Source organism: Ambystoma mexicanum, chromosome 1p, assembly GCF_040938575.1.
Source record: "Ambystoma mexicanum isolate Mex_15411 chromosome 1p, UKY_AmexF1_1, whole genome shotgun sequence".
Classification (NCBI taxonomy): domain Eukaryota; kingdom Metazoa; phylum Chordata; class Amphibia; order Caudata; family Ambystomatidae; genus Ambystoma; species Ambystoma mexicanum.
In genome coordinates this window covers 251,296,149-251,820,056 of record NC_090921.1, presented here as the reverse complement: position 1 = coordinate 251,820,056, position 523,908 = coordinate 251,296,149, and the positions used below count along the sequence as shown (strand labels likewise).

General features: G+C 45.7%; 1 protein-coding gene across 7 annotated transcripts; it reads left to right on the top strand.

Moving 5' to 3' along the window:
* Window positions 1-41,725: 41,725 nt before the first annotated feature.
* Window positions 41,726-376,049, top strand: LOC138568696 (P2R1A-PPP2R2A-interacting phosphatase regulator 1-like). Of its 7 annotated transcripts, none has more exons than XM_069646483.1 (10): window positions 41,744-41,986; window positions 136,448-136,529; window positions 153,993-154,055; window positions 154,142-154,185; window positions 160,601-160,655; window positions 160,949-161,016; window positions 360,645-360,700; window positions 361,338-361,434; window positions 373,973-374,058; window positions 374,633-376,049. In XM_069646483.1, exons 1-10 carry the CDS (start codon window positions 41,895-41,897, stop codon window positions 374,644-374,646), a joined length of 657 nt encoding a protein of 218 aa, XP_069502584.1. In that variant the 5' UTR covers window positions 41,744-41,894; the 3' UTR covers window positions 374,647-376,049. The 7 variants fall into 7 exon arrangements, 6 of the variants coding, with proteins under 6 accessions (XP_069502581.1, XP_069502584.1, XP_069502582.1 ...); XM_069646481.1 differs by having other exon boundaries at window positions 373,970-374,058; XM_069646478.1 differs by having other exon boundaries at window positions 41,746-41,986; window positions 373,973-374,032.
* The last annotated feature ends 147,859 nt before the right edge of the window (window positions 376,050-523,908 follow it).

The following is a 523,908-nucleotide window of genomic DNA, read 5'->3' as shown; positions in this document are numbered from 1 at the left end:
TTGATCTCAGTATTCCCAGCAAAGATGAATTAAATAACAATTGTGCTCTCTAGGAAGGTTGCAACATTCGAAGCCACCTAAGAGGTGCCATCCAATGGCAGAGAAGTATTCTTATCACTCTCAGTATGAAGTGTGCCAACCAATCATATCGCATGGTAGAGATGTAAGTGTAATGACGAATATGTTTGAGGGATTGGACCTGGGTGGGGTTGTAGATAATGGACTAGCTAATTGTAGACTACAATGTATAGGGATCTATAGGAGACCTGATTAGTGTAGCCAATTATTATGTTAGAAAATGTCATATGTTCTATTTTTGTAATTATGCAAATTGCGCGGTTTCGACCTTGTAATCCTCGGCCCGATGTGGGCTCTTTGAGTTATTTTGTATTGTTGGGACAAACTCCCAGGTATGCCAGAGGGCCACAAGGAGTTTGCAGACTCTCTGAAGACCCAATACCTTCCACAGGACAAACAGAGAACTCAGTCAATGACAAGTTCAAACTGCGGTTTATTACAGACAAAACCAACAGGAACAGCACAGGGACAGAAGATATCCATGGATGTCTCCACTTCTCCTGGCTCACAGGCCAGTTTTAATACAAAATTGCGTCACTGCTCCATCATTAGGCTTCTCTCCAAAAACCTATCAACATGTGGGTTTGGCCGTCAGGAGCCTAATAACATATATGGCCACCTATATGTGTCATTCTACTGCTCTTCCATGTCAGGTGGCTGGCCTGGTCCATCCCCAAGTCACTATCTATAACAATGTTGCATGTGAGGGTCTTGCCATTGGTTCTTGCATGTTGCTACCCACCGCTAGGATACTGAACTGTGATTGGCTAGAGCCGACAGCCCCAGACCTGGGATCTGAAAAGGTTCTCAGCTCTTGGTGTACCTTTTCAAGGTAATAAGAATGACTATGTGTCTGCATTGTAACTTGTGTGTACCACCTTAGTCTATGAGAGTACTCTTTTTGCTCGGGCAACACTTGTCTCATATTGTAGTATTTTTGTTGCAGTCTTCTGTCTGGTAGCCTGAGATCGGCTCCCTTTCCCAGCACTAGTCGTTGTCCATTGTCTGCGTCGCCCGGGTCACGTGTTCGGAGACCATGATTTTGAGCTGTGCAGCTCTGAATTATGAGGAATTATTCGTATTTACTGCAACTGGTGCTTTTGTTGTTTAGGGAATGGAATGTCTTGTGGCCTTGGCAGCGGGTCCCGTCTCACACATTTTGCTCTTTGTCCAACCTCAATTCAGCTCGCTCGGCTCGCTCGGCTCTGGCTGCGAGGCCTGTGGCTTGCTGTAATTTTCCTAAACCATTATAATGCTGTTTCTACAGTGTTCCTGCTATACTACATTCGCCATAGGTTAATCACACTTGGTTCTTTTAGGTCCCATAGGTGCTCCTGCAGTTCCATAAGGTGATTCTCATGTAAAGATCTGCAAGCTTTGCTCAGGATCTCTTGCTTCTTGCGGTTTCTGCGTTGCTGCGTTTGGCTAATAATAAAAATAATAAAAGGAGTGACACTGTGTATATGTGTCTGTCCTCTAACTATAAAACTGTACACTCATGTTCTTCATGTATTCAAGTGTGTGTTTATGTCCCGGAGTGCGGATGACACGTGTGCTTCATGTCTAACGCTGCTAAATCGTGGTCTCTGTAACAACGTCAGCAACATGGCTTCTTGGCACTTCAATCGGGACTGTCGATTGAGGTGTCTTTAGTTCTAGCCTGGGGCTCCTCATCCACTCACAGTACTGCAAGTATTGTGTTGTAGAATGACAAGTGACACAGCAGTTGTCAGAAACGGCGCTCTGCCGGTGTTAGGTCAGAGCGTATCTTATATAGAATGGCAAGTTTCCATGATGTTTATAGACATTTGGTAATACTAGTAAGCATACATTTGTGAAGAAGTCTTGCGATTACATGCAGGGTACATTGTGTAGCAAGATCAGTAAGCACCTTTGGCATAAACAACTGAATACTACTTATACAGTGGTATTTGTACACAGCTATGGAAAGGTACTGGGAGCTGGTGTGTGTCATGGCTCCCTGAGGGCACGGGAAGCATTACATTGTGGCCTGCCAAGCCAAGGCGGGGTGTGGGCATGACAGGAGAGCCGGGTGTAGCAAGAGGCCTCTGGCTAAGACAAGGCTAAGACATGGTGAAGGATCTGGGGCCTAAAACGGGGGAGGGTGATTGCTAGGAGGAATAGTATGAGGACAATCCTGCCACATCAGTACTTACCTTGACTCGTGAATTGGATATTGCAAAACCAAGAAAGAGACGCACACAACCAGAGAGTTGGCAAGCAACCTGAGAGACCGGTGTGTGTGTTAAAATTTGAAGTAGCAACATTATATTGCAAGTGAAGGCTGTACGCACGTGGATGAGATGCAAGGAAAGGCAGACTTGTGAATGAACTTTGAAGTAAAAGACAGCTGCAAAATCCACGGTACTAAGTAATGGAGTGGTCAGGCGAAAGGAAGTTGCCAACTTGAAAGTCTCTGTGAAAGGTACATTGTTTAAAGCTATAAAGCGATTTTTACTTTTGCATACGTTTCTCCTTTTTACACTTTTTGTACAAGATATAGGGCAGGCATTAGGATGCGTTATCATAAGCCATTTTTATTTGACAGACTCCACTAGGACTGCGTTATTGTTTGATGGTCGAGACTGCTCCCATCTTAGTTACAGGGCAAAGTAAGAGTTTCTCCAGCCCCAACAATTTCAATAAAGGTTTTACAAATTGTACCTGTTGTGTCAGTATCATACTTGTGATACCATGCCTGCCCTAATAAAACAATAAAGGATTCCTGTGTAAATGGCAAACAACAAAGGGGAAGGGAACGGTGAATGTATCAGTACAAAGAAAAAGTGGTACACAATTTGCTGTATTACAGAAAGGTCCAGGAGTATCACAGTACGTTCAGTGGCCAAATGTTGATAAGGACAACCTAATGAATAGTTTACCAACACAGCAGGAGCAGGTGAATGAATATATGAGGTGGAAAACAGACCACAGGGGTTACGTTAGCCGGTGGTGAATTGAAGAGTTTTTTTGCTTTACTATTTGGAGAGAAAGCAGACGATCTCTGGAAGAGGGCAGGGTACCCAGGAGTGGCATTGAATAGAAATCCACATGACAAAGTGCCTTTTAAATGTTGTCAAACACGAGTATGGAAAGCATTAAGGGTAAAATACCCAGACACATCGAACATAAGCACTATCATGACACGAAACAAATGAAAGTGGGTGAAGATGCCGCAAAATACGTACAGGAATTGCAAGAAACATGGTATTTTGAATCAAGGGAAACCTGGGATAAAAACATTCCAATAGTTTATCACATTTTGAGTAGGGGCCTACAATTTGATGTCCAATTGGAATTGAGGACAATAGTAGGTATAGAAATGAAAAAATGGGCCAAAATACAAGCTAAAATAAGCAAACGTTATAATGGAAGCAGCAGTAATTACAAATCCTGTGCAAGGTCATTTTGAACAGAATTGGTCAGAAACAGGGCCAACAGGCTATATAGCTGTAAAGAGTGAGGGAATGTACTAGCCCAGAGGATGAGGAGGCTTTCAGACGGGGAGGGGAGGATTTGGAAGTGGATTTAGAGGTGGATTTGGAAACAGATTTGGCAGAAGATTTGATGGTGGAGGTGAAGGAGCAGGGCCTAGATTTGGAGTGTTTGGAGGATTTGGAGCACAGTGGTGTAAATTGGGAAAGACTGGGCACTATGCACAAACATGTAGAAGTGGGGGACAGTACCTTATGGTTCAGGTTCAGGTCCCTATGGAGTAGGGGGAGTACCAGCACACAATACATTCCAATATAATCCATAGTTTCAAGTATGACACAACCCTGACCAGCTACAAAAGGCACAGCCCTTTCCAAATACAAAGAATACAAGTCAGCCCTTTCCAAATACACAGAGTACAATGCAGCCCTTTCCAAATACACTGAGTACAATGAAGCTGCAACAGATGCCACATCCAATGGCAAATTACATGAAAATAATGCAATCACAGCAAGCACAATTCACTGCTATAACACAGCATTACATCAACAAACACCCAACCCACTGCAAGCACACACTCAGAACCGTTCACAGCAGTGGAACAAGAACCTGATACTGCACGGTGCTATACCACATTTTGGAGGAGTAAGTGTGGGAGGAGAGAACCTGTTTATATCCTTAAGCACCAGTACATATACACAATAAGACAGACCAAAGAAGAGTCTGATGTGCCCGATACTCTCCATAACCCTAGACCCAGAAGAGCAACCACGGGTAGGAGCGAAGATAGGCAAAAGGACTTTTTCATTCCTGGCTGACTCAGGAGCAATCAAATCCTGTATCAAGGAAGAAGGGTTTCCTTCATCGGACATCGTAATGGATGAGCTGGGAGTTTCTGGGGCTATGATGACGGTTACTTTCACAGAAGACCTACCGATAGAAGTAGGACTACCAGAGATAAAAGCACCTTTATTATATTCAGGAAACATGCCAGTGAATATATTGGGGAAGGCCCATCAAAATCGAATTAAACACGAATGTCTCATTTATTGAAAATGGAACAGTGTGTTCCACTCCAGGTAGACATTATGCATGAACAAAGGCATTATTACAGCCATATTGTGGCCACGGCATTCTATGAGGAGTGCCACTAGACCCCGTGTTATCCTTTAGGGAGTATAGGTAATATTGGGATGGATGCTTAAAATAGAGGACAAAGTTTTACACTTATCTACAGAATTTTTATTCAGACGAGCAGTTCCCAGAGAGAATTCACATGGAACAATTATTACAGTATAATTGGAAGCAGTGATAACAAAGAAAGCAGCAGTAATATAACATGGAGTAGATGAGCTGGGTATTGAATGGCGCTCAGTCTTGTGCATTGATCCAACACTACGTTTGACTGATTTAACTGATGCACAACTGTTCCAAGATAATGACGAGGAAGGAGAGGCATTATTTGAAGTGTGTATACCATACCAGCTAACAGTGGAACATAGGCAGGTACCCCAGAAGGTATTGTTAGCAAAAACGTGTTTACCACATTTTTAGGCAAATTTGGAGACACAGTACCTAAAGAATTATGGACCAGCAACCCACATGATGTGGCATTATTGAAAGGAGTGGGGGCAGTAAGAATAACACTAAAACAAGGAGCTTTATTAACCTGAGTGAAGCAGTACCAAATGTCCAGAGAAGCGGATGGGGGAATATATGATACAATTGCAGCATTAGTGGAGCAAGGTATTAAAGAACCATCAGAATCCGGATGTAACACGGCTGTGTGCGGAGGAGCTTGGAGATTTATACCAGATTTATGCCCCCTGAATAACATAGTGGAAGCAAAATTCCCAATAGTTCCAAATCCAGCAACAGTTTTATGCAACATACCCACAAATGCAATGTACTTTACAGTAATAGATCTAAAAAATTCTTTCTTCTCCATACCATTGCACTCAGACTCACAATATATGACCACGTTTACTTACCGCGACTAAGGACTGCAACATACCCATTTACCTCAGGGGAACTGTGAATCACCAAGTGTTTTTAACAGAGTGCTGCAAATGGACCAAGGGAATATACAGACACAGTGAAGTAATACAATGTGGGTCATTACAAGTTTGCCGGTATATTCTGGTGCGCTACCGGCAAACTGACCTACCGTTTCCACTGCTTGATATCCAAGTATTACTCAGATATTACAGGTGGCGGAATGGGAAATAAATACTCCAAGGGATTGCTGGTATTTTCAGCATCGGTAATACAGTGTCAGAACTACTGACTGTTTTTTACAGGTGGGGGCCTGATTACCTCCCGCTTTTTGCTGGTGTTACATCAGTGACCCTCACTAGAAAACCTCTATTTTGCCAGTCCGGGAAAATTGCCAGTCATGGAATTACCTGCAATTTTACTGCCAATTAACCCGGACCAGCAAACCTATAATGATGTGGTGCTGCACATCTTGGTGCGCAGCACCACATAAGATGAATGTAGGAAAGATTCAGTGATGCTCCTGATATTACTAGCAGAGAAAGGGTAAAAAGAGAAACTGCAATATTGTCAAAAGGAAGTGATATATTTGGGCCATATAATATTATCAGATGGAAGAAGAGTGCCACCAGAGAGAGTGGAAGTAATACACAATACACCCCAACCAGTTACAGTAAAAGAAATGCAACAGTTTCTAAGATTGTGCAATTATTTGTGATCATGGATATTAGATTATACCTCATACACCAGGCCCCTTTTACAGGGATTAAAAGAAGCATAGAAGGAGGGAAGAGTTATTGTTTTGTCAGCAAACATGACCAAACCATTCAATGGGCCTCATTACACGTTGTGCGCTAAAAATCGACATTTATCGGCAAGGCGCTATTAACATGTCCGCCTTGGCAAGAGGCCGCTAATAGCATACCATTAGGAGTGTGCGGACACGAGCATAGCGCCATGCCGGTAATGGCCCTACCACCATGCCGCTAAAGACCCCAAAAAGACCCTTAGCGCACCGATGAAAACGCTGATACTACTTCCGACCTCCCGCAACATGCAAACAGCGGTCACCGCTAATAGCGGCCATCGCAATTAGCGGTCACCGCAATTAGCGGTCACCGTTAAATAGCAGAACCGGAAATAGCGTCATCGCACAGGAACGGGAAAGAGCAGGGTGGCCATCTTTAAAAACACAATCCATTGCCATCCTCTGCCCCCTGGACCTGTTTCGTGAACTGTGCCATTCCACAGCCACAAGGATTCCCTCGCCATGCCTAAGGCTATAAAAAAAACAACTGACCACCAGCGCAAGGAGAAGTTCACCAACGAGGAGCTAACAATGCTCACTGAGACCCTTGCAGCGAGTGCTGATGTGGTATTTTCAAACGACATGCGGCGGGAGACCCTAATCCGGAAGAAGGCTATCTGGGCAGAGGCTGCCCTGAAAGTGAGTGCGGTGGGCACCACCAACCGCACTGTCCGGGAGTGCAGAAAGGGGTGGGACGATCTCCCTGCGAACCGCAACATGGCCATGGCCATAGGAGGTGGAGCTGATTCGCCAATAAAATTGAAGGAGTGGGAGGAGACCTGCGCCAACACGATTGGTGTTGAATCAATTGAGGGAGTCGGGAGCATGGAGCATGGTGTGGCCAGTAGATCAGATGGAGGTGAGTGTACACATGAAACTATGCACTGTGAATGTTGAGGTCCCCCCAAATGTGAGCCCAGATACACCTCATGGATGCGCCAACATCCATACATGCATACAACCCTGGCCATGTCAGTGTCAAACCCAAACACACACACATGCACACATCACCACAGACAAGTACCACACAGAACCATGCATGGATGACCCACTCAACAGACCCATCACCTGCATACCTACCAATTAAGTCCCAATGCACACAACAGCATGATTAACGTATTCTGCAGGAAGTACATTGAACCGTCACCAATGCCATCCCCCTCTTTGTCCCCCACAGGCTCACATACAGACAGTGAAGAACCTGGCACTGCGACTCAGGCACCTCCTGCCAAGAAAAAAGCAAGGCCACAGGACACAGGGGACACCCCCACTACATCAAGGGGCAAAGGGAGAAGTGTTCCCATTCAGAGTGCCAAACATCGTCGGAGCGCCACTGCTACCATACCGCAGTCCACACCAGCAACAACTGCCACACCGTCAGATGTGAACCCCCACCAAAGATTCCAGCCATGGAGGGCCCACCCTCCGCTGCCACAAGTTCCACAGGTGAGGCGGCAGCCACAGTGCCGCTCTCAGATGTGGAGGACCCGATGGAGTTCTCCATGGAAATGCACACCCCAACCCCCCCAGGAACCCCAGAGGCAACTCCACAGCAAACACCAGGGTCCAGTGTCCATGGCCAGTCTGGCGAGGACAAAACGGGAGGGTGCAGTAGCCCACCAGGCAGCAGCCCACCAGCAGCTTCACCAGATGTCCTGGTTGCAGAGGAAGGCGCAGCAGCCACGCCACAAGCACGCCACAGTGCCCTTGACCTGGCCAGCATCAGGCAGCACCAAGAGGACATAACTGTGCTGGTTGGGCAGCATGTGGAAGAGGCTGCCCGTCTCAGGGGGGAGATAACAGAGACTGCCAGGCACTCAAGGGAGGCGATTGAAGCCTGTACCAACAGGCTGTGTGTGGAGATTGGCCAACTCAGGCAGGTCCTCACGCATATAGCGGACGCAATGGACCGCCAGTTCCCACCACCACCACCACAGGGACAGACAGCCACATCATCATCCGCTAGTTCAAGGCAGACAAGCCCCCTTCGCTGCTCCACGCGCACCACGAGGCGCACATCAACCCAGCCTCCTAATGCTGGCGGTGGCAATGGGGAATAGGGACTGCAGGGTCAACCTTCCACGTGTGCAGCAGCACAACAACATTGTGCCAGACACATAAGGGGTTGTTGTCGGGGGGAGGGGGTAAAAGGTGTTTCGGGACTGTTGTGGGCGGAGGGGGGAAGGGTGTTTCAGGACTGTTGTGGGGGGAGGGGGGAAGGGTGTTTCGGGACTGTTGTGGGGGGAGGGGTGAAGGGTGTTTCGGGACTGTTGTGGGGGGAGGGGGAAGGGTGGTGGGATAGTTGGGGACATGCACTTTTACATCTTAAAATTCCTTAATACAATGGTGATTAATCAAAACACAGGCTTGGACTTCTTCATTGTGTATGTGTACTTTATTGGTGACAGGGTCCATTGTGCGCTTCAACACAGACACCAGTGCATTACTACCCATATCCATCCTACAGAGTGAAACCATATTACTCAGAATATTTGGTTGATCAGATGCTGTCTCACATCATGTCCCTACTGCCCATTGCCTCTTGCATGACCTGCATCCCCATCACCTCCGTCCTCCTCACCATCATCATCCTCATCAGGTGCTTGTATTTCAACGTCAGGGGGCAGTGGCACATTCCGCCTGATATACATATTGTGCAGCATGACACATGCCATGGTGATCTTGGCCACCTTCTCATGGCCATACAGGAGAGCGCCACCAGACCTGCTAATGCACCTAAACCGTGTCTTCAAAAGGCCAAACGTCTGCTCAATCACGATGCGGGTATGGGTATGTGCACGATTGTAGTCCTCTTCGTGCCTGTTCTGTGGGTTCCGTACAGGGGTAAGGAGACACCTCTTCAGGGGATAGCCGGCATCACCTGTATGGGGGGAAGAATGGGGACCTGTTACTGTTCACCTCAAGAGCGGCCTGTACATATCACACAAATCGACTTTGCATTGTGATTGAAATCCACGATTACCAGCATGCATGCAGACGATCTGTGTGACTGCAATGTGCAAAGGTGAGCTCGACCCTGCAAGTGGACATGCCCCATTCATGCCTCTGACAGTAATTGACATGTCCTGGGTGAGGCCAGGTCTTAGGTGTCCCTGGGCCCAGGCAAAATTGGTACCACACTGCTAGTGTACTGCCATTCCGACATCGATGTTGCCATGCTGTGAAGCATCACTTCAGTGGTGATATAGGTGCGTGGTTCAATGCTATGGCTAGGGGTGATGCATTCAAGGGCACATTGCTTTATTGATGTTGTGCTGCGCTAATTCTGTATAACTATCTTGACGCCATGTTGCAGATTTGTGTATTATGTGGTGTGGCATGATGTGCGATGTGGATGGATGTGTGATATTTGGAAACCTGGATTGTTCTCAATTTGTGCTGCTTCAGATTGTATGTGGGTTCTTCTCAAGTACATTGTGGCCTTCCCTGATGGACATTGGCGTACATATGTATGTCCATTTGTCCTACGGACCGCTGTCTACACCAAGTTGGAGTATGTATCCCCCCCAATCACACCCAGTTGGAGTATGTATCTCCCCCACCCAATCACACCCAGTTGGAGTATGTATCTCTCCCCCCCAATCACACCCAGTTGGAGTATGTATCCCCCCCCAATCACACCCAGTTGGAGTATGTATCTCTCCCCCTGAAATCACACTGCCATGTGCTTGCCCTGCTACTCACCAAGTAGCCACGAACGTTGACCGGCTTGTCGCTCCATGTAGCGTGGTATGGTTGAGTTCCGCAGGACCATTGAATCATGGGTTGATCCGGGAAATCGGGCACAACAATGTGTGATTATCTTGTTTGCGTCACATACCATTTGGACATTGATAGAGTGGAATTGCTTTCTGTTTCGGTAGACTACTTCATTGTGATGTGGGAACATCAATTCCACATGTGTACAGTCGATGGCCCCGATGCAACTTGGGATGCCTGCCAGTGAATAGTAGCCAACTTTGGTGTTTGCGATCTCCTGGGCAGTCCGTGGCAGGAATATGTGTTCACGTGCATGCTTCAGAAGGGCATCGAGTACCTGGTTCAGCATGCGTGAGAATACTGGTTGTGAGATGCCATGCATCTGCCCCACTGTATGCTGGTAGGTGCCTGTGGCCAGGAAGTGGAGCACGGTCACCACCTTCAGTAGAGGGGGGATGGCAGTTCTGATGTCTATGAGGCTCACAATGTCGTCATGTATCATGTCACGATGCTGGTGATGGTATCCCGGTCCAGACGGTACAGGGTGTGTATCTGCTCAGAGGTTAGGTTAAATGGACTGGCTCGGATTCTGGGGATTGGTGGCTGCCTCTATGGTATTATTAGGTGCCCTGGTGGTGCTTGCTGCGCCTGTCTTGCCCTCCTCCTCTTCCTCCTCCTGCGTCTCCTCTGTGCTGCCTGTTGTTGTTGCTGCTGCACTGCAATCATATCCTCAGCCCATGTAATGCTGCTAGTATTGGAACCATCTTGGTGTGGGAAGGGGTGTGGTGTGCTCCTTTTGTGCTGGCACAGTCTCCATTGCCTCCACCTGTGCTGATTGTGTCCACCTGTGGCAGGTGGGAACACTGCTCACTTCTCTTAATGGGTGGTTCGTGATGCCGGTATTAGCGCCATGCCGGTAAGGGGTTTTTGGGGCTTTACCATGCCGCTATTTGCATGCCCGCATGGCTTGTGATGGTGTGCTATTAGCGACATGCTGCTATTTACGGGATGTAGGGTTGCGCGCCCGCGGACTAGCCGCTATTAGTGGCACCGTACTTAGCGGTGCCGCTAATAGCGGTAACCCGGGTCGTAATTGGGGTTTGGATTTAACGAAACTGGTATTACATTATCGGTAACGTTAATCCCTTAACGCACAACGTGTAATGAGGCCCAATGTATTGAAACATATGATTAGCACAGCCACAGTGCTAGCAACACCAGATGACAAATATATTATTGATAACGGCTGTCCTCACCCTTGTAACTATAATGGGGCACAAACCTCTAGCATTTTACAGTGGTCATTTAGACTCAGTAATGCAAGGACACTTCCCATGCAAGCAAGCATTGGCAGCGACTGCCTTTGCGATTAAAAAATCATCCACAATAACTATGGGTTGCTTAGTGACTATTTATGTAGAACATGCACTGTTCAAAATGTTTGAAAAAACCAAATCCACACTCACAACACAGCGTACCTAAGGCTATGAGGTAATACTGTCAAATTTCTTGATTAACATTGTGAGTTGCTGCATTATCAACCCAGCTACTTTTGTCACAGAGCATGCAGATAAGGGAGATGTGAATGATTGTTCGACATACACCGGTATCTATGACGGTTTACCACATAATGAGGAAAATGCGCTTGAGGGGGAGACATATTGTTCATTGATGGGTCATCAACGATAAATCAGAGTACTGGTTTAAGGCACACAGGAGCAGCAGTTCTAAAATGGAAAGACGAGGGGCCTCATTCCGACTAGGCCGGTAAGGGATACCGGGCACCGGTAAGGAGACTGTGCCGGTAAACCCTTACCGCCCAATTCCAAGGTCCCTTAACGGGAATCGCAAAGGACGTGTGGTCGGACCACACGTTCTTTACGGGTCCCGCTAAGGGACCAGGGCGCTAATAACAGGCCTGCTTTTATCAGGCTCGTTATTAGCGCCTTCCCCATTCCCATTGAGTCCTATGTGGGCTCAAATGGGAATGGGGAATGGTTGGATGAATGGGGATTTACCGGGTCCTCCAAGGTCAGAATGCCCAGTAAAACCCCATACAACCAGACCGGACCCGGACACGATTTTGGAGGCAGCCATGGCGCTAATAGCACCATGGCTGCCTCCAAACTCGGAATGAGGCCCGAGGAGTTTAAAATAATGGTTCAGAAAGGATTGCCTGCACATTATTCTGTGCAAGTGGCAAAATTAATATCCCTGATTTTGGCACTAGAAAAGTATCCAGATATCCCCATAAAAATGTTAAAAGACTCTGCGTACGTCACCTCCACAGTACATTCGGGGTGATCCCACGGAAAAAAAGAGGTTTTAGAACATTTGTTCAGCGGTGCAACATGCCTAATTATTATCCAGATTAATTGAAACACTGTTGGGCCCTGCAGCAGTAGAGGTGGAAAAATGTGCTGCCCACACTAATGGAGCAGACATGATAGCATGCTGTAATAATGTAGCAGATTCCACTGCAAAAGAAGAAACTTACATGCCTGCGATATTGGAAATGGTAGTGCTACCCCCAAAAGTAAGTAAAGATAAAAGAATCAAAATTTATGATGAATCCAATGGAGACATCACGGATTCCCCGGCAGTGACCTCCTCCCATGTGGCCAGGGGACGGCAGCTTCTACCTAATCCTGACCCTGGGGGCAGCTATATGAGGGTGGAGACAACTACCAGGGAGATGTCATCGCTTCATTGGACGAGATGCTGTATCCCCCCTTTCCCATGAGGAAGACCCTCTAATGCCCACAACCTTAGTGCCTATTCTCAACTGTTCGTTCCCCCTTGTAGAGGAAGTAAGGAAACCTCTTCCCCATATTCTTTAGGTCCAAAACCCATTTAGGACCTAGGCACACAAAGGTCCAACAAAACCCTTTTTGCTTCTGATATACCGTTATGGGAATGAGGTCTCTCCTATAAAAACACTGAGAAAAATGTGCAAAAATCCTATATGTCCGATGACATCCATGGACTCCAACTCCCATAATCACAGCAGTAATGAAATGAGCAAGATGAAGGTGTTGGTCATAGGTAATAGGAGTTTAAAGCTTAATGTGCAGACTAGTTGTTTGACTGAATCACCTGTGCATGGGACATTTAAAGATAGCAACCGTACTGCTGAGCGTGGTAGTGCCATAGAAGATGTTGGCTCCTATACAGAGGCTTCTGAACGTGAGAAACACGTACCAGTGTGATGGAGAAGAGGAGTCCTTTGAGGCAGAAGAAGAAACACGGTGCGTGAGCAGGAAGAGCCGTGGAGATGCCGGGAGCCTTGAGAGAGGAAAGGAAAGGAAGCAAGCATGTGACCGTTGAGCCACGAAGGAAGCTGAAAGGACATCTGCACGATCCACAGTGGGAAGCAAGCGGCAGAGGCACCCTGCTGAAGCACGAGCAGGACCGGAGATGCTAGAGAGAACTGGTGAGTCAGCCCAAAGCAAGTGGGGACTATGGGGCATTCCAGCGACTGTGCCAATTTATTAAAAAGCATATACAGCATGAAAGAGATTACTATCCAACCTGCAGATAAAGGAGGGGCCCTTGTTACTCTGAATACCACTGATTATGATACAGAATGTATGAGAAAATTGGGGGACTCTAACATCTATGTTCCTCTTGACGGAGATCCTACAGTTATGATCAAACAGAACTTAGAAGTATTTCTCAATAAAGCAGAAGATCTGAGCTGGATTAATCACCACACACATACATTTCTGTTTAACCCACATCCAAGGATTCCCAACTTCTACACATTGCCCACAATCCTCAAAGATGCCCACAAACCACCTGGCAGACCCATCATAGCCGGCATGAACAGCATACTGCAACCATTGGGAAAATACATGGATTACTTTTTGCAACCGCTCATACAGAAAACGCACACGTACATAAGAGATACTACACACTTCTTACAACTTTTGAGATCCACCAAATTTGATCGGAACTTCATTTTGTTCACAATTGATGTTAAAAGTCTTCATATATCCATACCACATGACCTCAGGCTCGAATCCATTGAATGGGTGCTTCTTAGTGAACCAGAGATACAAGCACAGAAGAATTCATCCTGGTGTTGTTAAAATGTATTGCTGAAAACTTGCACTTCCAATACAAAGACACATTTTACCTACAGGTTTCCGAAACCTCCATGGGGGCCACAATGGCAACTACGTATGCTAACTGTTTTATGTTTAAATTTGAACCAGACCACATTTTGTCACACAACACCTGGAAAAGAAACATACACCTATGGATCAGGTATATAGATGACGTTTTTGGAATCTGGTCCCGCACAGAAATAGATCTTAAGGGTTTTTTTGTCTACCAGGATCCAAATTACCCATGAAATCTCCAACACTGAGATACACTTCTGTGACATGAAAATCTGAATTTATAATGATTGATATAAAACCAATCTATATAGGAAGGGCAACGATAGGAACAATTTGCTTCACTGTCTGAGTTTCTACCAGCCAAGTTTGATCCAGAATTTGCCTTTCAATCAACTCCTCCTTGTCAAACGGATAGTGAGCAATCCTGATGATTACATAAGAGCACACTCAGAAATGTGCAAGAAATTCTTAGCACGTGGATACAAGAATACTGACATTGAGAAAGCTACCGCCAGGATAAATCTCATAGATCATGAAACTTTGTTATCTCAAACAAAGGAAGTCAAGAGCACTCTCCCACTGGTCTATGTTTCCAATTTTTGCTGCAAAGCCATTGCATCAAGAGTATTATCAATAAGAACTGGCAAATACTCACCTGTGATGCTAGAGTATAACATCTATTCAAAGAACCACTGATATTTGCTTATCAGAGAAGTATAAACCTCAGAGATGCATTAGTCGCAACAAATCCACCAATCAAGGGACCCATCACTAAACAAACTGGTACGTTTCCGTGTCTACATTGTTCGAATTGTGGTTCTGTTAATAAAGGTGACACAGGTGAAAAGATTCAACTTAAAAGTTATGGAACATGCAATAGCAGCAACATCATCTACGTGATTAAATGCCCCTGTGCCCTACATCACATAGGAAAATCTAAACGCATGGCCAAAAACAGATGGAACTAGCATAGATTGTGCATCAGAATTCAAACATGAACTCTGAAGTGGCAAGAAAAATGGGCTGAAAAGAGACATAATTAGTCTCAAATAAGGTTCCAAATTCTGGAAGTGGTCAGTATGAACAATCCCCATGAGGACATCAACCTCAAACTCGACAGGAGAGAGACTTATTGGATAGATCGGTTGGGGCCCTTGAGCCCTCATGGCATGAACGAAGAAATCTATTTCTTGTATTACATTTGATCCATCAACATAAGAGGTCTCCACACTTAGATGTGCAGCCTGCATATTGTACTGTTACAGTAACAGTTTACATTTTGTTGTCTCTAGAATGGGGTTTTACTTAAAGCATTAACATATGAGGTTTCCACACTAAGATGTGCAGTCTACATATTGTACTGTTAGTTACTGTTTATATTCTGTTGTCTCCAGAATGGGTTTTTTGCCTAAAAGCTGCAACATTAGTCATTGTATCCTAATTCTACATGTGCACAGTTGACAGTTCCACAACAAAATTAAAAATCTAAAATAGGAAACATATACCTAGTGATAACAGACTGCTTACATATGTTTAAGTTATCAGGTTGACTTAGTTTCGCCTATAGGCTCAATTGCTGTAAAGTTTAACATCAGCCAAATGGGTTCTGTCCCACATTAGCATTGACGTCACGGCTGTCAATTTCAATTACAGTCACCATGGCATGGTCAGCGTTGTCAAGGATGCTACTGCACTTAATCTCAAGAGTGCAGGCCCCTCAAAGCAGTCTGCTGTAGTTTGCTGAATCACACAGAAATCATTAGGTTTCGGTTTGTACGCTTACCCGCATGAGTCGGTAATGGATTAGGGGCATACCAGTTGTTTTCTTCCATAGATTGTTGTACTAGTGGCGCTCTGCACATTTCTGCTGAGGTCAGGACGCGAGGCTTGCTAGGCTTGGACACAAGCACCGGGGGGTGGAGCCTGGGCGTCTTCACAGACACCATGGCAACAACTTAAAACAAGCTGATAGCACGCCTGGGCACATGCTCTCCATTTCAGAATTGCCGCTGCACGGAGAAGAGAGAGGTAAGCAATAGGAAAGGTGAAGGTGAGAACAGCATCCAGGATTTATAATAAAAAGTGACTCAATCGATTACCCATCTCTTACAGACCCCTTTAACAGTCTCACTGGGGAAACAATCTGAGTTTGTTAGTCTGCATAGCATGTAACACCAGCAAGGACTGTGCAGGTAAGCGTGTTTCTCAAGCACAGTTGATTTACACACTTGGTTGCAATGACCACATGGCATGTTGACACACTCATATTTGTATGATTTTTAGAAAGTTGGAACACAGAAATAAACAACATTTGTCATAAAAAAAACATTTGACCGGCTGGTCACAAGATAGAGGTACCATCTTGACTTTGATTTAATAGATATTTAGGCCATAATGATACACGTGGTTACATGACTACATCATTTTGTCTTTGTTTCTTTTTGTCTTAACCTACATTTCTTTACATTTGGCTGCACATTTGAACTGTGGTATGTATATGCTTCCATTGTTACTGATTTGACATTAATTATGCTATTATTATATGAACTGGTCATATTACTGTTTGATGAATTGATGTTATAATTTATTGTGATTACAGAGAGGGCTCAGCCCTGACGAAGGAGTATATAACGCCATAATGCATTGGCACATGAGCTCTTGATATATTGAGGCTACAGCTGGCCTTCTCTTCTATTCAAGAATTAAAAAACGTATTTGATTGAGCATGTTTAGGAGTTCATCTTTACTTTAAACAACAATGTAGCCAGTAGTCACTGGAACTTTTTTGTACAATAATTTTTTGAACTTGTTTTGAAGATTACAGCAACCTCATCTGGGGTGCAATGTATGAGCGACTGATTATCTGAGTGGATTTGCACTCAGTTTTCTTCCTGTGGCAGTAATAGAGATATTGCCATCCATTTCGAATCCAGTACAAGTGAACCACTCTATGGGTCCAAGGTCTTTCACCTTGGAGAACATTTTTGTGGAGCTATTCAAATCTTTAGTTGTGAACACTTTTTTTGCCAATATCAGGTTGAAGACATTTTCTTGCACCCTTTGTTGTTGTGTTTGTAGTGTGAGGTTCAGGATAGAACGTGTTGGACACAATAAATGGTTTTTCAGTTATTGACATCCTGACATAGACAGATCCTTAGTTTTTTGGTTTTTAGGTAGGGAAACTCCTCTTTAGCACAGGGTCAGAGATGTATTGGTCCAACTCATTTTAATTTAAATAAATGTCTTTAACCAGAAACATGACAACTTTGTGTCAATCTTTCATTTCTGACCCCTCACAAATGCCCTACCCATAATACAAATAATCAAGTTACAGGGACATGTCCCCCAACATGACTAGGAACTGTTTACTAGGGGAGGGTGCTTTAAATCACCCCCTGACCTTCAGAGGAGATAAACTATTACAGGGAAACCCGTCATGTCACAGAAGCTACTGATAGTTGCCCTCAAGCAGCTGCATTTTCTTGCACGCATATCAGAAGAATATGTAGCAGCAGATTTGAGTGAGGAGTGGTTTCTTCCTAATTTAAAAGAAAGGGTGTCAGAATGTATTTATAACAATCTGAGCAGTGTGTCTACAATATACTCCAAAACACACACTAAAACAGTAAATTAAACCTTGCCTAACCCATCAGGGTCTTTTCGTCATTTGCACATCATCTATGTTGATACGGGAAATATGTGTAAGGATTATTGCTTTATGATCGTTGTGGTCTGCCCGTTCTCCCATTTACTTGAAGTGGGTCTGTGTATCCATTGTGATGCAAAATCAGCAGCAGAACTCCTTGTATGTGAGGTATTCACCCACTAGGGTATCTGTGAGGTACTGAGATCAGATTGTGGCCTACATTTTTTCAATGATTTGTTTAAGGAAATTACATCTCTTTTGGGCATAACCCACAAGCTGTGTTTGGTTTATCACCCACAAGCCAGCAGGTTTGTGGAGCGCCAAACTGTCTGCTCAAAGAGCACCTTGGGAAACTGTGCATTACTGTGAACACAAATTGTCTGCACTGCTTGCCAATTTCCCTCTATGCACTGCAGATTGAACCATGCTCTAACACATATCTCACACTGCATTAATTAGTAACTGGCAGAAAAATGTATGTTCCAGTAACACCTGCATGTGAATGTTTCAATACTGAAAATGCTGTGATTGTACTAGGAAATGAATTTCCTAAATATCTTAGGGCTATGACCGATTCTCTTCAGTTAATTTCATGCCAGATAACACAGAACAAAGGCTGGCCACAGCTACCAGAGAAGAAGAAACACCACAAGATGCCTCGGTGCTGCTACCACCACCACTGCAGCTCAGGAACCGTGTATTTATTAGGAACTTTGTGAGGAAGTGGAATGGCCTGCACTTTGTGGGACCTTTCGTGGTGGAGTACACCACAGCAACTGCAGTAAAACTGAAAGGACGAAAACAATGGGTCAAGAGAGACAAGAGCAAAGCCCCACTTTACAAACATAAGGCGGGTGGTGAAAGGGAAGTGTCGTAAGATTCAACATCATTGTGTCAAATTCTATGCATCTTTTGGGGACTCAGAAAGTACTATTACACAGCACTGGAGATGCAAATAATTAATGGAAACTGTGTCTTGCATAGCATTTATTGTTGTTCTTTTTTGTTTCTCTCTTTCTTTTCTTTGGAGGGAATACAAATTGTTGGTGGAACAAAAAGGGGTTAATAATTTGAATATTTTTGAAAACAAAATGGAAGCATGACCAGGACAAGGAGAGATGTTTATGACCATGAAAGATTTGAAGGAGGCACAAATGATGGATTTTCTATTAAGATTGAAAATATGTGGGATGGACATATTCAGGTAATGGGAAGAGAGAGATCGAATGTGACTTGTTATGTCTTCTCTCTCATTCCCCGTGCCATAGGCTCTCCCAGACTGTTTATACCACAGGAAGTAAAACTAGAAACACCACACTGCTTAGGTAATCTTGCCCTATGCAAGATGGGAGGGTTATTCCAGGGACACAGGGAACATGTGAAATTGGAAGAAAATGTAGGATTTGTTAACGACTTTATACAAATAAAGAAAATTGCAGATAAACAAAGAAACAGTATTCCTGATAAATTATAAGTGTAGCATTGAGCAGGGGTTCTGCCTTTTTGCAGCAAAAGCCTTATGTGAATTTGGCCACTGTGTTATTTTAGGACTGCCACAACGTAGTGCTTAGATTTGTTCAACTTTTATGAAAAGCCCTTTCTCATCTGGAGGTATGAAGCAGTGAATGTTACAGTAGAAGTATAAGATCGTGCTCGACTGAGCGTCAAGGAGATATCATTCCCATGACACAAGAACAGATATGTAGCAATTATTTCTGGTCCAAACTGTAAGTGAATAAACACATAGAAGCTTTGATCACCAGGTGCATGGTGCCCCAAGACGAAATATTGTCAAAACACCAAACTAAGTTGTATACAAAGTGTCCCCTATGACCAAGCAGTGCCACTACACCTTGGAATTAATAAAGTAATATAGAAGAAAATATCCCCGGCAGCCAGAGCCCCATAGAGACTATTATTCATCCCATGGCCCAATTAAAAGACTATACACCTGCGTTGGCAGTGAGTATCGAGATCACAGTTACAAACTAGAATGTTCAAGGTTAGCGACGTTGTCTGGAACAAATGTTGCCCTGGCATGGGAAATTAGATGGGAGTATCTTTTGTTCATGGAACCGGGGGATGATCTCTCTATTCTCAGCTACAGTAAATCAAATAATTGGACTGTGTACAATATTTGCAACATTTGAGGCCACCTTAAGAGGTGCTGTCCAATCGCAGAGAAGTAGTCTCATTATTGTCAGCATGATGTGTGCCAAGCAACCAGATCGTTTGCTAGGGATATTAGTGTAATGAGGACTATGTTTGAGGGGTTGGACCTGGGTGGGGTTGTAGATAATGGACTAGCCATTGGTAAACTCCAATGCATAGGGATCTATAGGGGTCCTCATTAGCTTAGTCAATTATTACGTTAGAAAATGTCACGTGTTATTTTTGTAATTATGCAAATTGTGCAGTTTCACACCTTAAAGTATTCTGCCCGATGTGGGCTTGATGAGTTTTTTTTGTATCTTGCTTACCTCCCAGCCAACACTTTGTTAATAAAGTGAATAAAGCAGGTTTATTTTGCACTTGGCACACTTTCTTATTTTTGTTAATGGACTTATTCTGCGTGCATTATTACTCCTACATAGAGGTTTAAAAACATGACTGCCCAAATAGATGGAGGTATCCAGTGCACGGGCGTGATCCCAGCAACGCATGCAGCACTGAGTGGATTGTGTTATTTCGGAAGCACGAGCCATAACTGCCCGCTTAGGTCGCTGACACATCTCTGGAAAGATCTGTGTCATCTATGTTCTCTGCCAAACCTCCTTGTGGCTTTCTGGTATCCGTTATCGTGATGAATGCTGAGGACTATGGTTCAGCAGAAACTGGATGACATACCAAAAGATATACTCTACTACCAATGGAAAACCATCTGCAAAAACCGTACTACCATATTATTTTCAACTACACACATCACAGCCAAATGATGGTATGAAATAGAGAAGTGACTTGTGATGTTTCTATTACAGTATTGTCTAATTTACAAGCCTAGAGGGAACACAAATGACACTAAGGCCACACCAATTTTAGTCTTGCTTTGCTCTTTCCTGTGGGACAGAAGACATAACAACTGACATCAAAGGATGGAATATTCCTGAATGTGAGATTTTCGATTATGATTAGACTTTTGTTAGAGTCAGAGCAATCAGTGTTTTTAGACATGGCACCTTTTTCAATATTGTATGATATTGGGCCTCATTACAAGTTAGAACTTGCGAATTATTCCGGCGCCTGGCAATGGGGAAATACAGGGGCTTTACAGCCCTGGCAGACCTTGTATTTCCCCATTGCCGGGTGCCGGTAATAATTAATCCCCGTTCCCATTTGAACTCCATAGGGCTCAATGGGGATGGGGAGGCCGAATGCACCAGCATCATTCCGCAATGGTGCCGGTGCATCAGAAATGGTCTGCTCTCGGGTGCCGGTCCGCCTGGCAGGTCAGTCTTGGTGGGCGGAAAGGCACCCGCAAGCAGAATTTGTAGTTTGCCGGTCCGGTAACAACGGTACCGGCAAGCTTACCAGTGCCATTGTTACCGGACCAGCAAACATGTAATGAGGCCCATTGACTCTCCCAGACCTCCTGTATGCCGGGAGAGACCAAGGCAGTTTGATCTCTTCCCATAACCCAGCAGAACGAGCTGAGTCATAAGGCATTCAGAACCCATACACATGCCTTGCCCTTGCACGGATTTGACATGAAGTGGCAAAAATAAAAGACACCAAGTTCAATGGCAACATACAGAGTCAGAGACGTGCAGCAACTATAATATAGAAGAGACACAAGTGTCTCTGTTTCTTTTACATCAGTGGATTTCTAATGTTTTTAATTAGTTTATTTGCATTTATTAAAGTTTATATTTTTCCATAACCTTGATTGGATTGTCTTTTATTTTGGATCCATTGTACTAAATCTGTGCCGGTTTCTACTGTCATCAGCCTACATCCCTACTGTAGACAGAGTCTGACCATGGCCCACATTACCAAACGAGGTGAAGGAGATATACTTTTGGGCTGTGCCTGTTTCGCCTTTGTGATTCGAAAGACTGCTCGTTTAGTATTAGTGTGGGGCTGAGTAGGCAACATAACCACTACTCATCCCTGTACTCCTGCAGAGCAGTAGTAATTTTGTGTCACGGCGGTGCGATAGTCGCTATGGCATGGATGGTAGGTAGAGAAGACCGAGGATGTGCCACTATGTTTATTCAGGTGTTTAGTACGTCGGTCTAGTTTATTTCCAAGATGGTGCCATGGTCTGTATGGGTCTTATGCAGCACGCGAAGGCATTGTGCTACGTTGCAACCCTCTGGATTCTGTCTTTGGGGTGAGACGCTTGTTTGTCTCCTCTCCGCTGCTCTCTCTCTCTCTCACTCTCTCTCTCCTGGACTCATTCTGCTTCCTGCTTCCCATTTCTACTCTCCTTTTCGCTCTCCCCTTGTGCCGCGCTACCTCTTGTCACTTCGGCATCTCTCCGCTGTGACTTATTTCCTGCTTGGAAATTCCTCAGGATACTCTGCACTGCCCGTTCCTAATTAGGATCCTATCTGGAGTCAGCTGGGATTTTTCTGCTTGCCTTGGCCGTTTCTCCATTTTTGAGCCATTCATTTTCCCACCTCATTGTCTTCCCCATTTCCTTAGGGAGACCCAGTGGCGGCAGGTCAGGACCGACCTTACCTCTACAAGGAACGCTTGAGAGACAAGAAGAAGGAAAGGACCAATCCGTCATCACGACTGACTTCTTCTCAGGAAACTGCCACCATACATTTTGTCACATGTATGCCATAGTGGTGTTCACAACCAGTCCATCCTTGGTCACTTGAAGTGCTTTGGCTTGTTTTCCTTACCATTCTCAAGGTAAAGCCGATTGATTTAGCATTCACAACAACTCTGTGAATGGAGATCATTTACCATGTCCAGAATGGTTCGTTCTTCAGACTGATTCTGGGGACAGGCATGTTTTTTTTGTCTTTGGCCTCTTGGGGCTATGGGGGATTAGCCAAGACTCCTTTTTCTGGAATATAAATTCTCCAAACTCTTGCTTGTCTCTGTGGAACTTGCACTTGCTTTATTTGTGCGCGATGCCTTGATCTCTCAGCCTTTGCAGCCCTGCATGATGATACTCGAGCATTCTCTTTGCGTATACTAGGTTCTCATCACCCACTTTGATTGGCCCAGGCAGGCCGGGTATGACACCCCTGATCGTGCTCTGAAACACTTTGGCTGAAAGGGGACAATTGGCCTCATTACTTGTCCGGCGGTAACCCTGCCGGTGCTACCGGTGGGTTGCCGCCGCATCCGTTATAATTTACCGGCACTTGACTTCCTGGTGTCACCGGGCTATTACAAGGCGCCAGTAAATAGTAAATACCCATTCCCATAGAGTCCCACAGGACTCTATGGGAGTGGGGACACGGAAGCACCGGCACCGTTGCCAACAGTGCCGGTGCTTCCGTGAAGGGTTTGCCTACCGTGAGCCCTGCTTCCGGCAGGTTCAGACCTGTCACGCATACCGGCCACGGCAGGCAAACACATAGTTTGCTGGTCCGGAAACAAGGGTGCCAGTGAGCTTACCGGCACCCTTGTTTCTGGGTCGGCAAACTTAGAATGAGCCCCAAATACGTTTAAACGATTATAGTAGTGTCAGCCAACGTGATATGAAAACGTAATTTTGTAGTGGGAGTCTCAGTGTAATGGGATCTGGTGGTTTCCAGTGTTCAGGCCTAATTTGGAATAGTGCGTGGCCTCCTGTATGCTCGCTAGCAAGTCCTTAAGAGTGGGCCCGGGTGCTTCTCTCGCTTCATCAGCCTGTTTGGTAAGCACACGTCAATACACATGCACACATGGTCTGCTCGTTTGGCTTTGTGTGCCATCGTTATTGGCGATACCAAGGGCGTTGGCCCTTCCACTTTCTCGATAATTCCAGCTTCCTCCAGTTTGGGCAGGTACTCCTCTACCTGGGACTGCAGATGGAAGGGAACAGGCAAGTGCTTGAGGGCCACTGGTTGTATGGATTCTTCAATGGAGAGGTGCACCGTGTGTGATCATAAGCATCCGAAATAACACACATCTACTCAGTGCTATGTACTTTTCTGAAGTCCCACCCGGGCCGGGAAAACCTCCCTTTATTTGCGCAGTGACGTCTAAAAGCGTGCAAGTATGCATGTTTGGGTGTGCGTGTGTGTGGGAAAGTCAACGACTAAACACCTACTTGCTTCAAAAGTATGTGGATTTTAAATGAGACAGTATTGCTTACTGTTCCGCCCCTTGAGTGGTGAGCGATGGTTAAGTGAGCATCCATGAACTTGTTTGTCTGAAATGAAACCCCCATCGCCACTCTTCGTGGGTTACCAGCTTTGTTCCGGGCTATGCTTGTCCGCGGTTTGGGCTCGTTGCAGTGCCCTTTCCAGGAGCTCACAGCTCTGGCAGCGACATGATGCTGCCCACGAAACATCACCCCATGGGCTTCTTTAGACGGTCAAAATGAGTTGTCAATCGATAGGTATATGTAGTGTGCTTGTTGATGTATGAGGCTGCATGGAATGTCCGTGTGAATGAGTAGGATGTATGGGTTTGATTGAATGCTAGAATGAGAATGCTGCAGTGCAGGGTGACTGTTGAAGTGAGACTGGTGAGAGGAGGATGCCCACCTGCTGATGGCCATTATAACTGACACGTAAATACAATTCTCTTACCTGATGCCTGCCTCCGCCAGATACTTCACTTTGGTGACGAGGGCTCATTAACACAAATCCACAACCTGTCTGGAACATCTTCTGCACTGTTGATGCCCTCCGCGCTGTTCCCCAGTTTCATCTCTGCTGGCAAGATCCCAATAAGGGTCCTTCAACTACAATAAGAAGCAGTGATCCGTCATTGTGGATATTTTAAACTTTAAATACATAGAGCTACGGTCAGTGGCGTAGACAGGGTAGGGCCTGAACGGGCAAGGCCCACCCAAAATCTGGAAAATGCCACTCAGCAGCGCTGTGTGGGCATTTACAGATGTTAATGTCACTGCGGTGGGCCCAACTACATTAGTTCAGGCCCCACTTGTTAGGCAATCATGGCTATGCCTCTGGTTAAGTTATTGCCATTATGAAGATCGGGTTTGAGCACTCAGTCCCCCTGAGCATTAGAGGAAGGGACCTGCGTGCATCGCCAAGCTTCCCATTGTTGTTACCATTGACAAGCAACCATCCTACGGCCCTGTCACGCATACACAGCTGTGCTTTTCGCTGTTGTTGCCCTTCAGCGTGGCAACTTAGAAACAAAAGGATTGCACTGTACGCTAGAATGAGGATCATGACTGCAACGATATAAAGAAGCGGCAAGCAATATTTGTATGCTATTGTTGGGCACATCATCAATTTTATCACTATTAGTGGCATAAAAAGAACCCCAAAGTTACGAATACAAATAATACCTGTTGCACTGTACTGAAGAAGGATACTTGTCTTGGGAGGATAGCCCAGGGGAAACGTGCTCGCCTTGGAAGCAAGACGACAAGAAGCAACAAAGGGTCGAACCCCGGGTCCGCGTTTAGAACCCTCTGGGTATTAAGCGCGTTATAAATAACCTTTCATATCATAAAGCAACACAGAGGAATAAAGAATTACTATACAACTATAGCATTCTGTAACTAGGGCAATTACAATTACTGTGAAGGTCACTGTGGAAGGCTACTTACAGGGGTAGTTTGAAAAGTAATTAACGGATTGCTTCAGGGGGTCATAACGTTGTAGAATTTATGTAAAATATCGGTCCCCCTCTCACATTCCTTCCATGTCCGCCAATGCCTTGGAAGAGATCGAAGAAGTCCTTCGAACATTATGCTGCTGCTGTTTTGGGACGAATTTCAGAAAGGAGGAAATCACTCTTAATGCATTGCCATGGGATGGGGCACCTGGCAAAGAAAAATACGATAATTTGCTAGAACTTCGAGATAAAGAAGCCAATGGGCTCACTGAATATGCGAAATGCTAGACAACCAATATGAAACAAAGTATAATATTGAAATGCTACAAGTTTGGAAAAAGATTGCAAAAGGAAGAGGAAACTGCAGAAGCTATTATCACAGCCCTGAGAGGGCTAGCAAGGGCATGTAACTTTGGTCAACAGACTGAAGAACTTTTGAGAAACCAATTCATGCTGGAATGTCAGAGAGGGGTTGTGGGAGAAGGGGGACAACTTCCTTAGAAGAAGTGTTATGAATAGCAAAGGAAGTGGAACATACCACCAAATGGGTGAAGACTCTTCAGACGACGGTTCAGCAAAGCGAGCAGGGGGAGGGAGTGGCTGGGAATGCTGCGGCCGTCACTGACTGTAAACCTACTGTCAAACCCAAAGTAGTCACTCACACTCCCAAACAATCAAAGACTCCTTCTCAGAAGCGTTTTTACAGATGTGATGCAGTATGCCAACATTCCCTGTCCAGCAAGGGATGTCAAATGCACCAAGTGCAAACGGAAGGGTCATCTTGCGAAGTGCTGTAAATCTCACACGATAAATATAGGGACAAGTGGTATGATCAAACAGAAGAAGCAGTCTTTGCAGTGGATGATGAAAATGAGGATGATTTATAAGGAACTAAGTATCTGGTGTGTATTAATGGTCGACAAACATGAATATGTTGATAGATTCAGGAGAGGAATACACTCTAATGTCTAAAACTGTCTTTGATTAAATGTTTACAAACATAACATTGAGATATGTCGACTTAAACCCCCAGGCTTATGGTGGAGTGAATATCAAAGTGCTGGGGTGGTTCGTGGTGAATGTTCAGTTAAAAAGGAGATCCAGAAAGGTGTATGCCACTGAAACAGGAAGGATCCTGTCACTGAGTTGGCTACAAAAAATCGATTGAGCATCAGACTGAACCCCAATGATGAATGTAAATTGCACCCAGGACTCTTCAGTAACAAAATATGATGCCAGAACGGTTTTGTACATAGAATACGACTGGTACGAGCTTAAGGCCTATTGTGCATAAGGTGAAGGCCATTTCTATGACTCTTAGAGAACAAGTTAAAAATGATTTGTTGAAACTGGAGCAGGATGGAATGATATGATGTGGCATTTATAATGCACCTGTACCCAAGTATTTCGAGGCGCAACAAGACAAGGAGGGGGAATCAAAGGGAGGACAAAATAACGATCTTACTAGGCCTTATGTCATTCAGATCGTGCAAGTGCCGAGAGAAGGGACTGTAGGGTTGCAGATACAGACCCTTACATTCTCAGGAGCCTGGAGGCAGTGCAACGGCAAATGGACATGGAGGACCCTGGGCTTGTGCTCAGAGGGTGACCAGGTGACCAGTGTGTGGAGTCAGGTGCATCAGCAGGGGAGCGTAACAGAGAAAGCGGAAGCGAAAAGGAAGGTCTTGAGCTACTTCCGGAACAGGAAGTGGTTATGCTCATGTTTGAGAGAGGCAGGGAGGCTGTTCCAGAGGGAGGACCCAGCCAAGGAGATAGATCTGCCCCCAACTCTCTGCTTGGAAAAGCGTCTCACCCCAAAAGAGTTGGAGCTGGATGAGCAGAGAGCTCAAGAAGGAAGATGTTTTGGAAGAGAAAGTCCCCAGAAAGCCTTGTGAATGATGCAGATGGTCTTGAAATTGATCCTTGCAGCCACGGGGAGCTAATGAAGAGACTTCAGAGTTGTAGAGATACGATCCCTGGGCTTGAGGCCAAGGAAATGTCTTGCAGCCCTGTACCAGTCCAGCCTAGAGAGGACCAGAGCTCCGGAGACAGTAACCTTCTGGGGGAAAGTGAGAAAAGGAAGAATACCTCTGAGGAGGTGCAGCAGATAGTTTGACTTCTTAAGAGATGTCAGAAATGTGAGGAGAGAAGGAGAGGGTGGAGTCGAAGATGACACCAAGGTTCTTAGCCTCACAGGAAGGAGCAGGAAAAGGGCCCAGAGTGGGCGGCCAGAAAGAGAGAGAGGAAAGGAGGGGGCGGGTGTCCCAATCAGTTTTACTGGCATCAAGGCAGAGATCATTGGTGGCACACCATTCATAAATTGCGGTCAGACAGTCTGGTATGAGAGAAGAAGCAGAGGTGGCTGAGGGGAGCCTGAAAGAGAGCTGTCATCCGCATAACATTGAAAATTGGAGCAGAAAGTAGCGATGCGGTGGGCAGATGTTCCAGGTAGTGGTTGAAAAGCCAGGGAGAGGGGTTAGACCCCTGGGGCACACCACAAGTAGAGAGAGAGATAGAAGAGAGGAAAACCTCAGTTGGACCGGAGAGAGTCGGTAGGTGAGAAAGGAGATCAACCAGGCCAGGGCCTGATCAGTAATACCAAGGTTGTCATGGAGACAATTGAGCAGGATGGCATAGTTGACAGTGTCAAAACCAGAGGGTAGATCAAGGAGAATGAGGACAGAAGGGAGGTTAGAGTCAAGATTGGAGAGCATGTCGTCACGCTTGTTCGGGAGAGCAATTTCCATTCTTCTGGCATCTCTGAAGCCAGACTGGTTGTCATAGAGGCAACCAACAGATTCAGTATGTAGATTAAGCTGGGAGATGGCCAGCTTTTCCAAGTGTTTGCCCAGGAAATGAGTGATGGAGATCGGGCGATAGTTAGCCGGAGAGGAAGGATCGGCCGAGGGCTTCTTTGAAAGGGGGTGTACAAGCAAGTGCTTAAGGGGGAGGGGAAAGTTCCAGTGGCAAAGGAGTGATTGCAGAAATCGGCCAAGGCTGGAGCAAGGGTGTTGATGTAGTCCTTGATTGTTCTGGATGAGCAGGGGAGAACCTGCTTTGACGAGACTTTTATAGATCAGACTTGTCTAGAAACATCATCATGGTTGAACAGGGTAAAGGAGGAGAGATGGCCTCAGATGGGCCAGGAGTGGTAGAGGAGGAGTAAGAGGAGGTAGAGGAAGAGAGGGTGACAGGATGTCCTAAGATTTAGAAGTGAAATGAGATGCCAAGGCTGTGCATAGGGCCTGGGAGGGAACAGGAGAGGTAAAGACTGCAGCAGGATTGCCCAGCTCCTTGTAGATTTTTAAAAGTTCTGCCAAGTTGTTAGATGCCGCAGAGATGCAGGCTTGGATGTAGGCTCTCTTCTTAGAAAGGACAGAGAGTCTGTACTGCTGTTGGAGCAGACGGCAGGCCAGATTGTCAGGAGGTGCTCCAGATGCCCTCCACTTCCTCTCTGCTGCCCTACATTTGCATTTAAGGGCGGCAAGGTCAGAATCGTGCCAAGAGTTTCAATTTGGGTTTCAGACGGATCCTCATGACAGGGGCAAGGACATCCAGCATGTTAGAAATAGAGAGATGAAGGTTAGAGAGAGCTGTGTCAAGGTGTGAGTCAGCCAAAAGTAGCAGTGAAAGCCTTAACTGACGGAAAGCTTCAGGGGTCGGATGGACAAGAAGGTAAGTGGCAGTGTTGGAGTTGGCTTGACCTGCGGGGAAGAGAGAGAGAGGTGGGAATAAAGTAGAAAGTGATCACTCCAAGAGAGAGGAGTGGTGAGAGGGCTTGAGAAGGGGAGGTCTGAGGAGATCAGAACATCCAGGGTGTGCCCTACAGAGTGAGTCGTACCAGAGGGAAGAATAGACAGAGAGAATCGCAGAGAGAACGGAATCATCAGAGTGGGTATCTTCGCTGATGGTAGTTGCAAAGCCCAATGGCAAGCTGAGACTCTGTGTTGATCTTAGATCATTGAATAGATGTGTTATTCCGGATGGCTACCCACTCCCGAATTTAGTGGAAACACATTCAACATTAGGAGAGGCACCTGTGTTTTCCACATGAGACCTTACATTGGCATACCAACAAATAAAACTGCATCATGAATCCAAACAATGAAATGCATTTATCACTCCAATGGTCCTTTTGCAGTTTGTGAGGATACCCTTTAGTCTAGTGTTGGCAGCATTCATTTTTCAAAGGATGATACATAAAATATTCAAGGATGAGCAAGTGGTGATATGCTTCCAGGACGATGTGTTAGTATTTGGTCCTGATCAAGAAATACACAATCGGAGGTTGAAAAGATTTATGGCTGTGATGATTGAGAGGCCTCCCACACTGAGTCAAGAAAAATGCAAACTTCATCAGGAAGAAATTTTGTATCTTGGCCACACAGTCTCAGCTAAAGGGGTGAATGTAAAAAGGAAACTGGTGGACAATATGAGGAGGGTGGCGGAACCGAGTAATAAGGAACAACTATTCTCTTTTCTTGGTATGGCTGATTTCTACTCCAAGTTCATACCAAACTTTGCAGACAAAAATGTTAATATGAGATCACTATTAAAGAACAAAGCCCCTTTTGAATGGTCTGTACAATGTGCCTCCGAATTTGAAAGTATCAAAGCAGCCTTGGAGAACACTCCTTCTTTACAGAACTTTAAAATAGGCAGGAAAACCATCCTCTCAAATGATGCAAGGATGTCTCACAAACCATTAATAGAAACTTTACAAATTAAGATCTAGATGGAGTGTCATTGAGGATAAGAAGATAGGTTGGGGCACTCCAAGAATATTGTTTTGAACATCTCACAAGCCCATTATTAACACATGAATTAGTCAATGAACTTTCGGCATGTACCCGCACAATGAAACGTGGCAATACCTTATGTAACCAAAGGCCCAATCCATGGGCACCCACCTACGTGTATGAGAAGCACCTTGCCTCACAGTCTAATAATTAATTATGTCCATTAGCTTTCACTCAGTCTGGACTTGGTAAAGGCATAACATATCACATTACTGGGATATAATTCAAATATCGAGTCCCATGTTTTTATGTATATAATGTTCAAACATGTAATAACAAGACTGCAAATAACTGTAGACTGTGCTGTTTCTCTTCTTGTTTTCTTTCTCCCTGTTTTTGTTTTGGTTTGGTCCTTGCTTTTAATTGCTCATGTTTAACATTGATGTGACTTGCTTTCCACTTATTTCTTGCATTTTATTTATTACTTATCCTTTGTTTTGATTTATGATTGTTTAATAACACAACTGTTAAGCACATTCCTGAGGAAGAGTGGTTACTCAAAACACGTGTCGGTTTGGCACTATCATTTGACTATTGATTAGGCTTAACATATGCCTTTCTTCATGTTATGATTTGTCCATTTAATTCAATTTACTTTGGTCAACTCTAAGTTAATCTGTGTATCATTGATTTAAAATTATTATTTGAGATTGTTACACAGTGCAGCCAACCTACACCTGTGGTTGGTGTTACATAGATAAACAAACAACTCAGACCACCTTTTGAACTCCAGTTGCATATTTGTTATATTTTTGTGAGGCGTCAGGTGCAGCAGTGTGTTTGCACAAACCCTTGTCTACAGGTGTGTTAGGGAGACACACCCTCACTGCCCCCAGAGCGACTTGTTACGTTGCCATTTACTCCCCCACTTGCAGTGCAGTAAACTTGTACACTCCCTATTTTTCTTCTTGATGGGCATGATATGATGATATGGCATTTATAATGTGCCTATTTTTTTTTTATTTATTTATTTCCATTTATAAAGCGCAAATCTACCCTAGGGCATCGTGGCGCTGTTACATCATATTCACTTGGGTGCAGGCAAACGCAGTGTACAGTTCAGTTCTCTGTTCAGGGTCATACATATTAGGCGATAAACAGTTCCTTGGTTACAGTGGAACAAACAGTTATTTGAATAATATGGTTTTCAGAGCCTTTCTAAAGGTTAGGAGTGATGTTTCCTTCCTGAGTTTGGGGGGTAGTAAGTTCCAGGATTTTGGTGCCAATACTTCAAAGCTAGTACCGCCTGCTTTGGCTCTGTTAAAGACAGGGACCGCGAGTTGGTCAGAGTAGAGTTCTTGCTTGGGTCTGAGTGATTGTGCAGGGTGTATCCGGTCAGCTAGGTATCGGGGCGCTGATTGGGAAAGACATCTGTGTGTGATTGTGAGCGCCTTGAACAATATGCGTTCTTTGATAGGGAGCCAGTGGGCATCTTGTCTGGCCTGCGAGATATGCTCTCTCCTGGGGATACTGAGAGCAGCACGGAGAGCATTATTTTGCGCAATTTGTATCCTGATAATGTTCTTGGCAGATGTACCTAGCAGAAGGGCATTGCAATAGTCCAGTTTGGCTTCTATGGTGGCTCTGGCAATGTTGAGACAGTTCTTGGCGGAGAGGTAGGTTTTTACTGCATTGATGATTTTAGTAGTGTGAGCTGCTGATAAGAAGATGTAGCTAACTTGTCTATTCATCGAGAGGGTGGAGTCAAGAAAGACTCAGAGTGTTTTCACTGCAGCTGAGACTGGGATGACAGTGTTTTCAATGCTGAAATTGCTGTATTTGGTGTCCAGTTTTTTTAAGGTTTCCTTGGGGCCTACAATTAGGAGTTCTGTTTTATCCCCGTTAAGGCATAGGCCGTTTGCTGCCATCCAGGCCTGGATGATTGCATATGTCTGCTGTAGTGTTCTGAGGTCTTTCTCGTAGTCACCAGATAGAGGGAGAAGGATTTGTGTGTCGTCCGCATAATTGGTGAACGTTATGCCGAGAGATTCCAGGCCATTCAATAATGGTAGGGTGAAGAGGTTATAGAGGGTTGGCGAGGTGCATGAGTCTTGAGGCACTCCACAGCTGATGGGCGAGGGAGTGGCTGATGCCTGGTCTGAGAAGACCCTCATGGCACGCCCCTCTAAGAAGGAAATTATCCATGTAGTGGCTTCGTGAGAGAAGTGGGCAGAGTTAATGAGGTGGTGTCCTAGTGTTTTGTGGTCGACCAAGTCGAACGCTGCTGATAGGTCAAGGAGCAGGAGAAGCATGGCTTTGCCTTTATCCATGTTTTCTAGGAGCTGATTTTTTAAATCTAGCAAGGCTGATTCTGTGCCGTGCCGTGGGCGAAATACCCGATTGTCTCTTGCCCAGGATGTTGTGCAATTCCAAGTAGGCTTGTATCTGTAGGTAGGCTGCTTTATCAAGAATTTTCAGAAGGAATGGCACGGTGGTGATCGGTCTGTAATTGTTGGAGGAGTCTGGATCAAGTGTGGGCTTTTTTAGCAGTGGTCAAACCCATGCTTCCTTAAGGGAAGAGGGTACAGTGCCCGAGGTAAGTGACGCATTAATAAAGGCTGTAAAGAAAGGTGCTAGGGATGCAGCACAGTCCTTGATGATATTAGCAGGGCAAATATCGCCTTTGCATAGCGAAGGTTTGAGGTGCTTAACGATTTGTATGACTTCAGGGATGGTTACTTCTCTGAAGGTAAAGGGTGTGGGGAGATTCAGGTCTGCGGCGGGGGAGGTTTGTGGCTTGGTGTCAGTCTGAGTTGGTGGTGAGGTTATGGGTAGGCTGTTGAGGTTGGTTTTAATTTTCTCTTGGAGTAAGTTGATTTTGCCTAGCATGGCGTGTTGGATGTTGTTACACCATTTTTCATCCTTTACGGTCTGATGTGTAGACGTGGGGGGAACAGTGTGGGATGTTTTTACCCATGCATCCGAGCCCTACCTCAAAAACTGTGCAGTACTGGCATTGAAAACATCATGATGGCCAGAGCTTCCCAGAAAATGCCCAGGTAAAGGCATGAAGAATAGGCTGCCACCCATTTTTGCCGATGTTATGAGCACAGAAGGGCACTGCTTAAAACCACCATTGGACTACCCACATAGTAGCCTGAAACCATTGGGAATGGCAATGCTGATTGCCAAAAGCAACCTAGAATTGTGGGGAATTCATTTTCTTAAATCCCAAAAAGGGTGCATTACCAGTACTCACCACTATCAGAAAGCCGGCGTTTTAAAACAACACCAGACATTTGTGTAAACTGAATAAATGAACCCAAAGCAGGCCAAAGAAAGACTTACTGAGGGGTGGATACAATGTAAAGTTATATTCTGAAGTGACTTGAAGGTTTATAACAAGACTGGCTGAGCTGTGGATTTCAGCAGTTTAAGTAAATTTGGACTGAAAGACACTAAAAATCTAAATGTTTAAAAGAAATGAGTGACCTACTTTGAGTGTCACATAGGTTGCAATTGTTTAAATGTCATAGTTTTAAACTTAGAATCAGCATTCTAGCTGCATATGTAAAAATTGTTAGTTTTATTTGAATGCAGAAAACTAGGTAACTAAAAGTGACATTAGCTGGGGCCTGGCTTAAGGAGCTGAATTCTGCCCACCAGCTACCCCCGACAGGAGTTGAGACTTGCACAACAGCTGTGTTCGCAGGCCTAGCTGCCTTTTGCTGTTCCCACCAAAAGGGATATGACACTTCTCTGATTGAATTACCTGGGCTCTGCAGGAAATTGAACAAAGCCCTGTCCTGACTCAGGCAAATGTTTTATTGGTGGGAGTCGTAAATGTGGCTTCCTCCTGGAAGGAAAGGGGAGGAGCACTGCACGTGAGAGCAAGCTGGCTTGGCAGAACTGGAAAAACCAGAAATTCAACCTTGTGCTGGGGGGAAACCACACCCCTTTGGGGCCAGAACATAACTCTAAAAAGATGGATCATTCATAGAGCAGACTTGTGAAAATTTTATAAATGATACCATAATTCTTGTGATTTTTCTGCCCACATTTTAAGAGGTTTTTAGAACCGGTGGTATGATCTGGGGGCGAGCTAGCAGTTAAGAGGGTATTACTTAAAATGTATGCATGTTATAAATCTGACACTTCATCAATTAATGTCCATACTCCTTGCGCACATGTGTGTAAATTTGGGTTAATGTCTGATATTGCAAAACCAGTTAAAAAGTGCAAATGTTGCCATTTCTGAATGCAAGCCCCCAGGAAGAGCAGATTTGGACAGGGTATACCTCCTGTGATATGTGATGGGTGCATGTAATTTTAAACAAATGTGTACCTGTGCAAATATGTCTTTTGGGTCAAAATATAGATTGTGTGTACTTTGACAGGGGTGGGTTCTCTGTATCATAAACAGACCTCATCATGATGACACTTCATTTCATTCCCCCAATCAAGGGGAAGAGGATGAAGTGGCCAATGACAAGTGGAGAGGGGTAGGGTCTAGAAAGCTAGCCTCTCCACCCACTTTCCAAACACATAAAAGCAGACAGTCAGGACAGATAGGGACATTCAATTCCATTTGCTGCAACGCGCTCTGCCGGACCACACAACATCCAGAAGATACTAGATTCAACACTTAGACTTTAAAACTCCAAAGAACTTGATTCAGAACTCAAAGCAAGGGCCTAAACCCACAAACTGAGAACTCTTCTCAGTGGGCCTCAGCATCCAGCAAACCTAACAGCGATAGCAGCATCCAGGAGCCGTGCAGATCAGCGCTGGGTCCAGAGAAAGCTGTGCAGAAAGATCCAGAAGCAGTGCTGTACCCAGAGAAAGCAGAGCAGTATCCAGAACCAGAGGCAGAGCAGAGCTGACCCAGACCGCTGTTCGCAGAACCAGAGAGCTGACCCAGACCGCTGTGCGCAGAGACCGTCCGTGGCGAGTGAAGAAAACCTGACCAGATCCATGGCGAGGCCCATTCTATTTCTAAATATATTGTGAGTACCTAGCAGAACTGTGCAGAACCAATCTCTTAGTTAAAATAATATAATTCAATCTATTTTAATCTAACCAGAACTGTCTCCTGTCACCTGTCATTTGCAAAGCTGTCACCTGCCATTTCTAGTTGCTAGCTGTAACTTGTCACTTTGAACTTTTAAAATTTCAAATCTGAAAAACAACCTTTACCATATCGCTCATATCTCCGTGACCGTTTGTCTTAGAGACTTGCAGTAACTTTCCTCTGAAAGCTGGGAATCTTGGCTTTTCAACGAACCTAGAACCGCATTCCTATTCCCTATACTTTCGCCGCAATTGCGAAAAATGCACTCGCGAATTTTACCGCGATTTGCAAATTTCTCCACGTGTGAAAACAGCAGCTTCCTTGCTTTCATTTGCCAAAAATTCGTTTAACCTGCCAATCATTCCTAGAACATTGCTAAAGTAAGCCTGAACTTATTTAAACCAACTAATCCTCAACCTGAACCTCCAGAGGGAATTAAAATCATTTTAGCACATTTTCCAATATATTGCTATCACATTTTAAAGCATTTTGAGCCTGTGTAAAACTCATATCTATTCTCCTCTAAGCTTGCTGGGAAACTGGAACTCTGTATTACATTGTGATTGTATACCTGAACTGTGTGCTCTTCCTTCCATCTCCTTACATTGTATAGGGGGGGGTGAATTGCCACAAAGGGAAAGTGATTACCTTGTCTTTTGTGAAACCATATCAGTTTATCTTCTATACTGCATTTCATTCAACCTTGCATTTCCTTGAACCCTATAAAGCATTCTCTACCACATTATTCTTCTGTCCCTATTTACCAGTGTGCTACCTTATCCATTTCATGTCAACTTCTTAGTGATTATAAAGAAGTGGGCTAGTGCCAGATTCTCCGTTGTTAATCTTTATCATATCAGATTAAGTGTGATATTCAATTATTAATTTATTATAAAGTGTGATATATATATATATATATATTGTTTAAATTCTCAAATAAACCTTTTAACTTGCAAAACAGAACTACTTCTTGGCTCAGTGGGGTCAGGGGGATTCCAAGAGAGGGGTGTTATATAGGGGTAGCCATCCAGAACGCATGAACTGGACATAAAGATATATCAATAAGGGTTTCCATTCAGTATCCCAGACTAGGCATTGACTTAGTGTTGAATTGAATCCTCTTACAACAGTTAGTTCATTGAAAATGGCAAATAATTCCTTGGATTGGGATTTAGCATTGTTAATTCTGGAATTGTAGGAAGTGGCTTTGGCTGTGGCATTTTTGTACTGTTTGGCGATTGATAGATATGACTCTCTAGCGAGGGTGGAGGGGCTGGATTGCCAGTTCTTCAGGGCTTGTCTTTTTTGAGCTTTTAAGTCAAGTAGGTCTTGATTGTACCAAGAGTTTGAGTGCTTGGTATTTTTGGCTCTTTTACTTTCTAGTGGGGCTATGCTGTCATCTACCTCTTTGATGACTGAGTTTTAGAGATTAACCAGTTCTGCGGGATAATTGGGTAGAGGTTGTGCAAGGGCTGATGCTTCAAGAAGGGGGAGGATTCTTTCTTTGGTGAGCATTTTTTTGGATCTAGCTAGAGTGACAGGCATAGGGTTTAGTTGTATAGGTATTTTAGCCGGTATGAGGAAGTGTAGAAGGTGGTGGTCGGTCCAGGGGCAAGGAGTGTTGGAGCTGATGTCCGCACCACAGTTGTGATCAGATAGCCAGTCTAGTATGCAACCTTTGATGTGGGTTGGGCTGTCAACTTTTTGGATGAGACCCAGGTCAAGAAGAGATTTGGCGAAGGCTTTGCCTATTTTATCATTGGGATCCTGGAAGCCAAGGTTGAAATCTCCTAGAAGGATGGCGCTAGAGCTGGTTTTAAGGTTGCTACCAATGAGGTGTAGGATAGTGGCTTGGAAGTCCAGCAGAGGGCCGGGGCGATGGTAGACTATGTGTAATGTGATGGTGTCATTAGGGGAGAAGGAGATTTTTACCGAGAGTGCATCAAAGTGGTCTGAGGTGGCGGATTTGATTTGTCTAGCTTTGAGTGATTCTTTAACAATAAGGGCCACCCCCCTCCTTTGTTGGTAGGTCTATCCTGACGGAGGATGGTGTATCCTAGTGGTAGGGATTGGCAGATGGTGGGTCTGGAGGCTTCATGCAACCAAGTTTCTGTGATGGCTAAGGCATCAAGCTCTAGGTTAGTGATGAGGTTGTGAATTTCTGTGGCGTGGGCTTGCATAGATCTAGCGTTGATGTGAGCGAATTGAGTTTGTGGGGTTGGATTGTGGCTACATTTGGGTTTGGTTGTGATAGTGACAGGTATGGTGGTAGGCTTAGGAGTGCTGGGTGTGGAGGAGGTGGTGTGAGGGGACCCTGGCGGGGTTGTGTTCAGGCATTTTTCCATTACGGTGGAGATCTTGTGGGAGCGGGATCCGAGTCTTTGGTTCATTAGGGGTACGGCAGGAGGGATAGAGTGGGCCTGAGCTGTTTGTGTGGACAGTGGCGTGGCTGTGCTTGGGGGCTGGGCTAAGGAGATCTTAGTGGGGGCATGGTATGGCTGGCCAATAATGAGTGCGGGGAGGAATGCCGTTGGAGGAATGCTTTGTGAGCATGGTGGGATGAGTGTACCAGTGGACAAGTTTGAGGCCACGTTGGGGTGGTGCCTTGATGTGGGATGGTGTAGGCGGGCAATCGACCTAGTGTGTTAAGTATTGTGGGTGGGCCGGAACACAGGTGTGCAGGCAATCAATAGTACACAGGGTGCAGGCAATCAATAGTTTGCAGGGCGCAGGCAATCAATAGTAAGTGAGTCATGGGTGGTACTATGGTATGACAGAAATAGGTAGATATAACAGGAATAGGTAGAGTATTACAATCGGGGAGCATCTGCGTTAATTGTTCGAAGGGATTTACACAAATATGCAGTAGTTCATGGCAGCGTTGTACATTGTCATACTTTCTTGTCCTGTGGGCTGCTCGGCTGGAGCGTGGGTGGAGGTGATCCTTGCAGGTGGGGGAGGCGAGAAGGTGGTGAGGTGCGAACGGCAACGGCCACTAGGCCACGCACAGACAGGCCTGTGCCTTTGCCGGGTGCCTTCGCAGGAAGGGCCGGCTCACGCCTTCTGGCGTTCCTCTGTGCTGGTTGCTGGAGCGGCTGGCCAATCAGTGGCAAGGCCTGGCTGCTGCTAAGCAACCGGCATAAACAGAAAATGCGTCCGCCATTTTGGAGGCTCCTCGTGTTAGGACGGGGATGTCGGCAGTGCGGAGGGGCACAGTGGAGCTCACCCAAGGGGTATGGCAATGCGGCAGAGGTGGATGGCCCACAGGGGAGGTGGGGTGTGTATGAGGGGTGCTGGCGGTGCACGGCTCATTACCTGGGCGAGATGCTGCTTTGTTCGTGCTGTGGGTCACGGCGTTTGCTTCCTGTACTATAGACAAGTGTTTCAAGGCACGAGACTTGATAACTGAGACTTAAATAAATACTGTTGTCTTGCCTGATGCCTGCCTCCGCTTGATACTTAATTAGTACCTTGCGACGGTCAGTGAGCTTTAACAAGCGAGCTCATTGGCCCTCACCGGGGCATTACCCGGCCGCCAAGGACTTACCTGATGAGGGACAAATAGCCTCCGAATAGCCTTCTTGTTTTTTTTTTTTACCCCAGTCATACTTCGTGATCTCATTGAGCAGTACGATGAGTAACAGTATCAGTGGGTTTAAACATGATGCTAAAAGACGGAAGATACATTCCTATTTTAGTCCACATTTGCACCCACAAAACTCTACTTCTGTGACAGATACAGAACCCAGCCTTCAATCATCGTCTACAGCAGGATCATTAAATAACCCTGGTTCTTATACGCCCAGGATGCCAGATGTTGCAACTTCAAATGCAGAGCATATGCACAAGTTGGGACTGGGTCATTACGTAGACACATCTGGCCACAACAGCATTTCAAGTTCACTTTCAGATGACTTACGCTACCAAAACGCATACTCTTGTTGGGCACCAGATGAGTCCTATATATTCCCTGCGGTTCAACCATTGAGAATGTACCAACCATGGGTTGCTTATGGTGCAAAGCTGGAAGGTGCCCTATGTAAGATGTGTGTGCTGTTTGCACATAAAGTTGCTGGGAATGGAGCACATCAAGCTGTGGGAGAATTGGTGCTAACACCACTTACTAAGTGGCAACATGCCTAAGACGAGTGCCTTTCCCATGGTATGTGAACATCTCACAAAAACAGCGTGGCTGCGGTATCTGACTTCTCTATTTTTGGAGGGAAGTATGTTGATGCTGTGTGCACGCTGGAGAGCAACTGGAGAAAAACTGTTCTATAAAACTGACAAAGACTGATGCCCATAATAGAGGCCACGGTGCACTATGCTAAACAGGGTGTCACACTTAGAGGGCATGGTGACTGTGGACATCCAATAACCTTGGAAGAACAGGAGGAGAATGACAGTAATTTCCGTGCGGCTCTCAGAATTCGTCTTCAGGCTGGTGAGGAGGTGCTTGCTTGACAATTTACAACCTGTCCTGTAAATGCAATTTACAAGTTGGAAAATACAGAATGAAATAATCTCTGCATGCTGCACAATAATGAGGAATAGGGTGATTTAACATGCAAATTAGTCTAAATGTTATGCTGTACTTGCAGACGCAACAACAGATGGTGCATCAATTGAGCAGCTGGCATAAATTGTTCGTTTTGTTGAAGGCACAGCATTACATGAACAATTCCTTGGGTTTGAAGAATTACAGGATGGCACAGGAGTTGGTATTGGGAATAAAATTATGAAATCTTTTGAAATGTATGGCCGAATCTAGACTATTTGCATTGGCAAGCATACAATTGTTGTGCTGCCATGAATAGCAGTGATAAAGGTGCACAGGCAATAGTACTTGAGAGAGCTCCCCAGGCTGTCTATGTCCGCTGTTGAAACCATACATTAAAACTTGTGATTGCACATGCATTTGATGTATGTGAAATACGGAACTGCTTCTTAGTACTTAAAGAAGTGTCCAATGTTGTGCCTGGTCCAGCAAAACGTTTTCCTCTCTTGAAAAGGAACATTTATTTTTTGCCAGAACACAAGAAAAAGTTGCCTAATGGTTTATGAGAGACCTGGTGTGCTGAAAGAAACGCATCAGTAGTTCGCTTTCTTGATTTGTATCCTGCTCTGATTGAAGCACTGCTAGAGATCTTTACCTGGCAAGATCACACTGCTTCTTCAACAGCTGAACAGTTTCTTGCCACCATTCAGTCCCATACTGTCCTTGTGGCGCTGTACACGCTTGCAAAATATTCTGCCTTTCTTCTCCCTGTTTAAGCTGCACTCCAAAGCCCTAACACAGACATGGTGGGGAGTGCCTGCAATAAATAGAAAGCATTACAGGTGTAATCCAGGGCAATAGAGAAGAGGCTGACACAGTATTTCATGAGATTTTTTATAAAGGCGCAAGAAACGGCAGGATAACCTGACTATGCCACGTCTGAAGACAGACCCAACATGCTAATTATGAAACCAGAGAGCCTGACACTTTCTATAGACTTACAATCTTTCTACCCTTTGTTGATCATTTTTTGACTGAACCGGCAGAGCGGTTTAGCCAGCATGTGAAAATGGCTCGCACTATGCAATACCTGGTGGTAAAGTTTATAATATTATGGATGCTTTCATGCATGCAAAAGTGAAAGTTTACCCAGATCTGCATCACTTGCTAAAAAGCTTTGCCACAATGCCTGTGACAAGAGCCTCTCCAGATAGGTGCTTTAGTTGTCTTCATTGACCTATAACCTACCGACGGCCTACAATGGGACAGGGGCGCCTTTCTGGACTAGCCAGGATAAATATCTCATGCTCACTTTGCCCCCCCACAGAAGACATTGAACTGGCAAAAAAGGGGCGTCAGCTTGAAATTGCTTTGTGCAAGTAATAAAGTTTTGATGTAAAAGTGATAGGAAGTACAATCTACTTTGTTTTTTTCTCAAGACTATTTTTCCAAAGTTTCTGTTCATGGCATATAAAAATCATCAAAGCAACTAAATACGTACTTCGTCTTTAAATCCAATAACAATTTCATTCTTTAAAATGTACCATTAGATACTTGGTCCCCCCACAAGATGATCTTTAGGGGTGGAACAGAGAGAGCGGAGCTTCCAAATTAGCCCCGCCCGGTTTTTGAAGTGGCCACTACTATCAACAGTTACTCCCCACCCTACTCTTCACTTCCCTGCTACTATTTGCATGTTTTTGTTTTTTTAAAAAAAGGACCTGAGAGCACGCCATGCCGCTGATCCCTCGCCCACGACTGCCAATTCATATCATTTTCAACATGCGTTTATGCTGTGAAGCGAGGGACCAGCTGCACCCTCCAATAGAGGCTGGTCATCTAACTGTACATCTCTTCAATACAAACTATCAGAACAATTGCACATGCGCAAATCGCAGGTAATTCGCGCATGCGCAGCTCGTCTCCGACCCGTAGGCGGCGCTGCACTCGGTACTTTATTCAGTAAAGTAGACGGTCTGGGCCCTCGCAGCCTCTGCCACGTAAGCTTCGAAGGACCGAACAACCGACGTGCATGGACCGCTCTCCACGGGACGTGCCATGGAGCGCATGGAGGTTGAGCAGTGCGCAGGCGCGGAAGGCAGGGCGGCTCTGCGCAGGTCCAACAGCGCCCCCTTGATCTCTAGCCTGAGGTAAGGATTACAGAGAAACGGGGAGGGGGTTTAGAAGGCATGAGGCGAGACGAGCAGAACTGCCACCGGATGAGGAGGCCGTAATGAGGACGGAAGAAAAGTTCGGAACAGCTATGTTTGAAACCCAGAAAGCATGACACTACAGAAGGGATAGACAGACCTCCTTTTTGGAACTGAAGTACTTTTGTTAAACGTCTAGTTGGCTCATAGAACGGAGCGATAGACGGACCTAAAAGTTTACACTAAGGCTCGTAAATAGAAAGATGACTCTTTGTAGAGTTGCCAACATCCCCACATGTCACACGTGACACTACCTACCAAAATCCCCACATGTCACGTGACAATACCGGTTGTAGTTTTTAGCTAATCCATACTTTGCATCATGGGGCTTGTAGTTTTTTGTTTCTTCTCATTTACGTTATATTCCTACACAGTGCTGGAAATGGAAAATATTTTCTGTGGGAAACCCTCCCCTTCCGAGGGGCGGAAGGTGGTATTGGGCAGGATGATAGTGGGGCCGAGTGCTTGGTGTAGATATGTTTAATTACCATTATGCCCAGTAATACTCTTCCTCGTTGCAGTACTTGCATTTGAAGCTCTGCCTCACCAGCGGGAACCAACTTTTCTTCAGACTGTGCCCCTCCTTACATATACGTATAATACCTACCTGTTCCCACAATCCCCTGGTTACTGTTTCTCCAGCCGTATTGTTGACCCATCGGCTCCCAGTGCGGGTGTGGAGTGATATAGTACTGTGGGATGGAAGAGTAGGACCCGGACTAATGATGATTGATTACTGGTAAATTATCCCATTCATTCTTTCTTGTCCCAATACTTACCTTTTGTGACTTAACCAAGCGTACGTCATGTGGAAGAGTCGGTGATACATACATCGTCCACATTGCATTGCTGCTTGCTTTCACCACTTTATTACTGTCGCCATAATAACAGATTATGCCTGCGCAAGTGGCTGCCTTTCCCCTAGTCAACTTGCCTTGTATATGTCCTGGCAGAGGCAACACAGGGGCCTCATGCCATTGAGAGGACTAGTTTGATCCCTCAACTAACTGTCACTACTGAGGCATTCCTACCAGCCCACTATGCCTCAAAGGTCACTAAAAGACTGCCTGATTTACTGAAGTCTTCAGGCCACTGCCCACATTCCATAACTGTTCTCCTTACGTATATGCATTGCAATGGCTCTTCATCTAGAGATTTGAACTGCTGCAAACCTAGAGTGATCCCAATCATAAAGTTAAAACAGGCACCGCTAAGAAGTATACCCCTTTGCCTTTTGTGGTAATGTGGGGCGAGGGAAGGCTATACACTCAGTGGGTGTGAGTGTGATTTAGTAGCAACCCAAAGAGTAATGGTACAACAGTCCAAAATAAAGAGAATGCTCAATCAAGGTTCTATAAAAATAATCTACTTTTAACAAAACACACCATCAGCAAAAATAATGAAATAGAAAACACTTATCACAACCCACCCCTGAGGAAAGAGCGTAGAATATGTAGAGATAGGAAGATGTAGCATTCTGGGTCTTGAATCTGGGGCAAGGCAAGTAAAAACCGCTATTTCTTTTACAGGATCTATTCAGGTGTAAAAGGTATTAAGAGCAAGAGGCTGTTAGCAGTCAATAATACCAATGTGGTTCTTGACGGTTTGACATCAAACCAGGCTTCTTGGCGCTGTTTGTTCGGTTTGAGTGTAGTGGTCATGTTTTTGTGGACTGGGAACCGTATCGAGGCTTGCTCAAGTTCAGATTCAGATTTTGAGGGCCATCCGAGTCAGTTTGACAGTTGGTACGACTGTGAAGATGCTGGTGACTGGATGCCTGGTTCTTACTGGATCGGTTCGATGAAATGTTGAGGCTGAGGATCATGAGGGCCAGCAGGATCACTTTGCAGCTGATCTGACAAAGAGGCCAGAGACTGGATGTGCAGTTTGGTTCAATTGCTTTCATACACCATTCGAACTCTGGGCTTGATGATCCACCAGAGTCGGTTTGACTAGCGATGAAGTTTGGCAGCAAAGATGCTGTTGGCTCAAACGATGGCCGATGCAATAAAGAGCTTGTAGTTTGAGCCGTCAATGACTTGCTCAGCTCGCACAATGCGGCATGCAGGTTTGATCGTGCGGTTCATGTACAGCAGTCTCTTTGTTTTAGACAGGGATTGGATGTCAAGAGAGGTTTAACAGGAGCCTGTGCGGTTTGCAGGTGATGGTTGTAAAGCTGCAGATTGTGAGGGCAAGCCACGTCGTTTGGGCAGCAAAGGGGCTGTTCACTTGATGTGTAGTTTGAGTCGAGAGGCCTCAGGTGCGAAGGTCGCGGTTCAATGGATCCCCCAGTCTAGTCCACTGTAGATTAATATCGGCAGGCAGTTCAAGGAGGTAGGTGCAATGATGAGCTTCAAGTTTGAGCCAAAGGAACAATACACTCAGCTAATGCGGTGTGGTGGCAAACAGGTTTGAATTTGCAGTTCTAAGAGCAGATGAGTGCCAGAGGCAACTCCAGATGGTCCTGATTGTTCAATACATTTGAAGGGGCTCAAACCAAGTTTCGATGGTGAAAACATGGTGAACCTGGAAAACTTGAGACTTGGTTGCTTAGAGTCTCAATCCAGGGATTCAAGAATATGTTTTAATTCTCTTGCTCCCACACAAAACAGAGACTGTCCTACAACTTCAGGTGTCCCTCGACACAGTGAGGTCCTGGGTACCGTTGTGGCTGGCAGAGAGACAGGTCTTGTCCCACAAGCATTTCACTCCCAATGGTCCCTGGGGATGGTTGGGGGACAAAGGTCGGTTCTGCCTTGGACACTGAGTCTTAACCTCTTGCAGAGGACTTTGGAGAGATCAAACCTCCCAACAGCGGTGCAATTAATTCTTCCTCAGGTTTTTGTTCTTGAGTGAATTCAAGGAGTGGGACCTTTCTTTAAAGACAAAAACCCACAGCTTATTAGACTAAAGCTAGCCTGCTTTAGGGGTCCAATCTCTGTTCTTAGAGCAAGGGGACTTTGTCTTCAGATATCGCACCCAAAATGCTTTGTGCTGGAGGAAGTGGACAGGACAAGAAGGGAAGATGAAGGCACAGAGAAACAAGATGGTGCAGCCTTCCTCCAGGTGTAAATGGCTCCCTCTACACTAAACCGCCACCTTCGTTTCTCAATAGTATCACAGGTCTCTTTGGTGTGCAGCACCCCAGTCTGAGGCAAAGCCTTTGGTGTATGGGTATGCCCAGCCTATCAGTTAACGTGCGTATCTTGCCCTTTTACGCATGTAAATATGGCAAATACGGATCATTTCATTTTGTACTGTGTACACTTTGATTTATTCATTAAGAAAACCTACTTTCCACCACTAGATGGCACTGTAGCATTTCTTTTGTCAGCAGCATAGCATTCTTATGCATGATGGTGAATTTCCAACTGAAGGACCAAATCTGTGACAGCTAAGTGAGCAACACAGTAAAGCATGCACCCTTTTAAATTGTGTTCATACCCATAACGTATGTGTTGGATAAGTTTTACTCTCTTGCAGAGGAGAAAACTCATTTTTACTCTCTTGAAATTGCATTTACGCTCTAATTTGAAAAATCATGCGTAAAATACTCCCACCTCAAAATCTTATCTGGAGCACTGGGTATGCCCTATGATTTTTGTTACGAGAACAGCTTCCAGTAGAGTGGCTGTCTCTCCGGAAAGGGTGTTCCTGCCCTCACAAAGGAACAAAGTGAGCAACCCCAAGGCTGCTGCCTTGCCAGCAGTAGCAAGGACAGCCTGTCTGCGAGAGAATACACAAAACTCTTCCACAGCTGAAGTAAATTGTATTTGTAATGGGTTATTTATAACGCGCTTAATACCCAGAGGTTTCTAAGCGTGGACCCGGGTTCGAACCAGTGTTGCTCAGCGTCGTCTTGCTTCCAAGGTGAGTGAGTTGCCCCTCCGCTATCCTTCCGAGACAAGGGCTGACACGTGTCAGCCCTGTGAGCCTCCCTTGGGCTTACAGGGCATACAAGTGTGATACCAAATTGATGTGGCTTGGATAACTATGAGGGATGTTGGCCACCATACCTAAACTAATTTATGGCTTATATAGATTTTTATTCTTTTGTCAAATGGATACCCGTCACCTCTGAACCTGCTTTGTGCCACTGGAGAGCAGTTGCTGCAGATCAGGCTACTGATGCAGCAGGGCACATGTGTACACTTTGCTTTTGGCATGGAGCTTATGAAGGAGGAATCTTATTGGCAGATTATCCTTTCAGATCTGGAATTACACATATTTTATTAATTTAATAAAAACCAAAAGCCAGGGCTTCTATGCCTTTGGCAAATGGCAAGCCATCACATTTTACCATTGTATTATGCAAGCCTGTCTGCTCCCTGCCCTCCCTGCAGAGAACAGAGCCACTTTGAGGCCCCCACACCACCTGCCCCTGTAACTACTGTGTCAAACCAACCCCTCCTTAACCAGTATAGTACGACCAACATCACAGTGGCTCTACTATCACTTTGGGAGTAATGGGAATGGGACGGAATGTATAGACTAACCCCTGAGCCCCTTCTATGGACATTGCGTCCACCCTCCCCACATCCCATTCAGCCTCTGAAACCAAAGGAGATCCACCTTTGCTGACCCTAGAGAGTCCTATATGTCCACCCTGTGGACACTGAAACTCTGGCATATTTCCTGCTGACAGGGCTTCCTCCTGTGAGCTTAGAAATACCCTGTTGAGCTTTTGCCTGAACATTCTCCACTCTCCGAACGTAAGCTGCCATCAGGGACCTAGGAATATGGGTGAAACGTCATCCAATTTCCTGAGCTAGGGCCTCCAACACCCGCTATCTCATTCCTCCTTGGTGACTTACATATGCCAATGCTGTGGCATTGCCTATCCTCACCAGGAAAGATTGGTGTTTGAATTCCTGCTCAAAAACTCCAAAGGATATGCCGATCACTGCAAGCTCCTTTCAGTTTGCTAGCTCTTCCTGATCCCATCTCTGTTGGTAAGTCTCTCTCAAGGTAAGAGCCCCATCCGAGACTGATGGCATCTGTGGTAGGAGTGCTATTTAAAGAAGTATCCAACCCTACTCCTTGAGATTTTCCATATTCAACCCCCTCTGTAGAGAAACCACCGGAGGGGGGTGCTCTGTACTTCCCCTCTTTATATGGTAGAGGAGAGGCACAGAGGACCCCTGCCAAGATTCTCTATTATTGGTACATGGTCGAGCACTCAAGATCTAGCTTCTCAGGAGGTGATGCAGGCTGGTTCTTAAGTACAGTGTAGTCCCCAAGCACCCACAAAGGAATGTCCACACACTGTATTGGTTAAAACACAGTCTTTTATTGGTTAAAACACAGTCTTTTATTGGTTAAAACACAGTCTTTATATAATTAATATTCAAGGTCATGTACACTATCACAATAACTCACGTTGTACTCTGAAATCAACAATGGTAAATATATACAGTTCTACAGTGGTACCACAAACGTTATCAGATCTCATTAAAGTGCATATGGTCAGAATGACACACAGATCAAATAAAGGAAACCAGCAATAGAAAGAGGAAGGAAAGCAAGATGGTTGAACAATTGGCAGAATACTGGTCACTACCGTTAAACACAGCTCTGTGTGGAGATCTCCTCCCCCACCCCCCCCAACCTTGGCAACCTTTAGAAGAAAGATACAAGCCCAGTCCTTATATTCACACTAGACTTTCCAATAGTTCTGCAACCCCAAAGTACCTGGCATTGTAGCGTTTCTCGTCGGGGAATCGACGGCCCTTCGTGAGTGTCCTCCCTTTCAGGCAGGAATCACGGGTCGTCGAACGTCCGACAGAGAACAGGTCGAGCAATGACGGTGAAGTGGCCGTGTCGTTCCTAGCGGTGCTCGTTGACTGGGAAGCGTAAACGTCCTGCAAGGAAGAGGCGTGCGGGGCACCTCGGTGTCGATGGTTCTGGACCACAAAGAGTTTGAAGAAGTTGTCGGCGTCTCTGTGGTCTTTGGGTGGCAGGAAACCCACTGGCGGATGCTCCTCGGCACGTCGACGGTCAGGTCTTCTCCAGCAGGATACAGCGGCGACGATGCGGATGAGTGCGTCCTTGGAATCGAAAGTTCTTACACAAACGGGAGCACAGCGGCTCCAGTCGGTGACTTTGGTCGTCGACAGTGGCGGACAACAGTTCAGGCGCTTCTCCTTGGAGTTCCGCAGCAGTCCCCATATCGGGTCGGCAGCCTGTCGAAGGTCTGTCTACCAGGGAGCTTTGGCAAATATCAGCTGGTGCACGATGGTCCCTCGTAGCTCTGGAAGAGGGCGCCTTACCAGGTCCTCTCTGGGTCAGTCCTTGGAGGCACAGCAGCTTTCAGATTGTGAAGGAGAGCAACAGCAATTCTTGTCCAGCAGGGCTTCAAGGTCAAGCTTCAGTTACTCGTCATAGTGGACTTAGCTTCTGAACACGATTCCTAGCAGTGAGAGGTCCCCAGATATACTGTTGATCTCCCATTCATTCCGCTGGGTCACACTCAAGCATCCAATCACGACTAAGGGCAGCCAGGCAGGCAGGCAGCCAAGCAGGCACATGGTGCATTCAGGCCATTCTCTTTTCTTCAGACACTCACAACAAGTTATGTGTATTGGGACAAGTACCAAGCCATTCAACACTCCACACTACATTCATACCGGTTTTGGGCAGGGTAGTCTCAGTCATTGTGTCAAACGCCAGATACTAGACACCCACAACATAGAATGCGTATTCCTCACCATTCACCCAGGTCCCACCCACAGGCGTACCCACAACATACAGTCGTTGAGAAGGCTCCAGCCAGTCTGGTCGGCACTTCCCCACACTACCATATATGGAACTTCCACCCAACAGCCAGTCAGTGGGAAGGGACAGAGTCAGGGCTTCCCGGGACTTCGGGAAGATCAAGGTAACAGGTGATGGAAGGCAAGAGGCCATGGGGGCCATTTTGTCTCCATCGGGAATCTACCGATTCCAATGGCAGGGCATGGGCATCCAAAAATGGCGGATGCTCAGGGCACCAGTCATTTCAGCACAGAGCTGCCACCAGCCCGTATCCTGCTCTGTGGGTCACACACAGGTGCCCAAAAACATACACTAGGGGCACAGGGTTGTACCCCCACTCATGGGTGCCATAAGGGTATCCCTTGGGTCCGTTCACCAAAACAAGAGAGCTGCACCGCCAGGAGTCCCACACAAACTCCTGCACGGAAAACATGACAGAACACACGATAAAAAGCAGTAAAGGACAAGGATACGGAGGCCCTGCACCTCTGATGCATTTCCAGCAACACCCCCCCCCAGGTCCTCTGTAAAACCTAGGGATATGGGGATCAAAGTCTGGTTGCCAGTGTCTGTGGGACAATAGAGGCCTGAGATCTAGTTTTGCCAATGGTACCAGGAACACACAAGAAGCCATGTCCCCTTGTACCATCTGGAGCATCCTGCCAGATACCCATTCTTTTTCCGTGTTCCTTCTTCCCTTCCCAGGTAAGCTCATTGAGAAAGCAGTAGTCATGCAACTCCTCCAACACATTGATGCCAACAGCCTCCTTCAGTCCTACCAATCTGGATTCAGATGCAGCATAGAAATGGCTACCATTAAGGTGACCAATGGTCTTTATATCCTTGATGATGGTCATCCTTGCCTCCTAGTTCTCCTTGATCTCTCAGCAGAATTTCACATGGTAGACAACCGGACACTCACCGTCAATCTACATCTGCATGGGAATCAGCGAGATCGTCCTCGGCTGGTCCAAATCCTGCCTTGCTAATTAACAACAATTCATACATCTGGATTCTTCCAGATCACCAACTCTGCTGATCACCTGTGGCGTCCCGGAATAATCCATACTGTCCCCTGTGACCTTCAATCTTTACATGTAACTGCTCTGAACCCTCTCTTCACACAACATCCACCAATTTGCAAATGACACACAGATCTATCTCAATATATTCTCCATCAAACAAATCTACAGGCTCACAGCCTGATTCAGCCCTAAATGTCCAGTGCTAACCTGAAGCTCAACCCCTCCAAGACTGAACTCCTACTGCTGTCCAACAACACTGAACACCCCAACATCCAGACCTGACTCTCCACTATAAATCTTGAGGTCTTCCATCTGCTCACATGTCCATACCTGGGTTTTCTTGGAAGGACTGGTGTTAACGCGGCCCAGGAAAGTCTCAAATTACCCAGAGGACTTAGTCAATCCAAACCAGACTAAAAAAACGGAGGAGACAAAATCCAGCTTTATTATCATATAACAAAAGCAGAGACAGCATACAAGCATTGGAATCTTGAGGCCCTCAAAGGATACATAGAAAACAATTGATTAAATACTACATATTCGTCATTTCATTGCTAACGTCCTAACATCTTAGTTTCGAAAACCTTCGGGATAGGTTAGTGGTGGTGACTATATATAGACTCTGTGTAAAACATTTAATTGGGTTACAACAATCTGATGGTTCCACCTCTAAATTGATAAAGGTAAAAATACATCATCCCTACACGAAGTGATTGGTTGCCAAGCTATTTCATGGGCAGCATACCATTGAAGGTTTTGATTGGCTGGTTTCTTACAAGCCAACCATGGGTACTTAACAGGTCGGCAAGATATGAGCCAGACAGCGGGTACGGGGAGAGGGACCCATGGACTGTTCATTAAAGAAGTTACCATACCTCATCCCTAGGCATTTAGCCAGGGTGATCTCTTTCTATTTTCTACGTGGTGTCTCGTGTCTGGGTGCACGTGTAGGGTGTACAGCAGATGTCCTATCTTTGTTCATTTTTAATGATTAGGCAGTGTTACTTAATTATGGCTCGCATGCTGATGTACTGTGTATTGAATAGGTTAAATCCCAATAAATAGGAATGAATTCTGATATAAATGTGTTTGCTGTTTTCCTGTTGCCACCAGGGACACTCTTGAGTTATCTTTCCAGGTGTCTTTTGGATTACGGTATCCTGCACCTGGCTAACAAAGACCGGTTGTGCTCTTAATTAATCTTGAGCGTATATGGCTTGTGTCTTTGGAATCGTCATCTTGTTCTTTCTCTCTGCTGTTCCTAGCCTCTCCTATTTCTGGTAACCTTGACTTGGGTTGCTAGCTACTGTGTGAGCTGTGCATTGATATATATATTTTTTGGGATTCAGCGTTGTATGTTCTCGCACAGTCTTGGGGCCTTTCTATTAATTAAAAGCACGCTGCAACTTCCATTTTAAGAAGGTGGCTGTCCAATTATGCACTTGTTTCTATATTAGTGAATTATATTTGCTTGTAATTTTATCTTGCAATCGCCCTATACATTAGGCATATTTGTATTTTTCATGTCTTGTGGATGCAATGTTAATATTCTTCATGTATAAATGCTTATTTTTCCTAGTGTCTGTGTTTCTTCATGTTGAGTGCACATTTGCTTTGTGCCTAATGCATGCACATGTATTGTTGCAACAGTAGTTTGACAGCTTTTGCCATCTACAACCTAAATGGTCTCTGTTGTGCTGTACCTGCCTGGGATAAGGGTGGTATGGTTGCCTCAGTGAGTACATTTTCTCACCTGTGCGGTATTGGGCCGGGGAGGGGCAGAAGCTATGGATGACGTAGTCATCTGCCTTTTAGCATTCCCACTCTGGTTGAGTCCTCAACCACACTCTTCCTTCTACTCTCCCCCACGTAGGGCTCTGTGGGTATCCATTTTTTAGTCACCCTCATCAAAATACCCCCACGTTTCTCTTGTTCATCTGGACCTCAGGTCATGTATGAGCACTCCCCATTGGAATCACAATATACCCAGTGCTCTGTGTAATTGAAGGGTCCTGAGGAAATATATATTTTGACCATGGAGGTGCGATGGGGCCTCACCATTGTGTGGCAATATGGGAAGTCATGCGTTTGTGTATACTCATGCACATGAGTATCCATGTTTATTACTATTTTCCCCCCTACTGCCTTCTTAGCAGTCTTTTTGCATTGGCTTATTTCTATTCTTAGAACACAGAAGGCTAATATTACTAGTACCAATATGGCCACTAGTATTTTGAATGTGTTGGCCGTCCAGGTGGGTATCCATGAGAAGAGGTAGTCATAACTTGCAATATCTTCCACCATGTTTGTGTGCGTTTCTGTCAAAGTGGCTATGGCCTCTGCAAGGGTCCCATTTTCCTCATTGTGGGCTGGTGAATACATGCAGCAAGAAGGTCCAATTTCTGCACACACGCCCCCCTCCATGGGTTTTCTTAGATCGACCTTTGTATTTTGATGGGTCATTTACCATATTGCGCTAAGATCTTCCCTTTATGACATTAATGCCCCTTAGAGTTGTGTTTCTAGCCTGTAATAGCTCCAATCAGGTTTTTTTCAACCATTTGCCATCAGTGTTGACTTGCAACCCGGGAGTATAAAAGGTGGTAAAGAACATTTCTGTTCTACTAAATAATTTATTCTTATCTATACTTTTGTCATATGCCTTTGCCATTGTTTGTCAAATCATAGTTCTCCCCTTTTGTGTGCTTAAAGGGACCTCCTATGTCTTGTGTGTGTTCATCCTGGGGAAATCGCCAATCTGCACTTCACTTTGGGGAACTAATAAGGCTGGTTCACGTATTGCCACCAGAGAGCACAGGGTCCACAATTTGGGGAAGTTGCATTTAGGCCTTTGAACCACAGTCCAAATGGTGCTCCATTAAGTGCCTACTTTCATGCCTGATATGTCAAAAATACACCTGCACTTTGTGTTCAAACATGCACTGTGCCATTATTTCTGAAGTACAGGGTGGCATCTTTTAATGGTATTATAGGTGCTGGTCCTCTTTCATCTTCTACCCAGGTGAGCAATTTCATATGCTTAGGTCATTCCTTAAGACCTACATTATTTGCATTTTACACATCGTGCCTTTATATGTGACCGTCCTCTTTTCCAACACCCAGGCAGTGCTCCAGATAAGATTTTGAGGTAGAAGTATTTTACTCCTTACCTTTAAACTTTGACAGTAAATGTGATTTCAAGAGAGTAAAAATGAGTTTTCTCCTTTGCAAGAGAGTAACCAGTATGCAACATCCAGCCGACGTGTGGAAAGAGTTAAAACTTCATGGAAATCATTCATGCAGCAGCTTTCCGCATTGTGACATAAAAGCAGGTTTCTCTCACAATTACAAAGCACACAGTGAATTGGCATTAAAACCCGCTCACAAATGGAACAAATGAGCACTGACACTCCGAGTTTCCCTTGCATGTAAAGAGGGTGTAGAAGAGCAGTATAAGCTTTTTAACACTCCGCTCACACAGGTCAAGATCGGCTTGAGTTAGAATGTGTAGGCATCCCTCATGCAAACAGAAAAGGTGAATCAGGGCAATCGCAATGCAAGCTTTAATCATCTAAAACAGGTGGAGGGGGACAGTGCAGGGTGTAAAGCAAGGGCAGAAGATTCCCACACAGGGAAATGATCAGGAATGTGTCCCCACAGTAGAAGCGCCTCTCATATAGAACAGGTGTAACATAGCTTTCAGTAGTGCACATGCCACTCCCAAAATAGAAATGGCGTACCATGCATCTCAGTAGACCATGCTTTCCTCACATAGAACAGGAATGTTGTGAGTCTCAACAATGCACGATTAACACACTTGGAGTAGATACATTGTGGGTTACAATAGTATAAGTTCAACTTGGATGGAGACGGAGCTGCATGGTATGGAGCAGTGCAAGCACTCCCACACTGAAGAGCTAAATTAAGGGCCTCACCATAGCCGTGCAAGCTACACTCACATATAGCTGGAACATCCATCGTATGCCTCTGCAGTCCAAATTACTGTCATGTCATGCCTAGCACGTGCCTCGCCAATACAGCAGTGGGAGAACCAACCCACATAGAACAGGAACAATTATTTTCCTCAGCAGTCCAAGATCCTCAAAGATCAAACTAATGTAATATTGATGGCGAGTAGTCCAAAATATGTACATTAACTAGAATTGGAAAAGCTTTGCATAATAGGAATTTAGTAAACTATGCGATGAATCCGCCATGTCATCACTGAACCCCACCCTAACGTCTCCTCCCATATGGCCTGGAGAAGGCAGATTCTACCTGATCCTAACCCTGAGGTTGGCAATGAGGGTCAAAAGGGCCATTGAAGGGAATATGTGGTCTAGTTGTTTTAAGGCAAGGCACCTGAGTGGGACATTTAAACTTCCAGATTGGCCACAGCTGGGTGGAAGAGGAAGAAGCAGGAGAGACACTCTCCCAAGCTGTGGCTTGGTGGGGGCGGGGGGCTCAGAGCATGTGCAGAAAGATGAGAATGCAGATTGCATTGTCTATGAGGAGGATGGGAGATCAGGAGAGCTGGTGTCGATGAAAGTGGAGCACCAGAGGCTCCCAGAGAGAGACAGAGACCCAGACGACGAGAGAACCGAAGAGGCACCCGAGATGCTGAGACAACGAAGAGAAGGCACTGCAGTGCCGTGCAGCACAAGAGGACGGCGCTGAACCTGCCAACAGTAAACGGTGAGCCTCATAAGAGATACAGGGCACCGGGACGCTTTGTAGCATTTACGGCTCCCGCAATTAAGCCATAGGGAGTCAGAGAGCAAAGGGAAATGAGAATGGGGAGGCAAAGAGAGTTAAACGATGCATAATTAAACTCCTTAACTGGTGAAATATAGAAGGCTAAAAGGATGCAATTTCCTCATTCATGAGATGTCAACTTGGGAACCTCTCTCCCATTGCCAAACAGCCAAGACACTATCCAGAAAAAGTAAGCGTTCAAAGAGGGCACAATTCTCCATTTATGAAACAACAACTATCTTTAACCCACATTGCAACCAGCACAGAGACTATAACAGAGATAAAAGGGCAAGAATGGTGCAATCTCTGAGATACCAGTTTGGGGAATTCTGTAACCTATATTGCCACTAGCAGAAGGGACCAACTGTTGTAATAGGAGTTTTCTTCCTGGGAGGAGAGTGAAGCAGGAAAGGGACCACTAGTAAGAAGTTGGTCCTGGAAGGCGAGCAGACCAGGAATAAAACAGTTTATTTGAGGAAGTGTGGTTGTGGTAAAAAGGTGCTGTGGAAAGACATTGGTAATTATATCTTTTTGACAAACTGTGGCATCAGCAAAGAAGATGTTGGCCTATCCTGACAAAAGCATTGCATTGGAAGAATTATTGTGAGATGCTAACATTTGCTTTGAATCCTGAGAAAGACATTGTGTGGAGAAAAACTGTCTTGGATTGTGAACTAGTGTTTTGGTGAAGACACATTTGCCTTATCGGGAAGGATACTGTGGAGGACAACAAATGTTTTGGTTTGTGAACACGTGTTTGTGAAAGAGACATTTACTTTACCAAGTGGCAGAACGCAGTGAATGTAAAATACTTTGTATTGAACTGAACAGAACTTTGTTGAATCAGAACTTTTCCAAGGGTATTCATGAATTGATCCAGGGGACAGGAGTCCAACCATGGTCACAGGGAGTACTTTAAAAAAACTTGAAGTTTTAAACTTTAGCATTTTTGTGTTGAACTGCAGATAGCCAACTTTGCCTTGTACATTTCTGTTATTAGCGTTAGGGTTAGATGATTTTTGGACACCAGGTCCTCTTTCTCTAGTCTGTTTTCTCAGTAGGGTCCTTTTCATTAGAATAGGGAAAGATAGGTGTTTATCTCACACCTTTTTATTTAAATAAATTGCAAACATTGATAAAAGTAAACCTTTGTGTCCATCTCTCATTTCTGACCCCACCCAACTATAATTAGTAGGAATTCAGCCTTAGAAAAACAAATTATTTTTATACCAATTCCTAGTCACTCTACAGCTGGTTCACATGTTTCAGAAGTGGATGTTAATATAATACTTCCTACTCTTGTTGTAACCTACTTAATTTGTAATTGAATTGTGTAACTGTACTGCCTTAAGAGCTTTAACAGCTGCCTCAGGACCGGGAGCGCTCTACAAATAAAGTACAAAAAAATAAATACAAATACCAGGGAATAAGCCTCTCCTTTTGTTATTTCTCCAAGGTCTGGCCAATATACCCTGTCTGCATATATTGCAAAAACCTGGCCAATTACACAGTAAAGCAAGCATAAATTGTAGTGTTTGTTTTGAGGTTTGAAAGTAGACTTGTCTTTTGATGTTTTTAAGTCCCCCTTTCCTGGAATAGCACTACCAAATGGTATGTCAATGTTATAATATAACAGTGCAGAGAGGTAAGTGCTAAATGCTAAATTCTATATCTAAACTCATGGTCATATTTTGCTGGAAAGAGTTAATGATTTGTTGGTTATACAGCGCTTTTGCCAAAGTGCTGTACATAGAACATATTTACATACAATTATCGGCCAACTGGGATTTTAACTTGTGACCTGCAGATCACGCACAAATCACAGCAGCAAGAGCTCAACCCGTGAGCTATCTTACTGGCTAACAACCGGTCAGTGAACTGTCTATCGGCTGAGGTGTAATAATCATAGTGCTTAGAAGTTGGAGGAACCATGCATGTAGTGCTATATAAAGTAAAATATTTATCTGGAATATCACTACAGGGACATGTTTTGCTATTTCAATTATACATTTTTAAAGAGGGCTTGTCCTTCCTGAAGAGTCAGGTTTAGAATGTATTAATTGCGGTCTTGAAGATTTGAAAGAGGCTGTTACCCCTGCGATAGGTGTACATGACAGTCCGGCACCCTTGAGCAAGGACTCAGCTGTCACTGGCCATTTATATTAATGTACCACATTGACTGTAAGTTAATGGCTGTAAACTAGTGTACAAAGTATGCAATAGGCAACGAAAACATGACAAAAGTTGAAAAAGAATGGAATCCAAAACAGTTGATAAGTAAATATGTCCGGTTTCAAACAATTTATTATATTTGTGGAAAACCTTCTACACAATGTGTATGAACACCATATAAATGCATCATGATAAATTCACACAGCACAAGAACTCTTAAAAATACTTTTGTGCAATACAGGTTTGCTTTCTATGGGGGGAAAAACATAATTTGTTACAAAATATAATTTCAATTTGAACTCCATTTTCCATCTTGCTAATGATATGCTCTTAACATTTTAGGAAAATAAATATGTACAATGGTTCTATTTGCAGTATGAGCAGGTAGATCCACAACACAGCAGCAGCGTAACAGAAACCTATCCTTATATCATTGTGTGTGCTTTTATTCTGAAAGGTTTTGGTGGCTTTTCTACATAGCCTTCAATTTCTTCCATGCAGATAAAAAATAAAGGAAGCGTTCTGGTCTCTGTCAAGTATCCTGACCTTTACACTGCCCTCTGCTCTAAACTGATGTGTACGATTACGCAGGATAATAATAAAGCTGTATTATTTACAAGAATTTAATGCATAAAAAGGACTGGTGCGACGCTTATCAGGAGGTCTGCACCCAGGTATCGCTTATCTTTGTGCATCATTCCATTGCAGCATTTTGTGATCTTCTATTTTAATCCCACCCCATTAATGTCTACTTGTAGGTATTTTACTACTTTGGTTGTGTTTTATCATTGTGTTCTTTTGTTTTATCAAAAAATCCTTATGTGGGGAATTTGCTTTTTTCACCCACTCTATGGAGGCTGTCTGACCCTGGGATTGTCCGTGGGTTCTACATAGTGCACGGTGTGTTAGGCAATGTGGTGAATTCAGTCGTACTTCTGTGGCTATAAACATTCTGAAGGCACTCGTAGGGGATGAGGGAACACACAAAACAACTATCAGACATCTCTCTTCCCACCTTGTTCATGTGTTTGTACCACATGTTGTTAGTGACACAGACCGACTCATCAATATACTTGGTCCGATGCATGAGTCGCCCACACCTCTTTTCAATCTTTAATCTGTGTGCTTACTATAGGTAATTCTTCTGTTGCCATTTCATTTGTCATTGTAACAATAGTTATGCTTCGTTTACTTTTGTAACTACATTATAAATGACCAGTTCTCTTAATGTCTTAAGTATAATAAAATAAAGGCTACAAAATATTTAAATTGTTGCTATATGCATTATGGCTAACATGTTTACCTTTTGCGAATAACCAGGGGCATTATTCCTTCTGTGTGCTAAAACGGAATATCAAATTTTGAACAATCCCATTCTTCCCACAGAAGAGAATCGTCTTTGGTTTCTTTAGAGAACAAGTACACACATGAAAAACTGAAAATTGAAAGGAAATTTCTTTCTAAAATAACAACACAGTGAGACATATATTCCAAATTCCTAGAAAAGGATAAGTTTTCACAAATTATGATATGATATGGCATTTATAACGCGCCTATACACAAGTGTTTCAAGGCGCGACGCGGCTAGGGGGGGAACAAAGGGAGGACAGACAATGATTCTATTAGGCCAGGTGTAATTCAGATCGCGCAAGTGCATGGGAAGGGGGGAAAGGAAAAGTGCAAGGGGGGAAGGGAGAGGGGAAAGTGCAGTACATGGGAAGTGGAATAAATAAAACACATAAAAACAGGCAAGTGCAAGGAAGTGCGGACAAAGTGCTGGAAAGGGGTCGGCAGAGGGTTTCCTGATGAAACCCATGATGAAACCAAGAAGGACCGGATGGCTCTGGGGAACATTTGCTGTTTCTTCTATTACTTTAAATGTGTCGTGCTTTATTTTTGGACAAATGTCCTTTAAAGAGGTTGGGCCAGTAGTTCTTGTAGGTAAAGACTCAATGTTTTTTTTTTTTCTTCTTCTTATTGCTGATTGGCTCTCGTCATCTATCTTGTTTGGGGTCTGCGCCCCTCATTGTTCTTGTTTGGGGTAGTCTTCACATTCAGTCTCAGTAATTGCAGACGCGCGGGTTGGGGTTTCCTCTGTAGGGTTTGCCTTCCCTGATGTGGAGCCATGCATGCCTTCCTTCTACTTTCACGGCAGACGTCCTCCATGAGATATAGGCACTGGAAGCGTGGTGTGTGCTACTTCCTTGTAACATTGCAACGCAAGTCTGTCACCTGGATACAAAAAAAACTGTTTTAATAGACTATCAGAGATCATTGGTTCTTTATCTTCATCTGTGTTCTTTGAGCTCCCCTTCTGTGGTTGCACCTGGTGAGACATAAATTTAAGAAATTCTGTCACAGCTGTCAAATCGTGCATTTGCTTCCCCAATACAGCAGCAGCATTCTCTGCGTCTGTGTGAGCCCAAGTGTGAGGAGCAATGGGCGAATGCATTCGGAAGTCCCGTCACCAGCTCATGTGGAGTCCGGTGATTGCAAGAGCATTGTTCATTATGTAATGCGTATAGGGCTAGATGGAGGCAATGTAGCCACTCCTTTTTAGCTTGCCAATTCTTCCTTTCAGGAGGCTGTGGCGTGCTCACAAATAGCATTTGCTTGTGGGTGGTAAGCTGATGAGGATGTATGCTTTACACCCAAAAGGATAGTGATGTGCTCGAACACCTCATTTACAAAGTGCGATCCGTTGTCCAAAAGTAACACATCGGACACTCCCCATCTTGGAAATACCTCACGTATGAGGAACCTTGCAGCACATGTGACATCTGTATGTGTGCATGGACCGGCTTAGGTCCATCGGGAAAAGGGACATACGACCGCTAGTTTATACCTGTATTTGTTACAAATTTGGAGCATATCTACATAGTCGATATGCAAATGCTGAAAAGGTCCTATAGAACAGGGTAGTGCTCTTCTCACTTTTCCCAGAGTATGCCCCGCTGCATATTTCTGACCTATCAAACAATTGATAATAAGCAATGCCTCTTCCATTTGAATACCAAACATCCGCCGGCAGGCAGAAGAGCCGGCGCTGAAGGCCAGCTAAAGGCCCTGTTGGCCCCTGCTGCACATCACTATCCTTCTTGCAGGAGACCAACTCCACCAGAGACCTCCTGCGACCCCCCCCTCGGCCCCAACAGCGCAGCCTGCACCTGCTGGGACTACAACACCCTCTCCGACAAAGAATGCTGCCTACCTGGCCGAGAAGCGACCAGCGACCCCTTTTTGCAGCAGCATCCAGTGTCACCGTGTTGATACTGCAACCCCCAGCCCCAGGAGCAGCTCCGTGCACTGCGCCAACATTCAAAAGCAAAATAAAATGTTGGGTGCGGCACGAAAACGAGGCTGAGCTTCCAGAGGGTTGCTAAGCAACGCCTCTTCCATTACAATACCACATCCGCCGGCAGGCAAAAGCGGCGGTGCTGAAGGCCAGCTAAAGGCCCTGTTGGCTCCTGTTCGCACCAGGGGCACATAGGGACTCTCCCTATTAATACCCTCATCGACCCCCCCCCGTACAAAACTGAACATCCATCTCCAAAACTGCCTGAACCTTTTGAAGTACCTGGGTGTAACGCGCGTGAGTGCCCTCTCCCGCCTAATTGGGCACCACTTTGAAAATATATATGTATTGTACATATGTATTGCACAGACTAACGTTCAGTACTTGCTGAAACCTGTCTCCATCCCAACACTGTATTTTGTGCTCTTTCATTTATCCTGTATATATGGAACCCACATGGTGTGCCAGCTTGTTATTGGTTCTTAGCACTGTAATACCACTGCATGTCCATCCCAGCTAACCCCTCGTTGATTGCATTGTACTAAGCATTTAGCTCATACTATCCTCGACCCAGCCTATTCTGTTTCCTAGCTAACAGAGTGATTCCACGGTAGTCTAGCCACCTATTTGTCATAGATTCAATTAGTCTGAAATAGTTCAAACCAGTACCCTCCCACTTTAGAATGACGTGAACCCATACTAACTAGGAGTATGTACCAATACATGCTCAGCGTGATCTAGAGCAGCCTACTTTGTATACAATGACCATATGATTGTCTGCCTAGCCTATTACTAGACCTATTGAACTCTGAACGGACTAGCGCAGCTTTTATACTATTACAGTGAGTGCTGTCCACTTCACTCTGTTTAGCCTATTCTAAACCTACTCCGTATTAACCGGCCACCGTCCTTGCTCACCATCACTGCTGAGCCCTGCCCACAGTGCCCTCACATGCACTTGGTGTCCCACACTCTCACACACCGTAACTCTCAGACTACCGGCTCTCATACTTCCCGCCCATTGGCTCATTTTGTTTGAATCACAGCCAAACCATATCATGCTCCCTCCCAACAATAAATACCACAGAATTAAGGCCACCTCATTCTTACCAGCACTAAACGCCCCCATCTTAGATGCCAGAATCAAACCCGCTAGCTTCCTACCCAAAGAATTTACAAACATTCCGAATACCAATAAAGAGTTGACTCCGAAGCTCACTAATGACAGAAGCACCATAAATACCTCCACTAACTTGCAAACCACACACCCAAATACTAAATTCAGAAACACCAGACTTCACTCCAGGTTACTCCCACACCATCAGCCTGTCCTTAACAGCAACCTTACCAGATACCATCCCAATACTACAGCTAATCTTAAGGGGCTCCGGCCCTTAAACCTTGCCAACACTAGTAAGCGGGTATCTACTCAACAAGCCAAAATTTATACTACTGTGCCAGGCAACCAAACAACTCCTACACTAAGTAAAATGCTCAATATAGAACTAGTCAAGCCTATGCAGCCTCTCAAAGGAATCTTAATCATTACAAGGTCTCTAGTGGCTCACGCTACAGATGTAGCTGATACCACCCTTTCCAACAATTTAGATTTCCTAGCTGTAATGGAATCCTGGCTGCTATTACTAGCCATCCCAGATAACTGTTCCATCATTAGAGTTGACGGACCCACCTCCAAAGGAGGAGGCATTGTCCTTATTTTCAGGAACACACTCGATATGAGATTAGTACGCTCACCTTCATTATAGTTCACATAAAAGTACCACATCTGTTCACCTCATTTATAGACCTCCTGGACCATCAGACACCTTTGAAGAAGACATAATGAACCTACTATCTGATAATATCAAAACAACTTCACAAACCCTAATATAAGGAGACTTAACTTGGGTTACAATGACCCTAACCGCATCCCTGCAACCTCTCTAGCCAACACTCTGGTTGAACATGGATTCACTCAAATAATCAAACTACCCACCCACAAGAAAGGAAGGACCCTCGATTGGGTAGCAACTTAAACTGCAACATCGCAGTAAAGGGTATTACACCTCAAACCTGGTCAGACCACTTCCTTATCGAGTTTGAGCTCATTATGGCCTCAGCCCACAACACAACATGTCCCTTAGCATCTTCATGCCCCACGAGAAACAAAAGAAATATTACAGTAGAGGCAATTATGCACCTTGTAATCCCGATCCTCAACGCACTACCGTACACAAGTGACCCTAGCGTCCTGGTAGATGCATATAATTCCTCATGGTTCACCCCTGAGCTGAAAATGATCTGCACTGAAAAAAGAAAACTAGAAAATCTTTGGAAACTCGCACCCTCCCAGGAGAACAAAACAAACTTAATCTCCATTTCCACCAAATACAAAAATTAGGTTATCCACACAACGCGAGACCTACAACAATAGAATAAAACCAGCGCAGGTTCTAGCACTAAAGAACTCCTCACTATCCTGCGAGAAATGGAGACACCCAACCCTCCTACAGACACGTGCCTCTGGTGTACTAAGATTCAAAGTGCGCTCACCAACAAAATTACAAATCTACAGACCAAAATAGCGGACAAACGCAGACTACCTACCGCACAAGCAGCTACTAAAACCACCCCCACAGATGATCCAACCCCCCACCCCCTCCGTCTTCAAATTCTCCAATGTATCTGTACATGATGTACAACAAATCATTGCCTCACTGAAACCATCAAATTGCAAGGGTGATAGTTGTCCAGCCCAGATTAACAAGGATGCGGCTAGAGACCTGGCCCCATTCATCACCAAACTCGTCAACTCCTCCTTCTCCAGTGGGGTAGTACCTAGTAACCTAAAGGAATCCTGGGTACTTCCACTACTCAAAAAACAGAGACCCCACCATTCCCTATCAGTACTGTCCCTTTCCTGCTAAAGATTCTAGATAGAGTTGCATATTTGCAAATCCAGGGTTACCTTGAAGCCAACAAACTCTTGGGTTCTCAACAATCTGGCTTTAGACCTCAACATGGGACAGAAACTGCCCTTGTTGACTTAAAGAGCTAAATTGACGACCTGAAAGATAAAGGTGGCTTTGCCGTCTTGCTCCTGCTTGACTTGTCAGCGGCATTTGGCTTGGTCGACCATAAGGTACTCTGTGAACACTTAGCCAATCTGGGGAAGAAGGTTCTATCACATGGATACAAACGTTCCTAAACAAAAGGACCATGCAAGTCTTCTCACCAACTGCAGCAGCCGACTCCATACCGATCACCTGTGGTGTGCCCCAAGGGTCCTACGTCTCTCCCATTTTGTATAACATCTTTACAAAGCCATTGTTTGACAAACCGGCTCATCTGGGTGTCACCTACACCAACTATGCAGATGACACCCAGATACTCCTACCCCTTACAGGCTCTTATGACATAGATGTACTTAGGATAGAATATATCATCATTCAGCCATGGATTGCCACCCCTGGCCTGTGCCTGAATGATGATAAAACAGAACTAGTGTTAGTTGGCACCACAATTGACCGAAATACAACATATTTAACATATGCAGGAACAACATCCCAATTGCCAAAGTAGTAAAAACGCTTGGATTCTACCTAGATGCCACTTCCAACCTTAACAAACAAGTAAATATGACCTCCTCGGCTACCCCTTACACAGGCAAACTGATAAGAGCTTGCAGATCAATGCTATCCTCTGAAAGCTGTCTCAAATTAGCCATAGCTCTCTTAGGCTCTAAATTGGACTATTGTAATGGGCTATACTTGGGCACCAATAAAACCGTAATCAACAAACTGTAGACTGTACAGAATAATGCTCTTAGAGCTGACCTAAATACAAGACGAAATGAACATATCTCAGCAACTAGGATGCAACACAAGTTGCTCTCCATAAATGAAAAAATGAAACTCAAATCCCTGTGTCTTACCTTTAAAAGCACTGCTTCACACCCCCCCCCCTCTCACAGAAAAATTCACTTAGAGATCCTCCACATGTATCACCAGATCCACAGATACGTTCTGCCTGACAGTTCGTAGGTTTAACCTTAAAAGATCCAGCGGATATAGCTTCCCGGTCATGGCCTCCTAACTCTGGAGTTCCCTCCCAGCTAACATTAGGACCATTCAATCATTTGAAAACTTCAGGAGAAGTGTCATAGCCTGGTTACTCCGTACTCAGTGAGAACGAACTACTACTGTTATCGCACTTGTGTGTAAACAAATTAACCCATGTATTTGTCTATTACTGATGCATGTACCTACCGCTCTTGCTCTTCTCCACTTCTGATGCATGTACTGAACTCTGCCAATGTGTTATATTCCTATGACTGTATGTATTACACCCTCTGTCTAAGGGACTGCCATTATTATGTAACTGTACTTCGAAGTGCCCAGATACCTCTGGGCCAGGTGCGCTATATAAATATAATGAACAGTCCCCTGAAATCAGTACTGAAAGACACTCTAAGTGTGTGGTGCGTAGTGTAGCTGCTCTAACGCTACTGTAAGCAGCCCTAGGGTCCTCACAGGTTTCCTAATGCTGTCCTGCCACAATGCATCTGTGGGGGACAAAAGGCTCCCCCTTCTTTTCCATAGCTCCTGCTCTTCTGGAGGTGCTCTTCCCTGTCATTCTAGAATTTGTGTTATGGGTAACGTATTAACACCTTTCTTCATCACCATATTGTGTGCACGTGTATATTTGTTTGGTGCAATCGCAATGTCAGATACTTATGGGAAATATGCTGCTCTTTTGGCTTCTAGGTCTGCCATCTCATTGTCATGCAAAATCAAATCCGCACCTCTGGTGTGTGCTGCAAACTTCACCACGGTATTAGCCGATGGACGTTGAAGTGCTTCTGTGAGCCTGTCTAATAATGGTGCATGCCGCAGGGGTGGGCCGTCTGCACCCAGGCAACCCCTCTTTTTCCATCGTGACAGTCCTGCATGTACTGTTGATGTCACGTAGGTGGCATCAGAATACACTGTTACTGCCTCCTCTTCATGCGTTTCAAGCACAATATCAAACTCTACCAAATCTGCTGCTTGTGCTGAGGAATGCGCTGACAGTCTCAAAGCTGCCATTCCCTCCTGCCTTCAGCCCTGAGGTGCCACTGTGCCTTTCACCCATTCTCTGGTCTATTGACAACCCATGAATGAAGAATGTTATTCTCCCACCTAGGGCATTTACTTTGATACGGGGTATCCCTTAATGGTATTCAGTGTAGTTAGTACAATTGTGCACGTAATCTCCCTCCTTATCTGGTTCTGCTATGAATCTGGCTGGTTTTATCACTCAACACCTGACAATTCTGATTAATGGATTTGATAAAATTACCTTGTAGCTTGATGCTTTCTGTGTAGTTAATGGACTCTTGAGCTTTTCAATGATAGCAAATAAAGCATTCTCAACATATGTTAGTGGACAACCCATCGTTATGCTGGTTTACTTCTCAATTGCAAAGGCCGCTGCAACCAATGCTTGCTCACATGGGCAGTGGGCTCTCCTTACTGGATCTAATATCCCACTGTAAATTGCTAATAGTTTGTGTCCCATGGTAGTTTTCTGTGCAAGGACAGCCATCATGCCTATTCCATTTGAATGAGAAAATAAAAATAATTATTCATTGTAATCGGGGATCCATAATACTGGAGCTGTTCTAATTGCTAAATTCAGCTCATCAAAGTCACCTATTATTTCACCTGACCAGGCTATAGCACTGTTATCTCTATGCTTCCTTGAGTCCTTTTTAAAAGCGGCCGTATGTGCTGTAACCAAAGACCCATGCCTTACAGCAATTTCAAGCCCTTTTTTTTCCTCCGGTGTTGCCTTCCTCCCTCCCTTCCTTCAATATCAGCTGACCTATGTACAGGACCTCTTCCTGGTGGTATTTTCTCGGTGTCTACTGTCTACCCCTTTTCTGCCAATTCTATCATTAGTTTCACTGTCTCTCCTGCACGCGCCTTCCATGGTGCTACATACCAAAATGTCGTCCACATATTGGATGACTGTACTGTCCACATGTACGGTCCCCAATTCCACCTGCAGCACTAGATTGAAGACCAAGGGCCATTCACAATACCCCTAGGGTTAACGAGTATGTTTCAACTTAATTCCACAATAAGTGAACAAGGCCAAAAACTGGCACTCTTCATGCACAGGGATTGAAAAGAAAGGATTCTTTAAATCTGTGGTCTTGCCCCTTGAAGTGTCTCATGGGCTAGATGGAATTATCAATAACGATCTCTGACCCAAATAACCAGACAGACCCAAAGAATATGACAAAGTACTATGTTATTATCAGCATAAAATAAGGTAGGATAATCTGGTAAACAACAAGCTGAAGTCCACACACACTCGCTCGATTTATACGAAGGCTTTATACCTCAATGTACTTCAGCTATGATATCCTACTTGGCAAACTGTAAAATGTATTGAAGGGAGTGATTGGTTAAGGGAACTCATGTACCTATAGTATGTATAAGTGTTTGGCTGCCACTTATCTGTTAGACACGCCTCAAACCACCTAAATACGTAGAATACTGATTATAGCAGAGAAATGGCTCAGGTTGGTCTTTGCAACGCTTTATAGCATGCTGCTACATAAACCCTCTGTTTGGTTGGCATACTTTCCCAACCTTGGACTTTTGACTTGTTAGCAGCACGTAAGCAACATAGACCCCAGGTGCCGAGAGTAACATCATACTACTCCCCATTTCCAAATTAGTCCATCCTCTATCATCGGTACGGCCCTAAACCAAGGTAGTTGACATTGCAATGTGTTCTTTATTCTGGGACTTTTAAGGGCGTGTAGGTAAACCATTATCTTTGTGTAGAGCTTAATAAATAGCCCTTGTTTTCGACTTCCGAATCATGTATCCATTTCTACATTTACTTATTGCCATTTGATTTAATTGTACTGGGTGTTATTACTCCACTCTACCTCTAGAGACTTGCTCACTCCACCTTGCATCGGCTTTTTGCATCTTCAATTGTCCAATACTTGACTCTTGCAGATGTTTCCTTCTTTGCTTAATCTAAGAGCAATATGTCTTGCATACATGGCTTATCATTTCGACTCCCCTTGTGCCTTGCAATTATTCCTTGAAGTAGCATACGTGATACTGGACCAATAGACTCGTCTTATTCCTCACATGAAGTTGTTTTTCCAGCATCTCCTGACTCAGCAGCCCTGGTCTGTCTCAGAGGTAGCTTGATTGGTTTTAATACAAGTCCGACGTCTTGATCATGTGGAAACAGAAGGGTGGCACAAAACTGGCAGGGACTTGGGGCAATGCAAATAAATTATATTAAAGGGTGTCCTGCCTGGGATAGATCCAACATGCATGAATCCTGCATGGTTGTAAATCTTGTGATTTCTGAGGTAATTGAATGCCTGTTCACCTTCATAGATTGACAATATGGTTATTTAAAAAAAAGGAATACATAAAAATTCTGTTCCTTTTTGAGGTAGTTTCTAATTGGCCTTATTTTATTGCTTTCTAGATGCACATGTACAGCATCTCCTTAGATATTTGCTATGGGTGATGTCCTTTTATGTCAGAGTGTAGTGAATAGGTCAACATTTGTGCATGAACCTAACATAGACCGCATTAGTGCATCTTGGTAGACCACAATGTGAGCAAAACCGAATCACAAAAACAAATAATTAATAGTTCATTTTTTTTCTATCAAAAATACACATCCTGGGTGCCAGGATGTCTGGTGTGCTGGGATGTCTGGGACCACTGTGGTCCGTGATTGGTCCACTTCTGGCATAGCTGAATGTGAGCAGATCTCCCATTAGTTTCTCTTCATTTTGTCGTAAATGAGACTTTGAATAAGAGAAGGCACACTACACCCATTCCAAATCGATCTTCTGAGTTCACACCAAACTTAGCAAAGGAGCCAAGTATCCTGAATCGAAGAAGCAGAACGGTGGAACCACTGGAAGGTTTTGCACACTGAACCCACTGTTGTCAGAGCCCCTGTTTCTTATCGATCAGACTGCCTGCAAGGGTGCTTTGACCCCTTGGAGTAGTGGGACTGGCTACTCTCGGCACCTCCTGCTTAATCTGCAAACAAGCCCCTTTGGAAGTGTTCCTGGACTGCCCAGTGAACTGACCAGCTCGTACAGGACCCTTGCCTTGGAACCGCTGCTGTCTAGAGTTTTGTCTTGAGACCTTGGGAACCGTAAGCTCTTGGTAGGCACTCTCCCGCTGAGTTTCGTACACCTTGCATTCGTAGGTCTGGAATTGGGAGAGTCCTCCTGAACCCGAACCTATGCAGTACCTGTCTCCCCCGCTGTGGTGACGAGCTTCGTGGGTGCCTTGCTGTGCCCCTATACCCTAAGACCAGCTGCAGTGGAACTGGCCCAATTGCCTTTCCCAGAAGCGCAGAAAACGCCACTGGCCCGGTAAAGACTGAGGTCCCGGAACGCAGCCCCTGACGCTGGAGAGACGTGCAACTGCTGGACTGGACCCTGAAAGCGAACTGGAAGACTGGCATGGTTTGGTCTGAACTGTGTCGAGTCGGTGAGTACTTGCAACCCTTACTGGTGGCCCCTGGCGCATCCATAGACCTTTACGCACAATTGTCCCATAAAGGCCAGTCACGTTTGTAGGGATAGGCTGAACTACCATCGCATTCCCAATTCCTGGAAATTGCTCTGTGCCCTTGTGGAGACCCTCCTCGAATAGTGGAACTCTATTCTTCATCGCCTTACCCCCACTCCCCTTCCGGCGACACTACAGCCCCTTGAAGATACCCCTTTTGTACTTTAACATATGATCGAGTGCTGCCGTGCTGAACGTATTCAGCACAAGACTCCACACTTCATAAGGATTGGACTGCCTATTAGTTAGGGTTGAGACTCCTGAAGAATTTCCTGAAGTATATTTGCATTGTCCACCCACATCAGCGAGACCTATGCTCAAAAAACATACCCGCATGTAGAGTGCACTCGGCGCAGGCATACAACCCATCTGGAAAAAAGAAAAAATGTTGGGTTTGGTAAAACAAGCGTACCTGAATACCCATGCATTATACAAATACTAGAATGGAGTGGCAAGTAATATCTATAACTGCTGGCAGTGCAGCAACTAAACAGCGGGTCAAAAAAGAAATGGCCTAAAAAACCAAATGGCTGCTATTGCCCAGAATAGGGAAACGCTCCCTGTAGTGTGGTACATAACGACGATACTAACCCCTTACCTAATTGTTTGCAACTCCACAGATTCATTGAGTCCCTTAGTGTCACTCTTGGTAAGGACGATCAATTCTTGTTCATGTTAAATAATGTATATTCTATGCCTTGTAGATTTGACTCCTTGATGGTTTGTAGCACGGGCCACTCCAAATCTTCCCAGCCATGTTTTCTGGCCACAAAATATTTGACCATAGGTGCTTGTTTGATCTTATTTTTTCGACAGCTCCTGTGCGCTATGATCCTGGTCTTAATGTTCCTATTGTTTTTTCCAAGGTACTTGAGGCCGCACAGGCATGTGATTAAATAAATTACACGATCTGTGTTGCAGTTCGAGGAACAATTCTGTTTCCATGGTTTGTCACTGCCAATATCAACATACTTGGATTTATTTTGTGAGTTTACATACTTTGCAGGTATCACAAGGGTAGTGTCCCACTATAGGATCCAAACCACAGGTGGACAGACCTAGCCCGGACCTAGGGGAGGCACATTGGGTGTCTTGTTCTGGAGTTTGCTTTTACTAACACAGTTGCCTATCGAAGCACTCTTCTTATAGTCAAAAAGTGGTCACTCCAGGCAGTGATCCGATTGTGCAAACACCTTCCAGTGTTTATTAATGATGTTTCATATGGTCAAGCAGTCGTTAGAGAAAGTGGAACACACACCAACCGATTCTCTGTGGTCTTGGGTGGTTTAGTCTCTAATAGCGCTTCTCTAGGATTGTTAAAGCTCTCTTTGTGTTTTTCTTGACCAGTTTCATATGATAGACACGCTTGTGTAGATTATTGGACCAAATAGCGGCCCCCTTCTCAAAAGCCTCTTTTTTTGCTGCTGTTTTTTACATCAAAGGAATTGTCCCAAGGGCAGGTTGTCCCACAGATGTTTTATATGATGGCTTGTGTAGTCCAAAAGTGAATAGCAATCAGTGGGTTTGTGCTGGGGTTGACCAATAGATGACCATCTTCATGGAAAATGTCGAGGAAGTTGGAAAAGTCATTTCTTTCAAGTGGCGATTCTGGATATTAAGCCACTCAAACAACATTTTCTGCCAAGCCTTCCCAGATTATCAAAATATCGTTAATATAACGAGTCCACAATTTGATATGGTATCTAAAAGGATTGGAATCGGTGTATATTATGCCCTTTTCAAAGGTCTTGACATAGTAGGCCCCATGGCTGTTCCCTCGATCCGCTCATGCATGGTTCTGTTAAAAAGTATTCACCTAAATGTTACAAAAGCAGACCAAAGAGGGTCTATAAGCAAACAGGAAGCAGCATTTCTAGTCTTTGTCTGACGAGCATAGATACATGCTCCAAGATGGCCACCCTAGTGCGCCCACATGCTAGTCTACTTGTGCAGCTATAGCATATCCATAGCAATCTAACAATACGCAGAAATGACGCGACAGTCGCGACTGCAATGAGCGATTTACAGCTACACAGTGAGCCACCTCGCAATCCCCCATTTCTGATTCCCATTCCAGATGGGGGGTGTTTATGTTACAGGGAGAACCGCACATGAGATTTCCATTCTTCTGTTCTTGCGCGTTACTGTAAGACTTGAATCTGCTCACACCATGGTTGCTTGGCAACCATGAGCAGCATCTTGTATTAAATACAGTTTCCTTGCTTGGCCACCTTTTTATGATTTTGCCACCTTTATGATTTTGCTAGATCAGGAGGGGCTTATGTCATGAGGATCGGCTTGCAGATGCACCAGCCAAGCCTTACAGTTTTTTTTTTTTATCTCCTCCCCCTCGCCAGCATTCCACTTAGGAGAACTGAATTGTGGTTGAACCAGCGTGTGCCAAGGGTTACCACAAGGGTGCCTGAATACGGCACGGATATTGAGGTGCAGATTTAGCACTTGAACTCAGCACAGGTAGCCTCCATCATCCCTCGTGAGGTAAGAAGAGTTTTTTTTAAAGTCTGGTAAAATTTGTTTTGGTGTACTGCTTATTAGGCTCACAGCACTTATACCTGCACTCCATGTTTGATGTCTTAGTTCATCTGAGACTATTTAGAAGTGGTGCATCTTGAGGGGAGACCTCCTAGGGAGACCTTTAAGAACGTCACAAGGTGAGTCCTTTTCACCTTGGTGTGTTGACATAAATGATCTTTTTAATCTGTTTACCAATTTTCTACTTATTGTACTGTGATGAGTATCTAAGGACACATAGTCCATAGACTAAATCTGTATATCTTTTCATTGTACATTGTTTGGTAGTTCTTAAATGTACTTGTGTGTTTCCACAGATTTGTCATGGTCTTTGTATAACTACAGATGTCCTTCCTGTCAAACATTTATACCACTAGTCCACCACCCACCAGAGGTAGTTTTTGGCTTATATATTTTGAGTTCCATCCGGTAAGGATTGAGGGTTTTATTAATTAATCCCCTACATTTTTAATGGCACTAATGGCTATTTTTTGTTTCCTTTGTTGGCATCCTGTAGTGTGGGAGATGTCAAGCGTCTGCAAGAAACACAAGCTCGCAGTTACTTCCAGAGTGAATTAAGGGTTTTGTATGTTTTAGTTTCCATGCATTATAAGTGACATAACTAGACAGCTCCTAATGTTCACCACCTTTGGGGATTATGAATAGAAACATGTTAAGCTTTGGCATCTGCTAAATTGCAATGGCAGATATAAAACTTAGCGGCATTACATGGACTCATAACTCCTGAAGATCTCAAATTATAGACTTTATTTCAACTGTTCAGGATTTGTATATTACAGCCTCTTCCCACCTCGTGAGTTACTTTTTGTATATCTTGCACATCTCTCTGATTGTTTAGACTGTATTCTTACTGTGACTGTTTAGTGTCTGTGTCTTTATTCTTCTACTTTGTATATTTGTATTTTTGTATGTACTACTGCCATCTTTTGCTTTTTAATATTTAAGCATTAAAGAATTTGACTTTTTTCAGCATTTATGTACAACGTTACAGTTATAGTTCTTGCCACACTAGAGATTGCCTTCTTTCCTAACTCTGTTGCTCTTTCTACTAGCAATAGGTGTACTGTGAAGGCATTGTTAAACAAGACACAGACAACAAACTTACATTTCAAACTAAATCACTTTTTATTAAATCAAATGTCAGAATGGTTCAAGGCCTACGTTGCACTATGGTAAGGTAGGACTTCACTATCGGAATACAACTAAGCAAAGTCTGAGTCAAATAGTTTCACTTGAAGTCTGTCTGTGTCCACAACCTACACTTGCCCTCACCATTTAGACTTAACAATGTATAGGGAAGTTAATAACCAAAGAATCTAAGTTAAGTGCTTCTTCCAGCTCTCAGCACCCTTTCCCCAAGTATAAGATATTTTCCCAAAAGTCTGAAGATTATCTCTCTTGAGCTCCAGGCAACATAGTTCAAGAAAATCCTTTTGGGTTCCCTAGTCTCATGCAACACAGTTCCAAACAAAAAGGGGTCTTGAGACCTCGCTCTCAAGACAACGTGAACATGTTTTTCAGTCTCAGGGCTCCCTTCCCCAAGACTTCAACTTCACCTTTTGTACTTGTTTGAGTTTGTTTCACCAGTTGGTTTTCCCAATTTTCTGGGTCTTCAGTATTCAGGGTTCACTGGTTTAGGTGCAGTTGTCATTCCACATGGTCCACTCATTACAGGTCATGCAACTAGGATCCCTGGGCTCTTCAGCCCCCTGCTGTTTCCTTGGCACTTGCTCACCATGGACTTCCTTGGCACTTGCTCCTGTCACCACAGTGTTTCTTGGCACTTCACTCCTGTGCGCCAAGGTGTTCCTGCCAATTGTCTTTAGGTCGGCCTCCTGGGCTTATGTACAAAGTTCCCCTCTTTTTTTTTTTTTTTTTGCTTCCCCCTGTCAGCCTCTTGGGTTGTACTTTAATGTTCTTGTGCTTCTTTAGGTCGGCCTCCTAGCCTTGTGTACAAAGTTCCACTCTTGTTCTTGTAGTTCAAATGTATGAAATGCACTCTTGTAGTTCAAATATAAGTTTGCTTTCAGTTCGGTATTCAAAATGCACTGACAGGCACTTGCCTGTAATCCGCTTCGGTGCTCCACAGTGCCTGTATGACCTTCCAACATTCACCAGCGGTCTGCTGCTTCTCCCGGCAGCTCTTTTTTTTTTTTTTTTTTTTTTTTTTATTTTTCCCCTCTGCTTTCGGAGCCAGGAAACACAGCCGTCGGGAGCCCTGCTCACCTGCTGGATCCTTCTCTTTGCTCCAGTTCTTCTTCTGATTTTCCAATAGACGTGAGCATCATCCATGATTCAATTTCCAGTCCCATCCAGGCTGCCTCCTCGTAGAGCGGGTCCCCTTGCTGGTCTCTGCTACCCCGGCCTCACTTCTTCTGTCTCCAATGTTCCCAGTCTCTCATTTTATGTACGTGCAGGCTTCTAACAGGCCGCAAGAGTGCCTAGTGAATTAGATCTGCCTGACCATATTAGGAAGACATGCCTGACCTTCCCAATGCTTGGGAGGCAGCTTACCCATCCCAGTACCTAGGTGGTAAAAAAAGAGCCCTCACCCAGGTGATCTTCCCACACTGCACCACCCCCAGGAACTGGATCCAAACGCAATGGCTATGTCCTGGCCCCCAGGATGACAAGCCCCTGAGGACTAGCGGGTGAGACGCCCATTGGTTTCTCACACACAGCAGTGAACCATTAGCCTGAAGGAGAGAGCCTTCGAAAGAGTGCAAGATCTTTATACATAGTTTGACAGTACTTATCTTCAAAGACCTGACTATCGTATTTAAACAAGTCTCCAACAAAACTATCAGGGTTTCGGTGGCCAAGTTGAGCAGAGATTTCAGACCACCTCTTTCAATCCTGCTCAAATAGTCAAGATGGTTACAAGCCCAGATTTCTGCCCCGTATAAAGTAATGGGCCTTATTTTGATTTTATACAAGTTGACCAAGCTAATCAATGAAAGGCCTGCGTATCGCCTGACAAATTGTTCCAGCCCAGCTATAATCCCTTGGATCCAATCCAAGTGGAGGTCCCATATTAAGTGACCATCCAATAGGAGGCCTAAATGGTCATAAGAGCATACTTGTTCTACAGATAAGGATCCCAGCCTGAGGGTCAGGGGTTGTCTTTGTTTTTCTAACTCCTTTGTACTAAAAAGCATGGACCTGGGTTTACCTATGTTAATAGTAAAGCCCTTTTCATTGCAATAACACATCAGGGAGTCAAGCGCAATCTACAGACTTGGGGGTGTCGGATCTAATAAAACCAAATGATCAACATTGCTGAGCCAAGGTATTTTAGTTCTCTCCATCCTAGGGGGCACAATAGTGTTAATGTTTAACACAGCTGGAAGATTGCTTAAATAAAGTTTAAACTGCAGCAGTGTCAATATACAACCTTGTTTAAGGGCCACATAGGTGTTGATGGAATCCGCAGTGTCCCCAAAATTGTTAACACTGACTTTAACCGAGGTGTTTATATAGAACGGCAAGTATCTTGAGTCCCAAGGGGATACCCCAATGTGCAAGTTTTCTCCAAGGTTTTACACGACTCAAGGAGTCTAATGCTGCACTAAGGTCAACAAATACAGCATAAACCTTAAGGTTCCGACACATGCCAAGATTAGACAGTGACAGAAGATTTGTGAGCATGCCAGCTCCTTTAACAAACCCTGTTTGAAACGTAGGGAGGATGTTTGCCACTGTAGCATAATTTGAGAGTTCCAGCAGGATTACTCTTGCAAACATTTTAGAGTGCATCTAACATCGCAAGTAGGCAATAGTTTTTTGAAGCATGCCTAGATCCCTTCTTTCGTGACGGGACAATTCTCCTCTACCACCATGTTTCAGAGTGGCTGTTAACAGAGATACATCTGAATAACCTATGTAGCAACCCACCCCACCACTCAGGGTTAAGTTTTCAGAGTGGTAATAATGCTACATATGTCCTGAACAGACACATTTTACTCACAGGATACTGCAGTAAGAACTAACTGAAATACATCATTGCTGGACTTACCTGTATTATTGTCCAGATAAGCTTCCCATTCTGCATTAACAAGGTTGGCAAGGCAAGGTGCCAGTGGGCCCTTATATGAAACCAAATTCCAGAATGTCTTAGTTGTCTAATATGGCAGTAGTTAACAGATTCCAGTAATCGAGCTTCTGTTTCTCATGATAAGATTTCAACCAAGTTTGGTAACAGTTCGCTATAGTGCAACTCCCAAGATTGACTGCAAAGGTTGATCTTGGGTTCCTTACTGTGTTCTCTCTTAGCATGTCTAATATTTTCATCAAAGCGTCTTATTCAATACCTAACATGATGAAATACTAGGTTTTAACTTGTATATAGGTTCCAGTACACCGGCCAAGATGATAATCTAGTCTATAGTGATGAATTTACAAGACCGCTCATAAATCTCATTCACCGAAAGCACATCAAGAGTCACGATTATATTGCGGTGCCTGGTTTTCGTAGTCACATGGTGTGCTTTGTTTAAGTTAGTCGGGTTCCAAGTAATCCAATTTTTACACTCATTTACTGATAACGGCTGGCCATGATCATATTGTAGAAAGGGTAGATCAAGGATGAGCATGACAAACAAATGGAAGTGATCGCTCTCCTCTGTCGATAGTTTCAGAAGGTCAGCACCCGCCTGAAAGAGAGGTAGTGTCACAAATACATAATCGAGGGTACTCGCAGATTTAACAGACTTCTGAGGGGTCAGAAATGCTAGGCGGATAACTTGGTAAAGGTTTTTCAGAAGGAGCCATTTGATTAACTCATAAGGGTGTGGCAAACTGCTTGATATCCCTAACCTACAGAGGATGTCCCTGCCTATCACAATAAGACTAAAGGAAGACACTGGGCCTCATTACGAGTCCGGCAGTAACCGAGCCGGAAAAACTGGCAGGTTACCAACAGACCCGTATTACCATTCCGCCTCCGTGATTCCCGGAATTACGGGGGCATTATGACCCCGGTGACCTGGGAATTTCGGAGGCGGAATTGTGTAAGTCCCCATTCCCATGGAGCCCCATGGGACTCCATGGGGATGGGGACAATGGAAACACTGGTTCCGTCCATGACAGAGCCAGTGTTTCCATGTCTGCCTGCATGCGGGAGGTGTTAAAACTGCCAGGTCAGACCTGTCCCTCACACTTATACATACATCAAACTCATAAAGGTAGTATATGGCAATTCAGGTTTAAAAAAAATAAGTTATACTCCACATAAACCTAGTAACTGTGTATCCTTGTTACCTGGGCCGGGTCCACTTCCCCGGATCCAAAGCAAGATTTTCAATCAAAGGTTCAAATAAGAAAGTTCCTTTTTTGTAGCCAAGTTCCAGTCCTAAAGTTCTTTTTACTCAGTCTTTCACTTGGCTTTTAACAAAGGTACAACCAAACGAAAAAGTCTCTCCACAAGTTCAGCACAACGTCTTCTTCTTAAGACAAATACTTTCACAATTCTTCTGTATCAACAACATGATTATTTCACCACAATTAATAACGCACATTAGTGGCCTTGTCACTTCCTCTTCTCCACAGCCTACAACCACAATTCAGTACATTAATGATTTCTTCCTGGTCCAGTAACTAACCAAAAGTTTGCTTTCCTGGTATACTTGCCACCCAGGTCAAAAACTCCTAAAACTACTATAAGTACTCTGTGGTGAGGCCTGCTTCAAACCTTTTGTAGAGTCGTTATTTTCAACATCGAAATTCACAACTTCTTCTGAGAAGGCATGATACACATTGGTGCTGTTTGTTCCACTGTTGTATTTGCCACATGCAATGCAGGTTTTGCTCCTCTCTTCCTTGATAGGTTCTACCAGGAGAGCTTCTCTCCTGCCACTCTTGCTTTCCCGCTTTCACATCAAATAACTGCTGACAATGTTTCATTCTTACACTTGCTCCTCTTTGTCTTAGGCAAATCTTTTTAATGTCTTGCTTAACTATTGCCTCTTCCTCTCTCTGGGAATAATGGTTACAATCCTTCTGCAATAGAGTTCTCTTGTTGTTTTGCCAATGCGGGTTATATGCTTTCTGAAGTATTGCCCCCTCTTTACTTTGGCAATGGTGGTTATAGTTAGTTTGCTTCAATATTGACCCCTCTTTGTCTTGGCAATAGTTTTGGCTTTGATAATAATTATTATAACTTTTCTTTTCTTATCCCTTGCAAAGTTCTTATTCTATCAATGTGAGTTCCTTACATTAGTTCAGTATTCAAAATGATCATCGGTCGACTACAGAGCGTTCCGCGGTTACCCAACAAAGGTAAACTCACTGGTTTCTGTATACGTGTCCATTCAATCCACTAGCAGTGCTCGCCCTGCTTCTTCTGATGCGTTCTGCATTGGCAGACAGCTTCCGTCTTTTTCCCACATCCCACGTGGAGCAAGCTTTCCTCCTAGTGCACTGCGGTGCTCGCCAGCCTCTGGGACACAGCACACAATAAGGAGAGCCCCTCTCTCCAAGGGGCAAGCCTGCTAAAACACTTCTTCCCGCTGAGTGACATCTGCACTTCAGGTAATTAATCTCAAAGACCCTCTCAGGACCGACATCCGCTTCAAAGACAGCAGCAGCACTGGCTGATCTGTTTCTCTGCTTCTGCAACTGTGGCTGGCAACTCCTGCTACTACTCCACATTCTTGTTCTAATGGCCTTCACCTAAGGGGGCCTTAAATATTCAAATGTCTCACTTGGGTGTGGGTCATTAGAACCACCTGACTGCATCCATCAGTTCAGTGCCTCCGAGTCCCTCTTCCTCGTCCAATTACTATAGGCATTGTGGTACTTGAAGTCCCCAATGGTCTGTATCTTTTGACCTTGCGGGTCCTGTCTTGCTCTCTGTCCAGGCTGAACCATCTCAACTCGTCCCTTGCTCAGTGGTCTGAGGCCTGCTGTCATTTTCCTAAACCTTTATAATGCGGTTTCGAGGTTGTCCACACTATACTATATTCTCCATAGTTTAGTCACACTTGGCTCTGTCAGGTCCCATAGGTGCTACTGCAGTTCCATAGGGTTACTTGCGCTTGAGCATCTGCAAGCTTTGCTCAGGATCGTATGTGCCTTGCGGTTTCTGCACTGCAGCATTTGGCTGATGACAAAAAATAATAAAAGCAATGACCGTATGTTTATGTATCTGTTCCCTAACTATAGAACGGTACCTGCGTGTTCTTCATGTATTTGAGTGTGTGTTTGTGTCCTGAAGTGTGGATTGCATGTGTGCCGCATGTCTAATGCTGCTATGTCGTGGCGACTCCGACGACAGCAACATGACTTCTTGGTGCTTAGTCCAGGCTGTCCATATAGGTGTCTCTGACATCCTGTCCTCTCTTCTTCTCCTACCTCTATTCCCTGCTCTGCCTCTGGCCCTTCTTCGGCCACCTCTCCTCTCCTTCTCTGCCTTTCCCCTGTTCCTCCCAGACCAGGTTTGTAGACAAGTCCGATCTATGAACCATCAAGGACCACCTTAACTCCCTGGCTCCTGCTCTGGCTGATTTCTGCAACCACTCCTTCGCCACCGGTGTCTTCCCTTCCTCCCTTCCCCCCCTTGTGCACCATGCCGAACCATCCTGCCCAGCTAACTACCGGCCAATCTCCATCACTCCTTTCCTGGGCAAGCTTCTGGAAAAGCTGGCCATCTCCCAGTTAAAATTCACACTGAATCTGTTGGTTGTCTTCATGACCATAAGTCTGGCTTCAGAGCTGCCAGAAGCACGGAAACTGCTCTCCTGAACATATGTGAGGATCTGCTCTCCAACCTTCATTCCAACCCCCCTGTGTCCTCATCATACTTTAACTCTCTTCTCCCTTTGACACGGTCAACCATGCCATCCTGCTCAACAGTCTCTGTGATAACCTGGATATCACCGGTCAGGCCCTGGCTTAGCTGATTTCTTTCCTCTCTGATCTTCCACCTTGGGTCCTTCCTCTCCTCACTCTCTATCTCCATCTCTACCTGTGGTGTTCCCCAGGGGTCTAACCTGTGCCCCTGGCTGCTCAACCAATACCTGGCACTTCTTGCCCACTGCATTGCTGCGTTCTGCCCCAACTTTTAGTGCTATGCGGATGACACTCTGCTCATTTTCAGGCTTCCTTAAGCCATCTTTTCTCCCTCTCTTATTTCCGACTGTCTGTCTGCTATCCAGGAGTGGTGTTCTGCCAATGATCTGTGCCTTAATGCCAGTAAGACTGATATTCTCCTCATCGGCACACCCATTCCCCCCATTCCTGTCACTCTGGCCGGCCTCTCTTGGCCCTCTTCCTGCTGCCACGTTTGAGGCTTAAATCCTCGGGGTCATCTTCGACTCCACTCTCCTTCTCTCCCCACATCTCTTAGAAGTCACGCTACCAGCTTCACCTCCTCGGAGGTATTCTTCCTTTTCTCTCCTCCCCCCCCCCCCCCCAGAAGCTCACCGTCTCCAGAGTTCTGGTTCTCTCTAGGCTGGACTACTGCAACAGCCTCTTTCTAAATCTGCCTGCTTCTACTCCCCGGCCTCTGCAACTCATCCAGAACAGGACTGCAAGATTTGTCCTTGGCCTCAAGCCAAGGGATCATATTTCTCCAGGACTGAAATCTCTGCACTGGCTCCCAGTGGCTTCTAGGATTAAGTTCAAAACACTGCATGTCTGCAAGACCTTCTGGGGCCTGGAGCCTAAATACCTTCAACTCTATCTTCCTAAATATCTTCCTTCTCGACCTCTTCGCTCATCCGCCTCCAACTCCCTCAGGTTCAGTCGCTTCTCTAGTTGGTGGTAGATCTTTCTTCGGCTGGGGCCTCCCTCTAGAACGGCCTCCCTGATACATCAGGAGAACCATCTCTGGTTAGAGTAGCACTTCAACATCTGCCTCCTTGCTTCTGCTTTATTCTTTCCTCTCCCCTGCTGAACTCCTGGCTGAAACTGAAAGTGCACTGGTTACCTGGCCACCCTTTAATCTCTGGCCCAGGTCCCTTCCCTCACCAGTTTTACACCTGCACTGCCTCCCTGGCAACCCCCGCACTTGGTGTCTGTTTTGTATATCCCTACAGTCCTCTACCAGCACTTGACACCTGATGTCTACACTTACCTTGCTTTTACCTAGCCGCACTTTAGTTATTGCTTTTATTCTATTTATTTTTTTCTACTATCGCTCCCATGTACTGCGCTGTCCCATCCCCTACTGCCTGGGAAGCCTGATGCCATATGGTGACGGCCATTTTCCCCCCTAATATGGCTGCCACTACTGCTGGTTTATGCTATTGTAGCAGTCTTGCCTTTCGGGCACTACCGGTGTGTCATCATTTAAGTGCTGACTAACAGAGCTACCGCGCGTCTCAATGTTCGGTTGTTGGTGGTCTGGGGCCTGCTGTAATTTTTCAAAACCTTATAATGCGGTTTCTACATTGTCCATGCTGTACTATATTCTCCATAGGTTAGTCACACTGGTCAAGTCCCATAGGTGCTCCTGCAGTTCCATAGGGTTACCCGCGTTTAAGCATCTGCAAGCTTTGCGAAGGATCTCTTGTGCCTTGCGGTTTCTACCTTGCTGCATTTGGCTAATGGCAAAAAATGAAAGCAATGACAGTATGTATATGTATCTGTCCCCTAACTATAGACCGGTACGGTCGTTGTCATCGATTTGAGTGTGTGCTTGTGTCCCGAAGTGTGTATAGCACGTGCGCTTCATGTCCAACGCTGCTATGTTGTGGTGTCTCCAACGCTGTTGGCAACATGGCTTCTTGGTGCTTAGTCTAGGCTGTCCAGATAGGTATCTCTGACCATGGCCTGTGGCTCTTCAGTCACACATGCAAGGTCGGGAAGGCTGGCTGAGGGGGTACCATGTATTTTTCGATCATTGGTGCATTTGGGATATTCTTCTGAAATAGAATGGGTGATTGCAGTGTTTTTTGGCTTCCGTCTTGTCATGAACTTGAAGGGAGTTGGGGGTGGGTGGTTGTGGCAAGATTCCGACTCACTCTTCAGTGTTCTGGTATGTCTTATGATCAAGTCCTTCAAAAGAAAGTATCTGCCATGAATCCAAAATAATGAATAAAACCTTTAACATGGGGGAAGGGGCTTGTGCAATTTTTTAAAAAGTGATCTAATGGGACCAGACTATTCCATATGTGGGCAGTAACTGGGAACAAATTCTTGTGTAAAACAATGTGCTCAAAATATGGTTAATCATACATGGCTTTTTTGGCAAAAACAAAAAATATTCCCCAAAAAACATATAGAACCCCACCAAATCAATTCCAAGGGCTTAGCCACCCCACAATTCCGTATATTCCAATCTAGTGCCCCCCCCCAACTCATCACTTCAACATAACATGCAACAAATATCAAAGATTTTCTCCTCAAACGCTACTCCAATTTAGAATTTCTTCAACTGGTGTTTGTTGGATGGACCTAAAACTGAGCTCCTCTAGTCAAATACCAATATTACTAATATGGCTAAAAAATGAAATTTAAAATGAAGTCTGATAGTTCTACACTACTTTTTCCATAAGAGTGGTACTCCGCCCCGGCTAACTTAAAGCTCTATATTCAAAATACAAACTATTCAAAACACACTATCAAAATTATTCTAATCTCTATTAATAATGTTGATCCAAGATCACTCTATTACTATATACAGCATTCTGGCACCTCTTCTTTTCTGCTTGTATTTTAATGGCCTCTATAAACACCTCCTAAGCTCTTCTCCTGACGTACCATGGATAGGTGGTCGATCTCTGCTGGTCCTTGTATATGCGGATGACTCTGTTCTGATGGTGCATACTCTGAGCTCTGCAGTCCCTTATTTCTTACTATTCTTTTTTTATGGACGTGTTAGACTTGGTGGTAAATGCAGCAAAGAGGGTGGTGATGGCTTGTTGGAAGGGAAGGCGCATGGTCAAATTAAGGGCCATGCATTGTAAGAGCAGTGTGATCCCCAGGGTCGATTATTTCAACTATTTAAGGTCCGATTTTCTGCCAGTTTATGTGCCACCGACCACAAAAAAAACATCTGTGCGGTTCAAGCAGGCTCTGCGTGGGGTTACCAGGGCTATGACCATGTTTAGAGCCAGACCAATTCACTTACTGCTTAAATTGTATAAAGCCAAGGTGGCCTTGGTTGCCAGATCTGGGATGGAGTTTTGGAATTACTCTGTCACTGCTGTTCAAATGGAGAATCATTTCTTTAGGAAACTGTTGGTTCTGCTGTTGTAGGCTCCAAATTGTGGAGTGTACATGGAACTGAGCTGTAGGCCAATTGGGGATGTGGTCTCTTTGCAGCCCGCCCTGCATTTGCTTAGTCTTTGGTGCAATGAAAGAGCTATTCCTGCACATCAACTGATATCTTCTCCGATTTGCTAAAGATTCAAGGGGAATGCCAATCGGTCATGCCTGCTGTGTGATGCGCCACATGAGCACCTTGCACATTTGGTATTCTTCTGTCCCACATATGCAAAAGTGAGAGGTTCTGTTCTACGGCCCTTATTGCATGAAATGGGTTTTGTGCAACATGGCCTGCTCTTATATACTTATAATGGGCCGACTCGCGTCGCATGGGTTTGTCCTTGCTTAGATACTTAAAAATCAGCATTTTATCTGAGGAAACGTGCTTAGAAGTGTGACTGAAATGAGATTTTGTATGATTATTAACTTGTTAGGGTGTGCATTTGTATGGGTTTTTCAGAGATGAGTTTCTTTTTTCATATTAACACATTTGAAATGTATATTTTTATGGAATGTTATGTGCATTTCAGAAATAAACATGATGAAGATATACAGAATATTATTTTATCCGAAAAAAGTTACATATTTAAAAAAAATCTCTTTATTCTCAATCTACACTAATTCTATGCATGCCCACATATATATATCACTAGCCCTACTCATTCATATTCATTTTAATCATCTATTCATAAAAGAAATTCTGTCTCGGATCACACCTTTTAAGATATTCACCGGGGAAAAAATGTAACCCTTTTTCTTCACAGAATCAGTTACACACCAACCACTTCCTACCTCATTAGAAATCCCATACCTACTTATACATGTCATTTTCATAATAAATATTTTTCCCCAAACCATTGTTTCAAACGTGCGGTCTCTTCATGTCCATATCAACCCATAACTGCTACTATAAAGCAAATTGCATTTTTCTGCGCATTGTTCTACAGCATAAATGTCATAGCTCCTCAATTCAAAGCACTTTACCTACATATTTCTATTATTGGCAAACCGACCAACATTTCCTTCTATGTCATACTTGCAACACAGCTCAACCCATCTTCCTAATAAAATCCAAATATTTCTCATCATTGCTCCAAACCTCTACATAAATATTCATCTGACATTTATCCCAGCCTTACCATTATTTCTAACGTAACATTTTTGGCATTTTAAATGCATATTACTGCATTCAGTGTGGGGAACGAAGCGGTTCTGTACTTTAACCAGTGGATCTACTTTGAGTTCAGTTCTTTCTGTGTGCCCCCTCCTTCTTGCCTCTGACAAAGACTTATTAGCTGTTATCGGTTTTCTGCGAGAGCCCATTTGTTTGAAGTCTGCGCTACGATACTATATATTTTTTTTTCTATGTTTGCCTGTTTTTCTAGCTGGCTATCATAAAACTCCATATGGCAACGCACTATTATTTCTTAAAGTCTTTCGTTTGTAGCTTAAGCTAAATACTGCAAATAGTAACTGTCTGCTGTGCGGCACTTCTATCTATAGTCTTGGAATGACGCCAGGAAATGTTGCTCTGCCCATAGCAAAAACACTGTATGTACATCTTCTAAAGCCTTTTGGTTCTTACTAACATTTGTTTTATTTACTATGTACATGTTTAAGCCTAGATAAAATACGGATTCTACAAATTAACCTTTTACTCGGAGCTATGATGAAAAAAGGACACTATAGTCTTCTATTTCCTGTAAGCAAAGCCTTTTGAGGTTTTGCATTTATTAAACTGTCTTCACTGTTTGAAATATATCATCAGCCTGTGCTATCTCTTGTTTGGCATGAACATAAAACTGTGCGTACTTTAACTAAAATGTTTGCATAACAAACCATTGTGTCTTTTCTTGAGACCAAAATGCAGGCCACATATCTTGTCATGGGGTGGGGTGGGGGGGGGGGGGGGGGGGAATAGGGCTCTATTTCTTATGAAAATTACAATTGGAAAACTAATTTATTTTGCCAAAAACTTGTCATAAAAAAAAATCTTTTCCCTATAAAAAACAACAAATAACATTGTGTATATCCCTCAAATAATATACATTAACTACTATGAGCATACAATAAAGCATATAACACAACAAACATTCCAAACTTCAAAATAAATGTGCACTTCCCCTTTCCTTATTTCTGTCTCTCGCACAAATCCATAAATCTACATGAATGCTGACTTCAGCATGGCGTCTGGCATGGATTCACATGCTCATGAATATTCCCTGTCGTCAGGCTGGGCATCCTCGGTAAAAGAAAAAAAATCAGTTTCAGTTTCGTTTCTAAACTGTCTTTCTCCGAATAACCAATGACTGGTCTCTGGGTCATACTGCCCCCAGCCAATGACTGCCATCTACCTAAGCCTCTCCCCAGGCAGCCATCTTCAGATTTTTACCACACGTTCAAGTGTTGGGAGTCCTCGTGCTTTAGCTCTCGAGCGTTCTGGGCCTTTAGGTCCTTTCTCCTGTCCCTCAAGGGCAAAGTGGTACGGGTCTTCACCGACAACACCACCACGATGTTCTCCATCCGGAAGCAGGGGGGCACCAGATCCCCAGCTCTATCCAATGAAGCGCAGGACCTGTGGCACTGGGTTGTCGCCCAGGGGCTGTTCCTGCTACCCTTCCACCTGACAGGAGTAAAGAACACCGTCACCAACTCCCACAGCAGGGAGCTGCGTTCGTGCCACAAGTGGATCTCCTATTCCGACGATGGGGCAGTCCCCAGATGGATCTGTTCGCGAGGGCGATGAACTCGAAGTGCTAGAGGTTCGCCAGCAGGTTTCCCCAGCCGGGGAGCATGGGCGATGCATTCTCCTTCCCCTGGGACGGCCTGTTCCTCTATGCGTTCCCACCGTTGCCGTTGCTTCTGCGACTCATCAGTCAACTCGGACGGTCCCGGTGCAGGATGATCCTCGTTGCACCAGCATGGCCGAGGCAGATATGGTTCCCGGACCTTCTGGACATGTCAGCATCCCCACCAGTCAAGCTACTGACGGACGCTGATCTTTTCGCCAGGGAAGGAGGTGCGATCCTGCATCACGACCCAGGATCGCTGAACCTGAAGGCCTGGCTCCTGCAGCACTAGAGTTCGGAAGCTACGATATCCCGGCAGACTGCAAGGAGGTACTTGCCAAGGTGTCCTCGACTCTTAAGTGCTATGGACATAAATGGAAGAATGGAAGAGGTTCTCTGTTTGGTGCGATGCACAGAAGCCCTCTATGGATCATGGCCCCTCAAGTGCTGCCATACTTGCTGTCGATGGCCAAAGCGGGGCTGGCGCATGCATCCATCAAAATTCATCTGGCGGCTATCTCCCGCTACACCAGAACGCCGGGTGGTCGTCGCTGTGGTCGCACCGCCTAGTGAAGGAGTTCATGAAAGGACTGTTCTGCTCGTTCCCGCCTGTGAAGGCTCCGGCCCCGGCGTGGGAGCTCAATGTGGTGCTGACCAGGCTCATGGGCCCTCCATTTGAGCCTTTGTATTCAGCGCCGCTGAAGTTCCTATCGTGGAAGACGCTGTTTCTTGTGGCCATCCCCTCCGCACGACGAGTGGGAGAGATCCAGGCCCTTACCTGTAAACCTCCATATCTGACTTTCCATGAGACCAGGGTAGTGCTGAGAACGCACCCGTCCTTCATGCCCAAGGTGCCGTCGGACTTCCATCTCATCGAGCCCTTGGTGTTACCTGTTTTATTCCCGTTGCCGGCTGAGAGGACTTTGCACTCGCTGGATGTAGCTAGAGCGCTCAAGTTCTATGTGGACCGCACAAAGAGTTTTTGGAAGACATCACAGCTGTTTGTGAACTTTGGCGCTGTGAAGCAAGGGAAGGCCCTCTCCAAGGCTTCCATTTCCAGATGGCTGTCTGGCTGCATCATGCACTGTCACTGGTTGGCAAACCGACCGTTGCCTGCTGTCTGAGAGCCCATTCAACCAGAGCAATCACTGCTACTATGGCGTTCCTGTCTGGTGTGCCCCTGCTGTACATCTGCAGGGCTGCTACGTGGAGGTCGACGCACACCTTCACGAGATTCTACTGCGTCAACCGGGATTCTAGGGAGGAGTCCAGAGCCGACCAGAAAGTGCTGCGCAACCTGTTCGCTTGAAGGTGAGCGTGGTGAGGAGGTAAGAGATGCTTAATGTTGAGTCCTGCCACCTCCCGTGGTTGTGCATGTGTGTATTGCTTTGTATTCTTGTATTCATGAGCATGTGAATCCATGCCAGACCCCATGCTGGAGAAGGAACAAGTTACTTACCTGTAACTGTTGTTCTCCAGCATGGATCTGGCATGGATTCACATGTGAACCCTCCCGCCTTCCCCTCTGCGGCTCTTCTCTTGGTCCTACTGCCACTTTACGTGCTATCATATCTGAAGATGACTGCCTGGGGAGGGGCTTAGGTAGAGGGCAGTCATTGGCTGGGGGAAGTATGACCCAGAGACCAGTGATTGGTTATTAGGAGAAAGACAGTTCAGAAACGAAACTGATTTTTTCTTTTACCGAGGATTCCCAGCCTGACGATGGTGAATATTCATGAGCATGTGAATCCATGCCAGACCCATGCTGGAGAACTACAGTTACAGGTAATTAACTTGTTCCTTCATCTTGGTCACGCTGCAGGGCACTTGGCAGAGGCTCTTGAAGAATCGGGTTAACTGCGGTTTTTCTTTTTTCTCTTCTATCCTTCCATCACTCCTCTGCAAACTCCATGTGCCCTTCAGTGTTTCAAATGATCTTGCATGAGCACTTGCCCTTGAAATCTATCAAAGATTGAAAGCCTCACAGAGGGCACCAAATGAATAAATGATCTCCACACGGCATCGCTGCCCAAATTCATCCTGGACGCACTTCATTGTGCAGAACCGCTTCTGTTTCACATTCAGCCGCTTGGTTCCAACAATCTGATACAACCATTCTAAAGCCAGCTGGCTGTAACAATTGCAAAATGGCTGATTCCTTTGCGGCTCATCAGGTTTTACACCTCTGCTCCTTCTTTTTTGTTGCTACCTGGCCACTGAGCTATACTAAGAGCCAATAGCAACGCCGGTAGGTGTAAGCCGACCCTGATGTCTAAGGCCCCGTTTAGAAGGCCCCTGGCTGTGCCCGTCTGTGACTGGAGAGACTACCTACCCTACCCACCGTCACCAAATGACCTCTTCTCTCACTACACCTCAGTAAAATTCCTCTGACTATTCTAGACAGCTCCCAGACCGTTGCACACCAAATACCTACTTTTGACTTAACTCATTAACCTGCAACATAGTCTATCTTACTTGTGATCTCCTGCACAAGTGATCCCACATCGTCGTAACAAGCCAACCCGAGCCATCGTGCTCCTAGCAGCACACTCAACCTCGTCGAACATTCATAATCTGATCACCTTTTTATAAAACATTTTGACTCCCTTTCACATGCTGTGGCGTAGCGCCCATACGTAGCAGTTTACTTATGGATCTTTCCCATACAACTGCTTTTTGCTTTACTGTCTAATTGCTAGTACTGCACTCAAAAAGCACTTGTATGTTATTTTAAATGTGCATTAGTCCACCATCATATGTAGCGGCAGTATACTCGTGGATATGCCCCAAATTACAGTTTTTTTGCTTTACCGCTGAATCGCTAGCACTTTGTGCCAGTTACTATACGCTATTCTAAATTGTGAGCTAGCCTTCCAGCACATGTAGTGCTGTCTGTGTTCTATACTAGAGATACCCCTATGCTCCGAAATGCACTAGGCCACCTCATCATACTGCATAGCCAATATAGCATTGTTAGTATTCCATACAAGTGATGCCCTAGGCTCCTAAATAGGTACTAAGCCACCACATAAAGTTCTGCTAGCGCTACTCACCCAAAGGTAACCAAGCATCCATGCTATTTGTCCCCAAGTCACCACTCTCCTCTGTGACACAGCTCTACCGTGTATGTGCCTCACAGTTAGTCTCAATATGCCTATCTAGCCTGCTGCTTCAAGGCAACACATTGCCTGGGACTAATACAGGCTACCACCATCAGGATTTGGGCACCCAAAGCCCACTACTCTCCTAGCATTCCCTCATCAACATAACTAACCCCACTTCAAACACTCAATGACCCTAAAAATGGCAATCAGCCTGCCAGACTCAAGCACCATTCCACCCACTTGCTTCCTGCCACATACTCTCCTCCCCAGCAGTTACTGATCCAAAGCTCATGTCCTGTCTTTGCCAACTCAAGCCCCTGGTCCAACAGATCTCTAAAGTCAAACCAACGACTAATGGCACTAGCTTTCCATACCCACTAGCCACGTGGAAGTCCAAAAGAATATCTCAAACAGCCCCACTTCAACAGCATACCACTATCCCATCACTTACATGGAGAAAAGCACACCTCAACTCTAGAGCCTCACACCCCACCACCAGGAGACTACACAAACTACCGCTCCTAGGGACCCTCCGCAATCAGAGGATTACCACCCGGGACTCGTACTCTATCACCTGACCATAATGACGCCACACCTAATGCCATCAACACCAATAACGCCCTTGCTTCCCCCACTACTGCAAGTACCATACATTCACCTACGGTGATGCCGCCCACAAGTAGTGCGCTGAATCAACCCCACAAAACATCACCATCCTAGAAGCCTCCACTCTCAAGGGGGCACTTATCAATGCAAGGTCACTCCACGCACATGCCTTGGCTATCGCTGATCTTATCACAAATAACCTTGACTTCATAGCCATTAATGAAACTTCATGTTGCTGCCGGTCCCTCACTATCCTTTGCCATCTGGCCATCCCCGAAAACTACACAATCTTCAGAACAGACAAACAGGGTACTAAAGGAGGAGGAGTAGCAATCATCGCCAAAAAGCAGCTCCTCATAAGGGAAATCCCCAACCAATTATTCCACTTGGGGGGGAGGGGTGAGGGGAGAGGTGCAGAGGGGGGAGTAATTACATTATTTTCCATCAAAATCTGCTTAACACATTGAAGTACCTTGACCCTCCACATCATATACAGACCCCCAAGTCCAGTTCTCTCCTTCGAAGAGGATGTGGCCCAACTATCAGCTAACACCAAGCCGTCCCCCCAAATCATCCTAATGGGTGACCTAAACATGGGTCTTAATGATCCAAATGATGACAATGCCTCTACCCTCGCTAACACAATCAAAGCGCTAGGCTTCCCACACTGCATCACCAACCCTACCCATAACAAAGGTCAAATACTCGACTGGCTGGTAGTTCTTAACTGCCATACAAAGATTCTCTCTAACGCATATGTCCGTGGTCTGACCACCACCTCCTCTCATTCACCATACCTAAAAACAAGATTACACACACCACTTTCCCAAGCCACAGCGGCCCGATCTAGTAATTCCTACAATACTACATGAGAAATGACTTCCTTTTGATGCTTTCAATCATAGAAAACCAAAACTATGCAAGCAACAACCCATCTACGCTGGTGGAGCTATATAATCAAACCCTCCTCTCAGCCATTGACACAGTAGCACCACTGAGTTTGCACAAACTAAACCACTTGATCATCTAAACTCATGGTACACCCCTAACCTTAAAACTCTACGATGCACGATGAGAATAGCTGAAACTAATTGGAAAGAATCCCCAACCACTTCAAACAAAGACGTCTTTGCTAGCATCCAAATTAAAAGTACCACTTACAATGAAAGAATCACTAAAGCCAACTCTGGCACTAAAGAACTATTCACTATACTACCTGAGCTTGAGTCGCCTGTGCTGCCCCAAGAATATTGTTTTAAACACATCACCTGGTGCTCTGACCTACAAAAAGCGCTCTTAGACAAAATTGCCCTACTTCAATCAAAAATTGAACAATAAAAGCTAAACCTTTCTCCCTCCCACTCCACACAGATCCCCATACACACAGTCCAGAACCCCAACACACACTTTGACTTTTCCCCATTCTCTACAATCAAAGTGGGGGGAAATGTTCCCAAGCCTCAAACCTTCTAGATGCCAAGGCGACATATACCCAGCCTCCTTCGTTAAAGAAAGTGCCACTGAACTTAACCCTTTTATCACTTCTCTAATCAATGCCTCCTTTGAATCTAGCTCTGTCCCTACCAACCTCAAAGACACATGTATTCTCTCCCTACTGAAGAAACCTATATTAGACCCCAACATACCTACAAACTGCCGCCGTATAACAACAGTACCATTATTCCTCAAAATATTGGACCGGGAAGCCTTTCTGCAAATCCAAAATCACCTGGAAACTAAACTTTCTAGGCCTCCACCAATCCGGTTTCCGACCAGGACAGGGCACCACTAGATCTAAAAATATAAATGGATGAGATCAAAAATGATGGCAATCTAGCCCTCCTCCTCCTGCTCGACCTCTCCGCAGCCTTTGATTTAGTCAACCATAGCATACTATGCAAAGAAAACACCTTGCTTCTGCTGCTCACTTCTCAACCAAGGCCATACATTGGATACAATCCTTTCTAACCAACTGAACCGAGCGTCTTTTCACCTATAGCAGCAGTACCACCTGCTCCTGTCGCCTGCGGAGATCCGCAAGGTTCTTGTGTATCCCCCACTCTCTACAATATTTTAACACAGCTTCTATTCAACCTTCTTGATGACTTGGGCGTCACCTTCACCAACAACGCAGATGACACCCAAATCATCATACCTATATCTGGCATCTACAACCACAACGCTAAAATATTAAATGAAATGTACCAAACGATCCAGGCATGGATGGCCCAACATGGCCTTTGCCTGAACGATGAAAAGACGGAACATTTCCTCATCTGCTAACAATGCAGCCTAAACAAACTTGATGACACCTTCAAATCCTTCATGATTGATGCCATCACCATCAATGTCTCTAAGGAAGTAAAAATCTTGGCCATTTTCCTTGGTTGTGCACTCATTCTAACCAGACAAGTCAATGCGACAGCGGCAGCTTACATCTCTAAGCTTAACAATGCTTGTAGACCATGTCTGTCCTCGGTCAGTTGCATCACCCTGGCGAGAGTACTCCTCTTCTCCAGACTAGACTACTGTAATGCCCTGTATACTGGCACCAACAGACGCACTATAAACTAACTACAGGTTATGCAAAATAACGCCCTCAGAGAAGCACTAAACATCCCATAAAAACAACCACTTTAGCGAGGCAAGAAGGAAAGGCCATTGGCTGCCGGTCCATGATTGTATCCTTTTCAAAACCTCTCCCTGACACACAAATGCTTATCAAATTCAGCTCCTTACTTGTCCAACAAATTTGCAAAGAACAATTCTAACAGACCCACCCGTCTACCCTACACTCACCTACTCCCTGTCCAAGATACACATTTCAGAAAGCAGGCGGAGGGGTGGGGCAGCTTCCAAGTGCTTGTGGCTAAACCCTGTACACACTACAAACCTTAAGAGCTGAATCCTCCTTCTGGGTCTTCGTAAAAGTTTGAAAACATGGTCATTCACACAAGATCAATCGAACTAAGCTCAACTTTGCTTCTACCAATCTGTATATCTATGCTGACCACTTCCACACATGTATTTGCCCCCGTTCGTAATCAAACTGCTGTCAGACCTGTTAAGCATGTCAGCTTATTTTATATTGTACCACCAATTTGAACTGTAACATCAACCATTAAGTGAGAAGTCATCATACTGTGTGTACTATCAAAGAAAAACTAGCACCCAGATGCCACAGGGTTAGGGGCGCACTATAAATGTCAAAATAAATAAAATAGACAGGGGTCCTTCGCTCAGCCATACCCTCGTCCAGCCATATACATGGGCATTTACATATTTGTGTGGGACAGAGAGACAAGGCAGCCAGGTGTCATGATCTCTGCTTCCAAAAGGTCAGGGTTTTCCCAACTCCCTTGGAAGCAGATCCATAACCCAGGTTCCGAGTGCCAACCAGTCCCAATTGGGACCTTTTGGACCCAGTACTGGCGCCAGTGGCACCAGGCTCATAAATATGCCCAGTCCCAGCGCTGGAAGCGCCGGGCTCATAATGCTTGGGTGGACTTACCTGCAGCAGACCATGCTGCTTACTTGCCTGCCAGTTGAATCTCTGATCCTCTTCTGTTTGGAACTACTTTTCCTGTTGGGTGGGGCAGGAGCCACTCCCTAGATTCAGAACACTGGAACTCTTCTGGAAAGCAGGAACTCTTTTCTTACCTAGGCGTGGCTGTGGAAGGAGACACCAAACACTACAGGAGGCTATTTAAACCACACCCGATGGATGAATCTTGCTTTGCGTTATTCTGCATCCTCAGCAGCAGAACGCTCATCGTGTCTTCTGCATCTGATCCTGGGCCTAAGGAAAAAGGCTTACCATTCTGAATCCAGTCTTCAGCAACACCTATAAAGACAAGAAAGAACAGGTTAGCATTACGGTCTTCAGTGACAGCTCTTCACTTACCTGGTCCATCGGCTGTCACCAACGCCTCGCGCTGCATTCCGGCATCTGAAAGACAAAAGCTTACCAACTCTTCGCACGCTCCGGAGGCCTTCGGCGCTGCATCCCGCATCTGAAAGACAAAACAAGGTGCGTTTAAAGACATTGGGGAACTTTAATACTCACGTGCCATTACTCCTTTCCACATCCAACCCAGTGGGTATTCCGGCACCCTGCAGCCGCCCCGAACTTGTACCTGCAAAATAAAAAGACAGTTAGAGCGCATCGTGAAGCAGGCAACAAGCGCTTACTTTCGTGCTTCCAGGCGCTTCTATTCATCACACGGGCTCCATCTTCAACTCACTTCAGCCCGCCATCCGCCATCGCCGGAACCCTGCAAAACAAGATACATCATTACTAAAGACTTTAAAGACATTAGAATTACTTGAAACTTACCGTTCGTGCAGTAAACGACGGACAGCAGTCCTCTGAAGTCAAGAGGCCTGCTCCCCTTATCCAGTGAAGAAACTGGTTACAGCACCCTGCCTCGAGGCAGATGGAGAGCACAGCGTTCACTTACCTAAGGTGAGAGCGTTAACCTTTGGGGTTCTACAGGAGAAGAGAAAGGGAAGAAGAGAGAGACATTCAATAACCCAGTTCATTAATCCCACATTTTCTATCTGCAGACATCTTACCCTTCGAGCCAGACATACAGTGCACAGAGGTCCAGCCCAAAGAGCCAGCCGTGTGTTACACATCACCTTTGAAGATACGGTATACGCCCAGTCAAGACCGGCGCCTCTACAGGAATCAGGTGAGCGTTACACCAGCTCGAAGTCAAATGTGTCTTTAATAATCAAAGCACACACTTTCTCAATACATTTTTGCATTCATCCTACATTTATAGATTTCTCAGTATTACGCAACAGTTTTATGCAAATCTGCACCTTGAATTTTAACACATTTGAAGAGGGATGGACAAATTTGCACCCTCCTCCGCCTCCTATAAGATTCATGATCCGGAATAAGGGCAGGAGATGCTGTGAACACCCATACTATTTCTGACCAATTCCTAGTGTTCTAATGATAGACAAGTATGCTGAGAGGTGCACCCTCAGCCAGCCCTACAGACCAGGTGCGATTACAAGTCGACCCCAGAGTGGACGAGTAACCCTATGCTGCACCAAGTCACTGACGTCATTGGAGACACCACGACGTAGCAACAGTCGACATGAAGCACACGTGCCATCCAGACACAAAAAATGCACTCTAATACACCATAAACACGAGCGTACAGTTCTGTAGCTAGAGGACAGACACATATACATACTGTCATTGCTTTATTATTTTGCCATTAGCCAAACGCAGAAACCGCAAGAAGCAAGCGATCCTGAGAAAAGCTTGCAGATGCTTATATGTAAATAACCTCATGGAACTGCAGGAACACCTATGGGACCTGACAACGTATGGGGAATATAGAATAGCATGGACACTGTAGGAACTGCATGATGGTTTAGGGAAATTACAGCAGGCCACAAGCCTCGAAGCCGGAGATGGGCTGAGTTGAATTCAGGCTGGACAAGAGAAAACGTGTGAGACGGGACCCACGGCCAAGGCCACCAGCCACTGATGACATTCTATTCCCTGAATGACCGTAACACCAGCTGCAATAAATGCAAATAATTCTTCCTAGTTCAGAGCTACAGAGCTCTGAAACACGTGACCTGCCCAGCTCTGAAACACGTGACCTGCCCGACTCAGACAATGGACAGGAGCCAACGCTGGGAAAGGGAGCCGATATCACGCCACCAAACAGAAGCTGGGAACAAATATGTTACAATGTGAGACAAGTGTTGCACAAGATGAACAAGCACTCTCATAGACTAATGTGGTACACACAAGTTACAATGCGGACACATAGTTGTTCTCATTACCTTGAGAAGGTACACCAGGAGCTGAGAATCTTTGTGGACCCCAGGCCCGGGGACGTCCGCTCTAGCCAACCATAGTTCAGTATCCTAGGGGTGGGTAGCAACTGGCAAGAACCAATGGTAAGACCCCCCCCCCCCACACTGCAACGTTGTTAGAGATGGTAACTTTGAGATAGACCAGGCCAGCCACCTGAAATGCAAGGGTCAGTAGAATAACACATATATTGGTGATTTTATGATACAGTATGATGTGGCATTTGTAGGGTGCCTATACACTATTGTTTCAAGGCGCGATGAGGCAAGGAAGGAGGAACATGGGGCGGACGGACAACAATCTTACTAGGCCAGGTGGCATTGAGATTGTGCAAGTGCAGGGGAGAAAGAAGGGAGGGAAAAAGGGGCAAGGGGGCAGTGCTGTACATGGGATCAAAGTAATAACAATAAGTGCAGTCAGCCAGTGGCAGGTGCAAGGATAAGTGCAGACAGCTGCTGTCCAAAAGTGCAGGTAGGGGGACTAGGGTTAAAGATAAAGATACAGATCCAAGTGCAAGGGTTGCCGGGAGACAGTACGGGTGTGCAACTGGGCAGGCAGGGACCTGGGCCCGAAAACGGAGGGTAGCCTGGTGACTAGTGCTGCTGACAACCAATCCAGAGGCCAATAGGTATTCTGGAGAGGGGCCCAGATTGTGACGTCACTCAGATGCAATTTAAGGTCAAAACCGGCCATCAAGCCAGGAGATGTTAGGACGTCCATGGATTTCTTCTATCCTTGTACTGATCTCTGTTAGTTTTTGCTGTGTATAAACTGCATTTTGAACTTTATTTGACTCAGGCTGTTGTTCCTCCTGTGGAAGGTGTTTGGCCTTTCGAGAGTCTGTGAACTCCTAGTGGCCCTCTGGCATACCTGTGAGTTTGTCCCACCAAGTTGGTAGACCAGAGGATGGTTGTCTGCACCAGGTCGACTCCTTCGCCGCCGAACATGAGAGGTTGCGGGACCCTAACATATTTTGAGTAGACGGGAAAACGTGTGCCCATTTATTGGTCGTCAGGAGCCCCTTGTGAATAATCCTGCCTGAGGTCTGCGAGTTGTTCAGGCAGAACAGGATGGGGCGGTGAGTGCCTTGACAGTGAGCCGGCAACCGACCAGCGCTAGCACAACATAGACCGTAAGTTTTGAGTCAGTCCGAAGGCAACTGTGGGTATGAGGGTGGGTACCGAGTATTATGGAGTTTTGTTTAGTAGTGTTTTAGCATTGTTTAGTATTGTTTATAGTGAGTAGGGAGCGGAGGTAGCAGTCCCTTTTCTATGTTTAGGGCACATTCGGTCTTCGAGGTAAAAGGTTCTGGCGAATAACCTAGACTATTGACTCAAGGGCTTGGATGACAAAGTTTATGTAAATAAGGTATTCCTGTAGGTTGTGCGTTTTAACTTGGGTCATAGATGATGGTATCCCGTGAGGGTTCGCAAGGGAGCTAGCCTAGATTATGGAAGGTGAGTTGACTGGTTAAGTCTCCTGGAGTGAGGCGTTTCACACATTGGGCGATGCAACCGGTGCAGTTCGATCACAAGAGAATATTGGGATACTCTGCCTGGAGCACAAGAAGACAGCGGTGGGTTTTTGTTTGGTTTTGGGAGTAACGGGCTATTGCAGTGTGCGTGCGATATTTAATTTACCTATATTATTGTGGTAGCTTGGTGACTTCACCCTTAGGTTTGTGTATAGGACATGGAGAATTTGAGACGGTGAGGAGCTAGCATTGGAAACTTGGGATTGCCAGACGAGGAGAACCAGTGGCAGTGCACTGAATGCGCATGCTCCAGGATTGTTGTAGTGTGCCTGAGGAGGCGGTGATTGTGAAGGAACGCTGGTGCACGGAGCACACCTGATAAGTTATAGAGCCAGAGTGGCTCGTAGAGACTGGAAAGTATTATTGCATTGTGACTTTTAGCCCTACACAGCAGATTATCGAAACCCTGAGGTCAAGTAAAAGGTATGGATATGTATCAAGGTAACAATGTGGGGACTACCCCCCGTTAAGCACTTGTGTAAGACACTTCCATCATATGAGGAAAAGATATGCAAATATAGCATAGAATGGTACAGAATGTAAATTAACAAAACCATTGCCACCTTCTGGAAGTTTCTACAAAGACGTGCAGCAATCGCTATTGACACAGGGTGCCTACAATGGGTAGAAATTGACCAAACGCATGGCCATATTTGAGACGTGCCTTATGTTTCTGGAGGGAGAGGGGATGCCGCAAGGCATCAGTGGATGCTAAGCCAGCAGGAGGTGAAGGACCAAGGGACCCATGCCTCTGCACGTTTCCCTGCCCCTCTCAGTGTAGTATCTGATGATCCAGACGATGAACAGGGAATGTATCCAATGAGGGAACTAAGGGCAGCAGAGGGGTATTCAAATCTGACATATAAGCCACCACTATACACTAAAGAGGACAAGTAGACAGGCGCAGGACAGCCAGCTAGTGATGCAGGGGTGAGCAGTGTGGCGCAGCAAAGCGTGAAGGAGGAGTTTGGCATAAGCCCGAACGAATGGATAGCAGCGCAGGTACTTTTTGAAGCTTCAAGGGAAGACGCATGGAGAGGCAGAAGGGCGACCGAGGCGATGGAAACGGACAGCGACAGAATGGGCAGAACTGATGGATGAGGAGGATAGAAGGGAGAAAGACAGGGAAGTGAGATTAGAGCGCGAGGACGAAGAAAGGAGGAGACGAGAGAAGAGAAACTGTAGCGGGAGCGACAACGGTAAGAAGAGAATGAACATTTGGAAAGGGATTGAGAAGAAAGAAAAGGGAGGGACCTCAAGGAGAGGAAGAGAGCGGAAAGGGAGATGAGGGAACTGGAGATGGCGGAGAGACAAGAGGGCTGGCAGAGCAAGAAAAATGCAAATGAGCAGAGAGGGAGCAGAGAAAGTCGTAGTTGGCCAGATTGGAAAGGGAACTAGCGCGTAGGGAGGACGACGAGCGGGCAATAAGGGCAGTGAGGATGCAGGAAGTGCTGGATAGGGAAAAGAATAGGCGTGTGGAGGACAATCTAGCTGAGCCAGATAGCACAAACTCACAAGGAAGGAGCGCGACAGAGAAAGGAGCAAGCCTAGGGGCCTGTGCAGGAGGTAGCAAGTATGATTTAGTGGACATCGATCTTCGCATGAAACCTAACATAGACTTGTCATTGAGGAGACTACGTTTTGCCGATGATTTTTGTAGCAACATGGACCCAGGATCTGACGATGACGAGAAATTTAGCGGGGACAGGGGGGGGGGAGCAGGGCCGATCAGTCCACAGGGACAGACCAGTGGGCGTCATGGGCATTCAGGACCACAGACCAGGAGAAGGAGGGGCCGATTCAGAAGAGCAGGCACAGCAGACAAAAGACCTTTGCACCACAAACAACACATCTGTTAATAGACTAAGGGATCTCCCAGGACGAAGGAGGGGGGAGACGGCCATGTCTTGTTTGAGAGGACGATTGTCTAGGTCTTATGATAACAGGAGAATGCCTACCCTGGAACCAGTAGATATATGCACATACATTGAGGGCCTCAACTAATTAGGTTGACTAGGAGATCACTTGTGGAGACTGATGCTGATGCCTTTATTGAAGAGAGGTGGGGTGAGACCTCTAGTATGTGCCATGGAAGCACACAGACTAGGAGAATGTGAAGTGTAGGTTACCATGATTGAGCGCGGAAGCTGGTCACAGACTAGCAGTGGGTAACGTAAAGGGACTGTTAGTATCAATATTAGGGGAGGCCGCTGATGACGTATGGAAGAGGGTATGGTTCCCAGGGGTGATGACACAGAACACAACGCACAATGGGGCACCATTTGCAAACTGCAGGGCAGCAGTATGGCAAGCATTACGAACACAATACCCAGACATTTCAGACATTGGGACGATTGCGCCACATAAGATGAGGGAAAATGGAGATTGTGTGCAGTACATTCAGGAGATTCAAGAGCTTTGGCGCCTAGAAACCCAAGAGCCTTGGGACAAAACAATAGCAATATTTTATCACATGTTAGTGCAGGCACTACCAGAGCCAGTACAGAAGAGTTTGAAGAAACTGGTGGGGATGGAAGCAAAGGGATGGCCAGAAATACAGCTCACAATAGTGAATCATTGTAGACTGTGGCAGGAGACGGTTAAAAGCGGAAGATAAGAAGGCAGATGAGTCCAAACTAGTACAGCGAAAGCTATCAAAGTATGCAATGGAAGGGGCGGTTATAACGAGCACCACCCCACAGACATAGCAGCAGCATCAACAGCCACAACAGTTTGCACCGCCCATGGGGGGGGAGGGTACCTGGGGTAGGGTGGCCCATAGCAAGGGTTTCGAGGAAGGGGAGGATTACAAAGGGGGCGGGCTTCAGGCCACAGATGCAACCCAATCAAGGTTTTTTTTTTTTTTGGGAGGGTTTCGGGGATATTGACAATGGATAAAGCAGAACTCAGGAGAGTTTCAGGGGTTTTCTAGTACACTGGAGGGAGTCACCACAGTGCTGGACTTGCGGCCAGCTAAACAAATTTCAAGGGTATGTCATTTTAGAGGGACACAACAGAATTGAGGAGAGAGAGCCAGCAACCACATCAAGGAGGCCAATAAAATTATTATGTACAGATTCAACCACCACAAGGGCAGATGCAAGGTGCATATCAACAGATGCCCCAGTACATGCACCCTTTTACTCCTGGGTCTGGAGCGCTATATATATAAATAAACAAACAAACAAACAAACACAAGCGCAATCCTAAGCACAGATGCAGGTACCACAGATGTCGGCACTGATACCACAGTATTTACAAGCGTCACAGATTATAGGGAGCACACAGCAACTACCACACATACAGAAGGATGACGCTTCAACACACGTGGACACAGTGGCAACAGCACCCATCCGATGACTGGGAGGCGGTCACAATGGTAGGGGACAACCCCTTTACAGGGAGTGGGTTATCCATGTACCCGCAATAGGACAGCCCACAAACGAACTTGATGTGTCCCATCCTGTCGATCACACCCAACGTGGTGGAGGAACCTCCCATAGGGATGACGATAGGCGACAAAACGTTTTCCTTTCTTGACACTGGCGACTAGGTCATGTATTGGGGAAGGAACATTTAAGTTGTCAGGTGATGCCATGAACTCAAGGATTCTCTGGGGCTCGAAGTGGTTCCTTTTACTGATAATATCTCACTATCATTAGCAGATCACAACTTATGGCTATCTTTTTGCTTTACTCTCGACAGACACCTGTAAATATATTGGGACGAGACATTATGAGCAGACTAAACATGACCATCTCATTCACAGACAAAGACGTAGTGTGCTCAACACCAGGCATACACAAGTTAAATGTAAAGCAGATCGTCCAAGCATATTGTGGACGCACGGTACAGATGGGGAGGTGCCAGTGGACCCAAAGATGTTTCAGTATGGGACTGACATTGCCATTTCATTGATGCCAGGCATCGCATGGAAGGTGTGGCGAGTACCAAATGAGGATCTGTTCAGGCCAGAGACACCATTGAACGAGCCAGAAGGAACAATAGTGTCCTTAGAAATAGAGGCAGTATTGGCAAGGGAGGAATGGATTGCAGTGCACGGAGTGCATGAAACTGGGAGGGCACGGAGAGCTATAATTGCAGTTGCCGAGGGTTGCAGGCTGACCGCAGTAACAGATGAACTATTTCAGGAAGAGACAGGAATTGGAGATGGTGTTCGAAATGAGTAACCTACTGGTTACAGATACATTACAGGGAGTTGCCACAGAGGTTGGCTAAGGCGCTGGAGGCACCACCCTCATTCTGGGAGGAGGACATGGCCAAAGTACCCAGTAGTTTATGGACCACAAGTGCTTATGAGGTGGGATGCACAAAGAGCATAGGAGGGGTGAAGATTAAACTGAAACCAGGAGCGATTTTACCAAGAGTAAAGCAATGCCCCCTAACCAAGGAGCCAAATGAGGGCATCTGAGACAATTACAGCTTTGATTGACGGAGGCATTCTGGTACCATTAGAATCTCCATGCAATACAGCAGTGTACCCTGTGCACAAGGCCAACGGGGGCGGGGTGAGAGGCCATGGTGTTTTATTCATGATTTAAGACCTCTTAACCATACTGTAGAAGCAGAGTATCCTCTAGCAGCAAACCCAGCAACAATTTTGTGCGGCATTCCAGCGAAAGCTGCCTGTTTCAGTCATTGATTTGAAGACTGCATTCTTTTCAGTGCCACTACACCCAGACTTGCAAGACTTGACCAGCTTTATTTACCGAAACTAGAAGTGGAAACGTAGTCGTTTGCTACATGTGCACTGTAAGTCACCATCTCTCTTTGACAGCTGGATTTGAGTAACATACATACAGAAAGCACGGTTTTACAATATGTAGACAACATTTTGATTTGCAGTGAGACAGAAGACCAGTGCAGGACAGGCTCCGTGCACATGCTAACAGTGTTACCTGACAAGGGGTACAAAGTGGTCAAAGACAAACTGCAGCATTGCCAGGAGGAGGTGCTGTACATTGGACAGATGATATCCAAGGATGGCCGACAGATTGCCCCAAAGAGAGCAGAGACAATACGTGAAACACCCCCACCCACGACAGTAAGGGAAATGTAACAAATCTTGGGGTTGTGCAATTACTGCAGAGCATGGGTCTTTGATTACAGCACATACATAAGGCCACTACTGGGCTCTCTGAAAGAGGCAAAGAGTGGACCGAAGACACTGACATGGACCACAGAGATCACTGAGGCCTTTGTGGAACTCAAGGAGCCCATAAGCACTGCTCCAGTGTTGGGGACCCCATACCATGAAAAGAAATTCTTCTTATTCTCACACACTGATGGTGTAGTGATGAAAGTGGTAATGACACAGAAGACCAGCATAAGCCAATTTCCTACTACTTTGGACAACTTGACCCAGTAATGACGGGACATTATCCATGCATGCAATCATTGGCAGCTGCGGCCTTCGCCGTAGAGGAGTCATCAGCAGTGACAATGGGGTGCACCTCCACCTTGTACGTGAAGCACGCCCTCTTTGCTGTATTGTATAAGCCAAAGAGCAACCTGACCACACACAGAGCATCAGGATATATGGTGGTACTATCAAATGTAGGACTGAAGATGGTAAGATTTAAGACTGTAAACCCAGCAATATGTTCAGCAGATGTTCTCAAGGCAGGAGACTTTGCCATGAAGAACATAGAGCAGTTCAGTGAGACACGCATAGTGGAGGAGGGCGCACTTGAGTGGGGGAAAGGTGCTATACATTGACAGGCCGGCAGCAATTGACCAAACTGAAGGAGGGCGGGAAAAGCCAGGTGGTTGTGAGTGCGCGACTACCATCCCATTATTCAGCGTCGGCAGCAGAACTAGTGGCTCTCATACTGGAACTAGAAAACAATTTAGAGGAGGTGACAATTTATTCCGACTCTGCCTACGTGACGTCAACAGTACACCCGGGACTAGCGCAGTGGCTCAGGAGAGCAGACAGGAACCCAGTGCAGCATGCGCTATTATTGAGCAAATTGATCGATGTGATTGCATATCCAAAACAGGTAGCACTAGTGAAGTGCCAGGCCCACACGAAAGGGGAAGACCCTATCTCAAGAGGAAATGAAGCAGCAGATTATGAGGCAAAATGTGCAGTGTATTTTGGGCAATTGTGGGAAATGGAGAGACAAAAGACTCAGCGAGGATTGGGGAACATGGTGATCAGGGAAGGTTACATTCTCCAGCATGGGGTCTGGCATGGATTCACATGCTCATGAATATTCCCCGTCGTCAGGCTGGGAATCCTCGGTAAAGAAAAAACCAGTATCAGTTTCGTTTCTGATCTGTCTTTCGTAGTAATAACCAATCACTGGTCTCTGCGTCATACTGACCACAGCCAATGACTGCCCTCTACCTAAGCACCGCCTCTGGCAGCCATCTTCAGATTTTTACCGCACGTTCATGTGTTGGGATCCTCGTGCTATTGCTCTCGAGCGTTAGTGCTATTTTTCGCGCTTTTTCACAAAAAACTTCGATTCTTTCGGTCAAAAGAGCCTCAAGCTCCACCGATCCTACATCCGATCAACGGGGACCCGTGTCGGATTCATCTGTGCCCCTCAAGGGTGAAGATTTCGTCGAGCTACGCTTCGGAGGACTCCAGAAGCTTCTCAGGCCCGGTCTCGGAGATGGCCCAGGAGAAGGGAAGCTCGACGCCCGGAAAGCTGTTCAGGGTCTGCCCTGGATGCCAGCTGCAGAACGTCTTCAAGGAGGACGAACACTCTTTCTGCCTTTACTGCCTTCATGAGGACAAGACGCACGTGGAGAAGGACTGTGCGTTTTGCGGCAACATGTCGGAACGGACCATGAAGGACCGCCATCAACGTCTCGCCAACTGGCTGGAGGGTAAGAGCCCGTCTGGCGAGAAGAAGAAATCCGAGCGGTCTTCTAAGACCTTTGAGGGCGCCCCGGCGACGGGGGCCCAACATAAGGCCAAGCACCGCGAGTCCGCTGGCACCGGGAGCGCCGAACGGTCGGGCTCTACGGGCGCCAGGCAGGGCGCAGCCTCCCCGGCACCATCAACCACGAGCCAACGCTCTGGGTCGGGTAAGAGGAAGGCCGAGCACCCGGCGAAGCTCCTGGAGAGGCCCCAGTCGAGCTCTAAGGCAGAGGAGGAGCGTGGCAGTGCCCCCTCCCTCAAGGATAAGGCGGTGAGCGCACCTAAGGTGGTGAAGGCCTTGATCCATCCGACCAAGCCCTCTATCGAAACGGTCGCGGCGGCCCTGGCTCAGCCTGTGGTGGCTACACCAGTGGTGGCGACCTCAGGGCCCAGAATCTCCCTGCCTCCGCGGAGGGAGTCTTCCTTTGTGCCCATCGATAGGACCCCCGTGAAACCCTCCGTGGGGAAGAAGAAGGGGGGGCAGGGCGTCGTCGTAGATTCGGCCTCAACCTCAGAAGAGGAGCTGATCGAGGTCTTAAGCCACGGCCTAGGCGTGGAAGAAGGCCAGCCCGTCGGAATGGACCCCGACGCAGGTGACGACGACGACATCGTCGAGGATACCGACGGGGCCCCTGCTCGCCCGTCGGATTCCCCTCTGCCAGCGCCGCAAGACAACTCGGCGGCCATTTTGTTGGCCATACAGTCCTTATGCTCCGAGATAAGGACGAAGCTACCGTTACCGACGGAGGAACCTCTCCCGTCGGGGGATCCAGAACCCGGACCTTCTGGTGTTCCCCCCCACCAAGAAAAGAAGGATCCATCCACCACCTCCTTTTCAACCGTCGCGCCCCGTCCAGCCCTCCTCCCCGTCCACCCGAGGGGATGATACGGGGACTGACACGGCAGCGACGGGTACGGACGACGAGGCATACGACGAGGATTTTCCGTCGTCGCCTCCCACCAGGGCTTCTCCGCCCGACGAGATCGGATCTTTCCACTCCATGATCTCCAGGGCTTCCGAGCTTTTCCAATTCTGCCCTGAGGAGGAGAAAAAGGAAGGCTTCCTTTATCAGCGGCGCGAGGCCAAGAGGAAGACGGTCCTCGCAGTGCCTCTGTTGGACGACATTTGGGATGAGGGCCTTTCCCTCCTCAAGAACCCTTCCACGACGCCAGCTAGAAGAGACCGGTACGAGAAAAAGTACCGGGTCCCGGACACGGCCCCCCTATGCCTCCGGGCGCAGCCTACCCCGGACTCCGTCGTCTCCGCGGCAGCCAGGAAGAAAGCGGGTGGGGTGCGGCCTCCACATCAACTTCCCCGCCGGACGGCGAGGGAAAGAAATTGGATGCTATGGGACGTAGAGTCATCTCGTCGGCAGCGACGACGATTAAAGCGGCCAACGCCTTGGCTATCGTGGCCCGCTACGACAGGGAGCTCTGGTACAAGATAGCTCCCCTGCTGGATTTTCTGCCGGACGACAAGAGGGCGGAGGCCCTTGAGATCCTGCAGGAAGGTGAGGTGGCGTCGGACCACGCCATCACCGTGGCGACGGACATCGCCGACACTGGGTTCCGCCAGCTGGGCAACGGCGTTTGCCTTCGACGTCGTGGATGGCTCAAAGCTACAGACTTTCGGCAGGACGTCCAGACCAGAGTCCTGGACATGCCCTTCGACGGGAACAACCTGTTTGGGAAGACAGTGGACGATTCCCTTCAGGCCATCAAGGCGGATACCGAGACGGCCAGGGCCCTTGGAGTCCTGCAGCAACGACGAACGCCCTTTCGGAGCGGCGGAGGCAAGGGCGCCTCCAAAGGTTCCAGCGGCGGTTTCGCTTCCTACCGTCAAGCGGCCCGCTCGTCGTCGCAAGAGGCCTACAGAGGACGAGGCAAGTCTAGCGGACCCCGCCGTCGTCGCCAAGGAGGTCAAGGCGGCAAGGCCGCGTCCAAGCAGGATTGAACCGGCCGTGGGGTCGGGCCCCCACCGAAGCACCCCGGTGGGAGGCCGGCTGGCGGGCTTCGTCAGCGTGTGGGAGTCCATCTCCACCGACCGTTGGGTGCTGGACGCCCTGGCCCGGGGCCACGCGCTCGAGTTTCAAAGAAGGTGCCCGCGCGTCCCCCCCGTGGCCAGGAAAGAACTTCACGTCCCTCAACTTCTCCTGGAGGTAAAGGCGATGCTCAGAAAGGGCGCCATCGAACTCGTCCCAAAGAGGCTTCGGGGCTCCGGAGTCTACTCGCGATACTTCCTCGTGAAGAAGAAGACGGGAGGATGGCGCCCCATCCTAGACCTGCGACGTCTGAACAAGTTCATCAAGGCGCAGAAGTTCCGGATGGTCACCCTCCAGCACGTCCTGGGTCAGCTGGAGGAAGGAGACTTCTTATCGTCGTTGGATTTGGAGGATGCCTACTTCCACATTCCCATCCTAAAGGGGCACCGAAAATTCCTCAGATTCGTGGTCCAAGGGCGTCATTACCAGTTCAAAGCCCTCCCCTTCGGACTACGGTCGGCACCCAGGGTATTCACCAAGTGCCTCGCACCGGTGGCGGCGCAGCTGCGCCGCGAGGGGATTCACGTCTACCCCTACCTGGACGACTGGCTCATCCGCGCCAAGACGAGGGAGCTCGCCGTGGTCCACACGGCAAGGACCGTCCAACTCCTTACGGACCTGGGATTCTCCGTGAACTACGCCAAATCCCACCTGGAGCCCGCGCAAGTCGCACTGTTTCTGGGAGCGAGGCTCGACACAGTGTCCCTTCTGGCCTCCCCGTCGGAGGAGAGGACCAGGACCATCTTGGGCAAGGTGCAACGGATGTTGGTGGCCGACGCGGCCAAGGTGAGGTCCATCAAGTCCCTCCTCGGGATGATGTCTTCCTGCATCTACCTCATTCCCATGTGCAGGCTCCGGATGCGCCCGTTGCAAGAATTCCTGGATGCGCGCTGGATCCAGACGACAGGCAGCTTCGAGGAAAGGATCAAGCTCGACGAGAGTTTCCGACGAGCGATACGGTGGTGGGGCACCCGCGCGCATCTGACGGCGGGCATGGACTTCCAGACCCCAGCCCACCAGGAGACTGTGACCACGGATGCCTCCCTGGAAGGGTGGGGAGCGCACACCGAAAATCTGCACGCAAGGGGACTCTGGCTCCCGACGGAGAAGTCCCTGCATATCAACGTCCTGGAGCTCCGTGCAGTGTTTTGGGCCCTCAGGTCCTTCCTTCCGTCCCTCAAGGGCAAGGTGGTGAGGATCTTCACCGACAACACCACCACCATGTTTTACATCAGGAAACAGGGCGGAACCAGGTCCCCAGCGCTGTCCAAGGAGGCGCAGGACCTGTGGCATTGGGCCGTCGCCCAAGGGATTTTTCTGGTACCGTTTCATCTGGCAGGGATAAAAAACACCATCGCCGACTCACTCAGCAGGGAGCTGCGCTCGTGCCACGAGTGGGAACTACGGCAGGATCTGGTGGATCGCCTCTTCCGACGGTGGGGCACACCCCAGATCGACCTGTTCGCTACAGCAACGAACACCAAGTGCCGGAGGTTCGCCAGCAGGTTTCCCCAGACGAGGAGCATGGGCGATGCTTTCTCGTTCCCCTGGGAGGGCCTGTTCCTCTACGCGTTCCCTCCCTTGCCTCTGCTAATCCGGCTCGTCAACCAGCTCAAGAGGTCACGGTGCAGGATGATCCTCGTCGCACCTGCGTGGCCGAGGCAGATATGGTTCCCGGACCTTCTGGACTTGTCAGCGTCCCCGCCGATCAAGCTGCCGGCGGACGCGGATCTACTCTCCAGGGAAGGAGGCGCCATCCTCCACCACGACCCGAAGTCGCTGAACTTGCAGGCCTGGCTCCTGCAGCGCTAGAGTTTGGAGGATACGACATACCGGCCGATTGCAGAGAGGTTCTTGCAAAGGCCAGGGCGTCCTCGACTCTTAAATGCTACGGACACAAATGGAAGAGGTTCTCTGTCTGGTGCCACGCACAGAAGATTAACCCTCTACGGATTACGGCTCCCCAAGTACTGCCGTACCTGCTGACGCTGGCCAAAGCTGGTCTGGCACACGCGTCCATCAAGATTCATCTTGCTGCGATCTCCCGATACACCAGAACCACGGGGCGGACGTCCTTGTGGTCTCATCGTCTGGTGAAAGAGTTCATGAAGGGACTGTTCAGATCGTTCCCGCCGGTGAAGGCTCCGGCCCCGGCGTGGGAGCTCAACGTGGTGCTGACCAAGCTCATGGGACCTCCGTTCGAGCCTCTGCACTCGGCCCCGTTGAAGTTTCTATCGTGGAAAACAGCTTTTCTTGTGGCCATCACCTCCGCACGACGAGTGGGAGAGATCCAGGCCCTTTCCTGCAAGGCCCCGTACTTGACTTTCCACGACACGAGGGTAGTGCTCAGGACGCACCCCTCCTTCATGCCCAAGGTGCCGTCGGACTTCCATCTCAACGAACCCTTGGTGTTGCCTGTGTTCTTCCCGTCGCCTTCGTCGCCGGCTGAGAGGACTTTGCACTCGCTGGATGTGGCTAGAGCGCTGAAGTTCTACGTAGACCGCACAAAGTGTTTTCGGAAGACGTCACAACTCTTTGTGAACTTTGGACCTGTCAATCAGGGGAAGGCTCTCTCGAAGGCTTCCATTTCCAGATGGCTCTCCGGCTGTATCATGTACTGTCATCGGTTGGCAAACCGACCGCTGCCTGGCCGTCCGAGAGCCCATTCCACCAGAGCGATCGCAGCTACCACGGCGTTCCTATCTGGTGTGCCCCTGCTGGACATATGCAGGGCTGCTACGTGGAGGTCGACGCACACCTTCACGAAATTCTACTGCGTCGACCGGGATTCCAGGGAGGAGTCCAGGGTCGGCCAAGCAGTGCTGCGCAACCTGTTCGCCTGAGGTGAGCCTGGTGAGGAGGTAAGATGCTTAATGTTGAGTTTATGTGATGCTTAATGTTGAGCCTTTGCCACCTCCCGTGGTTGTGCATGTGTGTACTGCTATGTATTCTTTATTCATGAGCATGTGAATCCATGCCAGACCCCATGCTGGAGAAGGAACAAGTTACTTACCTGTAACTGTTGTTCTCCAGCATGGGTCTGGCATGGATTGACATGCGAACCCTCCCGCCTACCCCTCTGCGGCTCTTCACTTGGTCATACTGCCACTTCACGTGCTTCCAAATCTGAAGATGGCTGCCAGAGGCGGTGCTTAGGTAGAGGGCAGTCATTGGCTGTGGTCAGTATGACGCAGAGACCAGTGATTGGTTATTACTACGAAAGACAGATCAGAAACGAAACTGATACTGGTTTTTTCTTTACCGAGGATTCCCAGCCTGACGACGGGGAATATTCATGAGCATGTGAATCCATGCCAGACCCATGCTGGAGAACAACAGTTACAGGTAAGTAACTTGTTCCATGTACTACCAGAGACACAGATTATGGAGCTGCAGGGAGCTGCGCCACAAGAGAAGGGGCTATGGATAGAGAGGATGCTCCATGTATCCAACAGATGCCTTATGGCGACAGGCCAACAACACAGGGACTGTTGCCATGCCACTAGCATTGCTAAAGAGGGCATTGGCACATTTACACTGTCCAACACACACAGGATAGGAGGTCAGTGCTACATACACTGGTGAAACATTTCTAAGTAACTGCTTGGCCTGCCAGCATTTATGGCAGGGCATGCTTTGAGAGTTGAGAGGAGCCTTACCAAACCCTGTAGGCCCCATTCTTGCATCTCCATGTGGACATGATTCAAGTTTGTCAAGGATACCGCTACATGATAGTGGTTGTTTGCCCATTCTCTAGATGGATAGAAGCCGGGCCCTGTTCACATGCGGACTCCCTTGGAGCAGCCAGGTTTCCGGTCATCAAAGTTTTCCCTAGTTGGGGCATGTGAGTTCTTGCGGTCTGACATCGGCCATCACTTTGCCATTGAACTATTCCAGCACATCACAACCCTGCTAGCCATCAAACATAAATATGCCTGTGCGTATCCCCCACAAGCAAATGGAGTGTTTGAACACTTGAATGAACACCAAAGGAGTGCATAGCCGAAACTCAGCACAGCACCAAGAAAAACTGGGTGCATTGTTTAGCTTTCTTTGAATTGCACAACAAGCCACGGTCCGACCACCATTTAACGCCCCATGAGGTGGTGATAGGACGGCGCATGCATCTACCCTTGCTCCTCCTACAAGAGCACTGAAGGACTGAGAATAGTGCATGCGTGTTTGGACAAGAGATGTACGACTGCATTACTTTTTTTCGGTTTCTAGTGTTTCTTTCATCTCTCACCAGATACAGCAGATCCAGGAGCGCCCAGAAGGCGGCGAAGAGATAGACTGCAATGACACACCACAAGACAATGAACTAAAGCATTCTCTGAAAGTGGGAGGTAATGTTGTCCTGTGTAATTTTATGAGGTGCTGGAATGCTCCTCAGTTCACTGGACCTCACGTGGTTAAGGCTGTAGCAGGCAGAGCTGTTAAGCTAGTTGGAAAGACTGTATGGCATCGCCTCCAAGATGTCAAGCCCTACAAAGCAGTGGCTTCACCTGGTGGCTGGGTCTGCGTGACACAGGAACAACGTTCAGGACCTTGAACTACATGTGCGTGCGGATCTCACCGAGTTAGGGAGACCCGGTCATCCCATGGTTAAATGATCTCAAGCAGCTTTGACTGATACACTGTGTTATTTTCCTTTTCGCACATGCAGGTCTACCTAAATGTCGGGATTTTTTAACAAAAAATGTTTTAAACAAATTTTTTATTTTAGTTTCTTACAAAACTTTTAAAAATAGACCATTTTCCAACCAAAGATTCATATTTCCATCCTTACCTTATTGCTCAGATCACAGAGTATTTCTAGCAATTATTTTGATTATCTTTCCCATTGTACAAGTTTTTTATCAATTTCTTTCTGGAATGATATTAACGCAAAAGTTATTTTGTTATTAGAGCCATCATAGAAGGCGCTCCTCCTCTTTGCTTCTGCTTTCTCTCCTCCCCTACCTTGCTGAACTCCTGACTGAAATTGCACTGGTTACTTGGCCACCCTTCTGATCACTGGCCCAGGCCCTGTCAACTGCCCACCTGCACTGCCTCCCTGGGAACCCTGCACTTGGGGACTGTTTCTGTATCCCTTCAGTCCCCTTTCCAGCACTTTGTCCGCACTTCCTGCACTTGCCTGTTTTTTTTAATGTGTATTTTTTATCTTATTTATTCCACTTCCCATGTACTGCACTTTCCCCTCTCCCTTTCCCCCTTGCACTCTTCCTTTCCCCCCTTCCCATGCACTTGCGCAATCTGAATGACACCTGGCCTAGTAAGATCGTTGTTTGTTCTCCCTTTGTTCCCCCCTTGCCTCGTCGCGCCTTGAAACACTTGTGTATAGGCGTGGTATAGATGCCATATCATATATCATTCTTCAGACTGCCATGTTGTTCGTTTCAGTATCTCTGTTTCTAGGATTTTCTGTCTCTCTCCTTCCAAGTATGAGCAATACAGAACAAGATGCTTGAGTGTTTCAGTCTGAAGGTGACACAGCCTGCAGACTATGTCACTTTGGGTTGTTTTGTTTATTATATTATTGATTTCCTTTGTTTGGAATTGATTCATTCTGGACTGTAAAAATACTTTCAGTAAAAATCTACATGGAAATTTTAACAAGTATTTTGGTAGTTTGTTGAAGGCCTTGGCCTCAAAAGGCACTATTTGCATACATCTGTGGCGAGATCTTTGTTGTTCTGTTTCCCACCAGGCCATCTGCCAGAGTTTCTTTTTAATTTTGTTGGGGTTTGTCCATATCTCTTTGGTAGTGTTTAAAGTCTGCAGTATGTTTTCACATTTCGACTCCCACATCTCTTGAATTGATTCACTTCCTATTTCTGAGTCCTTCTTTAATACTTTGAATTGAGGTAGACCGTTTGTAGCAGATATTTTAATGTATAACGTCAAAGTGTTCCATGTAACTTTTGCAGTTATGGATATGAGACTCGGCTTGTATCTAATGCAGGCAAGAGGCGTTCCAATAGGTAACTGCAAGATCTTTCTCCAAAATAGATATTCACATGATTCCCATGTACCATATGAGCATCCAAAGGAGGCTTCGCTTTCATATATTAATGCCGGCATGACTTGTGTATTATGAAAGTCCCAAACAGGTTTTAGACTGAACTTTACATATTTTTTATTTTGAAGCTTGTGCTAATAATTGACTACTTCTCTGTTTTATAGCTCTTACATTTGGTTTGTCATTAATGATTGAATTTATTATCACTCCCAGATATCTCGTCTGAGTTACATTCCTTAATAATTCCTTTCTAATCTTCCAATGAAATTTTTTTTGGTCATTATTCCACTTCCTTTCAAGTTCTTGAATTCAAAGGTTTCTGTCTTCGAGATGTTAATTTGGAGACCATTCATTGACATGTAGTCCTCCAATGCCTTCAATTTATGCTGAAGACCAATAGGCGTGAAATCCAAGAGCACCATATCGTCAGCATAAAGGATCCAGTCGCTCGAGTTTCCATTAATTTCTGGTGTCTATCAGGTGTTTGCCTATGTTATTGATGAAAAAGTTGAATGGCACAGCACCAAGTGGGCAACCCTGTTTGACATCTCGTTCGGTCTTAATTGATTTCAACAGTGACCCTTTTTTATCAAGCCAGATTTTGATGGATGTACCCGAGTAGAGCTCTTTTATCGCTCTTGCAAGTCCTTCAGGGCAGTTCTGGGATCTCATTTTTCTCCACAACATGTTTCGATCCACTGCGTCGAAAGCGTGGGCCAAGTCGATGAAGGCAAGGTATATTACCTTTTTCTTCCTAATTGCCTCCATTTTTAGTAAATTAAGAAGGAATAAATTAGGATTGCAGCCTATGCTCTTTACGAAACCTGTTTGATGGAGATCAAAGGAGTCTGATTGCTGTATCCTTGTTGTTAATTGGCTTTGTTATTGCGTTGCAAAGATCTTCCCTACAACGTCTAAAAGCGATATAGGCCTATAGATGCTGGGCTCAGATCTTCTCCCTTTTTTAAAAATAGGGACTATTATAGCGCTTTTGCATGACTGAGGAATGGTTTGTTCTCGTATTATGTTTTTAAATAGAGTATAACTAAATTCAGTCCATTCCTTTAGGATTTTCCTTTAATGTAAAGTTTGTCAGTCCGTCTGGACCGGGTGCTCTAGATGAACTTAGCTTTTTGATGTTTACAGCTATGTTTCCTTTTGGAATAATGATGTTCTAGGTCTCATGTTTCTCATCGGTTTCTTGCATAGACAATGTCTGGGGCTTATAGAGTGTAGTGAGTGTTTAATCCACTGTTCCTCACTTACCATATTGGTAATGAGCGCTGCATGGTTTGACTCAGTTTTGTTCAGAATAGCCCAACATTCTCTGGTTGTTTTATTGTGCAAGGTTTGCATAATTTCTTCCCCACCTTTTGTTGCATTAGGGCCCTGTGGGCCTTTATCCAGTTGTTGTATTTTGTTTTAGTTTTTTTTCCCTTGTTTTTGCTTTTGGCCATTCTCGTATTTTAGTGCCTGAATAGTTCTTCATAGTTCACGTTTCTTCTCTACCACCAATTGATTGTAACTGTGGCAGTGGCGGAAGTGACTTTTCCCATTGATGTTGGGCATCTCCTTAAATTGTTCCGGCAGTGGAATGTAATCCGGCTCTAAATTATTTTGAATACATGCCGTCATAGTTTTTATTTTCATGCTGTTTAGCCTTAATCTATTATGACCAGATGCAACAGTAATGTCATTTTGCCAATTTACTAAATTATCGGATCTCCTTTCATGTTTGACTCCAATTGTGACAAAGTTATGGTCACTCTGATCCATATTTAGTACTTTCAAGAACACAACTGCGTCAGCGATTATCTCTGATACAACAAAATAATCGATCACTGAATTTAGACCCCCATTTTTCCAGGTTGGGTTGGAAGGTATATCTCCTGGTGTGTACCCGTTGAGTATTCTGAGTTCCCTAACGGATATATCATTAAGTAGATGTTGAATCAGTACCTCTGTTTTGAGGCATATACGACCAGAGCCTTTTGATCCCGATAAGTTGTTGAGATCCAAATTCCAATCACCACATATTATCAGGTTTGCATTTGTCTCTTGTGACCTGATTTCATCTATTGCTTCACATAACTGATTCAAAAAGGCCCAAGTCCCTGTCGATTTTTGTTGCTGATATATGTTAATTATTTGTGTTGGATTTTTTTTTTTACCAGCCTTTTTCGACATCCATACCAATTTTTACAGTTTGAATGTATGGGTTTACATTTCTTGTGTCCAGGATTCTGAAACCACTGCATATTTTTACCAAAGTAATTAAGCCGGTCATAGGTCTCCCCCTTTTTTGAGTGATGGCTGGGTTGATTGCTATCTCATACCCAGGTACCAGGGGTGGATCTACCAACCACGTTTCCTGTAAACGCAGGATCTCCAATTTTTGTAAAGCAGCAGGAGGGTCTTGAAAGAGATGCACATGCACTCTTGTGTTCCAGTATCCTACTTGAAGGATGTCGGTGTGTTTTATCTAATAGCGCTATCTTAATTTATTTTGATTTAGTCAGCCAGCTTGCCAACTCCAATCATCCCTGAGTTCAGTTGTTTGCGTTTTTGCTTGTTCATTTTGGCTCCTGTTTATTTTGTCAAGCACTGGAATTGTGATCTTTATTTTCTTTTTTTCATTTGTTTTATCAGGTAGTACTGATATGAGTTGCAGTCAGACTTCTGACTTGTTTGTGAAGCTCATTATTCCGGAAAGTAGCCGAGCTTTGGTCTAGATCTCCGTTAGTATTTCCAGTTGGCTCAATTTGGTCCTTTCTCGAGTTTCTTAACTGATTCAGTTGTTCATTGCTGAGTTTTTATTTCAAAGTCGAGGTTTCTTAGGACATTAGTTTGATCCATAATTAGGCCCCTTATGTGTCTTTCATGAATATGTAATAGGACCCGGTCAGTCTGTAATTCATTTACAAATTCAACTATTTTTATATCTCTTGTTGACAAGGTTTTCAATTGTGCTGTATGTTTTAGTAAAGTTAACACATTTCTTCTATTCAATATGAGCTCATCGTTTGCCTTATAGGCTCTTTCTAGTAGAAGGCAAAAGTTAGGGTTGGATTTTTTCCCCGTTTGTAATACTTGTACCTTCTCCTGTGGAGAAACATTTGCACCTGCCATCAAGAAGGACCTCCTTGCAAGATCTTCTTGCTTTAGTATCCCCTGTTGACCATTTAGAAGGGTTTTCAGTAGTATCTCGGATTCACGTTGATGACTCTTCTGAGAGCTAGATTGTACAGACTCTTGATTTGTTAGTGGATTTACCCTGTCTTGCTTTGGATGAATAAGATTCCTTCTGTCTTCAATAGTTAGGAACCTTTCTACCGTGTCTGTTATTGTCTCCGGTAGTTTGTTCTCTCTCTCGCTCGTCACTTTCAGTAGGGTCCATTATACATACTCGTTCCTCATTATTTCCTTTTGAGATTGGATTCCTCTGGGATTTGTTCACATGAAGTGATGTCGTTATTTTTCTTGGCATTCCATTTGGTATATTTCCAGGTTCTTCAAAATCTGCTTCATCAGTGTCATAGTAGCCATCTACTATCTCATATGTTGATACATTTATTAGTTCATCAATTGAGTTTTCCTCATCAGTAGAGTGTTTCCCGTGTACAGTGTAGGTTTTATCCAAGTCTTTAACTAATTCATCATTTGTGAGGCCTTGTTTCTTTTCGCTTCCTGCTGTGTGTGCTGAGAGATTCAAGGGTTTAAGATTTCTTACAAATTTTAATGATCCTCTCTTTGAGCCTTGTGTTTGTTCTATTATGGTCTTATTTTTTTTTTTTTTTAGCTTTACCTACTGTAGCACCAGATTTATTCGACACTGCTGTTACTTTACTTTGTTTGTCAAATATTGAGTATGTCCGTATCTTAACCTGGGCTTCTGTAAGTTTTTGAGTTTTAGTTTCACTTGTTTTTGCATTCTGCATGTTATCTTTTTCTTGTTGGGGTTGGCAAGTGACTAATACAGCTTTTTCAATAACTGTTTGAGTTACGTAACTCGAGGTGGTAGGAGCATCCTTATCTTTCAATTTGGGTACTTGTTCCTATTGGGTCTTTATCCGCCTTATCACAAGGATCTATGGAGTCATTAATAGCCGTTTTAGGTCTCATAACTGAAAGCTGCCCTAAGGTAGGTGTCTGCTTTTCTGAGTTTTTAATAGCCTTCAAGGTTATACAGATCTCCACTTCATCATGTTGAGACCTGGGTGTGAATGGCTGGATGTCTCCCTTGTCATTTTTTGAGGGCAAATTACTCTCCATCTCTCCATTGTGTGATGTAGAGCGTTGAGGTGAACTCAAGTCAAAAACAGTTTTACACGCTTTCTTAGAGAGCCTTGTTTCTGATGTTTCTTGTGATTTCATATTATCAGCGTGAGTTCTTTTCAAGATCTGTAGGGCTTCTCGGGCAACTTCCACTAGCAATCTCTTGTCTCCTGCATTGCATACCATTTGGTCCTTAAGAAGAGCACTAGACATTTCCAGGGACTGTACGTTGTTATGAGATTGGATTTTCATTTCTCTCATCTCAGATTCGATGTTTGTCATCTTTGAATTTAGGAGGGCAATTAATGTATTCTGATCTTTATAATGGTCATTAAATTGCTTATACATATTTGTGAAGGGTGCTTTGGCAGTAGTAATTGCCGATGATATTTTTGGCATTAGTTCAGAGCATAGATTTTCAATTGATGGCCCTTTCCCATCTCGATGTAGGTTCTGTGTTCTTTGCTTCCAAAAAGTTGACCTTCTGATTTTGGGAAAAGGTCTTTCAGCAAGAGATGAATCAGAAGAGGAAGTTTCTTCTGATGAGGAATTAACAATTTCCTCACCCTCATTCAAATTTTGTGCAGTAGAAGTGAGCCCTTGCGTTGATTGGATTTCACGTTCACATAAGTCTTTTCTGAGATCTATATATTTCTTTTTCCGTGCTGGAATCAATTCTTCTTTTGTTTGTCCTTTCGTTGATTGTCTTCAAACTCTGAGTATTGTGGTTACATTGAGATGGAATGTTACCAGGGGTTTGATCATTGACATTTGTGATGGCTGATATTTGTCTTGATTCACAATTTGTTAAATCAACCTGGGCGTTTGATTGTATTTGTTCATTGATGCAGAGCAGGTCTTTTGATAATTGGTTGGCAACCGCTAAGGAACTTCGTCTTGCAGTTGATTCACAGAGAGTTGCATCAGAATTAAGGTGCAAAATTTGTAGTCCAGTTTGAAACATTTCTTCCTTTGTCATCTGTTCGTTAATAGATGTGTTAGAGTTACATGGGGCTAAATTTATTTGAAAAGGAACGTCAGAGCCAAAAGCATCATTTACACACAATAGGTCTGCTCTTGCGTGTACCTTGGCCTCAAGAGTACTACAGCAGTTTGTTTTCTCACTTGTACTCATTTGGCAGCTTGTTGTTTATTTAGTTCTGTCAGCCATGTTTATGTCACAAGGCACGTTTTCGTCTATCGTACACATTACGTTCGGTGAGTTTGGTGCATTCACTATATGTTGGCTGTGTAGGCTAAGCATACAGGAGACACTGTCTGCTGCAACTGGACCAGTAGACGATTTATCCAGCTTTGCAAAACCTTGGTCCGCTGTCATGAAGAAGCGGCTCCGGAAGGAATCCCCACAGCATGCAGCCAAGCTGGGAGAGAGCCAGTCGCCAATCCCAGGAACCGACCCGAGAGAGGCACACCTCGGCCGGCTGAGGCCAATCAGTCGGGAGGCGGCTCCTCCCACGCCACAGCAGCACAGCCCACAGCCCCTGGCAAAATCGGCGCTGCATCCAGCCGCACATCGTCCCCAGTGGGGCGCAGCACGGAATCCAACCAAGGGCCCCGACCCCCACCAGGAACCCGGGGGGGGCAAAGAGCACCCCACAGCGGCCATATCCAGCGAGCAGATCGACAGACCCAGCGGGAACAATGGGACCGCGGGTCGCGCCGGCCACAGGTAAAGGGAGGTGGGCTGATTGTAATTGCGGTGTTACGGTTTTATCGTTGCTGGTTTTTTTTGCCAAGTAGTGGGGATTTTATACATTTTATTTTTTTTCAAATTTATTATTCTTTTTTTTTCTTTCTGGTGCTACCTCCCACCCATCACCCCGAATCTTTCTCTAACCAACTTGTGCACTATATAAGGAGTTCCAGACGATTCAGAGCACGATCCCCTGCAGTATATTATCTTGTCTTTATAGAGTACCTGGCCCAAACATATCCACAACTGGAGCATAGTGAATTCCTAGTGTTGGCTACATTGAGAGACCCCTCATTAAGAAAAGTCTGGGAGGAGGTCTTTGCCTTAGCAATTAGTGATTATTTGGGTCACAGTGCTTGAGGGTACTGACAAATACTAACACAGTAATGCCTTCTTTTGAGAATTTCAGGCTGGCAACTTTATCACCAGGCTGCAAGGATCAAGCAGCGTAAGGGGTATGAAAGAAGCAATAAAAAACATTATCATTCATGTTTATTAATTCACAGTGGCATGATGGGGTTAGTATTTTGGCAATTATGTTGTTACCACTACCGCTGTACCCTATTATAACATTCACCCAACCCACGCAGGAGGGACGACCATGGATTCTGGGAAAGGCAACAAATATTAGTGTATGGACGAGTGTACACCAGTGATGGATGGCACGATGGAATGGTGGGAAGCAAGGCACTGACACTAGCCCAGTCGTCCATGAACAAGGTACAGTAAGAAAATGACAAGTGCCTGAAGGAATGGGATGCAAGTGCAAAGTTTCTGACATGGGTACAAAATGAAGCTGGACTGATGCCAATAATTCCCCTGAAGACGCCAACCCTCTATCAGAACAATGGCGACGTTGAAGTTGGCAAGAACGTAGGATGCAAGACAGTTAAACAACTCGCAGAAAAGGCAGTGCAGATGGATCACTACTGGGCGTGTGGATCGAAGGCGTATGAGAAGCTGCCGCTCTTTGGTACACATCAACATGCCTTCATTGGTTGTACCCAAGAAGGATGTGAAGCTCGATGACTTCCCAAAGATGGAAAAACAACAAAAGAAGGTAGAGATCGGTCAAGGTGCCACCAACTGTCCAGGTAGAGCAGGTGGAGAACCGGATTGAGCAGAGTGAAAAGAGGGGGGAATTATTTCTTAGAGGCATCATAAACGGCACAGAACACAGACTGTTTAGCAGAACACAAATGTTCATACCAGGAATACAGATGTACACAAATGCTAAGTGGTTACAGATCACTCGTTGGGAGCGGATGGCAACAACTCTATGGTGAATGGGTTCAATGCTATAAAGGAAGAGCTCAGAGCAATCTGGTTGGTGGCACTCGCGGCTATGGAAGGAGGAGTTTGCGCAAAGATAGGGAGTTCCTGCTGCACAAGTATACAAGCTAACAACAAAGATAACGGAACTCTCCGATGCAGTAGCACAGTTGGTACAGATGCATGCAAAAATGGAAGCTGAAGCACGAGGAACAGGGAAGGACAAGAGCTTGATAGCGTATACATGGTCATGGATGCCATCATGGCTGTCAGACGGACTGAAGGTGATAGCAGGAACCCTCGTGCTGGGAGCAGCATCAGTGTGTGGGATCAAAACCTGCATGGTAAAATGTAAGAAAACAGCAGAAGAGGCTATCTGAATACAGAGCCGGATGGATGTGAACATAGGAGGAACAAAAGATGAGATTGTTGCAGAGTGAGACAAGCTCAGATCGAAGATTGTGCATTGTGAATTATTTCCAGCAGGGACCATAAAGCTGGACAATCCACATGATCCAAAGTTCTATGAAGGGACTTGGGTTTGGTGCAACCCTGAAGGAGTATGCTGTTACATGTGCTGGTCATTCAACGACCACACAAACTTTTATGGACATCTTGGAGGAATAGCAAAGCTATGGCAGCCCAGAGCAAAAGGAACGTTATGTAAGGATGTGGTCGACAGGTCGACCAGAGGGGGGACTAAAGAAGGATGGGGGAATTTGTCCCCTCCTCTTCTGACTATAAAATACATGACGCAGAAAAGGCCAGAAAATACTGTGAGCGCCCATACTATTTCAGACCAAATCCTAGTGCTCCAATGATGTACAAATATGTTGCAAGGTACCCCCTCAGCCAGCCCTATGGACTAGGTGTGAGACCAGTCTACCCCAGAGTGGATAAGGACCCCCGGGCTGCAACTTAAGATACCTCAATTGACTATATTGATTAAAGTGCCACAAAGCAAAGTAACTGACATCGTTGGATGCACCACGACATAGCAGCTTAGACATGACGAACACGTGCCATCAGGGCACAAAACACTCACTCCAATACACTAAGCAGACCCTCCAGCTTATAGCTATTTTGCAATCCCGCAAACGGCTGCAAAAACGGCTGTTTTGTGCAAAAACAGCACCTTTTTAATAAACTTATATTTTTTAAAATTGATCTGCAAAAAATACTTTAAAAAAAAAATACTCAGGGTGCCAGGTTCTCAACTGTTTTCCGCATTAAATGAATTGCGCCAACACATCTCATCACTTGCACCCAAAAAAAGAGCAGCCCAATCCGCAAGGGACATTTGAATGGTCCATTTTATATGCGCCCCCATTCAGATGGCCTTTTTCACCTCCTTGATCAAATAAAGTGACGTTTCTGCCAATTTAAAATAGTATCACTCATTTCCAAGCAAGATGCACTTTTAAATGTGCAGAAATTGTAGGCAACACTTACGCGCAAGGGATGTGGGGGTGCCACTACATGACAGGGTCTTTCCTGACCCTATCATGCATTTCTTTTAAGGTATGATCCGTTGCTGTGTCGCTTGCATTTCTGTTCCTTAAACAGGATAACAATGCATTTTTTGGGTCGCATTTTACAGTGGCAGGCCCCTGAAAGGCTTGTACCTGTGAAAGGTGCTGGGAGCCTGCAAAACACTGTCGGGAGAGCAATTCTACTCAAGGTACTACCCATTTTGATGACAAAAATCGATTGGTACAATTTGACATATTTCGTCCAGTACTATTCGATCGATTTTTATAAATACAGAACATGTGTTGCGGGGGTGTCACCCGCTCCCCAAGTTCAGTATTATTTGGGTTAGGGGGTTGCAGGGGTGTTCCCCACTTCCTCAAAAATGGAGACGGGGACCGAAAAAAAAGAAAATTATGAAAAAGGGACCCTGCAGAGTCTGATCCGGCCTGCGTTAGAGGGGCGGATTTGACAATGCAGGGTTGCAGGGGAAGCAGCAGCGACCAAGCAGTTAAGTAGGGGAGAGGGTGGTGGTGAAAGGTACATTTTGGGTATTTTGGCTGAAGTGCAAATCAATTTGCAGCGAAATGGACTACGGTCAATTCAGCCACAAATAATTACACTTCGGTCAAACAACCCAGAACTCCATTCAAGGCAGCTGACCAGTGCACAATTTGCGCTACAGCTCAAGCCTGGCTCTATTTTTAAATGCCCCATTTTTTTGAGGATCTGGGTCAAACTCTACATTTAAATTTTTTTTTTTTTTTAATTGTTACACTATAAGAGGGAAAGGAGAGCGAGGGGGAGAGTGATGGGTGTGAAGTGATAGGCAGGAAAGTCGAGGGAGAGCAGTGGGTCAGAGGAGGAAGCGGTGCACAAGAGAGCAGAGGAAGCAGTGATGTGGTGGGCCCGAAATCTGAGAGCGAGCGAAGCTACAGAAAGTAGAGTGAGCGTGAGGTCAGTGAGTCAGAAAGCAGAGGACGCGGTTGGCCGGAAAGAGGCAGTGAGCTGCAGATTGGGGAGAAAGGTTGAGGGAAGAGTGCGATAGAATGGGAGAAAGGATGCAAGATGCAGAAGCAGCACAAAAGAATGAAGGACTGTATATTGCAGGAGGAATTGAGTGTAAGGTGTGAGTTGGAGTGTGGACGGGGATGTGCAGTGCAAATTGTGACTTGACAGTGTGACATAGCATGTGGGTATTTGTAGGACAGAGTGAGAGGTTCAGGAATGCAAGTTGTGATGGGGAGTTGGTGAGATGTGTGATGTGTGTTGGTGAGAGAGGTGTGTGGGTGTTTGGGGGATTGGAGAACATGGAAGAGGACTATTTTCAGCATTACAGCTGATAATAATCAATTTAGTTCATACTATTAAATAGGCATGCACATTAAACCAAAAATATAGCCAAATCAAACACTGTTCTGCCAAGCTAGATACATCTGGGACTCTTCCTATTAAATTAATACAAAAGATACATAGCCTTGCACTCTGCCTATTTCCTGCAATGTGGCAATCTCACACCCTCCAGTTAATACAAAATGTCCTGCAAAAATGCTGCAATAAATAAAGGATTGTGCCGCATAATTTGCCATTTCATGCCGCAAAATCCTGGAAGGTCGGACTAAGAACACAAGCATACAGTTCTATAGCTAGAGGACAAATACATATACATATACTGTCATTGCTTTATTATTTTGTCATTCGCCAAACACAGCAACGCAGAAAAGGCAAGATGCAAGATATCCTGTGTAACGCTTGCAGATGCTTATATGCAAATAAACTCATGGAATTGCAGGAGGAGTTATGGGACATGACATAGCTAAGTGTGACTAACGTGCGGGGAATATAGAATAGCATGGACACTGTGGGAACTGCATAATGGTTTAGGAAAATTACAGCAGGTCACAAGCCTCTCAGCCAGAGCTGGGCTGAGTTGCACTCAGGCTGAACAAGCACAATCGTGTGAGACGGGACCTGTTGCTGCCAAGGCCACCAGAAACTGATGACCTTCCATTCTCTGAATGACAGTAACACCAGCTGCAATAAATGTGAAGAATTCTTCATAATTCAGAGCTTTAGATCTCCAAATCATGGTCTCCAAACACGTGACCTGGCCGACTCGGACAATGGAGAGGAGCCAGCACTGGGAAAGGGAGCCGATCTCACAGTCGTTCTTATTAACTTGAAGGTACACCAAGAGCTCAGAACCTTTGCAGATCCCAGGCCTGTTGACGTAGGCTCTAGCCTCCTATGGGTGGGTAGCAACAGGAAAGAACTAATGGTAAGGTCCCCACACTGCAACATTTTAGAGATAGTAACTTGGGGATGGACCAGGCCTGCCACCTGAAATGCGAGAGCCAGTAGAACAACGCATCTAGGCGATTGTATAGGTTAAGCTCTTGGCGACCAATCCAGTAGGCCAATAGGTTTTCTGGAGAGAGGCCCAGGTTGTGACGTCACTCAGACACAATTTTAGGTCCGAACTGGCCTGCGAGCCAGAAGATATTGAGACTGATCCCTGTTGGTTTTTGCTGGAATAAACTGCAGTTTGACATTGCCGTTTGAGTCTTCTGTTTGAGTCATATGTTCCTCCTGTGGAAGGTGTTGGGCCTTCCGAGAGTCCACAAACTCCTAATGGCCCTCTGGCATACCTGGAAGTTTGTCCCAACACGTTGTAATTGGTCATCTTACTAAAAGGTCAAACTATCATTGACTCTCCATTGGACAAAACACTTCCTGTTTGGGATGATTTGAAATTTCCTGGATGACCAGCAATTTGTAATAACTAGAAAATGACAGTTATGAAATACATGACTCCTTATGTAAATTAGTAAATCTATGTAGTTTCCCAAATTTCACTTAAACATTCATTGTGTTGTAAATCTGAGAATTACGCATTTGTTCCAGATTGCTTTAGCACATAATATTCAGAACATAGACTGTCTGGCAAGCAAGCTTCTCATTTCTGAATATAAGCCAATTTGTTTCATGAACCCACACCACTGAAAAAAACGCATATTCTAACTGTTTGAATACAGATTTCTTCTGGACCTGTTTTTCAGCTGATCTCTGTCAACCTTGAATCTCTGCACACAGCACTTTCCCTGTGGTTGCTAAATACTTTTCAACTCCCATCAGACGTAAAGCCTTCTTATGTGCATTTTAAAAAGATGAATGTTTACCGAATGTGAATAACCTTCATATTAAAATACAGTGTGGCCTAATGTCTTATGTTATGCATGTTTGTACAAAATATTTGTGCATACTTTTTAAATATTGGCCCTGCGTATCTGAGCTGCTTCTGTGAAGATGGCTGAATGAATAACTTTATGGGACACCTTTACAGCTGTGAAACAGTGTGCACCTTTGGCACACAGTATTTGTTCTCACCCTTCTATGGCTTCTGGTATCCTTTCACAGGTTTCTTGATGCACTTGCGCATTCAGATTTACTTTTCACCGTTTTAACTTCTCTGATATATTTCATGCTTGCACCTTTTGGGCGGCTACAGACCTGTGAAATGTGGTTCTGGGGACGGAAATTGGTGCTTGCTTCAAAGCATCATTTTAGTGCCAACCGGAGGAACTCTGCGCTTGACTTAAGCAAAGGCATGCGTCTAATGTTGTAAAATCATTTTTAACATTTACGTTTTGGATGGGAAAACCTATTTTTTGCAGCGGTTTAAAAAATGCATGTCATGCATTTGAATATAAAAGTGATTCCTGAATACTGTATGTGTATTGATTAGAAAGAACTCCAAAGATAATGTGAAGCGGCACCAATAAACCCAATGAGGTTTTGGCTGTTTTGCATATTAAAGAGCATTATGGGACGATAAGAATGACCAAAGAGCTTTATCTGTCATGTCTGTGAGAATTGTATGACTGAATCACTAAATACTTAATGCATGCTGGAATGACTGCTAACAGGCAAGACCAATCTTCACAATTTATTAAACAATTGTGTCAAGACTAGGACAACAACAAGAACTCCCTCTTGCCGTTAGCATCCGTAGAAATACTAATGGATTGCCTCAAGGGCTTGGTAACACTTTGCAAAAACGTAGACCCCAGGTGTGGCGGGAGGGAGGGGTTAATCATATTTCCCAGATCTACCTTCATAGGGACAGGTGTAATATTTTATTTTATATATTAAATATTTATAAGGCGCACTATACAGCAAAAGTGTTTTCCGGCACCACAAGGCAAAAAATGGAGGAGGGAACAGGAGATATAAACCACAAATAACCGTCGTCCTACGCCTTATGACATTCGGATTGTGCAAGTTCCATAAGGGACAGGGAGGTTAGTGATGGTCCGGGAAGGGGAGTAAGTGCAGAGGCATACAAGGAGGGGGGTGGAGAGGAAGGAGGAGTAAGGGCCCAGGGACTAGGCAAGTGCTAGGGGGAGCTGAAGCGACGGGGAGAGTGCAAGAGGATGATGGGGGTGGACCGACAACTAAGTGCGAGGAACAGGGGGTGAACCAGACTTGCGAGGGATGTCTCTGGAAGGGCAGTGCTAGTTAGGGGTGTGATGGTAGACTGGTCATGGAGGGCCTGGTACTCTGTGAGACTCGTTGGTGATTAGGCCGCCAGTTGGTGTGGCAGGTGGGGGTGTTGGCAAGGGAGGGGGGAAGGGAAGGAGGTAGAGAAGAGCAGGGTCTTAAGAAGCTTCCAGAACTAAGTCTGAGAGGGGCATGGAGGCTATTCCAGAGGGAGGCACCTGCTAAAGAGAAATCTCTCCCCCTGTTCTCTGCTTGGAAAAGGATCTTATCTGCAGAGAATTGGAGCTAGATGAGGGAAGGGCTTTAGCAGGGAGGTATTGGGGAGAGGGAGTTGGATGTAGTGAAATCCCAGTCCCCAGAAGGCCTTGTGGATGATGCAGAGGGTCTTGAATTTGATCCTTGCAGCCACTGTGAGCAAGTGGAGAGATTTAAGAGCTGGAGAGATGCGGTCCTTGGGCTTGAGGCCATTCTATTCTGCATTAGTTGAAGGGGCGAAGAGAGGAAAGGAGCAGATTAAGGAAGAGGCTATTGCAGTAGTTAAGCCTAGAGAGGACCAGAGCTCTGGAGAAGTTTCTAGGGGATGGTAAGAAAGTGGAGAATGCTTCTGAGGATGTGAAGCTGAAATTGGGACTTCTCTGCAAGTTCCATGATGTGAAGGAAGGAGAGCGAGGAGTCAAAGATGACACTGAGGTTTTTTTGCCTCACAGTATGGTGAAGGGCGGGGACCCAAGGAGGGAGACCAGAGGGTGGGAGGGAAGCAGGGAGCAGGGCTCCCAATGAGAAGGATCTTGGTCATACTGGCAGTAAGACGGAGATCAGTATATTTGCACCATGCGTGACTAGCAGTCGGGCAGTCAAGGATCAAGGAGGACGACGAGGAAAGCTTGATGGAGAGCTGTGTCATCAGCATAACACTGAAAATAAGGGGAGGAGAAGATCAGGTGGGCCAGAGGGACAAGGTAGATATTGAAGAGCCAGAGCTCTAGGATAGAGCCCTGAGGTATGCCACTGGTAGAGAGTGAGATGGAGGAGAGGTAAGTGCCAAGTTGGACCTGCAAAGGTCGATTAGGAAGGAGGACCTCCAATCTTGGAGCTGTTTTATGAGGGTGGCATGATTGACCGTGTCAAAGGTAGAGGACAAATCCAGGAGGATGAGGGCAGAAGGAGATTTAGAATTGAGGTTTGCAAGCAGGTCATCGAAGGTGTTCAGTAGAGCAGTTTCTGTGCCTCCTAGATGCTCTGAATACTAAATGCATAGCCTAATCTGCAGCAATAAATCCACCTCACAAGCTTGGATTAGGTCTACAGTAGAATCTCTATATAAATGTCCAAATATAGTGGCCGAATCATGACCATCAGGAATTTTGACTAATCTGATGTCTCTAGAAGAGATGACACAGAGTTGGGGCACGTAATTACACAGATCTAAAAACATTGACCTATTCAAAGTAAGGGAATCCGGCCTATGAAACCGACTTTGGATTTGTATTCTATTTAAATTTGGATTCAAGCTGACTTGACGCCCCGTCTTGGCCAATCTTGGCTTACTTGAATTTATTTGAGGTGAATCAACGAGCAACATATCACCATTTTCCACAATATATGTAGTTGGCCGTTCTTTTGTTTTAAGCAACTGTTTTAAGGTAACAACTGGTTGGCAATGACCTTTACTGTTGAGAGGTTGCTTTTCAATAGTGATGGCGCCAATGACATGGTAGGCAATTAAAAACATGTCTGGTTCGAATAAATGTTGCATATCTTCTAAAATGATACTCATCAGCTTCGATCTGAATTATATAGTTTTATTTTTACCAACTGTACTTTTGAGGTTTAAATATGACACTGGAGCCCATAGCAAAAATAGTGTCAAACAATGTACAGATGTCTTTGTGCAGAGCTTTTATGGCTTGGACCTCCATTAGCCCACATTTGTGTTCTCTTTTTCTTGTTTTTGCCCTCGCCATGATCCGAGGGTTTATTGCCAGCCAACGGAGTCACAATTTTGGCAAAATCTACAACCTGCGAGTATTCCAGCATGGTAGGTATTTGTTCGGTTGCACCCAACCCTGGCACAACCCCTTTTCTTTTTTTTGCTAACCTTTTTAAAAAAATGTTTACATGTGTTTTTATTATTTTTTTTTAATTTTTTTTTTACGTTTTCGGGGATTCAAGGAGCCAGCATCGGTGACGGGACGAGATGCAGGCTCATAGCGAGGGACTTCCAGGACCAACAGGACATTTTCGCTACTCAAATTGGATGTCTGGAAATCAGATTGGCAAATGACGACACTCATTTTCTTGTGCCTCACTAGTTTTGAGCACTGAAATAGAAACCACATTCATGTTGGTGTATAGTCGCTCGATAGACGGATCTTGAGTGTGAGCTACGTTAGTGAGAGGGTGAGCAGGTGTAAACGATTCCAGCAATTCAGAGAATTTTAGTGTTTCATAGTGATGTCAATTGCATTACTTGTTTTAAATAATACTTTAGTAGCTGTTCTAGAGCATGAAATTGCGTGCACGAGGACATAGAGGTTGAGCAGTCAATTGACTGATGTAAAGCCTGTAGTTCAGTGCGGCTGAGAGATGCATGCAAAATATTTTCCTCTAGGGTTAAATTCCTTAGTGGCGCCCCAGGGCTGCATAAACCGCTTTTGACTAGCAGCAACTACAATGTTATTGCGTAGTACGATTTCTTCTCTGGTTAATGACTGCGGTATCTTGGAAGGAAAACGGCCCTCCGAACGTTCAATTGTTCCATCATATTCTGTGTTGTAGCAAAGCATACGAAAGCGCAAGTTTTCTATTAACAGAGGAGGTAGTAGTACTTTTTGAAGGATCAATGGAGGCAGTACAATGCAATCCCAAATTGTATTTATTTATTTTCAGAAGGCATCACAACACCAGATAGTGACGAACTCAGCTCGGCCTAGTCGTGCGTCGCTTTCATGCCGCTGAAGCATCGCGTCAGTGTTTAAGGTGGTTTTTGTAGGCGGTTCAAAGAACTCTTGTTCAACAGTCTCACCCCTCGCAGATCAGGTAGGCAAATGACCAGACGTCGTTGAGCCCTCCTTCAAAGTAAATTCTTAGCAGCAGAAATTGAAGCCTGGTAAAAGGAGAAAGATTTGCATCCTTCTTTAAATATGGCTAGCCAGATGCCCACTTCCAAAGGGGGGGCCTAGTTAATTTTCTCGCCTCACTCTCAGCAACTGTATCCCCGTTTGTTTCCCCTCCACTATCATGGCAGATATCCTAGACATGCTCTCCTTCTCCTGCATGATTCTGCAATCGTCTTTTGAAAGGCCAAAAGAACTCCGTCAATATGGACGTCCATTTTTCTTGGGGCAGGACTGAATATATTGAAAGGCAGTCACTTGCCATCCCGATCATCTAGGGCACTTCTACTTATAAACGTCTGGTCTATCCACAGCTGCCTAACTCATTCCATCCCTGCTTCAAACCAAACTTTGTGTTTCCTGACATTTCCTTTTGCTGATAGAGAAGCTAAGATACAACTCATGAAGGAGGGCAAGGTAGATAGGCTAGTGCCGCTCCTCGTGATCACCAGACAAGCAATAGAGATCTCAGGATTGGGTGATTTTTCACTGCTCAAGATATAGCTGACTTCAGCACCCATAACCATTCCCCAACCATTACCAGGTGTGGTACTGCATTCTCTATATGAACCCATTGTTTCAAAGAGGAGGTCCTAATGTTCTTGTAGTGCCCTCGGGTGAGGAGCAATGCAATACTCCTGGAAACCTGAGCGAGAAACGCCCCCCTTCTCTGGGGGGGTTCAATCAAATTATTATAAGAAATCATCAGTCTCCTCCCAGCCCACAGGAACCTTAAGAGCCTAGATTTGACCTCTGAGAAAAAAACGGTCCGGAAAGTAATATCTAAAGGGCCGAGAAAAAACACAGCCTAGGTAGTTTATTTGTTCTTATAGCTGACAATCAATCCATCCACGACAACCTTGGCTTATCCCAATGCCACAAGTCCATGTTTAAGCCCTCGCAGGCGTCGGGAACATTACATTGATATAACTTTTGTCAGCTGGTAGCTGAAGCACAGGGTACTTCATTCTACCACTACATGCCTTTAAAAGTTAGATGACCTGGCCCAGATCGCCACCCCAGTCCCTGTCCAAGGCAAGAATCATGAACTTATTAACATTTGCTTTAAACCCTGATATATTGCCTAAATAGTCTAGCTCCTCGATCATGGCCTGAAGAGAGTAGTACGGGCAAGTAACGTACAGTAAGACTTCATTCGCCTATAGACTCATATTCCACCTCTTGAACCCTTTGATCTCCGGATTACTTCTAATCACAGCTGCAAGTGGTTCAATAAAAAGGGCAAAAGGTAAAGGTCACAAAGGGCCGTCTTGTAGTATGCCTCTCCCCAAATCCACTACCCTAGACAAGAAACCATGAACACCGGCTCTAGCACATCGGGCAGCATAGATCGGTTGAAACCACTTCATCCAATTATCCCTGAAACGAAATCTGCTCAACTATGGTTTTTAATTCGGGGATTGGGCATGAAAAGTCGAATGGATGTCCTTACCTGTCTCAAACAATGCAATGTAAAAAAACATAGAATACAAGCTGTATAAATAGTGCACAACAATGAACCCCGACAATGGCAGTATCCTATTTCAACGCTTTGCTCCTCTGTCTCCATGCCCTTAGTTTATAGCGTACAGTTGCATAAATAAAAGTCCACACAATGGGCACCTTGCAGGAGCATTGTCTATCCAAGATGCAGTAAAAGCTGCCTCAGGTAATATTCTAAGCGGTTATACAATGATCTCTCTAGAGGCGCGGACACTTAAATAGACCTTTAAAACCATGCTCCATTCTGAACTCTAGATAATCCGGGCCCAGTTTGAAATTTGCAGCATCCGCTATGCAATTCTCGAGAGCTCTTGAGTACTTACTTGCCTTAAGCTGCCTATTTTTCTGCGTAGACAAGACCCACAGATTTTCCCAAAGATTAGGCGTGTGTAGATTCAGGAGGGTTGCTTTAACATGGACGAACCTTTTGAGGTTCTTTCCTCCACTTGGACTCAAGATGTGCGCTAATCCTAAACAGTACTTTTCTAACCCCTTGGTATTCCATACACTATAAAACAGGTTTAAAGAAAACCTGGTGTGCTACCGGTATGTGATTAAGCTCTAAGTGGAGCAATGTAGAGGGTGCACTAACTGGAAGAAGCAGCAGCTTTTTTAAGGAATTTATTTTCACCAGAACTTAGCTTATTGGGATTTGAGAAACCCCAGAGTTCAGCACCATATAGTGTGGCTGGCAAGGATTGTTTATGAAGCAGCTCCCGGGCTGGGGAAATGGCCCCACTGTCATGTTTGTGAAAAAAGACAAAATGCCACCGCTATTCTTCTCGATTGTGACCACTGTTTTATAAGACTGCGCTCCCCACCCACCATTATCTTGAAGTGTACACCAAGATAATCAGTGGGCCACTTGTTCAAATACGGAGTCGCTAGCATATAAAGCTATTGATATGCCTTTTAAAAAAAGGGGCTTAAACACCATCACCTTTGATTTGTCAGAGTTCAGATTTAAACAGAGATTTACACTTGCTCTGGAAGATAAAGATTTCTTAAGATCTGTGGGGGTAGTAGCAAGTAACATGGCATCATCCGTGTAAAAAAAAGAGCAGGGTATTTATCACAAGCTAGTTTCTGGTGTCCTGGCATCCTTCTGCCAATGCGTCAATTTCCTGAACGTAGATGTTAAATAGGAGAGGTGCCAGGACACAACCCTGCTGCACACCCAGATCGAAGTCAACCTCTTGTCTTCTCGCCGCCCCCCCCCCCCCAAGTCTGTATCGGACTCTAGCTTTATCAGAATAGAGGGGGGAGATGATGGATACTAGGTCAATAGGAGCATGGCACGATAACATGATTTGCCACTGGGCATCTCTTGAGACTTAATGAAATGCAGTCCTTAGATCTAGAAAGGCTGCATAGAGGTACTTTTTATTTAGCACTGTATTTACCAGTTTCATTAAGTAATTGTTAATGTCCAGATTTGGTAAGATCGAAGCAGACTGCATAATGTTCTGCCGTATTATGGTTTGTTAATGTGCTTTCACATTGCATAGTTCTTGGCAGTATTTAGCTGCATTGAGATGAAAGCAAAGATTCTATACTGTACTAAGACACTACCGTAGTAGGTTCGGAGTTCAAAGGGTTGCAAAGAAGATGGCGTATTCTGCTCCCACACAGCTTTTTCAGACCTTATTCTGTAGATGAAATGGACCATTGGGGAATGATTAGGGGTGTGGTAAAAGAGGGTGTGGGTATGGTAAAACAAGGGGGCAGTTGGATTACAAAGGTGTCATGTTTTGTGTTGGTTTGAGTGCATGCACATCCATTTGCCAGGTTTATAGGCCAAGTGTGTGCCCCAGGCATGTGTGCAAGGGGAAGTCATTGTTGGCAAAAGGGAGAGCAAGAACCATTCCAGGCTGGATGACCAACATCCCAGTTTTTGTTGAAGGTCTGACACTCTTAAGACTGAGCTATTGTAGTGATTAAGTAGATCAAGAAATCCAGTAAATGTGGTGACTTAAAGTCAAGCATTAATGGAAATGGTCTCTGATATGTACTAGACTCTCTAAAGAAGTGATTGGTTTCTGATTCAGCTGGTACTGATCCCCACTTGAAGAGAAAAGCTACTTTGAGGAAGATATTATTAGATAAGTTAGTTAAGAGTCTAGGAGTAATAACTCCAATGAAAGATACAAATCAAAAGCAGATGCAAGACTACAAATCCAATTTCGTGTTACTGAATATTTGTGAAGAGACCTTTTTATTAGGGATTAGCAACTTGACGTCCTACACATGCCCAAGATCAGTGTCCCAATTGCTTTGGTTGAGCGGAAGTGCCACAAACCGTTTTGATATATCGTCTTGGTAGTGAAAACGCTGTGTAGGTCAACTGGTATTTTAGATGACAGAAAGCCAGTGGATATGTATCTGTGAAATTCCTGAACAACCCTTGTGAAAAGGGGGCTTATTCTTTCTCATGCAGTATTCAAATTTAACATACCCCAGCCCGTAAGCTACATGTAAAACAAAAGAAATTAGGAAGTGTACGAATTCCCTGTGCCTATCGTCTCCAATTTAAATGTCCAGTTCTTAGCCGTTGATAAAGGCAGATATCCGTCTTTCTTGCAGCAGAGTCAATTCAGATACAAATTATGAAACCTCTAATTTGAGGAACAGGTTGCAATTATGTTCAAGAACTATGCAGTGTACATTTCAGTGAAAACATTTTGTTTAAAAATACAATTCTACAGAGTGAATGTAAGGAGGTTCCGGTGGTCCAGCTGGGACCATGACAGAATCTAGAGATGGTTGGTGGTCGTACCGTCTCAATGGTCAGGGAGAATGTGCTAAGACTGGTCAGAGAAGGGTTGCCCTAGGGATCAAGACCTCTGAGCAGGGAGCAGTCCAGTAGACGGAAAGCCTTTGGAGCCCACCTCTGAGACCGATGACCACAAGGTCAGAGGTGCATGGGTACAGTCACCACTTAGACCTTCTGGAGGAGTTTTTTTTCAATGTCCCCGAGCCCAGAATGGCTTAGCATTGGAAGCCTGAACAGCATTCTCCATGGACAAGGGTCTGGTAAACCTGCAACACTGAGACCAGGGTCATAGATTGGACATTCAAGAATGAGTGTATCGAGGCAACCCAGTGGTCCTTTGTAAGAGAATGTTATATTTTGACTTTCCCTGAGAGACTGTTTGGTACATCCAAGAAGGATCAGAGAGTTATTCTCTGTTGAATGTAAGTTTCGAATGGATTGTGTCCTACCACGTATTCCTCATAGGGTGCTATGCATCGATGGCGTCAAGTCGATGTCCCTCGAAGGCCTCTGTCAAAGGGTATATATAGCTTGCTCAGCGCCCGTTGGCCTCAGTCCCGTTTTTCTGCAAATATCTGTTGCTTTGTCTGAAATTTGCTGCGCCTCATCTGTGACATACTGTTACTTCATCGAGAAATTATTTCGTCTTCCACACAGACGATGCCAAAGTCCGGTTTTAAGAAATGCTGAGATTGCGGGTCAAAGATGTCTCTAACTGACCCGCATCGTATCGGTCTCTGGTACCTCGGGGAGAACCACACCACTGATTCTTCCAAGTGCCAATCCATGATGGGGAAAGCTTTGAGGGAAACGAAGGGGAAACTTAAGGTAGGAAAAATCTCCAAATCACCGAAGCCCCGACCCACTAGGCTTTCGACTGACGAGTCGAGAGGTGACCCTCCTCGGAGGAATAAGGCCAAGCGTTCTAGATCCAGGAGTGGTTCCCACCACTCGTCGTCCTCCTAGGAGAAATCGAAGAACACGGACCGAAGGTTGCCTTCGTCGACTTCATCGGATGTTTCCCCTGAAAGGGTTCCATGCCCTACAAAGAAATCAACACTGACTGAATGGGAAGCCTTCAGGGTGGAAATGTTGAACATTTTCAACAAGCAAATGCCATGCTCCGACCGAGCCTTCGAAAGAAGCCGGAAAGTAGAGGGCTCAACCGAAAACCCTTGCGCCTTGGTAAAAGCATTGATCCTCATCGAGAGGCCTCAATCTAAAAAAAAATGAAAGGATCATTGGAGACCTGGTGAGAAGTCGAGGCCATCGACGCCCGCTACTCCCTTAACGCCTATCAAGCCCTTGACATTGACATTTGCGCCAAAGTCTTTGCCAGCTGCGCCACATTCGCCAGCTAAGCCACCAGAGATAAGTGCCCCTTCAAAATCCGTGCCGGCAAAGAACATTTCCACAACTTTGACGCTGAGGCCTCTGGGTACAAAACCTGAAAAAATATATGCTGCACTCCCAAAGAAAGAGTTCAAGTATCTTACTTATATATTTGAAGAGGAAGAGCAATCTAACAATGATGGCGCCTCATTTGGCTTGCAGTATAGTACACCCAATGTACCAGAGAGCTTTACTTCGGCGGAAAGTACAATGCACGACCTATATGAAAATTTGAAACAGCAAGTGGGGTTGAGACCTCCCCTGAACTTGAATTCAGAAAGCCATAACCTGGGGTACTGGCAGACTCTTCTTATGTCAAAAGTGGTTGATTATTTGGGTTGGAGCAGGCCACCTTTGCCCTATGACCAAGACGACCTCAGATATTCTGGAGAAGGTCCACAAACTGATCCCATGTTGCCTTTTAATGTGGCATTGCAAAAAAAGGTGGCTAGGAACTGGGAGACTCGGGAATCTAATCCGACAGTCGACAAGAACTTGACTAGGGAGCAGGCATTAAAATCTGCAAACTCCACTTGTGCCCTCGCCAAGTTTTCATATACTCTATGGGACTTTATCTCCATGGAAGCAGAGCATATGCCTGAAGGGGATGAAAGGGACGGCTTCAGCAAAGATGACATTTGAGTCCCTTCAATCTGGATTGGATTCTGCAGATAGCATCAGCAGTTCCTTGGATACCAGCACCATGATGCGCAGATGTGCGTGGTCGCAGAAGTCAGGTTTTGCACCGGATGTGCAAGCTAGGCTTCTCAACATGCCTTTCGACTGGTCTCCCCTTTTTTGGCATGGCAACAAGGCTGACGAGAGGCTTGAGAAGTTGCTGACCTCAAAGGCGGCTGCCAAATCTTTATGCGCTGCTATTGGTCAACCTCTGCCTTTTTGTCCTAGTGGGCAGTCTTGGAGGGGTAGATCTTTTTGCTACTACTCCTCAGTTGGAAGGGCGAGAGGAATAGCCATTCAGAGGCCAGAGAAGATTTCCTCATGGAGGACGAGGTAGAGGTGCGAAGCCAGCTCAAGGAGCAGCCTCCTTACCATCAGCCTCTGCAACAGCCGCCACAAAACCACACTGGGGTCTTGAGTCACAGTTCACCAGTAGGGGAGGGGGCAGACTGTCTCAGCATCTAGAAGAATGGTGAGACAATACTTAGGATGCTTGGGCTCGGGAAACCGTAGCCCACGGTTACTGCCTTCCTTTTATAAGAAGACCTCAGACAATCCACCGGGGAACCAGTCTTTAGATTCCGGATCCGCTCCTTCTGCAGGAAATTTTAACCCTGCTAGAGAAAGGTGCTTTAGAACCAGTACCTGTAGCGGAGAAGAACAAGGGTTGGTACTCCCCATATTTAGTGATCACCAAAAAGGACAGAGGACTCTGATCCATCTTGGACTTGAGATACTTTAACAAGTTCCTCAGGTAGGACCAGCTCAAGATGGTCACACTTTCTCAGATCCTCCAGGCCCTCCAACTCGAGGATTGGTTGGTGTCATTGGACCTTCAGGATGCTTATTTTTATGTGCCAATCCATTTCAAGCACAGAAAATACCTGAGGTTCGCAGTTGGCGGTTCTCATTATCAATTGCGATTCGGGCTGACCTCCGCCCTGAGGGTTTTGACCAAACTGATGGCGGTAGTGGCAGCGAGACTCAGAGGGGGGGGATTAAAGTCTACCCTTACCTGGATGATTGGCTGATCAGGGCGTATTCTCCCGAACAAGCCCTAGATCATCTCAGTCACCTGCCACGCTCTTCACAGACTGGGCTTCTCCCTCAATTACCAGAAGTTCCATATGACACCTTCCCAAAAGCTCCAGTACGTCGGAGCTGTGCTAGATGCATCCTTGGGGAAAGAGCTCGCCACCCGAGGTGAGGGCTCAAGCCATTCTTCAGATGGTGACCAAATTTCAGAGTGCCCAGAGTCTCCAGGCCTTTTATTTATTATTATTTTTTTTATTATTATTATTTTTCATTATTTTTTGAGGTTGCTCAGCCTTTGGCATCCTGCATTTTTCTGGTGCCAGAGGCCAGCCTGAGAAGGAGATCCCTTCAATGGACTCTCAGAACACAATGGTCCCAGTTCTCAGGAAAGATGTCGGATCAACTTCAGATTCCAACCAAAGTTTCAAAGGATCTTCTTTGGTGGGCCTGTGAGGAAAATATTCTGAAGGGAAAACCTTGTTGGCAACCATGGGCGGAGATTACAGTAGTGCGGATGGCTCACTCACGGGGTGGGGTGCCCACTTTAACGATCTGACAATCGGCAGTCGTTGGTCTCCATCGGAGTCCAAACTATGCATCAATCTTTTGGAGCTGAGAGCAATCAGACTAGCGCTGAAGGCTTTTCTGCCCTCTGTTGGGGGAAAGAATGTCCTGAAAATGATGTAAACAGTACTACCTCAACAAGAGAGGTGGTGTAGGGTCACTACCATTGTGTAGAGAGGCAATGCAGCTCTGGTGCTGGTCAATTCAAGAAGGAATCTCCCTATCGGCAGTTCATCTAGCCGCAGAGGAGAATACTGCGGCGGACACTCTGAGCAGGCAGAGCAGTCTCCCACGAGCGGGAACTTGCTCAGGAAGTCCTTCAAGAGATCTTCACCCTTTGGGGATCCCTTCGGGTATATCCATTTGCGACCAGAACTGAACAGAACTGCTGCCAAAGGGCACTGCGCGAGCTATATATACCCTTCAATGACATCGCCCTAGACGGAGGCCTTTAAGGGACATGCCATCGACGCACAGCGCAATCTGCCGAAAAAAGAAATTCCAAAGCAGCTGAAGCTGGACATTACATGTCAAAGATGAGGAATACGTGGGAGGAACATCCAGTTGAAAGAAAGATACCAGGGGGAAGTAACTTGTTCTTCTTATTTATTATACTTTTCCAACAGATGAATCCTGTACACTACCTTACCGAACGAGTTATTCCCTGTAAGGACCCAATATAGCACTTAAACACGACACTGGCTTAGTCTTGTCTTGTGTTCCCTCGCAGTGTTCTCGGTGACAAACTGTTTTCATTGGGGACTGCCATGTATTTTCTACTGTTCCTCCATCTGATATTCACCTTGTACTGCCTGCTTGGATGGGACCTGTGTTTGTTTGTCCAACTTGCGGAGGACTGATCACTTCTCTCTATTTTTCACCTGTCTCTGCAGTGAATCGTCAGTGATTTTCCAGGCATGTGGAAGCCGTTGCCGCCGTAGCAGCATGTCCATGAATTTTGGCTGTCCTGGTCTGGTGAGTGTTGATGCCACATCTTCCACGGTTCATGGCTCTGCTAGTTTCCGAACTCTTGTGTGATGTATTTCTCTGGTACTTTACCCTCCATTTTGACCCATTATTAAGGAGATTACAGCAATGTGTACGATCTACAACTGCTCCTCATGAAGCACCTCATACTTTGGGCACCTCAAATATTCAATGGACCTACCTATTCTATCACAGGGAGCCCCCCAAATAAATTCTCTGGCCTTCTCCACCCTAGTGTGCCCCCCAAAAAGTTCAGATGGGCCTTCTCTTCTTCGTGCACGCCAAATGTTCTAGTTACAGACAGCCTCCCTGCAACAAACACATCATCTGTTCTTCTCAGATGGGTTGCCTCTTACCTAGAATCATTCAATAATTCCTCCACAGATCACTACTACGTCATTCTGTCAGATCCGGTCTACTCCACTATCTCTGCAAAGTGTGTGTCCATAGTCTACTCGGGGTCTTCTCCAGTGTGTCTGGCAATGCAGGTCCAGAAATCATCCTTTTACTCTGCATGTGTTTCCAGACTCTGACCGAAGAGCTAAAGAAATCATAAAACAAAATGGCACAAAAATCGATGATGCCTTCTGTAAATCGACCCACAAACACTATAATGAATCTATCCATGAACCTATGAAACTGCATTATGCCCGTCGCATTGAGGATTCGGGAAGTTTCTCCTATGAGCTGTTTAAAACAGTGAAAAGTGGCTGATAAATCCTTTCCTCCAAAATGCACTATTTGCTCTTTTTGCACAGCCGCACACCTTTGTAAAAGCAGTGGTGTAACAATCTGAAATATTATTCTATTCTATAATAATGATCCATTTGGTATGCTACCAGTGATCCTGCGCAGGCTTCCAAATGTAGCATCAGACTAACAAACCCTCAGGCTGACAACTATCAATGGGATTAAGCCTATGATCAATGTCAATATCGGACAGTTTGGTCTTTACCTGAACTCAGTAGATAAAACCATTGACAAATGTTTGAATCACAGCATCCATATGCACACAGCATCCTCACATATGCAAATGTTTTTGGCCACTAGGGTGCTAGTATCTCTGCCATTACCAAAACAATGCATTAAGAGGAAGGGCGTTGAGAAGCTGGATATTTGGTTGGCATGGCAACTTGTGAAAGAGGTGGAATCCTATTCGCGAAGTGCAGGCACTATGTTCTCTTCTAGGTGCAAAAGGCCACAGCCGCCACAAATTGGCAAAGGCATGAATTGATAATTGATGTATGCAGGTCCTGTCCTGGTTGGTGAACCCATTTGCATGTGAAGGGCAAGTGGGTATACGCCACCTCAAACGGTGTGTAGGGGATGCACCACTGCCATCCTCCCCATTTTTGTAGCTCTGCCAGGTGGTGCAGCCCCAGTTCGGCTGAGGTAGGGATTGTGCTACCTAGTGCAAGAGGAGGGAACAGGTCGATTCCAGTATCTAGGGGCTGAGAGAGGAGGATTGATGAAGTATCCTAGAGCTGGTATCCATCCCGCAAATGTTTGAATATATTTCTGAGCTGTGCAGGAGAAGACCCCATTAACAGAATATTGTGAAATTCACCTGCAGCCATGGGAGGATGTTACCTTGACCTTTAGGGACAGCATGAGAAGTGATTTTAAATGTGTTCCCTGCACCTGCTACCCAGGCAGAGGAGGGACTCCCTGTGACGTTCTCAGGACTCCTGTTTCCTCGCCTCCAACCGGGCCATCCGTGCATGTCATTTAAGTGGGAGTTAGGGCGGCAGGACTCTGAACCATGGACTAAAAGCCCACACCTAGGTTAGAGGTTCTTCTGTGTGGTGGGCAGGCAAGCAAGACGAGGTTTGCAAAGCACGGCTGGAACACCCCTCCAACTTCACCCCAGCATCTACTATAGCATTGATGCCCCTCAGCGAGACCATGGTCAAGTGTCGTCCTTCCTACAATACAGCTAGCCATAGGCCAGATTGCAATGAGCCCCTGCTTTAAACGTACTTACAGGGCCAGATTTACCATGGGTCAAAAGGCTCAACTGCGTCAGCACCCTCAGGCCACAAAGGGCCCTCAGATACGTTTCACATTTTTGCATTTTGTTTTTGTTTGCAGGCGCACTTTCGTTTGTTAGAATCAGGCCTTTATGGTAAGCGCTGAGCTGCCTGAAGTTTTTAGAATATACTGTGAATATGAGGCTTTAAGAACAAGAGTAAAATCGCCAGAATGTTCTAAATTACACTAGGCAATAATGCATTGCTTTACATCACAAATCTGAAAGAGCACATTGTGCTTTGCATGTGAACTTTGATGCTAAAAAAGGTAGACCACAAACCTAAAGGTCTACTTCCTAGCATCCTGCACCATGCTTTTTTCATGCAGGCTATCTGGTTGCCAGTCAGACCTATGCTGCAACGTTCCCAGCATTATTGGCAAAGCCTGTCTCTACCATTAATATTTTCTCTCAGCAAAGGACAGTTATTTTAGATGTTCAATGATGAGCATTCAATCCATTGCGTTTTTGAGGCAGTGTAAGTAAATACAGGTCATGTTTAATTCATGAACTGCCTAATAGTGTTATAGTAGTGACTACTTTAACCAGCCATAAAGTCAGATGTGGTTTACAATAGTGCAAAAACAAGCTAATGGGGCAGGCCTCTTGGAGGAAAGCCCGCAGAACGAAACACTAGAATGTACCCCTCTGCTGTAAGCCTGACACTGCAACCCCTCCCCAACAATGTAAAACCATTGCAATATAAACAAGAGCTTTTTTCAAAGGCAAATTGGATATCTCTGCAGCTAGCGTGCCTAGAAATGTTTCTCCAAAACTGGAAGCTTGCGCATTCTGTGCTATATAAATCGGGTATTATTATTATTATTATTATTATTATTATTATTGGAATGGCCAGCATATGATTAAAATACTTCAAAATAATAAGTGGCGCAGCAAAGTAGACAATGTTGCAAAAAATATTATCTCACATATTTGTTCATTGTCTAAAGCTTAATCCCCTATATATCTCCTATATTCTGCTGCTGCAAAATCGTTAATTGCTGCTGCAGACCCTATTGTTGTGTTCATTATGCACTCCTTTGAATGCACAGCTTCTCCAACATTGGATCTTTCATAGATTCACATGCTATGATTATTTCCCGTTGTCGGACAGGGAATCCTCTGTAACATAGATCAGTTTACACTTAAACTGAAACTTTCACTCAATTTTAAGCTCCATTAGTCATTTTTGAGTCATACTGCTCACAGCCTATAGGAACTCCTCACTTAGCTTCTCTCTTCAGCCTTTTTTTACCGCACGTTCGTATTAGGAGTCCTCAAAAATCCTCTTCAACTTTTCTACAAAAATATTAAAACATTAACATCTTCACAAAAAATATATACTTTTCGACATCTACTCAACGGCCGGCTTTAGCAGTGACAGCGCTGCTACCGTTGACCGTCCAACTGCCAGTATCCTTTGACAAAACTTGGTCTGCGTAGTTGGGCTTACCTCATGGCGGAATCCATGAGGAAAAGCCTGTTCTGGCCTGTGCCCGCTGTGGACTGAGGAATGTCTACATGGAGGTTCACCACGACGACTGCCTCTACTGCCTTCATCCATACCATGTCATCCAGGACTGCGAAATTTGCCAGTTGTTCTCCAACAAGACACTGAGGGATCGTCACCGCCGTCTCGTCGCTTGGCTTGTGGATGCCGCAGGGCCTCTGACTCTGCTTCAGTACGGAGTCATATTTAGTTAGGCCAGGGCAGGTCGGCCCAGTGAACCACATCTAGCAAGAGGTCTAGGTCACACGAAGTCCAGGCCTCCAAGAAGAGGCACAAGAATTCCTCAACCGACAAGCCTGTATCTTCGCACAAGGACCGGTCTTCGACAAAGGTCCGTGCAGAAGGGGTATCCACAGGAGATCAGAGCGAAAGCTCCTTCATGGCCCAAGGACGTAATGGCCCCTAAGTCCATGTCCAAATCTCGGGGTCACTCTTCATTTTTAAGGTTGAAGATGAGCTCCTCATAAATCTGCGACGAAGACGGCATCGTCGAGGACAAAGTCTCACTCCAGGGTCTACCCAGAGGCCTTCGAGATCGACCATGACTGGCTTGCGGCAACTGTCAACGAAACCGTCTACGGCCACGAATACCTCATCGCAACCATCAACTAAGCTGTCGACTGTTGAGGAGAAGTTGGACCCCCACCAGGGCTTCTGGTGGTCCCAGCTATGGGAGGCCCCAACACCTCCCATTTTGCCCAAAGAAATGCAGCAGAGTACCAAGCAAGCAGCAACATGTTCCAAACTGCGTTTATTTCTGGGCAGCAAAAAAACAGGGCTTTGTGCACAGCGAAAATCCAGGCACGGTCTCCCCCGGGGCTGGCTTGCAAGCCAGCTTTGTAACACACTGCAGGCTGACATTACAGAATTGGACCTGCTCCCAGAAACCTTTCTCATCCTGAGATTGGCTGCTAAGCTGATAGGTAGCAGATAGTGCCCTTATAGGACGTCTGGTCATTGGACCTCTGGACTTTGGTGTCAGTGGGCTGGTTTAACTGCGCCTCCCCCATTACCTAATTCTAAAATTGTTGCATTGTGAATTTGTTCCCATTAGTTTTAGCTTGAACAGGCTTTTCGCCCCTGGGCCCTCGGCGTTCATTGGCCAGAGCTGAGCCATTCTTGTTACAATTATGTTTCAAAAGATGTGTGGATCTTGCAAAAATGTCTTTCGTTACCAGAGAAAAAACACTGGACCCTGGATGTTCTGCTCTGACTTGCTCGTAATTGTGAAGAATTAAAAATGCTTGTCTGCCAGAGTTCACGTTCAAGGAAAGGAATATTATTTTACTGTAAGACCTTGGGCTGCTGCTGGGTTTGCAAGGCGCATTGCTGAAGTTAGCACAAATCTCCACTGCGGCTGGTGTTCAGTGAGACAAGTGTACATGGCTATAATTTTCCTAAAACATGGCTTTACACTGTGCCATTAGATTAGGTTAATTCATATAAGCATCTGCAAGCCTTTAAACAGGAATTCTTGTGTTTTGTAGATTCTGGTATTGCTGTATTGAGGCTAATGTAGCATGTAGATTGCAATGTTGGTGAAGTGGGTGTCTTTCAGCATATTTGTCACCCATGGGCGTACTGGATACTGGTGCAAATGATGAGTGCGCTCCTTATTCTTCCTGCTGTTCTGTCTGTTGATGTGCCTGGGGTGAGGGGGCAGGAGTTTAATCTCGATTTTTCCCTCTTCACGACTACCTCATCAGGACAGTCAGTGTAGCCATCAGTGACCACGACTACCTCGTCAGCTAAGCAGCAATCGGCTAAGACTACCCCAAAGACCACGAGAATCTTGATGATATCTCCGTCCACGGCTGTCACACACTCGTCGACGACAACCTCACCGACTGACAAAAATGACCACCACGCCATTGTAACCACGGCCATTGTCACTGCCGTTTCAGACACCAGTACAGTGTCTGCATTGACTGCTTGTCTAAGAGCATCTTTCCCTAACCTTGGGGGTAGCCTTGCTGCTGGGTGGCATCATTGTGTCGGAGCCAGCTCTCACAATCGGAGACGAAGGAGGAAGAGGCCATCCTATCACTACTGTCCTCTCCAGAGCAGAGGTCATTGCCTACCAGAATGCGGGGGGAGGCAAGCCGAATTAGGCAACCACATTTACCCCCTCTGCATTCAGATCAAGCCATCACTACTCCTACACAAAGAAACACGTCTTTAGATATTTTATCTACTCTCACCACTCTAGTGGCAACCCTGTAGCAACGTCTGCCAGCACTGGCCCAGGTTACAGCACTGGTCTGACAACCTTGCACCGATAACCCAGGCCCTTCCAGGGAGATGAACGACCCCAAGCCCCAAAACAGAAACACCAACGGGGTAAGCATCAGTGCCACAGAGACTGCCGGATACTGGGACGGACACAGACCCCGTTGACAGAGCCTCCACACACACGACCCAGACAGAAGAATTTGACGATTTCATTGCAGCTGATTGGGAGGCAGATGACGTTCCTCTCAGACTCATCCGCTGATGAGGTAGGAGCCTTCCAAGCTCTCATGTCCATGGCGGCGACGATGTTCGCCCTTGCGCCGCAGGAACAGCGAAAAGAAAGTGTTCTCTACTAGTGCAGGAAATCCATCATTTCTATCCTGCTGTTAGAAGATGTCTGGGACGATGGCCTAATCACCTTGGCACATCCTGCAACTGACCCGGCTAAAAAGACTGGTTCGACCAAAAATACAGAGCCCCAGAGAGCGCTGCCTTCGTACTCAACCCACACCAGACACTGTTGTCTCGGCTGCAGCCAGAAAAAGGTTGGCTAATCCATCCTCATCCTGCTCTGTTCCCCGCAGACCAGGAAGGAAAACGCCTTGACACCTTTGCTAAAAAAGTTACCACCGCAGACACAGCTATCAGGGTGGCAAATGTAATGGCCATATTTGCACGCTACGATTGCAAGCTGTGGCACAAGTTGGGTCTTTTGCTGGAGTTCTTACCAGACGACAAAAAGCAAGAAGCCTTAGACATCTGCCATGAAGGCGAGTTGGCTTCCGACCATGCCATTACGGTCTCTTTGGACATCAGACACATTTGTTTTGCCAGCTGGGGAACGGAGTGGTCCTGCGCTGGCAGGGTTGGTTTAAGGCGACCGATTATTCACCAGACGTCCAGTCCAGGGTCGTAGATATACCCTTCGGTGGATCTGCCCTCTTTGGGATAAAAGGTGGACATGCCCTGCAGTCCATAAAAACAGACATGGAAACCACTTGCTCCTTGGGCACACTTCAGCAAAGGCTCCAGGACTTTTGTTCAGGAAAAGGTAGCTATGGCTGGACTCTGTGGGATAACCGCACCATGTACCAGTCTTCCTCCTCCTACAAGACCCCCTATTCATCAGGGGACCAGTACAGGAAAGGTTCCCCATTTTACAGGAGTTCACAGCGATGCTGTGGCGCATGCCAATCAAGGCACAGTCCGGCAAGCATGACCAGCCAGGGTCAGGCCCTCCCACTTCAGCACCCCAGTGGGAGGACGCCTGTCCAAGTTCGTTGAATGGACACCAATCACAACTGACGAATGGGTGTTATCCTTCCTCTAGCTGGGCCACTCGCTGGAATTTGTGTACTATCCACCAGACGTTCCTATCAAGCGCAAACCAGAAAGCTACAACACCTCTTGCTTCAGGAAGTGCCGGCTCTACAGCAGATGGGTGCAGTGGAGAAGGTTCTGAGAAGCGAGCGAAGCACAGTAGTTTACTCCCGCTATGGAAAAGGGCATGCACAGCAAGCCAGGGGGATGGAGACTCATCTTAGACTGAAGGGTGCTCAACAGGTTCCTAAAATCACAAACATTCTGCATGGTCATGCTACAGCAGGTGTCGCAGCTACAACAGGGAGATTTTTTGGCATCCCTTGACCTCGAGGATGCCTACTCCCACATCCCGATTCGCTGCTCACACCGGCGATATCTACGTGATGTCAGGAGTACATTTTCAGTTTAAAGCTCTTCCATTCGCCTGCGGTCTGCTCCGTGGTGATGGGGCCTCCACGTCTACCCTTACCTGGATGACTGGTTAGTAAGGGCCACCTCTTTTCTACTGGCAGAAACCAACACCGTCCTCACCATCCGATGTCTACAGCAATTGGGGTTTTCCATCAACTTCCCAAAGTCATTACTGGTTCCATCGCAGCAGGTGCTCTATCTCGGAGCAACAAAACCCAGACCTGCACACCCAGACCCTCAGACGAAAGGGTGGCAGTTCTTTTACACAACGTGTGCTACCTCAACAGCGCGCGAGTGACTCCAGTCTGCAACTACAAATCCCTGCTGGGGATTACACATGAGACCAGTTCAGGAATTCCTCGATGTCCGCTGGGTCCAGTTCTCTGGTTCCTGGGATGACCAAATTACCCTACCACCAGCTTTCAGACAAAGCCTTTGCTGGTGGTCAGGAAGGGAACACCTGGTGCAGGGCTCCCTCTTCTGACTGCCGGACTACCAGACAACTGTCACGATGGATGATTCATTGGAGTGCTGAGGCTCCCACTGTCAAGGCCAACACACCAGAGGTCTTTGTTCAGAAGAGGAACAGAGCCAGAATATCAATCTGCTGGAGCTACGAGCAATCTTATGGGCCCTGAAGTTTTTTCTCCACCTCTCGAAGGGGAAGGTGGTGTGCATTTACACAGACAACACAACATCAAGGTTTTATGTCCGCAAGGAGGAAGAAGGTCCCCACAGCTTTACAAGGAGCCCAAAACCCTATGGCACTGGGCCCAACAGCAGGGCACGTTTCTCATTCCCCTACATCTGTTAGGGATTCATAACACTCTGGTGGACTCCCTCAGCCGGGAGTTGCGCTCCTGCCACCAGTGGGAACTGCACAACGACCAGCTACACCTGTTTCAGGAGATCAAACTCTTTGCCACCCACGAGGACAGCTGCTGCAAGACTTGCCAGCCTCTTTCCCCATCTGAATTGCTTGGGAGGGGTAAAGGGGGGTGCCTTTACAATTCCGTGGGAGGGGAAGTTTCTTTGAGTCCCCCCCCCATTCCTCTGGTGTCTCGAGTTCTACACATCATCAGACTGTATTGGTGCAAACTGATATTAGTGGCCCCTGCATGGCCGAGACAGTTTGGTACTCAGTCCTCCTTGCCCTCTCGTCTGCCCCACGGAGCAAGCTGCTTCCTCACCAAGCGCTCCTGTCCAGGAATCAAGGAGCAGTACCTCTGTTTGATGGCCTGGGTTCTGTTTTCTTAGGGTTTGGGGCACTGTCCACCTTGAAATGTTACAAGAGCAAGTGGAAACGTTTTCAAGTGTGGTGCAGAAGCCAGTGACTGCAACCTCAAATCATCCGACCGGGTGACCTATTGCCATATGGGGTGAAACGGACAAATGGGTGGAACGGACGAATGGGAGGAACGGACGAGTAAGTGGAGCGGACGAATACATGGAGCGGATCAGTACCTAGAGCGGATGAATTCATAGAACGGATGAATGAGGGGAGCGGACGAATGTAAGAAACCGACAAATACGTAGAGCGGTCGAGTAATATATCAAGCAGACGAGTAGTATGTTGTGCCGATAAGTGGATAGACCAGATGAGTGTGTGGGTCCGATGAGCATGCGGATTGAACGAGGGTGTGGAAGGGTATGGAGCGGACGACTATGTAGCGGACGAATGTATGTAGAGCGGACGAGAACATGTGGTGCGGATGCCGGTGTGGAGCGGATAGCTGTGTGGTGCGGATGCCTGTGTAGAGCGGATGCCTGTGTAGAGCGGATGCCTGCGTGGAGCCGATGCCTGTGTAGAGCAGACCGGATGAGCGTGCAGACCGGATGAGCGCATAGGCAGACTGGAGTGCTTGCGCGGGGAGGACGGGATTGCATGCATATGGAATACATGAGAGCATGCATGAAGCACACTGAAAATGAGGGATAGACTAGAGCACGCAAGACGAACTATGAATGCGCGAGTGTGTACCTGATCGCATAAATTGCGTGACGTACATAATATGCATTGGTATGCGGGAACATTTGAAAGAACATATATCATACCACACCCCACGCCTACTCTCCTCTTTACACCACCACTCAAATAGGACACAGGGATACTATGACACCATTCGGTATAACTGTTCTCATATCAACATCTCCCGCTCACTCCCCATCACTCTAAGTAACCACCGCCGGTTTAAAACCCCCAGCCAGGCGTTTCTCCTCAGGCCTAACGCAGCCACACTCGAGCTGGATAAATTCTGCCAGAGCGAACACATTCTCCTGACCGCTCAACCACCACACCTACCGCTAAGAACCAGCTACCACATTAACTCCGCACCAGCTGCACACATACCTTGTGCGCACACGCACCTTTTGACTCTCTTCACCCTCTCTACTGACCCGAACTTCGGTTCCCAAGGGCGTTCAACCTACCAGCGCCTTCAGACCATACCAATGGTATATAAGGCGCTATATAAATGCAAAATAACAATAACAATATCTACTGTCCCTGGCTCAATCTTGGTTAACACATTCCTCCATAAAGGTGCACCTAGCAGTGATTTCTAGGTACAACCACCTGGCAGGAGTGCCTTCCCCTGTGGTCTGACTGGCTGGTGAAGGAGTTTTTACGGGGGCTCCAACAGTCTTTTCCACCAGTCTGCCGCCCGGCACTAGCGTGAGAGCTTAATGTGCTACTCTCAAGACTCATGAAGCCACCTTTGGAGCCCATGTACCAAGCATCTATTTAGCGCCTTTCCTGGAAAACTGGATTCTTGGTGGCCCTACCTTCAGCCAGACGAGTTAGTGAACTCCAGGCATTTTCTGAGAAACGCCCTTTTTAACGTTTCATAAGGACACGGCAGGTCTACGTACCAACCCAACATTTGTGCCGAAGGTGCCATCTTCTTTCCACCTAAACAAGCAGGTGGTTTTGCCGGTATTGTTTGGTACACCCATGTCTCCAGCGAAACATGCTCTGCACACGCTGGATGTGGTGTGCGCCCTCAAGTACTACGTGGCACGTACTAAATCTTTCTGCACAACAAATCATTTGTTCAATTTGGGCCATCTTGTCCTGGAAAGGCTATCTCGAGGTCCTCCTTTACAAGATGGATTGCTACCTGTATCTTGTTCTGCCATCTGCGAACCATCGGATCTCTTCCCAACAGGCCCAAGCTTATTCTACCAGAGCCGTGGCAGAAACCACAGCTTTTCTCTCCGGATTTCCGCTGCCTGACATCTGCCACGGAGCCACCTGGAGATCAGTGCATACGTTCACCAGGTTCTATTGTGTTGACAGACTTTCTGCAGAGGAATCTAGAGTCGGCCAATCGGTTCTGCAGAACCTTTTTCGATGGGATGGGTAAGTCTCAAATGTAAGGTATGCTGGGAGCTTGCTTCCATCCATGGGTGTTGTAATACTGCTTTGTAATCTTTTCACAGCATGTGAATCTATGGAAGATCCAATGCTGGAGAAGGAATGTTACTTACCTGGAACTCCTGTTCTTCAGCATTAGTATCTTTTATAGATTTACATGCAACCCTTCCACCAACCCCGCATGGCTCATCTTTTGGCTCTTCTCCAGCATGGGGTCTGGCATGGATTCACATGCTCATGAATATTCCCCGTCGTCAGGCTGGAAATCCTCGGTAAAGAAAAAAATCAGTATCAGTTTCGTTTCTGATCTGTCTTTCTCAGTAGTAACCATTCACTGGTCTCTGGGTCAAACAGTCCCCAGCCAATGACTGCCCTCTCCCTAAGCCCTGCCCCTGGCAGCCATCCTCAGATTGTTACCGCATGTTCAAGTGTTGGGAGCCTTCGTGCTATAGCTCACAAGCTTTTACTGCATTTTGCGTTTTTTGCAAGGAGTTTTCTCTAATTTTTTCGGTCAATCGAGCCTCAAGCTCCACCGTTTCTACTTCCGATCAACGGGGACCCGTTTCAGAATTTTCTATGCCCCTCAAGGGTGAAGTTTTTGTCGAGTTACGCTTCTTGGATGATTCCAGAAGATCTGAGGCCTACCTCGTGGACATGGCCCAGGACAAAGGAAGCTCGACACCCGGATCCAAGCTGTTCAGGAACAGACCTGGATGCGGATTACAGAATGTTTTCAAGGAGGATGAGCATTCGAGATGTCTCTACTGCCTTCACGAAGACAAAACGCACGTGGAGAAGGACTTTGCGTTTTGCAAGAACTTGTCGGAACGGACTATGAGAGATCGTCGGATCCGCCTCGCCAGCTGGCTGGAGAAGGGCCCAGCAGGTGAGAAGAAGTCCGAGCGGTCTTCTAAGTCCTGTGAGGGCGCCCAGGGGACGCGGGCCCAACAGAAGGCAAAGCACTGCGAGTCCACGGGCACCGCGAGCACCGAAGGGTCGGGCTCTTCGGCTGCCAGGCAGGGTGCACTTTCGCCGATGCCATCAACCACGTACCAATGCTCTGGCTCGGAAAAGAGAAAATCCGAGAACCCGGCTAAGCTTCTGAAGAGGCCCGGTCGATCTCGAAGGGATCAGCCGAGGGGGAGCGAAGCGGTGACCCCTCCCCCAAGGTGAAGCCTCAAGCGCGCCCAAGGTGGTGAAGGCCTTGATTCACCAGGAGAAGGCCTCTATCGAGGGAGTTGCAGCGGCCCTGGCAAAGCCTGTGGAGGCTAACCCGGTGGAGGTGACCACGGGGCCCAGAGTTTCCCTGCTGCCACGGAGGCAATCCTCTTTTCAGCCCATCAATAAGACCCCCGTGAAGACCCCGGTGGAAAAAGGGGGGGGTGGCCATCACAGACACGGATACAGCCTCTGAGGAGGAGCTGGTTGAAGTCGTGCAGGGCCTCAACAAGAGGTTCGAGGAGGTCCAGTGCCATGGGGGGAACCCCGAGGAGGCAGACGAAGAGAGCAACAGCGGCGCCGACAAGACTCCCGTGGAGGAGGAGCAACCTTTGCGCCTGTCGCAGCTGGGGCCCGAGCCTCAGGACAATTTGATGGCCATTTTGACGGCAAACCTTATGCACGGAGATGAGGACGAGATTTATCCTCACCCCAACGGGTGACCCAACAGAGCCGGGCCCGTCGGGAAGCCTTCCGAACAAGCGGAGGAGAGTTCACCCTCCCACCTTTCCAGCCCTCGCAGCCCGCTCAGCCTTAATCTCCTTCCCCTGTCCCGGGGGGTGACACGGGAACGCAGACGGCCACAACGGGGACGGATGACGATGGTGGTGACGACGGCACCCAGGGTGTTTTCCAAGTGCTAAGCACCAGTGGCAGCACGGCTGCACATTTGGAGAATTCACATCTACCCCTACCTGGACGATTGGCTCATCCGTGCAAGGACAAGAGAACTTGCCGTCGAACACACAGCGGAGACCGTCTGACTTCTCACGGACCTGGGATTCTCCATCAACTACTCGAAATCCCACCTGGTCCCGTCGCAAGTCGCACTGTTTCTGGGAGCCAAGCTCGATACGGTGGCGCGATTGGCCTCGCCGTCGGAGGAAAGGACGAAGGCCATCTTGGGCAAGGTGCAGCTCCTACTGGCCGCGGACGTGGCCATGGTGAGATCCATAAAGTCCCTGCCCGGAATGATGTCCTCATGCATCTACCTGATGCGCCTGTGCAGGCTACGGATGCGTCCTCTACAAGAGTTCCTTGACGCCCGTTGGATACAAGCGACGGACAGCTTTGAGGACAGGATCCCACTCAACAAGGCTTTCTGCAAAGCGATCCGATGGTGGGGCACCTGCGCGCATCTCGCGGCGGGCAAGGACTTCCAGACCCCGGTACATCAGGAGACGGTGACGACGGACGCCTGCCTGGAGGGATGGGGAGTGCACATCGGAGATCTGCACGCGAGAGGCCTTTGGCTCCCGGAGAAGAGGTAACTCCACATCAACATCCTGGAGCTGCGAGCAGTGTTCTGGGCCCTCAGGTCGTTTCTCCCGTCCCTCATTAGCAAGGTGGTGAGGGTCTTCACCGACAACACCACCACAATGTTCTACATCCGGAAGCAGGGAGGCACCAGATCCCCAGCCCTGCCCAAGGAGGCCCAGGATCTGTGGCACTGGCGCGTTGCCCAGGGGATGTTTCTGGTGCCCTTCCATCTAGCAGGAATAAATAACGTCATCGCCGACTCATTCAGCAGGGAGCTGCACTCGTGCCACGAGTGGGAGCTGCGTCGGGATCAAGTGGATCGGCTTTTCCAACGATGGGGCAAACCCCAGATTGACCTGTTCGCGACGGCAACGATCTCCAAGTGCCAGAGGTTCGCCAGCAGGTTTCCCCTGCCGAGGAGCAAGGGCGATGCTTTCTCGTTCCCCTGGGATGGCCTGTTCCTGTATGCGTTCCCTCCGTTGCCGTTGCTGCTCGGACTCCTCAACCAAATCAAGAGGTCCCCGTGGCCGATACAGATTTGGTTCGCAGATCTTCTGGACTTGTCAGCATCCCCCGCCCCCCCCCCCAGTCAGACTGTTGATGGACGCATATCTTCTCTCCAGAGAAGGAGGCGCCATCCTCCATCACAACCCGGAGTCACTGAATTTGCAGGCCTCCACTAGAGTTTGGAGGCTACGATATCCCGGTGGACTGCAAGGAGGTGCTTGCAAAGGCCAGGGCATCCTCAACTCTGAAGTGCTACGGACACAAGTGGAAGAGGTTCTCTGTCTGGTGCCGTGTACAGAAGATTAACCCTCTGTGAATTACGGCCCCTCAAGCGCTGCCGTACCTGCTGTCACTGGCCAAGGCGGGCCTAGCTTACGCTTCCATCAAGATCCATCTTGCAGCGATTTCCCGTTACACCAGAACTACGGGACGGTCATCCCTGTGGTCTCATTGCCTGGTGAAGGAGTTTATGAAGGGACTGTTCTGATCGTTCCCACCGGTGAAGGCTCTGGCCCCGGCGTGGGAGCTCAACGTGGTGCTGACCAGGCTCATGGGGCCACCATTCAAGCCTCTGCATTCGGCACAGTTGAAATTTCTGTCGTGGAAAACAGCATTCCTTGTGACCATCACCTCCACACGACGAGTGGGAGAGATCCAGACCCTATCCTGCAAGCCTCCATACTTCACTTTCCACGAGACGAGGGTGGTGCTGAGGACGCACCCATCCTTCATGCCCAAGGTGCCGTTGGACTTCCACCTCAACGAGCCCTTGGTGTTAGCAGTTTTCTTCCCGTCGCCTTCGTCTACAGCTGAGGACTTTGCACTCGCTGGATGTAGCTAGAGCGCTGAAGTTCTACGTGGCCTGCACAAAGAGTTTTCGGAAGACATCACAGCTTTTTGTGAACTTTGTTGTCTGCCTCTCAGATTGTGAGTGTTTTAAAGGCCCAATCCTGGTTTACAAGGAACTTTGTGGCCAAGTAACCTTATCCTTGTAACAGAAATAAACGCAGTTCAGGTCCATCAGAAAGCTGCTGTATAAGGAAAGATAAATGCCATCAATTCCGAGGTTGAATCAGGCCAGAACCCTGGGGAAATCCTTCAGTCTTCTGGCAGCTAGATTTTGGAACTCTTTCGGAAGACATTCAACTTACAGTCTAAGGGCATTAAAGATGCCAATTCAAAATCTAAATCTTTCTGATCGTGATGATTGTGATTCTGATTAACAATGCTTACTTACTTTTGGGCCATTAACACTTTGGAAATACAAAAGAACAGCTACTGGTGGCTAATTGCATGCCAGTGAATAGCTCTGCCCTCCCAACATTACCCGAGGAAGTTAAAAAGTTAAAATGTAAAAGACAAATTCACAGAATGGAAGCACTGGCTGCCAAGTGCTAGAAATACATTATAGGCAACACCCTTCGGCCTATCGTCCTCTGTGTACCCCATGGACTGACATGGCAATAGGGAAGATGGGAGTGCAAAGGCAGGCCATGGAGCTGGCAAAAAGTACAAGAGAAGCGATTTTACATCATGGCATGGAGCGGGAGTCAGTGGAGCAGCGGCTCAGGCAAGTCGGTGTGTATGTGAGAGTGCAAACGAGGGTAACTTCGATATAATGAGAAATGCTTCCATTTGCTGCACTTTTGAAAAATAGCGCTACACAAAACAAATGTATTATTAAAAAGCACTTTGTAGATTTGTAGTTTCATGGAAAGATGGAGTTTCTGTTTTCACATTATTATATTGTGGTGGCTAAACATCAATTCTAGGATGATTTGCCTGTTTTGTAGTAGTACAATCCAACATTTCGGTTTCTTAGGTGAGACAGGGTAGTTGTACCAGGGGTAGCTCTCCTGCTGAGAAGGTCCGAGATCTCAGAATCTGCTCTACTTATTCTATCCAGGGAGCTTGACCGAGTCTACTTCAGCATGCCTTCCCACGCTCTGCGTACTTTGTTTAAGCTTGTTTGTTCAGTGTCTTCTCCACTGTTTGCTCACTTATCCCAGTGTTTGCCTAAAGCCCACTCCAGCATATTCCCTCACTGCCTGCTCCAGCTCCTGTGCGTGGCCATAGATTGACAGTCTGCTGCTGTTAGCCTGCCCAGGGACTACCCTAGCATGACTGCCTGATTTCTGCAGTATTTCCTCTGTATGCTCATAATATACTATGCTTTTATATCTGCTTCTTTCTATAATGCACTTGGTGAAACACATTCATTCTGGAGAGATAATTAGTTCTAACATCATAACCAATATATAACTGGTCTTGGGTATCACGTGCTTAGTTGTGCTTTCAATATGTATGGCAAGAATAATTTTAAATGTATATACACACATTTCATAATGCCCTTGCACTTTATATGCTTAGGTCATTATATGTTTATGTATTGTCTGCAACTGTGGAAATAAGTAACCTTGTAAAGAATTTCTGTATATTGTGTTTTGGTTTTATGTTTACATTCGAGTGCAATTGCTTACTTTATTGTTTTGTATATTCTTTGATAAGTGATGTGCCCATTGTGGTTTATATTTTTACTTTTATGGCGTTAAGCCGAAATAAAGTATAATATCCTCTGTGCTTTTATATCTACTCATGTCAACGTAGTGACTCTCCTGTTTCTATATTGCACATTAATTCTGGCAAGCATTGGTTGGATGGTCCTGTCCAGATAAAGACCTTGAATAGTACACTGGAACCAACGTGGAATAGGCGTGCTGTTCTTGATAAACCTATGCCAACTATTTCAGGTCCAGAGGGAAAGGTGCCCACTATGTCCATATCCAGTCTGTCAGGGGTATTTTACCTGTAGATCTCCATTAAACAGGTGTCTGCCAGGCCGACACTAAGATGGGCAGGTAACCTTGGGCACTACATCACAATCTGATACAGTTGAAAAACGTACGATGATAATGTAACATGAACAAAAGGAAAGTTGCATTCCATCTGCAGATCCATATGGAAACAGTCCATCCATCACTAGAGCCACAACCGCTGGTACCCAACATCTCCTGATCTACAGAGAAGGAGCCTTTCAACTCTAGATCCAGAGAGGCAGGAGCATTCTATCTTCAGACTTATAGGAACATGTAACAGTTATCTCGATATCATAGGAACTGGTGTCCAATGTCACGTCCTCCAGGAACGGTACCGGCTATTCCCAGACCTTCCGCTGCAGGTGCCTAAATGTTACTATCAGCAGGGTGGGGTCTGTCATAAACAGATCTGCTAGGGCTAGTGTATGCCTTCTCCTGATCTCCAGGGAAGGTTATTTGCCTTTTTCGGATGCACAAGGACAGTTACCTACTATTTCCGATCCAGAAGGAATGTTCCACTTTAACCAGTTCTATATGGAGATGTTGCCCTCTTCTTATAATCTGCAGGGAACTGTACCAATGGTCCATAGGAAGAAGCATTCACCATCTCCCTATGCCTGCATGATTAGTCCTCTGCATTCTCCAGATCCGCAGGAACACATTCCTGCCATCCTCAGTCCTGCATGCAAAGGATCCTGCCACCTCCCGATCGCAGAGAAAGTTGCTGGTGTTCTTGCTGCTCTGAACGGGTGTTTTCTTGCTATTTCAGCCCTTACCGGTCTCCCCAGTGCGGACACATTGCCTTCACTGCCAGACAGGCACCCGGCAGCAGGTTAGATTTCTTTTCTATTAATGATTTGCCTTCTTTCTGAATGCCCCTCTGGTCCTAACTCTCTTGTTTTACTTTGTGCCCCACAGGCAGTCTTCGCAGGGGCCCAGCGCAGAGGAACCAGTCAAAGCAGGTAAGTAGACCATACTTCTCAAGGCTTGACTATTGAAATGCCCTCCTCTTAGGGACCTCGTGCAAAAACCTAGCCAAACTCCAACTGGTGCAGAACAACGCCCTCAGGGCCGCCACAGACACCTCCAGGAATATCTCTGAGGTATGGAGACAGGCCCCCTGGCTCCCAGTTAAAGAGTGAATCATCTTTAAGACACTCGTGCTTACACTTAAATCCCTACATGACCTGGCACCCCGCTACCTTGCCCAAAGAATCATCAAGCACTCCTCCACAAGACCCCTCGGAAAGGGTTATGCGAACACTATCATCACTCCTAAATCGCTGAAAGTCCGCGCTGGGGGTTCTAGCTTCCCCACACTGGCCGTATCGCAATGGAACTCTCTTCCTCCCCACTTAAGAATGATTGTGTCCCACCAAGCATTTCGGAAGGCCATCAAAACCAAGCTCTTTGTATAACTGCCGCCCAACCCCTTCACTTGTTATTGCTGCTGAGTTACTGCTTACCCACTTGATTGTTTTTTCTTTATTAAGTCACCCAACTGTCATGTACTTAATAACATACCTGTATTCACTTGTACCCAAGAGACCGATTTTGGTCACCTGTAACCCGCTCAAATCACATTTTCTTGTAAGGTTTCATATAACAGCGCCTCGAAGCCCCAGGGCTGTAAGAGCGCTATACAAATATAAATAAATAAACCATTGCCATGGACAAGCATACAAAAGTGTTACAAACAAACATTGCAGACCTGCAGGTATTAGAGCACCACACACATAGCCGACGAACGACGCCCTCCAAAGTGAGACCGATACTAGCAACAAACTGGCTCTGCATTCATCCATCTTTAAACCAAAAGCAAAGATGGTACAGTGGCCTGTTCCCACTCTCGGAGAAAAGAAAATCAAGGGCATTGGGGTTTTGCTAACTGTCTGCTCACCATCCTTAATAAAGCGGGATCATTATTCATGTATTACAACTATAGTGCCCGTGGTGGAGAGCAGATAATCTTGCTAGGCACGGCTTTTGTGCCCGCTACCAGGCAGTGTTCTAGCACATAGCTGCCAATAGAGAGATTTTCCTCACCTGGCAGCAGAGGCCTAGAGTCTGCTGCACTCTTCAGGATGTGATGAGGAAGGCAAGGTACAGTATAAAATATCAATTCAGTCGTACGCACATCAGACATTTTACCCATTTATTAATTAAAACAAGCTATTGACATCAGTTTGACTGTGAGCAGTGTCATTTGGACATTAATCTGAGATAAATCGCTTTCAATTGAAGCCAAAAAGAAGTTCCTTTGATACAAATTCCATCTCCTTTAACCAGAATATTGAAATGTAAATCAATCGTAGTAAACTCGCCACACCTGGGCAATGGTTGGTGCCTTCCTAGGTCATGTGAAAAAAAGTGCTGATGGCAAGCAGCCACAGCTCAATGCAGCTTATTCACAGTGGACGTCAAGAGGTGCGAGCCGTGAGTACGGTTAGGTCCTGTACTCTTCATCCGAGAGTCGAGTTTCTGAAACAGGTTGACGAATGGGGTGAAGAGGCGACAAGGTGCATCTTAAAAGGACCCAGTTCATTCCGTGCTTCCAATGCCTCGAGTCCGCCTTGCAGTATCTGTCAGGTCGATGTTGCTATTGATTTGCCTCAACAGTCTTGGGAAGTGCAGAAAAAAAGCTTCCATAATTGGATGCCCTAGTGAACGACATCTACAACAAGTAGTGCTTAGAAATGGCTTCTGGCTTCTGGCTTCTTAGTAGTTCGCCAGATCTGCATTTGTGATAGGAGACAGGTGTGTCACAGAACCCCAGGCTTGAGCTCATCAGGTAGGGACCTACATCTTTATCCTCCAGGGGAAAATGTAATATGGTATCCAGGTGCTTGTGTTGTAATTTGTGCTTTATGGGATGTCCCCGTAAATTACGCAGAGGGGACTCGTTACGGTTGCCCCTTGACATATACAGTTTTTCGCGGCACAGTGCAAAGCTGCAGTGTAAAAAGGTGTCCTGCTAGTTTGTACGCCACCCTTTACACTCGCTGTACAAAATGAGTAAATACTGTCTGTCATGTGTACATGGCAGGCAGCGCTTACAACTGAGTCCTATGGAATACATCTGCTTTTTGTTGGTGTAAAAAGCAGGTAGATTCCATAGGCATCCACTGCATTTGCGCCAGCATGAAAATGTGTACTGGTGCAAATACTGGTGTATTTTCCTGGCAGAGAGGAATGGCGAGACAAGATTCGTAACTTAAAATCCTCCCCCTTCACCATGCAAATTGTCTAAAAAGAGCCACATCATTAATTGAATGCATATAGTTTTTACGCACAGCTTTTACGCATTCAATTAACGGTATGGCTCGATGAAAATGAGCCCCATACTGATCTCGAGCAGGTAACCAAGACTCTAAGCAGCTAGGCTCCTCTACCCTAAACTAGTGTGTCTGCTTCAAGGCTGGTGGGTTTCTATAGCTCTGGGGATTGCCAGGGGACAAAGCATCAGGGTCCTTCAGCTGGTGATGGACACTTCCGAGTTCTACTGGGAAACCTACAGAGTCCTTTGCAAGAGGTGGAGCCAGAGGCCTTGCTGGCGAAGGGGTTAAGGGGGCTATAGCCCCGGGTCTTTTGGTCGTAGCCCCGGATAGAAGCTCAGGCGCTACAACCAAAAGGCTAGCTAGCCCCGAGTCCTGACAGGCCAGACATTAACGTAGCCCAGATTTTTTTTCCCAGACCTACCAACACCCCTTGTTGCAGCACAAATCGTAGGAAGTTAGTTTTAGTTGCCTTCAGCCCCTGGCACATTTCTGGACAATGATTGTATTTGCAGTTCCTCAAGGCGCACTCTGGGGCCAATGGAAACCCTATATGGGGATTTTAATTATTTTTGAGGGGCTAACCTTTGACCTATTACTGATACTGACCCATGCAATGGCCAAGTCGCACGTTATTTCCTTCTTTAATTCATGAATTATCCATGATGCGTGTGGAAGCTGCTCTTCTCCCACCATTACAGGTTTGTGTCTCTGAATGCCTTTTGATGCACGAGCGATAGAATCATTGTTGGGTCATTCCAGGCTAGCGGACAAAAGGTTGTAAATTCTATAGAAAGGATTTTCGATCCCAGCCCAAGAGGGTTCCTAAGAAAATCTGCCTTTTGGCGCAGAGTTGTTCATTACAAGCACTCTTTGCACAATGGTGGCATAATTTGACAGCCGGTGGAAAAATTCAGAAGCTCTACACCAGGAGTTTCTGGCTTTATTGTCTAGGTTGGGTGGACTTCCTGGTGGGAATGTGACCACCTCTAAAACAGCTTGTATAAGCTCCATTCATACCAATTTTGACAAGGAGGTAAACCTAAACAGATGCCAGCCAAGAATATATTAGGAAACTAATTAAATTCCCTGATGTGACGTGGGCAGGGAAAGGGAAAAGAAAAACACTCCCAACAACAATACAGAACTTGGTGTAAGCATCACAGAGTTAAAAAATATACTGGTAGGAACCCTGAATTACAAAGATTATCAGGAAAGACACCCGATCCATCTGGTGGACTCTAAATAATAAAAGTGAAATTCAATCTCATGGGCAATCTTGCTGTGTATCAGAACAGGTCTGGGCAGACTTCTTCAAAAATAAATTAAACTGAAACAATGTGAATTGAGTTTTTTTTTTTAACTGAAGGTTTCTGCTATAGTGCTGTATGGATGTGAGCTGATGGATTTAAAAAAAATAAAACTTTTTGGGACGCACTAGAAGGTAAAATTCGGAAGCAAGTTCTAGGCCTCCCGATCTTTGTTCCCGACAGTGTCCTCAGATTAGAACTTGGCTTGGTCTCTTGGTGGTCACAGTATATTAGAAGGATTCTCTTGTTACTTCGACTTTTGCGAGGTAAAAAGTCCAGTCATGCGTCCTATTTGAATACACTTCTTTCAAAGCACTCCAATCCATATCTGAGAAAATACAACCAGAGATCTGAATTATTTAGCTCTGCGCTTGAGCTCACTGGTTTTTAATCTGATGCCGCCATGAAAGCAAAGGTAAAACGATGGGATAGATTAGTAGATACTTAGAATCTGGGAAGGCTGAAGCCTTTTTAAAAGGAAAGAATTCCTGTACCTCCCTTGGAAGGAAATAAGAATTTCTGTTCACTAACTTTCGTGACTGGCATCTCAGGTTTAGACTTGATTGTCTACCTGCTATTGAGGTTATTGGCCCGAAATTAGGTATTCCAACTATGTAGATTATGCAGCCAATCATTATTACATCTAGTTTTACATTGTCTGCTGTTATTAAATCATAAGATACAGACCGTTGAGCCTTTTGTCCATTCAACCGCTGTGGTTTTTGTGAACAATTTATGGCAGAGGCTAATGACTGTTCTCAACTTTCTCTCATTATAGCTTTAGTCAAAATGTTGATGGACGTTTTTTCTGAAATGAATGGGGTGACGGTTCAGGGTGATCTTGATGTAGGGGCGGAATGATAGCTTGGGGGCAACGCGTTTTATTTTTGGTAGCAAGACAACGCAGTACTACATGGGTTTGAATCCTGATCCAATATAATGTTTTAAGTGGGGAGATAGGAGCATTAGTCAGAGAGCTTTTTCTTTAATGATTTAATCAGAGGTGTGTACATTTTAAAGAGATGTTTTAAAGTTAGAGCTTGTTTTCCGTTTTTCCTTTCTCTCTTTTTGACTTCCGTATGTTTTATCTGTGTGGATATAGTAAACTGTAATTGTATACAATGTGAACTGAACACATACACACACCAAAAAATTATTACAAGCACCCTGCTCACGCCTCATCCCTGGAGGCAACTGTGTTCATGTAGTCAGCACCTCTCCTCGGTCAGACACTGAAATTGACAAATTCTTACTCTGGGTGACAATGTGACTGAGTTTGGCTTCAGGGTTCGATTTGCAGATGTATAGTTTATCCGAAGTTTTTTACTCTAAATTACCATAGTCTGGATGTACCAGCACATAACACAACCTTAGACTGGTGAGCTGCCCTTTGAAAGTTGTTAAAGAAATTTAACTCCAATAAAGGCAAGCTAGCCGTCACATACTGGGCAGTGCAACTGACAGGCTTTTAGGCTGTCGTCACCATACGATTCGGCTAGTAATGCAGAGTTGCTTCCAGCCACACATAAGTGATAAATGCTGCATACTTGTAAAACCTATCAAAACTATCACTTGATGAGAGATTTGAGGGATAATTGTATGCACGGAAGGAGGGTTGAGTCTGATTGGCCATCCCTCTTTCTAATTTATGTGAGGTTTTATTCTGATAAATTTTGGCCACATCTTCCCTCCCTCTTTCACAAGGGGTTGGGGTGGTAGTGTAGAGGGAAGAAAAATAGCCCCATTGGAGATGTATGCAGGTAGGCTGGCACCCACTGCTGACATGAGTTATTCTGTGTAATTTAGGTTTATTTTATTTGTGGTACTGGTACTTTTATTTCCCTTTCATCTCCTCTTCTTTTTTTTTTCTGGTCGGTCTGTGTGAATGCGACCTCTGTAGGGGCACATATTTGCGTTCGTTGAGGTCAGTTTGGGCACATTGGGTTCTGGAGAGCTTGAAGGGCTGCATTCTGCAGGCTTGTGTGTGTGTGTGATGTGTGTAACCAGACTTTGGTATGCTCTCAGCCTATGCACACAATGCTGGCATTGGTTGAGGCTGCATACGAGCTGCCACCACAGAGGGTTCTCATTTATGAATGGCCTTCATGCCCTTATCTAGGTCTACTGGACACACTGGCATGTGGTCTAGTTATTACTCCATCTCCGGGAGCTTTTAGCTGCAACAGCCTCAATTTAGAGGAACTGTTTTTCGTTGGCTGGGTTTAAAGGGCTACAATTACCTATTAAATCATCTAATGGGTAAAGGTGATTCGCTTATGGGGCCAGTGAGATGTCTCAAGGCAAAATAAATAGAAAGTCTCACAGACGGTCTCATGGGCAGTAAAGAAAGACGTATGCGTCCGGTGTCTAGGTTCTCAGTATAGACGGAGCGTTAGCAGCAGAGATAATCTGCTGGCTCACAGGGGTGCTCTATGTGGCAAACTGGTTTTAAATGAGAGAGAAGCAGGCATGCACAATGCAGCATGAGGACCGAGAAGCGGCTTGCACCCACCGCAGACTAGAAGTGGGGTGCTGCTCCACATCCGCACTTCTAGCGGACAGTTGGTTGTGACCAAACACGCACAGCCTTCTCGCATCCTTGCCTGCTCACAACTGCCCAGAGAGACGTTTTGGGAATTAAGAATAGTGTCCGTTAATGAGACACAGAGAAAATACAAACCTAGCACGTTGCCAGTTTCCACACTCAATTGCCCTTTCTCCATGCATCACCTACTGAATATTCCATTTGAAGCATTTGCTGTTGGTTCTTATTGTGTACTTTATATCCACAGTGAGGCCCCACCAACCCTACAGCCGAGCACCAGCTGGCAGACCATGTACGATCTGGTGAGTCCCATATCCAAACCCATGTATAAAAGGGGTGTCTAACCCCTGCTTGTTTGAGGGATTTTGTGAGTAGAAGTGATGCGAGAACTAGGGTGGATGGTGTGATATCCTTGGGCAGGGGGATATACTTAAACAGCTTCTCTTTATTTCTCCACCTTTCCCCTGTATTGTGTATTCGCTCAATCCAGCCATCTTCCCATTCTCTGGGTTCTCCATGGCTTTCTCCTTTCTTTCTCACAACTTTTTGCATCTCTCCCTCTTCATTCTTCAGATATATATTTTTTCCTTAACAGCCTCGGAGTCCTTATTCCAGTGGAAGGAACCCTACATCCTCACATCTTCTTACTCCTTTCTCCAACAGGTGAGATCGCATGCACCTTTTACATTCCTTAGCGGGATCTAATCTGTCCTGGCTGTGTTCTTTGTTTCTTACCTTATTGACTCCTGGCCCTTCCTTAAACCTGAACCTCGAGTCTGTCAGCCCAAGAGCCTCCTAGAACCTACGACTTGGCATACCATCCACACCAAGACATTATCAGTCTGCCTAAAACCTGCAGTTAGTACTAAATAGATTCATCCAGGGGCGTTGCTAGGGGGGGGGGGCTAAAGGGGCTATAGCCCCTGATCTTTTGGTTGTAGCCCCGGATAGAATCTCAGGAGCTACAGCCAAAAGACTAGCTAGCCCCCAGTCCCAACAGTACCGACATCAGCTTAGCCCCGGGTCTTTCCCAGACCTACCAACTCCCCTGGATTCATCTTATGTTATTTTAATGGAGTGTTGTGGAATTTGGTAAAATAGTCATGATAAAGTGATTGCCACTGATTTGCTTCAACACTATTCTGCACCTAATATTTGGTTGTAGTCTGCCTTGCACAAAATGTCAAGAATTTTGGTGTACATTATATAAATAAGCAATTAACCTAGGTAGCCTGCAATCACACCGTTCTCAGATGACCAGCGCACTTGCAGCGTGATCATGAGTGCATTCCCATGCATTTTGGGAACTGAAGTGGGTTGGTGTGACCCTTGCCATGCCGAAATGGATCACTGAGTCCAGAGACCACTCCTGGAACTCTACATGATGCATGTGATATTCTAGACCGATGTCTCCTGGTTTGTCCTGCTTTCCTGAATACAACAAATAAGGCTCACCTAATTTGTCCATTCGCTCTTCAAGTCTTTCCCCTTTGAACTTCATGTGTGTTTGGTCATAAAGACCTTTCCTTTTTATCTTTAATGTATGTACAATCTGTCACTTGGAAGATCGAAACACCTTGTGAAGGCAGTGGTACTGTCTCTGTATAGTGTAGCAGTTTATCTAAATGGTTCTAAGGCATGGTAGTAGGTTGGCAAGCTGTCAAAAAAGGCTATAAGAAAAATGTTAGCCTCAAGAAATACAAACTAGTGTGTGTCCAAAGTAAGGCTTGCTGCTGGTTACCTGTGAATCTCCAAATTCTGGCAAGGCATATTAACTTGGTCTGGAAAATTGTTTATGGTTCTGCACATTATTTGTGTAGTCTGGTTGTGTTGTGAGTCTTCCCATCCCCCTGAAGCACTCTCTTGTGCACCCTCTTCTTTAGAAACCCTCTGCCGACCCCTCCTGTCCGGCTAACTATCGCCCAATCTCCATCACTCCCTTCCTGGGCAACCTCCTGGAGAAACTGGCCATCTCCCAGCTCAATCTCCACACTGAATCTGTGGGTTGTCTTCATGACCATCAGTCTGGCTTCAGAGCTGCCAGAAGCACAGAAACTGCTCTACTGAACATCTGTCAAGACCTGCTTTCCAACCTTGACTCCAACACCCCGTGTATCCTCATCTTGCTTGATCTCTCTTCTGCCTTTGATACTGTCAACCATGCTATCCTGCTCAACCGTCTCCGTGATAACATGGGTATCACTGGTCAGGCTCTGGCGTGGCTGACCTCTTTCCTCTCTGACCGACCCTCTCAGGTCCAACTTGGGTCCTTCCTCTTTAATATCTTTCTCTCTACCTGTGGTGTCCCCCAGGGATCTAACCTTTCTCCCTGGCTGTTCAACCAATATCTGGCACTCCTTCCCACCGCATCGCCGCTCTCTGCCCCAATTTTCAGTGCTATGCGGATGATACCCAGTTCATTTTCAGGCTACCCTCGGCCTCCTCCTCACCTTCCCTCATCTCTGACTGTCTGTCTGTTATCCAGGATTGGTGTGCCGCCAAGGACCTCTGCCTTAATGCCAGTAAGACTGCGATTCTACTCATTGGCACACCCACTCCCTCCTTCCCTGCAGCTCTCAGGCCGGCCTCTCTTGGCCCTCTTCCTGCTCCCACTTGCAAGGCTAAAAACTTTGGGGTCATCTTCGATTCCACACTCTCCTTCTCCCCTCACATCTCTGAAGTCTCTAGGAAGTCACATTACCAGGTATTCTTCCTTTCCTCTCCTTCCCCCCAGAAGCTCACCATCTCCAGAGCCCTGGTTCTCCCTAAACTGGACTATTGTAACAGCCTCTATCTAAATCTGCCTGCCTCTACTCTCCTCCCTCTTCAACTTATCCAGAACGGGACCGCGAGACTTGTTCTTGGCCTCAAGCCCAGGGATCGTATCTCTCCAGGACTGAAATCTCTGCACTGGCTCCCAGTGGCTGCGAGGATCAAGTTCAAAACCCTCTGCATTGTCCACAAGGCCTTCTGGGGACTGGAGCCGCAATACCTTCAGCTCTCTCTTCCGAAATATCTCCCTTCTCTAGCTCTTCGCTCATTCTCCTCCAACTCCCTCAGGGTCAGTTGCTTCTACAAGCAACGAGTTGGTGGTAGATCTCTCTCTTCGGCAGGGGCCTCCCTCTGGAACAGCCTTCCCGCCTCCCTGAAACTTGAGGAGAACCATCTCCGATTCCGGAAGCACCTCAAAACCCTCCTCTTTGCTTCTGCCTTCTCTCCCCCTGCCCCCTGTTGAATTCCTGGCTGAAACTGCACTGGCTACCTGGTCACCCTTTCTGATCTCGGGCCCAGGCCCTGCCAATTGCACACCTGCACTGCCTCCCTGGCATCCCCCTCACCTGGGGACTGTTATTCTGTATCCCTACAGTCCCCCTACCATCACTTTTGTCTGCTCTTACCTTGCACTTGCCACCAGCTGGCCGTTTTATTGATCTTATTCTACTATCCCATGTATTGCACTCCCCTCCCCCCCTTCCCCCATGCACTTTTCCCTTTCCCCCTTCCCATGCACTTGCGTGATCTGAATGACACCTGGCCTAGTAGGATTGCTGTCTGTCTTCCCCCTTTTAACCCTCCCTTGCCTTGTCGCGCCTTGAAACACTTGTGTATAGGCGCGGTGTAAATGCCATATCATATATCATATATTTCCTCTCAGACTTCTATGATCTTGGGTGGAACTTAAAATAGAATCTTTCCCAGTGGCAGGCTCCCTTGCCTGAGTGGCTGGCAGCACAGTCCATCCGTTAGTTTTATTTGCAAGGGGGCCTGTTGCTGCCTGCCGCTACGCATATTATCTCTCTCGTTTGATGCAGAGCCCTTTGGGCACCGCAATAAAAGAAGTGAAAAATGGAAGGCAGCAGAAGCCTGGCCCCCTGCCTCTCATTATAGTGCTAACAGTGTAAAACCGTTGACTGACCAGAGAGAAATCCTCTCCTGTCAGTCAGCATGCTCACATTGCAAAGCGAGCCATCCAGTCCTCCTTGGCAGTGGCACGTGTCGGGGTTGCAAGCATGTACGATAAGTATTTTTGCTGCATCTGCATGTCTATGTTGGTGTGTTTGTTTTCATGAATGCATTCGTGCAAGGAGTTGTTTGAAGTGTGTGTGTGTGGGTGAAAGTGGTTGTGTGTGCATCAAATATAAAGCAAATGCAAGTGTTATGTGACTAGACCGGATTACATTGGTGGCTCCAGTCTGGCTGCATATATTCTTTGTTTGACATGGCTTTTTTGTACTATCAATCAAGGGTAAAAGCAAACAGAAGTCTGGTTATGGGGTACCCTGGTCTACCTTGGTATAGCCAGTCTGTATCTACTTTCTTTCTGTGGCTTTATTTACTGGCTGGGAGTCATTTATATGGTAAATGGGGCATATATTGGTGCAGTCTGCATGGACATGTTTGGGCATAGCCAGCATGAAAATGTTTTCTATACTGTCCTATGTTTGGGGCAAAGGCATCATGAAAATGTTTTGTAAAATGGACCTGTGTACTGTTGGCTTTTTACCAATTTTTTCACAGAGTCCTGTAAATTTCACTATTTTAACCTATTATTTTAAAAATCTCAGGTTACAATCCCCAAAACCCCTCCTGTTTGGTTTGGGCTCCTACATATTAGGTGCCTGCATATACACTCCTCCAGGTCAAACATTTCCCAGCCGCCACTGATCCTTCAAATGTAACAAGTCGGTTAGGGTGGAACGTCTCCATAACTTGGCAAGAAGATTTGCGTGTCATGGAACTGGTCTGTTGGTTGGAACCACCATAAACACTTTACTTTGGGAAGAGATCATCTTTGCACAGTTGGGTTTAGTTGTTTGTGTTGGGGGCAGAAGTAGGCTTTTGAGACATGACCGTGACAGGCCTTTTTAGTTTTGGACATTCTGACAGTTTCACTTGTTTTCTTTGAGGCAGGGAAACCCCTCTTAGCTTTAGGAATAGAGTATTTTTTCCACCTCTTTCTTGGTCTATAAAAGTGTATACCCAAAAATATAGCACCATAGTGTCCGAGCCTTACTTATGCACCATGCCACTCCCCAGAACACGAGGAGGGGATCACTGCTGGGGGTCCCATCAGACATGACACTTGGAGCAATCCTGAGGTGCTGCTTCAGTGTCCTGTCTGCTTCTTATAAACTGAGGTGTCTGAACAACATTTTCTAAAGCTTGCAGTTTGAAGTGTCAGTCTGAGTAATTCCACAGCCCTAAGTCTAGTCTAAAATCTGCTGCTGGCTAAGAACCCAGCGTCGCAACATTGTTGTGGAGTTGAGCACCACCTGTAAGTCGAGCAAAGCCACATACAAATCACCCATGGTTGTATGGTGATGCCTTCAACAGTGGGAAAAATAAAGGGTAGCCAGAACTGGCCTCAAATGATGCACTTGTGTGTGACATAGATGGGAGATTGCAGGGATGCCCTCAGCGGCTCATACATTGAAATGCCAAGACCTGGACGACATCTTTAGGGAGAGCCCTACCTTTCACTAGAAGTTAGTTTGGAAATTCCGTTATGATCCAGTTAGCGCTCCAAATTGCTCATAATATATCTGTATACTTACCATGGCAGGAGCCAGTTCCTGCCAACTCCTTTTGAGACTTGCAGCAGCTGCAAGCTTCTCAAGTCACTTGAAGTGGCTGGTAGGACCAGAGGATGACACACTAACAGTTTCCACCTGTTGCAGACTGTAATGCTGTGCTGGGACACTGCATGGGGCTGGGTTGCACTCTCATGTAGCCATACCTAGAAACCGCAGGTGGAAGATGTCGACTTAATTTGTATTTTTGTAAATTATTTTGTATTTATTGAAGCGCCAACGCGCGCTTTACAAATATTAACACAATTAAAACCGTGCAATTTCATAATGTCAGGATTGAAAAAGATGATCCTTCCTTAAGAGCTGAACGAAAGAGTGTATAAGAAGACAAGAGGAAGGGCATTCCAATGTAAAGCTGCAAGTAAAAAAAAAGATTGAAATGGTGACTGAGCACAAGGTGGGCGATGAACAGAAAGAAGAAAAAGGGTTTGGGAACAAAGCTACCAAGAAGGAATGTAAAAAGACACCAAAGACGAGAAAGATCCAGACCGCAGAGAGATTTGAAAACCCTACAAAGAAAGTTGAATTTAAGATGGGAATGTAGGGATGACCACCCGGGTTACCATAATGACAAGAAATAGTCATGAGGTGAAAGCGAACATAGAAGACGAATAGGAACATTTAGATTTAAGAGTAGTCCGAGGCGGGCAAGCCAAAAAGAGTGCAAGAGCAATAGAACAGATGCGAAAAGATTAGATAAAATTGAGCTTAGCCGCCTTAAAATTGAGACATGGCACACGTTGCAAATGTTGAAAAGGTGATTATAACATGAACATAAAAGTAATAAGATCTGAATCAAGGAGATTTTATTATCAAGATAAGGACCCAAATTGTGGGCTGAAGAAGAGATTGATTTAAGTGGACCAACTTTCCAATATCCTTTTGCAGGACACTTTAAACATTCTTGCGACCATACATAAGAAATCTCTCTTTAGGGATATATGTACAGATTACTGCTTGGCGTCAATATTATTCTCTTTTGCTCACGTAGGCATGCCAACATCAATACTTTAACAAGGTTAAAGGCTATGTTTGTTGACTCAATCACAAGTAATCTAATCCTGAACATGGGCCTTAATTGTCCAATCTGTATATCCAAATGATCTGTGACATGCCCACTGAGGAGTTGTCATTAATTTGAACTTCCCTATTAAAGCAGCAGTATTTTAATTGAATAATAAACTAAGCTGTCCTGCAATACAACACAAACCAAGGAACGCCGAGACTTAATTTTTTCCCTCCCTCCACAACAATATTCCTTTTCGGTTCAATCTAGTCCTATCTATGACTCATATAGTACCACATCTGTCCCTCGCCCCTGTCAGATAATCCAAGAAGCAGGCAGGTGTATGGAAAGAATATGTTTATTAAAGAATAGGAACATTAATATTTGTACAAAATCACAAGTCCCACCACCTCACTCATGGCCTAAATGTGTTTATTTCCTAATAATTTGTTTTTTCCACCAATTGAAAACACTATTCGGTTCAGGATAACCCGAATCACATACTCTTTAGCCCCACAACATGTACAATCAAAACACTTTGCTTGGGGTTTATTTCTAATAGCATGTAGCACCTTGAAACGTGACAAGATCATAAACTAGACACTTTACTTTAAATGAAGTTTAATTTAATATGCAACACTTTTCGATGGGCACACACAATTTCACACACGGAGCGCTCTTTTTAATCTACCTGTGCACTTTGAAATGTTAGAAGTTTTGTTTAAATTAATCACATGTAAAAATAATATTGACAGGTGGTGTGCTCTTAGCAATGCTGGTAATCTTATAGCACAGCAAACCTTTCACAACAAACACTTTTGATTTATATGTGAAACTCTTTTTCTTTCATCACTATGCAAGGCAAAATCTCCCTCCTTTTCGGAGCCACTTTCTCATTTTCAGTAGTACGTGTATGTTTAAATAAGTGACTACACTCTTTGAGTGAAGACACTGTTCTGTCCCAGCATACAAAACATCAGGTGTTGAGTTGATTATTTGGAACCCCTCTGCTTTAAAGCAGGGCTTAGGGGAATGGAAAGCAGTAGGGAATGTTGTTGTTAATGCACCCCCCTTCAGGTCCTGTTGGAGTTGGCATAAATAGAGTACCTAATATTTGTATCCACACTGGGAGTAATGTTACAAAATCACCCTGTGTTTGGCTATGTGGGAATTAATACAATTATTGTTCAATAAAATGCTAAGGATTTATTTTAATCGCCCCCCCCAATCAATAAAGGGAAAATTACATCACATAGATGCCCATACGATTTGGTTTGGCTGGACAAGGTAACTTACATAATTATCTCTGGGTTTGTGCTTGAGGTAAAGGACATCAAGGCTCTGGTCATCTTTCATGTACAGGACAGCTATCATCAGAATCCAACATCAGTCATGGATATTCTCCAGGCTCAATCCCTTTATTTAGCCTCTCCTTGGTCATAGATCCCATCCTCTGACCCCTCTCCTGGTTTCCTCCAGCAATCTTATAAGCAGTTCCAACCCAGGCAATTGCAGGCAGTTCCCCGATCTCCATTGTGCGTCTCCATATAACACCTCAAACATCCCCTCCCCAAAATGTCTGAATTATGAGATGGCAGCTTATTGGCTCTTGATGGGGATTGGACAGCTTTTTGGTTTTTTTCCTTCCCCCGTACCCAAGGCCGGACCTCATTTCTTTGGTTGGCCCGTCCAGTTACTAAACCCAAATTATGGGAGGGATAAGGACACCCAATTGAATTTACATTTTTACACATTTCGGTTAAGTTGCCCTACCAAAAACCTGTGCAGTTCACTAAAAATAATTTCAACCTCCCCTTTATGGTTCCAATTAAAAAAGAAAACCCCCTGAAATTCGACAGTTTATGGTAACCTAAGCCCCCAAACCTGCCACTGCCCCTGTGCACTGCTAACACTAACACCCAGACCATGAAAGATGTCATCTCAAATGTCACTGATGACATCACTGACAACATCACATGTTTAGTCCCTGAGCGCTGAGCGTGTGGACTAATTTGCGCAGTTTGTGTGCTTCCTCAACAGTCCAGAAGAACACAAGGCAAAGTATTGTAGAGGGTAAACGTCCCAGACAATACCTGACCTGAGGACTTGGTGTGTAAAATTTTATCGCAGATTGAGGTGCACTGCCTTTACTGCTGTAGTGACCAAAAGAAAACTAATCGGTATAGCTGCTGTTGGTTAATTAGCCTCTACAACACCCCCAAACCCACTACCACCACCACCACCTCCCCAAGGGCCTGCAGAGAGATATATGGGTGAGGATGTAGAGCGCGAGGAAGAAGAGGAGGAAGAGAATGAAGCGGAGGAACTCAGCACTAGGAGCACTCGCCGGGTGTCGTGGGTGTGGAGGTTGTTTATGGGAACGTACCAAAAGCACGTGTGAACCTGGTGAAGTATAACCAGTGCGAGGTGGTGCTGAGTCGCGGAAGACTTGGTTTGTACAGCATTGGTACGACAACCATAAAGCGACACCTCACTTCGTTCCACACTGCGGACATTCGCAAGTTGGTGCCATGTGAAGAGCATAGTCGATTGAGTTCCTCCACAGCATCCTCCGTGTCTGATCCTCCCACCACAAGAGCCTCCCACCAGCTTCCTCACAACCCATTCGCAATGCTGTTGACCCTTACCTTTCAAAGGTGACAATAGTGTGTACGTATTGTGACGCAGTTCTCTGCAGGGGGGAGAGTTTTCAAAGTGCTTTTGAGGCTACGGTCACAGAGCACCAGAAGATCTGCTCCTTACCAAAATAAAGCTCATATTATATCTTTCTCTGTTCACCTGCCCTTTCTTATCCCTGTGGCTGGTGTCCCTGCCTTACCCTCCTTTGGCCTCTTCTCCTAGTGTGTTGTGTGAAGCAATAAACGTGAAAACAACAAAAATTACAGAAAAGGCTCTTTTCAGAGCCGCCTTTCTCAGTTTAAAGATAGAACTATGAAGTGACGGTCGTAGACCCCCGCGGAGTGGTGGAAAAGTTTGCGGACAGTCGTAGGAGGGAAAAAAGAGAGGGGGCAAGCGGAGCAAACACAATGAAGTGTATGCTGGGAGTAAGTGGTGGCTCTGAAAAGAGCCTTTGGGTGGTGTGCTGTGTGGGTCAAAAACTGGATTGGAGAAAATGGATTGTCAGATAGGTTAAAGTGAATTCAAAAGAGGTAAATGAAAGAGCTGCGAAACAAAATGTTTTCATTGTGGAAGGAGGACATTCCAACATCTCTTAAAAAGGCACAAACAGCCTTATTCACGTTGCGTTTGGCTTTCTCCGTTTGTGGGCCAAAAGCAGAAGAACACAGCCATATTTGTCTTTGTGCAAAATGGGAAAAAAGTATTTGACAATTTGGAAACATGTCCATGAGCTTCGAAAGTCCTTCCTTCATTGCAAATTGCAAAGAAATTCCAGAGACATGGCCTAAACTGTTTCCTCCGCAATGAATGATAAGTATATCCGGAGGACGCTCTGTCAGTAAAGTAACCCAGAGAGGCACTAAGTCCAGCCACCTCATGCCACGCACACCATGTCAGTGCATTTCCACATGAGGAAATCCGAGATCTGCAGATAAACTGCAGCTTTCTGCATGTACCTTCAACCAATGTATCCATGAGTCTCCCAAAATCCAGATAATCTGTTTTTGAGCATGGAAAGCCATGGCTGTGTGGTCTCCTGTCAGGGAGAAGACGGTCTTACTAAAGTGCGCCGTTCAGAACAAACCTACTGAACTTTATGGACCAATCCCTAACTACGCTCATTCTCATTTGCATGTGTCTCCACCCCTGAATCTCCATAGGTGATATGCGCTGGCTGCATAGTACTGCCATGTTTGCGGACATGTATAGGATCAGAGCGTGACAACGGTACATTAAAGTGTTATTCCCCTTTAAGGTGGGCTCTGAAAAGAGCCGTTTTTTTTTTAAATTTTTGGTCCGATACCGTACAGACATCTGTTATTTTTTATTTTATTTTTATTTTTGGTCCTTGCTTTACTCCTACAACCATTACAGAACCTTCTCTAAAGCAAGCCTTACGTACCTAAAGAAGATAGCGCAACACCATCTGCTTCAAAATAATCTGCATTACTTGAAGCATTGTTATCGTGGCTTCAGAAAAACATACCAGCTCGTAACATGAATGCACGCATGCCGCGATTGATGATACACCTCCCTATACTTTGATCTGGACATAAAACAGAATTGTTGTCCCATTTTACTCTAGGGAGTAAAGCAGAAAAAATGGTTTTGGAAAGATGGGAAGATGGTCATGAGTGCTTCAACCAACTGTGCCAAATCTGCCAACAAAGTACGTGAACTTGCGTATCCCAAATGGGAAGCACCGTAGTGGTCATTGTACGCATGTCTCTGCAAACTTGCAGAATAGCCGCAGCATTGGCATCAGTGTCAGCGCTCCACACCATTTCCACTCCTCTCACATCAAAATGGTGTGCCACCTGCCTACTCTCGGCATAGTGTTGTAAGCCATGCACAAAAATGTCTCCAAGCACCAAAACCCTGACCCCCTCCACCTCTGCCATCTTCAGTGTACGCACCGTCTTTTGACACAAAAGAGTAATATGAACATCTGGTAGGGTGATGCCTACAGTCCCCTTTCCATGCAGGATTTGCTGTAGAAACCCGTATGTGACACGCCCTACCTGTGGACAAGCGTTGCCTATGTGCGGCACTTAACTCTTACCCAGTCCTTCCACCCTTTCCACAGCGGTAGCAAGTCGAGTCCCTCATTGGACAAAATTAAGCAGTCACACAACCATCCACCAATCACATTGAAAATCGCTAATTCTAACTCTGTCATCAACACTGCGCACTTCAAAATTACTGTCGATGATTCTGAATGGAAGTCGCATATCATTGCAAAGCACCTACTTCACAAGCTACTGTGCAAGTATTGCGAATTTCTATGTACAGCTCCATGCATGAGTATAGAATACAGGTATGTATATTGTAATCAGAGAACATGTGCAACCCTTATGATTTAATTTAGACAAATTAATGCCACTAATATGTGCATAGGCAATACATACCAACGCTCACCCTTTTAAGTGCAAGATGTCCGATTTATCATTGACAAATCGCACGACTGCTTACTGTCTTCCACATAACCTATACACACGTTGCAAGCATGCCTATTTAGGGCGGAACTCAATTTTGTATGTGACAATGTCGGAGTTGTGTACTGTGTACAGCCTACAGTAATGCTACTTGCAATGTAATTGTATGAGAAAAGTCAGCGCTCCCGGTTACTGTGGTAACCTCTCCCTCTGCGGGTATCCCGATTTCTCTGCACGGTCTTTTTATTTTGCAAGTAGAACATTTTTCCTCATCTACTACTATGACCTATCGCTTACAAACCTCTCTCCTATACATAGAACACTGTGTAAAAAACAAGGCTTTTCCATAAACTTAAAATTGTTAGCAATATTGAAGGACTTTCAAGTACCATATTGCATGGTATTTGCAAAGACTGCACAGAGTGAAGTGAATGCACACATGCAGTGGGTTGAAATATGAAAGTAGAATGCTGTGACGAAAAAAGCACAATTAATGTGTGCAGTATCATCACTGCTGTAAACACACAAAGTAATTGATTTAGTTTTTTTGCACCGCAGTGAAGACTACTCTCCTGAGAATCAACAGCATCTACACTGCAGACGAAATATCCAAAGAAACCTGGTTATTTTGAAAAAAAAAAGTAAGTACAGTACTACCTTTATATTGTAACTACTCCTCAAAGAGGCTCTGTGGGTTATTTGTTTAATTTGGGCGCCAAAGCAAACATTGATTTCTAAACCATTCTACCTACAAATATCCATTTATTGAACAAAGAATAACAGGCAGAATGGCTCACAAATCTGTGTGTGTTTGGAACTCAAATAACATACGTTATCCTTAGAAGGTTAGATTTAGAAAATAAGTTGCTGTTGCAAGTTTATGGCATTTCGTTTATTAATAATGGTTCTCGAGCCCACTTTGTACTCTCATCTGAAGCACGTTGTATTAGTATACAAATAGTAAAGTAGCCTTAATAAATCATTGCAAGAGTCCAATGCACGTTGACACACCATGACAAAGAGCATCCCCATCAGACTCATGCACACAGCAAACATACATTGGACAACAGTATACCTTTTTTTTCAACAGACACCAAAAAATGCCTACCAAAAAGCAACCTCGTAGAAAGGAACGCAAAAGTAGAGCAAATAAAAATAAAAGTGCCCAATGTTAAGCATCCACCTGCTGTAGAGTTTGTAGAGAATGTTGGAACAAACCAGCTAATGTAGTTGGTTAGCAAAACAAAGGAAGTCTCAATTACCGAAACTTTACCTCCTCCATCAAAATGTGTCACAAAACACAAACCTGTTTTAAAAAAACCACTACCAGTACAGCGAACAATGCTCCTAATAATCCTGATATTGTAACAAGAACGCATAGTAAAAAAAGTATTATATCAAAAATGTTTCACCACAGAGTCCTTCAGAATCTACTAAGAGGAGGACTGAAATCATCCTCACCCCTTAAAACCTGCCGTAGAAAGTTAATCCTACAAGCTCTCGTGGACAGTGCAATCCTTCTCAAAAGGAAGTTGTTTATATTAGTGTTAAATAGAATGAAAGCACTAACAAAACTAAGTACTAAACTACAAAAGAAACTCAGCAATAAACGGAATGTGAACAAAAATAATTTCTTACATGTTTGTGGTGGTGAATGGAGCATACAAACAAAATCAAACAAGCACAATTCCCATCCCTAGCAGTGGACAATGGTATGAGAAAATCAATACTACCATCATGGAACAAGAAACACAGCTTACAAATGTATTCCCTGAAAACTCAGAATTACCTCTCTATTCAGCAGAACCACACCGTCCAGCATACAAATGGCCGTGCACGTCAATGTGTACCATTCCAAACAAAGCGTTCAAATATTTACGTCAGTTCCTCAATCAATATGTAAAAGGTAAAGACAAAAGTAAAATGAAAGTGCTGCAAAATATGGATATTTGTCCAGTGCGGAAATGCACAGGACTAAAAGGACATTCATTAGCCTGCATTTCTGGGCCTATTTGCAAAAGCACCTTCCATGACATCAAAAGGATATCAATATATCATTCCAATTTAAGAAATCTAGTGCATAAAACATACTATGCAAAAAGTCCAGCTTCAGAATTAGGCAACTTAAATACCACTCTTCTGCATGGTACACCCAAATACTTACAAGAAGAAATTGACCGTATTCAGAGAAAGTATTTTAGAAGTGAGAGCCACTTACAAAATGCAACAATTTTAGAACATAGTAGCAACAATTCACCACATAGCAACCTTCTATTACACATATATACAGAAAAGAAATAGTAACATTTAAAAGGTCATCGGCTGAAGTACCAAACCATGTGTGTGTGTTGCCGCAGAACGTTTTTACAAAAGGAACACAAAAAATGTGGACATACATACAAAATAGAAGACGATGAAGATTCTAAATGGTTTGAATTAGCTCTCTACCTTTTAGCAGAAAACAAATATGAACTAACTGAATGCCTAATATGTTGCAGTTACTGTACTACAAAATTAGACAACAAACACACTCCTTCACGTGCTATTACAAATAATCTGGAATTGTTTCCATTACAGGCAGCTCAATTTCTATGAGAGCATAATAATTCAAACAGTTCACCCATTTCAAGCAATTATACGCCTTCATCCAAAAACGGCAAAATGACCTTCCTCTGAATTGATGAAAGGCATTTGTGGCAAAGTAGTTTATTTGCCATTAGATCTAACCGAAAATGTACACACTTTAGGAGTGGAACGTTCAATAGAGCATTCTTTAATAGTCTTGGAATATGGAGTACCAACAAAGGAAAGAAATGTGGCAACAATTAGTGGACTTACACAAAGTTAGATAAGCATTGCAACATCTAAAAGACAATAATGAGTACTACAAGGAAATAAATATTGATGAAAGCTTAAGGGAAACAACTGAAATAATTCAAGAGCCATCAGAAACTTGACAATTTGAACTTCTGGATCCTGCTACTGTATCCACTCTTTTGGACCATTACACAAGTCATCCATTGCATTCCAATGAAAGCATAGATGATGCACTGGAAACTTACCAAATGCAGCAAACCAAAGGGTCACCAATGAGTGTATGGGGAAAAAAGTATAGAAGCACGTGCTTTTCCACTGCTATTTCCTACTGGCAAAGGTGGAAGATACGATCATGGACCCACTCAGATTGGGGCATCAGAAAACCGTTCATTACGAATGTATTCGCAAGATCCCAGATTTAGACAAAATGTGGAGTACATATTCCACCTACTCTAAGAAAGTGAATTAGCAACACTATGTTGCGGAGTTGCACAAATTCTTAAATCTGGTACCCACTTTCAAAATATGTCAGCTACGCAGTTAATACAAAAAGTACAGGAAAAAGATGAGGTTTTACAATCAAGTATAACAGATTTGTTTGCAAACATGCGTGGTACAAAGGAATACTGGTTCTGACGGCTCGGAGACGTGCGTTGTATGGTCAAAACATTGGACCACCAACTTAGTTTGTTACGCTAAGTTGTGCCGAATATGCATGGGAAGATTTACATGAGTTCCTACGCATAGCAAACAGCAACAAAAACAACATAGATATATTAACACCTGGAGAACTTTGCTCTCTAGATCTAGTTAATGTGTCAAGATATTTCTATCATCGTTTCATTGCCATGTTACACTTTATTTGCAATAAAACTGTTCCTCCCATTGGAGAAGTGCAACACTCCTTTTGGAGAAATGAATATCAAGCGAGCGGAGCATCACATATTCACATGATATTATGGATCAAAGGAGCACCGAAATTTGGGCACGACAGTGACCGCACTGTTTTGCAGTTTATCCAAAAATATGTTCCTTGTGAAATCCCTTCTCAACAGCCACATAGTGAGCTGCATGGGCAGATTTTACAATTTCAAAGACACAAATGTGGCAAATATTGTTGCCGCAAATACAAAAACAAAGCTAAATACTACACCAAATGTCGCTTTGGTTTCTCTAGACCAGTTACAGAAACAGGTGAAATAAACAACTTCATGTCTTCCGTTCGAGATGGTGTTAAAGGTAAATCACCTAAGAACACGTATTACATAAAAGAAGGGAAGAATCAAAATATATCAATGATTACAGTGCAATCATTGCCCTCTTATGGAATGCAAACATAGATGTGCAGTACATTGCAGACAATTCAACTGCTGTTGCACGATATGTTACAGCCTACTTAACAAAAACAGAAAAAACAGAGCTTCAAGACCTCTGGGATGACCTAGCATCAGACAAAAAACATTATCACAGAAATTGTACAGCCTAGGCATAAAAATGCTCTCTCATAGAGAATGTGGTGCATATGAAGCAGCAATTTGTTTCACCGGTACTGCTTTGTATGGAAAATCAGACAACCTAGTATGGCTCAGTCTTGGTCCTGCAAAATCTAGAAAAAAAAGTGCTAAAATCATATGAGGACATAGAAACAATTGCCAGAAATGATCCCAACAGCCAAGACATTCTAAAAAACAATTTACTGGACACATACTATCCGAACAGGAGTAGCTCTCTGGAAGGCATGTGTCTATACCACATAGCTCAAAACTTTGCATACAAAAATAATGTAAAACCTGATGAAAGCAAACGTAGATATAGAGTGACTGATTGTGAAGGGAGCTTAGTAAAACTTATGAAACAAAGCTTAATTAATCATGTAAAATTGTCATTAAAAACTCCTCAACAGAAAAAACTATATTACATGTCTCTGTTACAACTTTTCAAGCCATGGAGAAGAGAGGAAGCCATACTAGAAAACTATGACTGCTATGCAGATGCTTTCTAAGCAAATGAAAGCGCTATCACCGATGTGAACTTTACGCAGTGCAAAACAATGTTAAACAATGAGCAGGAACAGGAAGAATAACTTCAGGCCCAACTAGATAAGGACTCTTCAGACAGTAGTCAACCTTCTGTAACAGGAAGTCAAGAATCACTAGGACAACTGCTAATAGCAAATGAGACTGAAGTAACTGTGGCAGAAGTAGAAAACGTAACGATCAGTGCACCATTTTTGAAGACTTAACAAAACAAATTGTACATGGTGTACAACACGAAAATGAAGAATGTCACTGCCAAAATTACAAACCTATACTGTTGTACGTCAGTGGTGAAGCTGGATCAGGGAAAACATTCTTAATCAAAATCATCAGCAAGTTCCTTCATTAATTGACAAACAACAAACCGTCAGCTGTTGTAACGGCCCCCACAGGTTTAGCTGCCTACAACATAGGCGGTGTCACTTTACACCGATTACTACTGCTTCCAGTAGAGCATCAAAATAAATTGGACTACTACAAACTTTCTGCAGAAGCTGCAATGGAATTACGTAGAGTATTGAAACAAATGAAAATGCTACTAATAGATTAAGGGAGCATGGTCTCCAACCTAATGTTGGTTTTGATTCATCTCAGATTGCAAGAAGTACTTAAAAGTAACAACGAAGAACTCTTTGCAGGGAAACACATTATCGTTTTCGGAGATCTTCTACAATTGACACCAGTGAAAGGTGAACCTATTTTTATAAACTTAGGCAACAAACTCTGCCGGAAAACTGCTGGTAGCATAGGTAATATTAAACTTTGGCAACATTTTCAATATAGAGAATTAACTGAGAACATGCGCCAATCTGCAGTTCTCACTTATGCCAACTTCTTAAAAAGTATCGCAAGAAGCACAAGTTGTATTGAAAAACCGGCACATACATGCACTTCATGGCGACAATGCATGTACAACTGATGTTCTGGAACAAATGGCACACAAAAAAGTCAATTTTATGGCCTTAATGCCAACTCTTTCAAGCTGTTTCAAATTCAAAGAAACCATGTTAAATAAAGAAAAGCAACCAATGCTGGAAATTAGCGCCACAAACAAACTAGACGTACATGGTATGACAGTACCCATGTGTGAGCAAGCCACAACAAGACTAAATAGTTTAGAAAATTCAATCTCCAACACAGCTGGGTTGAAAAAAATATTGAAATTATCCTTAAATTAGTAATGCTTAAATGTAATCTTGACTTAGAGCAAGGGCTAGTTAATGGAGCACTGGGCACAGTTGTTGGCTTTCAATCATACCCACGTGATAGCAACATTCGGTTTGTCGATATTTGCTTTGATAAAGTTTCAGAAGTGAAAAGGATAGGGCGATCAATTGCATGATTCCTTCTCTTAAAAGACATGTATGTACGTAGAGAGCAATTTTCTCTAACTATGCAGTTACCATTCATAAATCCCAAGGTCTTACCCTAGACAAAGCATTTATAGATATAGGAAACAGTCTTTAAGGAAGGCATGAGCTACATAGCTGTAACATTTCGGGTCTGTAACTCACCGATAGCTGAACAGGCTGGGGCGTTGCTCGACCTCCATGCACAGATGAGAGGGAGCTGCTCCGGATCATAGATCAGCCCAAGCTGTGGTGTTTTTCCCAAAAGGGAATACACCCAGAACCAGGCCACCTCAACTTGAGGAACTCTTTTTAGCATATACCCTTCTGCTGTGTAGGCTGACAGACAGAATGGTGGTTTACTCAAGAGTGGAGATACCCACACCGCTACGCCAAGACTGTAAGGAAAAAACGACAACAGTTTAGCGAGATGAAAAGGAACTACCTTCAGAACAATTGGGGTTGGATGTTGATCTACCTGTATCCCCCTAAACAGACTTGGGATTCAATAGGAATGGATCTCTACCAAATAGCCAACAACTGGAAAAAGGGAGAAAAAAACAAGAAGGAACCAGTTAACCCTTTAGGTGATAGGATAATGCCTAAATAAGTACCCTATTGAGTTCTTACCCTTGGTGAGGCAGGAAGGGCAAAGTGGTTGAGAAACAACTACAGGAGAAAATAACAAATAGGAAGGTTAGTAGCGGGAAGTACCCCGGACGACGAGCAGAACGCAAACTAGAGGCGGGATGGTGCACTAACAGGATAGCGTCCACAGTGCACAAGGGTTCCAAGGCGTAAAGTTCCACACAGAAAGAGTCACTACTAGGCGATGATATCAAAGGTCCACTTGGAAGCAGGCGAGTTGATTTCAAAAAGAGTGTCAAGGAACAAAGGCAATCCACCCTTTTGTTTGCTAAGGGGTAGTATGAATGTATTGCAGGGGTAATACAGGGGGTAATACAGCATTGACAAAACAGGAATGAGATCTCACCTTGAGGCTGACAGGGCTGTGTCATGAATTCCAGGAGAGAAGTATTGGAGGTGATGTTAGGTTGCCTGTTGCCGCGGGAGGTGAGAATGAATGAAGCGTACTGACGCTCCGAGCAGAACTTTTCAACAGCGGAATAAGCAGCATGCAAAAATGGAAAGTCCTGAACACTGCAGTAGGCAGTGAAGACTTAAGGAGGAATTACCTCCAAAAGACCGGTACGGAAACCGGAACCAGTTCGACAAATCCAAGGGAGTAGACAATCAGCAAGGTGGGGTCGAGGTCTGAAGTCTGGTAAACCGGAATCGAGGTTTGGTTTAGACAAAGTGAGGAACGCTAATTAGAAGCAGCGTTCTGATGCATGGTTGGCGTTTATGAATGCCTTGCTGGAGGGGCGCGGCCTCGGTGTGTCGCCGTCAGCTGACTTGCACGTGACTCTGCGCCGAGGTGAGCGAGGCGAGCCCTGCGTCTCCACAGCAACCTCCAATGTTGGAGGAATGGAGATGCACACCACCTGAATGTATTTAAACGAGCCGTGTGCCTACAGCACGGGCCCGAAATGTTACAGTAGCATTATTACGCTTAGGTACATTTGACGGTCTATTTCTAATTAACTTTGATGCTAGTAAAATGAAAGCTGATATTCCTTGCATTCTAGAATACAATAGATTGCGTTCACTGTACACCCCTCATCTGAAGCAATACCCTGTTCCAGATAAAGTAAAACGTGGTAAAAGAAAACTAAATGAAACAGAAATGTAACAGAATCCAACAGCAAATTCCGGAAAGAAAAGAAAAGCTAAAGTTTCATCAATTACCGCAAACATAGAAGAACCTATTGTAAGAACGATGTAAATCGGGGACGTCGGCAAAGAAGCGACAGAAATTCTGAAAAATGCACTGGGATACAGAACTTGCTGGACCATTCAAATTTGCAAATTGAAAGTGAGGTAAGTTGCTATGCAAATGTAGCAATGAATATTCTATTTCAATTGCCCCCAATTGTTAACAATATTTACCTGCACAGTACAGACCAATTGTATTTGCAAATGTTAGTGCTGCATAGAAATGCAACAAGCAATCCTGACAACACATACAGTGTTCATGGAGTAAGGCAACAATTGGACGATTGTGCTGGAATGGTGAGATTCACTATGAACTCAAAAGAAGATTTCTAATGTACATACTATTAGTATTGGAAAACAAAAGCATACCTGCAAATGAAATCTTCCAGATTTCGTACATGTGGAAACATACATGCACTCTCTGTAGCAAAGTGATACAGGAAGAAATCCCAAATGAGCGATTTGTGTATGTTTCCATACCAAATTGTGAGAGCACTCCATTTCAGCAACTTGTACAAAATGCAAACCATGGCAGATTATGTACTATTTGCAATTCAGACAATCGCTCCACCTTACTGATACAATCACATAGTGCCTACATAATACTTATGCTTCCACGTTATAATGCTGATGGCACCAAAAACACCTGCAAACTGACTGGATTCACACACGGTCAAGTGTCACTTGGAAAGAAAACCTTTACAACAGTAGGTATAATCTACCATGTAGGAGCTACAAACAATGCAGGTCACTACACTGCATACATTAAAAAGAATTGTGGATGGTTCGAATGTAATGATAGCACCATTACTCTAAAGCAGAGATTGCCAGCTAATCTTACAAATGCGTATTTAATGTTCCTAAAGCCAAATTTACGAAATAATGTGTACTTCAAGATTTTTAAGAAAATGTATGTGAAAAACTACAAACAGAATACGCCAACAGGTATCGAACTACCCAAGAGGATGTAAGAATGACACAAATAAATGAATATCACAGATCGTTGGGAACAAATGCACAGGTAGAATATGCCTACAGGTATCTAACTGTTGGTAAAAATCGTCAGGAAGGCAACAAACATAACATTAATCAGAACGCTGAAGGAAACACGCAAAGGAAACTAGGAAGTAGTTAGTACCATAGTAAATGAAGGTTTTTTTTAATCCGACAAGGATTTTTTTCTCCAGACCGAAGGATTAGAAAAGCAAACGCAGAAACTGAGCGCAATGCACAGTACACTGGTTTGTAAAATAAATATGAGGGTAAAAAAAAGGTAAACTGTCTATTAAGCAATGTAGTACATTTTCTAAAAATGCAAAGACTAACATACCTGTTTCTTTATCACAGAAATGGAAAAAGGGATACTTCCGCCAAGTACGATAAGCAATTAAAAATTGTATGTGGATTCTGAACAAAGTAAGGAGTAAGTATATTGGCAGTCATTTTCTACACATGCAAATCTACACGTCTAATCTATGGTACTAATATGCTGCAGTGCCTGTAGGCAGGCCCTTGCATCTTCGGTGTGTAACCTACCACATACGCCTTACGACCAACGTACAAGGAGTATAGTTCCTATCCACAACCATCGCTGCATATCAAAAACATGTTCCTTTTAAATTAGCTACTTATAAATTTACTTTTCGGACCATCATCTGCAGCCATGCATGCAAGGCACTAGGGCGTCCACACAACTAGCCCATTACACCACACCCATATTCACTGCTCATGACTTCAGTCTTGGGTGCGTGGGCTTTGGGCATGCAGTCAAGAGTCTGGGTCCTGGCCAGAAACACCACAGCATATCGGGAACATTGTGCCTTGTCATTTTACTATGTACAAACTTGGTTTTCCGAGCATGGCCTTTGGCCATGCTCCCAAAATGCTACGCCCTCCCCACAATCATCTCAATGATGTTGCATAGTACAAGTGTACCAATAGCTATGATATGGTACAGTAGTTTGTAGCCACAGGCTACAGAGGTGAGTTTGAGGCCATAGCATTATGAATGTATGGGTATACAGTATTTAAAATGCATAGTTACTTACAACTGCAGTGCTTATTACTTTGTTCAAATACTCTGCATCCTGGCCACTACTATCACACCATATGACATCCATTTTGGTACATAGTACACTACGAACAAATGTACTTTTGGGGGCATGGCCTTTGGCCATGCACCCATGATTGCAGCATCTCCCCACAGCCGCCAGAGTGATGCACTACCACACCATATCTTACCCATTGTGCCTTGTAAGTACACTACATATAACTGTGCTGTTGGGTGCATGCACTCATGACTGCAGGCTCTCCCCACAGCCACCTGACTGATGTTCAATACTAGGGGTGTCTCTGTAGCTCTGAAATGCTGCACTGTTTGTGCGTAGGTCCTAAAAGTTTAGGTGTATGGCCACACATTTCAATATATGGTTGTGAAGTCTCTTATAACTCCAATCCTTATACATTTCCTGTTGGGTGCATGCTTGGGTGTATGGCATGCAGCGTGCAACCATGCACCCAAAAGTACACATCTTGTCCACAACCACCGCACTACATGAAACGCATGTGGGCTTGTAAGTGAAGAGGTTATAGCTTTGTTGTTGGGGGCATGGCCTTCAGCCTTGCACCCAAGAGTACACACACACACTCCCCACAACCAGACAATTGATATGCATTAGTAAGAGGGTATCCATGGGTGTGACATGCTGAAGTGTTGGTGGCCAGGGCTTAGAGTTTTGGAAGTAAGGCCTTTGGCCTTTTGCTGACGGCCATGCATCCAAGACTCTAGGCCCTGGCCACAACCACCCCCCATGGCGGTGTACTGATGAATACAATAACCATAGGAAAAAGTATTGCAATTATGGCATGGTGTCAATTTCAGTGTTCCCTAACACCACACGTGTCCTTACAACTGTTACAAGTTCCACGTGCACTGCACAGACTGAAATACTGCCCTTATTGGACCCCTCCTTTTCTGTGGTACAAGGAGGCCATAGAAAATACATCATGAAGAAGGTATAAGTGTGTTCTTGGTGGCATGGCCTCTGGTTTACAGTCTTGGAAGTAAGGCCTTCGGCCGACGTCCATGCATTCAAGACTCTAGGCCGTGGCCACAACCACTGTAGCATGCGATGCCCATGGCGGCGTACTAATGAAAATAATAATAGCCTTAGGAAATAGTAATGCAATCACGGCATGCTGTCAATTTTAATGTTGGCTGCCACTACACGTGTCCTTACAACAGTTACAAGTTCCCTGTGCACTGGACGGACTGAAATACTGCCTTTATTGGACCCCCTCATTTCCTGTGCGTACAAGGTGGGCATAGGAAATACATCATGAAGAGATTATAACTGTGTTATTGGGTGCATGGCCTCTCCACAACCACCTCAGTGATGTGTGGTATTGGGGGGTTTTCTATAGGTGTGGTATCCTTCAGTGCTTCTTGCCAGAGGCTTCACTCCTAGCTGTACGTCCATAGATCTTACATGGGATGGGTGTGCAGTGGCTTCCACGTCTAGTACTTATAACTTTGTTTTTGGGTGCATGGCCTTTGGCAATGCACTCAAGACTGCACGCACTCCCCACAACTTGCCAATCGAAACGCAATACTAAGGGTGTATCCATGGGTGTGACATGCTGCGGTGGTTGTGGCTGGAGCAACAACCAGCGTACACATGCTTTTTTCATGAAACTATTTTGCTGTCACAGAGCATTGGGAAAGGTTCAGACAGTAAGACATGGGTGATCAATGCATTTGCTTCTTCGGTCGTCATGATGTCATTTCTATGGACAACTTGTATGCACAGTAAATGTGGGGTGTAATAACGATAGCACTTCAGTCCATGTAGTGGGCAGGACATTTTTAACTGTTGAAAGCACACGCGTATTGGTAGGCAACATTGAAATTGACAACATGCCGTGAATGCATTATTTTTTCCAATGGCTATTATTATATTCATTAGTACGCCGCCATGGGTGGCACATGCTACGGTGGTTGTGGCCAGGGCCTAGAGTCTTGGATGCATGTCCGTCGGCCGAAGGCTGAAGGCCTTACTTCCAAGACTGTAGGCCCTGGCCACAACCACCGCTGCATGTGCCACCCATGCATACACCCGTAGTGTTGCATTTTGATTGGCAAGTTGTGGGGAGTGCGTGCAGTGTTGGGTGCATGGCCAAAGGCCATGCACCCAAGAACAAAGTGGTAAGTATTAGACGTGGAAGACACTGCACACCCATACCATGTAAGATCCACAGACATACAGCTACGATTGAAGCCTCCGGGCAGACGCACTGAAGGATAACACACCTACAGAATAACCCCCACTACCACACATCACTGAGGTGGTTGTGGGGAGACCCTGCACCCAATAATATACTTATACCTACTTAATGACGTATGTCCTATGGCCTCCTTGTACGCACAGAAAATGAGGGGTCCAATAAGGCCAGTATTTCAGCCCGTGCAGTGCACGGGGGAGTTGTTACATTTGTAAGGACATGTGTGGTGTTAGGGAACATTGAAATTGACAACATGCCGTGAATGCATTATTTTTTTAAATGGCTATTATATTTATTAGTACGCCGCCATGGGTGGCGCATGCTACGGTGGTTGTGGCCAGGGCCTAGAGTCTTGGATGCATGGCTGTCGGCCGAAGGCCTTACTTCCAAGACTGTAGGCCCTGGCCACAACCAGTGCCGCATGTGCCACCCATGCATACACCCGTAGTGTTGCGTTTTGAATGGCAAGTTGTTGGGAGTGCGTGCAGTCTTGGGTGCATGCCCAAAGGCCATGCAACCAAGAACAAAGTGGTAAGTACTAGATTTGGAAGACAATGCACACCCATCCCATGTAAGATCTACAGACCTACAGCTAGGAGGGAAGCCTCTGGGCAGAGGTACTGAAGGATAACGCACCTATAGAATAACCCCCACTACCACACATCACCGAGGTAGTTGTGGGGAGACCCTGCACTCTTGGGTGCATGGCTAAAGCCCATGCACGCAAGACTGAAGTCATAAGCAGTGGAGTTACAAGTCAATATGGGTGTGGTGGAATGTGCTAGTTGTGTTGATGCCCTAGTGTCTTAACTTCATGGCTGCAGACGATGGTCCGAAAAGTAAATTTATAAGCAGCTAATTTACAAGGACCATGGTTTCCATATGGAGCGATGGTTGTGGATAGGAACTATACTCCTTGTACCTTGGTTGTAAGGCGTAGGTGGTACGTTACTTACCGAAGATGGAAGGGCAGCCTACAGGCACTGCAGCATATTAGTACCATAGATAAGACGTGTAGATTCCCATGTGTAGAAAATGCCTGCCAATAAACGTACTCCTTACTTTGTTAAGAATCCAAATACTTTTTTTTTTTTTAATTGGCTATCGTACTTGGCGGAAGTGTCACTTTTTCCATTTCTGTGATGAAAGAAAAAGGTGTGTTAGTGTTTGCATTTTTTGAAATTTTACTATATTGCATATTCAACAGTTTTTTTTTTACCCTCATATTTAGTTTACAAACCAGAGTACTATGCATTGCGCTCAGTTTCTGTGTTTGCTTTTCTAATCCTTGGGTCTGGGGGGGAAAAAAATCCTTGTCGGATTTAAAAAAACCCTTTATTTCCTATGGTACAAAGTACTTAATTATTTCCTTTCAGTGTTTTCTTCATCTTTCTGATCAATGTTATGTTTGTTGCCTTCCTGCCCATTTTTAACAACAGTTAGATACCTGTAGGGGTATTCTAACTGCATTTGTTCCTACAGATTTGTGATACTCATTAATTTGTGTTGTTGTTATATCCTGTTTCCTTCATCTTTCCCATTAATGTTTTCTTTGTTGCCTTCCTGCCGATTTCTAACAACAGTTAGATACCTATAGGCGTATTCTACCTGTGCTTTTGTTTCCAACGATCAGTGATAATCATTTATTTGTGTCATTCTTCCACCCTGTTGGGTAGTTGGATACCTGTGGGCGTATTCTAACTGTTTGTAGTCTTTCACATACTTTGTTGACAATCTTGAAGTACACATTATTTCGTAAATTTCGGCTTCAAGAACATTAAATACGCATTTGTTAGGTTAGCTGGCAACCTCTGCTTTAGGGTATTGGTGCTATCATTACATTCAAACCATCCAGAATTCTTTTTAATGTATGCAGTGTAGTGACCTGCATTGGTTGTAGCTCCTGCATGGTAGAGTATTCCTACTGTTGTAAAGGTTTTCTTTCCAAGTGACACTTGACCGTGTGTGAATCCAGTCAGTTTGCAGGTGTTTTTGGTGCCATCTGCATTATAACGTAGAAGCATAAGTATTATGTAGTCACTATGTGATTGTATCATTAAGGGGGAGCGATTGTCTGAATTGCAAATAGTACATAATCTGCCATGGTTTGCATTTTGTACAAGTTGCTGAAATGGGATGATCTCACTATTTGGTATGGAAACATGCACAAATCGCTCATTTGGGATTTCTTCCTGTATGACTTTGCTACAGAGAGTACATACATGTATCCACATGTACGGATGTGGAAGATTTCATTTACAGGTATGCTTTTGTTTTCCAATACTAATTGTATGTACATTAGAAATTCTTGTGGATCTTCTTGTGAGTTCATAGTGAATCTCACCATTCCAGCACAGTCATCCAATTGTTGCCCTACTCCATGAACACTGTATGTGTTGTCAGGATTGCTTGTTGCATTTCTATGCAGCATTAACATTTGCAAACACAATTGGTCTGTACTGTGCAGGTAAATATTGTTAACAATTGGTGGCAATTGAAATAGAATATTCATTGCTACATTTGCATAGCAATTTACCACACTTTCATTTGTAAATTTGAATTGGCGAGCAAGTTCTGTATCGGAGTGCATTTTTTGTTTTTTCTGTTGCTTCTTTGCCGACGTACCTGGTTTACATTCCTTAATAGGTTCTTCTATGTTTGCGGCAATTGATGAAACTTTAGCTTCGTTTCTTCTGTTTGCGGAATTTGCTGTTGCATTCTGTTGCATTTCTGTTTCATTTACTTTTCTTTTACCACGTTTCACTTTATCTGGAACAGGGTATTGTGTCAGATGAGGGGTGTGCTGTGAACGCAATCTATTGTATTCAGGAATGCAAGGAAGATCAGCTTTGACTTTACTTGAATCAAAGTTTATTAGCAATAGACTGTCAAGTGTACGTAAGCGTGATAATGCTACGTAACTCATGCCTTCCTTAAACACTGTTTCCTATATCTATCAATGCTTTTTCTAGGGTAAGACCTTGGGATTTATGAATGGTAACTGCATATGCTCTCTACGTAAATACATGTCTTTGAAGAGAAGGAATCGAGCAATTGAGCGCCCTATCCTTTTCACTTCTGAAACTTTATCAAAGCGACTATTGACAAACTGAATGTTGCTATCACGTGGGTATGATTGAAAGCCAACAACTGTGCCCAGTGCTCCATTAACTAGCCCTTGCTCTACGTCAAGGTTACGTTTAAGCATTACTCTACAATTAATGATAATTTCAATATTTTTTCCAACCCAGCTGAGTTGGAGATTGAATTTTCTAAACTATTTAGTCTTGTTGTGGCTTGCTCACACATGGGTACTGTCATACCATGTACGTCTAGTTTGTCTGTGGCGTTAATTTCTATTATTGCTTGCATTTCTTTCTTTAACTTTGTTTCATTGAATTTGAAACTGCTTGCAAGAGTTGGCATTAAGGCCATACAATTGACATTTCTGTGCGCTATTTGTTCCATAACATCAGTTGCACATGCATTATCGCCATAAAGTGCATGTACATGCCGGTTTTTCAATACAGCTTGTGCTTCTTGCGATAATACACCAACTCTAATACTTTTTAAGATGTTGGCATAAGTGAGATCTGCAGATTGCCGCATGTTCTCACTTAATTCTCTGTATTGGAAATGTTGCCAAAGGTTAACATTACCTATGCTACCAATAGTTTTCCGGCAGAGTTTGTGGCGTAAGGTTTTAAAAATTGGTTCACCTTTCACTGGTGTCAATTGTAGAAGATCTCCGAAAACGATAATGTGTTCCCTGCAAAGCGTTTTTCGTTATTATTTTTAAGTACTTCTTGCAATCTGAGATGAATCAAAGCCAACATTAGGTTGGAGACCATGCTCACTTCATCTATTAGTAGCATTTTCATTTGTTTCAATACTCTACGTAATTCCATTGCAGCTTCTGCAGAAAGTTTGTAGTAGTCCAATTTATTTTGATGCTCTACTGGAAGCAGTAGTAATCGTGTGTAAAGTGACACCGCCTATGTTGTAGGCAGCTAAACCTGTGGGTGCTGTTACAACAGCTGACAGTTTGTTGTTTGTCAATTATTTGAAGGAACTTGCTGATGATTTTGATTAAGAATGTTTTCCCTGATCCATCTTCACCACTGACGTACAGCAGTATAGGTTTGTAATTTTGGCAGGCACATTCTTTATTTTTGTGTTGTACACCATGTACAATTTGTTTTGTGACATCTTCAAAAATGGTGCGCTGATCGTTAAGTTTTGCTTGTTGTACAGTTAAGTCTTCTGTATCATCTTTTTTTTTTTTATAACTCTGTTTATTGATTTTGAACAACACAACATAGAGAAACAAACATGGATCATCGGCATACATAGGATGAAGGCAGCATAGCATTAATAACAGCTAGAAGGGGCCCACAGGGCCGAGGACCATAAGACAGTAATAAGATGAGGCAGGCAACCAATGCGAACAGTGATATTGATCTACCCCCACCAGCGGATCTCAGTGAGCATCTAGCCATTTACCCCATATTTTTTCGAATTTACGGGGGCAACCCTGTGCATTATAAATCCAGCACTCTGAAGCTGCGCACCTGTCCAGCTCGTTACTCCAACGGTTCAGGCACAGTGGGTCGGCAGATCCCCAGTTAGCTGCAATAAGTCTTTTGCCTGCCCCCAACGCAATTGCCAGAAACATTTTCTCATATTTTGACAGGTCTACTTCACCCCAGATGCCTAGGAGTACTATTTTGGGATCCCTGGGGATTGGTGTCGCCAGGGAGGCAGAGATTGTACTAATACAGTCCTCCCAGAAGGCTTGTAACACCCGACAGTCCCATATCATATGGTAGAAGGTGGCAGGTTCATTATTGCATCAAATGCATGTCCCGTCTTCTAGTCCACCCCATCTGGCCATTACAGCACGTGAGTGGTATGAGCGATGAAGGATTCTCAACTGTATTAGTCTAAGCTTGGATTCTATACCAATTTCTCTGGGAGACATTAATGCATCAACCCAATCTTCAGGTTCCAGGTGACCTACATCCCTTTCCCGCTTTGCTTTGAGCCCGTCTAGCTGTGTAGCCCCGAAGGAGTTAAGGGCCTGGTAGAGAGTGGAGGTGACCTTAGAGGAGATGCGTTGCGGGAGGATATTGGTCTCGATGGGGGAGCAGGGTGGTATGATTGTCGTGTCAGGGAATTGGGTACGGATGGTGTGGGTCAGCTGCGCATGCCGAAACCGGTCCATGGGTGCCAGGTCGAATTGGTCTCGAATGGTCTCAAAGTCCAGGAGGTGACCCCCTTGTATCACATGTGCTAGTGTGTGTATTCCTTTTGCATGCCAGTGACCAAAGGAGCCCATTTTCACTATTTCCGGGAGGAGCGCATTGTGCCATATGGGTTGTGATAGTGTTGGCTGTCCTTTCCAGCCGATTAGTTTGTGTGCGTCTCACCAGGCGCGACGGATATGGTGGGTCATTTTGGGCAGTGCCTGGAGTTGGTCGTTGGTGGCGTACAGGATTTGCAGCGGTGTTAACGAGGCCATGCTCTCCAGTTCGATACGGGTGTGTGGCAGTGTGGGATCTGCGTGCATCCAGTCATTTACCACTCCTATCTGTGTCGCTAGGTAATAGGTGTGTATGCAGGGTAAATCGAGGCCTCCCTCCCATATCTTCTTGATACTGATACATGGTGTTTTCTACTTCTGCCATAGCTACTTCAGCCTCATTTGCTATTAGTGGTTGTCCTAATGGTCTTGCGTTCCTGTTACAGAAGGTTGACTACTGTCGGAAGAGTCTTTATCTAGTTGGGCCTGAATTTCTTCTTCCTGTTGCTGCTCATTGTGTAACATTGTTTTGTACTGCGTAAAGTTCCCATCGGTGATAGTGCTTTCATTTGCTTTGAAAGCATCTTCATAGCACTCATAATTATCTAGTATGTCTTCCTCTTTTCTGCATGGTTTGGAAAGTTGTAACAGACATGTAATATAGTTCGTTCTGTTGAGGAGTTTTTAATGACAATTTCGCATGATTAATTAAGCTTCGTTTGTTAAGTTTCACTAAGCTCCCTTCACGATCGTCACTCTATACCTGCGTTTGCTTTCATCGGGTTTTACATTATTTTTGTATGCAAAGTTTTGAGCTATGTGGTATAGACACATGCTTTCCAGAGTGGTACTCCTGTTTGGATAGTATGTGTCCAGTAAATTGTTTTTTTATAATGTCTTGGCTGTTGGGATCATTTCTGACAATTGTTTCTATGTCCTCATATGATTTTAGCACTCTTTTTCTAGATTCTGCAGGACCAAGACTGAGCCATACTATGTTGTCTGATTTTTCCATACAAAGCATTGCCAGTTACACGATCAGCTGCTTCATAGGTCCCAGATTCTCTATATGAAGCTCTGTTTTTTCTGCTTTTGTTAAGTAGGCTGTAACATATCGTGCAACAGCAGTTGAATTGTCTGCAATGTACTGCACATCTATGTTTGCATTCCATAATAGGGCAATGATTGCATTGTAATCATTGATATATTTTGATTCTTCCCTTCTTTTTATGTAATACGTGTTTTTAGGTGATTTAACCTTTAAGACTGTGTCGAACTGAAAACATGAAGTTGTTTACTTCACCTGTTTCTGTAACTGTTCTAGGGAAACCAAAGCGGCATTTGGTGTAGTATTTATCTTTGTTTTTGTATTTGCGGCGACAATATTTGCCACATTTGTGTCTTTGAAATTGTAAAATCTGCCCATGCAGCTCACTATGTGTCTGTTGTGAAGGGATTTCACATGTGACATAATTTTGGATAAACTGCAAAACAGTGCTATCACTGTCGTGCCCAAATTTTGTTGCACCTTTGATCCATGACAGCATGTGAATATGTGGTGCTCCTCTCGCTTGATATTCTTTTCTCCAAAAGAAGTGTTGCACTTCTCCAAGGGGAGGAACAGTTTTATTGCAAATAAAGCGTAGCATTGCAATGAAACGATGATGGAAATATCTTGAGACATTAACTGAATCTAGAGAGCAAAGTTCTCCAGGTGTTAATATATCAATGTTGTTTTTTTTGCAGTTTGCTATTCGTAGGAACTCATGTAAATCTTCCCATGCATATTCTGCACAACTTAGCGTAACAAACCAAGTTGGTGGTCCAAGGTTTCTGATCATGCAACGCACGTCTCCGTGCCGTCTGAGCCAGTATTCCTTTGTACCATGCGTGTTTGCAAACAAATTTGTTATACTTGATTGTAAAACCTCATGTTTTTCTTGTACTTTTTGTATTAACTGTATAGCTGACATATTTTGAAAGTGCCTTCCAGATTTAAGAATGTGTGCAACTCCATAACATAGTGTTGCTAATTCACTTTCATAGAGTAGGTGGAATATGTATTCAACATTTTGTCTAAATCTGGGATCTTGCGAATATATTCGTAATGAGCGGTATTCTGATGCCCCAATCTGAATGGGTCTATCATCGTATCTTCCACCTTTGCCAGTAGGAAATAGCAGTGGAAAAGCTTGTACTTCTATTCTTTTTTCCCAAATACTCATTGGTGACCCTTTGGTTTGTCGCATTTGGTAAGTTTCCATTGCATCATCTATGCATTCTTTGGAATGCAATGGATGAATTGTGTAATGGTCCAAAAGAGTGGATACTGTTGCTGGATCCAGAAGTTCGAATTGTCCAATTTCTGATGGCTCTTGAATGATTTCAGTTGTTTGCCTTAAGCTTTCATCAATATTTATTTCCTTGTAGTACTCATTATTGTTTTTTAGATATTGCAATGCTTGTCTAACTTTGTGTAAGTCCACTAATTGTTGCCAAATTTTTGTTGTCCTTTGTTGGTACTCCGTTTACCAATATTAATAGAGAATGCTCTATTGAACGTTCCACTCCTAGAGTGTGTACATTTTCCGTTAGATCTAATGGCAAGTAAACTACTTTGCCACAAATGCCTTTCACCAATTCAGAGGAAGGTAATTTTGCTGTTTTTGGATGAAGGCGTATAATTGCTTGAAATGGGTGAACTGTTTGAATTATTATTCTCTCATACAAATTGAGCTGTTGTAGGATTTTTGGTAATGGAAACAATTCCAAATTATTTGTAATAGCACGTGAAGGAGTGTGGTTGTCGTCTAATTTTGCAGTACAGTAACTGCAACATATTAGGCGTTCAGTTATTTCTTATTTGTTTTCAGCTAAAATGTACAAAGCTAATTCAAACCATTTAGAGTCTTTATTGTTTTCTATTTTGTGTGCTATGTCCACATTTTTTGTGTTCCTTTTGTAAAACGTTCTGCAGCAACACACACACATGGTTTGGTACTTCAGCCGATGACCTTTTAAATTTTACTATTTCTTTTCTGTATGTGTGTGATAGAATGTTGCTATGTGCAGAATTGTCGCTACTATGTTCTAAAACTGTTGCATTTTCTACGTGGCTCTCACTTCCAAAATACTTTTTCTGAATACGGTCCATTTCTTCTTGTAAGTATTTGGGTGTACTATGCAGAAGAGTGGTATTTAAATTGCCTAATTCTGAAGCTGGACTTTTTGCATAGTATATTTTATACACTACATTTCTTACATTGTAATGATGTACTGATATTCTTTTGATATCATGGAAGGTACTTTTGCAAATAGGCCCAGAAATGCAGGCTAATGAATGTCCTTTTAGTCCTGTGTCTTTCCGCACTGCACAAATATCCATATTTTGCAGCACTTTCATTTTACTTTTGTCTTTACCTTTTACATATTGATTGAGGAACTGACGTAAATATTTGAACGCTTTGTTTGGAATGGCACACATTGATGTGCACGGCCATATGTATACTGGACGGTGTGGTTCTACTGAATCGAGAGGTAATTCTGATTTTTCAGGAGATAGTTTTGTAAGCAGTGTTTCTTGTTCCATGATGGTAGTATTGATTTTCTCATACTCTCGTCCACTGCTATGGATGGCAATCGTGTTTGTTTGATTTTGTTTGTATGCTTCTTCATTAAAATATAGCTTTGTGGTTGTTGTGTGACTCCATTCACCACCACAAACATTCAAGTAATTATTTGTGTTCACATTCCGTTTATTGCTGAGTTTCTTTTGTAGTTTGGTACTTAGTTTTGTTAGTGCTTTCATCCTATTTAACACTAATATGAACAACTTCCTTTTGAGAAGGATTGCACTGTCCACGAGTGCTTGTAGAATTAACTTTCTACGGTACGTTTTAAGGGGTGAGGATGATTTTGGTCCTCTTCTTAGTAGATTCTGAAGGACTCTGTGACGAAACATTTTTGCTAAAATACTTTTTTTACTATGGGTTCTTCTTACACTATCGGGATTATTAGGAACATTATTAGCTGTACTGGCAGCCGTTTCTTGACAACATTTCTGTGTTTTGTGACTCTTTTTGATGGAGGAGGTACAGTTTCGGTAGTTGAGACTTCCTTAATTAAATTACCCAACTGCATTAGCTGGTTTGTACCAATATTCTCTGCAAACTCTACAACAGGTGGATGCTTATATTGGGCACCTTTATTTTTCTTTGCTCTAATTCTGTGTTTCTTTCTACGGAGTTACTTTGGTCTGTTGTCCAATGTATGTGTGCAGTGTGCATGTGTGCATAAGTCTGATGGGGAAGCTCTTTGTCATGGTGTGTCAACCTACAGTGAACTCTAACAATCATTTGGTAAGGCTACTTTACTGTTTGTATACTACTACAATGTGCTTCAGATGAGAGTACAAAGGGGCCTACTTGTGACGAGAACCATTATTAATAACCGAAATGCCAAAAACTTGCTACAGCAACTTCTTTTCACAATCTAATCTTCTAAGGATTACCTATGTTATTTCAGTACCAAACACACAGGGATTTGTCAGCCATTCTGCCTGTTATTCTTTGTTCAATAAATGGATATTTGTATAGAATGGTTTACAAATCAATGCTTGCTTTGGTGCCCAAAATAAACAAATAACCCACGCAGCCTCTTTAAGGAGTAGTTACAATATTAAGGTTGTACTGTACTTACTTTTTTGTGCAAGATCACCGGGTTGCTTCGGATATGTCATCTGCAGTGTAGATGCTGTTGATTCTCAGGAGAGTAGTCTTCACAGTGAATTAAAAAAACAAAATCAATTACTTTGTGTGTTTGCAGCAGTGATGATACTGCAGACATTACTTGTGCTTCTTTCGTCAGAGGATTGAACTTCCATATTTCAACCCAGTGCACTTGCTCATTTCACTTCACTCTGTGCAGTCTTTGCATAGTACTTGCAATATGGTACTTGAAAGTCCTTCAAAATAACTACATCTTTTCATGGTATGGAAATGCCTTGTTCTTTACAAAGTGTACTATGCATAGGAGAGAGGTTTGTAAGCGATAGGGCAAAGTACTAGATGGGGGAAACATTTTGTACTTGTTAATGAAAAGCACGATGTCGAAAAATCGCGAGACCCTCAGAAGGAAATGTCAGTACTACTATCGGGAGCGCTTACTATTCTCATGCGATCACATTGCAAGTAGCATTACTGTAGGCCGTACAGAGCTCCGACATTTTCACATACAAAATTGAGGTCTGCCCTAAATGGGCATGCTTGCAACGTATGTACAGGTTATGCAGAAGACAGTAAGCAGTCGTGCGATTTGTGAATGACAAATCGGCAATCTTGCACTTTAAAGGGGGAGCGTTATGTATTCCCTATGGACATTTAGCAGCATTATTTTGTCTATTTTAAATCATAAGGCTTCCACATGTTTTCTGATTAAAATATACATACCTGTACTCTATACTGATGCATGTGGACATGTATGAAGCTGTACGTGGAAATTCGCAACCCTTGCACAGTAGCTTGTGAAGTAGGTGTTTTGCAATGGTATGCGACTTCCATTCAGAATCATCAACAGTCATTTTGAAGTGAGCAATGTTGATGACTGAGTTAAAATTAGCGATGTTCTATGTGATTGGTGGATGATTGTGCGACCGCTTAGTTGTGTGCAATGAGGTACTCGCTTTGGTACTGCTGTATAAAGGATGGAAGGACTGGGTAAGAGTTACGTGCCGCACGTAGGCAACCCTTGTCCGCTGGTAGGGCGTGTCACATACAGGTTTCTACAGCAAATCCTGCATGGAAAGGCGACTGTAGGCATTAGCCAATCAGATGTTCACATTATTCTTTTGTGTGGAAAGACGGTGCGCACACTGAAGATGGCAGAGGTGGAGAGGGTCAGGGTTTTGATGTTTGGAGACATTTTTGTGCAAGGCTTACAACACTATGCCGAGAGTAGGCATGTGGCACACCATTTTGATGTGCGAGGAGTGGAGGTGGTGTGGAGCGCTGAGACTGATGCCAATGCTGCGGCAATTCTGCAAGTTTGTAGAGACATGCATAGAATGACCACTCCTCATGTGGTAATTTTGCACTACGGTGCTTGCCATTTGGGATACCTGACTTCACGTACTTTGTTGGCAGATTTGGCACAGTTTGTTGACGCACTCATGACCATCTTCCCAACAACGAAAGTAATTTTTTCTGCTTTACTCCCGAGAGTACAATGGAACAACACTTATGTTTTCGGTCCAGATCAAAGCATCGGGAGGTGTATCATCAATCGCGGCATGCGTGCATTGATGCTACGAGTTGGTATGTTTTTTTGTAGCCACAATAACATTGCTCCAAACAATGCGCATTACTTTGAAGGAGATGGTGTTGCGCTAGCTTCTTTGGGAAATGCAATGTTCTTTTGGAACGTAAGGCTTGCTTTAGAGAAGTGGATCAGTGTGGGCGCTTGTTGGATATATTAGTCCACCAGGTTGCAGTTATGTTAATGGTTCTTATTCTTGGTCGAGTCAAGGAATTGTTGGTGCATGTGATTTTTCTTAAAATCATTTTTTTGGTTGTTCAGAACCAAAGAAAACATCTTTGTGGCAATGATTGCCAAATATTCAACATAATTGAGTGCAAACAGCCGACGCGCGTTTCAACCTAAGTCTTTTTCAAGGCCAATTGAGTATCGTGGTGGGCTCAGGGAGAGCTGTAGTCTGGTCCTCCCCGGTACGGGCACCAGAGGGGCTGGGTAGCCAGGTCGGTGCCGGTTGTACGAGTTGTCACAAAGCTTTGTGACAACTCGTACAATGATCCGCGTGCCGAACCCGGCACCGACCTGGCTACCCAGCCCCTCTGGCGCCGTACCTTGGAGGACCAGACTACAGCTCTCCCTGAGCCCACCACAATACTCAATTGGCCTTGAAAATGACTTGGGTAGACCGGCGCCTCGGCTGTTTGCACTCAATTATGTTGAATATTTGGCAATCATTGCCACAAAGATGTTTTCCTGGGTTCTGATCAACCAAAAAAAAATCACATGCACTAACAATTCCTTGACTCAACCATGAATAAGAACCACTAGCATAACTGCAACCTCGTCGACTAATATATCCAACCAGTGCCCACACTGATCCACAGGTTTGCCATCCCCACCAATCTTTCAACCAATCGGGAACCTTGGAGTTGGTCCCCAGACAAACCAAGATCTAGGCTGCAGGCTGATTCTGAAATAGCCAACAGGAGGTGCGCAGGGGATAGGAAGTCCCGACACCGATAAACTCCAACCAACGAATACTTGCTTTACTCTTGCAAACATTACAGAACCTTCTCTAAAGCAAGGACAAAAAATACATAAAATACCAGATGTTTGTACGGTATCTGGCCAAAAATAAAAAAAACATCTCTTTTCAGAGCCTACCTTAAAGGGGAAAAAGGGAAATAGTACTTTAATGTACCGACGTCATGCTCTGATCCTGTACATGTCCGCGAACATGGCGGTAGTTAGCGGCCAGCACTTATCACCACCGGGGATTCAAGGGTGGAGCCGCATGTAAATGAGAATGAGCGGAGCTAGGGATTGGTCCATAAAGTTCAGTAGGTGTGTTCTGACCGACGTCGACGTACTTTAGTAAGACCGTCTTCTCCCTCACAGGAGACCACACAGCCATGGCTTTCCATGCTCAAAAACAGATTATCTGGATTTTGAGAGACTCATGGATACATTGGTGGAAGGTGCATGCAGAAAGCTGCAGTTTATCTACAAATCTCGGATTTCCACATGCAGAAGTGCACTGGCATGGCCTGCGTGGCATGAGATGGCTGGACTTGGTACCTCTTTGTGTTACTTTACTGACAGAGCGTCCTCCAGATATACTACTGATCATTCATTGTGGAGGAAACAGTTTAGGCCATGTATCTGGAATTTCTTTGCAATTTGCAATGAAGGAAGGACTCGCGAAGCTCATTGACATGTTTCCAAATTGTCAAATACTTTTTTCCCGTATTGCCCAAAGACAAATATGGCTGCGTTCTTCTGCATTTGGTCCATAAATGGAGAAAGCGAGACGCAATGTGAATAAGGCTGTGTGTTGATTTTTAAGAGATTTTGGCATGTCCTCTTTCCACAATGAAAACATTTTGTTTCGCAGCACTTTCATTTTCCGCAGAGATGGAGTCCACCTCACACATGCTGGCAATCAGATTTTTCTTCACAATGTACAAAATGCATTGCGACCTCTTTTGCAATCACACTAACCTATCTGACAATCCGTTTTCCCCAATCCACTGTTTTTGACCCACACAGCACACCACCAAAAGGCTCTTTTTCCCAACGCCACTTACTCCCAACGTACACTTTATTGCGTTTTCTCCGCTTGCACCCTCCCTTTTTTCCTCTACGACTGTCCGCAAACTTTTTCAGAACTCCGCATGGGGTCTACGGCTGTCACTTCATAGTTCTATTGTTATACTGAGAAAGGCGGCTCTGAAAAGAGCCTTTTCTGTAATTTTTGTTGTTTTTACGGTCATTGCTTAACAGCACACAGCACACTAGGAGAAGAGACGAATGGAGGGTAAGGAAGGGACACCAGCCACGGGGATAAAAAAGGGCAACTGAACAGAGAAAGATTTAGGGTGAGCTTTATTTGGGTAAGGAGCAGATCTTCTGGTGCTCGGTGACTGCAGCCTCAAAAGCACTTCGAAAACTCTCCCCCCTGCAGAGTACTGCGTCACAATACGTGCACACTACTGTCACCTTTGAAAGGTAAGGGTCAACAGCATTGCGAATGGCTTGTGAGGCAGTTGGAGGGAGGAGCTCCCCCACAGGAGTGTCTCTTGTGGTGGGAGGATCGGATACCGAGGATGCTGTGGAGGAACTCAAATGACTACACTTTTCACATTGCACCACCTTGCGAATGTCCGCAGTGTGGAACAAAGTGAGGTGTCGCTTCATGGTTGTCGTACCAAAACTGTACGCTCCAAATCTCCCGTGACTCGACACCACCTCGCACTGGTTACAGTTCACCAGGTTCGCACGTGCTTTTGGCACGTTGCCATAAACGGAAAACAACCGCCACACCCACAACTCCCGCCGAGTGCTCGCAGTGAGGAGTTCCTCCTCCTCTTCCTCAATCGCTACATCCTCACCCATATATCTTTCTGCAGGCCCTTGGTGAGGTGGTGGTGGCGGGTTTGGGAGTGGTGCAGAGGCTAATGACCCAACAGCAGCCATGGAAGCCATACCGATTAGTTTCCTTTTGGTCACTACAGCAGTAAAGGCAACACACCTCCATCTGCTACAGCTAGGACAATGAAGATGCGCTCGGGAGTGTGGCCTTTTGTAGGGGTGCAGGGGTGTGCCTAGTGACCGTCTTCATCCCTACAAAGCGGTACACAAATTTTACACCGCAAGTTCTGAGGTGGCCTATTGTTTGGGATGTGTGAAATTACATTTTTACACTCTACAATACTTTGCCTTGTGTCTACAAGTTCATTTGTATTGTTGCGGAAGCACACCAACCGCGGAAATTAGTCCCCACACTCAGCGTAGGTACGGTCACATGATGACGTCCTCAACACATCCGCCCAGTAATGAAAGTCACCTGGACAGCAAATGCAAAGAATCAAACGTGCGCATGCGCACAAGTGTCCTCCGGACAGTGTTCGGGTTCTCAAACTACTTCAAAGTGCGACACAAGTGAGACGGACAGTTGGGAACAGGCGCGATGTCCGCAATACTTGCGTTTCTACAGTGCATGTGCACGCATGCTATGTTCACTGTACGGACAGTTCCAGTGTCCTTAGGACAATTCCATTTGTTTGCCTACGAACCTGCCAGCCACCGTGCCTGTTCTATGGACGGCACAATTTTGGCTGCACCGGATACGGACCGCTATACTGTCCTTCACACACTCCTATTTTCCTCATTTACACCCATTCCAGACATCTGGTGTGTTCTACGAACATGTATTATCTCGTTTCCAAGCGGTACGCCAAGGTAGTATATCCTTTGGACACCCCTTTCTGTTTATGTACGCACAATTTCAACAGATGGTGCAGTCACACATCACATCAGTCTTACTTGACATTAGACAGCACCCACATTCCATTCCTTGCGGATAGGTCGAACAGGCGTACTGTTCGCAAACATTTTACGTCTTTTTAAAAAAAAATCTACACACAAACTCTTTCTCTACAACTACTGTATAAAAACATTTCAAACACACACACACACATCAATCTGAAGAAATAGCGTGGGAAGCAGACACTGAAACAAATATGGGGCAATTGGGATTCAACACGCGCTCGTTATGAGGAGAAGATTTGTGAGAGGAAGAAGGGATGGATATTTCGTCAAAACGTCTTTTCCTGTTCAAGGTTTGGGGATGGTTCACTAGGGAATGGAGAAGCAGGTGCAGGTCGGGCAATGATAACAAACTTTTCCTCTCACACAGTCCTCCACAAACTCCCGTAAACTTTGAAAATTGTTGTTCAATATGTCCATTTTCTGCTCTATCCTTTTTGTCCTGTCTTCTTCTGTCTCGTTTGGTGCCCTTTCTTCTTTTCTTTCCTGGTCTGTTAAAAAAAAAATACATAAGTTGAATGCCTCTAAAATACTGGTCACTATTTTGCATATGCAGAGCAATGTGTACCATTATTGTCGCTGTCTTCAGACATTTCCCCATGCGGGAAATACTCCTCCAGCCACTCCAAAGTACTAGCCATTTCTGAGTCAAAACGGAAAGAAATTATTTCTGCACCACATACCACCAAAATAATATCACCCATATAAAAAAAATGACCTGCACTCACTCTTTTGCTGTAATGTCCCTTCGTCCTCCTGCGTCCGTCCACTGTCATTGGAGGTTGCCGAGTTTCTGTGAAGTGATTATGCAGGAGGCATCCTTTCTTTTTATGGTACCATCCACTTTATTCTACATGGTTATAAAATATGTCCTTTTCTTTTCCCAGCTTCAGGTTTCCATAATTACATATTACTACTTATAATATCTTTTATGTCCTTCTTCTACGTTGCACATTTTTTGTCCAACCCCGTCCGCAAACAGACGCTCAGTCCGTCCCTTTCCAATATCAATAGGGAGGGGGTTCTGTATGTTCTATGTTAAATGTATGTCAAGTACGTAGATTATACTACATATCTCTCAAAATCACATGATTACAATGTATATTCTGCTCAACGACTTCATTGCCACAATGTCATGCTTATGTTCCACCTTCCAAAAACCTATACTATTCCCTACAAAAAAAACTTTGTTATGGGGACGTTATGGTTAAGTTGCCCTATCAAAAACCTGTGCACTTCACTAAAAAAAAAACTTTCCTCCTCCCCTTTATGCTTCAAATTAAAACCAAAAAAAACCTGAAATTCGCCAGTTATGGTAAAGTAAGCCCCCAACCCTGCCACCATCCCTGTGCACTGCTAAAACTAACACCCAGACCATGAAAGATGTCATCTCAAATGTGAATGCTGACCTCAATGAAGACATCACTTGTTTAGCCCCTTTCTTTTCCTTCCCTGCCATACATATATATGTGCATTCAGTAAAGAAATGTAATTAAAGGAATGTTATGATTCACAGTGCAACCAAACACCACTGCACATTCCCCCATTATAGTAAGCTAAGCAACCATAACTCTCACCATCTACGTGCATTGTTAAGACTAACACCCAGGACATCAAAGATGACATCACAAATATCATTGATGACATCACATGTGAAAATAATATCCCTAAAAGTCCCTGCCTACAAGGGGTTCTTCCTATTATGTTGGTAGCAAGATGTCAGGGGAGATTGTGTAATGTTACACATGTAATAACTAGCTCACAAATGTACACATAATACACACTTGTGCTAAAACAAACAATACATATGCAGACCCAATACATCTAACTGAGCGGCACATACAGGGAAACTGAAGTAGGGTAGAAAGAACTAGCAGCATCCCACAGTTTATCTTCCTGCATGCAAATTAATTGTGTGTTTGAGGCCTGCCATTGTCCCATGCATGTGCATCATGAGCTGAGACCAGACCCTAAGGAAAGTACTTTAAGAACACACGACAAAGGTAACGTTTTGGTATACAGCACCTTTTCAATTTTCATATTGTGCTGGTCCGTGAATAAAACCACTTAGCCTACATTTTTCAATGCACCAAAATAAGTGAGGCACACATATGATGTCATCAGTGATGTCATCAATGATATTTGTGATGTCATCTTTGATATCCTGGGTGTTGGTATTCGCAATGCACGTAGATGGTGCGAGTTATGGTTGCTTAGCTTACTATAATGGGGGAATGTGCAGTGGTGTTTGGTTGCACTGTGAAGTATAACATTCCTTTAGTGAATTATTTTTTTACTGCATGCACATATATATGTATGGCAGGGAAGGAAAAAGTGATGTCGTCATTGATGTCAGCATTCACATTTGAGATGACATCTTTCATGGTCTGGGTGTTAGTGTTAGCAGTGCACAGGGGTGGTGGCAAGGTTGGGGGCTTACTTTACCATAACTGGCGAATTTCAGGGGTTTTTCGGTTTTAATTTGAAGCATAAAGGGGAGGAGGAAAATTTTTTTTTTTGTAGTAAATTTCACTGTTTTTTGGAAGGGCAATTTAACCATAATGTCCCCTCAACAAAGTTTTTTTTTTAGTGAATATATAATGCATGAAGCGGTCTGCCCATGCTGGACCTAATGAAATAAGACCTGTGACTGTACAAGGTTGCAGGTTCGAATTGGGGTTTATAACAGTTATCTGAAATTTTCTATACAGATATCTAATGTAAGAAACCATGATCTCCCAAAATCTCTGCTTCATTGCATTTTTGGGACGTAATAATCGCATTTCAGGATGTAAATCTTGTTTCAATGGTCAATCGATAGGCCTGTCCATCAGCTTTTTATTGATACTTCAACCATTACTGTTCGACCTATGGTTCCTGGGAAAATGAACAAGTATGATCGTCCAGCTAAACTATTGGCAATCTCTAAACATATATGCTTATTTTTTTTTAAAAAACACTTTATTTTTGGATCTGAGGCATACAAGTATATCAAAACAGTTCAGAACCAGTAAGTTAACATTCTTAATCAACCTCCCTCTCTTTCTGATGTTAACCAACAATAGACGAAGCGTCTTAACCTCTGAAAGTTCCCCAACCTCTTTCCCCTTCTGTCTTCCCCTTCGCCTTCCCCTTCCCTCCCCGCTTTAACTAACACTTCAAAATACCATAACACATTACAGAGATCAACATATGAAGGGTACCGTTTAGGCTTAGTTAGGGTTAGTCCTGAGTTCATTCCTCCGTGCTGTTGTAATCCCTCATATGACATGTATACTCCTGAGAAGCCGGGGTTTAAAAAAGAGGGCCTCTCTATCGCTCACACACTCGTGGAACGGGGACCAGGTCGCCAGACATTTTTGATATTTTCCAGCCGTAAGTGCACAGATTTTCTCCATGGCCATTACTCCCCAGGTCTTGACCCACCACCATGCCACTGTGGGGCCCTCCTCATTTTTCCAGTTTTGCGCTAAGGTCATCCTTGCAGCTGTTAGCAAATGAGTGATGAGGGTGGCGGTCGCCCCGGACATTGCATATTTGCCCTCGATCGGGACACCTAATAGGATAGTTTTCGGGGACATCGGAAGGTCCACACCTGTAAAATCTTTAATGTGGCCCAGAATCTCCTTCCAATAGACAGTTGCCTTGGGGCATGACCACCACATGTGGATTAAGTCGCCTCTCTCTCCACAGTTTCTCCAGTAGAACGGCGAGTAGGTCTTGGTGATCTTATGTAAACGGTGTGGGGGCATATACCACCTAAAGCACATTTTATAGGCAGATTCTTTAATCGTGGTGCATCTGGAGATACCATGCGCTCGTGACCATATTTTGCACCACTCTTCTTCCGTTATGGATACTTGCAAGTCTCTTTCCCAGTTCACTTGATATAGGAGGAAATCTGACGTTTGGGAGTTTGAAAGAAGTTTATAGAGCCTGGTGATCCCTTTTTTGGTCTGGCCCTCCTCTAAGGTTACTTCCAAGCCGGACGTTGATCGTGTGCCCGCTCTTTTCACCATGGGTTGAGTTATCCAATGTCTGATTTGCAAGTACCTTTATCGCTCCCTTTCTCCTATACCAAACTTCTGCTGGCAGTCCGTGAAGTGCAGTGGGGAGCCATCTCTGTACATTTCTGCCAAAGTCAGGGTCCCGACTTCATTCTGTCCCTCCCAGTCTTTGCCTCGGAGGCCCGGAGAAAATTCCGGGTTATGTAGTATAGGTGAACATGGGCCCAGACCCGTGGGATATGTTTCTATTTCCTGGCTATATCCCAGCTCTGCAAGGACCCCTTTGTGGATTCCAGGAGGGCACCGCCACCTTCTGTGTTTAGCTTTCAGACCGAGGAGTGAGATCAGAGGGGTCGTCGTGACTGATTGTTCTATTCTGCACCATCCTTTCTGATGTTCGACCGTGGCCCATCGCAGCACAGGGGCTATGTGTGCTGCCACTATGTATCTGCCCACGTCTGGTATTCCGAGGCCTCCCAAAAGCTGGGGTCGCATTAGGATACCCTTCTGGATCCTTGGCCTCTTGCTTTGCCATATGAATTTAACGATTGCTTTCTGCAGTTCTTTGATCTTGATTGGTGGGATGGACACTGGGATTGAGTTTACCGTATAAAGTAGGCGTGGGAATAAGGTCATTTTTACTGCCGTGATGCAGGCAAACCACGATAATTCCTGGGATTCCCATTTGAGCATGTCGTCTTGTAATTGCTTCCATAAGGGAGTGATGTTCGCCTGGAAAAGTTTACTTGGTTCCTTGGTTAGCCGTATTCCCAGGTAGTCAAGGGAGTCTTTCGCCCATGTCAATGGGTATGATTGCTCTAGCCTTGCTATCGTTTCCCTCTTCGCCGTGATGTTCATTGCTTTTGATTTAGGGAAATTTATAGAGAATCCCAAGACTTGCCTGAGTTCTTCTAATTTAGCCATTGCCCAGGGCATTGTGTTACCTGGATCACCCATGTAGAGAATAATGTCATCTGCATATAATGCGAGTTTATGGGTTTTGGAACCTAGGGTCACGCCCTTGATGTTGGTTTCTAGTCTGAACCGTGTGGCACACAGTTCCATTGCCATTGCGAATATCAGCGGGGACAGGGGACACCCCTGTCTCGTGCCTCTTCTGACTTCCATCGGTTCCGTTTTCTGGCTGTTGATCATGAGATTTGTCGATGAGGTTTGATAGTTAGCTAGTACCATCTTGGTGAACACCGGGCCCCAGCCAAAGCGCTCCAGGATTAGAGACGGATAGTTCCAGTCCATACTGTCAAATGCATGGGAGGCATCCAAGGCAGCTATTGCGAACTCTTGTTGCGTCCTTCGCACAGCGTCTGTAATGTCTATTGACCTTCTGATATTATCCTGTATGTGACGGTCTGTGATGAATCCCGCTTGATCGTCATGTATTATATCTGGGAGTACTTTCATCAGTCGGGTAGCCAATATCTTCGTGTACATTTTTGCATCAGTGTTCAATAGCGTCATAGGGCGGTAGCTTGCGCAGTTGCGCGGACCCCTCCCTGGCTTCAAGGGCAGAATAGTTGTCGACTTTTCCATGTCTGACGTCACTCTCCCTTCTTCTCTGATAGTGTTATAAAGCTATGTCAGTGGGCTGAGTAATTGGATACGGAAGGTTTTATAGTAACTGTTGCTGAGACCATCGGGGCCCGGTGTTTTGTTGGCTGGCAAGGCCGAGATGGCGTCGCTGACCTCTTGCGCTGAGATCGGACTTCCAAGGCTGATTCTGTCTTGTTCTGTTATTTGGGGAAGGGGTAAAGAGCTTATATAGGCAATCTGCTTTGTGGGGTCCAGTTTTTCGGTGCTCAGGAATGTCTCATGGAAATGTTTCATTATTTTAATTTTGTCTGGCTCTGCTGTGTGCTGTTTCCCATGTTCATCGTACAATTGTGCTATATAGTTGTGGGCTTTACGCTTCCTCAGTTTCGCCGCTAGAAATCGGTTTGCCTTGCCCCGATGAATGTAGTAGGACTGTTTTGTGCGGAGTAGTGACAGGGCCATCTGGTCAGCAGTATGATGTTCGAGCTTTGTTCTGATCTTCCGAAGTGCTCGCAGGGATTTCCTTGAGCGGCAAGTTTTATGTCGTATTTCCGCATTTTTCACCTCTGTTTCTAACCGATGAGTCACTATTGCTCTTTCTCGGTAGTATGCAGCTGCTTGTGACATGAGTTCACCCCTGATCACTGCCTTCCCTGCATCCCAGATTGTCCCCTAGCTTGTTTCCCCATTGTCATTTTCTTTAAAATAGTTATTTATAGAGGTCTCAATATGTGCTCTGAGTGCTATGTCTCTCAGTAGGACTTCATTCAGTCTCCAGGGTGGTTTACTTTTGTGATCTCCCTGCCTCCAAGCCACACCCACTATCACTGGTGCATGGTCTGAGTGATATTCCACCCCAATTTCCACCCCTGTTATTTGTGGAATTAACGTAGTAGAGACAAGGATCATATCTATTCTTGACTAGCCCAGATGAACCGCTGAGTAGTGGGTATATTCCCTGCTGTCCCCTTGAAAGAATCGCCAGGTCTCAATGACTCCCATTTCCCTAAAAAACCGACCCAGTGCCTGTCTATTTCTTAGGTCTGCGTTTGTGGGTGGGAGTGTTTTTGTCCAGGGCTGGGTCCATGACACAGTTGAAGTCTCCTCCAACTATTAATTGGCCCTCACACCAGCTGCCCAGTTTTACTAGTAAGTTTGTTATAAACATATCTTGGCGTTCATTGGGGGCATATAAGGCCAGGATTGTGTACATTCAACCTATCAACCCTTTCAAGCCCAGATAACGCCCCTCTTTATCTCTACAAAGTTGGGTTTTTTGAAAGGCTTGAGCCCTCCCCATTAGTATGGCCACCCCTCTCTTTTTCTCCCCACTGGAAGCAAAGTATTGTTGGGGAAATGCTCGATGTGCCATACGCTTTTCATCTTTCGAGAGGAGGTGCGTCTCTTGCAATATCCCTATCTCTGTCTGCATTTTTACCAGCCTATCGAGGATAACCCGACGTTTAACTGGAGAGTTCAAACCCTAGACATTCAGGGAGACTATATTTGATTCAGCCATGTATATTTAGGAGGAGAATATTTGTCCTTAGCATTGTATAAGGTTGCACTGACATCCCCTTTCTTTAACTTATTAGGATCTTTCCGGAGCCTCATGCTACGTCTCCTTATGTTAATCTCTGATAACTTTCCCCACCCCCTCCTTGTCCCCCCCGCCTCCCCTCTTCCCTCCCTCCCTCCATCCCTCTGCCCTCCCTCCCGCCATCCCCGCCTTGTGTCCTCAACAACCCGGATTCCATAGAATCCTCCCCACTAACTATTTGGGTTGTCAGGTCGGACAACAATTCACAAGGGGCGCGAAACTCAAAGTTGTAAGGTCTCGCGTTAGATTCAATAGGTTGGCATTGCCTGCCTCCGCACCGACTGCTTATAGAAGCTTGTATATATTACAGCGTATAGATCTACAGATCTCAGTCGGGATGTGTACTCGGCTATCGTATGGCACCACTAGCATTTCTGATGGTCCTGGCACATTTGGCATTCATTTCTTGGTCTGCCTCTGCGCGCCGTGGACCATTCCCACGGGCTGGGCCTGGAATCTTGTAGCTGTCGTGTCCTGTCTCTATCCGGAGAGTTCGGGGCTTCCTCCAAATTTAGTAAAGCCTGACCCCCCTCACATGTAGTTATTAGCCTCTGTTTGCCCTCCCAATTGAACATTAAGCCAAAAGGATTTGTTTTCCCTGTAAGGTTTTTGTCACCGGGCGCATGAGTCTGCGCTTGTGAAGTGTAGAGAGGGCAAGATCCTGGAACAGTTTAATCTCATGGCCATTATTTGTCAGGCCAGTGCTAGATCTGGCAGCCTTCAGAATGCATTCTTTCGTTATGAATGAGGTGGGAGCCACCAGCACATCCCGTGGGCGGGCCCCAGGGTCACTCCTGGGTCCAACTCAGTGTATTCTATCGAATCCAATTGATTCTGGTGCTGGATCTCGTAATATGTTATTGAAGGCCAGTTGGAGTGTTTCACGCAGCTCGCTGTCTGGGATCGATTCAGGTAGGCCTTTGACCCGTATATTGGATCGTCTCAACCTATTTTCGAGGTCTTCTGCTTGTAGTTCCAGGTTATTCGTAGCCGTGGCTATTTGATCCAGTAGGAGGCTAGATTGCTTGTACTCCTCAGTTAAGTCGGAGAGGCCGCTTTCCACTGTGTCAACTCGGTCCCCGAGTTCGTTTACTTCTTTACGGATTTCTTGCCAGGAGGATTTTATGTCCTCCCTCAGTTGACCTATTTGGGTCTGAAATGCTGCTGTCATTCTGGCCTCCATACCTTTCAGGCACGTTAACAGTTCACCTTTATCTGTATCCATAGTTCTCTGAGGTATTTCCGGGGGTAGCTCAGATGATTCCGGTTGTGTCAGCTGGGGGGTCTGTTCTTGCTGCTTTCTCTGTCCCAGTACTTGGCGAGTTGGTGTTCTTGTCTCCCAGACGCACCTTTCATCCTAGGCAGGGCGCTTTTGGTTCTGGTGCCCAGCATCTGAGTTAGGGACCTGTCCCGGGTGAGTAGCTTTTATCTTCTGAGTGTACTCTGTTGGGAGGGGATCCGATGACATATATTTTGAGGTACCAGGCTAGTTGGAGCTAGGGTCACAGTAGTTCCAGCTCTGAGGTCCTGCGTTCATGCCGGGCCCCTGTTCTCCGAGTCAGATGGGAGAGTGTGTTGGGGTCAGTTTCGATGCATCCGTTTCGTGTAGTCCTCAATTGGGCGCAAAGATTGGGACTATTGATTGTTGGTCCGCACTGGGCTGTGCAAGTTTTACTTCGCTTGCTATGCCTGTGCCCGTTGATCCAACTGTTCCCTTTGACCCCCCCGGAAAGGAGTTCTCAAGAGTGAGTGGGGGTGACTTGGTGACAGTCAAGCGGGTCGTGAAGATCACCTGGTTATATGGGAACCTCTTCCGCACTATTAAACTTACTGCCCGCAGTGTCTGTTTCACCTCCCTTATGGGGGTAAGTATGGGCTTGCATATTACTCTGGGCTTGCCACCCAGCCTATGGAGGCCTCCGTGAAGTGGGTGAGAAGGGGACAGAGGGGGGCACCTCTCACCTTGTAAGTCGAGTTGAATTCTGTTTCGTAGCCCTCCAATGTTCACATGTTGTGTGACAGTTAACTCCACAGTGACGTTATCCTGTCCAAGCCCCCTTGAGTTCCGCAGGGCTCCCGTCCACGGTCACGGCCCCCAGGGATCAGCTTCAGGGCCAATGTGCACGTTCCTCCATCCCCAGCACCAAGCCCTCAGTCACCCCGATCCGCGGGCAGAGCGGGGCCCATTCTTCAGAGTCGCCGGACTCTGTTCTTTCAAGCTGCCAGGGGGGGAGTGCGCTAGACCAGGACTGTGCAGGACTCCGTCTCTGCCTCCGCGTCACTGCTGTCGCGGCTTGGCTGACCTGGGCTCCACTGTACCCTAGAGTTCCGCAGGGCCCTCACTCACGATCACAGCTCCTGGGTGTCAGCCTCGGGTCTGATGCGTGTGTTCCTCCAACTCTGACATCCAGCCCGCAGTCGCCACAATCCGAGGGTAGAGCAGGACCCGCTCCCCAGAGTCGCGGGTTTCCTTTATTTCAAGCTGCCAGGGAGGGCGCGTGCTGAGCGAGGACAACGCCGGACCCCGTCCCCGTCCCTGCAACGCTGCTGTTGTAGCCTGGCCAACCTGGGCTCCCCCGAACCCGCTGTACTCGCCGGCGGCTGCCGTGTTAGACGCGCGGCTCCGCAGGGTTCACCGACGATGTGCTCAGCGGGGAGTGCACTCCTTAGCCCCGCAGCAAGTGAGGAGGGACCCGCAGTCAGACGCCCCGGTCTCAGCCGTGGGGGGCGGGCAGCACCTTGTAGTTGCGTGTTCGCTAACAGAGCCCGCCGGAGGTCTGCGGAGGGGGAGGGGCAGTCACTCGCTGCGAACACCGGCAATCCAGCCTCGCTGCAGTTCGCAAAGTATTTTCAGACTGCACACGCTTCCTCCCACGATCACAGGTGCCGCTATTTGTAGACGTTACTGGTGATAGACGCTTTTGTAAACCTTTGTTTTATCCGCCGGTGCGGAGGACAGAGGACGTGCACCCACTTCAGCAGGCGGCCATCTTGGAATCTCATATATGCTTATTTTGCCTTCAATTGCACATTAAGGTTAATTTCCCCACTCAATATGAGTTCTGGACATCTGCTTTCTGTGTTGGTTTTGCCTGCAACTAATCCATTAGCACTATTTCTCCCAAGGCTAATGTATCATTTGTTTCTTACCAATGCGAGCAGGCCCCAACCCATCATAAATTCCTTCTTGGTCACTGCTGTGGCTTGAAAAGATGTTTTAGATCGAAGAAGAGGGGGGGGAAGATCACTGTTTCAGTGTTCTGAACAGAAACGGAAGCCATTTCTCTGAACAGAAACTGAAGCCAATTTTCCTGAACAGAAACTGATGCCAAATCTCCCTAACAGAAACTGATGATTTTATATGTTACAATTGTTTTATATTTTTACACAGGGGGCCATTTAATACTTGTCCTCAAATCATATTCAGATTTCTTCTGCATCATGCCATCAATGTTTATCTTACAATTATGGTTTATATTAAACTGGCACAGGCAATGGAGTTTCACTGGTAAACCGGTCGCTTCAGTCCCAGCTGCAAATGTCTTTATTTTTCAATGCTGCTTTCTATTTGTGAAAAGTGCCTTTCACTTTTTTTCATATGTAGCGAAATGTAGGCTTCTGATTTTAGTTCTTCGTCATTCACACATATGGCACACTTCATTTTAGTCTTCCTTTCTGCAGTTTCTTTCAAAACAGTTGTGACAAGCCACCCATTTTCTTAATATATATTTTTACTTCTGCAGTGCTGTTTCATTTGCCGTGTTCCTGGTTTCAAGCTGCAGAATGCACACATTGTCCATGGTCTCTGTTTTATCGAAGGAAACAGTGTTGTCCTGTTTTGCAGTTTGAAAATGAATTACTGGACTGTCAGTTTGCCATTCAAAATTGGGCATTCACATTTCCCAGACAGTATTTCTGCATTGTTAGGCCCAACTTGGCCAAATGCAGTTTCCTTTTTGTCTGGGCCTGTATTTGAACATCTGATTGTGAATCTAAGCACTCTGATATTGTTCTTTCAATTTAGAACCCTGGGTTCATTTTAGGCATGACCTACACATTCAAAGGCAGTTACTGTGAAACTATTCAAGGTACAACACAGGACGTGACGGCAGTTTCAATATAGGTTTCTTGGTGGCTGTGATTGTGTTAAGGTGGCCCAAAAATTCCAGGTAACCCCAGAGGAAACGGTCAATCCAAACCAGACTCAATAATGGAGTAGACCAAATGCACGGCAAAAGCCAACTTTATTCACATTGAAACAAAGCTGGGACAGCATACACGCATTGAAATCTCATTGCTCTTGCATACTTATCAAAAACAGTTGCTTAAGTACTACAAATGTGACATCAATGACATCATAACATAATTTCAATTTTATTAATATACCTACAGCTTATAAGCTTTGTATATACCATATAAAACCAACAGTTTAAAATATATAAAATACATACAGAAAATACATAAAACCACATGATTACATTTACATACACATAAAACATAATCCATTAAAATGTCAAATTCAATTTGACAGTGTTTAGGGAAAGCCAATGAGCGTGTTTGTTCAAACTTTACATAAACACTATTCCTTCATGATTCATACAATTCAAATATCATACATTAGGTAAAATTTGACCATAAAATAAATAAAACTCTGATCATTCCCGTCCATGAACATTTTCCATAAAAGTCTTGGTTTGCTCAGTTAAAACAGTTGTTGTAAGATTTCAACATATGATCTCTGATATGAATTAGACGTTTACATCTCTAGTGATTCAACTGTTCTTTCACCACACAACCGGCAGTCTCGCTCATTACGTTGTAGGCCTTTCCTCGCACCTTCAGCTTCCAATACCTTGCTTTTATTATATTTTTGGAGTATGTAGTGTCTTATTACCCATCACTCAATGCTTTGATGTCATTAGGAAGGCTCTCGAGAGTGTATATACTGAATAAAGGGTTCACAATTGGACTTACTCAATAGTTGTACTATGTCATTGTCTTGATCAAATGATCTAATTTTCTTTTTTTAACCAATATTTTATCAGTTTTGTGTTGCTCATGGACATAGCTGTTTCACTTCCACCCTTCCGTTTGTTGAAGACAGTAAATATTTTTCCCCATACACCATTCCTTTTTTAATTGTCTAGGCTTAGAAAGGCCTTGAGGTAATCCACCATTATTGTTCTGTTGTTTAATGTCATTAAGTCAACTGGGCACATACAAGATCTAGTAACACGAGTGGATAAAATACATGCAAGATGACACTCGAGATAAAATAAAATCCAGTTGTAGATTGTGGCATGCGGAAAAGCCTTTGTAGCATTTTTGCTTCAAATCTTTTTATCTCTTGTGAGAAACTGTGTCCCCATATCTCAATGCCATATGTTAAAACAGGAATTATTTTCATTGTATACAAAGGTAGGACTGTCTTAACTGACAATCCATCGTTTCTTACAGTGAAGGCACGCACTGCTCCCACCAACCTCCAACATTTCCACTTGGTTTTCCCCCAATGTAGGTTCCTGTTTAGTCTTATCGACTAACACTCCTAAGTAAGTGTAGGAACTAACACATGTTTTTTTACCATCCAGGAACCAACTCGTAGTCACCCATTTTTTACAGTTTCCCATGAATATAATTTAACTTTTTTCAATCTTAATTCGAAGGCCGTTCAAAACACCTAGGCAATCAATTCGACTTTGTAGCCCCTTTGGTGTGTAGTCTAGAAACAATGAGTCATCTGCATAACCTAACCAGTTTATTCGTCGTTTGCCTACATTAACGGGACATAACATGCTTGGGTTGAAGGACATTGCAAGGTCGGCCAGATACAAATTATATAATGTGGCTGCAACAATGCACCCCTGCTTAACCCCTCTGCCAGTAGGAATAGATGCAGAGAGTTGACCAATAGCGTTCAGATGTATTTTAACACTTGTGTTTGAATGTAATAGCATTAGTATCCTCAGGAGACCCTGAGGGATGTTTCAAGCCTTAAGTTTGCGCCAGAGATTGTCTCTTACGACCATTTGGAAAGCAGCACTGAAGTCTATAAAAGCACTGTATACTCTTATTTTTCTGCATAGCCAGGCAAACTCAACTGAGGATACTAGTGGGAGTATAATATGGCATGTTCTGTATTTCGCTATAAAGCCTGTTTCGTGCTTACTTAAGATATCATTTTCATTTATCCAGGCATTTAATTCAGCTAGTAATAACCGTGCAAAATCTTTTTCAGGAATATCCAACATAGCCAAGAGTCGATAATTACATGCAGAATGGTGGCTTTGCCTCCATGTTACCGGGAGTGTGCCAGATTTCCCAATGTTCATGAATGATATGATATGGCATTTGTAACGCGCCTATACACAAGTGTTTCAAGGCGCGACGAGGCAGGGAGGGGGGAACAAGGGGAAGACAGACAAAGATCCTACTAGGCCAGGTGTCATTCAGACCGCGCAAGTGCAGGGGTAGGGGGAAGGGAAAAAGTGCAAGGGGAGGGGGGGAATGCAGTACAAATAAGTAGAATAGAAATAAAATAATAAATAAATAGGGCCAGCTGGTGGCAAGTGCAAGGTAAGTGCAGACAAGTGCTGGGGAGGGGGGGGGCTGTAGGGATACAGAGACAGTCCCGCAGTGCAGGGGTTGCCAGGGAGGCAGTGCAAGTGAAGAGTGACTGGGCCCAGGACCGAGGTCGGTGAGAGTGGCCCAGTTGCAGAATCAGTGCAGTTTAGGTGAAGAATTTAGCAGAGGAGAGGGAGAGAGAAAGCAGAAGTGAAGAGGAAGGTTTTGAGGTGCTTCCGGAACCGGAGATGGTTCTCCTCAAGTTTCAGGGAGGCAGGAAGGCTGTTCCAGAGGGAGGCCCCTGCCGCGGAGAGAGATCTACCCCCAGCTCGTTGCTTCGAGAAGTGGCTGACCCTGAGGGAGTTGGAGACGGATGAGCGTAGGGCTCGGGAAGGAAGATATTTAGGAAGAGAGAGTTGAAGGTATTTAGGCCCCAGGCCCCAGAAGGCCTTGTGGACAATGCAGAGGGTTTTGAACTTAATCCTCGCAGCCACTGGGAGCCAGTGTAGAGATTTCAGTCCTGGAGAGATACGGTCCCTGGGCTTGTGGCCAAGGACAAGTCTCGCAGTTCTGTTCTGGATGAGTTGCAGAGGGCGGAGAGTGGAGGCAGGCAGATTAAGATAGAGGCTGTTACAGTAGTCCAACTTCGAGAGAACTAGGGCTCGGGAGACAGTGAGCTTCTGGGGGAAGGAGAGGAAGGGAAGAATACCTCTGAGGAGGTGCAGCTGGTAATGTGACTTCTTAGAGACGTCAGATATATGAGGAGAGAAGGAGAGTGTGGAGTCGAAGATGACCCCGAGGTTTTTTGCCTTGCAGGTAGGAGCAGGAAGAGGGCCAAGAGAGGCCGGCTAGAGAGCTGCAGGGAAGGAGGGAGTGGGTGTGCCGATGAGTAGGATCTCAGTCTTACTAGCATTAAGGCAGAGGTCATTGGCAGCACACCATTCCTGGATAGCAGGCAGACAGTCAGAGATGAGGGAGGGAGGGAGAGGAGGAGGCCGAGGGTAGCCTGAAAATGAGCTTGGTATCGTCCGCATAGCACTGAAAGTTGGGGCAGAGGGCGGCGATGCGGTGGGCAAGGAGTGCCAGATACTGGTTGAACAGCCAGGGAGAGAGATTAGATCCCTGGGGAACGCCACAGGTGGAGAAAAAGATGTCAGAGGGGAAGGACCCAAGTTGGACCTGGGAGGGTCGATTGGAAAGGAAAGAGGTCAGCCACGCCAGAGCCTGACCAGTGATACCCAGGTTATCACGGAGACGGTTGAGCAGGATGGCATGGTTGACAGTGTCAAAGGCAGAAGAGAGATCGAGCAGAATGAGAACACACGGAGTGTTGGAGTCGAGGTTCAAGAGCAGGTCCTCACGGATGTTCAGGAGAGCAGTTTCCGTGCTTCTGGCCGCTCTGAAGCCAGATTGATGGTCATGTAGACTATCAACAGATTCAGCATGGAGGTTAAGCTGGGAGATGGCCAGTTTCTCCAGGAGCTTGCCCAGGAAGGGAGTGATGGAGATTGGGCGATAGTTAGCCGGACAGGAGGGGTCGGCAGAGGGTTTCTTAAGGAGAGGGTGCACAAGGGAGTGCTTGAGGGGGGATGGGAAGACTCCAGAGGCGAAGGAGTGGTTGCAAAAGTCAGCCAGGGCAGGAGCCAGGGAGTCAATGTGGTCCTTGATAGTTTTGGAGGAACAGGGGTGAATCTGTTTAGACGAGACTTTCATAGATCGGACTTGTCTGGAAACCTCGTCAGCAGAAAAAAGGGGAAAGGCAGAGAAGGAGGGAGGAGGGGTGGCTGCAGAAGGGCCAGAGGAAGAGCAGGGAAGAGAGGGGGGTGAGGTGATAGGAGGAGAGTGAGGACAGGATGTCCTGATTTTTAGAGATGAAGTGGGAGGCCAGTGCAGTGCAGAGGGCCTGGGAGGGGACAGGAGAGGTAGAGACTGCAGCAGGGTTGGCAAGCTCCTTGCAGATTTTAAAAGAGTTCAGCCGAGTTGTTAGATGCCGCAGAGATGCGGGCTTGGATAAGGGCTCTCTTCTTGGTGAGAACAGAGAGACGGTATTGCCTTTGGAGCAGGCGGCAGGCCAGTTTGTCAGAGGATGAACATGAAGCACACCATTTCCTCTCTGCCACCCTGCACTTGCGTTTTAGGGTGACGAGATCCGAATCATACCAGGAGTTACATTTGGCTTTGGGCTTCAGGCGGATTTTCATGACATGGGCAAGGATATCAAGAGTATCAGATATAGCAGAGTGGAGCAAGGAGAGGGCTGTGTCAGGGTGGGAGTCAGCCGAAGGGGGAAGGGAGGGCGAGAAGGTGGCAGCGAAAGCCGCAACTGACACGCGCTTCATGGGTCGGATGACCGAGAAGGTGGGTGGCAATGATGAGGGTGGATTTGCCTGTGGGGTAGGGAGGGTGAGGTGGGAGGATAGGAGAAAGTGATCACTCCAGGAGAGAGGAGTGGAGAGAGGGACAGAGAGGGGAAGGTCAGAAGAGATCAGAGCATCAAGAGTGTGCCCTGCAGAATGAGTAGGCCCAGATGGGAGAATAGAGAGTGAGAGAGAGTCGCAGAGGTCACGAAAGAGTCCAGTGGGGGGACAGGAGGCATCTAGGTGGATGTTGAAGTCCCCAAGAAAGAGGAGTTGAGTGGTAGAGGACAGGAGTGAGGAGGAGAGGTCAGCCCACTCAGAGAGGAAGGAGGAAATTTGACCAGGTGGCCGATAGTAGATAGTAGCTAGGAGAGAGAGAGAGTCGGCAGACAAGACATTCAAAAGAGGAGTAGGTCTGCGTAGGAGTGGCAGTGGCAGGAATCCACTCAGGGAAGATAAGGGCAACACCCCCCCCCCCTGCACGGTTGGGCCTGGGCACAGAGAGGATCTTGTAACCTTCAGGTAGGAGTGTGTCAAAGCTCGTGACAGAGCTGGCTGTGAACCATGTCTCAGTGAGACCGAGGACGTCAAGGTCCAGTTCCTCAAGAAGGCGACAGATATCGGAGGAATGCTTGATGGCAGAGCGAGAGTTAAGCGTGGCAAAGTGGAGAAGGTTGCCATCCTAGAAGGACTTCCGGAGAGGGGTACAGATCAGAGGTACGCCCTGCTGAGGTGTAGAAGAAGGAGGTGAAGAGGGAGTGCTAGAGGGGGCAGGGAGAGAGGGTAGAGGCAAGGTAACCGAAGACAGGGGGCGGGGGGGACAGCAGGGGAGGAAAGGAAGTTGATGAGGCGAGGGAAGCTTCTATCAAAAAGGTGAAGGTTGGCCTGAGGGCCTTGGACCAAGACGGTCCCATTAGCGTAGACATTAATGATGGCCTTAGAGGAGCGGAAGGGGGCCAAGAGGACATCCCAACGGGTGCCACCATTAATGGGAGAAGAGGAAAAAGGAGAGAGCACAGAGACCATATGAAGGGTCCATAGGTCAGGTGAAGGCACGAAAAAGAGGATGTCAGTGAGAGTTTCCTTAGAGCAGGCACTAGTGTAGGTGTCAGCGATAGGGAGGCCTGGGTTGGAGTCCAGGATGTCCTTTTTAAACTTTTTCCTACCAGATTTAGTGAGGAGAGCAGGATAGTCAATAGAGAAGCAGTTAGAGAAGATAGGCGAGATAGAGAGCACCATGGAGTGGGGGGGGGAGACAGATGATGCGAGAGCCCACAGACAGGAAGGAACGGCAAGACAGGTTACCACATTTCAGAACAACAACAGTATTGTGTTTTAGGAACACAGTGGAGAGGCCACCTAAGTTTGAGAATCCTGCGAGGAGAGAAAAACCCTAGTTACCACAACTGTGGAACACAGTGAGGTGAAGACACCGTGCGAATGCAGTGGCCAGGCGTGGGTGGTGGTGGGCAGGAAGAAGGTGGAGAAGGCGAAATTTACTTGCGCCTTGCGTCCCCTGCGGACACCTGCAGACACACAGGGAGCCGCAACTGCAGGAGTCGCCCTTGGCCTTGGGGCCCTTAGCCGCAGGGGGCTGCCGGGCAGAGGGCTGCCCAGGAGCGGGGTGGTGATAGGAAGAGGGAGGAGAGGAAGGGGAGGGGGGTGTGGGCGGGCAGGGAGGCGGGAGGGAGAGGAGGACCAGGAAGTGGGAGGGGAGGGGAGAGCAGGCACAACAACGCGCTCAGAGCGCAAATGCAAAATTCTTTTTAAATAACACAGAAATCACTCAGAGGCCCGCTAGGGCCAGGCAGGGCTTCCTGGCCTGCAGTTCCCTCTTGGCTACCGGCGACCGCTCTCCCACTCTCAGCTCAACAAAGAAGCGAGCAGGGGGAGCGGGCGTCGAGTAGCCCAGAAGGGAGGCAGCCAGACAGCCAATCAGAGGGGGGGGTGGGCGGGCAAGGAGGCGGGAGGGAGAGGAGGACCAGGAAGTGGGAGGTGAGGGGAGAGCAGGCACAACAATGCGCTTGGAGCACAAATGCAAAATTCTTTTTAAATAACACAGAAATCACACAGAGGCCCTCTAGGGCCAGGCAGGGCTTCCTGGCCTGCAGTTCCCTCTTGGCTACCGGTGACCGCTCTCCCACGCTCAGCTCAACAAAGAAGCGAGCAGGGGGAATGGTAGCCACGAAGCCTCTGCCCATATTGCAGCTGACATTTTCCATAGGCTGTTTTTTATTCCATCAGGGCTGCATGCTCGTGAGCTATTTAAATGTTCAAATATCTCTGTCTGATTGGGTTGCTTTGCATATCCATGGTGTGTCGGGGATATGTATTCCTATTTTATTTTCTTCAACAACACCTAGCAGCCCATACTTCTTCAGGAATACAGTTTATCGGCAGCTAGCTCTTTTTACTTGCTCTTATTTTTTTCCATATAGCTACCGTGTTCTTATTCGTTGCTAGATGTGCAATGGTTACCCATTGCTCATTTTTGCAAATGTTATGCTGTCGCAACCAGTTTCTATATAACAGTTTAGCTTCTTTGATTTTATTATTTACTGCAGCAGTATCACTACTCCATATAGTAGACACGAGTAGGATAGCAATTGTAGTACGAAGTCGTTTTTTTCCCTGATTAAACTTAAGGTCAAAATTATTCAGTTTATTAAATGCTTTGTATTTTCATGTGCTGATTTATGATCTTGTGTAGAGGCCCCTAGATTCTTGATCTGTTCTATTGTTGTCGTAAAGGCCTCACTTATCTTTTTCCCCATCATTTCCTGCATCTTGACGGAGATCAACAAAATCTGGGATTAGTTGTTCACAACCAATTTTGCCCTTAGCTAAATTCGCAGGATGCCATTGAATGTGGTTGCCGGTGTTATTCAGGAGTATGTTACCAGACTTGTCATAGACATTTTCCTTAGTTGTTTTACATAAAGTCTTGAACAACACACACAGACGTAAGTGGTCAACCTCTTCACGCGCCACTATCCCCATGGCCAACACCCATTGTAAACCACTGGCATTTGCAAACACATAGTCTAGGGTAGAGGCACTCTTCCCGCTAACTTGCGTAAATGCTCTTTGTTCATCACCCAGACAAAACTCATTCTAACTCGTCAATTCATGTGCAGAAATCATGTTGGTCCATGGACTTGTACATATATTTTGTTTACCTTCATTATTCGAAGTATGCCAGCATTTCCACCTTTGGTAAAACAATGTTTGCATTGAAATCTCCCATAACATATAATGGGAGTTTGTTTTGATATTTTGCCATTATTTTTCCTACTGCCTTCAAGTTAGTTTTTGTAGCAACTCTTGATGGGGGATCATCCACATCTGTAATGTGTATCCCCTTAGTTGTGGGAGATTCCTGCCATTAGGTGGGCTGTCAGCGTTCTCTCACGTACCCGATGCAGCAACAAGAAACCTTGTTTCGAAGAGATGGGTTCCTCCGACGTATTCCACATCTATGACAGGTAATTACCACAGCTGTGCTGCTTTGGAAAATGTTCTGCGTCAATGACATCGATACGCTGTCCTCGAGGGCCGACGTCACCGGATGTTATAAGTAGGATGCACGACGCCTGTAGCCTCAGTTCCATTTTTTCCGTGAACGTGTTCGCTTTGGAGATCTCGGCGCATCTCGGTTCTTCTGAGTTATTCTGTCGGTTCTTCGATCTTGTTTGTTTGTGAAGATATCATGTCTTCGTCTTCTTCTAACCAGCGGCCAGGATTCAAGAAGTGTCGGAACTGCGGTTCCAAGATGTCACTTATGAACCCGCACAACGCCTGCCTCTGGTGCCTCAGTGAGGACCACGCCACGGATGACTGTGATTGCCAGTCGTTAACATCGAAGGCCTTGCGGGAGCGGAAGAAGAAGCTTTCTGCCGGTAGGGTTTCCAAGCCCCGAAAGTCGAAATCCACTAGGCTTTCGACCGACGATTAGAGGGGCGACTCTCTGCGTCAGCGTAAGTCCAGGGGGTCTCGGTCCCGGAGTGGTTCCCGCCTTCCCCGTCCTCATCCGAGGACTCTGCCCGTCGGCGGATTGCTTGTCCCAACAAGCACTCTTCTCCTGCGGAATGGGATGCATTTCGTACGGACATGATGGTGATTTTTCAATCGCAGGGCTCCGTTACGTCCGTGCCTTCGAAAGAAGCTGGCAGGGAACGTGCTAGGGCCACCGCTCACACGCCTTTGGGCTCGGGTGTTCGGCATGATCATCGGGAGCTTTCGAGGTCCCAATCGGACAAGGTGGATCGCTCTAGCCATGCCTGCTCCAGGTCCCGGTCCTCGACGCCCTCAAGACGGTTGGAGCCTGTGAGGTCTTCGCAGAAGACGTCACCGCCATCAGCGCTATGTCCGTCGAGGGATCCTCTCAAGGCTCCGCCTCCGAGGAAGCCATCGACGCCGAGGCCATCGAAGGACACGCTCAGGGCACCGCCCTCGAGGCCTGTGTCGAAGCCATAGGCGCCATGCTCGACGTCAATGCCGATTCCATCGATGCCCTCAACGCCTTTCGAGGATGCTTTATCGGAGGAACCCTGAGACCGGTGGAAACCCTGAGGAAGGCTCTGGCCGAGTCAAAAAATGTTTGTCCCTTTTTCTGTGCCCTCATCCAGGGATTTATTCCAGCCTCTTGATTATATTTCTGAGGTGGATGAAGGGTCTGATGAAGGTTTGGTTCCTGAGGAGGTTCCTGACGAACTATTATCTGGTCATAGCCAGACCTGCGTCAGTCTTTGCATGCCGCCAGTGGTCTTGACACCTCTCCGGAAGTTGAGTTTGGTATGCCTGAGCCTGGCACGCACGCCGAGTCTTCGTACCGGCAGCTAATGTCGAGGGTGATGGAGTACTTGGGGTGGTCTGCGCCATCAGTGGATTTTCTGCAGGATGACCTGACGGATATCTTGGACCAAGGTCCACCAACTGACCCGGTACTGCCATTCCATATGGCTTTGCAAAGAAGGCTGGCAGCGGCTTGGACTGCTCCGGAGAGTCTCCCGGCAGTGGGTAAGTCGTTGCCGAAAAAGTATCATCCAGTCAGTGGCGACCCCGGCTACTTGTCCATGCACCCTACTCTGGAGAGTTTGGTATTGCAGTCGGCTACGGCCCCAACAAAACAGGCGTCTAACCCTACCATCCCTCCTGATGGGGACGACAAACATTTTGAAGGTTGGGCGAAGAAAGTCTTTTCTTCAGGGGGTATGGCTTTGAAAGCAGCCAACTCTGTGTGTGCCTTAGCACGTTTCACTCACACGCTGTGGAATTGTTTCATTGGCGGCTGAACATATTCCCGAAGGGGAGAAACTGGATGGCTTTCTTGCCCTTGTACAGGATGGCAAGGATGTTATGTGTGAATCCGTTCAGTCGGTTCTGGACGTGGCAGACTGTGGCAGCCGGTCTATGGTGGCGAGCACCGTGATGCGCAGATTTGCATGGTTGCGGAAGTCGGGGTTTGCTCCAGATGTACAAGCCCGGCTTCTCAACATGCCCTTTGATGGTGATCATCTTTTTGGCAGCAAGGCTGACGAGAGCCTTGAGAGGTTGCAGACCTCTAAAGCTGCAGCAAAGTCGTTGAGCGCTGCAGTTCGCCAACCTCTGCCTTTTCGTCCTAGGGGACAGCAATGAGAGGGGAGGTTCCTTTTGATACTACTCTTCCTTTGGTAGATCGAGGGGAGCTGCAAGTCAAAGGGGCCAACGTAGGAGTACCAGTGGTGGAAAACAAGGTACTCGAGGTGCCAAGGCCGCTCGGGCAGCTGCCTCTTTGCCCTCAGGCACTGCCGCTTCAGCTCAGTCATAAGGCCATGTCCCATGGTTCGCCGGTTGGGGGAAGGCTGGCGCAGCATCTAGTAGAATGGCGTGCCATTACTTCAGATGTGTGGGTTCTGGAGATCATAGCCCACGGCTACTGTCTTCCTTTCCGGCAGAGGCCTCACGACAATCCACCAGGGAATCTCAATTTGAAGAGTCCGGATCCACTCCTTGTGCGGGAAATCCAATCCCTGCTGGAGAAAGGTGCCATAGAACTGGTGCCTGTAGCGGAGAGGAACAAGAGATGGTATTCCCCATATTTTTTTTATTTAAAAAAAAGACGGGGGATTGAGACCCATCATGGACTTGCGTGGTTTGAACAAGCTCCTCAGGAAGGACAAGTTCAAGATGAAGGTTGCTAGGCCTCATGGCATCCTGCATTCTCCTGGTGCCAGAGGTCAGGCTGCGGATGAGATCTCTGCAGTGGGCTCTCAAGATGCAGTGGTTGCAGTCCTCCTGCAGGATGTCGGATCCCGTTCAGGTGCCGCCCTCGGTCACCCAGGATCTTCTGTGGTGGGCCGTCGAAGGCAATGTGATGAAGGGGGCTCCATTTTGGCTACCTTGGCCGGAGGTGACGATCGTGACGGACGCATCCCTCATGGGATGGGGGGCTCATGCCAACGAGTTGAGTCATCGGTCTCCATCGGAGTCCAGACTCCATATCAATCTGTTGGAGCTGAGGGCCATCAGGCTAGCCCTGAAGGCTTTTCTGCCGTTTTTGCGGGGGAAAAATGTCCTGATTCTGACGGACAATACAGTGGCCATGCACTACCTCAACAAAAAGGGGGGAGCAGGGCCTCTCCCTCTGTGCAGAGAGGCAATGCAGCTCTGGTTCTGGGCCATCCAGCAGGAAATTTCGATCTCGGCAGTTCATCTGGCCGGAGGCGGAAACGAGGCGGCGGACGCTCTGAGCAGGCAGAGCACGGTCTCTCGCGAGTGGGAGCTGGCTCAGGAGATTCTCCTGGAGATCTTCGCCCTTTGGGGAACCCCTCAAGTGGATCTCTTCACCACCAGTGTGAACCGGAAGTGCGAAAGATTCTGCTCGCAGGAATTTCCTCCAAGAGGAGCCTTAGGGGACGCGTTCGTAGTGGAGAGCTCCTTCCCCTGCTGTACGCGTTTCTTCCAGTCCCCGTCATTCCGCACATGCTACGGAGGTTCGGTTCCCGAATGATCCTCATTGCTCCAGCATTGGCCCGGAGAACGTGGTACCTGGACCTTCTCGAAATGTCCATCTGCCCTCCATGCCGTCTTCCCTACCGAGACAATCTGCTCTCACGGGAGGGGAAGGGGTCAGGTTCTCCATCCAGAAGTCAAGTCCCTCAACCTTCATGCTTGGCTTCTGAAAGGTTGAGGTATAAGGATTGAAGGATTGGGACCTCCATGAAGACGTGATGGAGGTGTTGCTTTCGGCCAGAAGGCCTGCAACAAAAACCTTGTACCGTTGCCGTTTCTGCGACTGGTGCAGGGTCAAGAATGTGGATCCTTTTTCATGTGCCATTCCTGTGGTTCTGTCTTTTTTGCTTTCGTTAGCCCATAAGGGCCTGCAAGTGGGTACCATTAAAGGTTACCTGGCGGCGCTGTCCATATTTAAGCGCTCGTCTGAGGAGTGTTCTTATTTTATGATTCGTTTAATTTTGCAGTTTCTGAAAGGGCTCACTTATGTGTTCCCACCGTCACTCTTTCCAGGTGCCCGGTTGGGATTTGAACCTGGTTCTAAAATTCCTAATGGTGCTCCATTTGAGCCTTTACATTCTTGTCCTTTGAGACTGTTGACCCTTAAAACTGTATTTTTAGTTGCGGTTACTTCCGCTCGCAGAGTGAGTGAGTTGCAGGCACTATCTGCTAAACCACAGTGTTTCATAAGGACAGGGTTGTCCTTAGGGTTCGTCCTTCTTTTCTTCCAAAAGTTGTGTCGGAGTTTCATTTAAGCCAGAAGGTCATTCTATCCTCCTCCACATCCTGGTAAGGAAGAGGTGAGGCTCCATAGGTTGGATCCTAGGAGAGCTTTAAGTTTCTACATCTCATGCATGTCCCGGGTCAGAGTGGATGATCAACTCTTTGTAGGATACGCTGGAAGGCGTTTGGGACAAGCTGTTACTAAGCAGACTTTGTCTAGATGGATTATCTTGACAATTTCTGGATGTTACCGCTTGGTTGGTAAGGACCCTGCGGTAGGCTTACGGGCCCATTCTACTAGAGGTGTGGCCGCCTCTGCTGCTCTGCAGAGGGGTGTTCCCATTCGTAACATTTGTGAAGCAGCCACATGGGCCTCTGTCCATACTTTTGTAAAACACTACTCCCTGGATTCTATCCATGGGCAGGACTTGGTCTTTGGCAAGGTGGTCCTCTATTCTGCAATTTAATTGGGCATGTTGAATACGTCGGAGGAACCAATCCCTTCGAAGAACAAGTTACTTTCTTACCTGGTAACATTCTTTCGATGGGATGTTCCGACGACGTATTCCACATCGTTTCCTCCCAGCCTGCCCCGCTACAGAATTTCTTATGCGTTTGCAGCTTACGTTTCCACAAGGCTTTCTGTGGTCATACTGGCAGAAGGTTGGTGCCACACGTTCTGGGAAAAAAAAATACAACTGAGGCTACGGGCGTTGTTCGTCCTACTTATAACATCCGGTGACGTCGGCTCGACGGAGGCCCTCGAGGACAGCGTATCGATGTCATCGACGCATATGCCGAAAATTTTCCAAAGCAGCACAGCTGTGGTGATTACCTGTCATAGATGTGGAGTACATCGTTGGAACATCCCATCGAAAGAATGTTACCAGGCAACTTGTTCTTCTTGTTGCTACATCGGGTACGACTAAGGGGGTCTGGCTATCTAGCAGCATTTTCCGGTATCTGAAGAAAATAAGAGTTCCGGCACTACATTTACCAAGACCACCCAGACTAACATCCGTATTGTCTGGGCACAAGTTTGGATGTGGCCATCACCACCACATCTCAAGGCGATCCCATAGGACGCAGAGAAAAAAGAGGTCCTGAAGAAGATGACATACGAAAGAACGTCATGAAACCAGTCGACCACTAGAATGGATGATATCCCATTAAAAAAACACGGGATACAAAGAACTAACCTTGCTGTAGTGGAGAACAGCCTCCCTTCCCCTTTTTCAACCCCCCTTCTGTGTTGACTGAAATCTACAAACCATTGGACTTTAGTAACAACTTTCCTCTGGCATTAGGGTATTTGATGGACACGCACCTATCGTAATCCCCTCAAAACAACTGAAGCACATATCGGTTGCACTCCGATGAACATATTCCAATTGATGGAAAGAATTACTCAGATGTATTGAATTGACCCAATGTGATCCACTGTACTAGGGATTTTTTATATATCAATCTGCCTACACTCTATTGACACACTTCTTGTGAAGGTGATTAAAGGTTGGAAAAAGGGTCCCTCTGAGCCTCTGGTAAATACGTCCTCCCAGAAATGTCAGTGGAATGTGAGCAGATGGGGCTTAGTCCCATTTTTAAGACTGTTTCAACCATTTTGTAGCTTGTACCTATTTTTCAAAATCAAACTAGCATACATTGTAGATATAGGGATAGTTTTATCCTCTATCTCTATTAGATAGGCTGTACACCACCTCCTTCCTAGGGACAGGCACCCCATACATGGATAGGGTGTTCTTCTGTCTAGGGTTTATGGTAGTCTACACATTTACTGTATTTAAATAACTAGATTACAAAAATAATTCATTTTCCTTACCAATTTTCTTGTGTGATAAAAATGATAGCTTAAATTAACACGTTAGGTAATTTTCTAACCCCAATCAGATTCCCTGTTTGCTCTGTGCTTATTTCTAGTACTAGCCGAATATCAGATATCAAATATATTACACGGTATACTCTAATGTGCTGCTATATTGATAACAATTTTTCCAGCTGCGTAACCATAGTCCATTTTGAGCACCTTCGGAGACCAAAATATAAAGACTCGGCACTTTTGGTCTACGAAGTTAATTTTCAGTGTGGTTGCTGTTAAAGCTTTTGAGTCTACGTTAAATTTCATCATTACATACATACAAACGTACAGTCAAACAGTATCTGTGCCCTTCCCACTGCGCAGTGTTCCAATCTCTCTGCGTAATTAGGGGTTCTCAACAGGGCACCTACTCGAGAGTAATTACTGTAGCTTCTGCATGTGGTGCCCACTAGGGGGTAGGCAAGTCTCTCACGCTTCAGCTGCTATAAACGATTGCCATGTGCCGTAAATCAGTAATATACTAACTGCCTGGATATAATTACTGTGCACAAACTTTAGACATTCCAAACACATATAGATAGCCAAGCATATGCGCGGCACCACTGACTTGAAGCTTTAGCGAAGAGTCACAAGTCGCAGGACTGAACTCCGCTAAACTGATAATTGGCAAAGTGCTTTTTATGTTGATGCTGATGTTAAGCACGGCACAGAATGGGACAGCACTTAAAGACAAATCAACTATCCAACGGTACAGAGCTTCATGTACACACCCTAATCGTATTACGCACACTATTTTCAAAACACATCTACTGCCGCTGGCCGCTCCACGCAATCAGCACTTTCAAACGCACTTCCACAAACGCGCGGGCACTAATGTGTTTGCGTCCCTGAATATGAGGTGCTGCAGGGTAAGGGGGCGGGGCACCTATCAGATGCCTACCAAAAAGGAAAATAAGGGTGTTTTTAGCACTAAACACAGTTCCTTCACTCAATATACTAAAATGTCCATAAGTATCTTGTAGTATATAGATAGCAATGCTCTTTTCTTCCACAGGTTTCTCTTATGCAGGGGTACGGGTCTGGTCCAAACGCACTTCCACAAACGCAATTGCGCGCTCATCCCTAAATATGAGGTGCTGCTGGGTAAGGCGTGAGGCCACTAATCAGATGCCAATGCTCTTACTTTCACAGGTTTCTCTTGTGCAGGAGTCCGGGTTTGGTCAGCGATCAGCACTTTCAAACACACTTCCACAAACGCACGCGCACAAATGTGTGCACGTCCCTGAATTTGAGGTGCTGCTGGCCAAAGGGGTGGGGCCACCAAACAGGTGCCAATGCTCTTTTCTTCCACAGGTTTCTCTTGTGCAGGGTCCGGGTTGGGTCAGCAATGAGCACTTTCAAACGCAGTTCCACAAACGCTCAAAAACGTTGCTTACTTATTGCTCCTTGGGCATGGAACAGGAATCTTTTGTCTTTTTAGAAGTACGTCACACCTTGAGATATTTTCCATCCTCTGGTGAGAATCTTGTGGCCGTGGTCACTCAGATAATCGAAGATCGCACTTCATTTTAGTCTTCCTTCTCGCAGTTTCTTTCGAAACAGTTGCGACAAGCCACCAATTTCCTTAACATATATTTCTACTTATGCAGCGCCGTTTTATTTTCCATGTTCCTGGTTTCAAGCTGCAAAATGCACACATTTTCCATGGTCTGTTTTATCAAAGGAAACGGCGTTGTCTTGTTTTGCAGTTTGAAAATGAATTGCTGGCTTGTCAGTCTGCCACCCAAAATTGGGCGTTCACATTTACCAGACAATTTTTCTGCATTGTTAGGCCCAACATAGCCAAATGCAGTTTACTTTTTGACTGGGGCTGTATTTGAACCCCTCATTGTGAAGCTAGGCACCCTGATGTCATTCTTTCAATTTGGAACACTGAATTCATTTCAGGCATGACATATACAATCAAGGGCAGTTACTGTGAAACTATTCAAGGTACAACACTGGATGTGACGGCGGTTCAATACAGGTTTCTTGGGGGTTGTGATTGTGTTAAGGTGGCCCAGAAATCCCAGGTAGGCGCAGAGGAAGCAGAGCCAATCCAAATCAGACTCCATAATGGAGTAGACCAAATGCACGGCAAAAGCCAACTTTATTCACATTGAAACAAAGCTGGGACAGCATACATATGATATGATAGGTTATTTATAATGCGCTTTATACCCAGAGGTTTCTAAGCACGGACCCGGGGATCGCACCTTTGTTGCTCTGTATCCTCTTGCTTCCAAGGTTAGCACGTTGCCCCAGAGCTATCCTCCCAAGCATTGAAATCTCGTTGCTCTCGCATACTTATCAAAAACAGTTGCTTAAGTACTGCGAATGCGTCATCAATGACGTCGTAACAGAATCAGTTTTCAAAACCTACAGGGAACGGGGATAGGTTAGAGGGTTTGGCTACGTATAATTACATATGGGTTTAACAGTTTTTTGTGTTATATGTACCTGATGGCGCCACCTCAATCCTCCCCTATTTTGATAAAGGTTAATCTACACAATCATTTTAGGCAATGGGTTGGTTGGCATATCTCTATGGATTGTGATAGGTTGGCACATTGCTTACCAGCCTTGGACTAGTGGCAGGTCTTGAGCCAGACATATAGTAGTGGGAGGGAGGCCCATGGAACATTGTTCCTTCAATTAAATTACTAGCCCTCATTGTCAGGCCACGAAACCAGGCAATCCCTTTCTCCTTGTTTGGCGCCTCATGTCAACGTGTGCATTAAGTAGTATGGACGTTGTCATATCTGTGTTTGCTTCTAATGAATGGCCAGTGTTCTCCAATTAAGGGCCATGTGCGATGAGACCTTGTTTGGAATAGATTTGCCTATTTATTGAGATTTCAGCTAATGTTAACGTGTGTCGTGTTTTCTATTACCACTGGTGACACTCTTGAGTCACTCTTCTTTGAGTCTTTTGGTTTCATGTTCTGTTGCACCTGGTTAACAAAGGCTAGTTGTGTTCTTATAAAACCTTAATTCATCTAGGAGTATATTGCTTGCGAATTGGGAATTGCTATCTTGTGCTTTTGCTGCGTTCTACCAATCTGTCCTAATTTCACTATAACCTTGGCATTAGTTGTTAGCCACTGCTGAGCTCTGCACGGATAAGTATTTATGTGGATTTAGACTTTTGAGTTTTCAAGTTTTTCTGAGGCTTTAAGGCCTGTGCTTATTCAGAGACGTGCAGTGGCTTCCACTTTGAAAAAGATGGCTGCCTTATTACACTCTTGCTTCTGTGTTAACGAGCTATTTCCGCATGCCCTTCATGTTGCATTCACCCTATACATTGGTCATGTTAGTGTTCTTCATGTCTGTGGAAGCTATGTTCATTTTCTTATCTAAATGCATATATTGCCTATCGTTCATGTTCATATGGAGTGCATATTTACTTTGTGTCTATTGCATGCTTTTTTACTGTTACAACGTGAGTTTGAATGCATTTGCCATCTCCAGTTCACATTGTTTTCTAACCCTGCTGTACCTGCAGGGGATAAGGGTGGTACGGCTGTGTCAGTAAGTAATGTCTCTCACCTTTACGGTATTGATGCGAGGTAGGGGCAGAAGCTGTGGATGAAGTATTCATCTGCCTCCCAACACTTCTGTTTATGATCCTATGAGAAAAGGAAACCCATTTGGAAATAAAATATGAAAGGGTATATTTAGGTCACCAATCACAAAAAATATGAAGACGCTGGAATTTAATAATGATTTATAATTTTACTCTCAAATGTGACTGAACTTAAGGTACACTGTGCTGAAAGTAGTTTGTAATGACGTAGTTTGTTTGCATGTGGTCAGAAAAGAGAATCCAGGCTCTCAGTTGCTGTCTCCACTGGGATATTTATTAATTGAATTTGCCCATTTAGGCCTCATATGAACTTTTACAACTGAAGACGTGGGTGACATCATGAGATAAAAGCATTCTTTGGCCTTTTCACCTCCTCCTGCTTATTACTCCAACCCCTCTACCTCCTTTTGAGACTTCTACTCTTTTGAAATGCAAATGTTTGCCTTTGTTAACAGTCTTGTCCAGGATAATGATGCTATGACATGTCTTCCTATGGAGGATACATATAGATGGTGGGTTATTTTTAAAATCTCTCTGGGGTTGTGTTAGGCCACAGTTTAAGTGTGGGTTTAGAACTGAGGTGATAGCCCTAGGCCTTTCATTTAATAATATACTTGCTGTTAGAATGTTTGTTATCATCACTCTACATACTGTATAATGCCATTTTGAATGGTTTACATTTAATGATTTTAATGTCTGGGTGAGGTGTTCAGACAGAACTTTGATTATTAATTTCTTGGATAAACCCGTAGCACAAGCTATTTCATCTTTGACCAATTCTATTGGTCATGAGCCATGGTTTGACCTGAACCTAATTTATTTAGATCATAATTTAGTCGCCACACTGCCCGTTGCCTGATCGGACAACTTTGCTATGCTTCTTGCTATCAAGCTGTATAATAGTTGTGATAGCCAATATTTGAAATCTATCTCCCTGGCCAGATCTCAAATAAAATGTCTCAATATTGTGGATAGTATTTGGAAACCCTTAACTCTAGTTTGACGCTTTTGCTATTGGGCTTCTTTGACTCCCTAGAAAGCTACCAGAAGCCTTTGTGTCTCTTCTGTCTTGTCTGTCACCAGAGTACCCGGTGTCAAGAGATAATACATTATAATCTTAAGAACGTGTGCTGGTTCACCCTTGAATTAACTTACAAAAGATGCCTCTGCCTGGAGACCTATTGCAGAAAGTCTCCTCTAACAAGTAACCTAACCAATTTAAATCCAGTCTGCATGTTTATAATTATACAAATTAATTTCCGAGTATAATTGGTACCACCGTTTCTTTTCTCTACCTACTGCCAAAGTGGAAGTGGCATCATCTCAGCTGGGAGGAATTTAACCAGTTGTTTATCCACAATCAACAAAATAAGGTCATTTTAGTACAATGAATACTGCTAAATCCAGGCAGATTGGATAAATGTATGTAATGCTCCTCCTAATTCCATGAATTATCACAAAGCTGTGGGTTTCACACCCCCCTCTAGTTTTAACGCTTAGCCCTGACCAAAACGATGCTCTTTCAGCCTTAGTAGCTAAGGAACATGTTGCAATAATTGTACCTTTATCGCTCATTTACCAATCCTCCTGCTTCTCTAAACAGGAAGATTAGCTGGATCTGAAGTACTATTATGATTTTATGACCATCCTGATCAGAAAATAACCCATCCAGGATAACCCGGCCATGAAAAGAAGGGGTGAAAAAGAAAGAAAAACAGTTCATCCAGATTGGAAATTTACAGAACATTTACACAGCATTATGGATGCTATAAAACTGAGCTCCTGCTCCACTGAAGGAGGCCACCCCATTAATTGTGCGGAACCTGAGGACGTCCTCAATTTATCCTCTGCTCAGGTGGCCAGGAAAAGTCCATCGCTTTTGGATACCGACCCTGGGGATGGATATGCAAGGTAGGATAACTTGGGTCGAGTTGACTTGGCGAGTTCGGGAGAGGACGTCCTTGAGTGAGACATGGTATTCCCCATTCCCTGTTCACAGTGAACCTTCTGTCCCAGCAGCCTTTATAGGTTATCTTCATCCTTTGCCCTTTTCTTCCTTTGCAGATGACCCTCTGAAATGCCTTCCTTATACTAGGATGAGGAAGAGGTCATCTAGGACACATTCTTATTTGGGTAGGTTAAACACCCATCAGCCCCCTCCTGTTATTTCAGAGAAATAGCCGGTCTATACCAAAACGGAGACGAAACCAAGGGAAGTTAAGCATACTTTCACTCGTTCACACCACTTTGGCTCTGTGACAAGGAAGAGGCGACTTAGAGTTGTATACACTCCCATTCATTCACACCACTCTAGTACTGAGACGAAGGAAGAGGACTGCAGAGGAATACCACTGCAAGAGTCAGGCATGACCAGCCAATAGGATTAATTATGGTCAGGCAATTGAAGAGAAACCTGCCCAGAGGACAGGACACTGCTGATCGTGGAGCAGGCGGGAGAGGGGCTGGCGGGAAGGACGCCTGGCACTGTAGAGGAGTGAAAGTGATGCCGGGGTCCGAATGGGCTGTGAGAGGGTTGAGATACCTGCAGGCCACCGGTAGTGTCCGCGAGGAAAGAGCAGAGCTACCTATAACGAGCAGCTAGGTTCGAAGAAGGCGAGCATTGCTTGCCGGTCTCCCAAAAAGTATGCAGAGAGCGAAAGGAAGCCGAAACGAAGAGAAGACGCCCGGAGGAGCGTCCGCATACCGGTGAGTGGAATAAAGGGAACACTCCTACCCGGGCGCTCCTGGGGCTACAAATGGGCATGCGTTCATGCCGAACAAAGTGAAACTTGTGACAAATGGTCATGGAACCCAGATTGAGGGTTTTTGAATGCTAAGCAAGCTGTAAGTTGTTGTGAATGCATTTAAAGATGAAACCAGTGATATTGAATACCGAACCAAAAGAAAGTTATCATAAATATGTGAATTTTTATTTATTTATTGGATATTTATAAGTCACTAATACAACAAGGCAGTGTTTCAAAGCACCACAAGGCAGAAGAGAAGGGAAAGGAACAAGGGAGCAAATAAACGATGAAATTGACCATGAATAAATAGAAATGGACAAAGGTCCTATTAGGCCTTGTGACATTCAGAGCATGCAAGTGCAGTGAAGAAAGAGGGGAGGGAAAATGGGTGGGTTGGGGTTAAGTGCTATTAGGGTCCCCTAGGAGAGAAGGTGCCAGAGGTGCCCTTTGGGGAGAGGGGGCAACAGGTAAGTGCATTGGCAGAGACATCGCAGGAGAAGAGGGAGTTCTACCACCCAACAGGTAAGAGCAGAGCAGAGGAAAACTACAGGCGGGCGTGGGACAAGAGGGCAGTGCAGGGAGGGGTGTTGAGGGTGATTGGGCAGAATACCAGGTCGCTCAAGAGACAAGACCTTTCTCCTCCTTCCCTTAGCCTGGAGTTTTCGGAACTTGAGGTGGTCTGGTTCAAAAGAGGGAGGCTGTTCCATAGGAGGAAGCACCACCGAGGAGAGAGTTCTGTCCCCAGCTCTCTGCTTGGAAAAGTGTTTGATCAGCAGAGAGTTGGAGCCAGAATATCGAAAGGATCTGGAAGTGGAGTATTTAGTGGGAGAGAGTTGCAGGTAGCATGGTCCCATGTCCCAGACAGTTCTGTGGATGATGCAGAGGGTCTTGAAGTTGATCCTTGCAGCAACTGGGAGCCAGTGGAGCGACTTTCGAGCTGGAGAGATAGTCTCAGTACTTGAGGTCAAGGATAAGTCTTGCATGCCTATTCTAGATTAGTGAAGAGGATGGAATGTCGAAAGAGGCAGATTTGGGAAGAGGCTGTTAAGTAATCTAGCCTGGAGAGGACCAGAGCTTTAGAGACATGGAGCTTCTGGGGGAAGGTGAGGAAATTTCACCACTTCTCTTTAGGTGATTTTGGAGTTGGTCACAATAAGGTAAGGGTTACCCACTTATTTTAAATACCCACTTATTTTAAATATCTATACCATTTAATTGGTGCTAGGAGAGAGATCGGAGGTTTCGAACTCCTGAACTCACCCTGCATTCTTTGACTATATGGAAGTTAAATTATCATTTAGTAAAAATGCTAAGGATCCACTTGGTTTGCCCACCCAATCAATAAGGGGAAAATATTAAATTAAATGGATCCCCACAAGACTTGGTTTGGTTGGACAAATGTACTTACATAGAATATCTCTGGGTTTTGTGCTCAGGAAAAGACATCAAGGTTTCTGGATACTCGGGAGAGGGGCAATGGGAGAGGGGGAGGACATGGTGACTTGGTTAGACGGGCTCTCCAGGTTCAGTCATGGAGACCTACAGATTGTATCACTTTATTTGCCTTTCCAGGTACCCTACAAATTTTAGTCTTCCTTCTGATCTAATCCACCTCCCAGGCAATGTTGGTTCTCCAGCAATTCTTTATAGCAGTTCCCACTCAGATAATTTCAGGCAGCTGTCCCTTTTTCCCATTGTGCATCTGCTCATAAATCTTTAACCACTCCCCCAAAATATCCAAATTAGGAGAGATCGGCTCATTGCTATTAATTCTGAATGGACATCGTTTTTCCTCCCCTTAGACAAGGCCTAGCCTCTTCTCATTGGATTGGTTAATTAAGTTACTAATTCTTGGGAGTTTAGAACTCCACCCCCTTGAATTATCTTTCTGAACAATTTTACAGTTGCGGCAAAATCGACAACATGGTAATTTTATTTTCTATTTACAAATAAGTATCATAAATATACATGTCTGAATGTGTCCGACCATTCCAGACTTAATGAAATGTGTCTGGCATCGGCACGATGTTACAGGTTTGAATGGCAGATGTTTGTATTTTATTCAACTAATATAACCGTTTTTAACACAAGATTTTCTATACAGATATCTAATTCAACAAGCTATGATCTCCCCAAATCTCCACTTTGTGACCTTTTCTTGGAAGTGTTCACATTTCAGATTATAACTTCATTTACCAAGGTTGCATTTTTATGAGACCTGACTCATTGGAAGGAGATTTCCATGATCTTTTCATAGATAATTGATTGATTTCTGTGATAGTTATGGTTCCCGGGATAATGGCCAAAGTATGATCCTCCATACAATCGTATGTAAGAAATTACATGCATATTTTAACTTTAATTGTACATTACATTAATTTTCAAATCTTAGACATCGGTCTGGACCATCTGCTTCTTTGTCTATTCTGCTGGCCCTACAGTCATTTTACGTTCTTTTCCCAGGGTTAATGCCCATTATCTTCTTGGATCCAAGGGTATACCTCCGCCCCCTTACTCATTTGGCAGTCTCTGTATAGCATGTTAGTTGTCATTCAGACCCTAGATTTCCCAGGAATCACATTTTAATGATCTATATGTTTAAGAGTTCACTCCTATAAGCTGGGTCTCAGGTTTTCAGTGGTCATCTGTTCACCTAATAAAACTTTAGTCTGGTATAAACTTTGGTCCTTTATTGGCTCTATGAGCTTCAAAGAGATTATTGGAGTAAAGCTCGACCCTTGCATCTGTTGGCGAAGTTGAGCGGTTCTGGGCCTTAAAATTCTCATGAGAAAAATGTCTTTTGGGCTGAACACAGCTTTTCTTCATGCACAGAAAACTGGTATTTTTGGATGTTGCAATTCCTTTATACATAGGCCTGCTTTATTACCATGCATCAGGCCATCAGTGCCCAATTTCCCATTACAATATACATTTGAATGGTTCAGGCCAGGAAGTTTCCTATGTAAACAGTTCCTTTCAACCCAAACTGCCAAATGTATTCATTTCTTTTGGGTATGTTGAAATGTCCATGCTGGCCTTTGTCTGGCAGTCAACAGTGTGCTTTTAAATTACAGGAAAGCATTTCTGCATTTTAAGGCCCTAGTCAGCCAGATGCAGTTTCCTTTCGTTTTGTGGCTGAATCTACCCCACAAGGTAAACTTGGGGAGTTTCATGGCTAGTTCTGTTGCGAACTGTGAGGTCCTTGAGGGATCCCCACACTGTTATTTAATTTCTGTCTGTGCCAATACTGACTACCTTTGTAGTTTGGCACCTGCTGTACCTACTGCAAGAACAGAGCTGAGTGCGTTCACCATATATTGTTGCCAGAAATATATCTCTGGATGGTGGGCACCTTACAAGAGATCTCCAGGTTAACTGGCCGATTCATGGAATTAATGTGCGCTGAAATTTTCAGCGCAAGCGTGCGAAAGCGTGCGATTCGCAGTGCCAGTGCAAAAATCGCAGCGAAACCCACGCACAGCGATTCATGGAAGTCCGTGCGCGTTGAAATCTATGGATGTGCGCTGAAATCCTGTTTGGCGCACATGCCTTCAAACAGCATGCGCTAAGCGCACAGCGAAAGCGCACATTGCGCGGCGCACACAACAAAAGTAGGCATAACACGGGGCGTGACACGCGGAATGGGGAACAACGCGTGAAAATGTGGGCGTCACAGGGAAAGTACAGGAGGTAAGTGCGCGGAACGCCCACACGCTCGCCTACAACACGTATTCATGGATTCGAATAGGGCAAACCAGCGCACGGGCAAAGACGCACACAGGCCTAAACACGTCCGCCACACGATGGCAGGCGGTAGCTTCCCTGCGCATGGAAAAAATGTGCGCTAACAAAAAGCATGTACATACAGCTATGATGAATGTCCCATACTGTGTCCCTCTAGGACAAATGACGTGCAAAGGGGTACGCGACAAACACGGACACCCGCTGTGTGAAAAATAGCGTGTGCGTGTATTTCGGGGGTGCGCGGGAAGTTTCACACGCGATAGGCCTTGGGCGAGCAGGGTACTTGTATAACTGGGGTTCGCGTGAAGTCTCACACGCGATTGGATCCGGGTATGTGTATTTCTGGGCTACGCGTGAAGTTTCACACGCGATAGGCCCTGCGCGAGTAGGGTAGGTGTATAACTGGGGTTCGTGTGGAGTTTCACACGCGAAAGGCCCTGTGCGAATGGGGTACGTGTATTTCTGGGGTGCTGGGGAGTCCTACACGTGATTTGGCAGTGTGGGTCCTCCCAGGTGTTCCCTCTACACCCTCCACGGCCCCTGCAGGCAGCCCACACCACAGGGGACTACCCCCACCCCTGGTCATGTCCCACAAGCAGCCCATCCACCATGGGCATGCCCCCCCAGCCAAGCCACATGTCACCTTGCACTACTGATCACCAACGCATGACCCCGTGCACCCCCACCCCCTAGCAGTGCAGGGCACCGGCTAGCAGGCCCCCACTCATGTCCCCCTGCACCCCCACCTCCCAGCAGTGAGGGGCACCTGCCAGCCGGCCCCCACTCATGTCCCCCTGCACCCCCACCCCCCAGCAGTGAGGGGCACCTGCCAGCAGGCCCCCACTCATGTCCCCCAGCACCCCCACCTCCAGCAGTCAGGGGCACCTGCCAGCAGGCCCCCACTCATGTCCCCCAGCCCCCCCCACCCCCCCAGCATTGACCGGCACCTGCCAGCAGGCCCCCACTCATGTCCCACAGCACCCCCAAACCCCCCCAGCAGTCAGGGGCACCTTCCAGCAGGCCCTGACACATGTCCCCCAGCACCCCCACCCACCAGCAGTGCAGGGCACCTGCCAGCAGGCCCCCACTCATGTCGCCCAGCACCCCCAACCCCCAGCAGTCAGGGACACCTGCCAGCAGGCCCCCACTCATGTCCCCCAGCCCCCCCACCCCCACAGCATTGACAGGCACCTGCCAGCAGGCCCCGACACATGTCCCCCAGCACCCCCACCCCCAGCAGTCAGGGGCACCTGCCAGCAGGCCCCCACTCATGTCCCCCAGCACCCCACCCCCCAGCAGTCAGGGGCACCTGCCAGCAGGCCCCCACTCATGTCCCCCAGCACCCCCACCCCCCAGCAGTCAGGGGCACCTGCCAGCAGGCCCCCACTCATGTCCCCCAGCCCCCTCCACCCCCACAGCATTGACAGGCACCTGCCAGCAGGCCCCGACACATGTCCCCCAGCACCCCCCACCACATTGACAGGCACCTGCCAGCAGGCCACGACACATGTCTCCCAGCCCCTCCACCCCCCAGCAGTCAGGGGAACCTGCCAGCAGGCCCCAACTCATGTCCCCCAGCCCCCCCCACCACATTGACAGGCACCTGCCAGCAGGCCCCGACACATGTCTCCCAGCCCCCCACCCCCCAGCATTGACAGGCACCTGCCAGCAGGCCCCGACACATGTCCCCCAGCACCCCCCACCACATTGACAGGCACCTGCCAGCAGGCCCCGACACATGTCTCCCAGCCCCCCACCCCCCAGCATTGACGGGCACTTGCCAGCAGGCCCCGACACATGTACCCCAGCACCCCCACCCCCCAGCAGTCAGGGGAACCTGCCAGCAGGCCCCCACTCATGTCCCCCAGACCCCCCCACCACATTGACAGGCACCTGCCAGCAGGCCCTGACACATGTCTCCCAGCCCCCCACCCCCCAGCATTGACGGGCACTTGCCAGCAGGCCCCGACACATGTACCCCAGCACCCCCACCCCCCAGCAGTCAGGGGCACCTGCCAGCTGTCCCCTACTCATGTCCCCCAGACCCCCCACCCCCCCCAGCATTGACAGGCACCTGCCAGCAGTCCCCGACACATGTACCCCAGCACCCCCACCCCCCAGCAGTCGGGGGCACCTGCCAGCAGGACCCCACTCATGTCCCACAGCACCCCCACCCCCCAGCAGTCAGGGGCACCTGCCAGCGACACATGTCCCCCAGCACCCCCACCCCCCAGCAGTCAGGGCCACCTGCCAGCAGGCCCCGACACATGTCCCCCAGCACCCCCACCCCCCAGCAGTCAGGGGCACCTGCCGGCAGGCCCCCACTCATGTCCCCCAGAAGCATTGACAGGCACCTGCCAGCAGGCCCTGACACATGTCCCCCAGCCAACACGTCATCACAATCCAGATCCCTGGCTCTTATGGCCATCCAGATCCCACCCCACCCCACCCCACCACAGTCCAAACACCCAACCAAGCTTTACATCCACTCCAAATTGAAATCCCCATTACATGATAGATCACAAATAATCAGTATGCGCACGAGTACAAGTCTCAGACCCACACAATGGCAACACATGACTGAGAAAACCCACATTGTGACATGCATGAAACCAATGAGAGAAGACCACACATTGAAGTAAGAAACAAAAATGTATTCAAGTCATAATGAAGGGAATGAAATCAAAACACACAATAATTCCAATAATAATCAAAATGCAGCATGTCCCAAAAAATGATAAAAAATAAAATGAGAATCCAAATTAATCCAAATGAAAATGTGTCCAAAGTCACCGTATAACAAAGCAAATCCAAAGGGAAAGAAGAGCGTAATATCCATGGCTCCATGGTGGAAAAAAAAAAGATGAAGGAGAAAAATCCACTGTAAAACTATGTACAAATAGCAAATCCAGGTTCCATGAGCCCAACAACATAAATGAAACCTACAATGAAACCTACCTAATTACTAACTATATGCAAAAATGTGGGGCATAGTCCATGCGCCCCAAATGAAAGAAAAAAAAGAAATTAAACTTAACACTAATGAACTATATACAATGGCGGCGGGCAAGTCCAACGGCTCACTTGTTGATGTCATGGGCCAAGAACTCCTGTTCAATGTCTTCCATGGGGCAGCGGTTAGGCCATGCTATAGATGCGGAGCGGCAGCGGGCAGAAGAGGCACGGCTCACGATGGTCAGGGCGGAGAACTCCATGCAAAGGGCTCTGAGGCGGACCGAGTGCCTCGAGGCAATTTGCAGGGACCTGGAGGTCCGGATGTCATCGTCCCTGCGAACCCTCTGGGCCATGGAAGAGGACCGTCTCCGGGACATCGAGCAGGAGTTCGATGATGCCCTGGCCATTTCCCTAGCCATCTGCGCTGAGGATCCAAGGGGAGTAGGAGTGAGAATACCCTCAGGTTTCTCACAGACCCTGTATGCAAAGGTTGCGCAGCGGGAAACCTTCCCTGAAATAACTTCTTCTCCAGTGGAAAGCGAGCACCGGAGTGTCCATGGAGCAAGGAACCTACATCTCCCGACCGGGCAGAAGAAGCTTACAGTGCAGCGGGAAGCGGAGGAAGCAGAAGTGGCAGCGGAGTAAGTGGGCTCCATAATTGCCCTCTGGACACTATTGGGAATATTGAATACCGAACTAATGTAAAGACACTAAAGTAGCAGACAAAGAATAACTTTGCATATCAATCTGATACAAAGCAGCTAAAGTGGCAGAATAAGAACCTTGGACACAGACAAGGTTATAATTGTGATTACAAAGGTCAAAATAACTACCATTGCCAAAGCCAAGCGAGGCCAATATTGACAGGGATTAACAATCAACATTTCCAAAACCAAGAGCAGCAAGTTAATAAAACTCAATATTGCCAAAGCCAATAAGGGGCAATTATGAAGCAAGACAATTGTAACCTATATTGCAAAAGAGAGTAAGAGGCAATAGTTGTTAAAGACCCAAACAAGCATTGTCTATGCCAAAGAAGACCAAGTGTGAGACAAAGCCATTATCATAATTGTGTTGATGTAACTGGGGCAAAACAAGATTGGCAGATGAATTGCTCTTCTGATAGAAAGTATTCCGGGGGAGAGGAGCATAATCTGCATTTGAAATGGCAGACACATGGGTGGAACAAATAGCATCAATGTGTTCCATGTTTTCCCAAAAGTCGTAGTCCAAACTGAAGTTGTTGATACTGATTTTGAAAGTCAAAAGACTTTGCTAAGTTGTTTGAAGTGAACTTTAGAACAACATACTTCTAGTAATGTTACAAGCTTTTAGTCCTGGCAGGTGAGTATACCAGTGCAGGGGCATTGTAGTGGTAGACCTGGCAGGAGAGTGGACCAGGTAAAAGGTGTTTAAGTACTGTGCTGGGGTTAAAGACTCTGAAGAAGTGGCAGCAAGACCACTGGAGTATCGTGTGAACTGCAATGAAATCATCCTGACAAAATATTACAGTTGCTAAAGATGAACTGTGGAAGCGTTTGTTTCCTAAGAAGAGGTTGTGTTGGACTCTTTGTCACAAGTGGAGAAACAGAGTTGTAATTTCGTTTGTGCTGTTGGAAAGTCCAAGTGAGAGACCTTTGGAGCAAGAAGAACCTTCTTATCAACACTTTGTTGTAAAACAGAACGTTTCTATTTTCAACGGATACAAATTCCTGCTTTAAATCTGCAGAAGGGAACATTGTCCAGATTACAAGGAGAATTGGTTATTATCAGTTACCTTTTATAAAGGTACTCCTATTGTCCCTGACTGATTTCTTATTTGCATTCTAGCATGTTTGTGCATTTATAACATAGAAAATGCATTTACGTGTACCAGAATGCAAACAAGTAAACAAGGCGATTATAAGCCATTTACACATGGCATAGGACAGCTTGAACCACAGGGCAATTTTTCATATTGAATATTAATTTAGTAAGTGTATATGTTCCAGAAAAGAAATAGATGTCTAAGGGGCAAAAATAATGCATATTTAAAAGCTCAAATGTAATCTTCCCAGCTTTTCACACCAGTAGGTGAGACAGTTCATTAACCCAAACGATTGTTTTGAGAGATTTATTTTATTTATTTTGTTTTTATTACATTTGTGTAACACCCAAACCCAAAGTTATCATAGCATTTGTACAGGTAGATCATCAGCCTAGGAGGGAAAGGGTGGGAGGAAGAATGAAGCGGAAGGAAAGCATACCTTTTTTGGAAGAAAGTCAGGGTTGCAGTGAAGGCCAATTAGTCATGTTTGACTTTAGGGTTCTTTGGAGAATTAAAATTGACCAATGGTGTTCATTTGAGAATAGAGACTTATATTAATTGGCTGTGGAAATAGCAACCTCCCACTGTTTCTATCATATTGTAATAGCTTGGCTAATGTGCCATTTTAGCTGAAGTTGGTTGTAAATTCTATTGTTTATGGTTACAATATTTATCATGCCCTGCATAGGTTAGGCCTAATCTATTTTACCCTTTTATATGTATGCATTTTTGTGCTTTAGTAAGATTTTGATTTGTAATGTAGCCCTAATGTTTCGGTTTGTATATATATGTTTCTTTCTGTTGGGTTCTTGTCTGTGGGTTTGTGCTGCTCCCGTAATTCTCCGGGCATTTTGGTGCGCAATATAAATGCAATAAAGTGAAATTAAAGTTAAAGAGCCAGGTTTAACAAGTGTTCTGAAAAACAAGTAGATGCGTCTTTCTGATGTTGGACGGCAAGCTGTTCCAGAGTGAGGGAGCGGTGACCAGGAAACATGCACCACCAGCTTTTTTGCTGTTAATCTGGGGTTGGAGAGCGAGATGCTGATAGAGGAGCGTAGCACGGGCGTGTGATGTTTCAAGACAATGCCACTGTGTATGTAGAGAGAGGCCTCTTTGTAGATGCATCTGTGTGCGAGTGTCAAGAGTTTTAAATTCAGTGCAGGCTTTGATGGGGGAGCCAATGAGCCTTTCATTTGGAGGCTGAGATGTGGGCTGTGCCGTAGTCCCAGGGCTGCACAGAGAGCTTTGTTTTAAAGGAGATGTGATTTGGTGATGTTTCTCGAGGATGTGCCCATGTAGAGGGCATTGCAGTAACCCAGTTTACTTAGGTTGATGGCTCGGGTGAGTGTTGCAGTAATCTGGAGTGAGGAATTGCCTGCTCAGGTAAATGAGTTTGGCTGTGTTGGCAGTGGTGGAAGCAAGGGCATTGATGTGATTGTTCATCGTCGAGGTGTATACCTAAAGTTTTGAGACCATGATCAGGATGCCGTCAACAATGAATGAGGTGTAGGCGGGGTGTAGGCCTTTGAGGTGGGCTGGGGCGGCCATGATGAGTAGTTCAGTTTTCTCATCATTGAGACAGAGGTTGTGAGTGTCCATCTAGCATTGAATGACACTGTACACCCTGTTTACCGTGGCTGTGTCTTCAGTGTGGTTTCCTGAGAGGTGGATCAGGATTTGGGTATTGTCCGCAAATATAGTATAGCCGATACTGAGGGCGTCAAGCAGGTCGAAAAGGGGTTTAGTAAAGGTGTTGTAGAGGGTAGGGGAGAGGCGGGATCCTTGAGGGACTCCGATTGGAACAGGAAATGGGTTGGCAGTGGAGTGTCTGATTGAGAACCTGGAAGTGCGTTTGCATAGGAACGATTTGATACAATCTGATGCAGCAGTGGAGAAGTAGATCATGATCCACCAGGTCAAAAGCCGCTGAAGGGTGTGGTAGGAGAAGCAAGGTAAGGTTGCACGCGTCTCTGATGGTATCTAATTGAATTTTGGGGTCAAGTAGGGCTGATTTGGTGCTGTTTAGAACAGAATCTTGATTGTCTGGCACCTAGGAGGTTGTGGTGTTTGACATAGAGTTATACTTGATGGTAGGTCATACAGTCTAGAATCTTAAGAAAGAAGGGCACTGTGATGGTAGGGCATAGTTAGTGGGGAGAGCGGGGTCGAGAAATGGTTTCTTGATTATGGAGGTTGACAGAGGAGGCCCTGAGGCTGGATGGGACTGGCTGGTGGCAAAGGAGGCGTTGAGGTCCGTGTTGGTGGATGTGAGAGTAGTGGCACAGAACTTGACAATACGGGCAGGGCAGGTGTCGCCCTTGCAGTTAGAGTGTTTAAGTGCTAGAATAGTTTTGAGCACTCCTCTTGGGATACTTGTGAGAGGAAGAAGAGCGTGCATGGGATCAGTGGGATGGAGGTGGGCCTATTTCAGACATTGAGTAAGTGGGTTTGGCTGCAAGTTCATTTAAAAAAAAATAATTTTTAGCTAGATTTTTAGTCTTGGGGAGTCGATTTTGTTAGAGCCACTTGAATGGTAGTACACCAGTCCTTATCTGCATGAGTCACAGGACTGATGGGCACTAGGTTTTCCAGCTCTTTGAGAATGACGAAGGGTTCCTTGGTTTTTGAACTGGCATTGTAGGAATTAGCTTTAACCTTGAGGGAATGATTTTATCTTTTAGTAAGGTTGGAGAGGTTTTCTCGGTAAAAGGTGGTGGGGAATATTCTCCAGAGGTGTTCGCGTGCTCTATTTTCATCTTTGGAGGGATACGAGTTCCTCAGTGAACCAAGAGTTAGTGGGCTAATGAGGTTTTAGTGTTTTCAGTTTTAGGGGGCCTGTAGATCAATTGTTGTTGGGAGGCTATTCGAGAAGTGCTCTGCAAGGAGTTGTTGGTCATTGCAGGTGGGGACTACCAGCGTGAGTAGCGATAGAAGTGTGGGCCCAAGTTTTGTTACAGTTAGCTTATGGGTGTTACGCATCTGTGTAGGCAGAGTAGGAGTTGTGAGTTGTGTGATATTATGGTCTAGGGAGATGCTGACCTCTACTCGAAAGTGATCCTACCAGGACACTGGGTTAATGGTGGCGATACCCAGAAGAGTGTTAGTGGATAGGATATAGTCTAAGGTGCGCCCTTTTTCATGAGTAAGTGTGGAGACATGTTGGGAAGTTCATTTCAGCGAGTGATTTGACAAAGGCAGCAGATTTTGTGTCTGCTGGTTTGTTAAAGCCCAGGTTAACGTCACCCAGAATATGGTGGGTTTCATGAAGGGGCAAGGAGCAGCAGTTGGTTGAGCTCTGGGAAGCTGACGCATTTGGGTTGTCAATATAGCAGAAGTAGTTTGTAACATGTCATGGGGTTGATGGCAAGTTTTGTGAAGAGAATTGTGTAACCCGTTATGGAGGGTATGTCAATCTGTCTGATATTGAGGGCAGATTTAGTGATGCAGACAATGCCCCCTTACGGTGCGTCAACTTGATTGGTTCTCATTATGTTGTAGTTGGGGGAGCGGGGAGTATAGCCAGGTATAGAAGTGCGGCGGAGGCATCGTGCAGCTAAGATTCCGTAGCAGCGAAGATGTCCACTTTCTGGTCGACAATTAGGACGTGGACTGAGGTGGCATGTGCTCCAATAGAAAGGACATTGAGCAGGGCACACATGATGGCTCTGTGCTGGTCGAGGGTGTCTAGGGGCTGGGATTGGGCATGCCGGGGGGTAGGGTTGGCTGGTGCGAGTGACGGGTGGTGGGTAGTACGTGAAGATAGCGTGATGCGCCTGACCTCGCTCTCCAAGGGCTGGGCGACACCTGAGATCAGTGAGTCCAGTGTCTGGCTCCCAGCGTGAGCGCAGAGCTTGAGGCGTCCAAGTGGTGTTCTAGGAGCAATGGACACTGGCTCATGACAGTAGTCGGATGCACTGTGCGAGGGCGCTACGTGCTTGTGTGAATGAGTTCAAGTTATGGTTGAGGCAGGCGCAGGGTACACTTACCCATGCCCCACTTTGCACTTCTTGCTACTGTGCTTGCATGATCACAATTTCACAAGGCCTAGTGGGGCCATTATTGTTTTATCTTGCATGTCCCCCTTCCCTCTTTTATCTTGTGGCGCCTAGTAACACCATTTTTGCTGTATAGTGCGCCTTATAAATAACAAATTAATAAGTAAAGTTAGTCAGTAGAGCTGGTAACTTTGGGCGCTAAATGAAGTGTTGGGTAGGCTATACATCGCATTGAAGGGCGAGGCGACTCTGAGCTCATATTGGCAAAATATATGTGCAGATGCAGTAGGAATGCTATGGGGGGTGGCGAGGAGCGGGTGAGGCTGTGTATGCAATGCAAGTCATTTGTACAACACGGACTTGGGGAGGCCGTTTCACGCTGCAGCAGGTGCACAGGTGAGAATTCTCTATACAGAGGCGGTAGGAATGCTGTGGGGGTGGTTGGATGCGGGTGGGCCTGGGTATGCAGATCTTAACTGCTGTGGGGCTGAGTCCAGAAGGCGCTGCATCACGCTGCAACGTGTATGCAGAGGGAGTATAGCTACAGAGTGTCATGGGGTATGGGCAGAGTGGCATGTGTGCGAGTAATGCACATGGCTTACCGGGCATCAGAAGAGGTGGACCTCTACTTCCTTTACTGTCGCGAACCCTGAGTGGTCAGCAAGCTTGAAGTTAGTGTGGAGAGCAAGGTTGTTGGACCAGTTAGGCGGCGGAGTCCAGTACATGGTTGTAGCTTGATGAAAGAGCAGGAGTTGGACCACGATCAGGCCAGGACAGTCTCACTTGGCCTTAGAAGATGGCCTTTGAAGTGGGCTGGCTTCACCACCTTATGCACAGCCTGCGTTCATTTGATGGTACCTCAGCCCTTCATCATTTCAAGGCTGATAAATTGATTATCATTAAATTGAGCACCAGTGACAAATTATACCACAACAGTGGTATTACTCCGTTATCCAGGACTATATCTAAAGTTGCATTATATTTAGTAAGATAGGAGATCGGTCAACTTTGTGGGACTATGTCTGACTGAGGACTATGGACAGTAGAAGCCTCCTGAGCTTCCTGAGACTGAGGGACAGTCTCTTAAAATAAGGGTTTAAGGTGCAGGTCGAGATGTACGTGTGCAAAGTAAACACATTTAGCATATGATGGCAGTATCTATTTTTGGGAGTCTGTACATTGCCTGTGAATACTAGACGTTATTTTATGTTGATTTATACCAAACACTGCTAGCACCCAGGGCCTGTCTCCACAGGCTCACGTGGCTCTGCAAAGAAAGGGGGTTGGGTGTGTTAGTGAGGATAGGATAGGATCAGAACCAAGAGAAACTGGTGGCTGTGTGCGTTGTCTTGCGTGCGTTTTGGTTGTGCCGGCCGGCTTGTTGTAACCATAAGGGTGAGACTCTGTACTCGGTTGTGTACCAGTGTTTGTTGTGTGCTTGAATCTTGTGCAGTTAGGGTGGTAGTATAAATGTATGCATTGGTTTGTTGTATCCTTAAGGGGAGTCCAGAGTTCTGGTTGTTACACGCCTGAGAGAGTTGTGTTGGTGTGTATATCATGTGTTTGTGTGTGGTAAGGCTTAGTTTTTATGGATTGTGTGCACTGATATGTTCCGTAGGTCCAGTGTCTGATTGTTTAGTGCGAAAGTTAATTAATGCTTGGTGTGTATGTATATGGCTAGCCCATAGTTGTGTATATGGGTTTGGGTAGTGGAGGAGGAAGAGGAGGAGGACCAGGGTGGATTGGTTAGTACATTGGTTAATCTCGAAAGTACCTCTAAAATATGTCTTCAGTGCGCGTACTGTTGCCGCTTAGTGGTACCCTCCAACACTTCCAGCTGAGCACTGCTGTCCATCCCCTCCACCTCTCCAGGCTCAGGAGGCTACCTTCCTCCCCCCTACTGGTTCCTGTGAGTGCAATGGATCAATTGCACCCAGTAGGTCATTGGTTGAACAGCAAGCATTTATTCAGTCTAATTGTGCTTTGGCTTGTTGTAAGATTGACAGCTAAAGTGATGCATGCCTGGTCTTCACAACCCTTCAGTAAGTGATACATAACTGAAGCTACCCTAACTATCTGGAGCGACGCATGGTTAGTGGCAATGCGCTACATGGCTAGTCTTTCCAGAATGTCTAGATGTTGCCCGTGGGGTGTCCTTCACAGATCTGTCTGATGTGAGGCAGGCTACACTTCACTGCTCTCTAGCTGTATTGCATGACTGGGAGGGGGCGAGGGGGTGGTGGGGCATTTTGGTCCTCCTTGATTTCTCTATTGTCCCTTCTCTGTGCTATTATCCCTTTGTGGATTTCTTTCGGTCCTCTTTGCTTTTGCTGCTATTGTCCCTTTGTGTTGGTCATTGGCAGTTGAATAACCATGTTTTAGCCGTTTACTGAAGGTGAGTTGGTCTTGTGTGGTTCCAATTTCCTTAGGCATTGTGTTCCATAGGTTAGCAATTAAGCATGAGAATACAGTTCCCCCGAATTTCCTTTTTTCATATTGTCTCTATTTGGAGGTAGTTTCTTGATCTTGGGTCTCTTCTGGGTTGATAGCGGCTGATCTTGGCCTGGAGAAATTCGTCTTTGTCTAGGGAGTTATGGGCAATGCAGAGGGCCTTGAATTTAATAGGCTTCCCGGAGCTGGTGTGATATTGTCTCTTCTGCTTAATCTTAATAGTATCCTTGCTGCAGTGTTCTGGACGTGTTGCTGTTTTTTGGTGAGCCTTTCACCCATTCCTGTTAATATTAGGGATATGATTGTAAGGGTTCTATGTGGAAAAGAGAGGAACGGGTGCATCCCCCTGTGGAGTCTCAGGAGATAGAAGCACATCTTATTGATTGCTTTGACTTGCAGTTCCAGGATTAGTCCGTTGTCCATGAGCATTTCTAGGTTATTTATCACTTTTGAAGTTTCCAGTTGGGTTCCCATGCTTGGAGGTCAGTCCAGTGGTGGGTTGGTTATGTTGCCTTCTGGGGGTGAGACAATTATTTCTGTTTTGGCCAGGTTTAATTTGAGGTTGTTTGTTGTCATCCAACTGTATATTTCTGTGAGACAATTGTTGAGGTTCTTGTTTGGTTCTTGGGTCCTGGTTATGTTTATGATCAGTTGTGTGTCATCTGCGTAGTTGACAGTCCGTGTGTTCAGATGATTATCAAGAGGGACTTGTCGATGTTGAAGAGTTGCAGGGAGAGGCTGGATATTCCTGGGACTCCCTAGGAGATGTTTTTGGTGTTTGAGGTGAAAGGTATGGTATGCATGTTCTTTTGGTTCGATTTGTGAGGAAGTCTCAGAATGTGAGGATAATTCCTCTTTGATCTCCTCACCTGGGTCTTCTGAGGATTCCTCAGGAGATTCACTCTTCTTCTTCCGTCGCCTGGATTCATGTTTCTTCTATTTCCTTTTTGAAGATATAGGGGCAAGATCCTCCGGAGGCCACTTTTCCTGAATGGGCAACAAGTCAGGCAGTGGGCACTCCGAGGAGCCACCCCCTGACCCGGGGATAAGCCTTTTGGCAGAAAAAACCCTGGAGTTCTTAATATGAATTATCTCATACGTGGATATTCTTAGGAGACTAATAGTTGGGGACTGAAGTATGAAGTGCTCAATGCAAGAAGGTACTGACTTGTCTACTCTCACTAGAGATAAGTCATAGAGGAAGAAAGCAACAGAAGGCTGTCTAGACAATGCAGGGGACAGGAGCAAACTGGTCCGCAAAGGAGATGAGTATGCAGAAATTGTGGGTGAAGGCGAGAGGACAAGGGAAGCAGCAACAGAAGAAGGGTTAAGCCACTGCAGAGCGGGACAGGTAATCGCAGCAGAATGATAATGAGAAACAACCAAGTGGAAGTTGCGGGGAGAGGAGAGAGAGGGAGCAATGCCGGCAGGAGAAACTGTTGCGCTCTGCGAGGTGCCAGCGGTCTGCAAGTCAAGGGGACAGAATGCTGCAAGGAAGGAAGGCAAAACCGAGAAAGGCGAACTACGGAGTATCTTACCCAAAGGATGAATGAGGGTTGCAACGCCCCAAATGGCGCACAGAACGCCTGCATAAGCACACAGCGGCCATCTTTGGGGAAGATTACACTGCTGCACTAACTTCAGGTGACAACGTGATGGAACCTAACGGAGCCACCAATGTTTCCACATGCTCCAGGGCTGATTCATGACAGGAAGTTTGTTCTGGGGGAAGAGCAATCACTCTACTCCAGAAACCCCTCGCCACTCCTTTGCACCTCCATAACGTTGACTGCCATAGAATTACAACATGCATACTAAAGATTAGTGACCACGAACCGAAATACATTCTTAGCTCGACTATAAATGTTGCACTGCACTACACACTAACAGTCATGTTATGCTACTAGGCATTTACATAACGCTTTATATACCATTGGTAGGTTCGCAAAGCCAATGTTAACTAGTACCAATGTTAACTAACCTATAGAGAACGGTCAAGATCAGCCTATGTCACCTTATACAGATGTAATCATCATTTAGCATGCGCCATATCCAGATGGAATTGCAAATGTTAACATGTGCCACATTTAGTTGGAATCCTCAACCTAGCCTGCGTCGCATCTAGACAGAATTGCCAATGTTAGCATGCGTACACATAGAGGGAATTCCTAAGCTTAGCATGCGCCACATCTAGATAGAATTGAAAATGTTAGCATATGCCGCACCTAGATGGAATCCTCAATGTAGCCTGAATCGCATCTAGATAGAAATGTAATTCAATGATTGATATAAGACTCTCCTGGACCAAGCGTGCAATTGTGAACCAATAACAAACCCACTAACAATTCCACTCCTCTGCATACACCTCTCGAACCAAACACAACCACAAGCCTTAAACGCAGCAAACTGCACAAACTTCACTACACTGCAACAACAAAACAAACCGCACATAGACTTGCACAACAGCACACGCAGACTACCGATCATAAAACACCCCAAGCCCAGTCAACGGACCCACCGGGCTGAGGCTGCCAACAGCACATCACTGCTATCTTGCACTTTTCCAGCCCATTCCCACTAACTCACCCCCCATCTCCCTTTTTCAGAGCCGCCAGAGCACCAGGGGACCACTCTGGGGGTGGTAGTGCGCGGTACAAATATCATTTAACATTAACATGGATCCTACGTTGATTAGGCTGCAGTGTAATTTGTCAATTTTAGCCTGTGGGTTGTTGTTCTTTTGTCTGTATGAGTCGCTGTGGTGTAGGTCAGGTTTCCATTACTGGCGGTTCTCACCTGGTTGTACTTGCTGGGTGGGGTTTTTCTCGGGGGTTCCATCTTTTCGTCGAGTAGTCTATTTAGGTTGATGGCAGGGTTGTTTGATTTTGGTTTGTGCAGGTTGCTGAGTTGTTTGAATGTTGGTCCTTTGTTCCAGTCTTTGGTAATGTGGAGCGTGTTGAGGATTATGGACCCACGTTTGTCCCCGATTCTTGTTGGTGTATTATCGAAGGTCTTATACAGGTTGGAATGGTTTGTTTTTTTGGATTGCTGGGTTTGGCTTCCTAATGTCAATATTTATTTTGGTTCTTGCATGCGGGTTGATTGCTGGTTTTCATAGGTGGAGAGATAGATGGAGATATAATCCGTGTTTGCTTTTTTCATGGTCCATATCCTTTGCCCGTTTGGCATTGTCTACATGGGGTTCTTAGGTGTTCTTGAGACTAGACTCCTTCCTGTAGGGTTATGGTTTCCCTCCTGTTTCTCTTTTCCTTTCTTACTTCTTTGTCTTCCTTGTTGCGAGACATGGCGTAGTGTGTTGTTGTAAGTTCAATTTCCCAGAGCGGTGTCCTCTTGGTTGGATAGCTTCCTGGTCCCTGGAAGTGTTTTCTTCACTTTTGTAGTCTACTTTGTCGTTGAGGTGTATGCTTGTTGTTAGTTGTAACTTGTAGTTTTTTTAATTTTGAGTTTTGAATAGTGAAACCAGGGGCATGAGCCCTCCTGGTTTGGTTGTTCCCTGGCTTTCCTTCATGGTTCTGTGCGATCTTGATGTCCTTTAGGGTTGGAGTGGTCTGGGTGGCTAGTGCTGTGGTTAATTTTAGGGCGCAGCACAGTTCAACGCTGTGGCCAGGTAATGGTGACCAACACAGTACAGCTTAGACAAAATTAAAGAGTGAGTCCCTAAAGGCTTTTTATGGGCCTAGCACAGTTCAACACCAGCCAACTGAGGGTGATGCAAAAGTTGGCTGAGGGCAGGGTAGTTTAGACACAGTGGCTCCGGACGCAGCGCAGTGCCTAACTATAGGGCATAGCACAGTTTGACACTGTGTCTGGCCAATAGGAGGCAGTACAGTTTCACATGAGTCAACAATGGATTCAAAATACAAAGGCTAGTTATAGGTTGCTGTGGAGAGTTCCACCGCACCGCCAAACTGCATTTTCAGCAGTTACAAGACGAATGGCTGCACTGGCTCTGCTGAGCACTATTCCCTTGCATAAAAATTGTGTTGTGCAGTTACAAAAATAAAGGCTGCACTGTCTTGGCCGAGCATATATGGGGCGAGATGGAACCTGGAACACCCAGAGAATGGCTGCAAGTTTTTTCTTCATGTGCACCAAAGAAAAGAATTCAAAGGCAGCTCTGCTATGCTGCCAGCTCAAAACTTCCCACTGACAAAGAAAATGTCCTGCGTTTAAAAATGTCCTGTGTTTAAAATGACTGCGCACTGATGCCCTTTTCATCTTTTCAACATTACACAGTTTGGGTCCAGTAAAAGACATCCATGTTCATCCATATTCAGGTTGTACACCAGCAAATGGGGGCATTTCTCACTAAATGGCATGTTGTGGGAGGCAAAATCTGTAAAAAAAGCAGAACTTCGCTCCAGGCTGTACGGCAAGTGTTTTACTTTTGCAACAAAGTGACAATGGCAAAACTCTTCAGGAAGCCCTCTCCCTTGCTTTGCTTGTCAGTTTCACAGAACCCTTGTTTTGAACAGATTCCTGTGTAGTAGAAATTGACTAAGGCCATGCAAATGTACAGAATAAAGATGCGAGGAAAAGCCGCATTTGTAAAGTGACATCCAAGGAAAATTAACCCACGTTTAAAATGGTGCTTTTGCCAAGCAGGAAAAGGTCTTTTGAAAGTGAAATGTTAAAATGATGCCCTGTGCTAGCACAGAAATGTGATGGAAAATGGTGGTTTGATCTAAATATGTACATGATATTTATTCCCAAAAAGACTTTTTTTCTGTTTAAAGAAAAAAAAAAGATTACTTTGGGGCCAGCAGAACAGGTTTGGCAGGCCCCGGCTTCAAAGGGCCCTGCCTCCTCTGGGAACATAATTTTCTCCAGCATGGGGTCTGGCATGGATTCACATGCTCATGAATATTCCCATGCTCATGAATATTCCCCGTCGTCAGGCTGGGAATCCTCGGTAAAGAAAAAATCAGTATTAGTTTCGTTTCTGATCTGTCTTTCTTAGTAGTAACCAATCACTGATCGCTGCATCATAATGACCACAGTCAATGACTGCCCTCTACCTAAGCCCCGCCTCTGGCAGCCATCTTCAGATTTGGTAGCACGTGAAGAGGCAGTATGACCAAGTGAAGAGCCGGACGACAAGAGGTCCAAGGCCCTGGAAATACTGCAAGAGGGCGAGGTGGCGTAGGACCACGCCATAACGGTGGCAACCGATATTGCCGATACTGGGTTTCGCCAGCTGGGCAACAGTGTTTGCCTACGACGACGGGGTTGGTTCCGGGCGACCGACTTCCGTCAGGACGTCCAGACCAGGGTGTTGGACATGCCGTTCGACGGCAGCAATTTGTTCGGAAAGGCGGTGGACGAATCCCTCTAAGCCATAAAAACGGACACGGAGACGGCCCGCGCCCTAGGAGCCCTTCAGCAACGACGGCCCTTTCGGAGCTCCGGAGGCAGACAGGGTGCCTCCAAGGGATCCAGCGGTGGCTCGTCGTCCTACCGCCAGGCGGCTCGCTCCTCGTCTCAGGAGGCCCACAGGGGTCGCGGCAAGCAGGGAGCGCCGCGCCGCCGTCGGCAAGGTGCCCAGGGCGTTAAGGCCACCACCTCCAAGCAGGACTGAACCGGCCGTGGTCTCGGGCCCCCACCGAAGCACCCCGGTGGGAGGCCGGCGGACGAATTTCGTCGGCGTGTGGAAGTCCATCTCCACCGACCGTTGGGTGCTGGATACCCTGGCAAGAGGACACTCTATCGAATTCCTGAAGAAGTGCCCTCACTTTCCACCTGTGGCCAGGAAGGAAAATCGCGTCCCGCAACTGCTGTTGGAAGTACGGGCGATGCTCAGGAAAGGCGCCATCGAGCTTGTCCTGAAGAGGCTCCGGGGTATACTCAAGGTACTTCCTCGTCAGGAAGAAGACGGGCGGCTGGCGCCCCATCCTGGACCTTCGTCGTTTGAACAAATACATCAGATCACAAAAGTTCAGGATGGTCACCCTCCAGCACGTACTGGAACAGCTGGAGGAAGGCGACTTTCTATCGTCGTCGAACCTGGAGGATGCATACTTCCACGTTCCCATTCTCAAAAGTCACCGAAAGTTCCTCAGGTTCGTCGTCCAGGGACGCCACAACCAATTCAGAGCGCTGCCGTTCGGATTCAAGTCGGCCCCCAGGGTCTTTACCAAGTGCCTAGCACCAGTGGCAGCGCGGCTGCGCCTGCAGGAGATCCACGTCTACCCCTACCTGGACGACTGGCTCATCCGCTCAAGGACGAGGGAACTCGCCGTCGAACACACTGCGAGGACCGTCCAGCTACTCACAGACCTGGGATTCGCCATATATTACCCAAAGTCCCACCTGGTGCCGTCGCAGGTGGCCCTGTTTCTGGGAGCGAAGCTCGATACAGTGAGGTGCCTGGCAGCCCCGTCGGAAGAACGGACGAAGACCATTCTAGGCAAAGTGCAGCGCCTGCTAGCCACGGACGTGGCCAGGGTGAGGTCCATCAAGTCCCTCCTGGGGATGATGTCCTCCTGCATCTACCTGGTGCGCCTCTGCAGACTATGGATGCACCCTCTTCAAGAATTTCTCGATGCCCGTTGGATGCAGGCGACGGGCACCTTCGAAGACAGGGTCCCCCTCAACGAGGTGTTCCGGCGGGCGATTCAGTGGTGGGGCGTTCGAGCGCACCTCACGGCGGGCAAGGAATTTCAGATGCCGGCGTACCAGGAGACGGTGACGACGGACGCCTCCGTGGAAGGTTGGGGCGCCTACACCGGAGATCTACATGCAAGAGGCCTCTGGCTCGCGGAGGAGAGGCTCCTGCACATCAACGTCCTGGAACTCCGAGCCGTGTTCTGGGCTCTGAAATCGTTCCTCCCGTCGCTCAAGGGCAAGGAGGTGCGGATCTTCACGGACAACACCATGACAATGTTTTACATACGGAAGCAGGGAGGCACCAGATCCCCAGCCCTATCCAAGGAGGCACAGGATCTGTGGCACTGGGCGGTCGCCCAGGGGATGTTCCTGGTTCCCTTCCACCTGGCAGGAGAAAGGAACACCATCGCCGACTCGCTCAGCAGGGAGCTGCGCACGTGTCACGAGTGGGAACTGCGCCAGGAACAGGTGGATCAACTCTTCCGACGATGGGGCAAACCCCAAATCGACCTGTTCGCAACAGCGACGAACTCGAAGTGCAAGAGGTTCGCCAGCAGGTTTCCCCAGCCGAGAAGCATGGGCGATACGTTCTCGTTCCCCTGGGACGGCCTATACCTGTATGCGTTCCCTCCGTTGCCGTTGCTGCTTCGACTCATCAGCCAGCTCAAGAGGTCTCGGTGCAGGATGATCCTCGTCGCACCGGCGTGGCCGAGGCAGATCTGGTTCCCGGACCTTCTAGACTTGTCAACGTCCCCTCCCATCAAGCTGTCGGCGGACGCGGACCTTCTCTCCAGAGAAGGAGGCACCATCTTCCACCACGACCCGGCGTCGCTGAACCTGCAGGCTTGGCTCCTGCAGCGCTAGAGTTTGGAGGCTACGATATACCGGCCGATTGCAGAGAGGTTCTTGCAAATGCCAGGGTGTCCTCGACTCTCAAATGCTACGGTCATAAGTGGAAGAGGTTCTCTATCTGGTGCCGAGCACAGAAGATCAACCCCCTACGGATTGCGGCCCCTCAAGTGCTGCCGTACCTGCCATCGCTGGCAAAGGCTGGGCTAGCCCATACCTCCATTAAGATTCATCTGGCGGCGATCTCCAGATATACCAGAACCACAGGACGGACGCCCCTGTGGTCCCATCGACTGGTAAGAGTTTATGAAAGGACTGTTCCGGTCGTTCCCGCCGGTGAAGGCCCCGGCCCTGGTGTGGGAACTTAACGTGGTGCTGACCAGGCTCATGGGGCCCCCATTCGAGCCGATGCACTCCGCACCGATGAAGTTTGTGCTGTGGAAGACTGCATTCCTGGTGGCCATTACCTCCGCATGACGAGTTGGAGAGACCAGGCCCTATCCTGCAAAGCGCCGTACTTGACTTTCCATGCCTCGAGGGTGGTGCTTAGGACGCACCCCTCCTTTATGCCCAAGGTGCCGTCGGACTGCCATCTTAATGAGCCCTTGGTGTTACCTGTTTTTATTCCCGTCTCCTTGGTCGCCGGCCGAGAGGACTTTGCACTCGCTGGATGTGGCTAGAGCGCTGAAGTTCTACGTGGACCGCACGAAGAGTTTCCGGAGGACATCACAGCTGTTCGTGAACTTTGGACCTGTGAATCAAGCGAAGGCTCTCTCGAAGTCTTCTATTTCCAGATGGCTCTCCGGCTGCATCATGCACTGCCACCGGTTGGCTAACCGACCGCTGCCAGGCCGTCCGAGAGCCCATTCGACCAGAGCGATTGCTGCTACTACGGCGTTCTTATCTGGTGTGCCCCTGCTGTACATCTGCAGGGCTGCTACGTGGAGGTCAACGCACACCTTCACGAGATTCTACTGCGTCGACCGGGATTCCAGGGAGGAGTCCAGGGTCGGCCAAGCAGTGCTGCGCAACCTGTTCGCCTAAGGTGAGCCTGGTGAGGAGGTAAGAGATGCTTAATGTTGAGTTTTTTGTATTGCTTAATGTTGAGCCTTTTGCCACCGCCCGTGGTTGTGCATGTGTGTACTGCTATTTATTCTTATATTCATGAGCATGTGAATCCATGCCAGACCCCATGCTGGAGAAGTAACAAGTTACTTACCTGTAACTGTTGTTCTCCAGCATGGGTCTGGCATGGATTCACATGCGAACCCTCCCACCTACCCCTCTGCGGCTCTTCACTTGGTCATACTGCCTCTTCACGTGCTACCAAATCTGAAGATGGCTGCCAGAGGCGGGGCTTAGGTAGAGGGCAGTCATTGACTCTGGTCAGTATGACGCAGAGATCAGTGATTGGTTACTACTAGGAAAGACAGATCAGAAACGAAACTGATACTGATTTTTTTTCTTTACCGAGGATTCCCAGCCTGACGGGGAATATTCATGAGCATGTGAATCCATGCCAGACCCATGCTGGAGAACAACAGTTACAGGTAAGTAACTTGTTCCATCTTCCCCAAGTGGACCAGCCCCCATGGGCACTTGAAATGGGCCAAGTGGAGAATCTAGCGACCTCGTCAGATGGAGGGATATTGCGGCAGCATGAGACAATGGACTGCCCTGGCACAGAGGTGTGAAATCCTCCGACACCTCTCCTCAGCTTCAACTGCCTAAGATCAAAGGTGAATCCATGGCAACCCTGGGCAAAGCTGACCAGAGCCTGACATTTGACTGGGAGTTAGAAAGACTGCCCAGATTTGGAAATCAAGCCAGCCCATTTGTTCACATCAAAGTATTTATTTCAGTAACCTAAAAGCTCAGTAATGGGAAATTAGGATGGTTTTAAAGTAATTAAGGTGTTGTAGGTTTCTCTGACATGTTGGGGACGCAAACGCCAGAAAAAATGTAATTTCTGGGAAAAGGGTACATGGTACAGTTCTGGAACTTAAATGCAAATGTGTCCGATACTGTTAGGTTTATGTATATCCATTTGCAGGATGTTTGATAAAAACATTTCGATGTAAATTGCGAAAAATTGCCAGAATGACTAAACAGCAGCTCATCGTCTTGAGAGTTAGCTCAGCATGTTTCTTGTAAAATATGGAACCTGCTTGTATAATTTTCCTGATGATAGCATTTGTAAATATGAGTGTTTTATTCCATAACTGATTTTGGCAAATGTAACTTTTGTAGTACAAAGCACAGTGTAAAAAAACACCCACCATAAAACTGATGCACCTCCTTCAGTCCAATCTGCTTACAGGGAGGCAGCGACTTCCATAGGCTGACCTGCCCGATTTAGAGGTATGTCTAACTTAGTTTTGCCCACATAGTAAAAATTCGATGTCATCCGGCCTATAAAGCGGGAGACATTCAAAGCTCAGGACAGATGACATTCAAGAAAATCCAGAATTCATAAATCAACATCCAGAGATCCAGGCATTCCACATTCATCCTGCAAGATTCCAGATTCCAGTGCCAGGCCAGGGGTAGCTGATAGCAGAACCACTGATCCAGTGACCAGATTAGGTCCAGCTTTCCCCTTCCAGGAGAGAGCCTGCTGCTGCGCAGTGACCAGATCTTGCCTCGCTGCCCAGAAAACCGGTTCGCTGTCCAAACTACCCCATTCAAGTGCTTGTTGTAAGTATCACAAGTGTATCACCCTTCCCCAGTAACCAAAAACTGCGTCCCTTGCTTTGTTACCTTGTATTATGTCCAATACCATAGAAATTATATAACTGCCCTAGCAAAATCCTTAAAATTGTCAGAATCCTCTGTGTATCCTGTCCTTAGGAAAATTCATAGTCATCTCCATGTGTTGGCGCCATTCTTTCCAAATAATTTCGCATAATTTAATTAATTCCCATATAGAACTGAATGCGGCGTGGAAAGGTTGCCTCTGCAAGTAACCTCCTCACATACCGTCTTTCTTTAACAATCTAGTCACTAAAATATAGTGTCAGTAAGAAAAATCACTTTACTAAAAAAACAGAGTTGTCCCGTGAAATTGTTACCATTTAAAAACTGAGTTTCCTTTCCCTTTAAGAATTCCATACTGTCACCCATCCAGAAGCACCGTTTCACTTTCATATCATACCTGTGATGTTCCTTTGTCCATTAGTATTAAAACCGCATTCCGATCTTGTCTGTTCAGCTCATTTTCCAAGCCGTTTGCTATTGTAAGCCTGTAAAAGTCAAGAAATTGCAATCCTGCCACGTGTGGATTTGCTGCACTGAAGTCGATTTTTAAACTGTATTCCCGTTGTGTAGTACATTGCCTTGCAGTTTGTCAGTTTACATTATTCCTTAGTACAGCCACACTCATTCTTGGCTTATTCATTCAACCGCACATGTAAAATCAACGTTTAGTAATTCCGAGTGCCATTTGGCTCTTTTTTCAAGGGAGCTCAATCCGATTTTTGCCTCCCATTCAGGGGTGGTAGGTCAGATTTTCAATACGAATTTTGCATAGAATACCTGACTTCTTGCTACCCCTCTCCATACACACAAAATTCGGTTAACAGGGGTTTGAGAGGGTGTTATAGGGGGAATGTTTAACTGTGGTGCCATTTAAAGCACTATCCCAAAAGTAATTTTGCTTTCTTTCAATTGTGCATTGTGTCTCCTGTGCTAGAAGGTTAAACTAAGTATATTATATCATTTTCCTGTGTAATTATTACCACACTGGTGATTGCTGCCCTATATTGAATGTGTTTGATGTGTATTCAAAATTAAAATAAATATTTAATTATTATACACCGGCCTGGTTCATGGTCAATTGCGACACAGGTGTACGTTAAGGGGGGGTGTAAGACGCGTTGGCTGCCTTCTCAAAGCGGAATCCAAATTCATAAATTTAAAAGCGTTTTGATTGTGCGCTGCATCCCTGGCCAGTCTAAAGAGTCCTGGTCTGGAGTGTGACGTCCCTTTTAAAATCCTTAACATTGCAGCAGAGGTTAACACAGGTACCCTACTACAGGCTCAGTACAGTTTTAAACAGTGGGGTGGTGCAGTTCAGCACAGAGGATAGCTGTAGGGACAGAGTTCAGGGCAAGTTGTGGGGTAGGACACAGATTGACACCGTGACTAAGTATCGGGCCAAGCACAATTCAACGCAGGCAAACTGTGATCTGAGACTGAAGAGGGATGTGGAAGCCTACCGCCCCGTGCCCCTCCTACGAAATTCATGACAAGGAAGAAGGCCAGGAAACACTTCAAGCACCATTTCTATTTCGGACCAATTCCCAGTGGCCCTATGATTGACAAATATGTCGAGAGATACCCCCTCAGCCAACCATATCTCTTCAACCAATCCTACAGACCCGGTGCAGTACGGACCTACCCCAGCGTGGATGAAGAGCCACAGGCCATGATCAAAGATACCTTCTATTGCCAGCCTGCACTAAGCACCAAGAAGCTATATTGCTGACGTCGTTAAAGTCACCATGACCCATCAGCATTAGACGTGAAGCACATGTGCCATCTGCTCTTCAGGACACAGACACATCCTCGACTACATGAAGACCACGAGCGTACAGTTCTATAGTTAGTGGACAGATACATATACATACTGTCATTGCTATTATTATGTTGCCATTAGCCAAACGCATGAAAACCCAGAAACTGCAAGAGACAAGAGATCCTGAGTACAGCTTGCAGATGCTTACATGCAATTAACCCTATGGAACAGCTGGAGCACATATTGGATCTGACAGAACCAAGTGTGACTAACCTATGGAAATAATGTATAGTATGGACACTGTAGAAACCGCATTATAAGGTTTAGGAAAATTACAGCAGGCCATAGGCTCCTCAGCAAGAGATGAGAAATTCTTGCTGCACAGAGAGCAAAACGTGTGAGACAGGACTTGCTGCCAAGAGATGCAGAGAACATTTTAAGCCCCACACAAGATAAAGGCGACAGAAAATGTGAATAAATCCTCATAATTCAGAGCTGCGCAGCTCAAATCTGTGGTCTCTGAACATGTGACGCATCCGAAGCAGAGAGTGGACAGCGATCGCCAGTGGGAAAGGGGTACCGGTCCCAGGCTGCTAGACACAGACAGCAACAACTATACAACAATATGATACAAGTGTTGCGCCGATCAGGAGATCACTCACATAAACTAAGGTGGTGTATACAAGTTACAATGCAAACACATATTTATTTATTCAGATTTGTAGAGCGTACGTCAGCCTGGGGGCATCGTGGCGCTTGTTACAGACATATCTTGGTTAGATATACATTATTTACAGTGGCAAATATGATATTTGTACAAATTGCAATGCAGTATATATACATGGATTTGTGAGGGATACATATTATTGTGCAAGGAAAGAGGTCTTCAGTTTCCTATGAAAAATCGGGAGCGAGTTTTCCGCTCTAATGTCTGCAGGAAGAGCGTTCCAGGTCTTGGCAATGTAGGGGAAGCTCAGGCCACCGGCTTTGGCTTTTTTGATGCGTGGGATGCAGAGTAAGTTGGTGTATTGCGTCCTGGTGGGACGGGCGGATGAGGGTTTATAGATGGTCTCTGATAGATAGGACGGGGCGGAGAGAGAGAGGCATTTGTGAGTGAGAGTGAGGATTTTGAGTGTGATCCGCTCTTTGACCGGGAGCCATTGGGTTGAATGTCTGGCATGAGAGATATGGTCTCTTCTTGGGATGCTAAGAGCGGCCCGGAGAGCATTGTTCTGCGTGACTTGGAGTCTGTTTAGTTTTTTGCTGATGTGCCCGCTAGGAGGGCATTGCAATAGTCCAGTTTGGCTCCAATGGTTGCTCTGGCTATGGAGAAGCAGTTGGGTTTGGAGAGGTATGGCTTGATGGCGTCTATGTGTTTAGTGGTATGCACAGATGAGGAGGTGATTGCGCTAACTTGTCTGGTCATAGATAGAGAGGAGTCTATGTATACTCCCAGTGTTTTTACAGATGTGGAGATGGGGGGTGATGGAGTTGTCAATGGAGAAGTTAGCGTACAGTGTGTCCAGTTTGTCTAGGGTGCTCTATTGACCTAGTATCATGATTTCAGTCTTGTCTCCATTGAGGCAGAGGCCATTGACTGCCATCCAGGCCTGGATGATGGAATAGAGTGGAGTGCCTTTGCGTCTTTGTGGTGTGAGCCTGAGAGGGGTAGAAGTACTTGTGTGTCGTCCGCGTAGTTCATTCTGGTTACCTTGAAGAGGTACTCTGAGAGCTCTTGCAGGCCCCAGGCCTGGGGACGTCGGCTCTAGCCAATCACAGTTTACTACCCTATGGATGGGTAGCAACGAGCAAGAACCAATGGTAAATACACCACACTGCAACATTGTTATACATAGTAACTTGGGGATGGACCAGGCCAGCAACCTGACATGTAAGGGCAGTAGAGTAACATATATATAGTCCACTAGAGGTGCTAAAATACTCAATGCCCAATCGTGTGGCCCGATAGGTTTTCTGGGGAAGGGCCCAGGTTGTGACGTCACTCTGATTGTAATTGTAAAACCAGCCTGTGAGCTGAGGAAGAGAGTAATGTGCATGGATTTTCTCTGTTGTGCTGATCCCTGTTGGTTTTGCCTGTAGTAAACCACAGTTTGAACTTGCCGTTGACTGAGTCCTCTGTGTATCTTGGGAAGGAGGGAGTTGGAGACTAAGTCTGCAGACTTCCAGTGTCCCTCTGCCATACCTGGGGGTCTGTCCCCAACAAAACACTGTGGTTTACTATAAGGTGCTGCACAGTTCAACACAATGTCTAGCTTTAGGGTGCAGCACGGCTCAACACTATCTAACTATGGGGCGAAGCACAGTGGTTAACTATATGGTGTGCAATGTGGCACCACCTAGAATAAACTTTGAAGTGTATTGGAAAAACACCCGGATTTACCTTCAGCAAATCATTGCTAAATCACTCTGATTCAACTTTGGCAGAGCAGTTGAAAGCACTCTGGTCAAATCTTGGCACAGTGTTAGAAACCACCCGATACCTGTGGCGTGGCAGTGGGGAAACACTAATTTTCAGCTTTGACTCTGCAGGGGAGAAAACTTGGATTCAATTTTGCCGGTCAAGTGGCAAAGCGAGTAGAGCGCTCGCTTTGACAACCGTACAGAGCCTGCTGACGCAGGTTCGAATCCCGGCAGGGCCAAACTCAGCCTTTCATCCTTCCGAGGTCGATAAATGAGCACCACACACTATGGGTAATAATAAGCAGCGCTCAGATACCTGCGGGTTCGTAGCGCTATATAAATGCAAAATTATTATTATTATTTTGGCACAGCAATAGAAAACCTCCCAGAATCGACTGTCACAGCAGCCGACGAGTACTCGTACTGAACCCTAGCACAGCTGTGGTAAACACCTAGATTTTACTTTAGCACAGCAAGCAATGGAGAGACACCCAGAAACATCTTTAGCACTGCAGTGGAGAAACTCTGATTCGACTTTGGCGCAGCAGTGGAAAACACTTGGGGCCTAATTCACAGAATTGTTTTATAATGGCAAAACCCCATTGGAAAAAGTTCTCCGAATCCTTTAGAATCTACATTTGCACAGCAGTGGCGAAACACTTGGGTTCTACCTCTGCACAGCAGTAGAAAACACCTACAATCTACCCTAGCACAGCAGTGGAGAAACATGCAGATTCCACTTTGGCACTGTTGTGGAGAAACACCCAGAATTACCTTTTCGTACATCTGTGAAGACCTTGCACTGCAGGGGCAATTGACTGTTTTCTTCTATGTGGGTGGTGCTCCCACTGCTAGTTAGCTATTCCCATCATATGCAATTTCATCTCTGTGAGTGGAACTTCTACTGCTGTGACCTTATCTGTGCTAATCCTGTACGTTTGACACCCACAACATTTCTGTTCCATTTCAGGAAAGAATGATCAATTGAGCCCATGGCATACGTTTTCTGTTTTGGGGAGTGTGCACTCCTGAAGAATATGTTGCACCCGTTCTATTTGAGGGGTGTGTCTACTGCAGAGACCGATTCCTTATCAGTTCCGTGTGGGTATCTTCTAATCTTGCTTTGCCTTGCACATATTAACCCCACCTGTTCTACATGAAAGTTTGCATTGCTTTTGTCCTGATTTGCCTTCTCTGTGTGAGGGAAGCCTGAGTGGCGCATGCTCAAGCTGACCTGTTCTGGAAGCGGAAGTATCTTATGCTGCTGTTCTTGTTTGCATGCAGGGGAAGCTCACATTGTTAGTGCTTATGGGTTGAAATTGTGAGAGGGTGGTTGTCCTTCTGCACACTGTGCTTTATCTGTTAATTGTGAGAGAAATCTGCTTTTTTGTCACGATGTGGACCACATTATATTGATATTCATACACTTAACTTATTGCACTTGCTGCCTGAATGTCATGTTTCCGCTCTTTTGACGGTGAAAACTAATGTTTGCTTCCTTTTGAAATTGCATTTACTCTCAAAGTTTAAAAATAAAGAGTAAAGTACTCCCAGCTCAAATATTATCTGGAGCACTGCCTGGAACAGTCGGCTTCCTCTATATTTGGCAACCAGGGCAGTTGAGGCTGTATCTAATGCCATATTCAATCTTTGCGCATTATATTCAGACCATTTTATGCGATTTCTCCAATTGTTCATCTCGAAAGTCCCCTTGAGGAACTCATGGCGAGATACATCATGTACCCATTCACCATTTCTTTATGATCTCTAGCCCCTGGATCTCTGCTGGTCATTTCTAGTACCTTCCCCCAAATAATCGGAGACTAATATATAGTCAAGGGTATGTTTAGATTTTCCTCAAGTCCCTGTCCCAGGTAAATCACCCTTTGTTCACCCACTTAATATTAGCATGTCCCATGATAAGAAGAAATCGGCCCATAACTGTCCATTAGTATCCTTTTTTGTCCAACTGGTATACATTCATTTACTTTCAGTGAACTAATACTATCCCAGTGGCATTTGAACAATACATATCCAGGCATTAAAGCCGCCAACTACCGTCACATTGACGATAAGACCTCAACCGTCAAATTCTTCCATCATGGTGTTTAGATTATCTCTTATAGATGCTGCAAGAGCACCTTTTGGTGGGTTGTAGATGTTAATGATTAAAAAAGAACTGCTTATGCCTGTTACCACAACACCCAGAATTTCTTTCATCTTCATCTTGAATGTAATCGTAAGGAGTCCTCTCGCCTACTGATCACTGCTGGTTAACTAAACAAGGATGTTTCCCCTGTGGGACCTGTAGTGTGTGCAAACAGATCATTAAGACATCATGCATTGAACTTTCGACAATCAAGTGACAACATTTTATCAAAGAAAGAATGCATTGCAATTTTGATTTTGTGGTATATGGCCTTTTGTCATTGCCCCAAATTATATACTGGAAGTACAGTGCGTAAATTAAAAATGTCAACATATTAGGGCTATGAAAAAATGCTGACCCAAATTATTCGGTGGTAACATATTTTGCACAGTTTAATGCAAATGTCTGTCCTGTCCTCCCTAGCTTGGTTGTGCCTGATATACTCATGCATATGACAACCTTTTTTTGTTTCTGTATGTCCTTCTCTTTGCCCCGACCCCGCCCCATTCTCTCCCCACTCGTCACACACTTATACCAGTCGAAATACCTAGTTATTGTTGTTTGATCATTTGGAATCTTTAAGGCCTAAGAATGACTACTTGATCCCCTTGTTCCCTTCCCACCTTGAAGCACTTCACTTTGTGTATAAGGGCTTTATACATTTACAATTAGCAGTAGCCTATTAAAATGGGTGGGACTATGTAGAATTTCATGTCACCCGCAAGGAGGTAACAATTTAAGATGCCTGGTAAATTGATTCTTATATTTAAAAGCAAGATTTAATAGCGGGATACCTAACGGATTAAACAGTGTTATGTTTTCTTATAAACCTATAAATAAGCACTTTAAATGTTCTCCTTTTTTCATCTTGGAATCGTTGAGAAGCTGTTCTATTGTATACATCTCTTTGATACTCACATACTGTACAGTTAGAATTAAATACATTTTAAGGAAGCCATTGAAAGCTCAATTAATAAACAACTAGACTGCAAGACGGTAACTTGATTATTTTTGCCACTATTGGCAATTATTTTCTATCTCTTAATGAACTTCTCACATTGTTTTAATATTAAATAAAATTGAGCAATATTGCACTGTAAACTTACCTGGATTTCACTTTACTCTGCAGTTTTCTATCCGTTTTATTAATTTGAATGATATTCCTCAATACATGTATGCAGCATGAATATAACCTTTTGCCAGAACAGGCTTCAATTTGCCAACATGTATGTCTGTATTTAAATTGCACATTAGTGCGTGTTTTAACTCATGCAATGATTTATGAAATATTATTCTATGTTATGCACTCATGCATTAGAGATGTCATTTACCAAGAGCATGTTTCTTGACTGAAACCCCTTGTAGGTATTAAATATTTCCACTTTCTAGCCTTCAATGAATAACAGAATAAAATTTTATTTTTACATTTATAAAGGGTACAAAACCCACAGGCATCAAGGCGATAGTTGCAAGGAGAAGGGGTGAGAGAAGAGGGTGTGGGCAAGCAGTGGGAGGGAACACTGGTTACTAGAAAGGTTCATTGTCCATGTTCAATGTTCATGCAATTAGATAGTTTTCAATTGTTTTTTGAAAGGCCAGTACAAAGGCTCAGAACGTCGGTCGCGAGGCAGGGTATTCCACAGTCTGGCGGCAATAACTGGAAAGCTAGAGCCTCCATCTCTGGTGGGTCTGAAGCGTGGGGTGGGTAGTCTGTGGCTGTAGATAGGTCTTGTAGGTCTGGACGAGTTGTTCTTGGAGATTCTATGCGTGAGGGAGGGCAGTGCAGAATTAGAGAGGCAGCGATGTGTAATGAAAGGACTTTAAAGTTGATCCATTCTCTGACTGGTAACCAATGAGCAGCTTTTCTATGCATTGAGACATGGTCACGTCTGGATAAGCTCATAGCTGCCTGGATGGAATTGTTCTGGAGAGTCTGGAGTTTATGGTTATGCTTTGCAGTGCCAGCAAGCAGGTAGTTACAGTAGTCGAGCCGAGAGCCAATTACTGCTCTGGCTAGTGTCAGACGGTTTTGTTGCGAGAGGAAGTGCTTGGTTGCATTCAGAAATGTGCTAGTGTGGGCAGCTGAGGATGGTCGAACAGTGTTTTTTTGTAGATATTGTATAGTGTTGGCGACTCACAGAAGCCTTGTCGGGACTCCACATGGAACTTGAGTTGGGTGGGCAGCTGCGCTGCCTGCGTAGACATGGGCTGTTCTGTCGGCTAGGAATGAGGCAATCCGTTTGGTGGCTGTGGTAAGGTGGTGGCAGAGTGTTTGGTGGTTGACAAAGTCAAATGCCGCTGGAAGTTCTAGCAATAAGAGGAGGGCAAGGTTACCAGCATTGCGGATGTCGTACAACTGGTTTTTCAGATCCAGGAGAGTCGGTTCTGTGCCATGACATGGACGGATGTCGGACTGTCGTGGGCTAAGGATCTTGTGGTGTCAGGTAGGCCTGTATCTGAATGTAGGCAGTGCAATCCAGGATTTCTAGGAATAGGCCAAAATTACTGAAAATAAATTACCGAGCTCACCAAAAGACCTAAAATACATACAACAAAAAGTTTGAACTACCAAAAGTTTGAACTTTTTGTGGTATGTGTTTTTGTGTGGGGTCGGTAAAAAAAAAAAAAAAACCACAAAAGCTGCGGGTTTGTCACTGCAACAACCCCGCTAACTATACTATACTATACAGTATAGTGAGCAGGGGTTGTGGGAGAGGACCCGCAGCTTACCCGAGCAAAACAACAACAGAAAAAAAGAAAATGCCAGTGGCTGTGGGGTTGTCCCCTGCAACTCCACCTCACTATACTATAAAGTATAGTTGGTGGGGATTTCGGGGGACACCCCCGCAGCTCACCTGAGCAAAAGTTTTAAAAAAAAGAGAAAAGCCGGGGGCTGCGAGGGTGTCCCCCGCAACACCCCGCTCACTATACTATACAGTATAATGGACAGGGGTAGCTGAGGGACACCCCTGCAGCTCACCCGAGCAAAAGTTAAAAAAAGCCACCAAAAAAAAAACAAATACAAACAGAAAAGGACCCTGCGGCGCCGGTCCCTGATCACGGAAGTGAAAGGGATCCGGCGGCGCAGGGACACACCATGGAAAGGTAAGTAGGTGGTGGGGGTGTGAGTGAGGGTGTGTGTGAGAGGGTGTGTGATTTTCTATGGATGTCCGCATTGGAAATGTACAAAAAAGTTTGTTGCGTTCATTTCCTATGTGGACATTTCCGTCGCAGTCCATTCTGCAACAGTAAAATCACACCGATAGGATTTTTAGAAGGAAAGGGATTGTAGTAATGGGCCTTTATTTGGTAGGAATAGCGGGATCGAGGGAGGCTTTTTTGATGAGCGGGAAGATCCAAGCTTCCACAAGATTAAGTGGTATAGAGCTGTTGATGAGCGAGGAGATGATAAAGGCAGAGATAATAGGGGTCAGGGCTTTTGCACAGTCCTTGGACAGTCACCGTGGCAGCATGAAGGCTTCAGAGCACTGATGAGAGTGAACATTTCTGATTCTGTGACTGGAGTGAAGCCGAAGGTGGTGATGGTGGAGGGGGTGAGGATGGGTGCTGGAGACGCTAGGCTCCATCTTGCATTCTTTCGCAAGAATGAAAGCTCTTTTTAAGAAAAAAATTGTATTTTCACTTTAAGGGTGGCGAACTTGTTCGTGAGGGCATCTTGGATATTTTGGCACACGGTGTCATCTTTGGTGAAGTTTGCAGTTGGTGTGATAGGGGATTCGAGTTAAGTAGGATAGATAATCGTTTTCGTGAATGGGATTGGGCTTTGGAGATCCTGATTGAAAGGGCAGTTGCTTTGGCTATAAGGATGGCTTGCTTGTATTCCTTCGAGAAGTTGAGTAAGTTCGTTTTGTTAACTAATGATGGTGATTTTTTGCCATCTGATTTCGATGACAAGCTTCTTGGCTTACATGGCTTGGAGAGAAGGTGTGAACCAGGAGTTAATGTGCATGGTTGGTTTGGCTCTGCGAAGTTTGACTGGAACAATAGCATTGATGGACTGGATAGCAGGGTTGCAAGTGTCAACCAGGTCTGATGGATTGGAGTGCAGAGCGACTGGGGCGAGGGTGTGGTCGGCTGTGTGGACAGGGAGGAGATGCTCTTTGGTGAGATAGCGGAAACATTTTGTGATCGCAGGGAGAAGTGGGAGGGGGTATACAATGTCTGGGCAGACATGACAGCACCAGTGATGCTGTGGTGGTCAGACCTTTGCTGTTGTAAGGAATTTGTTGGAATTCATTATCAATTTGGTGTATAAACCAATATAAGTATTTCAAAGTGCATACACCGAACCAGAATATAGAAACAAGCTTTGGCAATGACAACAGTTTGGGCTTTTGTGTAGGCATGTGAAAGACGCTTCCCAGATATTGCCATAGTGTTATCAACTGGCCATTGATGGTAGCAGGTGCAAAATGGTGAGTACCTAGGCATCCAACAGCAGTGCCTAGCAAATGCCTAAAATGTATATACAATGCAAAACCGCTGGCTTAGTTTGCTTGTTTTTACAGGTCTTTAGTGCAGGACTCTTTGTGCTTATAAATCGAGTGGCTTAAGGCAGACCTGGTTAAGACCATTTTATTACACCAGTAGCGTATTTACATCTCCAATTAAGTCATTAACTCAAAGAAGACTGCTCTGAAAACATACCGGCAGGCATTTCGAGTGCCAAGTTTGATTGTAAGGCTTGTTAAATAGAGCACAATGAGTTCCCGTGAGGAGGTGTTTTGGTCGGGGAAGGGAAGGAACTGGGTGGGTATAGTCATAGGGATTAGCAAGGCCATGGACAGTCAATGGGTGGGCAAATAAACAAACAACATGTTTGTTTCAAGATTTGTGTCTGTCCTTGTATGCCATCTCCCGCTATGTGTACTCTAATGCAATAGTGTCGGCGTGTAGGTGGCCCGCCGTCTTCTAGCCCAAACTGATAAAACCACAAGTAGAACAAACGAAGCTCTGTACAGTTTGACTATTTTGAGACAGACTGTTACTGCAGCAAACATCTAGAAAAATCTAGCATATTTAAATGTCTTAAATCGAAGCCTGTCTGACGACGTGGTCTTGTGTGAGCTTTACCGCTCTATGAAATAGACTATTTGTTGTACTAGCCATAAAGTAAATCAGTTGTCAGATAAAACTCTACTAAACTTTTGAAATGTGAGGAAAGCCTTACGGATAAGGACAAGTTTGAAAATGCTTGCATCAAAAATGCATGGACAACCCGATAACTCTTGGAGCATAAATTAAATTTTGCAACTAAACTCACTGATTGGTCATATGATGAAATACGTTTACTTGAAGATAGATTGCATAAACTACACTGACTTTCCATATTATTTTCATCATGTAGCCGTTTGCAAGATCAATTGCTTTTGGCCGTTAACGTGGGCGCTGTGTTTCTTTGTTGTGACTGCTTTTTCTATGCCTTGCAGTTGTACTTTTCAGGGCCACAAATCCAATGTGTGGTTCTTGTCCCAGGGCTAGGGGGAAGGGCGTACATGGAGACAGCTACACTAACCGTTCGGCACTTGGAACAAACTTCTGAACTGCAAAGGTCTGTGGCTCTGTAAACAGAGCCATTGTGAACCTTCAACTGCAGATTGGACACAGATCTGAGTCTTCTTACTATGAATCGAGAATTGCCTCTAAGAGTTGGACCAGGGATTGGGAGCAGAGGTGCCAGGAATAGTCCTCCAAACAGGGGCGTAGAAGACGCATACAATTTGGGGGGACAGGGGACTTTGCTTTTTTTTATTTATTGTTTTAGTCAAAGTACTCGACTTTTCACAAAATTACACAATAAAATAGCAGCACGTATTACATTACATATCACTGTATAAAACAAGAGAAAACCAAAAAAGAAAACAGAACAAAATTAGAAAAAGAAAAGCAGTTCAGAGTACAAAATCCTTCAATTTGCCGTCTCTCTTCAGAAGGCTCAGTTCTCTTAAAAATGTTACCACTCCCATGTCAAGACTTTCATGGCCTGAGCATAGCTGGTCCCAACAAGATTGGCTGTCCAGCCACCATTCCTTGTCCACAAATCTCACAATCTTTACAACCCTCTTCTTTACAAGCCATTACACAGAAATAAGTAGTGAATACTGAAATGTGGGCTACTTATTTGCTGTGACGAGCAGTGAAGACAAAGGAAGTAGGAATCCTTGCACGTAATTTTATGTGCGTTTACCCTGTTTGAATTGTTTGTTCTGGGAGCCATGCCTCTGCTTTATTAGTTGCCGAGCAAGAACTCTAAATGCTACACATACAAGATGTTCTTTCAAGTTTACTGTTTCCTTCCTATCGGAAAAAAGTGGATAAGTTAATGGTTAACAGTAGCAGGGGTGGACTGTCCTACGGAGAACTCTGGAGATTTCCCAGTAGGCTGATGTACCTTGGGCAGGGGTGGACTGCCGTACAGAGAACTCTGGAGATTTCCCAGTAGGCCAGTGCACCCTGGCCCTCTTGTGTGGTAACCGATTTTATTTGCACATTTTCTCATAGGAAAAGGGTTGGGCTTTCTGAAAATGTGTAATATGGGGCCACTTTGTACATTATTTCCAGGGCCTCTTTTGGTTCCCAATCCACCCCTGAATTAGTAAACCTCCAGTCTTGTCAAAGATTAATAACAAAAAAACTCCTTGTTTTTTGGAAACATTTGTAACACTTGAACATGTTTGCAGAATCGGATGAAAGCACGTGCATTGTTGTAATATTGAAGGTCAACTTGATGATATACTGATATCGAATTCTCAAGTGCTAAGGGTGTGTATGTGGGCCTTGAATTCCCATAAGGAATCATTGCAGGCTTCGCCCACTCCCACACTTTTAAAGACACGTTGGCAGGTTTACAATCGAAAGCCAAAACGAAACGGAGACATTTAAGGACAACTTGGAAAACGGACTTTGCTTCTGAGCCCCTGAAAACGGCCCCACACCTACAAGACTCTTGGGGGGATTGCTGTGTAGCTGATGCCACTTGGCATCACGGGTGGAAAGATCCGGGGTCTTGTTGCCCAGTAAAGCTGTGCTTTCAGTTTCCTTTTCTTACCTGCTTACTGCAAGTTTTGTTTCTCAGGGCCCAGAGGAGCACTTTCTGTTTCTCCAGAATTGGAGAGCAATGCGGCTATTTTTAAGGCTCAAACGAAAGGTCGGGAGGGCATAGATGGGGTGTGGGGCGGCAGGGGAGGGAAAAATAGCTGGAGAGCAAGAGGGTGTGAGAGAAAGCACCTGCGCACACCTACATGCCAGACTGACGGATTCATGGTCACCTATCACTTTCAAACGGAGCCTGACATGTGACATGTCTGTGACACCACTGATTTCATGCATTGAAAGACATTGGGCCTCATTATAGGTTTGCCAGTCCGGTAACAACGGTACTGGTAAGCTTGCCGGTACTGTTAGCGGACCGGCAAACTATGTGTTCTGCTCGCGGGTGCCATCGCGCCCGCGAGGACTGACCTGGCAGGCGTACCGGCACCCGTGAGCAGAGCATGTCGGATGCACCGGCGCCATTCAAGAATGGCGCCGGTGCATCCGGCCTCCTCATTCCCATTGAGCCCTATGGAGCTCAATGGGAATGGGCAGCAGTTTATTCCGGCGTCTGCGAATGGGCAATTACTGGGTCCGGCTGGGCCATAATGACCCAGTAATTGGCCATTCCCGGGTGCTGGAAAAAGTTGCAAGTTTGGTTGCAGCCTGTCAGTTTTACCGGCAAGGCTACCACCAAACTTGTAATGGGGCCCATTACATTAATATTTAACGAGCATTGGCAATGCCAACAGTTGGGTCTTTTTTTGTAGGCATGGAAATTGTACTTGCCAGGCACTGCCATAGTGGTATTAACTTGGCATTGACGGTAGAAGCTCTAAAAATGAGTGCCTTGCCATCCAAGAGCTGTGCCTGGCATCTGCCTAATACGTATAGACAAGCCAAAACTGTTGGCTTTGCCAGTGATCGTTTTTAACAGGACTTCTTTGAAAGACACACATAGTGGTAATACAATGAATGGCTGAAGGCAGATCTGGTTAAGGCATTTTAATTCCAGCAGCAGGTTTAGAACTTCAATTAAGTTATTAACTCTCAGAAGACTGCTCTGGAAACACACTGGCAGACACTATGGGCCTCATTATTATTTGGGCGGTATGCTGGCGGTAATACCACTGGGATATACTGCAGGGCTTTTAGCGTTACTGCCAACCCCCCCCGGCGCTATTAGCGCCAGATCACGGATTTGGTGGAATGGTAATTCCCATTTCCTATTGGGCCCATTTGCGAATTCCCCATTCTCTATTGGGCCAAATTGGACATTTTCGGCGCTACTACCACCGGCAGTATTAGCGCACAGTAATAGCATCGAAAATCAGCAAATTTACGGCAGATTTACCACCAGCTAAGAGCTGGGGGTAAAACCTGCCAAACTCGTGATTTGGCGGGCCCTTAAATGCAGCGGTAATAGCGTTACCGCCGCATTTAAGGGTTACTGCCAAACTCGTGAGGAGGCAGTTTGAGTGTTAAGTCTGATGGTAAGGATTAATTAAATGGTGTTCAAGAGTGCCCATGGGTGGGGAGGAGCAGGAACTGGGTGGGAATGGTTATATGGGTTAGCATGTCATGGGCAGTCCAAAGGTAGGCAAATGCAACACCTGCAAGCTGTGTGTACCTCATATGCCATTTCTCCCTAGCTGACTCTAATGCAATATTTTAGGCTTGTAGGTATCCCAAACTAAAAATGAAGCATTATCATCTGAATCTGATGTGATGTATTTTACATTATTATGATAACTGCCAGAAAGAAATGTTCAAGACCGATTTGGACAACTGGTATAAAATGTAATATAAAAACAGGAATATGTCGTCCTTTGCAACTGAACTAAACTTTACCATGTCCAAAGTGTTCTCGCAAACCTCTAGTTTATGAAGAAATTAATCTTAATAAAATGGGTAATGTTAACAGATATTATCAAAGTGCTTACCAGAGTAGACATACAGACATATTCTGGGGGGGATAAATGCCATTATATCCCCCCACTTATAATTGTGAGGGGGATTTGTCCTTCTTGTGCCCCCCCATGTCCTACACCCATGCTTCCAAAACCAGTGTGCCGCGACTAGAACATTACGTCTGCACTTCATGCACACAATACCTTTTTCTTAAGGTGCGCAAGATAGTCTTGGAGTGAAGGTGGGGGCACCAAGCAAACTCTGCCACAACAGTCTACTACAACACAGTCCATTGCCAAACGTCCACACCCAGTTCACTGGAATAGTTGATTTGGGTTTAGCTCTGTTTGCACTAGCAAATTTAGTTATTAATTTATTATTTTATGTTAACGGGACTCTAAGGCTGCATAGTTCGATCGGATCACGTGAAGTGTATAATGCCCTCAAACACATGGAGAGAAAAACAGAAGTAACAATATTCTAATTTGTTAAACGTTACCCTCTAATGAAATAATATGGACGAGATGTTAATGCTTAATGCGTTATAACTACACATTCATTTGTGTGTATAGGGGATTGGTGAGTTTGCAATATTTAGTCCGACAGTAAACTGGTTGAGCGAGTAGTTCATTTTTGATCAGCTCCTATTTTAGTGTCGAGTTGTGTGGCACGAAATTATTTTTTATTGTATGTTTGGAAATTAATCAGAATGTTATATTCCTTTAAAGAAAATAGTTTTAGGTAAGGAAAGGTTGGTGGACGATTGATGACCAGTCCGTTAGGAAGGCTTTCTGCTGGCATAAACGATAGAATACTGAATGAATTTCCTTAAAATATTAAGTTTAGCTTTTGTTGCAAAAGATAGATTGGGGAGGGGTACCACGTCACCCAAGAACTATACTATTGGATATCGCACTTGTAACCTGACCCATGTTCCTCAGCTATTTACAAACTTCTTGCATTCTTGCTGCACTCTCAAAGTACTTTTTCAGCCTTATTACACTTAGATCCCACAAGGGAAGCCCCGACAAAAAGATTTCCCCAAGAATTCAGATTATTTCTTTGTAAGGTTAAGTGTTATGTGGCAACTAGCACAGTAATTTTGAATTTAAGCTAGACTGGGAGCAAATGCAGGACCACCCCGATCTACGTTAATACTTAAAATATCAAAGACACTGCATCTGAATTGAGAGAGACCTGCCAATAACAAGTTTCCTTTGCAGGTTATCTCTGCCATATTTCCTAAACGTTTTGAACTGTGCATGCCATCCCACAACACCATTTAGCATTGCTATCTTTTGAGTCTGCAGCAAAAAAAGTACATCTTCTGCTCGGCAAAGGAGAGGCTTATTAGAAAGGTTATCTCAGTCGTGTGAGGTTATAACTGGCATAATATTGCAGTATCTATCCATAATGAGGCTGTGCTGGTAGGAGGAAATGCCTCTCACTAACAATTTTTCAGCTGGGTATGTTGTTGGCAAATCATGTCTGCACCACTGGCAAATAAAGGCCTACTCAAGTTACTATATGATTGGTAGCCAAACTAAATTCCGCAATGAGGCCAAATCCTGGCTCACTCAGAATGAAAACGAACCCACAACATCTACAATCTCTCTGTAGATACTTTCATACCCTATGCAATCTTTGTAAATAACTCTGTGCTCTTTGCTATCTATGTCAATATTCTTTACGCTATACATTCTGCTTACCTTCCATGCCTGTAAACTTGATTTCCTATGCCTGCAACTGTATATATGCATATCTGTCTGTACCTAAGAAATGCGCCCAGTTTCCTCAGGGCTCGGTGCGCTATATAAAATAAATAAATAAAATACAAAACAAAATACAATACAATAGCCTTTTGTCTACTTTTGTAACTATTTGTTATTTTATGAATGTGCGCATATTATAGTTGTTTTTCAACATTGATGCCACTTCCGACAATTATAATCAAGATCAAAAGTCATGTAACTGTTCTTTCTGTGATGAAACTGAGGTTAAAGGTTCTTTTGATGTCAATTTCTAAGATTTCATTGTGTGAGTGATGTACTTTCTGCTTAGCTTGATGTTTTGGTGAAAAGTGCGTCCCTTCAGTGATGTGGCCTTCTACACAGGCTGGGAAACGGAGGTATGGGATCAGAGCTGGTTTTGAATAAGGCAGGGAATGCCTCGCAAGGGTGGGATCTGGATACAGTCAAATTACCTTTAGGGCAGTTGGGAAATCTCCTACAGACTTGACAGGCATCCCCTGCAAGAGCCAGGTGAATGAGAGTGTAGGAACAGCTCATAGTATCACGTTTTTGAATGGATTGTGTCCTCCGTGTCCTCCAACGTATTGCTCATCTTAGATGTATTCCATCCAGCTTTAGCTGCTTCAGGAATTTTTTCTCGGCAGAGGGCGCCGTGCGTCGATGTCATTGAGTCGAAGTCCCTCAAAGGCCTCCATCGAGGGTGACATAATCAGGTATACAAGTAGCACGCACGGCGCCCGTTGGCCTCAGTTCTGTTTTTCCGCAGTACATGTTGCTTCGGAGACTCGACGCTCCTCGAGTAGTTATGTGACGCAGTTATTGTGAAGCGATATTCGAGAATGTCGTCATCGTCGACCCCGACTACCCCACGTTTGGGGTTCAAAAAGTGTAAATCCTGTGGTTCGAAAATTTCCATCACGGATCCGCTCCGAGAATGTCTGTGGTGCCTCGGTGAAGGCCACGACATGGAGGCCTGTACGAAGTGTCAGCAATGACTGGGAAGGCCTTGCGAGAGAGGAAGAGGAAACTGCAGGTAGGTCGAAAACCCGACCGAAAAGCCTCTAGTGTTGAGTCGAGGACCCGTGAGGAGAAATATCCTAGACGCGAAAGGCAAAAGCATAGGTCTAGGTCCCGAAGTGGTTCACACCACTCTTCAACGAAAAAGTCCCCTTCCACCTCGTCCTAGGGAGGAAATCCCCTAAAAAAATGAAATGCCCCACAAAACATTCTTCCTCCGAAGAATAGCAAGCATTTAGAATTAAAATGATGGCAGTATTTGAAAAGGCTAAATCTCGGTCCGTGCCTTGCTCAGAAGCCGGCCCGGGAGCATTACCGTTCTGACACTCGTGCGCTCTCGAGGCCGGGTCATCGAAGGAGAAAAGATCGGGAATCTTCCAGGACCCCGGGCGAAAAAGATGGCTCGAGTCGACCATACGAGGTCACAGACGCCGTCCGGAACCCGACACCCCTCGAAGGGCGAGCCCTCGAAGCCAGCTCTATCGACTACCACTATTTCGTCGGCGCCATCAACGCCCTTGTTGACGTTGACCCTGAAGCTCTCGGTGCCAAATGTTTCAAAGGCTCCAAATCAGCCAGAAGCTCTCAAAATAGCAGCAAAAGAAAAAGCTGTAAAGCCTTCAGTCTCTACTGCTACACATCTCCCAGAATTCTTTTTTAAACCTCTTCCAAGGAAATAATATTTCAAATCCTTAACTTCCATTTTTGAAGAACAAGAGAGGTCTGAGGAGGAGGAGGTTCCTTTTGGCCTGGAATATGACACCCCAAATGTCCCAGAATGCCTGATTTCTGAGGAAAGCAGAATGAGAGATCTGGTGGAAACCTTGCATAATGCAAGTGGAATTGAACCTTCACCTGAAACAGATTTTGGGAGGCCAGAACCAGGGGAACATGCCAGTCCCTCATACAGGCAGCTAATGACAAAGGTGGTCGAATATTTAGGATGGGCTAGACCACCAACTCCGTTCATCCAGGATGATCTGACCGATATATTGGATCATGGTCCCATTGAAGATCCGATTTTACCATTCCTTGTAGCCTTACAAAATAGGGTGACCAAAAATTGGGAGACCCCGGACTCTATTCCTCCGGTGAATAAGTCTCTCACTTCAAAATACCGCCCTTCCAGTACCAACCCCGGCTATCTGTCCAAACACCCTACTCCTGAGAGTCTGGTGGTCCAGGCAGCCACAGCTTCAAATAAGGTGGTGTACCCTTCTAACCCTCCGGATAGTGACAACAAGTGTATGTATGGATGGTTGGGCGCGCAAGGTATTTTCAGCTGGGAGTATGGTGGTAAAATCGGCCAACTCCACATGTGCCTTGGCAACATTTTCGTACTCTCTGTGGGAGTGCATTGCAATGGCGGCAGAGCACATACCAGAAGGAGAAGACAGGGAAGGATTCCTAGCCATTGTTAGAGATGGAAAGGAGGCCATGCAGGAATCCTTTCAGTCTGGATTGGACACTGCAGATAGTGTGAGCAGGTCCATGGCCACTAGCACGGTAATGCGCAGATTTGCGTGGTTGTGAAAGTCCGGTTTCGCACCAGATGTACAAAACCGTCTTTTGAACATGCCCTTTGACGGGTCTCACCTTTTTGGCAACAAGCCTTACTAGAGCTTTGCGAGGTTGCAGACCTCAAAAGCGGCTGCTAAATCTTTAGGAGCTGCTATTAGACAACCTCAGCCTTTTCATGCATCAGGACAGTCTTGGAGGGGACGATCCTATCGTTATTGCTCCTCATATGGAAAGGCGAGAGGAATGTCCAGTCAAAGAGGCCAGAAAAAGCCACTTGAGGTGGACGACAAAAATGTGCAAAGCCAGCCCCAGCTGCAGCCTCTTTACCATCAGCGGCCGCAGCAACCGCCACAAAACCACTTTGCGGACTTGCAACACAAGACACCTGTGGGAGGCAGGCTGTCACAGCATCTGCCAGAATGGCGAGCCATTACTTCAGATGTTTGGGCTCTAGAAATAATAGCCCAAGGTTACTACCTTCCTTTTCTAATGCAACCTCAAAGCAATCTACCAGGGAGACACTCTTTGAAGTATTCAGACCCGCTCCTTCAGCAGGAAATCTTAACCCTGCTGGAGAAAGCTTCTATAGAACCAGTACCTGTAGCGGAAAGGAACAAGGGATAGTACTCCCCATATTTTTTGATTCCCAAAAAGGACTGAGGACTGAGACCCAAGGAAGGACAAGTTCAAGATGGTCACTCTTTCTCAGATCCTTCAGGACCTTCAACTTCAGGATTGGTTGGTGTCATTGGACCTCCAGGATGCTTATTTTCATGTGCCAATCCATCTCAAGCACAGAAAATACTTGAGGTTCATGGTTGGTGATTCGTACTACCAGTTTTGAGTCCTGCCATTCGGGTTGACCTCTGCCCGAGGGTCTTCACCAAGTTAATGGTAGTGGTGGCAGAGCACCTCAGGAGAGGGAGGGATTCACATCTACCCCTACCTGGACGATTGGTTGATCAGGGCCCATTCTGCCAAACAAGCCCTGGATCATCTGAAAGTCACCTGCCACTTCCTCCACAGACTCTGCTTCTCCCTCAATTTCAAGAAATCACAAATGGCACCTTCCCAACAGCTCTAGTACATAGGGGGCTGTATTAGACACATCCTTGGGAAAGAGCTTTTCTCCCAAGTCGAGGGCTAAAGACGTTCTTCAGATGGTTTCCAAATTCCAAAATGCCCAAAATCTCCAGGCCTACGACTTCTTGAGGTTGCTTGGCCTCATGGCATCCTGCATTTTCCTAGTGCCAGAAGCACGCCTGAGGATGAGATCCCTTCAATGGGCTCTAAAGACTCAATGGTCCCAGTTTTCAGGTCAAATGATGGATCTCCTTCAAATTCCGAACAACGTCCGGCAGGATCTTCAGTGGTGGACTTGCTCAGAGAACATCCTAAAAGGAGACCATTTTTGGCAACCATGGCCGGAGATTACAATAGTGACGGACGCCTCACTCTTGGGGTGGGGAGCTCATGCCAAACTATCTGACAATCAGCGGTCATTGGTCTCCATCGGAGTCCAAACTATACATCAACCTTTTAGAGCTGAGAGCAATCAGACTAGCGCTGAAGGCTTTTCTGCCATCTGTCAGGGGAAAAAATATCCTGATAATGACGGACAACACAGTGGCTATGCATTATCTAAACAAAAGAGGAGGTGTAGGGTCATTACCTCTGTGCAGAGAGGCAATGTGGCTCTGGTATTGGGCAATTCAAGAAGAAATCTCCTTAACAGCAGTTCATCTAGCCCGGGAGGAGAATATGACGGCGGACGCTCTGAGCAGGGACTGGCTCAGGAATGCCTTCAGGAGATCTTCACCCTTTGGGGAACCCCTCAGGTAGACTTGTTTGCGACTGGAATCAACCGGAAGTTTGAAAAGTATTGCTCAAGGGAATTTCCCCCGAGAGGAGTCCTAAGGGACACGTTTGTGGTGGAGTCATTACTAGATTGAGACGGTTCGGACACCGCATGATCCTATTGCCCCAGATTCGGCCTGGAGAACGTGGTACCCGGACCTTCTAGACATGTAACAAAGGGCAATTGGACATCTTCCTCAGAGAGAGGACCTTCTCTCACAAATGGAGGGCCAGGTTCTCCATCCAGAGGTCAAGACTCTCAACCTTCATGCTTGGTATCTGAAAGGCTGAGATGCAATGATTGGGACCTTCCAGATGACGTCATGGAGGTATTGCTTTCGGCAAGAAGGCCAGCAACAAAATCTCTGTACCGTTGCAGTTGGAAGAGGTTTTGCAACTGGTGCAGGGAAAAGAATGCTTATTCTTTTCTATGTTCTTTCCCGGAAGTGTTGATGTTCTTTCCCGGAAGTGTTGTCCTTCCTCTTGTCCCTGGCACATAGGGGCCTCAATGTTGGGACCATTAAAGGTTATCTTGCAGCACTTTCCATTTTCAAGCGCTCTTCAGAAGAATGTTCCTACTTTAAAATTCCTTTGATAATACAATTCTTAAAGGGACTCACCAATGTGTTCCCTCCTTCTCCTTTCCAAGTCCCAGTTTGGGACCTTAATCTGGTTCTAAAGTTGTTAATGTGTGCCCCTTTTGAACCCTTGCGCACTTGTCCATTTAGATTACTAACATTGAAAACCGCTTTCCTGGTTGCTTTAACATCTGCAAGAAGAGTGAGCGAATTGCAGGCACTGTCTTCTGGGCCACCCTATGCTGTGTTCCACAGGGACAGAGTGGTATTGAGGGTTAAACCCTCATTTTTACCTAAAATTGTGTCTGTTAGGCAGAATCCTATGCAGTTCCCTCAGGGAACACTGCAAAATGATTGACTACAGGAGTAAGCCGTAAACCCAATTGGTAGCAGTTTGCACCACCCAGATTTACCTGGTAGCTATGGCTGAGCAGTCAGACTTCTCTCAAGAAGAGTAGGGCATTATATAGAGTATACACAATAGTGCTAAAAACACAATAGAGCAAACAAACACTGACCAGAGCTTTTTATCAAAAGTATATAATTATTTATTTAAAACACACTTTTTAGGAAATACACTAGCACTCTAAATCAAAAGCAAGTTAAAACACAGTCAGGTAAAGTATAGACATCTCCCTTGATAACTATTAGAAAAGTCAGAGTTAAAACACCACTATTTGTTAAAACAGATGTAAGCACGTAAAAAAAAAAATCTAAAAAACCCAAAAATCCACTCCAATAGTTAAGTTAAGGGAGAGAAAAAGGCAGGGCATAAAAATAAAACAGTTCCCAACACTTTTAGAAGTTCAAAGCAAGGGAGTAAAGGCAGTATACACTGGAGAGCCAAAGTTCATAGGCCAGGCCCACATTAAATGGAGCAAAGCGAAATGTGCCCAAGATCACACAGTTTAAAATGCACTAAACGTCTTTGCAGAATGTTCAAAAGAGGTTGGGGTGATTCAAGAAGTAAAGTTAGGAGGTCTGGGACCAACCCAGCTGGAAAGCCAAGGATGTAAGGGTCACCTTGGGCAAACCGAAGAAAGGGGGGCCAGGCAGAACACAGTACCTTAAAGAGAGGAAGCTCCAGCGGTGGCAGTTGTTCCTGGCAGTGGTTGCAGTTCGTTGTTTCGACCAGGGGAAGAGAGGATCTCGTCGAGGAGGAAACTTGGAGTCGTTGCACTGCCCAGGGATAAAACCAGCCGCGTTGTTCGTCGGTTAAAAGGTGCGTTCCTTTTATTCACGGTCAAAGTGGTGAAGCTTGGCTATCCGGCCCCCGGGGTACTTGGCACAGGCGATTCGACCAAGAGACTTCTTTGGAAGGCGAAAGGGGCGATCTGGTTGATCCCACCAGGTCAAAGGAAGAAGACTCGTCCAGCAGAAGATCTTCTCTTGTCGTTGGGAAAGTGGTGAGTTAGTTGCAGCAGGGTTCCACCGGTGGTGTCGTTGCAGAGGGCTCAGCTTTGTCCCTCTTCAGATTCTTAGGTCCTTTGGCGACTTCTGAAGTTCCAGTCCCAAACGCCCTGCTTTTATGCAGAAAAACACCCATTCAACAACCTAGCTGTCACTCACACATGCTAAGTGGTGAGCCGGCGGCTCACCACCGGGCCAATCGGAATAGAGTGCGACTTGGGTTGCTAAGGCAACGCAGTCCAGGGTGCCAATTCCACTCCCAACACATCCTGTGGAACCCAGACAGAGTGGCACCATTTGGAGGGCATCTGTAGAGAAGCCCGCAAAAAGTGGAACAAGGGACTCGACCTTGGTTAGAGTTACAGAGACGGACATGAACCCCATTTTAGAAAAGAGTTCTGGCAAAAAGACCCAACCGTTGATTTAATATTAAATAAATAAACCGGCGGTATCTCTAACATTGCACCAAAAAGCGGTGCGTTTAAAATCAATGGGAAAATCCCATAGGAAATATTCTGGTGGAATATTTTGCATGGTAACCACTGCCACCAGCCAGAAACTCGACAAGGGGGGGACTGGACAGTGCCCCCTTGAAAACAGACCCTGGGGCAATCGAATTAACCCCTTCCAGTACTTCCACAATATGATGGTTTGTACTGGTTCTGTTCACAATTTTGGACTAGTAAAGTCAATGGTGACTTTACATGTCCTGGGAGAGAGTAGTCAGTCCCAGGGTATGGAGTCTGTTTGGGGGTCACTATGACACCCCTGTGTTACTGCACTGAGGGTGCTGTGTAACACATACACAAAAAAACAGATGATACCCTATGGAGTAAAAGACCCCATAGCCCATAAGTACACAAAAAGTCAGACATACCTCAAATCATGCCTAAGAGTGGAAGGAAAAGAGTCTCACTCTTAGCAGGAGAAAACAAAAAAAATCCAGCAAAGCTGCTGGGGGACTCACTAAGTTTGGGAAATTAGCCTTTTAAGAGAATACTCCCTAACAGTGTCTGATTTCCATTTAAATCAGAAAATGTATTCTGCCCGCATTCTATCCTCCACCTCATCCTAGTAAGGAGGAGGAAAGAGGAGGATAAGCTTAGAGTGGATAATCAACTTTTCATTGGCTACACCGGAAGGAAATTGGGTCAATCGGTGTCAAAACAAACCATATCACATTGGATTGTGCTTTGCATTTCAGAATGCTACATATTGGCGGGAAAAGATCCACCTTTTCTATAGTCTGGATGCTTCCCAGTCTAAAGAGCTTGCTTTTGGTAAAGCAGTGCTATATTCGGCTATATAATATTAAAAATCTACTCCCTTCTCCAGAGAGCTTTCTACACTGCTTTGGGAGTCTATCTAAGATGAGGAATACTTTGGAGGACGCAATCCATTCGAAGAACAAGTTACTTACCGACTGGTAACGTTCTTTCGACTGGATGTTCCTACAACGTATTCCTCCTCGCCCTCCCATCCTACCCCTCTGTAGATTTGCCGGGTTATTGCCACTTCAACTCTCGCAAGGCTGACACCTGGCTACCTACACTATCTATACAACAGAGCAAGAGGGGAAACACAGAACTGAGGCCAACGGGCGCCGCGCGTGCTACTTGTATAGCCGATGGCGTCGCCCTCGACGGAGGCCTTTGAGGGACTTCGACTCAACGACATCGACGCACGGCACCCTCTGCCGAGAAAATATTTCCGAAGCAGCCAAAGCTGAATGGAATACATCTAAGATGAGGAAAACATTAGAGGAACATCCAGTCGAGAGAACGTTACCAGTTGGTAAGTAACTTGTTGTTCTTTGCTGACATCATTCATTAAGTACCTTCTTTGTAAACACGCCTTTCAGCTGCCTTTTTCTCCCTATCCCCTTTGATGCCTTCTTTCCTTGGGTGGTTTTAGTCAGGACCCTGATTTTCATCCATGTATGACTAGACTCAATGGTAAAAAAAAAAAAGCGCGATTGTTCAGCGTGTGGGGTGCTTATGGAGACTCGAGTGTAAAATGTTCATCTGGATCCCCAGACCTCCCGGCCGCCCCACTACTACCACCCTCATCGTTCTCAATTGCATGTGTACAGTGACGGGCCCAAAAGATTTTGCCAACCAATGTGCATGCAACGGGGGGTGTCTCTGCTGGTGCAGGGATAGAGCAAGTGGAATGGCTTGTAAATTGCTTGGCCGGTTGGGTTTTCCTGGGGCCATTGTCGCCCCTTCAGACTGAACACCTTGGTTTGTACTCCAGTACACCCTGCCGTATTTTCTTAGGTTAGTATGAAATAGAAATACCCATAACAAATACAAGGCCAGGGACTGTCCTTAAATAACAAAGGTTAACCAGCTCTACCGGTTTCTACTACTTATGCTCCGGACTTCCCTTGTGCAGCACCAAGAGTCTGGTATGTGCACTTAATAAATCTATTTCACCCTTCTACGATGGTGATTTGGCAAGGACTAAAAGAATAATATTGTAACAATACGAGCATAATAAAGACGGAATGTAAAAAAGCAGCATCTGCTTCCTGTATTAATTTTAAACTATTTTTCATTACGGATGCATTGGTAAATGTGTTGTTTAATTCAATGTGCCCCAGTGGTGCATCAATACATATTTGTTCTACTTTCAAAAACAGTTTATAGCGAATTTTCACTGTTCTTGCAGGCGAACGGTTCAGCTCAGCAGGAATCCGGTTATGCAAATGTTGCAAGTTTAGGCCTCCAACAGGATGTACATTTTGTAGACACACGCCTCAAACAGCATCTATTTACAGATCTGTAGCAGACTCGCTGGCTTCTTGCAGCGGGGAGCTCCAACAGGTTATACAAATGTTGTAAACTCTGCCCTGAAATAGTAGAGCATTCCTTCTCATGAAACAAATGTTGCAGACTTGTGCCACTGTAGGGAGAGCAGTCTAGGTCGCATAAGGTCTTCAAAGGCCTCAGGTTATACAAATGTTTCAGGTTCAGAAAACTGAGCTACTTCAAGGTATACATTGTGTGAGGGGTAAAGCGTAAAACCCACACAGTGGCATTTTCGGTGTTTATCAATAACTTTAAACCCGCACAGTGGCATTTTCGGTGTTTATCGATAACTTTTATTATCAAAAGACAAAACAGGGTTTAGTAAATCCTACCTATCCCTTACTCTTAAGAAGGGGTTCCTTGCCTAAACAAAACTAAGGAATGTCTGTCAGGATATCTAATGCAAAAAGAGTTCTCTGTCCTAAACTGACCCTCACACACTAAACTCAATATAACGTGAAAAGGGTAATATCTCTTGGCTGAACTCATGCAGCTTCTGTCCAAAGTGCCAAATATAAAGTCTCTAATGTGCAGAAAAGAAAAATAAACAGTTCCACTAGAGAAGGGCCCTTCCTTCCCCTAGAATATTTCTGGTTATTCAAAGTATCATTTCTCATATATTCCAGAATCCTAAAGGGGGGTGACCCTTCCTTTGTTCCTTTGAGTTTTTTCCAGTTACACAACACTTAACAGTTCTTTCTCTGGACCCCTGATGCCTTTTTCAGAAAGTGGTATTGTTCCTTCATTTTGCTCCACAATTCAAAAGGGGGGGAGGGTTATTCCCCGGTTTTGTCAGCACTTCCTGGGGGCTCTGCCCATTTCACCAATCCCTGGCTTACTCTCTTGCCAGGGTTTTATTTCGCTACTTAGGTGCAGGTCCCAGACCCGCTGAATGCCTGGTTTACTCTCCTGCCAGTGCTTTTTGAGTCCTCTCAATATTAGAGTGCAAATCTCAGGTTCACACTCTTCATTAGCATTCACTTGTTTATGTATCCAGGTAATTATATTTTTCATATGTTGGACCAGGGCCCTTCTCCAACTGTTAAATATCCCAGCTCCCTTGTGTGGGTTTTTGCTCTTTACCACCGGCATGCAGCATCCGCCCTGAAGAGCTCTGGTATCCCAATCGCCTTGTCTAGGCTTACAGGCTGTCTGTCTGCTGCCTGGGAGCACTTCTCGTTGGATTCTCGGTTCCACACTGGCCGCTGCCTTCGCTTGGCAGCACCTACTGTTCGGCATGGCAGTGCAGCGAACAGTCTTCCTTGGACTTCCGTGGACGCCATCCTTGCCAGCTTTTTTGCTCTGGTCTGCAGCTCTCATTTCCTCCCATGCCACATCCAGCATCGAGAGGGCTGACTCTCCCGTTCTGTTGTGTTCCGTTGAGAATGTTCATGCCCCCAGTTAACACAACCCAGAACATATTGTGGATTTTGTTCTACTAATCCTGTCAAAGACTTGTATAGAGCCACGTAGATCCCTCCCCCTGTGCCACCAATGAGCCAAGAACCAGGCCGGGGTAAAGAAAGAATATATGTATGAAAGAATAGGTTCAAAGGATATGTTCACCAAATGATTACACACCACCTTTTCTGTGGCACTAAACAAAGATTTGGTACAAAAACTTTTTTTCATGTACATGGAACACAGGCTAAATAAACTGCTCAAACCTCCAGTCCCACGAACCCCTTTGTCAAAATTAAACAATACCTTAGAACATTACAAGATCATGAGCATTTCTTGATACGGTTTAGATTTAAGTCAAAGGCAATATTTTTCTGTTTTCAAAAGCAATTTCAGACATGCAGCGCTTTGTATGTGTAATTTCCCTGCACACTTGAAAATCCTAGCAGTCTTGAAAGCACAATGGACTTTTGATAATATTTTGGACTGATAGAACAGTTCTTCCTTCACCCCAAAGCAATACAAACTTGTTCTTCTATCAGGGTTACTTTGTCACTCTGAGGACAGTGTGTGCGTTTTTCAATTGGGAAATACACTTGGTTTCATTTAACAAAGCACTTCTCTACCTAGCACCAAAAACCCAGACTTCAGTTACATTCAGCACCCCTCTGTTTAAAGGCTAGGTCTGAGGAGTGGGGACAGTTAGGAATTTCATTTTTAGACAAGGACATCCCTTCCCTTAATGGCAGTCTGGGCTTGACAAGAACATTATGTCTACCCAATTACATTAACCGGCTATAGATTTAAAAGTACACAGTCAATGTAATTTGTTAATTTTGAATGTTAACAGAATCACCCTGTGGTATATGGCTCTAGGGGAATTAAATTAATTATTATTGATCAAAACTACTTCCATAGCCCCACCCATCAACTAAGGGGAAGGCACTAAATCAAACAAATCCCCTCTCTTGGTTCTATTGGACAAGCTACTTAGATTCGAAATCTCTGGGTTTGGTGCTCAGGAAAAAACCTCTGCATTTCAGGACCCTCTATTTGGCTCTACTGGCAATCCAGCATCTGTCTCTCCCAATGGCGGTCTCCCAGGCAATGTCGACTCCAGCTTTCAATAGTTGCACTCCGATTATATTTAGGCAGCAGTACTGTCAAGGTTACATTCTGGCACCCTCTTTCAGCATTCACCCAGATGTTTGTTAGGCAATTTCTCTCCCTTCAGATTTTTTTTTTTAGGCAGCTCTCACTTTTACCATTGTGCGAGGCTTTTTACCCTCTAAGCTACACCTCTGAAATATTAAAATCAGGTGGTCTTAACCTATTTATTATGAATTTTCATTGGACCCTGGTGGCCCTCTCCTCCCCAAGGCTCAGCCCCTTACTGCTGATCGGCCCTTGAACTTCTAAAATTGAATTGAAGGGATGGATGAATCCATCCATCTGCATTAAAAAAAAATGTACACATGTAATTTTGCACTGAGAAAGTCCTAAGTGACAAACTTTGGTTTTACAAATAAACATAACGTATATATTGTTAGATACAGCAACTCATGCAGATTCATTAAAATGACTGCCTTGACGGCATGAGGTTGCATGTGCAAACTGAGTTTTTTCGCCATTTACACACAAAATATTGTTATCACCAAGTTTTATACATAATTACATGATTCGCTACTCGACCGCTTCCCCAACTTTCGGTCTTGTGACATTTTCTGTGGAGCTAGAAATATATTTTAGATTGTTTTCAAGTTTACAAAAGTCTGATTTTTAAGGAAGTGGTGGCATCAACACAGGCTTGGTATATGCTTTAAAATGATATATGGTCCACTTCTGTAATGATCATGGTCCAAAGATTAATGGGCAAAACGTAATTCCGAATATAACTCAATGGCCATATATTTACCTATATAAGATTCTGACCATCAGGCAGCCCCCATAGGTTTTTGTTTCTAGTCTGGGGTTTCATCTTGCTTGAAACGTATGCTCCTTGCTCTGCTGCCTAATTGTAGATGTAAGCATTGGGTATGGTCATTAGCCTTTGTTTTCTTAACGCTAATGGATGATCCTGTGGTTTATCTCAGAGAACAAAATTCCTCGATAGTCACGAGAGTGGCCTGAATAAAAATTGACCCCTTCTGAGGAAATACAAACTTACTGCCATGTCTCTACAGACACACACTTAAATTTGTAAAGATTATATTTCCTTGGGCACATGAGGCCTTTCATTTATTTTTAATAAAATGCATCTTGCCATCACAGTGTTAGGATGAAGTTCCCAGGCAGTCCGAAGGGTGCTAGGAGTTTGTGAACCCAGAACTCATGCAAGGCCTAACTCCTTCCCTTTCCCAAAAGGAATGCAGCCCAGGCAGACAGCAAGTTCAAACTGTGGTTTGTAACATCCAAAACCAACAGGAATCAGTACAGGGACAGATGGATCTGTGGACCTGACATAGAACACTGGCTTGCAGGCCTGTTTTGTAGTGACATTGCATCAGTGTGACATCACTATCTAAGCCCTTCTCCAGAAAACCTATCAAGTGAGTGGATTGGGCGCTGCGTGGTAGTTCCCCCCCTATAGCCGTCAGATTATTGGCTCTCGCATGTCAGATGGCTGGCCTGGTTGATTCTGAAAAAATGCTACTTCTACAATGCTGCATTGTGAGGGTCTGATCATTGGTCAGTGCCCGTTCTTACCCACCCCTAGGGTCCTGAACTGTGATTGGTTAGAGCTGTCGCCCCAGGCCTGGGACCCAAGTCGGAGCTCAGCAGAAAGGGTACCTTTTCAAGGTAATAAAAACAACAATGTGTTTGCATTATAACGTGTATAAACCACCACAGACTATGATAGTGTTCGTTCTCATCATGCAATACTCGGCTTCTCTGTAACAACTTTGTTGAAGCCAGTGTCTGGCTGCGTGAGACTGCTTTTCTTTCCCAGCTGCAAGTTTCGGTTCCTCATCGGCTTAGTCAGTCACGTGTCCAGAGATCGTGTCTCTGAGCTCTGCAGCTCTGAATTAGTCTGAATTAGTGAGGAGTTATTTGTATCTTCTGTGCTGGTGTAAGTAGTTCAGGGAGAGGAATGTAAGTTGCATCGTGGCGACCTTGGCAGCAGGCCCTTGTCCCACACAGCTTGCTTTTCTGTTTGCGCTGAATTCAGCTCAGCTCCGCTTTCACCGAGACGGTCGTGGCCTACTTGTGATTTGCCTGAACCATGGTGTGGCTTCTAGTCTTTTTTTTGCTTTTCTATAATATCCATAGGTCCGTTATGTATGGCGCTGTCAGGTCCCTCAGGTGCTCCTGCAGTTCCATAAAGTTAATAGCACATAAGCATCTGCAAGCATTTACACAGAATCTCTTGCTTTTTGCGGTTTCCACGTTACTGCAGTCAAGCTAATGATGAAATAATAAAGGCAAAGGCAGTATGTATGTGTAACTGTCCTCTATCTTATAGAGCTGTACGCAAGTGTTCTTCATGCATCCGGGTGCGTGATTATGTCCCCATGCGCGGATGGCATGCATGCTTCATGTCTAACGCTGCTATGTCGTTGTGTCTCTAATGACTTTGAGCACGTTTTCTTGGCCCTTTTAGTCGAGGCTGTCAATTGAAGTGTCTTTAAGGGCACCCAGAGGCTCCTCATCCACTCTATGCAGTATCTGTGCTTACCCTGGGCTGTAGGGATGGCAGAGTGGGGACCTCTCCTTGTGTTTGTCGATCGGAGGAGCAGTAGAGGTCGGTCCCGAATGGTACGAACGATCATGAGTCTTTCGGTTCTTCTTCCGGTTCGTGTGCCTGGTGGGATGGGAGGCAGGGGTGGATTTCGACCTCCCCTCTTCAGTTCCCCCTCTGGTAGAGTAGTCGACCACATCACGATGGAACCGCTCGTCTTCCCTAAGTCACCATTTCGAATGTATTGTGTCCTCCCACGTATTCCTCATCTTGGGTATATCCTTACCTTCAGCTTGCTGCTTCGGAAAAAATGTTCTTCTCGCTCCTCTCGAGGCCGCGGCGTCGATGTCCCTCGGCGTCATCCGTCTAGCATCGACGTCATCCACTGTATAAGAGCCTCGAGCGCGCCCGTTAGCTTCAGTTCTGTTTTTCCGTTAGCTTCACTTCGGATCGTTTTCAAACAGCGCTTCAATCTTTCGTGAAAAAGAAAGCTATGTCGTCTTCTTCGAACCCTTCCACACTGAAGACAGGATTTAAAAAATGTCTGAAATGCGGAAAGAAAATCTCTTTGGCCGATCCACACAAGAATTGTCTTTGGTGCCTCGGTTCCGACCACCGAATTTAAGACTGTGGTTCGTGCCAGTCGATGACCCATAAGGCCTTAAAGGAGCATAGAGGTAAACTGGCGATGGGGGAGGGTTCACCGACGTCTACTTAGAAGGGGAAAGACTCGGCCGAGTCTTCGAAAAAATATCGTAAAAAATATAGGTCGAGGAGTAGATCGAGAAAGTCGTCTTCTTCGTCATCCAAGCAGACAAAGAAAAGACGGCATCGATTTCCCACCTCCTCCTCGAAGTCTTTGGAGGAGGTCATAGCATGTCCCATCAAAGCATGACTCTCTGAGTAAATGGGAAGCTTTTCGAGCTTCCATGCTAAAAATATTTTAGAATGTGGCCCAGACCCCCTAAAAAAAGGCTAAAGAAGACCATGCCCCTGCTCACGAAAAACGTGACAGAGGAAGGTCCAAAACATGAAAAGCTGATAAAAAGTTGTCGAGGGTGTCGTCGAGGGACTCTTCCCGATCACCTTGTGAAAAAAACCTTTCGGTGCATAAATCGAAGGTAGAGGGAAACAAGTTGGTGTCGAAACATCATACGCCTTCGAAGTCGACATCAACGCCATCGAAGACTTCAAAGGCTCTCAAGTCGATAGCTCCTTCGAAGGAAGTTATGTCGAGTTCACGATCGATAACTTCGAATGCTCCTTCGACAGTTTCCACAATTCCCTCAACGATTACATCGAAGATTCCCTCGACAACATCAAAGGCTGTGGTTATGGCATTGGTGCCATTGATGTTTATGTCGACGCCCAAGCCTTTAATAAGGGAAAAAGCCACATTACCAGAAAAGGTTTTTCAACCTCTTAGTAGACATGATTTTTTCAGGACCATGTCATCCATCTGAGGGAGAATCATCATAAGAGGAAGAAGTCACCTCTGCTGGTGTTAAATTTGGCACAAGATCTGTTCCAGAGGACTTAATTAATCCTCAATCAAAAATTCAAGATTTACAAGAATGCCTACAAACAGCAAGTGGTTTGGACACTTTTCCAGAGTATGAATTTGAAAGGCCAGACCCATCCGAGCAGGCTGATGCGGGTTACAGAAAACTCATGAATAGAGTTACGGAATTTATGGTGTGGGGTAGAAGTTCACCAGTCTATCAGGATGATGACATGACTGATATATTATCAGGAACACCTCAACCAGACCCCTTCTCCCTTTTCACATTGCCTTACAGAGAAGGGTTAATTCTGCATGGGAACACCCTGAAGCCATACCGGCAGTAAATACAAAATTTGTGTCAAAATATAGACCCTGCAATTCTGATCCAGAATACCTGAGCAAAGACCCAACCCCAGAAAGTCTAGTAGTAGAAGCAGAAACTTCCACAAGAAATGCTGCATATCCTACAAAAAGGGACGATAAAAAGGTGGATGCATGATCTAAGAAGTATGACATCAGGGAGTATGGCTTTGAAGTCTACTAATGTAACCTGTACCTTGGCAAGGTTCACATACCCTGTGGGACTGCATGTCAGCGGCAGCTGAACACATCCCAGAAGGTGAAGAGCGTGATGGCTTTCTAGCCATTTAAAGGGATGGAAAGGAGGCTTCAGGAGAATGCATTCATTCAGGTAGGTTTGGACACAGCTGACAGTATCAGTAGGTCCATGGCAACCAGCAAGGTGCTACGTAGATTTGCGTGGCTAAGAAAGTCTGGTTTTGCTCTGGATGTGCAATCCAGGCTTCTTAATATGGCCTTTGACTGCTCGAGGTTGTTTGGCAGCAAGGCGGATGAAAGTTTGGAGAAGCTGCAGACCTCCGAGGTGGTGGCAAAATCTTGCAGTGCCGCTATAAAACAACCTCAGCAACGCCCCTACACAGGCTCATCTTCCTAGAGGGGTCGTCCTTTTCGTTATTATTCCTCAATTGGAAGAGGAAGAGGGCAGGCCAGTCAGAGAGGTCAAAGAACATTTCCTCGGGGCGAGAAAAAGGTGCTAGATCTGACCCAGCAGCGGCATCTGTCCTTTCAGCCGCTACTGCAGCTGCCGCAAAATCACTCTGAGGTTTTGACCCACAAGACCCTGGTGGGAGGAAGAATCTCACAACATCTAGAAGAATGGTGGGGCATTACTTCAGATGCTTTGGCACTGGAAACAGTATCTGAAGGTTACTGCCTTCCTTTTCTAAAGAAACCTCAGAATCACCCCCCGGGATACAACTCTATCAAACATCCGGATCCACTCATGTTGCAGGAAGTCTTAACCCTGCTACAGAAAGGTGTATTAGAACATGTACCTGTAGCGGATAGGAACAAGGGTTGGTATTCCCCATATTTCCTCATTTCAAAGGAGGACGGAGGACTGAGACCCATTTTGGACTTGAGGAACGACAAGTTCAAGATGGTCCCACTTTCTCAGATCCTTCAGGCTCTCCAACTCCAGGATTGGTTGGTATCATTGGACCTTCAGGATGCTTACTTTCATGTGCCAATCCATCTCAAGCACAGAAAGTACCGAAGGTTTGCGATTGGCAATTTTCACTATCAGTTTCGAGTTCTGCCATTCGGGATAACCTCCGCCCCAAGAGTTTTCACCAAGTTGATGGCGGTGGTGGCAGCGAGTCTCAGGAGAGGGGGATTCATGTCTACCCCTATCTGGACGATTGGATGATCAGAGCACGTTCCCCAGAGCAATCCCAGGATCATCTGTACAAGACTTGTCACATCCTTCACAAACTAGGATTTTCTCTGAATTTAAAAAAGTCAAAGATGATACCATCACAGAAACTCCATTTTATCGGAGCAATCCTGGATACTTGCTCGGGCAAAGCCTCGCCTCCCGAAGAGAGAGCACACCACATTCTGCAGATGGTAACAAAATTCCAGAATGCCCAGCATCTTCCGGCCTGAAATGTTCTCAGGTTGCTCGGTCTGATGGCATCCTGCATTTTTCTGGTGCCAGAAGCCACATTGAGAATGAGATCCCTTCAATGGGCTCTCAGAACTCAATGGTCCCAATTCTCAGGGGAAATGTCAGATCTGTTGCAGGTTCCAGCCAAAGTAGCACAGGATCTACAATGGTGGGCTTGCAGACATCATATCCTCAGAGGAAAATATTTTTGGCAACCATGGCCGGAGATAACAGTAGTGACGGACGCCTCACTCACGGGGTGAGGAGCCCACACCAACGATCTGACAATCAACAGTCGTTGGTCTCCATCGGAGTCCAAACTACACATCAACCTTTTGGAGTTGAGGGCAATCAGACTAGCGCTGAAAGCCTTCCTGCCCTCTGTACGGGGAAAGAATGTTCTGATAATGACGGACAACACAGTGGCCGTGTACTACCTCAACAAGAGACGAGTGGGGTCACTGCCGCTGTGCAGAGAGCCGATGCAACTCTGGTTCTGGGCAATACAGGAAGGGATCTCTTTCGGCAGTTCATCTAGCTGTAGAGCAAAACACAGCAGCGGACGCTCTGAGCAGGCAGAGCATAGTCTCCCCCGTGTAGGAGATAGCTCAGTAAAGTCATTCAAGAGATCTTCGCCCTTTGGGGAACCCCTCAAGTGGATCTGTTTGCGACCAGTATCAACCAGAAGTGCGAGCGGTACTGCTCAAGGGAATTTCCCCCGAGAGGAGCTCTAGGAGACGCGTTTGTGGACTTGGATTTTCCACTCCTGTATGCATTCCCTCCAGTCCCTGTGATCCCTCAAGTAATCAGGAGGTTGAGAAAGTTCAGGAAAACCATGATCCTAATTGCCCCGGATTGGGCCAGGGAAACGTGGTACCCGGACCTTCTGGATATGTCCATCTGCACTCCAATACGTCTTCCAAGAAGAGAGGATCTTCTCTCGCGAGAGGAAGGTCATGTTCTCCATCCGGAGGTCAACACACTCAACCTTCACGCATGGCTTCTGAGAGGTTGAGATATAAGGATTGGGATATTCCGGATGACGTGATGGAGATTTTGCTTTAGGCCAGAAAGCCAGCAACCAAATCTCTGTATCGGTGTCGTTGGAACAAGTTCAGTAACTGGTGCAGAGAAAAGAATGTGGATCCATTTGAATGTAATATCCCCACAATTCTACCTTTTCTGTTACATTTAGCTAATCTGGGGCTCCAGGTTGGTACGATAAAGGGATACTTAGCAGCGTTATCCATTTTTAAGCACTCTTCAGAAGAAGAATCTTACTTAAAGATACCTTTTTAATAATTCAATTCTTAAAAGGTTTAATGTATTTCCACAAATACCTTTCCATGTTCCAGTGTGGGATTTTAACTTGGTTCTAAAATTTCTCACATGTATTCCATTTGAGCCTTTACACTCTTGTCCGCTAAGGCTCCTTACTTTGAAAACAATACTCCTTGTAGCATTGACATCAGCTCGCAGGGTAAGTGAGTTGCAGGTGCTTTCTAGCGGTCCTCCTCACACTATCTTTTATAAGTAGTTCTTAGAGTTAAACCATCTTTTTTGCCAGAAATTGTTTCAGATTTTCATCTGTCACAGAAATAACTTACCTACTTTGTACCCTCCTCCTCATGCAAGCAAAGAGGAGCGGGTACATAGAATAGATCCCAGAACAGCTCTTAGTTTCTATATTTCAAGATTGGCAAAAGTATGTCAGTGTGATCAACTTTTTGTGGGGTACACTGGACACAAACTGGGACTTGAAGTAACTAAACAAACATTATCTAGATGGATAATTTTGGCTATAACAGAATGTTATAGATTGGCTGGGAAAGAACCACCTGATGGACTGAGAGCTCATTCAGCCAGGGGCATGGCAACTTCAACAGCATTAAAGAGAGGTGTCCCTGTACAAGATATTTGTGCAGCAGCCACATGGTCATCCATGCATACTTTTATAAAACATTGTGCTCTGGACTCGACTTCTTCTCAAGGAAGTCTGTTTGCTAAATCTGTATTCCATTCTGTACATGATTAGAAAATATTCTGTACTCCCACCTCCGAGACAAAACTGCTTTGGGAGTCTATCTAAGATGAGGAATACGTGGGAGGACACAATCCATTCGAAGAACAAGTTACTTACCAACTGTAACATTCTTTTGATTGGATGTTCCTCCCACGTATTACTCATCGACCCTCCCAACCAACCCCACAGTACAGTTTACGTGAATTACACTCTAAATTCTTTTAAGGCTTGGGTCAAAAGAGACACGCCATTAATTAAAATCCATGGACTATAATATACGAAAAAACAACTGAAGCCAACGGGCGCGCTCAAGGCTCTTATACAGTGGATGATGTTGATGCTTGATGGATGCCGCCGAGGGACATCGTCGCCACGGCCTCGAGAGGAGCGCCCTCTGGTGGAGAGAACATTTTTTCCAAAGCAGCAAGCTGAAGGTAAGGTTATATCTAAGATGAGGAATACATGGGAAGAACATCCAATCAAAAGAACGTTACAGTTGGTAGGTAACTTGTTCATCTTCGTCACTCCTCTGAGGTGTCCATAATAATGTACGTGATCATCAAAGGACCAGTGCATGTAAGTGCATGCTCCTTCGGGGTTGAACCAAATCCACTTCCCTTCATACTTCCTTGGGTCACTGGGATTGTCCACTTTTGTCCCTGTCAGGAATAGGTCACTCATCGTTATTCTCTCCCTTAGTCTGTCTTTCTTTCACATTGTCATCTATTGCTCCTCCTATGCTCTCATCCATCAGTGTTTGCATTCCTACTGCTTCTTCTGCTGTTTTCTTACATCTTCCAATGCAGACCTTGCTCCCACACACGGATGCTGCTCCTAGTGCCAGCGCTCCCAACTATCGCCTTCAGTCCATCTGCCAGCCATGACGGCATCCATGACCATAGGTATGCAAACCAGCAAGAGCTCCTTCCCTGTCCCACATGCTTTGTCCTCCATCTTCGCATGCATCTGTGCCAATTGTGCAACCACGTATCGGAGAGTTCCATTATCTTTGTCGTTGGCGGGTATGAATGTGCAACAGGAACTCCCTATTTTTTTGCAAACTCCTCCTTCCGTGGCTGTGAGGAGATCCAGAATGTACTGGTTCTGGAGCGCCACCAACCTTCTTGCTCTGAGCTCTTCCTTTATGGCGTTGAATCCATTCACTGTTGAATTTATGGTCACCATGAACTCCCAACGAGTTATTTGTAACCTATGCCTAAATAACTATATACAAAGGCGGCGGGCTATTCCAACGGCTCACTTCTTGATGTTCCGGGCCAGGGCATCATAGAACTCAACGTTGATGTCCCAGAGACGGCCCTGTTCCCTGGCCTCGAGGGCTCGCAGGGATGTTGCCATGGACTCCTTCAAGTCCCTGTGAGTTGCCACAAGGCTCTCAGCCCGCCTCAATGCCCGGTGCATGGAGTTTTCTGCCCTGACCATCGTGAGCCGTGCCCTCTCTGCCCGCCACCGCTCTGCATTGATTTGCTGGCCCAACCGCTGCCACACGGAAGACACTTCCAGTCCTGGGTCCTCCTGCTCGTTGTCTGATGCCTGCCCCCGGTATGTTGTTGGCCCTGAGTGATGACGCCTCCCACGCCGATCCTGCTGCTGCCTCATTGCCTAATTCCTCTGCCACCACGACAGCCTCTGGGATGATGGTATCCCCTGGTGCCGTCGTGCACTTGCCCTGCTCAATGATGCCTGCACATCCTCCAATTGCTGGGGTCCAATTGGTGGTGTGCCCATCCCTGCTGGACCTCTGACTCCCGACTGTGGCAGGGATGTGTTCTCCACCAGCCTGGCCACGGGCTCACGGCAGCTCCACAGGGGGCCCAGGTGATACATGGGTGGGAAGATGGCACGGAGGATGACTGGCGCATGATATGGCATTTGTAACGCGCCTATACACAAGTGTTTCAAGGCGCGACGAGGCGGGGGAACAAGGGGAGACAGACAACGATCCTACTAGGCCAGGTGTCATTCAGATCGCGTAAGTGCAAAGGTAGAGGGGAGGGGAAAAGTGCAAAGGGGAGGTGGAAAGGGGAGAGTGCAATACAGGGTTAAGAGCATAAGGATAAATAACAAGGGCCAGCTAGTGGCAAGTGCGAGATAAGTGCAGAAAAGTGCTGGGAAGGGGGGCTGTAGGGATACAGACACAATCCCGCGGTGCAGGGGGTTGCCAGGGAGGCAGTGCAGGGGAGAGTGGCTGGGCCAAGGACCGAGAGCGGTAAGTGGCCCAGTTGCAGATTCAATGCAGTTGAGGAGGGGGGCGAAAGAGCGTCCAGCACATAGAGGAACCCTGCGCCAGTGACCTGTCCTAGCAAGTCGAGGCGGCCACACAGGTATTCGAAATGACGTGCACTGTCCTGCCTAGAACCATGCATGTCATCCCCAATACCACGCTTGCGCAACGCCATACCGACTAGGACAGGCTGCACATGGTCACGGATTGCCACGTCCGCAGGGAGAAGACGGCCAATTGTTGTATACTCATCCCCTACCTGCGAACGGGCGTGGACAGAGGCATCCCTACTGGTGCCGGATGATGCAGTCACAGGATCAGGGACAGGATTACACACAGGCACCTCCGCAACGACCTGTGCTGCCTCCTGCCCCTGGACTGCACCACTCGCACCAGTGGAACCACCCCCTCCAGGCCCCATGCGCGGAGCTGATACGGCCTCCTCCTCAACCACATCCCCTACCAACCTGGATGACTTGGTGCCGTCTTCCTCAGTACGCCCCTGTGGGGGCTCAGCTGGCCCTTCTGCTGCCGAGGAGTCCACCTCCAACCCTGGCCTCTTGGACCTCCTCTCGGCAGCTGCGACCATGGAGGCGGCACCAGACTCCTCACTCCCGGCAGATATCATAACCTGGGAGAGGAGCTGGGCCCTGCGTCTCCGGCTGGCAGTGGCATCCCTGCCGCTGGGTTCCACAGCACAGTTTCTGCCCTCTTCATTTCGTTTCCATGCAAGGCAGACAATGAATCGTGCACGCTATTTTACCCACTGTGGGTGCCCCTGTTTGTCGTGTGCCCCATTTATTGAGGTCCTAGTAGCCCGCGTGTTAATCGGTACGTTTTTGTGTTCCTGGGTGCCACAGCGTACTGCCTGAGTTTTTTTTTTACACACACATGGGCTACAGTGGTTGCATATACGTTTTTCTTGTATTTTTGGGGTGCCTGAGCATTGCATGACCAGTCATCCCTAGGGTCCACAGGCAGCCTTGCAGGACCACAGGGGTGCATCTACCATCATGTACCCTGTCCCCTTCACCCCAATTGCCCAGGACAATTGTTCAGTGCACCTCCCATTGGCATTAGTACATCCGTGGCATGGGTGGGAGGCCACCATGGTTAAGGGGGGCTCAGCTGGGCATCCTGCCAGTGTTGGGAGTGGTCGGGCATGTGGCCGGGGTGACCAGGGAGTATGTGGAGTCTTGGGTGGCCGCAGAGGGGGAAGAGGCAGGGGTGCACCACAGAGGCAGGATGTCACCACCCTCTATGACTCCAGGTGATGCTGCTGTTGCATCCGACCCTGGCTCCCTTGCGACCCGACAGTCAGTAACATGTGCTGACACGGGCCCCCTGGTAGTGGTAGCTGCAGGTGCAGCTGTGGCGACCACCAAACAGCCTGCAAGGTCTGCCCTCATGGGCCATCGGGCACCCACCAGGGTTACTCATAATATGGCGGTACGGTATGGACGGTGCCAGTGACCTACCGGCACTGTCCATGGCATACCGCCATACTCATGATGACTCCCTTTGTATGTGTGGGAGATTTTTACCAAGTGAGTTTATCAGGTCCCATGTCAGGTGTGAATGTCTCGTGCCTGTTTACATTTCTTAAATTGCACTTAATGATGATAGTGTAATGTGTTGTGCATTTGGTTGGTTGTTTAGCTGTTGCATGCCATGGAAGATGGGAGTCATGGGGGTTGGGAGGGTTTTGGTGACATACCAGTGATTTTCATGGCCTGTTTTGCAGGGGGTGGGATATGCACCTTGCATGTGTTCCTTTTGGTCACACAGGATTGGTTTATGTTTAAGTAGCTAGGGATGCACACAATGTCACACTTACATTGAAACATTCTCAGCGCGGTAAGGTTGTGACAGTTGACTGTCCCTTTGTCATCGATTGTCACCTGGTATGTGCCAGATCTGTGTGCTCTCCACAGGGGTGGAAGTTTAGGTGAAATATGTGGCCACAAGCAGGGTCCGGGCTGCCTTGCCACGTGCCCTTCCCCTCCCATGCGCAGTGCCTGTGCATGTGGTTGGGGATGTGGGGGCACCACTATGTCCACCGGTACGCCCCCCATGTTGCAACATTGTGCAGGACACATGATGCCACAATGATCCTGCACACTACTGGCGGTGCATAAAGTAGCTGCCCGCCAGAGCGGTCAAGGGTGCTGAAGCGTGACTTGAGCAATCCGAATGTGCGCTCCACTATTTCCCGGGTTGCAATATGGGCTGCGTTGTATCTTACCTGGGGTGGTGTGGTGGGGTTCCGTATTGGCATGATCATGTGGGTGCTCAGAGGGTAAGCACTGTCCCCTGGGGAGGTGATGATAGTTGTCATCAGTTGGGTTTCTGTATTTGTCTGTGTGACATGCATGCATGTGCACAGACATTTCTACTCACTGAGGATGCCATGTGTTGCCATGCTTCCCAGCTTCCAGGGCCTGGCTCAGGGCGGACATTCTGTATATGGAACTGTCATGGGTAGACCCAGGATAGTTTGCATAGACAGAGGTGATGATTCCCTGGGCGTTGCATGCAACTTGTACGTTGATGGAATGCCAGTGCTTGCGGTTGCGGTAATGTTCTCAGTGGCCCTCTGTGGATGGAATGCCAGTGGTTGCTGTTGCGGTAGATGTTCTCAGTGGCCCTAGGTGGACGTAGGGCCACATGTGTGCAATCTATGGCACCAAGCACTTTGGGGAAGTGTGCCACCCTATAAAGGTTTGTGACCACGGCCTGCTTTTCTGCGGGTGTTCTGGGCATGTATATGTGCCTGCGGACTGAGGGGCGTGCAGTCATGATTGCCAACACCTGGTGTAGGCAACGTGACTGCGTGGCCTGTGAGAGGCCCCCAACCATGGCAGTTGTCCGCTGAAATGACGCAGTGGCTGAAAAATGCAGTAAATTGAGCACCTTTTCCAAGTGGCTCAGTGCTTGGGAGCACAAGATGGGTGATGTGAGGTCATCCACCCACTCGGCGACCAGGTCTAGGATGATATGGGGTGGAAACCTGTACCTGCCATAGACCTGGTCATCGGGCGTCCCAAAAAGGCTGGTCTTGGGTAAAAAAATGTGGGGCCTGGCTATCATCCTCCTCCTCCTCCTCCTCCTCCTCCTCCTGCGGTGTGTCACGACCACTGCTGTGAGGAACGGTACATTCATTGTAGCAGTATGAGCTTGTTTGTTGTTTGTACACACTTTTATGCTGCGAGGGGGCGCTTACGGCAGCTTTCGCCTGGCGTACGTGTTTCCGGGTTAGCGCGTTGTTTGTGACGCGCAGGTTTCCCTGTTCGTTCCATGAATACGTGTTGTTAGCGCGTGTGTGGGTGTTGCAAGGATTTGGCAGCGGTACTCCCCCATAACGCCCACATTTTTACGTGTTGTTCCCCATTCCGTGTGTTCCGCCCCCTTTTTAGGTGTGTGCGCTGGGCTGTGTGCTGTTAAAGACTCCAATCAAGCAGCCCCACTAAGTCAGTGCCTTCTCTGGGATTGCTCAAGGGAAGCCCTATCAATATATTTTTATGTCCAGTTCGTGTACTCTGGATGACGACCCTTATATAACACCCCTCTCTTAGAATCCCCCTGACCCCACTGAGCCAAGAAGTAAGTTTGTTTTGCAAATTTAAAAGGTTTATTTGAGAATTAAACAATATATGTATATATCGCACCTTTATAATAAATTAATAATTGACATCACACTTGTGAATATGAGCAGTAATCAGCAATAGGTAATCCTACAATAGCACAGTTCTGGTGACTTATGACTAGGAACAGGGGAATAAGGTATCAGAGAATGCTTTATGGTTTCAAGGAGCTGCAAAGATGAATAAAAAGCAGTACAGAAATAAATTTGATATGATTTCAGCAAAAGATAATGTGATCACTTTTTCTTTGACAATTCACACCCCCCCTTATGCAATGTAAGGAGATGGAAGTAACGCACACAATTCTCAGGAATACACACACGTGCAATACAAAGTTCCAGTTCCCCCCCAGCGAGCTTAGAGGAAAACAGGTATGATTTTAAACACAGGCAAAATCCTTTAAATGTGGTATGCAATGAAGTGAAAAATATAATCAAATTGTTTTTAATTCCCTATAGGAGGTTCAGGGTGAGTGAGAGATACTTTAAATCAGTTCAGGCCAGCCCTATCTATGATTCAGGGATGGTTATCAAGTTGAAAACAGAATTCCGTGATGGAAGCAAAAGATAAATGTTTTTACACGTGGCTGCAATGAAGCAAAATGTCAAATTGCTGCAATTTAGTCGTTTCTAGGACAAACGGTTCCGGAGATACGGACGATTTTGGGAAGGTAGTTTTTCAGAAATTAAATTTTAAAGTTTCAGAATGACAGATGAGAGGTTTGCAGCTTTGAATCAAAAGAAGGGACAAGATGTCTATGATGCAGTTCTCAATAGGTTAAAATAGTTTGAATTCGATTATTTTAAACTAAGAGATTGGTTTTGCACAGGCCTCAGGATACTCGCTCCTAATTTTGGAAGGATTGGGCCTCGTCACGGATCTGGTCGACGGGTTGGACTGGACCTCTGGCGATTTCCGGTACTGGTTCTCTGGGTCTGTGGTTCTGCTAGTGGTTTTGGATACAGCGTCTGGTCTGGTCTGTGGTTCTGGATCCAGCACTGCTTTCTGGGTCTCTGGTTCTGTTCTGTTCTGGAGACACAGGATTCTTAGCAAGCAGCAAACCGCACAGCCTGCCGGTTTTATTATGATGTGCCCCTTGGAGATCTGGGGTAATCAGTTTGCAAACTTGTAAGGCCAGCTGAGAATACTCTTTAGCTTGCAGTAGGCCTTCTTGGTTCAAAGTTCTGTAGTCTATCTGGAGTCCGGAGTCTCTGGATGTGAAGTCTGAAGTCTGGATGTGAAGTTGTCTGTCAAAATGCTCCACAGAAAGTGAAAAATGAATGTCCTGCCTGTCCTGCACTGTCTCCTTTTATGTGTTTTGAAAGTGGGTGGGTCGGCTCATCTTCTATGCCCAACCCACTCAGGGTTCTGATAGGTTGAAAAATTTTCTGTGCTCTCACTGGAGAACAGAGTTGTGTGTCAGAGTGAGTCATGAGGTCTCATCTTTATGGCATACAGAAAGAACACTCTCCTTTGCTTTTACCTTAGAAAATCATTTTTCATAACTACACATTTCCCAGATACAAAATTGTTTGACATTACATGTACATATTACAGATTACTTATGGTCCATGCTTGTTCAACTCTGATCTTCCTAAGAGCTTGCATCCAAAAATGACAACTTATTTTCGTTTTTGGTAGCTTTTGCAAGATTGGTTTTTCATCAAATCTTTACACAGACCTGTACCCTCTTCCTGAGCATATTAATCTAAGTTATCGTGTCTCTAGCATACATACAGTGTCAGTAGTATTAATAATTAGCGGGATTTTGCCTCAGAACATGGTACAGAGTTGAGTCTAGTCTTAAATTGTGGGTATATTTCTTAGATTAAGGATCTCCAAATTGTACATTTCTGTCATCTGGTTACAATCAGTTATCAATGTTCTTTAAAACATATGTTTGCCTTCAATTCACTTCAGTGTTTGGGTCTGCCCCCAGAAACTCGGGAGTCAAGGATCACATGTCTCTTCTTGCTGGCAAAGCTCTGTTTACAGTCCACACCCAAATTAACATACCCCATTCAATTGCAAGAGCCTATTGTGTTGGGTTCAGCAGGCTTCAGGAAGTCCCCTCCCTCTCAATCACCAGGGCCACGTGATATCCTGCCTTCTTGTGTGTAGTTCTGAGGTGAGTAGGTTTCCCAGCCTCTTGCAATGTTAATTAAATCAGCCTGTCTTCAGGGAACAGCAGGTGTTTAACATTTTTAATTAACAAAAAAGGCTTTGAAGTTTCCAGCTGTCTCAGGAGGCTGATTAGCTTCTGAAGTAGCAGTTCTCCTGTCAGAGTTTAGACCGCTAGCGCCGGCTTGTGGAAAATGCCGGTACTGCACCCATTTTTGGGATCTGTCTTGAATTAATGCATTTCAAAAAGGGGATTTTGCTTGATAGTATATAATCCTTGCTTAACATGGCATTGGTGTTTTTCCTCTGGCACCACATTTCACTCATGGTGCTTCTGACCCAGCACGCTCGCACTGGTGGGTGGCAGGTCAGGCGACCATTTTGGTGTGCGCAAATACTGCACGGTTTTCCTGGATTCTGGCGCACATGTGGGCTTTTCCGACATCCTGGATTTCCTAAGCCCACAGCACCAAATGTTGTAGCATAATGACTCAAACGTGGGTCATGACACCAAACAAGCCCCCCCCGCCTGACTGCGCTTTTATTTTCGAGTCGAGGTGGAGTCGGGTGCAAAGGATGTTTTGATCCACGCGTTGGTATGTCCGCATCCTCTTCTTCCAATTCCGCAGATGGCACAGTTCAGCATCTTTTCCTCCATCCGGTTGGATCGATCGGTTCTCCTCGCCTGTCCTGATGGGAATATTGGGCGGTACCCCGGGCCCCTCGGATCTTTGCTCCCGGTCTCCAGGTCGTCTTCCGTGGTCAGTCTCCGGGTTTCATCTCTCCTAGGATGATAAAGCAAAGCGGCAATACACATTCCTAGACATTTCTCCCCCACTATTGATACATTTTATATCAAAAACATGAACATGTACATTTTTTAAAATCAAGAGGCAATAACATATTCAAGAATCATAGAATGTTATAGGCTCTATGTGGAATATTTTAGGGTGGAACTAAATTAATCTGGAGCGGTCCCCTCTGGTATTGCAGAGGAGTCCTCCAGTTGCTGCAGTGTGTGCCTGGGATGGCAACACTTTAGCTGATTTATATGGACCCACTTGTCTTCACCTTCCGCCAGACTACCTTTGGGGATGCAGATCTTATAAGCTACTGGGGAGATCTTGTCTATAATTTCAAACGGTCCCTTCCATGTAGGCATAACTGTTCGCTGTTTGGCCTGGTTCCTTTGGAAATTGTAGAGATAGACCCGGTCTCCCACATTATATTCCTTCCTGGTTGTCTTCAGGTCGTAATGGGTCTTCATGCTATCAGCTGATCTTTCTAGATTCCGCTGAGCATATACAAAAGCATGTTGAAGGGGTTTCCTTAAACTCTCCACATACTTATGAGATGTGGAGGCATTTATCAACGTCTGCTCTTGGGTCCTGTAGAGCAAATGCTGGGGAAGCACCATCTTGCGTCCAGTCATCAGCTCAAATGGTGACATTTTAGTTGCAGATGAAGGGGTAGATCTGATGGCCATTAGGACCAGAGGTAATCGGATATCCCAACTTGGCCCAGAATCTGCCACAAACTTTTTTAATATGCTCACAATGGTTCGGTTGTATCTCTCTACTGCTCCAGAAGAAGCTGGCTGGTAAGCAATATGTAGCTTCCTTTTGACCCCCAGTATCTCCCACATCTTTGTCATCACTTCACTAGTGAAGTGGCTACCTCTGTCTGACTCAATCCTTTGAGGTAGACCAAAACGGGAAAAGATGTGGTTAATCATCAGGGAAGCTGCTGTTTCTGCCTTGCAGTTTGGGGCCGGGAGACATTCCACCCACTTGGTAAACAAGCATGTGACCGTCAACATGTACTTGTTTCCTCTAGACGAGCGAATCACAGGGCCTACGAAGTCGATTTGCAAATCTGACCATGGCAGTGTCATCCCCCTCTTTTGGAGAGGCGCCCGGTGTGTGAGGGTTGTTGGCTGAAATTGTGCACACACAAGACACCCCTTCAAGTATTGGCCGAGGTCCTGCCCCATGTGTGGCCAGTATGCAACCTCTCAAGATTTCCAGTGTTGTGTGAAACCCCCTATGACCGGCGGTGGCCGCATCATGGGCGTGACTTAACATCAGGCTTCGGAATGAGGTAGGAAGCACCCACTGATCATGGCCAGCTTGGGATTTCCTTACCAACAAACCGTCTTAGATTCAAAACATTTTTGGACGTTTCATCAACACTCTTAGGTCCTCTTTCACAACGTAGTCGGTATCCATCAGGGGAAAGTTCTCAGGGTCCTCAATGTGTTGGTAAAACTTACCAATTATTGGATCCCCCTTCTGAGCCGTAATTAAATCAGCATCAGGGATCTCCTTACTCCATTGTGCAGTTGAAAGATCGTTGTGAGCATTTATCTGGGACCTAGTGATAGCAGTGACCTGGATTTCCCCCAACAGGGACTCTTTCTATTAGATCCCCTTGGATGGCCCCGGTTTTGGCCAGCTGATCAGCGAAGTCATTTCCAGTTTTGTCTGGTCCCTCTACTTTGGAATGACCCTTGATCTTTTTCCAGTAGATGGTCATCCCATTCGAGGTGACCGGATCAGCAATATTTTGGATTAACTTCCCATGTTTCAAGGGTTTGTTATTGGCACATAACATGCCTCTGGTTTTCCAATTAACCAGGTGCTCCACGAACCCGTTCCGTACATAATCCGAATCTGTGATTATGACCAGTTTGTGGAGTTGATGTTGGACAGCAGTGAGGATGGCCTGATGCACAGCCATCAACTCTGCCACCTGACTACTTCAGGGACCAATTTTGTACCCAGCGGAGGGTTCTGGAAACTCCTTCACCCATGCATTCCCTACACCGGCCACCAGTTCTTTCTCCCCGTTGTTGTCAACATGGTAAGAACATCCATCCACATAGACAGTGGGCATTCCCTCACACTTGTCTTCTTCAAAGACTTTATGGGGGGAATTAAGGTATGCCTCCATGTTGTCCTTGATTTTTAGACTTTCGTCCTCAAGACACTTTTCTCTGGCACAATCATGCAAGTCAGCCAGACCTTGCACGAGGGGACTCTTCTTGTTTTGGCCATATCTGACCTCCACAAGAAAGCCTTGCATTGACAGAACCCAGGAAGTAATTCGGGAATTACTCACATTTCCGGCCCGGATTCTGTCACTTTGGAGGTATTGCAGAGGCTGGTGTGGAGTCTCCACTATGATGTGTTCCCCCTGGATGAACGGGCGGTAATTCTTCAATGCCCACACCGTTGCCAGGAGTGCCTTCTCACAATCGTTGAATTTTTCCTCCACAGAGGGTAAAGTTTTGCTCGCATAGGAGATTACTTTATTGACCTTGTCATGCTTTTGGTATAATACTGCCGTCAAGCACGTATTAGAGAACCCTGTCTCCAGGAAGAACTCCTTGTTTCTGACAGGGTAAGCTAGGCAAGGCGCTTGTGAGAGGCTTATTTTGAGTTGTCTTACTGCCGGATTGTTCTGGACCCCATTCCCATTTGACCCCCCCCCCTTCAAGAGATGAATCAGGGGTCTGGTGATCTCTGCGTAGCCCTCAATGAACTTTCTGCTGTAATTAGTCAGTCCAAGGATGCTCCTTAGTTCCTGCAAAGTTGTGGGGTCTTTTAGTTTCTGAAGTGCTTCCACTTTCTTTTCCTGGGGACAGAGACCGTGAGGAGTTATCTCATTCCCCAAGAAATTAACACGGATTCTACACCACTGTGCTTTCTGAAAGGAAAGTTTTGCTCCGGCGGCCCTCAACTGTGTCCGAACATAACGGATCTCCGCTATGTGTTCTTCCACAGATGAACTTTTGATGAGGACATCATCTACATAAGCTAGGTTACCCCTCGCACCCAGGTCGGGCATGGCCTTATGTAGGAAAATGTTGAATTCATTGCCGGAGTTGAGGTATCCGAAAGGAGTTTGGGTCCATGTGTACTGCTGGCCCCCAAAGGTAAAAGCCAGTTTGTATTGGTCCTCCCTACTGACAGGAACGGTCCAGTATCCATTGGTCAGGTCTATTTCTGTGAATACCTGTGACCCCTGAATCTGGGCCAGCCCTTGGTCAATGTAGGGCAGAGGCCATCGGGAAGTATGGACCCGTTTGTTGAGCTCCCTAAGGTCAGCTCAGAGTCTCCACTGGCCGTTTGGCTTCAATATTCCCAGCACCAGATTATTGAAGGTGCTGTGTACTGGACGGATTATTCCCCGGGACTCAAGGTTCTTAATTATTTCTTTAAGGGATTCCATGGATGCGAGAGGCAAACGATATTGCTTCACAAACACTGGAGTCATTCCAGGGTCCATGGGAATTGTTGTTGTGTGGATGTCGGTGCGACCAGTCATATGAGTCTACCGCAAAGAGATCTTGGAAATCCAAGAAAACTTGTTTCAACTTTTGCTTCTGTTCCAGAGTCACACAGGCATCAGCTAGGTTGACTCTCTCTTCCACCATCTGCCTGGAAAGACTTCTGGTTTAGCTTTCTCAGCGGCCTCCTCCAGCTGGGTGGAGAAGTCCCTGGTCAGAGCGCTGATTTGGACTGGAGGCTTCAGGTGGGAAAGGCAGCCCTCATGGACCTGGAAAATCACCTCTTCCCTTCTGAAGTCACAAGTCACGTCTTCCTTACCATAAGGGCAAGAAGTGTATACCAGGAAGTTCCCCCCCATGCCGGGTAAAGATCCTGTCTGGTGTTGTATTGTCATCACTGTCGCTGTCAAAACAGTCCTTGGGGATTGGTCCTAACAGTTCATTTCCTAAATCAATGGAGAAATGTCGGCCATCAACTGCCATTCCAATAATGGTGCCTGCGGCTAGAGTAATACTCTTTAAGTCGCTGTTATCCACCTCTATTGGAATGGTGTCATGTTCTATGTTGACTAATGGTGTTGGTTTTACCCCTAACCCTGGTTGTTGGAGAGAAGCATTTAGATGAATATAAGCATCAGGGTTTTTCAATTTTTGTCCTCTTAACTTTCACTTCTTGGGAGAATTGTCGGGTCCTTTCTGGGATGGTGACTTCCTCTTTAATCTGAATTTCTACTACATAAGGTAGCAATTGACCTGACCTAAATGCTTTTTCTGAATCATCAAAGCCCATGGGATTATCCGCTAATCAGGACCAAGCTGTGAAGTTTATTAGGACCAAACTAATGTCAAAGCGATTGAGAATGTCACTGCCTAAGTAAAAGGCGGCAGTGACGTCTCGCACGACACAACAATTATGGACTATGCTCTTGTTGCCAATGGAGATTTTGAGCATACACCTGCTTGGCAGGAGATGTTTTGAATTAGGTGCTTCCAGGTCCATTTCCCATTTGTCTATCAGTTTGAATGTGGGAATGGCTGGATCTTTTGGGAGTTGGCGGAACATGGCTTCGCTGATGAAGCTCTTACCGTTGTTCAAACACACTCGAGCGAGAACAGGGTCCTTCCCATCATTTAACTGAACAGGGATGAACAACTGCTCTCCAATCTGCTGAATATCAGCCAGGCTCTGAGCTGATTTCACATCTTTCTGGACTATCGGAGTGGGAATGTCTGATTGTGGATTAGTAAAGAATTTCAGAGTATTTCCTTCCAGTGTGGAATAGCACCTTAAACTGGAAGGAAGGTTGATTTTCAGAAATAGAGAGGACCCCCCATCACCAGTCTGTTGTCCTACTGCTATTACTGTCACATCTCGAATTTGGTTGCTCTGGAAGTGAAATTCTACTTGGTCCGATTTTTGTTCAACCATGTGGCAGGTGCCGTTTAAACTAACATGGTTGACACTCTGTTTTAGTTTTATTGGTCGGCTAGTCTGCGTCCAGAGGACCTTGTTTACGCAATCTATTAGGGGTGACAACCTTCTCAGGAGGTCATTCCCTAGTAAACAAGGGGTGCCCTCTGGAGTCACTACTATGACCGGGGGTTTCACCTTGTGTCGCCCAATTTTAATGTCCAAATCTTCAGTCCCCTCGACGGGAATTTCCTTCCCGTCAAAGTTCTGGAGTTGTCCAGGAAGAGAGGTGAGAGGAATACGGTACTTCTCCCCCCCTACCTGAATTCAGTTCATCAAAGGCCCTTTTGGACAGAAGGGTAGCTTGGGATCCAGTGTCCACCAGTGCCAAAATTGTACCCTGCCCCTGTACTTGTACCGGGGCATAATATCTTCCCTCCTTCTCCTCAAGGGGGCACAGATAATGCACATTTTTGGACAACTGGTGGGCTAACTTTCTGGTTTTGGACATTGAGAGAGAAGAAATTTGGGCAGAATTCTGTGGAGAGCCTTGGGAATCTGAAAGAAAAAGTTTGCAACTGGATATTGATGCGGTTTTTGGTTCCCATGGTTCCGGTTCTGGGCCGCCCCCCCCTTTTGGAGGCAGTCACCTGGATGGGTTTGACCCATGGGATTTTGGTATTGTTGATTCTGGGATAGAATGATGGGCGGCGACAGCTCAATCCCCACATCTACCCATTCTAGGTTGGAATCCCTTGGGCCGATTTTTCCTTGGGAGGAGTTCCCCCATCTCTGAAGGAGAAAATACTTTCCCCAGGATCCTCTGAGGATCCCTCTCCCTCAAATTGGAAGACCTGTACCTCCTCCACAAAATGGTTCTGTTTGGGTCCTTTGTTTCTCCTACCTCCTCTTTGCTCCTTGGGTGGCAGACTTTCAGGCGTAGGAGATTTTGTTTCCGGTTCCTGGTTTTCCAGGGCCTGTTTACACGTTGGGAAGGAAGCTTCTTCCAAGGCTTTACACCCCCCTTCCCCTTGTGCCTCCTCCCTGGGAACCGGTGGGTCATCGGGTTGCTGCCCCCGTCATTGTTCTGGTGCACTAGGTCCAGAGTTTGGGGCATTCTGTGCCGGCATGCCCATCTGAGGGTTCTGTTGGGCCATGTTCTGAACCTGGCGCTCTAACTGGGAAACCCGCTCAGGCTGATACGGGGTCCTGTTTTCTCCCCTGGGCTGATCCCGGGAAGGTTAGCTATCCCTTCTCTGGTAATACCCTGGGTTGGGAAGATCTGGGTACCCCTCCACCGTTGGCCTCTCCTCTCCCGGATTAGGTTGTCTGGGCTCAGGGAATTGGGGAAAGAAGGATGGATAGTTTTGGGGTTGGAAATTGGGTGGATACCTGGGGAAAAAAGTTCTGCCCAGTGTTTGGGGAATTTCTGCCCTCCTGTGGGAAGTTAGGAGGGAAGTTCCCTGGGTCCGGTGCTTGGCTGGATCCCCCCCCTTGGGCTGGAGGAGTCCACACATAACCCAGGATTGGTCTGTTTTCCTTATAGCGGGGACTTGCATTGTCAGGGGAGCGGGGGACCCCATTTGTGGGATTACATCCTTGACTCCCTGTCTGTGACTGGCCCGAGGGCCTTCTGGGCTGTGAATTGTTCGATGCAGGCAGGTTTTTAGGCCCCCCATCTCCAAATCTAAAACGGGGGCAACCTTTACCTCTGCCACCTTGGCAGCAGCAGGGGTGCTGTTGGTTTTGGGGTTTTTGGGCTGATCCTTATTTTCCACCGGTTTTTGCACCTCATAGATGCGGGTGGCTTGCTCAATGACCCAGTCTAAAGACGGGGTCATTATGTATTTGGGGAGTGCATGGAAAATGTGTTGATGAATTCTCTGCTGTCCGTGCGCACCCTTCTGGTGGTCTGCGCAAAGGCACACTTCAATTCTTGCACAAATTCTTGTGGGGCCTGATCCTCCCCACATTGCAAATTGTAGGCTGCCTTGGGAGCCTCTTGGGGATTCCGGTGAACAGAAAAATGTTTCAAAATGGCCGCCCTTTAGGTGGACCATCTTGAATGATTTTGGTCCTCCAGCCCCGCAAAGAAACTGGAGTATTCTGGGGAGAATATCCATTTGATGTACTGGATGCAGCTACTGCTGTCCTTCAAATGGAAAGTCATTATTTGCTCAAAGAGCTCCAAGTGTTCCCAAACAGAATACTTGGAGTTCTTGTGATAAGGGGTGATGACACTCCTTATTGCCTTGATCTGCTTTACGGGGTCCTTAAGCAAGGCCCTTTTTGCCTTATTGGCCTTTTTGGTTCGGGTAACCCTGGTCCACTCATCCTCTGACTCAGAGGCACTGCTCCCAGAGGTGCCCAGTCTGATCTTTCAGGTTTTCCCGGATTCTTCGAGCCTGGGAATGGCTGGCAGAATGTGAGGACCTGGTCCCCTGTGTCCTGGGCCGCTCAGAGGAGTCTTCAGATCCCTCCTTGCTGCCAGGATTTGATGGGTACCCCCCCACTGACCTAACTGGGCGGAGGTTTTCAGGATGCCCTTAGTGGGCCTACTCTCCTGGGGTTCCCCATCATACCCGGATGCCAGCCCATCCATTCTTGGGAGGTACTGGCCTATGAACCCCATACTTTTGGCCGGATAGTAATCTGCCCTCTCTGTAGCCCTGTGCTCATGTGCGCCAGGGGACATGGGGGTGGCAGAGTCCAAGGACTGGGAGAGATGAAGACCTCTGGTACTAGGGCTCCTGAGGTTATGCTCGGGTGTTTCCCTTTCCCAGCGAACTTCATCTCTATCAGCCCCTGCTCACTGTTGCAATGCAAGAGCCTGCGCTTTCAGTTCCTCAGTTAAGGCCTTACTAGACTATCAGTCTCTCATGCATGGCTACCTGTTGCTGGAGCCTATCATTGTGCTGACAGAAAGCCTGTGCTTCCTGGTTGGTCCTGGAGTACTGGGCCAGTCTTTGCTGCAGGAGGGTTACCTCCTGAGTCCCATCCCTACTGGCCTGCTTCTTTCTTGCCAGAGCATCTTCCACCCTCCTGGTGTGCTCTAACAAGTTCTGATGCTCTTTTTGGAGGTCCCCCAGCCCCTGGAGGGCCAGGTGATTTCCTTCGATTATTTTTTTTCTTTTAATTGGCAGACTTCCTGGCCTAAGGTGTCCCTTTCCTGACTAAGAGCCTGCATCTGTGCCGCCAGTTCGTCCCTCTGCCTTTGAAAGGCACCAGCTTTCTGGCGTTCTTGATCAAACTCTGCCTGGGTATCCAGGTCTTTCAAAATCAATGTATTGCTTTCCTCTTTCTCCCTATCTAGGTGGCTTTGCAGGGTGACTACCTGCTCTGCGCATGCCCTATTGAAGTCCAGTTGTTGCTCCAACTTTTTCTGGCTCTGCAGTAGGGCGTCCAAACCTTCTTGGTACTCCTTCTGCAAGGCCAGAAATCTGTTATCCTGGTCAGACTTTTCCTGTTGCAGGATATCCATTTCCTCCTTTATTTTAATAATATACTGCCTACTATCATTTTCTGACTCCTGGCTCCTCTGCAGCCTCTGCTCAGAAGAGACCAGGTCAGATTGGGCCTTCTCTAATGCCATCAGTTGCCTATTTGCCAGATCCTTGCCTTCAGCACATTTGTCCTGTATGGCTCCCATATGTAAATATACATATTTTGCTACCCTGGCAATCTTGTTGTGCTCATCCTTGGCCTTAGGGGCCATATATAGTTCACTCAGGGCCACATGTAAGGGACCCTGATCTCTGCATATATCTGACCCTGTTTCAGTGATCTGGGGTGCGACTGCCTGCAACCAGACCACCTGGTCCTGATGAGCCCACCCACCTCTCACAAATAGCTTATGTAAGAGGTGTTCCCTGGCTATTTTGATATCTACCAAGGTCGTCATTCTGGAACTTGATTTCCTTCCTGACTTACAGAAGTTTGTATTTTATATTGCAAAACAGACAGTTTCCTCAGAGCGTTCCTTTGAGGAGTGCTTTACAGCGTACCACAGCGTGGTGATCCGCCCAGTTGTATGTATCCTGTCAGTTAGCACACTGTATTTAAGCTGCACAAATGGTAGATCTAATCCAGAATCCCTGGCTACGAACCCCCACTTTATTAAAGACTCCAATCAAGCAGTCCCACTAAGTCAGTGCCTTGTCTGGGAATGCTCCAGGGAAGCCCTTATTTATATATTTTTATGTCCAGTTTGTGTACTCTGGATGACAACCCTTATATAACACCCCTCTCTTAGAATCCCCCTGACCCCACTGAGCCAAGAAGTAAGTTTGTTTTGCAAATTTAAAAGGTTTATTTGAGAATTAAACAATATATGTATATATCGCACCTTTATAATAAATTAATAATTGATATCACACTTGTGAATATGAGCAGTAATCAGCAATAGGTAATCCTACAATAGCACAGTTCAGGTGATCTATGACTAGGAACAGGGGAATAAGGTATCAGAGAATGCTTTATGGTTTCAAGGAGCTGCAAAGATGAATAAAAAGCAGTACAGAAATAAATTTGATATGATTTCAGCAAAAGATAATGTGATCACTTTCTTTGACAATTCACTCCCCCCCTATGCAATGTAAGGAGATGGAAGTAACGCACACATTCTCAGGAATACACACACATGCAATACAAAGTTCCAGTTCCCCCCAGCGAGCTCAGAGGAAAACGGGTATGATTTTAAACACAGGCAAAATCCTTTAAATGTGGTATGCAATGAAGTGAAAAATATACTCAAATTGCTTTTAATTCCCTATAGGAGGTTCAGGGTGAGTGAGAGATACTTTAAATCAGTTCAGGCCAGCCCTATCAATGATTCAGGGATGGTTATCAAGTTGAAAACAGAATTCCGTGATGGAAGCAAAAGATCACTGTTTTTACACGTGGCTGGAATGAAGCAAAATGTCAAATCGCGGCAATTTAGTCGCGTGCGTCGAGCGCAATTACGGAGGAAGTATAAGAAGTAGAAAGACGGTTTTAGGCTCGTTGGAAAGCTTAGAATCTTAGCTTTAAGGTGAAAGTTCGTTCCTAGGACAAACGGTTCCGGAGATACGGACGATTTTGGGAAGGTAGTTTTTCAGAAATTAAATTTTAAAGTTTCAGAATGACAGATGACAGATGACAGGTTTGCAGCTTTGAATCAAAAGAAGGGACACGATTTCTATGATGCAGTTCTCAATAGGTTAAAATAGTTTGAATTTGATTATTTTAAACTAAGAGATTGGTTTTGCACAGGCCTCAGGATACTCACTCCTAATTTTGGAAGGACTGGGCCTCGTCACGAATCTGGTCGACGGGTTGGACTGGACTTCTGGCGATTTCCGGTACTGGTTCTCTGGTTCTGGTCTGGTCTGTGGTTCTGCTAGTGGTTCTGGATACAGCGTCCGGTCTGGTCTGTGGTTCTGGATCCAGCACCACTGCTTTCTGGGTCTCTGGTTCTGTGCTGGAGACACAGGATTCTTAGCAAGCAGCAAACCGCACAGCCTGGCGGTTTTATTCTGATGTGCTCCTTGGAGATCTGGGGTAATCAGTTTGCAAACTTGTAAGGCCAGCTGAGAATACTCAAAGTTCTGTAGTCTATCTGGAGTCTCTGGATGTGAAGTCTGAAGTCTGGATGTGAAGTTGTATGTCAAAATTCCCAACCCACTCAGGGTTCTGATAGGTTGAAGATTTTTCTGTGCTCTCACTGGAGAACAGAGTTGTGTGTCAGAGTGAATCATGAGGTGTCATCTTTATGGCATACAGAAAGAACACTCCCCTTTGCTTTTACCTTAGAAAATCATTTTTCATAACTACACATATTTCCCAGATACACGGTTGTTTGACATTACATGTACATATTACAGATTACTTATGGTCCATGCTTGTTCAACTCTGATCTTCCTAAGAGCTTGCATCCAAAAATGACAACTTATTTTCGTTTTTGGTAGCTTTTGCAACATTGGTTTTTCATCAAATCTTTACACAGACCTGTACCCTCTTCCTGAGCATATTAATCTAAGTTATCGTGTCTCTAGCATACATACAGTGTCAGTAGTATTAATAATTAGCTGGGTTTTGCCTCAGAACATGGTTCAGAGTTGAGTCTAGTCTTAAATTGTGGGTACATTTCTTAGATTAAGTATCTCCAAATTGTACATTTCTGTCATCTGGTTACAATCAGTTATCAGTGTTCTTATAAAACATATGTTTGCCTTCAATTCAATTCACTTCAGTGTTTGGGTCCGCGCCCAGAAACTTGGGAGTCAAGGATGACATGTCTCTTCTTGCTGGCAGAGCTCTGTTTACAGTCCACACCCAAATTAACATACCCCATTCAATTGCAAGAGCCTATTGTGTTGGGTTCAGCAGGCTGCAGGAAGTCCCCCCCCCATCTCAATCACCAGGGCCACGTGATATCCTGCCTTCTTGTGTGTAGTTCTGAGTTGAGAAGGTTTCCCAGCCTCTTGCAATGTTAATTGAATGAGCCTGTCTTCAGGGAACAGCAGGTGTTTAACATTTTTAATTAACCAAAAAGGCTTTGAAGTTTCCAGCTGTCTCAGGAGGCTGATTAGCTTCTGAAGTAGCAGTTCTCCTGTCAGAGTTTAGACCGCTAGCGCCGGCTTGTGGCAAATGCCAGTACTGCACCCATTTTTGGGAGCTGTCTTGAATTAACACATTTCAAAAAGGGGATTTTGCTTGATAGTATATAATCCTTGCTTAACATGGCATTGGTGTTTTTCCTCTGGCACCACATTTAACTCATGGCGCTTCTAACCCAGCACGCTCGCACTGGTGGGTGGCAGGTCAGGCGACCATTTTGGTGTGTGAAAAAACTGCATGGTTTTCCTGGATTCTGGCGCACATGTGGGCTTTTCCGCCATCCTGGATTTCCTAAACCCACAGCACCAAATGTTGTAGCATAATGACTCAAACGTGGGTCATGACACCCAACAGTGCGCCTTCACTGGCCGTCTCACGCGCAGCCTTCGGGATGTCGCAATAACGTGTGTGCCACATGCAGATTCGGCACAGATCACAGATAAGCCACACGCAGCGGCCTCGATGAATCGACAAACTGGTGCTTGCGTGGCTTTCGCACTTGTGCGCTGCGATTTTCACGCTTTACGGCCCCATTTTCAGCGCACATTGATTCCATGAATTACCCTGATGGTGTCTAGTAATCTGAACATTTTTTAATTTTGAGCACTTTAAAATTTTGGCTAAAAGCCAAGTTTTTAGATCATCGTTTTTTATAACCAACATCATACAGTGCAAACAAACAATATGACACAAACTAAATCAAACGAATAACATAGAACAAAATCAGACAAACTCGGCTAACCACATGTACGTGCACCTCCTATGCCACCTGCTATCTCCAGATGCATCTTGCCTCTATTTCTGTTCCACTAGGGAACATGAGTCTATCTCTTTCAGAGAATCTTTAATTTCTCTGGTCTCCTAAATCACCCGTTTAACTGGGATTTAGATAAAAAAAAACCTCCTTCTAGCAATCTTTAAATCCTAGGCAAAATGGGCGTATACTCCTCTCTTGGTCTCTTTCTCTTGCTCAGCCACCCTCGTGTCAATATTTTCCCTTTATATATACATTGTACTCATACTCTGTCGTTATTTTTTATATCCCTCCTCCCTCCGTTACCTTTTTAAGGGAGTTCCCCATGATTGCTTTACAGTTGTTTCTAAAAAGCTGTTAAAACTTTAACTGAAAAATACTTTCTAAAAGTGGTCTCCTAATGATTTCTAAAAATGGCACCCCAAAAAATGTGTACCCCAATAATTTCTGGGGGTATACCCTAACATTTTCCATGGGGGTACCCCAATAATTTCCTCCCCTATACCCAGGCCCTCTGTCATGCTATCAGGCCTGCAAGACCCTCACCTCAGAGTCTTTGCTCATTTTTGGATTTCTTGGCTTTTTTCCAAAGCTGGACTCTGACATTATTTTTCCCTGAAAAGTTGCCAAAAATATATAGTCCCCTTCTGCCATACTGTTCTGCCTCCCTGTCCCTTCTTTTCTATCGGCTAGGGCAGCTGCAGACTGCCCTCTCCCCATCTTATTTTCTACTCCCTTTACTCCACTCTCATCTTAGGCAGAACAGTATAGCTCACCTTAATCTTGAATGTCTAGGTTCTTTTTGGCTTGAAAAGATGGACGTTCATCATCCTATCCCTCTTGGACTGGCTCGCCATGTGTTCAGGAGGCCTTGGACCCTCCCCGTGCTCTGCTAGGCTCTCGACACACAGACAAATACTCAGATAGCATACCATGAGACTCAGGCAGGCTTTTTTTCACGGACATCCGATTTTATTTCAGGCCAAACCGACACACACGATGCATCATGTAAAGTACTGAAGACAGAGCTGTTTTTATACTTTTTTCTGAGAGCGAAAACCAGCCCCAACCTTTTTTAAATACACTTTTACACTTTAAGCAAAGCTTTCCATTGACATTTTTCTTGCACCTGGCGACTAGTCATTCTATGCTTAACCTTCAATACGAGATACATTTTGGCACTCGCAACCTGGATTTCCTGTTTCAGCAATCCTTTTTTAGTCAGGCAGCTGCGTCCTTTTGCTAAGAAACACAGACAGCAGCATTTTTGGCTGTCTGGTAGCAGACTGTTATCTGATTCCACAGGGAACAGTGTCAGATTAGAGACATTTGGCCTTGGGAGTTCTGGTATAGGAGGCTAACTCATTTCAACACTGTTTACAAATATGTGCTTCATTAAATAAAATTAATTAATTAATTAAAGGCAAGGTTTGAATTAAAGGGGTGCCCGCTACACAAAATGGTGAATTCTTTTATGTCTGGTCATATTTTAACACTTGGTCATTTTCTACCCGATTTTTGTTTTTTTTTTATAGTACATATTCTGTATCCTGCCCTACTCACTACACCATTCATGATTTAAAGCATTTTCGACTTTATAAACATAACACAATTTAAAGTACTCACATTTTTAAGCACTGATTTCAGTTTTTGCATATTTTAAGGCTTATTTTAAGGCCTAGATCACCCTTTCTGTGCCTAGTTTAAGTGGGGGGGCTGCCGCCCACTACATTCAGTTGTCAGTACCGCCTCTTCATTCACTTATGGTAAAGGTAAATACTTCCTCCCAGACCTTTCTTATGAATGGCTCTTAGTGTGGGAAGTACCGGGCATGCACTGTGTTCTAGTTGTTGATAGGCTTGGGTCAAATATTCTATGAAAACCAGGAAATTTACCTCAGGGCATCACGCTCTAAATCTGGGTCTCCTTATATAGTGGACAAATTGGTTGGATAATGCTTCAGGGTGGTCTGTGGGAGGTAACAGGGGAATTCCCTACACAATTCTAACAACATACGCATCAACCTGCATGTGCGAGAGACAGAGAGAGCAACCAGTGTTTCAGCTATATAGTGCACAGATATTACAGTTGTAAATTCATGACGTGTGTGCGAAAGAAGAAACAAGTAATGTGTTTTCAGCTGTCAATCTGCACAAGTATGTCTGTGGCTAAGTCTGCTTGGGAGTGTCAGACGATGGGGTGGCCAAGTTTCCCTAACTCGGGAGGATTTGTGCTTACTGGTAGTCCATAGAGATCTGTAATGTTGGCCCTGTCGGTTCTCTTGCTGTGCTGCTGGGCGAGGCCACTGCTTTGTAGGGCTTGATGTCCTGGATGTGGTTCCACGCGCTTTTACCTTCAAGACAGACAGCTCGGTCAGTAACGGCCTCCAGTCTCCTACTTGCACTTAATGTGTTGTTGCGGTCTCTGGTTCTGTATCATCTGATGTTACTTGCCTTCAGGCCTACCTTGGGTCCTCTGTATCTGGCGAGAGATAAAAGAAGTGCTAGAAACCAGTGAAGTAACATATTCATACATTTCTTGACCCAACATCTCTGCACCACTTTCACAATCCTTCAATGCCCTAATGGGAGGAGCCAGTGGGAGATGCATGCGCCGTCCTGTCACCACCTCGTGGGACATTAAATGGTGGTCGGACCCTGGCTTGTTACGCAATTCAAATAGTGCCAGAGGAAAAAAATGACGCCAGTTCTTCTTGGTGTTGGCAATGCGCTCCTTCAAGAGGCCGTTGAGGCGTTCACACACCGCATTTGCTTGCCTGTGGTACGCACAGGTGAATTTCTGTTGAATTCCTTCCAGGGTTGTGATATGTTGGAACATTTCATTGGGCCTGTTGGCAGACCGCAGGACCTCGCACACTCCCCATCTTGGGAATACTTCCCGGACCAGAAATGTTGCCGCTCTGAGGGCGTCGGCATGGGAAAAAGGCTCAGCCTCTATCCACCTTGAGAATGGGCAGACTACCACTTTCATATAGCAGTATCCTTGACACACCTGGATCATGTCCACATGGAGATTCAGAAATGGGCCTTGGTATGGCTCTTCTCACAACTCTCAGGGTGTGTCCAGCCGTGAACTGCTGGCAAGTCGGAACGGGTACCAATGAAATTTGCAAACATTTTCTTCAATTTGGGCAAAACCATGTTTCTCCAATACGTGAAGCAATGACCTCCTTCCCTCTGTGTGTTGGATAGCATAACTGTGCCAGTGCCGTTTTCAACATGGCTAATAGCATTACCACCTTTCCTGTGTTCTGTCACCATAGGGTGTCTGTTGGAGACATGGAACATCCTCTTTTCACCCAGCGCTCCCTTTCCTCTGATGGTGCAGCTCCCTACAATTCCATAATCTGAGTTTCTGGTAGGTAGTTGTACCCTTCTCTCATCACCATGTTTCTCCCCCCCCCAGTACCTTGGGCCTCTACTCCAATTCCCACAGCTCTCCAACATATGCTGTGCATTTTGCCTTATAATCTGCTGCTTTTTTTCTCTTAACATGGCATCTTCCCCTTGGTGTTGCCTGACACTTCACAAGTGCTAGCTCTTGCGGGTATGTGATCACTTCAATCAATGCACCTAGCAGCAGCTCGTGCTGTACCGGGTTCCCATCTACACTCCTGAGCCCCCTCCTGAGCCATTGCGCTAATCCAGAATGGAATGTTGAGGTGATGTAAGCACTGTCAGAATATATCGTCACACTTTTACCTACGCTGTGCCCTAGGGCCAATATAAGAGCCCACCAGTTCTGCGGCCTGTGCTGAATAATGAGATGGTAATCGTGCACTCACCACTACCTCACTCGTCCAGTCCTCCTTAAATCTTACTACAGCAGTCCCAGTCCTCTGACCCATCAGTCTGATCAATAGTTGATGACCCATCAATATAAAGCATTTCTCCCCCTTAAGTGCATCTTCCTCCACCTTGCTTGTCTAACTGAATTTCTATTTTGCTGCACAGTCGTGGGCCTAGTCCCCTGGTTGGTAGACATCTGCCATGAATAATGCTGGCTTTACAGTCTTGCACCTTACTACTATCCTCAATCCTGCCTTGAATAGTATGACCTCGTACCCTGATGCTCTTTGTTCGTTCAATGTGCTCTTTGGCTTGTGCAGTATCGCAAACAGGACGTGCTCCACATAGTGTGGTGGTGCACCCCATTGTCACTGTCAAGGATTATTCCATGGTGAAGGCTGCAGCAGCCATTGATTGTTCACACGGATAATGTCCTCTCATTACTGGGTCAAGCTGCCCGCTGTAATAAGCAGTTGGCTTATGGCCCATGCTTGTTTTCTGTGTTATAACGGCCATGGACAACCTCAGTGGTGGCTCAGGGACTGCATACATAATTCTCCAATAATCTTCTGGGTTCTCGTGTGGTGGCTTTTCCCCCTGGGGCCACGGGCATGATAGATTTAGGGGGTAAGAGATGACGTGGGGAGCCTGATTGATCCGCCGTATTTTGGAGCAGATGATAGTCCCTGCCCCTCACGCTCTCCCTAGTTCCAGGTTCTAGTCCCTGGTATGAGGCTTCATCACAAGCTAAGTCTTTCCTGAGGACCTGGTTGGTAGCACCATTTTTCTATTAGCAATAAGGATCCCAGTCCTATGAAATCTCTTAGAAATATTCATATTTGTATTTTCTTGCAAATGTATTTGGTGACAATTTCCATTGTTTCCAGTATCTGCAGCCTGGTAGTTTTCATCCAGTCTTGTATTCCTCTTGCTTGCTTGGCTATCCTTTCTCCAGGATCTAGAATGCTGCTCGGGTTTCTATCCTCACACTGTTCTATTAAAACTGCTCTGCATATGTGAACTTTCACCCCAGCTTGCAGAAGACAGTGTGGGTTTCTCTTTTACACAATACTAAACTAGTACTGCTGTGCATGTGTGATCATTCGCTCCAAGTTCCAGACTGAACGTAGTGGGGGAAAAGTGAAATTCACACAGCACGTAACTCTAGTATGCAATGGTCAACCTACAATTGGTATATATCTCCTTTCCAAAGACCCGTTATTATGGAGGCACACGTGTGACCTTTCACCCCAGGGTTCAGAATGCACTGCAGACTTTTCTCATGTATATGATATTGACAGACGATTGATGCTCGCTTAGAAACCTTCACTCCAGCGTGGAGAGGTCGCTCTCTCATGTTAAAAATGCTCACTGGTGGTGGTTATGCACTTGCAAACCTCCGCACCAGCTTCAACGGTGCGAGTCGGTTGTTCTCATGCATCACTTTATTCTCTGGTGGGTATTATATGCTTGGGAACTTTCACTCTCGGTTCTCGGATGCAGGGCAGGTGGGTTCTCTCAGGCTGTTCTTTTCCTACACCTCCTTCTTTCCAAGACTCGAAATCCCTCTTCCCATTGGTGATGGTGCAGTGCATCTCATATGATGCCCTCTGTGAGTCTTCTCTCCAGTGTTCATCCGCCGCTATCCTTCCCTGCATGGGCTCTGCTGCTTGTCTCTTACCGGCTCCTTCACTTGTTCCCTGTCGCTGCCACTGCTTATAGCTTTTGTCTTGGCTATCCAGCTGTGTATTCCACAGGGTTTAACAGATGGTTCCTTGACAGCTCTCGCAGTGTTTTTCTCCCAAACATTGCTTCTGCTTCTCAGTGGGTCCTTGGCTACAGTATCTCTCTTCCTCCTATCTGCCGGGATCACCTGTACCGTGGCAAACGATGCTCGTCACGACTTCAAATACAGTAGGATACTCAGGTCTTCCTACCCGCACTGCTTGTCAACCTCGCTCTTCCTCTATTGCAGATTTGTCTGTTCATTTTCTTTTTTTTTTTCCTGCTAGTGGCGCGCTCGTTCCATTCACATGATGAATAATGCAGTCACCGGAGTATGGAAGCTTCACTGTTACAGGTTACAATGACACTTCACCACAGTGGCCAAACATGTTCATTCAAGACTGGCAGCAGGGAAAGGACTTCCCTGTGCAACCCCTGTCCCGATGCTCCACTCACAGCCCCAAAGGACCCCATGGTTGGGTGCCCTCAACACCCCTTTGTGGAAGTGCCTTAAACAAGTCCGGGCAAGCTGTACAGCGGAAGTGGGCTTCCAATACATTGTCTGCCTGTGCCCCAGTCACAGTGTCCGGGAAGCCAAAGACTGCGTGTTCTATGGAATTTAACTCCCTTAGTGACAGAGGGTTACCTGGCTGGAATTGTCTAATTTTGGGTCTTCAGTAGCATAATATATTGTGCAGTGTACATCCAGAGGATCCTCCTCCCTCATCCAAAGAATCCTCATCACAAGAAAGAATCCTCAACACTGCATGAGCAGTGGGCTAGCCCTCCACCAGAGTGCATCCACCCTAAGGTAGGCTCCCTGCCTATTTTTAGCCCCCTGGGCTCGAAAATCCCACCCACTGAGAAGTGCTCCTCCTAGCCCCATAATTACACATGAGCCGCGTAAATTATATTTTTATTGAAAAAACGACCTAAAAAGCACTTTTCGAGCGTTTTTTCTGTGCCTCCATTGGAACACATGAAGTGTTCCTGCTTCAACATGGCCACCGACCTCCTCCTTGCCAAAAAGGCGACCACATGACATCCAGGAGAGCCCCCATTGGCCAACTGCAACTACAGAAGGCCAATCAGGCGCCGGCAGGCAAACGCCGGCCCCCTCATCCAAAGGATCCTCATCACAAGGAACTTTTCCTCTCTGGAGCCTGACCGGAGGCACCTGAGGCTTGGGCCAAGGACTCTGCCCATTTTCTGGTAAGCCTGCCCTGACCCTGGAGCTTGCCCACACCTCCCCAGAACCTAGCCTTTCCACCTAATCCCTTCATGCAGTACACCTCATGGGTGCCTCTGCTTTTCACTGACTTTGGACAATTGCTTGCTATCACCTGGTCTATTGTTGATATATAATATCTCACTATACTATTTAGCGCATTTACCAGTATTGCTTATCCGCTTGTACTGTATCCTCTTGTGCAGCCAACTGCTACCTATTATGCCCTGCCACCATTTAGCCTCTGCCTGCCCCACTTAGAAAATCGAATTTAGGCATTGTATTTTGTTGAACTGCTACCTATTATGCCCTGCCTCTGAACTACCTAGCACTAGTTGCACAATCCCCCTGTCATTTCTGTCACATATCAGCGGCACACACCAGCTGCACACACACACACATACAGCCACTATCATGATGCCCAAGAATGCACCTCCCAATCATAGCATAGTTTTACTCTCCCGCACTCTCCCTGCCACACTCCGCTCAGCTAGCCTAACAGCCATCCTTATAGCCCTCACTCTAATGGCCTTGACACCTCCCCGCATATTCCCAGCACACCTCACCCAGTGCCCGGCACTAAATTCACATGCCGCAGCACCAGACTACAACATCATACAGTCTCGGCCACCTAGCCTAACCACCAGACTCCGCAATCTCAGAAATCGATCACTTCCTAGGTATTTACTCTGCTCACCCACACCCATCACGACTAGAAACACCAGATTAGGCACCCGCACTGCACCACTACCCCATACTAAGATGAGCATAGGTGCTGCTCCTCTCTCCCCACCATCCCAACATGTCTCTACACTACTTCGCACTAAAACCCTCCGTACCACACACCACAAGCACGCTTCACCCCATACTAGTACAAACAAAAACATCAAAGGCACACAGCACCCACCTCTTAAATGTGCACTACTGAACGTACGCTTCCTACCTGCACATGCCCTCGAGATAAATGATCTACCCACACTTAATCTGGACTTAATTTGCATCACCGAATCCTGGCTCAATGATGCCTCCTGCCCAGCCATCGCACTAGCCCTGCCCACAGGCTACACCATCCTTGGGCAAGATAGATGTGATAAGATTGGAGAGGGAGTCGTCCTTATCCACAAAGACTCACTATCCATCAGATTAGCAGACCATAGTACATGGGGTGGTAATGCTGATATCCTATCAGCCAAGCTTACGCTCTTCCCCAATAATATAATCAACATCCACATCCTATACAGACCTCCCGGACTCCCAGCTGACTCCCAAGAGCACCTCTCCCATCGACTCAGCAACATTAAAAAGTCCTCCCAAATCCTTCTATTAGGAGACTTAAATTTAGGATACAATGATCCTAAGGATAAATCTTCCGCAACCCTAGCTAAAGAACTCGCAGACTTAGGTTTCTCCCAAAGAGTCCTCACCCCTACTCACTCTAAAGGCCACAACCTTGACTGGGTCATGAATCACAACTGTGCATCCAACATTACCTCAAACACTGCCCTTCCTTGGACGGACCACACATGCATCGAAATCCTCATCCCCACCAACCCTAAACCTAAGACTCTCACCCACGCACCACCTGCCACAATAAGAAGTTCTGAAAAACTAACGCAGACAACTTGCGTCCCCACCTTTAAAAGCCCCTGCCTAGCACCACCTTTCTCTCAGGACCCAAATATACTATCAGCTATCTTCAATGATACTCTCACCAATGCCATAAACTCTATAGCCCCACTTGAAAGCAAGAAGGAAAAAAAATAATTTCACTGCAACTCTTGGTTCTCGGAAGAACTCCAAACCCTCCGAGCTCAAAAGTGCCAGTCGCTAAAAAACTGGCAAACAGATCCGAGTGTTCTAAATAAGAGCCTCTTCAAACAAATAGCCCTCCAATATAAAAAAGCCATTTTAGCAGCAAAATCCAACTCCTTGAATGATGGGATCTCAAAGGCCAACTGCCAAGCTAAAGAACTATTCGCAATCTTTAATGAATTAGTCACTCCTCCGGCTACCGCTGACGAGATAACCAAAGGCAAAGCCTGGTATGCCAGCATTCAGTCCGCCATGCTCAACAAAATAAAACTCCTCCAGAACAAAATCCAAAACCACTGCAAAGCCCTCCCAAACCAAAAAAACCGCCCTACACAAGACAAGCATAGTAATCTCAATCACGCTCAATTCTCCTTCAGAAACGTCACTGAACCTGAGGTCCTTAATCTCATCAAAAACCTCAAACCATCCCTCCCAAAATCATCAAGGAATGCGCAAATGACCTAGCACCCCTGATTACTGCCTTCATTAAACATCTTTCCAAACAGGAACTGTCCCAAACAATCTCAAGGAAGCCTGCGTGCGGCCACTTCTAAAAAAGGCCACACTTGACCCAGCGCAACCCAACAACTACAGACCGATAACGACAATCCCATTCCTCCTAAAAATCCTGGACAAAGCAGCTCACATCCAGATCCAATCATACATAGAAGCTAACTCCATACTAGCCAAAATCTGGCTTCCGTGTCGGGCATGGAACAGAATCCCCCTTATTAGACATAAAAAATCAAATCTCACAGATCATGCACAAAGGCAAACCTGCCTTGCTCCTCCTCCTCGATCTATCAGCTGCTTTTGAACTGGTAGATCACCAAACACTCGCCACCCACCTCACCCATGCAGCCCATTTCTCTAATCAAGCAGCATCCTGGATCACTTCCTTCCTTGAAGGAAGAGCCATGAAGGTCGTCTCCGACACAGCTAACGCAGATCCTACCACTATAAACTGCGGTGTCCCCCAAGGATCTTGTACAGCCCCCACCCTCTATAACCTCTTCACAAAACCCCCTCTTCGACCTACTTGACTCCATGGGTGTTGCATATACAAACTATGCAGACGACAATCAAGTACTTTTACCCCTATCTGGACTCAAACCACGGCCCTTCACAACATCTATGCCACTATCCAAGCTTGGATGGCAATCAATGGCCTCTGTCTTAATGGGGGGAAGACTGAAATTCTCATCCTGGGCCAGTCAAGCACATTATCGAAACGAAGCCCCAATACAACAACTTCAACATAGACAACTCAACCATCTCCGTATCATCCTCTGTCAAGACTCAAGATGTTCACATTGATGCAAATCTATCGATGACCAAACAAGTCGGCGCCATAGCCTCTGCATCAGCGTTCAGCACCAAACTCATCAATGCCATTAAACCCCAGTTATCCACCCCCAACCGCTTGGCCATAGCTAGACCAACTATAGGAGCCAAACTCGATTATTGCAACGCCCTTCTAGCTGGTACCTCCACCAAAAACATTCACAGACTGCAAACCACACAAAATAATGCCCTCAGAGCCGCCATAAGCATCCCTAGAAGAGACCATATATCCCACGCCAGACGTGAAGCCCGATGGCTCCAGGTCAAAGACCGTATTACTCTGAAAATCCTCACCATCACTCACAGGTGCATCAACAAAACCGCTCCAGCATACCTATCTGAAGCAATATCAAGGATCACATCCACTCGCCCCACCAGAGCTCAGTACACCAACCAGCTACACATACCACGCATAAATAGAGCCACAGCGGGAGGTCTAGGCTTCTCCTATATTGCACCAAAACTCTGGAACTCACTCCCTGCCACCCTTAGAGCTGAAACTTCCATCTCTGTCTTCCGCAACAACCTCAAGGCCACTCTCCTCAACTAGCAAGTGGAGGACTGCCTCCTCCACTTCTGCCATGTATATTGTAATATAACACAAATGTTATATAACTATATTGCAACCTGTATATATATTGCTAATGACCATGTAACTAAGCTTTGTACTGTAACAAGTGCCATGATGTCCTCGGGCTGTTGTGCGCTGTATAAATACGAATAAAACGAATAAAACAAACAAACAAACATACAATTGTATACTTGTTGCCTCGTACTATTGTGTAATTATTGTGGATTGTAAATGTTGAGATATTTATAAATGAAGCCTTCTCTAAGTAGTTTAAAGATACCTTTTCCTATTTGAAAAAAACAGGAATTTTAAGTTGAATCTCCTATCATAGTTTTTAAAGAGTGTATGTATCTAAAATCTACTAACCTAATCTTTTAAATTGTTATAATTTCATTTTAGTAACGCATGATTTTATGTTAACTTTTTAAGTAAATGGCTTAAGATTCAAAGAGTCAAAAAACAGCACCTCGATGCTTACGGGTTGTTGCATTCTCTATAAATGAAATACATTAATATTCCTTTTTTTAGGATTTATTTAAACATTTGTATACACATTATAAGGATGTATTCCTAATTTAAAAGATATTTCTCAATTTTGTTGCACTTTGATTTTAGGAATACCTTTTTAAATAAATACCAAGTTTCTAATGAAAAGTCTTCAGATGTAGAGATCTATAGATTGATATTCACACATTTTCATAAGTGTGTTGTGAATTTTTTAGTTGTAAGCAAGGTATTCTAATATCTCATTGAAATACATTTTGTAGTGATAGTTATTATAATTTCAAACCTATATTGTCACAAGTGGTCTCTTTTATGTTTGTAAAATGCTTTAAAAAAGTGTTATCTTCCAAAATGTTGCCTGTCCCAAGTGCACAAAATCAAGATTGCCAAGGTTTGTTCAGCCTTAGTTTTAACATGCTCCATGAAGGTCTAGGCTTCTAGAAGCCTGAGGAGGGAGGATTGTTGAGCAGCAAGGGCCTATGGCAATGGATTAGGGATTTCCTCTGTGAAGACTGGTTGTAGAAGTGGGAATGAGGAACTGCTTTGGGCTACAAAATAAAATTCTCACTGGATGGTTACTCTGGCCATTGCTTATTTTCCACTGGGGAAAATGGTTGATTAGAGCTAGTTTTAATGAGCACCATGAGTAAAGGCATATGATCAGGATGCCGAGCAGGGACATGATTGAAAAACACACAGGTAGTGAAAGGTGCAGAGGTCTCGCGCCAGATGGCAATGGAACACATACCTAAAGGATGCTTTTAGGGCGGTAGATAATGCCATGAAAGGAGGGGGGCTGTGGAAAGGCAGGCCACAACAATCACTAGTGTGTTTACTTTGACTAGGGTATCTTGCACATGGCTTGATAAACAAGAACTACGACTGGGCTCAACATAGAAAATGGCCCTAGAGTGAACATCTCTGGCTCTTTAATATTCATTTGTCTGAAAGAATCAGCCAGCTGGAATAGGGAGAACCAAAGTGACAATTGTCCCACAGCCCCAGGAAATGACTGATGATCCCACTCTATTGATATTCGCTACATTACAATCTGAGGAGTTCTCAGAGAAGGGCGACAATCTCTATCATTGTTTCAAGGGAAATTGTGATCCCCATATTTTGGCCTAGCAGAAAACCAGAAGGCCCCGAAATGAGAACATTTAGATAAACAGTCCAAGATGTGAAGGGCAGAGAAACAGCTGAGTGTGGGGCAGGCAGCAAGATGTCCCCAGCATACTATGAGTGCTCTGGACAATCTGAATGTGTGGATCTCACACTTGGGGGAGGCGGGGGGAGGTGAGCTCCCTGGGCCTCTGGAATGCAGGCATGATGGCACTGATGAAACCTTTCAAAGAACTTGCAAAGTCTTGCTTTCCTTGTTCATTGTGTTCCAAGGTATTTAAAAAGTCATTGATGCACGCTCCTTACCAGGAACGCAAGAGAGGCTCTGCTCCAAAATGGAAAGGTTGTACTATCTAACTATAAACAGATGAGGAAAACGTTGTTGGAATCTTCTGCAAGTCCCCAACATTCTCCAACGCCATGTTCCTTTAAAGGGGGTCCTGAAAAGCCCCAGCGGAAGTGGAACAGACAGGCCGGGAAATCCCACACCCAATAACGGAAATAATAATGGTAAAGTCTTCTATTTTAACAATCCACATAAAGCAGGGACAGCAATTAAGTGCACAAGTCTCAAGAGCTCCCAGAAGTTTCAATACAGAACAATTCATTATAAATGGAAAGCGCGTCATAGCTGACGTAATATCACAATCTTAGTTTAAAAAATTAGGGGGATTGGTTAAGGCAATTGTCTACATATACAGTATATAGGAGGTAGTCTTTTCATTGGACGTAACTATCTGATTGCCCCTCCTTGGGCCACCCCTAAATTGATAAAGGTAAGAAGGACATCATCTCACCAATAGGTAATTGGCTAATGCAACAGTTATAGGGCGGCTTCACATTGAGAGTTCGGATTGGTTGTCTGTTTTACCAACCTTGAGCACTTTGCAGGTCAACAGCACATGAGCAAAAGTAGTGAACCTCTAGGCCCTTGAAGCGATGTAGCTCTCTATGGGATGGATGGGGATGCAGATTTTACTCTTACACCAATAAGACGGACTCAGGAAGTTGGCAAATCTGTAGCGGTTTTATTAACAAATATCTAAAACAGTCTTTCCAACTCACTCAATGTATTGCATAAAAAAACATAGACTTTATACAAAGAATTTGTCAGATGTGATGTCATACTACGTGGCAAAATAGGAAAAACTACTTGAGATTGTGGATGGTCTATGAGGAACATCTAGGTATACTTTCTATGGGGGATGGTATTGTGACTGGGTGTCTAAGGTCAGGTGGACAGCTACGGCCCACCCATAGTGCAAGTCCTATTCGCTGTCATGAAATAAACGTTTCATTGGCTTTCAAACTATAGGGCTCTGTACTACGTGGCCCTCTGATTGGTTGGCATGCTTGTACCCTTCTGGAATATTCCACTTGCTAGCAGCACGTAAACTGGTACCCCAGGTGCTGGAAGGTTGGACTGGACCATGCCTCCCCACCCAATTAGCCCATCATCCATCATCACTCCTGCTGTCTGCCTTTTGAATTTGTCTTTGAACTCGGCCTTGCAAAGTATCACTGCGCCTGAAAATAGAAGGCAGTGTGAGCATGGTCTTATCTTCAAGTCTCGGTGTAGCTTGCCCAAAGTCTATTTTCATCTTGACCATGTGTGTTTTGAGCTCCTTGGTCCATATTTAATACTATTAAATTAATAAAACCTGGCGCTTCCAGTGTTTTTCCATTACACCTCGACGGGAGCTTGCCTCGCTTCTCGCGTTCATTGTATCTTCTCGAATAGATAACCAGTTTCTTGGCTGCCCCTACCCTTGACACTGGGCCTGACAACCTTTCTCGAATCTTCCCTCATCGTCCGCTGTTTTCTTCAAATGCGCCACAGTTTCAGCCCTTCTGTTCATGTGGTCCTAGTTTGCTAAAACACAGCGTGGAACATCCAGATTCTAATATATATAATTTTATTGGCAGTACCGCCTGCAGTCTATTCACTACGTAAAGCCAGACTTCATGATTACTTAGTCTACTTGCGTTTCAGCATCTGTACAATTATAGAACGGCTTGCATTTTCTTCAGTGCTCTTCGCGCATGCAATCTTCATTCTGCACATATGTTGCTCAACTCTTCACTTCAACATCAGATTCTATAAGGTATATATACTCGCTTTATTGGCATCTCGAAGACCTCCTTTAAAAGACTGTAATTTCTCCACGGGTACATCCTAGGGCTTCCTCCATGGACACCTTGTTTTGAGGATTCTTCGCGGTATAGGGACCATTATTGGTGTCATGCATGTTGCCATTTCTGGTTTCTAACATAAAGGCAAAATGGGGGCAGGACTTCCAGTAGAGGCACTTGGTTCCTAGTGGTGGGGGAGTGAAACCCAGTGTCTTCCAAAAATAGGTCACGTGCGAGAAGACCATGTTTTGAATTAGTTTACTCGACTTTTACTGTGATTTTAGCTCCTGTTAATACTTTTGTTGTGACCCTTTCTGGCTACTGGAGACGTGATCCGTTCGTTATACAACGTTAAGCTTCTAATTAATCAGCACCTGGCTTTCAAAGGCTGTTTCTTCTCAACTTAATCTAAGAGAAATGTGTCCTACGCTTGGGAATTATCTTCTGTTCTCTTCTGAGCTATCTAGACCTCCCTTATTTCACAGTAACCTTGGAAGGGGCCTGTTCAGCCACTGTCTGGCCTGTTCGGATCTGTATTTCAGTTAATTCAGCAAGTTGGGTTTTATTAGTTTTATAACATGTGGGGAGAACAAACAGTTACATGTATGTTAAAATCACATTGATGCATCAATATAACATTGCAGTAGGATAGATGTTATACTTTCTACCATTATTGTCTTCCCCCCACACCCCATTCCGGGTTTAGGTGTTGAAAACCCTCCATCCCCCTTCCCTCCCCCAGACAACATTTCGGAATCTACCAGTTCGTCAGCGTGAGCTTAGTTCTTGGTTAGTGTAGAGTGAGACTTTATGCTCCTGTAAATCTTTCATGCTTGGGTCTTGTGGCAGGCTATGTTCCTTGGAACGTGTCCGGTGTTCAGTTCTCGTTCGGGGGTGTTGCTTATGCCGGTCGTTGCTTTACAGGTCGATTGATCATTGGCTTACAATATGCTGATTGATCAAGTCGCACTATAATTCTTCATGTCGTGCCGCCTTATCGTGAAGGGCTGCCGTGATTTTCTCCATTGTGTGAATGTTCCTGGCGATATGGGTCCAATCTTTTTTGACTGGGAGATTTGAGGACTTCCATTTGGTGACCAGGCATGCTCTTGCGGCTAATAGCAGCGGTGACGCCATCCCCTTAATCCTGGTTAGTTCGTCGTCTTCTTCCACGCCAAATAACATCAGGAGGGGAGATGGGTTCCTCTCAATGCCGTCTATCCGTTTGATCCATCCTAGGACTTCGTTCCATTATATACAGACTTTGGGACAGTCCCACCACATGTGCCAGTAATTAGCTCCATTCCACATTGTCTCCAACATTTCGGACTGTTGGTCTGAGAGGGTCATACTGCCATCTGTGGAGCAGCTTTATTGCATGTAGTTTGTATTGTGAAGCGATCGAAATCCGGGACCGTGTGTTGCAAATCGTGTTCCACATCTGCTGATCAAATTCTCTGCCAAAGTCCTTTTCCCAATTCTTTTTTTAGCCAGAGGCTTGTGGTTTGGTCCGTACAGATCAGGGTGCTGTACATGTGTGCTATCAGGCCTTTGTGGTGGTTGTGTCTAGGATTGTTTCAAAGGGCATTGGCTCTCGTTGTGTCTTATCTTTCCATTCCCTCTTGGATAGGACGCCTGTCAAACATAGGTATAAGAAGATCGGGAGGGGGTGTATCTGGAGGGCTGCCTCTAATTCCATGACTGGTATGAATTTGTCTTTTCTCCATAGTTGTCCCACTCTTTCAAGTCCTGCATCAAACCAAGTTTGATATCTCGGATGTTCTGGGATTTCCTCCCTGATTCCTGGGGCCCAGAGATGGCTCAAGGGGGTAGGGGCCATGTGGTCACGCCCACCATCCCCTTTCCGTCCTTACATATATTCCATATTGTTCTCAATATTGGTTGTTTGCGCAATCTTCTTGTGAGCTGTGGTCGGAGGACCCATATCCATTCTGCAAGAGTCGCCGGGGTTAAGTTATCATTGTCTAATTGAATCCATTGCAGATCCTTTCTGTCCCTAAGGTGTGGGATGAGAATTCTTAATTGGGCCGCCTGATAATACCGCTCAATGTTGGGGAGGCCAGCTCCTCCTTGGTTCTTGGGTAGTATTAGAGTTTCGTACAGTATTCTGGGTTTCTTTCCCGCCCATAGGAATCTTATCGCCCTTCTCACTTGTTTGAAGAAGTGGTCGGGACTGTCACAGGGAGTACCTGAAAGGGGTATAGGAAGTGTGGGAGACTAACCATCTTTATGGCGTTCAGGCGTCCCATCCATGAAATTGTGAGAGGCTGCCATTTTGTGAGGTCTGCATTGAGGGCAGCGAGAAGTTGGGGGAAGTGCACATTTGATCTAGTCTTCATAGTGAGTGCATATCGGCTTCATGTCTATTGTACATGTGTGTCAGTTGGCAATGAGTTCACTCGTTCTCGCCAGCTTTAGTTACATTAGGTTTATTTGTTCTTGTATTTGTCTGAGATAAGGCGGATATAGTTGCCTTAGTTCATAACATTTCTCACCTTTATGGTATTGAGGTGGGGGAGGGGCAGTCACCATGAATTTACCTATCATCTGTCTCTCTACATTCCTCAAGCTAGTATGATCAGAATGTGACAGGGACATCGGATTTCTTGTTGGTGGTACAGGGATTAACTGAGTTAGTCTGAGTGATGGACCTGGTTCTGAAACTAATAAATAAAGCTGAGTAGCTGGAGTAACCCAATGAAGATGGTGTTGGTTGATAGAGGTCTGCGAGAGCAAGGGTGTCTCTTGCGAGAAGGAATGCTGCTTTCCCAGCAACAGGTTAGGACTGAAGTCGAGGTCTGTACAGTTGAAAGCAGCCTGACCCTGATTGATGGTACACTAGATGCTGATGATTGACTGATAACATAGCTCAGCAGGTTAAGCTTTTGCTGCTCAGATCTGGGAGTGATCAGCAAGGGCATGTTTGCTTTTCCTCTTTCAGAGGTCATTAAAGGAGTGCCATTTTCAGTTGAGAAAAATGTATTTTATATAAAAATGTTCTATGTAAAGTGCTTTTGGTGAAAGTGCTATATACATTAAAAATTATTATTGACAAGTCAGTGGGGGGCACTTTAGGGAATAGATGCATAAAGCGGTTCCCCTTGGTTGGCATAAAAGAGGAGTTCCAAGAAAATGTCCCTGATGGGTTGAGGTATATATTACATTTGTGGTGCCCTACACTGTGGAGCTAGTTCACCTGGATGAGGTGGACTTGATGGGGATGCAGAGCCAACCTCTGAGGCACTCCTCATTCATATTCAATCCCTGCTTTCTGGTAGTAGACCAAGATAACCCTCCTTATGTGGCCATCAAGGTTCCCAGCCATGGATCACCTGAGAGAGAACTGAAGAGCTTTCATGATGTCGTAGATTATGGACCAGAAGAGGTGAATTCTCTCAAGCCTATGGTTCCTGAATATCAAGGGCTTAGAAACGTTCAGAAAGTCCAGTTTGTCGGCTCAGTTAGAGGCAAAGACCTTGAAGAATAACGGTAAGGGAGATTGGGAAGAAAATAAGGCAATCCCTAGTCTTTTTTTTCTCTTCACTATGGACAGGACGCTTACAGGGGCACTGGCTTGGCTAAAACCTAAGCCACAGTCCTGAACAGCTTTTTGTGACCGACAATTGCATATTTATATTTTTCATGTCGTGCCATTATGCCAGGTTACAGGATGTTTAACGTCCCTTAGTTTCATTGGTTGATGGTGGGGGATTCCAATTAACAGGTAGGGATACACCTCATTGTTCCCTGAATCCTCCCAGTATGTTGTCGTCGCCTACAACACAAAGTTACCCCTAAGCAGTGGCACGAAGGTCTCTCCACACCAAGAAGGTGTCTTTTACTTGGCTCAGATGCCCAGAGGAGGTTATTTTGGGCAAAGGTGCCACTTTTATAGACCATGCAATGTACTGCCTTTGGCAAGTTAATCACATGAGCCGTCACTGTAGCGTAGGTTGCAAATTAGGACCAAGGTATTGCTTAAAAATGTCCACTGAACACTCAAAAGCTTGTTGAACTCCTCTGTGGAGAATTGTATGTGGCAGTGGGAGAAGTAACTAACCAATGAGCTCTTCTCTTGCAACAGGATGTCACAGGAGGTGGCTTATTCTCTTTGAGCTTCTATATTGGCAATGGGTTATGGGTCTCCTCTAGCAAATCTACTAAGTTTAGCAGAGGAACACATGTCCGATACCAAGGCCATTGTTCCATATGCCTTGGAAATGAGGGAACTTTCTCAAAAACTGATGTGTTCGGCAGGCTGCATGTGACCCAGAAGAAGCAGACATTGTGGTACAACTACTGAGCCAGACTAAGCTTTTATGAGAAGGAGCCTGAGTTCTTCCTTCCTGGCGTGGCATGACAAAATGCAAGACATATAGAGGGATCTCCTAGGATTGTGCAGAAGGTAATCGATAACAGGTTTTTCTTATGTTAAGTTATCCTCCATTTGTATAGCGCCTCCTGCCATTGAAGCTGCGCTGGGAAGGCCAGATGGAAAGGCCTGCGCTGCTCTCTGCAGCTCTGCTGCAAGCCCCGCCTCATTGCCAGCAAGTCTCCTCCAGCAAATCGCCACGAGGAACACCGGAGTGCACCCCCACCTCGCCCATGCTTTGCGGGCCTGAAATAGAAATCTGGCCTTCTAAGATGGCTGCCACCGTATCCACGACAACGAGCAACTAAGATGCTCAAAGGCATTCACTGCTGCAGGCCCGGATTGGCCACAACAGCTTCCTGAAGCCCCATATATGCTGCCTCTCAGCCGGCAGGCGAAGCCGTGCTGGGAAGGCCAGTTGGAAAGGCCTGTGCTGCCCTCTGCAGCTCTCCTGCAAGCCCCGCCTCATTGCCAGCAAGTCTCACCCAGCAGATCGCCACGAGGGACACCAGAGTGCTCCCCCACCTCGGCCATGCTTTGCGGGCCTGAAAAATAAATCTGGCCTTCTAAGATGGCAGCCGATCCACGACAACGAGCAACAACTGTGATGCTCCTAATGCATTCACTGCTGCTGGCCTGGATTGGCCACAAAAGCTTCCTGCTTCCAGCAGCTCTATATATGCTGCCTCCCTAAGAAGGCAGATGAAGCCGCGCTGGGAAGGCCATTTGGAAAGGCTTGCGGTGATGCCACATGCCACCAAACGGAGCTCCCACCCAGTGTGATCCACATATAAGCCTTGGTTAGCCTCCCGAGGCCCTGGCTGCTTCCGTGCCTCATCGCATGCTGTAACCCCTTCTGCTCTGCCTAATACCGCCCACCACTTGGGCCGCATTGCTACTGACCCTGTCACAGCCCACCCTATGCTAACCACAGTGCTAGCGCACCTACGCGCACGTACTCTCCCAAGGGCATTCACCTCCACCCCAGCTCACATCTGCATCCGTAACCTCCACTTAAGCTGCAGGATCCTCTACCCTTCCCCTGTTCCCATTGTTTCTTATGGTTTGTGTGCCACGCCACAACGCCACCTGGCATACCCCGCACTCTGCACTGCTGCTACAGGCGCAGCTAAAAAGCGGCCGTCCCTCCTTCCACTGGCACCTCGGCATCCATCTGCTGCACCTTATTGCAGGCATGGTCCCGCCCGCATCCACGCGTCAACCTTGCAGATCTTGGGGACTAACACTGAGGCTCACAGCCTCACCCGCTCATGGATGGCTGTCGCCAATCACCCTGCAGCAATGTCTGACGCAAGATCAGACTGCTTCCCTACAGTCACGCTCCACTAAGTCGCTGCATGCTAACAACGGCACCGTACCTATGACCACTGTACCGAGTGCCCACCTGACGCCTACTGCGGTGACCACCCCCATGCATCTGGATATTGCCTGTGCCTGGCCAACATACTGCTGCTAGCTCCTCGCCCAGGCTTAACCTGCTTTTGCCCGACGCTGCCAGCACACCTGTATTGCCCAAAGCTGTTTCTATGCCCAATGATGTGCTTTTGGCCAACGCCTCCACCATGCTTGTTTTGCCTGAAGATTCCATGCCCAATGATGTGCTTTTGCCAATGCTGCCAGCACACCTGTATTACCCAAAGCTGTTTCTATGCCCAATGATGTTTTCTCCTGCGCCCTTATCACCGAGCATAACCTCAACCACCTCATGATCACTTAAACCTGGCACCATGAAGCTTCCGGCCCAGCGCTCTCCCTAGCACTTCCCCCAGGCTAAACTATATTTAGACAGGATCGCCCATACTCGAAAGGAGGAGGTGTTGCCCTCATAGCAAAAGAAACCATTCCCATAAGAAAGATTGATGGATCAATTGAGAACCATAGCGAGTACCTACTCATCTAACTCAACCCCTCCCCAAACTGCACCATTTCCCTCCATCCCCAGGTCCCTCAGCCGACTTCCAGTCAGCCTTAACATACCTCCTTTCCGACAACTTAAAGAAATTGACTAAAGCCGTCCTCCTAGGTAACCTCAACCATGGCCTCAATGACCTTAAAGACTCATCTGCCAAATCATTGGACAACGCGCTGGATACTCTAGGGTTCAAACACACCATCACTACTCCTACCCACATTCAAGGCTGCACCCTATATTGGCTAGCCCATCATAACTGCCCACTCTCTAATAAAGCCAACTCCCCCTCGACAGACCACCACATCATCCTATTTGACATAACCTCCCCCCAGGAAAGGGCACCAACCTGCGCTGCCACTCCCTCTCGCCATCACCAGGAGCTCACATCAGCTCGCCTCTTACTAGAGCTGCCCTTCAGGCCCCCTTCTCCAAAGATCCGGAGATAATTGCCCATTCCTACAACACCGCTATTAGCCGTGGAAGCCATTGTCCCATTCACATCTAGACCCAACAGACACACTAACGCCTGGTTTGTCCCTGAGCTACAAAATCTCTATTCCAGAAAACATACAGCACTGGCTCTCTGGCAAACTAATCACCTCGACTCAGCTAAAAGCGTGCTAAAGAATACAAAGCAACCTCATTCAATTGCCAACTCTAAATCGGATACCAAAGAGATCTTCTCTATCTTCAGGGAATTGGAAACACCTGACCTCCCCCCTCAGACTAAGACGAGGCCTGGTGAAATGGTATCCAATCAGCCATGCTAAAGAAACTAGACACCCTGCACACCAAAATTAAAACTACCCAACTATCTCTGATCCATCACACTTCTTGCCACACACTCTATAAAACCAGCGGCCCAACCCCTCTTCTCCTTCAAGGAGGTAAATGAGCTGGATATCGTTACCTTCATGAACACCATCAAACCCTCAAATTGTAAAGGAGACATCTGCGCAGCATCCATGTTATGTTATGTGCCTGCTAGTAACGCGCCAGTAGCCCGCAGGCATCAGGGCACGGGGAACCAAGAAAGATCAAATACACATAGTTCTCTTTGTTAAGCTTAAGTTGGATAATCGAGAAAGGTCTACACTACTCATTGGAACAAAAAGGTTTTCAGCAATTTCCTGAACCTCTGGTAGTTCACTTCTTGCCGTAATGCCATCGACATTTTGTTCCAGTAGTGTGCAGATTTTACCGGAAAGGACTTGCCTCGCCCGAGTGCATGATTGGCACAGGGTATGTTCAAGGTACCCCTGCCGGCTGATCTTAAGCATCTTCGGAGTGTGTAAAAGGAGAAATGTTTTTTAAAGTAGCTCAGGGCCTCTCCGTATAAGCATCTATGGATTATTGTCATGTCCTTAAAGTTAACTCTGTCCTCCACTCTTAACCAATGGAGGGCTCTTCTCTCTATTGATGCATGTTCTCTGTTTTTGATATTCTTAACTATGCAAACTGCATCATTTTCCATGACTTGCCACCTTTGGATTTCCCTCTTCGTAGCTCGCAGCAATAAGGCATTGCCGTAGTCAAGACGCGACAAAATGATAGCTCTAGCATTTGTCGCAGAGTTAGCTTCATTGATGAAGTGTCTTATCACTCTCAAGAGACTCAAATAGTAGATGCTGTTTTTCTGCAGGTAGCTTACCTGTACCTCAGATCCCACCGATGCTTCCACCATCATCCCGAGAGTTTTAACATGTGGCATCACCGGGATGATAGCCTTTTTGATGGTAAAGGTCTTATATTCCATCCCTAGCTTCGATCTGGCCTGTCGCGTTCCGAAGATCAGTTCAGTTTTAGTGTTATTTAAGCACATCCAATAATGTTGCATCCAATAATCTATAACCTGATATACCTCTGTAATTTTTGTACTGTCAGTGATAGTCGCCCTTGAGTTAAAAAATGAGATGCATGTCATCGGCTTAATTCGTGAAGAATATGCTGATGTGTTCCAGGAGTTCACAGAGGCTTCTCAAATATAGAATAAACAATAAAGGTGACAGACTTGCTCCCTGCGGGTCTCCATATAAAATGGGGGCGGCCTTAGAGAAATTGTCACCCCAGTGTACTCTAGCACTCCGATCTTCCAAAAACGGATGACAACCAGTCCAGCGCCTTGGGAGAGCAACCTGCTATTTTAGCCAGTGCCTCCTGAAGGAGTTGGTGATCCACCAAGTCAAAGGCAGTGCTTAGGTCCAGTAGTATGAGAATACCTGTTTTACCTTTGTCTACCAGGTCTAGCATGTGTGTCTGAAGGTCCAGCATGGCAGATTCGGTGCTATGGGAGGCCCAGAAACCTGATTGTTGTTCGTGCAGTAACTTCAGGTCTTCCACGTGTTTTTGCAGTTGGGTTTGCTGCAATTTTATCTAGCACCTTCCGAATAACGTTCAAATTCATGATGGGCTGTAAATTGCTGGGATCTTTAGGATGCAACCCTGCTTTTTTGACTGGTGGGGTAATGGGCAGAATATTCTCAGCACACGAAGTCTGTTTCATTTTAGCCATTGCCTTACATAAATCGTCCTCGGATATGGGCGAGAAGGTAAAACTCTCTCTTACTTCCAAGTTTATGGTTTCAACTGGAGTAGCAGGTCTGTCTCCCTTAGTTCTGGCTGTGATAATGTTTCTGGCCTTTTGAATCTTGGCTGCATCATCAAAGATTGTGCTAGCTCACTCGCACCCTTACGGCATTCATCAATTCCTCATTCGCGGCCGGAGGAGTCAAAGCATGGGGTCGCCCCCTCCTGAAGAAACTCTCTCTTGACCCCACGTCCCCCAGCAACTGCAGGCCCATAACCAATGTGCCATTCCTACTAAAGATACTGGACAAAGCAGCCTACATACACGTTCAGCAGTTCCTCAAAGTTAATAGCCTTCTTGGTCTCTGTCAATCTTGCATTCAACCTGGGCATGGAACGAAATAGCCCTACTTGACTTGAACAACCAAATGGGCGATGTTTGTGACTCTGGTAAAACTGCCTTACTCCTCCTCTTGGACCTGTCGGCAGCATTGGACCTTGTAGACCATAACATCCTCTGCCACCACTTGTCATTTACAGCCTACTTCTCACCCAACGCAACATCCTGGATCACCTCATTCCTGCAAGGCAGGGCCATGAGTCTTCTCAGACCAAGCCTCTGCTTCCCCCGACATCATCCAATGCGGTGTCCCTCAAGGTTCCTACTTCTCCCCTACCCTATAAAACATTTTCATCAGACAACTCTTCAACATCCTGGACTCGCTAGGCATGACATATACCAACTACACGGACGACACACAAGCCCTCGTCCCTTTATCTGGTGACTGAGTCCAACGCCAAGACCCTCAACGCCGCCTACTCCACCATCTTATCGCAGATGGCTGAGAATGGCTGTGCTTGAACAGTGACAAGACTGAACTACTCCTGATTGGATCCACTGAAACCTTAAAGAAACTAGACCACCAATTCCTTTACTTCACAATCAACATCAAAATCAGTCTCACAAACAGTCAGAGTTTACCTATACTCCAACCTTTCAATGTCAAGTCAATTTGACGCCATTGCATCCTCCGCTGCCACCCACCCAAGCTTCGTAATGCAGCCAGACCCTTCCTGTCCATGGATAACCGCCTCACCGTAGCTAGTGCCATAAAGGGGTCCCGACTCGACTACTGCAATGCCCTCTTTGCGGGCACGTCAGTAAAAAACGTGAACATGATAAGCTCCAAACTATCCAAAACTGTGCGCTCCGTGCTGCCATTGGCATTCCCTGAAGGGAACACATATCCACTGTCAGCAAACAGGCCCACTGGTTACCACTCTTTAAAACCCTGGGTCTATCCCACAAAAACATCAACCACACAGCCACTCAATACCTTACACAAAGAATACACAGATCAGAATCTTCTAGACCAACCAGAACACCCTATGCCAATCTGCTCACAATGCCCAAAATTAAATGGGACGGAGCAGGTGCCGCTAGCTTCCCATTTATCGCGGCCCTGCAATGGAACGCCCTTCCACCCCAACGAAGAGCCGAAACCTCCCACCTAGCCTTCCGCAAATCCATCAAAACACTTCTATTCGCATGACACTTCTACATATGCTCCTTGTAACCAATTATTTTTCCTGTAACTGCCTTACGTACCGTATGTAATGTTCCACATGTGAACACAAAACCACATGTATGTAACTTTTACAATGTTTGCCACATACCTCACCATATGTACGTTATTCATTTCCTTGTAATAACGCCTTGATGCCCCTGGGCTGTTTGCGCGCTATATACATTTAAAAAATAAATATAATAGAAAAAAGAGTTTATGGCGTCAACGTGGTTTTGCCTGTCCGAGGAAAAGGAGGAGTATGATAGAATGTTCAGTAGTGGTAGGGGGAACAATGTCTGGTAGATAGTTGGGATGAGAGCGAGGGATAGCTAGGATGCCTAGGAAGGCATGAGAAGCAAAGATGCACCAGCTAGGTGTGCAATTGGACCAAATTTATTGTGGGACTCAACTGTATTCTATAGGGTGCAGAGATGAAAGGAGATAGCTGGAGAAGACGGGTTCTCTGCACCATGGGGTATGTTTGAAATCTGCTCACTGCATGTTGCACCATGGCAAGTAAAAGCCTTGTCCAAGAAAACAGACTTTCTACTTACTTCCCTATGCACCCAACAAAATTTGGAAGGGTTTGTATGTCGGAAATCTGAATTTTTCAAGTTTGCAAAAACTCCCTGAAAAGTGAGCAGAAAACCCCTCCTTTTTTGAGTTTCTTAATTTGTCAGTTACCAAAACCGAAGGCTTGTGCAAAGGGCTAAGGGGCACAAAGCCTGTCTATGGCTTAGCCGCCATACTTTTGAGCCTTCCATTGTGTCATGGTGAGTCACAGCACATGGAAACAATGCCCAAGGAAACACAGCATGCAAAGCACCTCTGCTTACTCCCCGAATGGCCACAAACAGCAAGGTTCTATAGATGGGAAAGTTGGAAGGAAATCTGCCACGTTTTAACTGAGGATGGGATTTTGACACACGTTTTCTTTTGGGGGCAGCAGCCTGATTTCTGTCTTCCTAGAGGTTCCCAAGTCCTGCTTGATCCTATTGGGTAGTGGTTATATTGTGTGTGAGGCAAGAATCCTCTTAAGCTGAGGCTGGGTGCTTATGGGAGTTACTTTACATAATGCACCAGAATGAACCATAATTTACATAGTGGTGCATGAATACAAATCGATCTTGTGAGCATGATCAAGCCACAGTGGCTGTAAGCCCATCCTAAGAGACTGTTTTTGTACAACATTTTGAAGGTGAGGCTTCTCTAATTGCAATAGTTTGCTGTTACGCCTTCTGTAGCCAGTTGACCCAGCTGTGGTATACATCAGTAGTACTGTTTGTTACTTTTGCTATTATCTAATTTGTCTGTTCTTTGGTGCATCACGGAAGTTCTTTTGGCCCTGTTTTAAGGTACTCCCAGGATGTCTCAATTCTGCAAGTTCTGAGTGAGGGTGGTGTGTGGCTAGCAGGGAATGGTCACTTGGGGGCCTTGTATACCAGTTAAGGCCAGGGCGTAAACATCCAATCATGTTCATTGAATACAATTGAGGCCACAGCTGATAATGTAGATGGTTGACTAACACCTTTTTTTAAGTTTGCGTCAACATGTTTCTTGTTCTTTCCCAGTTAGCAAATCGTTTGTTAGATTTGAAATAAATACCCTTTCCAAAATCAAGTGACTTTCATTCACACCATCTGAGGTAGCTGACGTTTTTATTCTTTGGAGCTAGAAATCTCTGCAAATGCAATATATTCACTTATCTGCATCTATGATAAGACCCATTCTTTGCTCTCTTTTAACAGTCTCTATGCAGGCAGTGGCCAATACCACAAGATCTCCATCAGATTTCTTTGTAAATCCTGGCGAGTACAGCCTCGGGGTGTAGCCCTCTCCAAGGGGATCACTGGATTATGCAAAGTATACCGTGATTTACCCAGAATAATATCCAACGTGCAGGGCATCAGCAACCTCAAACTGTATCTCATTTAGAGTGTGAAATCGCGGATCTATGTGTAAAGGCCGGTTACAGAAGACAGACACTTCGGATTCCAGTACAAAAGGCTGCCTTCTGTAGGTTCAGCGTTTCGTAACTGGCCCTTTTCTTAACTGGCCCTCTGGGGGTGGGGATCCCCATTTTAGCTCCAGCCACTGTGGGGCTCACCTCTGCCCACCTCCACCTGCTAACGCCCTCTCCCTCACTTACATGCTGGGGGCTCTGTCTGCCTCCTTCTGCAGCTGTTTGCGGTCTAGATACTACATCCCCAGAAGCCTGACGCACAGCACGCCACACTTTTGAGTGCAACCTTTTGTGCCCCCGGGATTCCCGGGCCGCAGTAACTAGACCACAAACGGAAATATCTTCAATTTGTGTGTTTGATGTGTCCCTACACCAATAGTTGATTTAGAACCTCTGGACCTTTGCAACCTCAGGCATTAATCTTTTTCTTTGAGAATTAGATCTGCACTACTATTGTGTCACCATGTATATGATATTTATCTGTTTTGCAATCCGCTACCTAGACAAGAGTATGAGTAATGAACTGTAATGCTCAATGTGTAACATCTGGAACCAAGCAAATGTATCTAAGTGAATGTATTTAAGCATACCTTCTTGGGCGCTTATTGTAACCCGCAAGCAAGCCTTCTTAAAGCTTCCTTAAAACGCCTTGTTTCCTGTGGGCTGTAGTGCGCTCTGCAAATACAAAATAAATAAATAAATGAACACCTGGAAAATAGCCTATTTCTTCTTATGTTGTCAGCAAAGTACAAAATCTGCACCCCTTAAAATGCACATCAATTTTTCCAGTACAGTGCAATATTGGCCAGGGATTTCACAGGGATCCTGCTCAGACCTTCAAGTGGTCTTGTGGCACAATGTCTCACTTCTGACCCTAGAGACCATGGTTCATATCCCTGCCTGATATAGTTTAAAATACGAATGCACCACAACATTCTAAAATAAATGTATAGTGCACATAGCTTTACCAGGATTGTAGAGCCAAGCAGCTCTGAGATTTGGGGAGATATTTTCTGCCAGGTCCTAAATCCGGGAAGATCACGCCCAATGGCAGCACTGAGTACAGATGGGGGGAAAAAAGGCATATGAGGCGGGACACAAACCTTGTAGGTGTGGTTTGGTTATTTGCCCACCTATTTACTGCCCATGGCCATGCACATCCCTATGTCAATTCCCACCCAGTTCCTGACCGCCCCCTCCTCCCAAAATACCTCCTCATGGGAATGCTTTGAACTAGCTTTATTCAAGCCTTACCATCAAACTTTTCACTCCCAAGTGCCTGCAAGTGTTTTCTCAAAGGAGGCGTCGGAGAGGTAATTACTTATTTGGAGTTGTAAACACACCACTGATGTAATAAAAATGTGTTCACCCGGTCTGCCTTTCGCCACTAGATTCAAAAGCACTATATGTCCTTCATTGGAGTCCTGTCATTATTATTATTTTGTTATTTTATTGTGCATTCAGTCACAAATGGAGTTTTGTGCACACACAATAGTGTACAGTCACAGTCAAATAGTACAAGACAAGTAAATAGTACATTATCAAACAAATATACTTTTCTAGACCCCTTATCAAAAATATCAAGCTGTATCGAAATTAAATATCAACTGATCTGCATTATAATGCAATTTGGATAAAATGCAATTCATTTAAAAGATTTGGGAGTGCAATAGACAAGACATTTCTTTCCCAGCTGAAACTCTATGCCAGAAACACTAATTCCTGAGTATATAGCCATTCAATACCATGCACAGACTTTGCAAAATATGTTTCTCTTAGATTTGTTGTTGCTGTACAAGTTATGAGCATATGTCTCATGTCTTGGGGAATCACTCATCACACAGGTTGCATTCTCCTGCCACATGTTCTAGATTTTGCCAAATCCTTACCATGTCATTTTGACCAGATTTAAACAGAATCGTACCAAATGATAGCGCCTGGTTAGACTTGGATATTTTCTTAGATAAGGGAGTACATAATTACTGAATTTCACGCAGGCACTAACGTTTTTAATGCTTTTCATATTAGAAAAAGATGCTCTGGTTCAGATCCAGACAGCTCTCATCAATGTTTGTTTCACTTTATCTTGATTTACGAATGTCTCACTAGTTGATTCAGATATTTGTAAGAGGTTTTCAGATTCAGCTTGAAGGCAAGGCAGATATTTGATTTTTTTCTTTTTTTACACTCTATGGGTCTCAATATCCTGTTAAAAACATGCATTGGCAAAGCCAGCAGTTTTGGCTTGTGCATAAGGATTAGGCGTTTGCCAGGGACTATTAGAGGCACAAGTACTCAAATCATTTTGCACCTGCTACCATCAACAGCTAGTTAATACCAATACAGCAATGCCTTGCCTATGCCTACACGAAAGCACAAACTGATAGCATTATTAATGCTTTCACAGAACGCTGGTATTTTGTCAATTTCAATGCTTTCACTTTCCACTGGAGCGTGTACTGCGGCCGATTTTGTAATAAATCTAGCATTTCCCAGGAGATAGTACATTCTTGTACCACCCATCTGAATATCTACACTTAATTGCATATGTTGATTTGAATACTAAGATTTTGCTTCATTGATTATTTAGAGTTGCTCAAACAATCATGAGCCGATGGGTCACATGTCATCATGGCTGAAAACTATGCTCTATGCTTAGAATACTGCCTTGAACGAGCTCTCCCACTGCTGGTGTGGTCCAAAACATCGGACTTCAGCGAGGCCAAAATGCAACAATCATTAATGTGGCCTAAATGATCACTCCAATGCACAAAATAATCGTATATAGCCATGGCAGTACCCCTCCATCATCTTCAGGAGATCCGATTAGCAGGCAGTCACCCCATAAACCAGCTTTTTGACTATCCGAGCATAAAGGTACTTTTTAAGTCAATTAACTTTGATCTGCTCTACAGAGCCATGTTATCGGCTGAAACGTAGCACTGAGCAGCAGGTGATGTTTGAATTTAAGTGGTCTTGTATAGCACCCTTCTGCCACTATTGGTGGCCTCTCTGCATTTAGATCTGTAAGAAGAGGGGGCTCATTAGTGAGACAGCCGGAGAGGCAGATGCGAAATCTGTGATGTTGATTGGTGCCGGTCGGAAGCAGACAGTTCCTGTGTGCTAAATCTGCTTTCTATGGTTTTTGCAGAGAAACCTTTATCCGTGGGGAAGAGCCAAAGATCTGATCGACTAATGCTAGGCAAAGGTAAAAGTTGGGCACTCATTGTTAGTAGCTGCAGAGCAAAGGGAGGGCATTTAATGAGATCCATGGGTCATTACACCCTTACCTCCAGCCACAGAAGGCATTGTTGCAATTGGCACCCTGATTAATATTCAGGATTCCAGTGCGATTTTATTTTGAGGTAAAAATAAAAGGAGCTAGTAGGTGAACAGTGGCAGTAAAGTAATGTAAATGACAATTTTGTTATTTTGGTTCAACTGGAGGAGGTGGGGAGGGCAGATCAGCTAACAAGCTGCTCAGAGAATCAGCTTGTCCTGTTGAATGAAGTCCATGTTCCGAGCAACCCGATTATCTGTTAACTCATTCCTGGTGTTAAATGTCAATAATATATAAGACCTGGAAGTACTTATGCTCTGTCAATTGTTAAACAGAGAGCTGCTTTTTCAGAGTGCGTACACATTTCAGCAATTCTTTCTGTAGCAAGCAGTCTATCCTTTCTGCAGCTGTGGGCATCATTAACCCCCTGCTAATGAACTCCACTATAAGGCAGCACTTCGCAAATGTCCTCCTCTCTCTCTCTCTTTCAAACTATATTGGTACAGTGCCATTAACCACTTTTCTCCAGCATTGCATCTTTCATGGATTCACATGCTATGAATATTCCCATCGTTAGGCTGGGAAACCTCGGTTCCTTTAACTGTTTCTTCCTATAGAAATCTTCGACACTTGTGTGTCCTATCAACCTCCTTTTTGGGTGCTTTAGGCCCCACCAATAGGATGTGTGGTATAAATAGCCCCGCCCCTGCGGCTTCCCTTCAGATTTCAACCATCTCCAAACTGTTGGGATCACCTCGTGTTCTTTGTGTTTTTGCACATGCGTTTTGGTATCGAGAGATACGATGGCAGCAGGGGCTCAGAAGAAGTCTTTTTTTTTTCTTGTGTTACCTGTGGCTTGAAGGAGTACGAAGGCGACGGCCATATGGATTGTCTCTTCTGCCTTTACCCCCATCACTCGGCTGAGACCTGCGAGATTTGCGGCTTATATGTTGGCTCAATGAGGGCGAGTACCCGGCTTCAAAGGTGGGGTCGGCCAGGAAGTTGTCTTCGGAGCGGGCGGTGAAGTCCACGGAACATCACCGTGCGGCGTCGGCCGAGCCTCCAGCTAAGCAACATCGTCCTGCTTTGCCAGCTTCGGAGGTGGGGAAGAGCAGTAAGTCTTCATTGAGCAAGCCACTGTCAAAGGGTGGGAGTCCCTCTTCGTCCAAGCATGGTCAGTTGGACCATTTTTGGTGGTAGGCCCGAGAAGTCGACGGTGCAGGAGAAAGGCTTGGCCAAGCTGAAGGAATCGTCATTGAAATGCTTGTCGTCCGGGGACCATCACAGGTCATCATCCAGCTGGGAGTCTTCCAAACACGGGTACAGTTCCTCCAAGAAAGCGGTGTCTCCAGTGAAGTCGACACTGAGGGAAGTGGTTCCGATGACGACCTCGTCAACAGTGGATCCATCGTTGACGGTTGGGCTGTAGTCTACGATCCCGTCGTTGACGGTGGTGTCGTCAGCGCCGGCCACGACAGTGATTGACAGTGGACTGATGCTGTTCTCAGCCACACGAGTGGACACGGAAGGATTGTTGTCGACGAGCAGGGCGTGGCAGTCTGCCGCCTTTGATTCTCTTCTTCCGGACAACATTCTGCATCAGTATCCGATTACTTTTTCGGTTTCATTGGAGGTTGAAGATTACCAAGATCCAGTGCTGGGCCAGTCCGCTTTGGGTCTACAAAGTGTGGGGCCGTCAACGTCAAGTGGACTGGGTGCTGGTCCAACAAGTTATCAGCTGGTTAACCAGCAGTCTCTTTTGTCATTGCAAGCACTGTCCATGCTTCAATCGTTGTTGTGGCAGCTGGGTGAGAGGTTGCCTCCTCCGAATGTGAATCCGGCGGTGATGGTGGTCGAAGTGCCTGGTGTAATGCAGAGGAAGTCTCCTCCGGCACGGTTGCCATTGCCGTTGCCGGTGGGGGTAGGCCGTCCACAGTCGCATCCACACAGAGAGCTGCCAGAGTCTGAACCAGAGAGTGTTCCTCTGGACACTTTGTCTACTGTTTCATCTCCACCGACGAGGGATGAGGCGTGGGACACGGACGTGGAGGTGGAACCACCCCGGAGTCTGGCTCAGCACTCTCCACCAGATGATATTGGGGCATTCCACGCCATGATGTCTAAGGCGTGTGTGGAGTTGGATTGGCTCCAGAAGAGGAGCAGAAGGACTGCTTCCTATTTGATCATATGGGCAAGAGGAGGAAGGCTGTCTTCTCGGTGCCTATTCTTGATCATGTGTGGCAGGAGGGCCTTAGCATGATGCGTCGCCTGTTTTCAGAGCCTGCTGTCAAAGTTTGTCTTGAAAAGAAGTTCAAGGCTCAGGAGTCTCCCCCAAAATGCTTGGTGTCACAGCCCACGCACAAATCTGTGGTGTCGGCGGCGGCGGCCAGCAGGAAGGCCAGAAGTCCACACAAGTGCGTGACGCCTCTAGACAGTGAAGCCAGGAGGCAGGATGCCTTTGGGAAGAAGGTGTTGACGGTTGGAGCGAAGACGGTCAAGGTGGCAAATTCCCTGGCGATTATGGCCTGATATGATCACGAAATGTGGCATCGACTGGCCCCAATTCTAGAACATCTGCCGAAGCAGCACCGCAAGGACGCCATGCTGTTGGTGCATGAGGGTGAAGAGGCCTCCAACCAGCATACATATTGCTGAGGACCTGGCGGAGTCAGGATTTACACAAATTAACAATCGGGTGGTGCTGTGACGCCAGGCCTGGTTAAAATGCACTGACTTTAGGCTAGAAGTACAATATAAAGTCACCGACATGCCCTGTGAAGGGGAGCACTTGTTTGGTGAAAAGATCGATGAAGCCCTGAAAGGATGAAGGAGGACTCGGAAACAGCTAAGTGCTTAGGTTCCTTACAGAGTGGGCGCTCCTTTCGCCGTGCTTCAGGTAATGCCGGTTTTGCTTCCACCAGGGACCGTGGGTACAGTCGATCCAGTTACTCCTCGCTAGGGTATCGACTGTACGCCCAGTCGGTGCAGAAAATCGTTACTTCTAGGGGTTTGCAGTCCTCAGCATCTGATGGGAGGCCAACTAAACCGCAACTAAAGCAACTAAACCGCAACAATGACTGCCTTACGGCCCATCTGCTAGGGGGCAAGGTGACTATGTATGTGGACGAGTGGAGGAAAATAACATCAGATTGTTGGGTATTGGACACGGTGCGTTTAGGCCACTCGTTGGAGTGCAGGTGTTCCCCGGTTCCTATTCCATCGGTGTATGTCTTACAGCCGCATCTTCAAATCCTGCAGCAGGAGGTGGTTCTCATGCTGGAGAAAGGGGCTATAGAACCGGTGCCGGTGGCAGAGCGGGGACAATGGCTTTATTCCCGATACTTTGTGGTGAAGAAGCCCAAGGCAAGTGGAAGCCCATTCTGGATCTTTGGGCCGTTGAACAACCCATTTGGCTTGAATTAGTCTCTGAGGACATTCACAAAGTGTTATGCACCAGCGTTCCTCAGACGGGAAGGTCATCATGTATACCGCTACCTGGACGACTGGTTGGTGAGGGGTTCATCACTGGGGAGGAAGCAAGACAGTCTTGTGGCAACCATGCAGCTTTTGCAATGACTGGGATTCGCCATCAACTTCGAAAAATCATTTTTGACGCCGTCCAAGGAATTGGTGTTTTTGGGGGTGCAGTTTCTCACCCGGCACAATCTGGTGAAACCCTCCAGCGAGCATGTCAAGAAGTTGCAGCAGAGAGCAGGCGAGTGGAAGGAGGGCACAGTAGTGTCGGTCCGAAGTTACATGTCGCTGTTGGGGGCCATGGCTTTGTGTATCCAGCTTCTGCCAAATTGTCATCTCTTCATGAGGCCAATGCAAACGTTCCTGGCGGACCGATGGGCGCAGAGTCGCGGGTCCTGGTCGGACAAGTTGGTAGTCAACAGACGTCTGGTGGACGCTTTTCGCTAGTGGACATGCACGGCCAATCTGGTGCGGGGCATGCCGGTGCTGGAGCCGGAGTTCCAGTTTACGATTGTGACAGACGCTAGCCGATTCACAGGTGCGGGGCCTGTGGTCTTGGGGGAATCTCTGTTCCACATCAATGTGCTTGAGTTGCGAGCAGTGATCTGGGCCCTCAAGTCATTTCTGCCGCGCATACGCGGATCAGTGCTGAGGGTGTTGATGAACAATACCACCACAATGTTTTATCTAAGGAAGGGGAGGGGGTACACATTCCAGGGTCCTGTCAAAGGAGGCGCAGGACGTTTGGCATTGGGCTCTGGCTCAGGAGATCAGCATTGTGGCCTATCCTCTGCCGGGGGTGTTGAATGTTCAGGCAGACGCACTCAGCAGGGACGCCGGCCAACTGCACGAGTGGAGGCTGAACGAGCAGCAGGTGTCCATGATCTTCCGGCGATGGGGGCATCCTCCGTTGGATCTTTTTGTAACCGTAGAAAACAAGCAGTGTCAGGAGTTTGCCAGCAGGGGGGCGCGCTCATCCTTGGTCTCTGGGAGAGTTTTCGTTCCTGTGGACGGGCAGGTTCGCATATGCATATCCCCCGTTTCCGCTCATTTGGCAGACTCTTCAGTGGATTTGGAGATATCAATGCTGTGTGATTCTCGGTAGGGGGCGGCTCCGGATCTCCTGTCTCAGGACAGGGTCAAGGTGTGGCATCACGATCCAGGGTCTCTCAGCTTGGCGGCTTGGCTCCTGACCACTCAGAGTTCGGCCATTTAGGTATTTCCCAGGACTGTAGACCGATTTAGAAGGCAGCAAGGGCACCGTCCACAAATATTTCATACAGACGTAAATGGAAAAGGTTTTGCGGATGGTGTAAGGCCCACCCTGGAGTTGACCCTTTGAACATTTCTCTGGCACAGGTTCTCCCGTACCTGTTGAATTTGGCAAAAGGGGGCCTGGCCTTGTCATCCATTAAGGTGCATTTGGCAGTGATATCCAGGTTCACTATCAGCCGAATACCGAATAGTTGGACAAGTATTCGTCCAGAGCCGAATTTCACTTTGTAAATGAAAACGCACTTTAATGTATGTACACAAATGTTTTATTGCATTTCTCTTCTTAGTTTTCTACAGAACCTGTTTGTGTAAACCTTGAAAAGAAGGGTTATGTGATTTTATCATTCCCAAATCATCTGAACACATTTCTAAAGAAAAATTAACAACTTTTAAATAAATATCGACACACGCTTTACATTGCGCATATTATGTACATGCAGACTGTTTCTGTAGTCTGTGAATGCCATCTAGTGGCTCTTTTAATAATTTAGAATCGTGGTTTTGTGGCTGTTAAATGTCTTTTCAGTAACTTTTCCCGCTGACCATATTACTTTATACCCACTTTTGCTTTGCTAATACCGTTTACGGGGCACATCCCCGGACAACTTATTATTTTTAACCCTTTATTGTCTTTAATTTTTTACCTCAATGTAATCAGTTGTTACCGAAAGGAATACATTCTCGGTAAATGAACTGTACAATAACAGTACAGTTGGTGTTTTTGTGCATTCATGGGAGTCGCTGGTTGAGCAGGACCCAAGAAACTAAGACTAGCCCAAAAGTATAATTTACATGTATGCAATCACTGTGAGGGGAGAATGGAATGTGTTACTTGTACTTTTAAATGTTCCGTTTGGGCCTTCCCCGTCTTTAGCCTTCACGGTCTAGCAAGGCACTGAAACACAAAAGAAGTGATCATGTCAATTAGCACTCTGCTGACTGCTGAAGGGCTACTGAAAAATAACTTTTGGAATGTTAAAGAGATGCTTTCTAACTGTGGTACTGAGTGGCAATGGGGCATTTGAAAAATGTCTTCCTTTATAGATAGTATCTTTCTTTGATTTTCAGGTGGGGTATGTGTATGGTGTTTAGGGACATGGTAAAAGACTCCAGCTAAACATATATAGGAAATGTAATGTTGAGTCTTACCCCATAGGGAAGGGACAGTGCTGATTTTCAGATCTTTAACTGGCATCCGCATGCTTATTTTCCTTATTTGCTTCACTTGTACATCCATTTTGTCCAATGTTGCTAAATTGTAAACGTGTATGTCCTCCTCATTATTAAACAAATATCACTCTTTTTTAACTCCCTAAAATTGGGAGGAATATTACTGCTGCGACAGACTAGGTAATTTTAGTTACAATTCCTTTTGTAAAACTCCCTATACTTTGGATTGCCATATTATTTAGTAACATACTTTTACCCAATTTGAAGTGACTCATTTTGAAAACCTGAGACAGCTGGAGGGCAGGTATTGTAACCTATTTGTTTTTTATTTGTAAAGCGCTCCAGACCCAGGGGTAAATGGGCGCTCAAGAATATGGTTACAGAATACTGGTTAAACATATAGTACAGTTATATAATTTACAAATAGTTTTTTATACAGTTACAGCTGCATAGGAGATATACAATGGCAATAATATGTACACAAGAATGATACAGAGGCTAGTGCCCGCAGACACATGGAGGTAGTGAATGAGGGCTGGGAGGGGTCAGTGAGTGAAGTGTCCTGAGTCACCTGTGGTGGGGGTTAGTTTTTATTCAGAAGCCAGGTGATAACCTGGGTTCTGAATGGTTTAAGGGTAGATATGGTTTTGATGTCCAGTGGAAGTGTATTCCACAGTTGGGCGGCTAGAACCGGGAGGCTGGTTCCTCCGGCTCGTTTTAGGGCATATTTGGGCACCATCAGGCATAGTGTGTTGGTGGATCTGGTAGTTCTGATATTAGGTTTCAAGGTGAATTTATTGGTTAGGTATGGAGGGGCAAGGTGGTTCAAGGCTTTGTAGGTGAGACATAAGGTTTCTAGGTCAATTTTTTGTTGGATGGATAGCCATTTACATGATTTTCTGACAGCAAAAATGTGTTCTCTTCTGGGAATATTAAGCGCAGCTCAGAGTGCGTTGTTTTAGAGGACCAGCAATTTGTTAATTATGGATTTGTTTGCACCTGCATATAAGCTGTTGCAGTAGTCCTGTTTGGACTGTACGAGTGCTCTGGCTAATATGAGGCAGCTGCTAGTAGAGAGTAGAGGTCTGCAAGCCCTTAACAGCTTACCTGTGTAGGCAGTGGCTGAGGCGGTCATATTGATTTGTTTAGAGAGGTTGGTGTTGGTATCTAGATAGAAACCAAGGGTTTTTTCACTTTTGGCAATGGGTATGCTGTTTCCATCGATAATAATGCTGATGTAGCTGGGGCCGAGTTTCGAGAGGGTGTTGGGGGAGCCGACCAGGAGCAGTTCCGTCTTATCATTCAGGCAGCGGCCATGTCTGGCCACCATGCCTGAATGATGGCGAAGATTTGTTGATTCGGCCGACATCGGAGTTGTAGTTACCTGATAGGGTTAGGAGTATCTAGGTGTAATCAGCATAGTTAGTATAGGTGACACCAAGATGGTCCAGTTTGTCGAAGAGGGGCTTTGTTAATATGTTATACAAAGTAGGTGAAACACATGAACCTTGTGGGACACCGCATGTGATTGGTATCTGGTCGGCCGCTGCTAGTGGTGAAAAGACACGCATGGTCCTGTTAGCAAGGAAAGATTGGATCCATGTGACCGCTGAGTGGGAGAAGTGTGCAACCGATGACAGGTGGTTACATAGGATTTTGTGGTTGACCAGGTCAAAGGCTGGAGAGAGGTCCAAGAGGAGAAGGATGGCATCCCTGCCCTTATCTTTGAGTTTGTCGATCTGACTTTTAAGATCAACAAGAGCCAGTTCTGTGTTGAGGTCGAAAGCCAGACTGACAGATTCCTAATAATTGGTTAGATTCTAGGTAGTCCTGAATTTGTAAATAGGCAACTCTATCAAGGATTTTTAGTAAGAACGGGACAGTGGTGATAGGTCTATAGTTAGTAGGTATAACCGGGTCGAGAGTTTGTTTTTTTTTTTAAAAGTGAGAGGACCCAAGATTGTTTTAAATTACTTGGGACTGCATTGCTGGTGAAGGACAGGTTTATTAATTTGGTGATGAAGGGGGATAGATCCCTAGCTGCATCTTTTATAATCTGTGCGGGGCAACTATCCCATTTACAGTTTGAAGGTTTCAGGGAGGCTATAATTTTTTGTACTTCAGGTACAGTTACCTTTTTGAATGTAAAACCTGAGTTGGTATCAGTGGGCGATTGTAAGTTTAGATTGGAGGTTGGGCCATTGTAGAGTTGTTGTCGTTTGTTTTCAATTTTAGTTTGGAGCCCAGTGATTTTGTTGGCGAGGGCATTCTGGATGGCCGTGCACCAGGGTTTATCCTTGGTACAGGTATCTGTGGGAGGAATGGGGTTTTCAAGTTCCTTTTAAGATGTTGATTAGTTCTCTAGTGCTGGATCCTGCCTTGGTAATCCTGGAATTGAAGGTTTCTTTTTTTGCACGTTTTATCTCGGTTTTATAGAGAGCGGTGATATTAGTAAGATTAGTTCTATTTTCTGATGAGGGAACTGTTTTCCAGTGTTTCAAGTTTACTTTTTCTTTGTCTGAGTAGTTTGAGTTCAGGGGTGTACCAAGAGATCAAGTGTGCTTTGGGTTTCCCTTTGCGCATTTTTAATGGGGCAATGAGGTCAATAGCTTTGGACATGGATTCATTGTAGGTGTTGACCAGCAGGTTCAAATTTGCTGTGGCTGGTAATGCGTTGAGCGTGGGGAGTACCAGGGGTATAAGAGCTTCAGCTGTAATGTTACGCTTGTTCCTCGTTGGGCAGGCATGTGCAAGACAAGGTTTTTTAGGCCCTAGGTTATTGATAATGATATCAAGCGAAAGGAGGTGGTGATCCGTCCAGACAAGGGATAGGGGGTTCTTGAGGGTAATGTTGCAGTTACCCAGTCGAGAGTCCTTCCTTTCGAGTGTGTGGGTTGGGAGCAGAGTTGTGTGAGGCCGTGCTCAGTTAGTGTGTTGGCCAAGGAGGTGGCTGCGGTGTCGTTGGGGTTATTATACCCGAGGTTAAAGTCCCCAAGGATGATGATTTGTGCTGAAGGTTTGGAGCTCTCGGCTACTAGGGATCTGATATCTTCTTCAAAGATGTTTCATTATCACATGCACATCTATGCTGCAGGCACATTTTCCGCTGAGCCATCGAACTTGGTTCATAACCTTAGCCTGCAGGCTGAATACAGTCTTTTGCTGCAGGCACACTACCCCCTCAGATATTTTATTCAGTGTTTGGAATTTCCTGGATATCCACTACAGTTCTATTAATCCACTTAATTGTATTACTTGAATGAGAATTGGTGGATTTGAACCTGTGACTTTCAGATTGCTCACACAGGTCATCAGCAAATCAATAAGTCCCTAAAGAAAATAAGATTTTCCAATAGCGACTTTGTGAACTGTTGTTCCAGCTCAGTGGTTTTCAACAGCAAAATACAGTGAGACCAGAGAATTCAAATGAAAAATTAAAAATATAACATTTTTACATCAGCTAATCACTCCCCAGCAGACCACCAGATTAAAGTCTGTCAGCACATGAAGGGTTGGGACTTTGTTTAAGCTTTCACACCCCTGCTCTGTCTGCAGTCAATCTAATAAAGTGACAGCAGAATGTGCTGAATGATCGTTTTAAGGGATTAACATGGCATGCCTGAACACTTCCAGGCAGCAGTCAAAGAAGTACTTAATGTATTTATGTATTTTGTAGGGGAACTATTTGGCTTTGAGTGAAAATTAAGTATTCAGCCGAAGCCGAATTTCTCATTTTCAGCCGGAATTTTCAGGATACTTTCTCGAAGCCTAATTCCGGTACACCCCTAATCTAAACTTATTTTTTTGTTGTTTACAACCTCAAGTCCTAAGAGTGACCAAAGAATCACACGTCCGATTAAGCCTATGGCAGATCTTTCCTTCCTCTGTGTTGCCTGATAAGGGACTGGTTGCCTCTCTGTAACTGTGCACTCTATTTCGAGGGGATTGGGTCCTCCGACGTATTCCATATCTATGACATGTAATCACCACAGCTGTGCTGCTTCGGAAACTTTTTTCTGCATCCTGCGTCGATGAAGTCGATGCGCCGTCGTCGAGGACCTCCTCCGACGTCATCCAATGTGATAAGTAGGACGCACGATGCCCGTAGCCTCAGTTCCGTTTTTTCCGCGAACGTGTTGCTTCGTGAATCTCGGTTAACGCCTCGACTTTTTGGAGTTCTGTTCTTCTCGGTTCTTCGAACCTGTTCGTTTTTGTGAGAGAATCTTTCGTGTGAAGATGTCTTCTACTTCGTCTTCGACCCCGCGTCCGGGCTTCAAGAAGTGCGGGGCGTGTGGGTCCAAGATGTCGGTGATGGACTCGCACGACGCCTGCCTCTGGTGCCTTGGGGAGGCCCACGACACGGATGTCTGTATCGACTGCCAGTCGCTCACGTCCAAAGCCTTACGTGAAGGTAAGAAGAAGTTGTCGGTAGGTCGGGTGTCCAAGCCCCGGAAGTCAAAGTCTGCGGGGCTTTCGACGGATGATTCGAGAGGAGACTCTCCGCGTCATCGTCGGAAGTCTTGTGGGTCTCCTTCTAGGAGTCGGTCTCGCCACCCCTCAGTCTCTTCGAGGCATTCTCAGAAGCGCCGACAGCGGTGGTCTTCCAGGTCCTCTTCGGAGGACTCTGCCCGGCACGTCGCTTACCCCACCAGCCGTGCGACGCCGGAGGAATGGGCTTCCTTCGGGAAGAAAATGCTGGCGATTCTCGAGTCGCAGGGTACTAAGCCGTCCGCGCCCCCGAGTGGGGTCGGTCGTGAGAGGTCGAGAGACACCGCTCGCAAGAGTGGTCGGCACGCGTCACGGGAGAGGTCCCGTTCGGACAAGGGGACTCGTTCTCGACGTACCCGTTCCAGGTCCCGGTCCTCGACGCGTTCGAGACCGTGTGCACCTGTGATGTCTTCGAAGAAGACATCGACGTCTGAGGCGTCGAGGGCGTCGACAGGCTTTCTCGAGGCTCCGGCTCCGAGGAAGTCGTCGACGCTCAGGTCATCGAAGGACACGCTCGGAGCTCCGGCTTCGAGGACTGTGTCGACGCCGTCGATGCTGGCGGCGCTGCATCTGACGACGCCGATTTACTCGACGTCGACGCCGATCCTCTCGGCGCCGATGCCTGTTCTCTCGATCCCAGCGCCGATTCACTCGACTCCCTCGACGCCTTTCGAGGCCGGGGTTTCGGAGGTACCCCGTGGCACGGGGGAACCCCCTAGGAAGGCTCTGGTTAAGAGCAAGCACTCTCGGGTACCTTCTTTTCGCCACCTGGAATATATTTCGGAGGTGGATGAGGATTCTGATGGCCTGGTTCCTAGTCAGGTTCCAGATGAAATTGTCTCGGGCCATAGTCAGTTTGACGATTTGAGGCAGTCACTGCATGATGCCAGTGGACTGGACACCTCTCCGGAGGTGGAGTTTTGTAGGCCTGAGCCTGGCTCTCAAGCCGATTCCTCGTACCGACGCCTTATAGCTAGGGTTTCCGAGTACTTGGGATGGTCTGCTCCCCCAGGGGAATTTGTGCAGGATGATCTCACGGACATCCTTGATGTTGGTCCCCCAACTGACCCGGTACTGCCGTTCCATATGGTTTTACAGAGAAGGGTGGCGGCGGCTTGGACTGCTCCAGAGAGTCTCCTGGCGGTGGGCAGGTCCTTGTCGCGAAAATACCATCCAGCCAGTAGCGACCCCTGCTACTTGAGCAAGCACCCCACTCCGGAGAGTTTGGTGGTGCAGGCGGCCACGGCCCCAGCAAAGCAGGCGTCGTACCCTACCATCCCTCCTGATAGGGACGACAAACGTTTTGATGGCTGGGCGAAGAAAGTGATTTCTACTGGTGGTATGGCGCTTCAGGCGGCCAACTCCATTTGTGCCTTGTCTCGTTTCACACACACTCTGTGGAACTGTGTTGCGTTAGCGGCTGAACATATTCCAGAAGGGGACGAACGGGATGGTTTCCTTGCTATGGTCCAGGATGGTAAGGATGCCATGTGTGAAATGGCTATTCCTTGCTATGGTCCAGGATGCCAAGTCCAAAGTCCGTTCAGTCGGGTTTGGACTTGGCTGAATGCGTCAGCAGGTCCATGGCGGCGAGCACCGTGATACGCAGGTTTGCGTGGTTGCAGAAGTCAGGGTTTGCTCCTGATGTGCAGTCCCGGCTCCTCAACATGCCCTTTGACGGTGAACACCTTTTTGGCAGCAAGGCTGACGAGAGCCTTGAGAGGTTGCAGACCTCAAAAGCTGCAGCGAAGTCGTTGGGCGCTGCAGTTCGTCAACCTCCGCCTTTTCGTCCTAGGGGACAGCAATGGAGGGGTGGTTCCTTTCACTATTACTCGTCCTTCAGTAAAGCGAGAGGAGCTGACAGTCAAAGAGGCCAACGCAGGGGTACCAGAGGTGGACGACAGGGTACCCGTGGTGCCAAGGCCGCTCGGGCAGTTACCTCTTTGCCCTCAGGTAACGCCGCAGCCGCTACCACTCAGTCATGAGGCCATGTCCCATGGTTCGCCGGTTGGGGGAAGGCTGGCGAAGCATCTTGTAGAATGGCGTGCCATTACTTCAGATGTGTGGCTTCTGAAGATCATAACCCACGGCTACTGTCTTCCCTTTCGGCACAGGCCTTGCGACAATCCACCGGGGAACCTCTTTGCAGAGTCCGGATCCGTTCCTTGAGCAGGAAATTCAAGCCCTGCTGGAGAAAGGCACCATAGAACTGGTGCCTGTAGCGGAGAGGAACAAGGGATGGTATTCCCCTTATTTTTTGATTTCGAAGAAAGACGGGGGATTGAGACCCATCATGGACTTGCGCGGTTTGAACAAACTCCTAAGGAAGGACAAGTTCAAGATGGTTACTCTCTCTCAAGTCCTCCAGGCCCTTCAGCTTCAGGACTGGTTGGTGTCTCTCAACCTCAAGGATGCTTACTTCCATGTGCCGATCCATCCCAAGCACAAGAAGTACCTGAGGTTCGCGGTTGGTGACTCGCACTTTCAGTTTCGGGTCCTGCCGTTCGGATTGACCTCCGCCCCGAGGGTTTTCACCAAGCTCATGGTGGTGGTGGCAGCGCATCTCAAGCAAGGGGGGGGATTCACGTCTACCCCTACCTGGACGATTGGTTGATCAGGGGGAGCTCTCCCAAGCAAGTCCTGGATCATCTGTCCGTCACCTGCCACTCCCTTCACAGGCTGGGCTTCTCCCTCAATTTAAAGAAGTCCCATTTGACGCCAACACAGCGGCTCCAGTACATCGGAGCAGTGCTCGACACTTCCCTGGTGAGGGCTCTTCACATTCAGCAGATGGTGCACAAGTTTCAGCATGCCCAGACGCTCCCAGCGTTCGAGTTCTTGAGGTTGCTCGGCCTCGTGGCATCCTGCATTCTTCTGGTGCCAGAGGCTCGCCTGCGGATGAGATCTTTGCAGTGGGCACTCAAGATGCAATGGTCGCAGTCCTCCAGCAGGATGTCGGACCCGGTCCAGGTGCCGCCCTTGCCGCCCGGGACCTTCTGTGGTGGGCCGTCGAAGGCAACTTGATGAAGGGGGCTCCATTTTGGCTTCCCGGGCCAGAGGTGACGATCGTGATGGATGAATCCCTCACGGGATGGGGAGCTCATGCCAACGGGCTGACAGTCAGCGGTCATTGGTCTCTGTCTGAGTCCAGACTCCATATCAATCTGTTGGAGCTGAGGGCCGTCAGGTTAGCCCTGAAGGCTTTTCTGCCGACTGTGCGAGGAAAGTATGTCCTGATCCTGACGGACAACACAGTGGCCATGCACTACCTCAACAAAAAAGGGGGGGCAGGGTCACTTCCTCTGTGCAGGGAGGCGATGCAGCTCGAGTTCTGGGCCATCCAGCAGGAAGTTTCGATCTCGCCAGTTCATCTGGCCGGAGACGAAAACGTGACGGCGGACGCTCTGAGCAGGCAGAGCGCGATCTCTCACGAGTGGGAGTTGGCTCAGGAGATTCTCCTGGAGATCTTCGCCCTTCGGGGGACCCCTCAAGTGGATCTCTTCGCCTCCAGTGTCAACCGAAAGTGCAAAAGGTTTTGCTCGTGGGAATTTCCTCCAAAAGGAGCCTCAGGAGACGCGTTTGTGGTGGAGTGGTCATTCCCGCTGCTGTACGCGTTTCCTCCAGTCCCCGTCATCCCACAAGTGCTGCGGAGGTTACGGAAGTTCGGTTCCCGGATGATCCTCATTGCTCCGGCGTGGGCTCGGAGGACGTGGTACCCGGACCTTCTCGACTTGTCCATCTGCCCTCCACGTCGTCTTCCCTACCGAGACGATCTGCTCTCACGGGAGGGGGGGATCAGGTTCTCCATCCAGAGGTCAGATCCCTCAACCTTCACGCTTGGCTTCTGAAAGGTTGAGGTATAAGGATTGGGACCTCCCTGAAGAAGTGATGGAGGTGTTGCTTTCGGCCCGAAGGCTAGCAACAAAGCATCTGTGCCGTTGGCGTAAGTTTTGCGACTGGTGCAGGGTTCAGAATGTGGATCCTTTTGCATGTGACATCCCCATGGTTCTGTCCTTTTTACTTTCTTTGGCCCACAGGGGCTTGCAAGTGGGTACCATTAAAGGTTACCTGGCGGCGCTGTCCATCTTTAAGTGCTCGTCTGAAGAGTGTTCTTACTTTAAAATCCCTTTAATTTCAGTTTCTGAAAGGGCTCACTAATGTGTTCCCTCCGTCACCTTTCCTGGTGCCCGGTTGGGATTTGAACCTTGTTCTTAAGTTTCTTATGGGTGCTCCGTTTGAGCCTTTACATTCTTGCCCTTTGAGGCTGTTAACTCTGAAAACTGTGTTTTTAGTTGCGGTTACTTCCGATCGCAGAGTGAGTGAGTTACAGGCACTTTCAGTTAAGCCAGCCTTCACTGTATTTCACAAGGACAGGGTTGTCCTTAGAGTTCGTCCTTCTTTTCTTCCGAAGGTAGTGACGGAATTTCATTTGGCCCAGAAGGTTGTTCTTCCGGCATTCTATCCTCCTCCGCATCCTGGTAAGGAAGAGGAGAGGCTCCATAGGCTTGATCCTAGGAGAGCTTTAAGCTTTTATGCTTCACGCATGTCCCGGGTCAGAGTGGACGATCAACTCTTTATTGGTTACGCTGGAAAGCGTTTGGGGCAAGCTGTGACGAAACAGACTTTGTCTCGCTGGATTATTTTAGCCATCTCGGAGTGTTACCGCTTGGCGGGTAGGGACCCACCGGCTGGCTTGCGGGCCCATTCTACCAGGGGTCTGGCTGCATCTACTGCCCTGCAGAGGGATGTTCCTATTTGCAACATCTGTGATGCAGCCACCTGGGCTTCAGTACATACATTTGTACGTCACTATTCCCTCGATTCCATCCGAGGGCAGGATCTGGCCTTTGGCAAGGCGGTTCTTTGCTCTGCTATTTGATTGGCTATTCTAAATTTTGATTCTAAATTCTTTCCCTCCTCCTTGCTCTGGTACTGCTTTGGGAGTCCGTCATAGATATGGAATACGTCGGAGGACCCAATCCCCTCGAAGAACAAGTTACTTTCTTACCTGGTAACGTTCTTTCGATGGGATGGTCCGACGACATATTCCATATCGCTCCCGTTCTGCCTTCCCCGCTGCAGAATTTCTTTTGCGATTGCAGCTTACTTTCCGCAAGGCTTTGTGTCTGACTGGCAGTTGACTAATGTCACACGTTCTGGGGGAAAAAACTACAACTGAGGCTACGCTCGTCGTGCGTCCTACTTATCACATCGGATGACGTCGTAGGAGGTCCTCGACGACGGCGCATCGACGTCATTGACACAGGACGCAGACGCCGAAAAAAGTTTCCGAGCAGCACAGCTGTGGTGATTACATGTCATAGATATGGAATACGTCGTCGGACCATCCCATCGAAAGAACGTTACCAGGTAAGAAAGTAACTTGTTCTTCTCCATGCGCACTTTTGTAAGGGCTAGTTCATGCATCGTGTTGCAGCTAGTCAGCTCTGTGTTGTTCATAGATTATTTGTGTTGCGGGATATGCTGCTCCTAGTACCTCCTGCTCTCCCCACATGTTTCTTTTTTGTTTCTGTAGGACAGTTGTCGAGTTTTCACTGCAGCCTTCTGCCCTGACCTCACTGAAGAGAAAAGGTGAGTGCCCTTTGCCCTCTTCATGTTCTCGCTTTATTTCCTGAACTCTGTGCTTTTTGCTGCTTAGCCATGTTATTTGTTTGGTCTCTTCTGTGACCTGTCCCTTTCTCCATCCCTTTCCCCATTTGCTTCCTCAAGTTCAACTTTGCTCTCAAATGTGCCCCAGCACCATGTCCCCCATCTTCCTCCTTCCCCACTCCCGTGCTGATCCTCCTATTCTTACATTTGGACCCATCATGTGTCCTTCCTTCCTATTTTACCCTGCCAGACTCCCTTTCTTTTACACTTCTTTCTAGCCAGTCATCTTACTCACTGCCTCCCCTTCCATTACTAATGTTGCCAGATTTCCTCACCTTTTCAGGGGTCTGCACAAATTTGTCACCAGATGCTTTGGACTAGACCTTTCATCACCGCCTAGTATAGTCATTAGTAAGAGATCATGTGAGTCGGAGTCCAAAACATCTAAAGAGCCACAGGTTGCAGATACTTGCTATTAATCATTCTTTTCCCCTCTATGCTTATTTCTTCACAGATGGCACACCCATCTTTTCTCCCTTATCTTCTCTCCTCCCAATTGCATTTTATATAATTTGATCCCATTTCTCTGTAACCCTGTCTTCCTCTTCATTGCATCCAGGGGACGTGGAGATGGATTCACCACCTAATAAGCTGTTTGTTGCTGGGGTCTCTGAACTCGGGAACCTGGACCAGCCCATCCTCCACTCGGCCGAGAGGTATACAAACAGGGGGTAGATTGGAGGCACGAGGGGCACCTATTGGAGGAGAAGAGTGACGATGCAAGATGGCCACTGGGAGTTGAATTGGTAAAGGTTGTGAGAGAGAGGCCCTGAAATAGAGTGCATCTCCAAAGGGGCGATGCCCCAAATGAGTGACCCCTCTTATTGACTCCATGCTCATCCGCCCCCATGCTCAGGAAGGTCCACTGACTCATTGCTACAAAAAGCTGTGACACAATGGTTTAGCATGAGCTCTTCCCAATCACACCCTCTTTTAGTTCATGAATAAAAGCGTTCATATATATGAAATGTTACACTCCAATAACCAGACTGCCGACATGCAGCACTTGCCAACTTCAAATATCTTTCCTAAGATCCAATAGCAAAGAAAATAGAAGTGTGAATAATAGCCTGCAGCTGTATAATACAAACGCAGGACAATACCAAATTAGCATCGTTTGCCAGGGCTTCATAGTTTAGTAAGCTAGAGACCTGCTCCCACACTGCCAGTTTTGCTTAATAGAAAGCCTAATCCATGATGAAGAAATAATTGCCAATAATCGGTTTCAGAAAACCAGATGTCAAACCTTGGTCCAGGGGTTCCAAAAAATATGTATATCAGCGTTACCTCCCGGACAAATGCGTTATATGAAAAGAGAAAGAGAGCCCTTTGATGGGAGCTCTGCCTCATGAATGACTTCCTTCCTGAGAGGAGTTTGTGGAAGTAGGGTATTCTGACTGACCGCACCCTCTGCCGTTCACTTACCTTTCCCTCTAATTTCCTCCTTCACTTTGTGAATGGTTTAAGCTCAAATAGAGGGTTCCATTCTTTTGTGTCTAGACATTCTTATTTCGTACAAAGTTAATTGTACTTGGAATAAACATGGATTTAGTGCGCAAACTTGCATCAGCAAATGGTGCCTAGTTGTATTGGCTATGTCAAGACTCTACATTCTGTGTTTCTTTATCAGAACTGGTGAAAGGTTGGTGTATTCTTGACCAAAGGGAGAAATTGTATCTGTGTATATATCAAGGCAGCTTTTGTTGAAACCAAAGTAACAATTACTCCACAATTCCCCCACTAAAGAGTAACTTCCATAACCAGTTTGAGGCACCCTAGTAGAGTCTAATCCCACACCAGAGGATGGTACATCAAGTGACATGACGGGAGATAAAGGCCCAGGGGAGTGACGTATCCAAGCAACAGAATACACCCCATTGTGAAAGGAATGGCCCTGTGACCAAGAGATACTCCTTGGTAGTGTGACCAGACGTCCCGGTTTTGCTGGGTCTGTCCTTGAATTAGGTGCTCTGTCCCCCCTTTTTATATATTTAAAATCCCGGTACTGTTTTTTTGAAAATGGAGGGTAACCTTTGGAAGAATTACAGGTGTGAGTGCAGAAGTCGGCATTTACCGAACAATTATAAACCAAATTATCGTTCTTGTAGTCCAGCAATATTACTGGTTCAAAGGTGAGTTTCCTGGGCTAGGCCTTGGGATGGAGCACAGCTCCAGAAAGACAAACTTTGCCAGAGCTCTGCTCTGTCTTGTTCCGGCCCATTTCCTTCCCTGCTAGTCACTGTAAATTGGAGTCCTACTTTTGTGTTGTTGGCCTGTGCCAGTTTTCTATTTTTCAAATCTGGTCACCCTACTCCTTGGGAAGTATGCATGAATGTATGGATAGAAATCAACTGAAGGAGACCATTCTTTATTGACAGTGGGAATAAAGGGCAGGAAGGGGAGAGGAGAGGTGGAATGAATTTGACACCAACTTAAATGCCAGGCAGCACAGTGATCTACATGCAGGCCAGAGAGATCGCTGGCAAGGAGTTATTTACCTTCACCCTACCTCCTCTCACTCTCTCTACTAGATTTATTTTCAGAGCCCCAAATTAAAAACAATATTTATAGGGATAGAGCTGGAGCATAACCAGAGGGGTACAACCTCGTTTGTCTTCCCAGAGGCCTTGCAGACCTAGTTGGAGACTGCAGGAATCGGCAGGTTCCCCCCCCCCACACTCTTCTCACTCACCCCTTGGATGCTAAAACAGACTGTGTCTGGGGCAGCCTGCGTAACCTTCCAGAGTCCAGGGTCCCAGGCTTTGAGTTCTTGGGTGGCTTCCTCTTGGAGGCCTCATTGTTTTTGTTGCAATCAACTTACACAAATGTGGGAACAAAATATTGGCATTCAGCCAATCCATACTTGATGCTGAATCATATTTCTTGGTCAGTTTCTAGTCAATCTTGTGGGGAATCCCGTTAAGGGCACAACCATAGACAAAGGGAATGTTTTCCATTCGTCTAGGTGGAATTCTGGAACGCTGGTTGGCAGATGAACCTACGCCAGGTATCTATAGCAGCAGCACTTACATGTGGCAAAGTGACTTTCACCTTGTAATGCCTCCAGATTCAGCCTTCTTTCCTAGATCTTGGTGTTATTATCAGGAACTGAAAAATGCATGTGTTCTACTTTTGAGGTAGCCACCGTTTCCGTTTAGTAATTGATTGATTGATTGTTTATTTGTGTAGCGCCTATACACAATATGTCTAAAAGCGCTTCAAGGAGGGAGGGAACATGGGAGAATACAGTTACAATTCTTATAAGTCCTTGAAACAATTCAGAATGTGAAAAATAACTATCTTAATCAGCCTGGCGACATTTCAGATAGTGCAAGTGCAAGGAACAATAAGGGAGGCGAGGGGAGGTAAAAAGAGGCAAAACAAGCGGTTACATTACTATGCCAGACGCCAATTGATGTAGTGCCAGAAAATGAACGAGAGGAGGGGGGCGATGGGGCGTATTCTGTCTGATATAAAAAATGAAGCAATACATAGGTGGGTACCCTGCCACCCTTCATACTGCCTACGTACCCCTATATATTGGTGAAGGCCCTAGACCCAATCCTGTATTGTCTCACACTGCAAAGAACCCCATAACAGGAAGAGGGCAGTTTGCCAATACAACCTCAACTCGTAGATGTACCACCTACCCTGGTACACAGGTGTTGGGAAAGGTCCAAACCCCATCCTATTTACAGACGTGTCTCTATTGAAACCCACAGCAGGCAGAGTAGTGTCTACCAAAGATAAACAGTCTCATTACTCTACATCTTTCTCACACACTGGTGTGGGATAGGGTCACAGATCCACAGGCTCCCTGCAACAGGCAGAGTACGCTCATCCAAGTGTTGTCCATACCAGCCGCAGTGTCTTTTCAGCTGAATGGTATTGGTTATTTAAGCAGAAAAACATTACTAACAATAAAGGAGGAAATTAAGTGATTAAATCATCACTAATAAAACCTCTCTCAGTTGTGGAATATTAGTACTTCGCTCGGGCTTCTAACTGTGGCCCCGAGGGCATCACTCTACCGGTAATGCCCCCACCCCTTGGGTTATATTGCCTAATTAGTACCCAGCGGGGGGATGGCATGGTAATCCCTCTGCTCCAAGACCCCTCATGGCTGGAGGCTCTGCTCCCATGCCACACCTCCCCCCACCTTTCCTTCCACTTACCTGCTTTTTTTCTCCTCTTTGGGAGCAGACGAGCTGGAAACACTTCTGTCACCTGCACGTCCCCTCCCGATCTGCGACAGGGTGCCTTGAAAGGAAGAAGGGACTACAGGTAGTCCCTTCTTCCTTTCCATGATGGCCATTTGTTTTGTTCAATTGTTTCCTATTTATTTTTTTAATGGCCTCTCATGGAAATAGAGAAGGGACTATATGTAGTCCCTTCCTCCTTTCCATGCCAGCTATTTTGTTTGTTTACTTTTTAAAAATTGTTTTCAATGGCCACCATGGAATGGGAAAATGGACTTTTCTTTTGCCTACCCCAGCGGGCATTTTTTTAAACATTTTTTTTTTCTGTTGCGAAATGCTGTAGCATTTCGCAACAGCAAAAAAATGCTTATAGTAACCTAGTCTCTCAGGCCTGTAACTATGGGCCCCAGGGCATTACCTGAAGTGGTAATGCCTCTCTTGCTCGTGGCTTATTGCTTAATTAAGTGACTCCACATTGATAAGCACATGACTGAGAGAATCGGCCAATATGGTTAGCTTGGGATAGAGAAAAGCAGAAATTAAATAAGTAAATGTGTTTGTAAGTTGGGGATTGGAGCCTCGGGTGGTGCTTTGGGGGGTATTTGGCGATCTTCCAGAAATAAGTAATGAGAGAAAGTGGTTGAAAGTGTTCTCTGCCCCATACTCCACTTGGTATGAAAGTAGTGGGGGTGCGATTGTTAGGGCCCAATTCTTTCTTCAGTAAGAGACACTGAAGCCAAAAGGTCTTCAAAGGTGTCTGATAAAGTAAGTCTATGTTGAGGTGCTCTGGAAATAACAAGCTCATAAAGGAGTACCACCTGACCAGACAACGAGGACGCCATCACCCAGCCCCGAAATACTTGATCACGCAAAAACACATACGTTGACTACCTTACCAAGGAGAGTGGACATGTCTGCACAGGGTTCTGAGAGACATAGAAGACAGAATTCAGCTTGTTGGGATTTGATTCCTCTAGACCCCAAATGATATGGAGTGTCGGGTCCTCTACTACTTGCTACCGAGTGTTCGATGTTAGGAAAAATTTCTCTTAACTGCACCTTTCCTTCCATCTTTATGGAACCCCCAAACTTTTTGTTTTTATTTTCAAATCTGACTGTACCTTCTGCACTGGCCTTTGCTCATACGTTATGGGGAAACTGATGTCATTCAGGCTGTCAGTACTGGGAAACATTGATTCCCTTAATCATGTTCATATGTTACTAGTTTTGGTTACTTTTGTTTCACTTGTGGTAACGTTATATCATTATAAAATACAGCTTACTCTACAGTATGATGGGGTGCATTTTTGTTTTGCCATAGACCTACATTCAGAGGATTTTCGGTTACTCTAGGTGTGCTAAAAGGCTAGGCTGGTGGCAGCAGAGACTTTTCCCCACTTTTTGGGGATTTTCATTTTAGATTAGCCGCGTTTGGCTACTGGTCAAACATGGTCGTGCCTCAAGATTTTTCACATGTTCTTTTGCCATCTTGTCTTTTAGCCTTCTTCCTGGCCCCAGAGGCCAGGAAGATCCTTATAAGAACTCAGTGCCTGGGAAAGTAGGAGCTTCTGACGGCTACTGGAGGGCTGTGTGTTTGCTGGCAGTATGTGGGCTGGGTCTGTCTGACTCTAATCCACAAACTGGTTTCAGTGTATCTGAGTGGTATGCCTTATCAACAAAAAAAGGGGAGGCCCGATTCCAAACCTGGTCCTTCGGGATATACAGTGTATATAGAAGCAATACTATGGACCAGTGGATGAGGGATGACAACTCATACCAAGTTCATCTTTTCATAAATATCGATAAACAATTTTTCATACAATATCAACTTTAATTATTACACATAGTTAAAAAAATGAATTAGTTCACAAAACATCAATTGGCACAATTTAATTGGTATCGCATCACAATACCATCAATAAAGTTCAAATTAAAATAGAAATCTCGGTTCACTCACACTTTTTCCCATGTGAATATACAAAGTGGCGCTGAATATTACTTGGAAGCCACCAGTCGCCTCTTGGTTTCCAGTAAAGGAAGATTGAATTTGTATGGTCCTAACCTGAAAATGAAAGCTGCATATATCCAGAATCTCTGGATTGCCCCCGCTGACTATGATGTGGAGGCGGTGTGGCTCCTCCTACCATGTGAAATCGCATATACAGAAGGTCCCGTTTCACTGTCCTGTAGAAGGTTGCATTAGTGACGGACATAAATAAGAAGTCCAACGACAACTGAAACCTGTGTAGACAAAAACCGGTGGGAACAGGGGTACACAGATTGAGTTACCTAGAAACTGACAAAAGGAGCCAGACTTTGTGAAATATTACAGATTGTAAAGAGTTGAGGTGGTCACATAAGTATGGAGTATGAGAAGTATGTGAAGAAGGAATGTGAGTGAATGAATGGTGGGAATAAGTGTGAGTGAGCCGAGATTTCTATTTTAATTTGATGTTATTGTGATGCGATACCGATGAAATTGTGCCAATTGATGTTTTGTGAACGAATTCATTTTTTTAACTATGCGTAATAATTAAAGTTGATATTGTATGAAAAATCGTTTTTCAATATTTATGAAAAGATGACCTTGGTATGAGTTGTCATCCCTCATCCACTGGTCCATAGTATTGCTTCTATATGAGTGAAATGCATGAATGTTCCCGCCAGTGGTCCTGATTGGACCACTGCTGGTGTGTGTGTGTGTGTGTGTGTGTGTGTGTGTGTGTGTGGGGGGGGGCTAGTCTTGCTATTGGCTTGTGGGTGTTTCAGCAATTACCTGGCTTTTAGGATAAGAAGAGGACACCTGCACGCATTCTTCAGAGATCTTGGAGAAACCAGAAGGAGCCAAGTATCCTATCAGGTTGTGAGACCCGACTGGAGGAGGCCTGGCAACCAACTTCTGCTGCTGTCCTGTAGGACCCCTGTCTTGCTTTGAATCTTTAGTAGTCCTGTGAAGGAGCTGCGACCCTTGGAGTGGAGGGATCATCCATTCCCGAAGTCTGCTCGGTGCCCTGCCAAAGGAAACTTTCGTAAGTGCCCTGGAACAGTCCTGTGGCTGACCAGCTTTGTTTTTGGGCTACCATGCTGCTGGCTTCACTGTACCGTGTTTCGGCCTGAAACTCGGGGCATCCTCAGCTGGCCCTACAAGACTGCCTCCTGCATAATTTTCATCATCCTAGCATCAAGGTGACCTCAAGATAGAAGGGAAAGTCTGCCCGTGGCTGCTGAGTCCTTTTTGCGTCACCGTGCGCGGTGACCACCGTCCAGAAAATTGCTTGCCTGACCCGAGTTCAGTCCTAAGACGGGTGCTGCATCAAGTTTTTCTGCATTTTACGACTGAGAGTCCTTGCAACAGTAAAAGACACCAACCGGAGATCAACTCGAACCTGCAACCCCTGAGAATGAAGGACTGAGGCTTTTGGCAGGAAAAGCAACATCAGATACTCTTCCTTTGTTCTGCCAAGTCTGGGGAAGAATTTGAGTAAGGGGGGGTAAGTTACAGAGTTTCTAACCTACTCCTATTCTTCGATTATAAGTCTATGGGCTTATAATAAAGCTCACTTTTGGGCATTAGTCTAAATTGAACCCTAAACTTCAGTCCCCTTCACTAGACCCCAGAGACCATACCTGCATGTTTTCCTGCATACTAAGTTCTGTGGATCAGTATCCTGAACTATTGGGCACAAGGCCCCAGGCAACTTAGGTCTGGACAATTTTAGATAGGGATCATCACTGTGGACCTTTTTGAGCAGAATATTTGCCTAACCTTTCCTTTGCAGAATGTTTCTGATTTGTCTTATGCCTTATAACCAAGTGAATGTATATGTGTATTTAGTTTGATCGACAGGATGTATAAAAATAGTTATTTAATTATGGCCAAAAAACTATAGAAAAATGACTCCAACCAGGTAGACGTATCACACAACACTAAGTGTAATCTGTGATTCCCATTGTGCGACCTCATTGTGGAGCATTTACAAGCTCACCCCCTCTGAAGAACTTATCCTAGAACGCCTGTCACTTCTGCCTAATCTGGTTTGGCTGCAGCTTTCCAGAGTTGTTCCTGTCACAATATAGGTTGGCCTTCTATACATCTGTTCACCAGGCAAGAGTATAGAAGATCAGTCCTAACATTCGATCTGACAACTTTAGAAGGGCGTGGCAGACATAAAACGTAGGGGACTATCACAGACAAGAATGTTAAATGTGACCCACTTGCAGTATTGCAGTCTTTGCTTCTTGCATTGTTCAGCGCCTGTAGTGTCTTCCTCTTTGCATTATTGAGGCCTGTGGTGTCAATGTGTTTTGCATTGGTGAGCACTGATGGTGTCTTTGCTTCTTGTGTTGTTGGGACGCCAGTGCTTCCTCCATTGTTTGGTGTCTATTATGTCTGCCGCCTTGCATTGGCAAGGGATTGTGATGCCTGCACTGCTTGATGACGTCCGGTGATTTGCGCTTGTGGGTTTAATAAGTACCTTTACTGACTGTTTCTGCACATTTTTTGTCCTTTTCTGGGGCCTGCATTTCTAACATGCTTGGTGTTCTGGGGTGCTGTGCTCCTTGCTATGCTGCAGCGTAGAAGTATGTACTCTTTGTATAGTTTGGCAATGATTGTGTCTTAATCTTGCACTTTTTGACACATCATGTTTGCACTTCTATGATGTGTGATCTACGAGTTCAGTATTTCTTGCATTTTTGGGGATTGAGGCATTCCAACACTTAGTTTTGTTTTCTTGAGGATCTGTGCTGGCTATTCCTATTTTATTTTTGGGAGCTTGTGGTGATTTTGTTTCTTGTATGTGGGGAACCTGTGGTGTTTGTGCTTCATATATTGTGTGGGCCAGGGAAATGTGTGTATTCTTGAAAAGAAGGAAGCCAATGTCTGTGCTTCTTTCATTGCGTAGCAGCTTTGTTTTATACATGTATAGTTTTAAGGGGAAACATCTATTTGAATGCTCTTGTATTATTGGGCACCAAGGTTTTATGTCCTTGTGTTTGTGGCCATGTATGGTTCATGCACCTGCGTTCCTGTGATTTCTGTATTGATGTGCCTCAGGGAGCCTGGGAACCTTGTATTGCTATGCATCTGAACTATTTGTCCCTTCTCCTTTTTGAGGATAGGAAGGTGAGCATGCTAGGCAAGACCTTCCCAAGGAGTCTGGGAAAGTGGGAGTTCATTGGAAGTGACTTTCCTCTTGGGGACAAGGATTCCCATTCCTGTAAGGAGCTCTGTCCAGAATTCATTGTCTTCCTACATGGGGAATTGTAAAGACTGTTTTTGCTTATGTTTTGGATTCACCAAATGGTGACATTTCTTCAATCTTTTTGGGTTCAGGTAATGCTGGATCCCACCTGACCTCCAGAGTCAACGAAGAACGACGCACCCCTTTTGTTTGTGATGACGTACATAAAACGACGAGAAACCTGGAATAGAGGAGAGGGACTCCCACACAGAGGTGAGCCTTTGGTGGGAAGACCTCCTAGACCACGGAGCCGGCGTTAGCTTGGAGAGTGAGCTGATCGCTATCAAGATGCTGGAAGGCTAGCATCCTGAGTGGCTAGGAAGCCAAAGTCGAGAGAGAGAGCTGGAGACGGTGAAGCGACTGTCTCGCCTGGCAGTGCGACCACACAAATTCTGTGATGGGTCTGGGGCCCATTAACTGATGTTGTGACCAGACTGCAGCAGAGAAAGTGGATCCACGATATCCGCATAAGCAGGCCATCAGCTGCAAAGCTGGGCGCCGAAAGGGAAGCGAACGCTCCCGAAGAGGTAAGACTGCTGAGAAGGGCACGCCGCTATATCTGAGGCTGGGAAAGCCAAAAAAAATTGTGGGAGCCCTGAAAACCCAAACGGGCGGTCGGCAAACTGAGGCCCCACTAAAGTAAGACATTTCAGAGGGCTGCAGGGCTTTGGGGAGCCCTGGAAAATCAAGAGACATTAATATTTGAGGCTGGAGAAGCCGAAAGGGTTACGGGGGTTTGAGAAACCCGAATGCTGGACACGGACAGACAACCAAACGGGCCCCTGACAGCCTAACAGACGGCCGGAGAGTTTTAGGGAACCCTACAAATCTTGATATTCGAGAGTGGAGAAGACAAAAGGGAGCCAGGAAAAAATGAATGCTGTATACAAGCAGACAGCCACCTGACTCCCTGTTAAAGTAAGCCTGTCGGGAGGGGTGAGGGAGAGAGGTAGGGGGGCACCACAGGGCTTTGGAGAGCTCTGGAAAATCTAAAGACATTGAAATCCGAGTCTGGGAAGCCAAAAGGGTTATGGGAGCCAGGAAAACTCAGAGGCTGAACACTGGAAGATTCCCCACCAAGGTACCGCTAAAGTAAGCCTATCGAGGGGCAGAAGACTTTGGGGAGCCCTGGAAATACCAAACATGGCAAGCAAGACTGGGAACAGAAAGAACCTGGAGGGTTCCATTGCTAAAATCCAAAACGAGAACATTATCAAGCACCAAGTCAGAAATAGTGGAATTGTGTTAAGAAAACACTTGTTTCCTTTAATGAAGGAAACGTATTTGATGTATGCGAAAACTTGAGGCCTGCCATTCAGTTCCCAAAGAGGCTGGAGGACTGTATTGTATGAAATTGATGAACCTTTGTGCCCTTCGTTGGAAAAAAGATTGCAGTCATTTTGCCAAACAATGCCTAAAGATACAGGCTATTGTTTAGGCCTACTTTTTGTTATGTTTTTCTAAGTGGTAGTGTCAGACAGCAAGTAGGGTTTTGGACTAAGGACAATTTCTTTTGACATTTGACGAGCACCCTTGCTTTCATCATTAGGCAGGGAATTACCCTCATAGCTGTAGGGCCAGATAGGCGGTTTTCTTACTATTTAAATAAACACCCTGTAACATGTCGCAAATTAATCCGACTACAGATCCTTGTTTGTCTTGCTGGGCCAGTCCTCTTCACGTGGCATTGGGCACAACTCATCCACGCCCAAAATGGCAACTTTCTTGAGGGGCGGGGGTAAACATTTAACCGCATTTTGTAGGGCTGCAAAAGAACTGACCAAACCTCATTGAGCGAAGTGAAAAATAACACATTTTTATAGGGAGAACCCAGAGTCATTTTAAAAGCAGGCAATTCTGTTCATATTACCTGTAAATTAGCTCCCAGGTAGGTAGAGCAGAATATACAAGGAATCCCTACAACACAACTGCACAGTACCTTTGCAAACACTGTCGGAATTTCTCCTCCAACCATAACCCCACAAAATACCGTTTGGAGCCTGGGTGTAATCCGTAGGGGAGCACTACTTATTCTTTCTCCTTGAGAGAGTGGCAAGGCAGAGACCACTCTTAAGGGCCCCCGGGCGAGAGAAATATTCATTTCTGAGGCGGTCACTCCTCCCTTGGATGCTTGCACAGTAGTAATTCCCAACCTTGGAACAGATTGGGGAAAGAAGTCGTTGGAAGAGTTTTTTGGGGGCTGTGTTTTTGAAGGTCTTGCAGTGAATATATGTCTATCCCCAAGGGTACCATTGATCATGCTCCGGGGATAGAGCAGTGCCATAGTTGATTCAAGATGCAGGTCCGCATTACACTGAGAAAACCTACAAGGGAGGCCTGGGTAAGTAGTAAGTATATTTGTTAGAGCCTATTCTGCCGAGGGGTCCTGAGAAGCTAATATATAGGTGCAACCGGATTACACTTAAGGTACAGTCGTTCTGCATTCCGGTTTATACTGGGGAGGAGGTAGGCTTGGTGTTAAAACGCAGGTACAAATTACAAGGTATGTTCAGAAACAGAGGTACACATAAGTAACTACAAAAAATAAATTCAAGATTTCATCTAGATCAGCATACTACTAGGTAAGTTAATGCATTCCTACATATATACAGCCACAGTTTGATGGCATCAAAATGGGTCACCATCCACTTTTGTTAATGTTAAAGGTATTTGTACCGCGCACCGTCATCACCGGAGTGGTCGCCAGGTGCTCTGGCAGATCTGAAAAGAAAAGAGGGTAGGAAGGTTAGTAAGAATGAGTGGGAAAAAGGCAATAGAGCGGTGAAGTGCTTTTGGCAGCCTCAGTACAGTTTGCACTGTTCGCTGAGCTTGGGTGTGCTTTTCAGTTGGGAGCCGTGGTGTACGGCTGTGTAGTAGATTTTGTTGTTGCAGTGTGGTGAAGTGTGTGCGGTTTGTTGTGCAGAGGTACAGTTGTGGTAAGTTAGAGTTTGAGATGTGTATGCAGAGGGGTGAGATTGTTTAGTGGGGTTGGTTAGTGACATCGCTATTTAGAAGTGACGCATGCTAATCTTCACAAACGTGTCTAGATGCAACGCAAGCTAGTCTTTACAATCCTGTCTAGGTGTGGTGCAAGCTGACATTCACAATTCTGTCTAGATGTGACGCAAGCTAGTATTACTGTTCTGTCCAGATATGACACAATGCTAGTCTTCACAATTCTGTCTAGATAACATAGACATATACACTGTAAGGTTTCTAAATTGTGAGAGAAGGTTACAGGTACGTTTGCAATCCTTAATACAAATGACGAGTGTACTGCAGCATGCAAGAACAATGCTTTGATATGTCCATCCCTACTCTTTTCCAAGGTAATTGTCTGTCATATGCGGGTTGCCCGATCAAGCATATTTTCTGAAGAAATTAACTATAGGAAGTTCACAGTTCGGCTCTCCAGCTATGGGGATTAAAGATTACTAGTCTCTGGGATTTTAGCGACCATAGAGGGTTCTGTGCCTTTACCATGCAAGTTGACACTTTACACCCAAAGCAAGCCGATATGGTCAGAGGAGCTTGAAGAGAGTGCTGGAAGAGATGTAAGCAATCTCAACCCCCAGACTCTCTAACTTGCAAAAATAAAGCAATGCCCTGGGACAGGAAACCAGTGAGGACAATTGGGCTCAGTTGCTGAAGGCTCATAGCTTGACAATTCGAGGTTTTCAGGTCAGGCTCTTGCAGAGACCCCCCCCCCCCTCCCCACACAGTGGTAACTTCTCGATTTTCTGTTCTAGCAGCCTTGGAGGATCTCTCAGGAGCAGCATGCTGGACCAGACCTTGATGTCACCCAGCACCGGGTTAGCACACCCTTGGGAGAAACACGGTTGGTTGTTCAGTTCCAATAGGCCGTTCCTGTCTGGAGATGCTGGCCATGCTCCCAGTCGATAAGGCCGTATTCCTTACTCGGTTCCAAACAAGCACAGCACCCCCACTCTTCAAACACCATCATTGAAGTTGTCCTGTTGGACACAGTGCCCCCTTTTCCTCAACTGTTGACAGACTATTTCTCACACCAAATACTATAGGCAATGAGTATAATCCTAACCGAATTGGGCAGATGGAGCTAGTCGAGCCATAGTCTGTATGTGGTTGCCCTTCTACTATCGATGGCATTGTGTGGTCCCTGTGCATCGTTTATTGTTGTGTGCCTGTGATGCCTGCATTCTTATCATTGTTTTGGACCTTAGGTGCTTTTTCTTCATGGATTGTTGAGCAACTCTGCTGCCACCACTGTTTGTATTCTTGTCTGTGTGATGCATGTGCTTCTTGCACTGGTTTGGCACTTGTGGTGTCTTGCTACTTTCATTCTTGTTCAACTGTGGAGCTTGTGCTCCTTGTGTTGAGTACTTGTGGTGCCGTTAATTGTCTTAACTGGTCTCTTCCCTTTGCTCCCTCAGTGGCCAAATGTTGATGGGCTGCAGCAGTCATGAGTTCTCTCCCACCCCGGGATCACCTGCCATGGCCACCGTCTTCCTACAAAATTCACCTACAACTAACTTCATACAGCCAAACTCTCACGCAGCAGGATTGTGACATTTACATCCCACTCATCCATGTTAACGTCAAAGGAATGGCCAGTGATGCTGCCTGGACCATGTAGGGGCTGACATACTGTCAGGGTTCACGGACACTTTTGATAGCTGATGCCTAGCTACCAGAAAACACACACTGCAGGACCATCGGATTACACAATGCCATACAGCACCCACATACAGAGGAGAAGCACTCTAATACCCTGCTGTAATGACATAAAACACAGGAGAGGTCCTCTGAGGCTATTCTGTCATGTTAAAGCTGGGGCCCGGCCGTCTGACCTAACACTGTCTGGACATTCAGAGGAGGGGCTGGTCTGCCCAGTGCTAACACACAATCACATGAGGGGCGGCATGATGCCACTGTTGTGCTAAAACACACCCCAACGGGGCTACCCAATGCCTTGCTGCCAGGAAATTCAAGGAGAGGCTGGCTGATGCAACTCTGAAGGCAATTACTAGGATATGCGTCTGATGCCAGAATAGCCATGCAGGAGGAGCAGCAGATGATGCCTTGCTCGGAGCGAAGGTAGAGAAAGGCTAGCTGATGCCTCAATGCAAGTGCAAGGACTCACGCACAAATGTTGATGTCTGATGCCGGGCTGCCTCAACGCAGGAGGGGGAGGACTAGTTCACTATACTGCAAAGGCTCACCGAAGAGGCTCTGTTAGATGCTTTTTTTCAAACTGTTCTCCCCCCACACCCCTCGCTTGCTCCCTCCGACTAATGCCTTGCTTTCCGTATGCAAAAACAGGAGTGTGCAGCCGATTCCAAAAAGGAATTCTGATGCCATACTGCCATGACAACCACACAGAGATGCTGTCTGATGCAACACTGCCAGGACAAATATTAGGAAGGCCTAGCTGATACCACACTATCAGTTCACGAAAACTAGAGGGACAGCTGATGCTACACTGTCAGGGTGCTGTCTGTTTACCAACACACACACACACACACACACACAAAAGGAGGGGATTCATTCTGCCACCTGTGAAAGCACTTACCAGTAAGGACATCTGGGATGGAAGACACAGGACTGTGGTAAGCCCTCACCCCACCAAATGGTTGAGAGACCTACATTGACCTTTCCTGCCAAAGTCTAAAACATTCCACATTATGAGGACTGCTGAGGAAAGGTGTACATTCCATCTTAGCGAGAGGCTGGTTTCCTAGTATCTCTTCATACTATTGCATACATGCATACCTAATGTTTTTTAATTTTATTAAAAGGAAATATGCCATTGTTGTATAGCTTTTAATTAAAAGGAAATATGCCATTGTTGTATAGCTTTTAATAAGAGATTTTCTTTCAGAAGTGTGGGATCGCTTGTTATTGACTGCCCCGGGGTCTCTGCATTGTTTGAGCACTGTCTGAGGTTCTGGAATGTCTGCACTGCTTGTTGAGGTTCATTGTGTTCTTAGCTCTTCTGTGGGGTCCCTGCGCTCTCAGGAGCGATGAGCCTGGAGGGAGACCTGGGTCATCTTGACTGCTATGTCGTGTTCTGGTAGAAAACCTTTATATCGCGCCAAAAGGGAAGGGGTGAAGTAGTGGGGGTGAAGGGCACAGATAGACAGTCAGGTTCAAGAGAACGTGGTGCAGGTTAAAAGGAGGATAGTGTTAGTGATAGCTTGGGTGCATGTTGCACCAGAAAAAATAGGTCATAGTTTGCAATTACAGAAATTAAGAGGGTAAATTACCGTATCTTTAGGTGAAGGGCATATTTACGTGCAGGCAGTTTCAAGCCTGGTGGCCTCTATTTGGCTGGGTGTATGTTTAGTTTCTGCCCCAAAACAAACTCCAAAACATTACTGCTGGGACTACCAATCTTGGTGGGCAAGAGTGGACTATGTGAGCGGTCAATGCAGATGGAAACAAAGGATAAGTGAAGATGAATGAGACAGATGTCTGCCCTTCTGTATGCAGTGACAACTTGATACTCCTTTGTGTGGAATGTTCTATTGATGTAGGTCTTTGGCTTAGCATGGCCGGGCCTCGACGCCTACTGCCTCGACGCCTCGGTATCATTTTTAGAATGTGTGCACTGAAACAAAGCACAAGGGTTCAGGAGATGGGCTCCTCTGAAAGCTAACCTTCATATTCCACCCATGTCACTGCATCTTAATTTGCACGGCCTTATTAAAAAATCAGCAATGGATTCTTTGGTTAAACAGGTGTATGGAGCCTGCTTCCAGCTTTCTCTTGCAAGTCTGCTTTTGGCACCATTTTCTTTTCATGATCTGAGTGCCACTTGCATGTTTCAGTTATTTGTGTGTTTTGCGGAGTACAAAACGTTACCTTCCAGTTTCTTCAAAGTACTTGGTGGCCTTGATAAAAGCAACATGACATTAATCTGAACTGACATAACAAATCATGTATGACATAACGTCACCTGACATAACGCAACATTTTACAACAAGCTAATTTAACACCTTTGGTATTATGTTAAGAAAGGGGGGGGGGATAAATGAACAAATAGTTCAAATGAAAACTAGGGAAATTCTCTTGAAATTGAAAAATGCCATTCGGTTCCAAAATAGAAATTTGGTGAGGAAGAATTGAAAAAATAGATTGCGTCTGTTTTTGTGTTCGTGAGGTTTCTACATTGCTAGTGGTTGTGGGTTCTTTGTTCTGTCATGTGTTGTGTTGGTGCCTGCTCAGCCTGGGGCAGTAATGCCTGTTGCACTTTGGAATATCTGTGAGTCTAGTGGGGGAAGATGGGATGTCTCTGTCCTATCAGTGGCCATATGGTTTACGTCCTGTAATGTCTATGCTCAATAAATACTCTCTGGCCTTATTGGGTGTCTTTATTATAGGAGGTCTTGGGGTTTTCTCTTTAGTTTCATTTACAGCATCACACTGTTGGGGGTCGTGGGCTATTTTATGAGACCCAGGCTGTCTGGTCTCTTCTGTTTTGAGCCTATTGGGATTTCTGATCAGCTATGAAGAATTTTCTCTATTTGGGATCATTGCACTACATGGCTTTGTAGAAATTCCTGTGTGAGAGTTTGGCCCTGCAGCATTGTGGGTAGAGGACACTGCACTGCGTGTGCCCTTTTCAGAGATCTGTGATCTCTGCTGTCAAGAGGCTTAGAGTCTTTGTACATCAGATTCACCCACCACCTCTTGGGCCTAATTCCAAACTTCACTGGAATCTTATGAAAATCGGCTCTACGGACAGATTCATTCGCCAAGCCACCTACACCAAGGTGTGACATTGTGCTTGATAAAAAGTGAAATTAGACAGGCTTTCAGCGAGCCTGGTTCATTGGAATGATAAAGAGATTGAATATGGTGATATCAAACAATACATCTATTGTAAATCACACATTTTTCAACAGAGACTGACGAGCTTATTTATTTATTACATTTATTAAGCGCACACAACCCTTGGGCATCGAGGAATTTCTACCAGCTTAGAATAGAATAGAATTTAAGGAACCTGTCAGCCTCTTTTCCTTTGCAGATGTGGAGCTAGTGCAAGTGGATCTTGGTCAATTTGCCCAAACCCCGCCCACCTTATGCCTTCCTGGTTGCTTCTCTTTTTCCCCTACTTAAGGAGCCCTCCAGACTCTTTTCCTCTGCAGATGGGGATCAGGTGCAAGTGGATTTAGGTCACGTGGCCTAAGTACCACCAACCGAAGCGAAGGGCAGACAAAGAAAAGGGCAGTTCCTGTTTGCACCTGGCAGACAAAAGGTCAATTCCTGTTTGGACCAGGAGGATCCAGGGCCCAACCCCCTTCTCAGACAGCAGGTAAGCATGCACCAACATGTGTTTACTCCCTCTGTCCCCACAGGCCATCCCCACCCCTCTGCTCCCCCTGTAATGTTCCCTTGTGCACCCCCTTCTCGTACACAGGCGTTGCCTGTTTTGCTGGATTCGTCTGCCCTGTTTCCCCCTCCCCCAGCCTACTTCGGAAGGAGTCTGTCATGATACATTTTTCTGGATTGGACTTTTATGGACTTTATTGATTCACGGTGCGTCACCCTTTCGAGGGGATTGGGTCCTCCAACGTATTCCATATCTATGACATGTAATCACCAAAGCTGTGCTGCTTCGGAAACTTTTTTCTGCGTCCTGCGTCGATGACGTCAATGCGCCGTCGTCGAGGACCTCGTCCAACGTCATCCGATGTGATAAGTAGGACGCACGACGCCCGTACCCTCAGTTCCGTTTTTTCCGCGAACGTGTTGCTTCGTGAATCTCGGTTAATGCCTCGACTCTTTGGAGTTCTGTTCTTCTCGGTTCTTCGAACCTGTTCGTTTTTGTGAAAATCCTTTGTGTGAAGATGTCTTCTACTTCGTCTTCGACCCCGCGTCCGGGCTTCAAGAAGTGCGGAGAGTGTGGCTCCAAGATGTCAGTGACGGACTCGCACGACTCCTGCCTCTGGTGCCTCGGGGAGCCCCACGACACAGATGACTGTATCGACTGCCAGTTGCTCACGTCCAAAGCCTTACGTGAACGTAAGAAGAAGTTGTCGGTAGGTCGGGTGTCCAAGCCCCGGAAGTCGAAGTCTGCGGGGCTTTCGACGGATGATTCGAGAGGAGACTCACCGCGTCATCGTCGGAAGTCTCGTGGGTCTCCTTCTAGGAGTCGGTCTCGCCACTCCTCAGCCTCTTCGAGGCATTCTCGGAAGCGCCGACATCGGTCGTCTCCAGGTCCTCTTCGGAGGACTCTGCCCGGCACGTCGCTTACCCCACAAGCCGTGCAACGCCGGAGGAATGGGCTTCCTTCGGGAAGAAAATGCTGGCGATTCTCGAGTCGCAGGGTACTAAGCCGTCCGCGCCCCCGAGTGGGGTCGGTCGTTAGAGGTCGAGAGACACCGCTCGCGAGAGTGGTCGGCACGAGTCACGGGAGAGGTCCCATTCGGACAAAGGGACTCGTTCTCGACGTACCCGTTCCAGGTCCCGGTCCTCGACGCGTTCGAGACCATGTGCACCTGTGATGTCTTCAAGGAAGACATCCACATCTGAGGCGTCGAGGGCGTCGACAGGCTTTCTCGAGGCTCTGGCTCCGAGGAAGTCGTCGAAGCAACCGACGCTCAGGTCATCGAAGGACACGCTCGGAGCTCCGGCTTCGAGGACTGTGTCGACGCCGCCGATGCTGGCGCCGCTGCATCTGACGTCGACGCCGATTTCCTCGACGCCGATCCTCTCGGCGCTGATGCCTGTTCTCTCGACGCCGGCGCCGATTCGCTCGACGCCTTTCGTATCGGAGGTACCCCGTGGCACGGGGGAACCCCCTAGGAAGGCTCTGGTTAAGAGCAAGCACTCTCGGGTGCCTTCTTTTCGGCCCCTGGAATATATTTCAGAGGCGGATGAGGATTCTGATGGCCTGGTTCCTAGTCAGGTTCCAGATGAAATTGTCTCGGCCATAGTCAGTTTGACGATTTGAGGCAGTCACTGCATGATGCCAGTGGACTGGACACCTCTCCGGAGGTGGAGTTTTGTCGGCCTGAGCCTGGCTCTCATGCCGATTCCTCGTACCGACGCCTTATGGCTAGGGTTTCTGAGTACTTGGGATGGTCTGCTCCCCCAGGGGAGTTTGTGCAGGATGATCTCACGGACATCCTTGATGTTGGTCCCCCAACTGACCCGGTACTGCCGTTCCATATGGCTTTACAGAGAAGGGTGGCGGCGGCTTGGACTGCTCCGGAGAGTCTCCTGGCGGTGGGCAGGTCCTTGTCGCGAAAATACCGTCCAGCCAGTAGCGACCCCTGCTACTTGACCAGGCACCCCACTCCGGAGAGTTTGGTGGTGCAGGTGGCCACGGCCCCGGCAAAGCAGGCGTCGTACCCTACCATCCCTCCTGATAGGGACGAGAAACGTTTTGATGGCTGGGCGAAGAAAGTGTTTTCTTCTGGTGGTATGGCACTTCAGGTGGCCAACTCCATTTGTGCCTTGTCTCGTTTCACTCACACTCTGTGGAACTGTGTTGTGTTAGCGGCTGAACATATTCCCGAAGGGGACGAACGGGATGGTTTCCTTGCTATGGTCCAGGATGGTAAGGATGCCATGTGTGAGTCCGTTCAGTCGGGTTTGGACTTGGCTGAATGCGTCAGCAGGTCCATGGCGGCGAGCACAGTGATACGCAGGTTTGCGTGGTTGCGGAAGTCGGGGTTTGCTCCTGATGTGCAGTCCCGGCTCCTCAACATGCCCTTTGACGGTGAACACCTTTTTGGCAGCAAGGCTGACGAGAGCCTTGAGAGGTTGCAGACCTCAAAAGCTGCAGCGAAGTCGTTGGGCGCTGCAGTTCGCCAACCTCCGCCTTTTCGTCCTAGGGTACAGCAATGGAGGGGTGGTTCCTTTTGCTATTACTCGTCCTTCAGTAAAGCGAGAGGAGCTGGCAGTCAAAGGGGCCAATGCAGGGGTACCAGAGGTCCAGGGTGCCTCTTTGCCCTCAGGTAACGCCGCAGCCGCTACCACTCAGTCATGAGGCCATGCCCCATGGTTCGCCGGTTGGGGGAAGGCTGGTGCAGCATCTTGTAGAGCGGCGTGCCATTACTTCAGATGTGTGGGTTCTGGAGATCATAACCCACGGCTACTGGCTTCCCTTTCGGCACAGGCCTCGTGACAATCCATCGGGGAATCTCTTTGCAGACTCCGGATCCGCTCCTTGCGCAGGAAATTCAAGCCCTGCTGGAGAAAGGCGCCATAGAACTGGTGCCTGTAGCGGAGAGGAACAAGGGATGGTATTCCCCTTATTTTTTGATTTTGAAGAAAGACGGGGGATTGAGACCCATCATGGACTTGCGCGGTTTGAACAAACTGCTAAGAAAGGACAAGTTCTAGATGGTTACTCTCTCTCAAGTCCTCCTGGCCCTTCAGCTTCAGGACTGGTTGGTGTCTCTCGACCTCAAGGATGCTTACTTCCATGTGCCGATCCATCCCAAGCACAAGAAGTACCTGAGTTTCGGGTCCTGCCATTCGGATTGACCTCCGCCCCGAGGGTTTTCACCAAGCTCATGGTGGTGGTGGCAGCGCATCTCAGGCAAGGGGGGATTCACGTCTACCCCTACCTGGACGATTGGTTGATCAGGGGGAGCTCTCCCGAGCAGGTCCTGGATCATCTGTCCATCATCTGTCCGTCACCTGCTACTCCCTTCACAGGCTGGGCTTCTCCCTCAATTTAAAGAAGTCCCATTTGACGCCAACACAGCGGCTCCAGTACATCGGAGCAGTGCTCGACACTTCCCTGGGGCAGTGTTTTCCTCCCCAGGTGAGGGCTCTCATTCAGCAGATGGTGCACAAGTTTCAGCATGCCCAGACGCTCCCAGTGTTCGAGTTCTTGAGGTTGCTCTGCCTCATGGCATCCTGCATTCTTCTGGTGCCAGAGGCTCGCCTGCGGATGAGATCTTTGCAGTGGGCACTCAAGATGCAATGGTCGCAGTCCTCCGGCAGGATGTCGGACCCGGTTCAGGTGCCGCCCTCGGTCGCCCGGGACCTTCTGTGGTGGGCCGTCGAAGGCAACTTGATGAAGGGGGCTCCATTTTGGCTTCCCTGGCCGGAGGTGACGATCGTGACGGATGCATCCCTCAAGGGATGGGGAGCTCATGCCAACGGGCTGACAGTCAGCGGTCGTTGGTCTCCGTCGGAGTCCAGACTCCATATCAATCTGCTGGAACTGAGGGCCGTCAGGCAAGCCCTGAAGGCTTTTCTGCCGACTGTGCGAGGAAAGAGTGTCCTGATCCTGACGGACAACACAGTGGCCATGCACTACCTCAACGAAAAGAGGGGGGGGGGGGCAGGGTCACTTCCTCTGTGCAGGGAGGCGATGCAGCTCGAGTTCTGGGTCATCCAGCAGGAAGTTTTGATCTCGGCAGTTCATCTGGCCGGAGACGACAACGTGACGGCGGACGCTCTGAGCAGGCAGAGCACGATCTCTCACGAGTGGGAGTTGGCTCAGGAGATTCTCCTAGAGATCTTTGCCCTTTGGGGGACTCCTCAAGTGGATCTCTTCGCCTCCAGTGTCAACCGGAAGTGCGAAAGGTTTTGCTCGCGGGAATTTCCTCCAAAAGGAGCCTTAGGAGACGCGTTCGTGGTGGAGTGGTCATTCCCGCTGCTGTACGCGTTTTCTCCAGTCCCCGTCATCCCGCAAGTGCTGCGGAGGTTACGAAAGTTCGGTTCCCGGATGATCCTCATTGATCTGACATGGGCTCGGAGGACGTGGTACCCGGACCTTCTCGACTTGTCCATCTGCCCTCCACGTCGTCTTCCCTACCGAGACGATCTGCCCTCACGGGAGGGGGGTCAGGTTCTCCATCCAGAGGTCAGATCCCTCAACCTTCACGCTTGGCTTCTGAAAGGTTGAGGTATAAGGATTGGGACTTCCCTGAAGACGTGATGGAGGTGTTGCTTTCGGCCCGTTGGCGTAAGTTCTGCGACTGGTGCAGAGTTCAGAATGTGGATCCTTTTGCATGTGACATCCCCATGGTTCTGTCCTTTATACTTTCTTTGGCCCACAAGGGCTTGCAAGTGGGTACCATTAAAGGTTACCTGTCGGTTCTGTCCATGTTTAAGCGCTCGTCTGAAGAGTGTTCTTACTTCAAAATCCCTTTAATTTCACAGTTTCTGAAAGGGCTCACTAATGTGTTCCCTCCGTCACCTTTCCTGGTGCCCGGTTGGGATTTAAACCTTGTTCTTAAGTTTCTTATGGGTGCTCCATTTGAGCCTTTACATTCTGTTAAACTCTGAAAACTGTGTTTTTAGTTGCAGTTACTTCCGCTCGCAGAGTGAGTGAGTTACAGGCATTTTCAGTTAAACCACCCTTCACTGTATTTCACAAGGACAGGGTTGTCTTTAGAGTTCGTCCTTCTTTTGTCCTGAAGGTAGTGACGGAATTTCATTTGGCCCAGAAGGTTGTTCTTCCGGCATTCTATCCTCCTCCGCATCCTGGTAAGGAAGAGGAGAGGCTCCATAGGCTTGATCCTAGGAGAGCTTTAAGCTTTTATGTTTCACGCATGTCCCGGGTCAGAGTGGACGATCAACTCTTTATTGGTTACACTGGAAAGCGTTTGGGGCAAGCTGTGACGAAACAGACTTTGTCTCGCCGGATTATTTTGGCCATCTCGGAGTGTTACCGCTTGGCGGGTAAGGACCCACCGGCTGGCTTGCGGGCCCATTCTACCAGGGGTATGGCTGCATCTACTGCCCTGCAGAGGGGTGTTCCTATTCGCAACATCTGTGATGCAGCCACCTGGGCTTCAGTACATACAACTGTACGTCAATATTCCCTCGATTCCATCCGAGGACAGGATCTGGCCTTTGGCAAGGCGGTCCTTTGCTCTGCTATTTGATTGGCAATTCTAAATTTTGTTTCTAAATTCTTTCCCTCCTCCTTGCTCTGGTACTGCTTTGGGAGTCTGTCATAGTTATGGAATACGTCAGAGGACCCAACCCCTCGAAGAACAAGTTACTTTCTTACCTGGTAACGTTCTTTCGATGGGATGGTCCGACGACGTATTCCATATCGCTCCCTCCCTGCCTTCCCCGCTGCAGAATTTCTTTTGCGATTGCAGCTTACGTTCCGCAAGGCTTTGTGTCTGACTGGCAGTTGACTAATGTCACACTTTCTGGGGCAAAAAACTACAACTGAGGCTACGGGCGTCGTGCATCCTTCTTATCACATCGGATGACGTCGGACGTCGGAGGAGGTCCTCGACGACGGCGCATCGACGTCATCGACGCAGGACGCAGACGCCGAAAAAAGTTTCCGAAGCAGCACAGCTGTGGTGATTGCATGTCATAGATATGGAATACGTCGTCGGACCATCCCTTCGAAAGAACGTTACCAGGTAAGAAAGTAACTTGTTCTTCTCATGGTGGCACTGAAACATGCTGTTCCCATCTTCATCTTGTGTCCAGGCTTGCAACATTATGTGTTACTACTGACTTCTGCAATTGTATTCGCACTCCCCTCTTGCTTCTCCACTCTCTTTGACACTCGGTTCTCTCCTCCTCTCCCTTTTCCTATCCACTCCCCTCCTCCCCTTACTTTCTTCTATGCACTTACTCTATCATAATTGTCCCTGGACCTAGTATGATGGCAACCTTGTCTCTCCTCCCACCTACCCTTATCCCCCCAGCACTATCTGAAACGTCAGGCCTAGTACGATAGTCACTTGTTTTGTTCCTCTCCTCCCTTTCTGCACCCCTCTCCTTCACCTTTTGTTTTCTCAGGCTCTACCAAAAATGTCATCGGGCCTAGTATGGTAGTCGCCTGTCTGTTTCCATTTCCTTCCCACTTTCGCCCTCCCTTACTTATCTGTGTCTTGGCTCTTGTACCATCTGAAATGTCGTCAGGCCGAGTACGATAGTTAATTTCACATCCTTACTGTTCATGTCCTGGCCTGTGAGAATGTCATTGAATTTTCCCTTGTTCCCTACCTTGCCTTGAAGCATTTTGAAACACATTATGTATATGCGCTATATTAATAAACTATCATATCATATCACATCATAGAAGTCACTGCAATAAGGCAGTAGCCAATAAGTTAAGAATAAGTTGGCACAGTTATCAAATTAAATAACGTCAAAATGAATTTCTACCATTGTATATATTGGTTACGCATAGGTTTTTTGTGGCAGATGGTCTTGTGATCTATGTACGAATGCTGTTTACAAAAGGCTGAACCTGCGGATTACAGATCAAAGGGGCGAATTCCGCAGGTTCGACTTTTGTCAATGCCCCTCTCCTCGCTGGCGTAGCCGGAGCCCCGTGTGTCCCGTGCCAGGTAGGCTCCAAGTAAATTTAAAGCACAAGCTCTGTGATATCTAACAAAAATGAAAAAGGCTTTTCATTTTTATTATGCCAGCGCGGAGCTCGCGCCTTTCTTTCTCTTGCCAGCGTCGGCAAGCATGTTCTTTTTGTTGCGAGGAAACTTTGAGCCTGTCCATGCGTCGGCCGACTGGAGCACAGAATGCCTGATGTTTAGAACGTTAGTCCCCTACCCGGGAATCAGACTGGAGATTGGATTAGAAGCAATGTTTCTGCAGTTGCAGCGCCCAGGACGGGAGATATGGAGAGGGGGAGAGAGAGACTAAGGCCCCACCTACTATTCCACTTATCTAGAAAACCTTGTCTTCAAAGACTATGAAAGTGAGCAGAACAACAAAGGCACCTTTTAAAGATTAGTTTATCCCATGATGATTGACATACAAAAAGTGGGTTAGCTTTTATTTGGATATCAAATGTTCTTGACATCATGCATTACAATTGAGCTAGATATGCACCATGAACTGGCAACCGACAAACACAACCATACACATCTTAATCACAGCACTACCATGCTGCCATCTACCATCAAAATGTGCATTTCATCTTTAAAACCCATACTGTTTTTGGCCAATGCTACTTTACCAATGTGCGTTAAATTGCAAAATGTCTTGCTAATTTGACACTCATTTCCAAAAACATTCCTTTGAGACAACGGAAATGTGCCCTGCCCTCACAAAGTCTACTAACATTTGACTCGTTAGTCTCCCTGCTGCCCCCTCTGGTGTGCATGTGCTGGGCCGGCGGAAGATGTGTGACAGATCTTTGGGGCCAATGCTTTCCATGGGATATGAAATGGAGCAGGGCTCTGGAAAGGGAGGGCGGGGCAAATTTGTGCTGGGTGTGGTAAATGAGGAGAAGGGGATTCGGCACTGCCAACATGAGCCCACATGCATCTTCAGCTGGCCATAATATCATAAATCAGTGTTGCACAAAATCAAAAGCATTTTGGGAATACAAGAATATGCCTGAACATTTTAAATCTCACATATCCATGACATTGATTCAAACGTGCAACCCTCTGGCCTTCCTGCTTATTTAATCTTTAATGACACCCCTAATAGTCGAATGACTGAAAATCTGGAGTGATATATAACTATTTGGACACTTGTAACCTTTCAAGAGCTTGCTTCAATGCACAGATTTCTGTCACAACCTGTTTGTAACTGGAATCACCCGTGCCCATGCTCGGGTGCCGGGTGCTTTTTCACAGGGGAGGTAGGGGAGCTCTGGCTCATGGGTGGCTTATGGAGACTGCTGGGTTCTCCAGCATGGGGTCTGGCATGGATTCACATGATCATGACTGTCTTTCTCTTATAAACCAGACTACCCTCTACTTAAGCCCCTCCTCTGGCAGCCATATTCCGATTTTTACCGCACGTTCAAGTGTTGAGAGTCCTCGCATTTCACTCTTCGAGCTTTCTGCATTTTTTTCATGTTTTTTGCTACGAAAACCGTTTTCGGTTCAATTGACCCCTTGTGCTCCATCGTTTACCCTTCCAATTACCGGAGACTCATTTTTCCCCCCCGAGTGTTCTTCTTGGAAGCTTCCAGAAGTCCTCAGGCTACACCGCGCTGGATCATGTCGGAGGAGAAGGACGGAGCTTCCCTCTTCAAGCTGTGCACCAGCTGCGGTTTGCAGAATGTTTTTTCAGATGACGAGCATTCCCAGTGCCTGTATTTTCTACCCCAGGCGCATAAAGAACATTGTGTGATCTGCCGTGGCTTCACCAAGCGCATGATGAAGGATCGACACGTCTGGTTGGCTGTGTGGCTCAAGGCCAGGTCCTCTACCCCTCTTGATTCACAGGGGCATGCCTCTTCCGGATTCAGCCAACCCGAGCGGGCTTCTAAGTCCTTTGAGGTAGCTCCATCCGTGGTGGCCCAACACAAGGCCAAGGGGGTCGCAGTGCAAGCGGATCCTGCGACGGTCAGGGCGCATTCATCGTCCCAATCAGCCTTAATCTCCAGCCACCGCTCCAGCTCTTCGGCCAAGAGGAAGTCAGCTACCCAGGGGAAGCTGTGCGGCACACCGGAATAGGCCAAGCAGGGCACGGTGTCTGAACCACCCTTGAAGAAGGCCAAGCAGGACATGTTGTCTGAGCTACCCGTGAAGGAGAAGGCCAAGATGACATACCATCCTGTGAAGGCCCAGATGATCAGGCCAAATCATCCTCCTCGATCGAGATAGTGGTGGCCTCCCTTCTTTCGAAGGCAAAAGGGGTGTGTAAGTGATTTCAATCTGGCATACACCCAAGTCAAAGGTCAGCATGTAGTGCACAACTGAAATCCTTATTTATTTTTGTCTAAAAGTTCAATATTCTGAACGATATACCACTCATATCACACCCTTCTCCTGGAACCCCTCGGTCACACTGAACCAGGAATCGGGCTGGTTTGGAAAGGTAAATATTTATTTATGTATCTAAAATTTAATCACAATCTGTTTTAATAGGTACACAACAATTACCAATGGGGTGACAGAACACTGAATAATATCTTTAGTACACTAGGAATAGGTAATAAGCAAAACAAATGCAGCACATAAAATAATACTTTTGTGTTGGTTCAGATCAGATAGCACTGTGGTTAGCAGTTCCCCCTGCAACACCCCTCAATCCCCCAATAGGCAATGTAAAGAGATGGGAGGAGAGAGCAGGTATTCAGGAATGGCACAAATCAAACAGATTACTAGTCCCACTTTCCCCCTTTCAAACCCAAGAGAAAACGGAATTGACTGTCCAACTGTCAGAATGGCTTTTAAGATTGTCTTTAGAATGGACTGGGCAAACCCCAAATGTGGTCAAAAATGCTGAAATGGTTATAAATTCCTATGGGAGCCGCTTTGAACAGTTGCACACAAGCAATGATTTGGTCAGCAGAAAACAATGGAAATCTCAAGGTCCAAGTCGGAAGCAGTTTAGAGCTATTTTACACGTGTAAAACGTACAGATTTTAAAAATAGCGTCAAACTTTTCATTGCGCAATATTCATGATAACGGCTTTGGGTTTTATAGATAGCTATGGATGTTGGGTACAGGTAGGAGTTGAAATTTCGTTTCTATCACAAAAACTGAGGGAGTTATGGAGGTTTTAGTAAAGGTCATTTTTGTAAAATAGGCGCGAGAATTGAAAACAGAAATGCACTTTTGAAAATGACAAATGGGTTTGCTTACACTAGGGGATGACTATGAAAAAGCGAATACCACACAGGATCTTAGTCACTGGATCAGGGTGACCCACCCAATAAGGAAACTCTACTTCTCCAGGTGAGAAAAAGGGTCAGCGCAAAGATAGTTCTAACAACACCGGTTCTGAAGGAAAAGTAGGATGGGTTGGATAAGGATGAGACAAGGCAAAGATACTCCTAACAATACTGGTTCTGAATGAAAGATAGGATGGGTTGGATAGGGACAAGACTATGCAAAGTACATCTGCTATGAGACACAGTTCTTCCTATTTATACTCACTGGATAAGTTTTAAATGGGACTGTCCGCTCTGGTCAGGATTGGGTCTGGTCTAGGAAAAACAGCACCTCTGGCACGGACTGGGTCCCCTAGGCCGGTCGCTCGATTGGCACAGGATCTGCTCTCCTAGTCTGTGGGTATTTGAGTCAGCTGGATGGGGAGTTCCTCGGGCAAGCCTAGTGGTGGCAAGCCAGAGAATTTCTGGATACTGGTTCAAAAGGTCTTCTCACATCACACAGCACTTTACTGAATGGAGAGAATACATTTGAGGTTTGGGGCCTTAATGGAAATCAATAGTCTGTATTGCTGAAAAGAGTTTTGGCATCTGGAAGAATATTTAAAGCTGGATGTAGGAAGCTGGATCAGAGTGCTTCAGCGGAATCAGGAAAGTGGCTGGATCTGTGAGTCCCTATGTGCTCCCAGCTGTCTCTATTTATGCCTTTTAAAATGACACCACAAAGGGGTGTATGGGCTGACTTTGCTAAGCTTGCCCCTGTTGAAGGTGATTGGGTCGGAGTCTACTCTCTGCCTTGATAGGAGGAGAGAAACCGAGTGTCCTCTTTATGGTGTAATTTTATGATGCTGAGAATCCACCCCTAGCCACTGTAACACAATCTAATTTTGGCCAAATACATGTTTACACATGTGCAACCTCTATAAAAATCACATACACAGATTGCATATTTTATATAGCATCTGCTCATCAAAATCTCGCAGCTGTAGGATCTGGTATCAACTTTCTACAGAATTCTGTCCTTTTTGCTATGTACTCAATGTCCAAATTTTATGCAAATTTCCACAAATGTGTGTGTTTAAATGCGTGTACATTTTCACAATTGTAACAGTAATACATTTTGAATAAAACCACATATCTTGCCATTCTTGTCCAGAACATGCCACACAGTTCTGCCTCCTCTCCACGCGTGCAGCCAGAAATTAAATTAACAACTGTCATTTTTATATTTTTCACCATTTTGAATAGCAAGTTATAAGTCTTTTAAAATGTGTTCTTTGTTCATGTTTAGCAACAGATGGTTGCTTGTCTCCACCTCTTTTTGTCTCCCTCCCGTCCAGTGCATCCCACTCCTTGGGGGAAACACCTTTCAGGAGGATTTAAGACTACCTTCACACCTACACTTCCTGGTCTGAAAGGCTTTTCTTTGTTCCTTCTCTCTCTGTAGACCAGATTCTGTCATAACCTGCAATTAACACCTCCCAGTGCCTTAGTACTCCTCTGACAGCTGTCATTCAGGTCGCCCTGCGCACTGCACCCAGATTTTGGCATAGAGGCTGTCAGTTTTCAGAGTTTGTATGTTTCACAATGTTTCATTTGATACATGAATTTTAGCACCAGGCAAGATTGTGAATGTTGAAAGGGTTGTGTTATAGGCATTTTGGAGGTTTTTTTTGGGCGACAAAGCAAATGTCATTTGTTGGCACATTTTTGGTTTCACTTGCAAAGTGCTGCTTTTCTCTCTGCACCCTGTTTGCTGGTCATGGAAACCAAAGGCACATTTTTGCAGGGTGTTGCTCTATTCCACTGCACATGCACCATGGGTGGCAAGTTGGGCATCCCTTTTTTTGTGTGATGAAGCACATGGTTTTTGTAGGTTTTTGGCACGCACAAGGGTTTTTCCGCCATTGCTGCTGTTTCTTTCCCCATAACTGGCAGGGTGATGCCGCATAGCGGAGTGGGTCAATACATCCCACAGGCGGACCCCGTCCAGGGTTCCCCTGCGGCAGCCAGAGTGTCGCTCCCTTCCAGGCGAGAGTCTTTGTGCAAGCCAATAGAAAAGATTCTGGAGAAGAGGACAACGGAGCTTAGCCTGGGACCGACCCCTCAGGACCCGAAGAAGGTGGTGGGGCGGAGAAGAACTTCAGGGCACAAACATTTCTTCATCCAACGAGGAGGAGCTTTCTGTCCACACCATCCAGGGTGGTGACAACAACGATGGGAACATCAACTGGAAGCCTGCCGGAGGCGACAGCGATATTGTTGAATGGGATGGCGCCATGGGTGCTTGGCCCAGCGACCCTGTTTGAACCGCCCCACCCCATGAAACTTATCACAGGATATCCTCTTGACACTCCACACGCTGGTGTCGGAGATTCAAAGGAGGTTCACGACAACTCCACCAGCGGCACCACCGGTGACCCTGTTGACACTGGGACAGCCACAGGCAAAGAAGAGGAGACACTACACCTCCATTCCAACCGTCGCTGGATGCTCTCGCCCACGGACAAACCTTAGAGTTTCAATGAAAGTGTCCACGAATACCACCGGTGGCCCGACAGGAACAACACATCCCTCAGCTGCTGCTGGAAGTTCGGGCCATGTTAAGGAAAGTGTCGATGGAGCTGGTTCCAAAGTGAATACGGAGCTCTGGAGTTTACTCAAGGTACTTTCTCGTAAGAAAGAAGACCTGGGCTGGAGCCCATCCTCGATCTACGACGGCTCAACAAGTATATAAAGTCCCATAAGTTCAGGATGGTCATGCTGCAGCACGTGCTCGACCAGCTGGAGGAGGGGGAATTTCTGTCGTCGTTGGATCCAGAGGACGCGGATTTCTACATCCCCATTCTCAAAGGACACCACAAGTTTCTGCGCTTCGTCGTTCAAGGGAAGCATTACCAGTTGAAGGCTCTTCCTTTTGGACTAAAGTCAGCACCCAGAGTCTTCAAGTGCCTAGCTCTGGTGGCGGCCCATCTACAACTGCAAGGTATCCACATGTACCCTTACATGGACGACTGGCTCATCCGGGTCATGTCAAAGGACATTGCTGTCGACTACACAGCGAGAACCATCAGACTGCTGATGGACCTGGGATTCTCAGTGAATTATGCAAAGTCCTGCTTGACACCATCGCAGGACGCGCTGTTCCTGGGGTTCAGGCTCAACACAGTGTCCTACCTGGCGTCACCATCGGAGCAGAGGATAGCGGGCATCTTGGGCAAAGTGAAATGGCTGTTGCCACCGAGGGTCCCCACGGTGAGGACCGGCAAGTCTCTACTCAGCATGATTTCGTCATGCATATACCCCATTCAGCTCTGCAGGTTGCAGACGTGCTCTCTACAGGAATTCCTTGACGCCCTCTGGTTCCAGGTGTCTGGAGGCTTCCACTACAGGATCATGCTTGATGAGTTCTGTCGAGCGATAAGGTGGTGGGGCGTGCGCTTCAATATTGCCAGAGGCACAGATTTTCAGAGCCCCCCGTACCTAGAGACTGTCATGACGGACGCTTCCCTGGAAGGATGGGGAGCCCACACCGGACATCTTCACGCCAGAGGCCTGTGGCTGCTGGAGGAGAAGACACTACACATCAACGTTCTGCAACTACGGGTGGGGTTTTGGGCCATCAAGGGCAAAATGGTGAGCATCTTCATGGACAATACCACCACAATGTTTTACATCTGGAAACGGGGGGGCACCAGATTCTCAGCACTCTCCAAAGAGGCGCAGGTCTTTTGACACTCAATCCGTTTCGCCTGGCAGGAGTAAAGAACACTGTCACCGACTCTTTCCGCAGGCAGCTGTGCTTTTGCCACGAGTGGGAGCTTCAGCATGATCAAGTGGGCAACCTTTTCTACAAATGGGGCAGTTCCCAGATCGATCTGTTTGTGACAGTGACAAACACCAAGTGCTGGAGGTTCGCCAGAAGATTCCTGCAGCTGGGGAGCATGGGGGACACATTCTCATTCCCTTGGGAAGGCCTGTTTCTGTATGTGTTCCCTCAGTTACTGCTAATACTTTGTCATCAGTCAACTCAGACAGTACCGGTGCAGGATGATCCTTGTCGCACCAGCGTGGGCGAGGCAGATCTGGTACCCAGACCTTCTCAGCATGTTGGCGTCCTCTCCAGTCAAGCTGCCTGTGGTCATGGATCTTCTCGCCAGGGAAGGAGGTGCAATTCTGCACCAGGACCCGGGGTATCTGAACCTGAAGGCCTGGCTCCTGCAGCGTTAGAATTTGGTGACTACGATCTTCCGGCAGACTGCAGGGAGGTACTCGTAAGGCCAGGGCATTGGCTACATTGAAGTGCTACAGACACAAATGGAAGCGCTTTGCGACTTGGTGCCGGTTGCAGAAGACCATCCCTCCGAGGGTCACAGTCCCTCAAGTACTTCCGTATCTACTGTCATTGGCTAAGTCGGGACTGGCTCCCGCCTCCATCAAGGTACATCTGGCTTCTATCTCCCGCTACACCAGATCTCTGGGACGGTCTTCACTGTGGTTGCACCATCTAGTTAAGGAGTTCATCAAGGGACTGTTCCGCTCATTCCTGCCGGTGAAGGCTCCGGCCCCGGCGTGGGAACTCGATGTGGTGCTGACTAGGGTCATGGGGGCCCCATTTTAACCTGTGCATTCTGATCCTCGCAAGTATGTCATGCAAGACAGCGTTCCTCGTGGCCATAACCTCTGGCAGCCCAGTAGGTGGGATCCAGGCCCTGTCATGCAAGCAGCCTTACTTGACTTTCCACGAGAAGAGGGTGGTGCTGCGGACGCACTCCTCCTTCATGGCCAAGGTTCCGTCAGAATTTCATCTCAACAAGCCATTGCTGTTACCTGTGTTTTTTCCGCCGCCTTATTCGCCAGCTGAAAGGACTTTGCACTCGCTGGATTTGGCTGAAGCGCTGACGTTTTATGTGGCCCGCACAAAGAATTGCTGGAAAACTTCTCAGCTTTTTGTGAACTTTGGTCCTGTGAACCATAGGAAGGCCCTGTCCAAGACTTCCAATTCCAGCTGACTCTCCGGTTGTATCACTCATTGTCACCGGTTGGCAAACCGACCGCTGCCTGGCCGTCCCAGAGCCCATTCTACCAGAGCGATCTCTGCTACAACGGCGTTCCTGTCTGGTGTGCCCCTGCTGGACATTAACAGGGCTGCTACATGGAGGTCGACTCACACCTTCACAAAATTCTGCTGCGTCGACAGGGATTCCAGGGAGGAGTCCAGAGTCGGCCAAGCAGTGCTGCGCGACCTATTCGCTTGAAGGTGAGCCTGGTGGGGAGGTAAGCAATTGCTTCTGTTGAGCCTTGGCACCTCCCGTGGTTGTGCATGTATGTACTGCTATGTATTCTTTATTCATGAGCATGTGAATCCATGCCAGACCCCATGCTGGAGAAGGAACAAGTTACTTACCTGTAACTGTTATTCTCCAGCATGGGTCTGACATGGATTCACATGCAAACCCTCCCACCTGCCCCTCTGCGGCTCTTCTTTTGGTCCTACTGCCACTTTGCATGGTACCAAATCTGAAGATGGCTGCCAGAGGAGGGGCTTAGGTAGAAGGCAGTCTTTGGCCGGGAGCAGTATGATCCAGAGCTCAGTGATTGATTGATTTATAGGAGAAAGACAGTTTAGAAACGAAACTGAAACTGTTTTTTCTTTTACCGAGGATTCCTAATCTGACGATGGGGAATATTCATGACCATGTGAATCCATGCAAGACCCATGCTGGAGAACTGTTACAGGTAAGTAACTTGTTCCTTCTGTCATGCATAGACCCGCCCCACTTTAAGCCTTAGTGGGGCCCTATTTGGACCTGATGTTTCGGGGGAAGGGAGTTGCGCCTAGACTGGAGAAAAACAGTCTGAGGTACCAGTGGAGTACATACATTGTCTTGGATACAGCCAAGGGCCAGTGGTGGATAGCCACCGGTTATCACGGCACGGGGTGCAGCAACACCAAATGTCCATGGAAAGCCATTCACCAGTCTGTCATCAAGGGGCTAATGTAGAAGAGGCCAGAGTAAAAAGGCACTGAAGTGGAAGGCATTTATTATTTTTTCATGTGCTCTCCAGCACCGATTGTAAAATTGCATGGCATTTTACCCCATGGTTCTCAAATTTTGCTGTAAAATGGTCCATTCAAAAACATGATTTTAAACATATCTCGTATCTCCTACATTCCAAGGACTCCATCGCTATGCTCAGTCGCTCACATTAATTCATGGGAGATGTTAATGCCCCCTTCACTTGAAATCATTATGCTGCTACCACTGACCTAGAATTGTTTACAATGCCAGTCACTGCTCTAGAGACACTCACACTGTTGGCACTAAAAAGCTACCTCTACCATTAGCATGTGCATAATCATTGTACTGGTTCATGGGCCTGTTGTGTGCCTGTGCCCCCACTTCGTTCCATCTGCCAAGGGAAGAGGGCAGGAGCCCTCTCCCCCTCTCTGAAGTTGCCTCCAAGCTTCCCTCGCCGCCGCAGAGATCCACAGAGGCCTGGCTGACCCTGTCTCGAGGCCTGCCTGACCATCCAATGCCGGGCGCATTGCGGCGCCGAAACGAGGCTGAGGCCGCCTCTTTTCAGATCCCAAGATCCGCCGGCAGGCGGATACGCCGGCGGCCAACACAAAGGCCATACTGAGGCCTGTTGTGTGCCTGTTTGGAGTCACAGGAGCCAGGGGCCAGGAACTCTGCCCGTTCTGCTCCAGGTAAGCCAGCGCTGCCACATGCGTGCCATCCTGCACGGCTGCACACGTGTGTGCTGTCCATGCCCATAACGTGCCACTCGGATACCTCGCATTTCACCTCCCGACTCACCTTTGCTGGACACCCTTGCCACTTACCCGCAGCTACAACTATTATGGACCACATCCTTTACACCTACGGCTGAACACTGTGCATCCCTTACTTGCCCCTCTCCTTTAGACCTTTCATTACATCCCCATTATTTACAAGTATATTCTGTAATGCCTGTCCAATGCTATTTTGTATCTAAATGCCTTTATTCTGTGCCTAGTGAACTGTGTTGCACTGCTTCTAGCTGCCTAAATGTGCCATTTTGAATCTAGATGTCCCTGTACTTCGCCTATTGACCTGATTTGCACTGCTGTTGGCTGCTTAATTGCGCCATTTTGAATCTAGATGTCCCTGTACTGCGCCTATTGACCTGATTTGCACTGCTGTTGGCTCCTTAATTGCGCCATTTTGAATCTAGATGTCCCTGTACTGTGCCTACTGACCTAATATGCACTGCTGTAAGCTGCCTAATTGTGCCATTTCGCATCTAGATGTCCCTGTACTGTGCCTACTGACCTGATTTGCACTGCTGTTAGCTGCCTAATTGTGCCATTTCACATCTATATGTCTTTGTAGTGTGCCTATTGACCCGATTTGCACAGCTGCTGGCTGCCTAACTGCCATTTTGAATCTAGATGTCCCTGTACTGTGCCTATTGACCTGAGTTACACTGTTGCTGGCTGCCTAGTCGCGCCACCTCTACTCCTTTATACCCTCTGTCCTGAACCCATATAATTATATCCTCAGTCTCCTGAGAAATACAAGCTGCGACATGCAGCTAAGAACCTGTGTCAACATTGACCTTATATTCATAGTCTTCCTAGGACTATCAGCCTGCACTGCTGCCAGCTACCGTGCAAGTAACACTAAGACCTTACTTATTCGCCCATCAACCATGCTCTACCATCCCGAGCCTCTATCGAACCCTTACCTCAATGACCCAGCCCTCTGGCTCAAGCACTTTACTACCAAACCCACTCCAAACATCCCATGTACTCTACAACAAAGGAATAGCAGACTTAGAACTAGACTGCCCAGACCACCTTGTATTTTGCGCAATCGCTCTGCCCTTCCACTGCCCAACTCTACTGCGACGCCTAGTCCTCCACCATCCACCTTACCCATCGCAGCACTCAAGGGAGCCCTTATCAATGCTAGATCCCTCACGGCGCACGCCCTTGACATCGCTGACCTCATCACGGTCCAGCACCTTGACTTCCTAGCTATTACCGAAACCTGGTTACATGACGCCTCTGGCCCACTCCTCGCTCTATCCCTACCCAAGGGTTATACCATTATCAGAAACGACCGCCATTCCAACTTGTCGAAAGGAGGAGGAGTCGCTTTTATACACAGCAACAAAATCGTTATGAGAGCTGCTCCCCACATACAACTTAGTTCTGCAGAATCTCTCTCAGTGAAACTATCGCTCTCTCCTACCAACACAGCAACACTCCACCTTATATACAGACCTCCAGGCCCATTGGGTTCATTCACGGATGATGTTGCATCCACCTTGTCGACTAACACCAAGCCCAACTCTCAGATACTGCTACTAGGAGACCTCAACCTAGGTCTCTCAGATCCCAAGGACCACATGGCCACTGAAATAGACACCACCCTCTCCAACCTAGGCTTCCAGCAGCGTATTCGTGATCCTACACACATCAAAGGAAGAACGCTCGACTGGCTAGCCGACCTTAACTGTAACACCAATGTCACTTCTAATGATGCATGCGCCTGGTCTGACCATCATGTTATTACCTTCCTCCTGCCAGCCACCAACCCTCAGCCCATACCTACCATAGCCCCCGCTATACCTACCAGAAATAAAAAAGATATCACCAGGGAGAAACTGTTTCCTCTTATCCTCCCTTGCCTGAACACTCTTGCTGCACAGCAGAAGGAGAAGGACCCCACTGTCCTAGTAGACACTTATAACAGCCTAATGACCAATGCCATTGAGAGCCTAGTTCCACTAAAAATCCGTAAAGCCAAACAGTCCCACCTGAACACCTGGTTCACCCCGCAGCTCAACGCTCTGCGCAAAGAAAAGCGCAAGGCTGAAGCCCTTTGGAAAAGCCACCCCAGTGCTGTTAATAAAGCCTCCCTTCTAATCACCTCTCTTAATTACAAGGAGGCCATATTACAAGCCAGAAAGGAGACATACAACTCTCGAATATCCCAGGCAGAATCGAACACTAAAGAATTATTCAAAATCCTCAAAGAGCTAGAATCTCCCTCACTTGCCCCGGACACGTGCACCAAGGACAGCACCTGGTGCAACAATATACAAAATGCCCTTCTTAACAAAATATCCACCTTGCAATCTAAAATCAACGGCAAACAAACTACCCTCCACACCCCTACATTTAGCAACACCAGGCCACCTAAAATAACAACCCCTGACTCCCCGGTGCCGTTCAGCTTCACACCACTCACCGTTCTGGAGGTTGAAAAAATCATCTGCAATTTAAAAGCCTCAAACTGCCAAGGGGACACCTGTCCAGCCCCGATCATTAAGGAGTCGGCTCATGACCTCGCTCCTTTTATCACCTCTTTCATCAACGCCTCCTTTCAATCGGGAGTGGTCCCCAATAACCTAAAGGATGCTTGGGTTATCCCTCTCCTAAAAAAACCCACCTTAGACCCGGAGGTTCCAACCAATTATAGGCCTATCACAACGGTCCCATTTCTGCTAAAGATCTTAGATAGAGCAGCCTATCTTCAGATACAGAACTATCTGGAATCAAACAACCTACTAGGCACGAGACAATCAGGCTTCAGACCGAAGCACGGTACGGAGACTGCCCTCCTAGATCTCAAGACCCAAATTGAGGATCTCAAAGACAAAGGTAAACTAGCCCTGTTACTACTATTAGACTTATCTGCTGCCTTTGATCTGGTTAATCACCAAATCCTCTGTCACCACCTGAAAACTGCAGCTCACTTCTCCACCATGGCCACAAACTGTATTCAATCCTTCCTGGATAACAGACAGATGAGGGTATTCTCTCCCACCTCCGCAGCTGACCCTGCACCAGTCCCTTGCGGAGTCCCCCAAGGATCGTGTGTATCCCCTACCCTTTACAATGTATTTACTAAACCCTTATTTGATGTGCTCGAATATCTGGGTGTCACCTACACAAATTATGCTGATGACACCCAGATACTCATCCCCATCACGGGTGATTACACATTAGACTCAAAAGCCTTGAATGACGTTTACCATGTCATTCAAACATGGATGGGCCAACATGAGCTCTGTCTCAATGACGACAAGACAGAGCTCCTCATCCTAGGTACTCAGCAAAGACTAAACAAGCGGAACCCTATGTTCAGTTCCTTTAACATCGATGGAAATACAATAAAAGTCTCCAAAGACACAAAAACGCTTGGAATCTACCTCGACTCCACACTCTCCCTTCACAGACAAACTAATGCAGTTGCGGCCGCCGCCGCCTATGCCTGCAAGCTGATCACAGCATGTCACCCTTTCCTCTCCTCGCACAACAGTACTACCCTTGCTAGGACCCTGGTCATGTCCAAACTTGACTATTGCAATGCATTGTACCAGGGCACTAATCGGGGTAACCTAGACAAGCTCCAAATCATACAAAATAACGCCATCAGGGCAGCCCTCAATATCCCCAGATCTGCACACATTTCGGATACCAGGAAGAACCTTCATTGGTTGTCAGTCACCCAAAGGATCTCACTAAAATCGCTTGCCCTTACCTACAAATGCATGAACAACCTGGCCCCCACTTATCTCTCCTCACGATTCACGCTGTACACTCCAGTTTGCTCACTTAGATCTACCCTGAACCAGAGCCTTCTGATACCTAGATACAAGCTCCAAACAGCTGGTGGTTCTAGCTTCCCAGTCCTGGCAGCCAAACTGTGGAATACTGTCCCCTTGACTATCAGAAACCTCCCCTCCCTCAACATTTTCAAGCATAGAGCCAAATGTTGGTTCGCCTCGTCCAATGCCTAAGCTACATTCTGAAAACGTGTTGCAATAACCTATGTAGGGATGTACTACTTGACAAACCATGTATCGTTGTACTACCTACCTATGTCTATTTCTATGCCATATGTATTGTTTGATATATTATCACTGTATGCAACTTATGTAACCATTGCCTTAAGGAATGCGCCCGGTAGCCTCCGGGCCTGGTGTGCACTATACAAATAAAATAAATACAAAATACAAATGCACGGCTGGTACCTTTGGGCACAAGGAAACGGACGCTGCTACCTACTTGTTCTTACACCAGGTGAAAGATGTAATGTTCGAGTAGAAAATGTACATTTTTCACAAGCATCAAAATTAAGGTTGGATAAGCAGGAGCAAAAAGCAGCTCCTTGGTACCCAGCATTAAACAGTGCCCAGGGGTTGCTGCTGGGAACTAGCAGTTTTTGTAAATCTAACTTCAAAATAAGATGCAAACTTATCATTTTGTCCATTTATTTATGACCCATTATGATTTAAATGTCTTATAGATGTGCCTTAATGTTTATGAATCGATTGGCCCAAATGCACAGAGTTAAATTCAAATAGATGTGTTTGTTGGGCACCATTTGGGTTGAGGAGCCAAAAGTAGCTCCTGGTAGCTGTTGGTGTCAAGCTAACCAGGCTCTTCTGGGCTACAAGCAGGAGCTACGTAGCTCCAAACTCAACTCAATTCCAAACCCTGTTTCATCTAGTGCTCTGCTCAGCTCCTCCAATTGGCAGCATTGTCATCTGTGCTTTGCCAATGCCTTGTGGCCCAGGCCTTCCCTTGGAGTCTGTGGCGCAGCCTGTGCTGCTTTGGTTTGGTGGAGGGGGCCTGTGGCAGCGCTCACAAGGGAGCCCCCACATTATGTTACGCCACTGCCTCTCCTGGTCACTTTTGATGCCCCCCCTCGAACTCTCCCACCCTCTCCCACCCCCCACTTGCCAGTTGCGGGCTAATGCTGCCCCCCTTCATGTGGTCTAGATACCGTGACCCTGGAAGTCCGACGCACAGCACGTCGCACCTTTTTGTGCCTCGAGCTTCCAGGGCCACAGCATGTAGACTGCGAACATGGTCTTGGGCAGCACTTATTGCTCAGTCATAGTGAATGGTTTCTAGGAAATCCAGCAGGTCTTCATCCAATTCTTCCCTTGCTAGTGTCTAGAAAACGTTATGGAAGTGTCTTGGGTGGACATACCCACCTACATCTCTCTGGGAATCCAATCAGGACAACATTGTTTTTTTTAATATAATTAGCCAGTCACTACTAGATCTCTGTCCTGCGGGCAGGAATGTTACATTCAAACACTTCCTCAATCATTCCAGTGCCATTCACTCTTTTGTCCTATGGTTAGCACATCTTCTATTCTAAAACTGCAGAAGCATTTAGGGGATTTTTAGGAGATCAAGATTAAATGCCCAAGGGTGCTGCTTCCTATCCCTCTTCACACACCCAGTGTCATGATTGCTGCCCCTCATGTCCCCAGCCCTCCAAGATGTCAGGCTGGAGCCAGGCCATAATCATGTACATGGCCCTCAAGGGCCTCTCCATCCCTCCAAAGACCCACTTGGAGTCTTTGGAGGGATGGAGCTTGTGGCTCCAGACTCACTCCCTCCCATAGAATAACATTGGGGATTGGACTTGTAGTGCATTGATGGGGACAAGATGGATGCCCCCACATATTTCGGTTCCCAGAACTGCATGTGCGGTCTAGTCTTTTGGGTGTGGTTCAGCCCAGAGGCACCTGGGACACCCAGAGACTATTTAAGCCACACCCAGGCTGAGAAACATGCTTTGCGTTTTCTGCACCTGCAGCGTGACACTCGCCATGTTCGGATTGGTCTCAAGTAGGCCTGCATCTATTTTCTGCGCTCAGCTCCTGCAAGAACACCGTTAGGAACAGCCTTACATTGTGGCGCTTCTGCCCATCAGTCATCGCTCCTTCTGTTCTGCGGGCATCTTCGGCGGTGTCATTCCCATCCCGGCACACCGCTTCCTAGGGAAAAGAACAGAAAAAAGGCATTAGTAAGCATTCTGCAAATCTTCGCTTATTTTTAAATACTGTACGAGCTTCAAACGCTTACCTGAATCCCAGCCACTCTCGGGGAACTCTGTCTCCGGAACTTCTCATTCATCTGCAAGAGGGAAAAGACACTCCAGATTAGCGTGGAAACATCTAGAGGCGCCGCATACCGCGCTTACCCACCGCATTTGTTCTTCATAACCGGCATCCACTCTGAAAACGTCGCAGCACCTAAAAGACACCGAAAAAGAACTCAGTTCAATGCAAATACGAAAGGGGTGCATCTCGCATCGCGCTCTCACTCACCTTCAGCGCTACTCATCTCAGCAGCATGTCGCCATCCCCAGACGCCGGCCATCATCTAAGGAAAGAAAGGAACGAAGTTGGAGAACTGTTCAAAACACTCATTATACTTACCTGTCGGACTCTTGCCAGTGAAGTAACTAGGCAGCAACAAGCCCACATCTTTTTTTTTTATATAAAATTGTTTTTAATGCAAAGCATCTTTACAATTATAAAACAAACAATACATTTTTTTAGCACATTAAACTAAAAAGTCTCGTAAAAATCTATAGATGAAAAATAGCAATCCTAAAATCAATAAGTGCAAATATCCTCTATCACATTTCCAATCACCTATAAGATCACAATGTTTGACCTAAGCATTTGTATCTTTGAAGTAGTTGCTTGATGTTTCTTTCCAAGGATGACAATTAAATATCCGTCTAGCACTTGGGATTTGCTTATGTCTAAATTTTGCGTATTCCAAATATTGTACATAATGTGCTAGTTGTTCACCAGTAGATATCCAATCCATTTGGAAAAGTTTTTTCTTAACATGCCCTGATCGGTAGACTAAATCATACTCAACCATTCCCAATTCCGCTAGTATGTCAAGCATTTGATTTTTGAATCTAGCCATGGAGCTCGGAGACTCATTCTTTATCATATCAGCCAAATCTTCATATAAAGAATTTGCTGGTGGTAAGACTTTTTACTAAAATTGTTGAGTCGTCGCCATTTTAACTGACAGGCTAGAGATGAAAGACCTAGTTCATGTCTGATACAGGCATTGGGCAAACTTTTAGGAAGAGATACCTTTTTCCAGATGAGGCACTGCAACCTGTTTAACTGATTGTCTATATTTATGATACAGAAATCCAGACCATAGAGAAGAATAGACTCCACTTGAAGTAAAAGTCTATTAGTGGTATCAATGAAAATATACATAGTTTATAACAAATGATTCTCATTTGTGCAATCAAAGGAGCTACTTTTATAGTTAGAGAATGATACCAGGAAGATAATGAATTTGTAGTAGTTAAGTTGTAACCTAGGTATATAAGATTCGATTTTACTTGGATAGTTTTTCCCCCTTAGCTCCAATTGTAGCGGGTACATTTCTTTCGTTTGTTGTTTCTTGAATAAATCAGGATGTTAGATTTTTGTGCATTAGTGACCAGATTATGTTGGTTACAAAATTTCGCAAAGATGTCGATTTTTTGTCTGTAGACCAAATGGCGTTCTGTCAAACAGAATGACATCCTCTGTGAAGGCCATCCAGCTAAGGCGAAGAGAGCCCAATTTGGCAGGAAATGCCAAATTTTCATGGAACAACAGTTCCATGAAAAGACAGAAAGCAAGGTATTTTATGAAGTCTTGGGGGTGATGTTAGCAGCCGTGAGCGTTTTGATCAACGTTGCTAGGCATGCCAGACCTTTTACTATATTTGTGACAGATTCTAATTGCTCTTTTAAGGCATTGCTAGCCGCTTGTGTGTGCTGCTCCAAGTTTAACTGTGGGGGCACATCGACATATTGTGGTTGTTCAATAAAGGCGATGGATTCTTCGATGGTTTGGAACATAATCAATTGGTACCCAAGAGCAAACAAGTCTGCTTCATGGTCCCAAATTAGTTTAGATATAATGCATGATTGTAATTTGCAAAGCATGCGATTATTCTTTGCATACGGAAGTTTGATCCATTCTACGTCCTCTGAAATCAGACTACGAAGAGCAGGAATTAGACGGAAGAGTTTCATTAAGGATGACCTGTTTAAATTTGGAGAACTATTCATATTAGTAGTGGCAAACCAGCCCATCAAAAGTTTCAACTCTGATGGTAGGTCCTCAAGCATAGAAGTTGACGATTTTATTTCATCAGGACACTGTGTAACAACTTTCCTATTGATATTAGGGTTTGCCCCAGTTAAAATCAAAGCTGTGTTGACTGGATGAGAATGCTCATTTAATTGTGGTAAGTTGTTACTCTCCTCCATGTCCTCCCCTTGTTCCCTTGCGCAATCTATTTTACCTTTGCCTTGTTTGGGTACTGGCCGGACTATGAATACATTGTGTTGATGTAGTCTCCTTAACTAAAATTCTGCCATCATTAGAGTTTGAGGCTTGAGTGTGAGTGCATGAGGAAGATTTTTTATTCTCAGTCATCGGAAAGTAATTAAGCAGTTGAGTTTGAGAAGATGCAATGCTCGAGTTACTGAGTTTCACAGAATCTTTAATAGCACTATTAGAAGGTACAGTGCCAATCAGATCATTTATCTTTGCTTTAATTAAGATAGGGGGAATCAACATTTTTTAGGTCCAAATGCATTTTACTTTCCATATCTAGTTGGTTTAGATCGATATTTTACATCTTCCGGATGTAAGTTAACAATTTTTTTGATTGCAGAGTTATGTCGCTTATTATTTTTTTTTGAGATAAGACTTTTCGATTTAGACTCTGCTGAAACTTCCGACTGTGTGTCGGTTTTAGCCCGAGCTTGTGCTGTCCTGCTTTTAATTGCCCTCAAATAGGATTTTTTTACTTTACGTGACATTAACTGAGTATTTTGTTGGCTTTCAAGCTGACTGAGAGAGTCATCATTATTCAGTAGATTCTACACATTTTGCCTGTTCAGCTTCAATGATGTCAGTTAATTCTGACGGACTATTTGGAGTGATTGCATTTGGAACAGGGGGTATATTGCTATTAATTGCAGCATAAATAAGAGTGCAGAGGATCCTTGGGCGCAAGGTTCGTGCTGCAGTTTGGCAACCATCATATAATCAATAGCTGGATAAGTCTCATCTGTGCTTACTGGAGGTGGTGGTTTTTTTTATGACATCAGAGAAAAGAGTTTCCTTGATCAGAGGTTCATTCAGTAAACAACAGGTTTGTGTCTCCTGAGAGATACCGATATTCGGTGGGACATTCTGAACATCAAGTTTACCGAGAGATGCTATGCAAGAATGATGAATAGAGGGTGTTTGAAAATGTTTGCGTGCTAGCATAAAACCTTCAATTCTACTCAGCTTGATAAGAATATCAGAAGTAGAAGCATTTAGTGCAAGAATAGCTGTGTGTGTGTTCATGTCCCTTATCAAGAAGGTTTAATATGCGAGTAAGAACAGGAACATTTTGTAATTCTTGCTCATTTAGGTCAATTAAAGACTCTTCTAATGGAAGATTAGTGTGACTAGACTGAAAAGCCACCCCTGACGCATGATGTGCAGGCATGTTGGTTAAGTCAGCCGGCGAATGGGGAGCTAAAGGTTCTAGTAATAGGGCTGCAGCTTCCAGAGTCGGAGAACTGGCGGTCATTTGTTCATGGCCTTTTTCACAGCTTAATTGCCCTCCTATGTTAGACTTAGTAGTTGTACTTAATCCTACAGGAGTTTGATGAAAATGGACCTGATCCCTCATGCTTTGGGTATTTGAAACCGGCGTGGAGGATCCATTCGATAAGCGTACTCGCTTGTGTAGCTCGGCCATGACGACAGGAGCCACCAGTGAGGTGTCAAGATTAATAGCATGTGGATCAATTGTTATGCCAAGAAGTGAATTATCCATGATGGGAATGTTATGGACTAAATCAGCAGGAGGAATCACCATAGGTTGTTGCTGAACGCTGCTCATAAGAACATTTATCCTTTCAGTCCCTGAAATGCTTTTAGCAGCTGCAGTGTTAAGAGAATGACCGTCTGCCAGTGCGTTTAAATGCAAAGGTGCTACCTGATCGGGTAAGAATTTCAAAGCCCTGCATTGTCAGATAAGGACATGTTCGATTTTTTTAGATGTACTGGCTAAATGTTTGCCGTTTCTTAAAGTACTCGTCGCCATCGTTAAATGCTGTTTGCTTGGAGCGTAAAAGTATCAACACTTGTTAGTTAACCGGAGTGCAACAGATTGATTCACCCGTAATTATGAGCGTGAAATCGCGATAGTATATAATGCAATAGAAGGGGGCCACTATGTATGGGTGCACATACAATGTATTATACTAATCTTACCTGCCCATGCTGCACACCCAAACAGCCAGACACTTACGGGGCACTGCCGTCAGAGTCAGGCAGATGTAGAGTGGCCATGCAGCAGTTGGCGGAGCCAGTAGGAGGAAGGGGCACTTCCGGGTGCGCGAGAGTCAGGCAGATGTAGAGTGGCCAGGCAGCAGTAGGAGGAGCTAGTAGGAGGAACTCCAACAATAAACCAGGACTGCTGTGTCCTCACTGCGCAGACTGCAGTACTGACTCTTCCCCAACTCTGCCACGCTCCGCTGGGGGAACAGCCCACATCAATCAACGCGCACCTGCGCTGAAAGCAGGACGGAGACCACACTATCCAAGAAAACAAGGTGAGCTGTGGATCAAAGGGAAGGGTTGGACCCCGGGGAAGAAGGGGCTCAAGCACACAGAGACAATAGGGAGAGTTAAACTCTACCAATCCTGTGTTTCATGCCCAGTCTCCAGTTGAATAGCCTCCAGGGAAGGGTTCGAGGTTGTATGAGGTCAGAATAGGCTGAGTGACGTCCGCATGGATACCAGGTGAGTGTTACACCCAGTACCTGTAATGTCACTCCTAACTTCTTTGCCACTGTGGGAGTGCAACCCTTCTCAGGGCTTTAAGTGGGCCGGGGCTGAACCGCAGCAGGCTCAGGAATCTCGCTCTAATGCGGGACCCTGCCGGGGCTCAGTAATCTCCACTGGCAGACCCAGCCACTTCTGCACAAAACTTTTTTTTTCATGAAGCCACAATCTCTCGCTCATGTGCGAGAGCTTCAGGCTTCAGATAAAAATGCCTTTAATCCATAACAGCGGCACTGCAGCTGGGATGCATCTCTTCAAGCAAGAGATGCCCGTGGGCCACCACTACCACCATTATGGAAGAAAGGTGATGCCACTTGAAGCAGAGGCCTTTATTTTCTAAAGCCCGAAGCTCCTACTCATTCTTGGGAATTGCAGGCTTCAGGAAAAAAGGCAGTCTTCCAGCGACCTCTCCTTTTCAACCTTAATGGTGATGCTGCCCTTCCGCAGCCTGGTAAGGGCCAGCACCAACATTAAGGCTGAAAAGACGAGGCACTGTCCCCTGCCAGTCAAGCCTTTAGCAAATACATGCAGAGGTCGGCGCCCTCTCCCCCACCTTGGGGAGTGTGTGCTGTTCTTTACTAAGGGCTCCCTGGCGGGGGTGTTTGTAGCCCATTGAGCCAAGACTCATCAGGGGGGTGTGACCTAACAAGGCGACAGGCAACCCACTGTTAGGCCACGGCACCTTTAATGAGCCCCAGTTCATTTTACATTGCCACTGAAGAATCAGAACTCTAGAGGGACCAGTGCCTTAAGCAGGTCAACTCTAGATATTTTTTTTAAGAGGTAAGTACATTTCATCGTGTGTCTTGGTGGGCACATTAATCCTTTTGAGATGTTTTGGGAGGCAGCTGCATATAGAAAATAAAAGTACCGTGCAAGTCAATTTGTTGATGCAGGCGCCCACACACACACACTTTTCCAGTAGCCTCTTTCCATCTTCTACTTTGAAATATCATATTTAATATAAAGTAGAAGATCCTGTGCAGGAGGGCCCAACACCCTCCATAGGGTCTTGACATTTCTGGATTAGGAAAAGCATTCTTGAGACCAAGTATGGAAGCAGGCAAAGACTCAGTCTGGATTTCAAAGACTTCTTTATTCTTCAGGGTACAGCAAGGCAAGATACACCAGTCATCATACATCAGGACTCCAGAATTTCTCAAATAAGCTCTGGATTCTCCCTACTTATATTCAGTTTGCAATTGGCACAGCCCTCTATTTCATGATGCAGTTCACTCTGATTGGTTTAGACACTCAAAGACTATACCCTTTCCCTTCTAGGGTTGGTTAACTGAACTGTCATTCACCAAGTACCTATGTCATGTCATAACTACGCATTCAACTAATTAAAATTGTGTGCAATACACTTGACCTTTACAATGAATCATTTGAAATATCAAGAGAGAACATTTCTGAAGTCAGCCCTGACTTATTTTTAGCAAGCGACACCATGTCTCCCTGTTACAAAAGCCCAAGTATGGGCATCAGCTGTGTGCCCTCCCTATCATCTGAGCAACTATTGCTAGTTGACCAGATGTCTGAGATCATTGCCATCTTCCCTTGAACACCAAGTGTGTCACCTATCAAATAATTGCTGATAAGAAGTCTGAACAAACTGTCTGGATTTGTCCTTGCCTCAATGAACTCTGTGAACTGCTATGAAGTAATTCTTTCATTATTTCAACATGATTTTGCAAAAGTCCACCATTTTAGAAATTGTCTGACTTTGCCTGGTTATCAGAAAATGGTGGACCAACATATTCTTGATCAGAACTTGGTACCTGCTCAGATTTGAATCTACAATTTTAGTATATATAATAAGCATGTACTACTTGACATACTCTCTCTGCACAAGACATTCTGACCCCAAAAAGATACACGTCGCCCTAAAATGTGTTTTCTTGCAGTCTTAAGCCCCACAAGTCTGATTTTTGCACACTCTGAACTATTGATCATCCTGTCAAATTATCTGCATTCGGTTTGAGGGGGTGGGGTTTATCTCCTAAACAGTCAGTTTGATGGGGGTGGGGCTACCTTCTGTACACTTCCCCCCCTCTGGATTGTATTTAGTCTTACATATCACTACACCCAATGCCCATTCTCCTCAATTTTCAGTGTACCTACACATCGCTGTCCTAATCACCCTTTTCTGTGAAACAATGTATTTCAATCTGAGAGGTATTCTAAAAACATTTCTACATCAGTACTAACTTATTATATCCTTCTAATCTAAACATGTATGTGTCCCTAAAGAACATCTTTGTTCACTTTTATCTGTCTATCTCCAATACCCAATTAACTTTAAACTAACTATATGCCTCAGATAATTTTAAAGCCACTATGAGAATTTGAAAGAAGTTCAGTCACGCTTTGAGGTAACCCACCAGCCCGTTTTTCACACATCGTTCACGTGTGGCTTATACTCAACATCATTTCCATCACACCCATTTCATAACATTTCCTGGTTCCCCATTGTCTTACCCATTTGCATTTTTACAAGTTAATTTTCCTTTTCTTCTTTATTCATTGTGTATTTCTTCCATCCAAATCATCTTGGTTTGGACTCCATCGATCGTCTGTGTCCGGTCGTATTTGTCCTCTTTTAGGGGTGTTTTGCAGTAAGTTCCTGGGCCTTTCAATGCATAGGCCACTTAGAGCATTTTTTTTTCTTCATGTTTTAATGTCCTTTTTATGACAATGTAAACATGCAGGCATTCAGCCACTTCTGGGGGTGGGAGGGATTCAAGGATATGGGAGTTTTCACAGGAATTTGTGTATGGGCATCTAGCTAGGTCCCTGGATCCTTCTTTCTGCTCATAGGTTCGAGTGCTGCCAATTCTCCATTTATATAGGTTTTGCTTTCTCTCCAGCTGTAATATAAAAGCTGAATGAGTTTCTTTTGAAAAATAAATCTCTAACATCAATACTTTTCTTCTTGACCCAACTCTTAAAAAACGACTCTTGTATGTCCATCAGACATTCTTAACTTCTAAACAAGCTACATTATATATCGCGTTTGAACATCCCTGCCTCCTAAAACAAACTTCATCATATAATTTGGTTCTTTATATACCAAGGCTACTGATGCTCTCCCTTTTGCATACACGTTTTAACTTTTTCTTAATGTATTCGTCTAATACCAGGACCTGGTGTGTTTACAATTAACATATTCTCTTGCTTCTAGTTTTTAGGCAATAAATACATTTGCCTGTCTCATTTTTGCCCTTATTTTCTATGGGCTTGTCCTTTCATCACAAAATTGTATGTCCTTTCAGGTGACATATTTATTTTCCCTCTACATCGACATTCTCAGACGTAGGGATACTAAAAATAACAAACGACAAACATATATAAGAAAGGTATTTAAAAGAAATTGCTTCTTTTTCTTCTGGCTTCCAGGCGCATCCGTAGCAGAAGTGGACATTTGCTGGCAGGGATCCCTGTTTTCTGAAGGAAACCGAATTTGAGACTAGTCATTCGGGGACTGGCAAGAGGGTCAAGTTTCTTTCTAACTTAAATCCTTTCTCCTTGCCGCTAACAATAAATGTTTTCTTGTGGTCAGTTCTCACTATTTTTCAACCCATTTAACTTGTAGCCTTTCCCTGACTCGTTGGTGCACATAAGAACACACTTTTTACTGAACCTGTACAATATTAAGGCTGATACTTAATCTTTTTCTCTGCTCAACTGAACGGTCTTCATCTGCTTAGTGGAACGCGCTTTGTCTGCTTTGCTGCAAGTGCTTTATCTTTCCTTCGCCATCTTCCTTAAGATCACATAGGACTGTGGTCATTTTCCTTCTGTGTTGGGTTTTCATCCTGTTTGAGACACAATAAGCATTGTGCTGTGCTACTCTAATCTATGATCAAGGATAGGTGTCCCCTACCGCGAAGACCCAGGGGAGTAACAAAGCAAGTGAACAGGGAAAAAGGGGGGGTCACACGGGACAAATCGCTGAAAAGATCAAGTGAAATAAGTAACCATCAAATTGAGAGCCCAATGAGGGGATAGGCCAGGTTAAGGATAGTATAAAATCAGATAATCTTTATTATACACATATAAAATTACATGACACATAGTGCTGAATCCATGATAAAAAAGCATAAAGACAAACAATAAATATTGAATATGTACAAGTAAAGTGCATGATAGCCAATTGAACACACTGTGGTGCAGAGTGAACACCAAATGCAGTCTCCCTCCAAGAAAAAAGGAAGCAATTGTATGAGGGAGCAGGGCAAGTGGAAAACAAAGAGACAAAGGAGTGGGGGGGGGCATAGGAACAAAGAGAAGGATATCTTGTTGGGGTCCTATTGTTGACCCCAGTCTCAATCTACATGCACAATCCACAAGTCAACTCTAAGACTAACTAGAGCTATTCCATCAATTTAGAATAAGGGATAAGAAAGTTCAGAACTTGCAAAATTGCAACACCTCTCCAGCCTCATGTTCTGGGATGGCATAAACTTTACAAATTGTCGGACAGGCTTGTAGTGCAGAGTTAATAAAAAAAGGTGCAGCCTACAGCACTTGTCACCATTTCAACCAACACAGTCAACTACCGGTACCTAATGTGGCCTACACCATTCACATGTACCACGCTGGTATCACGAAGTAGGTAGTTTTGACGACCTTCAAAAATGTCTAAGGCATCTATCTCTTTGGGGAGAGAGAGAGAGAGATGGCTTGACAGTAGTCTTCCTCAGGACAGGACAGAAATAGGAGCAGCACAGGATATATATGATCAATGGAAGGACATTTTAATGTTATTCCCTTTGTCCCTTCCAAACTTGGTTCTTCTTCTGTTTCTGTATATAATCCTAGCGTTCCTCCTTTGTCCAGTTCATCACTAAAGTGCATCAAAAAGTTGAAAGAAAAAAACAAAGGAGAAAGAAAAAAGACAAACATATAGCAAAGTTAAAAAAACATATTAAAAAATCCTTGACCTAGCCTATCCACCCCAAAGTCATTCAACATAAACCGTTACAATGTGGTTCTGGTTAAGAATCCAAAAGTAGCAATAGCAGCTCAATTTAAAGTCATATTACAAAACCCACAATGGGGTAAGGGATGTAGAATTATATTCCACCCCAATAGACCCTGCGTGGATCTTCTGTTAGATAAATCCAACCTGCCGGGTCACCGGGAGAGGAGAGCCTGAATTAATAGAGAAACTTGCTTCAATCCCCGTGGCATATACGTATAGAACTAAGACAGAGCATCTAATCAGTCAACCATACAACAAGGTAATCCAAACCTTCAACATTTGAAAGAACTAGCTCCTCCTGGGTGAAGCCACAGGAAAGAGAAAAGAAGGCCCCTCAGATATGGGGTTAATTGTCTTGTTAGAATGAAGCTCGCTTTATTTGCAGAGGAACTCTGTATTGGTCCCACCAGCTGGTTTTTTACTGGCTGGAGAGAGAAGAGAAAAGGTAAAAATGAACCCAGCAGAAATATGGTGGAAAAAGCGTATGACATCAGTAGGTCATAGATACATATTGCGTCCATAGCATATGTATATATGTCCCATACATAGTAATACCCGTTACTGATATGCTAAAATCAGTAATAATAAAGGGCCATTGTGCCTGGCGTCAAGCATTAACAAAAGAAGTGAATGTTGTCTATGTCGTGCCATAATGTGTCAGGGCGTTCCTGCAGTGGAGATAAGTGAACTAAATCCTCATCGGGGTGGATGTAGTCCATCTTATGCAAACCAGCTTTTAGAGCGGTAGGAACTATATCTGTCCAGTTCACCCTGTCTGAAGGGGTATTAGGTGGTAAACAGTGCAATCAGCTAATTCCCCAGATACGAATGGGCCGAATCATAAAGGCTGAATAATGTTGAAATGCATGTTCCAAGTTATCAATAGCATGCCGTCCTAAATTGTGTCATTATGTGGCCACGGAAGATAAATGCAGTGTTTTAGCAGAGGTATGAACCGGCCGAAGTGAAGGCATAACACACTCCAGCTCCCCCCCACCACTCCCCTCTACCCCTCCTGGACCCCGTGGCATTGTAATGGCTACAAGGGTAGAGGGAGCAGGGGAGAAAAGGTTTAGACAGTGAGAGCGGCCGTTTCCATACCTGTTTTGAAAAAGAAGCTGGCACCTACAACGCGAGGCATTCGCTCGTTCGTATCGCGACCGTGATCAGCTCGATGTGTCCTGCGGCCCTCGCGTACTTTCCGGATGTTCGGAATGCGAACTCCCGGCTACACCTACTGCCTAAAATAGCAAGATCCTGTGGTCACGTTACAGCGAATCATGGTCACGTGACGTAGAGTCCAGGAAGTGGCCCTTAAAGGGACAGTCGTTATTAAACGCCAGTCTGTGAATATGCTGCAGAAAAGCCCTCAGAAGGGCGCAGTAGAGGGGGGGGGGGGAGAAACCCTCCTCCAAACCTCGCTGAAAGACTTGTGTGGATTCCAATATTGCAGTCCCTATATGCATGGGTGTGCAGTCGCTGTGACTGAGCTAAAACACACGTATCCATAAAGGAGATGTCAGGAGTCAGTTATATATCACGTGAGTTGCAAATGGGAAGAAGGGAGGTAAGCCACATTCCACAGTGAGTGTCGGCCTGAATGGGAGTACCGAAAATCCAATGACCACCTGGGTGTGGCCGTCAGAGCATGATAAATACCAAGCTGTGTGACACCCTTACCCCAGCAAAGCAGTACCATTATTCAAACAGGACCAGTATCCAGCAAGCGAAGGCTCGTGCCTATATGGAAGGCGGGGTACATCAGTCAAACTTTAGGTGGTACATTGGAGCCATTCTTCTTGATGATTTAAACCATTGTGGTAACTATCAATCTGATACATCCACCACTGTTCCAGTTGACTGAATCTCACTGCAGTGTTGTCGGTCCGTCCCTATCATGCGTTCTAGGGCCCACCATTTGAAGTCATTACAATTGTGACCTAATTCCAGGAAGTGGGACACTAGCGGGGCATTGCTGGTATTAAGGTGTATCCTCGACTTATGTTCTGGAATCCTGGTTTTAATAGGTCTTGCTGTTTTTCTTATGTATGACATGGGCATATGATGACATAAATCACATTGGTTGAATTACACATGGTGTGCTTCGAGAGACCATGATCTCTCGTTGAGGGTAACTGTGGAGCAGGCCGAGGTGGAATTACAGGCACTGCAAAACCCACAAGGGAAATGTCCCAATATCGGTTGAAAACCCCATTGTGAACGAACGGTTGATGGCTGAGGGGTAGATTTTGCTCAATCTGCTTGTGAGAGGCAGTCCTTAAGATTTCTGCCCTTTTTAAAGGCAAATAATGGATGCTCTAGATCGTGATTGTTGAGTTGGAGAAGATGCCAGTGTTTATTGACCATTTTTTAAAACTTTGTGATGAGAATTAAAAGTGGTGGCACATACAATGCGTTGGTTGGTAACATCTGGCCTGTTCTGCCTGGTAAGCAGTATATCATGATGTTGGTGCCTTGCTCTTTTACGGGCCTGTTTCAATAGATATGGATGATAACCTCTGGCCTCCAATCTGTTGGAAATGATTCCAGCCTGTGTGGAATTATCACTGGTTCTAGTGCAGTTCCGCCTAGCTCTCAAAAATTGTCCATACGGGATACTCTCCCTAAGGGCCTGCGGATGAAAACTAACAAATCGTAAGATGGTGTTGCGATCTGTTTCTTTGCAAAATAAGTCAACAAAGATGTGATCTGTGTCAGTCTTAATGGCCAGATCTAAGATTGGGAGAGAGATGTTACTAGTTGACATAGTAAATTTCAAATGTGGGTTTAAGTTGTTGATCCATGGGAGAAAAGCCGTTTGGGCCCCTTTTGTTGTATCCCAGACGATTATTAGGTCATCTATATACCTCTTATAGAGGCGTATGGCTGAAAAGAAAGGGTTGGTATCATGTAAAATAAGGGATTTCTCAAACTGCCACATATACAGGATTGCATAGTTGGGGGCAAAGGCCGCCCCCATCGGCGTTCCCTTAACCTGTAAGTAATATGTTTTCTAAAATCGTCAACAGTTCTTAGTGAGAGCTATCTCCAATAATTGAATCAGAAATTCACTCGGAATATGTTGGGTAACTGGTTGGATATCTAGGAAGCTCTTAATTATATGTAGGGACTCAGATTGGGTTATGTTAGAGTACAATGACTCTACATCCAAGGTTATCAATATCTCATGTTCCGGATTAAAAGGTACATTTTCGAGATGTTTAATGGCGTCTGTAGTGTCCGATATATATGTGTCAGTGTTGGCTGTCAGAGGTTTCAGAAAATAGTCCAAGAATTGGCCCAGTGGTTCAAGTATGGAACTGCAAAGGGAAACTATAGGGCGGCCCGGAGGGTTGATGGGATATTTATGTATTTTTGGTAATACATGAAACAACGGAGCCCTAGTTCCTTTGGCCGTCAGGAATGAGAATTCCTTCTCACTAATAATTTCAGCCTCACGTGCTGCCATACAGATGACATTTATTTCTTTACTGATCCCTTCAGTCGGATCTCCGCTCAATTTTTGATAAAATGAAGGGTTGTCAAGTTGTCAAATAACCTCTTGGTCGTATTGGGTAGCATCAAGTACAACAATGCCACCCCCCTTATCAGCCTGCTTGATTACAATAGTCAAGTCTGCTTTGAGTTTTCTGAGACAGTCCCATTCTTTTTTAGAGAAATTGAAGGTCAGTGTTCGCAGATGGTTATCAGAGCATTTGTACAGAAAATTAAAGTCTCGAAGTACTGCCTTCTCAAAGATGGCCATCTCTTCAGAGACCATATTGAGACTGGGAGTAAAGGTAGACTTACACCTAAATGGAGTGTTTGAATCCACGTCTACTTGTTCTCTTTCATTCATACCGAAGTAATCTCTCAGTCTAATTTTACGAAATAGGCTTCTTAGTTCAATTTCCATGTTCATTTTGGATGGGTTTTGCATAGGTACGAATGAGAAACCCCTCTCGAGCATGGAAATCTCAAGAGGACTTAAAGTTTTGTTGGAGAGGTTATAGACAGCTGATTTAGACATCACCTCCGGTAGGACCGTCTCCTGGTTTGAAACAGGTTGTCTAAGGTGGCGGTCCTAGTTCGGGGGGAGGAAACGGGAGGTTGGGGACTGGAAGAGGTGGATTCTGGCCATACTGAGCAAAAGGTGGTGATGGGCCATATTGAGAATATTGCCAGTAAGGTCTGCCTCCTCTACCCCGGTTCTGTCCTCTATTCCTTCTGTTACCTCTATTCCGTGAGCCTCAATTAGGATGGGACGTACTGCCATCTGACAATGTGTCTGAAAATGTAACCCTCTTCATTTGGGAATTGTAGGGATTCTGCCAATGTCTTGGTCCCTTATAGTCAGCATTCAAATAGGGGAAAGTGCCTTCCTTGGTGAAGGGCAAAATGTCCTTCCTGAGTTTATCAATTTTTTTTATTGGTGGTTAATTTGATAAATTAGTTTTTGTTTTTCAATGAGCTCCAGTTTCTCCTTTAAGTTGGCAATGGAAGAATCTAAAGAAAATGCAGTCTCCGCTTGTTCAATCTCTTCACCAATAATGGTACTCTTTTTTTTTTTATTTTTGTTTAATTATTATTTTTTTTATTTTTTAATTATTTTTTTTTTCAGTATTAATTGTTAAGAGCATTAAATCGCAGCTGCATTTAATGGCCACACCAGAGAAAGCCTGTTTATATTCTGCATCGTCAATGAATAAACAGGGTTCTAGGCGTACTACTAGGCCCTGCAGAATAATGTTTTTTTAAGATACTCAGTATCTCAAATCTAGCCTATCCCTGGTTTTTCTGAATCTGACACCGATTCTTACTACATGCCTTCCCATTTTAACATAAGACACTCATTGTTTGCCTATACTTTTCCTATACTTTTTACCAAATCTACCCTTTTTGACGTCCTGCCAATTATCAAAAAAAAAAAGGTTACCCACCTTTTATTTGAAGTCTTCAATGTCCTGCATTGTCCGAGGTGGCCATGCTTGCATCTATATACTACTCTATTCACACCTATTTTGCACCTATCTTTGGAAAAATGGCTACATAATTGAAACACTGTATCTCTAAATACCTCTTTTTCTGTTACTCACATGGGTCCTCTTAATCCTAATAATGATCAAGAGTGCGTAAACACGCTGTGGTGTAAACCCATAATCTCCTCTTTTTCTTCTCTCCCTATCCACTAGCACTCACCTGTGTCGTGATATACCGTCTCTTCCCTTTTTAAGGCCATGTAGACATTCCTCCTATGTTCAAGAAAGGTCCACGGGGAATCATTACGAGTTGGGCGCAAAGGGATTACCGGCACCGGTAACGACACTGGTGCCGGTAATCCCTTTGCACCCTATTCCGAGTTCCCTTAGCGGGTCCATTCCTTAACGCCTGGTCTGACCAGGTGTTAAGGACGGGACCGGTTAAGGGACTTTAGAGCTAATAACGGTACCGTTATTAGCTACTTCCCCATTCCCATTGAGCCCTATGGGGGCTGAAATGGGACTGGGGAATGGTTTTTTCCATGGGGACTTACCTGTCCCTCCAAGGCCGGAATGGACCGGTAAGTCCCCATTGAACCAGGTCGGACTAGGTACCAGTATGGGAGGTAGTCATGGTGCAAATAGCACCGAACAACGAACACCTTTAAATACATTCAAATAGTTATTTTGCTTACCTTTGTATGTTCTCTTGAATTGGCGCTGTAAATAATTTTCCTTGTATGGTTAACTCAATGTTGGTCAACCATACCCCTTTGGTCCTTTATTAATCCCATCATCTTTTTTTTATTGAAATGCACAACTTTTTTCAATTTTGGCCATCAACCTTCATTGGTGCCATTTAAATTTTTCCAAATCTGAATTTTTTAATTTTTTATACTTTTTATTCTTTGAATGTCCATTTATTCATTTTTCCTTTAATTCATGTTTTATTTATTTCATCCAATTGATGTACATTTTTTAAACTGAGCTCATAGACCACTTGCCATTTTGGCACTCTCTCCAAGTATTCCTAAAATTATACTGACTGCTGCTATATTTTTGCCATATGCAATAAAACATTTTTTTTTTCTTTTTTAGTGTGCAATGTTCCTAAAGAAACACCAATTTATCCTTCTTTAAGCCCCATCTATAATGTTGTCATTAGTGATGTTTAATCAACCTGGACCTTTCTCTTGAGAACCATCACTGTCCTCTGTGGTCCATTCTCGTTATTCATTCCTTGATCATATGCCTTTTTTTCGTATACTATGGCTGTTTCTAATTTTATGGGTGTCATCTGTCCCTCCCTCTTTGTTCACAAATATCCAGAGTCTGAGACTAAATCCATCAAATATTCTCACCACTTTTCCACTAGGTCACATAGCCATCTGCAGCACTGTGCTTTCATTACAACAATAAAAAAATCTCTGGTTCTACCAGAAACATCTTGTAGGGCCTCTTGTCCTGTATATGCCACTATGAATTCACCCATATTCAAATGGTGCATTCCCAAAGCGAAACATACTTTCCCTTAATCACCTAAATAAAATCATCATGTTTAGGCTTTGTCACTCACTCCTTTCTCAAACATTGCCAGGTGTCTGAGACAAATTAAATAAAAATGTGTCATAACACACTCTCCTCCAGAGACTATTCATCACTAGGCGAGAAAACTTCATTTATAGTCTTCAACAAAAACCCTCAATCTTCTAACAATCATTCAACACCTTTCTGTCTTCACTCCATGGAAATATAGTCCCAATGTCTACCACTAGAAAAAAGATTGTTCTCCCTTTGCCATCTTAATTGTTGGCATTCCTTGAGGCTTAGTGCCACTAACAATTTTGAGCACATCAAGTCGCCCTATGCTCTTTGTGAAAGCATTTCCTCCTTGCATAATGACACCTTCAGTCCTATGTGTCACTATTTATTCCATGTTTGCATATTGCAAACCTTTTCTATAATGGCCCCCCCAAAACTTTTCCTAAGGGCATATCCCAACATTTTTCCTAGGAGGGTACCCCGAAATAAATTCCTCCCTACCTCACTCTCCCTCATACATGCCCCAATCCACAGGTGCCAAGGCGGCCTTCCATGCTTATCAGTTCTGGGAGCCCCCCTCTTCTTAAATGATGTGAAATGGGAAAATCTGATTGTCCCCTCCTTCCCGACGGGCCCCCCCAACCGGAAGAAGCACCCCAGACGAAATAACCACCGACCGTATGAGGTTGCACCAATCCACACGGCTCCCAGCATGAGCACGCGCTACCAACGGTACCCAGCTACCCGACTATACAACCCGGCAATGGTACGGACTCTATCCAAACCAAGCGACGACAGTCAAGACCATGCTGGAGATGATTATATGGACCGAATCGACTGAATATCCCGCAAACCATGTTGCAGGTCGTTCGAGACACCATGACAACATAGCTGCGTTAGTCAGGAAGCACACGTGGAACCTGCACATTTGGGACATTCACACACCATTCCACACAAAGAACACAACACGTACAGTTCTCTCAGCTAGGGGACAGTGACATATACATGCTGTCTGCATGTTTATTATTTTACCACTGAGGCTCAATACCACACTGCAGAAACACAAGATGACAGAAGAGCTTGTGCATATGCTTGCAGATGCTACATGCTATTAACCTTATGGATGGACAGGAGCATTCAAGTGACCTGACCGACCATGTTGTACCCTAACTCTATCAACAATTACGCTGGATGCATAATTGGAGCCAAAGTAGGCCTTAGGAAAATCTAGCAAGCCAGAGTCTCGCAGACATCCCAGGCTGCAGGATGCTGTGCAAGAAGAATAGCCCTGGCAGGAACCGCTGCCGCTAAGGCCATGATGTTGCAAGTGACATTTGTTCACCCACTGCACCACAGTGAGACCGGCTACAGGAGAGAATATTCCAAGCCAAACTACAAATTAAATCGAAGTAATTCAGCCTCACCGACGGTCTCCTCACACGTGGCTCGGCCGAACTGACATGGTGCCAAGGCCGGGAAGATGTGACTGTCCGACGGCGGGGACCGAGCTTGCAACAAATTGCAACAATCCACCTACAACATGCGCTGGGAATGGACAGCTCTCATGGCATTAGTAGAAGCACCCTATTGTTACACACTGTCACACCTTGTCGATACACATTACACAAAGCAGGTCTCTTGTGGTCTGGGAACAACTGTAGTTGTAGTAGGGGGGGCCCTCAGCCTGACCAATGAGGACACTAGGGGCTAGGGGCTGGCAGCAGGAATCCTCAGCCAATCATCAGGGTTTTCAATGTAACATTTTTCAGGTAGCAATTTTCAGGGATGACACAGTAGCCTATATGTCCTCATACTGGACCTACCACTCTGTGAGCCAACACAGAGTGACGTTCGCTTCGGGGAAGGATTTTGGTAAGTGACGCTGATTGTGACGTCACAAGTGTACAAAAGTGGCCTCCAAGTCCAAAATCGGCGAGATGTGCCTGGACTGGATTTTGCTCCATACGTGAGAGCCCTGCTTGTTTGCTATAATAAGACAGTAGTAAACCTTTGCTACTTGTGTGGACCTAGACTTCTTTGGGACATTGGAAGGAGTTGGGGCCTTCTGAGAGCTGGAGGTCCGCGGACCCTAAATTCGGCTCTGCTGACCCCAGAATTTACCCAGTTGGAGGCCCCAGGAAGATCGTTTGTGATGTCCCCTCGGCAAGGTGCTGCCGCCTCCGCCGTCGCACCTCGGAAGACTGCAGGGCTCGCGAATTGCGACACAACTGGAAAGCGCAACCAGAGAATTGGCTGTCGGGAGCCGACTTCATAATCATCCCGCCCACGGTTGGCGAGTGTCCACACGCAGTCCAGAAGAAGCGAGATGAGCCAAGTGGGAGGGGAACCAGCAGCCGAGCGGCGCCAGCAGACGTGCACCTAAAAGTAAGTGTGGTCCACACAACTAGCAACAACCTATTGTGTGGGTGGGGGGGATGTTTAACGAGGGCGGAGGGTGGTGTAACATTGTCATAACGTTCGGTACTGAGGCGGTGGTTGGTACGTGTATGATTGTAGGTGCGGATATAGTACCTTCTTGTGGTGGTGAGCATTTTGGGGGCGGGGCAGCGGGTCCCTACTTGAGAGGATTGTTGGACTGGTAGGTCTGGACAGTGAACACATGTGTACGGGCGTGGTCTTCCTATGAATTGATGTTGTAGCTCAGTGAATATATGTGGTTTTCCTATGAATTGAGCGTTCTAGTTCAATGAGTAGATATCAAATTCCCGTAAGGTATAGCTGAAGCTATCTTAGATTGCGGAAGGTAGTTGACTGGTTACGTTTCTATGGTAGGAAAAGTATCACACGTCCAGCTACGCGACGGGTGCAGTTCAGTTACAAAACTAGTTGATTGATGACATATACTCCACTCCAGGGGACGTGGGAAGACAGCTGTGGGCTTTTTATATGTGGAATTAAAACGGCGGAATTGTGTGTAATACGTGCCCAAATTGTTGGTTGTGAAGCATTAGCTTGGTGACGTCACCCATAAGTCATTGCATAGGACACAGTGGTATTGGCAAGCACAGGGCTCGCAGATCGGTGCCGAAACTACAGGTCAGGTGAACAGGTGGCCGTGTGCGGACAGCACCGACACGGGATCAAAGGGGTGTGCCTAATGAAGGCAGGGCAGTACGAGAGTACGCCAAGCAAGGTGTGAGGTCGCAGGGGGCCTCTGATGGCGAAGGGGTGTGCCAACTCGGCAGCCCTAGTGAAGACGGAGTGGCATAAGAGTCCACCGCAAGGTGTAAGGCCGAAAGAGGCCGCAGGTGTTGCTAACTGAATATTGAATTGTATAACAAAACTCTTGCACTGACAGCGGAAAGTCGAAATCCTCAACTCGAGGTCAGGTAAAATTACAAACAATGATGTACCACGGGGGAGGAGGAGGGACTACATTGACCCCAATTCAGCATATATCTGTAAAACACTGCCCATTTACAAGGATAGAATTGTGAAGTACAGCGTAGAATGGACTAAGGGTACGAATGGGAAAATAACGGCACCATGCCGCCTAGCGGCAGTTTTTTGAAGGATTTATTACAGTCACTACGCACCTATCTGCACAATACATACAAGGGAAAGAAGTTGGCAAACCATATGGAAATATTAAAGTTCTGGCGCATGTTTCAGGGTACTATCCAGGGATGATGTGTACAGGAGGTAAAAAAAGAGTGAGGAGATTCCTGTGCTCCACCCCCTGCACCACCCAGTGTTGTCACTGACGACACGGAGGAGGAGGAGCATGGACTATACCCCATCAGCGAATTGAAAGAGGCCACGGAGCCCCGAGAATGAACTGCAGCAGAGGGCTATTCAAACCCCACATATGAACCACCCCCGAACGCACAGGTCCCCAAGGCCCTACAAAACGGGATGAGGGTAGAGGCGGGCAGCCCAGGAACCCACGAGGGAGTGCTGCAGTAGGCGAAGAATGAATTTACAGGGGTGGGCCCGGATGAATGGATAGCAGCACAAGAACTATTGAAGTTACTAGGGACTACTTTGGGGGAAGTGGAAGGGGCAACTAATGCCATAGAGGGGTTGGAACTGGGACAGGGATGCAGAGGGAAGCCAGTGAACGACGTGCAGGGGAAGCTGGAATGAGAGGAGGCGAAGCTAGAGGCAAGAATAGCAGAATTGAAAGAGAAAAGGAACGCGTTAGTGAAACTAGAGCCAAAGGAACGGGAAAAGCAAGAGCAGTTGGAGCTAGAAAGGAAGGAGAAGGTGGAGTGGGAAAATAGGGAATGTGAAGCATTGATGGAATGGGAGCGGAGAGATGTAAGGGAGAGAAACAAATCTAGCTTCGTATCTAAGAGACAGTAAACATGTTATTCAACAGATGGAAGAAATACCTTGGGAAAAAAGTTTTCTTCTTGTAACTTTGGATGTGGTATCTTTATATACCAGTATTGAACATCTGAAAGGGCTAGAAACAACTGAATTTTTTCTGAAAACAAGGTCAATTTCATGTTTTCAACAAAACAAAATGATCCTAGAAATGTTGCATTTTTCTCTAACTAATAACATCTTCTTGTTCAACAAACGAATCTATAGACAAGAGCGAGGTACAGCAATGGGGGCTAAGTTTGCACCCTCATATGCAAACCTATTTATGGGTCACTTTGAGATCAATCATGCATGGCAACACACAGCATTTACGGATGGATATATTATCTATTGGGGAAGATGTATTGATGATATTCTTATGATATGGAATGGAGATACGAAGAAATTACAGGATTATATTGGATATTTAAATACAAATGATTATAACATCAAATTCACTGATAAAATAAGTCCTGAAAAAATAGAATTCTTGAATTTACAAATCTATACGGATGGTGAGATGATTTTGACTGATCTATATATAAAACCAACATCAGTAAATAGAGTACTACATGCTGAAAGTAATCGTGTGAAGCATATAATTAAAAATATACCGTACGGTGAAATTCTCAGAACAAAACGGAATTGTAGTTCAAATGAAAAATATGAAAACCATGTTCAACTGCTTAAAGAAAAATTCATACAGAGAGGCTACAAAAATCAAGACGTGGATAAAGCCATAAGAAGAGCTGAAAAAGTATCCAGAACTGAATTACTAAAAGATAAACCGAAGTTGAAGAAAAAAGAAGAAGAAACAAAGGTAGACTTTATAACCACTTACAACAGCGAAGCACATATTCTTAAACTTTTGACAAAGCATTGGAATATCTTACAAAGTGATGAAACGATAAAGCAGAATAAAGAAGTCAAACCAAGGATAATCTACAGAAGAGCCCCAACTTTAAAGCAAAAAATGAGCCTGAGTCATATGAAAGAAGATAAACCAGAAGTTCTGAGCCAACTTCTAAAAGTGCCAGCACCAACAGGAACCCACAGTTGTGGGAGTTGTGGAATATGTGATCAAATGGAAAATGGTGTAAAAGAAATAAGATTACCAAATGGAAGATATCAAAAAATAAGACAATTTATCAACTGCAACACAAAATATGTGATTTATACAATAACATGCATATGCAATAAAAGGTATCTGGGAAGCACCATCAGATCACTAAAGGTTAGACTACAAGAACATTTAAGAGCAATCAAAAACAAGGACATGAGATACCCCATGGCAGTTCACTTCAATCAAGAACATAAACAACAGACATCAAGGAAATCAAGTTTCTAGGTATTGAAAGAATTGAAAGTAAGGAAAGAGGTGGAAACAGAGAGCTACAATTAAGGAGAAGAGAAGCCAAATGGATTTGTATCTTGGACACCTGTAATTCTGGGTTGAATTCAGAAAATGAGATGAGTTACTGGTTATAATATAGCACCATCGAACATGTTACTCCGGTAAATAATGTATCAATATGTGAATAAGTTAAAGTGGAAATTATATGTATTTAATTGTTTGTGAGCATGTAAAAGTAATGATATGCACTGTTGTATGGAAAAATTATAGGTTATAGGAGAACGAAAGGAAAGTATTGAAGACCTACCGTTCAACCTCTGTTGCTAAAGATAATTATTAGCTCAAGTTGACATAAAAATAAGGTATAGAGGATAGAGCACAAAATAAAGGTCAAAGAGAAAAAAATGTTCTAAATTGTATCCCTTTTAAACAGTTAGACTGTTAACTCTTTACATGAATATTGCAACATTCTTAAAACAATTCCTGTAAGTATGATAATTAACATTAGTCTATAAACTATCCATATCTCACGGCAAAAATAAAGAGTAAAGATGGCCGTCGGAAGTTCAGAAGAGGCTTGTGATCTCATCGCGCGGCGATACGCGTGACTTCATCACGTGACGCAGCGCGGTGACATCACACGTAGTGGGCCCATGAGTACAAAAAGGAAGAAGTAATTCAATTATATAGTAGCACGGATTGAGACGGACCAGAGGCAATCGTACCGAAGGAAAATAAGGTAATCTTCTATTGAGGAGAGCAGCATAAGGCTTATTTTGGAATCCCAAATCAGAGGGACTATAGAGCTTTAGCCTAAATGGAAAATTAAGAAAATTTAAATTTTTACTCGTGATACCTTTGTTTACAATTTCACAGAAACCTATCAAATATTTTACTTAGAAGAAAATAAGGAAAAATATTTTTTCCCAAAATGAAAAATCATTAACAACAAAGGAATAAGTTGGAAATAATACAAAAATTAACAAAAAATTGGTGAGTATGTCAGATAATTATCTCATGATTGCATATAGAATTCAATACCACCACTGTCGGATTTACATAAAGAGTTTATTCTGTTTTATTTTCTGTATAATTTTCTTTTTTTAATTAGAAACTCTCCTGATGAACCACATGCATTAAACGTGGAGAAACACGTGTTGAGAGGCAAAAAATATAAGGATATGCTTAAACAGTTGAAGAAGGAATTATATGTTTGAGAGGAAACAAAAAATAAAAAAAAGGATGTGTACTAACAGTGAAAGGAGATTGGTATGATTACAATGCTAAGAGAGGTAACAGAGAAACAACAATTTCAAGGTTGTGAACTCAAATAATGTGTACCAGAAGCGCACTCCATGTAAGTGTTTTTTCCAAAAAAAAGGCAGAGAGGGGGGGGCGTGGCTTGGAGCGCCATCGATGTGGTCGCTCCTCTGAGGCCGCCCGTGGGATGCCCGCCGTCGAATTCCGGCGGTTCTAAGCAGGGTTCCGCGTCGCCAATACCATCTAAAGCGACCGGAACCGACATTGTGCAACCTGGCTAAACATAGCCTTCGACCGAGGAGGCGTTCTACCAGAATTTAGCGGCTGAACTTCTTCCCCGTCTTTGACCGAAGAAACCAAGATGGCCGCCAATTCGGAACCCAGCAGCACACGCCGCACTAGTCGGTAGCAGGGCCCTAGGGCGCCGGGGGGCTTGTGAGGGAGAGCGGTACTTAAAACAGAATCATCCAATTCGCACCAAGGCGGCCCGGAACACCCCGGGTTGTTGCCCCGGCGGCTACGGCTTACATACACCCAGAGGGACCAAGAGAGCAGGCCTCCACCCCTCCCCCGCTACGCAGAATGAGTCGGGACCCCCGCGGCCATCTTGCATCAGACCCGACGGAGACCCTCTCCCCATACCAACATTTCCTGGGGCGCCCCTGCCCACTCACCCAGACCTAGTCCAGAGCGGGGGCCGAGGGGGCGAAGCTCTCCGACTGCGGTCTCCCGCCGTCCTGGGCCTCGCTGCTACTCTCTTAATTAAGACCGCCTGACACAAGCAGCATGTCGAGGCAGACGAAGGTGAGCAAGGGCACAGATATCTCCGCCATGTTCACGGCTCCAGAGAAACCCAAGAAACAGGATCCTCCTAAACTGACCCCACAGAAGCCACGAGAGGACAGGGGCGCTCTCGCCACCAAAGGAGACCTGATAGCCTTCATGGCGGACATCAAATCTGAGTTCCGCGCCTGCCTCTCGGAACTCACCGCTAAAGTTGACCAAACGGATCAGAGGGTCACAGAACTCGAGGACCATTCCCAGGATCACGCTATCACACTGGGGGAAATGCAAAAATCCATTGATTCCCTGCATCACAAATGCGAGATCCTGGAATTCAAACATGAAGACCTCAAACGGGGCTCGTCGCAATTCGGGGCATCCCGTCCTCTGTCCCCGACAACAAGCTAGCGGACTACGTGGGAAGCTTCTTTGAGGCTTTACTCCCGGATCTGGACAAATCACAGCTCCTACTGGACCGGACCCACAGACTCCGCCCGCGCCGTGGGACAGATTCGGACCCCCCTCCAGATGTGATTACCAGGGTCCACTTCTTTACGACGAAAGAGGCAATATCAGTGATCAGTCGCCAAGGAGAAGAGATCACTTTTCAGAGCACTCCACTTCAAATCTACCAGGACTTCTCACCACTCACTCTCCAGAAAAGAAGAGCACTTCGGCCTCTGACATTGTTCCTGCAGGAGCAACAGATCTGTTACAGATGGCTGTTTCCGACAGCTCTCCAGTTCACATATAATGGCACCCTACGCCGAATCAGCCACTTGGAAGACGCAGAGAAAATCTTGCACCAGACCTCACCCCGAGATCCTTCCATGCCAATTCTGGAGGGGACCGAAGACTCTGGACCACCTCCCTCTCCACAACCCAAACGCACGCCTTGGTCGTCGACCCAGCGGAATAACAGAAAGAGATGAACGGGGACACTTCCATGGTCCCAGGCTCCGTCAGCAAGTAAGCCAGGGCACAGATACCCCTGCTTGGAGCAGGACCCGCCACCTAAATTGCAACTTTAAACACGGTGGCGGCGGGCCACACCCATGGTTCATACCCACCCCAAGGATACTTTCCATCTCTTGTTCCTTGGGAACCCACAGTACTCGATACATGATGGGACAGTTGGCCGTATGACCGTACTGACAATGTCGGTCTACCTCCCTGTTAAAGTTGCGGTCCCCCGTTGGGATTCCGCGTTAAAACCTCAAGTGCAGAATGATACCAAGAGTTCCCCTAACAGACATGGCAGCTGAACCTCCACCCCAGGACCCCCCCCTAACCCAAGGAACGGAGAATGAGCCTTCAGAGGACCTTCAGTCACTTCGGATCCTCTCCCTGAATGTTAATGGCCTGAACTCCCCCAACAAGAGAAGGGCAATTCTACTAAAACTTCGCGACGAAGAGGCAGCGATAGCTATGCTTCAAGAGACCCACCTGCTGTCGGCAGATGTATCTCGCCTTCGATCCCGGCTATTCCCGCTCCAATTCTTCGCTTCTGGCACAAGTAAAAAAGGAGGTACGGCGATTCTCTTCAGGAAAGACTTGAACCCACAGATTCTGGAAACGAAAATATGCCCAGAAGGCCGATTTACAGCGATTAAATGCCTCCTGATGGGAGACCTGTATACCCTTATCTCAGTATATGCTCCCAACACTGGACAGTCACACTTCTATGACGCCTTGGGCACATCTCTCGATAGCTTTGTGGAGGGCCAAACAATCGTCGGTGGGGACTTCAACGGGATTCCCGACCCCACCAAAGACCGTTCACACCCCCCGACTCCATGCGACTTTGCCCAAGCACTCAGCCTTCTTCGATTCTTCAGGACTCTGGAGATAATAGACTCATGGCGGGTGTTTCACCCTGACGAAAAAGATTTCTCCTTTTACTCTTTTGTCCATCGCACCTTCTCAAGGATCGATTTGTTCCTGATCTCCCCGCATACGTTCCCCTCAGTCAAAAAGGTCACCATCGGCACAAGAGCGATCTCCGACCATGCCCCAGTGCTTCTGGAACTCCGGGTTCATAACCCTAACCCCAACATCCCGCGTAAATGGATGCTGTACGACCCGATCCTTAACGACATGGCCACCAGAGACAAGATCGCAACAGGAATAAGTAACTTTTTTAAGGAAAACCCAGCCTCAGACACCTCATTAGCGAACAACTGGGATGCAATGAAGGCAGTAATCGGGGGCTCCCTGATAGCCCAAGGTGCGGCCTACCATAGAGATAGACGACAGACCCGGACGGCCCTAGAGAACGAACTAAGAGAGGCCGAGGCACTCCATAAGGAGAAAGGCTGGTCCCCCAAAACACAACGGATCATCCGTACGGCATGGAAAAAACTGGAAGCCCACTACGCGGAACAAACCGCCCAACTAATGGTCGAAGGCCAAACAGTCATATTATGCGAAGGGAAACAAGGCGAATAAGCTCCTGGTGGCCAAACTAGCCAAGTAGAGACGCATCAATGCGATCATGGGCCTGCGGGATGCCAACGGGGTCACACTATACTCGGAGCCCGGGAAGCAATGCCTCGCAATAGATTACTTGGCCCAAATCATGAAGGCAACCCCACGAAACCTATCACAACAGAAGGAATACCTGCAGCAGGCAGAAGTGCCCCGGCTCTCCGACGCGACGAGAGACGAACTGGAGGAGCCCATCACGGGGGAGGAATTTGAGGAGGCCATCAAATCACTCAAAACTCGGGCCCCAGGCCCGGATGGCTTCTCCACCAGGTTCTATAAGCTATTCAGAGCACAACTAACCCCCCATCTAATTACCCTATTGAACTCCTTCAGGGAAACGGGGGCGGTGACCCCATCGATGCAGGAATCAACCACCATCCTCCTACCCAAACCTGGAAAAGACCCAAGAAGCATAACTTCTTACAGACCAATCGCACTCTTAAATATCGATGCGAACATATACTCAAAAATTCTGGCAACCCGTTTGAATTGCATCTTGCCGAAGATCATCCACCCCGACCAGGCTGGTTTTATCCTGCACCGGACAGCAGGTGATAATATCCGGAGAACCCTGAACCTGGTGGACCTCGCCTCCCGGAACTCCCAAAAATTAGTCTTGGTGGCTCTCGACGCAGCTAAAGCGTTTGATAAGGTAGATTGGACGTTTATGAGACACACCCTAGGGGCCTTCGGCTTCGGACCGGCTTTCCAAACGATGGTTCTAGCTAACTATGATTGCCCTAAAACAAGCCTGAGGATCAACGGCCACAACTCGGCCCCAATCCCCTTATCATGCGGAACCCGGCAAGGCTGTCCACTGTCGCCCTTGCTCTTTGCACTCACCATGGAGCCCTTCGCACAAAAAATTAGGCGGAATGACCAAATTAAGGGCATACAAAGTGGCCCCAAGCACCATAAACTCGCCCTATACGCGGATGACATTTTGCTTACGATTTCGGAGGCCCACTCATCCCTGGAACATGCGATACGCGAAATCACCAGCTATGGCGAAGTCTCAGGCCTCACCATAAATTTCGATAACACGTGCATGTAAACATCTTGGGACATGACATAATGAGTAGACTGAACATGACCATCTCCTTCATAGACCAAGGTATAGTCTGCTCCACACCAGGCATACACATACTCACAGCAAGGCAAATACTTCATGCATACTATGGCAAAAGCGTACAGTGGGGGGAGCCAATAGAACCCGAAGTATTTCAGACATGGCATGGTTACCTGGGATCACAGGGAAAGTGTTCTCTTAAGTCCAGCGACGCCAACAGATGAGAAGGAAGGAACGTTTGTATCAATAGACATAGAGGGAATAGTGGCTACAGATGATTGGATTGTAGTACATGCCTTAAACGATGAAGGAAAGGCATGGAGGGCAGTAATAGCACCATCAGAGGGGTGTCAATTGACCCAAGTATCAGGCGAGGAACTTTTCTCACAAGAAACAGGAGAAAGTAAGATGATGCTAGGGATGAGTGTGTACTTTTGGCTATGATTAACATACAGGGAAGTGGCCCAGAAAATGGCAATGGCATTGGAAGCACCCCTCCCTACACAACCCCGATTCTACGAGGAAGACTTAGCAAAGGTACACACTTCACTATGGACAAGTCCCTATGATGTAGGGTTCATTAAAAGCATAGGGGGTGTGAAAATAAAACTGAAAAAAGGAGCAATTCTGCCTAGAGTTAGACAATACCCACTGTTGAAGGAAGCAGATGAGGGCATTTATGAGACAATAAGCGCCCTCATAGAAAGAGGCATCCTGGTCTCATCAGAATCACCCTGCAACACTGCTGTGTACCCCATCCACAAGGCAAAAAGGGGTTCATGGCGTTTCATACAAGATTTGAGACCCCACAACCATATTGTGGAAGCAGAATACCCAGTAGCGGCTAACCCAGCCACAATACTCTGCAGCATTCCAGCTGAGTCTACACGGTTCACTGTGATTGACCTTAAAAAAAAATGCCCTTTTCTCGATACCACTGAACCCAGATTCACAAGATCTAATGGGCTTCATGTACCGCAACACAAAGTGGAAGCACACCAGATTGCCCCAAGGGTACTGCGAGTCACCATCCATTTTTAACAGGGTAATCTAGGTGGACATAGGCAACATTGAGACAGAGTACGATTCTGCAATATGTGGATGATATCCTCATCTGCAGCACCACTGAAGCTGAGTTCCGGAAGGACTTGGTTAAGATGCTCACTGTATTAACAGAAAAAGGATACAAAGTAGACAAGGCAAAGCTGCAATACTGCCAGGAGGAGGTTCTATACATAGGAAGCCCAAAGGAGAGAGAAGAAGCTGGGGTGGACACGGGAATAGACTGACGCGTTCAATGAATTAAAGGAAGTAATATCAACAGCACCAGTCCTGGGTAACCCCGATTATATGTAAAAAAAAATGTTTTTATATTCGCACACTCTGATGGAGTAGTAATGAAGGCAGTACTCAAAGTACAAGTTTAGGCCACAAACCAATTGCATACTACAGTGGGCAACTATACCCAAGAACGACAGGGCATTTCCCTTGCGAACAACACTTGGCTGCTGCAGCTTTCACCGTAGAAAAAGCATCATCCATAACTATGGGATGTTCCACAACACTTCATGTGGAGTACGCCCTCTTTTCAACTCTGCACAAGCCAAAAAGCACACTGACAAAACAGGGAGCAACAGGATACAAAATTATCCCCTCACGACCTGATCTAAAGCTAGTGAGGTGCAAGAATGTCAACCCAGCACACTTCCTGGCAGAAGAATTTGTCCATGATTGTACAAAAGCTATTGAGTACTACTCAGAGACATGCAAAGTAGAGGAAGATGCACTTGAGAGGTGATCACGGGTCTTCACCAATTGATCAAGGTGATGGGGTGAGAAGAACAGGGACGGCAGTGGTAAGATTAAGAGAGGATTGGACAAGCGAGGTGGCAAAATGTGTTAAAATACCTCCACAATATTCGGCTCAAGCAGCAGAACTAGTGGCCTTGATATTAGCTCTCTGAGAAAGTGAGGGGAAAAGGGTCACTATCTATTCGGACAGTGCCTACGTTACCTCAACCGTACATTCCGGACCAGCAAGATGGTTAAGAAGGGGGATCAGAAGAGCAGATGGCACACTAGTACAACACGCTCTCCTACTAGGGGAACTAATATAGGTTATAACATACCTGGCAGAACTCGCATTAGTGAAGTGCCAAGCACACACTATTGGGGAAGAACCAATATCAAAAGGGAATGAAGCAGCAGACTTCTATGCAAAACACGCCTCCTATTTTGGAGAAGTGTGGGACCTCCAAGAAAAACAAAAAGAGAGTGGAGGGGCGAGACAGATGCTAATGAAAGAAGGTTATAACCATCTACCACAGACACAGGTAATGGAACAGCAGGCAGCAGCCCCAATGACGGAAAAGGATCTCTGGATAAAAAGAGGGTGCTCGATGTCCCCTACAGATGCCCTGTGGAGGCCAAACAATACATGGAAAGTAGTTCTGTCCCTTGCATTATTAGAAATAGCATTAACACAACTACACCATCCTGCACACACAGGGAAAGAGGTGATCACAGCACGCATTGGAGAATCATGGTTCTGCCCTGAGTTAAATGCCCATGTATCAAATTTCATTGGCAATTGCCTAACTTGCCAACTATTTACCGCCGGCCATACATTTAAGGTGATCAAAGGAATAATACCCCGGTTGACAGGCCATTCTTACACCTCCATATTGACTACGCTACATGATTGTGGTAGTTTGCCCCTTTTCAAGGTGGATAGAGGCGGGCCCGTGCTCTCATGCTGAAGCGAAGGGCAGCCAAATTCCTGGTCGGAGGGGTATTCCCAAGGTGGGGCATCTGCAAGGTCCTTCAGTCTGACAACGGTCCCCATTTTGCAAACTAATTGTTCCAACATGTAACCACATTGTTAGGGATAAAGAATAAGTTCTCGTGTGCATATCACCCGCAGGCCAATGGTGTCTGCGAACGCCTCAACTGACTCCTTAAAGAGAGCATAGTAAAAGCACAACAAAGCATGGGGAAGAACTGGCTTTACTGCCTGCCCCTGGCTCTGTTTGAACTGTGGAACAAACCCGGGTCGGATCACTACCTCACACCCCACAAGGTGGTGACCGGACACCAAATGCATCTCCCGTTGGCTCCACCCACAAGGCCCACCAAGGATTGCAAAGGGACAGCAGAAATGTTTGGTACTGAAATGCATGAATATGTTAATTCACTTGTTTCTAGCGCTTCTTTTATCTCTCAACAGATCCGACGGACCCTGAGGAGGTCAGAGAAAGATATACAAGAAACAGACGAGACTCAAGAGCCAAAAGAACAGCCTATTAAAAAAAGAGACCAGGTGCTCCTAAAAAAACTATTTGAGGAAGGGGAATTCACAGGGTCTCACATAGTTGAAGCTGGCGCAGATAGGGCAATATACCTGAAAATAAAACTGTTTGGTATCACCTCCACAACGTCAAGCCCTACAAAGCATGAGCCTCGCCCCAACACACCATTGACATGGCCAATGCTACAGCCTTGAAAGACAAATAAGATGGCAACAGGATTCCACCAGCAGTAACATCAAATGTAGATACTTCCCTGAACACAAGTGAGCGAGAGTGTAGTAATCACCCTATGGTTAGACGCTCACAAGCACTTGATTCACCCACGGCTTCACTGATTCAATTAAATTAATAAACTGAATTTTACTATTAAACGATACAGAGTCCTACAGGAGATGCCCAAGGAAAAGATGAAGAATGTCCTGATGTAGATATGACCATACAGCACGCACAATCTCAGTAGGAATACACTGTGTTAACACTGTCTTAACATTATTTCTTTTTAGCTGCACATGCAGGGTTCTGCGTTTAATAAATGTATATGAATGAATGTTAGAGATGGGTTGAAAAGTGATTTAGATGTTACCCCCCATTGAACTCCCTGAAGCACTGTCTCACCAATATATTCATGCTCTGCGAAGGCCCATACACTCCAGACCAAGGCCACCACGTGTATATTAGAAAGCATTTATAGAGTATATAGCCCAAATCTACCCACAACTCCACCACGCCCTACCCATACATCATAACGCTTTTTATCGTGATTTTTCAGGTGGGTAACTTTATCACCTAATCAACAGCTGGCCAGGGTGGTAAGCAGTGTAATATATATATTTTTATATTTATTCATGCCTGTGATAATAAAATGTATTCTGGCAACCGTGTGGCTAATGCTGTCCACGGGATTACTAGCTGCTGTCATTTGGCAGCTGTATACCGCTCTGCTTGTCTCTGCAACCCCTGATACTAATACTTCCCCTACCCCTACCCAAGCTGCAAGAAGCACTGTCAGGTTGTGTGACCAGCACGGATGAAAAGGTAAGGAGACGTAAGCGAAGTGCTGGTACTGATGTTAATGGGGTTGACACATATCTCACTGGGCCACACATAAAGAACATGTGGTATAAACACATGTCGAAAATTGGTAAGGACACTACACGGGACAGCTGCTATGTGTGCTCATTGATCCCGTATGCCATGAGCACCTCCAGGACCTTTGTAGCTACAGAAGTACCAGCAACAACTGCACAATGTCTCCTATATCTTGCACTGTTCCAGACACAAGGGAGATTCCAAGGGAAGACAGCAACACTCGGATGGAGATCAAAGGCAACATAACCGTATGAGGATAGTTTCATAAAAACACTGCCTATGTTCGATAATTATTGGCAGCACAATCAAGCACTATGATGCATAACTGGCGGACCAGAAAAAGGGGAAACGAAGGAAGTGACATTGGACTACCTGCCGTGCAAATGGAACGCCAGGTAAACAGGCGTTAAACCCAGTTGCTGGGAGTGTCCCCAGATGTTGGTGTTTGGAAAAGTATATACTAACGAAGGATAGGTAGATGGAGTGGTGGGAAGTAAGCTGTTAACGCTGACAAAAGCTGCAGTAAACAAGGTTCAGGAAGAAAATGACAAGTGCCTCAAGGAGTGGGCCAGGAGCGCGACCTTGCTGACATGGCTAGACAAGGAAGACGGACCACTGACAATTATTCCTCTAACAACACCAACATTGTGCTACCAACACGACAGGGACAAACGAGGGATGCAGGTGGATAGAGAAGATGGTGAAGATAGGATCTGGTACGGCAGTACTCGTGGATCATTATTGGGCCTGTGGATCAAAAGCATACGACAAACTACCACCAAACTGGGGAGGGATCTGTTCACTGGCACATGTCAACGTACCGTCACTGGTAGTGCCTAAGGAACATGTAAAAATAGACGACTTCCCAAAAAATGGATGAAGGCAACAGAAGAAGGAAGAGGTAGTTATCCCCAGCTGAACTACCACCAGGCAACAACACCACCAAATATGGCAAATTACGAGGAGTAAAACGACATGGAAATTACCTGTGGAGCAAATCGGAAACTGCTCTCAACGAAGTAACACAATCACATCGGCTCATCAGCAGGACTGCCATGTTCTTCTCAGCAATAATACATCCCAGGTTCCAAGCATACGCAAACGCATAATGGCTCCAAATAACAAGATGGGAGCTAATGATGTCAATAAACTCAACCGGGAACGGATTCAACGCAATAAAGGAAGAGCTCCGAGCTATATGATTGGTGGCCTTACAAAACAGGTATGTCTTGGACTTCCTCACAGCATTGGATGGAGGAGTATGCGCAAAGATCGAAAGTTCCTGTTGCAGGTTCATACCGGCAAACATAACAGGACATTATCAGAAGCCGTATCACAATTAGCAAAAATGCACGCTAAGATGGAAGAAGAATCCAAAGGCACAGAGAAAGATGGAAGCTGGTTTTCATACCTCTGCTCCTGGATGCCGTCCTGGCTATCAGATGGCCTAAAAATACTGGCAGGGTTCCTGATCCTGGGGTCGGCCTCACTACTTGGGGTAAAAGCGTGCATGGCAAAATCTAAGACGACTGCAGAAGAAATGATTGGAATGAAGCTACTGACCAGCAGACAGATATCATACGTATGGAACGAGAGAGACTACGGCAACAGCTAATGGAATCCGACATGTATCCACCATCAATGAAACTATACAATCCAAGGAATCATGTTGGAAAATGGCTTTACTGCAAGCCTGGAGGAGGATGCGTGTATGTTTATGTATGTATGTATGTATGTATGTATGTATGTATGTATGTATGTATGTGTGTGTGTGTATATATATATATATATATATATATATATATATATATATATATATATATATATATATCCTTTGAAGATCATGTAAATCACTATGGACATCTGGCTGGGATCACAATGGTATGGCGCCTGAGAGATGACAAAACCAGCAATAATTTTGTGGTCGACAAGTCGACCAGAGGGGGTACTGTAGAGGGAAAATCCATGTGCCCCTTCCCTCCCGACGGGCCCCCCAACCGGAAGAAGCGCCCCTGACAGAATAACCACCGACTGCATGAGGTTGCACCAATCCCCACCGCTCCCAGCATGAGCATGCACCACAAACGTACCCAGCTACCCGACCATACAACCCAGCAATGGTACGGACTCTGTTCAAACCAAATGACGACAGTCAAGACCGAGCTGGAGATGATTATATGGACCGAATCGACTAAATCTCCTGCAAACCATGTTGCAGGTCGTTAGCGACACCATGACAACATAGCTGCGTCAAACAGGAAGCACACGTGCAACCTGCACATTCAGGACATTCACACACCAATCCACACGAAGAACACATGCATACAGTTCTATGAGCTAGAGGACAGTGACATATACATACTGTCTGCATGTTGATTATTTTACCACTTAGGCTTGCTACTGCACCGCAGAAATGCAGCATGACGGAAGAGCTTGTGCATATGCTTGCCGATGCTACACGCTATTAACCCTATGGATGGACAGGAGCTTTCAAGGGACTTGACCGATCATGTTATACCCGAACCCTAAGGACAATTACGCTGACTGCATACTCGGAGCCAAAGTAGGCCTTAGGAACGTCCAGCAAGCCAAAGTCGTCACAGACATCCAGGCCGCAAGATGCTGTGCAAGTGGAATAGCCCTGGCAGGGACTGTAGCTGCCAAGGCCATGATGTTGCAAGTGACATTCCTCACCCACTGCACCACGGTGAGACGGGCTACAGAACAGAATATTCCAAGCCATCAAATTGGGATGGAAGCATGTAAATTTTTTCTTGATACCCGTTCTTTGAACTTTCATGGACATAGTTCTATGATTCTCGAAATGTTGTTTTTTTGTTTAACTAACAATGTTTTTCTGTTTGAAGGCTCTTTTTACCACCAAGTTAGGGGCACGGCCATGGGGAGTACTTTTGCACCATCCTATGCAAATTTGACCATGGGATGGTGGGAGGCCACCTTCCTTAGTGATCTACTTGCATCTAGCTTTGCTACACACATCGTCGCTTGGTGGCGATACATAGATGACATCTTCGTCATATGGAATGGGACCAAAGTTGAGTGGCTATTATTTGTGAAACATATCAACACCAATACAGTTAACTTACGTTTTACAGAGTGTAATAGTATGACTGAAATCATATATTTAGATGTAGTTGTGACCCTTGGAAGATCTGGTTTCAATACTGAACTACACAAAAAACCGTCTAACACTGGTCTACCTTTGCATGCAACAAGTTGCCATCCTACGTCATGTAAACGTAGTATTCCATATGGTGAATTCATTCGATACCGTAGAAATTGTACCGATCTAGTATCGTTTGATCATCATTGCTCTTTGGCGGCTATTGATTTTGTCAAACAGGGCTATGAACGCAGAGTGATAGAAATGGCCTACACTAAAGCTCGCGGACTAAGCAGGAATGTGCTATTGTATGGCAACAAACCTGCGAAAACCGCTATGAATGATGAACCCCGACTTATAGTCACATTTGACAATGCCTCTAATCATGTCCGTAAAATCATAGAGCGACATTGGCGGGTCCTCACCGTGGATAAAGATTTATGTCCCTTGCTGGCCAATCGTCCAACTATTACCTATAAGCGCGTACCCTCACTTGGGGATAAATTGGTCTCCAGTTTTCTACCATTAAACGATACCAATCCCTCTCTGATGCAATCCTTGATGAAATCCCCCATAGGCTTTTCAAAATGCTCTAAATGCAAGGCCTGCGCCCATGCCACTGCATGTAAATTCTTTGTACATCCGGTCACCAAATGTAAACAGTTAATCAAGTATTCGATAAACTGTGATACTACTTTTGTGGTCTATGTCCTTTCATGCCCCTGCATGAGATGGTATGTGGGGAGCACCACATGCAAATTAAAGCTTAGAATATTGCAGCACCTCAGGGCAATTAAGAACTCAGATCCCGCATACCCTATGGCTAAGCACTTCAGATTAGAACATGACAATGACCTTACTCTTCTCAAATTCTTTGCGGTGGCACATGTCCCAATTCATCCGAGAGGTGGAGATCGTATATTAAAACTGAGACAATTGGAGACCCGGTTCATCTTAGATTTTGATACTAAATCCCCAAATGGTCATAACCTTGACGAGGAGCTTTATACGTTTATAGGTATATAACAATATGTCTACTCCCTACTGTATTTTTTTGAATTTCTTTGAATTGTTTTTTTGAATTGGTTCATTTCCATCTACTATTTTATTTTGACTATGTTTAACTGATTTATGTCCTTCAAGTGTGCGTTCAATAATTTCCAGAAAATTCATGTGTTTTTCAAATTCACTGATTAGTTCTTGGCCTGTGCTCAAGTACATAACAAATTCCTTTCGCTTCCACCGTTTTAATGATTGGATTGCCACTATGGTTTGAAATGAGGATGGAAGGGGTAAGGAAAAAATATATCTTTTTATGTTGCTATATTCACGACCTAGAAGGACTCTTGACTGGTGAATAATTTGGTATGTTGTGTCCATAGTTTCACTGTGGTTACTGGGTTTTTCTTCAATTATGTTACCACTGGAGCATTTTACACAAGTGGATCTCTGATGTACAATCATTTAGTCAGATAATGCAGCTGGAAAAGTAATTGTCATCTAGAATATATTATATCCATGTATTTGAGGTAAGGACTATACAGTAGTAGTCCTGGCCATGCCATCGGCATAATTTACATTATTGGTGTGCAGATGATTTGATATTCATCATATGTAGTCACTTTTATGACCTTGCCTATTTTTTACATCGCTCAGGTTGCCATATTGGACTTGCACCTGCACTTTCCTTCCCTTTTAAATATGATTAGATCAAGTATCAAAAATATTTTTTTATAATTAATCTTTGGAAATTATGACTGCATAACATTTCCTTGGTACTTGAATTGTAGTTCCTATGTCTATTTTGATATTGCAATTGGGTTGGATTTTTAACCATACCATATGTGTTTTTATCTTTGCAATTTTGCACAAGACATATGTTCTAGTCTATCAAAGTAATCAGATGTCATGTATGCCAATTTATGCTGCTATTTTGCGTATCTGCACAATGCTAAACCGGAGGCCAGGTTGAATATCTATCTACAATGACACAACCCGAGTTGGCACTTTTCTTTTAATCTACATGCATATGATGACATTACACTTCCTCTGAATTGATTGATTTATATAAGCTGTCGGCTGTATGTATACGAGACACAATCTGACTTAAGTCAACGTACTAGGCTTTTAACTAAAATGTTAATTCAGCTTGGCTTTGTTTTTTAATGGCAACATATGGTGGAAATTACGGTACATTACGGCTGTATGGCAGGCAATAGCTTGACCTTCCGTTCCAAGATGGCCACTGTTGAATCACTTTGTAATTGCACCTTCATTCTATAATTGACATAGAAGATGGACTACATACCTTTTAACCATGTCTTTGTTCTTTGTTGTGTTACGTGATCAAGCGCTCAGCCGAGCGTGAAACGCGTTGTAAGCGGGCCGTGCCCACAGGCGTCCTGCCTCTGTTTGTGTATGCTGTTTCCCCAGCCTTTTGTTCTGTGCATTTTGCACAGCTAAGAATTTATTAAATATTTATCTTTTTTTCTACCTACCTTGTGTGAGCTGCGCTTTTCCCTTTTTTTGGAAACTTTGTTGGAACTTTTCCAAACTTTGTTGGGTGCACGGAGAGTGCGGTCCCTCCCCTCTCCTCCCTTTCTTTACATATATATATATATATCCTTTGAAGATCATGTAAATCACTATGGACATCTGGCTGGGATCACAATGGTATGGCGCCTGAGAGATGACAAAACCAGCAATAATTTTGTGGTCGACAAGTCGACCAGAGGGGGTACTGTAGAGGGAAAATCCATGTGCCCCTTCCCTCCCGACGGGCCCCCCAACCGGAAGAAGCGCCCCTGACAGAATAACCACCGACTGCATGAGGTTGCACCAATCCCCACCGCTCCCAGCATGAGCATGCACCACAAACGTACCCAGCTACCCGACCATACAACCCAGCAATGGTACGGACTCTGTTCAAACCAAATGACGACAGTCAAGACCGAGCTGGAGATGATTATATGGACCGAATCGACTAAATCTCCTGCAAACCATGTTGCAGGTCGTTAGCGACACCATGACAACATAGCTGCGTCAAACAGGAAGCACACGTGCAACCTGCACATTCAGGACATTCACACACCAATCCACACGAAGAACACATGCATACAGTTCTATGAGCTAGAGGACAGTGACATATACATACTGTCTGCATGTTGATTATTTTACCACTTAGGCTTGCTACTGCACCGCAGAAATGCAACATGACGGAAGAGCTTGTGCATATGCTTGCCGATGCTACACGCTATTAACCCTATGGATGGACAGGAGCTTTCAAGGGACTTGACCGATCATGTTATACCCGAACCCTAAGGACAATTACGCTGACTGCATACTCGGAGCCAAAGTAGGCCTTAGGAACGTCCAGCAAGCCAAAGTCGTCACAGACATCCAGGCCGCAAGATGCTGTGCAAGTGGAATAGCCCTGGCAGGGACTGTAGCTGCCAAGGCCATGATGTTGCAAGTGACATTCCTCACCCACTGCACCACGGTGAGACGGGCTACAGAACAGAATATTCCAAGCCAAACTACAAATTAAATGGAAGTAATTCTGCCTCACCGACGGTTTCCACACATGTGACTCGGCCGAACTGACATGGTGCCAGGGCCTGGAAGCCGGGAAGACGCGACCGTCCCACAAAGGGGATCGAGCTCGCAACAAATTGCAACAATCCACCTACAACATGCGCTGGGAATGGAACGCTCGCATGGCATTTGTAGAAGCACCCAATTGTTACACACTGTCACATAAGCAGGTGTCTTACAAGCTGTGAACTATGGTAGTCCCAGGCTTGGTGGCCCGTGGCCTGACCAATGAGAACACTGGGGGCTTGGGGCTGGTGGCAGGAATCCCCAGCCAATCATCGGGATTTCAATGTAGACATTTTCAGGTAGCAATTTCAAGGAATGATCCAAGTACACCACCTGACACAGTGGCCATGAATAACTTTACGACCTATATGTCCCCATACTAGACCTACCACTCTGGGAGCCAACCGGGAGTGGCGTTAGGTTCGGGGAAGGATTTTGGTAAGTGACGCTGATTGCTATGTCACAAGTGTACAAAAGTGGCCTGCAAGCCCAAAATCGGCGAGATGTGTCTGGACTGGATTTTGCTCCATGCGTGATCCCTCCTTGTTTGCTATAATAAAACAGCAGTAGCCCTTTGCTCCTTGTGTGGACCTCGACTTCTTTGGAACATTGGAAGGAGTAGGGCCTTCCGAGAGCTGGAGGTCCGCAGACCCTAGGTACGGCTCAGCTGACCCCAGAATTTACCTGAACATATGTGCAGGCATCTGCAGGTTGCCCCCCCCCCCCCATCTCTCTCTCTCTCTCTCTCTCTCTCTCTCTCTCTCTCTCTCTCTCTCTCTCTCTCTCTCTCTCTCTCTCTCTCTCTCTCTCTCTCTCTCTCCTCTCCAAGTCCTGTTAGCATGTACCTTATCTCTTGGTTCTTGACCCTAGAGCGAGGGTCCGATCATCAGGATCCTCAGTCCTCATCTCAGGGTCCCATCTGGAGGCGCCATGTGTACAGAAGGGCCCGACACCCTACCTAGGGTCTTGTCATTTCTGGATCAGGAAAAACATTCTTGAAACAAAGTTTGGAAGCAGGCAAAGTCACAGTCTGGATTCTTTTTATTCTTCAGGGTACAGCAAGGCAAGATACACCAGTCATCATACATCAGGACTCCAGAATTTCTCAAATAAGCTCTGAATTTTCCCTCCTGATATTCAGTTTGCAATTGGCACAGCCCTCTATTTCGTGATGCAGTTCACTCTTATTGGGTGAATCACTCAAAGACAAGCCCTTTTCCTTTCTAGGGTTAGTTGACTGAACTGTCATTCACCAAGTACCTATGTCATACCTACGCATGCAACTAATTACAATTGTGGGTGATACACTTGACCTTTACAATGAATCCTTTGAAGTATCAAGAGAGAACATTTCTGATGTCAGCCCTGGGATACTTTTAGCAATCAACACCATGTCTCCCTGTCACAGAAGCCCAAGTATGGAAATCGGCTGTGTGCCCTCCCTGTCAACTGAGAAACTGTTGCTAGTTGACCAGATGTCTGAGCTCATTGACACCTTCCCTTGAACACTAAGTGCGTCACTTATCAAATACTTGCTGATAAGAAGTCTGAACAAACGGTCTGGATTTGTCCTTGCCTGAATGAACTCTCAGTGAACTGCTATGATGTAATTCTTTCATTGTTTCAGCATTTTGCAAAAGTCCACCATCTTAGAAATTGCCTGACTTTGCCTGGTTATCACAAAATGGTGAACCAACCTATTCTTGATCAGAACTTGTTACCTGCTCAGATTTTAATCTAGATTTTTAGTAACTATAATAAACATGTTCTACTTGACATACTCTCTACTGCGCAAGAAATTATAACCCCAAAAAGGTACACGTCCCCCTTAAAATGTGTTTTCTTGCCCTTTTAAACCCTACAAGTCTGATTTTTGCACACTCAGAACTATTGATCATCCTGACAAGTTATCTGCATACAGTCTGAGGGGGGTGGGATCTATCTCTTATACAGTCAGTTTGATGGGGGGGGCTAGGGCTACCTTCTGTACAATCCCCCTATGATTAAAAGCAGACACCTGCTGCTAACATTTAAACGTTCTCTAACTGAGACTTTCAGAGAGTGATAACACTTATGACTATATTATTTTAACTCAAATGCTGCACTTTACTTTCAGTCCCAAAAATTAATTTAGCTGTCAGCAGTTACCACAAAATCAGCTATACCCTCAACCACCATTCTTCCTCTGGGACCATAACCTTTCCATACTTTCTAATGAGTGCAAATAGCAATTCCAGGGGTAGGATCAAGAGGTCTCAGTGACCGAGAACTTCAAGTAACTTATATTCCAAGTGCATAAGCATGCTTCCTATGGTCACCACCTCTCCTTGTGTCTCACCACTCTCATTCGGGACCAGTGGCTGCAAACTGCCCAATGTTAGAGATGCCAGCTACGCCAGGCAGCCTCATGGCGTTGGCTCCCATGTAACGTCCCCCAATGGCATCACTGTTGAGACATCACCATAGGAAGACTGGATAAATGCCCTCCTGGTCCTCTGCTAACATTCCCAAATAATATGGACAAACACAATATCAATAACACCTAAACCACTCGCTCACTGAAATTGCACATCCCCCCCCCCAACAGACCTCGCACAGAACTTTACACCATTACAAACAACTTATATTGCAGTCTCAACCAAAGCATCGTAGCACCACTGGCATGCAAGGCTTTCCTCTGGATGCAAAATGCCACTATGCTCTTGACAGAGAAAACCTAGATACGGACCCAAATGCTGAGCTTAAACTACTTCCGGACTGCACACATCAACACAACAGCGAAGGTATATTGTATTTTTCTTTATGCCAACTAGCCCAACACACAGCCCCTACTCTTTCAGATCTGCCAGAGTGCCTGGACACCATGAAATGTGAAGTGGTAAATGGTATACACCACAATTGCACTGTGTTTATGTTGTCTTCACCAAAAGTGAGAAATAGACTGAACGTGTCACAAATACTGATGTTTCTTCCCTAAGACTCTGCTGCTGGTATACCATTCCACCTATTTACTGGTATTCGATATTTTCTGCAAAATCAGGCAGCTTAAGTACTTGCCATCTAAGGGCAATGTGTAGCCTCCTCCAAGCAGGCAGAGGCGCACAAAGACCAACACAGCTCTTACTTCTAAGACATCTTATCAAAGTATTAAGCCATTACTATCTTTACCATATATGTCCCAACGGGCTCCTGAAGAAACCCCTCATTCAGCAGCTCATTGGCTGGGACGAGACTTAATGCATAAACCGGGCATCAGTCACCTTAAAACCAAACACTGCTCTCCAGATCGCAGCAGACACCTTTTAATGCATACATTGCACAGAATACACCTGTAATGCCCGCGTTGTGCAGCAGAGGCTTTTAATGCACACACTGAGCAGCAAACTCCTTTACTGAACTGTGCCGTTCGCAACTTTTAATTCATACCCTTTACAGCAGGCATCATAAATGCATATGTTCCACCAATCCACCTTATACTTTTTATAATGGCTTCACAGCGGGCTCTTTTAATGCACAGCCTTTACAGCAACCACCGAGGAGCAGACTCATTTGTTGAGTAAATCTTTGGCAGTAAGCACCTTTATTTCTTACAAGTCTCAGCAGGCCCCTTTACTGCATATGCTGCTCAGCAGACAACGTATATAATTCATATCATACCCTTTTAATGCATAAACTACTGAAGTTATCGTTGCTGGAATACTTGCACTCAGCCTTTTTAAAGACTCTATTATTCGGTTTACAATTCTGTGCATCAGACACATTCAGCACCTGCCCAGCTTCCTGTGTAGCGTACACCTGCTTTTCTGCTCTGCCTCGGACACATTCAGCACATGCCCAGCTTCCTGTGTTGCGCACACCTGCTTTTCTGCTCTGCCTCGGACACATTCAGCACCTCTCCAGCATCCTGTGTCGCGCACACCTGCTTTTCTGCTCTGCCTCGGACACATTCAACACATGCCCAGCTTCCTGAGTCGCGTACACCTGCTTTTCTGCTCTGCCTCGGACACATTCACCACATGCCCAGCTTCCTGTGTCGCGCACACCTGCTTTTCTGCTCTGCCTCGGACACATTCAGCACATGCCCAGCTTCCTGTGTCGCGGACACCTGCTTTTGTGCTCTGCCGCGGACACATTCAGCACATGCCCAGCTTCCTGTGTCCCGCACACCTGCTTTTGTGCTCTGCCGCGGACACATTCACCACATGCCCAGCTTCCTGTGTCGCTCACACCTGCTTTTCTGCTCTGCCTCGGACACATTCAGCACATGCCCAGCTTCCTGTGTCCCGCACACCTGCTTTTGTGCTCTGCCGCCGACACATTCAGCACATGCCCAGCTTCCTGTGTCCCGCACACCTGCTTTTCTGCTTTGCCTTGGACACACATTCAGCACATGCCCAACTTCCTCTGTCGCGCACACCTGCTTTTCTGCTCTGCCTCGGACACATTCAGCACATGCCCAGCTTCCTGTGTCCCGCACACCTGCTTTTCTGCTCTGCCTCGGACACATTCAGCACATGCCCAGCTTCCTGAGTCGCGTACACCTGCTTTTCTGCTCTGCCTCGGACACATTCAGCACATGCCCAGCTTCCTGAGTCGCGCACACCTGCTTTTCTGCTCTGCCTCGGACACATTCACCACATGCCCAGCTTCCTGTGTCGCGCACACCTGCTTTTCTGCTCTGCCTCCGACACATTCAGCACATGCCCAGCTTCCTGTGTCCCGCACACCTGCTTTTATGCTTTGCCTTGGACACACATTCAGCACATGCCCAACTTCCTCTGTCGCGCACACCTGCTTTTCTGCTCTGCCTCGGACACATTCAGCACCTCTCCAGCATCCTCTGTCGCGCACACCTGCTTTTCTGCTCTGCCTCGGACACATTCAGCACATGCCCAGCTTCCTCTGTCGCGCACACCTGCTTTTCTGCTCTGCCTCGGACACATTCACCACATGCCCAGCTTCCTGTGTCGCGCACACCTGCTTTTCTGCTCTGCCTCCGACACATTCAGCACATGCCCAGCTTCCTGTGTCCCGCACACCTGCTTTTATGCTTTGCCTTGGACACACATTCAGCACATGCCCAACTTCCTCTGTCGCGCACACCTGCTTTTCTGCTCTGCCTCGGACACATTCAGCACCTCTCCAGCATCCTCTGTCGCGCACACCTGCTTTTCTGCTCTGCCTCGGACACATTCAGCACATGCCCAGCTTCCTCTGTCGCGCACACCTGCTTTTCTGCTCTGCCTCGGACACATTCAGCACATGCCCAGCTTCCTGTGTCCCGCACACCTGCTTTTATGCTTTGCCTTGGACACACATTCAGCACATGCCCAACTTCCTCTGTCGCGCACACCTGCTTTTCTGCTCTGCCTCCGACACATTCAGCACATGCCCAGCTTCCTGAGTCGCGTACACCTGCTTTTCTGCTCTGCCTCCGACACATTCAGCACATGCCCAGCTTCCTGTGTCCCGCACACCTGCTTTTCTGCTCTGCCTCCGACACATTCAGCACATGCCCAGCTTCCTCTGTCGCGCACACCTGCTTTTCTGCTCTGCCTCGGACACATTCAGCACATGCCCAGCTTCCTGTGTCCCGCACACCTGCTTTTATGCTTTGCCTTGGACACACATTCAGCACATGCCCAGCTTCCTGTGTCCCGCACACCTGCTTTTATGCTTTGCCTTGGACACACATTCAGCACATGCCCAACTTCCTCTGTCGCGCACACCTGCTTTTCTGCTCTGCCTCGGACACATTCAGCACATGCCCAACTTCCTCTGTCGCGCACACCTGCTTTTCTGCTCTGCCTCGGACACATTCAGCACATGCCCAGCTTCCTGTGTCCCGCACACCTGCTTTTATGCTTTGCCTTGGACACACATTCAGCACATGCCCAGCTTCCTGTGTCCCGCACACCTGCTTTTCTGCTCTGCCTCCGACACATTCAGCACATGCCCAGCTTCCTCTGTCGCGCACACCTGCTTTTCTGCTCTGCCTCGGACACATTCAGCACATGCCCAGCTTCCTGTGTCCCGCACACCTGCTTTTCTGCTCTGCCTCGGACACATTCAGCACATGCCCAGCTTCCTGTGTCCCGCACACCTGCTTTTATGCTTTGCCTTGGACACACATTCAGCACATGCCCAACTTCCTCTGTCGCGCACACCTGCTTTTCTGCTCTGCCTCGGACACATTCAGCACATGCCCAACTTCCTCTGTCGCGCACACCTGCTTTTCTGCTCTGCCTCGGACACATTCAGCACATGCCCAACTTCCTCTGTCGCGCACACCTGCTTTTCTGCTGGGGCCTTCCTTCCACACCATCATCGTTATTAACTGCCCCCATTTCCCGACGTTCTTTAGCCAGCTCTTTTTATTTATCCTTCAAACCTCTACTTACTGGGAGTAAACCACACTCAAAACAGGACAGTGGTGGCTTATGCATCGTTTAATTGGAGGGGCATTAATATGTTCAGGAAATATGCCAGAACGACTGAGCGCAGCTAGGGTGCCCAGATGAACCAAGTAGGGGGTCTGGGAGGTGGTGCGGGAGGGGGTCTCCCCTCCAATTCTTTTGATTAATAAGTTTAAATGGGGCATTATATTGCACACTGTCTGTGAAAAGTTGGATAATAAGCGAGACAGTTTTTTCAATTGGTTTTGTAGGGTAACTCATGAACAAATCCAATAAATGCAAGTCACCAACAGTAGACGGGAACATTTCCAAATGCATTTTCATGGTGCCTTTGCCCACAATATATGCTGGTATAAAAAAACATGTTTATGCCGACTGTGCCTATACATATCTTGATGGCTGCCCCAGTATATGCCAGTATTCCCATATAAGAAAATACTTGTTTGTTTTGTGGATAATGCCAGTAATAATAATATAAGGAAACATGTAGACACTGGCACTGCCTAAATATAGCATGAATCCCATGTAAGAACATACCTGTTGGGTTTGCCATTAAAAAAAGCCATGTCACAATAAGAGCATTAGCTGCAGCAGACCTTTTCACGCAGACAGTGTCTCACTTACAATATATTAACGATAACTTCAATGGAGTATCAACCGGTTCACTGCCACCATTTAGAGTTGCAGGAACCCGCACACACATGTACAGACTCTTTGATACTGATGACGGGGGTTTCATTGACGGTTAAAGAACGTCTAGCGAAACTGGGCCTTAAAACACACACAGCTACCATGATCAACTGGCCTGGTCCAACTGGTTTCAGTGGACAAAGAGAAACCTAAATCCCTGCATTCTAGTGGAGATCTTCCATCGACGGATGAATCTTTTGAATAGTTGCAGAGATTACGGAAATCAAACAGCCACCAGACATGGGTGTCTACTTTTGAATTGCGCTACGGAAGCAGCAAAAATGACCCCGCTTCCCCCAATGAATGTGAACCAGCACAGGTGGAAACAACACATTTTAAAGCATGTTTTACAGGAGGAATTTTAAAAAAAAACTCAAGCTGCCAGAGCCTCCTCAGGCAAGTGGTTGTTTAAGTCATAGCCTTTTAGTTCTGTTTTGTTTGTTAATGTGTCTTGTCCTATGTATGGTGTGTATGGTTTCCCTTGGTTACAGTAATGCGGTTTATAATTCAAGTGTGCCTTTTTTCAGTTTTGTCTTATTCATGCGTTGTGTGGGGGTGTTGTACCGTCTGTGGTGGTCATTTATCTTATGGATGGTAGCAGTGTTGACTGATTTATGGAGCTGTTGACCTTTGTAACATGAAATGTGAGGGGTCTGTACTGTCCGAATAAAAGGAGGAAAATAATGTCAGGAGTATGGAGAAGCAGGGCCGACATGGTCTTTCTACAGAAGACTCCTATGCTTGAAGGTTCCAAGAGTCTTCTGACTAATTTGATACACACACAAACTCTTTAATTGCTATGTTTCGAGATCTAGAGGAGAGTGTATTCTGTTCGGAAGAGGTGTGAGTGTTGTGGTGGAAAAGGTGGTCAAGGATGATGGACAAGTGTTGTTAGCTGATATTGCGTGTGATCCTAAGTAATTAAGATTGGTTCGGTCTATGGTCCATGCTCTCCGGGGGTTCCATTCTTTGATGATCTGAATTTGCTGCTGTCTGGCTTACAGGGTGAAAGTGCTATACCGGCCACTGATTTTAATTGTATGCTTAATTACAAGATGGATCACTCGACAATATGCAGATTTACAGGTATTGAATTGAGTAGGAAATTTAGAAATGTTTATCAAAGATATGATTTAGTGGACATTTGGAGGATAATGCATCCAGAGGAGAAAGACTTCGTTTTCTTTGCTTGTACATGATTCCTTTTCAAGGATTGATTCTGTTAGTATCTGACAGGTTTATTGATGGGACTTTTTATGTGGGTATAATTAAACGTGGAATATTGGATCATGCATTTGTAGATTTGAAGATGCATCCTGAAGATGCAGGCTCGAAACCTGTAAAGTGGAAGCTAAGACCTGGGATTCTAAAAGACTTAGAAGTGACTACTGCAATGAAAACTTTAATTTATCTTTATTTTGCAGAGAGTAAGGGCACTGCTCATATATTTCCAGCTTGGGATCGTTTTTAGGCAGTGATTTGGGGTGAACTAATTAGTGAGACATCTTAAATCAAGAAAAAAGGATTGAAGAGTTGCAAATGTTAGAGGGTAAGTTTAGGTCTTTACAGCAGAGATGTGCATTTTCACGATCTGATGATGACAATATCGAATTGAAGAGAGATGAGGATACTTTGGACAGCAGAGTTAACCTGCAGGTTAAGCAGTAGGGTTTCTTTGTAAAACAGAAATATTGGGAGCTGGTGACAGAAGTGTAAGGTGGTTAGCCAATAAGCTTAGCGGTATGACTGAGACGTCCTACTTAAGACCGTATAGAGCGTCTGAATGGAAACTCTGAGGTGAAAAATGCAGAGATTTCTGAGTGCTTTAGGTCCTTCTATGAATCTATATTTATATATGGAAGACAATTGTCCATTGAAATCAGAATTGGGTGATTTATTTGGGAGAAATTGGCGGTTCTGTCTTTAACCTCGGAGGATAGAGCTGCTATTGATGCTCGGATAGAAGCTGCTATGGTTACAGCAGCTATTGATCAGCCTAATGTGGGAAAGTCACCAGGTTTCAATGGCTTGTCAGCTGAATTCTGTAAGTTCTTCGTGGTTCAGTTAGCGTCTTTTTTGTGTGAGGTTGTATAACTGTATTTTGCAGAGGGGAGATGTGTCCCACGATGAGAGAAGCTTTGGTTATGTTGATTCCAAAACTAGGTAGAGACCACTGTAAATGTGATAACTACTGACCAATTTCACTGCTTTATGTGAATATTAAGTTGTTTAGCAATATTATGGCGAATGGGCTGAACAATTATATGTGAGGCTTAATAGATGGGGCCCAGGCAGATGTTATGAAGTATAGATTTGGCTATGATATCAGGACAATTGTTGACTTTTTAGGGCTCCATGGTGCTTGTGTGTTGGTCTTCCTAGATGCTGAGCAGGCATTTGATAGGGTTAATTGGAAGCTTTTGGAATTTAGGCTGTGGAACCTGGGTTTTGGTCCAGTTTCTTTTAAGGCTTTGTCTTATTTGCATTCAGAGGTGACGGCGAATATATGGGAGAATGGTGCAATTTCTGACTTGTTAAGTTAATGTGGGGGCACCAACCAAGGCTGCCTGTTTTCACCTTTCTTGTTTAATATTGTGTTGGAACATGGCTTATATTTGACAGGAACAGAGTATTTGTGGTGTTTCTATAGGTCAAGATATAAAGGTATTGTCCAATGTGGATGGCATGGTTGTTGGCCTGTTCAATCCAGGGACAGTGGGGTATTGTTGAAAGCCATGATTGAAGAAGTGGGAAAGCTGCCTGGTTATTCAATTAATTTGGAGCAGACCGAAGTTTTCCCACTTTCAACTTCTTGAGACGGGGGGAATTTTGAATCATGGAGTTGCAAGTGATCTGAACTTCAAGTGAAATATTTGGAGTGCTGATCTGTGATCTGAGGAAAATTGTGGGGTTCAATGTGAATAAGGTGGCGTAGAAGATTTTTAATATTAGGAAATGGGAGAGAGTGACTTTGAGTATTTGGGCTAAGGTTAATGGTTCTTCTCCCGAAGATTTTATAGATCATGCAGTCCCTCCCGTTGTGGTTTCTGAAACTTTTGCTGAAGAGGTTGCATAGGATTTTTTTGGCTTGGTAAAAAGAGACCTAAAGTACATCGATTCATGCTGATGCGCAGCATTGAGGAAAGGGACTTTGATTACCCAGACCTAGAAAAATACCATAAGGGGTTTTTGCTTAAAAAGGCAGCTTATTATTTTGCAGTGGAGGGCGAAACGTCTCCACTCTGGTTGTTGATGGAAAGGGATATGTTCCGTCCAAATGCATTGGATAGCTTAAATTCGATAGAAAAAATGCATTTGGTGAAAACAAATTGCCTTCCATTGATGCCACACGGGGTGTTCTGGCTTCCTGGCTGATTGAAAATGGTCAAAATGTATGGCTAAGTTATGATGCGTCGCTGTGGCACAACCCAGCGCTTCAGATTGAGAACAAAACTTAACATTGGCGGAGTTGGATAGGAAGTGAAGTGAAGTGTTGTGGGTGGGCGATGTTTTGAAGGAAAATGGTTTTGTGACTTTTGGAGATCTGACGTTTCTTTTGGGGAGGAGAGAACAGAGGCGTTATACAGAATTGGACTTTGTTGTTACAAAGGTTGAATACTGTGGGTACTGCATTGGAGGATGAAGCTATATTCTGCAGACTTTTTGATGCACCACCTCGTATGGTCTCTACTTTTTTTAATCTGATGCCTATGGGTCCTGTGCATCAGCAATTCTGGGATGGGTTGCAGAAAGTCTGGGCTGATGAGTTGAACTAGGACATCTCACCCGATGAGTGGAATTGTTTACTGAGAGCTTGGTTTAAGGTCAAACTGCACATGAATTTGAGGTTAATCTACCAAAAGGTTGTAGGGCGGCTTTATTCAACACCTGTGCGAATGTGTAGAGTCGGGCTGTTGGACTCTGATGTATACTGGGGTTGTGATGGGACAGAGGCACCTTGTTGCTTTGGGACTGTTCAAGTTTCTGAGGAGAAGTATTGGATAGGGTGGATTTGGAGTTAAATATCACAGTCCCTAGAACTCCTGTTCACGTTGTTTTGATCTCCCACAGAGGGAGATGTGAGATTGCTAAAGAATTAGGGCAGGGGATTGACAGAACTCTGGTGGTTGCGATAAAACAGATATTGAGAGTTTGGAAGAATAGAAAGAAGCCTCATGTGGAGGATTGGTTGGTGGAGATTCAAGTCCTGTCCAAGTATGAAAGGATAGTGTTGTTGAACAAGGACCGGGAAGATCGCTACCTTGAACAATGGGCAACTTTCAATAATTTGTACGGTTAGGAATGGACTTTGTATGGGATTGGGTTACACCATGACCGGGGTTTGGGCTGTGTTGTGGGTCTTAGTGTGTGTGTGTTTGCTTTGCGTGTCATTTGTTTTGTTGTTTTGGAAATATTGACTGTTCTGTTTTGGGTTGATTTTTCATCAATGCTATTTGATACATTCCGCTATTAGAATTTGCTTTGGATATGTTTTGAGTATGTATTGATGCTTTTGAACGAGACGGTGTATTTTATGAACGGGATGATATTGTATTGTGAACCTTTTAATGACTGTATGCAAAGGTATGAATAAAGTTTGAGAAAAAAAACAAAAGATTTATAGGTTGAGATCAACATATCATATCTCTGCAACAGTCACCTAACCTGCTCAGCTACCTTGCAGTTTTCTGTTTTGGTGACTGTCACTCAAATTTAAAGAATTCAGCACTGCCGTGGATCCTTGATACTGTTAGAAGTCACTGCATCCGCAGCAGTGGGGTACATGTGCATGGCTTAAAAGCCAATTGTGTTTTACCTCCTGCAGCAAAGACAAGGGGTGCTGTCTCATCATCTGAGAAGTACAGTCTGCAGCTGAAAAGGGGGGCGATGTGTGGTTCCTGCTGCCGTTGCTACACAAGTAAGGGGCAGTTGGCCCTTTGCCCCCTTCACTCTGCACCATAGAGGCTTCTGTACTGTGGCCTAGTCACAGCGTCATATGCACCCTAGCGCTGGAAGCGATATAGTAGGGATATATGTGTCCACATGTACTCCTGTACCCCATTTTAATTTTTCTGTGGGCCCGATGCTACTCCTGAACTTAACACCGACAATATTTTTCTACTGTCAGCGCCTAAGAGTTTGTGATTCTAGCACTGTGAGTTTTACAAGTTGCACATATGCATCTCTAAGCCGAACTCCAACATACTGTCCCCTTTCCTCCAAATGTTTCAGAAGACATCGGAACAGAATAGAATGAAAAAGTGCCAGTGTGCATGCGCCACATGCACTCGCCCGTGTGTAAGTGCCAGTCCTTCGCTCTGATTTCACTGTGCGAGTCGAACCTCTAGACTTGCTTAGCAACACAATTGTCTTGGCTTCTGGGTCAACATCTGATGCCCTGCAAGCAGGAAGGCAAGCGCTGCCTTTCGTGCAAGTAGATTATTTTCCAGTGCATTCTCCCATGTGCACGGACCACGTCTGGCGTCTTTTCTCATTCTGCGACATGCTTTCTCTCTGCTGTCCACATTCGCTCATCCGATGGGCCGACATTTTAGAACTGCTTTCTCCTGCAGATTTCAAGAGTTTCATCGAGCAATGCCAGAGGAGTAAAACTAGTTCAACATACTCGCACAACATGGAGGGGCTCTTAGAGTCCTGGTGAACCAGAGGCGGGGTGCCCTTCTAGGCCTAACTGTGGTGTAAATGCAAAGGTATTTCTCCCGACCGGAGCTTCTGTCTCAGCAGTCTAACACCCCTATTCTAAAAGGATGCCTTTTTTTTTTAAATTTAGATTTCTTTTTGTGATTTCATTTGACAAATCTAAACCTTTTCACAACATAAAAGATCCTAGAAGATTGAGACGTATGAAGAGAGGGTCCCAGGAATGCCCCTCCGCACCCCCAGGAGCATGACAGGATGACGAGCCAGGAACGCTCGAAGTCACCCATCTTATTTCAGACAAATCCCAATGGCACCACTGGCTGACATGTATACGGAAAGGTTCCGCTCAGCCAGCCCTGCAGACCTAATCTATTCTTTACAGGTAGAGGGGAATCAACTGAGGTTGTGGATGGGAATACCCTAATGGACACTCGATTAAGCACCAAGTATGCTGTCGTCATTAGAGACACCATGACATAGCTGCGTTAACAATGAAGAACACTCACAGCCATGCACCGCATTACACGAACCCACAGTTGCATACATGAAGAACATGCTTGCATAGTTCTATAGTTAGTGGATGGATACATATAATACTGTCAAAGCTTTATTATTTTTTTCACTAACCAAATGCAGTAACCCAAGGCAACAAGAGATCCTGAGCAAGTTTATGACAAATAACCCTATAGAACTACAGGAGTATATATAGAGCCTGGTAAGATCATGTGTGACTAAGATATAGGTTACCTACTATAACACAAGCATGTAGAAATTGTATTATAAGGAAAATTACAGAAGACCTCAAGCCACAGAGCACGAAACAAGAAGAGCTGATTCAAGCTGCATGGAGCGCAAAGCAGGCTCACAGCCAAGGTCAGAGATACACAGTCCCATTCCAAACTCTAGACGACAAGGGATCAGCTGCAGAACAAATTTAATACAGACTCAAGAGCTCGATTTTATAGTCTACAAGCATGTGATACAGCCGAGTCAGACAATGGGCATTCACCCGCGGTGAGAAAGGAGAGCTGGTCACAGCAAACCAGACGCAGAGTGAAACAAGTGTTGCAACGTGGAGGCACATTCTCATAGGCGAAGGTGGTACATTACCAGATACAATACAGACACGGACGTTTCACATCACCTTGAAGAGGTGCACAGAGAGCTGAGAACCGAATCGAGTCCCAGGCCTAGGGAGATTAGCTCAAGCCAATCATGAAATAGAAAATCAGGTGTGGATTGCAAGGGGCAAGAACCAATGGTAATCCCACAACTCTGTAATCAATAGTTTCTTGGGGATGCGACAGGCCAGGCAACTGACATGCAAGGACCAGTAGAATAACTCAGAGGGGATTGGTTCCTCTGACGTATTCACAGCTGCGGTGATTACCTGTCAGATGTGGAATACGTCGGAGGAACATCCCATCGAAAGAACGTTACCAGGTAAGAAAGTAACTTGTTCGTCTATAGGGTACATGCACAAGGGATACCACTCTTGGCACCCAATCCGCACCTGGGATGTGTGTTTGGGGAAGGGCCAGGTGATCACGCAATGTCATGACAAAACTGGGGAGCATACATTGTAAAGTTGAGAAGTACTGTAGAATCTTGATTGTCTTGTATGATCCCTGTTGCTGTTTTTTGTAATAAACTGCAATTATTACTTGCATGTGGCTGAATCCTCCGTTTATTCTGGAGCAGGCTGGTGGGCCCTTGAGAGTCAGGCGGACCCCCAGTCAACCTCTGGCATACCATCCAAACACGTACAATAACTTTTGACCAAGAAAATACATGGATGTATTTTGAATAACATTTTATGCCATCATCCAATTGATGTCAAGTAAAAAAACTTAAAAGTAGAACACATCCTGCTAAAATACATAATAAATACCAATCAAATTGATTAGTTAAGAGATGCAATGCATGTTAAGTTCATTATAATTTAAATTTATACCTTTGGCATATTAAATGTACTTAATAAAAATCTATAAAAGTCTAACAGTCGGGCTACACTATTCCCCGCCATCAAAGTGCTTGTGCTTAGCATGTGCTGTCTTTTCCAAAGAAAGAACAAGGTGTCTCAGAGTCTCAACACAACCTGAGTTTTTACATAACCTACACATTCTGTCTGCTCTTGCTATATCAGTTCTAGGTGACATTAGGGACCACTCTGATGACAATTCACCATCGAGCTACAGCAGAGGTCATTCTCTCAGACATCATCACGCTCTAAAAGTCAGAATCGTTTCTTATGATTTGAATATGATGTTGGGATGACTTGCCGATTGCTTCAACAGCATCCCCATTTTAGAAAGCTCTTTGTTCCTAAGGATTTTAGGATGATTTGCTGATTACTTCAAGAAGACCACAACTCTGATGATTTGCAGATTACTCCACAAGCGCATAGCCAGCATTCTGCTCAGCTTTTGTAAAGTTGCAGTTGTGCTTAATTTGGTCCTTTTTAAAATGATTCACCTTTTTGATGGTTTTAAAAAAAAGAGTCTATTCAAAAGCACAAAAGGAATTATATTGCTTAAAAGGGAACACAATCATGCACAACTTTTCAAGTGGGAATAACATTTATGATCACACATTTCACAGACATTTTCTTTTGTAATAAGTGATTTACACATCTGTGGGGAACATGTAAGTAAATAAAATATGTATAATTTTAATTAGTTTACTTGCTGTACTCTGGAGCTTGATCTCTCGCTACTCTTTCTCTTGCCTCACTCTGTCTCTGTGGGCAAGAGATACATTGCCAGATGTGCCCTGGCTTCTCTTTCTGTCAGTGCAGTCATGTAAACTATCACTCCCTCTCTGTCAGTGCAATCTGTTTCTCTCCTTATCTCTGTCAGTGCAGTCTTGTTCTCTCCATCTTTTCCTCGGTTAGCGGGGTCTCTTCTCTTAGTCCCTCTCTGTCAATGCACTCCAGTACACACGCATTAGTATGGTCTGATTTTCTCTTTCCCCAGTCCCTGCCCCACTCCTTGGTTTCTCTCTTTCTCACCCATCCCTCATTCGTTCGCTTTGTGTGTCTGTATTTCTTGCTCACGTTGTGTGGACCGGTCTCTCTTTGTCCTCTGTGTGCGCCTCTGAGAGTCTACATCTCTTCCTCTCTATGCCTCTCGCTTTCTATCGTGATCTTGCCTTTTGTGTGTCTCTCAATTAAACATTTCAAAGGTACTCAAAAAAAGGAACACGTCATTGGTTTCAATCAGAATGCACTATTTAGAGAGATAACATGCTATTATCAGTAACAATATATACACATTTGTCCTAAGTGGCTCTTTTTGAGCTGTGAGTGCTGTGGACGAGAGTGGTTATGTGCTGGATGTAGGTAGGTTGGGTAGAAGTAGCTGGGATTGACCTCGAATGGATTCCTGATAGGTGATTGGGTGAGCTACAGTGAGTTGGAGTACTGCAGTGAGTTAGTGAGGAATGGAGCTGGGTGGAGGTAATTGTGTTGAGTGGCTTTTGGGCACGTTGGGTTGAGCAACAGTGGGTCGGTGTGTCTGCTGCGGTGCAATAGTTTGAGTTGTTTGCTGAGTATTGTTGGAGTGGTGCCGTGTGCTAGGTTGGGAGGGTCCTTGGGTGGATGGTACCCTGGGCAACTTGAAAATGAACTGGACAGTCATGTAATGTTTATATTTGTAGTATTTACTAAAAGCAGGTAAATATTGTGTAGCAAACCGGGCTATTGGGTGGGCTTGTTGGCTAATGAGCGATATAGACTCCAGAGGATATAGACTGTTGACATAGAATGTATGTGTTCTCTTGAAATCCGTTCCCACCTCGTTGTTTCTCTTGCAGACAGGGCTGATCTTCCTGCCTCTAAACAAAGGGATAAGTTTAACTCCATTAATTCCAGTCCAACATGTGAGGCTGGCTCCATTGTTCCATCCCACTTTAAATTGTACACTGTCCCTTCCCCCTCTGATGGCCTTTGGGAAGGGGAATATCTACGAATGTTAGGGAGACTCAGCTCCACACTTGTTTTGTGTCCTGACTGTTCCCCAGGCATGTCAGGAACCAGGACGTTTTTTGATTTTTCACAAAAGCAGTGCAGGAATTAGGATTTCTCCAGATCTGGAATCTGGTGAAAATTGTCTCTGTAGCTACAGAAACCAAAGGTCCACACCTGAACCTCCCTGCACCACTGCACCTCATCAGCTGTTTTTGGAGACTAAAGTATGAACTCAATAGAGCTTTGCTCCATTTCTTCTTGTTTGTCCCTTTTAGCAGATTAAAGTATGATTTAAGTTACACGGCAGCTCACAGCAGTGGTTCCGTAATTGGAAGTTGTTTTGGTATGGAATGCACTTTAAGAGGTGTGAATGTTGGGTGATTAGAAATGGGTAGGGTACATAAAGCTGCATGTTGTATGAAACATCCGACTACACGTAGATGATTGCATTCTGTATTTTATTCCACCGTTTCTTTTAGTCTTGACAGTACAGTTAGGTTGTGAGGTGATCGGGTAACCTGCTAGGATGGTGCAGTTGGGTAGTGTGGTGAAGTGCTGGTCTGTCATGGGTGGTGGGGACCTGCAGTAAGGTGGTGAGGTTGAGTGGTATAGGTGCTGGAGGGAGGCTGGGTGGAGAGTACTCGGGTGGTGATGAGTGACATGCCTGTGGTCGGTTGTGCTGAGGTTAGGTTGAGCGAGATTTAGTGCTAGGGAAACTGGGATGAGACACTGGGGTGGGGTTGGGTGGTGGAGTACTGGGGTCAGATGATGATGTTGGGTTGCTTGCGGTCCTCAGTGAGTTTTGGTGTAATGGTGGTAGGTTAAATTGGGTGAAAGGATTGCTGGGGTTTGGTTTTGATGTTGGGTGGCGGCTGTGCTGGAGAGAAGATGAGAAATGAGGGTGCTGGGTGAAGTTGGATAGTGGGTTGCTGTCAATCTCTCCTGCACGGGACGTTTTTTTTTGTTTATCAATAAGGCGCATTTTACTTCTCAATTTTAAGAAGAAATTGTAACAAAGACAGAATTTACAGTCCTTTCTAAACATGAGGTCCCAACAACAGTCACTCAACCTGCTGAGCTCCTTTTCCCTTTTTGTGCTGTTGACAGTGAGTCTGTATGTCGGCTAAAAGAATCAGCTTGACATTTATTTTGCTTGGACAGATTGTCTTCTAGAGCGCGGAGATTCAATGTTTTCCCAGGATAAAACATTAAATGTACATGTTGAAAGAAGAAGGCTCTTGGGGGCCAGTTTGCAAAGTGAAAACGTTTGGCTGTCCTTAGCCGGGGTTTGCCTAAGGATATGGGTGGAGGCAGGTGCATTCTTGGTTACCCCTGGGAGATGCTAGTGATGACGTGTGGTTGATGACGCCAGACCACAGGGGTAGTGCTGTGGCCATAAAAGTAGAAGAGAAATTGACTTTGAACAGGTCAAGGGAACACGTGGGTGGACTGGAATGAACAAAAACAATCATTTGTACCCAGGCTGTGTGGCTTTGAGGCTATGCAATTGGACACAAGACCACACAAAGCTGTGTGGCCCCAAAGCTGGGGATCCCTTGGAAGCTAATTTATTGGCTGGCACTTCCCCATAGGATCCAAATCCAGTTCCATAGTTTCTGAGGTGCTTTGGCCGAGCAAAAAAGACAAGTTATTTAGTGGAGCACTTACCATATTCTCTGCCGTACAAAATGCTAGTGCGGGTTCTGTGGAAATTAGGGTAACGCAGGGAGGCATCAAGAACATCCCACATCATCCAAGCCTGGATACTCCAGTTACTTGTTCTGTGCCTGTCTCCCGCGCTACTATATCAAGGGCCCAGTATCCATGTGATTTAAAATTTTAGCCTTCATCCCCTGCGTATCAAGTTCCAGATGTGTTGGTCTCCTGCTCCCACTCTCCTGGTATTTGACCATCACATTCCCAGATCCCGCAACAGAATGTTCTTGGCCTGCGTGATTCGGGTTTACTCTTCGACCAAGAATAAAGAATATCGAAGCCCAGAGTGTAATGGTCTCCAGGAACTGGCCAGTGTGTGACAGCACCTTAAAGCCCATCTTAAAATCAATAAGTCACTGCCTACCAGTCGGTTTCGTCTACATAGGAAAGACTAAGGGAGGATTCCCTGCATACTGGGTTTCTTTCCTTCATGATGGGTGAATACTTTAAGGCTATTTTCAAGGAAGTGCAGTCTTCTATTACTCTTCAGCACCTGCTGTTCTAGTACCAATCGCTAGCATGTTGCTGAAACCTGCGATGGCTCTTTCAGTACCTTTTCTCTCAGCTTCGTCTGTCATCCTCCATTACAGTCACTACAGAAGCCAAACCCATATCGCCTCCTGCTCTGGATCCGCCTGGTTTATCTCCTTCATCTGGAGATAGTTTAGCTCCCTGGCCTTCGGGTGACGCGCCCATTCCTGTGGCTGACCGTCATCTTTCAAGAGACCATGCAAGGGCTAAGGGGAATTCTGTGAGCCAGTGGAAGCCTCCGACTACGAGATGCCACCCATTGAGCTGGTATACGTGGGGTCCCCGGACCTGTCGTTTGGTGTTCATCACAGATACTCCTGCAAAGAAATGCATGTATTTCAGGATGAGAAATCAGGCAAAGGGTGCCCATGAAATAGTAATGTGGAAATACTAAAACGTTGTACGATATATCTCACTAATCTGGACATTTATCACTAAGTCCAAATATAGAAAATCAGATCCAGGCCTGAGCACACTGCTGAGAATTAGTGTCGCACTTTCAAAGTGACAGTCCTATATTGTTTCTATAAACGCAATTGTGTTTCTCTTCGTGAACTGGATGGAATAAAGTGAATTATGAGTGAACATGCTCCTATATGTAATAGTAAACCAATGCAAAAAAGTTATAACATTTCTCAACTGGCATGTTTTCTGTATACAATGCGTATTCTGTAATGTCTGACAACATTCAACAAGCAAATTCGATCGATAAATCAAAAATATTCAAATTCCAGAGAAAAAGTACAACACATTTTACAAACCTAAACCCTCTCATAATAAGGAGTACATTATATTTTGTAAACAACTTTACTTTAATCAAAGACCTCTTGTGTGAGGGTTTATGCTGAATAACAGTGTGAGGGTGTTAATCTCAATGCATTTTGGGTCTGCTGCTGACCCTTCCTCAGGAGAGTGTTGCGGTTTATTACTCATTCACACTCAACTCAGGGAGTTCCTTTCCCCACAATGGATGTGCCGCACAATAAAGCACTTTGTTTTTGTTAGGTTCTCTGTGGTAAGGCCTCCAAGCCGTCTCGCACCCAATCCCAACAAGTACCCAGTGGCACAATGAACTAGGAACCAAGCTGGTGTGTATTCAGAATATATATATTTATAAATGTATTTAAACCAAATTTCACAAATAGATTAACTTCAGCCACCAATGCTCTGGCAACACAAGAACAAAATGGCTTCCGTAAAGGCACCAACACAGGGATAATACTAAGATATGCAGTCACAATTATTTTCTTTACAGGAAAAGAACAATTCAAGAACACAGTGATTACAGATTTGGGTTATACTTTCTCCCTGCAACCCTCACCCTCCAAACATCAATTTGACTTGACTCCTCTGAATGGAAGGCCAGTGGCAGAGAGTGGGAACACAATGGGAAAATCGAGTTTGGGATTTCTAATCACAGAAACAATATGGGAGACAGAAAAGCAATGGGAAATTTGTTTTTCTACACCTAACAAGAACAGGCAGCGGTTTGGGGTTTTGGTCGGAGCACTGTGGGTACAAAGGGACGATTTCGTTTTGCACCTTGCATATGCAAAGGCACTAACAGGCTTCACCCTTGGATTTAAATTGAAGGGGATCAAGGAGTAATTTCGTTTTGCACCCTGTGCACTCACTTGGGGACAGGGTTTTGGGATTAATTCTTTTTGGCAAATCCTTTTTCTATATCGGCTCACAACACACTGGGAAGAGCTTGTTGGTTTTCGAATGCCAAAAAACAGATCCCGTGGCCTGTGTCTTCAGGGCAGCAGAGGGACGGTCCTGGACGTTAGTTTCATGTTGGTAGAAATTACTGTTCATGTATCCTGCAGCAAATGATGGCCTTTAAAACTCACGCACAGTTGCAATTTTATATGGCATTGTGGGGTGAAATATAGCCCCTGGATGCCAGAAATAAAGAGGCCAGAGTCATTTGGTCCCAGGAGGATAGCCTAGCGGCAACGTGCGCGCCTTAGAAGCAAGACAACACGAAGCAACACATGTTCGATCCCCAGGACAACGCTTAGAAACCTCTGGGTGTTTAAGCGCGTTAAGAATAAGCAGCTAAGACAACAAAAAAAATTCCTGTAACAGCACCTCGATGCCCACGGGCTGTGTGAGCGCTTTAAAAATTCAAAAATAAAAAAATAAATACATTTGTGAATGCTTACTGAAATAATATAAGGCCAGCACAGAAATTATGTCGGATATAAGGCCTATTGGACCTCAATCACCAAGGAAACAAAGTGGGCCTAAAATCAAAAGCACAAAGTTATGTGCAATGCATTTCAGTAAGGAAAAGAAAGACATGTGAATGACGATGTCAGTTCACTCAATCCATCGAGAGCTACACTGACATATGAAGACACAGCAGTGCGTACAGCATTTTCAATGGAATACCAGATTGTGCTCCAAGCAGCTAAAGTGAAACTGAGCTCACTGCATGTACAATAAATTAAAGAATGTCATGTTTGTTTTTCCTTCATCCAAATTGACAGTATGCAAAGAGAAATGCTCACTCGACTTTCAAAGCTTGAACATGATGTTCTCATATAACAGCATTATACATATGGACAATCCAAAATTGATACACATGTATTTTGAAACTGTGTGCATTATAAGATGCTGTATAAAATTGTGTTTGTGTGTGAGTTTAAAAGGCCAATTTCTACAGGGTATATGAACAGTTATTTCTCCCAATATGAAACTAACCTCCAGGACCTTGCCTCTGCTGCCCTGGAGACCCAGGCCTGGTTGTCATCATCGTCAATCAGAGCCAGTCCTTAATAACAAAGAAATACACAGGTTTAGATCAAAACCACAGTGGAAAACGGATAAAGCCATGTCTGTTCTGGCAGCAGCAGTGACTTTAAGGTCACCAGTCCCATAAAAAGTCTGTTAGAGTTGCTCAAGGCATGAAAAGGGATGGTCTAGTCTAAACCAGAGTCCACATCTCGCTAATCACATGTGTGAGGAGAAATGACACTTGGAGAGCAGGGGTGGGGGCCATAGAAGGAGGCTGTGAAACTGCAGTTCGATTAAATGGGAGAAATACATTTTATTGCATAAAATGGGCAACGTACATGTCACAATGGTTAGCCCAGACTTTTATTAAAGGTGGCAGTCACCCCCCTTGTAACCATGCTAAAACGTTTTGGTGTAACAGACCTAACTAAAGTTATTAATGAAAATGTGGTTTGGGCCTTCCCTCAATTCCGAGAGATGTGAAAGTTGGTATGAGCGTGCAGTAATAATTAAAATGGGGACTTTAAAGTGGCATATTTTTCATTGATCTGGCTCCTGAGTAAATTAAGAAAATCTGGATCTCTGCATAGGAAGTGCGTGCCGACTTCAGAGTAGCCTTATCTGATTCACCTTAAAATGTAGTTCTTACAAGTCTATTTACACATGTAAAGATTAGGAAATTTAGGGTACTTGCCATGTTGAGAGATTTTTTAGTTTAAAACATGACGGAGCCCATCTGTCAAAGTGGGATGATGAAGCTTTCTCCTCCCACAGCTGTCTCAAATCACTCGCCCATTCCCTTGTCCTATTAGCACACATGTGGGAGGTGGGTAGTGACAACCAACCAATCCCTTTTAGCAAGAATCAAGCTTGTGATGTCATCTGCCCCTAAGTAAGTCAGTTTGCATTAGAACTGGACTTCTTCCACTAATTCCATGAGGCAACCTGCTGCCAAAATCTGGCTAGAAATATCCCAGCAGAGAAGTCTAAATCTTGCATTGGAGTTGGAATCGGGCGACACAGAAGCTGATTGGGACTCCTTGGAGGAGTCCGAGGAGATCCTTGACTGACACCCTTGCTGTCCCAGAGATGTCCCAGCGATGCCCAGTTCCAGGCCTCTCGTGTAAGTAAAACTACCCCAAAACCACACATTGCCTAGGCCCTATATTTTCCAAGCATCGTTTGTTATCTCCCCATAGAAAAGTATCCTGTTTGTCTGTGTAGATCCCTAAAATATTTAATTAATGTAAATCAATTAATTCCCCTATAGAAATCACAGGTATTGTTTGTTGTCATTCAAAACTAACAAACTCTTCCCAGTGTGTTTTGAGCCAATGTAGACATAAAGATTTGCCAAAAGAATTAATCCGAAAACCCTGTTTCCACGTGTGTGCGCAGGGTGTAAACTACCTGATTGATCCCCTTCATTTTAAATCAGAAGTGGGAAACCTGGTAGTGCCTTTGCATGTGCAGGGTGCAAAATGAAATTGCTCTCTCGTCCCCATTGTGCTCTGACCAAAACCCCAAAGCCCTGCCTGTTCGTGTTAGGTGTGGTAAAACGAATTTCCCATTGATTTTCTCTCTCTCATATTACATCTGTGATTCTAACCCCAAAACCGTTTTTTTCCCATTGCGTTCCCACTCTCTGCCACTGGCCTTTCATTCAGAGGGGTCAGGTCTAATGGATGTTTGGTGGGTGGGGATTGCTGGGAGGAAAGTATTAAATCCGCAATCACTGTGGGTCTTGAATATTTATTTCTGTATTGGTGGGTGATTTAAAAAGAAATGATTGTGACTACTTATGTCAGTATTAGCTCTGTTGGTGCCTTTACGGAAGTCATGTTTGTTCTTGTGCTGCCAAAGCATTGGTGGCTGATGTTAATCTATTTGTTAAATTTGGTTTAAATTAATTAATAAATATGTATATTCTGAACAAAGCGGCCTGGTTCCTACGTCATTGTGGCACCGGGTACTTGTTGGGGTTGGGTGCGAGACGGGTTGGAGGCCTTATCACATTGAACCTTTAAAAAAAAAACGAAACGTGCTTTTTATTGTGCCAACAACACTGAGGGCTCGTGCTGTGATTGGTAGAGAGTTTCCACCAAATTGTTTATTAAATGTGAATGGGTAGAACAGGAGCCTGAAATGAGACAAGCGAGAATGAGCAGGAGGTTACCTCTGTAAATGTTGATATGTGGCAGGATAAAGAGCTGTTACATCAGGCTCTAACATACTTTTATATGACACAGACAATCAGAGATGAGCAGATTTAAAATGGCTCAGCTCACAACATATATGTGCTTCAATTCACAATTAATTTGGACCTAATTAATTACAAAACCTGGTCCCGACTGGTGGGCTTTGACAACACTGAGAAAGCATTTCAGTTAGCTCAATTGCTGCCGTATGCGGTTTAGTTTAGTTTATTTATTTGTATAGCGCGCCGAGCCCAGGGGCAACTGGGCGCTGATCTTAAATAGTTACAGAATGTACACACAGTTTAGGTACATAAATACAGAGGTACATATAAAAAACATGGGGCAGTGAAGTGACGATACAAGAAGGGTCATCAGTACACTTGATAAAAGTTATATACAGGTTATTCACAAACAGATCTAGAAAGAACAATGGTTACAGTGGTTATACACTTAATCGCAGATGTATACAGAATGTTTATAATCCGGTATAGAAGCTACAAGTTTACAGTGACTATACAGGCATGTTTACAGTAACAATGGAAGTTATAATACAGAATAATTAAAGTCGCATGCATGGTATTGGCTTAGTGATAGTATTGGATGCTAGGCAAGAAGCCAGTCTTTCACTTTGGCTCTAAATGTCCAAAAGGAGGGTTCAGAGGGAGTTCCAACATTTAGCTGCTAATATAGGAAAGCTTGAATTTGGTTATATTAAGGCAGTGTAGGTAGGGAGTTCTAGTAGGTCTTGTGGGTAGATGTCTGGTGAATTTGTCTGTCAAGTATTGAGGAGCTATGTTGGTTAGGCGTTTGTGCATGATGACAAGTACACGAAGTTTGATTCTGCTGCGAACTGGGAGCCAGTAGGAATCCTGTCTGAGGGTTGAAATGTGGCTGGAGCGTGGTATGTTCAGTGCGCAGCACAGTGCGTTGTTCTGGAGAACTTGCAGTCTATTCAGGTTATGTTCAGAAGATCCTAGGAAAAGAGTGTTACAATAATCCAGTTTGGATAGGATCAAGGCCCTGGCTAGTGTTAGGCAACTGTTAGAGGATAAAAAAGGGACTGCAGGCATTAATTAGTTCGTGTAGGCCATGCAAGAGACTGTAGAATTAACTTGTTTTTTAAGGGAGAGAGCTGAATCTAGGTACACACCAAGGGTTTTAACTTCTTTGGTGACTATGATGATGTTGCCATCAATATTAAGAGTTATAAATGTGATCAAGTGTGTTCAGGTGCTCCTGTGTGCCTACCATCAGGAGCTCCATTTTGTCGTCATTTAAGCATAAGCTATGTGTAGCAATCCAAGCCTGAATTTCCAGATAGATTTCATTCAGTTTTTTTGAATCTTTCTCGTAGCAACCGGTGAGAGTAATGAGGACCTGGGTGTCATCCACGTAATTTGTATAGGTGACACCCAGGTTGTAAAGACGATCAAATAGAAGCTTTGTAAAGATATTATAGAGTGTCGGTGACACACACAAACCTTGGGGGACTCCGCAGTGGATGGGTGCAGGGTCCGCGGCTGCAGTGGGCGCAAAGACTCTTTTGGTTCTATTTGCAAGGAAGGATTGGATCCAGGAGGCCGCCTTTGGTGAAAAGGCTGCCGCTGTGGAGAGATGTTCAGTCAGGATTTCAACAAGGTCAAACGCTGCTGTTAGGTCCCGCAGGAGCAGTATGGCCAGGTTGCCTTTGTCTTTGGCTTTGTCCATTTGGATCTTTCAGTTCCGTGGCTAGGTCTGAAGCAGGATTGCTGTAGGCCAAGAAGGTTATTATCTTCCAAATGTTTTTGGATTTGGAGATAGGCTATCCTGTCAATGCTCTTTAATAGGAAGGGGACAGTGGTGATGGGTCTGTAGTTTTTCGGTATGCTGGGGTTGAGATAAGGTTTTTTGATGATGGGCTTAACTCACACCTCCTTTAGGTTATTGGGTGCTTCACAGTTTTCAAAGGATGAGTTGATAAGAGCGGTAATGTAGGGTGGCAATTCTGATGCACCTTCCTTAATATTTGGGGCTGGGCATGCGTCTCCTTTGCAGTTAGAGGGTATAAGACTTGTGATTATGTTTACCACTTCATCTGGTATTACTGGGGAGAAATGGAAGGGTGGACAGGAAGGAAGACTTGGTGGCGGCGAATTGAGAGGGTGAGTGTTAGTCGCAAGGCTGTTCTATTTTGTCTCAATTTTGTTTTGAAGCAAGATGAGTTTTTCTGCTAAGGCTTTTTGAATATTCTCACACCATGTTTTGTCCTTTGTGCAGTCCTCTGAAGGAGGTGCTGGGGACTTCAGTTCTCTCAGGATGGAAAATAACTCTTTGGTGCCTGATTTTGCATTCTGGTGTTATAGATTTGCACGGTTGAAGTACAAACGGGAGAAGAGGTCACCATCCCAGAACAGGTATGACAATTCACAATTCCCGTAAGAATTAAGCGAGTACAGAACCTCAAAAACAAGGACGCGTATATAAATTTGAATTATAACCTCCAACAGCAAGGTTTGTATTTACATCCGACACCCCAAGCTGAACTAGAACAGGACACCATTCGAATATTGGTGAAGTATCACTCTGGGCGCAGACACCTTTATTGGAATGGCAGTTGATGCCCAACATTATTCTATTGACTTAGGTAATGAGATCATGGGACCAATTCCAAATGATTGTCACAATTTTGATGATGAAATCCCTCCGGAAAAGAATTTTACTCGGTAAGGGGGGCATTTCCTGATGTACTCCACCTGCCCTTCTGATGGGGAAGAAGTAACCTGTGCATTCAGGAAGGATGAGGTGGTATTTCAAGTCAACAGTGACTGCCTCCCATCCTTGAAACCTCATGTCCAGGCCAACACCATAACAAGAGGTCTCTCCACTCAACTGGAGGATACTGCTGAAATTGCCAAACCTGCGGTCTTTCCAGGCTTTAGGAAGATGGTTGAAGACCGAATTAAGCTCACTGATGCCTGTGAGACCGAGGAGCAAAAGCAGAAGCTGAAATAGGTGTTTTTGGATTTTCAGGATATCTTGGTTGGTTGTGGGCACACAGATACATTCAACCTCCATACCAACGGACCTTGAGATGGCTCCTGTATTTGTAAAGCAATACTGATTGCCTCTCACATCTATGGAGTCGCTCGCAGAGATTATAAAAAACTTTGAATCCCTTGGGATAATTTGGCCAGTTCACAGTACCTTTAACAACCTGGTACTGGGGAGCCTCAAACCCAATGGCCAATGGAGACTTTGTGCAGACCTTAGTGAGTTAAATAAACAGGTCCACATATCAAGATGGCTCCTTCACTACATATATCAGGGTCTAGCCCAGATCCAAGGGTCAAAGGTGTATACCGCCATTGATCTGACCAATGGTTACTGGACAGTACCTGTGAGTAGGGAAGACCAGTACAAGCTTGCCTTTATCTTCGGGGGGTGAGGGGGTATCAATACACGAGGACCCGAATCCCCTTTGGATCATTAACTGTGGCAACACATTTAACATCTTCCTATATACAGCCATGCCCGATGTGGGCGAAAGGGGAAACCTAGCCTGTGTAGACGATGTCTTAATCAAGAGCTGAATTGCGGAGGAACATATAGCTAAAATACGCTATGGTCTTACACAGTTTCAGAAAGCCGGAGCAAAACCGTCCTTTCAGAAGGCACAGTGGCGTAAGACCTGTGTGAACTTCTTAGGGCATGAAATTACCCCTGAGGGTCTCAGTCCCCAGGCAAAAAAGGTGGGAGCATTATTAAAATTAAAAGACCCTACTACTCTGCGAGAACTAAGAAGCCTTCTTGGACTCAAAATTTTTATAGTAAAAAGTTCATAGAAGACTATGCAGGCTGGGGTGAAGTGGGAGTGGGGTCCCAAGCAATCCGAGGCAGTGAAACAACTAAAGAGAAGCCTTTCCCAAGCACCTTGTTTGGCTTACCCCATAAAAAACAAGGAGTTCTTCTTGGAGACAGGGTTCTCAAATACTTGCTTTACAGCGGTATTATACCAAAAGCATGACAGTCAACAAAATATTCTCATACGCAAGCAAGACTATGTCCTCCATGGAGGAAAAATTCAACAATTGTGAAAAGGCACTCCTGGCAACGGTGTGGACGTTGAAGAATGACTGCCCGTTCATCCAGTGGCACACATAATTGTCGAGACTCCTCACCAGCCCTTGCATTATCTCCAAAGGGACCTAATCCAAACAAGGAACATGAGTAATTCCAGAATTACTTCTGGGATTCTCTCCCTGCAAAGCTTTCCTGTGGTGGTCAGATATGGCCAAACCAAGAAAAGTCCCCTAGCGCAAGGTTTGGCTGACTTGCATGACTGTGCTCAAGAAAACTGTCTCAAAGACGAAAGTCTAAAGACCCAAGACAACACAGAGGTGTACCTTTTTTCCCCCTGCACAAAATCTGTGAGGAAGCCACGTGCCAGGTGATACCCACAGTTTATGTGGATGGGTGCTCCTACCATGTTTATAATCACAGGGAAAAAGAACTGGTGGCCGGCGTTGGGAATGCCTGGGTGTATGATGCCTCACAGTCATCTGCTGCATACGAAATGGGTCCCTGCCGGTCACAGGAGCTTTCATACAACCTTGGATATCTTGTGACATGTTGCATACTGGCCACACATGGGTCAGGACCTCAACCTATACTTGAAGGGGTGTCTTGTGTGTGCTCGGTTTCAGCCAAGTTCCCTCACACACAGAGCTCCCCAAAAAAAGGGGAATGAATCTGCCTTGGTCGGATTTGCAAGTTCATTTCATTGGCCCAGTGATTTGCTCCTCTAGAAGAAACAAGTACATGCTGACTGTGACATGCTTGTTTACCAAGTGGGTAGAACATCTTCCACCCCCAAGTTGCAAGGCAGAAACGGCTGCCGCCCTAATGATCAATCACATCTTCTATCGCTTTAGCCTTCCCTAAAGGATTGAGTCGGACCGAGGAAGGCATTTTACCAGTGAGGTGATGACAAAGATGTGGGAGATACTCGGGGTAAAGAGAACTTCACATTGCCTACCTCCAAGCCTAGAGTGGGGGGGTTGAGAGGTACATCAAAACTATTGTGGGCATCTTGAAGAAGATTGTGGCGGACTCTGGACCTAGTTGGGGCATCCGATTACTGCTTGTCCCGATGGCCATCAATTCTACACCATCTTCTGCGACAAAAAACATTCAAGCTCATGACTGGACATAAAATGGGCCTACCTCAGCATCAGCTCTACATAACTCAAGAGCAGACGTGATCAACGTGTCCCCGACCCATGAGTACATTGACAATTTATGGAAAACCACCTTCAGCATGCTTTTGCTTACACACAGCAAACATTTAGAAAAGTAGGCAGAGGGGATGACCTCCCACTATGACTTAAAGACCAACATGAAAGAATATGAAGTTGGAGACAACGTCTACCTGTAAATTTCCTAAGGAACCAGACCAAAGAGCGGAAGTTCCTCCCCTCCTGCTGCGGTACTTTTGAAATTGTCGATAAAATCTCACCTGTCGCCTATAAGATCTGTATCCCTAAAGGAGAACAGACGGAAGGGAAATGGGTTCATATCATTCAGTTGAAAAGCAGTCACCCCCATACAGAACTTGCGACTGATTGAAGAACCCAGTGAGAGTAGAGCCCAAGAACCATCTGAAGAATAAAGGTAATGAATGGGAACCCAGATAGAGAATATAACACGTTTACAGGGAGTACTCCCAAGGAGATCCCTGGGACGAATCCAGGTCACAAGGAAACAGACACCCCACTCTCTCCTTTCTCTTTGCTTTCTGTCTCATTGGAATCAAAGAATCAGCAGGAGGCAATTTGTGGGGTGAAATATAGCCCCTGAATGCCAGAAATAAAGAGGCCAGAGTCATTTGTGAATACTCACTGAAATACAAGGCCAGCACAGAAATGATGTCGGACATAAGGCCTATTGAACCTAAATCACCAAGGAAGAAAGTGGGCCTAAAATCAAAAGCATGAAGATATGCGCAATGCATTTCAGTAAGCAAAAGTAAGACAAGTGAATGACCATGTCAGCTCACCCAATCCGTGGCGAGCTGCACTGACACAGGAAGAAACAGGAGGGCGTACAGCATTTTCAATGAAATACCAGATTGTGCCCCAAGCAGCTAAAGTGAAAACAAGCTCCCTGTATGTACAATAAATGAAAGAATATCATTTTCGTCTTTCCCTCATCCAAATTGACAGTATGCTAAGAGAAATGCTCACTTGACTTCCAAAGCTTGAACATGATGTTTTCATAGAACAGCCTTATACATATGGACAATCCAGAAGTGCATAAACAGGAATGCCACTAAATACAGCTACCCGCCTACACACATGCTAGATGTGACTAGTTGCACCAAGTGTTAACAAATCATGTTGGTCTATAGATCCAAACAGGAAAAAGAACACGTTAAAAAACAACAATGCATTTCGTTTACACAAAACATAAAAACATATTGTGAAAATCAGCATTTTTCCTAACCAGGAAGACAACAACTGCAATCGTCATTTTTAAACAGTGTTGTGGGGTTAGTACAAGTGTGATATTAACATTTCATATATCCTCAATTGTTATTATTATTTGTCCTTGACTCTGTCGACACAGAGAAATGTGTTCTGGGTACCAGCAGATGTTATTGGAAAGAAACACTCTCTAGCTGACATTAGACTGCTATGAGACGTGTGCTGAACCCGTCTTCAGGACAATAAATTGTGAGGCCACAGGATGAATGTCAGGGGCACAGTGATTAAACTAAAAACCAAAACACAAAAACAACGTGTTAGTGGCACCTTAAAAGCTGGGTGGAAATCTCTATGGGTATACACGTGCAACTATTAGCACTAACCTTGCAATTACTTTGTAGCTGTGTGTGGCATCGGATTTGGTGACCATGTAGACCAAATTTGATAGTTATAACTGGGAAAACTCACAGTTAAGATAACTAAAATGAACAAATAGATTGTTGGGGGTTGGGTGTGAGACGAGTTGGAGGCCTTAACACATAAAACCTTTACAAAAACTAAAAGTGCTTTATTGTGCGGCACATACATTGTGAGGACAGCAGCTCCCAGATTTCGGTGTGACCACATAATAAACCGCAACAGCATCTTATAAGGCACATAGTTTCACACAATACATGATTATCACTTCTGGGTTGTGCATATGTATAGGGCTGTTATATGAGTACATCATGTTCAAGCTTTGAGCAAGTATTTCTATAAGCATACTGTGAATTTGGATGAGGGAAAACCAACATGACATTCTTTTATTTATTTTACATGCAATGAGCTCCGTTTCACTTTGGCTGCTTGGAGCACAATCTGGTATTCAATTGAAGATACTGTATGCACTGCTGTGTCTTTATGTGTGAGTGCAGCTCTCCATGGATTTGTCAGCCACATGTATTTCCTTTCTTTCTTGAAAGGCATTGAGCATATCTTCGCACTTTTGATTTTAGGCCCACTTCGTTCCTTTAGATGTTAGGTTCAATAGGCCTTATATTTCGGTGAGCATTCACAAATGACTCTGGCCTTTTTATTTTTGGCCTTCAGGGATGATTTTTCCCCCCACAAGAGTTAATCCTGATTGCCTTAAATAAATTAAAAAATCACTTTGTCACAAATAAGTCAGGTCTTTGCCTGCTAGATATTTGCTGGTCACTAACCTTAACTGGATCATGGTCACATTTTGCCACTATATGGAGAGTCGTGGGCACTCTAAAACTAGCACATTAGTGATTTGGCTCAGTGCAAGAACAGAGTGATATAACAATGTATAGGCGCTTTATAAATGCCATATCATAATGTACAACAAAGATGAATGTTACATTGCTACATAGATGTCTTAGACCCATCCTCTCCTAAGGTGCATGAAGGCATGACACTCGTCACCTCTCCTCTGTTGACCAACCTGGTTTGGCTCACAGCATTTGAGCTTCTATACACCTCCTTCTTCATCTGCCTACGGTCTCCTCCTGCATTGCACATGGCTAACTCTCATCTCTGACACTCTTGTCTGCGAGCTTGGTGATAATGTGATTGTGCGGGTAGGGCAGATGCAGCCTCATATACCGCCTCCCGGCACTCCCAAGCACGAGCAGAAATATAAAATAAAAAAACAATTTTAGCAAAGGTTTTAGGCCTTTTTGTTGTTTGATAAGTGCTCATGTTTGTTTTGTAGATTATGGACACAAGTAGAATGGAGTTAATTTTGCCACACTTCAGGGAGCACGTTTTTTCTGTTCCATACACAAAAGATGTAGAAACAATGAATGGCATGTATAGGTGAATATGGTGTATATGTATGTATGTATGTATGTATATCTATATATATATATATATATGTATGAAAATTCTTTTTTTTTCTAACATTGAGCAAGGGTCTCACCATTTTGAGACAAGACCCCCATTTGAAGCTGCACAATTTATTAGTTTATTCCAAATGTTTTCCTTTTTACTTCTGCTTGGCAAACACTAGACAGCCAAGGTCGGGAAGAAGGGCGGATAGGATGGTGTTAGCTGAAGCTGTGAGAATCGGCTGTTTCCAGGACTCAAACTAGAGATGCAACAATTTTATTTATTTTTTATTTCAGATGATAACCAGATGAATGCACAGGGCTTTGAAGGCCAGGTGCCCAAGGATTCATGTAATAACATTGCCAAAGATACAGAGCTAAGCTGCATACACCGTGCCGCCAATGACAAATTAGGGCCATCGCACTCATGGTAGCATGTATTGGTGGGACCAATAAATAAAGGAAATTATTTTCTGCACACAGGACCCTCACCATGTTTTTTCTACATCAGTTATTCATCCCATGACCTAATTAGAAGACTGTGCACCTACGTTGCCAACCTGTATCAAGATGAGAGTGGCACGGTCTGGGATCATTGGGGCTTAATTGCTAATTGGCCTGTGTTGGAGGGAAGCAACATCAGAGACCATTTTAAGAAGTGCCAACCAATGACATAAAGACTTTTTTTCACTGTCGGCATGAAACGTGCTAACCAATGAAACAGTGAGTTGAATTGCTCATGATGATAAATTGATGGGTGTGACTTGCGTGGTTCTGTAGATAGTGGAATTCAATGTTTAGGATTCTATAGGGTCTTGATTAGAGTTGCCAATGACTTTTAGAATTGTATTAAATGTTTTTTATAATTATGTACATTCTGTGGTTTTTTTTTTCCTTATATTCCTTGGCCTGATATGGGCCTGTTGAGAGAGTTGCTTTGGTTTTCTCCCGACCATTAATTTTGCAAAATAAAGTAAATAACGCTGGATTTTCCTTGCACCTGGTGTACCCCAGCATTTGTTTTTTTGGATTGATTTTGATGCCACTTATACAATCATGCCAAATACCAGATCCCCTCCCCGTTTTCATCAGAAGGGAATTCATTACGATTGCCTCGTTTTGAAGCTTCCACTATTCAAGGACAGCTCACAGACATAATAAGATATAAGCTAGTACCACTGAAGCATTTATCCATGAAGGTTTGCTTACAAATAATGGGCAGTGTGTTTTTTTTTACATGCAAACGATCATTTTTATATACCTTCCCCATGTTGTATTAGATCAGACTGTTTTGTCTCCTGCCTGTCTCACTCATCTTCTTGCCATTTCCTTTTCCAGACCATGCAAACCCTTTACCAAGGGTATGGGGGGGATGGGAAGGGAGGCTTCCTACACTATGCAAACACAGGAGCTCCAACATAAAAACGGGAATTTGGAGATAGTTGTGGCTGGCAGTTGGTGAGAGTTGTCAACATTGTAAGCAGGTGGTGACAGGTGCTTGGAATGAAAGCTGGAGACGGGGGATAGGAAGGTGTCCGGACAAGCTAAGTTAGAAGTTGGTGAACCTCTAAAGAGGTTTGGGGAGCATCTGGAGATGGTGTGTGACTATCAAGTGGGTGAGATGAGGAGGTGGGTGAACACCTGTTGGAGGTTGGTAAACATCTTACATTAAGGTAATTTATAGAGTGCATGTACACCCACTCATAGGTTGAATGATGAAAATCGAGCCAGGAAAAACCTGGTCTTTATGGCATAACAAAATGTTAACCGGTTAGATTTAGCATGCAAACAAAGAGGAAGCGAGTTCCATGGATATGTAGTTCAGGTTTCAAAGGATCTGCCATTCTGAAAAGATCATTTGAAGCAAGGAACTTCAATAGAAAGGGAGTTTTCTCAGTGTACAAATGTGGCTGGACAGTTAAGAACCAAATCGGATGAAATGCTCGGAGCAGTTCTACAATAACAGTGATGGATCAAGTATGATATCTTTATGGCGGTCTTCTATTTAAGAGGGAGCCAGTACAAATCATGGAGTTTCAGAGTTAAATTCAAGCAGCATCTAGAGGCAACAATGAGCTTTGCAGACACATTCTGAGTGATATGTAACTGTTGAACGTGATACACAGTAAGTCCTAAATCGATAGCATCACAGTCGTCTAGCTGGGATTGGATTGTGGTCGTTACAGGAGCTACCAAAAAAGAATGTTTCAAATATGTAAAGTTTTGTTTTAGTAAACATTATCTACTTGCTTTATCTGAGGCCCAAAGGTAAGGTTCGAATCAATTGTAAGATCATTGTTCTTGACCTGAAGAGAAAGACTGGGGGCAAAGACCCATGCTTCTGGGACAAAGCGCCGGGCCCCAGTGTGATGCTTCGCTACCAACTAGAAGAACCTTGGTTTTATCATAGTCCATTTTGAGGCTGTTAGAGGACATCTAGAAAGCAATTGTGCCTAGCATTGCTGAAGCTAGGCCAAGATATTCGGTCACTATCGAGCCATATGACCAGCTTAATGGCACCCGCGTAGTTGAAAAAGGTTACTGAAAAGAATGAACAAAATCATCAGAGAACCTCTAAACCTGACTTCTTGAAAGGAGATCTAGTGACTGAGGGAAGAGAGATGAGGTAATGCATTAAGCCCGAGATGGACCCGACATTGTAAATCAAGGAGAAAGAAGTTGGAAGGTTTGCTTGTGAATAAAAGAGTTTATAAATCGCCCTGTTGTACTGGTCCTTTGTGCCTCCCATTCTACTACATGACGGGCCACTCATGTGCTTGCCCATTGGCATCTGTAGCTATTCAGACTCTGCAATGCCAATATGACCCCAGCACTTCCACCAGGAGCCTGACAACCTATGCTGGTTACGTGCTAGTCGCAGTAGGGTTCACCTGCAACTTCTAGGTTCTTGAAGCTGGCCCCCAACACCCCTTTCTTCTCAGACTCCTACTCCTTTTTCTTTCCTCTTCTGCACCCCTCCTCCTGTCATTCCTTGATGCTCTGCCACATTCTCATACTGCCACTCCTCCTCAGCTCAGGGTTGTAGCTTGCCTACTCCTTCTCTCTTTCAGCCTCCTCAGTTGTCTTTTCTCTCCTCCGTTCCTCTGTGTCCCACGTTCACTGCCGCTCCTCTGATGGTTTCTCCAAATCGCCTCCAGAATACGCTCTACGTCTATCTTGCTATTAATGCCAAACTCCTCTACTTTTTCCGCTTTTCTATATTTCTGTCACTCTTCTTCCAGCCAGCTTACTCCTCCTGTTATTCTTTCTTTCTTCACCTCGTCCTTATTCTCCATCACCTCATTGCCCTCCTAGCTTATGGCCTCCTTCCTACCCAATCCCTCCTGCATCAAATTACTCCTCTCCTGCTTTCACCTCAACATGCTCCAAAACCGCGCCTCCTCTGGCTTCAAAGTCCCACACCCGCTATTAACTACTGACCATTCATGTAGGGTACTAGCCCTTCGCCCGGGTATCTACCCTGCTGAACCAAAGTAAACCTGTTTATTCGTTGCGCACATGGCGTGGTGCAGTTCCAACTGTGAACCGTTTTACCACAGTCCCTGACAGTCCACAGCCAAATGATCGCCATATTGGGAATCCACGTCATGCAGGAACTCCTTAGGTTGAACTGCATGTGCCGTCGTAAAACAGGTTTCTCAGCGTGAACTAGTTTGCTTGCGTTGTCTGATTGTGTGATTCCGTTTTTCTGCAGGGTGGGTTCATACTGGGAGCCTCTCTTAATGGTCGTGAGTTGTGATTGCTCTCTGATGGGCCCCTGTCCACTGACTAGAGCATGCTGGGGTAAGTCAGGGGCTCCATCCCACACAATGCCTGGGCGCAGCATTGTGTCACAGGTGGTGGCACCTGTCCACCCTTGCCACTACTCCCACACGACAGGCTCGGGTGGGCATAAAGGGCAATTCCCAAAACAAAAACGCAAAATGCTAGTGTGGGCCAGTTGTCAAAGGGAGCCACTTTTCTGGCGCATAGGGCCCGGTTTGATAAGTTACTACACCATGTGACCCGTGTTACTGAATGAATAGTCTTTAAATGTGAAGCCATTGCATCACATTTTATCATAAATCTCCCCCTCGGGTACTGCTCAGTCTGTCGCAAAAGGAATGAATTTTCATTTGGAACTGTGGGCCATTTTTTTATTGATGTCCAAGCCAATGCTATGCACCAGTCCAGCCCTGCCACACGCCTTTTGCCCTACACCAAGAATCAGGCAGGCCACTTTGTTACAGGCCTTCTCGGGAAATCAACTCTTGAGGAGACTTAGGGCCTCATTACACGGTAGACGACCATGGCGCTATTAGCGCCATGGTTGCCGCCGGTATTTTACCATGTCCGCCTTGGTGGATGGCGGAATTACCGCCCTACTCCAAGGTGAGCGGGGGTGGTAATTCCCCATTCACCAAGGCACTTCCCCATTCCCATTTTTGCCCCCATAGGGCTAAATGGGCATGGGGAAGGCGCTAATTACGGTACCGCAAATTGCAGTACCATAATTAGCACCAAGGTCCCTTTGCGGCACCCTACTTTAATGGCTGGTCAAACCAGCCGTTAAGGTCGGGTCCCGCAAAGGAAACTAGTAGTAAGGCAGTAAGGGTTTACCGGTACTGGTGCCCTTACCGGTACCGGTAAACCCTTACCGCCTACCGTGTAATGAGGCCCTTAGTCTTTCAGGGTTCAGGTGTCCCACAAAACACCTGTCCATGCTTGTATCCTCTGGCTCAGTTTGTGACTTAGTCTTGTTGGTGGCAGAAATTTCCTTAGGAAGACTCTAGAGGGCTCCCAAGTGTTAGAAATCAAGAATGAGTTTCTCAGGTAAACCTTGTTCCCTTAGCTTGAAAGGAAACTGAAAAAGCCACATGGCTTCTGCCTGCCTCGGAAAGGCAAAGACAGGACCTAGATCTGGCTGAATGCTTGAATGGAGACTGGGGGCCTCATTAAGAGTCAGCCGGTCCGGAAACAACGGTGGCGGTAAATCCGCCGCCACCATTGTTTGGGACCGGCTGATTCCGAGTCCTGCAGGTTGGAGGTGTCACTCCCGCCAGGTCTGACCTGGAGGAAGTAACACCACCCGCCTGCAGGCGGACATGGAAAAACCGGCTCCGTCATAGACAGAACCAGTGTTTCCATGGGAATGGAGATTTACAGAATTCTGCCTCCGGAATTACTGGGTCACCGGGGTCGTAATGCCCCGGTGATTCCGGCAATCACGGAGGCGGAATGGTATTACCGGTCTGGTGGCAGCCTGCCAGTTTTTCCGGCACGGCTACCGCCAGACTCATAATGAGGCCGTGGGTGTTGTTTCCCCTGGAAGTATCTCGGAAAATATTAAATGTGGCGGTCATCAGTGATTAAGTGGCTGCCAAATGTTTGAATGGATGCGCCTTGCTTGTTGGGAGTTTGAACTCCACTTACAGCATTCCTATGTTACGTGGGACTTTACGCCGTTGCTTTGCCGACCTTGGAACGATACCTGAATCGCAAGTAGAACGGCAAATGGAAGATGACAAGAGACCTCGTTCTGCGTGTTTCTGCGGCTATGGGATATTTTGAGACCAGATCGAATAGTGAATGGTGCTCCCTTCCTCTAACCGGGAAACACCAGTCTCAAGGCATCCTTCGCCCCAAGAAGCCTTGCTGCTTATGCCTGCTCAGATCAGTCATCAAGAAGCAGGGCACTGGGAAGGCCCAAGTGCCGGTAGTAGGCGGAGGCCATAGTCAGTTGTTAAACCAAAGACATTAATAAGATCTTTTCATGTTAAAATGGGATTTTGAGGAGTCCATCGTTTGAGCCATGTGACACATTCCTGTATTCAGGACTGGTACTCTACCATCTGCAAGTAGCACAGCTACACCTCAGCAAATCTACAAGAGTGTGTCCCTCCTCTACTTCACCACTTTCTCTAGCGGGCCAGTTGTCGTCTTGCTTGCCTCCTGTAACTGTTGTCACAAACTGTTTAAGAACTAGAGACCAGTCTTAACGACTGGGAATCCAAGAGGCTTGAGGTCAGGAGAAGGCATACGTGCAACTCCTCTACACCCTGGTCTGTTATTCGCACGCCTTGACCGTGAGGTCGCTCAGCAGATGCCTCATTATGATGAGAGGCCTCTTTGGCAGTGATGTTCCATGGAAAGGATGCTCCCAGCAGAGCCTGAACTCCCAATCAGCTCTAGATCGGTCTTCGTGAGAGATCCAGCTTTTCCAAGGAGCTCCAAAACAAGCTGATTGACATGTCATTAATAGGAAACATCAAAGAACAGCGTATCATTGCAAAGGTTTCAGATTGAGTCACAGTGAACTATTCTGTTCCACCTGCTCCTTTTCACAAATACCTTATCGCCCTTTTGGGCCGTTGTCTTTCTCGCAGCAGTCCTTTCGGTGTGCTAGAATGCAACATTTGGTGCAGCAGCATTTCCATGCTCACGGTTCCACAGGAGATCCTTACCCTCAGGTCTGCCTATCTCATAACTTCTTTAATGAGGTGGACTTTGGGCATCTGGAACCAGTTTGCGACAGGGTGCAGAAGCTTCTGCAACAAAGTTCAGAGACAATGGGACTGCAAAGTTTTATGTGAACATGCAGGATGATACTAAGGCGGATAGGTTTCTCAGGGCATCCATTCTGGTGGGGTATTGCAATACAGGGGTCGATTCCCTCTGCAACTTGGCAAAACGACAGTGAATGGGAAGTCCACCTGGAAGTGGTGAGTCGCATGCTCCGGGCGTTGTGGTTTCCTGAAGTGGGCTAGTTTGTGATGCATCTTAGCAGCAGGTGTCCATGCTCTACCTTGTGGGTGGTCAGGATGCAAGGTCTCTGGTTGATAACCTACCTCTCAGAGAAGGACTTAGTTTCTGAGGAGCAGGGAGTGTTCACTGGTCCGCGTAGCACCCCCTGTTCGTAACTTTGTTTTTGTTTTTCTCCCGCCTCCAATAGATTTGTTCGATCAACAGGGAGTTATGCTTCTTCGACCTTCAATCAATCGATGAGCGGAGTAGCCGGTACCCAGGCAAAAATCATGGGTTCTCTTAAACTACCGGCCACCAGAATTAATTTTCACTGTAAATCAGTTACATTTTGTAACTGATGTCTAGACGTGAGTTTTCATGATCTGCAAACGAGTCTGGGCTCTATTTTTGTCTTTTGTGTCTGATTTGGTTAAATCCAGCCTTCAGGTTGATTCTTGCTATCCCTACCTGTCTGACATTTAAGCGTATCTAAACCTCGAAGGATAGATCTTTTTCAGCCCACAAACCAGAATTTAAGAGACCTGTGAACTTTTTGAATTTGTTTTCAACAGTACACATCCCTCATCCCGTTTTGAATCTTTATGTTGTGCTGCCCTTTGACCCTATCACCACAGCTGAGCACTGGAAAGTGTCTGGAAGACGTGTTTTGCTTGACATCATGTCTGTGAGAAAATGTAGTGAATTACACTCGTTTCATTCAGTTTTCCAAGGCGATAAGACGGTGCTTTGCACACATCCCTCTATTATTTTGCCTATCGTCCGTTATGGCAATGGTCCATATCACTAAAATCAGGCAATGTGTCTGCTGTCTGTGTGGTTCCAGAGTTCTGCTCTGTAGAAGCTCTGGAACATAACATCTGAGGGGTTCTAGGGAGGATGTTTTGGGGGAAACCGAGGGAGAGAAGGAGCCGTTGGTGCACTGTTTTTGCAGACCCTAATAAATCCACTTATCAACTTATCTTGTGTCCTCCTCATATGTCCATGACATATATTGGTGACGAGGAGACAAGGAAGGGGACTGCATCAATGTCCATACCGCCACAAGCTCACTGTGTGATGCGTCAGCTGAACTAGCAGTACGGCCCTGTTTGCCGCCGCTGAAAAGGAGCAGCAGTGAGATGGTAGGAGCTGAGCTGGTGGGATCGTGCCCGGGCTGGACAGATTCATTACAGATTTTAAGGAGGTCCGCAGTTCTAACTGCCATGCAACCCTTGTGTGAGTGCAGCGCAACTGTGCACCATGAGGTGCATGCATTTAGAAAAAAGGACCTTTACACACCACGCGGGCTATGCTTAGACTGGAGAAGTGCCTATTGTGATGTCAATAGAACCGGAAAACGCAGAAACCTAATGTAGCAGCTGATAACAGATGGATATTGTAATACAAAAAAAAGAAGCAGGAATTGCAGCATAACAATATCCTAAAGGAGTGAGGACACAAAACAATGAATGGAAGCTGGCCTAAATGAAAACACAAAGGAGATTAAAGCCTTCCTTATAAGAAATGGTGGGAAATACTGATATGAAATAAAATAACAGGATCAGCCTGACGTCGCAAGTGACTTATTAGTGATCAACCCACACATACACACACAAAAGAAAGGGAAAGTGACATTGAGAAATATCAGTGTGCACAACATGTAGAACGAATTACCCCCCTGTCTTTTTTTTTGCCTCGCCACTCTAGGCGAACCCCCAACTCTTTGGGAACAATAGTCAGACTCATTCCAGGTGTATTTACGAGCAATTGGAGGAGCAGAATTCAGTGATGACCTGAGAAAAGAGTTCCTCTTGAATTGCCTTGGGAGTGAGGGCCTATGCATATTCCGTACCCTCCCGTATGTCATTGTGCTAGAAGGTTCTGGAGAATCGTCTTCCATATATCCAAAGAAATATGAAACGGCCATAGCCAAATTGGAGCAACACTTCAGTAATAAGACTAATGTAGTGCTGGAACTATATCATTTCTTTACTAAGAAAAAAAAGAGAGCCAGTGGACAATCACATTGATGCTCAATTGCAACTTGATTATACACCATGTAGCCGACAAATGCATAAGGGATCAACTTGTGTTACACACTGTAGATCCACACACTCAACAGCGACTATTGAAGGCGAAAGATCCTACCCTCGATCAAGGCCTAGACATTGCCAGAACAATAGAGTTGGGAAACCAATGCATAAACACAGTCCCATGAAACAAATGTAATTATGAAACAGAAAAGACACAATCTGTTGCGAAAGTTGATGGAGAGTAGATTGATGTGGAACTACTCAGGAAGGGACAAACACCCATAAGAGCAAAGACAAACTGGTTGGAAAACACAAGCAGACTAAACAGCCAGCTTGCACCCAGATGTTTTCGATGGTGGTTGCACCAGACATATTGAGGGCGTGCAGGACTGTCCCACTAATACTGCTCAATGTTTCAAATGCAGTCTAGTGGGGGCATTGTGGAAGAGTCTGCGCAAATCCACAAGGGAAATATATGAAGAGGTGTGACATCAAAGCTTTAGAAGCAATTGGTGGACCAAATAGCTTGCTCACTATTATTCAAGACAAAGACAGCCCGGAATACATCTTGTCTGTCAACAACAACACTAAGAAGGGTCAGTGGAAACACTTAAAAATAAATGGACACATGTTGAAAATGATGATAGATCCAGGTTCTCCTTATGCCACAACGAAGACTGTGACATCTATGTCAACACTCTTGGTGAGGATTCAAAGGAACTTAAATCAACAAACATCAGGGCAGATGGCTACGGCAAAAGCCCCATCACAATTTTTGGTTACCATTGGATCCATCTAAAGTTTAAGGACAGATGTGTTCATTGCAAACTGTATGTAGCAATAAATGGATCCCCCATAGTAGGTTGGCAATAACAGTCCACGTTACGCATAAGAATATATCATGGATAAGCCAAATACATTTTGAATGTTAAGGAACACAATGTCTCCTCCAAAGAAACTCTGAAGGAAATGTTTCCTGATGTGTTTACTGACACAGTGGGAAAGCTCAAGGGATGTTAACACTACATAATACTGAGGAAGGGTGCAAAATCCAAAGTGTGCAGCATACCTGTTGGAACCAAAGATGCTCTACAGAGAGAAGTAGAAAGGTTGTGCAGCGAGGACATCATCGGACCTATTGAATCGTCCAAATGGTTGGCTCTCGTTGTCATTGTTCACAAGCCAGATGACAGTATTAGGATGTGTGTGGATTTTAGAGATCTCGATGCCAAATTATGGATTGACAGACACCCACTTCCCAACATAAATGAAATGCTATTAACAATGAAACCTGCAAAAGTGTTCACAACTCTTGATTTATCATCGTCGTACCATCAGATTGTATTGGAAGACGGATCAAGATATCTCACTTCCTTTGTGACACCATTGGGGGCATTCAGGTTTAGATGCATTCCATTCTGGTTGGGATCCACAGCACACATTTTTCAAAGGCTTATGCAATAGTTATTTGGAGGTTTAGATGTAGTGTACTATTTCCAGAACAACATACTAATTGCAGCAATGTCCGTAGAGGAACATGATGATTTACTGTTAGGTGTCTTGCAAACAATTTGTATCAGAGGACTTACCATAAAGGTTGAAAAGTGTAACACCAAGATGACTGAGGTAACGTATTTGAGCCATGTTATCACTCAGAGTGGGATCAATCCGAATGCAGAGCTTGTAGAGGCGATATCTAAAGTGCCCCCACCTGCGAATAAAGAAAGATTTGCACTCATTTTATTTTTAGGAATAGCGTAATACTACTTGAAGTTTGTTCCAAATTTAGCAAATAAAGGACATCTGAGAGCATTAATGAAGAAACATGTGCCATTCCAATGGACAGAACAATGCCAAATGCAATTTACAGAAATCAAGGAGGGAGTGATGGGAGCACCTGCTCTCAAAATGATTTCTCCCACAGCAGCCAGTATTCTCACAGTGGATGCAAGCAACAGGGCTTTGGAATGTATACTCAAACAGGTTCAAGATGGGAATGATGTGACCATCGCATTCGCATCCCCAGTATTGAACAAGACAGAGCGCAATTATTCGATGACTGAGAGGGAAACGTTGGGTATATAGTGGGCGCTTCGACACTTCAACACTTTGATCTGGGGCTTACTGATAACGAGCAAGACGGACCACAAGGCTCTTGTTCAAATCATTTGTTCCTCCAAATCACTTTCAACTTCGCCAAGGATTAACAAATGGTTAGTAGAAATAATGCAGTACAATGCCAAAGCAGTCCAATTCCTGATCATGACAATATTGTGGCAGACTGTCTGTTGAGATTGCCATGTGATAATGCCTGAGGAATGTGTTATAGCAAAAATTCAGTCAGCTGTTTCAAAATACGGATGGAGGGAGGCTGTAAAGAGGGATGAGGAGATAGAATGGCTACAACACATGACTCAAAGGGATGGAAAGATGGTTAAAACAAATTCCAAGGTTATGCACAAGTGTGTGATGAGATAAGGGAAATCTGTGGGTGCCTACTCAGAGGAGAGCACTTAATCCCTCCTGTGTGTCTACAACTTGCTCATGAAGGCTATCTAGGTGAAAATATGTCTGAACGATGCTTAACAGAGAAATATTGGTGGCCAAGTATGATGAAGGAAGCAGAAGATTTAGTGAGGCCATGCAGAGCCTGTGCCAACAGCGATGAATCTAGGAAATTACATACATCTCCACTTATGCCAATGAAGTTACCTGAGAACGTTTGGTGTTAACTAGCAATGGACATTATTGGCCCATTTGTGACACTAGGGAACTATAAAGTATTCGTCATAAATCTTGTGGATTACACATTGAAATGGGTAGAGTGGGGAGTTGTGAAAGATACCAACATGACTGGGAAAGTTATTCAGTTTTTACAGTCAGTATTCAATAGAGAAGGGAACCCAAAGTAAATTGTGACGGACAATGGTGTACAATTTGTGTCAGAATAGATGCACGATTTTGTAAGAGAAAGGTGCATTAGTCACATACGCACTTCACTTTATCATCCCATGGAGAATGGGCTTGTCGAACGAATGAATTGTATCATTAACAATACTATACAGCTAGCATTAGCAAATACCTTGCCATTGAGAGAAATGTTGAGATGCTGTATGATTATAGAATGACCTCCCATTCTGTCACTGGTGTTGAACCATTTGTGATGATGAGAGGAAGCACATCGTGCAATATGTTGAACCCATTTTGGATCGAGAAGAATCATGCAAACATAGACATGGGGGAAATTCTGAAGAGGGTTCAGGAAAGTCAACACAAATACAAAGAAGATTATGATAAAAAAACAAAGCAACATGTAGTCCATTACAGAAAGGCGATTGGGTTAAAATCGGGAATCCACAGAGTGTAGAAATGTTTATTAAAATCACAGGAACGGCAACAAGTAGAAGATGTTGTATGGAAATGTGTAAGACTGAAGGATGGCACAAATTGGTCAATTGATGATGTAGTTCATGCTCCAAACGACGCACAGTGGCGCATCATTGTCCAGTAGATCTAGGAGGGGAATTCCCTGTCGAAGAGAATACTATATATATTACTGGGTATGCCTATGAACTATGAACATGTCTATCTAGTCATGTTTCCACTGCAATTAACACAATATTTTGTTAGGTGCAATAATTTCGGATGATTGTTTCCTCTATTTTTTTCTTCCCCGTGTTTATCCTCCTCCCTACCCCATAACTTTCCTGCATCCAAACTGTTTTGGTTTTCTCCTTTTCTTAACTCTTCTTCCCATCAACATATGGGGAGATGTTGTAGGTGTGGTTTCGGAGTCCCTCTCCGTAGACGCTCTGGAACCCAATGTCTGAGGGGTTCCAGGGACTACGGTTGGGGGAAACCGAGGGAGGGGAAGGAGCCATTGTTGCGCTGTTATTGCGGTCCCTAGTAAATACACTTATCAATTTACCTTGTGTTCTCCTCATATGTCCACGACAGTGTCTTTGTTCTTTCTTCTAAAACCTACTTCTGATTCTGTAAGAACAGTGTAATATTTCTGACTTTCAGAGAAGACATAACCAAGTCAATTTTGATATCAGACAGGCTCTTGATTCCCTATAGGAAGGGTCTGATTCTGGAAAGTAAGCCAACAAAGCCTCCCCTGTAAGCTGAATATTATCTTGTATTTTCTTTATCTGAAAAGGCTTTGGCACTACCTCCTTCAAAGAACATGACTGTCCATGCAGCCAGAGCTGAGGCAGCATCAGTAGCTTTTCAGTGTCCTGTGTATATTGGCTTGATTTGTAAGGCACCATTTGTCCTTAATCTTCAAATGTCTGTTTGTGCTATATCATCGATGTTAGTTCCAGGTGGATGCCCAGTAGCTGTTCTACACAACCTATTTTGTGAAGTGTAAAGTTCAGGTCCAGCATCCCGTATTTTCAGTAATTCTATGGAATCTTCAGTAACTATAAAGATAATGGAACAGGAGGTTGAAGTATGTACCACATTATTAATTATTATTGTATTAACCACAGTTGCCCTAGTCCATAGCCCACTTTCCTCCAAAAGCTCGCCCTGCATCCCTTTTACATTAGATAGCCATCTGGTCTGGGCGAAGGAATCGGACTGGTAGGCAAAGGTGCGTGGCGTGGTATGGGAGTTTGAACTGAATCACACACGTTTATGCTGGCTTTGCTTAATTTTTTAAGAGGGTTATTGTTGCACAGAAGGTTCAGTTTCTATGCCACTTTGATGGATATCCCACACATATGGAAAATGGTGAACTGCACTGCGAGGGTATAGTAGTCATTTCAGGGAGTAAGTCTTACATTTCCACATGCTTACCCATGCGAGGCACATGAGTTTATTTCCAGTTTACTTCACTACCTTCTAGCCTCATTGGCCAAATCAAATGTTCATGTGGTGATGATGTTGGCCCATTTTAAGAGATAAACTTAACTTAATGGTTGATTGGTTGGACAAGCTCAAATCATGGAATTGTTTTCTTGCCATCTCAGGAAGACCTGCATTCTGCTTCATTACTTTAGATTCTCGCTGAACTTCAGGAGGTTCAATCTGCAATCTGTTCCTTTAGCTCAGGGCCCATTTCTTTGGGCTGACCCTTGACCCTCAGGTTGGGAAGGCTATCTCACTACAAAGTGGGTTTGAGATATCTTTCCATCCTGGCTCATGTCTTCTGGCTTCAAAGTTACCGTGACTTTTGGGTCCTATGGTTTCTTGCATATGCCTGGTGCCAGCGGAAAGCCTGCCAATGATGTTCCTACGACAGGCTTTGTGAACAAGTCCCTACATGACCCTTGCAGTGATGTGATGGTGGGGTAGCCATGGGGGCTGCGGGCCACCATCCACTATGTGATGCAGGGACTCGTGCGGAAAGGTACCCCTGGCTTACCCCAATAGATGCCAGTAAAATTACATGGGCTTGTCACAAACAGTGAAACCATGGTCCTGTCACTTTAAGGGACGCTCATGATGTGAAGAAGTCTACTGAATATATCACTCTTCCTGGGTATGGTAGCAGCAAGCCATACATTTATCCCAAAATAGTAAATTCCCCACTTCCTCCACGAGAGCTCAGTACATCTGGGGTAGGTTTTGGGGAGGCATGTGAAACAAACAGTGAAAGATAAATCCAGCTGGGGAGCGTGGGCCAATATACTACAAAGATTGCTTTCACCATCTTCAGTTCACGAGCAGGAAATCCAAGGTGAGACAACATAGTACTGAGGTCCTCTATGCTGGCTTTATCCTGTGCAGGTCCAGTAAAGATCCAAGATGGCGGCTAGCCGAGACAAATCTGCACTCCACTGGGCCAGTCAAAGAGGAATGGCAGGGAACTTATTGTGATGTAGAATACAACCACTCATGTTCGTGCATATAAAATTCCTAATCCCTGAGAGCAGTTCAGCAAGACCAGTACAAGGGGTGAGGGGGTAGGGTCAGTGTCCTACATCAGCCGCAAGGAGGTGTGGGTGCTTACAGTCAGTTAAGGTGTAGTGCAGGTGAAGTCAGAAAGGAAATCAGGGAGAAGATGAAGTTGGAGAGTAGGAAAAGAGGCTGGCCAGTGGAGAATGGAAAGGAGAAGGAGGACGCTGGAAAAGGAGGGAAAGAGGCTGGAGAAAGGAAGCCATGTGGTGAAGGTCGAGAGGTGTATGAGAAAGAGGCTGGAGAGAGAGGGCCTCAGAGAGGTGGAGGGAAAGAGTAGATGCAAGGAGATAAGGGGGAGGAAGAGGAAGGAGCAGGTCGCATTCAAAAAAGCAAGAGTCTAAGAAGGACTAAAAGCTGGAGGAGAACCGGAAAGCAGGAAGGAGTAGTGAAGGCCATGAGAGACACAATAAGAAGTGCGGCAGAGAAGCGTCAACCATCTGGGCTGAATCAAAAAGGCTAGAGTAATGACATACTCCAAACCAAAAAGAGGCGATATAAAGAGGGCCGGCAGAATGAGTATTGAGGAGGTGGTAGAACCGAAGAGGGAGCATTGGGACCTGGAGATGATGGAGCATCTGCGTTCAGTACCACTTTCGCGAAACTTCTACTGCAAATATTGTTTGATTCGTTTTTTGTATCTGTATGTTTTTTTTTACAGAGATGTTTTCAGGCCCAGAATCCCTAAATGCGAAAAGTTTGGAGCAAATTTGCACAATGGTTTAAAAATGATAAAGTATCAAAAAAGGGATTTTATTCATCTTTTGCATTGTTGTTCCCATTGACTGGAAAATGTGCAATCATTGACAGGCGCACAGCACTCACCGCTAGACGCATTTGCTTCAAATTTGAAACAAGCTAGGGACAAGTGATGCACATGTGCCTTTTTGGTGGGTTGGCACAAATCTGTCCAGTTGTATTATTTTAAAATGTGGTGGTAAAAAGGGTGCTCTCCAGCAGCACAATCTTTCATAGAGCTCCCGTGGTGCACTGCAGCAGTTGTTCTCATCAATGCAAACCGTTCTCCACACTTTCTCTGTGAATTCTCCTATGACGCATAGCTTGCAACCTTCTGATAATAATGAATATGACATCTGCGATGATATGAAAAGAAAAAGCGTTAGTACTATGGGTGATGTGTGATATAGAATGACGAAACCCCAGTAACTAAGGGAAAACCCTTTTCTCAGTGTGCACATGGGCTGCACAAAAAGGGATCTTAGAGTTAAGGTGGCACAGCTTCCAATAATTGCAAAATTTCAAGGGTTTTCTTGCGTGAAACCATCACTTAAATATATAAATGAAGAACATAAAAAGCCACAACAAGCATTAGGACCGCGCTCCGAGGTCAGAATATGCTGAGAAAATAAGCACAGTTCCTAAAATAATTACTCCAACATGTTTTATTTCATTACAAAAAAAGGACATCATTACAGGAGCAGAAAGGACAAAGTCCAACGTGACGCATTTCACACTGTCTAGTGCTTGATCCTACATGAATACAAACATTGAAGGTGTGCAGGCAGACATATTGGAATGGTAAGCATGTTGTGCATTGCTCTCTCACGGTACAATTGTCAACATACTGCCAAAATAAAATCAGAGTTTGTGTGCAAATTGATACATCATAACGCACAAGGTCTCATGAAAACATTGTACATTAGTTCATATTTCTTTCCAGATATGGCAGAAAAATTAAAATTGATGATAGAATTCCAAAAATCGTGAAAACGAATATCCAAGGAACACAAACAATCATAAAGTGCTAGTGTATAATGAAACCTTGCTACCAAAGTTTAAAAAAACAACTAAAAACTTGGTTGTTCAACAAGTACTAATACTCCTTCACATGCTTCTCCCTCTAAGACTGTAACCCTTCTAGCACCACTAGATTACTGCTATGCCATAGGATAGCCTCTATGTATATATGCCTGTTCTGTTTCTGCAACTTAAAATGTATGTAACCCTGACATGAAAACGAAGATATATGTAACCTACACCGTGATACCCAAGGGTTTGGGCGTATAACCAAATGCAATAAATAAATAATATTGAGCAGCCAAAAATGTCAGAACAGTTTGACTATAATAGCAGCAGTGAACCAATGAATAATGCGCCCTGGCATAATTGATAATGCCGAATGGCAGTACGTTCAAATGCAAACTGCTGAAACCCAAAGCATTTACTAAATGTTACAATGACTTTCGTGTAGTCTCAACAAAGAATAGTACCTGTGTCTGATATTGATTGGCAAATACTGTAAACAAAAATACATTGTAGACTTTTTAAAAGAATACAATCTAGGGCACGTAGACAGTCATACAGTGCAAGTGCATGGGGGACCAAGAGATGTCGGAACAATCTGAAAAATATAGCAGCATAGAGAATCACAATACGTACAGTGCAAATGCAAATAAACATAAGCTAAAAACGATGTATGCGGTGCTTTACGTGGGGTAAGAAATTGAGGGGGGCATGGCTTGCATGATGGGCGTGGCCTAAGACTTGACAGTCTAAAGATGAACATGTAAAAATGGCCTGGCTCCGTAACTGCATAACTGCTTGCTACATTATTTAAATTATAACAAATCAAAGCTCAACGTCATTATTTATTGGATCCTTAACTGGGGCCGTTGACAAAGGGGTAGGTGTGGAGATACATTAGCAGGTGCATCCACATTTCTTTCAATTATCAATTGTAACTAACCAAATATTTCAAGAGATTTTATTGATCTCACCCTATTAAAAGTCCTATTAAAAAGTCCATGAAGTAGCACGCAAGCGTGACATTTTTTGGAAGCGCTGCAAGGCGTGCAAAGAAAATATCGGACTCTCAACCAGAGCTACCAAAAATCGAGCCTTGGATATTGGTTTTGCTTTAACTCTTATCATGCCATGGTGTGAGCCTAAAATCAATATGGGGAGTGCCAGGTGTCCCTGAATTCTGTCGAATCCTGACATTTGCCTTTGTTGTGGTTCAAAATCAGTTTTTTTCTAGAGACTATTTCATACTTTTGCCTTTCTTAAAAGCAAACCGCATAGGAGCCGAATCTTATCTGGTGCACATTTCGTGGTTCCAGTTTTACTAAGTAGTGGTACTGATTGTTTCCATGTTTTAATAATTGCACTAAGCTTGTGTGTCATTTCATCAGGGAAACAGGCTTGCAAGGAAACCAATATTAAGCCTGCATATTGTATTCTACTTTATACTGGTTTGGCATGTCATTTCTGTAACTTGGAGGGTAAAAGAATAACCTAATGGCTTTTCAGAGACGAATATTAGCCATGCTTTACCATGTGTTCAGTCCGAATATAATACATGAAAGAGCCTTCTCGAACAGTCTTTGATGGATTCATTTTGTAACCCATTAAGAGCTTCACAATGCTGAATGCAAGGAAAGAGGGAGGGACGGGAGGGTTGAGGTGGTAAAAGCCTGATGGGGAGACCAGAAGAGAAGCAGGCTGTTATTGGTTGTGGCCCGGAGTTGTGTTTAGAAGGGAAATCGGGCAGAGGCAGATCGTACACAAGGCCTGGCAGTGATTTGGAAGCCAGGCAGCAGGTCATATGTTTACATCTACAGAGCTCAGCGATAACCTAGGCATTGAAGGAGCTAAAAGCTGGGGGAGTGTCACACAACCACTAGTTTCTGGCCTCTAATTTCCTCTCGTTCTTGATTGTTAATCTTAGGCAATTGGATTGAGGCCAAGAATTGGATTTTGAGTAATTCCAGAAGATATCTAGATAATAATCTTCCGCAAGTTTAATGTTTCCTTCCTCTCCATACAGATCTAGCCCCTGGTTATCTCGGAGACAAGTAATGTAGTTACGGACTCTATGCCTTGTAGGTTTAGCAGCCAGGAATCTATCTGTTTGATTTCCTTTAGTGACATATGAGTGCTTTTTTTTGTTTTGTATTTGTTCATTTAATACTCACACAACATGTAAATAAATAACACACCATCAGACAAACAATAGACACCTTAGAAGTGATGTATAAAACACATACCATCCATTTCTCTATATCTTACTAGCACCATTTCCTCCCATATTTGGGACATTTCTTAAGGTGACTTCGCTGTTAACATCATGCAATAGGACTTATTGTACTGATCTGTTAACATAAAGACTTTCAAGTAGATTTTTGACAATTTTATTGCCACATAGCATTTTGATCAAACTCATCTGCTTATGTTTATTTTCCAGGTCCGCTATGATTTGCTTCTTAAGCCAATCTTTGTGACTCTGAGACTCTGATATAGGCAGTAGTTTTATTTACTACCCACCTCCCACTATTACTGCCTTACTTGTGTCCCAAATTATTTCCTATCCTAGGTCTGCATGTGCAGTTTCCTCAAAATAATGCCTTGGAGTTTCTTTTGTGTGGGTCTGTATAGTTCGACCTTTAAGGAGAAATTCATTCAGGTGCTAAGGTCATCTTTCAGGCCACGGTGTCAGTGGTTTCGCACTACCCGCTTTCATTGTGGAATTATCTGATGGGTATCTTTGTTCTATTTCTAATGTAGAGGAGCAGATGATGTCATCACTAGTGCCATCCCCCTAACCTCCATCTTACTGGAAGCAAAGCATGAAGACTCTGTGAATGGCACCAGGTATCGTCCCAATACCATGCAACGAGTGTACGAGAGATGTTATCCACTCAGACAACTGTATCGAATGTACCCTTGCATTGAAGTGGTGAGCATACACAATCACACACAGAAGAGCTATAAGTGCGGACAGATGAGAGTAAAGTGAAGTCATAAAGAGAAGACACAATGACGCACAGAAACGATATAAGAATACTTAAAGAATGAACGTGTAAGCCAAGTAAGAAAGTAATCAAGTATAAAGAAATGCAGAAATCACCTATGCCAAGAAGACAAGTGAGATGAAGCTCAAATAATGCATATATGCAGAAACGCAAGGTAGATGAGTTACATAGAAGCTTACTGCAGTAGAAACTATAACATGAGTAAATCAGCCATGATGCAAAGATGGGTGTCGGATCGTGTCAAAACTACCTCGGATACAAACCAGAGCCGCAGAACAGAAAGGCTGCAGAAAACAGCTTCTTGCGAGGAACAAACAATATTGTTTTACTAAGACTAAGGATGACACAGCAAGACATCATTGGAAAGTACAAAGGAGGTTAATCAGGATAAGTTATGAACAAAGGGCACATTTTGCTTAGATTAAGCAGAAGCAAAAACATCTGCAAGTGCCAAGTATTGGACAATCAGGAGAGCAGCAAGCACAAGTAAGAAGGAGCAACCAAATCTCCATAGGCCAAAAGGAGTAATAGCATACAGCATAATTAAATTAAATAGTAGTAAATAACAGGTTGAAATGGACAAAATCGTGGTCTCCTCACATGTGACTCCAAACTATTTGTTAAGCCTCTGCTCTGCTGTGGTAGGAGCAGTGGGAGAAGCCTTTGCATATTCACAAAAGATAAGAAAGCGGACAAATCCACCATTCGGGCTGATTACGTCTCCTCATGGTAGGGATATTCATGCCATGAAGTGGAGAATGCCTGTGATAACTGATATCTCTCAAAGAGAGTTTACTACGGATTGTAGGAACATTGTAATCAGCAATGTAAAAAACTGGAGAGGGTGGAAATCAGAGGGGTGCACAGAAACAAGGTCTTGTCTTTGCTACATACCACAGTGGGACCTGGCTGTGTCATAGGAAGGGACTTTAGACTTTTGCAAAGGTTGTGTATTAAGGAAAGGTGCACCGGGACCAACACAGACTGTATTATCATAGGCTGTGGTCAGTGCAGCAAACCTTCATTGCTGAGCTTATGTAAAAATCTGGCCAATGTGTCATCCAGCTCTAATTTAAGGATTGGGCTCAATTAGTTAAAAACAATTGTCGTTTCTTTTTTAATTACTGATGTGTTCATCTTGCCCCCGTGCCTTGAAAATGTATTTAATTTTGTGGTCTGTGTTTGTGACTGTGTGTTGTTCTGCGTAGAGCCCTTATGCCTGCAGGCCACATTGGCGCGATCGAAATAAATAAATTAAACTAAACTGAAGATAGTGGTGTTCCCTGACTCCCTTAAATATCCCAGAGAAGACAACACCCAGCAAGTTCATTTATAAAGGAAAAGCCTTGGCTTATGGTTTATCTGATGAGAAATGGTAGGCTAATTGACCAATGTGGGCAGTGGTCTGACGTTGTTCTCCGCACCTAGGTTTTGTTCTGTTCACATGCTGCTAATAAGGTTGGGAGAGTATGCCAACCAATCATGTATGGCTATGTTGTAACATGCTGTACAATGTTGCAGAAGTCAATCTGTTATGATTTTTTACAATCGGTATATGTATTTTGAGGAGTGCCTACTAGATAAGGGAAAGCCACTCATGCTATTAACATTTATACATACTATAGGTATATATATTCGCCTAACCAATCCCTCCCCTCAATAGGTTTTACTGTTTGCCACGTAGGATGACCTCATAGCGGATGTACATCCAAGTATCAAGTCTTTGTGTAAGAGAAAGGTAACCGAGAGTGTGTGAGCTGCGATTTGTTATGCTTGCCAGATTTCCCTACTTTATTTGAGCTGACAATAAAGTAGTACTTTGCCATATTCTTTGAGTCTGTCCGGTTTGGGTCCTAGGTCATTTACTATGGTAGTCCCATTTTGTGCATGAGATACGCTCCCATGCGCTACTGCACATTTTGGTAGCGGTGCGGAAGGTTGAAGATCCAGCTACCAAGGCCCAGATCTAGCCTCTCGGATGATCGGCATCCTTCGCCATTATCAAGAAGATTGTGTCACTTCCTGTGGAGAGCGGCACGAAATACACGCATGTGGAAAGAAGTGGTTGACAGGTGCCCCTTTGACGAAATACCTGTCCGGTCCGCACCGGTTCCCCGCGGACTGAAGGCAAACTGGTCGATTGGGGGAGAGTCGATGCTGAGTGAAGACAAGGGAGAACAGACATACAAACTTCAGGCACGGTGTGTAAGGATTGAGCAAGGATTGAGCAAGTACAAAGAGGGTCACATGGAGGGTGGAGGATCAAGTGAACCTGGTCGGTTGAGACTGGGGTAAGTGCAGAGAGAGCCCCTCTCTAGGGTTAACTTCACAAGTACATTGAGTGTGGATGGGGTGTAGGGCCCTGTGACCAGTGTGAAAGAGGACTGGCGGGGATGCCGGGGACGAGTGAGACACTGAGGTACACCCGACAGCCAGTCAGCTTGCTGTAAGGTAGAGGTGGGAGAGAGGGAAAAATAGAGAACTGGGTTAGCAGGGTAGAGGTAGAGAGAAGGAAGAGGCAAAGAGGAAAGTCTTGAGGAGTTTCCAGAATTTAAGGAGATCCGGTTCAAGATGGAGGGCAGCAAGGAGGCTATTCCAGAGTGAGGCACCTGCTGAGGCTAAGGATCTCCCTCCAAATCTCTGCTTGGAGAACCGGCTCACTTGCAGAAGGTTGGAAATAGGTGAGCGCAGGGCTCCTGAGGGACAGTATTTAGGTAGGCAGCGTTGCATGTGGGTAGGTCTCAGGCCCCAGAAAGTCTTGTGAACAATGCAAAGGGTCTTGAATTTGATCCTTGCAGCCACAGGGAGCCAGTGGAGGGATTTCAGCGCAAGACAGATGTAGTATCTGGGCGTGAGGCCAAGGATAAGTCTTGCGGTTCTGTCCTGGATGAGTTTCAGAGGCCACAGGGCAGAAGAAGGGCAGTTGAGGAAGAGGCTGTTGCAGTAGCCCAGCCTGGAGGGAGCCAGGGCTCTGGAGACAGTGACCCACTGGGGGAAGGTGAGAAAAGGTAGAGTACCTCTGAGGAGGTGTAGCTGATAGTTAGACTTTTTAGAGATGTCTGAAATGTGAGAGAAGGAGAGAGTGGAGTCAAAGATGACCCCCATAGACAAATAAGGGAAAAGGATGGCTATAAAACTAAAGGGAACAATGAGGGATCTCTATCAGAAGGAATATGAAGCAGATTGAGTGACATAATGGCAGACAAACATAGACCATTGTCTGTAAGTGGGTTACATCTTTGCTGCTCTTTTTCACCACTTAGCAAGCCCCGCCCACCTGACGCCTTCCAGGTCGGCGCTCCTTTTCACCACTTAGCAAGCCCGACCCACATTGTGCCTTCCTGGTTGACGCTCTTTTCCCTACTTAAGGAGCCCTCCAGCCTCTTTTCCTTTGCAGCTGGGGAGCAAGTGTGAATGGATCTAGGTCACATGGCCTAAGCCCCGGCCACTTGGTGCCTTCCTGGTTGCTGCTCTTTTTCACCACGTAGCAAGCCCCGCCCACCTGGTGCCTTCCTGGTTGCCACTCCTTTTCACCACTTAGCAAGCCCCGCCCACCTGGTGCCTTCCTGCTTGCCGCTCTTTTCCTTACTTAAGAAGCCCTCCAGCCTCTTTTCCTTTGCAGCTGGGGAGCAGATGTGAGTGGATCCAGGTCACCTGGCCTAGGCCCCGTCCCCTTGGTGCCTTCCTGGTTGCTGCTCTTTTTCACCACTTAGCAAGCCCCGCCCACCTGGTGCCTTCCTGGTTGCCGCTCCTTTTCACCACTTAGCAAGCCCCACCCACCTGGTGTCTTCCTGGTTGCTGCTCCTTTTCACCCCTTAGCAAGCCCCGCCCACCTGGTGCCTTCCTGCTTGCTGCTCTTTTCCCTACTTAAGAAGCCCCCAAGCCTCTTTTCCTTTGCAGCTGGGGAGCAGGTGTAAGTGGATCTAGGTCACCTGGCCTGAGCACCACCCACCTTCTTAGCCCTGCCTCTTCCTTCCTGCTCTTAACTCTTAGATCAAGGGCGTCTCTCACCCGGGCGTCCAAAGTGAAGGGCAGTCAAAGAAAAGGGCAATTCCTGTTTGGACCTGTCCGGACCAGGAGGACCCAGGACCCGAACCCCTGCTAAAACAGCAGGTAAGCATGCACCAACATGTGTTTACACCCTCTATCCCCACAGGCCATCCCCACCCTCTATGGTCCCCCCGTGTTGTTCCCTTGTGCCCCCCCATTCCTGCACACAGGAGTCTGTCCTGATACATTCTGGTTTCACCATCACCATCTTGTGGCCAATGCTGGATTTGACTTTTATGGACTTCATTGATTCACGGTGCGTCACCCTTTCTCAACTCTCATGCTGGACTTCCTTTGCATCGTGTACTCATGGGGGCCCTGAATCATGCTGACCCCATGTTCATCTTGTATCCAGACTTGCAACATTATGTGTTACTACTGACTTCTGCAATTGTATTCGCTCTCCCCTCTTGCTTCTCCACTCTTTTTGACTGCTTACTCTCTGTTCTATACCCACCTCTCCCTTTTCCTATCTCCTCCCCTCCTCCCCTTACTTTATCTATGCACTTACTCTATCAGAATTGTCCCTGGACCTAGTATGATAGCAACCTCGTCTGTTGCTCCCCCATCCCCTTACTGTCCCCCCCTCTCTCCAGCACTATCTCAAATGTTGGCAGGCCTAGTACGATAGTTGCTTGTTTTGTTCCTCCCCTCCCTTTCTGCACCCCTCTCCCTCACCTTTTGTTTTCCTCCGGCTCTACCAGAAATGTCGTCAGGCTTAGTACGGTAGTCACCTGTCTGTTTCCATTTCCTTCCCACTCTCCCCCTCCCTTCCTTATCTATGTATTAGCACTTGCGCTATTTGAAATGTCATCATGCCGATTACGATAGTTAACTTCACATCCTTACTGTTCATGGCCTGTAAGAATGTCACTGTATTTTCCCTTGTTCCCTCCCTTGCCTTGAAGCGCTTTGAAACACATTGTGTATAGGCACTATATAAATAAACTATCATATCATATCATGATGAGGACAGGGATGATAGCCCTAGAAGCTTGGGTATAATGATGTCAGACTGAGAAAGAGAACAAAATTAGTAGGTTCAGAGAGGGAGAGTGAATGTGGTTTTTTAATAGATCCAAGTATAGAAAAGGGGGTAGAATAGTCAAACTTGGAAGACCCTGAAGACCCTAAAGAGAAAACACTGAAACCAACACCATATTGTAAATGACCACCAGCATTATAATTCAGTGTGGGGTATACCCCTGCCATATGTGAGCAGATTAAGGTCATTTCCAGGACGAACACAGACGGGCCAAACTACTTGATATGAACCAGCATAAATTACAAGCAGCTCTAGAGACAAACGATATATGAAACTGTGTGAAATGATGTTAATAAGCCATAATGAAGTGGTTTTTATAGATGAATGTTTGCAATAAACGTCTTAAAAAAACAACAAAGAAAAGCATTATTAGAGAAAGGGGGAGAACAATGGCAATATATGCCATCACCACAGATGGATAAAGATAACTTGAAATGTAAACTACCTAGTTTGACTGTAGGTGCGGGAAAATGGATCTATGAGTTAGAAAAGATGACAGCAGGAATGATGTTAGCAGAGAGAGCTGATGGAATTTGTAGACAAGCAGAGTATGTGACGCAACAGCACAAAACACGACATGACGGAGCACCATTTAATAATTTCAGAGCACACGTATAGAGAGCACTTAAAGTACAGTACCCCAATACATTAGACATGGGTGCGACTATGACGAGGAAAATGGGGGAGGATGAAGACCCTGTTACCTTTATTCAAAAGATTCAAGAGCGTTGAAGGCTCAAGACGAGAGAACCATGGGATAAAACTGCAGAATTATTTTACCACATTTGGTGTCAGGGTCTGCCCGAGCCAATGCAAAGAAACAGATGATGGAGAAACAGGTAGGGATGGACGCGAAGCCTTGGCCAGAAATACAGTTGACTATTGTACATCATTGTCTATTGTTGCAACAGAAGAATGATAAAAAGCTGAGGGCAGAAAGCAAGATGTAACTTAATTAGTTCTGAAAAAATTGATGAAGTTTGCTATAGAAGGAGCGGTATTGACCAGTGGTGAAGGTGTGGAAACTTCACAACACTTTTAGAAAGACGGTAATTTACCGACCTGCACAGCAATCCCTCTATAGCAGTGGTCTTCAAACTTTTTTGGCCTGCCCCCCCTGAGCAAAATTTCAGCAGGCTGGGCCCCCCAAAAATGCCAATTGGACAGTATGCACAAATGGCTATGAACTATTGCATCCTGTCACCGCACCCTACTCCCAGTATAATTCCTGAGCTCCCCCACCTGCTTCCATCACAGTCGCTGGGCTCCCTCATCCCACTCCTACCCAGTCCCTGGGCTCTCCCCATGCCATCACAGACCCTGGGATCCCCAAGCATACACACATCCATACACATATTTAAATAAAAAATAAATGAACATAAATGTACCTTCTGTAGGGGCTTGCGGGTTGGTGCAGAAATGCCCCACTCCAGGTTGCTCTGTCCATATATGCGAGGAGGCATAGGAGCTCCCCCTCGCATATACAGTCATGCAGTGACCCAGCCAGCATTTCCAATGAGCTATGCAAGGCTGGCGAAGCAAAACGCCCCCAGCCTTGCATGGCTCAGTGAGCATGTACGGCTGGGGAACTGAACTGTCAAAGGGAAACATTGTTTCCCTTTGTCAGTTCAGTCAGCCCAGGAGCACTACTTCAGCTGGAAAAAGCAGCTGAGGGTGTGTTCAGTGTTTCACTGGGCTGGCTCCTCGGCTCGTCCATAATAGGTGAGGGGGCCACTGGGTGGATGCCACCTCGCCCATTATTTATTTATTAGCATTTTTAAAGCGCTCACACAGCCCGGGGGGCATCAAGGCGCTGTTACAGGAATATGTCTCTTATTTGTGTATTTATAACGCACTTAACACCCAGAGGTTTCTAAGCGTGGACCCGGGGATCAAACCTGTGTAGCTTTGTGTCATCTTGTTTCCGTTGCTGCTGAGCTATCCTCATTATGGATGAGCCACCAGGCTTGTACTGGCCTATAGGGCAATGCCCGTACCAAAAATTCAAAATGCTATTGTAGGCCAGTCAAAATGGCACACTTTTATGGCCAATGTGGGCCAGTTTGATGAGTTACTTCACTATGCAGTTAGTAGTTTTGGCTATTGTTGCTGAATACATATTCTTAAAATACAATTTGCTTACATTTTAACCCAAAAAAAAAACCTTGGGTACTATTCAAACAGTCTGTGACTAAAGGAATGAATATCCATTTGCAACTGCTGGCCACTTTTTTATTGGTGCCTGAGACATTTTCATGGTCCATTCCGACCATGTGAGCCGCCGCCCCAGCCCATTTCGTCCAATCGGGAAAACCATTTTTTTTAACATTTCATGCTGGCCTCTCGCGCCCCCCTAGGATGCGGCCGTGCCCCCCAGTTTGAAGACCTCTTCTCTATAGAATACTATCCTTTTGAATACACAAATGCTCTACACTCTAATCGTTTCAGTAGAACCAAAGTCTCACACTCACAAAAAAAATATTTCAGTATAAAAATAAACAGTTTATTTCACAATTCAATATTGTATTTATTTAAAATTCAAAGACAAAAAATATATATCAATAATTCTTCCATTACTTAGCAGCAAACAGACCTTCAAACATCACAATGTCAGTCCACAAATACATACATTGAAGATCATGTTCAATTCACCTGTTGTTCACTTTTGACATTTGAATGTGAGCTTCACCAAATTCCTGCTCACTCAAATCTGTGAACAATGAAAACACACAAGACCCTCTTACCATGGTTGCAATTGGAACAAACATTTCCACTTTATGATTCAGAGCACTCAATAATATTACCACTCTGAAAATTACCTCACGTGGTTACAAAGTAAATTTGCATGTCCAGTTTCTCAAGTGTAATTTCCAATGTTATTTCTTACCAAGCTCGTTTCCTTGATGCTGGTTCACAAGTTGAATGCGCCGGCGATCTACAAGATAATGGGCCATTGTAACTTAATTTGTACACAGTGGTATTGGCACACTCTTTCTGAGTTTCACATTCAGTTTAGCTACACTACCCCAATTTACCTCTTGTAGTCTCTTGAACATGTATTCGTGTCTCGCTATTCTGCTGTTGAATGCTGGCTGTGCACGGTGGCTTCTTTTATAGGCTGCATTCAAATGTGTAATTTCTAATAGTGTTAAAACCACTCAATGTGTTCGTTGAGACCTCTCTCAACACTCTGAGTAAAAAAAATGAGTTCTTGATCCTTCATCAACAGCCTTTTTTTAATCACATTTGTTGACATTCCCTGTTCTCAGTTGGTTTAGAACTGTCCACTTTAATTCCTCTGCAGTATTCACAAATTCAATCCAGTGGGCTACGAAACATGCATTCTGTACTCGCTTTCTGATACGACTCTTGTGTTCTGCTGTCTCCTGGATTCTTATCTTTCTCTCAATATTTCCTATATACAATGCATTATATGGGCACCAAATTCCATATAATATCATATAATACCATTTTTGAATTACAGGTTGCTGTATGTATTTACAAAGACCAATTTGTTTTCCTCATTTTTCTTATGCCATGACTCATTGTATTCTAACAATGCTTCCCAGTTATTGTTATTGGCCCTCTTCACAGCTTTAGCCATCAGTTGGTTCAGGTAACCTCTCGCATGTAGCCTCTCGCTTAGATATGTGGCTTCCTTTTTGTAGTCCTGGTGCCATCTACTTTTCCTTTTAAATCTAAGAAACTGTCCCATTGGTAAGTTGTCTATTGCATGGCAGGGGTGAAAGCTTGTGTAATGCAACAGTGAATTATGGTCTGTTGGCTTGTGTTATGGCTTGACAAATAGTACTTTATTCCCTCAGTTGACCAGGATGGCAATGTGTAAATAATTCAGAGCATTTGTACTCACATCAGACGTGAATTTCAAGTACCTGTCTTGTATGTTAATCCATTTGCAAAAATGCACAGCTTCAGCTTCACTCCCCTTCCATACCACTAGTATATTGTCTATGTACCGGTGCCCTAACCGCACCTGGTTTTTGAAGGGGTTGTCCTTCCGTAGATTTCAGTCACCTTCCATATACAAATTTGCTAACTTGCGGCCAATCTTGCTGCCTCGGCGTTGCGTGGATTTGACGATAGAAACCTTTGTTGAAATGAAAACAGTTCTCAGTCAATGCTACTTCTGCACACTTCTGCACACCAGAGTATCAAGATTGCTAGTATGGTAGTCTATACCTTATTAGAAAACAGCCGTTCTTCAAGCATACTGATTGTTGCTCCTTGCTCGATACTTGTGTATAGGGCTACTAGATCCAATCCCACTAGTAGCTCCTCCTCTGGATTTAAATTGAGGCCCTCCACTTTTTTAATTATCTGTGTTGTATCATGTATGTAGGAGGTCATCCCTTTAATCATTGGTTGAAAGAATGTATTTGTAAACCTCGAGAGGGGGTCCCGTACAAAACTCACACAAGAGACAATCTGGCGACCCAGAGGTGTCGCTAATGATTTGTGAATCTTAGGTAGACTGTAAAATTGGGGACTTTTGAGTTTCTCCATGATCAGAAATTCTGCCTACTTTTTTGACACCCAACTCCTCTGTCTTGCTTTCTCCACTTTCTGAATAAGTAGACGATTGGAGTCTTAATGTTCGGCCTTGTTCTAATCTCTCATAACACATGTCTGCCAATTGTCTTTGAAGGTGTGGTAACACAAGGAGTACAGCCAGTGCAGTCAAGTAATAGAGGGTATCCTAGATATCAAGGTGGATATAGCTTTTGGCCACAAGGTAGAGTAAACACACCTAGAGGTGGACAAATGGGATTTGTTGGAATTGAGGGAGAATGGGACATATAGCACAAACATGTAGTGGAGGCATGCAACAGAACTGGCAGACTCCAAGGCTGGGGAATGGCTATTCTCCACAGTATAATTCAGAACCACATGAGTATTATGCTGAAGAAGACACACAGAATCAGACACATGCACCCAAATACAGCAGGCACAGCAAAGCCCAGCACAAGTGCAGATGCCACAAGGGTATCTACAACAAGTACCTATACCAGCACAGCAAGTACCTACGCAGCAAGCAGCAGCACCATAATGGAACACGAATGCAGGCCCCCCACAAACATCCACACCTAGCATAGGGAGTGTGACCATGGTAGGAGGAAATCCTTTCATGGGTACTGGGATGATTTTATATCCACAATAGGACAGCCCACAGAGCGACCTGATGTGTTCAGTACTTTCAGTAACACCAGACCACCAAGAGGAACCAAGGGTCAGGGTAACGTTTGGGTTTCTTGTAGACACCGGAGCAACTTGTTCCTGTGTTCGACAGGGAAAATACCCATAGTCTGGCATTGCCACGAATGCTCAGGGATTCTCCGGGGTAGTGAGTTTAGTTTCATTTACTGATGAATTACCAATTTCTATAGGAGAACATGATGTGTTTATGCCATTATTTCTTTTCTCGACAGACACTAGTTAACATATTAGGATGTGATTTGATGGCAAAATTAAACATGACAATGTGCCTCATTACGAGTGTGTCGGTATGGAAAAAACGGTGTCAGTAAGTGTACCGGCACCGTTGATACCGGACCGGCACACTCCAAGTTCTGTGAGAGGCTGCCGTTCCGCCCGCCAGGTCAGACCTGGCGGGGAGGGCGGCAGCCGCTCACAGACTTTGACAGAAGCGCCGGCATTGTTGCACACGGTGCTGGTGCTTCCGTCCTCCCCATTCCCATTGAGTCCTATAGGTCTCAAATGGGGCGCAACATTTTCCGGCGCCTGACTTCACGGACCGCCGGAGCTGTAATGCCCCGATTATTCCATGAAGTCAGGCGCCGTAAAAAATGACAACTCCGGCGGCAGCCTGCCGGTTTTACCAGCACGGCTACCGCCGGAGTTGTAATGAAGCCCAATATCTTTTAGGGACAAAGGGATTGTGTGTTCCACTCCAGGAATACATCTTCTGAACATAAGAGAGTTAATATTGGTATTTGCAGGCCAGAAGGTATTACGAGAGGTCCCTCTAGACCCAGAGGTATTCTTGTATGGAGTGACTGTTTTGTTAACATGGCTTCCCATATTAGTATGTAAAATATTGAGAATACCTGATTCATTTTTGTTTAGAGCAGAAATACCTATGGATGGTGCAGACGAGATCATGTGGTTAATGGTGTCAAACACCCCTGAGAGGTCAAGAAGAACAAGTGCTGCGCATCCTTCAGAGTCTGCTGTGACTTTAAGGTCGACCCAGATAGATATCAGTGTGGTTTCTGTTCCGTGTCGTGGACGAAAACCTTATTGCGCAGGGTCTAGGAGATTGTTCGATTGAGCTGTAAGTACGCAGTGCGGTCGATGAGCTTTGCCAAGAATCGGGTGTTGGAAATGGGCCTGTAGTTGATTGGTAGGAGAGGGTTGAGGGATGCTTTATTTCAGAAGAGGTTTTACATGTGCAGTTTTGAAGGGTTTTGAAAAGTTTCTGTAGGTGAGGGAGTCATTAAGAATGGACTTTGCCAGTTCTCCTGCACAAGTAGAGGTTAAGGTTTCTTTGAGGAGACAGGCAGGACAAGATTTGAGGGGGAGCCGGAGGGTTGGCTGTCGGATAGTAGATTGACAAACTCCTTGCACATTGAAAGAGCAGAACAAAGGGTTCTTGGGGTTGGGGGATTCTTGTAGAGCGGTAGTTGGGCGGGCGGAAAGGTTTGAGGGTGGCCATCCTGTTTAGGACTGTTTTGTGGAAATGTTCAGAGAAGGAGTTGCAGAGTGTTTGTGAGGAGCCAGTCAGGGCTGCGGTGCAGGAAGGGTTCAGGAATTCTGTGATGATCCTGTAGAGGAACTCTTTGCTGCCGCTATGGCAGTTGAGGATCCTTTTATTATAATAGGCTTTTTTGGCCTTTTTGGATCTCTGATTTGTAATTTCGGTGGTTGTGGGCGAATACTGATTTGCTTTTTCGGGGTTTTGGAGGCTTGCCTTTTGCGCTCAAGGGAGCAGTTATGGGTTTTAGAGTCTTCAATTTGGGGTGACCATTTGGAGGTAGGTTCTTTGCGGGAGGGAACAGACTTGGAAGGGGTGAGGTGAATGAATGAGTCATTTAGCCAGGAATTGGAGAGCTCTATGAGTAAGCGTCAATCTGTGGCTGGGCATGAGGGTAGGGCGCATAGCAGTGCTTTGGCCAGGTCCAAAAGTACCTCTACCTGTTCCAGCACTTGAACTGAGATGTAGGGGAAGATGAGGCCTTGCAGGCATGGAGGCTGTGTGAAGAGAGAGAAAAATATGGCCGAGTGGTCTGGCCATGTGAGAGGTTTAGGGGTGGACATGGTGCTGAGGTCAGAAGAGCTGAAAATGGCATTGAGGTGTGGCCAGCAGTGTACGTGGGTCCTGTGATGTTCTGGGTGAGGTTGAGTGCCTCTAGGCTGTCGACCAGGGGTAGAGTCATGGAGTTGTTGAGCACGTGGAACCAGATATTGAAGTCCCCCAGTAGGGTGACTGTAGGGTGGTTAACTAAAGCGGCTTATTGTGAGTGGCATATGCTGTTGGCAAAGTGTCTGTCATATCTGGGGGCCTGTAGATGACTAGGAAGCTGTGTGAAAGAGTAGGCAGGAGAGCGAGTTTGACCAGAAGGGATTTGCAGTTACCTGTACTGGGTCGTGTTTCGGTGGTGGGGTAGAGATGTGTGATTTGTGGAGGATGGCTAATCTGCCTCCTCTAGAAGGTCTGTTGTGGGTGATGAGTGAGTAGTCAGGTGGAAATGCTTCATGAGCGATAGGTTTGAGGTTGTCCGAGAACCAGGTTTCCGTGATGAATATGAGATTGGGATTCTCAGAGGTTAGGAGATAATATATGCTGTGTTTGTTTGTGGCCACAGAGCAGGCATTGAAAAGGAGGCAGGTGATTTAGTGGGAAGTAGTGGGGGCAATGTTTTTCCGGGTGTCTGCGGTTGGCAGTGCTGGGATGGTCGGATGGCCGGTAGGTTGGTGGTGGTGACGCGGAAAGGGTTTATTGGGTCGGACAGTGTAATTGGACGGACAGAGTTTATCAAGGGGATCAAATAGTCATTTGTGGGTGCGTAGAAGGTGGAGGGTGGTTCAGGACAGGGAAGAGAGGGTGCGCAATCGCAGGTTTTTGGCATAGTAGTGGTGTGTGATAGGCCGTTCAGTTTGTAGCGAATGGCTTGGAGGATTGAGTGGTGGGGGTGAGAGGAGCTGTGTCATTCTGAGTTATCAGGCTTGGTGCTGTTACAGATTCATGTACGGGGATAGGACAGGGGGAGATGATGTGGGTTGAAGAAGGAAACGGGAGAGGCTGTGTTCAAGGGGGGAAGTGGAAGCCAAGGGTGACTGGGGTATGTGGTAATGGAGCTAGGAAAGGTGACGGGCGTCGAGTGATGCAGGGCTGGCGAGGCATGCAGAGTTGAGGGCAAGGGATGCCTCTACCTCTGAGATTTGTGGTCTTCTGGTAGTGGTCGGTGTGTTGGAGAGGATGGGAAGTTGGTAGGCAATGCTTGTTGAGGGAGGTGTGGTTGGGGCAAGGGTGGTGGAAGTAGCACTGGAGTTGGTGTTGGAGGTAGGGCTGGGCATGGGTGGGTTGGGTGTTGGCTGTCGCAGAACCCCCAGGATTCCTCTGAGGTAGTGTTGGAGAGGTTGTGGGATGGCTCATAAATGTATGTGAGGGAGAGTGTGTGGTTGGAGGGTGCGGGAGGAGAGGTGGTGCAATTGGGCTGAGGTGGGCTCCCCTCATATGAGGGATAAACTAAGTGTGATGCAAGGTGGTGATATAGGAGTGGGGTGATAGAGGTGCAGGGTGTGTTCCAGAAGGTAGGTGCAAGGGTTGAGCAGGTGGTGGGGTAATGTTTTTTGTGCTGGTCTGAGAATTGGTTGCTGGGCTGTGGGAAGCTGTGGGTGGGAGAAGGCCTTCCGCCTGTGAAAGTGGGGTGGGGGAGGTGTGAGAGTGGGAGGGGGTGGCCAGGGGTTGCTGTGAGCTGTGCAAGGTTCAGTTGTTTCTGGGTGCGACAGAGTGCCCCTCTGGTCTGAGAGTTGAAAGGTGTGTGCTGAGAGGTTGTGAGTTCTATGGGAGTTCTATGGGAAGGTGGGTGGGAGAGAAGGATTGGAAATTAGTGCAGGGTCTCCAGAGGTAGTTAGGTGGGCAATTCTTGGTGGGCCAGAGAGCTCCTCTGGTCTGAGAGTTGGAGGGATTATGGTGCGCGGTGGTGGTGTTGGATCAGTATGTGTGTAGGCTTCGAGTGGAAGAATCGGAGTAGAAAACGTTTTGCAGCGTGTAAGGTGGGTTTAAGAATGAGGGTGCAAGGGTGAAAGATGTAGGGTGGATGGGGTATATTCCGGAATGCCTGGGAGCTCCTTGTGTATGTGAGTAGGGAGGTGTGTGGCGCGAGGCATTGTGCATGATTGAGTATGGGTGAGTGCAGTACTGATGGAAGGGAAAATGGTATGTCCAGGTTATTGGCTGATGTATTCACAGCGGTTCCTTCAATATACCAGGGAGATCGATTGATCTTCCTTTTCATTTTTGTGAAAACCAGGATTTTTCTTTTACTTGGATTTATAATAAGGCCGTTTTCTTTAGCATACTTTGTAAAGATGTCTAACAGGTGCTGCAGCCCGACCCTTATCAGGTCAAAGATCAAGAACTCATCTGCGTATGCGAGCGATATAATTTTAGAATGGCCAACTTTTGGCGCTAATAACCCTTTCTCCATCAAGCTCACTGCAACATCCGACTTATACTGATTGAAAAGCCAAGGGGCTAGGACACAACCCTGCAGGACCCCCCAATGTGACCAAATTCTCTGAGAAACATCACCTTTCTGACTCAGACGAACCTGGATCCTCCAGTTATCATAAGCCCCCTGGATTAATTTCAAAAGACACAACAGCATTCCCCAGGCTGCCAATTTATTTGATAATTTATTGTGAACAACGCAATCGAATGCGGCCGATAGGTCAATCGAGGCCATTAATATGCACCCCTTTTGGCCTCCTCCATGCAATCTTCCTGTAAACACTTAGGAACCAGACCATTGATGTTAGTTTAATGGCCCTTACGGAATCCGGTCTGGAATTTGTTGAGGGGATGAGATGACTTTGCCGACTCTTCCAAGTGTGAAAGTAATAGTGGCGAAAAGATTTTACAGTCGGCATCTATTAAGGAGATCAGCCGATAGTTTTTCGGGTCTGACCTACTTCCGCATTTAAAAATGGGGACCACGTGCGTCGTAGACTAGGACGATAGAGTAAGGCCTGTTCGGAAAATAGCATTAAATTCTAAATATAGGATATTCTCACAGAGATTTAAGTCAGCCTTAAAGGTATTATTCGTAAGGCCATTAGGGCCCGGGGCACGTGAGCTTTTACATTTTGTTATTAGAGAGAGTATAGTGCCAATCTCAAAAGGGGGTTCCCATTTAATGTTATCCAAACCCCAAGAACTATTCCCTTCCAGCTCAGATCGTTCCATAATAGGGGCCCCAAACCTTTTTTCAAAAAACTCAACCCATTCCATCTCTGAAATAGGATTTAATTGAGAAACCACATAGTTAGGGTCTTGGCCGTTAACCAGCTGCCAGAAGGCGCCAACTTGAGCATGAATTACAACCCCTGGCATAGCTTCAGCACCCTGCGCAGTAACACATTTTTGTTAGATTTGCAATCATTTTAAAATGTTTGTTTAATTTTCCTAATACACATGTTTTGAGTAAACCCACCTAGATTAGAACTCTGAATTCCTCTCACTTCCCTCCTCATGATTGTTTTAACTGATGCTAACTCCTCATTATATCAGTGAGTGAGCACTGGTATGCAGGACCTATTCCTTGTTTCCTCGTACTAATATCCGAGACCGAGCTCTCAATAAGTCTCTGGATCACTTGAGCTTAATCAATTTCATTTTTTTCAGAGATTTGACCTTATCTGATAAAGTACTCTCGATTATTTCTGTTACTTCCAACAATACTTCCTCTCGACCAGGGCAGCCATCACTTATGGCTGGTGTATAATCGGGTGTCAAAACAATGGGGCAATCAGGTAACTTGTTACCAGCCAAGAGTGGTAATGATGTCAATACGTCCACCTCCAGTAAGGCGGGTGTAGCATTGTTAATAGATACCAATGGACCCTCAGGCAAAGTAACATAAGATATCTCAATTATATCAGACGAGCATTCAATAACAATTGGTTTAATCTGTTTTACCCCGACCTCCACCCTCTCAACACTTGGACCTAGGCCAATGGGGCCAAATCGCAGTTCAGAGCCAATACCATCCAATTGCGTATTCACTTCAGCCATCAGGGCATTGGTAGATTTTAATTCTGCCCAGATGTTATCATAGAGTGCTACAAATGAGATCAGCACCATATTAAGGGCAGAAACAGTAGGATGAGTTAACCCCAGAAGATGTCCAAAGAAGGAGTGTGGTGTGCATAGGTACTACTGTTGCACTTTCAGTATAGATATGATTTTGGGTGCGATTTGCTGTTGTCATAGTACAGTGTTCAGGTTAATGCTATATAATGTAGAAGACATATCAATACTCCTAATAGTATTTAAAAGACAGCAGAGTATGAGAACCAAGGATGGCTGCTGGGAAGGTGTGCTCTGCAGTCCTCTCACTTCCCTCCTCATGATTGTTTTAACTGATGTTAACTCCTCATTATAACAGTGAGTGAGCTCTGGTATGCAGGACCTATTCCTTGTTGCCCTCGTGCTAATATCCGAGACCGAGCTCTCAATAAGTCTCTGGATCACTTGAGTGTTAAAGTTGTTGATTTTCCAGTCTAGGGTACTTACTTTCAGGGAGACCCACACATTTTGATTCATCATGTATATATTTTTTGGACTTCATCTTACAGCACTCCCCGACATGTTAGAAACCACTGGAGTTGAGATCTAAATACTCTGGTGGTTACAACCATGTCAAAGGATGCCGTCAAAATGGAGTGATCGCCCCAAGCATTCTTCGCCACTGTAAATGAAACACATCTATTCATCAGATAATTATCAAGAAAGATGTAGTCCAGAATGGAGGAGTTGTTCCCTCGGTTCCAGGTATGCCAAGATATCTCATTAAGGTCCTTGCTCTTGTTGCCCAGCAGTGGCTGGAGGCCCAACGTTCCTAGAGCCACATACCAGATTTTTGCAATCTGCTATTTCAAAGAGATATCACTCTGGCCCAATTCCATTCCACAAAGTTCCCAAGCCGATTTTTGAAGCCACAATCTGCATTTAGATCCCCCACCACAAGAATTCTACCATTCTGAAACTTTGATACCCAATCATCAATTACCTGGCACACCTTTTCTACAAAGATATTCACTAATGATATCCCCTTGTGGCAGTAAATGTTTACAATCAGAATGTTCACAGATTCGTCACGGGAATAAGGTCCACCCATATTGCTCCAAGGGGTAAGCCTTCCATACTTTCAGACCCAGGATATTTCCTACAGCAACCAACAATTCTCCTGATGGCCTCCCCCCACCACTACCCTTAGCGTGTTGGGTAAAGATCTTATAGCCATATAACATGGGTGCCGCAGTCATCCATGTTTCCTGCAAACATATGCATTGGCCTCTCTCAAATTGTCCAGGCAGCTAGGGTTGGTAAATAAGTGCGGGTTGCCCCGGGTATTCCAAGATTTTATACACAAGCAAATATTTCTGTTATCCCCACCCAAACCGACTGGCTGATCATGGTACAAGTTTCTGCCACAAGGTTGAGATAACTGCTGCCCAATCAATTTCTTTCAGTAGTTCCTTCTGATGAACAGCCCCCACGGAACCCTCCTGATTGCCCATTAGTTACCCCCCAAAACTCTGCTAGAAAGACTTTCTCGTTGGATCAAAATGAGCTCCTTTACCAATGGTCAGTCTAAATGTATGATACACATTTCTGGATGCTCTCTATCTGGAAAGGCCACCCTTGCAATATCTGCCGAGCTCACCAGGGCTACTGCTGGAATTTCTGCAAATATTGTCAGGATATTGGACCTATTCAGGTAGATTTGTTGTTCAAAGCCCAGGGTGCTTTTCATCCTAAATTGAAAACACTCTGAGGACAGCTGTTTATTATTCAGGGTTTTACCTATAGAGCCCTTAAATTGCACTCCCTGGGACTCCACTCTATGCGGTGGTTGTATAGTTCCATGGGATAGTTGATGTTCCAAACTAGGTCCATCCCTTGGCACATATTAAGTAGGCCTGTGGAGATGGTTCATCACATCTATTATTCCCTTTGCCACTCTGGCGTACATTACAGTCGGGGGAGGATCCTCTAATCGGGATTTCCCTATCCCACACCCCATTTCAGTGGTGTTCTTCACAATCTGTGAGTACAACTGCTGATGGTCTGAGGTTGATACCCCCTCAGTTGGGCCCCAAATAGAGTCTGGGACTGGGGGTCTATTTGGCCCCATCCCGTATTTGACAGAATCTGCCTGGATTAGCCCTGAGATCGGGTCCTCTTACTTTCCTTGCCAAATTACTTCAAGGCTACTTGATTTCCCCAGTTCACAACCCTTCCCTACTGGGATCCGTCCCACATCCTTCTTCAAGCAAGTCTGAATTGGCATTTGTTCTCCGTCTGGGACAACCCTTCCTTCAGTAATAGGTGCATATGAGAAATATAGAGTTCCTCTCCCAGTCAATACTGGTTGAGGAAGTATTGCTGCATCCACCATAATACCCAATCATGCACCCCCCTCAACACAACCCCAATTAGGGCGGAACACCTCCTTAATAGAGTTTACACCTATGGAGGTTGAATCTGGGATGCGTAGCTGACTCCCCTTAGAATGCCAGGCACCCTCAGAATAGGTGTTCAGTGGTGTCCCATCTGTTTGTACCGTAGAGTCAACCGACCTTGGTTTAGATGGGGCCACCAATCGCCAGCCATCATCTTCCGTTACCGGAGACAGTTTAGGTCGAAATAGAGCGTTATGGGCAGCTCTAATACCCAAGATGCGTGGTTTCGCACCATTGGTTTTCGCTTAATCAATTTAATTTTTTTCAGAGATTTGACCTTATCTGTTAAGGTACTCGCAATTACTTATTATTAGATTAAGGTTACTGTCTTTTGGCTGCGTTCTGCGGTTGAATTATTGCCGGGAGTACAAAGGAAAGCAAATACTGTGGAGGACTGGCTTATGTGGGATGTTCTATCCTGGGTTGTCTGGCACTGGTGTACCAGCTGTGGCAAGGCATTAAATATCAGTTATGCTAAAAAAATAAAATAATAAAAAAGGTACTCTCGATTATTTCTGTTACTTCCAACAATACTTCATCCCGACCAGGGCAGCCATCACTTATGGCTGGTGTATAATCGGGTGTCAAAACAATGGGGCAATCAGGTAACTTGTTACCAGCCAAGGGTGGTAATGATGTCAATACGTTCACCTCTAGTATGGCGGGTGTAGCATTGTTAATAGATACCAATGGACCCTCAGGCAAAGTAACATAAGATATCTCAATTATATCAGACGAGCATCAATAACAATTGGTTTAATCTGTTTTACCCCCACCTCCACCCTCTCAACACTTGGACCTAGGCCAATAGGGCCAAATCGCAGTTCAGAGCCGATACCATCAAATTTCATATTCACTTCAGCCATCAGGGCATTGGTAGATTTTAATTCTGCCCAGATGTTATCATAGAGTGCTACAAATGAGATCAGCACCATATTACGGGCAGAAACTGTTGGATGAGTTAACCCCAGAAGATGTCCAAAGAAGGGGTGTGGTGTGCATAGGTACTATGTTGCACTTTCAATATAGATATGATTTTGCGTGCGATTTGCTGTTGTCATAGTACAGTGTTCAGGTTAATGCTATATAATGTGGAACACATATCAATACTCCTAATAGGATTTAAAAGACAGCAGAGTATGAGAACCAAGGATGGCTGCTGGGAAGGTGTGCTCTGCAGTCCATACAACGAGGTATGTGCACTGTGATGCAAAGCACTGCCAGTCAATGGAAAACATGCATATATGTGTTGATGACTTTGGAAACATTGAATAAAATGTGAATATGAGGTTCCCAGTGGCCAAGGGGAAAGAGGCGGTGTGTATGGGCATTATTCATGCAGATATAATAGGGAAATATTTCAGCTAGCATTCCCGTTCTAGGTGCAATTTCCCATTGGGGCGTCGCCGTGTTCACGTTTTTGCTATATATTGAAAAAGTTCAAGACACAGCAACATTAATATTATAGGGCGAGAAGGGAAGAAGTGTATGGGAGCCAACGATATCTAATGAGAAGGTGTACTGTGTATCCTGCAGGAAAAATATAATCGATAACTCCTCTTTGGCAGGATGCACTGGGAAGCTAACTCCTCGAGTCACCATGTTACACCACAATGGTTTCTGTTTGCCGTATAATGAAAAACATAGCGAAAGCTTGAAGAGGGTTACAGCAGGACTTTGTTGTCAATAGAAATGCCCCTTATAAAGATCTTGACTTTAGAATGTTTATAAAGTTTAAAAGAAGACCAACATATATTTAAAAAATATTTCAAAAAAGGTAGCAGGCGCTTCTCTCCAGAGAGAACATGGCATGATAACCTATTCTGAGGTGAGAGTTTGCAGCACACGTTTTTTGCTCACTGTATCTTTCACAGATGGGAAATACCCATTTGCCTATCAGTCTTTGTCCCGCCCACATGGGCTGTCCAACACCGAAATGCTATGGCAATTCCTCTCTGAACAAGAGTACCACCAGCAACCCCATACATGTGTTTCAGCCTTGTTGGGCCTCATCAGTTAGGTGAAGCTGAGCTTCTCAGCTTCACCTCACTGATTACCTGGGGGAAACCAGACATGGTCTCCCTGCTCACAGTACTCAAAGAGGCACAGCTTCACCTCACTGATGAGGCCCAACAAGGCTGAAACACGTGTATGGGGTTGCTGTCGGCACTCTTGTTCAGAGAGGAATTGCCATAGCATTTCGGTGCTGGACTGCCCATGTGGGCGGGACAAGACTGATTTGCAAATGGATATTTCCCATCTGTGAAAGGTACAGTGAGCAAAAGGTGTGTGCTGCAAACTCTCACCTCAGAACAGGTTTTCATGCCATGTTCTCTCTGGAGAGAAGCGCCTGCTACCTTTTGTGAAATATATTTTTAAAAGCCTGTTTTTATTTGTCAGTTTTCATCAGTGATTTCTTTTCTAAATAACAGCGAGGGCCCGCAGTGGAGTAACTGCTGAAAATGTTGGGGGGGACATGACATGTGAAGGAAAGGTGCCCCAGCCAAATGAATGGGCGCAAAATGGTGTGACATGAAAGTTGGGGGGGACAAACACCCCTGCCCCCCCTAAAATTACGCCCATAAGGGCACAAGATCTAGCATTTCATTTGCACCTTGTGGCCACCTCGTCAGATATCCTCCTTCCTCTCTGAGTGGGTGACTTCACCTCTTCACTCCTGGTCTCGACCACTCAACTCCTCCTTCTTGGAGACTTCAACATCCACCTGGATGCCTCCTGTCCTCCCTCTGGACTCTTTCGCAACCTCTGCAACTCTCTCTCACTCTCTATTCTCCCCTCTGGCCCGACTCACTCTGCAGGGCACACTCTGGATGTTCTGATCTTCTCAGACTTTCCCCTTCCTGTCCCTCTCACCACTCCTCTCTCCCGGATTGATCACTTTCTCCTTTTCTCCCTTCTCAGCCTCTCCACCACTCAAGCCAAACCACTTCCATCAATGCCACCCATCTTCTCGGTCATCCGACCCATGAAGCACGTGTCAGTTGAGGCTTTCGCGGCCACTTTCTCCACCTCCGTCCCCCTTTGGCTGACTCTCACCCTGACACAGTCCTTTACATGTTCCACTCTGCTATATCTATACTCTAGATATTCTTGCCCCTGTCATGAGAATCCGCTTGAAGCCCAAAGCCAAGTGCAACTCCTGGTACGACTCAGACCTCGTCACCCTTAAACGCAAGTGCAGGGTGGCCGAGAGGAAATGGCGTGCTTCATGTACATCCTCTGACAAACTGGCCTGCCGCCTGCTCCAAAGGCAATACCGGCTCTCTGTCCCCACCAAGAAGAGAGCTCATATACAAGCCTGCATCTCTGCGGCATCTAACAACTCGGTTGAACTCTTTAAAATCTGCTAGGAACTGGCCAATCCTGCCGCAGTCTCTATCTCTCCTGTCCCTTCCCAGGCCCTCTGCACAGCACTGGCTTCTCACTTCATCTCTAAAACTCAGGACATCCTGTCCTCACTCTCCTCCTCTCCCCTCCCACCCTCTACTCCCTGGTCTTCCTACGGCCCTTCTGCAGCCACCTCTCCTCCCTCCTTCTCTGCCTTTTCCCTGTTCTCCGCAGATGAGGTTTCTAGACAAGTCTGATCTATGAAAGTCTTGTCAAAACAGATTCCCCCCTGTTCCTCCAAAAACATCAAGGACCACATCGACTCCCTGGCTCCTGCCCTGGCCGACTTCTGCAACCACTCCTTCACCACTGGAGTCTTCCCATCCCCCCTGAAGCACTCCCTTGTGCACCCTCTTCTTAAGAAACTTCTGACGACCCCTCCCTGACTGGCTAACTATCGCCCAATCTCCATCACTCCCTTCCTTGGCAAACTAATAGAAAAGCTGGCCATCGCCCAGCTTAATCTCCACACTGAATCTGTTGGTTGTCTTCATGACCATCAGTCTGGCTTCAGAGCTGCCAGAAGCACGGAAACTGCTCTCCTGAAAATCCGTGAAGACCTGCTCTCCAACCTTGACTCTAACACCCCCGTGTCCTCATCTTGCTTGATCTCTCTTTTGCCTTTGACAGGGTCAACCATGCCACCCTGCTCAAATGTCTTTGTGATAACCTGGCTATCACTGGTCAGGCCCTGGCTTTGCTGACCTCTTTCCTCTCTGACCGACCCTCCCAGGTCCAACTTGGGTCCTTCCTCTCTGCTACCTTTTTCTCTACCTGAGGTGTCCGCCAGGGGTCTACCCTCTCTCCCTGGCTGTTCAACCAATACCTGGCACTTCCTGCCCACCGCATTTCTGCTCTCTGCCCCAACTTTCAGTGCTATGCAGACGGCACTCACCTCATTTTCAGGCTACCTTCAGCCACCTCTTCTCCGTCCCTCATCACTGACTGTCTGTTTGCTATCCAGGAGTGGTGTGCCGCCAGTAAGACTGAGATTCTCCTCCTCGGCACACCTGCTCCCTCCTTTCCATTCACTCTCTGGCTGGCCTCTCTTGGCCCTCTTCCTGCTCCCACCTGTGAGGCTAAAAACCTCGTGGTCATCTTTGACTCCACACTCTCCTTCTCTCCTCACATCTCTGATGTCTCTAAGAAGTCACACTACCAGCTTCACCTCCTCAGAGGTATTCTTCCTTTCCTCTCCTTTCCCCAGAAGCTCAATGTCACCAGAGCACTGGTTCTCTCTAGGCTGGACTATTGCAACAGCCTCTTTCTAAATCTGCCTCCCTCTACTCTCCACCCTCTGCAACTCATCCAGGACAGGACTGCGAGACTTGTCCTTGGCCTCAAACACAGGGATCGTATCTCTCCAGGACTGAAATCTCTGCCCTGGCTCCCAGTGGCTGCGAGTATTAAGGTCAAAACCCTTTCCATTGTCCACAAGGCCTTCTGGGGCATGGGGCCTCAATAGCTTCAACTCTCTCTTCCTAAATATCTTCCTTCTTGAGCTCTTCGCTCATCCGCCTCCAACTCCCTCAGGGTCAGTCGCTTCTCCAAGCATCGAGTTGGTGGTAGATCTCTTTCTTCGGCTGGGGCCTCCCTCTGGAACAGCCTCCCTGCCTCCCTGAAACTTGAGGAGAACCATCTCTGGTTCCGGAAGCACTTCAAAACCTTTCTCTTTGCTTCTGCTTTTTCTCCTCCTCTCCCCTGCTGACCTCCTGGCTGAAACTGAAACTGCACGGGTTACCTGGCCAACCTCTGATCTCGGGCCCAGGTCCCTCCCCCGCCAGTCGCACACACCTGCACTGCCTGCCTGGCAACCCCCGCACTCAAAGACTTTTTTTGTATCCCTCCAGTCCCACTACCAGCACTTGACACCTGATGTCTGCACTTACCTTGCACTTGCCACCGGCTGGCCATTACTTTTACTTATTGTTATTATTCCATTCTCATGTACTGCACTGTCCCTTCCCCCTCCCCCTGCAATCTCTCCTTCCCTCATCCGATGCACTTGCGCGATCTGAATGACGCCTGGCCTAGTAGGATCGTTGTCTGTCCTCCCTTTGTTCCCCCTCCCTTGCCTAATCGCGCCTTGATACACTTGTGTATAGGCGCGTTATAAATGCCATATCATATCATAACAATGTTTCTTTGCTAAATTTGAGGTCTGTTTTTTTAAACCGTACATGTTTGAGTATTTTTGCAATCCTTCTTTAACTGCAGTAAAACATGACTGTTCCCTCTCTACATTCCATCATCTAGCTTTATGAAATACACATATTTGGGGAATGTTATAGGATCTGTTCATGATAATCAAGAATAGTTCTATTGTTGGTTAAACACAATAGTATAACAAACTCCTTGCAATTAAATGGAAAAACATTTGTTTAAAGTGACGTTAAGGTGGCAGATTAATGCAACAAAACCCTTGAAACGTTGCCCCTTTACTCCAACCCCCCTCTATTGTGCAACCCTTGCGCACAATGATGACATCACATGTGGCATCACTTATGACATAAACTTTAGCTTAGAGACATCACTGTAAAATAAAATATACGTGTGACATCACTTATGACATCATCAATAACATCACAGGACATATTTTTTAAAAGGAAACAACTACTGCGCAACATTACTTGCAAACAAGTGTGATGTTTTTCAACAATCTGCTCTGAACACAGTCACTCTTCTACCATGATATTAAGGTAGATATGAGAGTAACATTAATGATTAAATATTAACAATGTGTATAGTAATCTGGTACCTTTTATAACTCTCTTGCCCACCATATAATTACATGTGTCCAGAATTGTGGGTCCACATCAGATGAATGCCAAACTGGGGTCCGCAAACGTAATGGAGCACCAGACTGGCTCTTAGAAAGAGAGCCACACTGATTGGTGGCCAGGGGAAAATATTTTTCAAAGGCCCCCTTTGTAGCCTGCACACCCCATGTTAAACATTTTTTAAAGAGGCATATTGTAGTCCAGTTGGGGGTGGGGAGGTAACCCAGCAAGTGCAGGAATTAGTCACAGTGTACAGTATGCCCCAAAATATCTTTTTGAAATGGCTTTTTGACCATGTGGACAACTTTGTACCTGGAGGTTCTGCATGAAATATCCGGGTCTTAGATGCTTCACATGACTTGCCGACCACCAGGGGCGTGTGGACCATTCTGGTCGCTTGCATACCACCTCCAAGGTCCTATGGACCACTCTTGTGGCTTGCATACCACTATTAGGGTAAATGCTGGCCCAGTGACCACTTTCTAGGGCCTCAGAGGAACCAAAGGCGGCTTGCTTTGCCTGATGGCTATATGCAGTGGCCAACAAGGTTGACTTTTGATAGCCTAGGGCATGGGCAAAGGCCATGCACATAGGCTATGGCTATTGGCCACCGTGAGTCGTAGGCCATACACAATGAGCTCATTAGGGGGCTGCAATGCTAATGTCTAGGGGTGAGCAACTGGAATCCGTTTCCACACGTTTTGCAAAATCAGCATTAGGTTCCGCTGCTACTGTAGTATCGCCTTATTTTGTGTGGTTTTGCGCAGAGCATGGTGTTTCTATCCCATTTTTGTTTCATGAAGTACAACAAGAAACTGTGCTATTTCCGAGCAGCGACACAAGAAACTTCATGCAGGTTTTTCTGAGCTGTGTTAGTTTTGTGCAGTGACACGAGACACGTTACACGGTATTTCGATCCGGGTCTTTTTTTGATCTGTGCTAGGTTTGGAACACGAAAAGCATCTTTGAGGTCTTTTTTCAATCCACACTAGTTTTGTGCAGTGGCATGAGAAAAAGAGATGTCATTTGGGGGTTGCTAAGAGCCACAACTGTGCTGCGAACACCTGGCAACTCCTGTGAGACCCCTGTCACTGCCGTCGCGACCCTTGATTAAGTGTTGTAGAGGCAGAGAAAAACCAAAAGTAAAGATGGCTCAGACGAAAGCCCTCTTTACAATAATGTATTTTTGTAGTCACTCTGACTTCAGAAAGCAATAGTTTCCTTTGCCTGAAGCCCCCACCCCCACAGGACATAGAAGGCTCTGGCTCCTATGCTCTGTGCATGACAGGAACTAGAGCTGGTTTCTCCCGTGCGTGGAGCATGGGATCCAGAGAGGCCTGCCTGCAGTGGAGTTCTTCGGAGTAACAACAGATTCAGGAAAAGGTAAGACATTTTCTTTTTGTAATTGTGTGAACGTGAGTTTGTGCATGCATGCAAGGGTGTGTGTGTTTGTGTATATGTTGTATGATGTAATGTGTGTGAGTGAGTGTATGGGTGGCTAGGTGTGCGTGTGTGAATGAATGGTGAATGGGTGGACATGTAAATGATCATGTGAATGTGTGTGCTTGTGTTAAATGCCTGGATTACTTACTGGTAATCTTCATTACTCCTAGTCATACACTTCCTCGTCCCCGTACTTGCATATGAGGTGTCTTGCCTCATACCAAGTACTGGGATGAGGAAGAGGGACAAATAGGTAATGCTTGGCCAAGGAACTGATTTTTGGGGGTTGGAGGAGGAGAGTGGGAGGGAGAGGGGACCTGTGTCGAGGGTGGGTTAGGAGGGGGCGTGCTAAATCTTAATGGGCATCCATGATAAAGCAGCCATGATATGTGTTATTAGTGGCTATACTGGCATTTTGGTACAGCCAGTCTAGTTATTTCATACTGTAGCATGACATTTTTACTGGGCATCTATAATAAAGTAAGCATCATAAGCCTTATTGCGTGTCTAGACTAGCATTTTGGTGCAGCTAGTCAGCCATTTCTTACTGGGGCTTGACATTTTGTGCTGGGCATCTCTGAGAAAGCAATATTGCTAAGACTACACATTTCGGTGCAGAAAGTCCTTACAGTGGCATTGTATATTTTTCTAGGCATCCATGAAAAAGAAAGCATGATAAGTGTTATTACATGGTTAGATTGGCATTTTGGTCTAATTATGTCTTACTGTGTATTTTTTACGGTGCTTCATCAAGGCTACAGCAAACATGATAAGACTTATTGTGAACGTTAGCTGATCACAGGTTCAAATCCTGGCACGGCCAACTCAGCCTGTTATTCTTCAGAGGTTGATAAATGAGTACCAACTTTGGTTGGGATGATAATTGTATGTAATTATGTACTATGTGTAGCAGCACGAGAATCTTTGCATGGTTTTCTTTGACCCGTGCTAGTTTTGCTCAGTGACAGAAGAAACTTCTTGCAAGCTAATTTTAGATCCGTACTAGTTTGGTGTTGCGGTACGAGAAACTTTGCAGGTTTTTTTCTAACTGTACTAGGTTCGCTTAGCGGCACAAGAAACTTTGTGCAGGCCTTTTTTTGATGCATGCTAGGTTTGCGACACGAGAAACGACATATGGGTCTTTTTATGGTCCGTACTAGTTTTGTGCAGTTGCATGGGAACCTTTTTGCAGGTCTTTTTCGATCCGCGATAGTTTTGTGCAGCGGCACGTGAAACCTTGCGCTTGGATTATTTTGAATCTGTACTAGTTTTACATTGCAGCACGAGAAACTTCACGCTGTTTTTTTGAACCGTGCTAGGGTCACGCATCGGAACAACAGACTTTGTGCTGCTCTTTTTGATTCATGCTAAGTTTGTACAGTGGCATGAGAAACATTGTGCAGATTTTGGTTCGATTCATGCTAGGAGCATGCAGCGGCACGAGAATCTTCGTACCGCTCTTTTAGATCCATGCTCGGTTCGTACTGCGGCATGAGAAACTCTGCAAGGCTTTCTGCGGTTTGCGAGATGGCACAGGAATCTTCGGGCTGCTCATTTCGATACGCAGGGGTGACGGCACGGCAGATTGCGCAAATGGATTGAAATCTTATAGAATTCACTTTTGCAGAGGGAGGAACAGTATTTAACAATTTCGCCCAGCCCTACTAATGACATGCCTTTAACTGTTGCAGAGAAAATGGTGGTGGGATTTTGAAGGAGAAATAAACAGAGTATTTAAAAGAGCGTCAATATATTTGCAAAAAAGCAGGGACTTGGAAAAATACAGAGAGGTATTCCTTTGCTTGTTTGGAAACATTTTGACTCACTTTTAAATATGCTTAATAATATTCCGACATGGTGAGCGGCCAACGGAGCCACAATGTGTGAAAGTGGCTGCTAGACCTGTCCTTGGGTAGCTTTGTGTGGCCTGGGCAGGGCAAAGTGGCTTTCACCTATGCTCCAAATATATATACATCATATTATGGAGTTGCCGTCCTGAGTTAAGGTTGCATTGCACGTGTTCTGCTCAAATGGATACATACATTCCCTTGTTACCTGCGAACAACTGGATGGATCTTCATCCGATTTTGGCAGGCTACTGACCCGGGCAGATCTAATTGAGCATGCCAACATGTTAAGAATGCAGGTACTCGAAGACAAGGTATAAGAGATGGAAAAAGAATGTTTTCTAGTTTTATAAAATGGAGATTTCCATAAGGAAATGGAAAGACAGAGCCCGATTTTTCAAAGTTGACCCTTCAAATTTGACTACAGTTGGCACCCATATACACCTTACATGGCTATGTTTATGCTTTAACAATGTTGAAGATCACGAGACATTAAAATGTATGTAATAAAAGTAGTATTCTTATTGATATTTGCACAATACTTTTAATGAATAATATTACTGTGTTGTCTAAGACAAATGGTGGGGGAACCCATCACTGGGTAAAGTAATCAATGAAAAGAAAAGCAAAAGGGTGTCACGTGAGAAATTATTTGGAAAACACTTGAAAGACACAAATTAATTTTTAATTAATACACCATAACAAATATGTCATCTCCCTATAGAAAGACAACCTGGATTCATAGAAGTGCGTGACAAATCATTAATTTTTTTAAAAGGTGTGTAAAAAACAAAGAATAGGATACTGACTGAACATCCATAATAAAGGAAATATAGTCACATACAACAATCCATTTGCATCCTCATACTCACAACCACTCTGGGAACATTTATAAACAAACACCCATCATGCTACATCATTACATACAAATACCACAATTAAGTGCCAAATGCTCTAGCCTTCAACCGAGGCTAACAATTTTACAGGCAGGTATCTTCATAAGACAATATACCATTTACAATTTAAATATTGTCCATAGTAGTTTAAAGTTTCTTCATAAGACAACTTGGCGTCCATTGTGGGGTGCAACACATTTTAATACATTCGTATCCAAAATTAACCGTTATGGTAGCAATTGGGGTGCTAATGCCTGTTTTGAAGTCCTACTCTTGACCATCTTGTTTCTGGCCATTCCTTTGTTTAGAAAAAACAGAAGACAGGTCTACAATTGCAGCTGTGCGCGCAAGTGCTCACCTTTGTGTGCCTGCCTTTTGTGGCAACAAAAACAACACCATGAGTGAATGGGTGTGTCTAGGCGAGTTCTGAACCTTCCTTCGCTCTACAGGAATATTGTGATTTTATGTCCCTACATCGTCAGTGTATTTGTCGATTCGTTTTTTGATGACAGTTTTTTTGCTGAAAAAAATAATTGAAATGTTTTATTTTTGGGGGGTTCTCCCCAAGCCTTCCCTCCATATTATATACTCCCGATTCCCTACCCCTTAAATCCCCTTACCCTGATCCATATTTTTCTATTAGATTTTTCAGCAAAAACTGTCAGCATAAAACTCATAGAAGAAAACACTGTTGATGTATCACCTGTCACAGTTAATTACACGCAAACGCAAACCAGGGATCTCATTCCCCTACAATGAATGTAGCGCACAATAAAAATGCTTTAACTTTTACCTCAGATTCTTTTGAGAAGGCATCCAACCCGTCTTGCACACACAACCACAAACACCCTGTTTCACAATGGACTAGGAATCAGGCCGGTGTTATCAATAAGATATTTATTAATGTATTATTTAGTGTCAAATTAGAATCAACCAATTACAACAGCCACCAATTTTGGGGCAACACAAAAATGCAATGGCTTCTATAAGCGACCAGGTTAAGATATACTGTCACAAATCCTTCCTTTTTTTAAAAGATAAAACAGAAGAAGTACAATCCAACACACAAAGATGGCACAAGAGTCGAGCACTCCCCCTGCGACACTCAACCCCCACACATCAATTGGACTTGATTCCTTTTAATGGAAGGCAGAGGCAGGGAGTAGGAATACAAGGGGAACATCGGTTTTGGGGTGGTGCCCACAGAAACAAAATGAGGAGCCAGCAAAGAAGGGGAACATTCTTTTTTAGAGCACAATGGATAAATTGGGTTTTTTATTAGTGATCACAGATGCTATGGGAAAGCATGGAAAGAAAGACAGGGCTTTAGAGAATACTATTCAACACACAAGGGGAAACATGATTTTAGGATATTCAACACATGGGCAATGGGAAAGAAAAGTAAATGGAAATTCGTTTTTTTCTCAAATGGGGAAAGAGGAACAGAATGGGAAAATCGATTTTGGGTTAGGATGACAGATGCAATGGGAAAATACAGTTGCAGATGGAAATTCGTTAGGCAAGGCACAATTTAAGCACCAGGACACATTAGTTTCTCAGGCCACAATTGGACTAATTCTTTTGGGCAACACTTAATAACTATAACAATTCACAAGGCACTGGGAAAAGATGGCTGGTTTCGAATTTCAGCCATACAAATCCTGTGAAATAAATTGGGAAATTAATTGATTTACTGAGGAAAATATATTAAAGGGATAGTTCACTCTAAAATGTTATTGGCTCAAAAGATGGGCCATGATCAAAAATATATATAAAATATAAAAAGCCAATGGGGTCAGTCAAGGATACCCTCTTTCCTTCAAGGGGTCCCAAGGCAGCTACTAAACCTCCTGGTTCCACTGCAGGTTAGACCTCACTGTGCTGGGAAGGTTCTCCAGATTCGACAGCAGCTCACCTCAGGAGCTAGTTGCAAAAGTCCTGATTTGAGGCAGGGTTACCTAGTTATAGGGCAAATGACATTGCTAATGCGTCTTGGTTCCCGCGGAAGGGATTGGTTAATATCAAATCTTACACACCCACCTGTGTGCTGATAGGTCCATCAAAAGTGTTTTGGACTGGCTAGGGGAGGAGATCCCTCCATCATCTGACTTTGACAGGGGGCTTGGTCTGGTTCAGGGACATCTCACTGCATAACAAGTGCTGTTAATCTCCATATTTTGCCAGATATGAGTGCATTTTTGAAACTCATATTTTACTGCGAGTCAAATGACACTACTCAGGAGTTTGTATGTCATTCCTGTGTGGAGCTACAGTTTTTCCTCGTTTACTCCAGAATGACATTAGTGACGGTCCCTGTATTTGGAACTGGGCAACCAGAAACCCCAAACCGGGACGTGTGGATGACACAAGATGGCACTCAGCCAGACTTGGAACTAAGGGCCTGAAGTGTTATCGAGAATAAAAACTGCAACTTCCAGGCTGAGCCACATTAAAGGCTGCCGGACAGACACGAAGTGGGGCGAATGGAGTTAATAAACAGCAGAAGTGCACATTGGACTACGCCGGGGGAGATACAGTATATGAAACTGAGTGGCATGGTGGCCAGGTGAGAGGAATGACAAACCTGGCCCATGAGCGAGTGTACGAAGAGAACAGCTCCCACATGGGTGTTGAAGTACGTGTGGCCCCCAAGGATGGGTGACGGCCCAGGTAGGGTACCCGAGATACCACCAGCTGAACC

Excerpts from the sequence above, each read along its gene's own strand:
- LOC138568696 (XM_069646473.1), top strand. The coding sequence starts at position 41,895 with ATGGAGCGCATGGAGGTTGAGCAGTGCGCAGGCGCGGAAGGCAGGGCG. Across the intron at positions 154,186-160,600 it reads AGAGGAACCAGTCAAAGCAG|TGAGGCCCCACCAACCCTAC; the intron begins GTAAGTAGACCA and ends TTATATCCACAG. Across the intron at positions 361,435-373,969 it reads ATCCTCCACTCGGCCGAGAG|CAGCCTTGGAGGATCTCTCA; the intron begins GTATACAAACAG and ends TTTCTGTTCTAG.